This window comes from Pseudophryne corroboree, chromosome 9, assembly GCF_028390025.1.
Source record: "Pseudophryne corroboree isolate aPseCor3 chromosome 9, aPseCor3.hap2, whole genome shotgun sequence".
Lineage (NCBI taxonomy): Eukaryota > Metazoa > Chordata > Amphibia > Anura > Myobatrachidae > Pseudophryne > Pseudophryne corroboree.
In genome coordinates, this window is record NC_086452.1 from 226713869 (window position 1) to 227231368 (window position 517500).

Genomic DNA, 517500 nt, shown 5'->3' on the forward strand with positions numbered 1-517500 from the left:
ATACCACCTTAGGGAGAAACTGGGGACGAGTCCTCAATTCTGCCCTATCCATATGGAAAATCAGATAAGGACTTTTATATGACAAAGCCGCCAATTCTGATACACGCCTGGCCGAAGCCAAGGCCAATAACATGACCACTTTCCGTGTGAGATATTTTAGATCCACGGTTTTTAGTGGCTCACACCAATGTGATTTTAAGAAACTCAACACCACGTTGAGAACCCAAGGTGCCACTGGAGGCACAACCGGGGGCTGAATATGCAGCACTCCTTTTACAATGTCTGAACTTCAGGTACTGAAGCTAGTTCTTTCTGGAAGAAAATCGACAGAGCCGAGATCTGTATCTTAATGGAGCCTAATTTTAGGCCCATAGACACTCCTGCTTGTAGGAAATGCAGAAATCGACCTAGTTGAAATTCCTCTGTTGGGGCCTTCCTGGCCTCACACCACGCAACATATTTTCGCCAAATACGGTGATAATGGTTTGCGGTTACTTCTCTCCTGGCTTTTATCAGCGTAGGAATGACTTCTTCCGGAATGCCCTTTTCCTTTAGGATCCGGAATTCAACCGCCATGCCGTCAAACGCAGCCACGGTAAGTCTTGGAACAGACAGGGCCCCTGCTGTAGCAGACCCTGTCTGAGCGGTAGAGACCATGGGTCCTCGGATATCATTTTTTGAAGTTCTGGGTACCAAGCTCTTCTTAGCCCATCCGGAACCACGAGTATCGTTCTTACTCCTCGTTTTCTTATTATTCTCAGTACCTTTGGTATGAGAGGCAGAGGAGGGAATACATAAACCGACTGGTACACCCACGGTGTCACTAGAGCGTCCACAGCTATTGCCTGAGGGTCCCTTGACCTGGCGCAATATCTAGTTTTTTGTTTAGGCGGGACGCCATCATGTCCACCTGTGGCCTTTCCCAACGGTTTACCAACAGTTGGAAGACTTCTGGATGAAGTCCCCACTCTCCCGGGTGTAGGTCGTGTCTGCTGAGGAAGTCTGCTTCCCAGTTGTCCACTCCCAGAATGAACACTGCTGACAGTGCTAAGACGTGATTTTCCGCCCATCGGAGAATCCTTGTGGCTTCTGCCATCGCCATCCTGCTTCTTGTGCCGCCCTGTCGGTTTACATGGGCGACTGCCGTGATGTTGTCTGATTGGATCAGTACCGGCTGGTTTTGAAGCAGAGGCCTTGCCAGACTTAGGGCATTGTAAATGGCCCTCAGTTCCAGAATATTTATGTGTAGGGACGACTCCTGACTTGACCAAAGTCCTTGGAAATTTCTTCCCTGTGTGACTGCCCCCCAGCCTCGAAGGCTGGCATCCGTGGTTACCAGGACCCAGTCCTGTATGCCGAATCTGCGGCCCTCTTGAAGATGAGCACTCTGCAGCCACCACAGTAGAGATACCCTGGTCCTTGGAGACAGGGTTATCAGCCGATGCATCTGAAGATGCGATCCCGACCACTTGTCCAAGAGGTCCCACTGAAAGGTTCTTGCATGGAACCTGCCGAATGGAATTTTGCTTCGTAAGAAGCTACCATTTTTCCCAGGACTCGTGTGCAGTGATGCACCGATACCTGTTTTGGTTTCAGGAGGTCTCTGACTAGAGATGACAGCTCCTTGGCTTTCTCCTGCGGGAGAAACACTTTTTTCTGTTCTGTGTCCAGAACCATCCCCAGGAACAGTAGGCGTGTGGTAGGAACCAGCTGTGACTTTGGAATGTATAGAATCCATCCGTGCTGTTGTAGCACTTCCCGAGATAGTGCTACTCCGACCAACAACTGCTCCTTGGCCCTCGCCTTTATAAGGAGATCGTCCAAGTACGGGATAATTAAAACTCCCTTTTTTCGAAGGAGTATCATCATTTCTGCCATTACCTTGGTAAAGACCCTCGGTGCCGTGGACAGTCCAAACGGCAGTGTTTGGAATTGGTAATGGCAATCCTGTACCACAAATCTGAGGTACTCCTGGTGAGGATGGTAAATGGGGACATGTAGGTAAGCATCCTTGATGTCCAGGGATACCATGTAATCCCCCTCCTCCAGGCTTGCAATAACCGCCCTGAGCGATTCCATCTTGAACTTGAGTTTTTTTATGTATGTGTTCAAGGATTTCAAATTTAAAATGGGTCTCACCGAACCGTCCAGTTTCGGTACCACAAACAGTGTGGAATAGTAACCCCGTCCTTGTTGAAGTAGGGGCACCTTCACTATCACCTGCTTGGAATACAGCTTGTGAATTGCCTCTAGCACAGCCTCCCTGCCTGAGGGAGTTGTCGGCAAGGCAGATTTGAGGAAACGGCGGGGGGGAGACGCCTCGAATTCCGGCTTGCACCCCTGAGATACTACTTGAAGGATCCAGGGATCCACCTGTGAGCGAGCCCACTGATCGCTGAAATTTTTGAGGCGGCCCCCCACCGTACCTGGCTACGCCTGTGGAGCCCCCGCGTCATGCGGTGGACTCAGAGGAAGCGGGGGAAGAATTTTGATTCTGGGAACTGGCTGACTGGTGCAGCTTTTTCCCTCTTCCCTCGTCTCTGTGCAGAAAGGAAGCGCCTTTGACCCGCTTGCTTTTCTGAAGCCGAAAGGACTGTACCTGATAATACAGTGCCTTCTTAGGCTGTGAGGAAACCTGAGGTAAAAAATTTTCTTCCCAGCTGTTGCTGTGGATACGAGGTCCCAGAGACCATCCCCAAACAATTCCTCACCCTTATAAGGCTCTATGTGCCTTTTAAAGTCAGCATCACCTGTCCAGTGTCGGGTCTCTAATACCCTCCTGACAGAATGGACATTGCATTAATTCTGGATGCCAGCCGGCAAAATATCCCTCTGTGCATCCCTCATATATAAGACGACGTCTTATGTTCGCAAAATAGTATCCCTGTTTGACAGGGTTACAGACCACGCTGCAGCAGCACTATCTGCAGGTCTCAGTCTAGTACCTGAGTGTGTAAATACAGACTTCAGGATAGCCTCCTGCTTTTTATCAGCAGGTACCTTCAAAGTGGCCGTATCCTAAGACGGCAGTGCCACCTTTTTTGACAAACGTGTGAGCGCCTTATCCACCCTAGGGGATATCTCCCAGCGTAACTTATCCTCTGGCGGGAAAGGGTACGCCATCAGTAACTTTTTAGAAATTACCAGTTTCTTATCGGGGGAACCCACGCTTTTTCACACTTCATTCACTCATTTGATGGGGGAACAAAACACTGCCTGCTTTTTCTCCCCAAACATAAAACCCTTTTTTAGTGGTACTTGGGTTAATGTCAGAAATGTGTAACACATTTTTTATTGCCGGGATCATGTAACGGATGTTCCTAGTGGATTGTGTATATGTCTCAACCTCGTCGACACTGGAGTCAGACTCCGTGTCGACATCTGTGTCTGCCATCTGAGGGAGCGGGCGTTTTTGAGCCCCTGATGGCCTTTGAGACGCCTGGGCAGGCGCGGGCTGAGAAGCCGGCTGTCCCATAGCTGTTACGTCATCCAGCCTTTTATGTAAGGAGTTGACACTGTCGGTTTATACCTTTCACCTATCCATCCACTCTGGTGTCGGCCCCACAGGGGGCGACATCACATTTATCGGCATCTGCTCTGCCATCACATAAGCCTCCTCATCAAACGTGTCGACACAGCCGTACCGACACACCGCACACACACACAGGGAATGCTCTGACTGAGGACAGGACCCCACACAGCCCTTTGGGGAGACAGAGAGAGAGTATGCCAGCACACACCAGAGCGCTATATAATTTTGGGATTAACACTACATTGAGTGAATTTTTCCCAATAGCTGCTTGTATATACAATATTGCGCCTAAATTTTGTGCCCCCCCCCCTCTCTTTTTAACCCTTTGAGCCTGAAAACTACAGGGGAGAGCCTGGGGAGCTGTCTTCCAGCTGCACTGTGAAGAGAAAATGGCACCAGTGTGCTGAGGGAGAAGCCCCGCCCCATTTTCAACTGACTTTCTCCCGCTTTTTCTGGAATACTGGCAGGGGTAATTTTACATCTATATAGCCTCTAGGACTATATATGATGTAGATTTGCCAGCCAAGGTGTCATATATTGCCCTCAGGGCGCCCCCCCCCCAGCGCCCTGCACCCTCAGTGACGGAGTGTGAAGTGTGCATGAGGAGCAATGGCGCACAGCTGCAGTGCTGTGCGCTACCTTGGTGAAGACCGAAGTCTTCTGCCGCCGATTTTCCGGACCTTTTCTTGCTTCTGGCTCTGTAAGGGGGACGGCGGCGCGGCTCCGGGAACGAACACCAAGGCTGGGCCTGCGGTCGATCCCTCTGGAGCTAATGGTGTCCAGTAGCCTAAGAAGCCCAAGCTGGCTGCAAGCAGGCAGGTTCGCTTCTTCTCCCCTTAGTCCCTCGCTGCAGTGAGCCTGTTGCCAGCAGGTCTCACTGAAAATAAAAAACCTAATTCTATACTTTCTTTCTAGAAGCTCAGGAGAGCCCCTAGTGTGCATCCAACCTCGGCCGGGCACAAAATATAACTGAGGCTTGGAGGAGGGTCATAGTGGGAGGAGCCAGTGCACACCAGGTGACCTAAAGCTTTCTTTAGTTGTGCCCAGTCTCCTGCGGAGCCGCTATTCCCCATGGTCCTTACGGAGTTCCCAGCATCCACTAGGACGTCAGAGAAATCGGGTTATTGCTGTAGTGAGCCATCTTTTCTAGAGGCTCCTCTGTTATCATGCTGTTAACTGGGTTTAGATCACAAGTTATATGGTGTGATTGGTGTGGCTTGTATGAGTCTTACTCGGGATTCAAAATCCTTCCTTATTGTGTACGCTCGTACGGGCACAGTATCCTAACTGAGGCTTGGAGGAGGGTCATAGGGGGAGGGGCCAGTGCACACCAGGTAGTTCTAAAGCTTTACTTTTGTGCCCAGTCTCCTGCGGAGCCGCTATTCCCCATGGTCCTTACGGAGTCCCCAGCATCCACTACGGACTACGAGAAATAGAATTATCGGTAAGCAAATTCTTATTATTTACTAGCTGCAGTCATGCTGAACAATGGCTGTAGGGGCACTTCCTGAATAACAAGTGGATGGCAGTGATGCAACTTCTGCCATCTACAGTACATTAAAGCAACACAGCCTACAGTACATCTACAAGTTAGGCAATAAAGTTTTCTAAAATTATCTCTATTCACAGATCAAGCTCATCTAGCTTCCCCTGGATCTCTGCATTAACATATCACATATATTAATGATGACTATTATTATTAGTAGTAGTAGTAGTCAGCTAACATTAGATTATCATCAAGTAATATTTTGTTGCAGAGATGCAGGGAAAATATGCGCTTGACTCTATTTCCACCTCACGTGTAAAATATACAGGATACGGTATATTTATTTATATATTAAGATGAGTGAGCTTACTATGGTGAGTGCTGAGCTCTCTGGTTTTTATTTAAGCAATGTGGTTACAGGCTACTTTTCCACCCTCTCCGGTCTGGGAATGGTGAGTGCAGGTGTTTACCATATTCCTGGGAATGGCGAGTGCAGTGGATTTCTGTAAGTGTATATTACGGTTATTTTTTAATTTACTGATTTGTGATCATATCTTTCTCATGCACCCCTAGCCAAGCTCATTTACTTTAAACCTGTGTCAGCTCCTTCCTTAGTGGTAATTCACCTTTAAAAGGCATGAGCTAGTTGGCAGGTGAGCTTTAAACCAGGTAGCACATTTTCAGGTAGACTTTGATGTGATAGCAGTTGGCAGGTTTTCAAAAATCTGTGTGATAGAGTAGGTATTGCAGTGAAATGTGGTCCCTTGATGTTAGGCTGCAAGCTTAAATACATTGTACAATCCATGAACCAAAACCCCATTATTTGTTTGTTTGTTTGTTTGTTTGTTTGTTTATTTGTTTGGTTGTTTATTTATGTATTAAGGGGGTAATTCCAAGTTGATCGCAGCAGGATTTTTGATAGTAATTGGGCAAAACTATGTGCACTGCAGGGGGGGCAGATATAACATTTGCAGAGAGAGTTAGATTTGGGTGGGTTATTTTATTTCTGTGCAGGGTAAATACTGTCTGCTTTATTTTTACACTGCAAATTAGATTGCAGATTGAACACACCACACCCAAATCTAACTCTCTCTGCACATGTTATATCTGCCTCCCCTGCAGTGCACATGGTTTTGCCCAATTGCTATCAAAAATCCTGCTGCGATCAACTTGGAATTACGGTAAGTTGTGTTAGCTTACTATGGTGAGTGCTGAGCTCTCTGTTTTTGTTTAAAAAACTAATCAGGTGGTCGGTGGCAGCCGGCAGAATCTCCCTCAAGGTGCACTCCTTCAGCACCAGCATGTCCAGACCAAGTTGGTCAAGCCCCCTATCCAGGTGTTTGGTATGGAGGGCTGCTATTCTAATGCCCTTTACTCCGCTTCTTAAAAGGAGGAGAAACTGGATCAGGTGGAGAAAGACCTGAACAGAGTGCCGACAGGGCCGTCTTTTCATGTGGGCTCAATGGGCAGTTGCCCATGGGCACCAGGAGTATAAGGGCCCTAAGCTGATAGCTGTGGGTCCCCTTTTTCCAGTGGTACCAGATATTTGAAAATCAACCTTGGGAAACAGGAGATATCTAACTTCAAAGCAGTGGTCCCCATCTGAGACTGTGAATTACTCTTCCTAAGCCAGATGTCTCTGGTTCTGTTTGACTTAGAGTTTATCTGAGGATATAGTCCAAAAGCTGAGACTCTCACCTTTCAGCAGACATTGGCAGCTTTTCTCTGCTATGCTCAGAACCAGACATATAAGACTTCCAGCAGCTGGTCCCTGCTCCAGCTCCACATGCCTGCTATGCAGTTTTACATTTTGATCGGTGGATTGCTCTGGCTCCTGAACTCTGATTCCCAAGTCCCCAGTACCTCCTGAAAGCTTTTTACCCCATGGAAAGATAAGAACACGAGATTTATGGTAAGAACTTACCTTTGTTAAAACTCTTTCTGCGAGGTACACTGGGCTCCACAAGGATAGACATTGGGGTGTAGAGTAGGATCTTGATCCGAGGCACCAACAGGCTGAAAAGCTTTGACTGTTCCCAGAATGCATAGCGCCGCCTACTCTATAACTCTGCCTCCCTGCACAGGAGCTCAGTTATTAGTTAACCAGCCCAATGCAGTAGCAGGAAAAGAGACGACAACGGTTAGTAGCCACATATACCACTCTCACGACAGGAGAAGTGTCAGCGGCTAATGCCATACCAACCCAAAGAAGCTAAGTGCGTCAGGGTGGGCGCCTTGTGGAGCCCAGTGTACCTCGCAGAAAGAGTTTTAACAAAGGTAAGTTCTTACCATAAAACTCGTTTTCTGCTGCGGGGTACACTGGGCTCCACAAGGATAGACATTGGGGATGTCCTAAAGCAGTTCCTTATGGGAGGGGATGCACTGTAGTGGGCACAAGAACCCAGCGCCCAAAGGAAGCATCCTGGAAAGCGTCAGTATCGAAGGCATAGAACCTTATGAACGTGTTCACAGATGACCACGTAGCCACCTTGCACAATTGTTCAAGGGTCGCCCAAGAAGGTCCCACAGACCGACTAGAATGAGCTGTAATGTGAGCAGGAGCCGAGAGGCCAGCCCTCACATAAACATGTGCAATCACCATTCTAATCCATCTGGCCAAAGTTTGCTTGTGAGCAGGCCAGCCCCGTTTGTGAAATCTAAACAGCACAAAGAGAGAATCAGATTTCCTAACAGAAGCAGTTCTCTTCACATAGATACAGAGAGCCCATACCACATCCAAAGACCTCACTCTGGAAGACAGATCAGGAGAAACAAGTGCCGAAACCACAATCTCCTGGTTAAGGTGGAACGAAGAAACCACCTTAGGTAAGTATCCGGGACGAGTCCTAAGAACTGCCCGGTCACGGTGAAATATCGGATATGGGGAACTACAGGACAAGGCACACAAATCCGACACACTTCTAGCTGAGGCAATAGCCCGCAGAAACACCACCTTAAGGGAAAGCCACTTAAGATCAGCTGAACCAAGAGGTTCAAACAGAGACTCTTGTAACACCTCCAAAACCACCGACAAGTCCCAAGGAGCCACAGGCGGGACATAGGGAGGTTGGATACGCAACACACCCTGAGTAAAGGTATGCACATCAGGTAAGGTCGCAATTTTTCTCTGAAACCACACTGACAAGGCAGATATTTGAACCTTGAGGGAGGCCAGACGCAGGCCTAAATCCAGGCCCTGCTGAAGAAAAGCCAACAACTTGGCTACACTAAATTTGGAAGCGTCATAATCGTTAGATGCGCACCAAACAAAGTAAGAATGCCAGACCCTATAGTAAATCTGAGCCGAAGCCGGTTTCCGGGCCTGCAACATAGTTTGAATGACCGCCTCAGAAAACCCTTTAGCCCTTAAGACGGAAGCTTCAAGAGCCACGCCGTCAAAGACAGCCGGGCCAGGTCCTGGTAGACACAGGGGCCCTGAACGAGGAGGTCTGGGCGTTGTGGAAGTAGAATTGGACGCTCTGACGATAGGCCTTGCAGGTCTGAGAACCAGTGCCGTCTGGGACACGCTGGAGCTATGAGAAGCAGAATTCCTTTTTCTTGCTTGAACTTCCAAATTACCCTGGGCAGGAGTGACACCGGAGGGAACACGCACGGCAGCCGAAACCTCCACGGCACCGCCAGCGCATCCACGAATGCTGCTTGAGGATCCCTTGTCTTTGCTCCGAAGACCGGAACCTTGTGATTGTGTCGAGACGCCATCAGATCTACGTCTGGAAAGCCCCACTTTTTCACTAGGAGTTGAAACACTTCTGGATGGAGGCCCCACTCGCCGGCATGTACATCCTGACAACTGAGAAAGTCCTCTTCCCAATTCAGGACTCCCGGAATGAATATTGCCAATATGCCCGGTAGATGGCGTTCCGCCCAATGTAGAATCCGTGAGACTTCCTTCATTGCCAAACGTCTTCGAGTGCCACCTTGATGATTTATGTAAGCCACTGTGGTGGCGTTGCCTGACTGTACTTGAACAGGATGGTTCTGAATTAAATGCTGGGCCAGGTTCAATGCATTGAAGACCGCCCGCAATTCCAGAATGTTGATTGAGAGGAGGGACTCCTCCTTGGTCCACCGACCCTGCAAGGAGTGTTGCTCCAGCACCGCGCCCCAACCTCTTAGACTAGCATCCGTCGCCAGCAGGACCCAGTCGGCCCCTGCACAATTGTTGGTCCTGGAGCCACCAGAGCAGCGACAGATGAACCTCCGGAGTCAATGAGATCATGTGAGACCTGATCCGGTGAGGCAGGCCGTCCCACTTGGCTAGAATTAGCCTCTGGAGGGGGCGAGAATCGAATTGAGCATACTCCACCATGTCGAATGCTGACACCATGAGGCCCAGCACCTGCATCGCCGAATGTATCGACACTTGCGGATGAGAAAGGAAGCAACGAATCCTGTCCTGAAGCTTCAGGACTTTCTCCTGAGACAAGAACAACCTCTGGTTGTGGGTGTCCAATAGCGCTCCCAGGTGCACCATGCTCTGAGCAGGGACTAGGGAGGATTACTTCCAGTTGATGAGCCACCCGTGGGCTTGTAGAAACCGGACCGTCATATCCAGATGACACAGGAGAAGTTCTGGGGAATTTGCCAGGATTAACAAGTCATCCAGATACGGCAGTGTCCTGACCCCTTGACGGCGGAGTACCACCGTCATCACCGCCATGACTTTGGTGAAGACTCGCGGAGCCGTAGTCAAACCAAAAGGTAACGCCCGAAACTGGTAATGGAGGTTGCCAATTGCAAACCTCAGGTATTGCTGTTGTGATTCTGCTATAGGAATATGCAGGTAAGCATCATGTATATCTAGGGAGACCATGTAGTCCCCAGGTTCCAAGGCCAGAACTATGGAGCGAAGGGTTTCCATGCGGAACTTGGAAACCTTCACAAACCTGTTCAATGCCTTGAGGTTGAGAATGGGCCGGGAGGACCCATTCGGTTTCGGGACTAGAAACAGCGGAGAATAGTACCCCCGGCCCCTCTGCGCAAGAGGCACCTGTACTACCACTCCTGTATCCAGGAGGGTCTGTACCACCGAATGTAGAGAGTTTGCCTTTGTCTGGTCCAACGGGACGTCTGTCCGGCAAAATCGATGAGGGGGTCGGTTTTTGAAGGCTATGGCGTAACCTCTCTGACATTTACCACCACTGCTGCCCTTGTAGTCTTCACTTTTTCTTCAAAAAAGCTCTTCTTAGGGCTGCCTGGAGCAGCCCCTCTGTTATGTGCCTGCTATCTGCAGCACCAACTACAAAACTGAGCTCCTGTGCAGGGAGGCGGGGTTATAGAGGAGGCGGCGCTATGCATTCTGGGAACAGTCAAAGCTTTTCAGCCTGTTGGTGCCTCGGATCAAGATCCTACTCTACACCCCAATGCCTATCCTTGTGGAGCCCAGTGTACCCCGCAGCAGAAATCTATTTCCAGGAACTGGAGATATCTGCAGTCAAGCAAGCTACCCTCCCTTCGGACAATGAGGAATATTAAGCCCGCTCCACTACCCACCCCTCCGCTGCATTTTAAATACCCCCTACCACCCTGGAAGTCATGTTCTGGGGCCCTTTCATTCAGCCCAATGCCCCCTTTCACAGTTTAGTGTTTTCCTTCCTGACCAATCTCCCACCAACTGTGTAGTAAAGGAGTAATTTAACAGAAATTACTGCTCCAGGTCCTACATGCAGAGCAGAAGATAGAACACCCCCTACCGCCTGCGGGACATCAAATCTGCCACTGATAGCACCCCCACCCCTACTGCTGGAGGATGGGTAGGGGCCCAAGTGCATTGCTTTTCCCCAGGAGACTACACTGCTGCTAAGATGGCCCTGAGTGTCGACCCTCCTTAAGGACCCCAAACTAAATGTCATTATTATAAACCCCCACATCAGAACATCATTGATCTTCTGGAATGGGAGAAGTTCTCCCCAATCAACAACAACTTTGTTAGCCTACTGGCTGCCAAGGGTTGTTTGCGCATTACCACTGATGTCATTTCCTCATTCACAAAGATCATGAGTGCGCATCGGGGAAAAAGATTGAGAAACTGAACAAGATCATGAGGTATACCGTGTAATTGCGGCTGGCTCCTCTGCAGCAATAAATTGTTTTACTAAGAAAAAAATAAAGAGTAAAAAGAAAAAAAAAAAAAAAATTATATATATATATATATATATATATATATATATATATATATATATATATATATACATACATATATATATATATATATATACATATATATATATATATATATATATATATATATATATACTGTATATAGCTGCATCAGCAGATGACACTGAAATAAGTAATATTGTGGCAGAAAATTGTGGAATTTGTGTCATTGAAGATGGTTTAAGTAAGAAAAGGAAAAGCACATGAGGGAAGAGGGCCCTGCTCATGAGAGCTTACACCCTAAATTGGAGAAAAACACAGGGGTGACACAGATGGGGGAAATATATATATATATTAGTGATGAGCGGGTTCGGTTCCTCGGAATCCGAACCCGCCCGAACTTCAGGTTTTTTTACACGGGGCCGTGCGACTCGGATCTTCCCGCCTTGCTCGGTTAACCCGAGCGCGCCCGAACGTCATCATCCCGCTGTCGGATTCTCGCGAGGCTCGGATTCTATCGCGAGACTCGGATTCTATATAAGGAGCCGCGCGTCGCCGCCATTTTCACACGTGCATTGAGATTGATAGGGAGAGGACGTGGCTGGCGTCCTCTCCGTTTAGACTAGAGTACTAGAGAGAGACACTAATTTTGGGGAGCATATTATTAGGAGGAGTACTACTTGCTGCTGATAGTGTGACCAGTGACCACCACCAGTTTAATTAATCCGTTCTCTGCCTGAAAAAATAAGATTTTACTTACCGATAAATCTATTTCTCGTAGTCCGTAGTGGATGCTGGGACTCCGTAAGGACCATGGGGAATAGCGGCTCCGCAGGAGACAGGGCACAAAATAAAAGCTTGAGATATCAGGTGGTGTGCACTGGCTCCTCCCCCTATGACCCTCCTCCAAGCCAGTTAGGATACTGTGCCCGGACGAGCGTACATAATAAGGAAGGATATTGAATCCCGGGTAAGACTCATACCAGCCACACCAATCACACCGTACAACTCGTGATCTGAACCCAGTTAACAGTATGATAAATTTAAAGGAGCCTCTGAAAAGATGGCTCAACAATAATAACCCAAATTTTTTGTAACAATAACTATATACAAGTATTGCAGACAATCCGCACTAGGGATGGGCGCCCAGCATCCACTACGGACTACGAGAAATAGATTTATCGGTAAGTAAAATCTTATTTTCTCTAACGTCCTAAGTGGATGCTGGGACTCCGTAAGGACCATGGGGATTATACCAAAGCTCCCAAACGGGCGGGAGAGTGCGGATGACTCTGCAGCACCGAATGAGAGAACTCCAGGTCCTCCTCAGCCAGGGTATCAAATTTGTAGAATTTAGCAAACGTGTTTGCCCCTGACCAAGTAGCTGCTCGGCAAAGTTGTAAAGCCGAGACCCCTCGGGCAGCCGCCCAAGATGAGCCCACTTTCCTTGTGGAATGGGCTTTTACTGATTTTGGCTGTGGCAATCCTGCCACGGAATGTGCAAGCTGAATTGTACTACAAATCCAACGAGCAATCGTCTGCTTTGAAGCAGGAGCACCCAGCTTGTTGGGTGCATACAGGATAAACAGCGAGTCAGTTTTCCTGACTCCAGCCGTCCTGGAAACATATATTTTCAAGGCCCTGACAACGTCCAGCAACTTAGAGTCCTCTAAGTCCCTAGTAGCCGCAGGTACCACAATAGGTTGGTTCATGTGAAATGCAGAAACCACCTTAGGTAGAAATTGAGGACGAGTCCTCAATTCCGCCCTGTCAGAATGAAAATTTAGGTAAGGGCTTTTACATGATAAAGCCGCCAATTCTGACACACGCCTAGCTGAAGCCAAGGCCAACAGCATCGACACCTTCCACGTGAGATATTTTAAATCTACCGTAGACAATGGTTCAAACCAGTGTGATTTTAGAAATCTCAACACAACATTGAGATCCCAAGGTGCCACTGGAGGCACAAAAGGAGGCTGTATGTGCAGCACCCCTTTCACAAATGTCTGAACTTCAGGTACTGAAGCCAGTTCTTTCTGGAAGAATATCGACAGGGCCGAAATTTGAACCTTAATGGACCCTAATTTTAGGCCCATAGACAGTCCTGTTTGCAGGAAATGCAAGAAACGACCCAGTTGAAATTCCTGTGTAGGGGCCTTCTTGGCCTCACACCACGCAACATATTTACGCCAAATGCGGTGATAATGTTTTGCGGTTACTTCCTTTCTGGCTTTTACCAGAGTAGGGATGACTTCTTCTGGAATGCCCTTGTCCTTCAGGATCCGGCGTTCAACCGCCATGCCGTCAAACGCAGCCGCGGTAAGTCTTGGAACAGACAAGGCCCCTGCAGTAGCAGGTCCTGTCTTAGAGGTAGAGGCCACGGTTCGTCCGTGAGCATCTCTTGAAGTTCCGGGTACCAAGACCTTCTTGGCCAATCCGGAACCACGAGTATAGTTCTTACTCCTCTCCTTCTTATGATTCTCAATACTTTCGGTATGAGGGGCAGAGGAGGGAATACATACACTGACTGGTACACCCACGGCGTTACCAGAGCGTCCACTGCTATTGCCTGAGGGTCCCTTGACCTGGCGCAATATCTGTCCAGTTTTTTGTTTAGACGTGACGCCATCATGTCCACCTTTGGTCTTTCCCAACGGTTTACAATTTGGTGGAAGACTTCTGGGTGAAGTCCCCACTCTCCCGGGTGAAGGTCGTGTCTGCTGAGGAAGTCTGCTTCCCAGTTGTCCACTCCCGGAATGAACACTGCTGACAGTGCTATCACATGATTTTCCGCCCAGCGAAGAATCCTTGCAGTTTCTGCCATTGCCCTCCTGCTTCTCGTGCCGCCCTGTCTGTTTATGTGGGCGACTGACGTGATGTTGTCCGACTGGATCAACACCGCCTGACCCTGAAGCAGAGGTTTTGCTTGAATTAAGGCATTGTAAATGGCCCTTAGTTCTAGAATGTTTATATGAAGAGATGTTTCCATGCTTGACCACATGCCCTGGAAATTCCTTCCCTGTGTGACTGCTCCCCAGCCTCTCAGGCTGGCATCCGTGGTTACCAGGATCCAATCCTGAATGCCAAATCTGCGGCCCTCTAGTAGATGAGCCCTCTGAAGCCACCACAGGAGAGACACCCTTGTCCTTGGCGACAGGGTTATCCGTTGATGCATCTGAAGATGCGATCCGGACCATTTTCCCAGTAGATCCCACTGAAAAGTTCTTGCATGGAATCTTCCGAATGGAATCGCTTCGTAAGAAGCCACCATTTTTCCCAGGACCCTTGTGCACTGATGCACTGAGACCTGTCCTGGTTTTAGGAGGTTCCTGACAAGCTCGGATAACTCCCTGGCCTTCTCCTCCGGGAGAAACACCTTCTTCTGGACTGTGTCCAGAATCATTCCTAAGAACAGTAGACGTGTCGTTGGAATCAGCTGCGATTTTGGAATATTTAGAATCCATCCGTGCTGACTTAGCACTACCTGAGATAGTGCCACTCCGACTTCTAACTGTTCCTTGGTTCTTGCCCTTATCAGGAGATCGTCCAAGTAAGGGATAATTAAGATGCCTTTTCTTCGTAGAAGAATCATCATTTCGGCCATTACCTTGGTAAAGACCCGAGGCGCCGTGGACAATCCAAACGGCAGCGTCTGAAACGGATAATGACAGTTTTGTACTACAAACCTGAGGTACCCTTGGTGAGAAGGATATATTGGGACGTGGAGATAAGCATCCTTGATGTCCAGCGACACCATATAGTCCCCCTCTTCCAGGTTCGCTATCACCGCTCTGAGTGACTCCATCTTGAATTTGAACCTTTTTATGTAAGTGTTCAAAGATTTTAGATTTAATGTTGGTCTCACCGAGCCGTCCGGCTTCGGTACCACAAATAGTGTGGAATAATACCCCTTCCCCTGTTGTAAGAGGGGTACCTTGATTATCACCTGCTGGGAGTACAGCTTGTGAATGGCTTCCAGAACTGCCTCCCTGTCGGAGGGAGACTTTGGTAAAGCAGACTTCAGGAACCGATGAGGAGGAAACGCCTCGAATTCCAGTTTGTACCCCTGTGATACTACCTGTAGAATCCAGGGATCCACTTGCGAGTGAGCCCACTGCGCGTTGAAATTCTTGAGACGGGCCCCCACCGTGTCCGAGTCTGCTTGTAAAGCCCTAGCGTCATGCTGAAGACTTGGCAGAAGCAGGGGAGGGCTTCTGCTCCTGGGAAGCGGCTGCATGGTGCTGCCTTTTTCCTCTTCCTCTGCCCTTGGGCAGAAAAGAGTGACCTTTTGCTCGCTTGTACTTATGGGAACGAAAGGACTGAGTTTGAAAAGACTGTGTCTTTTTCTGTTGATGTGAAGTAACCTGGGGTAAAAAGGTGGATTTTCCAGCCGTTGCCGTGGCCACCAGGTCTGTTAGACCAGCCCCAAATAACTCCTCCCCCTTATACGGCAATACTTCCATGTGCCGTTTGGAATCTGCGTCCCCTGACCACTGTCTGGTCCATAATGCTCTTCTGGCAGAGATGGACATTGCGCTTACTCTTGATGCCAGGGTACAAATATCCCTCTGCGCATCACGCATATATAGCAATGCATCCTTTAAATGTTCTATAGTTAACAGAATATTGTCCCTATCCAGGGTATCAATATTCTCAGTCAGGGAATCCGCCCATGCGACTCCAGCACTGCACATCCAGGCTGATGCGATTGCTGGTCGCAGTATAACACCAGTATGTGTGTATATACTTTTCAGGATATTTTCCAGCCTCCTATCAGCTGGTTCTTTGAGGGTGGCCGTATCAGGGGACGGTAACGCTACTTGTTTAGATAAACGTGTGAGCGCCTTATCTACCCTAGGGGGTGTTTCCCACCGTGCCCTAACCTCTGGCGGGAAAGGGTATAGTGCTAATAACTTATTAGAAATTAGCTGTTTTTTATCGGGGGAAACCCACGCTTTATCACACACCTCATTTATTTCCTCAGACTCAGGAAAAACTATTGGCAGTTTTTTCACACCCCACATAATACCCGCCTTTGAGGTATTTGTAGTGTCAGAAAGGTTCAATGCCTCTTTCATTGCCGTGATCATGTAACGTGTGGCCCTACTGGACATTACGTTTGTCTCGTCACCGTCGACACTAGATTCAGTATCTGTATCTGGATCCGTGTCGACCCACTGAGGTAGCGGCCGTTTTAGGGCCCCTGAGGGTGTCTGAGACGCCTGAACAGGCACTAATTGATTTGCCGGCTTTCTCATGTCGTCAACAGTTTTTTGTAAATTGCTGACATTATCACTTAATTGCTTAAACACAATCATCCAGTCAGGTGTCGACTCCCTAGGGGGTGACATCACTAACACAGGCAACTGCTCCGCCTCCACCTCATTTTCCTCCTCATACATGTCGACACACGCGTACCGACACACAGCACACACACCGGGAATGCTCTGATAGAGGACAGGACCCTACTTAGCCCTTTGGAGAGACAGAGGGAGAGTCTGCCAGCACACACCCAGCGCTATATATATACAGGGATAACCTTATATAAGTGTTAATCCCTTATAGCTGCTGTTAATCTAGTTATTTGCTGCCAAAATGCCCCCCCTTCTCTTTTTTACCCTGAATCAGATGCAGTACTGCAGGGGAGAATCAGGGAGCCGTCCTTCCAGCGGAGCTGTGAGGGAATAATGGCGCCAGTGTGCTGAGGAGATAGGCCCCGCCCCTTCACGACGTCCTTAACTCCCGCTTTTTTGTGTAAAATGGCAGGGGAAAAAATACATCCATATAGCCCTGGAGCTATATGTGATGTATTCCTTTTGCCAGCTAAGGTATATGTGTGTTATATTGCGTCTCAGGGCGCTCCCCCCCAGCGCCCTGCACCCTCAGTGACCGGAGTGTGAAGTGTGCTGAGAGCAATGGCGCACAGCTGCGGTGCTGTGCGCTACCTTAGTCTTGAAGACAGGATGTCTTCTGCCGCCGCTTTCACCGGACCTTCGTCTCTTCTGGCTCTGTAAGGGGGACGGCGGCGCGGCTCCGGTGACCCATCCAGGCTGAACCTGTGATCGTCCCTCTGGAGCTAACGTCCAGTAGCCTAAGAAGCCCAATCCACTCTGCACTCAGGTGAGTTCGCTTCTTCTCCCCTTAGTCCCACGATGCAGTGAGCCTGTTGCCAGCAGGACTCACTGAAAATAAAAAAACCTAACTAAACTTTTATTCTAAGCAGCTCTGGAGAGCTACCTAGTTTGCACCCTTCTCGGCCGGGCACAAAAATCTAACTGGCTCGGAGGAGGGTCATAGGGGGAGGAGCCAGTGCACACCACCTGATATCTCAAGCTTTTATTTTGTGCCCTGTCTCCTGCGGAGCCGCTATTCCCCATGGTCCTTACGGAGTCCCAGCATCCACTTAGGACGTTAGAGAAAAAACGATACACAGTGTGACACAGTCACATACCATATCTGTGCTCAGCCCAGTGTGCTGCATCATATGTAATACTGTATATCATTATCTGACTGTGCTGAGTGCTCACTGCTCACACAGCTTAATTGTGGGGGAGACTGGGGAGCAGTTATAGCAGGAGTACATATTTTAAGTACAGTGCACACTTTTGCTGCCAGAGTGCCACTGCCAGTGTGACTGACCAGTGACCACTGACCACCAGTATTGTGATTGTCTGCTGACCACCAGTATATTGTGATTGTCTGCCTGAAAAAGTTAAACACTCGTCGTGTGGTGTTTTTATAAACGCATTCTGCAGACAGTGTCCAGCAGGTCCGTCATTACATAATATATACCTGTCCGGCTGCAGTACTAGTGTGATATATATATATTTTAATTTTATCTCATTATCATCCAGTCTATATTAGCAGCAGACACAGTACGGTAGTCCACGGCTGTAGCTACCGCTGTGTCGGCAGTCGCTCGTCCATCCATAATTGTATACCACCTACCCGTGGTTTTTTTTTCTTTTCTATCTTCTTGATACTAGTAGCTTACTTTAGGAGTCTGCAGTGCTGAGTCTGACAGACAGTGTCCAGCAGGTCCGTCATTACATAATATATACCTGTCCGGCTGCAGTACTAGTGTAATATATATATATATATATATATTTTAATTTTATCTCATTATCATCCAGTCTATATTAGCAGCAGACACAGTACGGTAGTCCACAGCTGTAGCTACCTCTGTGTCGGCAGTCGCTCGTCATCCATAAGTATACTAGTATCCATCCATCTCCATTGTTTACCTGAGGTGCCTTTTAGTTGTGCCTATTAAAATATGGAGAACAAAAATGTTGAGGTTCCAAAAATAGGGAAAGATCAAGATCGACTTCCACCTCGTGCTGAAGCTGCTGCCACTAGTCATGGCCGAGACGATGAAATGCCATCAACGTCGTCTGCCAAGGCCGATGCCCAATGTCATAGTACAGAGCATGTAAAATCCAAAACACCAAATATCAGTAAAAAAAGGACTCAAAAATCTAAAATAAAATTGTTGGAGGAGAAGCGTAAACTTGCCAATATGCCATTTACCACACGGAGTGGCAAGGAACGGCTGAGGCCCTGGCCTATGTTCATGGCTAGTGGTTCAGCTTCACATGAGGATGGAAGCACTCAGCCTCTCGCTAGAATAATGAAAAGACTCAAGCTGGCAAAAGCACAGCAAAGAACTGTGCGTTCTTCGAAATCCCAAATCCACAAGGAGAGTCCAATTGTGTCGGTTGCGATGCCTGACCTTCCCAACACTGGACGTGAAGAGCATGCGCCTTCCACCATTTGCACGCCCCCTGCAAGTGCTGGAAGGAGCACCCGCAGTCCAGTTCCTGATAGTCAGATTGAAGATGTCAGTGTTGAAGTACACCAGGATGAGGAGGATATGGGTGTTGCTGGCGCTGGGGAGGAAATTGACAAGGAGGATTCTGATGGTGAGGTGGTTTGTTTAAGTCAGGCACCCGGGGAGACACCTGTTGTCCGTGGGAGGAATATGGCCATTAACATGCCTGGTGAAAATACCAAAAAAAATCAGCTCTTCGGTGTGGAAGTATTTCAACAGAAATGCGGACAACATTTGTCAAGCCGTGTGTTGCCTTTGTCAAGCTGTAATAAGTAGGGGTAAGGACGTTAACCACCTCGGAACATCCTCCCTTATACGTCACCTGCAGCGTATTCATAATAAGTCAGTGACAAGTTCAAAAACTTTGGGCGACAGCGGAAGCAGTCCACTGACCAGTAAATCCCTTCCTCTTGTAACCAAGCTCACGCAAACCACCCCACCAACTCCCTCAGTGTCAATTTCCTCCTTCCCCAGGAATGCCAATAGTCCTGCAGGCCATGTCACTGGCAATTCTGACGAGTCCTCTCCTGCCTGGGATTCCTCCGATGCATCCTTGCGTGTAACGCCTACTGCTGCTGGCGCTGCTGTTGTTGCTGCTGGGAGTCGATGGTCATCCCAGAGGGGAAGTCATAAGACCACTTTTACTACTTCCACCAAGCAATTGACTGTCCAACAGTCCTTTGCGAGGAAGATGAAATATCACAGCAGTCATCCTGCTGCAAAGCGGATAACTGAGGCCTTGGCATCCTGGGTGGTGAGAAACGTGGTTCCGGTATCCATCATTACTGCAGAGCCAACTAGAGACTTGTTAGAGGTACTGTGTCCCCGGTACCAAATACCATCTAGGTTCCATTTCTCTAGGCAGGCGATACCGAAAATGTACACAGACCTCAGAAAAAGAGTCACCAGTGTCCTAAAAAATGCAGCTGTACCCAATGTCCACTTAACCACGGACATGTGGACAAGTGGAGCAGGGCAGGGTCAGGACTATATGACTGTGACAGCCCACTGGGTAGATGTATGGACTCCCGCCGCAAGAACAGCAGCGGCGGCACCAGTAGCAGCATCTCGCAAACGCCAACTCTTTCCTAGGCAGGCTACGCTTTGTATCACCGGTTTCCAGAATACGCACACAGCTGAAAACCTCTTACGGCAACTGAGGAAGATCATCGCGGAATGGCTTACCCCAATTGGACTCTCCTGTGGATTTGTGGCATCGGACAACGCCAGCAATATTGTGTGTGCATTAAATATGGGCAAATTCCAGCACGTCCCATGTTTTGCACAAACCTTGAATTTGGTGGTGCAGAATTATTTAAAAAACGAGAGGGGCGTGCAAGAGATGCTGTCGGTGGCCAGAAGAATTGCGGGACACTTTCGGCGTACAGGCACCACGTACAGAAGACTGGAGCACCACCAAAAACGCCTGAACCTGCCCTGCCATCATCTGAAGCAAGAAGTGGTAACGAGGTGGAATTCAACCCTATATATGCTTCAGAGGTTGGAGGAGCAGCAAAAGGCCATTCAAGCCTATACAATTGAGCACGATATAGGAGGTGGAATGCACCTGTCTCAAGCGCAGTGGAGAATGATTTCAACGTTGTGCAAGGTTCTGCTGCCCTTTGAACTTGCCACACGTGAAGTCAGTTCAGACACTGCCAGCCTGAGTCAGGTCATTCCCCTCATCAGGCTTTTGCAGAAGAAGCTGGAGACATTGAAGGAGGAGCTAACACAGAGCGATTCCGCTAGGCATGTGGGACTTGTGGATGGAGCCCTTAATTCGCTTAACAAGGATTCACGGGTGGTCAATCTGTTGAAATCAGAGCACTACATTTTGGCCACCGTGCTCGATCCTAGATTTAAAACCTACCTTGGATCTCTCTTTCCGGCAGACACAAGTCTGCTGGGGTTCAAAGAACTGCTGGTGACAAAATTGTCAAGTCAAGCGGAACGCGACCTGTCAACATCTCCTCCTTCACATTCTCCCGCAACTGGGGGTGTGTCACAACTGAGGGCTGGTGCTGACCAGGGGGAAGCCTCAGTTGTAGGGGCTGAGGTATGTGTGTACCTGGGAGGCAGTACAGGGTTCTTAGACATGCAGGGAACCTTTAGAACAAATGCCCGAAGGCGTGACCAAGACAACGAAGGAAAGTTCAAAGGTTTATTAAACACAGTTCAGAGGAATACTGATGTCTTGGTACAGGTAACAGGAATCACAGTTCAGAGAAATACTTGGGATCGATGACGGAACACCGATGGTGACTTGGAATCTATGACGGAACACCGATGGTTACTTTGGGATCGATGGCGGAACACCGATGGTTACTGGAGATCGATGATGGAACACTGATGGAGACTTGGGATCGATGGCGGAACACCGATGGTGACTTGGGATCGATGGCGGAACACCGATGGTGACTTGGGATCGATGGCGGAACACCGATGGAGACTTGGGATCGATGGCGGAACACCGATGGTTACTGGGAGGGCAGGGCACCGCTGGAAGCCGGTCTCAGGTAACTGCCAGTCACAGGATGCAATGATGAGACACTGCAGAGTCAGGCTGTACTGCAGAGAAAGTCCATGGGAGGACTGCACACTGGAATCACTGAAGACAATTGAAGCACTGACCTCTTTCCACCCCAGGAACAAGATATTTATACCAGCTGGGAAACAGGGATTGGCTGGCTGATTAAGCAGAGTCTAGAGTGCAGCTGCTGGGTAATTAGGTAGAAACCAGAGTGCGCAGCTGAAAGGTAACATGTGATTAGGAAAACATGGCTGCGCCCATGTTAGCTTTTGGAGGGAAAGATTGTTTGTAACTTGCATGTGAAACTTAACCCTGATGCTGCCAGAATCACAGTAAAGAGATTTGAGACAATGAGATGCAGCGTGCTGCATGCAGACAGTGCAGATGGAATCCAGGCTTGGAACACTGGGACAGTCTCAGGAGGCATTTGGAAGGTAAATACTGATAAGGAATTACCTGGATCGTGACAGGGTGCGAGGAAAAGGCTCAGAATTCCGAGCCCACCCGCTGGCGGTGATGCAGGGCAGTCTGGAGCGACTGCTGATGCTGACATCTGGTCCGGACTGAAGGACCTGCCAACGATTACGGCCATGTCGTCTACTGGCACTGCATATGATTCTCTCCCCATTGAAAGAATGGTGGAGGATTATATGAGTGACCGCATCCAAGTAGGCACGTCAGACAGTCCGTACGTATACTGGCAGGAAAAAGAGGCAATTTGGAGGCCCTTGCACAAACTGGCTTTATTCTACCTAAGTTGCCCTCCCACAAGTGTGTACTCCGAAAGAGTGTTTAGTGCCGCCGCTCACCTTGTCAGCAATCGGCGTACGAGGTTACTTCCAGAAAATGTGGAGAAGATGATGTTCATTAAAATGAATTATAATCAATTCCTCCATGGAGACATTGACCAGCAGCAATTGCCTCCACAAAGTACACAGGGAGCTGAGATGGTGGATTCCAGTGGGGACGAATTGATAATCTGTGAGGAGCGGGATGTACACGGTGATATATCGGAGGATGATGATGAGGTGGACATCTTGCCTCTGTAGAGCCAGTTTGTGCAAGGAGAGATTAATTGCTTCTTTTTCGGTGGGGGTCCAAACCAACCCGTCATTTCAGTCACAGTCGTGTGGCAGACCCTGTCACTGAAATGATGGGTTGGTTAAAGTGTGCATGTCCTGTTTATAAAACATAAGGGTGGGTGGGAGGGCCCAAGGACAATTCCATCTTGCACCTCTTTTTTCTTTCATTTTTCTTTGCGTCATGTGCTGTTTGGGGAGTGTTTTTTGGAAGGGCCATCCTGCGTGACACTGCAGTGCCACTCCTAGATGGGCCAGGTGTTTGTGTCGGCCACTAGGGTCGCTTAGCTTACTCACACAGCTACCTCATTGCGCCTCTTTTTTTCTTTGCGTCATGTGCTGTTTGGGGAGTGTTTTTTGGAAGGGCCATCCTGCGTGACACTGCAGTGCCACTCCTAGATGGGCCAGGTGTTTGTGTCGGCCACTAGGGTCGCTTAGCTTAGTCATCCAGCGACCTCGGTGCAAATTTTAGGACTAAAAATAATATTGTGAGGTGTGAGGTGTTCAGAATAGACTGAAAATGAGTGGAAATTATGGTTTTTGAGGTTAATAATACTTTGGGATCAAAAAGACCCCCAAATTCTATGATTTAAGCTGTTTTTTAGGGTTTTTTGAAAAAAACACCCGAATCCAAAACACACCCGAATCCGACAAAAAAAATTCGGTGAGGTTTTGCCAAAACGCGGTCGAACCCAAAACACGGCCGCGGAACCGAACCCAAAACCAAAACACAAAACCCGAAAAATTTCAAGTGCACATCTCTAATAATAAGATTTTACTTACCGATAAATCTATTTCTCGTAGTCCGTAGTGGATGCTGGGACTCCGTAAGGACCATGGGGATATAGCGGCTCCGCAGGAGACAGGGCACAATAATAAAAGCTTTAGGATCAGGTGGTGTGCACTGGCTCCTCCCCCTATGACCCTCCTCCAAGCCTCAGTTAGGATACTGTGCCCGGACGAGCGTGCATAATAAGGAAGGATATTGAATCCCGGGTAAGACTCATACCAGCCACACCAATCACACCGTACAACCTGTGATCTGAACCCAGTTAACAGTATGATAACAACGAAGGAGCCTCTGAAAAGACGGCTCACAACAAGAATAACCCGATTTTTGTAACAATAACTATGTACAAGTATTGCAGACAATCCGCACTTGGGATGGGCGCCCAGCATCCACTACGGACTACGAGAAATAGATTTATCGGTAAGTAAAATCTTATTTTCTCTGACGTCCTAGTGGATGCTGGGACTCCGTAAGGACCATGGGGATTATACCAAAGCTCCCAAACGGGCGGGAGAGTGCGGATGACCCTGCAGCACCGAATGAGAGAACTCCATGTCCTCCTCAGCCAGGGTATCAATTTTGTAGAATTTAGCAAACGTGTTTGCCCCTGACCAAGTAACTGCTCGGCAAAGTTGTAAAGCCGAGACACCTCGGGCAGTCGCCCAAGATGAGCCCCCTTCCTTTTGGAATGGGCTTTTACAGATTTTGGCTGTGGCAGGCCTGCCACAGAATGTGTAAACTGAATTGTATTACAAATCCAGCGAGCAATCGTCTGCTTAGAAGCAGGAGCACCCATCTTGATGGGTGCATACAGGCTAAACAGCGAGTCAGATTTTCTGACTCCAGCCGTCCTGGAAACATATTTTTCAGGGCCCTGACAACGTCAAGTAACTTGGAGTCCTCCAAGTCCCTAGTACCCGCAGGTACCACAATAGGTTGGTTCATGTGAAAAACAGAAAACACCTTAAGGAGAAATTGAGGACGAGTCCTCAATTCTGCCCTGTCAGAATGAAAAATTAAGTAAGGGCTTTATATATGATAAAGCCGCCAATTCTGACACACGCCTGGCTGAAGCCAGGGCTAATAGCATCGTCACCTTCCATGTGAGATATTTTAAGTCCACAGTGGTGAGTGGTTCAAACCAATGTGACTTTAGGAAACTCAAAACAACATTGAGATCCCAAGGTGCCACTGGGGCACAAAAGGAGGCTGTATATGCAGTACCCCTTTTACCAACATCTGAACGTCAGGTACTAAAGCCAGTTCTTTCTGGAAGAAATTCGACAGGGCCGAAATTTGAACCTTAATGGACCCTAATTTTAGGCCCATAGACAGTCCTGTTTTCAGGAAATGTAGGAAAACGACCCAGTTGGAATTCCTCTGTAGGGGCCTTCTTGGCCTCACACCACGCAACATATCTTCACCAAATGCGGTGAAAATGTTTTGCGGTTACATCCTTCCTGTCTTCGACCAGGGTAGGGATGACTTCATCTGGAATGCCCTTTCAGGATCCGGCGTTCAACCGCCATGCCGTCAAACGCGGCCGCGGTAAGTCTTGGAACAGACAAGGCCCCTGCTGGAGCAGGTCCTTTCTTAAAGGTAGAGGCCACGGGTCTTCCGTGAACATCTCTTGAAGTTTCGGGTACCAAGTCCTTCTTGGCCAATCCGGAACCACGAGTATCGTTCTTACTCATCTCCCTCTTATGATTCTCAGTACTTTTGGTATGAGAGGCATAGGAGGGAACACATACTCTGACTGGTACACCCACAGTGTTACCAGAGCGTCCACCGCTATTGCCTGAGGGACCCTTGACCTGGCGCAATATCTGTCTAGTTTTTTGTTCAGGCGGGACGCCATCATGTCCACCTTTGGTTTTTCCCAACGGTTTACAATCTTGTGGAAGACTTCCTGATGAAGTCCCCACTCTCCCGGGTGGAGGTCATGCCTGCTGAGGAAGTCTGCTTCCCAGTTTTCCACTCCCGGAATGAACACTGCTGAGAGTGTTATCACATGATTTTTCGCCCAGCGAAGAATCCTTGTAGTTTCTGCCATTTCCCTCCTGCTTCTTGTGCCGCCCTGTCTGTTTACGTGGGCGACTGCCGTGATGTTGTCCCACTGGATCAATACCGGCTGACCTTGAAGCAGAGGTCTTGCTAAGCTTAGAGCATTGTAAATTGCCCTTAGCTCCAGTATATTTATGTGGAGAGAAGTCTCCAGACTTGATCACACTCTCTGGAAATTTTTTCCTTGTGTGACTGCTCCCCAGCCACTCAGGCTGGCATCCGTGGTCACCAGGACCCAGTCCTGAATGCCGAATCTGCGTCCCTTTCATAGATGAGCACTCTGCAGCCACCGCAGAAGAAACACCCTTGTCCTTGGAGACAGGGTTATCCGCTGATGCATCTGAAGATGCGATCCGGACCATTTTTCCAGCAGATCCCACGGAAAGGTTCTTGCGTGAAATCTACCGAATGGGATCGCTTTGTAAGAAACCACCATTTTTCACAGGATCCTTGTGCAATGATGCACTGATACTTTTCCTGGTTTTAGGAGGTTCCTGACTAGCTCGGATAACTCCCTGGCTTTCTTCTCCGGGAGAAAACATCCTTTTCTGGACTGTGTCCAGAATCATCCCTAGGAACAGTAGACGTGTCGTCGGAAAAAACTGCGATTTTGGAATATTTAGAATCCACTTGTGCTGTCGTAGAACTACTTAAGATAGTGCTACTCCGACCTCCAACTGTTCTCTGGACCTTGCCCTTATCAGGAAAGCGTCCATATTTCTTTTAAGAAGAATCATCATTTCGGCCATTACCTTGGTAAAGACCCGGGGTGCCGTGGACAATCCAAACGGCAGCGACTGAACTGATAGTGACAGTTCTGTACCACGAACCTGAGGTACCCTTGGTGAGAAGGCAAATTTGGACATGTAGGTAAGCGTCCCTGATATCCAGTGACACCATATCGTCCCCTTCTTCCTGGTTCGCTATCACTACTCTGAGTGACTCCATCTTGATTTGAACGCTTGTATGTAAGTGTTCAAATATTTCAGATCTCACCGAGCCGTCTGGCTTCAGTACCACAATATAGTGTGGAATAATACCCCTTCCCTTGTTGTAGAAGGGGTACTTTGATTATCACCTGCTGGGAATACAGCCTGTGAATTGTTCCCAATACTGCCTCCCTGTCGGAGGGAGACGTTGGTAAAGCAGACTTCAGGAAATTGTGAGGGGGAGACGTCTCGAATTTCCAATGTACACCTGGGATACTACGTGTAGGATCCAGGAGTCCACTTGTGAGTGAGCCCCCTGCGTGCTGAAACTCTTGAGATGACCCCCTACCGCACCTGAGTCCGCTTGTACGGCCCCAGCGTCATGCTGCGGACTTGGCAGAAGCTGTGGAGGGCTTCTGTTCCTGGGAATGGGCTGCCTGCTGCAGTCTTCTTCCCTTTCCTCTACCCCTGGGCAGATATGACTGGCCCTTTTGCCCGCCTGCCCTTATGGGGACGAAAGGACTGAGACTGAAAAGACTGTGTCCTTTTCTGCTGAGATGTGACTTGGGGTAACAAAAGGTGGATTTTTCAGCTGTTGCCATGGCCACCAGGTCCGATGGACCGCCCCTTTATACGGCAATACTTCCATGTGCCGTCTGGAATCTGCATCACCTGACCACTGTCGTGTCTTCGTCTGGCAGATATGGACATCACATTTACTCTTGATGCCAGAATGCAAATATCCCTCTGCGCATCTCGCATATATAGAAATGCATCTATAGTCAATAAAATCTTGTCCCTGTCAAGGGTATCAATATTTTCAGTCAGGAAATCCGACCAAGCTCCCTCAGCGCTGCACATCCAGGCTGAGGCGATTGCTGGTCGTAGTATAACACCAGTATGTGTGTATATACTTTTAGGATATTTTTCAGCTTCCTATCAGCTGGCTCCTTGAGGGCTGCCGTATCTGGAGACGGTAACGCCCCTTGTTTTTATAAGCGTGTGAGCGCCTTATCCACCCTAAGGTGTGTTTCCCAACTCGCCCTAACTTCTGGCGGGAAAGGGTATACCGCCAATAATTTTCTATCGGAGGAAACCCACGTATCATCACACACTTCATTTAATTTATCTGATTCAGGAAAAACTACAAGTAGTTTATTCACACCCTACATAATACCCTTATTTGTGGTACTTGTAGTATCAGAAATATGTAACACCTCCTTCATTGCCCTTAACATGAAACGTGTGGCCCTAAAGGAAAATACGTTTGTTTCTTCACCGTCGACACTGGAGTCAGTGTCCGTGTCTGTGTCTGTGTCGACCGACTGAGGTAAATGGGCGTTTTTACAAGCCCCTGACGGTGTCTGAGACGCCTGGACAGGTACTAATTTGTTTGCCGGCCGTCTCATGTCGTCAACCGACCTTGCAGCGTGTTGACATTATCACGTAATTCCTAAATAAGCCATCCATTCCAGTGTCGACTCCCTAGAGAGTGACATCACCAATACAGGCAATTTGCTCCGCCTCCTCACCAACATCGTCCTCCTACATGTCGACACACACGTACCGACACACATCACACACACAGGGAATGCTCTGATAGAGGACAGGACCCCACTAGCCCTTTGGGGAGACAGAGGGAGAGTTTGCCAGCACACACCAAAAACGCTATAATTATACAGGGACAACCCCTTATACAAGTGTTTTCCCTTATAGCATTTTTATATATGTAATCATATCGCCAAATAAGTGCCCCCCCTCTCTGTTTTAACCCTGTTTCTGTAGTGCAGTGCAGGGGAGAGCCTGGGAGCCTTCCTCACAGCAGAGCTGAGCAGGAAAATGGCGCCGTGTGCTGAGGAGAATAGGCCCCGCCCCCTTTTCGGCGGGCTCTTCTCCCGGAGTTTGTGAGATCTGGCAGGGGTTAAATACATCCATATAGCCTCAAGGGCTATATGTGATGTATTTTAGCCATAAAAAGGTATTATACATTGCTGCCCAGGGCGCCCCCCCCAGCGCCCTGCGCCCTGCACCCTCAGTGACAGTTGGTGACTGTTGGTGAAGTGTGCTGACAACAATGGCGCACAGCTGCAGTGCTGTGCGCTACCTTATGAAGACTGAAAGTCTTCTGCCGCCTGTTTCTGGACCTCTGGACCTCTTCAACTTCGGCATCTGCAAGGGGGGTCGGCGGCACGGCTCCGGGACCGGACTCCATGGCTGGGCCTGTGTTCGATCCCTCTGGAGCTAATGGTGTCCAGTAGCCTAAGAAGCAAATCCATCCTGCACGCAGGTGAGTTTACTTCTCTCCCCTAAGTCCCTCGTAGCAGTGAGCCTGTTGCCAGCAGGACTCACTGAAAATAAAAAACCTAACTTAAACTTTTATTCTAAGCAGCTCAGGAGAGCCACCTAGATTGCACCCTTCTCGTCGGGCACAAAAATCTAACTGAGGCTTGGAGGAGGGTCATAGGGGGAGGAGCCAGTGCACACCACCTGATCCTAAAGCTTTTATTATTGTGCCCTGTCTCCTGCGGAGCCGCTATATCCCCATGGTCCTTACGGAGTCCCAGCATCCACTAGGACGTCAGAGAAATATATGTGTGTGGGTGTTTATATATGCGACAGTAGCGGATCTTGCCACGGGCAAGCAGGACTTTTGCCCGGGGCGCCGCCATCCGGAGGGCGCTGGTGCCTTCCGGAGGGTGCCGCACCGTGGCAAGATCCGCCACTGCTGCCCGCTGTGTCCCCCGTCCGCCTCCGCTGCCCGCTGCCCGGCCCACTGTGTCCCCGCCTCCTGTGAAGGGAATTAGACGCTACGCGTCTAGTTTCCCTTCGTGGAGAGTACCTTTGCTGAGCGGAGCGCAATGACGTCATCGCGCACCGCACAGCAAGGTCCTCTCCACGAAGGGAACTAGACGCTACGCATCTAGTTTCCCTTCGTGGAGAGGACCTTTTGCTGTGCGGTGCGCGATGACGTCATCGCGCACCGCTCAGCATTCAAGCGGCTCTAGTAATGTACAGGGGGCGTAACTGACCACACCCCCTGTATTAGGCCATGCCCCATTTCATGCCCGGGGCGCAGAGCAGCCTTGAACCGGCCATGATATGCGACATACCGCTACCATCGTAGCATTCAGGCTTTTCACCAGTCTGAAATATGTTGCATAAATGAACTTTTCACACTCTTATTACCTAAATAAGCGTACACTACCGATACAGACCAGCTTCAGGAACATACCGTAAATACAACTTTTACAAGTAATATTAGCTTTATTTTTGCAAGAAGTGAGTAGTAGTCACCTCTGTTGGTTTCTTCCTGCCAAGCAAGGCTCAAAACAATGGCCCTCATTCCGAGTTGATCGGTCGCAAGGCGAATTTAGCAGAGTTACACACGCTAAGCCGCCGCCTACTGGGAGTGAATCTTAGCTTCTTAAAATTGCGACCGATGTATTCGCAATAATGCGATTACTAACTACTTAGCAGTTTCAGAGTAGCTCCAGACTTACTCTGCCTGTGCGATCATTTCAGTGCTTGTCGTTCCTGGTTGACGTCACAAACACACCCAGCGTTCGCCCAGGCACTCCCACCGTTTCTCCGGCCACTCCTGCGTTTTTCCCGGAAACGGTAGCGTTTTCAGCCACACGCCCCTGAAACGCCGTGTTTCCGCCCAGTAACACCCATTTCCTGTCAATCACATTACGTTCGCCGGAGCGAAGAAAAAGGCGTGAGTAAAAATACTTTCTTCATAGTAAAGTTACTTGGCGCAGTCGCAGTGCGAACATTGCGCATGCGTACTAAGCGGATTTTCACTGCGATGCGATGAAAAATACCGAGCGAACAACTCGGAATGAGGGCCAATATACAACAACTCTGACAACAGTTTATGAATAAAGTAACAATTAAGTCTACTGCCGGCTTTATACTGCAGTACAAAATTACTACTGTCCCTAGGGTATACCTCCACTAACAGTTCGTTGGTGCACCAGTTCATTGGTTCAGATGTTTACAAGCTGAGGAGGTTTAATGCTGAGGAGAATCCCTGTATTTTAATAACGTGTGTTGTAGACTATGGGGGTCATTCTGACCCGTTCGCACGCAGCGGTTTATCGCTGTGGTGCGAACGGGTACGGAATGCACATGCGCGGCAGCCGCAGTGCGCGTGCGCGACGTTGCCCGGCAACAGGGGTCGCCGGGTTACGTCGCGTCTACCGAAGGAAGCGGTCACAGAGCAGACCGCAAAGAAGATTGACAGGAAGAAGGCGTTCCAGGGCGGATCCAGACCGTTGGCTGCCGTTTTCGGGGAGTGGTAAGGAAAACGCAGGCGTGTCCAGAAGAACGGAGGGCGGATGTCTGACGTCAGAGGCGGCTTCAGCATCGCAGGGATTGTCGCACATGGTAAGTAGGTATAGGGCTGGTCAACTTCTGCTTGAAATTTTTTAGCTTGGCAGGGCTGCACAAGCGATCGCAGCCCTGCTAAGCTAAAATACACTCTCCCATAGGCGTGTACTAGTTGATCGCAGCAGCAGCAAAAAGTTGCTGGCTGCGATCAACTAAGAATGACCACCTATGTTCCTGAATAATGAGTTATCTCCCTTAAGTTAAAATCCCTCCACTTAGGCCAGTGGGAAAGGTATTTTTATATGTATCCCTTTGACAAATGTTTCTTTTCAATGTATCATCAATCACTGAATACAATGTTGCAGAATTTGGGCACAGAGCCAGCAAGCGGAAATGAGCTTTAGATAAACTCCTTTAGAAATAATTTGGTGTAATTCCTCAGTTTAAGTTACTCTCTGTATGTGTCCGCTATGACTATGTATTAGTACAGCAGTAATAACTGATGCCAATGTCTTGAAACCTATTTAAAAAGATTAATAAGCTGTATTTTCTTACTACATTTTTTATGTAATATAAGTTCTTGTATGCTGCAAACTGGCCACTGGTTGTCGTGATCAATTAATCCATTGAGTGCTTACATTAATAAGAAGTGGTAGGTATGGAGATGCGTCTTTTACAGTCACTCCACTTGTCAGAGCCACACTAGGAAGGAGGTATAGAGTGGCTGCTTATCTGTGGCTTATGGTGCTGTGGTGTGATTGTGTCGTTTTACCAACCTTCCTTCATAAGTTGGAGTTTGCACTTAATAGCAGCAGCAGCAGCTTCAGTAGCAGCTAATGATCACAGTCCCAGCCTCCTGCCTGCCTCTCGGCCGCCACTCTGAAGCTAAGGCCGCCTCTGGGAGGAGAGCTGTGTCTGGCTCTTCAACAAGGGAATCCAAGTCCTCGGCTATGCCCCCATCCAGATGGGAGTTGCCTCTGCTCCTTCTCTCAGCTCCACCTTCACTCTCACCAGGGACTCTGTGTCTCCGCCTCGGCCTTCTTGCCTGCCGGGAAGGGTTCTGTAGACATCTCCCGGAACTCCTGATACATGGAGGGGAATGTACACTGTGCTCTGGTTGCTGCTCATGGTAACAGAGGATCTGTCTAGTTAGTATGCACAGAGCCTGATCTCACCACCTTTACCCACAGCTCCTAAGATGGCTGCTCCAACTGCTGCTCACTTTAAACTGTCACACTTTACCACCTGACACCGGTCATGTGATGTGCACCTGTCCTCCTGAGCAGCTGCAGAGGCTGCTGGAAATTGTTGTCTGTGTAATTACATACTGTATATATTTGCTGTAGAGTGATCAGCATAATAACTCACATAGTGGGGTATTACATACATACATACATACATACATACATACATACATACATACATATATATATATATATATATATATATATATATATATATATATATATATATATAGTTTCAAATTTAAATGTTACGCAAAATGCCTGGAATCTGAAACCTACAAAAAAAACGACTTATTTCCACTTATGCCTTCTCCAAGCCTGCATTCTATTCACATGTGTGCTACAACATTTGGGATAGAATAGGTAAAACTAAAATGTATACCCTTATTTCTGGGTATTATGATTGCATCAGACCTATAACAAAGTACATATGTTTCACATCTCTATACTCCGGAAACTAGCTGTTACATTTTGCAGTTGTCTTAAAGAATCATGGAAATGTATTTTATTGGGTAGTCTAAAAACAGAAAATATATTCCTTGTGAAACTGATTCATTTCAAACCACATAACAACTGGAATGGTCATGAAGGGGGAATACCCTGTAGTCATTGTGTGGTTTAGCGAGGCTCCAAATGGAACAATAATGTGCTGTGATTATCTGCCATGGAGTGTTTGCCATGGCAGAAACAGCACGTGGCAGAAAACCCACTTCACTCTCCTAGTACTTAGGCCAATAATATAATTTGTTCTCTGCACAGACATGGACATCATACTTATTTATTAGACTTGGACAATCTGTATAGAGCGTGTCACACAGATGATGCTCTGTACCTGAATTGTAGCTACTTGTAAATTCCTCTAAATGGTTTATAAAATGAGAAGTTGTTTCTTTAGATACTATTATTTTCTTTTTCAAACTGTTGTCTTGCAAATGTGGTAAGACTTTTCCCCCAGAACACTATAGTGTACCTGTTTCTCAGTACAACTAAACTAAACTAAACTATACATACACATGAAAGTTTTGTTATACAGGAGATAGTTTAATAAAAAGTGTCACGATCTCAGGTTTAAAAAATTTGAGCCTTTTTTTGTCTTTTCGCTGTAGATAAAATGACAGAAATGGGTCATAGATTGTTAGGAAACATTTGTTATTTATTACAAATGGATCAATGACAATAGCTGTGGATAACAAGCTTACAAAAACACCAAAATAGTGTACATGAATTCTATATCACCCTCATGGGCAAGCATGTCTCAGATGTGACCTGACTAATTAGCTAAAGCTGGATAAAAATAGCAAGTACCAGATTAATGGTAGCCATGTATTCCATAAAGCTAGCCTTATGTGCTATGGCCTGCATCTCGTTGGCAAGTAATCATGCAATCTGCCCACTGACTTCATCAGTCGTGTCTAGAGACCTTCAATGATACTTACATATACATAGTTTGTGGCTAAGGGCTCATGATGAGTTGAGGGCAACCTTTACATGTGGATTAATTTCTGGAAAATGTGAATGTATTCTTGTTTGCCATGACTGCGAATGGTTAACATAAGCCTAACATCTTCTAACAAAAGATGCAGAGTGACAGTACAAGGTTACAGTAATTTGTCTATTAGATGAAGAGCTCTTATTCGCAGACAGTGAGCAGATGGAATAAACGCTCACACTTGTACCTAGTGATTTGGGTCAGAAACAGACAATAAATTTCCATGTTTTTCAGATCAGTCTGGGGATTAAACTGACAGATGTGTGATTCTGCAGAACAGTGTTCAAACCAAATAATTGTTTTTACAGCAATTAGCTCTATAAAGATTATATTAGCAGATGTGTATATTATTTGCCAAAGATACAGAGGAAATCACTCCAAGTATATGATGATTACATCTTTGCAGACAGAGAGTTTAAAGTGGAAAAACATGACTTGGGATATATTGTTAGTATTCCAGGCAGGGAGATTCTGTGTGAATAGGTGTATTGGTGAGGGGTGAGAGGGGTAAGAAAAAAATGTGACTTTCTTTTTCATCTTAAAGCAAGATGAACCCTATTTGAAATTTCAAAGTAAAACACATATTTCAGTACAGTGTGTCTGAGCAGTTCCTCAGCTCTCCATTACAGACACATTCACAGGCCACATGTTCTGGATATTGTCCTAAAAGGATCAGGTGGCAGACATAACTGCAAAGTGCATCATGTCAGCTTGCTATGACATCACTGGCCATACCATGCATGAATTTATACAAAGCAATGCTGCAGATCAAGGCAGGGAAAGTTTGACATTCATACTTGATCAGAGCAATATAATATAGAGAAACACATCCCTCCTCAAGAGGATATATTTAGTTATGTAAAAACACTTCTTTAACTTTGTGACTGGTTGATTGACGGTTCTAGGCTGTACAGTACAGGCCAAGGATTATGATATTACTGCTCACAGAGCTGTGTGGGGAGGATATCATAAAAGGCAGTTGGAGAACCATGTATACATACAACCCTCTTTACGGAAGTTACTTTGCAGGCAGTGTCGGACTGGGGCATGAAGGGCCCACCGGGGGGATGCAGTGATAGGGGTCCATACTTACTGGTGTGGCCAGCCTACAAAGGGGGTGTGGCCAGCATTCACAGAGGCTTGAAATACACAGTTGTCTTGTGCAGTGTAAAACAACATATCTACCATGTATAATACAAGTGCACAGTCTGGAACCTCCTTAGAGGAGGGGTGGGCCCTCAGGCAGTGGGGCCCACTGGTGGTTTCCCCTGTACCCCTGTGGGCCAGTCTGAACCTGTTTGCAGGATAGGGGTCCCTGGCTGTGAAAGCATGTATATAAGGACAGTGACACTGTATGTGATTGATATTTGCCATCTGTTTTACTATCAATTATATTTTGAAGATTTATCCACTTTTCTATCAACTCCCAGTTGCAGCTACACAAAAATAACTTTTGCTTTTATTTTTAAAGAAACTTGCTTGCATTTAAAACCTGTACAGAACAGTATGTCACTATTATAATTATTACTTTATACATGAATCATTGTGCATATTTTCTCATATCAGGCCTCATTTAATAAAATTCATATTCATTGGGACAGATTTAATTAGCAACAATATAGGATGTGCAACATTTTATCACAAGTAAAAGCCTCCATTACAATTGTTTACTATTCAATTACTAAGGTACCTCGGTTTCCAAAAGGAGTTAACAGTTAGTTCACACCTCTTGACTAGGAGAAAACTATGGAAACATTCTTATTTTAAAGTAAAAATTATAGAAAATAGGGCCTAATTCAAGTTTGATCGCAAAAGCAAAATCTTCCTCTAGTGGGCAAAACCATGTGCACTGCAGGGGAGACAGATATAACATGTGCAGAGAGAGTTAGATTTGGGTGGGGTGTGTTCAAACTGAAAATCTAAATTGCAGTGTAAAAATAAAGCAGCCAGTATTTATCCTGCACAGAAACAAAATAACCTACCCAAATCTAACTCTCTCTGCACATGTTATATCTGCCCTACCTGCAGTGCACATGGTTTTGCCCTTCCGAGGAAGATTTTGCTTTTGCAATCAACCTTGAATTATGCCCACAGAGCAGTACCCCTGGGACACTCCTGCAAATGAACACAATTGTATACAGAGGTTTTCAAATAGAAAACTACGTCCAATAAATAATAATAATTTTTCATGTAATTTTCTGTAAAAAGCAGACAAGTGCATCATACACTCATTACAGATACACCAATGTTCTGCCCCCCCCCCCCCCCCCCCCCACCCCTTCCATCTAAACAGAGGTGGGACATGATCAATGATTCTAATTTTGGTAGACTAATTAATGCAAAATGTCTTGCAACACAATGTGAATATGGCTGCACAGATCGCCAATCAGTACAATGTCATTCTTTCTCTGAACTGTCTTTCTATTAAAAGATACAACACAAATTTAGAGCTGCAAGTCAGCACGCTGAATATCAAAGTCCTTTCCTGAAGAAGGGTGGTAAAGTAAGGCTCATATATCTGCAGGTCAGACAACTAACATGGTTGAAGTAGCCTAAGTTTTGGTGCAAAAAACAAGTAGGTTTTATTCGGAGCCAGCCCTAGACTTAGGCAATCTAGGTAAATGCATAGGGACACAAGCAGATTCTGCTGATTAAAATGATATGTGGCATGCCTATATTGTGTGTGTGACTGCGGCTGTATCTGCATAGAAATGCTATGTTACAGTGTATTCCTGGAAATCACTGTAACGTACAGATGGAGCTGTACTCATCCAATGCGGCTCCATCGCAGGCGGGCACTCCCGGCATAACTAGGCGATCCGTCCGCCTAGCCGCACATGGAGTGCACAGAGACACTCTCCCATTCTAGTGAATGGGGTGCGTCTCCATCACGGGCTCGCCCGCCTGGTCGGACACAACCTGCGCGTTAGGCACGCCCAGGCACAGATGGAGCCATGAGTAGCGTGGCTCCATCTGTAGCATTTTGTATGCAGATACAGCGACAGCGGCACACAGAATATAGGCATGCTAATTATCATTTTAATCAGCAGAAGCTGCTTGTGCATCCTAGTCACATAGCAATGAGGAGAGAATTGAGGTCATTTTGATGAGTGGAAAACAAAGTTTTCATGTCATAGCTGCAGATTTTAACAACCGGCACCCAGAAAGACCTCCAATTTAACTAAAACTGTCAGGTGCTTAATTTCCAAATTTCGAGAAACTGGGACTGTGGCTGTCAAGTCACGGAGTAGTCATCCAAAAAGTGCTACTGAGGAGACAACTTCCACAATGGCTTTGGCATCCTTCATGAAGAGCCCACCACGCAGAACATGTTTGACATCAAAATGACTATAGGAGCACCAAAATGAGGACTGCTATTACTGAGGGGTGATGGTGATGGGAAAGGGGTGCAGGGTCAGAGGTGGAACTAGCAGTGATGCTAGGGGGCACCAGCCAAAATCTTGCCTAGGGCATCATACTGATTACAGCCGGCTCTGGGTTTAGTCTTCCCTAAATCCAATACATCTGTTTTCATTACATTGCACTACTTTTCGGTGGGTCATTTTGTTTTTTTTCACAGTGATACCGAATATGACTTTGGTATTTACCATCACCTACCTGTCTGGCAAGATACAGCAGTGTCTCCCTCCTTGGTGGTGTCTTCTGCTAAGTTGTCAACAGCCTTCCGCTGCTGGTGATTAGTTGCTGGGTAATATGCATGCGTGATAGAGTGTGCACTGTGCTTCAACTAGGTGGACACATAGCAGAGACTGGAAGGCTTCACTGAAGATGGATGGCATACAGGTAAGTTGTGCGGTCACAAACTGTGATGAGTTAAGCTAACTGCTGTTTGCGAAGTACTGATCAAGAGTCATATAACCCCTTTAGTGAGTGTTAAAGGGATTGTGACTTGTTCTTAATCAATGCCCATCATTTTTAATATTCTTGCCTCACGCATATTTTACTGTATAAAAGGTTTAACCTTGTGAATATTTTACAACATTGTTGTGTTAAATTCACCTGGACTGAGTCTATTTGGATGCCCACCCACATGCTCCAAAAAGGAGCTGTAAACATTAGTTTTTTACAGACGCCACTATTTTTAAATAGCGCTCAAATTACATTTTTACTATATCTGTACCCCACTTTAAGCTGCTTCTAGTTAGCGCAGAATACATATTTATTTATATATTGTTTAAACATTTTAATAAAGACCTTCAGGCTCATTTTATATCATGGACTGTCCATGAAGATTTCAGCAGATAAAGACACCCATTTTACAGAAAAGAAAATACAGTAGGATTTTAATAGGAGAAAGGACATATATGAGAGAAGGAAACATGACAACAAAGAGGGGCAAAATTTATAAACCAGCACACCACTAACATACAACGACCAGCAACGGCTGGAAATAACAACAGCAACAGCTGAACAGGTAACCACATAAAAGAGAACCTGCAGAAAAGTCAACGCACTGAGGCACGCGCCCAGTATCCCTAATGGACTACTAGAAAAGGATTTACCGGTAGGTATTAAAATCCTATTTTCTCTAGCATCCATAAGGGATATTGGGGAATCTAGTACAATGGGGGCGTCCCAAAGCTTCCAGAATGGGTGGGAATGTGCGGAGACTGCTGCAGCACTGCCTGCCCAAACTGTGTATCCTCTTTGACCAGGGTATCAAATTTGTAGAACTTCACAAAGGTGTTCTTCCCCGACCAGGTAGCAGCTCGGCATAGATGCAAGGCCGAGACTCCACGGGCAGCTGCCCAGCAAGAGCCCACTGATCTTGTAAAGTGGGCCTTCAGAGACTTAGGAACAGGTAAGGCTGCCGACACATAGGCCTGTTGGATAGTAAGACTAATCCAACGAGCAATGGACTGCTTTGAAGCAGGGCAACCCTTCTTCTGTGCATCATACAGCACGGACAAGGAATCTGTTTTTCTGACCCGAGCTATGCACTTGACATAGATCTTCAATGCACGCATAGCATCCAATGCCTCCAGAGGAGCAGAAGCGTCAGAACTGGACAGAACCACAATACAATTCAGGTGAAACGTGGAGACAACCTTCGTCAGGAACTGCTGTCTAGTCCGGAGCTCCGCTCTGTCCTCGTAAAAGACCAAGTACGGACTTTTACGCAATATGTCCCCCAATTCTGAAACACATCGAGCAGAAGCCAGGGCCATTAACATCACTGTCTTCGACGTGAGGTACTTGTCTTCTACCGTCATCAGAGGTTCAAACCAGGAGGACTGTAGAAATTTCAACACAACATCCAAATCCCAGGGGGCCGTAGGTGGCACAAAAGGAGGTTGGATGAGGAGTACCCCTTGCAAGAAGGTCTGAACTTCTGGCAACACTGGAAATTTCTTCTGAAAGAAAATGGAGAGAGCTGAAATCTGGACCTTAATGGAACCTAGACATAAGTCCTTATCCACACCAGCCTGCAGGAAATGTAAGAAATGCCCCAAGTGAAACTCTGCAGGCAGATACGTGCGTTCCTCGCACCAAGAGACATATCTCCTACAGATATGATGATAGTGTTTTGACGTCACAGGTTTCCTGGCCTGGACCATGATAGTAATAACCTTCTTGGAAAGGCTCACGTGAGCTAGGATGTTCCGCTCAACCTCCATGCCATCAAACAAAGTCGCCGTAAGTCCGAGTAGACGAACGGTCCTTGTTGAAGAAGATCTCTTCTTAGTGGTAGAGGCAAAGGGTCTTCGATGGACATGTCCAGAAGATCCGCATCTGAGGCCAATTCAGGGAAATCAGAATTGCCTGGACACCTTGATTCCTGATTCGCTTTAGCACCCTTGGGAGCAATGGAATCGGAGGAAACAGGTAGACCAGCCGGTACGGCCAAGGCGACGCCAGTGGGTCCACTGCCCTCGCCTGAGGGTTCCTGGTCCATGAGCAATACCAGGGAAGTTTCTTTTTGAGCTGAGAACCCATCAAATCTATTTGTGGGCAATCCCACCGGTCGATGATCTGCTGGAACACCAGATGGTGGAGCCCCCACTCCCACGGGTGAAGAAGGTGACGACTCAGGAAGTACGCCTCCCAGTTGTCTACACCCGGAATGAAGATTGCTGACATTGCTCTTGCATTTCTTTCTACCCAGAGGAGTATCTTTGACACCTCTCGCATGCAGGCTCTGCTTTTTTTACCCTCCTTGACGACTGATATTCGCCACTGCCGTGGCGTTGTCCGTCTGTACCTGGATTGCGTGATCCTTGAGCAGAGGAGAGGCCTGAAGCAGAGCATTTTAGATTGCCCAAAGTTCCAGAATGATGATCGGAAGAAGGGATGACCACCTGCCCTGGAACTGCGCCCCTTGGGTGATAGCTTCCCATCCCCGTAGACTTGCATCCATCGTGAGGAGGGTCCAATCCTGCATCCCAAAACTCTGGCCTTCCAGGAGATTGGAGGACTGTAGCCACAGTCCAGGAGATAAATCCTGGCCTGAGGTAACAGCCAAATCATCCGGTGCATCTGTAGATGCAATCCGGACCACTTGCTCAGGAGATCCAACTGAAACATTCTGGCATGGAACCTCACATACTGGATCACCTCGTGTGAGGCAACCATCTTTCCCAACAATCATATGAAAAGATGGACGGACAGTCGAGTAGGTCTGAGCACCATGCAGACCATCTCCTGAAGTGTATTCGCCTTGTCCTTTGGTAGGAACACCTTCTGGACCACAGTATCCAGTAACATCCTCAGGAACAGGAGCCTCTGACTTGGCTCCAGGTGGGATTTCTGTAAGTTGAGGAACCACCCATGGTTCGACAGAAGATGGATAGTGCGTTCGATATGGAGCAACAAAAGCTCCTTGGATCGTGCTTTTATCAGAAGATCATCCAGATAAGGGACAACATTGACCTCCTGGACCCGGAGTTGGAACATCATCTCCGCCATCACCTTTGTGAATACCCTCAGGGCTGTGGACAGGCCGAAGGGCAGTGCCTGGAATTGGAAGTGATTGGCCAAAAGGGCAAATCGCAGGTACGTCTGATGAGGCAGCCAAATCGGAATATGGTAGGCGTCCTTGATGTCTAAGGAGACCATAAATTCCTGTTCTTCCAGGCCCACAATCACTGCTCACAGGGATTTCATCTTGAACTTGAACACCTTCAAATAATGAATTCAAGGATTTTAGATTTAAAATAGGTCTGACCGAACTGGTTTCGGTACCACAAACAGGTTTGAGTAGAACCCCATGCTGCATTGCAGAATGGGTACTGGAACAATGACGTGGGACTGGACAAACTTTCGGATGGCCTGTTGCAACATAACTTGCATATCCTCCAAAGCTGGTAAGCTTGATTTGAAAAATCATTGGGTGGGAGTACTGTCGAACTTCAGCTTGTAGTCTGAGAAACAAGATCTCTGACCCAGGTATCCTGGCAGGAAGTCTCCTAGACATGGCTGAAGTGAGCTCCTTCGGGGTGGGTGGGCACCGTCATGCTGAGACCTTAGTGGACGCAGAATCGGTGGATTGTTCCTGAGAGCTGGTGCTTTCAGGATTTCTGGACTTACCTCTGGTGTCTCTAGTCGCATTGGAGGCACCTCTGGCCTTAGATCGAAATTTGTGAGACCGAAAGGACTGGACAGACAGTCCCAGACAGGAGCGTCTCGCCGGCGGGGCCCCAGAGGGGAGAAACGTGGATTTCTGAGCCGTAACTTTGGAAATCCAGGTATCCAATTCAACCCCAAAGAGCCATTCCCCTGAAAAGAGGAGGGGTTCCACACTACGTTTGGATTCCGCGTCTGATATCCACTGCCGCAACCACAAGGCCCGGCGCGCCAACACTGCCATAGCAGAAGTCCGAGCATTCTCCAAGAGAATCACAGAGGACACGTGTAGTGTCCTGAATGTGTTTTAGGAGGGTTAACTTACTAATTAAGGGCATATCCCCCGAGGGGCCCCCTTGAATTCGAGTGGCCCAGGAATGAATGGCATGGGTCATTCAGCAACCCGCAATGACCGGCCTTTGTGATATACCGGCTGCCATGTATATAGACTTTAGGGTAGTCTCTATCTTCCTATCCCCAGGATCCTACATGGTAAAGGAGCCCGACACAGGCAGCACCGCCTTTTTAGACATACACTTCACAGCTTGTGTATGCCCATGTTTCACAGTAAGCACACAGCATACACATACACACAGTTATATTGCAAGCCTGCCCTACTGTATGTGAGAGGAGACACACACAGAGAGAGAGAGAGAGAGAGAGAACACCAGCACACCCTGAGCTGACCAGCCCCAGTGAGGCTGTCAGCTTCCTATAATACAGTAAACACTAACAATTTTTGTTCTAAATAGGATCCAGATAGTGTACACAAGCGGCTCTCCCCCTTTGCTACACCCTGTACCAGATATCCAGTGTGGCTGAGGAGTCAGGAAGCGCTGTGTTTGCTGTATATGGCTACAGTAAACAGAGGAAGGCACCAAAATGCCTCAGGTCCTGCTCTGATGTAGCTCTGCCCCCTCCAATGTCTCCGGAGTTACACTAATATATTATACTGGCAAAGTCTCCTTTTTAGCTCAAAACATCACAAGTGCTAGTCAAGTCTTTTGTGCCAGTTCCACACGGGGGCTCTTAGCGGGACCACCCCCGAGAGGGTCCCGTATGCCGCCCCCGTGGTAAACCGCACTTTGAACCAGGGGACCCCCCTAGCGGGGCCCCCGGTTTGTACTCAACACCAAAGTCACCTTCAGGCAGTGTTAGGGGTGTGCGGCATGCTGCGGCTGTGACAGCCAAGGCGCAGTGCCCCGCTGAACAACAACCCCTCAGGACAGTGGTCTTGCAGCGGGGAAATGGCTCTGCACCTCGTAAGGCCAGTGACTGTCTTCCCCCTAACTTCCACGGTGCAGGTATGCTGTTGTCCAGACAGCATACCGAAAATAACAAACAGAATAAAAGAAATTGAAGAAAACTCTCTGGAGCTCAGAGATGTGCATCCTCTCCTGAGGGTTCTTTTTTCTAAACTGCCTGTGGGAGGGGGCATAGAGGGGAGGAGCCAGAACACCCAGTTGAAGAAATTTTAAGTGCACCAGTTCCTTTGGACCCAGTCTATATCCCATCATGCTAGATTCCCCAATATCCCTTATGGATGCTAGAGAAAACGAGATTTATGGTAAGAACTTACCTTTGTTAAATCTCTTTCTGTGAGGTACACTGGGCTCCACAGGGAATGACATTGAGGTGCAGAGTAGGATCTTGATCCGAGGCACCAACAGGCTAAAAGCTTTGACTGTTCCTAGAATGCATAGTGTCGCCTCCTCTATAACCCCACCTCCGTGCACAGGAGCTCAGTTTTTGTTAACCAGTCCAATGCAGTAGCAGGTAAAAGAAATGACAACCATTAGTAGCCACATACACCACATTCTCACGACAGGAGAAAGTGTCAGCGGCTAATGCCATACCAACCCAAAGAAGCAAAGTGCATCAGGGTGGGCGCCCTGTAGAGACCAGTGTACTTTGCAGAAAGAGATTTAACAACGATAAGTTCTTACCATAAATCTCGTTTTCTGCTGCGGTGTACACTGGGCTCCACAGGGAATGACATTGGGGATGTCCTAAAGTAGTTCCTCATGGGAAGGGATGAACTGTAGCGGGCACAAGAACCCGGCATCCAAAGGAAGCATCCTGGGAGGTGGAAGTATCGAAGGTATAGAACCTTATGAACGTGTTCACTGAGGACCATGTAGCCACTTTGCACAATTGTTCAAGGGTCGCACCATGGCGGGTCGCCCAAGAAGGTCCAACAGACTGAGTAGAATGGGCCTTGATGGTAGCAAGAGCCAGCCTGTACATAAGCATGTGCAATCACCATTCAAATCCATTTGGCCAGGATCTGCTTGTGAGCAGGCACTGTTGTAGAAAGGCCAAAAGTTTGGCCATACTAAACTTGTAAGCGTCATAATTGTTAGTGGCGCACCAAGGAAAGTAAGAATTCCAGACCCTATGATAAATCCGAGCAGAAGCCGGTTTCCGGGCCTTCAACATAGTTTGAATGACCGCCTCAGAAAATCCTTTGGCCCTCAAGACGGAGGCTTCAAGAGCCACGCCATCAATGCCAGTCGGGCCAGATCCTGGTAGACACAAGGACCCTGAACGAGGAGGTCTGGTTGTTGTGGAAGCAGAAGAGGACGCTCTAATGATAGTCCCTGAAGGTCTGAGAACCAGTGCCGTCTGGGCCACGCTGGAGCGATCAGTATTAGTAGGATTCCTCCTTCTTGCTTGAATTTCCTTAATACTCTGGGCAGGAGTGACACCGGAGGGAACACATAGGGCAGCCGAAAGTTCCATGGAATTGCCAGTGCGTCCATGAACGCTGCTTGAGGATCCCTTGTCCTTGCTCCGAAGACCGGAACCTTGTGATTGTGTCGAGACGCCATCAGGTCCACATCTGGGAGGCCCCACTTGTCGACTAGGAGTTGAAATGCTTCTGAATGGAGGCTCCACTCTCCGGCGTGTATGTCCTGACGACTGAGGAAGTCCGCTTCCCAGTTTATGACCCCCGGGATGAACACTGCCGATATGGCTGGCAGATGGCGTTCTGCCTGCTGAAGAATTCGTGATACTTCCCTCATTGCCATGCGGCTGCGAGTGCCGCCTTGATGATTTATGTATGCCACCGTGGTGGTGTTGTCCAATTGTACTTGAACAGGTCTGTTCTGTATTAAATGCTGGGCTAAGTTCAGAGCATTGAACACTGCCCGCAGTTCCAAATGTTTATCAGGAGGAGAGACTCCTTGGTACACCGACCCCGAAGGGAGTGTTGCTCCAACACCACACCCCAACCTCTCAGACTGGCATCCGTCGTCAGAAGGACCCAATTGGAGATCCAGAAGGGACGACCCCTGCTCAATCGTTGGTCCTGAAGCCACCAGCTCAGTGACAGATGGACCTCCGGAGACAAGGAGATCATGTGAGACCTGATCCGGTGAGGCAGGCCATCCCACTTGGCAAGAATTAATTTCTGTAGAGGGCGGGAATGGAATTGCGCGTACTCCACCATGTCGAAAGCCGACACCATGAGACCTAGCACATGCATCGCCGAATGTATCGACACTTGCGGTCGAGATAGGAAGAATCGAATCCTGTCCTGAAGTTTCAGGACTTTCTCCTGAGACAAGAACAACCACTGGTTGTTAGTGTCTAACAACGCCCCCAGGTGCACCATGCCCTGAGCAGGGACCAGGGAAGATTTCTTCCAGTTGATGAGCCACCCGTGGGCTTGCAGAAACTGGAGCGTCAGATCCAGATGGCATAGGAGAATTTCTGGGGAATTCGCCAGGATCAACAAGTCGTCCAGATACAGCAGGATCCTGACCTCTTGAGGCCGGAGTACAGCCGTCATTACCGCCATGACCTTGGTGAAGCCTCGCGGAGCCGTGGTCAAACCAAAAGGTAACGCCCAAAGTTTGTAATGGAGGTTGCCAACCGCAAACCTCAGGTACTGCTGATGCGACATTGCAATGGGAATATGCAGGTAAGCATCCTGTATGTCCAGGGAGACCATATAATCCCCAGGTTCCAAGGCCAGAACAATAGAGCGAAGAGTTTCCATACGAAACTTGGAGACCCTCACAAATTTGTTCAAGGACTTGAGGTTGAGAATGGGCCGAGAGGACCCATTCGGTTTCGAGACTAGGAACAGCGGTGAATAGTACCCGTTGCCTCTCTGAGCCAGAGGCACCTTTACTACCACTCATGTGACCAGGAGGGACTGTACCACCGAATAAAGAGTTTTTGCCTTCACCTGATCCGAAGGGACGTCTGCCAGGAAAAATCGATGAGGGGGACGATTCTTGAAGGATACGGCGTAACCTCGAGTGACGACTTCCCGTATCCAGGCATCTGAAGTGGTCTTCAACCATTCCTGGGTAAACCCTAGAAGTCGGCCCCCCACCCTGGGATCCCCCAGAGGGAGGCCCGCCCCATCATGCAGCAGGCTTGTCAGTTTTGGAAGCAGGCTGACAGGCAGCCCATGCCCATTTAGGTTTGAGCTTAGTGGGTTTGGAAGTGCGAGCCTGTTTCGGGTACGCATGACCCTTTGCTTTCCCTGAAGGACGAAAGGAGCGAAAGGAAGTACTCTTAGCCTTCGGTACCGAAGGAGCAGTACTAGGTAGACAAGCTGTTTTAGCAGAGGCTAAATCAGACACTATCTTATTGAGGTTTTCTCTGAAAAGAATGTCTCCCTTAAAAGGAAGCACCTCCAGGATTTTCTTAGAGTCCAGATCTAAAGACCAGGATCGCAACCAGAGATACCGGCGAGCCAAAATGGACATAGTAGAAGCCTTGGCCGCCAGAACACCGGCATCAGAAGCCGCCTCCTTAATGTAATGAGAATCTGTGACAATATTCAATAGACATTGTCTAGCATGATCAGAAACGTTGGAAGGCAGCTCAGCTTCTAACTCCTGAGCCCACGCTTCAATAGCCTCTGCAGCCCAAGTCGCTGCAATGGTGGTCGGATGCGCATCACCTGCTAGGGTGTAAATCACCATTAAACAACCCTCCACATGCTTATCCGTCGTTATTTTCAGAGACGTGACGGTAGTAACAGGCAGAGCTGAGGATACCACCAGCCGCGCCACTTGCAAATCCACTGGCGGGGGTGTTTTTCTTAGCTCCGCCACGAGGGGATAGCGAGCCAGCATCTTCATATGTCAACTAAGGTAAAACTTGTTTAACCACTTTCTGACGTTTAAATCTGTCCGGTTTCTTTGGGGCAGTATCAGGCTCTGGGTCATCAGTTATTTGCAGAATTATCCTGCAACAAGACAGGAACACCCACCTGTGAAATCAGAATTATCAGTGTCTGTGGGGTCAGTATAAACGCCATCCTCATCAGACGAGGTGTCTGGGACATTGGTGGATTGTGAGGAAGTAATAGCCCGCTTAGAGGACCCCTTGGTCTTAGGCGGACGAGGGTGAGATTTCTGTTTAGTCAGTGATTGGTTCAATTGCTGTAACTGAGTGGACAGTTTATCTGCCCATGGCGGATTAACCACAGGGTCCATAAGCGGTTGCACTGGCACAGGAGGTCCCATAGGGGGTATAAGCTTAGTTACCAGCGTATTCAATAACGTGGAGAAAGTAGCCCAAGGTGGGTCATTATGCACCCCTGTTGCTACCGTCCCACTGGGAGATAGGGAACCCCCAAAACCTGAACCCTCTGCTGCTATGTTTTCCTCTAATGTGTCTGCAACATCACCACCATGCAATGTGGGATCAGCCCCAGCTCCGTCGCCTCTTGTAGCTGACATGTCTGAAAGCTCAATTCAAGGCAACCCAGTACAATATCAGCAGCACAACACCTGACAAGAACCCCCTGTGTAGTGTATTAGCACAAACAGAGAGTTCCAGAGGTATATGGTGACTCAAAATCACAGAGAAAAATACACAATAAGTATATCTTGTGAAACACCTATATTAAGTAATAATCCTGACCCCACTTAGCCCCCTAAGGTTACAGAATATAGGGATAGCAATCTGAGTGAGATGCACGAAATGGAGGTCAAACAGCAGCTATATGCACACACACACACATAGTCACATTGTACAATGCAGAAATTATGACATGCAATAAAACTGAACTGAACTAGCAATACAAAGTAATATTAAGTATAGCTACACAATCAATAGATATATCAATGCACAGTAAAGACTGGATGTATATCACAGGGTACTTGTACTAAATAACCCTGACTAAATGCACTTTTTCTTAACTAACACTGTCAACAGACATGTAGAATACTTAAGTGTCCTGTAAAATGCACAGCGCTGGCATGCAGGCGGCTTTACAGAGGAGGATTTGCCCAAACAGTCCCAGGATCAGCTCAGCATGTCCTAATGGCGCTCAAACGCTGACAGGGAGTGAGGGAGAGAGAGATATGCAGCTCCAGAGTGGGAACATTTACTCTAAATAAAACCCTGGGGCTGGGGGAGGGGCTACAGGTCAGTACCTTATTCCCTTGCTGGACTTCACCACCAGGTACTGCGGGCCTTAGCAAATGGATTTTTGAGAAAATCCGACCTGTGCCCTTGCCCTGGTGGTCGAGTGGGGTCCCTGTACTCCCACAGTGTCCATGCCAGCGTGTGCGGCCCGCCTCCCACCGGCCGCACCGGATCGCGGTTTACAGCAGGTCCCGCCTGGGGTATCCACTTACCTCCTCCCTGAATGCGGCCACGCGATCCTGGAGAGCTGCGGTGGTGTGTGTGCCTGACTGAAGAAAACCAGAGCCTCCGCTGTAAGTACCCGGCAACCAGGGCGCAGGAGTGTACAGCGCCGCTGGGGGAGGTGATGGAGCTGCAGCAGGAGATGTCTGACTGACAGCTAACACTCACAGTGTCTCTGCTGCAGCACTTGAAGTCTTAATTTTTTACTTAAAAAAGCTGTTCTGATGGCTGCTGGAGCAGCCCACCTGTTGTATGCCTGCACTGCATGGCACCAACTACAAAACTGAGCTTCTGTGCACAGAGGCGTGGTTATAGAGGAGGCAGCGCTATGCATTCTGGGAACAGTCAAAGCTTTTAGCCTGTTGGTGCCTCGGATCAAGATTCTACTGTACACCCCAATATCATTCCCTGTGGAGCCCAGTGTACCCCGCAGCAGAAAATGGAGTACATGTGTTTTCTAAGCTTCTTACTTATATAGGTTCCTAGTTTACTTGAGTAAACAGATTTCTTGTTTAGGGAACAGGAAAAGTTCATGTATACAGTGTATGTAAAATTGGGTGTTAGAGTAGGATATATACAATATATATCTTGTTAATCAGAGGGTAGTAGGATCAGTTGCTGATAGATGAAACATTTATAAGAGGTTTTTAGACATCTTTGGTCACAAAAAATATACTTATTGTTATATTTCTTAAGTAGAGTTTAATAGTAGAGGAAACATAGAGAAAGGTGAAGGAGAAGATTGGATTTCTTCCCACAAGTTGAATTATCTCATAGTTGGAAGGGATGGGATGACCAATTTACGAAGTTTTGGAAAACTGCAGGGGCATTGCATAAACCAGAGGGCATCACAAGGTACTCATAGTGCCTGTCCTGAGTGCTGAATGCCGTTTTCTATTCCTTCCCTTGAAGAATCCTGATGATGATGTTAGCCCCACGCATATTCAGTTTAGTGAAGATAGTTGCCCCTTTGACTTGATCAAATAATTCAGTAAACAATGGAAGAGTATTTTTAATCTCGAGTTTGTTCAGCCCATGATAATCAATGCATGGGTTGGTGGCCCCCCCGTGCTTTTTCTTAACAAAGAACCCAAAGCCGGCTGCAGAGGTGGAAGGGCGGATGAAACTGGGCACTGCGGATCCCTTGTGGTGCCCTATAAAATAGGATTTTAATTACCTACCAGTAAATCCTTTTCTCGTAGTCCGTAGAGAATATTGGGGTTGCATTTAGAACCATGGGGTATAGACGGGTCCACTAGGAGCCATGGGCACTTTAAAAGTTTAATAGTGTGGGCTGGCTCCTCCCCCTATGCCCCTCCTATCAGACTCAGTCTAGAAACTGTGCCTGAGGAGCCGGACGTACTTCTAGAGAAGGATATACACAGACAGTGGTGAGATTCGAACCAGCACATACATAACAAAGGAAAGCCATGCTAACCAAACAAGAAACATGAACAGTAACAGCTGAACCAATACTTAACCAAGTAACTATGCAGGAAACACGAAGCACTGGGTGGGCGCCCAGTATCCTCTACGGACTACAAGAAAGGGATTTACCGGTAGGTAATTAAAATACTATTTTCTCTTACGTCATAGAGGATACTGGGGTTCCATTTAGTACCATGGGGACGTACCAAAGCTCCCAATACGGGAGGGAGAGTGCTGAGGTTCCTGCAGAACTGATTGGTCAATCGTTAGGTCCTCAGAGGCCAAATTATCGAACTTGTAGAACTTAGCAAACGTGTTCGAACCAGACCAAGTAGCCGCTCGGCAAAGCTGTAGAGCCGAGGCACCCCAGGCAGCTGCCCAGGAAGAACCCACTGAACGAGTAGAGTGGGCCTGTACAGGTCTTGGATTCGGCAATGGAATAACCATGCTGGATAGTTACAAGCAAAGGAAAAAAAGGTTATGATGGCGCTGAGCAGAACTGTGTATGTGTGCACCCTGGGATTAGCTGCCACCTGGTGAGGAGGTAGCCAGCCTCCTCAAACAATAAAGCAAATGTAAAGAATTACCAGGTAGGCGCTCAATGCCAATGATGAACACAAAAATAAATAAATAAAACAATTTATTGAACAAACTAAAAACACATAACACTTTAAAATATATAAGACCACAGCATAACAATCATATGAAGCTGAGGTTTCTGAAACCTCTAGAATAAGCAATGGTATAGGCTAATTATAAGCACTTAGAAGGCAGTCACAATAACCTTGAATATGAGATAATTCTCTATTTGATTTTATCTTTGTTTGAATACTCGCCCACAATAGAAGCACAAAAGATTCTAACACGGCCGTGCATATGAGTGTCCTCAAATTTTATAAATTCAATTCCAGCTGGAAAAAGTTCATCAACTTCCAAATCCACTAGATGTATGAATGGTGCAGAAATAGGAGTTGTATATTAACTGTTACTCACAGTCTACGTCGACTTTTCCTTGCTGCACCGCAGATGTTTGTGTGAGGCCGCTCTATATCACCCTGTGCACGGGTGAGACATCCGTCAGCGGCGGGATTCGTCAATGGCGCAATCCGTCTGCGGCGCAAGCAGGGAACCGCTCTCCACCCTCCAGCACAGTCTGGATACACCAATACACCGTTCTCTACCCCCAGCACAGATGGAATAGTGCTCAACAGGGCAGGATGTCTGGTGTTCCCAGTATGATACAGGAAAATAGATGGTGCAGTCTCGTTAGAGATAAGCAGTTGCTGGCAAATGCTGTAATCAGCTGCTGTGAGGACACAATCTGATTCTTGTGGGCAATTGGGTATTGGTGACCCCTTCTCTCTGTTCCCTCAATGCGTTTCTCCGCACCCCAGGCGGCTTCTTCAAGAGGCAGAGTGTTCTAAATGCTGGATAGTTAGCCTGATCCAGTGAGCAATTGTCTGCTTTGAAGCAGGACACCCAATCTTGTTGGGATCATAAAGCACAAACAGCGTGTCCGATTTTCTGTGGCAAGCTGTCCGCTTCACATATACCTTCAAGGCCCTCACAACATCCAAGGACTTTGAAGTAGCCTAGGTGTCAGTAGCCACTGTCACCCCAATAGGTTGGTTGATATGAAAAGCCGACACAACCTTAGGAAGAAACTGCTGATGCGTTCTGAGCTCTGCCCTATCCTCATGGAAAATTAAGTAGGGGCTGTTGTGAGACAACGCCCCCAACTCTGACACATGTCTTGCTGATGCCAAGGCCAACAGTGTGACAGCCTTCCATGTAAGAAACTTTACATCTACCTCCTGTAAAGGCTCAAACCAATCAGATTGCAGGAACTGCAACACCACGTTAAGATCCCAAGGAGCCGTAGGAGGCACAAAGGGTGGTTGGATGTGCCGAATCCCATTCAAGAAAGTCTGAACCTCAGGGAGGGCAGACAATTGTTTCCGAAAGAAAATGGACAAGACCAAAATCTGGACCTTTATGGAGCCCAGGGGTAGGCCCACATTCACACCTGCTTGCAGAAAGAGGAGGAAACGTCACAGTTGAAACTCCACCACAGGAAACTTCTTGGCCACACACCAAGATACATATTTTTTCCAAATACAATGGTAATGCTTAGACGTTACTCCCTTCCTAGCTTGGATCAGAGTAGGAATCACCCTGTTCGGAATCCCCTTCTGAGCTAAAATCTGGTGCTCAACTTCCATGCCGTCAAACGAAGCTGTGGTAAGTCTTGACAGAAAAACGGCCCCTGCTGTAGAAGGTCCTCGCGAAGAGGAAGAGGCCACGGATCCTTATCAGTAATTCCAGAAGATCCGTGTACCAAGCCCTTCTTGGCCAGTCTGGAGCAATGAGGATCACCTGAACCGTTGTTCTTTTGAGAATCCTTGGGATGAGTGGAAGTGGAGGAAACACGTACACTGACTGGAACTCCCACGGAGTTACCAGCGCGTCCATCGCCACTGCTTGCGGGTCTCTCGACCTGGAACAGTACCGTTGGAGCTTCTTGTTGAGACGAGAGGCCATCACGTCTATCTGAGGTTCTCCCCACCGGCTTGTCACCTCCTCAAACACCTCCGGGTGGAGGCCCCACTCTCCTGGATGGAGATCGTGTCTGCTGAGGAAGTCTGCTTCCCAGTTGTCCACTCCTGGAATGAAGATTGCAGACAGTGCTACTGTGTGTCTTTCTGCCCAGAGAAAAATTCTTGTTACCTCTGACATTGCAGCTCTGCTGTTTGTTCCGCACTGTCGGTTTATGTAGGACACTGCCGTTACATTGTCCGACTGAACCTGAATGGCTTGATCTTGCAGATGTGCCGCTTGTAGAAGGGCATTGAATATGGCCCTTAGTACCAGAATGTTTATTGGAAGGATGGCTTCCTGACTTGACAACTTTCCCTGGAAGTTTTCCCCCCCAGGTGACTGCTCCCAAACCTCTGAGGCTTGCATCTGTGGTTAGAAGAATCCAATTTTTAATCCCGAACCTGCGGCCTTCGATCAGGTGGGAAGTCTGCAGCCACCAAAGAAACTAAATTCTGGCTTTCGGCGAGAGGCGTATCCGCTGGTGTATGTGAACATGTGATCCGGACCACTTGTCCAGGAGATCCAGCTGGAAGAATCTTGCATGGACTCTTCCATACTGCAGTGCCTCGTAGGAGGCTACCATCTTCCCCAGAAGGCAAATGCACTGATGAACCGATACCCGGGCTGGCTTCAGGACATCCCAGACCATTGACTGAATCACCAACACTTTTTCCAATGGAAGAAACACCCTCTGTACTTCCGTGTCGAGTATCATCCCCAAGAAGGCAAGTCTCCTTGTCGGTTCCAAATGTGATTTTGGAAGATTCAGAATCCATCCCTGATCCTGAAGTAGTTGAGTTGAGAGAGCAATACTCTGCAACAACCTCTCCCTGGAAGATGCCTTTATCAGCAGATCATCCAGGTATGGAATTATGTTCACTCCCTGCTTGCGGAGGAGCATCATCTCTGCCATGAACTTGGTGAACACATTTGGTGCTGTGGAGAGGCCAAATGGTAGTGCTTGGAACTGATAGTGACAGTCCTGTAGTGCAAACCTTAGATAGGCCTGGTAAGGTGGCCAGATTGGAATGTGAAGGTACGCATCTTTGATATCCAGAGATACCAGGAATTCCCCCTCTTCCAGACGTGAGATAACCACTCTCAGACTCCATCTTGAACTTGAATACCCACAAGTAGTGGTTCAAGGATTTTAGGTTTAATATCGGTCTTACTGAACTGTCCGGTTTCGATACCATGAACAGGCTGGAGTAATAACCCTTGTTATGTAGTTGAGGTGGAACTGGAACAATAACCTGTGTCAGAACCAATTTTTGAATAGCCTCCTGCAGGACTGTACTGTCTTCCTGAGAAGTTGGTAAGCCTGATTTTAAGAATCTGTGAGGTGGGAGTACTTGAAATTCCAGTCTGTACCCCTGGGCAATAATATCTTTGACCCACGTGTCTAGGCATGATATCGCCCAGATGTGACTGAAATATTTTAATCTTGCTCCCACCTGCCTGACTCTCAGGCAGTGTGGTCCACAGTCATGACGAAAGTTTTGAGGAAGCAGAACCTGAGGACTGTTCCCGGGAACCTGCCGCTGCAGGTTTTCTGGATTTCCCTCAACCTCCTCAAAAGGAAGTGGAGGGACCTTTGGATTTGTTTTTAAACTTTGTGGTCCGAAAGGACTGCAGTGTAGGTGCAGGAAATGATTTCCTAGCCGGTGTAGCTGCGGAAGGAAGATATGTCGACTTACCCGCGGTTGCCTTGGATATCCACGTATCCAATGTGTCCCTAAACAAGGCCTCACCTGTGAAGGGCAGGCTCTCCACGCTTCTCCTGGAGCCTGCATCCGCAGTCCAGTGGCGTAGCCACAGTCCTCTGCGTGCCGAAACTGCCATAGCTGTAACCCGTGCGTTAAGCAGACCAATTTCCTTCATGGCCTCCACCATGAAGCTTGCAGAATCCTGTATGTGATGCAAAAGCAAGTCAATTTCACTGCTATTCATAGAATCTAAATAATCAATTAAGGTACCTGACCACTTTACAAGGGCCCTAGAGATCCACGCAAAAGCAATAGTGGATATCTGGGCCACACCTGCAGTTGTGTACAGTGATTGGAGCGTAGTCTCAATCTTGCGTTCAGCCCTATCCTTTAAGGAGGCTGCGCCAGGGACAGGTAGAACAAAATTTTTTGATAATCTAGACACAGAGGCATCCACAACAGATGGGTTTTCCCACTTCTTCCTATCCTCCTGAGGGAAAGGGAAGGATAGGAGTAACCTTTTAGGGATCTGGAATTTTTTCTCTGGATTTTCCCAGGTTCCTTCAAATAAGGAGTTTAACACTTTTGATGCAGGGAAAGTAACCAAGGATTTATTTTTTACATTAAAATAAGACTCCTCAGCTTCAACAGGTACCTTCTCTGTGATTTGCAACACAGTACGTCCCTAATGGCCTCAATCACAGCTTGCACCGCTTGGGCTAGAGCTGTGTCACCCCCTTCTCTTCCCAGATCCACCTCACCGTCCCCTGTATCTGAGTCATCGTCATCAGTGTCAGCCTGCAATATCTGGGCCAGTGTACACTTTTGTGGATACGTGGGTGGGGTGAGATGCGCAGTTGTGAGGGCTGAATCTTTATTCATCAGATCCTCCACAGATTTTCTTAAAAACTGCGTCTTCTTCTAAGTATGGGATAATTTGGTAGAAATATTTGAAATCATCCCCCTTATGGAGTCCACCCAATGGGGTTCGGACCCAGAAGCCTGAGAATGTGTACTGTTCTGAGTACATTGTATAGACTCTCCAGGTGAAGAGAAACACTCCGCTGTACAAGACACACAGTCCTTTGACATGGTAATGTGAGATTATATGCGCACACACACACACAGGAAAATGTCATACACAATTTCCCAGAGTCCTTCAGAGAGCCACAGAGTATGAGGAAACCAGCCACACAGCACCTAATATAGTAATAAAAGCCAGGCGCAGACTAACTAACCTTAATAGAGTAGTCAGTACTATGTACTTACTACCCCGGAACGCCGGTGCTGTACTCACCACTCTTCATATCTTCTGGCTCTGAGAGGGGTGGCGGCGTGCTACGGGAGAGTACGCTCGCCGTGGTGGGACTTGCGAATGACTCCCTCAGGAGCTCAGTGTCCTGTCAGTGGAGCAACCGGACCATTAACTCTTTAGGAAGTTGGGCCATCATCCCCCCTAAGTTCCACGAAGCAGGCAGGCTGTTGCCAACTGATTCTATGTATCCATACATATTTCTGAAGGTAGGAGACACCTTCATCCTAATTTAGCACCCTGCCCCACTTACCCCTCACTGATTTTAAATAATCTAGCACTCTGGCCTACATATGTGGAATGGGCACACTGAGGTAAGACTCCTACATTTTGTTTACTATGACAGTCAATATTGGGGGGATTCTCTGGGGTGCGGGGCTCATAGCCCTGGCCAGGAATATGCTAAACGCCTCTGGTTATTACAGGTTGAGATAGTGCATCTGCTACTTTTTCCCTCTGTACACTGTATTAAGGCCCTCATTCTGAGTTGTTCGCTGCTATCTGCTTTTAGCAGCATTGCACACGCTAGGCCGCCGACCTCTGGGAGTGTATATTAGCTTAGCAGAATTGCGAACGAAAAAGTAGCAGAATTGCAAATAAATAATTCTTAGCAGTTTCTGAGTAGCTCGAGACTTACTTCTACACTGCGATCAGCTCAGCTCGTTTCGTTCCTGGTTTGACGGCACAAACACGCCCTGAGTTCGGCCAGCCACTCCCCCGTTTCTCCAGACACTCCCGCGTTTTATCCTGGCACGCCTGCGTTTTTCCGCACACTCCCAGAAAACGGTCAGTTTCCGCCCAGAAACACCCACTTCCTGTCAATCACACTCCGATCACTTCAACAATGACAATTCTTCGTTCGGACGTGAGTAAATCTACTAAGTTTTGTGCGAAAATACTTAGCGCATGCGCGCTGCGTACCATGCACATTTTTGCCTTAATCGCTCCGTTGCGAAAATCGGCAACGAGCGAACAACTCGGAATGACCCCCTAAGTCTCAAACAGAGTAGCACCTCATTACCTAATTAAGGTGTGCAAATTAGGGCCCCCTTCCCTTTGTTGCCAAACAGCCTCCTGTAAAATAACAAACAAACAAAACAAAAAAAAAAGAAAAAGAAAACTCCTCAGGAGCTTCCAGTGACGTGACCGGCTCCTCCGGGCACATTTCCTAGTGGACCCGTCTATACCCCATGGTACTAAATGGAACCCCACTATCCTCTAGGATGTAAGAGAAATAAAGGTTGTTCCATAAAGAAACTATAATTGTATCATACATCATCAGTAATAAGTAATGTGGTAGACTTGCTATGCGGGATGCATGTGTATAAACAACAAAATTAAAATCACACTGAAGATAAACCTAACTTAGAAAGCAGAGAAGTAATATTTTTAAAAAGTGTAAATGTTTCCTGGACACAAGAGGGTAAATTTACTAAGATGGGAGTTCTATTTAAGATGGGATGTTGCCCATAGCAACCAATCAGATTCTACTTCTCATTTATCTAGCACCTTCTAGAAGATAATACCTGGAATCTGATTGGTTGCTATGGGCAACATCCCATCTTAAATAGAACTCCTATCTTAGTAAATTTACCCGAAGGTGTAAATAGATATGCAGGTAAATACAAGTAGGCTGATAGAGGGACCAATTGGAAGAGACAATGGGGGTAATTCAGACCTGATCATAGATGTGATAAATTTAGCACATCTACGATCAGTTTCACAGACATGCGGAGGACGCCCAGCACAGGGCTAGTCCACCCCGCATGTCTGGCTCTGCCCCCCCCCCCCCACAGGTACAAAAGCATTGCACGACGGCGTTGCTTTTGTACCTGACAAGTAGCTCCCTGCCAGCGCAGCTCCTGCGTCCTGACATCACGCAGCCCCCCCCTCCCCACGTTCTGGACACACCTCTACTGTCTGGGCCATGCCCCGCAAATGGCGTTCTAACACCGTTGGCACGACCGATCCCGCTCCACGGCTGCCTCTGCCTGTCAATCAAGGCAGAGGCGATCGCAGCCCTGGGATGCTTTCGCATCTCTCTGGGCTCCTGGGGTGCACATGCGCAGTGCACTCCACAAAGTAATTAAAGCTGTGATTGCTGCCGCTGCAGCGATCCAGTCTGAATTTCACCCACTGTAACAAGGCTGTCTGGGGGATCCTGTATATCTTTATGGATTTTGGGTACAGTATAGAGAAGTAATGGGAAAGTCCTTTGATCACATCTTTCAGGATATAAGAAGCAGATAATTCTCTTTTCTATAGAGAATCCATTAAGATTCAAGAGTTTCTGTATGTGATAACATCTATAGATTTGTGGTGGGTTTTACTGATCGGCGCTAAAACACTCCAAGGGTTCTCATAAACCAATAATCTTCCACAAACATGGAATAAATTCATAAAAGGAATTTTTTAAATATATACAATTGTATAACATATTAAAAACATTAAAATAAAATCCACACTTGAAAAAGGTTTTAATACCAAAACGCGTTGTTTGGACAGACTGCTTGGACTGTGGACACAGGAGGAAGAATCCATCTGGAGGGTGATTTAAGTCATCTGAGGTGGTGTCGAGCTCTTTGCCCGGGACCTCACATGCTTCATCAGCTAGCCCACTGCACCACGACCTATGGTGAGAGATTTACCCCAACCAGAGACTTGTTGATATTTCCTCACACTGTGTCATTGGTACTTATTCAATGTTTTTAATATGTTATACAATTGTATATATTAAAAAATTCCTTTTATGAATTGATTCCATGTTTGTGGAAGATTATTGGTTTATGAGAACCCTTGGAGTGTTTTAGCGCCGATCAGTAAAATCCACCACAAATCTATAGTTCTTACCCATGGGGAATTAAGTGCTCATTCCCACGGGTTCTACTGTGGCTGCTAATGAACCTCCTTAATTGTGCAGTGTAAAGTGCATGTTATCCATACTTTCCATATTGTGGTAACATCTGTAAGTGGGTTCATCACTACTTGATGAGTTAGGACTTTTTTGTACTTTTTAATTTGTTGTTGTAACTTCACACCCTAATTAGTTGTTTCATCAGCAATTCAAATAAGTTTTTTCTATTTCCAATGCTTTGAAATTTCGAATTCTGGGCCTGATTCAGAGATGGATGGAAGTTCAATGCCGCATGTAAGCAGCATTCAATTTCCATCCGATCTCTAGGAGGGGCATGCAGGAGACATCTCCGTATAAGAGACACTTCCTTTATGTAGTTGCGATCCCAGCACTGCAAACGATGTTGCAAGCTGGGATCCAACATCGCAGCCATCATACCCGCAAGTATGCTTGCGCAGCTGGTCAGTTGAAGTGAGGGCTGTGAGGCCAGGAAGTCTGTGTGGTGACACGCAGACCCTTGGCTCTTCCCTCATAGAAAATGGAGGTGACATGCCCCCATTTCTAGGAACGCAGCCCTCCCTCCAGGCCCCTCTTCACCACCTCAACATCGCTGCCTATCAATCAGACAGGGGAAGAGGGGAACTACCAGTGACAATGCAAGGCCCATTATGCATGTATAGAACGAACCTTGTGCCGCTGCAAGATTCTCGATAATCGTGAATCTGCGTGCCTCACCTCTCCTGCGCGCAACATTATAAATAAATTGAATTATAAAAATGAATAAGTACTGTATGTGCATCTTTAGCAGTGGTGGGCAATAAGCAGTATGCAACTTAAACTATGGGCGGTAATCAAATGTATTAATGCCAGTAGAAGCTGCTTAATGGAGCTATTTAATTGTTGCTCCGCTCAGGCTCAATTGGCTGCCAGCACTGTTATTTACGTTCACCCCCCCCCCCCCCCCCCCCCACGTCTCCTAGCTGAAATTAGTGAAAGGGAACCCACTTGAGCTCTGAAACTGTACTTTTCACGTCACGGCCATTAGTTTGGTCAGGTTTAACAGATATACATGGCTAAACCCAACACCTATGAGAGTGGTAAGCACAAAAAAAAGAACAAATCAATATTGTCTGTTGCTACAGTAAACTCCATATGACTAGCCACTGAGGACTTAACCTGCTCTTAGATTTCCTATCACTTCATGCTGGTGTTTTTTCACAAAGGTAAAGTGTGACCCCTTTGTGGGACCAATAAGGCCTTATTGCAAATGTCAAAGTCCAAGAGCCCGTCTGGCATGGCAAAACAATCACAGCCAACTAGATCTGTTCCACTAGCCACAAGTTCTGTACCTTATGTAAAACATTGACTGAAACCAGAAAGAGGCTCATGCTCTAGGTAAAATCATGATGGCTGAATCTTTACTATGAACCAAAGAGTACTATTGCAGATTACACCAACAGTAGCGCACAACAAAGAGGTTTTAATGCTTTATTTTTTTTCTTCTTATTTCCCATAGGCGTTATCACAGTATAAATAAAGAGCGCAGTAGGCAACATGTGAAGAGCAGTTACATTATTTACACATGTACAGTATTTTATTCCCTCTCTGTGCTGGCAGAGCACATACATATACACCAAGAAAGGTCATTAGAATTCAGATATCCACATATAGCAGGGATTCTTGTCAATCTTATGTTCTATAAATATGACTTTATGGTTCAAAAATGAAAAAAAAAAAAAAAAAACAAAAACAAACAAACAAACAAACAAACACATATATACACAAGAGCTATACAAAAAGGTTATCTCTATACAGATGAAGCAAGCATGCAGTGCAAATTTCTGTAAAACCGTATTACGTTTATAATGCTTATTATTATACATAGTAAATGAGTGTTACACCCATTGTATGCTGCTTGGGGAGAACACGCAGGAAGTGAGTGCATCTGACGAGCGTACAGAAGGCTGGTCACAGTCTCTCTTGTGAAGGGCACCTGAGAGAGCTTCTGACAAGACTCTAAGCTCTGTCAGGCTGATCACTTGCAATGACAATGCGAGAAAGCTTTTGTTTATTTCACTTGCAGATGAATTAATGTCATTCAGTGAGGAGAGAATGTGTGAGGCGTCTGTGTCTGAGCCTGTAAAAGAGGAAATTGAAGAGAAAAAAAAAAATTAGACTCCAAATATTTTTACTTTAAGAGGTAATTTAGCAAACCGAAAAGCAAGAAAAATATTAGGGTCATTATTACATAAGCATAGTGTAGGAGTACTTCTTATTTCCCTATGTGGCAGGAGGGTGGTATTACTACAGTGCTCAGGCACAAAGCATAGCTGCAGGTACTATGTGTTTCTTCCTTAGGAGTAAAGACAGACTACAGTCCAGTAAATGTTCCTCATTTCCAATATCCTACTTCCTTATTTATAGAACTAAAACATTTGATAAAAGTTTGGCTACATCCCATTCTAGCAGAAAGTACAAGGAATATAAATGTTATATGCTTCAGATTTAGCATAAGAATTCTGTGCTGCTTTGTGTTTCTTCTATTGCAGTGGTTCTCAAACTCTGTCCTCGGGACCCCATACAGTACATGTTTTCCAGGTCACCTGTAGATTTTTGAAATGCGACAGTTGATCAGACACATGTGCCCATCTAGATGACCTGGAAAGTGTGAACTGTGTGGGGTCCTGAGGACAGAGTTTGAGAACCAGTGCTCTATTGTATCATTGCTGTGAATGCAAATTGTATGGTTCTGGTAGTCAGGTTGTTTCATGCGATTACAGCTGCCTGGACATCTTGATCAGCATCTGGATACATGAGACTATAATTGTGACTGGTAGAATAATAGTTTAGGCAATGATTTCACCACTTGTGCAGTCACTGTCCAATTGAGTTCCCCTTGCTTCTCTCTAGCACAGCTGAATCATCAAAAACTCAGTGTAATTACCCAACAAATCAATTTACAGTACTTTGGGCGTTGGTTGTATATGAAGAGAGTTGGGAAATATCTGTTAGGCTACACTTTGAATTGTTGCACAATTATTGCAACTGAGCACAGAATAGAATGTAGAATTATACAAACATACAATAGGTAGAAAGCATTCCTGACCTGACAGGTGTAATATCTATCATCCACCGTCTCTCCATAAATGTTACCTTTCAGCAGTGAAATGACTGTGTTCCGCAGTAAATCCACACCGTTTTTCAGATTCCACAGCCCTGTATATAGGGAGTGCCTAACACTAACATCAGAGTCTCGGATCAGCATGTCCAGGTTTAGCTGAGAAGATTTAGAAAAAGGAATTTCAGAAATGCTGGAGCATCATCAGTACAAAATAGGGACATCCTGTAGAATATTATTACGTTAGATGCAATGAAAGAACCCATTACGAGACATGATGATTTATAAAATTATTTTAGCCACAGTGGATTGGTTTCTAACACTAAAGGTTCTCAAACGCGGTCCTCAAGGCACCCCAACGGTCCAGGTTTTAAGTATATCCAAGGCTCAGCACAGATGGTTAAATTAAATTGACTGAGGTACTAATTAAGTCACCTGTAGCCAAGCATGGATTAACTGTAATGTTGGGGTGCCTTGAGGACCACGTTTGAGAACCTCTGTCTTACACAGAAGTCACTGCTGTGTTCTAAATGCCGTAACTCATCATAAAGCCAGCACCAACTTTACCAGAACAGTAACTTTAATATTAATGCAAATGGATCAAATATACTGCAAACATAAAGGAAATCTAGAATGAAATTATACCTTCTTACAACTTATTAGACTGCTCTGGATGAAGGAAGCTAAAGAGTTAGAACTCTTCTTGAGGTCTAGAAGAACCTAGAAAGACCACAGGAGAGAAAGATCAATTGCAGTCATGGTTAGAGGGCATTACCGCATTATCTACACATGGACGATTCAGTTCACAACACAGTAGAAAGGAAGATACATATGAGAAGAGGCATAGTTTAGCAATAGCAATGCTGATAGGAACAGAGTGAAAGAATTTATTTTCTTGCAGGAACACACTTCCCATAAAAATGATCTCGATCACATCCCTTATAAAGCTTGCCACAATATACAGAGGTGTCCTGAGTCGTCGTTGCCATAGTCACGTTAAACGGCCCTTCTAGTCGCCTAGTCCTGAGCAGGTTTACGAACACAGAGCATCCTTTTCATGCGGCTTTCTGATTCACATTGCTATGCATATCATTTTAATCATGGGAAGAAAAACAGATGCTCAGCGCTGGCTAAGTCGCATGGGAGCTGGCGGCTCTCAGGCGCTGTGCGCGCCACGACTCTTAACAGGAAGGACGCATCTGTACATATTTGACTGCAGAACGTCTTCGTAGTAATAAACAGGACTTCAAGAACACAGATAGCAACACCAAAATATGCAGTAGCAGGCTTAATAGAGGTTCCAAAAGGCAGGAGTAGAAGAATCCACACTGAGACCTAGATAGAGATATTTTAGTGCGATGTAAAGAACCAACAGAAGTGTTAATACCTCACCTGTGATTCTAGATAATATTCTGAGTCAAAAAGCTACTGTACCACAAGTCATAGAGAAAGAAAGTAATCCTTGTTCTTGTTATAGAAGTTCCTCCATTTTTTTTTTTTTGTATTTATCAGGTTAGATTTAAAAACATCCAGTGACTCAGTTCTTTATATTCACCTCTTCATGAACACAGCATCTCTGAATATCTGTCTGCATCCCATCTGAAGCCTTCAATCCACAGTCAATGAGGCTTTCTAATCCAAAAAGCATCCCACTGTACAGTATGTCAGTGATAGACTTCTGGAATAGAGTAAGGTCACACTTCAGAAACAGAGGTTTGAAGCGAAACAGCACGACAATGTATATAACAAAAAGCAAAAACATCAATACATAAGCTAGCCTTTACTGATATCTATCGTTCACAACTAATATGCTAGCCATCATGGTACGGTTGTAATTGACCAAGCTCATAGAATAAAGGACAGAACCACCTAACTCAGTAGTTCCAAAACACAGTCCTAAAGGCACCCCAACTGTCCACGTGTTAAGAATATCCATGGCTGAGCAGAGATGGTTAAATCAAAATGACTGAGGTACTGATTCATTGACCCGTGTTCAATCGTGAATATCCTTAAAACCTGATGCTTTAGGAGAGGTATGGGGAACTTTTGGTCCTCCAGCTGTTGTTGAACTACACATTCCAGCATGCCCAGCGACAGTTTTGCTATTTGGCCATGCTAAAACTGTTGCAGGGCATGCTGGGATGTGCAGTTCAACAACAGCTGAAGGGCCGCAGGATCCCCACCCCTGCTTTAGGGTGACATGAGGACAGAGTTTGAGAACCACCGACCTCAGTAATCAAAGGTGTTTTAAAAGGTGCTGGATGTAGATAATTCTTGTATCCCCAAATGGCAACCAACTGAAAGATCAATGAGAGAGAGAGAGAGAGAGAGAGAGAGAGAGAGAGAGAGAGAGAGAGAGAGAGAGAGAGAGTGTGTGTGTGTGTGTGTGTGTAGGGGGATGGGGGGAGTAGTACAAATGTTCCCTAACACAACTACTAGAGAAGGAAGGTCACCTCTGAGGTGCAACGTGTTTTAGAATCTACCAACAGACAGGGCCGTAATTACGTGTGTGTGCGAAGTGTGCTTTGTACACAGTGCACTTTAGCTGAGAGCTCATCGTGTGTCGTGTATTGTGAACCCGATTGGCCATCCTATTTATGTTGCAGCACTGTCTACTGTAGGCAGCGCTGGTGAGTTCTGTGGCCAGCACTGCGTTGTACGGGACTTCCAGGTTGGAGGTGGGTGGTAGGAAGCAGGAGCTGCGTCTGATCCGCTGGCGGCAGTGAATACATGCAAGGGGTGTAGAGGCTCTACCTGGAATAATGTATAAGGGGCTCTTGCAGTGCTGCAACTGTATAAGGGACACTTACTGTGCCACAACGTGTATAAGGGACACTTACTGTGCCACAACGTGTATAAGGTGCTCTTACTGAGCGGTGTAATTTGAATGACGGACACTACTACTACTGTGCGGTTTAATGTGAATTGGCACTATTATGTAACCACACCCCTTCCCTGTGAAGCCAAGCCCCTATATCTTTGGCGCTTGCAGTCCCTATTTTAAAAAGGTAGTGGGGAGAGGGGGGGGGGGGGCACGCCAATTCTTTCTGGCACAGGGTACCAAAATGTCTAGTTGCGGCTCTGCCAACAGACATCCTGAGATGCAGAAGCATAAACCTGACCATGTGCTGAGATGAAGCGGTAGACGCATTATATAACTGCTCCATGTCTGCTTGCTCATGATGCACCAACAGTCCTTGCAGAATGGGCAGTTATCTGCAAAGCCATGCATGCAATTCACCATACTCCTGTGACCCCATATAGAGGAGGACTCATCTGCAGTAAATCCTATTTTACAGGCATATAGTTTATTACAAAACATCGGGCATTTTACATCAGTGGATTTTATACCTGGAGACCATGTTCCTCTGTTCTTTCCTCCTCTGGAAGATGCAAATCAATGGCAGTCAGTGCAGCCAGGTTTCCAATGCTTTGTAGTATCTGCTCAACTAGGTGATTGGCTTTTCCTTTTGCCTCTGTAACCATGGCCAATATATCAGAGCAGCAGCCCTAATCAGAATTTAAAGCAGACCGTACAAATATTATTCAGTTGTATATATTAAGGAGATTACCCCACAAGCTGGAATAATGTTGCTAATTGTAGTTAGAATAAACATACACAGTGAGATCTGAGACACTTCTTTTTGGGGGATCAGTACGCAATCCCGCTGGACGGGATCCCGGCGGTCGAAATACCGACGCCGGAATCCCGACCACACAATCCCGACAGGGGTGGCTAGCGGAACGCAGCCCCTTGCGGGCTCGCTTCGCTCGCCACGCTGCGGGCACACTATTATATTCTCCCTCTATGGGTGTCGTGGACACCCACGGAGGGAGAATATGTCGGGATTGTGGCGGTCGGGATTCCGGTGTCGGTATTTCGACCGCCGGGATCCCGTCCAGCGGGATGTTGACCGCATCCCCTTTTTGGACATCATTTATTCTTGTACTCTCAGTATTATGTGCTGTGGTTATATTGCTCATCACGATAAATATAATCCTGCTGATGTGTTCTGAAGACAGTCTGACCGTGGCTAATGTGTTAAGTGGAATGCTTTTTATACCATCAGGTGCACCCCCTTACTAAAGGCAGTTCACCAAGTGTTATAGTGACACTGCAATTGGATACACGCTGAGGGTATGAAATGCAGGGATACATTGATATTGAGACAAATTCACTTCGTGGAAACCCTTGCATGTGTCACACTATAATTATTACAACAGTAATGAATGTGACGTGAATATACATCAACATTTTGATATGTAAAGATTCTTAACATCAGCTACACTCTCTATTTGACATGAATGAATGTTAAGTCTATTGTCAAAAATGTTAGATCTAAAAAATCATGTGTATAAGAAGGTGCAGTGCTGAATTATATTGATGTGAGATCCCACGATTAAGTACATATCAGTGCTAATATATTTTAAGAAATATAGCACCCTTGGAAAATCTTTATTCCTATATGGTCTTGGATCTGCTGCTAATTTACCAGAAAGGATGCTATATATAATCACACACATCCTTTTGCTGAAGGCAGCTTGTTTTGTGTCATAAGAGATGTTACATGTGGATACAAGCTAAGGGTATGAATCATCTTTGATACATGTTCTCAGTGCTACAATTCTATTCAGTGGAAAGCTCAGCATGAGTCATATTACAACGGCTATGAGCATATAGTGATGCTATGGTATGCAAGGATTTCCAATACCAGCTGCAGTTATCATCACTTAATGGCTACGATTCGCTAGTATTTGATTTAATTAACAATTTGTTGTTACTACTCTAAATGGTACTTTTATAGACGTCCGAGATAATTGACTCAATTGATTATTTGGTGCTATTATTTAAAAAAAGGACTCACTCGGATGTCTGAAGTACAGAAATAAAGTTTATTAATAAACTCACCACATACAATTAATTGTTTTAATAAAGGGTATTGATACTTATAGTTGATAGAGGGTGCAATACAGTGAATGCACTTATTGAGTGGTGCGTATACATAAATATTGTTACTTAATTACCCCACTTATTATATGGAAGCATATTATAGGTTACGTTTTACATTATGACAAGCATATCAAATTAATCACAAATTATCTTAAAAGAGTGCTCCATAAAAGCAATCAATTTCTTTTGTTGGTTCTTTCCAACAAATACTTTTTCACTATGTTTTGTCTATGATTGCGGGAGCACCTCCAGCTTTTTGAATCTAAACCCAAATTTTTGAATCTAAACCCAAATTTAATCTAAACCCAATATAATGTTTAGCTGGTTTCGAATTTGGTTTGTTACCATTACAATATAACATCATTGTATGTTCAGTGCGGGATATTAACATAATACTGCCCATATGAATATTGCATGGTATAGTATAGTATTTATTTCACTTACAAAGTTAGGACATTGTAAAACTTTTCCAATAGTTTCAGGGGGATATGCAAATAACTAAGCCATACTTGCACGCACAATAGATGAACATTTCTCCAAGACACACACACACACACACCAGCGTTCTTATATGCCAGCGGACAAGAAACAACAATAGCTCTACTTTAGGCCACTGGGAGGAATTGGTTACATTTAAACTATAACCATGTACAGCCTTCTGTTGTTACCAAAGAATTGCACCTAAATGAAATGCTTACAATCCCACAGTAATAACCCAATGTGGATATTTTGTCAGCCAAATACTTAAACTTGAATATATTATAAAGGTAACTGACAAACACATGACAATTTCTTCAAATATACATAAATTGGTTAGCGGATTAATATTTGCACCTCCCTCTAACCAAGGGACGTGCGGTGAGCTAAACTGCTCAGGAGGCACTAACTAGCACCAGAGCCAGAGTTACACACAATGGGCCTAATTCTGAGTTGATCACAGCAGCAAATTTGTTAACAATTGGGCAAAACCATGTGCACTGCAGGAGGGGCAGATATAACATGTGCATAGAGAGTTAAATTTGGGTGGGGTGTATTCAAACTGAAATCTAAATTGCAGTGTAAAAATAAAGCAGCCAGTATTTACCCTGCACAGAAACAATATAATCCACCCAAATCTAACTCTCTGCAAATGTTTTATCTGCCACACCTGCAGTGCACATGGTTTTGCCCAATTGCTAACAAACTTGCTGCTGCGATCAACTCAGAATTACCCCCAATATAAGAGCCAAAGGGTACGTCTGGGCATTATACACAGGTGCAGCAGTATAAACTTCTGGAAATTTGGTGAGGTTTGGAGGTTTGATCAGAGATGAGCGGAAAACATAAGCAAAGGAGGTACTGCCTCACCTGCCAGACTTTATACTCCAGAGCTTTTGATGATTAGAATAATGCAAACAAGATATTGAAACAAATTCTTTGTATTTTTCATATACTTTATACAGTCAAAACTCTGGCAGAAACGTTAGTCTGACAGGAAATGCTCTGCCTCATCACACCACCTGTCACACATTGTGTTTTTCTTGGTTCGTTTTTCCCACTGTTAACATATAATTTATAGGTACTATGCATCCTAACAGGGCACTAATGGTCTGTCTATATAGTTTATTTGTATAAATTATGATTCTGATAAATAATAACAAATATAATAAGGAGCGTTATGGTAAACTTACCATTGTTAACGCTCTTTCTGCGAAGTACATAGGGTTCCACAGGGAAACATCATGGTGTAGGGTGGATTTAGATCCAGAGGCACCAACAGGTAAAGCTTTAGCTGTCCCAGGATGCTTCGGGGACCTCCTCTATAACCCCAACTCCAGGCACTGTGAGCTCAGTTTTGTTAACCACTCCAATGCAGGAAGCAGGCAAGATAGAAGATGTCAGTCACATAAGAACACATTCTCACGACAGGAGAAGGTACCAGTGGCTAAAGCCATACAAACCCAAAGAAGCTAGGTGCGTCAGGGTGGGCGCCCTGTGGAACCCTATGTACTTCGCAGAAAGAGTCAACAATGGTAAGTCTATCATAACTCTCCTTTTCTGTAGCAGGGAAACATCGGGGATGTCATAAAGCAGTTCTCAACGGAGGGGACGCGCCTCAGTGGATATGAAAATCCAGCGTCCAAAGGAAGCATCCTTGGAGGCAAAGGTATTAAAGGCATAGAACCTAAGAAACGTGTTCAGAGGACCACGCAGCCGTTTTGCACAATTGTTCTGCGGAAGCGCCACGGCGGGCCACCCAAGAAGGTCCAACAGACAGTGTAGAATGGCTCTTAATCGCAGCAGGAACTGGAAGTTGTAATCCATCTGGCCAAGGTTTGCTAATTTGCAGGCCAACCACGTTTGTGGAAACCAAACAGGACAAAGAGGGCATCAGACCGTCTAATAGAGGCAGTCCTGTCCACATGGACACGGAGAGCCCTAACCACATCTAAAGAACGATGTTTAGTCAACAAGTCAAAAGAGATAAAGGCAGGGACCACAATCTCTTGGTTAAGGTGAAATGATGACATCACCTTCGGTATGTAACCCTGCCGAGTTCTGACAACCGCCCTGTCACTGTGGAAAATCAGAAAGGGCAGACTACAGGACAGAGTGCCTAAGTCTGAGACTCTTCTTGCAGTGGCAACAGCCAGCAAGAACAGGAACTTGGTAGTGAGGCATTTGAGGTCCACCGATTCAAGAGGTCCGAAGGGAGACTCTTGAAGGGCTTTCACTACAATAGATAGGTGCCATGGAGCCACTGGGGGGCGGGGGGGGACATAGGGAGGCTGAATACAAACAACACCCTGAATGAACGTGCGAACATCAGGTATAGAGGCAATCTTGCGTTGAAACCACACCAACAAGGCAGATATGTGAACCTTTAGGGAGGCAAGACGAATACCGAAGTCCAAGCCTCGTTGCAGAAAAGCCAGGATTCTGGAAGTTCTGAACCTTTAGGCATCATACTTCTTATCAGCACAACAGGTGAAGTAAGAATGCCAAACCATGTAATAAATCCGGGCAGAGGCCGGTTTGCGGGCCTTCAACATAGTCTGAATAACAGCCTCAGAGAACCCTTTGTTCCTTAGAAGTGATGCTTCAAGAACCACGCCGTCACCGTCAAAGCTAGTCTGGCCAAGTCTGGGTAGAGACAGGGGCCCTGCCGTAGGAGATCTTGACACTGAGGAAGTAGAAGGGGACGCTCTGCTGAGAGGTGCTGTAGGTCTGAGAACCAGTGAAGTCTGGGCCACGCTGGAGTGATCAGAATCAGTATCCATCCCTTCATGTTTGAACTTCTGAAGTACCCTGGGCAGGAGTGACACCGGAAGGAATATGTATGGCAGGTGAAAGTTCCACCGAACTGCCAACGCATCCACGCACGCTGCCTGAGAATCCCTGGTTCGTGATCTGAAGACTGGTACCTTGTGATTGTTGTCGCCACCACAGGGACTTAAACAGGCCTGATCCCTACCAGAGGCAGGGAGAGAGACAGTGCACTGAATACTGCTCTCACCTCCAGAATACTGATTGGAAGAAGAGATTTTTCCTTGGTCTAACGACCCTGAAACGAGTGTTGCACCAACACTGCTCCCAACCCCAAAGACTGGCGTTCGTTGTCAGTAGGACCCAGTTGGGGATCCAGAAGGGATGGCCTCTGATCAATTGCTGGTCCTGGGGCCACCAGGGCAGCGACAGACGAACCTCCGGAGTCAACGAGACATTTGAGATCTGATCTGATGAAGCAAGCCATCCCACTTGGAAAGGATAAACCATTGCAGAGGGCGGGAATGAAATTGAGCGCACTCTATTATGTTGAAGGAGGACATCATCAGGCCAAGGACTTGCATCGCTGAGTGTATCGTCACTCTTGGGTGACAAACGAAGTGCCTTATCCTATCCTTAAGTTTGAGGACCTTGTCTGGAGACAGGAACAAACTTTGACTGTGTGTATCCGGGAGTGCCCCTAGGTGCACCATGCTCCGAGCTGGGACCAGCTAAGACTTTTTCCAATTTATCAGCCACCTGTGGGCTTGCAGTAAAATTACCGTCAATTGGAGATAACTGAGGGAGGACTGTGTGTGAACTTGCCAGAATCAGGAGATCATCCAGATATGGGAGGATTCCGATTTCCTGGCGATGGCGGTGAGCAGTCATAATGGCCATGACCTTGGTGAAGATCTGAGGAGCCGTAACCAGTCCAAACGGCAGCACCTGGAATTGATAATGAAGATCGCCAATACCAAACCGCAGGAACTGCTGATGCTAGATGGCAATAGGAATATGCAGATATGAATCCTGTATATCCAGGGATACCATACAGTCTCCGGGTTCCATAGCCAGAACTATTGAGCGCAGTGTTTCCATACGAGACTTGGATACTCTCACAAACATGTTCAAAGACTTGAGGTTGAGAATAGGCCGGTATGACCCATTGGGTTTTGGAACCAGAAACAGAGTCGAGTAGTAAGCTCTGCCCCTCTGGGACAGAGGAACTGGCACTACCACTCCAGTACTCAGGAGGGAGTTTACAAGTTTGCAGGGATTGCGCTTTCAAAAAGTCCGATGGGAGGGCCGTTGCACAGAAGTGGTGAGGGGGACGTCTATTGAATGAGACAGTGTACCCGTGAGAAAGAACGTCCAGCACCCAAGCATCTGAAAGGGTCGTGACCCAGACCTGGGCAAACTGCAGAAGTCGGCCTCCCACCCTGGAGTTCCCCAGGGGGAGGCCCACCACATCATGCAGCAAGCTTGTCATGCATTGCAGCCGGCTGGCGGGCTGCTTCGCCTTGGAGGTTGTGGAAACGCAAGACTGTCTAGGGTATGACTGACCTTTTGCTTTCCCTTGAGGCCGAAAGGAGCGAAAAGTGGTACTTTTTGCCTTCTGAGAAGGATTAGTAGTTGGGAGAAAAGCTGTCTTTGCAGCTGCTAGTTCAGACACAATTTTATTGAGGTCTTCCCCAAACAAAATGTCCCCAGTGAAGGGGAGGATTTCCAAAGTCTTCTTGGAATCCATGTCAACTTTCTACGAACTCAACCACAGAATGCAGCACGCCAGGACAGACGTACCAGACGACTTGACTGCCAACACTGCCGCCTCAGAGGACCCTTCTTGAATGCAATAAGAAGCAATGGTAATATATGAGACAGGTATTGTCTGGCATTTTCAGAGAAATCCTCGGGTAGCTCCTCCTCTAACGCCTGAGCTCATGCCTCGATACCTTTTGCAGCCCAATAGGCAGCTATAGTGGGTCTACGAACATCCCCTGTAACGGAGTATATAGATTTTGGGCATCCCTCAATACGCTTAGCTGTCGGCTCCCTCAGTGAGGTGACAGACAGAGTGGATGACACCACGAGGCAGGTGACATGAGAATTCACCGATGGCAGATTCCCGCATTTGGTACACATCTCTGCAGGGAAAGGATAACAAGCCAAAGCCCTTTTGGAAATAGGGAATTTCTTCCCTGGATTAGACCAGAATTCCAGTCTGATGTCCCCTAAATGATTAGAATGGGGTAATACAGTTTTAACCACCTTCTGCTATTTAAATTTGTCAGTTTTCTTTGCCACAGCAGTGGAATCCTCCTCATCAGTGATTTGGAGGATATGCTTAAGAGCAATCACCAAGGAAGGGACATCTATTGATAAAGGAGCTTCCTCATCTGCAGCACAGGAATCAGTGTCGGACAGGACAGTATGCTCCCCCCTCCTCTTCAGATGAGACATGAGATGAGAGGAGAATCAGTTCCCTTAGAGAGACCAGGGCACACATGTGTGACCTGAGGGAGTTTTCTCCCTAACCAGGGACTGATTAAGCTGTTGCAGTTGCTTAGACAAATTTTCCACCTAAGGCGGGGTAGTGCCACAGGCGGCCTCATAGGCGTTCCACCAGAGTACCCAGCATGGCAGTAAAATGCTGCCCATGGTGGCTCCTGACCAGAGGCAGGAGCTGCGGACTGACTGGGAGGTGTATGACAAACTGTACAAAGAGACCATCATGTAATGCTTCCTCCTCTGTCAAACCTGCGGAGCACACTCTGCATGTTGCAGGGGCTTCTGCTGATTTGCTGCCCTTTTTGTTAGGCATTGCACAATGTAAAAAATTGGACTTACACAGTACGATAATATAGACAGACAAAATACAGAAAGCTGTAGAATAAACAGACAAGGTATGGTGCGACTGTAACATAGATGTAGTCTACTTATATCTACACAAGAGATAAAAATAAGATTTTACTTACCGGTAAATCTATTTCTCGTAGTCCGTAGTGGATGCTGGGGACTCCGTAAGGACCATGGGGAATAGACGGGCTCCGCAAGAGATAGGGCACTTTAAGAAAGCTTTGGATTCTGGGTGTGCACTGGCTCCTCCCTCTATGTCCCTCCTCTAGACCTCAGTTAGAGAAACTGTGCCCAGAGGATATGAACAGTACGAGGAAAGGATTTTTGTAATCTAAGGGCGAGATTCATACCAGCCACACCAATCACACCGTATAACTTGTGATAAACTACCCAGTTAACAGTATGAACAATTAACATAGCCTCGGTTCAAGACCGACCAACTATAATATAACCCTTATTGAAGCAATAACTATATACAAGTCTTGCAGAAGAAGTCCGCACTTGGGACGGGCGCCCAGCATCCACTACGGACTACGAGAAATAGATTTAGCGGTAAGTAAAATCTTATTTTCTCTAACGTCCTAGTGGATGCTGGGGACTCCGTAAGGACCGTGGGGATTATACCAAAGCTCCCAAACGGGCGGTAGAGTGCGGATGACTCTGCAGCACCGATTGAGCAAACACAAGGTCCTCCTCAACCAGGGTATCAAACTTATAGAACTTCACAAAAGTGTTGGAACCTGACCAAGTAGCCGCTCGGCAAAGCTGTAATGCCGAGACCCCTCGGGCAGCCGCCCAAGAAGAACCCACCTTCCTAGTGAAAATAAGAATTTACTTACCGATAATTCTATTTCTCGTAGTCCGTAGTGGATGCTGGGAACTCCGTAAGGACCATGGGGAATAGCGGCTCCGCAGGAGACAGGGCACATCTAAAGAAAGCTTTAGGATCACCTGGTGTGCACTGGCTCCTCCCCCTATGACCCTCCTCCAAGCCTCAGTTAGGATACTGTGCCCGGACGAGCGTACACAATAAGGAAGGATTTTGAATCCCGGGCAAGACTCATACCAGCCACACCAATCACACTGTACAACTTGTGATCTGAACCCAGTTAACAGCATGATAATAGAGAAGCCTCTCGAAAAGATGGCTCACTACAACAATAACCCGAATTTTTTGGTAACAATAATTATGTACCAGTATTGCAGACAATCCGCACTTGGGATGGGCGCCCAGCATCCACTACGGACTATGAGAAATAGAATTATCGGTAAGTAAATTCTTATTTTCTCTGACGTCCTAGTGGATGCTGGGAACTCCGTAAGGACCATGGGGATTATACCAAAGCTCCCAAACGGGCGGGAGAGTGCGGATGACTCTGCAGCCCCCAATGAGAGAACTCCCGGTCCTCCTCAGCCAGGGTATCAAATTTGTAGAATTTTACAAACGTATTTGCTCCTGACCAAGTAACTGCTCGGCAAAGTTGTAAAGCCGAGACCCCTCGGGCAGCTGCCCAAGATGAGCCCACCTTCCTTGTGGAGTGGGCATTTACAGATTTTTGGCTGTGGCAGGCCTGCCACAGAATGTGCAAGCTGAATTGTACTACAAATCCAACGAGCAATAGTCTGCTTAGAAGCAGGAGCACCCAGCTAGTTGGGTGCATAGAGGATAAACAGCGAGTCAGATTTCCTGACTCCAGCCGTCCTGGAAACATATATTTTCCGGGTCCTGACAACGTCTAGCAACTTGGAGTCCTCCAAGTCCCTAGTAGCCGCAGGCACCACAATAGGTTGGTTCAGGTGAACGCTGAAACCACCTTAGGGAGAAACTGAGGACGAGTCCTCAATTCCGCCCTGTCCGAAAGGAAAATCAGATAAGGGCTTTTACAGGATAAAGCCACCAATTCTGACACGCGCCTGGCCCAGGCCAGAGCCAACAGCATGACCACTTTTTCTGTGAGATATTTTAACTCCACAGATTTAAGTGTGTCAAACCAATGTGACTTTTGGAACCCAAAAACCACCTGGAGATCCCAAAAGTGCCACTAAAAGGCACAAAAGGAGGCTGTATATGCAGTACCCCTTTAACAAATGTCTGAATTTCAGGGACTGAAGCTAGTTCTTTTTTGGAAGAAAATTGACAGAGCCGAAATTTGAACCTTAATGGACCCCAATTTCAGGCCCATAGATACTCCTGTTTGCAGGAAATGCAGGAATCGACCCAGTTGAATTTCCTCCGTCGAGCCTTACTGGCCTCGCACCACGCAACATATTTTCGCCAAATGCGGTGATAATGTTTTGCGGTTACATCCTTCCTGGCTTTGATCAGGATAGGGATGACTTCATCCGGAATGCCTTTTTCCTTCAGGATCCGGCGTTCAACCGCCATGCCGTCAACGCAGCCGCGGTAAGTCTTGGAACAGACAAGGTCCTTGCTGGAGCAGGTCCCTTCTTAGAGGTAGAGGCTACGGATCCTCCGTGAGCATCTCTTGAAGTTCCGGTTACCAATTCCTTCTTGGCCAATCCGGAGCCACTAATATAGTGCTTACTCCTCTCCATCTTATCAATCTCAGTACCTTGGGTATGAGAGGCAGAGGAGGGAACCCATACACTGATTGGTACACCCACGGTGTTACCAGAGCATCTACAGCTATTGCCTGAGGGTCCCTTGACGTGGCGCAATACCTGTCGAGTTTTTCCCAACGGTTTTTAATCATGTGGAAGACTTCTGGGTGAAGTCCTTACTCTCCCGGGTGGAGGTCGTGCTGAGGAAAACTGCTTCCCAGTTGTCCACTCCCGGAATGAAAACTGCTGACAGTGCTATCACATGGTTTTTCGCCCCGCGAAGAATCCTTGCAGCTTCTGCCATTGCCCTCCTGCTTCTTGTGGCACCCTGTCTGTTTACGTGGGTGACTGCCGTAATGTTGTCCGACTGGATCAACACCGGCTGACCTTGAAGCAGAGGTCTTGCTAAGCTTAGAGCATTGTAAATGGCCCTTAGCTTCAGGACATTTATGTGATGTCTCCAGGCTTGACCATAAGCCCTGGATATTCCTTCCCTGTGTGACTGCTCCCCAGCCTCGCAGGCTGGCATCCGTGGCCACCAGGACCCAGTCCCGCATGCCGAATCTGCGGCCCTCTAGAAGATGAGCACTCTGCAACCACCACAGGAGGGATACCCTTGTCCCTGGTGACAGGGTTATCCGCTGAAGCATCTGAAGATGCGACCCGGACCATTTGTCCAGTAGGTTCCACTGGAAAGTCTTGCGTGGAATCTGCCGAATGGGATTGCTTCGTAGGAAGCCACCATTTTTACCCAGAACCCTTGTGCATTGATGCACTGAGACTTGGTTCGGTTTTAGGAGGTTCCTGACTAGCTCGGATAACTCCCTGGCTTTCTCCTCCGGGAGAAACACCTTCTTTCTGGACTGTGTCCAGGATCATCCCTAGGAACAGAAGACAAGTCGTCGGAACCAGCTGCGATTTTGGAATATTGAGAATCCAATCGTGCTGCCGCAACACTACCTGAGGTAGTGCTACACCGATCTCCAACTGTTCCCTGGATCTCACCCTTATCAGGGAATCGTCCAAGTAAAGGATAACTAAAATTCCCTTCCTTCGAAGGAATATCATCATTACGGTCATTACTTCAGTAAAGACCCGGGGTGCCGTGGACCATCCCTACGGCAGCGTCTGAACTGATAGTGACAGTTCTGTACCATAACCTGAGATACCCTTGGTGAGAAGGGTAAATTTTGACATGAATGTAAGCATCCTTGATGTCCCGAGACATCATGTAGTCCCCTTCTTCCAGGTTTGCAATCACTGCTCTGAGTGACTCAATTTTGAATTTGAACCTCTGTATGTAAGTGTTCAAAGATTTTAGATTTTAAAATCGGTCTCACCGAGCCGTCTGGCTTCGGTACCACAATAGTGTGGAATAATACCCCGTTCCCTGTTGCAGGAGGGGTACCTTAATTATCACCTGCTGGGAATACAGCTTGTGAATGGCTTCCAAAACTGCCTCCCTGTCAGCGGGAGACGTCGGTAAAACAGACTTTTGGAAACGGCGAGGGGAATACGTCTCGAATTCCAATTTGTACCCCTGAAATATTACCTGAAGGATCCAGGGGTCTACTTGCGAGTGAGCCCACTGCGCACTGAAATTCATTGAGAACGGGCCCCCACCGTGCCTGAACTTGTAAAGCCCTAGCGTCATACTGAGAGCTTGGCAGAGGCGGAAAAGGGTTTCTGTTCCTGGGAACTGGCTGATCTCTGCAGCCATTTTCCTCTCCCTCTGTCACGAGCAGAAAAGAGGAACCCTTTTGTCCGCTTGCCAACCAGGACTGCGCCTGATAATACGGCGTCTTATTTTGAGAGGCGACCTGGGGTACATCCCCTTTTTTTTTTTTTTTTTAAGGCAATACTTCTAAATGCCGTTTGGAATCCGCATCACCTGACCACTTTACTGGTATAATTGGACAACGCACTTATACTTGATGCCAGTCAGCAAATATTCCGCTGTGCATCATGCATATATAGAAATGCATCTTTTAATTGCTCTATAGGCAATAATATACTGTCCTTATCTAGGACCTCAAATTTCCAGTCAGGGAATCCGACCACGCCAACCCAGCACTGCACATCCAGGCTGAGGCGATTGCTGGTCGCAGTATAACACCAGTATGTGTGTAAATACATTTTAGGATACCCTCCTGCTTTCTATCAGCAGGATCCCTAAGGGCGGCCATCTCCAGAGAGGGTAGAGCCCTTGTTCTTACAAGCGTGTGAGCGCCTTATCCCCCCTAGGGGGTGTTTCCCAACGCACCCTAACCTCTGGCGGGAAAAGGTATACTGCCAATAACTTTTTAGAAATTATCAATTGTTATCGGGGGGAAACCCACGCATCATCACACACCTCATTTTATTTCTCAGATTCAGGAAAACTACAGGAAGTTTTTCCTCACCAAACATAATACCCCTTTTTTTTGGTGGTATTTATATTATCAGAAGAGTGTAAACTTTTTCCATTGCCTCAATCATGCAATGTGTGGCCCTATTGGAAATCACGGTCGTCTCTTCACCGTCGACACAGGAGTCAGTATCCGTGTCGGCGTCTGTATCTGAGGTAACGGGCGCTTTAGAGCCCCTGTATGAGACGTCTGGACATGCACAAGCTGAGTAGCCGGCTGTCTCATGTCAACCACTGTCTTTTATACAAAGCTGACACTGTCACGCAATTTCAACAGTACATCCACTCAGGTGTCGACCCCCCAGGGGGTGACAACACTATTACAGACACTCTACTCCGTTTCCTCATCATTTTTCTCCTCATACATGTCGACACAAACGTACCGACACACAGCACACACACAGGGAATGCTCTGATAGAGGACAGGACCCCACTAGCCCTTTGGGGAGACAGAGGGAGAGTTTGCCAGCACACACCAGAGCGCTATATATATATATACAGGGATAACCTTATATAAGTGTTTTTCCCTTTATAGCTGCTGTATTGTTTATACTGCGCCTAATTTGTGCCCCCCTCTCTTTTTTAACCCCTTTCTGTAGTGTAGTGACTGCAGGGGAGAGCCAGGGAGCTTCCCTCCAACTGAGCTTTGAGGGAAAATGGCGCCAGTGTGCTGAGGAGATAAGGACGCCGAGAAAGGGGCGGAGCCTATCATCCGTTTTCTTGTATGTTTTGGCAGGGGTTAAATGCATCCATATAGCCCAGGAGTTATATGTGATGCATTTATTTTAGCCATAAAAGGTTTTCTATCGATTTATTGCGTCTCAGGGCGCTGCCCCCCCAGCGCCCTGCACCCTCAGTGACCGGAGTGTGAAGTGTGCTGAGAGCAATGGCGCACAGCTGCGGTGCTGTGCGCCTACCTTTATCTGAAGACAGGAAAGTCTTCTGCCGCCGATTTTTCCGGACCTCTTCGCTCTTCTGGCTCTGTAAGGGGGCCGGCGGCGCGGCTCCGGTGACCCATCCAGGCTGAACCTGTGATCGTCCCTCTGGAGCTAATGTCCAGTAGCCTAAGAAGCCCAATCCACTCTGCACGCAGGTGAGTTCGCTTCTTCTCCCCTTAGTCCCTCGATGCAGTGAGCCTGTTGCCAGCAGGTCTCACTGAAAATAATAAACCTAAACTAAAACTTTCACAAAGAGCTCAGGAGAGCCCCTAGTGTGCACCCTTCTCGTCGGGCACAGAAAATCTAACTGAGGCTTGGAGGAGGGTCATAGGGGGAGGAGCCAGTGCACACCAGGTGATCCTAAAGCTTTCTTTAGATGTGCCCTGTCTCCTGCGGAGCCGCTATTCCCCATGGTCCTTACGGAGTTCCCAGCATCCACTAGGACGTCAGAGAAATGGGCCTTAACCGATTTAGGTAACGGCAATCCTGCCATAGAATGCGCCTGCTGAATCGTGTTACAGATCCAGCAAGCAATAGTCTGCTTTGAAGCAGGAGCGCCAACCTTGTTGGCCGCATACAGAACAAACAGAGCTTCCGTCTTCCTGATCCTAGCTGTTCTGGTCACATAAATCTTCAAAGCCCTGACCACATCCAGGGATTCAGAGTCCTCCAAGTCCCGAGTAGCCACAGGCACGACAATAGGTTGGTTCATATGAAAAGATGAGACCACCTTGGGCAGAAATTGAGGGCGAGTCCTCAACTCTGCCCTATCCACGTGAAAAATTAGGTATGGGCTTTTATATGATAAAGCCGCTAATTCTGAAACACGCCTTGCAGAAGCTAAGGCCAACAACATGACCACTTTCCAAGTGAGGTATTTCAACTCCACTGTTTCGAGTGGTTCAAACCAAGGTGACTTGAGGAAACTTAATACCACGTTAAGATCCCAAGGCACCACCGGAGGCACAAAGGGAGGCTGAATATGCAGCACGCCCTTCACAAAAGTCTGTTCTTCAGGAAGAGAAGCCAAATCTCTTTGAAAGAAAATGGATAAGGCCGAAATTTGGACCTTTATGGACCCTAATTTTAGGCCCAAATTCACTCCCGTTTGAAGGAAGTGAAGCAAACGGCCCAAATGGAACTCCTCCGTAGGAGCAGTCCTGGCCTCACACCAAGAAACATATTTCCGCCATATACGGTGATAATGTTTCGATGTCACATCCTTCCTAGCCTTGATCAGGGTAGGAATGACCTCCTCCGGAATCCCTTTTTCCGCTAGGATCCGGCGTTCAACCTCCATGCTGTCAAACGCAGCCACGGTAAGTCTTGGAACAGACAGGGCCCCTGCTGCGCAGGTCTTGCCTTAGAGGAAGAGGCCACGGATCTTCTGTGAGCAACTCTTGCAGATCCGGATACCAAGTCCTCCTTGGCCAATCTGGAACAATGAGAATTGCTCTGACCCTTCTTAGTCTTATTAATCTCAACACCTTGGGTATGAGAGGCAGAGGAGGAAACACATAGACCGATCTGAACACCCATGGTGTCACCAGAGCGTCTACCGCTACCGCCTGAGGGTCTCTTGACCTGGCGCAATACCTCTTTAGCTTTTTGTTGAGACGGGACGCCATCATGTCTATTTGAGGCAGTTCCCACAGATCCACGATCTGTGTGAAGACTTCTTGATGAAGTCCCCACTCTCCCAGATGCAGGTCGTGCCTGCTGAGGAAGTCCGCCTCCCAGTTGTCCACCCCTGGGATGAACACTGCTGATAGCGCGCTTACATGGCCTTCCGCCCAGCGCAGAATCCTGGACGCCTCTGCCATGGCCACTCTGCTCCTTGTGCCGCCCTGGCGGTTTACATGAGCCACTGCCGTGACATTGTCCGACTGAATCAGAACCGGTTTGTTCTGAAGCCATTCCTCTGCCTGGCGTAGGGCGTTGTAAATGGCCCTTAACTCCAGGACATTGATGTGGAGACAAGTCTCTAGGCTTGACCAGAGACCTTGGAAATTTCTTCCCAGTGCGACAGCTCCCCAACCTCGGAGGCTCGCGTCCGTGGTCACCAGGATCCAGTCCTGAATGCCGAACCTGCGACCCTCTAGGAGGTGAGCACTGTGCAGCCACCACAGGAGAGATACCCTGGCCCTGGGAGACAGGGTGATCCGTTTCTGCAAATGTAGATGGGACCCGGACCATTTGTCCAATAGGTCCCATTGGAAGGTCCTCGCATGGAACCTGCCGAAGGGGATGGCCTTGTATGAAGCCACCATCTTCCCCAGAACTTTTGTGCAATGATGCACAGAAACCTTTTTTGGCCTTAAAAGGTTCCTGACCAGGGCTATGAGCTCCTGAGCCTTCTCCACCGGAAGAAAAACTCTTTTTTGGTCTGTGTCTAGAATCAGGCCCAAAAAGGTCAGACGCGTTGCAGGTACTAGCTGGGATTTCGGTAAATTGAGAATCCAACCGTGCCTCTGCAACGTCTTCACGGACAGAGACACGCTGTCCAGCAACTTCTCCCGAGATCTCGCCTTTATAAGGAGATCGTCCAAGTACGGGATAATTGTGACTCCCTGCTTGCGCAGGAGCACCATAATTTCCGCCATTACCTTGGTCAAAATTCTCGGGGCCGTGGAAAGACCAAACGGCAACGTCTGAAATTGGTAGTGACAATCCTGTACTGCAAATCTCAGAAACGCCTGGTGAGGGGAGAAAATCGGAACATGAAGGTACGCATCCTTTATGTCCAGGGACACCATCCAATCCCCTCCCTCCAGGCTGGCGATGACCATTCTGAGCGATTCCATCTTGAACTTGAACCTCTTCAAGTACAGGTTCAGGGATTTTAGATTTAGAATGGGTCTGACCGAACCATCCGGTTTCGGTACCACAAACAGGGATGAATAATAACCCTCTCCTTGCTGGAGATGAGGAACCTTGATTATCACCTGTTGAATGTACAATTTGTGAATTGCCGATAACACTAGCTCCCTCTCTGACGGGGAAGCTGGCAGAGCCGATTTGAAAAACCGGCGAGGGGCATGTCTTCGAATTCCAGTCTGTATCCCTGGGAAACAATCTCTATTGCCCAGGGATCCACCTGTGATTGAACCCAGACGTGGCTGAAAAGACGAAGACGTGCCCCCACTTGATCTGACCCCACCCGGAAAGCCCCAGCATCATGCTGTGGACTTTGCGGAAGCAGGGGAGGACTTCTGCTCCTGGGAACTAGCTGAGTGCAGCCGTTTTCCCTTGCCTTTACCTCTGGCAACGAAGGATGATCCACGTACCTTCTTGTTTTTATTGGAACGAAAGGACTGCATTTGATAATGCGGTACCTTCTTAGAATGCTGCGGGGGAACATAAGGTAAAAAATTTGATTTACCAGCCGTAGCAGTAGAGACTAGGTCCGAGAGGCCTTCTCCAAACAACTACTCCCCCTTGTACGGCAATGACTCCATATGCCGCTTCGAGTCGGCGTCTCCCGTCCACTGCCGGGTCCACAAGAGCCAGCCTAGCAGAAATAGACATAGCGTTTATTCTAGAGCTTAGTAAACAAATGTCTCTCTGAGCATCCCTCATATACAAGGCAGCATCTCTGATATGCTCCATGGTCATTTGGATGGTATCCCTATCTAAGGTGTCAATCTCCGTAGATAAGGAGTCTGCCCATGCCACGACAGCACTACAAACCCAGGCCGACGCCATGGCCGGCCTAACTATAGTTCCTGAATGTGTGTAAATGTGCTTCAGGGTGATTTCCTGCTTGCGATCAGCAGGATCCTTGAGGGAAGCTGTATCCGGAGAAGGCAGTGCCACCTTCTTGGATAAGCGTGTCAGCGCCTTGTCTACTTTAGGCGCAGATTCCCATCGTATCCGATCCTTCTGTGGAAAGGGATACGCCATGAGAATCCTTTTGGGAACCTGTAGTCTCCGATCTGGAGATTCCCAAGCCATTTCGCATAATTCGCTTAGCTCAAATGAGGACGGAAACGTGACCTCAGGCCTTTTCCCTTTATACATGTGAACCCTCGTGTCAGGGACAGGGGGTTCCTCCGTGATATGCAAAACCTCCTTTATGGCAATAATCATGTACCGAATACCTTTTGCCACCTTCGGCTGTAATTTTGCATCCTCATAGTCGACACTAGAGTCAGTATCTGTGTCGGTATCTGTGTCAGCGACCTGGGATACGGGGCGCTTTTGAGACCCTGAAGGTTCTGGCTCCCCAGGGACAGGCACGGGCTGGCTACCTGACTGATCCCTAGCTTCAGCCTTGTCTAATCTTTTATGCAGCAGATTTACATTTGCATTCAAGACATTTAGCATATCCACCCAGTCCGGTGTCGGCGTTGCCGACGGCGACCTGACATTCAAGCACTCCCCCTCCACATTTAGCGAGCCTTCCTCATCAAACATGTCAACACACCCGTACCGACACACTGCACACACACAGGGAAACTTTTTCTGAAGACAGTATCCCCTGAAAGGCCCTTTGGAGAGACAGAGAGAGAGTATGCCAGCACACACCCCAGCGCAACAACCTGGAGACCAACACAGAATGTTTTTCCCCCAGTAGCGCTGTATTATATTGTACCCGCCAATTATGTGCCCCCCCTCTCTCTTTTTAAACCCCCTTCACCGTGTGTAATCAGTAGAGAGTCCGGGGAGCTTCCTCTCAGCGTTCTGTGGAGAGAGAAATGGCGCTGGTGAGTGCTGAGGAAGAAGCCCCACCCCCCTCGGCGGCAGGCTTCTATCCCGCTCAAAATCGTGAAAAAATGGCGGGGGCTCAATTATATACATGTACAGTGCCCAGCTGTACATGTATATACCTATTTGCCATCCAAGAGGTGTAACTATTACTGCCCAGGGCACCCCCCCCTGCGCCCTGCACCCATACAGTGACCGGAGTGTGTGAGGTGATGTGGAGCAATGACGCACAGCTGCAGTGCTGTGCGTTACCTCTGTGAAGCTGAAGGCTTCTGCCGCCTGAGATGTCTTCTTGCTTCTGCTCTTCTGGCTCTGTGAGGAGAACGGCAGCGCGGCTTCGGGGGTGGACGCCCAGGACGAACCTGTGTTCACCCCCTCTGAAGCTAATGGTGTTCAGTAGCCGAGGCAGCAGATCCTATCAGTTAAGTAGGTCTGCCCCTCTCTCCTCAGTCCCTCGATGCAGGGAGTCTGTTGCCAGCAGTGCTCCCTGTAAAAAAGTGAAAATCCAAAACAAAAATGCTTTCTATAGCAAAGAACTCAAGAGAGCTCCCTGCAGTGCGCCCTTCATCCTCTGGGCACAGGATCTAACTGAGGTCTAGAGGAGGGACATAGAGGGAGGAGCCAGTGCACACCCAGAATCCAAAGCTTTCTTAAAGTGCCCTATCTCCTGCGGAGCCCATCTATTCCCCATGGTCCTTACGGAGTCCCTAGCATCCACTAGGACGTTAGAGAAATCTGTGTATAACTATAATTCTTGACCCAAACGTACCTAGCCCAGGGTATAGAATACAGTGACATTTATAGCTGGGAAACACTGAAAGTGAAACTACAGTACACAGCAGTATAGGCAAACACAGTCACATGCAATGCAGAAATTATACTACAATAATGCTGAACTGGACTTTTATATCACAGCGCGGTCCGGAGACCAGAGGATATAGCAGAATACTCGTAAAATATAATCTGCAATGTACACAATTCTCTACTAACGCTGTCTGAGAAGACAGGTAGGATACTCAAGTGTATTGTAAAAAGCAGTCCTGTATACAGGCGTTTTTACAGAGAGACCTTATCCCAGCAATCCCGGAGATCTGCTGCCTCTATGCTGTAAGATGGCGCCCAGAGCCTCAGAGAGGGAAGTGAGGCAGCTCTAGGGTAGGAAATATGCAGTAGACGGTGCCCAGAGCAGGGGGAGGGGCTACAGGTCAAGTGCTGCCTCCCCGATGCTAGCCTTCCACCCCAGGTTCTATGAAGCCTTATTAAAGTAGGTGTTAATGCACCTGACCTGTGCTCCTATTGCCCTGGTGGTCTAGTCGGGCCTCTGCTCGGTGATAGTGTTCACGCCAGCACCGCGGTCCACCTCCCTAGACTGCAGACGGTCCCGGTAGCAGCCACGTGATCCTAGAGAGCAGTCCGCGACTGTGCTTATGTCCACGGATGTCCCCTCAGCAAGAACCTGGGAACAGGCCAGCAGGAGTATGCGGCGCCGCTTGGGAGGTGATGGAGCTGCAGCACTGAAGTCACCCAGACTTCCAGTGCTGCTAGGCCAGAAGAAAAATAAAAATAAATCAGATTTCTTGTTAAAAGTACAAGCTTTCAGGGCTGCCAGCACAGCCCTCCTGTTTACTTCAAAACTGAGCTCACAGTGTCTGGAGGCGGGGGTTATAGAGGAGGCCCCTGCTGCATTCTGGGACAGCTCAAGCTTTACCTGTTGGTGCCTCCGGATCCAGATCCACTCTACACCCCGATGTTTCACTGTGGAAACCTATGTACCCTGTTGCAGAAATATATATATTATATAACATACTAGCTGAATACCTGTGCTCCGCTACAAAATTTGTAAGGCCGCACCTCAGGGTGGGTCTTCCCCAGATTGATGCTGTCAAAAAAACTGGCGCTGAGGAGAATAATCCACCTCCTTTTCTGCCCCGTCCCACCTCTGATACTACCCTGCTCAGTGCTGTAAATGCTGGGACGACAGGCCAAGCTCCGCCCGCTGTATGTTAAATATGTAAGGTTTGAAGAGTTATGTTGACTCTATTCCAAAGAGCTCTAGATCTCCTCGCTTAGCTTCTCACTCTCCTTAGGGCTCAAAGGTAAAGATTTTCGCACAACACTTAAAAGGTCACTGGGAGAGCTGTAGGTACCCTCTACACAACAGATAAGCAGCTGCTGACTATCAAGCTTTCTTTTAATGCATTTAAGAGTCAAAATATCTGTCTCCTTTTCTCCTATTGCTCTCTGAGAGGTTCAGCAACGTTTTGTTCAAGTGACAGGTTACCTCTGATAACTGAGACACTATCCTCTCCTGACTGGAAATAGGTTGGTTAAGGACTTATATCTGATATAAAAGGCAAATACCACTGAGTTATCACAAAATCTCCTGAACCATAAGGCTACACTTCCTTACCAGTGGCAGTTTTAAAGCAGTCCAATATTCAAATAGGGAAGCCACACCCAGCCATGTTTGACAGTGTTGAGGGGTGGCAGTTGATGTAGCTTCCCTATTTGAATAATGGAGTGCTCTGCAACTGTCACTGCAAGGAAGTCCAGGAACAGAGCAGTATGTCCTCCCCACTCCGCGACGTGGTATCGCTGGCACCATGCAGTCTTTATAGCACCAGCTGGGTAGGCTGTTTTAACTCTCCTGTGTGAGGGGGGAATTATCTCACCCCTTTGCGGGTGGAATTTGGAAAAATCCCCTTAGTGGGTACCTACGTCACAAAAGCAAGCTACAGTCCAAATTTCAATTTCCTAGTCCTTAAGGTTCAGATTTTGTGTTGAGACAGTGATATATATATATGTACACGCACACACACACACACACACACACACACACACACAGTATATACAAATATATATATATATATATATATATATATATATACACACACACACATATATAGTATATATATACACACAGTGTATATATATTTTATATATATATATATATATATATACACACACACGTGTGTGTGTGTGTGTGTGTGTGTGTGTGTGTGTGTGTGTGTGTGTATATATATCTGTCAATAGAACATATATAGGGGGCGCTCCATAGTGCATAAAAACCTTTTTATTTTTAAAAGTATACACAGAGTGTTAAAACCAACTGTTTTATATTCGTACCAGAAGGCAACCAGTGTGGGCTGGTTACCACGTGATTCCAATCAATGATCAATAGGTATAGCAGGAACAAGTGTCAGACGGTCATACCGGAAACCTCCACCCGCCGGCGGCTGATCTCCCCAGACTCTCGGGCAGGAATCACACACGTCCCCGACTCCTCGCTCAGCAATACCAACGATCCTCTACGTCACCAGACTCCGCCCCAACGCGTTTCGTCATAGACTTCGTCAGAGGGCTGGAGTCTGTGACGTTCAGATCCATTATAAAGCGTTCAGTATCTGATTTACATAAATGTGTAAGCAACTACACCTGAGCTGCAGGCTGTCGTTTCATTCTAGTGTAGGCATAATACGATTTAAATATTCCAAGGTGCTATAAGGATGCCTGATGTTGATTAACTATAATTAACTATCTTAATGGCATTGATTACAACTCACCATTAAGGGTGTATATACTGCAGAAGCAGTATTACCTCCGTTTTTTCATAGTTTAACCAATTTATCCGATTTACAAACCACAGTGTGCAGCTCGGTTTACAATATATCTGATAAGGTGGAGACATTATCCAGAGGCTATAGTAATACAATATAGAGATAATACATACAACCAGAGTTTCATACTTAACATCCAATTATTGAGTATATGCAAAAAAATATATATATATATATATATATATAAAAATGTAAAAATATATGTAAAAATATATATAAGAGTATATGACCCTAAGAACCAACAAGAAGAAAGGAAAAAGATATATTGATATATTGAGAACAGGACTGGGACATTAAGTAAAACAGTACATAGGGGAAATTGGCTAGAGTCTCGTTTCAAAAATTCATTTAAGAAATGGAGTGATCTCAAATCCTTCATTTAACCCCTCTGGCTTAAGCGTTTTGAGAGTGAGTATCCAGAACGTTTCTCTTCGTTCCAATTCTAGGTCCCTATCTCCACCATTCTTATTCACACTTATGTGTTCAATACCTTTAAAACGGAGCTTCATGGGATCACTAGAATGGTGTTCCTTGAAGTGCCGCGGAACACTATGATTGGTGACTTGATTTTTTATGTTTCTAGTGTGTTCAAGTATGCGTATTTTTAACATTCTTTTTGTTTTACCTATATATCTGTATCCGCAAGGACATATAATCATGTATACTACATGAGTAGAGTTACAATGAATGAAGCTGTTAATTTGGTATGTTCTAGTTTTATTTTTATCATAAAAGACAGTTTTCTCCTTATCAAGGAGTTTGCACACCTTACAGCTGCCACATGCATGGCTGCCTTTGAGGTCGTCCAAAAAATGTTTTTCCTTTTTCTCTCTAAGGGGTTCTAGCCTACTTCGTGATACCATTGTTTTGACATTTTTTGCTTTCCTATAGAAAACCCCTGGATGGTTAGGAAGATGTTCCCCTAATACAGGGTCTAGTTGTAAAATGTGCCAGTTCTTTTTAAGTATCATTTTTATATCTCCTGCTTCATTATTAAAGTCTGTGACAAATGGACATATGTTTTTATTTTTCTCCAACTCCATACTTCCTGCTTTATCCTTATATACAAGTAGATCTTGCCTATCCTTATCCCTTGCTCGTTTTTTTGAATGTTCAATTAAACCTAATGGGTAACCTCGATCTAGAAACCTCTCTGTATATATTGAGGCTTGTTCATCAAATTTATCCAAGTTGGCACAATTACGTCTTAGTCTAGTAAACTGAGAAAAAGGAATGTTTCTTTTCCAGCTTGGTAAATGACAGCTGGAAGAGTCCAGGTAACTGTTGCAATCCACTTTTTAAAAAAATGTGCATGTGTTGATTCTTCCAGTGGTTACAGATTCAGTACTATCAAGAATTAGATCCAGAAATTCGATCTTATATTTGTCCACCTTATGTGTGAACTTTAAATTATATTCATTGATATTGATGGTGTTAACAAATGTTTGCAACAGCTCCTCATCCCCCTTCCATATTATCAGAATATCGTCTATAAATCTTTTAAATAAGATGATGTGATCCGCAAATTGCCCTAATGATGAATTTTCCCACTCACCCATATATATATTCGCTAGACTTGGTGCACAAATCGTGCCCATCGCTGTCCCGCACGACTGGATATACCAGTCATCCAGGAACGTGAAATAATTATGCACCAATACATAGTGAAGGCAGTCACAAATAAAATTCACTAAAGGATTATTTAGTTCAGGATCGTGTGATAATACATTCCTCACACTATTGATACCTTTCGTGTGAGGAATGGCCGTATACAGGGCCTGTCCCAGTCCTGTTCTCAATATATCAATATATCTTTTTCCTTTCTTCTTGTTGGTTCTTAGGGTCATATACTCTTATATATATTTTTACATTTTTTTATATATATTTTTTTTTTGCATATACTCAATAATTGGATGTTAAGTATGAAACTCTGGTTGTATGTATTATCTCTATATTGTATTACTATAGCCTCTGGATAATGTCTCCACCTTATCGGATATATTGTAAACCGAGCTGCACACTGTGGTTTGTAAATCGGATAAATTGGTTAAACTATGAAAAAACGGAGGTAATACTGCTTCTGCAGTATATACACCCTTAATGGTGAGTTGTAATCAATGCCATTAAGATAGTTAATTATAGTTAATCAACATCAGGCATCCTTATAGCACCTTGGAATATTTAAATCGTATTATGCCTACACTAGAATGAAACGACAGCCTGCAGCTCAGGTGTAGTTGCTTACACATTTATGATACTGAACGCTTTATAATGGATCTGAACGTCACAGACTCCAGTCCTCTGACGAAGTCTATGACGAAACGCGTTGGGGCGGAGTCTGGTGACGTAGAGGATCGTTGGTATTGCTGAGCGAGGAGTCGGGGACGTGTGTGATTCCTGCCCGAGAGTCTGGGGAGATCAGCCGCCGGTGGGTGGAGGTTTCCGGTACGACCGTCTGACACTTGTTCCTGCTATACCTATTGATCATTGATTGGAATCACGTGGTAACCAGCCCACACTGGTTGCCTTCTGGTACGAATATAAAACAGTTGGTTTTAACACTCTGTGTATACTTTTAAAAATAAAAAGGTTTTTATGCACTATGGAGCGCCCCCTATATATGTTCTATTGACAGATATCTTTTCTCCGGAGGAGTTCGGACTGCTGGAAGGGGAGCTGCGGTCCTAATAATATAACGAGGATCTAGTGCACACTTGTAGCATCAATAAGAAGATGATGTGATTCTACCATATGGACACACGCTAAGTGTATTTATATATACACATTATTTATATATGTCAAATACTCTGATTGATATTAATCAGCGCTATATCATATCTGTTTGTATATATATATATATATATATATATATATACACACACACACACATACATATATATATAGCAATATACAGTATACGCAGCTCTTTAGTAAGTTTGTATATTAGCATTATAAAAGAAAACAAACATATTGAAATATGGTGCTACTAACCATAGCAACCTATTAGATGTTGGTTTTACTAGAAAAGAAAGACTCCTATTGGTTGCTGCAGGTAGCTGTGTATTTCTCTGTGCACCAGTTTTACCTGCCCCAGGTGAATCAAGACAAAATTCACAAACAGGGCATCTCTTTAAGAAAACATTGCCTAATTCCAAGCATTAACAATCATAGGCTATTGTTGGAAATAAAATGTTTATTGCGCTATAGTACATAACTATAGTGCTCATGTTACCTGTAAGAGCAGCTGCAGGTATCCTCCCAGCTTTTTAATGTACAGGGCCAAGCTATCCACAACCTTTGAAGTCTCCCGACTATCTGGGAAAAGCTCCAACCAATGTTTGGTTAATACAACCAGCTGTTGAAAGGCAGAGGTCAGCCGCACGCTATGTGTTTGAGCCGCATGATTAACCAAGAACACTGGAAAGAATCAGAAAGGTAAAATGAAGTGCACACATCCCATGTAGTTGATGTTTGTTAATTAACGCAGTTTTAAGAAAAATATTTTCACTCTATTTTACTGCTGTTTGGATCCCAGTTAACAAGTTCTTTATTGTTTATTATGCTTTAAAATAAATGATGTTTGTATTCTTTCGTTTACAAATACAAACAAAAACAGACAAACAAAAAGACTCCTGCTCCCGATTCAAGTAATTGAAACAACTAGTTTCCTATACATGACAACATAGATCAATTCACAGAGGCATTTCAGCACCTAAAATTTGAGTAATCCAGCGCACTATAGCGCTGAAGGCACAGGGAAGCCTGCTCACTACCTGTGACAGTACTGACAGGAATGACCCAGAGGCAGTCCCCAAGGAGGGAATGGGCAAGTAGGAGGTATCGCAGCTGTGTTGATGCAGGTGAAAAGAAATAAGATTTTACTTACCGGTAAATCTATTTCTCGTAGTCCGTAGAGGATGCTGGGACTCCGTAAGGACCATGGGGAATAGACGGGCTCCGCAGGAGATAGGGCACTTTAAGAAAGCTTTGGATTCTGGGTGTGCACTGGCTCCTCCCTCTATGCCCCTCCTCCAGACCTCAGTTAGGGAAACTGTGCCCAGAGAAGATGGACAGTACGAGGAAGGATTTTTGTAAATCTAAGGGCGAGATCCATACCAGCCACACCAATCACACCGTATAACTTGTGATAAACTACCCAGTTAACAGTATGAACAACAACATAGCCTCGGTTCAACCAATAAACTATAACATAACCCTTATGTAAGCAATAACTATATACAAGTCTTGCAGAAGAAGTCCGCAATTGGGACGGGCTCCCAGCATCCTCTACGGACTACAAGAAATAGATTTAGCGGTAAGTAAAGTCTTATTTTCTCTAACGTCCTTGAGGATGCTGGGACTCCGTAAGGACCATGGGGATTATACCAAAGTTCCCAAACGGGCAGGAGAGTGCGGATGACTCTGCAGCACCGAATTGAGCAAACAGGAGGTCCTCCTCAGCCAGGGTATCAAACTTACAGAACCTTGCAAAGGTATTTGACCCCGACCAAGTAGCAGCTCGGCACAGCTGTAGTGCCGAGACCCCTCGGCAGCCGCCCAAGAAGAGCCCACCTTCCTAGTGGAATGGGCCTAAACCGATTTAGGCAACGGCAATCCTGCCGTAGAATGCGCCAGCTGAATCGTGTTACAGATCAGCGAGCAATAGTCTGCTTTGAAGCAGGGCAGCCAACCTTGTTGCCTGTATACAGGACAAACAGTGCTTCTGTTTTGCAGATCCTAGCCGTTCTGGCCACGTACATTTTCAAAGCCCTGACCACATCAAGGGACAATAGGTTGGTTCATATGAAAGGATGAGACCACCTTTGGCAGGAATTGAGGACGGGTCCGCAATTTCGCTCTATCCATATGGACAATCAGATAGGGCTTTTAGTGATAAAAGCCTCCAATTCCGAAACTCGCCTAGCCGAAGCCAAGGCTAACAACATGACCCCCTTCCAGGTGAAATATTTCAACACCACTGACTTAAGTGGTTCAAACCAATGAGACTTAAGGAACCGTAACACCACGTTAAGGTCCCAAGGCGCCACCGGCGGTACAAAAGGAGGCTAAAAATGCAGTACCTCCCTACACAAACGTTTGTACTTCAGGAAGAGAAGCCAATTCTTTTTGGAAGAAAATGGATAAGGCCGAAATTTTAACCTTTATCGATCCTAATTTCAGGCCCAAGTTCACTCCAGTTTGAAGGAAGTGAAGCAGACGGCCCAAAAGGAATTCTTCCGTAGGAGCATTCCTGGCCTCACATCAGGAAACATATTTTCGCCATATTCGGTGATAATGTTTCAATGTCACTTCCTTCCTAGCCTTAATTAGGGTAGGAATGACCTCCTCCGGAATACCCATTACCGCTAGGATCCTGCGTTGAACCGCCATGCCGTCAAACGCAGCCGCGGTAAGTCTGGGAACAGACAGGGCCCCTGCTGCAGCAGGTCCTGTCTTAGAGGAAGAGGCCACGGATTCTCTGTGAGCATTTCCTGCAGATCTGTATACCAGGTCCTCCGTGTCCAATCTGGAACAATGAGAATTGGTTTCACTCCTCTTTTTCTTATTATCCTCAACACCATGGGTATGAGGGGAAGAGGAGTAAACACAGATACCGACCGGAACACCCACAGTGTCACTAGGGCGTCCACAGCTTACTGCCTGAGGGTCTCCTGACCTGGCGCAATAACTCTGCGGCTTTGTGTTGAGGCGGGACGCCATCATGTCTATCAGTGGCAGTCTCTACCGAATTGCAATCTGTGCCAAGACTTCCTGATGAAGTCCCCACTCTCCAGGACGTAGGTCGTGTCCGCTGAGGAAGTTTGCTTCCCAGTCGTCCACTCCCGGAATGAACACTGCTGACAGTGCGCTTACATGATTCTCCGCCCAGCGAAGAATTCTGGTGGCTTCCGCCATCGCCACTCTGCTCCTTGTGCCGCCTTGGCGGTTTACATGAGCTACTGCGGTGACGTTGTCTGACTGGATCAGAACCGGTTGGTCGCGAAGTAGAGTCTCCGCCTGACGTAGGGTGTTGTATATGGCCCTTAATTCCAAGAAGTGAAGACAAGTCTCTTGACTTGACCAAAGACCTTGGACATTTTATTTTTCCCTGTGTGACTGCTCCCCAACCTCGGAGGCTCGCGTCCGTGGTCACCAGGATCCAGTCCTGAATGCCGAACCTGCGGCCCTATAGAAGGTGAGCATCCTGCAGCCACCACAGGAGAGATACCCTGGCCCTGGGGGAGAGGGTGATCAACTGATGAATCTGTAGATGTGACCCGGACCACTTGTCCAGTAGGTCCCATTTGAAAGACCTCGCATGGAACCTGCCGAAGGGAATGATTTTCCCCGGACTCGGGTGCAGCGATGCCGACACCGGTCTTGGTTTCAAAAAGTTCCTGACCAGAGTCATGAGTTCCTGGGCCTTCTCTATCTGAAAGTAAACCCCTTTCTGGTCCGTATCCAGAATCATACCCAAGAAGGGCAGACTAGTCATAAGAACCAACTGTGACTTCGGGATATTGAGAAACTAGCAGTGTTGCTGTGACACCTTCAGCGAAAGTGACACGCTGTTCAACAACTGCTCTTTTGATCTCGCCTTATAGGAGATCGTCCAAGTATGGGATAACTGTGACTCCTTGCTTGCGTAGGAGCACCATAATTTCCGCCAATTACCCTGAAATTAGTAATGACAATACTGTACCGCAATTCTCAGGTACGCCTGATGGGGTGGATAAATGGGAACATGAAGGTATGCAGCCTTTATGTCTAGATACACCATCAAATCCCCCCTTTCCAGGCTGGCCATGATTGCTTTGAGCGATTCCACTTTAATTTTGAACCTTTCTAGTATAGGTTCAGAGGTTTTAATTTTAAATAGGTCTGACCGAACCGTACGTAATCGGGACCTGTTGGAGATACAATGTGTGAATTGTATTTAATATAACTCCCCTTCTGGTGGAGAAGCCGGTAGGTCCGATAAGGAAAAACCGGCGAGGAGGCACCTTTCGAATTCCTTTGTAACCCTGAGAACAATCTTTATTGCCCCGGGATCCACCTGTGAGTGAACTCAGATGTGGCTGAAGAGTCGAAGACGTGCTCCCCCTGGGACGTGGATGTAGTAGAGGCCGGGGGGGACTTCTGTTCCTGGGAACTAGCTGTGCCCCGTGCCCTACCTCTGGTAAGAAAGGACGCTCCTCATACTTTCTTGTTATTCTGCGACTGAAAGGACTGCATTTGATAATGTCGTGCTTTCTTAGTCTGTGAGGGAATATAAGGCAAAAGATCAGAATTACCAGCTATAGCTGTGGAGACCAGGTCCGAGAGCCCTTCTCCACACAATTCCTCAGCCTTGTGAGGTAAACCCTCCATATGCCTCTTTTAGTCGGCATCACCTGTCCATTGCATGTTCCACAGGACAAGTCTAGCAGAAATCGACATAGCGTTGACTCTAGAACCCAGTAGACTAACGTCTCTTTGGGCATGTCTCATATATATATATATATATATATATATATATATATATATGTAGGAGAATAGCCCGGCACTCCCGTGTACCTCAGTATGTAAATTGCTGCGGTGCCCTCCTGGTGGCAATAACCACTATATGGATTGGTAGAAAGAAGGCGGCACTCAGTCAGACTCTTAATGAAGACTTTGGGTCATTTATTTAGACCATGCTGGCCGACATGTTTCGGGGTGAACCCCCGTCCTCAAGGCCAAATACAGCAATACACTTGCTGTATTTGGCCTTGAGGACGGGGGTTCACCCCGAAACATGTCGGCCAGCATGGTCTAAATAAATGACCCAAAGTCTTCATTAAGAGTCTGACTGAGTGCCGCCTTCTTTCTACCAATCTATATATATATATATATATATACACACACACACAAGACAACATCTTTTACATATAAATATATATATCATGTAGTGATTTTTTCAATACACCCGCTTGCTACAACAAGACCCTGAGTGCCGCTGACTGCTTTATTGTCTGTCGTCTTATATATATATATATATATATATATATATATATATATATACATACATATACTAGGGACAATAACATGGCATCCTTATCTAGGGTTTCAACCTCCGCTGATAAGGTATCTGACTACGCTGCTAAAGCGCTATAACCCCATGCCGACACAATCGCCGGTCTGAGTAGTGTACCAGAATGTGTGTAAATGGACTTCAAAGTACTTTTACTGCATGCTATCTGCAGGATCCCTGAGGATAGCTGTTAAATCAGCGCTACCTTTTTGGGTAAACGTGTCAATGCCTTGTACACCCTAGGGAAAGATTCCCATCTTATCCTGGCCCCATTAGGGAAAGGATACTCCTTGAGAATTCTTTTTGGGAAGCTGCAGCTTCTTGTCTGGAGATTCCCGCTCTTTTACTTCATGAGAGGAGGGAAATTTACCTCAGCTTTCTTCCCCTTAAACATGTGTACCCTTGTGTCAGGGACAGATGAGTCATCAGTGATATGCAAAACATCTTTTCTTACAATAATCATATATTGAATACTTTTCTGCCAGTCTTGGCTGTACTTTGCATTAACGTAGTCGACACTGGAGTCAGACTTCGTGTCGATAACAGTGTCTATTATTTTGGATAGTGAGCGTTGTGAGACTCTGAAGGTCTCTGTGACATAGGGGCAGACATGGGTAGATTCCCTGTCTGTTCTCTAATCTTTTGTAATAAGATCATCTTAGCACTTAATGTCACATATCCAATCAGGTGTCGGCGTTGTCGACGGAGACACCACGCACCCACACAGATTTGCTCCATCTCTTCCTTAGGAGAGCCTTTTACCGCAGACATGTCGACACACACGTACCAACACACTCCACACACACAGAGAATCTCTTATCTGAAGACAGGTTCCCCCCTAGGCCCTTTGGAGAGACAGAGAGAGAGAATGCCAGCACACACCCCAGCGCTATATAACCCAGGAAAAAACACAGAATGTTTACCCATTAGTGCTGCTGTAATGTATAATCGCCAAATATGTGCCCCCCCTCTACTTTAAAACCCTCTTCACCGTGTGTCAAGCAGGGGAGAGTCCGGGGAGCTTCCTCTCAGCGGTGCTGTGGAGAGAAAATGGCGCTGGTGAGTGCTGAGGGAGAAGCCCCGCCCCCTCGGCGGCGAGCTTCTGTCCCGCTCAAACTTACTAAAATATGGCGGGGGCTCTTTTATATACATGTACAGTGCCCACCTGTACATGTATATATACTTTTTGCCATAAGAGAGATGTTATATCGCTGCCCAGGGTGCCCCCCCCCCCTGCACCCTTACAGTGACCGGAGTATGTGAGGTGTATGGGAGCAATGACGCACAGCTGCGGTGCTGTGCGTTACCTCAGTGAAGCTCTGAAGGCTTCTGCCGCCTGAGACGTCTTCTGACTTCGTTTCTTCTGGCTCTGTGAGGAGAACGGCGGCGCGGCTCTGGGGGTGGACGCCCAGTAAGAACCTGTGTTCACCCCCTCTGGAGCTAATGGTGTACAGTAGCCGAGAAAGCAGAGCCTATCTTAGACAAGAAGGTCTGCCCCTCTCTCCTCAGTCCCTCGATGCAGGGAGCCTGTTGCCAGCAGTGCTCCCTGTAAAAATGTAGAAAAAATCCAAACAAAAATGCTTTCTAGGCAGAGAACTCAGGGAGCTCTCTGCAGTGCATCCATCTCGCTCTGGGCACAGTGTAAAACTGAGGTCTGGAGGAGGGGCATAGAGGGAGGAGCCAGTGCACACCCAGCATCCAAAGCTTTCTTAAAGTGCCCTATCTCCTGCGGAGCCTGTCTATTCCCCATGGTCCTTACGGAGTCCCAGCATCCTCAAGGACGTTGGAGAAAATAAGATTTTACTTACCGATAAATCTATTTCTCGTAGTCCGTAGTGGATGCTGGGACTCCGTAAGGACCATGGGGAATAGCGGCTCCGCAGGAGACAGGGCACAAAATAAAAGCTTAAGGATCAGGTGGTGTGCACTGGCTCCTCCCCCTATGACCCTCCTCCAAGCCTCAGTTAGGATACTGTGCCCGGACGAGCGTACATAATAAGGAAGGATATTGAATCCCGGGTAAGACTCATACCAGCCACACCAATCACACCGTACAACTTGTGATCTGAACCCAGTTAACAGTATGATAAACGCAAAGGAGCCTCTGAAAAGATGGCTCACAACAATAATAACCCGAATTTTTGTAACAATAACTATATACAAGTATTGCAGACAATCCGCACTAGGGATGGGCGCCCAGCATCCACTACGGACTACGAGAAATAGATTTATCGGTAAGTAAAATCTTATTTTCTCTGACGTCCTAGTGGATGCTGGGACTCCGTAAGGACCATGGGGATTATACCAAAGCTCCCAAACGGGCGGGAGAGTGCGGATGACTCTGCAGCACCGAATGAGAGAACTCCAGGTCCTCCTCAGCCAGGGTATCAAATTTGTAGAATTTAGCAAACGTGTTTGCCCCTGACCAAGTAGCTGCTCGGCAAAGTTGTAAAGCCGAGACCCCTCGGGCAGCCGCCCAAGATGAGCCCACTTTCCTTGTGGAATGGGCTTTTACTGATTTTGGCTGTGGCAATCCTGCCACAGAATGTGCAAGCTGAATTGTACTACAAATCCAACGAGCAATCGTCTGCTTAGAAGCAGGAGCACCCAGCTTGTTGGGTGCATACAGGATAAACAGCGAGTCAGATTTTCTGACTCCAGCCGTCCTGGAAACATATATTTTCAAGGCCCTGACAACGTCAAGCAACTTAGAGTCCTCTAAGTCCCTGGTAGCCGCAGGTACCACAATAGGTTGGTTCATGTGAAATGCAGAAACCACCTTAGGTAGAAATTGAGGACGAGTCCTCAATTCCGCCCTGTCAGAATGAAAAATTAAGTAAGGGCTTTTATATGATAAAGCCGCCAATTCTGACACACGCCTGGCTGAAGCCAAGGCTAACAGCATCGACACCTTCCATGTGAGATATTTTAAGTCCACAGTGGAAAGTGGTTCAAACCAATGTGACTTTAGAAAACTCAACACCACATTGAGATCCCAAGGTGCCACTGGAGGCACAAAAGGAGGCTGTATGTGCAGCACCCCTTTTACAAATGTCTGAACTTCAGGTACTGAAGCCAGTTCTTTCTGGAAGAAAATCGACAGGGCCGAAATTTGAACCTTAATGGACCCTAATTTTAGGCCCATAGACAGTCCTGTTTGCAGGAAATGAAGGAAACGACCCAGTTGAAATTCCTCTGTAGGGGCCTTCTTGGCCTCACACCACGCAACATATTTACGCCAAATGCGGTGATAATGTTTTGCGGTTACGTCCTTCCTGGCTTTGACCAGAGTAGGGATGACTTCTTCTGGAATGTCTTTTTCCCTCAGGATCCGGCGTTCAACCGCCATGCCGTCAAACGCAGCCGCGGTAAGTCTTGGAACAGACAAGGCCCCTGCAGTAGCAGGTCCTTTCTTAGAGGTAGAGGCCACGGTTCGTCCGTGAGCATCTCTTGAAGTTCCGGGTACCAAGTCCTTCTTGGCCAATCCGGAACCACGAGTATAGTTCTTACTCCTCTCCTTCTTATGATTCTCAGTACTTTTGGTATGAGAGGCAGAGGAGGGAACACATACACTGACTGGTACACCCACGGCGTTACCAGAGCGTCCACTGCTATTGCCTGAGGGTCCCTTGACCTGGCGCAATACCTGTCCAGTTTTTTGTTTAGACGTGACGCCATCATGTCCACCTTTGGTTTTTCCCAACGGTTTACAATCAGGTGGAAGACTTCTGGGTGAAGTCCCCACTCTCCCGGGTGAAGGTCGTGTCTGCTGAGGAAGTCTGCTTCCCAGTTGTCCACTCCCGGAATGAATACTGCTGACAGTGCTATCACATGATTTTCCGCCCAGTGAAGAATCCTTGCAGCTTCTGCCATTGCCCTCCTGCTTCTCGTGCCGCCCTGTCTGTTTACGTGGGCGACTGACGTGATGTTGTCCGATTGGATCAACACCGCCTGACCCTGAAGCAGAGGTTTTGCTTGACTTAGGGCATTGTAAATGGCCCTTAGTTCCAGAATGTTTATATGAAGAGATGTTTCCATGCTTGACCACAGGCCCTGGAAATTCCTTCCCTGTGTGACTGCTCCCCAGCCTCTCAGGCTGGCATCCGTGGTTACCAGGATCCAATCCTGAATGCCAAATCTGCGGCCCTCTAGTAGATGAGCACTCTGCAGCCACCACAGGAGAGACACCCTTGTCCTTGGCGACAGGGTTATCCGCTGATGCATCTGCAGATGCGATCCGGACCATTTGTCCAGTAGATCCCACTGAAATGTTCTTGCATGGAATCTTCCGAATGGAATCGCTTCGTAAGAAGCCACCATTTTCCCCAGGACCCTCGTGCACTGATGCACTGAGACCTGGCCTGGTTTTAGGAGGTTCCTGACTAGCTCGGATAACTCCCTGGCCTTCTCCTCCGGGAGAAACACCTTCTTCTGGACTGTGTCCAGAATCATTCCTAGGAACAGTAGACGTGTCGTTGGAATCAGCTGCGATTTTGGAATATTTAGAATCCACCCGTGCTGACGTAACACTACCTGAGATAGTGCTACTCCGACTTCTAACTGTTCCCTGGATCTTGCCCTTATCAGGAGATCGTCCAAGTAAGGGATAATTAAAATGCCTTTTCTTCGTAGAAGAATCATCATTTCGGCCATTACCTTGGTCAAGACCCGAGGTGCCGTGGACAATCCAAACGGCAGCGTCTGAAACTGATAATGACAGTTTTGTACTACAAACCTGAGGTACCCTTGGTGAGAAGGGTATATTGGGACGTGGAGATAAGCATCTTTGATGTCCAGAGACACCATATAGTCCCCTTCTTCCAGGTTCGCTATCACTGCTCTGAGTGACTCCATCTTGAATTTGAACCTTTTTATGTAAGTGTTCAAGGATTTCAGATTTAAAATTGGTCTCACCGAGCCGTCCGGCTTCGGTACCACAAACAGCGTGGAATAATACCCCTTTCCTTGTTGCAGGAGGGGTACCTTGATTATCACCTGCTGGGAATACAGCTTGTGAATGGCTTCCAAAACTGCCTCCCTGTCGGAGGGAGACTTTGGTAAAGCAGACTCCAGGAACCGACGAGGGGGAAACGCCTCGAATTCCAGTTTGTATCCTGCGATACTACCTGTAGAATCCAGGGATCCACTTGCGAGTGAGCCCACTGCGCGTTGAAATTCTTGAGACGGGCCCCCACCATATCTGAGTCTGCTTGTAAAGCCCCAGCGTCATGCTGAAGACTTGGCAGAAGCAGGGGAGGGCTTCTGCTCCTGGGAAGCGGCTGCATGGTGCAGTCTTTTTCCTCTTCCTCTGCCCCGGGGCAGAAAAGAGTGGCCTTTTGCTCGCTTGTACTTATGGGAACGAAAGGACTGAGTTTGAAAAGACGGTGTCTTTTTCTGCTGATGTGGAGTGACCTGGGGTAAAAAGGTGGATTTTCCAGCCGTTGCCGTGGCCACCAGGTCCGATAGACCAGCCCCAAATAACTCCTCCCCTTTATACGGCAATACTTCCATGTGCCGTTTGGAATCCGCATCCCCTGACCACTGTCGCGTCCATAACGCTCTTCTGGCAGAGATGGACATAGCACTTACTCTTGATGCCAGGGTGCAAATATCCCTCTGTGCATCACGCATATATAGTAATGCATCCTTTAAATGTTCTATAGTTAACAAAATATTGTCCCTATCCAGGGTATCAATATTCTCAGTCAGGGAATCCGACCATGCGACTCCAGCACTGCACATCCAGGCTGAGGCGATTGCTGGTCGCAGTATAACACCAGTATGTGTGTATATACTTTTTAGGATATTTTCCAGCCTTCTATCAGCTGGTTCTTTGAGGGTGGCCGTATCAGGAGACGGTAACGCTACTTGTTTAGATAAACGTGTGAGCGCCTTATCTACCCTAGGGGGTGTTTCCCAACGCGCCCTAACCTCTGGCGGGAAAGGATATAATGCTAATAATTTTTTAGAAATTAGCTGTTTTTTATCGGGGGGAAACCCACGCTTTTTCACACACCTCATTTATTTCCTCTGACTCAGGAAAAAATATTGGTAGTTTTTTCTCACCCCACATAATACCCTTCTTTGTGGTACTTGTAGTGTCAGAAAGGTTCAATGCCTCTTTCATTGCCGTGATCATGTAACGTGTGGCCCTACTGGACATTACGTTTGTCTCGTCACCGTCGACACTAGACTCAGTATCTGTGTCAGGGTCTGTGTCGACCCACTGAGGTAACGGGCGTTTTAGCGCCCCTGACGGTGTCTGAGACGCCTGGACAGGCACTAATTGATTTGCCGGCTGTCTCATGTCGTCAACAGTTTTTTGCAAATTGCTGACATTATCACTTAATTGTTTAAATACAATCATCCAGTCAGGTGTCGACTCCCTAGGGGGTGACATCACCAACACAGGCAACTGCTCCGCCTCCACATAATTTTCCTCCTCATACATGTCGACACACGCGTACCGACACACAGCACACACACCGGGAATGCTCTGATAGAGGACAGGACCCCACTTAGCCCTTTGGAGAGACAGAGGGAGAGTCTGCCAGCACACACCCAGCGCTATATATATATACAGGGATAACCTTATATAAGTGTTATTCCCTTATAGCTGCTGTTATTATCGTTATTTGCTGCCAAAAATGCCCCCCCTTCTCTTTTTTACCCTGATTCTGAAGCAGGACTGCAGGGGAGAGTCAGGGAGCCGTCCTTCCAGCGGAGCTGTGAGGGAAAATGGCGCTTGTGTGCTGAGGAGATAGGCTCCGCCCCTTCACGACGTCCTTATCTCCCGCTTTTTTGTGTAAAAATGGCAGGGGATTAAAATACATCCATATAGCCCAGGAGCTATATGTGATGTATTCTTTTTGCCACCTAAGGTATTACTGTTATATTGCGTCTCAGGGCGCTCCCCCCCAGCGCCCTGCACCCTCAGTGACCGGAGTGTGAAGTGTGCTGAGAGCAATGGCGCACAGCTGCGGTGCTGTGCGCTACCTTAGACTGAAGACAGGATGTCTTCTGCCGCCGATTTCACCGGACCTCTTCGTCTCTTCTGGCTCTGTAAGGGGGACGGCGGCGCGGCTCCGGTGACCCATCCAGGCTGAACCTGTGATCGTCCCTCTGGAGCTAGTGTCCAGTAGCCTAAGAAACCCGATCCACTCTGCACTCAGGTGAGTCCGTTTCTTCTCCCCTTAGTCCCACGATGCAGTGAGCCTGTTGCCAGCAGGACTCACTGAAAAAAAAAAAAACCTAATCTAAACTTTTATTCTAAGCAGCTCAGGAGAGCCACCTAGATTGCACCCTTCTCGGCCGGGCACAAAAATCTAACTGAGGCTTGGAGGAGGGTCATAGGGGGGAGGAGCCAGTGCACACCACCTGATCCTTAAGCTTTTATTTTGTGCCCTGTCTCCTGCGGAGCCGCTATTCCCCATGGTCCTTACGGAGTCCCAGCATCCACTAGGACGTCAGAGAAATAAAGAAAATGCAAACATAGTAGCTGCCAATGGCAATCATTATACAGAGCACCTAGCTTACTTTGGTACTGTAAATACTGAAGTTCCTGGTGGGCGACGGAGGGGAAGTTCCCAAGCACAAAGCACCTTGGAAAAACACAGACCTAGTCCCTTTAGGTCTAGGTCCCTATGGAGTAAACCACATCAGGTCTAAAACTTTGTTCCTAGTAGCAGGGCAGGTAGGATTTCAAAACTCTATGGGTCTGAATAACAGTCAGCAAGGCACTGTTGCTGAAGAATTATGACTTTAAGAACCATACAGGTAAAGCTTGTTCTGATATGAGCATTTAAAAAGAAGGGCCCTAAAACAAAAGGTCCTGCTGAAGAGTGAGATGCAGAGTTAGCAAGATCAGGAGACCACGCAGATCAGTTTACTAGAACCATCTTATTGGGTCACACACAGGAAACCTCTTAACAGTTGCTGGAATAACAGTCAGGCTCTGCACTCTGAATGTATGGGAAAAGGAGCAAATTAAAACTGTAGAATGCTGCCTGGAAAAGCTGTGGGGAGGGAGGTTTACTTTATTGTATTGACATGTGTTCCCGATAATGGCCAGGAGAAAACACAACACACACTAAAATGAATACAAATGAATGTAGGACAATTTGAGACTTACAAGCATCAGTGCTGTCCTCATCCTGCTGCTCATATGCCTGAGACACAGCATGGACTCCAGTACACACTATCTGTACACAGTGGATCAGACTGTCGGCAAGGTTTCGTTCGTCTGCATGACATTGGCCAAGGTAATCCAGTGCAGATCCTATTAGGTCCTTGCAGATTCCAGGGAGATGGGAATCAGTGGGATTTGAACACACGCTGCTGCTGGACTTGCTCAGAAAACTGCTGGATTTATTCATCAAACCTGTTAAGACAAAAAATAAGATTTTACTTACCGATAAATCTATTTCTCATAGTCCGTAGTGGATGCTGGGACTCCGTAAGGACCATGGGGAATAGCGGCTCCGCAGGAGACAGGGCACAAGAATAAAAGCTTTAGGATCAGGTGGTGTGCACTGGCTCCTCCCCCTATGACCCTCCTCCAAGCCTCAGTTAGGATACTGTGCCCGGACGAGCGTACATAATAAGGAAGGATATTGAATCCCGGGTAAGACTCATACCAGCCACACCAATCACACCGTACAACTCGTGATCTGAACCCAGTTAACAGTATGATAACAACGAAGGAGCCTCTGAAAAGATGGCTCACAACAACAATAACCCGATTTTGTTAACAATAACTATGTACAAGTATTGCAGACAATCCGCACTTGGGATGGGCGCCCAGCATCCACTACGGACTATGAGAAATAGATTTATCGGTAAGTAAAATCTTATTTTCTCTGACGTCCTAGTGGATGCTGGGACTCCGTAAGGACCATGGGGATTATACCAAAGCTCCCAAACGGGCGGGAGAGTGCGGATGACTCTGCAGCACCGAATGAGAGAACTCCAGGTCCTCCTCAGCCAGGGTATCAAATTTGTAGAATTTAGCAAACGTGTTTGCCCCTGACCAAGTAGCTGCTCGGCAAAGTTGTAAAGCCGAGACCCCTCGGGCAGCCGCCCAAGATGAGCCCACTTTCCTTGTGGAATGGGCTTTTACCGATTTAGGCTGTGGCAGGCCTGCCATAGAATGTGCAAGTTGAATTGTACTACAAATCCAATGAGCAATAGTCTGCTTAGAAGCAGGAGCACCCAGCTTGTTGGGTGCATACAGGATAAACAGCGAGTCAGACTTTCTGACTCCAGCCGTCCTGGAAACATATAATTTCAGGGCCCTGACAACGTCAAGTAACTTGGAGTCCTCCAAGTCCCTAGTAGCCGCAGGCACCACAATAGGTTGGTTCATGTGAAAAGCAGAAACCACCTTAGGGAGAAATTGAGGACGAGTCCTCAATTCTGCCCTGTCAGAATTAAAAATTAAGTAAGGGCTTTTATATGATAAAGCCGCCAATTCTGACACACGCCTGGCTGAAGCCAGGGCTAACAGCATCGTCACCTTCCATGTGAGATATTTTAAGTCCACAGTGGTGAGTGGTTCAAACCAATGTGACTTAAGGAACCTCAAAACAACATTGAGATCCCAAGGTGCCACTGGAGGCACAAAAGGAGGTTGTATATGCAGTACCCCTTTTACAAATGTCTGAACTTCAGGTACTGAAGCCAGTTCTTTCTGGAAGAAAATCGACAGGGCCGAAATTTGAACCTTAATGGACCCTAATTTTAGGCCCATAGACAGTCCTGTTTGCAGGAAATGGAGGAAACGACCCAGTTGAAATTCCTCTGTAGGGGCCTTCTTGGCCTCACACCACGCAACATATTTTCGCCAATTGCGGTGATAATGTTTTGCGGTTACATCCTTCCTGGCTTTGACCAGGGTAGGGATGACTTCATCTGGAATGCCTTTTTCCTTCAGGATCCGGAGTTCAACCGCCATGCCGTCAAACGCAGCCGCGGTAAGTCTTGGAACAGACAAGGCCCCTGCTGGAGCAGGTCCTTTCTTAGAGGTAGAGGCCACGGGTCTTCCGTGAGCATCTCCTGAAGTTCCGGGTACCAAGTCCTTCTTGGCCAATCCGGAACCACGAGTATCGTTCTTACTCCTCTCCTTCTTATGATTCTCAGTACTTTTGGTATGAGAGGCAGAGGAGGGAACACATACACTGACTGGTACACCCACGGTGTCACCAGAGCGTCCACCGCTATTGCCTGAGGGTCCCTTGACCTGGCGCAATATCTGTCTAATTTTTTGTTTAGACGTGACGCCATCATGTCCACCTTTGGTTTTTCCCAACGGTTTATAATCAGGTGGAAGACTTCTGGGTGAAGTCCCCACTCTCCCGGGTGAAGGTCGTGTCTGCTGAGGAAGTCTGCTTCCCAGTTGTCCACTCCCGGAATGAACACTGCTGACAGAGCTATCACATGATTTTCCGCCCAGCGAAGAATCCTTGCAGCCTCTGCCATAGCCCTCCTGCTTCTCGTGCCGCCCTGTCCGTTTACGTGGGCGACTGACGTGATGTTGTCCGATTGGATCAATACCGCCTGACCCTGAAGCAGGGGTTTCGCTTGACTTAGGGCATTGTAAATGGCCCGTAGTTCCAGAATGTTTATATGAAGAGATGTTTCCATGCTTGACCACAAGCCCTGGAAGTTTTTTCCCTGTGTGACTGCTCCCCAGCCTCTCAGGCTTGCATCCGTGGTCACCAGGATCCAATCCTGAATGCCGAATCTGCGGCCCTCTAGAAGATGAGCACTCTGCAACCACCACAGGAGAGACACCCTTGTCTTTGGTGACAGGGTTATCCGCTGCTGCATCTGAAGATGCGAACCGGACCATTTGTCCAGTAGATCCCACTGAAACGTTCTTGCATGGAATCTTCCGAATGGAATTGCTTCGTAAGAAGCCACCATTTTTCCCAGGACCCTCGTGCACTGATGCACTGACACCTGGGCTGGTTTTAGGAGGTTCCTGACTAGCTCGGATTACTCCTTGGCCTTCTCCTCCGGGAGAAAAACCTTCTTCTGGACTGTGTCCAGAATCATTCCTAGGAACAGAAGACGTGTCGTTGGAATCAGCTGCGATTTTGGAATATTTAGGATCCACCCGTGCTGACGTAACACTATCTGAGATAGTGCTACTCCGACTTCTAACCGTTCCCTGGACCTTGCCCTTATCAGGAGATCGTCCAAGTAAGGGATAATTAATACGCCTTTTCTTCGAAGAAGAATCATCATTTCGGCCATTACCTTGGTAAAGACCCGAGGTGCCGTGGACAACCCCAAACGGCAGCGTCTGAAACTGATAATGACAGTCTTGTACTACAAACCTGAGATACCCTTGGTGAGAAGGGTAGATTGGGACGTGGAGATAAGCATCTTTGATGTCCAGAGACACCATATAGTCCCCTTCTTCCAGGTTCGCTATCACCGCTCTGAGTGATTCCATCTTGAATTTGAACCTTTTTATGTAAGTGTTCAAGGATTTCAGATTAAAAATTGGTCTCACCGAGCCGTCCGGTTTCGGTACCACAAACAGCGTGGAATAATAACCCTTTCCTTGTTGTAGGAGGGGTACCTTGATTATCACCTGCTGGGAATACAGCTTGTGAATGGCTTCCAAAACTGCCTCCCTGTCGGAGGGAGACTTTGGCAGAGCAGACTTCAGGAACCGGCGAGGGGGAAACGCCTCGAATTCCAGTTTGTACCCCTGCGATACTACCTGTAGAATCCAGGGATCCACTTGCGAGTGAGCCCACTGCGCGTTGAAATTCTTGAGACGGGCCCCCACCAAGCCTGAGTCTGCTTGTAAAGCCCCAGCGTCATGCTGAAGACTTGGCAGAAGCAGGGGAAGGCTTCTGATCCTGGGAAGCGGCTGCATGGTGCAGTCTTTTTCCCCTTCCTCTGCCCCGGGGCAGAAAGGAATGGCCTTTTGCTCGCTTGTATTTATGGGAACGAAAGGACTGAGTTTGAAAAGACGGTGTCTTTTTCTGTTGATGTGAAGTGACCTGGGGTAAGAAGGTGGACTTTCCAGCCGTTGCCGTGGCCACCAGGTCCGAAAGACCAGCCCCAAATAACTCCTCCCCTTTATACGGCAATACTTCCATATGTCGTTTGGAATCCGCATCCCCTGACCACTGACGCGTCCATAACGTTCTTCTGGCAGAGATGGACATAGCACTTACTCTTGATGCCAGGGTGCAAATATCCCTCTGTGCATCACGCATATATAGTAATGCATCCTTCAAATGCTCTATAGTTAACAATATATTGTCCCTATCCAGGGTATCAATATTTTCAGTCAGGGAATCCGACCACGCGACTCCAGCACTGCACATCCAGGCTGAAGCGATTGCTGGTCGCAGTATAACACCAGTATGTGTGTATATACTTTTTAGAATATTTTCCAGCCTTCTATCAGCTGGTTCTTTGAGGGTGGCCGTATCAGGAGACGGTAACGCTACTTGTTTTGATAAACGTGTGAGCGCCTTATCTACCCTAGGGGGTGTTTCCCAACGTGTCCTAACCTCTGATGGGAAAGGGTATAGTGCCAATAATTTATTAGAAATTAGCAGTTTTTTGTCGGGAGAAACCCACGCTTTATCACACACCTCATTCAATTCATCTGACTCAGGAAAAACTATTGGTAGTTTTTTCACCCCCCACATAATACCCTTCTTAGTGGTATTTGTAGTGTCAGAAATGTGCAATGCTTCCTTCATTGCCGTGATCATGTAACGTGTGGCCCTACTGGACATTACGTTCGACTCATCACCGTCGACACTAGACTCCGTATCTGTGTCTGGGTCTGTGTCGACCCACTGAGGTAACGGGCGTTTTAGGGCCCTTGACGGTGTCTGAGACGCCTGGATAGGCACTAATTGATTTGCCGGCTGTCTCATGTCGTCAACAGTTTTTTGCAAAGTGTTGACATTATCACTTAATTGTTTGAACACGATCATCCAGTCAGGTGTCGACTCCCTAGGGGGTGACATCACTAACGCAGGCAATTGCTCCGCCTCCACATCATTTTCCTCCTCATACATGTCGACACACACGTACCGACACACAGCACACACACCGGGAATGCTCTGATAGAGGACAGGACCCCACGAGCCCTTTGGAGAGACAGAGGGAGAGTCTGCCAGCACACACCCAGCGCTATATATATATATACAGGGATAACCTTATATAAGTGTTATTCCCTTATAGCTGCTGCTTATATTGTCATTTGCTGCCAATAGTGCCCCCCCTTCTCTTTTTTACCCTGATTCTGAAGCAGGACTGCAGGGGAGAGTCAGGGAGCCGTCCTTCCAGCGGAACTGTGAGGGAAAATGGCGCTTCCTTATCTCCCGCTTTTTTGTGTAAAAATGGCAGGGGTTAAAATACATCCATATAGCCCAGGAGCTATATGTGATGTATTCTTTTGCCACCTAAGGTATATGTCATCTATATTGCGTCTCAGGGCGCTCCCCCCCAAGCGCCCTGCACCCTCAGTGACCGGAGTGTGAAGTGTGCTGAGAGCAATGGCGCACAGCTGCGGTGCTGTGCGCTACCTTAGTCTGAAGACAGGATTGTCTTCTGCCGCCGATTTCACCGGACCTCTTCGTCTCTTCTGGCTCTGTAAGGGGGACGGCGGCGCGGCTCCGGTGACCCATCCAGGCTGAACCTGTGATCGTCCCTCTGGAGCTAATGTCCAGTAGCCTAAGAAACCCGATCCACTCTGCACGCAGGTGAGTCCGTTTCTTCTCCCCTTGGTCCCACGATGCAGTGAGCCTGTTGCCAGCAGGACTCACTGAAAATAAAAAAACCTAAATTAAACTTTTATTCTAAGCAGCTCAGGAGAGCCACCTAGCCTGCACCCTTCTCGTTCGGGCACAAAAATCTAACTGAGGCTTGGAGGAGGGTCATAGGGGGAGGAGCCAGTGCACACCACCTGATCCTAAAGCTTTTATTCTTGTGCCCTGTCTCCTGCGGAGCCGCTATTCCCCATGGTCCTTACGGAGTCCCAGCATCCACTAGGACGTCAGAGAAAATAAAAATAAAATAAGAGAATTAGGAGGCATAACCCTAACTTTCATCAACAGAGGTTAAAGACGCACATCGATTCATTTATAATTGTTCAAATAAATACTACTGATAGGTTGATAGAGTGTAGTTCACCAAAACACAGCCGCAAGCTGCCCACTTCGCTTAACATACACCCCCTCTATTAATCTAAAGATGCGTTGTATTCAATGGGTTCTATGTACTTTCACTGCTTATTGAGGCAGTCATTCACTGTAAGTTTAAAATGCGCCTTAATGAATTATACAGATGTGTCCTCATACATCTTACCTCAATACATCACGTAGTGGGAGATGGCCGACAAGTACTGTGCCACTCCCTTTAGTGTTAGGCGTCTATTTTTTGCTGAAAATGTGCCTTATTCGCATCGATATGTGAATAGGACGCACAAGCTGCTTATGCCGATTAAAATATGTGGCATGCCTATGCTGTGTGCGACCACGGCTGTATCTGCATATGAAATGCTATGTTACAGTATTTTCTAGAAGCATAAGCTGCTTGTGCGGGGTGGTATTCCATTTGCCAGCTGTTGAGATCCCGGGGCTCAGTATACCGGCGCCAGAATCCTGACACCCGGCATACCGACACCTATTCTCCCTATTGGGGGTCCACGACCCCCCTGGGGGGAGAATAAATAGAGTCGCGTGCCACCGTGCCTGCAGCGTGGCAAGCGCAGCGAGCCCGCAAGGGGCTCATTTGCCCTCGCCCCGCTGTCGGAAACCCATCTGCCGGCAAACTATACTACATCCACTTGTGCGTACTATTCATATAATTTTATGAATAAGATGCATTTTAATGGAGAAAATTGCACATAAAGATAGTCGGCGCTACAGAGTCACGCCATGGCACGGTGTGACTAGGTCTGTTTAACATGCAGGGAGGCTAGATGTAAGTGGACACCTCTGGGTACCTATATATACACATATACATACATACCATCGGTATAAAATGTCCAAAATGCAGGTGCCCTCCTCTGCAGACTCCCTTCCAGCAGGAAGACAAAGAGCCTAATTCAGACCTGATCCCTCTTCTGCATTTTTACAGAAGTCTGCGATCAGATAGCAGCCACCCATAGAGAGTGAAAACCCGCCCCGTGCAAGTGTGCGAATACATGCGTACGCCGTGCGAAAACTTCAATAGACAGCGTACATCTGCAAATCCGTTCACAACTCACTCACCATCATGTGATTTTTCCAGTCAGTGCAGTCCGTGCGTAGTCCAGGACTTACTCCTACAGTGCAAAAGAAAAAGGCTGATCGGGGCCAGAGCTGACGTCACACACCCTCCTTAAAAACTAGAGATGAGCGCCTGAAATTTTTCGGGTTTTGTGTTTTGGTTTTGGGTTCGGTTCCGCGGCCGTGTTTTGGGTTCGACCGCGTTTTGGCAAAACCTCACCGAATTTTTTTTGTCGGATTCGGGTGTGTTTTGGATTCGGGTGTTTTTTTCAAAAAACCCTAAAAAACAGCTTAAATCATAGAATTTGGGGGTCATTTTGATCCCATATTATTATTAACCTCAAAAACCATAATTTCCACTCATTTTCAGTCTATTCTGAATACCTCACACCTCACAATATTATTTTTAGTCCTAAAATTTGCACCGAGGTCGCTGGATGACTAAGCTAAGCGACCCTAGTGGCCGACACAAACACCTGGCCCATCTAGGAGTGGCACTGCAGTGTCACGCAGGATGGCCCTTCCAAAAAACACTCCCCAAACAGCACATGACGCAAAGAAAAAAAGAGGTGCAATGAGGTAGCTGTGTGACTAAGCTCAGCGACCCAAGTGCCCGACACAAACACCTGGCCCATCTAGGAGTGGCACTGCAGTGTCACGCAGGATGTCCCTTCCAAAAAACCCTCCCCAAACAGCACATGACGCAAAGAAAAAAAGAGGCGCAATGAGGTAGCTGTGTGAGTAAGATTAGCGACCCTAGTGGCCGACACAAACACCGGGCCCATCTAGGAGTGGCACTGCAGTGTCACGCAGGATGTCCCTTCCAAAAAACCCTCCCCAAACAGCACATGACGCAAAGAAAAATAAAAGAAAAAAGAGGTGCAAGATGGAATTGTCCTTGGGCCCTCCCACCCACCCTTATGTTGTATAAACAGGACATGCACACTTTAACCAACCCATCATTTCAGTGACAGGGTCTGCCACACGACTGTGACTGATATGACGGGTTGGTTTGGACCCCCACCAAAAAAGAAGCAATTAATCTCTCCTTGCACAAACTGGCTCTACAGAGGCAAGATGTCCACCTCATCATCATCCTCCGATATATCACCGTGTACATCCCCCTCCTCACAGATTATCAATTCGTCCCCACTGGAATCCACCATCTCAGCTCCCTGTGTACTTTGTGGAGGCAATTGCTGCTGGTCAATGTCTCCGCGGAGGAATTGATTATAATTCATTTTAATGAACATCATCTTCTCCACATTTTCTGGATGTAACCTCGTACGCCGATTGCTGACAAGGTGAGCGGCGGCACTAAACACTCTTTCGGAGTACACACTTGTGGGAGGGCAACTTAGGTAGAATAAAGCCAGTTTGTGCAAGGGCCTCCAAATTGCCTCTTTTTCCTGCCAGTATAAGTACGGACTGTGTGACGTGCCTACTTGGATGCGGTCACTCATATAATCCTCCACCATTCTTTCAATGTTGAGAGAATCATATGCAGTGACAGTAGACGACATGTCCGTAATCGTTGTCAGGTCCTTCAGTCCGGACCAGATGTCAGCATCAGCAGTCGCTCCAGACTGCCCTGCATCACCGCCAGCGGGTGGGCTCGGAATTCTGAGCCTTTTCCTCGCACCCCCAGTTGCGGGAGAATGTGAAGGAGGAGATGTTGACAGGTCGCGTTCCGCTTGACTTGACAATTTTGTCACCAGCAGGTCTTTGCACCCCAGCAGACTTGTGTCTGCCGGAAAGAGAGATCCAAGGTAGGTTTTAAATCTAGGATCGAGCACGGTGGCCAAAATGTAGTGCTCTGATTTCAACAGATTGACCACCCGTGAATCCTTGTTAAGCGAATTAAGGGCTGCATCCACAAGTCCCACATGCCTAGCGGAATCGCTCCCTTTTAGCTCCTTCTTCAATGCCTCCAGCTTCTTCTGCAAAAGCCTGATGAGGGGAATGACCTGACTCAGGCTGGCAGTGTCTGAACTGACTTCACGTGTGGCAAGTTCAAAGGGCATCAGAACCTTGCACAACGTTGAAATCATTCTCCACTGCACTTGAGACAGGTGCATTCCACCTCCTATATCGTGCTCAATTGTATAGGCTTGAATGGCCTTTTGCTGCTCCTCCAACCTCTGAAGCATATAGAGGGTTGAATTCCACCTCGTTACCACTTCTTGCTTCAGATGATGGCAGGGCAGGTTCAGTAGTTTTTGGTGGTGCTCCAGTCTTCTGTACGTGGTGCCTGTACGCCGAAAGTGTCCCGCAATTCTTCTGGCCACCGACAGCATCTCTTGCACGCCCCTGTCGTTTTTTAAAAAATTCTGCACCACCAAATTCAAGGTATGTGCAAAACATGGGACGTGCTGGAATTTGCCCATATTTAATGCACACACAATATTGCTGGCGTTGTCCGATGCCACAAATCCACAGGAGAGTCCAATTGGGGTAAGCCATTCTGCGATGATCTTCCTCAGTTGCCGTAAGAGGTTTTCAGCTGTGTGCGTATTCTGGAAAGCGGTGATACAAAGCGTAGCCTGCCTAGGAAAGAGTTGGCGTTTGCGAGATGCTGCTACTGGTGCCGCCGCTGCTGTTCTTGCGGCGGGAGTCCATACATCTACCCAGTGGGCTGTCACAGTCATATAGTCCTGACCCTGCCCTGCTCCACTTGTCCACATGTCCGTGGTTAAGTGGACATTGGGTACAACTGCATTTTTTAGGACACTGGTGAGTCTTTTTCTGACATCCGTGTACATTCTCGGTATCGCCTGCCTACAGAAGTGGAACCTAGATGGTATTTGGTAACGGGGGCACACTGCCTCAATAAATTGTCTAGTTCCCTGTGAACTAACGGCGGATACCGGACGCACGTCTAACACCAACATAGTTGTCAAGGACTCAGTTATCCGCTTTGCAACAGGAGGACTGCTGTGATATTTCATCTTCCTCGCAAAGGACTGTTGGACAGTCAATTGCTTACTGGAAGTAGTACAAGTGTGGGCTTACGACTTCCCCTCTGGGATGACCATCGACTCCCAGCAGCAACAACAGCAGCGCCAGCAGCAGTAGGCGTTACACGCAAGGATGCATCGGAGGAATCCCAGGCAGGAGAGGACTCGTCAGAATTGCCAGTGACATGGCCTGCAGGACTATTGGCATTCCTGGGGAAGGAGGAAATTGACACTGAGGGAGTTGGTGGGGTGGTTTGCGTGAGCTTGGTTACAAGAGGAAGGGATTTACTGGTCAGTGGACTGCTTCCGCTGTCGGCCCAAGTTTTTGAACTTGTCACTGACTTATTATGAATGCGCTGCAGGTGACGTATAAGGGAGGATGTTCCGAGGTGGTTAACGTCCTTACCCCTACTTATTACAGCTTGACAAAGGGAACACACGGCTTGACACCTGTTGTCCGCATTTCTGGTGAAATACTTCCACACCGAAGAGCTGATTTTTTTGGTATTTTCACCAGGCATGTCAACGGCCCTATACCTCCCACGGACAACAGGTGTCTCCCCGGGTGCCTGACTTAAACAAACCACCTCACCATCAGAATCCTCCTGGTCAATTTCCTCCCCAGCGCCAGCAACACCCATATCCTCCTCATCCTGGTGTACTTCAACACTGACATCTTCAATCTGACTATCAGGAACTGGACTGCGGGTGCTCCTTCCAGCACTTGCAGGGGGCGTGCAAATGGTGGAAGGCGCATGCTCTTCACGTCCAGTGTTGGGAAGGTCAGGCATCGCAACCGACACAATTGGACTCTCCTTGTGGATTTGGGATTTCGAAGAATGCACAGTTCTTTGCTGTGCTACTGCTTTTGCCAGCTTGAGTCTTTTCATTTTTCTAGCGAGAGGCTGAGTGCCTCCATCCTCATGTGAAGCTGAACCACTAGCCATGAACATAGGCCAGGGCCTCAGCCGTTCCTTGCCACTCCGTGTGGTAAATGGCATATTGGCAAGTTTACGCTTCTCCTCCGACAATTTTATTTTAGGTTTTGGAGTCCTTTTTTTACTGATATTTGGTGTTTTGGATTTGACATGCTCTGTACTATGACATTGGGCATCGGCCTTGGCAGACGACGTTGCTGGCATTTCATCGTCTCGGCCATGACTAGTGGCAGCAGCTTCAGCACGAGGTGGAAGTGGATCTTGATCTTTCCCTAATTTTGGAACCTCAACATTTTTGTTCTCCATATTTTAATAGGCACAACTAAAAGGCACCTCAGGTAAACAATGGAGATGGATGGATACTAGTATACAATTATGGATGGACTGCCGAGTGCCGACACAGAGGTAGCTACAGCCGTGGACTACCGTACTGTACTGTGTCTGCTGCTAATATAGACTGGTTGATCAAGAGATGTAGTAGTAGTATGTATGTATAAAGAAGAAAGAAAAAAAAACCACGGGTAGGTGGTATACAATTATGGACGGACTGCCCAGTGCCGACACAGAGGTAGCTACAGCCGTGGACTACCGTACTGTACTGTGTCTGCTGCTAATATAGACTGGTTGATAAAGAGATGTAGTAGTAGTATGTATGTATAAAGAAGAAAGAAAAAAAAACCACGGGTAGGTGGTATACAATTATGGACGGACTGCCCAGTGCCGACACAGAGGTAGCTACAGCCGTGGACTACCGTACTGTACTGTGTCTGCTGCTAATATAGACTGGTTGATAAAGAGATGTAGTAGTAGTATGTATGTATAAAGAAGAAAGAAAAAAAAACCACGGGTAGGTGGTATACAATTATGGACGGACTGCCCAGTGCCGACACAGAGGTAGCTACAGCCGTGGACTACCGTACTGTACTGTGTCTGCTGCTAATATAGACTGGTTGATAAAGAGATGTAGTAGTAGTAGTATGTATGTATAAAGAAGAAAGAAAAAAAAACCACGGGTAGGTGGTATACAATTATGGACGGACTGCCGAGTGCCGACACAGAGGTAGCTACAGCCGTGGACTACCGTACTGTACTGTGTCTGCTGCTAATATAGACTGGTTGATAAAGAGATGTAGTAGTAGTATGTATGTATAAAGAAGAAAGAAAAAAAAACCACGGGTAGGTGGTATACAATTATGGACGGACTGCCCAGTGCCGACACAGAGGTAGCTACAGCCGTGGACTACCGTACTGTACTGTGTCTGCTGCTAATATAGACTGGTTGATAAAGAGATGTAGTAGTAGTATGTATGTATAAAGAAGAAAGAAAAAAAAACCACGGGTAGGTGGTATACAATTATGGACGGACTGCCCAGTGCCGACACAGAGGTAGCTACAGCCGTGGACTACCGTACTGTACTGTGTCTGCTGCTAATATAGACTGGTTGATAAAGAGATGTAGTAGTAGTAGTATGTATGTATAAAGAAGAAAGAAAAAAAAACCACGGGTAGGTGGTATACAATTATGGACGGACTGCCGAGTGCCGACACAGAGGTAGCTACAGCCGTGGACTACCGTACTGTACTGTGTCTGCTGCTAATATAGACTGGTTGATAAAGAGATGTAGTAGTAGTATGTATGTATAAAGAAGAAAGAAAAAAAAACCACGGGTAGGTGGTATACAATTATGGACGGACTGCCCAGTGCCGACACAGAGGTAGCTACAGCCGTGGACTACCGTACTGTACTGTGTCTGCTGCTAATATAGACTGGTTGATAAAGAGATGTAGTAGTAGTATGTATGTATAAAGAAGAAAGAAAAAAAAACCACGGGTAGGTGGTATACAATTATGGACGGACTGCCCAGTGCCGACACAGAGGTAGCTACAGCCGTGGACTACCGTACTGTACTGTGTCTGCTGCTAATATAGACTGGTTGATAAAGAGATGTAGTAGTAGTATGTATGTATAAAGAAGAAAGAAAAAAAAACCACGGGTAGGTGGTATACAATTATGGACGGACTGCCCAGTGCCGACACAGAGGTAGCTACAGCCGTGGACTACCGTACTGTACTGTGTCTGCTGCTAATATAGACTGGTTGATAAAGAGATGTAGTAGTAGTAGTATGTATGTATAAAGAAGAAAAAAAAACCACGGGTAGGTGGTATACAATTATGGACGGACTGCCGAGTGCCGACACAGAGGTAGCTACAGCCGTGGACTACCGTACTGTACTGTGTCTGCTGCTAATATAGACTGGTTGATAAAGAGATGTAGTAGTAGTATGTATGTATAAAGAAGAAAGAAAGAAAAAACACGGGTAGGTGGTATACAATTATGGACGGACTGCCGAGTGCCGACACAGAGGTAGCTACAGCCGTGAACTACCGTACTGTGTCTGCTGCGACTGGATGATCAATAATGATATAAAAAATATATATATATCACTACTGCAGCCGGACAGGTATATATTATATAATGACGGACCTGCTGGACACTGTCTGTCAGCAGAATGAGTTTTTTATAGAATAAAAAAAAAACCACCACACAAGTGAAGTCACACGACGAGTGTTTAACTTTTTCAGGCAATCACAATATAGTATACTATACTACTAACTATACTGGTGGTCAGTGTGGTCAGGTCACTGGTCAGTCACACTGGCAGTGGCACTCCTGCAGCAAAAGTGTGCACTGTTTAATTTTAATAATAATATGTACTCCTGGCTCCTGCTATAACCTATAACTGGCACTGCAGTGCTCCCCAGTCTCCCCCACAATTATAAGATGTGTGAGCTGAGCACAGTCAGATATATACATAGATGATGCAGCACACTGGGCTGAGCAGTGCACACAGATATGGTATGTGACTGAGTCACTGTGTATCGTTTTTTTCAGGCAGAGAACGGATATATTAAATAAAACTGCAGTGTCTGGTGGTCACTGTGGTCAGTCACTAGTAAACTCTGCACTCTCTACAGTTCTACAGTACTCCTAAGCTCCAGTAAATCAGGTCAATCTCTCTCTCTCTCTCTTCTAATCTAAATGGAGAGGACGCCAGCCACGTCCTCTCCCTATCAATCTCAATGCACGTGTGAAAATGGCGGCGACGCGCGGCTCCTTATATAGAATCCGAGTCTCGCGAGAATCCGACAGCGTCATGATGACGTTCGGGCGCGCTCGGGTTAACCGAGCAAGGCGGGAAGATCCGAGTCGCTCGGACCCGTGAAAAAAAACATGAAGTTCGTGCGGGTTCGGATTCAGAGAAACCGAACCCGCTCGTCTCTATTAAAAACTTTGGGAATGCCTGCGTTTTTCCTGACACTCCAAGAAAATGGGCAATTACCACCCACAAAGGTCCGCTTCCTGTCAATCACCTTGCGTACGCCTAGCGATCACTTTTTCCAACATTCTGCCACTCTTCGGGCTCGCTCGCCTGCTGTGCATAAGGGATCCATAAGGGATATTGGGGGAATCTATTATGATGGGGAAGCCCCAAGGCTTGCAGAACGGGCGGGAATGTGCGGAGACGTCTGCAGCACCACTTGCCCAAACTGGGAATCCTCTTTGGCCAGGGCATCAAACCTGTAAAACTTTGCAAAAGTGCTCTTTCCCGACCAGGTAGCAGCTCGGCATAGTTGCAAGGCCGAGACTCCACGGGCAGCCACCCAGGAAGAGCCCACCGATCTCGTAAAGTGGGCCTTCAGAGACTTAGGAACAGGATACATAGGCCTGTTGGATAGTAAGTCTAAGCCAACGAGCAATGGACTGCTTTGAAGCAGGGCAACCCTTTTTCTGCGCATCATATAGCACGAACAAGGAATCCATCTTTCTGATTGAAGCCATTCTCATGACATAGATCTCCAATGCTCGCACAGCATCCAATGCCTCCGGAGGAGCAGAAGTGTCAGAAGTTGACGGAACCACAATAGGTTGATTTAAGTGGACTGCAGAGACAACCTTCAGCATGAACTGCTGCCTAGTCCTGAGCTCCGCTCTGTCCTCGTAAAAGACCAAGTACGGATTTTTACACGATAAGGCCCCCAATTCTGAGACACGCCTAGCAGAAGCCAGGGCTAAACACACACAACACTGTCTTCCACATGAGGTACTTGTCTTCTACTGTCATCAGAGGTTCAAACCAGGAGGACTGTAGAAATTTCAACACTACATTCAAATCCCAGGGTGCCGTGGGCGGCACAAAAAGGGGGTTGAATGTGAAGCACCCCCTGCAAGAAGGTCTGAACTTCTGGCAATATCACCAATTTATTCTGGAAGAAAATTGAGAGGGCTGAAATCCTGGACCTTAATGGAACCCAGACGTAAGCCATTATCCACACCAGCTTGCAGGAAACGGAGGAAATGTACCAAGTGAAATGCCGCAGGTGGATACGTGTGTTCCTCGCCCCGAGAGACATATCTCCTCCAGATATGATAGTGTTTTGACGTCACAGATTTCCTGGCCTGAGCCATGGTAGCAATAACCTTCTTGGAAAGGCCCTTGTGAGCTAGGATGCTCCGCTCAACCTCCAAGCCGTCAAACGAAGCCGCCGTAAGTCCGGGTAGATGAACGGTCCTTGTTGAAGAAGATCTCTTCTCAGTGGCAGAGGCCAAGGGTCTTCGACGGACATGTCCGGAAGATCCGCGTACCATGCCCTCCGGGCCAGTCCGGGGCAATCAGAATTGCGTGGACGGAATCCGGATTTGCTTGAGCACCCTTGGGAGCAATGGAATCAGAGGAAACAGGTAGGCCAGCCGGTAAGGCCAAGGCGACGTCAGTGCATCTACTGACCTCGCCTGAGGGTCCCTGGTTCGAGAGCAATACCAGCGAAGCTTCTTGTTGAGATGAGAAGCCATCATATCTATTTGTGGGCAACCCCACTGGTCGATGATTTGCTGAAACACCTGATGGTAAAGCCCCCACTCACCCAGGTGGAGATCGTGACGACTGAGGAAGTCCGCTTCCCAGTTGTCTACTCCCAGAATGAAGACTGTGGATATTGCTCTTGCAGTTCTTTCTGCCCAGAGGAGTATCCTTGACACCTCTCGCATGCAGGCCCTGGTTTTTGTCCCCCTTGTCGATTGATGTACGGCACTGCGGTGGCGTTGTCCGACTGAACCTGGATCGAGTGATCCTAAGCAGAGGAGAGGCCTGAAGCAGAGGAGTGCAGATTGCCTGAAGTTCCAGAATGTTGATCGGAAGTAGGGCTTCGAGGGCTGACCACCTGCCCTGGAAATGAAGCCCCCGGGTGACAGCTCCCCATCCTCTCAGACTCGCATCCGTCGTGAGTAGTATCCAATCCTGAATCCCAAAACTTCGGCCTTCCAGTAGATTGGAGGACTGCAGCCACCACAGGAGAAATCCTGGCCTGAGGTGACAGCTGAATTATCTGGTGCATCGGAAGATGTGATCAGGACCACTTGCTTAGGAGGTCCAACTGAAAAGTTCTGGCATGGAACCTCACATACTGTATGCCTCGTACGAGACAACCATTTTCCCCAACAATCTTATGCTAAGATGGATGGATACCCGAGAAGGCCAGAGAACCATGCTGACTATCTCCTGAAGTGTTCTCGCCTTGTCCTCAGGGAGAAACAGCTTTTGGGCCACAGTATCCAGCAACTTTCCCAGGAACAGGAGCCTCTGAGTTGGTTCCAGGTGGGACTTCTGTAAATTGAGGATCCACCAATGTTGGGACAGAAGCTGGTTAGTGCTGTCTATATGGAGCAATAAAAGCTCCCTGGATCTTGCTTTTATCAGAAGATCATCCAGGTAAGGGACAACATTGAGCTCCTGGACCCGGAGTAGGAACATCATCTCCACCATCACCTCCGTGAACACCTTCGGAGTTGTGAACAGGCCAAAGGGTAGTGCCTGGAACTGGCAGTGATTGTTCAGCAGGGCAAACCTCAGGTAGGCCTGATAAGGTGGCCAAATTGGGACATGGAGATAGGCGTCTGATATCCAGGGAGACCATGAATTCCCATTCTTCCAGGCCCGCAATCACCGTTCACAAGGATTCCATCTTGAACTTGAAAACCTTTAGGTAAGGGTTCAAGGATTTTAGATTCAAAATGGGTCTTACTGAACCATCCGGTTTCGGTACCACGAACAGGTTGGAGTAGTAACCTTTTCCCTGTTGTTGCAGTGGCACTGGAACAATGACTTGGGATTGGACCAACTTTAGGATGGCCTGTTGCAGCGTAACACGCATATCCTCCAAAGCTGGCAAGCGCGATTTAAAAAATTGTTGGGGAGGAGCACTGTTGAACTCCAGCTTGTAGCCCTGAGAAATTAGTCCTTGACCGAGGTATCCTGGCAGGAATTTTCCCAGATGTGGGTGAAGTGACGCAGTCGAGATCCCTTCGGGGTGGGTGGGCACCGTGATGCTGAGGCCTTAGTGGAAGCTATACCGGTGCGCTTCTGAGAACTGGCGATCTCTGGTTTTTTTGTCTTACCTCTGGTGCCTCTAGCCGTGTTGGAGGCACCTCTAACCCTAGATCTAAACCTGTTAGACAGAAAGGACTGGGTAGACAGCCCCGGGGGAGAGACGTGGATTTCCCCACAGTAACTTTAGAAATCCACGTATCCAATTCTACCCCAAAGAGCCATTCCCCGGAAAAGGGGAGAGACTCGTCACTGCGCTTAGAGTCTGCGTCCGCTATCCACTGAGGCAACCACAAAGCCCTGCGCGCCGACACTGCCATAGCAGTGGTCCTAGCATTAATATTGCCTATCTCCTTGAGAGAGTCACACAGGATACGTGCAGTGTGACCAGGGGCATAACCCCCAAGAGGCCCTCCTGAATCTGAGTAGGCCAGGTACGAATGGCATGAGTCATCCAGCAACCTGCTCTGACCGATCTTTGAGACATAACCGCTGTTGTGTAGATAGACTTAGTGTAGTCTATTTTCCTATCCCCAGGGTCCTTCATGGTGAAGGAGCCCGGGCCGGCAGTACCGCCTTCTTGGATAGGTGCAAGATTGAAATGTCAACAGCCGGGGGTTCTTCCCCGAATTTTCTGCCTTCAGAAGCAAATGGGAAAGTGTGCAAAAACTGTTTTGACACTTGGTATTTTTTATCTGGCTTTTTCCAGGCTAACTTAAATAGGTCATCTAACTCTGCAGAATAAGGGACTGTGACCGCAAAGGCGCAATGCCCCGCTGTACAACAACCTCGGTGGTCCTGCAGCGGGGCAGCGCTCTGACACATCTCAAGGCCGAAGACCCCACCCCCCCTAACTCCCACGGTGCAGGTATGCTGTTGCCCAAACAGCATACCAAAAAAAATAAGATTTTACTTACCGGTAAATCTATTTCTCGTAGTCCGTAGTGGATGCTGGGGACTCCGTAAGGACCATGGGGAATAGACGGGCTCCGCAGGAGACAGGGCACTCTAAGAAAGAATTAGGACTACTGGTATGCACTGGCTCCTCCCTCTATGTCCCTCCTCCAGACCTCAGTTAAGGAAACTGTGTCCGGAAGAGCTGACAGTACAAGGAAAGGATTTTGGAATCCAGGCTAAGACTCATACCAGCCACACCAATCACACCGTATAACTCGTTATAAACTTACCCAGTTAACAGTATGAACAACAACAGAGCATCAGACCAACCTGATGCAACCATAACATAACCCTTATGTAAGCAATAACTATATACAAGCATTGCAGAAGAAGTCCGCACTTGGGACGGGCGCCCAGCATCCACTACGGACTACGAGAAATAGATTTACCGGTAAGTAAAATCTTATTTTCTCTAACGTCCTAGTGGATGCTGGGGACTCCGTAAGGACCATGGGGATTATACCAAAGCTCCCAAATGGGCGAGAGAGTGCGGATGACTCTGCAGCACCGATTGGGCAAACAAGAGGTCCTCCTCAGCCAGGGTATCAAACTTGTAGAACTTTGCAAAAGTGTTTGAACCTGACCAAGTAGCCGCTCAGCAAAGTTGCAATGCCGAGACCCCTCGGGCAGCCGCCCAAGAAGAGCCCACCTTCCTAGTGGAATGGGCCTTAACTGATTTTGGCAGCGGCAATCCAGCCGCAGAATGAGCCTGCTGAATCGTGTTACAGATCCAGCGAACAATAGTTTGCTTTGAAGCAGAAGCACCACGCTTGTTGGATGCATACAGGATAAACAACGACTCTATTTTCCTGACCCTAGCCGTTCTGGCTACATAAACCTTCAAAGCCCTGACAACATCCAGCAACTCGGAATCCTCCAAGTCAGTAGTAGCCACAGGCACCACAATAGGTTGGTTTATATGAAAAGATGAAACCACTTTCGGCAGAAATTTTGGACGGGTCCGCAATTCTGCTCTATCCACATGGAAAACCAGATAGGGGCTTTTATGTGACAAAGCCGCCAACTCTGACACACGCCTAGCCGAAGCCAAGGCTAATAGCATGACCACCTTCCACGTGAGATATTTCAACTCCACCGTTTTAAGTGGTTCAAACCAGTGGGATTTCAGGAAACTTAACACCACGTTAAGATCTCAAGGTGTCACTGGAGGCACAAAAGGAGGCTGAATATGCAGCACTCCCTTTACAAACGACTGAACTTCAGGTAGAGAAGCCAACTCCTTTTGAAAGAAAATGGATAGGGCCGAAATCTGGACCTTAATGGAACCCAATTTTAGGCCCAAATTCACTCCGGACTGTAGGAAGTGAAGGAAACAGCCCAGCTGGAATTCCTCCGTAGGAGCATTCCTGGCTTCACACCAAGCAACATATTTTCGCCATATACGGTGATAATGTTGAGCTGTCACGTCCTTCCTAGCCTTTATCAGCGTAGGAATGACCTTATCCGGAATGCCTTTCTCTGCTAGGATCCGGCGTTTAACCGCCATGCCGTCAAACGCAGCCGTGGTAAGTCTTGGAACAGACAGGGCCCCTGTTGCACAAGTCCTGTCGTAGAGGAAGATGCCACGGGTCCTCTGTGAGCATTTCTTGCAGACCTGGATACAAAGTCCTTCGTGGCCAATCTGGAACAATGAGGATTGTTCTCACTCCTCTTTTTCTTATTATCCTCAGCACCTTGGGTATGAGAGGAAGAGGAGGAAATACATAGACCGACTGGAACACCCACGGTGTGACCAGGGCGTCCACAGCTATCGCCTGAGGGTCTCTTGACCTGGCGCAATACCTCTGTAGCTTTTTGTTGAGGCGGGATGCCATCATGTCCACCTGTGGCAGTTCCCACCGACTTGTAATCTGTGCGAAGACTTCCTGATGAAGTCCCCACTCTCCCGGGTGGAGGTCGTTTCTGCTGAGGAAGTCTGCTTCCCAGTTGTCCACTCCCGGGATGAACACTGCTGACAGTGCGCTTACGTGATTCTCCGCCCAGCGAAGAATTCTGGTGGCTTCCGCCATCGCCACCCTGCTCCTTGTGCCGCCTTGTCGGTTTACATGAGCCACTGCGGTGGTGATGTCTGACTGAATCAGAACCGGTTGGTCGCGAAGCAGGGTCTCCGCTTGACGTAGGGCGTTGTATATGGCCCTTAGTTCCAGGATGTTGATGTGAATGCAAGTCTCTTGACTTGACCACAGACCTTGGAAATTTCTTTCCTGTGTGACTGCTCCCCAACCTCGGAGGCTTGCATCCGTGGTCACCAGGACCCAGTCCTGAATGTCGAATCTGCGGCCCTCGAGAAGGTGAGCGCTCTGCAGCCACCACAGGAGTGACACCCTGGCCCTGGGGGATAGGGTGATTAACTGATGCACCTGAAGATGTGATCCGGACCACTTGTCCAGTAAGTCCCATTGAAAGGTCCTCGCATAGAACCTGCCGAAGAGAATGGCCTCGTATGATGCCACCATCTTTCCCAGGACTCGAGTGCAGTGATGTACTGACACCTGTTTTGGTTTTAATAGGTTCCTGGCCAGTGTCATGAGTTCCTGAGCTTTCTCTAACGGGAGATAAACCCTTTTCTGGTCTGTGTCTAGAATCATGCCCAGGAAAGGCAGACGAGTCGTAGGAACCAACTGCGACTTTGGAATATTCAGAATCCAGCCGTGTTGCCGTAACACTTCCAGAGAAAGTGCGACGCTGTTCAGCAACTGCTCTCTTGATCTCGCTTTTATGAGGACATCGTCCAAGTACGGGATAATGGTGACCCATTGCTTCCGCAGGAGTACCATCATTTCCGCCATTACCTTGGTAAATATTCTCGGTGCCGTGGAGAGACCAAACGGCAATGTCTGAAATTGGTAATGACAATCCTGTACCACAAATCTGAGGTACGCCTGATGAGGTGGATAAATGGGGACATGAAGGTATGCATCCTTTATGTCCAGAGACACCATAAAATCCCCCCCTTCCAGGCTTGCGATGACCGCTCTCAGCGATTCCATCTTGAACTTGAACCTTTTCAGGTATATGTTCAGGGATTTTAAAGTCAATATGGGTCTGACCGAACCGTCCGGTTTCGGGACTACAAACATGGTCGAATAATAACCCCTTCCCTGTTGAAGGAGGGGAACCTTGACCACCACCTGTAGAAGATAACATTTGGGAATTGCAGTTAACACTATTTCCCTCTCGTGGGGGGAAGCTGGTAGGGCCGATTTGAGGTATCGGTGAGGTGGCATCTCTTCGAATTCCAGCTTGTATCCCTGAGACACAATTTCTATCGCCCAGGGATCCACCTGGGAGTGAACCCACTTGTGGCTGAAATTCCGAAGACGTGCCCCCACCGGGCCTAGCTCCGCCTGTGGAGCCCCAGGTCATGCGGTGGATTTTGTAGAGGCCGGGGAGGACTTCTGTTCCTGGGAACTAGCTGTGTTGTGCAGCTTCTTACCTCTGCCCCTGCCTCTGGCAAGAAAGGACGCACCTCAGACTTTCTTGTTTCTTTGTGATCGAAAGGACTGCATTTGATAATACGGTGCTCTCTTAGGCTGTGAGGGAATAAAAGGCAAAAAAATTGACTTTCCAGCTGTAGCTGTGGAGACCAGGTCCGAGAGACCCTCCCCAAACAATTGCTCACCCTTGTTAGGTAAAACCTCCATATGCCTTTTTGAGTCGGCATCACCTGTCCATTGCAGAGTCCACAGGACCTTTCTGGCAGAAATCGACATAGCATTTATTCTAGAACCCAGTAGACTAATGTCTCTTTGAGCATCTCTCATATATAGGACAGCGTCTTTAATATGCCCCAGGGTCAACAATACAGTATCCTTGTCTAAGGTATCAATTTCCTCAGATAAGGTATCCGTCCATGCTGCTACAGTACTACACACCCAGGCCGACGCGATTGCCGGCCTCAGTAAGGTACCTGAATGTGTATAAATGGACTTCAGGGTAACCTCCTGTTTGCGATCCGCCGCATCTTTGAGGGTAGCCGTATCCTGTGACGGCAGGGCTACCTTCTTGGATAAGCGTGTTAAAGCTTTGTCCACCCTAGGGGAGGATTCCCAGCGTAACCTGTCCGTTGGCAGGAAAGGATACGCCATAAGAATCCTTTTGGAAATCTGCAGTTTTTTATCTGGAGATTCCCAAGCCTATTCACATAACTAATTTAGCTCGTGTTAGGAGGGAAAGGTTACCTCCGGCTTCTTTTCCCCATACATATGCACCCTCTTGTCAGGGACTGGGGTTTCCTTTGTGATGTGCAACACATCCTTAATTTCTATAATCATATAACAAATGGATTTAGCCAATTTTGGCTGTAACTTTGCATCATCGTAATAGACACTGGAGTCAGAATCCATGTCAGTATCTGTGTCAACAGTTTGGGATAGTGGGCGCTTCTGAGACCCTGACGGCCTCTGCGACATAGGATCAGGCACGGGTTGGGACCCTGACTGTCCCGAGGCTTCAGCTTTTTCTTTTTATGCAAGGAATTAACATTATCATTTAAAACCTTCCACATATCCATCCAATCAGGTGTCGGCGCCGTCGGCGGAGACACCACATTCATTTGCTCCCGCTCTGCTTCCACATAGCCTTCCTCATCAGACATGTCGAAACAAGCGTACCGACACACCACACACACAGGGAATTCCCTCTCTGAAGACAGTTTCCCCACAAGGCCCTTTGGAGAGACAGAGAGAGAGTATGCCAGCACACACCCCAGCGCTATAAACCCAGGAATAACACAGTAACTTAATGTTAACCCAGTAGCTGCTGTTTATATTGCTTTTTGCGCCTAATTATGTGCCCCCCCCTCTCTTTTTACCCTCTTCTACCGTGTATCTGCAGGGGAGAGCCTGGGGAGCTTCCTCTCAGCGGAGCTGTGGAGAAAAAATGGCGCTGGTGAGTGCTGAGGAAGTAGCCCCGCCCCCTCGGCAGCGGGCTTCTGTCCCGCTTAAATATGCAATTTTTTGGCGGTGGCTCATACATATATACAGTGCCCAGCTGTATATATGCTTAACTTTGCCAAAAGAGGTCCCAAATGCTGCCCAGGGCGCCCCCCCCCCCCCCCCCGCGCCCTGCACCCTTACAGTGACCGGAGTATGTGTAGGTGTGTGGAGCAATGGCGCACGGCTGCAGTGCTGTGCGTTACCTCAGTGAAGAATATGGAGTCTTCTGCCGCCTGTGAAGTCTTCTTTGCTTCTCATACTCACCCGGCTTCTGTCTTCCGGCTCTGCGAGGGGGACGGCGGCGCGGCTCCGGGACCGGACGGCGAGGGTGAGATCCTGCGTACCGATCCCTCTGGAGCTAATGGTGTCCAGTAGCCTAAGAAGCAGGACCTAGCTTCAGAGAGTAGGGCTGCTTCTCTCCCCTCAGTCCCACGATGCAGGGAGTCTGTTGCCAGCAGAGCTCCCTGAAAATAAAAAACCTAACAAAATACTTTCTCTCAGCAAACTCAGGAGAGCTCACTGAACAGCACCCAGCTCGTCTGGGCACAGTATCAAACTGAGGTCTGGAGGAGGGGCATAGAGGGAGGAGCCAGTGTGCACACCAGAACCTAAATTCTTTCTTAAAGTGCCCATGTCTCCTGCGGAGCCCGTCTATCCCCATGGTCCTTACAGAGTCCCCAGCATCCACTAGGACGTTAGAGAAATAATAAAGACTTAAAATAAACTGAAGAAAAATCTCTGGAGCTCCAAAGTGTGCATCCTCTCCTGAGGGCACTTTTTTTCTAAATGCCTGTGTGAGGGGGCATAGAGGGGAGGAACCAGCACACCCAATTGAAGAAATTTAAAGTGCACTGGCTCCTTTGGACCCCGTCTATACCCCCATCGTACTAATTCCACAATATCCCTTATGGATGCTAGAGAAATATAAAACATATTATACTATATTACTATATACAATATGAGTCGTGGCTAAGTTGGTGCAACATGTGCCAATACCAAAGTTGACTACTAAAGACACCCATGAAAACAGAGGTGGAGGGGTTGGGGGCGCTGGTGTCTAATCTCACCCAGGGCAATAAATGGTATACTTACCACTCTGATCTTATGAGATGTAATCAAAGAAACTAATCATTGTCATTATAGTTTAACTATCTGGAATCAGTACCTCTGGTCTTTTGTATTCATCACCAGTAAGCATTTCTGGATTAAATAGTTTGCATATTATACAAGTAGTTTATAATTAGGCTTGTAGTCACTGCTACACAAACACATCCTTTATAATAATACGAGGACATTTCTGCTTAATTTAGTGCTAATCTTTGAAATACAAATTATAAAAATACATTGCAATCAATTGCTTAAAAAGTAGTAATAAAAAATAAATTTGAAAACACAGAATTCGGAATGAAGTTATTGCAGAAAGTTAGGCAGGCAATACTGGCTTAATGTCACCCAGCATCTAGTGCTATGTGACAGCAGCTGTTACCTGATGAATGTCCAGACTGTAAGCTTTGAATGGGATGAACTCTTATTTCATACAGACATCCAGAAATCCTCTTATTCCTCATCAGACTTTTACTTCTGGGAGAGACAATGGAAATATATAAAATATATATACCACCAAATTGTCTAGATTAGCAGCAGTCAGGCAGAGCATCAGCAATAACCATACACTTCAGAATTTACACTATAGAATTTACCTCAGCCTTGTTAAAGCTGCTCCCGTACAGCGAAACGTGCACGTCAGCGTTTCAGAGGCACACTCCATATATGTTAATGCAATGTTGTAAAAATGTGTAAAAATTATCAATGTTAGTTTAATGGGCACTGATACTGGCACTATCAGAATTATCAAGATAGCAACCTGCTCCTAAGAGTCACAGAATCCAGCATGGGTGACTAAAGTTGTCTGCATGGGAAATACCTAGGTTTAAACCCACATAAGAAGTGAATATCCTATTGCTATCAAGCTACCACTGATCCAATGTGTTGCTGTTTGCTGTGCAAATACACCAATATTTTACCATTGAGCGTTTAGACTGCTATTATTAGAGACACAGCAATCAGGATAGGAACAGCATATCACTTATCCTATTGCTATCAAGCTACCGCTGATCCTATGTGTTGCTGTATGCTGTGCAAATACACCAATATTTTACCATTGAGCATTTAGACTGCTATTATTAGAGACACAGCAATCAGGATAGGAACAGCATATTGCTTATAAGAACGGCATAACTAGCACAGGATATGACAGCAGATTGCAAGGGGAATACCCAGGGTTAAACCCACATTATAATTATATGACGGTGACAACATTTATCCGTAGCTGACTGAGATAATTCCTTATTATATGTATATAAACATGAGATGCAAAGGCTCATTTCTTCAATCTCTTTTCATATAGTTTTGGTGTGAACAAGAGATACCTGCATGAGTTATGATTCAAAGGATACATTGTAGATCCTTTATTCCTATCTAAAAGTCACTTGCAACAATTGTTGCCCTTTCTCTCTTCACAAGCATAAGGTCTAAGAGAAACATTCTCCTGTCATAATTCAACAGACAGTGCAGACTGTATCGGAATATCACTGAATATCAATAATATATGAAGTACAGCTCCAATATACTCATTTTAGAATCAATATAGAAGTGATATACAGTATCTATATATAGGAATAATTCTCACATCCCTTTGGGATTACCCTTGCTTGAAGTGAGCACAACCTATGGTATCCATATAAGTACAAATACCATTACAATGAACTGTGTCAACTAACTGTCATAAACAGACATCTAGGGGATTGACACAATATAGGAGTAACAAGTGACTTCATGAAGCACATTAATTAATTTGTGCATCTCTCTGGTTTAGTAATTATTCCTACAAGTGCTAATGATAACTCCAATATAAACACGACACACCTTCTATGTGGAATAAAAGACAATTTAAAGCACTATTGGGACCAATTATACTTACTGCAGTTTGTGCACAGCATGTCAATTGCTGAACATGAGTGACATATAGATATTCATATCCCTATAAGGACTGAGATACGATAGAGGTTAAAGATTATATTGGCCGGCTACTGTCTCTATGAGGATTGAGATAGAAATCGAAAACTGAAGTAGCCATACAAGGATTACATTACTTATGCCGATATTCTATAGGTTTATTTAGGTATGAATTTAGAATAACCTCCCTAGGAAATATCCGGCTCGGATATTACACATTAAAAATTTACAACTGCAGGAGTTATTGTGGTGTTGCCTCTTTTTAAGAATATTTTTCACATTACTTCAATCCTTTTCACCTATTTGTCTGTATGTCTTACATTTTAACCTCTATATTTTGCTGTATGTGCCCTAGGTAAAAGGACCATCTTCATATTAAAATGAGCAATAAAAGCTACGTTTTATCATACCAATCAATTTAACAAATTTACTTTGTGCACCCAACTTAACAACCGTCTTCTAGTTCTCCTATTGTATTGTTACATAGCTTGGTTATATTAGGGTCACACCCCCAGAGAGGTATAAGGTCTAATTTAGACACAAGAATATAGGGGATATCATAGTTTTTTCTATATATAAGAATTTGTCATATTTCCACAAGTGTGCAGATGTATTTCTCTCTTTTGTTAGAAATTACACTATGCCAGAAGTAGTGTTTATTTCTTTCCCCATTTACACATTAAGGACACTATATTGTATAAGGACTGTATGAATCAAACAACACTAAACGGATTCATCTTTGAGCAATAGATCTTGTTGCATGGTCACTGGCATACTTTACACTGATCTACGCTATAGTTCAACACACAACAGTTGTGATTATCGTGTTGTTAACTGAGTGCATCTAAAGTTACTAATATTGTGTCTCTTGGCTTAAACGGTTCTATTGCACTAAAATTCCTCTGTGCACTGTATTACCTGCGCCTTGAGAAATTGGATATTGATGATTTTGATAGATCTGGCTCCCATTCATCTCCAGGATCATAAAACACATCATCATCATCCTTTGTACTCCCATTATTCTGTGAACACAAGAGAAACACTCAGGATAGATAAACTGGTCATTGACAAGCAACGTATCTAGCTACATTAACAGCCAGAGCACTCTGTCACACTAGAAATCTCTAAATGTAACGCTTGTTTAATATATTACTTTCATACACCAGGTATAAATTGGTGCGTATTTTGCAAAGGTTACTGATGAACATGTCCAAAATGGAGCTAATCATCTTCCCCCTCCTAGGGGGATATTTCTAAAGCAGGGTCCACAGGTTATCCACAGGATAACATTGGGATATGACGCAACAGCGGATATGCACCAAACAGTCAAAGCTTTCGGCCACCCAGCATGCAACGAGCCCGTCCATATAGCCCCGCTTCCCGGCTCAGGCAAATCAGTTTTTGTTTGGTGCGAGAGGAGCCAGATCATGGTCAATCAGCTACTGGATTTTAGCAGCCATAAGCTTTTTAATTTTTATAGCCTTACCATTTTATTTTTTATTTTTTTTGCAGCGACCTTGTGGTATATTCAATACCTGTTGGGTCCTTTCCGACGGAAAGGACCCGACAGGTGAGTATTCAATGGGGCGGCCAAATCTGACTGTCGTGTTCGACAAACGTGTTCGACCCCGACCAAATAACCACTCGGCAAAGCTGTAAAGCCGAGAGACCCCGGGCAGCCGTCTAGGAAGAACCCACCTTATGAGTAGAGTGGGCCTTAACAGATTTTGGACACGGCAAGCCTGCCGTAGAATAAGCATGCTGGCTAGTGAACCTGATCCAGTGAGAAATCGTTTGCTTAGAAGCAGGACATCAAATCTTGTTGGGATCAGAAAGGACAAACAGAGAGTCTGACTTTCTGTGACGTGAAGTCTTCTTCACATAAATCCTCAAAGCCCTCACAACATCCAAGGACTTTGAGGTAATTGAGGAGTGAGTAGCCACTGGCACCACAACAGGTTGGTTGATATGAAAAGCAGATACAACCTTTAGAAGAAACTGCGGACGTGTCCGGAGCTCAGCTCTATCCTCATGGAAAATCAAATAAGGGCTCTTGCAGGACAATGCCCCCAATTCAGACACATGCCTAGCAGAAGCAAATGCCAACAGTGTGACCGCCTTCCAAGTGAGAAACTTGACATCAACCTTCTGTAAAGGCTCAAACCAATCTGATTGCAGGTACTGCAACACCACGTTAAGATACCAAGGTGCCGTAGGAGGCACAAAGGGAGGCTGGATCTGCAGCACCCCTTTCAAGAAAGTCTGAACCTCAGGGAGGGAAGCCAACTGTTTCTAGAAGAAAATGGACAAGCCCGAAATCTGGAATTTTATGGAGCCCAAACGCAGGTCCACATCCACACCTGCTTGCAGGAAGAGGAGAAACCGCCCAAGTTGAAACGCCACCGTAGGAAACCTCTAGGATTCACACCAAGACACATACTTTTTCCAAATGCGATGGTAATGTTTAGATGTTACGCCTTTCCTAGCCTGGATCAGGGTAGGAATAACCTTTTTTGGAATGCCTTTCCGAGCTAAGATCTGGCGTACAACCTTCATGCAGTCAAACGTAGCCGTGGTAGGCCTCGGATCTTCCAGCAGTAACTCCAGAAGATCCGCGTACCAAGCCCTTCTTGGCCAGCACGGAGCAATGAGGATCGCCTGTACTCTTGTGCTTTTGATTATTTTGAGAATCCTTGGGATGAGTGGAAGTGGAGAGAACACATACACTGACTTGAACACCAACGGAGTTAGCAGGGCGTCCACCGCCACTGCCTGTGGGTCCCTCGACCTGGAACAATACCTCCAAAGCTTCTTGTTGAGGCGTGAGGCCATGTCTATTTGAGGAACGCCCCAAAGACTTGTCACCTCTGCAAACACCTCTGGGTGGAGGCCCCACTCTTCTGGATAAGAGTGTGTCTGCTGAGGAAGTCCACTCCCAGAATAAAGATCGCTGACAGCGCCACAGCGTGTTTTTCCGCCCAGAGGACGTTACCTCTGACATTGAAGCTCTGCTCTTTGTTCCGCCCTGTCGGATTATGTAGGCCACTGTCATTACATTGTCCGACTGAACTTGAACGGCCCGATCTTTTAGATGTGCCGACTGTAGAAGACTGTTGTGTACAGCTCTTAGTTCCAGAATGTTTATCGGAAGGAAGGATTCCAGACTTGACCACCTTCCTTGGAAGTTTTCCCCCTGGGTGACTGCTCTCCAACCTCTGAGACTTGCATCCGTGGTTAGAAGAATCCAATTCTGAATCCCGAACCTGCGGCCCTCCAGTAGGTGAGAAGTTTGCAGCCACCAGAGGAGCGAGATTCTGGCTTTCGGCGACAGATGTATCCTCTGGTGCACGTGAAGATGATTCCGACCATTTGTCCAGGAGATAAAGCTGGAAAGACCGTGCATGAAATCTTCCGTACTGTAGAGCCTCGTAACCATCTTCCCCAGTAGGCAAATGCACTGATGAACAGATACTCGGGCTGGCTTCAGGACATCCTGGACCAATGCTTTCTCCACTTCCGTGTCGAGAATCATCCCTAGAAAGGACAGTCTTCTCGTCGGCTCCAAATGTGACTTTGGAAGATTCAGGATCCAACCATGATCTCGGAGCAGTTGAGTTGTGAGAGCAATGGAATGTAACAACTTCTCCCTGGACGATGCTTTTATCAGCAGATCGTCCAGATATTGAATTATGTTCACACCCTGCTTGCGGAGTAGAAGCATCATCTCTGCCATTACCTTGGTGAACACCCTCGGTGGTGTGGATAGGCTGAATGACAGCGCCTGGAACTGATAGTGACAGTCCAACAGCGCAAACCTGAGATAAACCTGGTGTGGTGGCCAAATAGGAATGTGAAGGTATGCATCCTTGATATCTAAGGATACTAGGAATTCCCCCTCACTGTTCTCAGAGATTCCATGTTGAACTTGAAATCCCTCAAATATGGATTTAACGATTTGAGGTTCAATATTGGTCTGACCGAACCATCCGGCTTCAGCACCACAAAAAGGTTTGAGTATTAATCCTTGTTTTCCAGGTGAGATGGAACTGGAACAATGACATTTGCCCTTTTCAATTTTTTTAATGGCTTCTTGTAAGATAGTCCTTTCTGTCAGCAAAGCTGGTAAGCCTGATTTGAAAAACCTGTGAGGTGGGAGCTCTTGAAACTCCAGTCTGTACCCCTGAGATACAATATCTTGTACCCAGGGGTCCAGGCCTGTGGACGCACAGACCTGACTGAAATTTCGTAGACAAGCTCCCACCTGCCCGACCTCCAGGCTGGGAGGTCCACCGTCATGCTGAGGTTTTTTAGGAAACAGAACCCGGCTTCTGTTCCTGGGAACCTGCCGGTGCAAGTTTTCTGGATTCTTCCCGACCACCTCTGAAGAAGGTGGAAGGGGACTTGGACTTCTTAACCTTTGCGGTCCGAAAGGACTGCATAGTAGACGCAGAGAAGGATTCCTTTGGCGTCGGAGTGGCTGAGGGAAGAAAGGTCGACTTACCCGCAGTTGACGTGGAGATCCACGCATACAAAGCTTCCCCAAATAGAGCTTGACCTGTGAAGAAGAGTAGGTTCTACACACTCTTCTTGGATTCCGCATCCGCAGACAGCCATGGAAGACGACCGTGCAGTCAGATTACCAAGGTCCTTCATGGCCTCCACCATGAAACCCACAGAATCCTGTATGTGACGTAAAAACATTTCAATGTCACTTCTATCCATAGTGTCTAAATCCTCTAGTAACATGCCCGACTACATTACTATGGCTTTAGAAATCCATGCACAAGCAATAGTGGGCCTAAGCGCCACGCCTGAAGCAGTGTATATGGATTTCAGCGTAGTCTCAATCTTGCGGTCTGCCGGCTCTTTCAAAGCGGTAGACCCAGGGACAGGTAAAACCACCATTTTAGACAATCTAGAAACAGAAGGGGTACAAGCTCATGATTGAGGCCATTAGGGATGTTTTACACATTACTAGCAAGTCCCCTGAACAGGTTGAGGAGGCTTATTTCACTGACAACAAGAAGCCCCCCTTAACTGTCCCTGCGTCTAAAGAATTGAACGCATTTGAAAAATCCTGGGAAAACCCAGCAAAGAAATTCCAGATCCCAAAGAGGGTTCTTGTTGTTTTTCCCTTCCCTGAGGAGGATAGGAAAAAGTGGGAAAGCCCACCTATAGTGGACGCCTCTGTCTCTAGGCTGTCAAAAAAGGGTGTTTTACCTGTACCTGGGTCTACTGCGTTGAAAGAACCGGCAGACCGCAAGATTGAGACTACGCTCAAATCCATATACACTGCTTCAGGCGTGGCGTTAAGGCCTCTATTGCTTGTGCATGGATTTCTAAAGCCATAGTAAAGTGGTCAGGTGCATTGCTTGAGGAATTAGACACTATGGATAGAAGTGACATTGACATGTTTTTACATCACATACAGGATTATGCGAGTTTCATGGTGGTTGCCATGAAGGACCTTGGTAATCTGACTGCAAGGACATCGTCCATGGCTGTCTCAGCACGCCAATGGTCTCCCGACGTGGAATTCAGGAGAAGTGTGGAGAACATACCCTTCACAGGTCAGGCTCTATTTGAGGAAGCATTGAATGCGTGGATCTCAACCTTTCTTCCCCTCAGCCACTCAGACGACGAAGAAACCCTTTTCTACGTCCACAATACAGTCCTTTCAGACCGCAAAGGCTAGAAAGTCCAAACCTCCTACCACTTTATTCAGAGGTGGTCCAGCAAAATCCCAAAAACCTGCACCTGCAGGTTCCCAAGAACAGAAGCCTCACTGCCTGGAGAACGGGCAGGTGGGAGTGACACTCCGACGTTTCAGTCACGTCTGGGTGTCATCCGGCCTAGATCCCTGGGTACAGGATATTGTGTCCCAGGGGTACAGACTGGAGTTTCAAGAGCTCCCACCTCACAGATTCTTCAAATCAGGATTGCCAGCTTTGCTGGCAGACAGGGCTATCCTTCAGGAAGCCATTCAAAAATTAGAAAGATCAGATGTCATTGTCCCAGTTCCACCTCATCTGATAAACACGGGTTATTATTCAAACCTATTCGTGGTACCGAAACCGGATGGTTCGGTCAGGCCAATTTTGAACCTGAAGTCGTTAAACCCTTATCTAAGGGAATTCAAGTTCAAAATGGAGTCTCTGAGAGCAGTGATCTCAGGGCTGGAGGAGGGAGAGTTTCTGGTATCTCAAGATATTTCCACATTCCGATTTGGCCTGCACACCAGGCTTATCTCAGATATGCGCTGTTGGACTGTCACTATCAGTTCCAGGCGCTGCCATTCGGCCTATCCACGGCACCGAGGGTGTTCACCAAGGTGATGGCAGAGATAATGCTTCTACTCCGCAAGCAGGGTGTGAACATAATTCCATATCTGGACGATCTGCTGATAAAAGCATCGTCCAGGGAGTAGTTGTTGCAGTCTATTGCTCTCACAACTAAACTGCTCCGGGATCATGGTTGGATCCTGAATCTTCCAAAGTCACATTTGGAGCAGACGAGAAGACTGTTCCAGGCACTGCCACTCGGCCTCTACACAGCACCGCGGGTGTTCACCAAGGTAATGGCAGAGATGATGATTCTCCTCCGCAAGCAGGGGGTGAATATAATTCCGTATCTACAGTAGATGATCTGCTGATAAAGGCATCTTCCAGGGAGAGATTGTTTCAGTCCACTCCTCTCACGACTCGACTGCTCAGGGAACACGGATGGATCCTGAATCTTCCAAAGTCACATTTGGAGCCGACAAGGAGATTGTCTTTCCTAGGGATGATCCTCGACACGGAAGTGCAGAGGGAATTTCTACCGGTGGAAAAAGCGTTGGTGATACAAACGATGGTTCGGGATGTCTTGAGACCTGCCCGGGTATCGGTTCATCAGTGCATTTGCCTTCTGGGGAAGATGGTTGCTTTCTACGAGGCTCTACAGTACGGAAGATTTCATGCACGGTCCTTCCAAATGGATCTACTGGACAAGTGGTCGGGATCTCCCCAAAGGATACGTCTGTCGCCGAAAGCCAGGATTTCACTCCTGTGGTGGCTACAGCTGCCTCACCTTCTCGAGGGATGCAGATTCGGGATTCAGAACTGGATCCTTCTAACCACGGATGAAAGTCTCAGAGGTTGGAGCGCAGTCACCCAAGAGGAAAACTTCCAAGGAAGGTGGTCAAATCTGGAATCCATTCTTCCAACAAACAACCTGGAACTAAGAGCTGTGTACATCGGTCTTCTACAAGCGGCACACCTTTTACAAGATCAGGCCATTCAAGTACAGTCGGACAATGTAACGACTGTGGCCTACATAAACCGACAGGGCGGAATGAAGGGCAGAGCTGCAAATGTCAGAGGTAACAAGAATTATCCTCTGGGCAGAAAAGCACGCGGTGGCGCAGTCAGCAATCTTCATTCCGGGAGTGGACAACTGGGAAGCGGACTTCCTCAACAGACACTATCTCCATCCAGGAGAGTAGGGTCTCCATCCGGAGGTATTCACGGAAGTATCAAGTCTTTGGGGTGTACTTCAAATAGACATGATGGCTTCCCATCTCAACAAGAAGCTTCAGAGGTACTGTTCCAGGTCGAGAGATCCGCAAGCAGTGGCGGTGGACGCCCTGGTAACTCCGTGGGTATTCAAGTCAGTGTACATGTTCCCTCCACTTACACTTATTCCAAGGATTCTAAAGCTTATAAAGAGAACAAGAGTTCAGGAAATCCTCATTGCTCTGGACTGGCCGAGAAGGGCTTGGTACGCGGATCTTCTGGAAATACTGCTGGAAGAGCAGAGGCCTCTTCCTCTTAGGGAGGACCTTCTGCTACAGGGTCCGTTCGCTTATCAAGACTTACCACGGCTACGTTTGATGGCATGGAGGTTGAGCGCCAGATCTTAGCTATTGAAGGGCATTCCAAGCAAGGTCATTCCTACCCTGATACAGGCTAGAAAATGAGTAACGTCAAAGCATTACCATCACATTTGGAAAAAGGATGCGTCTTGGTGTGAATCCAAGAAGTTTCCTACGGTGGAGTTTCAACTTGGGCGGTTTATCCTCTTCCTGCAAGCAGGTGTGGATGTGGGCCTGCGTTTGGGATCCATAAAGGTCCAGATTTCAGCCTTGTCCATTTTCTTCCAGAAACAACTGGCTTCCCTCCCTGAGGTTCAGACTTTCTTGAAAGGGGTTCTGCACATCCAGCCTCCCTTTGTGCCTCCTACGGCACCCTGGGATCTTAACGTGGTGTTGCAGTTCCTGCAATCGAATTGGTTTGAGCCTTTACAGGAGGTTGATGTCAAGTTCCTTACGTGGAAGGCTGTCACCTTGTTGGCCTTAGCTTCTGCCAGACGTGTGTCGGAATTGGGGGCTTTGTCTTCTAAAAGCCCCTACTTACTCTTTCATGAAGATAGAGCTGAGCTCAGGACGCGTCAGCAGTTCCTTCCAAAGGTTGTGTCAGCTTTTCATATCAAGCAGCCTATTGTGGTGCCAGTGGCTACTGACTCCTCAATTCAATCAAAGACCTTGGATGTTTTAAGGGCTCTGAAGATCTATGTGAAGAGGACTGCTCGTCACAGGAAATCGGACTCTGTTTGTCCTGTATGATCCAAAAAAAAATTGGGTGTCCGGCTTCTAAACCAGGTATGCCCAAACTGTGGCCCTCCAGCTGTTGAGAAACTACACATCCCAGCATGCCCTGACACAGCTATAGCATTCTCTGACAGCAAAACTGTGTCAGGGCATCCTGGGATATGTAGTTTCACAACAGCTGGAGGGCCGCAGTTTGGACATGCCTGTACTAAACAGACGATTTCTTGCTGGATCAGGTTCACTATCGAGCATGCTTATTCTACGGCAGGATTGCAGTGTCCAAAATCTGTTAAGGCCCACTCTACTCGTAAGGTGGGTTCTTCCTGGGTGGCTGCCCGGGGTGTCTCGGCTTTACAGCTTTGCCTAGCGGCTACTTGGTCAGGGTCGAACACGTTTGCTCCAGTTCGATACTTTGGCCTCTGAGGACCTAAAGTTTGGCCAATCAGTTCTGCAGGAGCCTCCGCCCTCTCCCTCCCGTTCTGGGAGCTTTGGTACATCCCCATGGTACTAATATGGACCCCAGCGCTTTGTTCTCCTGCAGTTGTTATTTGGTTCAGTACTGCTTTGTTCTTAGTTGAGTACTGTGTTGTTACTTGGTTAAGTATGGTTCTACAGCTGTTGCCGAGATTTTAAGCTGATTAGCTTGGTTTGCCTTGTTTGTGTGAGCTGGTGTGAATCTCACTACTATCTGTGTAAATTCCTTCTCTCGAAGTTGTCCTTCTCCTCGGGCACAGTTTCTATACTGAGTCTTGTAGGAGGGGCATAGAGGGAGGAGCCAGCCCACACTATCAAACCCTTAAAGTGCCCATGGCTTCTGGTGGACCAGTCTATACCCCATGGCAGGCCCGGCGACAGGGGGGGTCAAAGGGGACAACCCTCCCGGGCCCCGAGCTTCAGGGGGGCCCCATCACTCCATCACTTGCTTGGTCTGGTTGGTCTTCGCTTTGTTGCCTTCATTATGCTTGCGGCATGCCTCTCTGCCGCCCCGTCCCTGTCCGACGATCTTCTGCCGCTGCCGCTGAAGAGCCGGGCAGCAGAGCAGCAAACACAGGCTACACTGACTGTGTGAGTCAGGGCTCCTTATAGCAGCTGCCCGCAGCACTACCTCTGTCCAACCCTGCTCCCTACGTGCCTGGATGGCACCCTCACAGCCTGTCATACTGTATACTATGTCAAGGTACTGCCATATTATTCTATATAAATGTGTGTATGGGGTGTGTGTGTGTGTGTGTGTGTGTGTGTGTGTGTGTGTGTGTGTGTGTGTGTGTGTGTATATATATATATATATGCAAAAAATGTCCCTGGCACTCCGGACTTCCGTTCACCTTGCTCCGGTGCCCTCCCCTCAGATCTGCATCTGTGTATATGGTCCTTGTATGCCGCCAATACAAGGACCATATATATGTGTGTGTGTGTGTATATATATATATATATATATATATATATATATATATATATGTATAAATTATAATATATATATATATATATATATATATATATATATACTGTATATTTTATATATATATATATATATATATACACATACACAGTATGTGTGTGTGTGTGTGTGTGTGTGTGTGTGTGTGTGTATATATATATATATATATATATATCATTTTTTTTACAGCGCCTTTGTACTTTATAAGGGGGGGGGGGGGGAGTCAAGGCAGGGTGGGGGGCCCCGGAGAAATTGGTGTACCGGGCCCCAAGATTTCTCTTGCCGGCCCTGCCCCATGGTACTAATATGGACCCTCTACGGACTACGAGAAAAGGATTTACCTATACGTAATTAAAATCCTAGCATTGCATTCCTGAGTACATGGAATAGGCTCTTCTAGGGATGATACATACTCTGCAGCACAAGATACAGAGTCCCTAGACATGGTAATGGGAGATATATAGCATACACACACACACAGAAAAATGTCAGACACCGTTTCCCCCCCAAGTACCTTCAGACAGAGACAGAGAGTTATGGAGCCAGCCCACACAGCGTCCCAGTAGACAGTTATATAATACATTTCTGGCGCTGAGTAACCTAAACAGACTACACCAGCCATGTCAAACTCATGGTCATCCAGCTGTTGTGAAACTACAAGTCCCAGCATGCTTTACCAGCTGATCAGTGGAAGGTATGATGGCAAAGCATGCTGGGACTTGTAGTTTCACAACAGCTGGAGGGCCACGAGTTTGACATGCCTGGACTACACAGTAATGTGAATAAATACTCTCCCCCCACCTTCTATAACCCCCTGAAACCGCACGGGATAGCTGGAGTTATGTGGAGGGTCCCTCTCAGTGTCTCTGTAGTGTGATCGGCAGGGAGAAAATGGTGCTGGATCCACTCTGAGGGGAAGTTCCGACCTCTAAAATGGCACGTCATCCCGCACTTACACAGATTATACTGGCCTGAGGTAATGGCGCTAGCAGCAGTACATATGTTCCTGATAGCAAAAGTGACCAGTGTAAGGGTGTTTGCGCTGGCCCAGGGCGCCCCTCACAGCAGTGCACACTGTACCTCTGAGCCCTACGGAGCGCAGCCTCAGCGCTGCGCTCCCACCCTGATGCCGCCATTCTCACCGGATCCACGCTTGTCGGGGCGCCGGTGTCCAACTCACCACCAACGTCTTCTGGCTCTGTTAGGGGGTGGCGGCAGTGTCGCGTGAACGAGCGGTCGCCTCGGGGGCTTGCGATCGACACCCTCAGGAGCTGTGTCCTGTCAGCGGAGATAGTGGCCATTAACCTCTCCGGGTTGGACACTACTCTCCCCCCCTAGGTACCATGAAGCAGGCAGGCTGTTGCCAGCAGCCTCCCTGTGCCTAACTCTAATAAAAAATAATAAAACTAGAAAAACTCCTATGGAGCTCTCCTGGCTGTGACCGGCTCCACCAGGCACATTTTCTAAACTGGGTCTGGTAGGAGGGGCATAGAGGGAGGAGCCAGCCCACACTATTAAACTCTTAAAGTGCCAATCGTTCCTAGTGGACCCATCTATAGCCTATGGAACTAATGTGGACCCCAGCATCCTCTAGGACGTAAGAGAAAACTATTGCTTCTGTTTTCTTTAGCTGTGCGACTAAATACGTTTAAAACTCCTATAAAAGGTAATGCAGTAATATGTTCTCCTACATGTGTTTATAGTTGATTATGTGCTCATATTGCTTATTATACTAATGTATAACCTGTGACTTATTGCCTAGTGTGATTGCCAACTATAATTCTGTCAGTTTTTCTGTGTATTCCGATACTCAATGCTGGTGCAAAGCAGGGTAGGGTTGGATTAAATGTCACTTTAACAAATTTTAATGTGATTAAAGTCACAGATTGTGTAGTAACACTGTACAGGTGTGCGATTTATTTATCATGTGTAAGAGCGGTAAGGGTGAGGAAGATACTTTCAACAGCAGCACCAACACTCATTTCATGTTTGTCTTGCAAAGCTGGGTTAACCTCTCAGGATCTGCTACAGAATGGATTATGAGCAAATTGTTTTAGCTTTCACCGAAGCCGCTTAAATAATCAAAGGCAAGCACAGGTTCAAGTTGAACCCCCATGGGCTACTTTTGCACAGACATTAACCAGTATAGCCGAGCAGATAATGCCAGATCCTATACCAGGGATAGGTTACCCTTTAAACCCTAACCTGCAGCATTCCACCTGGGGTTTATCACATCCAGCACAGGAATTGGCAGCCTCTCAACAAAAGGAGGCTGAAAGGCTGGTGGTAAGTACATCACAGACATGAAACAACATCTTCACAGTCTACACATGTTTCAGATGAGGACTTATCGGAGGATGAGGACTCATCACACTCCGGGTCTGCATACATAGACGAGGAGGAAGACCTCAGCTCAGTGGACATACCTGAGTTGATTAGTGCTATGAAAGTAATTCTATCCTTAGAAGAGGCTGCAGAGCCTTTGTTAAAAGCTAAGGCACACATGTTTAAACGTCCCAAAACAGTTAGGACTGAGTTTCCTGGGTCAGATCAGCTGACGGAAATTATGCAAGAGGCCTGGGTTGCGCCCAGTAAAAAGTTTAGGATTCCAAAAAATTAAATTAACATTATCCTCTTCCAGCTGGGTTCTGTTTAAAAAGGGAGGTGTTTCCCAAAGTAGATATGCATGTCATTCGATTGGTGCAAAAATCTATATTACCTCTGCCGACAACATCATTAAATGATGTCACGGATAGGAAGATAGATGGTTTTCTAAAAACCATTTTCTCTTTGTCTAGGGCAATCATAAGACCAGCCATGGCTTCAGCCTGGATGGCAAAAGCAATGGCAGCCTGGGCTGATGCATTGGAGGATGATTTTTCAATTGCATCTAGAGAAAAAAATCCCATATTGCACATATCAAACAGGCGGCTATTTTTATGGAAGAAGCAACTTTGCATATGGGTACAACTGCTTCTCAGGCATCAGCCTCAGCAGCTCGCAGAGCGGTCTGACTACATACATGGAAAGCGGACTCAGAATCCAAAAGGTTCTGGAGTCTTTGCCTTTTACTGGAGATATTCTCTTTGTTAAAGAATTAGATAGTATATTGGAGTCAGAAGCAGATTCCAAGAAAATAAAGTTTCCTTCCACACACAAATCCAAGCATAGATTTCCAGCTTTTCGGCCCTTTCTGTCTCCAGAAAAAGCAAAAAATAAAATAAAAAAAGGATTTTAATTACCTACCGGTAAATCCTTTTCTCGTAGTCCACAGAGGATACTGGGGTTCCATTTAGTACCATGGGGTATAGACGGGTCCACTAGGAGCCATGGGCACTTTAAGAATTTGATAGTGTGGGCTGGCTCCTCCCTCTATGCGCCTCCTACCAGACTCAGTCTAGGAAACTGTGCCAGAGGAGACGGACATACTTTGAGAGAAGGATATAAAAGGATAGTGGCGAGATTCCGAACCAGCACACACAAACAGAGGAAAGCCAAGCTAACCAAACTTTAAACCCAGAAAAGCAACCGCTGAACCAACAATACTTAACCAATTAACAGTGCAGGAAGAAACGAAGCACTGGGCGGGCGCCCAGTATCCTCTACGGACTACGAGAAAAGGATTTACCGGTAGGTAAATAAAATCCTATTTTCTCTTACGTCCTAGAGGATACTGGAGTCCACATTAGTACCATGGGGATGTACCAAAGCTCCCAAACCGGGTGGGAGAGAGCTGAGGTTCCTGCAGAACTGATTGACCAAACTGAAGGTCCTCAGGGGCCAACTTAGCAAACGTGTTCGAACCAGACCAAGTAGCCGCTCGGCAGAGCTGTAAAGCAGAGACACCCCGGGCAGCCACCCAGGAAGAACCCTAGTAGAGTGGGCCTATACAGATTTTGGAACTGGCAAACCTGCCGTGGAATAAGCATGCTGGATAGTGAGCCTGATCCAGCGTGCAATTGTCTGCTTTGAAGCAGGACACCCAATGTTATTGGGATCATAGAGAACGAACAGTGAGTCGGATTTCCTGTGACGAGCTGTCCTCTTTACGTATACCTTTAAAGCCCTCACAACATCCAAAGACTTTGAAGTAGCAGAGGTGTCGGTGACAACCGGAACCATAATAGGTTGTTTGATGTGAAACGCAGACACCACTTTAAGAAGAAATTTCTTATGAGTTCTGAGTTCAGCTCTGTCCTCATGGAAAATTAAATAGGGGCTTTTGTGAGACAAAGCCCTCAGCTCCGACACACATCTTGCTGAAGCCAAGGCCAACAGTGTGACGGTCTTCCACGTAAGATATTTTACGTCCACCTCCCGTAATGGTTCAAACCAGTCCGATTGGAGGAACTGCAGCACCAAATTGAGATCCCATGGTGCCGTGGGAGGCACAAAGGGAGGTTAGATGTGCAAAACACCTGTCAAGAACATCTGGACTTCAGGGAGAGAAACCAGTTGTTTTTGAAAGAAAATGGAAAAAGACGAAATCTGGACTTTTATGGAGCCCAGACGTAAGTCCACATCCACACCTGCCTGCAGAAAAAGAAGGAAACGTCCCAGATGATATTCCACCGCAGAATAATCTCTGCTCTCACACCAAGAGACGTATTTCTTCCAAAAACGGTGGTAATGTTTAGACGTTACGCCCTTCCTGGCTTGGATCACAGTCGGGAAAACTTTGTTAGGGATCCCTCTACTGGCTAGAATCAGCCGTTCAACTTCTACGCCGTCAAACGTATCCACGGTAAGTCCTGATAGACGATCGGGCCATGTTGCAGAAAATCTTTGCAAACAGGTAGAGGCCACAGATCTTCGAGGTGCATCTCCAGAAAGTCCGCGTACCAGGCCCTTTTTGGCCAGTTCGGAGCAATGAGTATTGCTTGAACCTTTTTCCTTTTTATTCTATTTAGAATTCTTGGGATAAGAGGAAGTGGAGGAAACACGTACACCATCTGATAGACCCATGGAGTCGTCAGAGCGTTTACTGCCACGGCCTGTGGGTCTCTCAATCTAGAACAATACCGCTTGAGCTTCCTGTTGAGATGAGAGGCCATCATGTCGATTTGTTGATATTCCCATCAACGTGTCAAGCACCTGCACACTTCCGGGTGAAGGCCCCACTCCCCTGGGTGTAGGTCGTGTCTGCTGAGGAAGGCTGCTTCACAGTTGTCTACTCCCAGAATGAAGACCGCTGACAACGCCACCACATTTTTTTTTGCCCAGAGGAGAATTCTTGACACCTCTGACATTGCTGCTCTGCTTTTCGTTCAGCCCTGTCGGTTTATGTACGTCACCGCCGTCACATTGCCCGACTGAACCTTAATGGCCTGATCTTGAAGATGTGAGGCCTGCAGAAGGGCGTTGTATATGGGGCCCCGAGTTCCAGAATGTTGATTGGAAGGATGACTTCGTGACTTGACCATCTTCCTTGAAACTGTACCCCCTGGATGACTGCTCCCCAACATCTGAGGCTTGCGTCTGTGGTTAACAGAATCCAGTTCTGAATTCCGAACCAGCGACCCTCGACGAGGAGAGAAGTCTGTAGCCACCACAGAAGGGAGATCCTGGATTTTGGCGACAGACGGATCCTCTTGTGCATGTGAAGATGCGATCCGGACCACTTGTCCAACAGATCGAAGGGTCTTGCGTGAAACCTTCCATATTGAAGCACCTCGTAAGCGGCCACTATTTTCCCCAGAAGGCGAATGCATAAATGCACCGATATCCGGGTTGGCTTCAGGACATCCCGAATTATCGACTGGATTACCAATGCCTTTTCCAACGGAAGGAACACTTTCTGCGACTCTGTGTCCAGTATCATTCCCAGGAATGGAAGCCTCCGTGTTGGCTCCAGGTGAGATTTCAGAAGGTTCAGAATCCACCCGTGATCCTAGAGGAGTTTGGTTGATAGACCAATGCTGTCCAGCAACCTTTCCCTGGGCGGTGCTTTTATCAGGAGATCGTCCAGGTACGGAATTACATCTCTGATAGCCTCTATAAGAGCCTCTATTCCCTGTGACAGAGTAGCATCCCCCTCTCCAAATCCACCTTGCCCTCCTCCATGTCTGACCTGTCAGCGTTAGAGTCAGACTGCAGGATCGATTTTGCAGACAAACTGGATGGGATTGAGGCGCTGGTTTGGGGACTGAGTCTCTATTCATAAGCTCATGCACAGTCTGTTTTAAGTATTGCGTCTCTTTCTCATTGCGGAACAATTTATTAGAGATAGTGGAAATCAGTCCTTTGAGGGAATCCAGCCATGCTGGTTCAGCCCCGCTAGCCTGAGAAGGTGCACTACACTGAGTACATAGTAGTGAGCTCCCTGGTGAAGATGAACACTCTGCTGTACAAGAAACACACTCTTTGCCTGATATAATGTAAATGTGACAGCACACACACACAGGAAAAGGTTAAGCACAATTAACCCACAAAGAGACCTTCAGGGAGACACAGTTATTTGGAGCCAGGCCCCACCGCGCCCTTATCACTAATGCCAAGCTTATCCAAGTCGCAGACTAAGTACCCTGATAGGGGACTTGGTACACTAATAATCGCTCCCCCCTGCTATGACCCCATGGTACTGCTGAGGTAGTCTGGAGTCTATCCGAAGGCGCTGCGCGTCCCTGTCAGCGTCTGTGTCCACTGCAGAGGGAAAATGGTGCTGGTGACCTGCTGGATTCTCTCATAGTGAAGGCCCAGGTTAGAAGCCGTGCGTCCAGGACCGGTGCTAGGGTGTTCGGCGCCCTCCTGCAAACTATAAATTTGCGCCCTCCCATACTTTACAAAGCAGTGACACGTATACACATAATGCTCTCTGTAGTAGTGCCGCTTACACACGTAACGCCCCCTGTACCAGTGATGCTTACACACGTAACGCCCCCTGTACCAGTGCCGCTTACACACGTAACGCCCCCCTGTACCAGTGATGCTTACACACGTAACGTCCACTTTACCAATGACGTAACGCCTACACACATAACGCCACCCTGTACCAGTGACGCATACACACGTAACGCCCCCTGTACCAGTGACGCTTACACGCGTAACGCCTCCTGTACCAGTGACGCTTACACACATAGTGCCCCCTATAGTAGTGTGGCTTACAACACGTAACATCCCAGTACCAGTAACGCTTACACACGTAACGTCCCCTGTATTAGTTACGCTTACACACGTAACACAGCAAACACATGTAACGCCCCCTGTACCAGTGACGCTTACACACGGAACGCCCCCCCTGTACCAGTGACGCTTACACGTGTAACGCCCCCCTGTACCAGTGACGCTTACACACGTAATGCTCCCTATAGTAGTGATGCTTACATACGCAAAGCCCCCCGTATTAGTGACGCTTACACATGTAACGCAGTGTACACACGTAATGCCCCCTGTAGCGGTGACGCTTACATACGCATTGCCCCCTTTACCAGTGACACTACACATAATACCCCCCTGTACCAATGATGCTTACACACGTAACGCCCCCTGTAGCAGTGACGCTTACACACGTAACGCCTCCTGTACCAGTGACGCTTACACACATAGTGCCCCCTATAGTAGTGTGGCTTACACACGTAACATCCCAGTACCAGTAATGCTTACACACGTAACGTCCCCCATATTAGTGACCTTACACATGTAACGCAGTGTACACACGTAATGCCCCCTGTAGCGGTGACGCTTACATACGCATTGCCCCCTTTACCAGTGACACTACACGTAATATTTATTATTACCAGGTATTTATATAGCGCACACATATTCCGCAGCGCTTAACAGAGAATTGGCCATTCACATCAGTCCCTGCCCCAGTGGAGCTTACAATCTATATTCCCTATCACCCCCCTGTACCAATGATGCTTACACACGTAACTCCCCCTGTAGCAGTGACGCTTACACACGTAATGCCCCCTGTAGCAGTGACGCTTACACACGCAACACCCTCTGTAGCAGTGACGCTTACAAACACACAACGCCCCCTGCACCAGTGACGCTTAAACATGCAACACCCCCTGTAGCAGTGGCTCTTACAAACACGCAACGCCCCCTGCACCAGTGACGCTTACACACATAAGGCTCCCTGTAGCAGTGACGCTTACACACAATATGCAGCACAGTGACACACACACACAGACACACACACATACACAGTCACACATATATTACACATACATACATACACACACACACACACACACACTTTCACTCACTCACTCTTTCAATCCTCTTACCTAAGGAAGTCTGGCAGGCCAAAGCAGATCATCCTCCTGTTCAGCCTGGTCCCGTGTAGCCCGCCCCGCCCCCAGTTCTGTGTAGCTCCGCCCCCTTTTAGGTCAGCACATTGCACTGACACAGGGGAAGGGGAGAGGAGTCTTCATGCTGCTGGCGCTGCCCCTGCTGCCTTTCAGAGTGTGATAGGCGCAGCAGCTGCCGGGGGACATCAGCTCAGTACAGGAATGCAGAGCAGGGAGAGCGCCTCTCCATTCCTGGCGCCTCCCTGCACTGCATCCCTTTGCTGAGTGGTTTGCTCCGGCTCTGCATGCGTCTCCTACCCTCATGCCGCCATAATGGCCGGTGTCCCGCTAACCGGGACGACGGCTTAGTACTCACTACTCTTCATTCTTATGGCTTTGTTAAGGGTGGCGGCGTGCTGCGGGAATGTACGCTCGCCGTGGTGGGGCTTGCGAATAGTTCCCTCAAGAGCTCAGTGTCCTGTCAGAGGGTAACAGGACCATTAACCCTTCAAGTGGTTGGGCCGTTCACCCTCCTAAGTCCCTCGAATCAGGCAGGCTGGTGCCATCCAGCCCTGCCTGAAAATAACAAACATTGAAAATAAATGCAGAAAACTCTTCAGGAGCTTCCATAAGCATGAACGGCTCCTCCTGGCACATTTTCTAAACAGAGTCTGGTAGCAGGGGCATAGAGGGAGGAGCCAGCCCACACTATCAAATTCTTAAAGTGCCCATGGCTTTTAGTGGACCTGTCTATACCCCCATAGAACTAAATGGAACCCCAGTATCCTCTAGGACATAAGAGAAAAAGGGTTATAGCAAACAGTCTCAATCTGACAAGTCTAGTAAGACTAAAAAGCATTGGGCTACCAGAAGACTGGCTTCCAAATTAGAAGATAAGCCATTACCCTGATGGTGTGGGTATCCACCTGCGGGACCCCAGGGTGGGAGGCCGACTTCATCAGTTTGCACAGGTCTGGCAGCAATCTACTACAGATGCCTGGGTGCAAGAAGCGGTATCTCACGGTTATGCGGTAATGGCCATGGAGCCGGAGTATTTTATGGTATCCCTGGATATCCAGGATGCTTAACTACATGTTCTTATAGCACTGCCCCTTCAGCGCGATCTCAAATTTGCTATCCTCCAGCATCATTTTCAGTTTCAGGCCCTACCATTTGGACTGGCCACAGCTCCCAGAGTATTTACCAAAAATATGGTGGTGATGTCATCTTATCTCCATCAGCAGGGGATAAGGATTATTCCATACCTCGAAAGCTTATTAATCCTGGCAGAGTCTCAGGAATTGCTTCAGTGTCATCTGCAACAGACAATAGCTTGTTTACAGAGACACGGTTGGCTCATAAATTGAACAAGGTCGTCCCTGGTTCCGTCACAATGGATGATTCATTTGGGGGCTGTGCTTCAGAGAGTATTTTTACCTCTGAACAAAATATTCAAGGTTCAGTCAAGGGTTCAGGAGCTGCTACAAAGTCAAAGGGTATCCATTCACGTCACAATGCGTGTGATGGGGTTGATGGTGTCAACATTCGACGTGGTAGAGTATGCTCAGTTCCATTCGAGGCCTCTGCAACATCTGATCCTTTCCAAATGGAATGGTTTTCATCAGACAATAAAAACACAGACTATGGTCCTTCCTCTGGAAGTAAGGAGGTCATTAGCCTGGTGGCTACAGACATCCCATGTGGACAAAGGGTGACCCTTTTGGATATCAGATTGGGAAATTCTGACAACGGATACCAATCTCCAGGGCTGGGGAGTGGTGTCAGGAAGGTGGTGCTTCCAGGGGCAGTGGACCGAGGAAAGAAGTTGCCTGCCAATAAATATATTGGAACTTCGGGCCATATATATGGTACTTATTCAGGAAAAGGACATCCTTCAGGGGAAACCAGTCCAAATCCGCTCGGACAATGCAATGGCAGTAGCGTACCTCAACCATCAGGAAGGAACTCACAGCCAGAATGCAATAAAGGAGGTTAGTCACACAATTAAGTGGGCAGAACTTCATCTTTCAGCCTTGTCCAGTGTTCGTTCCGGGAGTCCTAAACTGGGAAACGGATCTCAGTCGACACGCCATTCATGCAAACAAATGGGCTTTACACCCCGAGGTCTTCCAGACTCTGGTAGCCAAGTGGGGGTTGTCGGAGATAGATCTCATGGCGTCCCGTCAGAACAACAAAGTTCCTGCATACGGGTCAAGAACAAAGGATCCCAAAGCGATCTTTGTGGATGCCCTGTCAGTGAGATGGGAATTTCGTCTGGCTTATGTATTTCCACCAATCGCCCTATTACCCAGGGTGATGCGAAAGGCAAAACATGGAAGGTGCGCTGTGATACGAATAGCTCCGGATTGGTCCAGAAGACATTGGTACACAGATCTGCAGAGGATGTCGATGGATGCTCCATTCCTATTCCCTCAACGTCCAGATCTACTGTCTCAGGGTCCATGCTATCACAAGCACTTGTATCGACTGTCTTTGATGGCGTGGCTCTTGAGACTTCCATCCTGAAAGCAAGAGGATTCTCACAACAGGTAATACAAACTATGCTCAGAGCAAGGAAACCTTCCTCAGCTCGTATTTATCACCGAATATGGCAAGCCTATATTCAATGGTGTAGTGACTGGAAATTTGACCCTAGGGCTTCCAGTTTCCAGAGTCTTAGCATTCCTTCAGGCAGGAATGGACAAAGCTTTACGGATGGCTTCCTTGAGAGTACAAGTGTCAGCATTGACTGTTAGGTTCCAAAAGAAAATTGCTAACCTACAAGATGTGCACACTGTTTTCCAGGGAATGCTGCACATTCAACCTCCTTTTGTTCCTCCTAGAGTGCCTTGGGACTTAAATTTAGTCCTAAAGGCCCTTCAAGTTGCCCCATTTGAACCACTTAAACAAGTGGATCTTAAATGGTTGACAGGTAAAGTTCTCTTTCTACTGGCTATTGTTTCAGCTAGAAGAGTTTCAGATTTAGGGTCATTGTTATATTACCCTCCTTTCTGATTTTTATCCAGATAGAGCGGTTCTCAGAACCAAATCTGGGTATCTTCCTAAGGTGGTGTCTACATACGGATTTCACAAGAGAGGATGGCCTGCTGATAAGCAGACACTGGCGAGGTGGCCTCGGATGACAATTTCAGAAGCATACTCTCGAGCTGATCTCCCTGTTCCAGCTAATGACTCTACTCATAATGTAGGTCCATCATGGGCAGCACAACGTGGTTCTTCTGCAGAACAGATATGTAAGGCAGTCACATGATCTTCCATTAACACATTCATTAGACATTATGCCGTGAATACCTCTGCCTCTCAGGACGCTGAATTCGGGTGAAGGATTCTCCTGTCCAATCAGGAGCATCCCCACCGCTAAATTGCTTTGGGACATTCCAATGTTATCCTGTGGATAACCTGTGGACCCTGCCGGAAAAATAATCATTATGGTAAGAATTTACCATTGATAATGCTATTTCTCCTAAGTCCACAGGATCCACAGGGATCCCACCCTGATGCACCTGATTTGAGGATCCTTTTTACTCACTAACCTCTTCCTTCTTGTACGGAAGGGTGTGCATGTGTGTTCTTCTCGACTGATTAGGGATTTCTATGATGCTCCTGCCTTAAGCTTTGGGAAAACAACTGATTTGCCTGAGCCAGGGATATATGGACGGGCCCGTTGCATGCTGGGAGGCCGAAAGCTTTGACCATTTGGTGCAAATCCACTGTCACGTCATCATATCCCAATGTTATCCTGTGGACTTAGGAGAAATAGCGTTATCAATGGTCAGTTTTACCAGAACGATTATTTATCAGCCTTCTAATTAGAAAAACTGGACGTATATTGTCACAGCAACTAATCAGATTTTAGCTGTCATTTTAGAGAATGCATAAGATCAGTGTTTCCCAAACCCAGTACTCATAGCCCACTTACAGTTCAGTCATTAGGAATATATCAGCTTTAGCACAGGAATGTGAATCAAACTGACTTAAGTAATAATTAAAGCTAATTGATACATATCATTAGTACCTGGTCTGTGGGTGGGCCATGAGAACAGGGTGTGGGAAACACTGTACTAGATAAAAGGATAGCTGGAATCTGGTTGGCTGCTATGGGCAACACCATCATGTGTCCTCTTTAGAAGGTCTGATAAATCACTTCCTTGGTGTCATTACCCATCCCCACCTCCTGATCTACCTCACGGTTGAGCCTGCTCACCAAACCTGCTGCATTGGTGTCATCAGTAACTCCACCCTCAGCTTTACTCCCCATACCCAGCCCCATGCTCCTCTGTCAAAACATTTCCAGAATATGCCCCTCTCACTCATGACATTAACAAAACCCTTATCCATTCTCTCATTATCGCCAGTCTGAACTGCACTCCAAGGTTTTGAGTGTGAGGAGATGCAGGTCTTTGGAATAATTTAGGTATATTTTGAATTCCTTGCTCAGCAATCCAGTTCCCTTTCTTCATTGCATCATTTATAAAGACATTGCCCAAGATCACACATTGTATGAGCTGGCAATGCCATTATGGAATCTTCATCTGTGTATGTGTAGAAGATCATCAAGTGAGATCCTAAGCACCTGAAATCTATGGTTTCCGTATTGCCAGTTACCTCATACAAATCCTTCATGGCAGCCAGTTTATACTCAAATTTCTCCACGCTCCAGAACATTACGATGCCCAGCTTGATATTTTTGACCTGGATTTCTAAAGCATTTCCAGGCAGGTTTTCTTTATTCGTCACATCACGTCTGAAAAAAAATAAAAAATAAAAATCAGATGTTTAGTGTGTATATTTAAAAAATGTATATACACCTGATTAATGTTACCTAGATTTTGTACTACAAGACTAGGGGGGTCATTCAGATCCGATTGCTGGGCTGCATTTTTGTGCTGCCCTGCGATCAGATAGTCGCCGCCTAGAGGGGGAGTGGGTTTTCGCTGTGCAAGTCTGCGATCGCATCTGTAGCAGAGCTGCACAAACTGATTTTGTGCAGTCTCTGCGCAGCCCAGGAATTCCAGTGCGATAAGAACAAGCTGATCGGTACCGGAGCGGACATCAGACACCCTCCCTGAAAACGCTTGATCCCGCCTGCGTTTTTCCGGACACTCCTTGAAAACGGTCAGTTGACACCCACAAACGGCCTCTTCCCGTCAATCTCCTTGCGAACGCCCGTGCGAATAGATCCTTTGTACCATCCCGTCGCAGGGCACCAATGGCCGTTGCAGCGGTGCATACGCATGCGCAGTTCGGATCTGATCGCCCGCTGTCCGAAAACACACCGCAGCGAACAGATCTGAATGACTCCCTAGAGCCACAATTTGGACTCAAAGCATCTTCTGAGACTCCACCATTTTGTGGATGCAGAGTCAACTACATTAAAGTGCACAGCAGGGGCACCAGGCCCAGCTGAGTATCTTATGAATATATCTGGCATTGATTGAATCCTAATTTGGTTTAAAACCATGGCTCGAAATCAGCACGTATACCTGTATATAGGAATTACTTCTTAGTATTTCACAAATAGAATACTACAAATCTCAAAGATCTGAAAACTTTACCCAGAATTCTTGGGATATCATATCACCAGCTCATATGAAATGTAATATTTACTATGTTACATTATCATAGCTGCAGCATGCAAATAACATGTGGTTCATTTTGTCCACCATCTAGTTAGCGTCTCACAGGCTTTCACTGATTGCAAGCTTCAATTTATGCTTATAATAAAGCTGAATACGGCCTGACATTCATTTTTTCAGTTTATTGGACAGTTAATGTAATATATTTGGAAAAGCCTCAAGAACATAAAGGTACTTTATAAAAGGTGTTTAATGTCCTGAAAATCTGTAGCAATGAGAGCTTGACTGCCATCGCTAGAGATAACATAGTACACTTACCTACTGAACACAGTGTGTTTCCGAAGCTTGGCGCTGATGGTATTTGCTTCCTGAATCATCACCGAGAGCTTCAAGGAGTTCCATGTTGGATTAACTAGAAGAGTAAATAGATAGTATTAGTTAGTACTGTGTATACACTAAACAATAATACCAATTCCTTTGTGCCAATGAACAAATTTCCTGTTTAGGTCTTTAGACAATAGAACAGGTGATTACACTTTATTTGTAAATATACTAATTCAGAAGATAACATCTATATAAGCTCCACTAGTTTTGCTCATTGGATACACTATCTATGTTGATGTATTCAACAACTAATTATCTCCGTTCATGGTTAGCCCAAGTTGTCAATCAATTTAAGCTATGAGAAAACTGGTATAGGGACATTCCTCTTCACCAGTTGTATCAGTTAACTACACTCAGTGGCAGTAGCTACTGGTATGGCGTGCTTAAGCTGAAAGACATTAGGTAACTAAAGGCCCGTACACACTGGTCGATATATCGGTCGTTCCCTTGAACGGCCGATATATCGCGGGTCCGTCGGCCAGTGTGTGTACGGCCGATACGTCTGTGAACTCCGTCGTTCACAGACGTATAGCGTCGGCCGCGCAGCACAGCCGACGGCCAATATATCTACCGATATATTGGCGTGTCGCTGTGTGTGTACGGGGCGGTCGGCCGACCGCCCGTACACATGCTGCGGCGGCCGGCGGTGATTGACAGCTGAACTGGGCGGGCGTGTGTACACGCCCGCCCAGTTCATGACGTCAGTCCCCGATGGATCGGGCAGTGTGTATGTACAGCACACTGCCCGATCCGTCCATAGATATATCTGCAGATCAATTGATCTGCAGATATATCTATTAGTGTGTACCCACCTTAACACAGCTGGTTGGCATAGCCCTATTTGAACAGCTAGAGAACATAATTATCTATGACAATCTAGGTAAATAATAAAGAAAAGCACACCCTATAGTTATACTATGAAATGTTCCATCTCAAAGTGTTCTGTGCCACAATAAATGTCTGAAGATAGTATATGCCATGTGTCAAAAATGTCTTGTTTCTTTAAACAGGCAGTTACCAACTCTCAAGTTAATCTCTCCACAGTCTAGGAGAATGCTAATGATAGACTCCCAACAACCTACGTTGTTCCAAAAACACAGCCTTAGCTATTTACTAGTCAACAAGGTGTCTATGCTTTATGGTACTCTTAATAGCAAGAAACTTATGGACTTTAAGACCCCCTCAGATGACAGTGACAGACACAGTATTTGTAATGTTTTTATTTAGGAGGTATTTCAGATGAAAGCATTGTGTCCTAAATAGTATCTTAGGTCAAACAAATATCTTAGTTCTGGCTTTACACTACTCAAGTGATGCAAGATACAGAATCAACATCCCCCCATTAGCAGCGTCTGCTTCCACGTATTGTTAAAAGACGGATAGACTTAGCCTTAAACAGATTAGATATTTCATGGATATTTTGCTCAATAATGCACAGTGGTTGTGTGATGTAACTTAAATGTGTGAGATCATAGGTTTACTGTACCACCCTCTACACTATGCTTTTCAGAGTTGTGCAGGTTTGCAGCATCTAGTCTTCACAGACTACTCCCAATGCAATTGTACCAAATGCATATACTTATACAGTACAACGATGTAGCAGTTTTCAGGTCCACTTGAGTTGCCATATTAAACTTCATTAGACCACCACGTCAGTGTGCACAAGAGACTGATTCAGAGTTGCATGCAAGTTGGCCGCAAACGCAATCAAACTGTACCAATTAAAATGCAGATATATGTCCGTATATGAAGTTGCAGGTATCAGTGCAACAGCATTATTCCTAAACCATCCACTTGTGGAAACACTGGTCATCATTAGCAGCACACATTTACACAGGCCCTATACTTGTGCAAGAGACCCATCTGAAAATCAGACAGACCTCTGTATAAGAACAACTCAGCAGAGCCCACAACTCTGACTACATGCCCATGACACGCCCACACTCAGCTTAGCTCATGTGCAAAAACCCTGTTACCAACCAGTTACGCCCAATCAGCCACAAGTGGATCTGCGTCTCAATTCCTCATAGTTATATGCACTCTGCTACAAATGGAAAGACCATTCCGTAAAACGGACATGCATGCAATTCTGCATCAGTACCACAGTGTTATATACAGGCATATCAGCAAACTGCAGAGGGTACATTACTAAATAGCTTTCCACATTGGAGAGGAGAGTACAGCACGGTTCTGCCAAAGATCACAGGTATGTTTCAAGTACTCACCAGATGCATTCCTGCCACTGATATTCTTCTCTTGCTGAAGCATCTGCACTTCTTTAGCAATTTTTTGTTTCTCGTCTTCTAGAGCTTGCAGAATCTTGGCATGTCTAATCTTGTGGTCTTCTAATGCCTGTACGAAGAGACAGAAAACAGCTGGGCCTTTATAAAACAATTTTATGCTTGTAATATTGAATACACGCATCATTGGTGAAGGTGTGGACAACTCGCATTTACCAGCATGAAGGCATGACCAAATAAATGGAAATTACACACTTTTGCGGTTGTATTTTTAGAGGGCAAACCACATTTGCATCAATTTCTTTACTAAGCATTTCAGCTCATGCCAATGATCAGGATCTAATAAATAGGATTTAATCTGTGCTTAGGAGGTGTAAGGAGACATACAAATAAAGATTGTTGGAGCTCTCACCCAAATTGACCTAACATTAGGCCTCCTTAACCGATATCCTGAATTATCATTGAACATAATAGAAAATTAAGTCAGCCAACTATTGCCATAAATACTTGAAGCATTTCATTTTACCTCCATCCCCAGCCATTTACTGAGAGAGCTGACCATCATACACTTTTCCTTCATTGGGAGTGAAAGGTAGCTGTACTCAAAACAGTCTGTCAAGAACCTTAGCCTACTCTGAATCAGTTATATTCCTTACCTGTTTGGTTGCAATAGCCTCCATTTCCAGTCGCTTTTTGTTGATATGGACCTCCTGCTGAAGGTGCATCTTCACCTCCTCCAGCTCCTGGATCTTACTAGCTGCTCTTTGACTACTCATCTCCTGCTGCTGCTTCCTCAGACTCTCCTCTTTCTATTTAGATAATAACAGTAATCAGTACAGAATGTTACATTACAATGCATAAACCAGTTGCCACTTCCTGCTGCACCAAGCTGCACCCCTGGGAAATGCATCAAAGCAGCATGTTGGAATGTGAAACTGATCTGCATGTGGTGAAATTGGGATTCTGCTGTATGTCTGCGAGGGTCGCTACATACATTATCTTTATAGAATTTATTGAACCATAAGTTTTTTTTATATTTATTTGTAGACAAGGATTTTATTCATCAAAATATCTACAATTTAGACCAAAAAGGAGGAGATTTATGGTAGACTTACCATTGTTAAATCTCTTTCTGCGAGGTACATTGGTTCCACAGGGAAACATAAGGGTGTAGAGATGGACCTTGATCCAGGCACCAACAGGCAAAAGCTTTAGACTATCCCAGGACACATTGTGGGGCATCCTCTATAACCCCGCCTCCAGGCACTGTGAGCTCAGTTTCGTAAACCAGTCCAACGCAGGAGCAGGTAAAAGAGAAGGTAGATGTTAGTCACATAGAACCATGTTCTCACGACAGGAGAAGGGACTAGCGGCTAATGCCATACAAACCTATAGAAGCTAGGTGCGTCAGGGCGGGCGCCCTGTGGAACCAATGTACCTCGCAGAAAGAGATTTAACAATGGTAAGTTTACCATAAATCTCCTTTTCTGCAGCGGGGTACATTGGTTTACACAGGGAAACATTGGGGATGTCCTAAAGCAGTTCCTCATGGGAGGGGACACACCGTAACGGGTATGAGAACCCGGCATCCAAAGGAAGCATCCTGTGAGGCGGAAGTATCAAAGGCATAGATTTTAATGAACGTGTTCAATGAAGACCATGTAGCCGCCTCGCACAATTGTTCAGCGGATGTGCTTCGGCGGGCTGCCCAAGTAGGTCCAACAGACAGAGTAGAATGGGCTTTAATAGCAGCAGGAGCTGGAAGATCAGCCTGTGCATATGCTTGTGCAATCATCATTCTAATCCATCTGGCCAATGTTTGCTTGTTCACCGGCCAGCCACGTTTGTGAAAAGCAAAAAGTACAAAAAGGGTATCTGACCTCCTAATAGAGGCAGTCCTCTCTACGTAAACATGGAGAGCCCGTACCAAATCCAAAGACCGCTCTTTGGATGACAAACCAGAAGAGATGAAGGGCGGAACTACAATCGCTTGGTTAATGTGAAAAGATTACACCACCTTAGGCAAATAACCAGGGCGAGTTCTAAGAACTGCCTAGTCACGGTGAAATATCAGAAAGGGTGGATGACAGGACAAAGCGCCTAGGTCTGACACCCTTCTAGCAGAGACAATAGCCAGTAGGAACAGGACCTTGACCGTGAGCCATTTAAAGTCCTCCAACTCAAGAGGTTCAAATGGAGACTTTTGCAGGGCATTCAGAACAGACAGACAGATCCCATGGAGCCACAGGAGGGACATAGGGAGGCTGAATCCGTAAAACACCCTGAGAGAAAGTATGAACGTCAATTTTTCTCTGAAACCAAACCGACAAGGCAGAGATATGAACCTTGAGGGAAGCCAGAGGAAGGCCTAAGTTGAGGCCTTGTTGCAAAAAAGCAAGAAGTCTGGAAGTACTGAATTTGTAAGCATCGTAATTCTTAGCAGAACACCAGGTGAAGTAAGAATTCCAGACCCTATAATAAATCCGCGCAGAAGCCGGTTTGCGGGCCTTCAGCATAGCTTGGATAACCGCCTCTGAGAATCCTTTGGCCCTCAGGAGTGAAGCTTCAAGAGCCACACCGTCAAAGCCAGTCTGGCCAGATCTGGGTAGACACAAGGGCCCTGAACAAGGAGGTCTGGGCGATGAGGAAGTAGAAGAGGACGCGCTATCCTATAGGTCTGAGAACCAATGCCGTCTGGGCCACGCTGGAGCGACTAGAAGTAGTTTTCCTCCTCCTTGTTTGAACTTCTGCAGTACCCTGGGCAGGAGTGACATTGGACGGAACACATAGGGCAGCCGAAAGGTCCATGAATTGCCAGTGCATCCACGAATTTTGCTTGAGGATGCCTGGTTCTTGATCCAAAGACCGGAACTTTGTGATTGTGTCAAGACGCCATCAGGTCTACATTTGGTAGACCACACTTGTCCACCAGGAGTTGAAAGACTTCTTGATGAAGACTCCACTCTCCGGGATGCACGTCCTGATGACAGAGGAAATCCGCTTCCCAGTTGAGGACTCCATGAATGAACACTGCCGATATTGCTGGCAGATGGCGTTCCGCCCAACAAAGGATTTTTGACACTTCCATCATTGCCATGCGGCTTCGAGTGCCGTCTTGATTATTGTTCATTCTAGGATTTTTTTTAGGGCAGGGTGCTGATCATTGTGCACATTTTCATTTTGAAGGGCACATTTTTGAGATGACGCTTTGCGCACAAAGCATAGCGCATATGTTTATAGTTTTTATACATATATTTTCCCCTTAATGTATCATTTACCCCTACATACATATAGGACACCCATGTAACACCCAACATCTGTACTGAGAAAATACTATATTTGTCCAGTCTTCTTGAAAGAACGGCTACAGTATATACATAATAATAAATGTCTCCTCCACTGCTGAAGTAGTTATAATCCTTATGTGTTATAAAACAGAAAAGTTAAGCAGAGGGTTAAAATATACAGTATAGGTACAAAATAAAAGTCTGTTCTTCTACTAAGGAAATAGTGTAAGCAGTACATGCTCACTGCTTACCCTGTTATCTCTCTCTATATCAAAGTGCTGTGTTATGATGGCAGCCACAGCAGTGATGCCACTTACAGTGCCTCCTCTGCCATCCATTTCAATAAGGATAGAAATTGTTTCCAATTTCAGAGGTGAACAAGGAGTAGACAACCACATTGTAACATACACTCTGACTGTTGCATTCTGTATACAAGGGTGCGATTTATGGTCCTGCAGGGTGCACTGAAAAAGGGCAGGCTGTTTTTTCACATTTCAGAAATGGGCAGGGTGCAGCACCCTGCTGAAACAGCCTAGAAGGAACACTACTTGATTGTTTATGTACACCACCGTGGTGGCGGTGTCTGACGGTACTTGAACAGGCCTATTCTGTATCAGAGGTAGGGCGAGAGACAAAGCGTTAAACACTGTCCGCAGTTCCAGAATGTTTATCGGGAGGAGTGATTCCTCCTTGGTCCACCTACCCTGGAAAGAGTGTTGCTCCAACACTGCGCCCCAACCCCTCAGACTGGCGTCCGTAGTCAGTAGGACCCAGAAGGGACAGCCGCTGCTCAACTGCTGGTCATGTAGCCACCAGGTCAGCGACAGACGAACCTCCAGAGTAAAGGAGATCATGTGAGACCTAATCTGATGAGGCAGGCCGTCCCACTTGGAAAGGATTAACCTCTGCAGAGGGCGGGAATAAAACTGAGCGTACTCTACCATGTTAAAAGCAGACATCATGAGGCCTAGTACTTGTATCGCCGAGTGTATCTACACTCTTGGGCGAGAGAGGAAGTCTCTGATCCTGTCCTGAAGTTTCAGGACCTTCTCTGGAGACAGAAACAGCCATTGACTGTGTGTGTCCAGCAGTGCCACAGGTGCATCATGCTCTGAGCAGGGACGTGCAAGGACTTCTTCCAGTTGCTGAGCCACCCGTGGGCTTGTAGGGAGTTTACCTTCAGTTGCAGATGACTGAGGAGGACATCGTGGGAGAATCAGTAGGTCGTCCAGATACGGCAAGATCCTTACTCCCTGGCGACAGAGATGAGCAGTCATCACGGCCATAACCTTGGTGAAGATCCGAGGGCCGTGGCCAGTCCAAACGGCACAGCCTGGAATTGATAGTGAAGGATGCCAATAGCAAATCGCAGATATTGCTGATCCGATATGGCAATAGGTATATGCAGGTAAGCATCTTGTATATCCAAGGATACCATATAGTCTCTGGGTTCCATGGCCAGTACAATTGAGCGCAGTGTTTCCATACGGAACTTGGACACTCTCACAAACTTGTTCAATGATTTGAGGTTGAGTATAGGCCGGAAGGACACATTGGGTATCGGGACTAGAAACAGGGTCGAGTAGTATCCTCTGCCTCTCTGGGACAGAGGTACCGGCACTATTACTCCTGTATCCAGGAGGGAACGCACAACCAGTTGTAGAGCTTGCGCCTTCAACGGATCCGAAGGAATAACCATTGTGCAGAACTGGCGAGGAAAACGTCTCTTGAAAGAGACTGCGTACCTGTGAGAGACAACTTCTCCCACCCATACTTCTGAAGTGGTCTTTAACCAGACCTGGGTGAATCGCAGAAGTCAGCCTCCAACCCTGGGGTCCCCCAAGGGCAGGCCCGCCCCGTCATGCAGCAAGCTTGCCGTGTTAAGATGCAGGCTGACGGGCAGCCCAGGATTGTTTTGCCATGGGCTTAGTGGTTTTGGGAGCACGAGATTGTCTCGGGTATGCCTGACCCTTTGCTTTCCCTTGAGGCTGAAAGGAGCGAAAAGTGGTACCTTTTGCCTCCTATGCAGGAGGATTAGTATTCGGAAAAAATGCAGTCTTAGCAGCCGCTAAGTCAGTCACAACATTATTGAGATCTTCCCCAAATAGGATGCCTCCATTAAAAAGGAGTACCTCCAAAAGTCTTTTTGGAGTCCAGGTCCACCTTTCACGACCTCAACCACAGAATACGGCGAGCCAGGATGGACGTAGTCGATGCCTTGGCCGCCAACACACCCACCTCAGAGGACGCCTCCTGAAAGTAATAGGCAGCGGCAGTAATGCGAGACAGGTATTGTCTGGCAGTGTCAGATATATCCTGAGGCAGCTCTTCCTCTAATGCCAGAACCCATACTTCAATTCCTTTTGCAGCCCATGAGGCTGATATTGTGTGTCTATGTACAGCACCTGTAAGGGAGTAAAAAGTCTTCAAGCAACCCTCCACGTGCTTATCTGTCGGTTCCTTCAGTGAGGTGACAGTGGTGACAGGTAGGGTAGATGACACCCAAGAGACTGGTGACATGTGAAACCCTCAGCAGTGAATTTTCCCATTTGTTACACAACTCAGAAAGGAGAGGATAACGAGCTACCATCTTTTTAGATAGGGAGAACTTTTTTCCTGGCGAAGACCAGTAGGTCTACTAAATGGTCAGAATGCAGTAAAATAGGATTTTGGTTACCTACCGGTAAATCCTTTTTTTCGTAGTCCGTAGAGGATGCTGGGGTTCATATTAGTACCATGGGGTATAGGCGGGTCCACCAGGAGCCATTGGAACTTTAAGAGTTTATAAGTGTGGGCTGGCTCCTCCCTCTATGCCCCTCCTACCAGACTCAGTCTAGAAACTGTGCCCGAGGAGACAACATACTTCGAGAGAAGGAATTACACAGATAGCGGCGAGATTCATACCAGCTCACAAAACATACAAATCCGGCTAACATGCCGGAACAATTCAGCAATGGCTGAAAGAGGAAATAACACAGAACTTACCTAGGAACCAGGCAGTACTGAACCATAAAACCAAAGCAGGAAAACGCAGCGCTGGGCGGGCGCCCAGCATCCTCTACGGACTACGAGAAAAGGATTTACCGGTAGGGAACCAAAATCCTCTTTTCTCTTACGTCCTAGAGGATGCTGGGGTCCATATTAGTACCATGGGGATGTACCAAAGCTCCCAGTATGGGAGGGAGAGCGCGGAGGCTCCTGCGACACTGCTTGACCAAACTTGAGGTCATCAGAGACCAAAGTATCGAACTTGTAAAACTTGGCAAACGTGTTCGACACAGACCAAGTAGCTGCTCGGCAGAGTTGTACAGCCGAGACACCCCGGGCAGCCGCCCAGGAAGAGCCCACTTTACGAGTAGAGTAGGCCTTTACAGATTTAGGACACTGCAATCCTGCCGTGGAATAAGCATGTTGGATAGTGAATCTGATACAGCGTGACATCGACTGCTTAGAAGCAGTGCCATATGGAGATCCCAGGGGTGGCTCCAGGTAAGTTAGCTCTCAATTTGGGTATATCTGTTAGGTGCCATTATCATGTGGCACTATATTTAGTATGACCCAGAAGGGCTATTATTATTATTATTATTATTATTAGTACTGGAGATGGGTCTGGGGTGCAGTTCCCCCTGATTGGAGTGGCTGGGCTGCTGTGGGGTAGCACACTATTATATTTATTTAGCACCCCACTTAACACTGTTATTATTCCTTTAGGTCTTTTAATTACACCGTCACTAGTGTATCACTTTTTGTATACAGATTTTGTGTTCCCTTTAACACATACTAACACTTTACCTTCTCACATGTGTGCTGCCCTGGGGTGGCTGGCCTGTGCCGGTTTGTGGGGTTCTGCACCCCAGGCCCAGATATAGTATTAGGTTTAGGACCACCAGCATCAGAGGAGCCTTGTCGAGGCCTGGTGGCTTTGCCATATTTCTGCAGATATATGTAACGAAGACCTCTGGATTTCTATTATATGTAGGTTTTCAAGTCATGTTACCCATATAGTTTGGTGTGCTGGGGGACACCAGGGGTTAATCCCCATCCTGTTTCTTGCTTAGAATTACCTCTCCCTTTCAAGCACCTGAAGCATATTGTCAAATTGATATGAGCAACTTGCATTCTGTTTTGCTAGAAGCAGGACAACCAATTTTCTTGGGATCATAGAGGACAAACAGAGAGTCACTATTCCTATGACGAGCTATCATCTTCACATAAATCTGCAAGGTCCTCACCACATCCAAGGCCTTTGAAGTAATTGAGGAGTCAGTAGCCACTGGCACCACAATAGGTTGGTTGATATGGAAAGCCGACACAACCTTAGGCAGGAACTGTGGACGAGTCCTAAGTTCCGCCCTGTCGTCATGGAAAATCAGATAGTGCAGTGGTTCCCAAACTGTGTGCCGTGGCACCCTGGGGTGCCTCGGGACACTTGGAGGGGTGCCTTGGGTTGGTGGTCCAGAACCAATTCAAATTCTGCATGGTCAATGTAAAAAGCAAAACCAGTGTTAATGGCTGCCAATCATAAAATATATTGACAATCAGAAGCAAATCTTGTCCCTCACCACATAAGGTACCCTAAGGATGACATATAAAGACAATTTACTTAATTTAATATTTATTTCTAAATTTTTCAATAAGAAACTATTGGCTTAGGGGTGCCGTGAAAAAAATTCTGATACTCTAGGGTGCCGTGATTCAAAAAAGTTTGGGAACCACTGAGATAGGGGCTTTTACAAGATAAAGCCCCCAATTCCGACACGTGTCGTGCAGAAGCCAAGGCCAAACAAAGTGACCGCCTTCCACGTAAGAAACTTGAGATTGGCTTCCTGTAGAGGCTCAAACCAAGCAGATTGCAGGAACTGCAACACCACATCAAGATCCCAGGGTGCCGTTGGTGCCACAAAGGGAGGCTGGATGTGCAGAACCCCTTTCAAAAAGGTCTGAACCTCAGAGAGGACAGCCAATTGTTTTTGGAAGAAGATGGACAAAGCAGAGATCTGGACGTTGATGGAGCCCAATCTCAGTCCCATATCCACCCCTGCTTGCAGGAAAAGGAGAAAACGTCCAAGTTGAAACTTCACCACCGGAAACTTCTTGGCTTCACACCAAGAAACATATTTCTTCCAAATGCGATGGTAATGTTTAGACGTTACCCCCTTCCTGGCCTGTATCAGGGAATGACCTCACTCAGGATACCTTTCCGAGCTAAGATCTGGCGTTCAACCACCATGCCGTCAAACGTAGCCGCGGTAAGTCTTGATAAGCGAATGAAGATTGCCAACATCGCCACCGTGTGCCTTTCTGCCCAGAGGAGGATTTTTGACACCTCTGACATGGCAGCCCTGCTCTTCGTTCCGCCTTATCGGTTTATGTAGGCCACTGTGGTCACATTGTCAGACTGCACCTGAACAGCCCGATCCTGTAGGTGTGCTGCTTGCAGAAGGGCGTTGTACACGGCCCCGAGTTCCAGGATGCTTATTGGGAGAAGGGATTCTTGATCCGACCATCTTCCCTGAAAGGTTTCCCCCAGAGCGACTGCACCCCAACCTCTTAGACTTGCATCTGTGGTTAAAAGGATCCAGTCTTGAATTCCAAACCTTCGGCCTTCCAGAAGGTGCGGAAGTTGTAGCCACCAGAGGAGTGAAATCCTGGCTTTCGGAGACAGGCGTATCCTCTTGTGCATGTGAAGGTGAGAGCCCGACCACTGGTCCAAGAGGTCCAGCTGAAAAGGTCGAGCATGAAACCTGCCGTACTGCAGAGCCTCGTAGGCGGCAACCATCTTCCCCAGAAGGCGTATGCATTGATGAACCAATATCCGGGTAGGCTAAGACATCCCGGACCATTGTTTGAACCACCGGGAGAAATACCCACTGCACTTCCGTGTCGAGGATCATTCCCAGGAAAGACAGCCTCCTTGTCGGCTCTAGATGAGACTTCGGAAGGTTCAGGATCCAGCCGTGCTTCCTGAGCAGCTGTGTCGTGAGCGCGATGGATCGCAACAACCTCTCCCTGGACGACGCCTTGATCAGGAGATCGTCCAGATATGTCTGCGTAGGAGAACCATCATCTCCGCCATCACCTTGGTGAAGATCCTTGGTGCTGTGGAGAGGCCAAACGGCAGCACCTGGAACTGATAGTGATCGTCCAACAGTGCAAACCTGAGATATCCCTGATGCGGCGACCAAATGGGAATGTGGAGGTAAGCATCCTTGATGTCTAGAGACACCAGGAACTCCCCCTCCGTCAGTCCTGAGATGACAGCTCTCAGAGATTCCATCTTGAATTTGAACTCCCTGAGATAAGGGTTCAAAGACTTTAAGTTTCGAATAGGCCGTACCGAACCATCTGGTTTTGGTACCACAAAAAGGTTCGAGTAATAACCCTTGTTCCACTGCTGAGTGGAACTGGAACAATGACCTCTGACACCACCAGTTTTCTGATGGCCTCCAGAAGAACTGTTCTGTCTGCCAGCAGAGCTGGCAAGCCTGACTTGAATAAACGGTGAGGTGAAGGATTTTGAAACTCCAGTCTGTACCCCCTGCACACTATATCCAGTACCCAGGGGTCCAGGCCAGATGACACCCAGACGTGGCTGAACTGCCGGAGTCTTGCCTCCACCTGACCCTCCTCCAGGCATAGCTGTCCACCGTCATGCGGAGGATTTAGGGGTATCAAAAGCGGGCTTCTGGGTTTGGGACCCTTCGGGAGCAGGTTTATTTCCTTTGGAACGACCACCTCTGAAGAAGGTGTTCGAAGGCTTGTTCTTTCTAGGTCTCGCGGGCCGAAAGGACTGATGTGGCTGGTGTAAAAGGCTTCTTCGTAGCCGGTGCAGCTGAGGGGAGAAAAGGAGACTTACCCGTGGTAGCCGTGGCAATCCACGCATCCAGAGCCTCCCCAAAGAGAGCCTGATCAGTATAGGGTAGGCCCTCCACGCTCTTCCTGGATTCCGCATCCGCAGACCACTGGCGCAGCCAGAGACCCCTGCGAGCCGAGACGGACATGGAGTAGATCCCCACATCCATGGAACTCGGGTCCTTCATGGAATCCTGAATATGGCGTAAAAATACATCAACGTCACCTTTATCCAGAGAAGTCGACTCCTCCTGCAGAGCGATCGACCACCTGGCAATAGCTTTTGCAATCCAAGCACAGACTATAGTAGTCCCGGAAGCCGTGTAAATGGATTTTAGCGTAGCATCCACCTTGCGGAGACTCCCACTTCTTTCTATCTTCCTCTGGGAAGGGAAAAGCAACCAAGACCCTCTTAGGGATCTGAAAATTCTTTTCCGGAGTTTCCCAGGCTTTTTCAAAGATAGCGTTTAATTTTTTGGATGCCGGGAAGGTGAGGGGGGACTTTTTATTATCTGTAAAAAAGGCCTCCTCCACCTGTTCAGGAGCTGTGTCAGAATTATGTAAAATATCCCTCACAGCTTCAATCATCAACTGCACCCCCCTAGCAAGTGATGCTGTCCCCCTCGACACATCCCTGTCACTGTCTGCAGTGTCAGAGTCTGCGTCCGTGTCATCCTGCGTAAGCATTGCAAGTGCACGTTTTTGAGAACGTACTGCAGGGGACCCAGAGGAAGCAGTATCAGACCATACAACCATAGAAGACTGTAGGATCTGAGTAGCATGCTCAGTCCTAGCAACCCTGTCAGAAATCTGAGAAATAGTCCCCCTCAGAGAGACTAACCATTCTGGCTCTCTAGCTGGGATCTGCGTTAAAACAGTGCAATCCTGATTACATGGTATGGAGTCTTCCTGGAAAGACAAATCCTCTGCAGCATATGAAACAGTGTCCCTAGACATGTTGTCACACACACCAAACACCCCACAAACACACAGGGTATTCACTAGCCAGAGTTTCCCCCCAAGAATGGCAGAGACACAACAGATTTGAGCCAATCCACATATAGCGCTATCACAGGTATAGGGAGACCCCAACCTGCGCTGACTGTGTACCTTAATAGGTGACACAGCCTCTAATACAGCCTCTACCCCCTTCTACAACCCCCTGGTACCGTACAGATAGCTGGAGTTCACTGGGGGGACCTGGACATCCACTAGTAGTGATTGCAGGCAGGAAAAATTGCACTGAACACTGCTGGGTCCGCTCTGAGGAGAAGCTCTGCCCCTTCAATGGCGCTGTCTTCCCGCTCTTGAAGATTATACTGACCTGAGGAAATTTGTGCTGGCTGAGATCCGCAGACCCCAACAGGCAGGAAATGGTCAGTGTAGGGTACCTTGCTGGCTCAGGGCGCCCCTCACAACGCCACACCATAGTACCGCTGAGCCGTCCGGGAGCGTGGTTAATACCGCGCTCCCACCCTTAAGCCACCCTCTTCACACTGACCCCACGCTTGTAAGGGGGGACAGTGACTAACTCGCCACACTTCAGCTCTGTGAGGGGCTGGCGGCCGGGGTGAGCATTCCCCTGTGGCGGGGCGCGATCTGTCCCCTCTGGAGCTCAACATCCAGTCAGCGGAGGCAGTGGCTCAAGACCCCGCAGGGCGGACACTGCTCGGGGGGAGTTTAGAGTTTGTTTTTTTACAGGGAGGCTGCTGGCAAAAGCCTCCCTTCATCGAGGGACTGAGGGGGGCTCAGTCCCTCGATGTAGGGAGGCTTTTGCCAGCAGCCTCCCTGTAAAAAAACAAACTCTAAAATAAACTTTTCTAAAGAAGCTCTGTAGAGCTCCCCTAGCTGTGACCGGCTCCTCCGGGCACATTTTCTAAACTGAGTCTGGTAGGAGGGGCATAGAGGGAGGAGCCAGCGCACACTATTAAACTCTTAAAGTGCCAATGGCTCCTGGTGGGCCCGTCTATACCCCATGGTATTAATATGGAGAGGATGCTGGGGTCCACATTAGTACCATGGGGTATAGATGGGTCCACCGGGAGCCATTGGCACTTTAAGAGTTTAGTAGTGTGCGCTGGCTCCTCCCTCTATGCCCATCCTACCAGACTCAGTCTAGAAACTGTGCCCGAGGAGACGGACAACTTCGAGAGAAGGATTTAACACAGATAGTAGCGAGATTCATACCAGCTCACACACATAAGGCAAAACAAGCTAACAAGCTCGGAAACTCAGCAACCGCTGAAACAGTACTTACCAAGTAACAATGCAGTACTTAACTAAAAACAAATTTGTACTGAACCAGAAAACCACTGCAGGAAACGAAGCGCTGGGCACTCGCCCAGCATCCTCTACGGACTATGAGCAAAGGATTTACCGGTAGGAAATTTAAATCCTATTTTCTCTTACATCCTAGAGGATGCTGGGGTCCACATTAGTATCATGGGGATGTACCAAAGCTCCCAGAACGGGAGGGAGAGCGCGGAGGCTCCTGCAGAACTGATTGACCAAACATAAAGTCCTCAGAGGCCAAAGTATTGAACGAGTAGCCGCTCGGCAGAGTTGTAAAGCCAAGACACCCCGGGTAGCCGCCCAGGAAGAATCCACCTTACGAGTAGAGTGGGCCTTAACAGACAAAGGACACGGCAAGCCTGCCGTAGAATACGCATGCTGTGTAGTGAACCTGATCCAGCGAGAGATCGTCTGCTTAGAAGCAGGACAGACAATTTTCTTGGGATCATACAACACAAACAGAGAGTCCGATTTTCTGTGACGAGCAGTCCTCCTCACGTAGCTTTTTAGAGCCCTTACAACATCTAAGGACTTTGATGAAATTGAGGAGTCAGTCGCAACTGGCACCACAACAGATTGGTTGATATGAAATGACGACACAACCTTCGGAAGAAACTGCTCACGTGTCCGAAGCTCAGCTCTATCTTCATGGAAGATCAAGTATGGGCTTTTACATGACAAAGCCCCCAACTCCGGCACACGTCTAGTAGAAGCCAAGGCCAACAAAGTGACAGCCTTCCACGTGAGAAGCATGACCTCAACCTCCTGCAGAGGCTCAAACCAGTCCGACTGGAGGAACTGCAACACCACGTTAAGATCCCAGGGTGCCGTAGGTGGTACAAAGGGAGGTTGGATGTGCAGAACTCCCTTCAAAAAAAAAAGTCTGAACCTCAGGTAGGGCAGCCAACTGTTTCTGGTAGAAAATGGATAAGACCGAAATCTTGACCGTTACAGATCCTAACCTCCGGCCCATATCCACACCTGATTGCAGGAAGAGTAGAAAACATCCCAGTTGAAACTCCACCGTAGGAAACTTCTTAGACTCACACCAAGATACATATTATTTCCAAATACGATGGTAATGTTTAGACGTTACGCCTTTCCTAGCCTGGATCAGGGTAGGAATAATCTTGTTCAGAATGCCCTTACGAGCTAGTATCTGGTGTTCAACCTCCATGTCGTCAAATGTAGCCGTGGTAAGTCTTGATAGGCGAACGGCCCCTGCTAGGTCCTCACGAAGAGGAAGAGGCCTGGGCTCTTCTAGCAGTAGATCCGCGTACCAAGACCTTCTTGGCCAGTCTGGAGCAATGAGGTTCACTTGAACCCTTGTTCTCCTTATGAGCTTTAGTACTCTTGGAAAGACTGGGAGTGGTGGAAACACGTACAGCGACTGGAATACCCACGGAGTCACTAGGGCATCCACCGCCACTGCTTGCGGGTCCCTCGACCTGGAACAATATCGCCGAAGCTTCTTGTTGAGATGGGAGGCCATCATGTCTATTTGGGGTACACCCCAAAGTTCTGTTACCTCCTTGAACATCTCCAGATTGAGACCCCACTCCCCTGGATGGAGATCGTGTCTGCTGAGGAAGTCCGCTTCCCAGTTGTCTACTCCCGGAATGAAGATTGCTGACAGCGCCAACGCGTGTTTTTCTGCCCAGAGGATGATTCTTGTTACCTGACATTGCAGCTCTGCGCTTCGTTCCGCCCTGTCGGTTTATGTAAGCCACTGTCGTTACATTGTCCGACTGCACTTGAAAGGCACAATTTCTCAGAAGATGGGCCGCTTGGAGAAGACCGTTGTAGACGACTCTTAGTTCCAGAATGTTTATCGGTAGGCCGGCTTCCAGACTTGACCACCTTTCTTGGAAAGTTTCCCCTTGAGTGACTGCGCCCCAGCCCCGGAGACTTGCATCCGTGGTTAGAAGGATCCAGTCCTGAATCCCGAACCTGCGGCCCTCCAGAAGGTGAGGTAATTGTAGACACTTAAGGAGTGAAATCCTGGCCTTTGGCGACAGACATATTCTCTGGTGCATATATAGATGAGATCCTGACTACTTGTCCAGGAGATCCAGTTGGAAGGATGGAGCTTGAAACCTCCCGTACTGAAGAGCCTTGTAAGAGGCCACTATCTTCCTCAGAAGGCGAATGCACTGATGAACAGATACATGGGCTGGCTTCAGGACATCCCGGACCATTGTTTGCATCACCAACGCTTTTTCCTGTGGAAGAAACACCCTCTACACTTCCGTGTCGAGGATCATTCCCAGAAAGGACAATCTCCTGGTTGGTTCCAAATGTGATTTTGGAAGATTCAGGATCCAACCTTGTTCCCCGAGTGGATGGGTCGTGAGAACAATGGACTGTAACAGCTTCTCCTCGGACAATGCTTTTAATAGCAGATCGTCCAGACATGGAATTATGTTCACCCCCTGTCTGCTGCGGAGAACCAGAAATTTCCGCCATCACCTTGGTGAATACCCTTGGTGCTGTGGAGAGGCCGAAAAGGCAGAGCCTGGAATTGAAAATGACAGTCCAACTGTGCGAATCAAGCTTGATGCAGCGGCCAAATCGGAATGTGGAGGTACGCATCCTTGATTCCAAGGAATACCAGGAATTCCCCCTCCTCCAGACCTGATATCATCGCCCTTAGAGACTCCATTTTGAACTTGAACTCCCTCAGGAAGGGGTTTAGCGATTTTAAGTTCAGAATAGTACTGACCGAACTATTCGGTTTCGGTACCACAAAAGGGTTCGAATAGTAACCTTTGTTTTGCATAAGGGGTGGAACTGGTACAATAACTTGTGCCTCCACCAACTTCTGGATGGCTTCCTGTGGGATAGCCTTGTCTGCTAGCAAAGCTGGCAAGCCTGATTTGAAGAACCGTTGAGGAGGGAGATCTTGAAATTCCAGCCTATACCCCTGGGACACAATATCTTGCACCCAGGGATCCAGGCCGGACAACATCCAGACATGACTGAAATGCCCGAGTCTCGCCCCCACCAGCCCCACCTCCAGGCCGCACGGTCCACCATCATGCTGAGGACTTTGGCGTACCTGAAGTAGGTTTCTGTTCCTGGGAACCCGCCGCAGCAGGTCTCTTGGATTTAGGCCGACCTCCTCTAAAGAAGGTGTTGGACGGCTTGGCCTTTCTTGCTTTGGCAGTCCGAAAGGACTGAGATGCAGCTGAAGAAAAGGGTTTCGTCGTAGCAGGTGCAGCTGAGGGAAGAAAACGACACTTACCCGCTGTAACCGTGGAAATCCACATATCCAACGCTTCCTCAATGAGAGCCTGACCTGTGTAGGGTAGGGTCTCCACACCTCTCCTGGATTCCGCGTCGGCAGACCACTGGCGCAGCCAAAGTCCCCTACGAGCTGAGACAGACATGAAAGATATCCCTGCAGCCATGGAACCCGATACAGCCAGACAGACTACAATACCTGCGAATAAATCCCCTAGTACGTGACAGCGTACCCAGTACACAAGGCCAGCGAATAAATCCGGTATGAAGTGACCGAGTACACAGTAGAATACACTTAACGGTAAATACTGTGCAGCACTACATATGAGACCCTGACACACCTAGTCCTAGGGTACAGATTACAGTGATAGATATAGCTGGGATAGACTGAAAGTGAAATCCATACAGTAGATACATGCACAGAGTTACAATGCAGATAATTATCTTAGTAAGACAATAAAACTGCACTGGACTAGTGTGTGTGTGTGTGTGTGTGTGTGTGTGTGTGTGTGTGTGTGTGTGTGTGTGTGTGTGTGTGTGTGTGTGTGTATATATATATATATATAAATAAAACAAACAATGCGCAGTCCGAGACCGGATGTATATATCAGAATACTCGTACAATATATTCTGGCACAGGTACACTTGTTCTTAACGAACGCTGTCTTATTAGTGACATGTAGAATACTTAAGTGTCTGTAAAATCATGGCGCTGATGTACAGGTGAATTTACAGAGGAGACCTTGCCCTGCTGTCCCGGAGACCAGTAGCAGCTAATCATACAGCGTCTCAGTCAGGGAGTAAGGGAGAGAGTGTGAGCCAGCTCCAGGGCGGGAACACCAGCAGCAGATGGCACCCGGAGCTGGGGGAAGGGATACAGGTCAAGCGCCTTCTCCCCTATGCTGGTCCTTACCACCTGGTACTATGGAGTCTTAATAAAGTGGATATTTATATATCCGACCTATACTTCTATGCCCTAGTGGATATAATGGGGTACCTGCTCTGTTACAGTGTCCACGCCAGCGTCGCAGTCCGTCTCCTTAGACTACGACTGGAACGCGATTTAATGGCGGGTCCCGACTGGGGGACCCTCTTACCCCCTCTCTTTAGTAGTAGCCACACAAACCAGGAGAGCATCTGCGACCGTGTGCCTAGAGCCGGAGCATCTCTGCCGCAAGTACCTGGGAAGAGAGCCAGCAGGAGTATGCAACGCCGCTGGGGAGGCGACGGAGCCGCAGCACAGAAAGTCACCCTGACGTAAGTGCTGCGGCCCTTGAAGTCTTCTAAAAAGCTTTTTTCAAGGCTGCCTAGTGCAACCCCCTGTTAAATGACCTGCTTCTGCAGGCACCAACTTGAAACTGAGCTCACAGTGCCTGGAGGCGAGGTTATAGAGGAGGCCCCACAATGCATCATGGGACAGTCTAAAGCTTTAGCCTGTTGGTGCCTGGATCAAGATCCATCTCTACACCCCGATGTTTCCCTGTGGAAACCAATGTACCCCGCTGCAGAAATTGGATTTTATTACCTACCGGTAAATCCTTTTCTCAGTCCATAAGGGATATTGGGGGAAACTAGTACGATGGGGTATAGATGGGGTCCAAAGGAGCCAGTGCACTTTAAATTTTCTTCACTGGGTGTGCTGGCTCCTCCCATCTATGCCCCCTCCCACAGGCAGTCTAGTGTGTCGAGGATGCAGTCAACCTGGGCCTGCACTACATTTCTACAGCACCTAGACATTCCCGGTAGCTACGCGAGGGTCCTGTTTGTCGATTTCAGCTCGGCCTTCAATACAATCGTCCCCAGCATCCTCCACCCCAAATTACTCGCCTAGGGGTCCCAGAAGCTACCTGTTCCTGGATAACAGACTTCCTGACAGATAGGACACAGGTGGTGAAAGCGGGGAAATTCACCTCTCAAGCGCGGTTCATTAGTACAGGGGCCCCTCAGGGCTGTGTCCTCTCACCCCTGCTCTTCTCCCTGTACAAAAATGACTGTACCTCAGAGGCGCAATCAGTAAGGATCATCAAATTCGCCGATGACACCACCGTCATCAGCCTCATCAAGGATGGGGACGAATCGGCCTATAGACGGGAAGTAGACCGGCTGGCCCAGTGGTGCATCCACAACAACCTTGAGCTCAATCCCCTCAAAACTGTCGAGATGATAGTGGACTTCAGGAAGAAGTCATCTAGTGCACCTCCGCTAACGATTGCTGACAGTGTATCGCTAGTGGACTCCTTCAAGTTTCTAAGGACCACAATCTCCCGGGACCTTAAATGGGGGTCCAGCGCTGACGCCACTGTTGGGAAAGCGCAGCAGAGGTTGTTCTTCCTCAGGCAACTAAGGAAGTTCAACATCCCATAGAAGCTTCTGCTCCTCTTCTACTCCGCGATTGTGGAGTCGGTACTGTGCTCCTCGATACTCGTATGGTACAGCTCCGCCAGCGCGAGGGACAGATGCAAGCTCCAAAAGGTGGTCAGAACCGCAGAGAAGATCATCGGGGCCGACCTTCCCTCAGTCCAGGACCTGTACTTGTCCAGAGCTAAAAAGCGGGCAATGAAGATGGTAAAAGACCAGCTACACCCCGGCCACAGCATGTTTAACTTGCTTCCTTCAGGCAGGCGTTACAGGGCTGTCCCCGCCAGATCAACCAGAAGCCTCAAAAGTTTCTTTCCCCAAGCGGTGCGCCTGCTGAACTCCTGAACATTGCCTGACTAGACGTACATATAACTCACTTGTGTCCCTACGGTATACCTATCTGTGTAACTTTACTTGCCCCCCCCCCCCCCCACACACACACACACACACACACCTGCTTACCTGTTACCTACTTGGCTGTTGTATAGCAAACCGAAGACAAATTCCTAGTATACGCAAGTATACCTGGCCAATAAAGCCGATTCTGATTCTAAAATAACATGCCCGAAGGAGAACGGACATATATGAGAGAAGGAACATGATAACAGAAAGGGTGGTGAGATTTATACACCAGCACATGACTAACATACAACAACCAGCAATGGCTGGTAACAACAACAACAACAGCAACAGCTGAACAGGTAACTATAGAACAAGAACCTGCAGAAAAGTCCACGCACTGAGGTGGGCGCCCAATATCCCTTACGGACTTCGAGAAAAGGATTTACCAGTAGGTATTACAATCCTATTTTCTCTAGCATCCATAAGGGATATTGGGGAAAACTAGTACGACGGGAACGTCCCAAAGCTTCCAGAACGGGCAAGAACATGCAGAGACTGCTGTAGTACCGCCTGCCCAAACTGGGTATCCTCTTTGGCCAGGGTATCAAACTTGTAGAACTTCACAAAAGTGTTCTTCCCCAAGTAGGTAGCAGCTCGGCCTAGTTGCAAGGCCGAGACTCCACAGGCAGCCGCCCAGGAAGAGCACACTGATCAAGTAGAGTGGGCCTTTAGACTCTTAGGAACAGGTAATGGGATAAGAAAAAGAGAGTGGCTGCGCAATGTGTAAGAGCATATATATGCTAATTAGGAGCTGACATGTAAGAATGTAGAAATGTTTTATTATATGGATAGCATTGATTAAGCACGTAAAAAATAAGATTTTACTCACCGGTAAATCTATTTCTCGTAGTCCGTAGTGGATGCTGGGAACTCCGTAAGGACCATGGGGAATAGCGGGCTCCGAAGGAGGCTAGGCACTCTAGAAAGATTTATGACTACCTGGTGTGCACTGGCTCCTCCCACTATGACCCTCCTCCAAGCCTCAGTTAGGACACTGTGCCCGGACGAGCTGACATAATAAGGAAGGATTTTGAATCCTGGGTAAGACTCATACCAGCCACACCAATCACACCGTATAACTCGTGATACTATACCCAGTTAACAGTATGAAATATAACTGAGCCTCTCAACAGATGGCTCAACAATAACCCTTTAGTTAGGCAATAACTATATACAAGTATTGCAGACAATCCGCACTTGGGATGGGCACCCAGCATCCACTACGGACTACGAGAAATAGATTTACCGGTGAGTAAAATCTTATTTTCTCTGACGTCCTAGTGGATGCTGGGAACTCCGTAAGGACCATGGGGATTATACCAAAGCTCCCAAACGGGCGGGAGAGTGCGGGTGACTCTGCAGCACCGAATGAGAGAACTCCAGGTCCTCCTCAGCCAGGGTATGAATTTTGTAGAATTTTGCAAACGTGTTTGCCCCTGACCAAGTAACAGCTCGGCAAAGTTGTAAAGCCGAGACCCCTCGGGCAGCCGCCCAAGATGAGCCCACCTTCCCTGTGGAATGGGCTTTCACTGATTTAAGATGCGGCAGTCCAGCCGCAGAATGCGCCTGCTGAATCGTGTCACAGATCCAGCGAGCGATAGTCTGCTTAGAAGCAGGAGCACCCAGCCTGTTGGGTGCATACAGGATAAATAGCGAGTCAATTTTTCTGACTCTAGCCGTCCTGGAAACATAATTTTTCAAGGCCCTGACTACGTCCAGTAACTTGGAATCCTCCAAGTCCCTAGTAGCCGCAGGCACCACAATAGGTTGGTTCAAGTGAAAAGCTGATACCACCTTAGGGAGAAACTGGGGACGAGTCCTCAATTCTGCCCTATCCAAATGGAAAATCAGATAAGGACTTTTATATGACAAAGCCGCCAATTCTGATACACGCCTGGCCGAAACCAAGGCCAATCACATGACCACTTTCAACGTGAGATATTTTAGATCCACGGTTTTTAGTGGTTCAAACCAATGTGATTTTAAGAAACTCAACACCACGTTGAGATCCCAAGGTGCCACTGGAGGCACAACCGGGGGCTGAATATGCAGCACTCCTTTTACAATGTCTGAACTTCAGGTACTGAAGCTAATGCTTTCTGGAAGAAAATCGACAGAGCCGAGATCTGTATCTTAATGGAGCCTAATTTTAGGCCCATAGACACTCCTGCTTGTAGGAAATGCAGAAATCGACCTAGTTGAAATTCCTCTGTTGGGGCCTTTTTTGGCCTCACACCAAGCAACATATTTCCGCCATATGCGGTGATAATGTTTTGCAGTTACATCTTTCCTGGCTTGAATCAGCGTAGGAATGACTTCCTCCGGAATGCCCTTTTCCTTTAGGATCCGGCGTTCAACCGCCATGCCATCAAAACGTAGCCGCGGTAAGTCTTGGAACAGACAGGGCCCCTGCTGCAGCAGGTCCTGTCTGAGCGGCAGAGGCCATGGGTCCTCTGATACATTTTCTTGAAGTTCTGGGTACCAGGCTCTTCTTGGCCAATCCGGAACCACGAGTATCGTTCTTACTCCTCGCCTTCTTATTATTCTCAGTACCTTTGGTATGAGAGGCAGAAAGGGGGAACACATAAAACGACTGGTACACCCACGGTGTTACCAGAGCGTCCACAGCTATCGCCTGAAGGTCCCTTGACCTGGCGCAATATCTTTTATAGCTTTTTGTTGAGGCGGGACGCCTTCATGTCCACCTGTGGCCTTTCCCAATGGTGTACAATTCTTTGGAAGACTTCTGGATGAAGTCCCCACACTCTCGGGTGGAAGTCGTGTCTGCTGAGAAGATCCGCTTCCCAGTTGTCCACTCCGGGAATGAACACTGCTGACAGTGCCAACACATGATTTTCCGCCCATCGGAGAATCCTTGTGGCTTCTGCCATCGCCATCCTGCTTCCTGTGCCGCCCTGTTGGTTTACATGGGCGATTGCCGTGATGTTGCCTGATTGGATCAGGACCGGCTGGTTTTGAAGCAGAGGCCTTGCCTGACTCAGGGCATTGTAAATGGCCCTCTGTTCCAGAATATTTATGTAGGGAAGTCACCTGACTTGACCAAAGTCCCTGGAAGTTTCTTCCCTGTGTGACTGCCCCCCAGCCTCAAAGGCTGGCATCCATGGTCACTAGGACCTAGTCCTGTATGTCGAACCTGCGGCCCTCTTGAAGATGGGCACTCTGCAGCCACTACAGTAGAGATACCCTGGTCCTTGGAGACAGGGTTATCAGCCTAATGCATCTGAAGATGCGACCCGGACCACTTGTCCAACAGGTCCCCCTGAAAAGTTCTTGCATGGAACCTGCCGAATGGGATTGCTTCGTTGGAAGCTAACATTTTTCCCAGGACTCGCGTGCAATGATGCACCGATAACTGTTTTGGCTTCAGGAGGTCTCTGACTAGAGATGACAGCTCCTTGGCTTTCTCCACCGGGAGAAACACTTATTTCTGGTCTGTGTCCAGAACCATCCCCAGGAACAGTAGATGTGTCGTAGGAACCAGCTGTGACTCTGGACTGTTTAGAATCCAACCGTGCTGTTGTAGCACTTTCCAAAATAGTGCTACCCCGACTAGCAACTGCTCCTTGGACCTCGCCCTTATAAGGAGATTGTCCAAGTACGGGATAATTAAAACTCCCCTTTTTCGAAGGAGTATCATCATTCCGGCCATTACCTTGGTAACACCCTCGGTGCCATGTACAGTCCAAACGGCAGAGTCTGGACTTGGTAATGGTAATCCTGTACCACAAATCTGAGGTACTCCTGACGAGGATAGCAAATAGGGACATGCAGGTAAGCATCCTTGATGTCCCGGGATACCATGTAATCCCCCTCGTCCAGGCTTGCAATAACCGCCCTGAGCGATTCCATCTTGAACTTGAATTTTTTATGCATGTGTTCAAGGATTTTAAATATAAAGAAGGGTCACACCGAACCATGCGGTTTCGGTACCCCAACCGTGTGGAATAGTAACCCCGTCCTTGTTGAAGTAGGGGCACCTTAAGTATTACCTGCTGGGAATACAGCTTATTAATTGCCTCTAGCACAGCCTCCCTGCCTGAGGGAGTTGTCGGCAAGGCATATTTGAGGAAACGGCGGGGGGAAGACATCTCGAATTCCAGCTTGTACCCCTGAAATACTACTTGAATGAAACAGGGATCCACCTGTGAGCGAGCCCACTGATCGCTGAAACTTTTGAGACGGCCCCCCACCGTACCTGGCTACACCTGTGGAGCCCCCGCGTCATGCTGTGGACTCAGAGGAAGCGAGAGAAGAATTATGATTCTGGGAACAGGCTGACTGGTGCAGCTTTTTCCCTCTTCCCTTGTCTTTGTACAGAAAGGAAGCGCCTTTGACCCGCTTGCTTTTCTGAAGCCGAAAGGACTGTACCTGATAATACAGTGCTTTCTTAGTCTGTGAGGAAAACTGAGGTAAAAATATTTCTTCCCAGCTGTTGCTGCGGATACGAGGTCCCAGAGACCATCCCCAAATAATTCCTCACCCTTATAAGGCAGAATCTCTATGCGCCTTTTAAGGTCAGCATCACCTGTCCAGTGACAGGTCTCTAATACCCTCCTGACAGAATGGACATTACATTCATTTTGGATGCCAGCCGGCAAAATATCCCTCTGTGCATCCCTCATATATAAGACGACGTCTTTAATATGTTCTCATGTTAGCAAACTAGTATGTTTGACAGGGTCACCGACCACGCTGCAGCAGCACGCTCTGCAGGTTTCAGTCTAGTACCTGAGTGTGTAAATACAGACTTCAGGATAGCCTCCTGCTTTTTATCAACAGGTACCTTCAAAGTGGCCGTTCCTAAAACGGCAGTGCCACCTATTTTGACAACCGTGTGAGCGCCTTATCCACCCTAGGGGATATCTCCCAGCGTAACTTATCCTCTGGCGGGAAAAGGTACGCCATCAGTAACTTTTTAGAAATTACCAGTTTCTTATCAGGGGGAACCCACGCTTTTCACACACTTCATTCATTCATTCATTCATCTGATGGGGGAACAAAACACTGCCTGCTTTTTCTCCCCAAACATAAAAACCCCCATTTTTAGAGGTTAATGTCAGAAATGTGTAACACATTCTTTTTATTGCGGGATCAAGTCACGGATGTTCCTAGTGGATTGTGTATATGTCTCAACCTTGTCGACACTGGAGTCAGACTCCGTGTCGACATCTGTGTCTGCCATCTGAATGAGCGAGCGTTTTTGAGCCCCTGATGGCCTTTGAGATGCCTGGGCAGGCACGGGCTGAGAAGCCGGCTGTCCCACAGCTGTTACGTCATCCACCCTTTTATGTAAGGAGTTGACACTGTCGGTTAATACCTTTTACCTAACCATCCACTCTGGTGTCGGCCCCACAGGGGGCGACATCACATTTATCGGCATCTGCTCCGTCACTATATAAGCCTCCTCCTCAAACATGTCGACACAGCTGTACCGACACACCGCACACACACAGGGAATGCTCTGACTGAGGACAGGACCCACAAAGCCCTTTGGGGAGACAGAGAGAGAGTATGCCAGCACACACCAGAGCGCTATATAATGAGGGGATTAACACTATAACTGAGTGAATTTTCCCCCATAGCTGCTTGTATATACAATATTGCGCCTAAATTTAGTGCCCCCCCTCTCTTTTTTACCCTTTGAGCCTGAAAACTACAGGGGAGAGCCTGGGGAGCTTTCTTCCAGTTGCACTGTGAAGAGAAAATGGCGCCAGTGTGTCTGAGGGAGATAGCTCCGCCCCTTTTCCGCGGCCTATTCTCCCGCTTTTTTCTGGATTCTGGCAGGGGTATTTACCACATATATAGCCTCTGGGGCTATATATTGTGGTATTTTTGCCAGCCAAGGTGTTTTTATTGCTGCTCAGGGCGCCCCCCCCAAGCGCCCTGCACCCTCAGTGACCGGAGTGTGAAGTGTGTATGAGGAGCAATGGCGCACAGCTGCAGTGCTGTGCGCTACCTTGGTGAAGACTGATGTCTTCTGCCGCCGTTTATCCGGACCTCTTCTTGCTTCTGGCTCTGTAAGGGGGACGGCGGCGCGGCTCCGGGACCGAACACCAAGGACTGGGCCTGCGGTCGATCCCTCTGGAGCTAATGGTGTCCAGTAGCCTAAGAAGCCCAATCCGGCTGCAAGCAGGCGAGTTCGCTTCTTCTCCCCTTAGTCCCTCGCTGCAGTGAGCCTGTTGCCAGCAGGTCTCACTGAAAATAAAAAACCTAAATCTATACTTTCTTTCTAAGGGCTCAGCAGAGCCCCTAGTGTGCATCCAACCTCGGCCGGGCACAAGATCTAACTGAGGCTTGGAGGAGGGTCATAGTGGGAGGAGCCAGTGCACACCAGGTAGTCATACATCTTTCTAGAGTGCCCAGCCTCCTTCGGAGCCCGCTATTCCCCATGGTCCTTACGGAGTTCCCAGCATCCACTAGGACGTCAGAGAAACAATACAGGTTGAGTATCCCATATCCAAATATTCCAAAATACGGAATATTCGGAAATACGGACTTTTTTTGCGTGAGAGTGAGATAGTGAAACCTTTGTTTTTTGATGGCTCAATGTACACAAACTTTGTTTATTACACACAGTTATTAAAAATATTGTATTAAATGACCTTCAGGCTATGTGTATAAGGTGTATATGAAACATAAATGAATTGTGACTATAGATACACTTTGTTCAATGCACAAAGTTACAAAAAATATTGGCTAAAATGACCTTTAGGCTGTGTGTATAAGGTGTATATGTAACATAAATGCATTCTGTGCTTGGACTTAGGTCCCATCACCATGATATCTCATTATGGTATGCAATTATTCCAAAATACGGAAAAATCTGATATCCAAAATACCTCTGGTCCCAAGCATTTTGGATAAGGGATACTCAACCTGTATTATAGTGCAATATAGTAAAATATAAAACAGAAACACCTTGAACTTAAAATTGTATAATGTCCTCCGGTTTTAATAAAGAAGCAGATCAAATTGAAGGTCCATATGCGGATCCACAATCTGGTAAGCAGCTGAACAACAGATGTTAATAAACGGAGGCCGTAATAGGAAGTCTGAGTGTGGCAACAAACAAAACTGCTGTATGAATAAATACCTCTCCGTGGGCTAGTCCCGACCGAGCGTCCTCGGTCGTATGTTCCTGCAGTGCCCAACGCTGAATAATGCAGCAGAAGGAGAGAGTGTGTTTATCCCTGAATGGATGGAAGCAGTTGATCAGCAGCGTGCTGAAGGAGGTCACCGGGACGGGACGGCTTATCCACCTGCTGCCGGTGATTTCCATCTTCTGGGTGAATTACAGAGAGACCTCGGCTCCGGTCACGGCTTTGCTAACTGCCGCCTGTGACCTCCGGCGGTAGTTTTGTTTGTTGCCACACTCAGACTTCCTATTACGGCCTCCGTTTATTAACATCTGTTGTTCAGCTGCTTACCCGATTGTGGATCCGCATATGGACATTCAATTTGGTCAGCTTCCTCATTAAAACCGGAGGACATTATACAATTTTAAGTTCAAGGTGTTTCTGTTTTATATTTTACTATATTGCACTATAATATTGTTTTTACGTGCTTAATCAATGCTATCCATATAATAAAACATTTCTACATTCTTACATGTCAGCTCCTAATGAGCATATATATGCTCTTACACATTGCGCAGCCACTCTCTTTTTCTTATCCCATTTCTCGTCCTTGAACACACACACAGTGTTCTGTGGCAGCGCATGTGGCAGAGCAACTATTAAATTATACAACCATTGGGTACTGTTTTCCTAGGCGTCTTTGTGGCAACATTTTGTTTGTGTTTCTTGTTTAGGAACAGGTAAGGCTGCCGACACATAGGCCTGTTGGATAGTAATCCTAATCCAATGAGCAATTGACTGCTTTGAAGCAGGGCAACCCTTCTTCTGCACATTATAGAGCACGAACAAAGAATCGTCTTTCTGACCAGAGCTGTACGTTTGACATATCTTCAAGGCCCGCATAGCATCCAATGCCTCCGGAGGAGCAGAAGCGTCAGAACTGGATGGAACCTCAATAGGTTGATTCAGATGAAACGCGGAGACAACCTTCGGCAGGAACTGCTGTCTAGTCCGGAGTTCCGCTCTGTCCTCTTAAAAGACCAAGTAGGGACTTTTACACGATAAAGCCTCCAATTCTGAAACACGTTGAGCAGAAGCCAGGGCCAGAAACATCACGGTCTTCCACATAAGGTACTTGTCTTCTACCATCATCAGAAGTTCAAACCAGGAGGACTGTAGATGTTCAAACACTACATTCAAATCCCAGGGTGCGTAGGCGGCACAAAAGAAGGTTGTATGTGGAGTGGGTTTGTGGTTCGTTTTATCGACAGTATCTAGGTCGACAATGTTTAGGTCGACCACTATAGGTCGACAGTCACTAGGTCGACATGGAAGGTCGACAGGGTTTCTAGGTCGACATGTGCTAGGTCGACAGGTCTAAAGGTCGACATGAGGATTTTTTTTTTGTGTGTGTCGTTTTCATCGTAAAGTGACCGGGATCCCAAATTAGTGCACCGCGTCCCCTCGCATGGCTCGCCATGCTTCGGGCATGGTGCCTTCGCTCGGCACACTTTACCGTTCCAATCGTAGTCCACGTGGATCGTTAAGTATGAAAAAAAAAAAATGTGAAAAACTCATGTCAACCTTTAGACCTGTCGACCTAGCACATGTCGACCTAGAAACCCTGTCGACCTTCCATCCATGTCGACCTAGTGACTGTCGACCTATAGTGGTCGACCTAAACATTGTCGACCTAGACACTGTCGATCTTCAGACCGGATCCCTGTGGAGTGCCCCTTGCAAGAAGGTCTGAACTTCTGACAACACTGCCGATTTCTTCTCGAAGAAAATGGAAAGAGCTGAATTCTGGACCTTAATGGAACCCAGACGTAAGCCCTTATCCACACCAGCCTGCAGGAAATGTAAGAAATGTTACAAGTGGAACTCCGCAGGTAGATACGTGTGTTCCTTGCATGAAGAGACATATCTTCTCCAGATATGATGATAGTGTTTTGACGTCACAGGTTTCCTGGCCTGAACCATGGTAGCAATAACCTTTTTGGAATGGCGCTTTTGAGCTAGGATGCTCCGCTCAACCTCCATGCCGTCAAATGAAATTGCTGTAAGTCCGGGTAGATGGTCCTTGTGAAGAAGATCTCTTCTGAGAGGTAGAGGCCAAGGGTCTTCGACGGACATGTCCAGAAGATCCGCGTACTACACCCTCCGAGGCCAATCCGGGGCAATCGGAACTGCCTGGACTTTTCCAACAAACTTATGCAAAGATGGATGGACACTCGAGTAGGTCGGAGCACCATGCGGACCATCTCCGGAAGTGTTCTCACCTTGTCCTCTGGTAGGAACACCTTCTGGGCCACAGTATCCAGCAACATCCCCAGGAACAGGAGCCGCTGAGTCGGCTCCCGGTGGGACTTCTGTAAGTTGAGGATCCACCCATGGTGTCACAGAAGCATCATCAGAGGTTCAAACCGTAGGCGGTACAAAAGGAGGTTGGATGAGGAGTACCCCTTGCAAGAAGGTCTGAACTTCTGGCAACACAGCCAATTTCTTCTGAAAGAAAATCGAGAGAGATGAAATCTGGACCTTAATGGAACCCAGACGTAAGCCCTTATCCACACCTGCCTGCAGAAAACGTCCCAAGTGAAACTCAGCAGGCGGAAACGTGCGTTCCTCGCACCAAGAGACATATCTCCTCCAGATATGATAGTGTTCGGACGTCACAGGTTTCCTGGCCTGGACCATGGTTGCAAAAAGCTTATACCAAAAAGAATATATACAGAAAAAGGTAAAGACTCCAAAACCTTTTTAGATTCTGAATCGGCTTTCCATGTACGTAGCCAAACTGCTCTGCAAGCGGCTACTGTTGAAGCTGAGGCCTGGAGGCAATTGTACACATATCCAAAGCCACTTCTTCCAAGAGCATCGCAGCCTGTTTTATATGTGACATATGGGATTTTTGCTCATTAGATGCCATTGAAAGATCTACTTCCAATGCATCAGCTCAGGCAGCCACTGCTTTTGCCATCCAAGCTGAAGCCATGGCTGGTCTTATGACTGCCCCAGACAAGGAAAAATGTTTTTTAAAAAACCATCCACTCTCCTATCCGTGACATCATTTAATGACGTTGAAGGCAGAGGTAATGTAGATTTTCACGCTAATCGAATAACAAGCATATCTACTTTGGGGGCCACTTCCCTCTTTAAACAATCCCCAGCTCGTAAAGGATAATTGGAATTCCATTTCCTAGGAATTCTAACCTTCTTACTGGGCGTAGCCCAAGCCTCTTCCATGATTTCCATCAGCTGATCTGACCCAGGAAACTCAGTCTTAACTATTTTGGGATGTTTAAACACAGGTGCCTTGCATTTTTAACACCGGCTTTGCTGATTCTTCTAAGGATAGAATGGCTTTCATTGCCTTAATTAACTCAGCTACGTCCACTGAGTTAATTAAGTCCTACCTCCTCCTCTTTGTATGCAGAACCAGAGCTTAATGAGCCATCATCCTACGATGAATCCTCATCTGAAACATGTGTAGACTGTGAAGATGCAGATTTACTTACCACTAGCTTTTCAGTCTGTTTCTTTTGAGAGGCTGCTGCTGGAAGTGATAAACCGCAGGTGGGAAGCTGCATGTAAGGGTTAATCGTGTAAACTATTCCTGGTACAGAAGTTGGAATTTTCCACTCAGTTATACTGGATAATGTTTGTGCAAACATAGCCCAAGGGGGATCAACTTGCACCTGTATCTGCCTTGTACTATTCAAGAGACCTTGGTGAAAGCTAAAACAATTTGCACCCAAACCATCCTGAAACAGATCCAGAGAGTTTAACCCAGCTTTGCAAGACAAACATGAGTGTATCTTCCTCACCTTTGCCGCTCTTAGACATGATAAATAATCAACACTTACACAGTGTACTACACAATTTCTGACTGTAATCACATTAAGACTCGTTAAAGTGACATACAATCCGACCCTACCCAGCTATACACCAGCATTGAGGATCAGAAGATAGAAAACAACTGACAGAATTATAGTTAAGTCAGCAATCACACTAGCAGTCAGTCACATGTTATACATAAGTATAATAAGCAATATGAGCACATAATCAACTACAGATGCATTTCAAGTATGAAGGAGAAACATATTACTGCATTCATTTATAAAAGTTTTAACCGTATTCAGACGCATAGCGAAAGAAACCACAGTAATATTATCAGACTCATATGCATTATGCACTTCAACTATTCATACTCAAAAGGCAGATAGAGACTAAGGGGTCTATTTACTAAGCCTTGGATAGAGATAAAGTTGCTGGAGATAAAGGTGGTCATTCAGAGTTGTTCGCTCGTTGCAGATTTTCGCTATGCTGCGATTTGTTGCTAAATGCGCATGCGCATGGTACGCAGCGCGCATGCGCTTAGTTATTTAAGTAAAAACTTAGCAGTTTTGCTGTTGTTCGAGCGGCGCTTTTCAGTCGCACTGCTGATCGGTGAGTGATTGACAGGAAAGGGGCGTTTCTGGTTTCTGGGTGGTAACTGAGCGTTTTCCGGGAGTGTGCTAAAAAACGCAGGCATGCCAGGGAAAAATGCAGGAGTGTCTGGAGAAATGGGGGAGTGGCTGGCCAAACGCAGGGCGTGTTTGTGACATCAAACCAGGAACTAAACTGACTGAGGTGATCGCAATCTAGGAGTAGGTCTGGAGCTACACAGAAACTGCAGGGAATTGTTTAGTAGCAATTCTGCTAACCATTCGTTCGCTATTCTGCTATGCTAAAATACACTCCCAGAGGGCAGCGGCCTAGTGTTTGCAATGCTGCTAAAAGCAGCTAGCGAGCGAGCAACTCGGAATGACCACCAAAGTACCAGCCAATCAGTGTCTAACTGTTATGCCACAGGCTGTGTTTGAAAAATGACATTTAGGAGCAGATTGGCTGGTACTTTATCTCCATTCAAGGCTTAGTAAATAGACCCCTTAGTGCTGTATAACCCATACTCAGTAGAGTGGGATACAAGGAGACCTACCCCGCTTCCAGAATCGATCAATACGTCTGCGAACGCTGAGTGGATCCAGACGTATTAGTGTACACCGCCGCTCCGTTAACCTATATGTAACACTGACGCACCAGTCACCTATGCTGCGACTGGGTCCCTTAGTACACAGCATCTCAGACGGAAGCGGGAAAACAGTTCATGGCGGGAGACTCGGAGGAAACTGGCCATGAACCGGGGGAGGGGCAACCGGGAGAGCGTCTGACACCCCACTGCTGACATCAACCCTAGGGATCATGGCCTCATACTGTTCCTGGAGCCTTTGATCCCTAAGAACTAGCGCTGGTGCACCCGAGGTGGCAGACGCGTCAGCGACTGTTTAGTAGTGTCTTCCCAAAGCAGTGCAGCTGTGTCCGTATTCCCCCTCTTAGCGGAACCGATGCCTTACCTTCTCCCCGTGGTCCGGCCACAGCCTGGTAACATCTGCTGGACCTGCTAGTATATCCGACACAGACGCCCACCGAAACAGCACTGTATTCGTGGGTAAGCATTGTCGCGGCCAGGCACAGAGTTATTGGAGTGACTCTTTCTAAGGTTCGTATAAGACGCTTTTTAGAAAGATCACTCAAAAAAATATTAAGACTATAAAAATAAAATAAGAAAGCTTATGGCTGCTAAAACCCAGCAGCCCATTGACCATGGTCCGTCTCCTGCTGCACCATACAAAAAACTTGTCTGAGCCAGGAGGCGGGGATATATGGACGGCCCGTTGCATGCTGGGAGGCCAAAAAGCTTTGACAGATTGGTGCAAACCCGCTGTCTCTTCATAATATCCCAATGTTAACCTGTGGATAACCTGTGGACCCTGCCGGAGAAATGGCGACTTCCCGTCTCTGGGAAGCCCCGCCCCTGTAATGGTGCACGGTCTCACTAATGCTTATACTGGCTGATTTAGCATATACAGTACACACAAAGCCTAATGACCGTAAGCACTGTGGAGCATAAGCCCACTGAGCCAGTGTAGTCCATGGCAGGCACCGCAGCTTGAGGCCCGTAACATGCCGCCAAACCGCACCGGGGACCCAATAACCGGGACCCCGGATCTAACACTCACCGAACCTGATGATCTTCGACATCTGTTAGAGGGTGGCGGCTAGCTGCAGGCATGGGCACACACAGTATGGTGTGTGAAACAGAACCTCAGGAGCTCAGTGTCCTGTCAGCTGGGATTACGAACCATTAACCCTCAGGAGGTTGGTTCGGTCCCCCCTCTAAGCCCCACGAAGCAGCTAGACTGGTTGCCAACCAGTACTACCTGAAAACTAACTCGCCACACTTCAGCTCTGTGAGGGGGTGGCGGCTGGCTGCCGGGGTGAGCATTCCCCTGTGGCGGGGCGCGATCTGTCCTCTCTGGAGCTCAACATCCAGTCAGCGGAGGCAGTGGCTCAAGACCCCGCAGGGCGGACACTGCTCCCCCCCTCAGTCCCTTGATGTAGGGAGGCTGTTGCCAGCAGCCTCCCTGTAAAAAAACAAACTCTAAAATAAACTTTTCTAAAGAAGCTCTGTAGAGCTCACCTAGCTGTGACCGGCTCCTCCGGGCACATTTTCTAAACTGAGTCTGGTAGGAGGGGCATAGAGGGGAGGAGCCAGCACACACATACACACACTAAAAGGTTTTTAAAGTGCCAGGCTTCAGTGGACCCGATCTATACGCCATGGTACTAAAGTATCCACTAGGACGTAAGAGAAAACTTAATTTGGAGCCCAACAGTATATTTTAGACTGCATTAGGAAAATGTTGCACCCAAAAGAAAACTACACGGACATACAAACTCCACACTGTTAGCAACCTTGTTGTATATCAACCCAAGGCTCTAGTACTAAGCAGCAGTACTGCAAGCACCATGCTAACTATTAATGACCACAATATATATTAAGATATGTAACCAAACAGCATATAACCATGCTTAACATGAAACCAAACAAACATTTAAAAACTCACCAGCTCCACTTCTAAAGCTCTAATCTTATCTTCATAGGCAGACCTCTGGGAGGTGAGCTCGTGTTGTGCCATCTCCTTTGCAATTTGGATTTCTTGCATCAATTCCTCCTTTGCTCTTAAACGCGCTTCTTCAATCTCTTCTTCCAACCTATTGCACAAAGAAGGCTGTTCAGGGCTTGGATGTGTAAAGTCAACACAACTAAACAGCAAGTCATTGGCAGCGTTTTGGCCAGTATGACCCCATGCCTTGCCAAAATGGACAAGGTTTACTTACTGTGACCTCTGGGCTTTGAGAAGTTCATTCTTTGCAAAGTCAAAATCCTTGGGCCCTTCTGCAGATAGCTTGGAAACTGTAGCTGGTGCCTTTAATCGTCGCACCTCTACAGGGTGATTAAACCTGAAGTAATGATCTCCTCCCAGAATCACACGATCACCCTATATATTGCAGCAATAACTCACATTAGTAGCTATACACACTATGTTATGGTATAAATGCTAATAGATGTATCTAACTAAACATTAAAAGACAGGCGGGAAAAGAAAAGCATGTTAATACTGCAATATTAAGATCTAATGAGAACCTACATGATGCAGTACAGTTGAAGATGAAATCTGGTTTCCATTAACGTATGTCCTAGCATCTCCAGAAGGACTTATACATACTGTGTTGTCAATGTTTGTGATGATACTGCCAAGTAGGGAGAGATTAAGATTAGTTAACATAACAACCTACAAGTGCCCATCTGATTTGTTTTAAATATGCTCTTGATTTGTCATGGTTATGAAAGCCGGTATTCAATTAGCCCCAATCATTTTTCTCTCCCCCCCAGAAAAAAAATAAATTGGCTAATAGCGCTATTTTTGCATGTCTTTTTCTGGAGAAAAATGTCCCGTTTTCCTGCGATAACACATGGGATCCGGACTTACGTGTGATCGCCTGCTCTGAGGGCTGTTTATCGGGGATTATGCTTCGAGTGCTAATTGTATAGCCCCCAGAGAATCATTTAGCTGTAGTAAATTACCACAGCTAATTGTATATCCCACAAAGACATTCACATTGAGTTTACAATCTCCAACTTATTTACCAGTGATCTTCGGCTATAAGAGCTCCAGACAGCTGGATGTCATGGGATGAGCCAGCTCGATATTTTCCGACAGTTGTCTTCCCTTCCTTTATCATATACAGTAACATCTCAGAGAGCTGGGGATCTTCATTGAGGTTTACCAGATTAGGCAAACGATTGTCCATCTTGAATGTGATCCCGGCTTTCTGAGTAGAAGAAAACCATAATAGACAGAGCTAAGTCACAGTGATAGTGATGATGATTATTATTATTATCATCCTTTGTTTATATGGCGCCACAAGGGTTCCGCAGCGCCTAATGACAGAGTACATATGCACATAATCAAAACAGGAAAACAGTGACTAACCGTTGAAAACAATATAGGACAAGTACAGGGTAACTAAGCATAACTACACCAGTAAACGACATAGAGATAAGTTCCAAGGTGGCCAAAAAACTGCAGGAATTGGGCAGTTGAGGATTATTAAAAGTAAGAAAAAGATAAGCACATGAGGGAAGAGGGCCCTACTCGTGAGAGCATATATTCTAAAGGGGAGGGGCAGACAGACAGGGGTGACACAGATGGGGTCTGTGAAACTTACACGTGCAAACAGAAACTGCATGAATGAAATAAATATTGTTTATATATATATATATATATATATACACACACACACACATACATACACACACACACACACACACACACACACACATTATATATATATATATATATATATATATATATATATACATACATACACATATATACAGGTTGAGTATCCCTTATCCAAAATGCTTGGGACCAGAAGTATTTTGGATATGGGATTTTTTCGTATTTTGGAATAAATTGCATACCATAATGAGATATCATGGCGATGGGACCTAAGTCTAAGCACAAAATGTATTTATGTTTTATATACACCTTATACAAACAGCCTGAAGGTCTTATAATACAAGATTTGTAATAACTTTGTGTATTAAACAAAGTTTGTGTACACTGAGCCATCAGAAAACAAAGGTTTCACTATCTCACTCAAAAAATTCCGTATTTCGGAATATTTGGATATGGGATACTCAACCTGTATATTGAATTTTAAGGTTGAGCGCTTTTTTCATTATTTTGCACGTACATTTCTCAAAAAAACTGCCATGTACAGACACAAATAAATTATATAATTATATATATATATATATAAATAAAAGAATCGCACGGTCCGGCACTCCCATATGCTGAACAATAGACTCCGGTGCACCCTGACTAAAATAAATACCACAAGAACTGAAAAACTCGGATATTTCCACTAACAAAATCAGTGTATTAAAAATCACACCATATTATTCCAACGTTTCGGGGGTAGTGTGCCACTTTGTCAAGGTGAGTTACAATAGCCCCAAAACGTTGGAATAGTATGGTGTGATTTTTAATACACGGATTTTGTTAGTGGAAATCTCCAAGCGCTGCTGCATTTTTGCAGTACTTGTTATATATAGCCACCAGTCAGGATCCTGGCGGTACGGTCAAGATACCGACGCCGGAATCCCATCCATTGACAATGCCTACAGCCGGAATACTGGCGAACAGGGGCTATTCCCACTCGTGGGTGTCAACCACACCCATAGAATGGGAATAGAGCCTGTAGCGAGCATGCAAGGGACTTTATTGTGCTCATAAATAATAATTATTATATAAAGTTTTAGGCAGGTGTGGAAAAAAAATAGGATTTTAATTAAATCCTTTACTCGTAGTCTGTAGAGGATACTGGGAATCCATTTAGTACCATGGTGTATAGACGGGTCCACTAGGAGCCTAGGGGACTTTAAGAATTTGAAAGTGTGTGCTGGCTCCTTCCTCTATCCCCACCTATCAGACCCAGTCTAGGAAACTGTGCCCGGGGAGACAGACATACTATGAGAAAAGGCTAGATAATAAAAAGTGGTGAGATTACGAACCAGCACACACAGAACAATAGGGAAGCCATGCTAACCAAACTTGAAACATGAACAGCAATGGCTGAACAAACCAGAATAATTAACCAAGTAACAGTGCAGGAAAAATGTAGCACCGGGTAGGCGCCCAGTATCCTCTACCGACTATAAGAAAAGGATTTACCGGTAGCTAATTAAAATCCTATTTTCTCTTACGTCCTAGAGGATACTGGGAATCCATTTAGTACCATGGGGAAGTACCAAAGCTCTCAAATCGGGTGGGAGAGTGCTGAGGTTCCTGCAGAACTGATTGACCAAACTGAAGGTCCTCAGCGGCCAAAGTATCGAACTTGTAGAACTTTGCAAACGTGTTCGAACCTGACCAAGTAGCTGCTCGGTAAAGCTGTAAAGCAGAGACACCCCGGGCAGCAGCCCAAGAAGAACCCACCGACCTAGTAGAGTGGGTCTGTACAGATTTTGGAACTGGTAATCCTGCCGTGGAATAAGCATGATGGATTGTGAGCTTGATCCAGCATGCAATAGACTGCTTTGTAGCAGGACACCCAATTTTATTGGGATCATACAGAACGAACAGCGAGTCGGATTTTCTGTGATAAGCTGTTCTCTTACATACACCTTCAAAGCCCTAAGAACAGCCAAAGACTTTGAAGTAGCAAAGGTGTCCGTCACAGCCAGAACCACTACAGGTTGGTTGATCAGGAAAAGCGGACACCACCTTAGGAAGAAATTGCTGACAAGTTCTGAGTTCAGCTCTGTCCTCATGGAAAAATAGGATTTTAATACCTACCGGTAAATCCTTTTCTCAAGTCCATAAGGGATATTGGGGGAACTAGTACGATGGGGTATAGACAGGGTCCAAAGGAGCCAGTGCACTTTAAATTTCTTCAACTGGGTGTGCTGGCTCCTCCCCTCTATGCCCCCTCCCACAGGCAGTTATAGGTAAAAACGTGCCCGAAGGAGAAAGGACATATGAGAGAAGAAATATGATAACAAAAGGTGGTGAGATTCAAACACCAGCACACCACAAACATAACCACCAGCAATGGCTGGCATCAACAGCTGAACAGGTAACTATAGAACAAGAACCTGCAGAAAAGTCAACGCACTGAGGCGGGCGCCCAATATCCCTTATGGACTACGAGAAAAGGATTTACCGGTAGGTATTAAAATCCTATCCATAAGGGATAAGGGATATTGGGGGAAACTAATATGATGGGGACTTCCCAAAGCCTCCAGAACGGGCGGGAACGTGCGGAGACTGCTGCAGCACTGCCTGCCCAAACTGGGTATCCTCTTTGGCTAGGGTATCAAACTTGTAGATCAACACAAAGGTGTTCTTCCCTGACCAGGTAGCACCTCGGCATAGTTGCAAGGCAGAGACTCCACGGGCAGCCGCCCAGGAAGAGCCCACTGATTTTCTAGAGTGGGCCTTCAGAGACTTAGGAACAGGTAAGGCTGCCAACACTTAGGCCTTTTGGATAGTAAGCCTAATCCAACTAGCAATGGACTGCTTTGAAGCAGGGCAACCCTTCTTCTGCGCATCATAGAGGACGAACAAGTAATCCGTCTTTCTGACCTGAGCTGTGCGCTTGACATAGATCTTCAAGGCACGCACAGCACCCAATGCCTCCGGAAGAGCAGAAGCGTCAGAACTGGACGGAATCACAATAGGTTGATTCGGGTGAAATGCGGAAACAACCTTCAGCAGAAATTGCTGTCTAGTCCGGAGCTCCGCTCTATCCTCGCAAAAGACCATGTACGGACTTTTACACGATAGCGCTCCCAATTCCAAGACACGTCGAGCAGAAGCCAGGGCCAGTGACATCACCGTCTTCCACGTGAGGTACTTGTCTACTACCATCATCAGTGGTTCAAAATAGGAGGACTGTAGAAATTTCAACACGACATTCAAGTCCCAGGGAGCCGTAGGCGGCACAAAGGGAGGTTTTATGTGGAGTACCCCTTGCAAGAAGGTCTGTACTTCTGGCAACACAGGCAATTTTTTCTGAAAGAAAATTTGAGAGAGCTGAAATGTGGACCTCAATGGAACCCAGACGTAAGCCCTTATCCACACCAGCCTGCAGGAAACATGGGAAATGTCCAAAGGGAAACTCTGCAGGCGGATACGTGCGTTTCTCGCACCAAGAGACATATCTCCTCCAGATATGATAGTGTTTTGACATCACAGATTTCCTGGCCTGAACAATGGTAGCAATAACCTTCTTGGGAAGGCCTTTGTGAGCTAGGATGTTCCGCTCAACCTCCATGCTGTAAAACGAAGACGCCGTAAGTACGGGTAGACAAACGGTCCTTGTTGAAGAAGATCTCTTCTGAGTGGCAGAGGGCAAGGGTCTTCGACGGACATGTCCAGAAGATCTGCGTACCACGCCCTCCGATTGATTCCTGATCCCCTTTAGCACACTCAGGAGCAATGGGATCGGAGGAAACAAGTAGACCAGCCGGTAGGGCCAAGGCCACGCCAGTGCGTCCACTGCCCTCACCTGAGGGTCCCTGGTCTGTGAGCAATACCAGGGAAGTTTCTTGTTGAGACGAGAAGCCATCATGTCTATTTGTGGGCAATCCCACTGGTCGATGATCTGCTGGAACACCAGATGGTGGAGTCCCCAACTCCCCTGGGTGGAGATCATGACGACTCAGGAAGTTCGCCTCCCAGTTGTCCACACCCAGAATGAAGATTGCTGACATGGCTCTTGCATTTCTTTCCGCCCAGAGGAGTATCTTTGACACCTCTTGCATGCAGGCACTGCTTTTAGTCCCTCCTTGTCGATTGATATACGCCACCGACGTGGCGTTGTCCGACTGTACCTGTATCGTTTGCTCCTTGAGCAGAGGAGATGCCTGAAGCAGAGCATTGTAGATCGCCCGAAGTTCCAGAATGTTGATTGGAAGAAGGCTTTTATGGGATGACCACCTGCCCTGGAACTGCGCCCCTTGAGTGACAGCTCCCCAACCTCGCATCCATTGTCAGGAAGGTCCAATCCTGAATCCCAAAACTCCGGCCCTCCAGGAGATTGGAAGACTGAAGCCACCACAGAGGGGAAATCCTGGCCTGAGGAAACAGCCGAATCATCCGGTGCATCTAGAGATGTGATCCGGACCACTTGCTCAGGAGATCCAACTGAAAAGTTCTGGCATGGAACCTCCCATACTGGATTGCCTCATAGGAGGCAACCACCTTCCCCAACAATCTTATGCAGAGATGTACAGACACCCGAGTAGGGCAAAGCACCATGCGGACCATCTCCTGAAGTTTTGTCGCCTTGTGCTCTGGTAGAAACACCTTCTGTGCCACAGTATCCAGCAGCATCCCCAGGAACAGGAGCCTCTGAGTTGGCTCCAGGTGGGACTTCTGTAAGTTGAGAATCCACCTAAGGTCGGACAGAAGACGGATGGTCTGGTCGATATGGAGCAACAAAAGTTCCCTGGCTCTTGCCTCTATCAGAAGATCGTCTAGATAAGGCACCACATTGATCTCTTAGTTCCAGAGTTGAAGCATCATCTCCGCCATCACCTTCATGAATACCCTCGGGGCTGTTGACAGGCCGAAGGGTAGTGCCTGGAATTGGAAGTGATCGTCCAGCAGGGCAAACCGCAGGTACGCCTGATGAGGACAAATCGAAATATGGAGATAGGCATTCTTGGTATCCAAGGAGACCATAAATTCCTGTTCCTCCAGGCCTGCAGGAATTCCATCTTGAACTTGAACACCTTTAAATAAGGATTTAAGGCTGTCGGATTCAGAATGGGTCTGACTGAAGAGTCTGGCTTCGGCACCACAAACAGGTTTGAGTAAAACCCCTTGCCGCGTTGCAGTAGAAGTACTGGAACAATAACGTGTGACTGGACCAATTTTCGGATAACCTGTTGTAACATAACTTGCATATCCTCCAAAGCTGGTAAGCTTGACTTGAAAAATCGTTTGGGGGGGAGGTGGGAATAGTGCTGTTTAACTCCAGCTTGTAGCCTTGAGAAACGAACTCCCTGACCCAGGCATCCTGGCAGGTCTGCCAGACGCGGCTGAAGTGACGCAGTCGAGCTCCCACCTTGGGGCACCGTCTTGCTGAGGTTTTAGTGGAAACAGAACTGGAGGACTGTTCCTGAGGACTGGTACTTGCAGGTTTTCTGGACTTGCCTCTGGTACTTCTAGCCGCATTGGAGGCACCTCCGGCCTTTAATCGAAATGTGCGAGACCGAAAGGACTGGATAGATGGTCCCGGATAGGAACGTCTCGCGGGCGGTGCCCCAGGGGGCAGAAACGTGGATTTCCCAGCAGTAACTTTGGAAATCCATGCATCCAACTCAACCCCAAAAAGCCATTCCCCAGGAAAGGGAAGGGTACCCCACATTACGTTTGGATTCTGCGTCCGCAATCCATTGACACAACCACAAGGCCCTGCACGCCGACACCGCCATGGTCGACGTCCGCGCATTTATGTTCCCCATCTCCTTGAGGGAATCACAAAGGACACGGGTAGTGTCCTGAATGTGCTTCAGGAGGGTTACCATGGTAACTAAGGGCATATCCCCGAGAGGCCCCCTTGTATTTTTGTGGCGCAAGAATGAATGGCATGGGTCATCCAGCAAACCGCAGAGACCGGTCTTTGTGAAAGGTCGGCTGCAGTGTATATATATATATTTTAGGGTAGTCTCTATCTTCTATCTCCAGAATCCTTCATAGTGAAGGAGCCCGGGGCAGGCAGCACCGCCTTCTTAGACAGGTGAGAGACTGAGACATCCACCCCAGGGGGGTTACTCACAAAATTTTCTACCTTTAGGAGCAAAGGGGAAAGTGCGCAAAAATTTTTTGGACACTTGGAATTTTTTGTTTGGATTTTTCCAGGCCTGTTTGAATAAGTCATCTAACTCTGGAGATTCAGGGAAAGGGACATTGGGCTTGATTTGTACAAAGAAAAACGACTGCTGTGAAGCAGCGTCCTCTAGAGGGAGCTGTAACACATCCCTTATAGCCAAAATGAGGGGTTCAATACCCTGAGTAGAATCGGGAAACCCACTAATGGGAATCTTATACACTGTACTGTATACCATCATCTGTATCAGAGAGCAGAGCAGGTAAACCACACTTCTGGAGACCTGCATGAGAGAGGGGGGCTGTGCATCAGCCCTAGCAGCTAAATCTGCAACAGCTTGTTGCAGTAGCTGAGTTTTCTGCACATTAGCAGTGAGCTGGGATTACATATCTGACATCACAGTTTTAAACGACCCTAATCAATGGGGCTCTGTACCCTCTCCCCCAACCTCTTCACTAATTTGTGAAGATTGACTACATTGCTCACAGGAAACAGTCATTTGACATTGGAGAGAATCTGGTGTGACAGATACTGCACAGCTTATGCTTACCCATATTTTACAGTAAGTACATACACTTACACACAGACAATTATAATGCAAGCCTGCTTTTCCTACTGTATGCGAGACACACAGAGAGGGAGAAATACCAGCACACCCGGAGCTGCACAGCCACAGGGAGACTGTCAGCTCTGTAATCACAGTAACACTAATAAATGCAGTCCTAAATAGGCTCAGAATAGTGTACAATAGCGTCTCTCCCCCTTACCTACACCCTATACCAGTTTCCAGCGTGTCTGTCTGGCAGGAAATGCTGAGTGTGTGCTGTTGATGGCGGCCTTAAACAAAGGAGAGCGCCAAACCACAGCTGGTCCCACACTGAGAAAGCTCCTCCCCCTCCAGAGCTATACATATTATTTGCACTGGCAAAGTTTCCAATAAACTTAAAACCTCACACAAGTGCTTAGTTAAGCATGTTTGTGCCAGTGTAGTCACGGGGGATCCTAGCGGGCCCCCCAGGAAGGGTCCCGTAAATTGAACCCATGATCAGTCGCAGTTTGAATCAGGGACCCCCCTAGCGGGGCCCCTGATGTGTACTCACCACCGATGTCACCTTCAGGCAGCGTTAGGGGTGTGCGGTGTGCTGTGGCAATGACAGCCAAGGCGCAGTCCCCGCTGAACAAACAGCGCCTCAGGACAGTGGTCCTGCAGCGAGGATGCGGCTATGCAGCACCGACCACTCCTTTAAATCCCACGGCGCAAGTATGCTGTTGCCCAGACAGCATACCGAAAACTCTCTGGAGCTGCAGAGATATGCATCCTCTCCTGAGGGCACCTTTTTTCTAAACTGCCTGTGGGAGGGGGCATACAAGGGAGGAGCCAGCACACCCAGTTGAAGAAATTTTAAGTGCAATGGCTCCTTTGGACCCCGTCTATACCCCATCATACTTGTTTCCCCCAATTTCCCTTATGTACGCTAAAGAAATTAAGTAGGGACTCTTGTGAGACAACGCCCCTAGTTCCGACACACGTCTTGCTGAGGCCAAGGCCAACAGTGTGACAGTTTTCCACGTAAGGTTCTTTATGTCAACCTCCTGCAACTGTTCAAACCAGTCCGATTGGAGGAACTGCAGCACCAAATTGAGATCCCAAGGTGCCGTGGGATGCACAATCGGAGGCTGGATGTGCACAACACCTTTCAAGAATGTCTGGACTTCAGGGAGAGAAGCCAATTGTTTCTGAAAGAAAATAGACAAAGCCGAAATCTGGACTTTAATGGAACCAAGGCGTAGGCCCACATCCACTCCCGAGTGCAGAAAAAGCAGGAGACGTCCCAGATGAAAATCCACCGCGGAATATTATCTGATCTCACACCAAGAGACATACTTCTTCCATATACGGTGGTAATGTTTAGACGTTACCCCTTTTCTGGCTTGAATCATAGTAGGGATGACCTTGTCAAGAATCTCTCTCCTGGCTAGGATCAGCCGTTCAACCTCCATGCCGTTAAACGTAGCTGCGGTAAGTATTGATAGAAGAACAGGCCCCTGTTGCAGAGATCCTCGCGAATAGGCAGAGGCCACGGATCTTTGTGGAGCATATCCAGAAGGTCCGCGTACCAGGCCGTTCTTGGCCAGTCCGGAGCAATGAGTATTGCTTGAACCTTTTCCCTTCTTATTCTTTTTAGAATTCTTGGGATCAAAGTAAGTGGTGGAAACACGTACACAATCTGGTAGACCCACGGAGTTGTCAGAGCGTCTACCGCCACTGCTTGTGGGTCTCTCGACCTGGAACAATACCGCTTGAGCTTCTTGTGGTACATGTGTAGGTGGGATCCGGACCACTTGTCCAAAAGGTCCCACTGGAATACTCTGCATGGAATCGGCCAAACTGTATGGCCTCGTAGGCCGCTACCATCTTTCCCCAACAACCGAATGCATTGATGGATCGACACTCTTGTTGGTTTCAAAATTTGTTTGACCATTCTCTGGATTTCCAGGGCCTTTTCTTCTGGAAGAGATACCCTCTGTACTTCTGTGTCCAGTATCATCCCCAGAAAGGACAATCTTGTCGTCTGTTCCAACTGCGACTTTGGAAAATTCATGATCCAACCGTGTTGTTGGAGTATGGACAGGGAGAGTGCAATGGTCTGCATCAACCGTTCCCTGGATCTCGCTTTTATCAGGAGATCGCCCAGGTAAGGGATTATATTGACTCCTTGCTGTCGAAGGAGGACCATTATCTCTGCCATCACCTTGGAGAATACCCTCGGTGCCGTGGAGAGTCCGAACGGCAACATCTGGAACTGGTAATGGCAATCCTATACTGCGAATCTCAGATAAGCTTGATGAGGATAAATGGGAACATGTAAGTAGGCATCTTTTATGTCCACTGACACCATGAAGTCCCCTTTCTCCAGACTGGAAATCACTGCCCTCAGAGATTCCATCTTGAACTTGAACCTTTGCAGGTAGAGATTCAGAGATATCAGGTTTAAAATTGGTCTGACCGAGCCGTCTGGCTTCGGAACTATGAAGAGGCTTGAATAAAACCCTTCTCCCTGTTGTGACAAGGGCACCAGGACAATGACTTGATCCTGACATAATTTTAGAATTGCAGCTGTTACTACTTCTCCATCCGGGAGAGAAGCTGGCAAGCTCGATTTGAAAAATCGGCATGGGGGGATGTCTTGAAACTCCAGTTTGTATCCATGGGACACTATTTGCAAAATCCATGGGTCCAGGCCAGATTGAACCCAGAGCTGACTGAAAAGTTTCAGATGTGCTCCCACCCGAGCAGACTCCCGCAAGGGAGCCCCAGCGTCATGCTGCAGATTTGGCAGAAGCAAGGGTTGATTTCTGCTCCTGTGATCCTGGGGACGCTGTGGACTTTTTTCCTCTTCCCCTCCCTCTACCTGCAAAGAAAGGGGAACCTTTACCCTTTTTGTATCTGTTGGGCCAAAAGGACTGCATCTGAGAGTGATGTTCTTTTTCGCCGGCGCAGGAGCATAAGGCAAGAATGTCGACTTACCAGCAGTAGCCGCGGAGACTAAAGCATCCAGCCCATCTCCAAACAAGGCCTCATCTTTATACGGGAGAGCCTCCAAATTTCTTTTGGAATCTGCGCCAGCATTCCATTGGCGAATCCACAACGCCCTCCGAGCTGAGACTGCCATGGTAGCGGCTTTTGAACCCAAGAGCCCAATATCTTTCATGGCTTCCAGCATGTATTCAGCAGCGTCTTTGATATGACCTAACGTTAGGAGTATCTCGTCTCTATCTATCGTGTCAATTTCAGATGACAAGTTGTCTGACCATTTTTCGATAGCACTACTCACCCACGCACAAACAATGGTGGGCCTGAGTAGCGTACCATTGGCCACATAAATAGATTTTAACGTAGTCTCCAACTTGCGGTCTGCCGGCTCCTTTAGTGAAGCTGTCCCAGGCGCAGGGAGAATCACCTTTTTAGTTAATTGTGACAGGGCACTGTCTAAAACGGGGGGTGGGGGGGTGACTCCCACCTTTTCCTGTCCTCTGCCGGGAAAGAATAAGCAACCTGAATTCTTTTGGGAATCTGAGGAAGTTTGGGCAAACCCTGAAAATAAATTTCAAAGAGAGTATTTAGCTCGTGAGAAGGAGGGAAAGTTACATTAATTTTCTTTTCCTTATAAAAAGAAGCCTTCTCCTGAGGTATAGGAGGGGCTTCCGTAACTTCTAAGACCTCCTTTATAGCAACAATCATGTATTGAATGCTTTTTGCCAATTTAGGATCTATTCCCCTGGAATCACTAGTGTCGACACAGGAATCAGAGTCCGTGTCGGTATCAGTTTGTACTATTTGTGCAAATGGCCTCTTATGTGACCCAGAGGGGTCCCCTGTGGATGAAAAGGCAGAACTATGAAAAATCACATCTTCCACGGATTTTCTCCAGCTTTCTGCATGAGACTCAGACTTATCCAATCTCTTACTGATATGATTCACACGTAATTCTTTCACCCATTCAGGCTCGTGGTGTGCCGGCAGCGCCACCACATTACAACTCTGTGTCCCTAAAATGGCTCCCTCAGGGTACACGCTCCCTGCCTCAGACATGTCACACACGTGCACAACCACACCACATACACTCCGGGACTTATATGGGACAGACCCACAGTAAAATCTGTCAGAAGGACACAGAAAGGATTTGCCAGTTCACAACTCAGCGCTAGTGATATAATCAGTGTGTAACACAAAATGCCCACAGACCTGTAGCGCACCATACAGCACCAATTTATGCTGTGCTCCCCCTGTTTTGCACCCTGATACTTGGTTTAGAAGTGGAGGAAGACCAGCGATCATCTCTGCAGCTTGCTAGGAGAAAAAATGGCGCTGAGCAGTGTGCTGGCTGACTGAGGAGGAAGCCCCGCCCCTGTAATGGCGCGTTTACTGTCAGACTTTTCAATACTATTTTTTAAACTGGCGGGGGTAGGACTGTGCCTCAGCATCTTATGTCCCCTTGTTAGCCAGTTTTGAGTAGGTTCATGCTGCCCAGGCCGCCCCCCCCCCCGGCCCCACCCGCGCCCTGCACCCTGCTGTGCCTGTGTTGATGGGTAGCATGGTGCGCAGCGTTCCCACCTGCTGCGCGGTACCTTTTAGCCGTCACGATGACTGAAGATCCACTTCTGTACACTCACCTGTCTTCTGACTTCTGGCTCTGTAAGGGGGGTGACGGCGGGCTGTGGGCGTGAGCGCATAACCACAGCTAGTGTTCAGTACCCTTCAGGAGCTAATGGTGTCCTGTCAGCCAGAAGCAGAGCCATAAAACTATTCAGGAAGTTGGTTCCTACTTCTGTCCCCTAAGTCCCACGAAGCAGGGAGACTGTTGCTAGCAGTCCTCCCTGAAAATAAAAAAACCTAACAAAGTCTTTCAGAGAAACTCAGTAGAGCTCCCCTGGAGTGGATCCAGTCTGCCTGGACACATTTTCTAAACTGAGGTCTGGAGGAGGGGCATAGAGGGAGGAGCCAGCTCACACTCTGAAAAAGTCTTGAAGTGCCCATGGCTCCTGCGGAACAGTCTATACCCCATGGTGCTGAAGTGGACCACAGCATTCTCTAGGACGTATGAGAAAATAGGATTTTAGTACCTACCGGTAAATCCTTTTCTCCTAGTCCGTAGAGGATGCTGGGGACTCCAAAAGGACCATGGGGTATAGACAGGATCCGCAGGAGCTTGGGAACACTGAAAAGACTTAAACTGGGTGTGAACTGGCTCCTCCCTCTATGCCCCTCCTCCAGACCTCAGTTATAGGAACTGTGCCCAGGAGAGACGGACATTTCGAGGAAAGGATTTTTGTGTAAACTAAAGGCTACAAATATACCAGCCCACACCACAAACATACCGTACAAACGGAGTAGCAGTAAACCAGATAACAGTATGAATTAACAGCAACAAGCTGAAAACCAGAAATACACAATCCGTGTATAAACTAAGTTAACCAACAAGAATACACTGCAAATAACAGTCCGCACTGGGATGGGCGCCCAGCATCCTCTACGGACTAAGAGAAAAGGATTTACCGGTAGGTACTAAAATCCTATTTTATCTTACGTCCTAGAGGATGCTGGGGACTGCAAAAGGACCATGGAGTTTATACCAAAGCTCCAGACCGGGCGGGAGAGTGCGGACGATTCTGCAGCACTGACTGAGCAAACGCAAGGTCCTCATCAGCCAGGGTATCAAACTTATAGAACTTAGCAAAAGTGTTTGAACCCGACCAGGTGGCCGCTCGGCAAAGCTGTAAAGCCGAGACGCCTCGGGCAGCCGCCAAAGACGAGCCCACTTTTCTGGTAGAATGGGCTTTTACTGACTTCGGCACTGGTAGCCCGGCCGAAGAATGAGCCTGCTGGATCGTACTACAAATCCAGCGTGCGATAGTCTGTTTTGACGCAGGATGACCAATCTTGTTAGAAGCATACAGGACAAATAGAGCCTCAGTTTTCCTGGCAACAGCCGTTCTGGCGACGTAGATCTTCAAAGCTCTCACCACATCCAGAGACTTTGGAACTGCCACAGCATCCGTAGCCACCGCCACCACAATAGGTTGGTTAATGTGAAACGAAGAAACCACCTTCGGCAGAAATTGTTGACGAGTCCTCAATTCCGCCCTATCCGAATGAAAAATCAAGTACGGGCTCTTATGATATAAGGCCGCCAACTCTGACACTCGCCTGGCAGACGCCAGCGCCAACAGCATGACTACCTTCCAAGTGAGAAACTTCAACTCAACCTTACGCAAAGGTTCAAACCAGGAAGACATAAGAAACCGTAAGACCACGTCAAGATCCCATGGAGCCACAGGAGGCACAAACGGAGGATTGATATGCAACACTCCTTTCACAAACATCTGAACCTCTGGGAGGACAGCTAATTCCTTTTGAAAGAAAATAGACAAAGCCGAAAATAAGATTTTACTTACCGGTAAATCTATTTCTCGTAGTCCGTAGTGGATGCTGGGGACTCCGTAAGGACCATGGGGAATAGACGGGCTCCGCAGGAGACAGGGCACTTTAAGAAAGAATTTGGATTCTGGTGTGTTCTGGCTCCTCCCTCTATGTCCCTCCTCCAGACCTCAGTTAGAGAAACTGTGCCCGGAAGAGCTGACAGTACAAGGAAAGGATTTTGGAATCCAGGGCAAGACTCATACTAGTCACACCAATCATACCGTATCACTCGTGATAAATTTACCCAGTTAACAGTATGAACAACAACGGAGCATCAGATCAACCCTGATGCAACCAAACATAACCCTTATTTAAGCAATAACTATATACAAGCATTGCAGAAGAAGTCCGCACTTGGGACGGGCGCCCAGCATCCACTACAGACTACGAGAAATAGATTTACCGGTAAGTAAAATCTTATTTTCTCTAACGTCCTAGTGGATACTGGGGACTCCGTAAGGACCATGGGGATTATACCAAAGCTCCCAAACGGGCGGGAGAGTGCGGATGACTCTGCAGCACCGAATGAGCAAACACAAGGTCCTCCTCAGCCAGGGTATCAAACTTGTAGAACTTTGCAAAAGTGTTTGAACCTGACCAAGTAGCAGCTCGGCAAAGCTGTAATGCCGAGACCCCTCAGGCAGCCGCCCAAGAAGAGCCCACCTTCCTTGTGGAGTGGGCTTTTACTGATTTTGGAAGCGGCAATCCAGCCGCAGAATGAGCCTGCTGAATCGTGTTACAGATCCAGCGAGCAATAGTTAGCTTTGAAGCGGGAGCACCCAGCTTGTTGGGTGCATACAGGATAAACAGCGACTCAGTTTTCCTGACTCTAGCCGTTCTGGCTACATAAACCTTCAAAGCCCTGACCACATCTAGTAACTCGGAATCCTCCAAGTTACGAGTAGCCACAGGCACCACAATAGGTTGGTTCATATGAAAAGAGGACACCACTTTTGGCAGAAATTGTGGACGGGTCCGAAATTCTGCCCTGTCCATATGGAAAAACCAGATAGGGGCTTTTATGTGACAAAGCCGCTAATTCTGACACACGCCTAGCTGAAGCCAAGGCTAATAGCATGACCACCTTCCACGTGAGAAATTTTAACTCCACGATTTTGAGTGGCTCAAACCAGTGTGACTTCAGGAAACTCAACACCCCGTTAAGATCCCAAGGTGCCACTGGAGGCACAAAAGGGGGCTGAACATGCAGCACTCCCTTTACGTCGTCTGAACTTCAGGAAGAGAAGCCAGTTCTTTTTGAAAGAAAATGGATAGGGCCGAAATCTGGACCCTAATGGAATCCAATTTCAGGCCCAAAGTCACTCCCGACTGTAGGAAGTGAAGGAAAACGGCCCAGCTGGAATTCCTCTGTAAGGGCATTCCTGGCCTCACACCAAGCAACATATTTTCGCCATATACGGTGATAATGTTGAGCCGTCACATCATTCCTAGCCTCTATCAGCGTAGGAATGACCTCATCCGGAATGCCTTTTTCTGCTAGGATCCGGCGTTCAACCGCCATGCCGTCAAACGCAGCCACGGTAAGTCTAGGAACAGACAGGGCCCCTGATGCACAAGTCCTGTCTTAGAGGCAGAGGCCACGGGTCCTCTGTGAGCATTTCTTGCAGATATGGATACCAAGTCCTTCTTGGCCAATCCGGAACAAAGAGTATTGTTCTCACTCCTCTTTTCCTTATGATTCTCAGCACCTTGGGTATGAGAGGAAGAGGAGGAAATATATAGACCGTCGGGAACACCCACGGTGTCACCAGTGCGTCCAGAGCTATCGCCTGAGGGTCTCTTGACCTGGCGCAATATCTCTGCAGCTTTTTGTTGAGGCGGGATGCCATCATGTCCACCTGTGGCAGTTCCCACAGACTTGCAATCTGCATGAAGACTTCTTGATGAAGTCCCCACTCTCCCGGGTGGAGGTCGTGCCTACTGAGGAAGCCTGCTTCCCAGTTGTCCACTCCCGGAATGAACACTGCTGACAGTGCGCTTAAGTGATTCTCCGCCCAGCGAAGAATTCTGGTGGCTTTTACCATCGCCACCCTGCTCCTTGTGCCGCCTTGGCGGTTTACATGAGCCACTGCGGTGATATTGTCTGACTGAATCAGAACAGGTTGGTCGCGAAGCAGGGTCTCCGCTTGACTTAGGGCGTTGTATATGGCCCTTAGTTCCAGGATATTGATGTGAAGGCAAGTCTCCTGCCTTGACCACAGCCCTTGGAAATTTCTTCCCTGTGTGACTGCCCCCCCCCACCCTCGGAGGCTTGCATCCGTGGTCACCAGGACCCAGTCCTGAATGCCGAATTTGCGACCTTCAAGAAGGTGAGCACTCTGCAGCCACCACAGGAGAGACACCCTGGCCCTGGGGGATAGGGTGATTAATCTGAAGATGTGATCCGGACCACTTGTCCAGTAAGTCCCATTGGAAGGTCCTCGCATGGAACCTGCCAAAGGGAATGGCCTCGTATGATGCCACCCTCCTTCCCAGGACTCGAGTGCAGTGATGCACTAACACCTGTTTTGGTTTTAATAGATTCCTGACCAGTGTCACGAGCTCCTGAGCTCTCTCTATCGGGAGATAAACCCTTTTCTGGTCTGTGTCTAGGATCATGCCTAGGAGAGGCAGATGAGCTTTAGGAACCAACTGCGACTTTGGAATATATAGAATTCAGCCGTGTTTCCGTTACACTTCCAGAGAAAGTGATACGCTGTTCAGCAACTGCTCTCTTGATCTCGCTTTTATGAGGAGATCGTCCAAGTACGTGATAATAGTGACACCTTGCTTCCGCAGGAGCACCATCATTCCCGCCATTACCTTGGCGAATATTCTCAAGGCCGTGGAGAGACCAAACGGCAACGTCTGAAATTGGTAATGACAATCCCGTACCGCAATTCTGAGGTACGCCTGATGAGGTGGATAATTGGGGACATGAAGGTATGCATCCTCTATGTCCCGAGTCACCATAAAATCTCCCCCTTTCAGGCTTGCAATGACCGCTCTTAGCGATTCCATCTTGAACTTGAACCTTTTCAGGTATATGTTCAGGGATTTTAAATTCAATATGGGTCTGACCGAACCGTCTGGTTTCGGGACTACGACATGGTCGAATAATAACCCCCTCCTTGTTGAAGGAGGGGAACCTTGACCACCACCTGTTGAAGATACAATTTGTGAATTGCAGTTAACACTGTTTCCCTCTCGTGGGGAGAAGCCGGCAGGGCCGTCGGTGAGAGGGCATCTTCTCAAAGTCCAGCTCGTATCCCTGAGACACAATATCTATTGCCCAGGGATCTAACAGGGAGTGAACCCACTTGTGGCTGAACTTACGAAGGCGTGCCCCCACCGGGCCTAGATCCGCCTGTGGAGCCCCAGCGACATGCGGTGGATTTTTGTAGAGGCCGGGGAGGACTTCTGTTCCTGGGAACTAGCTGTGTTGTGCAGCTTCTTTCCTCTGCCCCCGCCTCTGGCAAGAAAGGACGCACCTCGGACTTTCTTGTTTCTTTATTCGAAAGGCTCCATTTGATAATGTCATGCTTTCCTAGGCTGTGCAGGAATATAAGGCAAAATATCAGAATTATCAGCTATAGCTGTGGAGACCAGGTCCGAGAACCCTTCTCTACACAATCCTCAGCCTTCCATATGCCTCTTAAGTCGGCATCATCTGTCCATTGCATATTCTACAGGACACGTCAAGCAGAAATCGACATAGCTTTGACTCTAGGCCCCAGTATACTCATGTCTCTTTGGGCATGTTTTATATATACATATCTCTTAAGACAGCATCTTTAATATATATATATATATATATATATATATATATATATATATATATATATATATATATATAAAGGTTTGTAGAGAAGGGCACTCAATCCAGATTTGAAAAAAATTGTCTTTTAATATCACCCAACCAGGGCACTTAAAAAGGTGAACTACAGATTGCGGTGGCTCAGCATGAGATAATTTGAGATATTTATCCACAAAACATTGGCGTATCCACGCCTAAGTAATCATATCCATAGCAAGCGTATCATAATCATAGGGATACAAGTGGTAACTTAGCTGTCCGTCGACCTCATGTCACTGTCACCCCGCCAAAGTGTAGAGCCATGACAGATGGCTCTACACTTTGGCGGGGTGACAGTGACATGATGTTATGGTCTTGAACGGTCATTTAGTGACCGAGGTCGACGGACAGCTAAGTTACCACTTGTATCCCTATGATTATGATACGCTTGCTATGGATATGATTACTTAGGCGTGGATACGCCAATGTTTTGTGGATAAATATCTCAAATTATCTCATGCTGAGCCACCGCAATCTGTAGTTCACCTTTTTAAGTGCCCTGGTTGGGTGATATTAAAAGACAATTTTTTTCAAATCTGGATTGAGTGCCCTTCTCTACAAACCTTTATATTTATCTGGACTGTAATGGTACAGAACTTAAGGAGCACCTTATATACAAAGAAAAGGGTGTGCAAGTATTTATGTACAGGATTTTATATATATATATATATATATATATATATATATATATACACACACACACACACACACACACATATATGTATATCTATATACATACTAGGGTCTCAATCTCTGCTGATAAGGTACCTGTCCACGCTGCCACAGCGCTATAAACCCATACCGACACAATCGCCGGTCTGAGTAGTGTACCAGAATGTGCACGCTATCTGCAGGATCCCTGAGAATAGCTGTTACGTCAGGGCTACCTTTTGGGCAAACGTGACACCCTAGGGGAAGATTCCCATCATATCCTGGCCCTAGTGGGGAAAGGATACTGCCTGAGAATTCTTTGTGGGAAACTGCAGTCTCTTGTCTGGAGATTCCCGCTCTTTTTCCTCATGAGAGGAGGGAAATTTACCTCCGCTTTCTTCACCTTAAACATGTGTACCCTTGTGTCAGGGACAGATGAGTCATCAGTGATATGCAAATCATCTTTTATTACAATAATCATATATTGAATACTTTTCTGCCATTTTGGCTGTAACTTTGCATTATCGTAGTCGACACTGGAGTCAAACTCCGTGTTGATATCAGTGTCTATTATTTTGGATAGTGAGCATTGAGAGACTCTAAAGGTCTCTTCGACATAGGGACAGACATGGGTAGATTTCCTGTCTGTTCTCTAATCTTTTGTGCAATAAATCCACCTTAGCACTTAATTACACATATCCAAACAGGTGTCGGCGTTGTCGACGGAGACAACCTCTCACACACATATTTGCTCCATCTCCTCCTTAGGGAGCCTTTTACCTCAGACATGTCGACACACACGTACCGACACACCACACACTCAGGGAATGCTCATCTGAAGACAATTCCCCCATAAGGCCCTTTGGAGAGACAGAGAGAGAGTATGCCAGCACACACCCAAGCGCTATTAACCCAGGAATAACACAGTAACTTAATGTTAACCCAGTAGCTGCTGTTTATATTGATTTTTGCGCCTAATTATGTGCCCCCCCCCCCTCTCTTTTTACCCTCTTCTACCGTGTAACTGCAGGGGAGAGACTGGGGAGCTTCCTCTCAGCGGTGCTGTGGAGAAAAAACATGGCGCTGGTGAGTGCTGAGGAAGAAGCCCCGCCCCCTCGACGGCGGGCTTCTGTCCCGCTTTCATGTACAATTTTGGCGGGGGCTCATACATATATACAGTGCCCAACTGTATATTATGCAAACTTTTGCCAAAGAGGTCTCTAATTGCTGCCCAGGGTGCCGCCGCCCCCACGCCCCCCCCCCCCTGCACCCTACAGTGACCGGATTATGTGGGTTTATTGTGGGAGCAATGGCGCACAGCTGCAGTGCTGTGCGCTACCTCATATGAAGACTGGAGTCTTCTGCCGCCGATTTCGAAGTCTTCTTGCTTCTGTCACCGGCTTCTGTCTTCTGGCTCTGCGAGGGGGACGGCGGCACGGCTCCGGGATCGGACGACCAAGGGTACGATCCTGTGTACGATCCCTCTGGAGCTAATGGTGTCCAGTAGCCTAAGCAGCAGGACCTATCTTCAGTGAGTAGGGCTGCTTCTCTCCCCTCAGTCCCACGTAGCAGAGAGCCTGTTGCCAGCAGATCTCTCTGAAAATAAAAAACCTAACAAAATACTTTCTATTTAGCAAGCTCAGGAGAGCTCACTAAGTAGCACCCAGCTCGTCCGGGCACAGATTCCAACTGGGGTCAGGAGGAGGGACATAGAGGGAGGAGCCAGAACACACCAGAATCCAAATTCTTTCTTAAAGTGCCCTGTCTCCTGCAGAGCCCGTCTATTCCCCATGGTCCTTACGGAGTCCCCAGCATCCACTAGGACGTTAGAGAAATCTGCACTTTGATGGAACCCAATTTCAGGCCTGCATCTACACCTGCCTGCAAAAAGTGGAGAAAACGACCCAAATGAAAATCTTCCGCAGGAGCCATTTTAGTCTCACACCAGGAAACATACTTCCTCCAAATACAGTGATAATGTTTCGCCGTAACCTCCTTCCTAGCCTTAATGAGAGTAGGAATGACCTCCCTGGGAATACCCTTACGAGCTAAGATCTGGCGCTCAACTTCCATGCCGTCAAACGCAGCCGCGGTAAGTCTGGAAACACGCATGGACCCTGCAAAAACAGGTCCTCTCTTAGAGGAAGCGGCCAAGGATCTTCCAACAGTAATTCCTGAAGATCCGGGTACCAGGCCCTTCTTGGCCAATCTGGAATGACGAGAATTGCCTGAACCCTTGCTCGGCGAATGATCCCCAGAACCTTTGGAACGAGAGGAAGTGGAGGGAACACATACACCAAATTGAACACCCACGGAGACAGCAGGGCGTCCACCACACTGGCTTGGGGGTCCCTTGACCTGGAACAATACCTCGGGAGCTTCTTGTTGAGACGAGACGCCATCATGTCGATCAACGGAATTCCCCAACGCTTCGTCACCTCTGCAAATACCTCTTGGTGAAGAGCCCACTCTCCCGGATGGAGATCGTGCCTGCTGAGGAAATCTGCTTCCCAGTTGTCCACTCCCGGAAGGAAGAATGCTGACAGGGCGCTCACGTGTTGTTCCGCCCAGCGAAGGATTCTTGTGGCCTCCGCCATTGCCGCTCTGCTCCTTGTTCCACCTTGACGGTTTATATGCGCCACCGCTGTGATGTTGTCTGACTGTACCAGAACAGGTCGACCCTGAAGAAGGCTTCTTGCTTGTAGCAGGCCGTTGTAAATGGCTCTTAACTCGAGAACATTTATGTGGAGACACGCCTCCTGGAGCGACCATCTCCCCTGGAAGTTTCTTCCTTAGGTGACTGCACCCTAGCCCCGGAGACTTGCATCTGTTGTGAGAAGTACCCAGTCCAGGATACCGAACTGGCGACCTTCTAGGAGGTGAGAACTTCGTAGCCACCACAGGAGAGAAATTCTGGCTCTGGGAGATATACTTATCTTCCGGTGCATGTGCAGGTGAGACGCGGACCACTTGCTCAGTAAGTCCCACTGAAACACCCGGGCATGAAACCTGCCAAACGGAATGGCTTCGTACGCCGCAACCATTTTCCCCAGAACCCGAGTACATTGATGGATTGACACACTCGTCGGCCTCAGAAGTTCCCTGACCATCGACTGCAGTTCCAGAGCTTTTTCTTCTGGAAGAAATACTCTCCGTAACTCCGTGTCCAGAACCATGCCCAGAAAGGACAGTCGAGTGGTCGGAGTCAACTGAGATTTCGGCAAATTGAGCACCCAACCGTGCTGTCGCAGCACCGACAGCACCACATTTACACTCCTCAGCAACCGTTCCTTGGACCTCGCCTTTATCAGGAGATCGTCCAGGTACGGGATAATTGTAACCCCTCGCTTGCGAAGGAGAACCATCATTTCTGCCATGACCTTGGTGAAAATCCTCGGGGCCGTGGAAAGCCCAAACGGCAACGTCTGAAATTGGTAATGAGAATCCTGTATCGCAAACCTGAGGAAGGCCTGATGCGAATGATATATCGGGACGTGTAAGTAGGCATCCTTTATGTCGACTGACGCCATAAAATCCCCCCCTTCTAGGCTGGAAATCACCGCTCGAAGAGATTCCATCTTGAACTTGAAAACTTTCAAGTATGGATTGAGGGATTTTAGATTCAGAATCGGTCTGACCTAACCGTCCGGTTTCGGCACAACAAATAAGCTCTAATAGAACCCCTCCCCCCGTTGTGACGGGGGAACGGAAACAATGACCCTCTGTTGACACAATTTTTGCATTGCTGCCAGCACCACCTTCCTGTCCGAAATGAAAAATCGGTGAGGGGGCACCTCCCGAAACTCCAGCTTGTATCCCTGAGACACAATCTCTAGGACCCAAGGATCCAGGTCTGATTGAATCCAGACCTGACTGAAGACTCGCAGACGGCCCCCCACCGGTCCGGACTCCCCCAGGGAAGCCCCAGCGTCATGCGGTGGACTTGGTAGAGGCAGGGGAGGACTTTTGGTCCTGGGCGCCAGACACGGCAGGCGACTTCCTTCCCCTTCCTCTACCCTTAGAAGCGAGGAAGGACGAACCTTTCCCACGCCTGTATTTATTGGGACGAAAGGACTGCATCTGCTGATGTGGTGCCTTTTTTGTGTTGTGTGGGAACATAGGGAAGAAAAGAGGACTTACCCGCCGTCGCGGTAGGGACAAGGTCCGTCAAGCCGTCCCCAAACAAGACATTACCTTTGAAGGGTAAAGCTTCCATAGCTCTCTTGGAGTCGGCATCAGCATTCCATTGATGGATCCACAACGCCCTCCTGGCCGATATCGACATGGCATTGGCTCTTGATCCCAAGAGACAAACATCCCTCGCCGCATCCATCAGGTAATCTGCAGCGTCCTTGATATAACCAAGAGTCAAAAGAACATTATCTTTATCAAGGGTATCCATATCATTAGCTAAATTCTCAGCCCATTTAGCAATAGCACTACTCACCCATACCGACGCCACAGCAGGTCTGAGCAATGCACCCGTATTAGCGAAAATGGACTTCAGAGACGTCTCCAGCTTGCGATCCGCCGGATCCTTGAGAGCTGCCGTGTCAGGAGACGGAAGCGCCACTTTCTTAGACAAACGAGATAGAGCTTTGTCAACATTTGGAGACGACTCCCATTTTTCCCTGTCATCAGAGGGGAAAGGATACGCCATGTAAATCCTCTTGGGAATCTGCCACCTCTTGTCCGGCGACTCCCAAGCCTTTTCACAAAGAGTATTCATTTCATAAGAGGGAGGAAACTTCACCTCAGGTTTTTTTCCCTTAAACAAGCAAATCCTTGTTTCCTGTACAGCAGGGTCATCAGAAATGCGTAAAACATCTTTTATAGCCACAATCATGTATTGAATACTCTTCAATAAACGTGGATGCAAAGCAGCCTCCGTGAAATCAACCTCGGAATCAGAGTCCGTGTCGGTATCAGTATCTACCACTTGAGTAAATGGCCGCTTTTGCGACCCCGAAGGGGTCTGCACCTGAGACAGAAGCCTCCTCTATGGACTTTTTCCACACCTGCGTCTGTGACTCGGACTTATCCAATCTCTTTGATAAAGAAGCTACATTCATATTGATTGTACTTAGCAATGTGAGTAAATCAGGTGTCGGCTGTGCCGACAGGCCCAAATCTAGACCCGCATCCGCTCCCCCAACAACCTCCTCCGGTGAATAACATTCAGCCTCAGACATGACGACACGTATTATCGACACACGGACACACACAGAATGTCTCAGCTAGGGGACAGGCCCACAATGAAGCCCAGATAGAGGACATAGAGGGAGTATGCCAGCTCACACCCCAGCGCCCATATAGCCCGTCAAGGAATATATGTGACCAGCGCTGCTTAAATTATCATAAAAATGCACCACAACTGCGCTCCCCCTTCGATTAGCTCCCCGTTACTAGAGAGGAGCTGTGGAGGTCCCGGGCCAGCGTCTCCTTTAGCCGCGTGTTGGAGGAGAAAATGGCGCTGTGAGCCGCACGGCTAAGCTCTGCCCCTTCCCGGCGCGCTTCAGCCCGCCAGATTTGAAAGTTTAAAAATGCCGGCGGGAGTCTGCGAAACGGTGCCGAGGCACCGAAAAGGCTTCTGACGGCTCCCGGACCCCAGTAACATGATGCCCAGGGCGCGCCCCCCCCCCTTCAGCAGCCTGCGAGTGCCGTTAGTGATAGTGTGTGGGAGCATGGAGCGCAGCGTTACCACTGCGCAGTACCTGGTTACTGAAGTCTTGTGCCGTCCTGAAGTCTTCTGTTCTTCTCATACTCACCCGACTTCTTTCCTCTGGCTTCAGTGAGGGGGGTGACGGCGCGGCTCCGGGAACAAGCAGCTAGGCGCACCAAGTGATCGAACCCTCTGGAGCTAATGGCGTCCAGTAGCCGAGAAGCAGAGCCCTTAAACTAAGAAGAAGTAGGTCTGACGTCTCTCCCCTCACTCCCACGCTGCAGGGAGCCTGTAGCCAGCAGGTCTCCCTGAAAATAAAAAACCTAACAAAAGTCTTTTCAAGAGAAACTCAGGAGAGCTCCCCTAGTGAGTGTCCAGTCAGTCCTGGGCACAAAGTCTAACTGAAGTCTGGAGGAGGGGCATAGAGGGAGGAGCCAGTTCACACCCAGTTTAAGTCTTTTCAGTGTGCCCAAGCTCCTGCGGATCCAGTCTATACCACCCCATGGTCCTTTTGGAGTCCCCAGCATCCTCTAGGACGTAAGAGAAATTTGTGTGTAGTTTCAGAGTAGCTCAAAACCTACTCAGCGCTTGCGATCACTTCAGACTATTCAGTTCCGGATTTGACGTCACAAACCCGCCCAGCGTTCGCCCGGCCACGCCTGCGTTTTTCCACACACTCCCTGAAAATGGTCAGTTGCCACCCAGAAACGCCCACTTCATATCAATCACTCTGCGGCAAGCAGTGCGACTGAATTGCATCGCTAGACCCTGTGCAAAACTACATAGTTCGTTGTGACCGTACATCTCGCGTGTGCATTGCGCCGCATACGGAGAACTGCCGTTTTTTAGCCTGATCGCTACGCTGCAAACAAATGCAGCTAGCGATCAACTCGGAATGACCCCCAATATCCCCCGTTTTGCAGATGAGGTGGAACTGGAACAATGACCTGAGTCTGTACCAGTTTTTGAATGGCGTCCTGTAAGATTATACTTGCTTCCTGTGAAACTGCTAAGCCTGATTTAAAGAATCTGTGAGGTGGGAGCTCCTGAAACTCCACTCTGTAGCCCTGGGAAATAAGATCTATAACCCAGGGATCCTGGCATGATGCTGTACAGATGTGACTGAAAAATTTTAGTCGGGCTCCCACCTGACGATCTTCCAGGCATCGCGGTCCACCGTCATGCTGAAGGCTTTGAGGAAGCAGAACTTGAGCTCTGTACCTGTGAACCTGCAGTTTCTGGTTTTCGTGGTTTATCTCTAGCGCCTCTGGTAGCTGTAGAAGAACCACTGGTTTTGCCCTTGAATTTGGCAGTCTGAAAGGACTGTAGATTAGGTTGTGAGTAAGCCTTCCTGGCTGGGAGAGCTGCAGAAGGAAAATACGTGGACTTACCCACAGTAGCTTTGGAGATCCATTTGTCTAGTTCATCTCCAAATAAGGCCTCTCCTGTGAAGGGTAGACCTTCCACGCCTTTCCTGGAGTCAGCTCCTATTTCTTTTATGGCTTCCACCATAAAATTTGCAGAGTTCTGTATATGTTGCAGAAGTAAAGTAATCTCCCCCTTAGGCGAGGTACCTAGCCCCTCAATTAGGTTACCCGACAATTTTGCGATGGCCTTAGTAATCTACCTACATGCTATAGTGGGTCTCTGTGCCACCCCAGCAGCTGTATACAAAGATTTGAGTGTATTCTCAATTCTACGATCAGCCAAGTCTTTTAGGGAGGCTGCACCAGGGATAGGCAATGCAATTTTCCATGACAGCCTGGATACTGATGCATCCATTATCGGTGGATTTTCCCATTTTTTTCTATCCTCAGAAGGAAAGGGAAAAGATGATATCAACCTTCTAGGGATTTGAAATATCCTATCAGGATTAACCCACGGTTCTTCAAAATAGGGTATTTAGTTCCTTTGACACAGGAAAAGTGGCTGAGGATTTCTTTTTTACATTAAAATAAGATTCTTCAGTCTCCTCTGTTACCTTATCAGGGATATGCAGAACCTCTCTAATAGCTTCTATGAGAGCCTCTGTTCCCTGTGACAGTGTAGCCTCCCCCACCTCTGCATCCACCTCCCCATCCTCCATGTCTGACCCCTCATCATCCGAGTCAGACTGCAGGATATGGGCCAAAGGACGTTTTTGCGGACAAATGGCAGGGGACTGAGACACTGGTTTGGGTACTGAGTCTCTGTTCATAAACTCATTCATCGATTGTCTTAAGTATTGCATCTCTTTCTCATTGCGGGACAATTTAGTGGAAATATTGGAGTTCATTCCCCTACTGGAATCCAGCCAAGCTGGTTCTGACCCGCTAACCTGGGAGGGGAGGGTGCAATGCACTGAGTACACTGTAGTGAACCACCTGGAGAAGAGGAACACTGTACCTTACATGAAACACACTCTTTGTCTGACATACTGTGACAGCACATACATAGGAACAGGTTAAAAGCATAATTAACCCACAAAGAGCCCTTCAAGAGAGACACAGAGATAGCCTGGAGCCAGCACACAGCGCCTTTAATGCTAATGCCAAGCTTAGCTGGGTCGCACACTAAGTACCCAGATTGGGGACTTGGTACTAGAGATGAGCGCCTGAAATTTTTTGGGTTTTGTGTTTTGGTTTTGGGTTCGGTTCCGCGGCCGTGTTTTGGGTTCGAACGCGTTTTGGCAAAACCTCACCGAATTTTTTTTTGTCGGATTCGGGTGTGTTTTGGATTCGGGTGTTTTTTTCAAAAAACACTAAAAAACAGCTTAAATCATAGAATTTGGGGGTCATTTTGATCCCAAAGTATTATTAACCTCAAAAACCATAATTTACACTCATTTTCAGTCTATTCTGAATACCTCACACCTCACAATATTATTTTTAGTCCTAAAATTTGCACCGAGGTCGCTGTGTGAGTAAGATTAGCGACCCTAGTGGCCGACACAAACACCGGGCCCATCTAGGAGTGGCACTGCAGTGTCACGCAGGATGTCCCTTCCAAAAAACCCTCCCCAAACAGCACATGACGCAAAGAAAAAAAGAGGCGCAATGAGGTAGCTGTGTGAGTAAGATTAGCGACCCTAGTGGCCGACACAAACACCGGGCCCATCTAGGAGTGGCACTGCAGTGTCACGCAGGATGGCCCTTCCAAAAAACCCTCCCCAAACAGCACATGACGCAAAGAAAAAAAGAGGCGCAATGAGGTAGCTGTGTGAGTAAGATTAGCGACCCTAGTGGCCGACACAAACACCGGGCCCATCTAGGAGTGGCACTGCAGTGTCACGCAGGATGTCCCTTCCAAAAAACCCTCCCCAATCAGCACATGATGCAAAGAAAAAGAAAAGAAAAAAGAGGTGCAAGATGGAATTGTCCTTGGGCCCTCCCACCCACCCTTAATGTTGTATAAACAAAACAGGACATGCACACTTTAACCAACCCATCATTTCAGTGACAGGGTCTGCCACACGACTGTGACTGATATGACGGGTTGGTTTGGACCCCCCCCAAAAAAGAAGCAATTAATCTCTCCTTGCACAAACTGGCTCTACAGAGGCAAGATGTCCACCTCATCTTCACCCTCCGATATATCACCGTGTACATCCCCCTCCTCACAGATTATCAATTCGTCCCCACTGGAATCCACCATCTCAGCTCCCTGTGTACTTTGTGGAGGCAATTGCTGCTGGTCAATGTCTCCGCGGAGGAATTGATTATAATTCATTTTAATGAACATCATCGTCTCCACATTTTCTGGATGTAACCTCGTACGCCGATTGCTGACAAGGTGAGCGGCGGCACTAAACACTCTTTCGGAGTACACACTTGTGGGAGGGCAACTTAGGTAGAATAAAGCCAGTTTGTGCAAGGGCCTCCAAATTGCCTCTTTTTCCTGCCAGTATAAGTACGGACTGTGTGACGTGCCTACTTGGATGCGGTCACTCATATAATCCTCCACCATTCTATCAATGTTGAGAGAATCATATGCAGTGACAGTAGACGACATGTCCGTAATCGTTGTCAGGTCCTTCAGTCCGGACCAGATGTCAGCATCAGCAGTCGCTCCAGACTGCCCTGCATCACCGCCAGCGGGTGGGCTCGGAATTCTGAGCCTTTTCCTCGCACCCCCAGTTGCGGGAGAATGTGAAGGAGGAGATGTTGACAGGTCGCGTTCCGCTTGACTTGACAATTTTGTCACCAGCAGGTCTTTGCACCCCAGCAGACTTGTGTCTGCCGGAAAGAGAGATCCAAGGTAGGCTTTAAATCTAGGATCGAGCACGGTGGCCAAAATGTAGTGCTCTGATTTCAACAGATTGACCACCCGTGAATCCTTGTTAAGCGAATTAAGGGCTGCATCCACAAGTCCCACATGCCTAGCGGAATCGCTCCCTTTTAGCTCCTTCTTCAATGCCTCCAGCTTCTTCTGCAAAAGCCTGATGAGGGGAATGACCTGACTCAGGCTGGCAGTGTCTGAACTGACTTCACGTGTGGCAAGTTCAAAGGGCATCAGAACCTTGCACAACGTTGAAATCATTCTCCACTGCACTTGAGACAGGTGCATTCCACCTCCTATATCGTGCTCAATTGTATAGGCTTGAATGGCCTTTTGCTGCTCCTCCAACCTCTGAAGCATATAGAGGGTTGAATTCCACCTCGTTACCACTTCTTGCTTCAGATGATGGCAGGGCAGGTTCAGTAGTTTTTGGTGGTGCTCCAGTCTTCTGTACGTGGTGCCTGTACGCCGAAAGTGTCCCGCAATTTTTCTGGCCACCGACAGCATCTCTTGCACGCCCCTGTCGTTTTTTAAAAAATTCTGCACCACCAAATTCAAGGTATGTGCAAAACATGGGACGTGCTGGAATTTGCCCATATTTAATGCACACACAATATTGCTGGCGTTGTCCGATGCCACAAATCCACAGGAGAGTCCAATTGGGGTAAGCCATTCCGCGATGATCTTCCTCAGTTGCCGTAAGAGGTTTTCAGCTGTGTGCGTATTCTGGAAACCGGTGATACAAAGCGTAGCCTGCCTAGGAAAGAGTTGGCGTTTGCGAGATGCTGCTACTGGTGCCGCCGCTGCTGTTCTTGCGGCGGGAGTCCATACATCTACCCAGTGGGCTGTCACAGTCATATAGTCCTGACCCTGCCCTGCTCCACTTGTCCACATGTCCGTGGTTAAGTGGACATTGGGTACAGCTGCATTTTTTAGGACACTGGTGACTCTTTTTCTGAGGTCTGTGTACATTTTCGGTATCGCCTGCCTAGAGAAATGGAACCTAGATGGTATTTGGTACCGGGGACACAGTACCTCCAACAAGTCTCTAGTTGGCTCTGCAGTAATGATGGATACCGGAACCACGTTTCTCACCACCCAGGATGCCAAGGCCTCAGTTATCCGCTTTGCAGTAGGATGACTGCTGTGATATTTCATCTTCCTCGCAAAGGACTGTTGAACAGTCAATTGCTTACTGGAAGTAGTACAAGTGGGCTTACGACTTCCCCTCTGGGATGACCATCGACTCCCAGCGGCAACAACAGCAGCGCCAGCAGCAGTAGGCGTTACACGCAAGGATGCATCGGAGGAATCCCAGGCAGGAGAGGACTCGTCAGAATTGCCAGTGACATGGCCTGCAGGACTATTGGCATTCCTGGGGAAGGAGGAAATTGACACTGAGGGAGTTGGTGGGGTGGTTTGCGTGAGCTTGGTTACAAGAGGAAGGGATTTACTGGTCAGTGGACTGCTTCCGCTGTCACCCAAAGTTTTTGAACTTGTCACTGACTTATTATGAATGCGCTGCAGGTGACGTATAAGGGAGGATGTTCCGAGGTGGTTAACGTCCTTACCCCTACTTATTACAGCTTGACAAAGGGAACACACGGCTTGACACCTGTTGTCCGCATTTCTGGTGAAATACCTCCACACCGAAGAGCTGATTTTTTTGGTATTTTCACCTGGCATGTCAACAGCCATATTCCTCCCACGGACAACAGGTGTCTCCCCGGGTGCCTGACTTAAACAAACCACCTCACCATCAGAATCCTCCTGGTCAATTTCCTCCCCAGCGCCAGCAACACCCATATCCTCCTCATCCTGGTGTACTTCAACACTGACATCTTCAATCTGACTATCAGGAACTGGACTGCGGGTGCTCCTTCCAGCACTTGCAGGGGGCGTGCAAATGGTGGAAGGCGCATGCTCTTCACGTCCAGTGTTGGGAAGGTCAGGCATCGCAACCGACACAATTGGACTCTCCTTGTGGATTTGGGATTTCGAAGAATGCACAGTTCTTTGCTGTGCTGCTTTTGCCAGCTTGAGTCTTTTCATTTTTCTAGCGAGAGGCTGAGTGCTTCCATCCTCATGTGAAGCTGAACCACTAGCCATGAACATAGGCCAGGGCCTCAGCCGTTCCTTGCCACTCCGTGTGGTAAATGGCATATTGGCAAGTTTACGCTTCTCCTCCGACAATTTTATTTTAGGTTTTGGAGTCCTTTTTTTACTGATATTTGGTGTTTTGGATTTGACATGCTCTGTACTATGACATTGGGCATCGGCCTTGGCAGACGACGTTGCTGGCATTTCATCGTCTCGGCCATGACTAGTGGCAGCAGCTTCAGCACGAGGTGGAAGTGGATCTTGATCTTTCCCTAATTTTGGAACCTCAACATTTTTGTTCTCCATATTTTAATAGGCACAACTAAAAGGCACCTCAGGTAAACAATGGAGATGGATGGATTGGATACTAGTATACAATTATGGACGGGCTGCCGAGTGCCGACACAGAGGTAGCCACAGCCGTGAACTACCGCACTGTACTGTGTCTGCTGCTAATATATAGACTGGTTGATAAAGAGATAGTATACTCGTAACTAGTATGTATGTATAAAGAAAGAAAAAAAAACCACGGTTAGGTGGTATATACAATTATGGACGGGCTGCCGAGTGCCGACACAGAGGTAGCCACAGCCGTGAACTACCGCACTGTACTGTGTCTGCTGCTAATATATAGACTGGTTGATAAAGAGATAGTATACTCGTAACTAGTATGTATGTATAAAGAAAGAAAAAAAAACCACGGTTAGGTGGTATATACAATTATGGACGGGCTGCCGAGTGCCGACACAGAGGTAGCCACAGCCGTGAACTACCGCACTGTACTGTGTCTGCTGCTAATATAGACTGGTTGATAAAGAGATAGTATACTCGTAACTAGTATGTATGTATAAAGAAAGAAAAAAAAAACCACGGTTAGGTGGTATATACAATTATGGACGGGCTGCCGAGTGCCGACACAGAGGTAGCCACAGCCGTGAACTACCGCACTGTACTGTGTCTGCTGCTAATATAGACTGGTTGATAAAGAGATAGTATACTCGTAACTAGTATGACTATAAAGAAAGAAACAAAAACCACGGTTAGGTGGTATATACAATTATGGACGGGCTGCCGAGTGCCGACACAGAGGTAGCCACAGCCGTGAACTACCGCACTGTACTGTGTCTGCTGCTAATATATAGACTGGTTGATAAAGAGATAGTATACTCGTAACTAGTATGTATGTATAAAGAAAGAAAAAAAAACCACGGTTAGGTGGTATATACAATTATGGACGGGCTGCCGAGTGCCGACACAGAGGTAGCCACAGCCGTGAACTACCGCACTGTACTGTGTCTGCTGCTAATATAGACTGGTTGATAAAGAGATAGTATACTACTAATATTATATATACTGGTGGTCAGGTCACTGGTCACTAGTCACACTGGCAGTGGCACTCCTGCAGCAAAAGTGTGCACTGTTTAATTTTAATATAATATTATGTACTCCTGGCTCCTGCTATAACCTATAACTGGCACTGCAGTAGTGCTCCCCAGTCTCCCCCACAATTATAAGCTGTGTGAGCTGAGCAGTCAGACAGATATATAATATATATAGATGATGCAGCACACTGGCCTGAGCCTGAGCAGTGCACACAGATATGGTATGTGACTGACTGAGTCACTGTGTGTATCGCTTTTTTCAGGCAGAGAACGGATATATTAAATAAACTGCACTGTGTGTCTGGTGGTCACTCACTATATAATATATTATGTACTCCTGGCTCCTGCTATAACCTATAACTGGCACTGCAGTAGTGCTCCCCAGTCTCCCCCACAATTATAAGCTGTGTGAGCTGAGCAGTCAGACAGATATATATAATATTATATATAGATAGATAATAGATGATGCAGCACACTGGCCTGAGCCTGAGCAGTGCACACAGATATGGTATGTGACTGAGTCACTGTGTGCTGTCACTGTGTATCGCTTTTTTCAGGCAGAGAACGGATTATAAAGTAAACTGCACTGTCCTCACTAGTAAACTCTCTCCACTCAGTCTCTACACTTCTACAGTAACAGTACTCCTCCTAGTCAGCTCCAGTAAATCTCTCTCAGTCTCTTATAATCTAAATGGAGAGGACGCCAGCCACGTCCTCTCCCTATCAATCTCAATGCACGTGTGAAAATGGCGGCGACGCGCGGCTCCTTATATAGAATCCGAGTCTCGCGATAGAATCCGAGCCTCGCGAGAATCCGACAGCGTCATGATGACGTTCGGGCGCGCTCGGGTTAACCGAGCAAGGCGGGAAGATCCGAGTCGCTCGGACCCGTGAAAAAAAACATGAAGTTCTGGCGGGTTCGGATTCAGAGAAACCGAACCCGCTCATCTCTACTTGGTACACTAGTAAGTGCTCCCCCCCTGTTATGACCCCCTGGTACCACTGAGGTAATCCGGAGTCTCTCCGGAGGAGCTGCGCGTCCCTGTCAGTCAGCGTCTGTATCCACTGCAGAGGGAAAATGGCACTGGTGAGCTGATGGATCTGCTCATAGTGAAGCCCTGCCTCTTCAATGGTGCGCGGTCTATCCGCTTTTTTATACTGGCTAAGGTAATTTTTAGTGCTTAAAATGGAGTCAGTCACCTTTTAAGTCTGTAATGCCAGTCTGGGTACTGTGTACACCCGTAGAAGCCGTGCGTCTCTGTGCCCTCATGCCGCCATAATGGCTGGCGACCCTCTAACCGGGACGCAGGCTCAGTACTCACCACTCTTCTTTCTTCTGGCTCTGTTAGGGGTGGCGGCGTGCTGTGGGAATGTACGCTTGCCGTGGTGGAGCGTGCGAATAGTTCCCCCAGGAACTAGTGTCCTGTCAGCGGGGAACAGGACCATTAACCCTTCAAGAGGATGGGCCGTTTCCCCCCCCCCCTCCCCCCAGTCCCATGAAGTAGGCAGGCTGGTGCCATCCAGTCCTGCCTGAAAATAACAAACAGAGAAAATAAATGCAGAACTCTCTTCAGGAGCTTCCAGCGACGTGACCGGCTCCTCCGGGCACATTTTCTAAACTGACTCTGGTAGGAGGGGCATAGAGGGAGGAGTCCGCGCACACTATCAAATTCTTAAAATGCCTAAGGCTCCTAGTGGACCAGTCTATACCCCATGGTACTAAATGGATTACCAGTATCCTCTAGGACGTAAGAGAAATGCTGCAAAGTAAGAAAGCTTTCAAAAATAGAAGTGTTAATAGTTTCTTTTTATCAATTAACATAATGCAAAGTAAAAGAACAGAAAAGAAATCTAAATCAAATCAATATTTGGTGTGACCACCCTTTGCCTTCAAAACAACCTCAATTCTTCTAGGTACACTAGCACAGTTTTTGAAGGAACTTGGCATCTCAACGGACTGTGTTGACACTTTAGAACGAATTGATCGATTAAATATTGGCTAAATTTTAGTGGTAGATCATTCAATTTGCTTGATTTTTATATATTATTCTCAAGGTCCACAAAACCTTGGTTGATCCACCAAAAAAAAAAAAAAAAAATCACTAGTATCTTTGATGTAGCTAACAATCCGTTTAACACATGACTGCAAATGAAAGTTAACTAGTTATGCTAGCAGTTGTAGAACAGACCCCCGGACTGAGATAATTGGTCACCTGGGGGTCTGTTCTACAACTGCTAGCATAATTAGTTGACTTTCATTTCCAGTTATGTGTTAAACGGGGTTGAGTATGCGTGACCAGCCCTTGCAGGCTCGCCACGAGTGGGGATAGTCCCTGCTAGTCTGCATGCAGACTGTCAGGATTCTCAGGGGGGACGGGATGTAGGGGAAGGTTTTGTGACCGGCGGTCTCCCAACCGCTGGTCACACAACTACATCCCGTTAAACGGATTGGTAGCTATGTAAAAGATACTGGTGATTTTTTTTTAATGGTATAAAAACCTTGAACAGACCTGAGGATTGTTTATTTTATTAGCAATTATCCTCCTTTATTTAAATGGCGCCACACGGGATCCGCAGCGCACACTTACAGAGTACATAAACAAATAAGCAAAACAAGAAAAGTGACTTACAGTTCAAGACAATATAGGACAAGTACAGGGAATGACAACATAGCTGCGACAGCAGATAACACTGAAATAAGTATCAGGGCGGCAGAAAACTGGGTGATTTGGTGCCGTCGAAGGCAGTATTGAAAAGATAGGTTAAATCAGAGATGGAAATGCATGAGAGAAAAAGGGCCCTGCTCGTGAAAGCTTACATTCTAAAAGGGGAGGGGCACACAGACAGGGGTGACACAGATGGGGTAGAAAGTGAGCATGGGACAGAAGGCTTAGGATGGGAGACAGCTGGGTTTGATGAAGAAGTGGGTCTTGAGAGCCAGTTTGAATTTTTGTAGAGAGGTAGAGTGTCTGAAGGGGAGAGGTAGAGAATTCCAGAGAAAGGGAGAAGCACGTGGAAAATCTTGGAGGTAGGAGTGGGAGAAGGTAATCAGTAAGCAGGAAAGGCGATGTGCATTTTGGACATCTGCTCACAATACCACACAATACCACATGTGATGGTACAGAGGCGGTACATCAATCATTAATTGAGGGGCCCAATATGGGTCCACCAATAGAATTTTGGGTGTATTTACTCTAAAAGGTTCTTGAGTTTAACCATTTTCTTTATCATGATCATTTTTAAGTACAGCTGTTAGGCACGGCCATGGGGTCAAATTTGGCACCTGCATATGCCAATATTTATATGGACCATTATGACAGCAGTTACACCATGATGCTTATGGGCACAACTTTGCATACTATTAGGCACTTTATTGATGATGTTTTTATTATTTGGCACAATGATGAGTGTTCCTTATATGGGATGTTGAATGTCCTCAACGGTATGGATAGTCCAATATAGATTTACAGCTTCTGTTGACCCGTTGCAGCAGATGCACTTTCTGGACATTATGGTTTTTAAGAAGAATGGGAGATTGGCATACAGACTTTTTCATAAACCAACAGATAGCAAAACTCTTCATCTAGCTACTAGCCATCACGCAGATGCATTGAAAAATAGTTTATCAGTCTCTCAATTTTTAAGAGTACAGAGGAACAATTCTGAAGTGGACATGGCCGACACCTAGACTGAGGAAACCAAAGTCTCCAAACACAGGGTTACAAGAGTGGAACCATTGAACAATGCCTCACCAGGGCATAAGTGTAATTCCAGGTACAAGTCATATTCCAACCAATTCAGCATCATGTGGCAGAATGATGCTTGATGTCAATGGAACTGAATCTGCATAAGACACATAGATCGGTAAAGAAATATTGGACGCTTCTGAAAAAATGATCCCAGCTTGGGGAAAGGAGCTAAGACACCATTGCTCAGTGTCCATCATGGTCCAAACCTACAAGATCTACTATACAGAACAAACATGCAACCAGATGATCAACATACAGCCAATTGGCTGACAGCTACTGGACATTCCTTTCCACATCCACACAGTGGGAAGCATATAACACTGAATCACCATTTGACATGTCCGATGCACATGGGAAAGACATCCAAGGACTTTTTCTGTCAATACACACAGTACATGTGCATTTATTGAACTTTATTTGGATCCCGTTGAGGTTTCACTGATTTACTGCACTAGGAGGCACTCCTAATAATTATTGTTTTCAGATAGATATATAAACTGTCAGATTGATAGTCTGATGCCATTTGGGGGTGGCATAGCCTCCATGTCGCCACTGTTGTGGGGAAGGAATGAGACCAGGATATTCATCAGAGATTTCCTGGCCACTTGATAGGTCTTGCGATGGCCACCTTCCGTGATCCCATGGGTCGACAGTGTCGGAGATGATTCGATAATGCATCATAGGACGTAGCTCAAATCAGTAATGCATGCAGGAGGCGTGATGCCTACTGCTGCATTACCATCTTATAGCTATCACTGCTTCTATGTAAGTAGCAACGAAAGCTACTCCAACCACATCTCAATAAGGCCCCTTGTTAGAATATAAGAGGTTTCTTTACTTGTCACACTGATGGATGACTTAGCAATTCTATGGCAGATCTTCAACTATACCTCACTGTCCAGCGATGTCTCTACATCACTCTCCCCTAACAATTCAAAGGTTTCTTTGTGGTCTTGATGATATGAAAGAACAGTGTGATACAAGATAGATATAGACCCGTCGGTTAGCAGAGTCGCTAAAATGGTGTGAGCCCACAGGACAGACCACTTAATCAAAAATTTTATATATCCCTTAATCTGGATGTAATAAAAATGAAGATATTGAGGGAAGTTACATTTATCTTGAAAGTCGCAAAATTAAGTCTGGGTAAATGTCCTCATGATATGAAAAAATTGAGTCACTCCAATCTGGTTTACCTACACACTACCTGATTTTCACAACTGGACATGTGATCAGATTACTGAAAATGCATACACACTATTCGATATCGGGAGATTGAGGCAGAGATTTTCGGTCTTGACTAACCAGATAATCATAGGTATGTGTTTGGGGACAAGATTTCTCTGATATATTGGCGAAACGCTGAAACAATCATTCATTCGTACTATACACTATATCAGACAAAAACCAGACTATTGATAAATTGGCCCAATAACTCTATAGTATGTACAAATGGGGCCACACTAGTCATGGCTCCGTCTCTGACTAGGATGGCTCGCCTATCGCTGAGAGCGTCTCCGTCCTGCCGGACAGAGACACTCAGCTAGTGACATCGCAGTTAGGAGCCAATTGGTTGGCAATTTAGGGTCTATTTACTAAGCCATGGATGAAGATATAAAGTGCCAGCCAATCAGCTCCTAACTGCCATGTTACAGGTTGAGTTTGAAAATGACAGTTAGGAGCTGGTTGGTTGGAACTTTATCTCCGTCCACGGCTTAGTAAATAGAACCCTTTATCTCTCTCCACTTTATCTACTAAGCCTTGAAATGAGATAGACCCCTGGGGAGGAAGCTAACCCTTCGGCCAGGCATGCACTCAAATATTTTAAAACTTGGTGGAGGGGATTCACATCCCAGTGGTGTCCACGAACCGGTGGGAATGGTTGAAATGCCGGTACCTAACAGACAGAGGTGCACAGGAAGATGAGCCATGTTTGACTACTGTAATTTTCGGGGGTGTGCACAGAAGAATCTCTCCAAGAATTGAACTCTCATATATATATATATATACACACACACACACACACACACACACACACACACACTATATATCTATATATATATATAAAGTTCCTGTATAGAGTGCACTCACCAGACGGATACTGTAGCCAACAGGGTTTTATTGGGACATCATACACATTGTCATGCCGACGTTTCGGTCCTTATTAGGACCTTTGTCAAGGTGAGTGCACTCTATACAGGAACTTTATATATTCATGGAACAAGGAATGCTTCTTTTGATCCAATGAAATATTGAGTGACACCCCAGCAATTATTACTCTGAATTGTGAGTGCAGACAACTTCAATTATTCTATATATATATATATATATATATATATATATACATATATACATATATACACACACACACTTTATGAGTATTCCAACTATTAACTGTAACCACTACATATTTTTGTAATGCGTTGTGATCTATTTACCAGTTTGTACTAAGGAAACGAAGCTCAGCACGCTAGGTTTTTCTTGTACATTAAGCAGATAGACACAAAACACAAGTCCCACCCCTAATAAATGCTTTGTATTCTGCAAGCAATCTGTTAGTCAGCTGAAAACCTCACCTGTAATTCCTTCGTCTCCTCTCTCTTCCTCTGTTCAGCTTGATCGAGCTTCTCCTTCCAGACCCTTCATATAAACCAAAGTACATATAATACAGCTGAAGATATTGGTGCAATATATAGCTGAAAGATTTAGATATGGGGTGTTGGGAAAGCTCTGTGTTTAAAGTTGGATTCATTAACTTTTTTTGAAAGTGAAGAGTGTTTCACACAGATCTGCTTTACAGACAATTCAATACATCAGTGAAAATCTCCATTTGCCTCTGTAGCTTTTTGAGGTTTGATTCTAATATTGTGCAATATAATACAGGTACTTTAAGGATTTGCCTTTTATTCCTATAGATTAATTTAATACAGATTGAGGACAGTAAATGAATAACATATTAATGTGTACATTTTCTACATACATCAGACCTAATACAGAGTTGTTGCAATTCAGTTGGCATTGGCTTCAAGTTCCGCTCACCTGTGTAATTCAGACATCTCCTTCTCTTGCTGGCTCAGTTTTAACTTTAGCGATGTAATTTCCTGATGACAATGACGATACTTGGAAGAATCTCTATTCTTCGCAGATAGCTGAGCTGCTTTTAGTTTCTCTATCTCAGATTTTAGGTCTAAACACAAAATACACAAATAAAGTCTATGCCTGTTACAGCATTTAAAACCTGAACCAATTGGACCCGAAACATTGCCTTATACCGGAAGTGTTCCGTTACCCTGTCAGCATATAAAATGGTTTCATGTAAGAATTTCTGTAATTATTGTATGGCAAATTATTTTATGGATGGATTGTTATAAAAAATAAAAATAAAAACTTTATTTGGCTAAAAGCTTTTTTTTGTGATTGTCCATGGCACTTAACATTATATAAAAAACAGACAAATAGATATCTTATCAGTGATATCATCACTGCTATGAAAGGTCGATGACTTCCGAACATCTCTAGGTTTTATTGTTAATTTATCTTAAAAAGTGTTCATTATGTATTCTAACTGGCGACCCTACTAAGAGAGGGCTAAGCGTGGGGAACAGCAAGTAGTTGTCTTTAGATACTACATTGTTTAGGAATTATATGTAGTATTGTGCAAATTACTATCATTGGCACAGGAGAAGGGAACAGTGTGTGAGTGTGTGCAATATATATTATGATGGGTGTGTAAATATATATAGTACTCTGTATCTATTTCTATATCCATCTCTCACACATCTGCTTTACTGCCTGGGATATTTAATAGAAAACAGAATTTACAACCAAATATAATTTCCATGGACCGCGTTGAAGTTTCAAGGAAACACATCTAATAATTCCATAAAGTCATCTCTATGTTGCTAGTTTAACAAGGGAAGGATAAAAATTGATTGGTCAAATTGGGGGAAACAAAAGGAGTCAGAAGACTTGGCTAAACTGAACTGTAAGGCACATAAGCACCGATGTAGACGTTTCAATCCACATCCTTTAAAAACAATAGGAATATTTCAGAATAGCTAGTGGTGCGTTCGCTGCAACTAGTGTTATGCTCATGAATGCTAATGAAGGGGCTACTAAATTTCAGTTGTAAAAGGCCAAAAGCAACGGGATGTTTAATTACTTTTGGGCAGTTGGCTCTTTTGGTAAACTGACAGTGCATTTCATTCCTGCTGCTGTGTCAAATCCTCATCTATCACCCATACTAAAGCACACACGTGTCAAGGCTTTAATTTATGTGAAAGAACGATTTCAAATACAAGATGATGATGTAAGTTTATCTCACAGTAAACTTTGGAGATTTATAACACCTGGCACTCACCTCTGATCAGTTTTGCATTCATGTCTTCGTTCACCTTGGCGATGTTTATGATGAGACGAGCCTGTTTGGCATATCTCAATGTGCTGAGAGTCTCCTCAATGTTACCAACAGCAGGACTGATTGTAGCAATCATTGCAGTCTTAGAATTGCCTCCCAGACTTTCTTTTAACAACCTACAATATGTAGAAGCAGAATGAAAAAGAATAATATAGCAAAGAAAACCCTAAAATAGGACATATTACTGCAGAAAATCATACATGCAAATGTGCTATTTTGGGGGAAGGGAGGGGAAGGGGGGGCGTGCGAATGTGTGTTTGTGTGTGGGGGGGGAGGAATCACAAACATCTTGTTTTCAGGTATTGTTATATTACAAAAGAAATTTAATTGCATTGAGCTACATTAACGATACTAAGGTCATGCCACTAGGAGAACAAAGAAAAGCATTGAGCTGTTATTGCTGTGTATTTAAGAGGGGAATTCACATAACTGGCCCCCACAAGCGAGGGGAGCGAGTTGCTGTAATGCCGGCATGTAAATGTCGGCAATGGCATCAGAACTCGCCTCCCTCACAGCTTGAACTCGCACATGTTTTGCTTGCAGACATACAGCCACACTTACTCGTGGGGGCAAGAACATCATCCCTAACTGGACTATCCCAATGTCCTAAAAACAATGCACCAGCCTTTACAGACCACCCATGAGTGCATACAATGTTTTCGATCCTGACCCATGTTGTAATAAGAGGTGTATGAGTTTTCATAGTTTCACTCACTAAGCCACATAAGAAAGAGTCACTATTACCCACAGATGTGAGCATGTGTTTTAGGGTCCAAGCCAGACCATGTTCTCCTCTTATTATTGAAGAGCAAGATGTTGTTCCGGCTGACATGACCTTGACCTCTATGTTCTTTATTGTTCATGACCAATTCGTTTTGTTTAGAAGTGACTTCATGGAAAGGGATAGGGTGTAGGACAACTATCAGTTGTACTACTGTTTTCCTAGTATCCAGTCTTTAGCTTACCAAGTAAGGACAGATTCTCGGTATGGAATAAAAACCTTCTTCCGTGCTTGGGAGCTATCAGACAGAGCAGAAATCACTTTCCCTAGAGTCAGCAGTGACTTGTTGATACTGACTCCTTCCTGTGGGCAATGAAAGGAGCAGTTTTTAGGTTTTGCATGTAAATATAAATTAAAAAACATAAATATTAGATTTTTATATTGAACATCATTGTTCTTTCTACATGGCTGCAAGGAGACACTTTGTCCCCTTATTGACTAAGACAGTGATTAAAAGACAAGTACATAAATGGTATAAAAAAAAAAAAACATGCATAACAATGAAAATCCATCTGGAGAATACTTATAATAATGGCAACACAGAAAAGACTTACTGGCAATCCAATTAACCGTGACGGGTGCAATGTGCCATTGCCGCAATATAAGGTTGAGTTCACGTTTGTCAGAAGACAAAAAAATAGTTCCTGGTACCTTGTTCTGTGAGTGGGAACACTTCTGTAATATTGAGTTTGGAACGCAATGGCAGTCACAGTGTCACCAATTACTTGGGCCTGTTTATAAACTAATCATGTCACTTCAGGTACTGGATAGTAACGCAGAGCAAATAGCCAGCTTCCTGGATCAGCAATACACCATGGTGCCATCTACATAGCAGTTTATCATGACCTTCTCCGTTATCCAAAAAAGTGTTGTCATGGGTCTCATGCGTTTGGTGAATTCCAGCAGAGCTGACTATGGTATGGATCATCAGGGATGACCTAGAAAAGGTTCGACACACAACAGGTCGCCATGTTAAAATGGTCGACACAGAAAAGGTAGATTTTTTTTTCTGGCGTTGTTTACTCCGTAAAGTCACCTGTAACCCCAATTAGTGCACCATGTCCCCTTGCATGAATCGCAGCTGTGGGCAAGGTGAATCGCACAGGTTACCATTCCCTATCGTAGTCCACGTGGATGGTAAAATATGAAAAAGTTGAAAAAATTTTTTAAAGTCATGTCCACCTTTTTACAGTGTCGACATTTTGTCCTTGTCGACCTATTGACTGTCGACTTCAGTAATGTCAACCTAGCATCCAGATACCAGCTGACGATATGTCAAAGTGGAGTGCCCAAGTACCATATTGAGGATATAATTCATGGTCACAAATATCCACAAATAACAATGACCTCATGACCATTTTGAATTACCCCCAAAGGAGGGATATGTTGATGGTCTGCAAATTCAATATAGAGTTGAATGAACCAACCCAATAGGGCATAAAGAAAAGTTTGGTCTAAAAACCGATCAGAGCAGAAGTGTGCAGAATCTAGGAGAACATTAATGATTAAATGGTTGCTGTTCCCTTTGCTCTAAGTCTATGGCAGGGGTGGGGAACCTCCTGCCCGCGGGCCGTATAAGGCCTGCAAAGCCGTTTGCTCCGGCCCACCCGCTTCTCTGTGAGACACGCCGCCGCTCAGTCCGGCGGCAGCGTGTCTCAGCTGTCAGGACAGGGACTCAGGAGGAGAGCGCGGCGGATGGCGGCGTGTAGGACTAGAAACCAGCCGCCGGTTCGTGAACCAATCAGAGCTCGCGGACCGGCAGCCAATCAGGAGCCGCGGCTGCCGGTCCGCGAGCTCTGATTGGCTCTCGAACCGGCGGCTGGTTTCAAGTCCTACACGCCCCCGCCCAACATAGCCGCGCTCTCCTCCGTGTCCCACTGAAAGAAGCAGCGGTAAGCAGCACGGGGGGGGGGGGGATCTGTATACCTGGCACTGTGAGGGGCAATTGTATACCTGGCACTGTGGAGGGCATCTGTATACCTGGCACTGTGGGGGGCATCTGTATACCTGGCACTGTGGGGGGCATCTGTATACCTGGCACTGTGGGGGGCATCTGTATACCTGGCACTGTGGGGGGCATCTGTATACCTGGCACTGTGGGGGGCATCTGTATACCTGGCACTGTGGGAGGCATCTGTATACCTGGCGCTGTGAGGGGCATTTGTATACCTGGTGCTGTGGGGGCATCTGTATACCTGGCACTGTGAGGGGCATTTGTATACCTGGCACTGTGGGGGCATTTGTATCACTGGCACTGTGGGGGCATCTGTATACCTGGCACTGTGGGGGCATCTGTATACCTGGCGCTGTGAGGGGCATTTGTATACCTGGCACTGTGAGGGGCATTTGTATACCTGGCACTGTGGGGGCATATGTATACCTGGCACTGTGGAGGCATTTGTATAGCTGGCACTGTGGGGGGCATCTGTATACCTGGCACTGTGGGGGCATCTGTATACCTGGCACTGTGGGGGCATTTGTATACCTGGCACTGTGGGGGGCATCTGTATACCTGGAACTGTGGGGGGCATCTGTATACCTGGCACTGTGAGGGGCATCTGTATACCTGGCACTGTGGGGGCATTTGTATACCTGGCACTGTGGGGGGCATTTGTATACCTGGCACTGTGGGGGGCATTTGTATACCTGGCACTGTGAGGGGCATCTGTCTACCTGGCACTGTGGGGGCATCTGTATACCTGGCACTGTGAGGGGCATTTGTATACCTGGCACTGTGGGGGCATTTGTATCACTGGCACTGTGGGGGCACCTGTATACCTACCACTGTGGGGGCATCTGTATACCTGGCGCTGTGAGGGGCATTTGTATACCTGGCACTGTGGGGGCATTTGTATACCTGGCACTGTGGGGGCATTTGTATACCTGGCACTGTGGGGGCAATTGTGGATCTGGCACTGCACTATTGGGGGCATATGTGTATCACACACAGTGCCTCTAAGGGGCAGACCTACTGGGGGGCAGGGTAATTTTTTACGTTGAGAATTTTTGTATGGCCCCCGAAGGATTTTATAAATATCCAAATGGCCCTCGGTAGAAAAAAGGTTCCCCACCCCTGGTCTATGGAAACTCATGAGAGGAAGAAACAGCTTGGGTAAAACTCCAAAAAGGCTATCTGGCAACCACAAGTGTTGAAATTAATATCCATGGGTCAGCCACAAAATCGCTAAGAGAAGGATGCATATGGAACAGGATAGGAAAACGTAAAACCCAGTCAGCTTGGAAAAAGAATGATAAAATTCTCCAAAATACTGCAATGCATATTCACTCATTTTAGAAACCATATTATAAATCCCACTAGCCGAACTATGGTGTAAGATGAGACTCCTTTCTAAAAGAAAGAGAAAAATGCATGTGTAAGCTGTGGTGTTTAAAGTCCTGAATGTTCGGGGCTGAAAGTTACAACTTAGTTAGGCTAAATCAGTCACAGGGATGTGCTTTGAGATTATGGATAAGGAGACTTTCTTTCTTGGTTTTACATGTCTATGCTGTAGAGTTTCAAGGAGGCTACTACCCCCTCAAGCCTCTTCAAAAAGTCAAATGCTGACTGAATTAAGCCCAAACAGATGCCCATCTGAGGTACGCCGGTCTGGTTTTTTTTTTCTTTTTTTCAAAAACCGTTTTATTATAGTTTATTCAATAAAGGTTAATGAACAGACAGTACAGTAATTCTGACAGCCAATAAAGGTCAAACAGATATGATTGAATACTCAATGGTAAAGAACATAAACAAACCTAGGACAATAATTTGCAACAATAACTGTCACCAATAAGAAAGAAACAAAATTCAACAAGAACGGGCAAAAGGGAGGAATGGGATGGGGGGGGGGGGGGCACTTCCATAGTAAGAGCGTACACTATTGGACGTCATGATGATAGTAACAGCATGTTCACAAACATAACATATTGAAGGCATTACTTGAACAATAACACGGTCGAGAAAAAGCTGGTCATAGAGCTACCAAGTTAGAGAAAAGAGGGAGGAGAAAGGAACATAAATGAAAGCAAAACATTGGACACAATGTAGTAAGGTATTACAGATCTTCAAGACAGGCGCACAGGTGGGAAAGTCAAAGTAGGGCGGAAGAGAAAAAGGAAGAGAGAGATATGACAGGGGTGAGAATGATGAAGGACCATGCTCCGAGAAGGTTATCTGACCATTCTCCAGGAGGTGTTTTCGAAGGTCTGAACAAACTTAGAGTGAGTCGCAGGGTCTAGTGTGGATATATAAGGGTCCCATTTCTTGAAATAGCTCGAGAGGCCAGGGTGTCCAGGAAGTGACATGGTCCTGCGGTCTAGGTAGAGATTTTGTAACATAACTTTTGAGACTTCCGATAGTGACGGGGCAGACCTAACAGTCCAGTGTTTCAAAATCGCCTTTTTTGCGACCGTAAAGAGCATAGTAAGCATGGGAATCAGTGATTTAAGACCCTTAATATCAATCCACACTGAAAAGTTTATACAAAGGCACACTAGGGGGTCAGGTCTCAAGGAGAGCGAGAAATGACTGTTGATAAACCCAAATAGTTTGTTCCAAAAGTGCCTGATCTTGGTACAATTCCAGAGACAGTGATAAAAGTCAGCTCTCGCTCCACTACATTTTGGACATCTGTCAGAAATAGACGGGTCAATGTACGTTTGGATACTGGGAGGCAGGTAGGCTCTGTGAAGGGACTTGAGGTGGACCTCCTGTAGATACGCCGAACCTAAGGTAGTCAAGGTAGAGTGAAAATGTTGGAGGAGAGAGTCATATGGGGGTATATCAGGAATATCTGCTTTCCAAGAAGCAATCAGTTTTTGTAGGTGAGGCGTGGCGGGTATATTGACTATGAGTGTGTAAATCTGTTTTAAGTTTGTAGGGGTGAGATTCCCAATATTTGAGAGCCTTTGCCAAAGGAGAAGTGGGGATAGGAACATAGGACTCGAGTTTCAAAGAAGACACATAGTGTCTAGTTTGGAGAAACATGAAAAAATGTGAGGAGGGGAGGGAGTACCTGTCTCTCAGAGTGATAAACGGAGTGATAAGGCCCCCAGGGTCAAATACCTGAGTGGCAGAGCATAGCCCCCTCTCCCACCATTGGAGGAAGAGAGCATTGTGAAGGGATGGAGTGAAAGAGGGGTTCCCCCACAAAGTTACATATGGGGAAGATGTGTGGTCGCAGTGTAGTTTTTTATGCAACTTCACCCAGCTAAGGTAGGTATCTCTGAAGAGAGGGTGCGCCAGAATGAGGGGGGGGATAGAGGATTGTTTGGAATGTAGCAGTGTGCAAGGGGAGTAGGGGTGGAAAATGGAAGAATCCAGGGCCAGGTCGGTGTATGTGCTTTTACCGAACAGCCAGTCTGCAGCGTATCGGAGAAACACCACTAATGAGTAAGAAAGAAGATCGGGAAAGCCAGCTCCGCCAACTGATCGATCCATCACAAGCTTAGGGAAAGCAATTTTTGGTTTCTTCCCCTGCCATAAAAAAAAAATGAGTCATCGCCTTTCGCAATCTATGCCCGTCCGAATCACGCAGGCATATCGGGAGGGATTGGATAATGTAGAATATTTTCGGGAAGATTACAGACTTAAGGACAACAACTCTGCCCAGTATTGATAGGGGTAAATTGGTACATCCCTCCAATCTGGTAATCGTGTCTTTAATCACTGGAGAGAAATTAAGATCATAGATCTTAGATAAATCGCAGGGAATGTTGACACCTAAATATTTAAAATGTGACTGGGTAATCTTGAAAGGAGAAGCAAGTGTGAGAGAGGAAAGAACAGGGGGGAATGTTGATTGGTAGCATTTCAGATTTAGTGACATTGATCCTGTAGCCCGCCGTCACCCCAGAATCCGAGACCAGATGCATAATCTCAGGTATAGAGGAGAGCTGATTAGAAACAAACAGCTACATGTCATCCGCGAAGAGAGCAACCTTAAGCTCAATGTCACCAATATGAATGCCATTATAACGCCTGTCTGAGGGCCAGGGCTAGAGGCTCAAGGGCTATGGCAAAGAGGGGAGGAGAGAGAGGGCAGCCCTGCCTTGTGCCCCTCCCTATGGGGAAGGCATCAGAGAGAAAGCCATTGCAGGAAACATAGGAATCAGGAGACGAGTAAAGGGCCTGAATGGCATGAATGAAGGAGTCTGGGAAAAGAAAACGACGCAGGGTGGCATAAAGGTGTGGCCACTCGACGAGGTCAAAGGCCTTTTCTGCATCTAGTGAGATTATAGCATTCCCAGTAGGGGAAGTAGGGGTTTTGCAAGCGTAAAAAGCCGCTATCACCTTCCTCACATTGACCACTGAGTGTCTGCCTGTTATGAATCCAGTTTGATCCGAGTGGACAATGTGGGGAAGTAGGATCTTAAGACGCTCCACTAGAATATTGGCCAGTAGTTTGTAGTTGAGATTTAGCAGTGATATCGGGCCATAAGAGCTCGGGAGGGATAGATCCCTGCCTGGTTTGGGGAGGACTTTAATAACGGCTGAGTTAAAATGCGGAGGAGGGGAATTTGATGACAGCATTGAGTTAAATACATCAACAAGGATAGGTCCGATGCGGGGAAGCAGCAATTTGTAGAAGTTGCCACTATAACCATCAGGGCCTGGTGCCTTGTTGGATTTCAAGTGTCTAATCGCTTTTTGAACCTCTAATAAGGTGATAGGGGTTTGGAGTGACAAGATCATATTGGTCTCGAGAGTGGGGAAGGGGAGGTCGTTCCAAAAGGGAGGGAAAGTATGAGGATCAGGGGTAGGAGAAGGAGTAGAGTGAGGAGAGGAAGGGGAAGACAGGTGAGTGGGAGTCCGGACAGAAGAGGAAATGGAGGCGTCAGGAGAGGCTGGAGAGTAAAGCAGCTTGTAGAAATTTTGCATGATGTGTGCAATCTGCTTATTGGTGGTAGTCAATGGACCATGAGGAGTGCGGAGGGGATGAACAGTAGCCGGGGAGTAAGTACCTCGCAGTAGATTAAAGAGCAGGCGCCCCGTTTTATTTCCAAATCTGTGAAACTTGCGATGATCGAAAAGAGCTATTTGTCACCCATTTCAGTCAAATATTCCTCAAATTGGGTTTTTGACAGAAGGTAGGCTTGTTTTGTGGAAGTAGACAGAGCTAGTTTGTAAGTTTGGAAAGCCTCGGATAAAGCATCCTGTAGTGAGAGGTATTAGGCCGAATACTGCTTGTTAGAGGCTACGGTGAACGAGATGATCACCCCCCGGAGCACAGCCTTTGCCGACATACAGAATAGAGAAGGGTCAGCCTGAATGTGCTCAGAGTTGGTCGCGCTAAAATCATCCCACGCAGCCTCCAACATGGATTTAAACGTGGAGGAGCGTCAGAGTCTGGAGGGAAATTTCCATAGTTTTGAGGAGCCCTGCTCGTCAGGGAAGTGAATAGTGGTGGAGACCAGCGCATGGTCAGAGAGAGAAATGGGGGCTATAGTACAATCGGTGATGAGGGGGAACAGAGCATGAGAGGCAAAGAGATAGGGATTATTCCTGTCTCTCAGCGGCTCATGGCACCCTCTCCCGCATAGACTATCGGTGGGGTGTATAGCTCACCACAAATCCACAACCTGCGGTGTTTTAGAGAAGAATGGTATGCCTACCTTAGGAAGTGTGGGTGGGGTTCCGCGTGCCATTGATTTATCTAGCAATGCGGAGGAGATCAAATTAAAGTCTCCGCCAATAATTAAATTATCACCCATCAAGGGCGTCAGGAGAGTCAACAGTCGCTGAAAGAAGGACCTAGAATAGGGAGTGGGGGCGTATATATTAGCTAACGTGAGTTGTTTACCCAGTATAGTGGCGGATGTTATAACATATCTCCCATTGGGATCGGAAGTAGTGTGTGTAACTTCGAAGGAGAGGGAGCATTGTATTAAGATAGCTACCCCACAGCCTCTGGAATTGTAAGAAGATGAAGCCAAAACAGACCACCCAAACATACCCAGCTTAGCAGTTTCCGGAGCAGTCAGGTGCGTCTCTTGAAGAAATGCCACATCTACACCGCTTTTCTGTAAATACAATAAGAGTTTTCTCCTCTTAGCCGGAGAGTTGATGCCTCCCGCATTCCAAGTGGCGCAGCATAGATCAGACATTATTCAAGGAACGAGTGGAAAGTGCAAGTAGGCCGCTATAACATAGAGCCAGCACGTTGTACCAACATCAGTTACATCAGGAGAGCATGGGACAGTGCGCAGAGGGGTAGGGGGAGAGGAGGTAAGAATACCAGGAAAGGGAAAGGAAGGGGGTATAGAGACCAATGGGAGAGTTAGCGGGCACCCACGGCTGAGTGCTGCTGGACTTCCTAGACCTATAAGAAACATCAAGAAAATACAAGTAATAAACATCTGGGGGGAGAGCAATAGCACTGTTCCCATTTCCCGGGCACTTATCTAGAGAAACTGAGGCCCGGAGATCTCCACATTGTTAACATGAAGTAAACATAAAAAAAAGAAAAATATGAATACGAACTTGGCTATAGGACATCTCAAAACAGTATAAATGCGGCAATGACCTTCCCAGGATAGAGACTTCGCCTTGCGGGAAGCTGACCAAATTTCCATTTTATGTAAATAGTTCAGGAAGCGGAACAGGGTAACACGTGGTCTCGGCCTGTTAGGGGACGGTGTTGGGCCCACCCTATGGACCCTCTCGATAACCATGTCTTGGCAAACTGCCTCTATGCCTAAGAGCGAGGGAAGAGTGTTGCAGACAAATTGGGACAGGACTGGCCCCCTGATATATTCAGGCAGACCAACCAGTCTAATGTTAATATGACGCGAACGATTCTCCAAATAATCGATCTTGTTCCAAAGCTGGTAGTTTTCATTGGTAAGGCGTTTAACTGAATGCTGCAGGTCATCAACATCATGGGAGACTACAGCAATATGCTGCTCATTATCAGAGACCCTGTGATTTAGCTGTTGCAACTGGCCAGTGATATCAGCCACTGCTTTAGATAATAATGGGGACATAGTGGCTGTAATGGAGTCTACCACATCTTTGTATGTAACTGGGGCATCGGAGCCTAGACTCGCATGACCTCCTGCAGAATACCCCTCTGCTGCGGGCTTCTTGAGTAGGGGGAAAGCGCTCTCTGCAGCGGTGTCCAGCGTCATGGTCTCCACAGCGCGCCTTTTATCCTGGCGTGGAGGCTGCAGTGGCTGCTGGAGAGACAGTGCGGGCGGCGTTTACGGGGCCGGGGAGCGATCCATCAGAGGAACAGTTGGAGCCAGAGGCAATGCAGAGGGCACCGGAGCCGGTGGGAGGCGTATGAGCCTTGTAATCGGTGAGTGCAGGGGAACGGGAGATGGAGCTCAGACACGGAGCTCCTCACTCCATGAAACCAGAACAGGAAGTCTGCCGGTCTGGTCTTGCATCCCACAAAAAATGTGGACCACGATAAAGCGAGGAATAAGGCCCTCCACTGGACTGTCATCTGGGACTTTGTAGCAAGTAATTTAGTGTTCATCTGGTGACTGTATAACTGTAGACCATGCAGATTAACCATGATTTCCTGAGGGAAAACCATGCCCATTGCCTATAAAAATAATACTTAAAAAAAAAAAAGCATAAGATTTACCCCCATACGAGCTTCTACAGAAAAGTGAGGCACCTATAGCAAGCTATTTCAAACAAAACCAGAAAATGGTTTAACTTACGTTACAAATCCTAGAACAAGGATCTCCAACTAAAGACCCCAAACAATGGCAACAATGAATAAAAAAATAAGAATTTACTTACCGATAATTCTATTTCTCGTAGTCCGTAGTGGATGCTGGGGACTCTGTCAGGACCATGGGGAATAGCGGCTCCGCAGGAGACAGGGCACAAAAATAAAGCTTTAGGATTAGGTGGTGTGTACTGGCTCCTCCCCCTATGACCCTCCTCCAAGCCTCAGTTAGGATACTGTGCCCGGACGAGCGTACACAATAAGGAAGGATATTGAACCCCGGGTAAGACTCATACCAGCCACACCAATCACACCGTATAACTTGTGATCTGAACCCAGTTAACAGTATGACAAACGTAGGAGCCTCTGAACAGACGGCTCACAACAAATAACAACCCGATTTTTTTGTAACAATAACTATGTACAAGTATTGCAGACAATCCGCACTTGGGATGGGCGCCCAGCATCCACTACGGACTACGAGAAATAGAATTATCGGTAAGTAAATTCTTATTTTCTCCAAACGTCCTAAGTGGATGCTGGGGACTCCGTCAGGACCATGGGGATTATACCAAAGCTCCCAAACGGGCGGGAGAGTGCGGATGACTCTGCAGCACCGAATGAGAGAACTCAAGGTCCTCCTCAGCCAGGGTATCAAATTTGTAGAATTTTGCAAACGTATTTGCCCCTGACCAAGTAGCAGCTCGGCAGAGTTGTAATGCCGAGACTCCCCGGGCAGCCGCCCAGGATGAGCCCACTTTCCTTGTGGAATGGGCCTTGACAGATTTAGGTTGTGGCAAGCCTGCCACAGAATGTGCAAGTTGAATTGTACTACAAATCCAACGAGCAATCGTCTGCTTAGAAGCAGGAGCACCCATCTTGTTGGGTGCATACAATATAAGCAGTGAGTCAGACTTTCTGACTCCCGCCGTTCTTGAAATATATATTTTCAATGCCCGGACCACGTCCAACAACTTGGAATCCTCCAACTCGTTAGTAGCCGCAGGCACCACAATAGGCTGGTTCAGGTGAAACGCTGACACCACCTTAGGCAGAAAATGAGGACGCGTCCGCAGTTCTGCCCTGTCCGTATGGAAAATCAGATATGGGCTCTTATATGATAAAGCCGCCAATTCTGATACTCTCCTGGCTGAAGCCAGGGCCAGTAGCATGGTTACTTTCCATGTAAGATACTTCAGCTCCACCGATTTGAGCGGCTCAAACCAATGGGATTTGAGAAAATCCAAGACTACATTAAGATCCCACGGTGCCACTGGGGGCACAACCGGGGGCTGTATATGTAGTACTCCTTTTACAAAAGTCTGGACTTCAGGAACTGAAGCCAATTCTTTCTGGAAGAAAATCGACAGGGCCGAAATTTGAACCTTAATGGACCCCAATTTGAGGCCCATAGACAATCCTGTTTGCAGGAAATGTAGGAATCGACCCAGTTGAAATTCCTCCGTGGGGGCCTTCCTGGCCTCACACCACGCAACATATTTTCTCCAAATGCGGTGATAATGTTGTGCAGTCACCTCCTTCCTGGCTTTTACCAGTGTAGGAATGACCTCTTCCGGAATGCCTTTTTCCTTTAGAATTCGGCGTTCAACCGCCATGCCGTCAAACGCGGCAAGTCTTGGAATAGACACGGTCCCTGCTGAAGCAGGTCCCGTCTTAGAGGTAGAGGCCACGGATCCTCCGTGAGCATCTCTTGAAGTTCCGGGTACCAAGTTCTTCTTGGCCAACCCGGAGCCACTAGTATCGTTCTTACTCCCTTTTGCCGTATAATTCTCAGTACTTTTGGTATGAGAGGCAGAGGAGGGAACACATACACTGACTGGAACACCCACGGTGTTACCAGAGCGTCCACAGCTATTGCCTGAGGATCTCTTGACCTGGCGCAATACCTGTCCAGTTTTTTGTTGAGGCGGGACGCCATCATATCCACCATTGGTTTTTCCCAACGGTTCACAATCATGTGGAAGACTTCTGGATGAAGTCCCCACTCTCCCGGGTGTAGATCGTGTCTGCTGAGGAAGTCTGCTTCCCAGTTGTCCACTCCCGGAATGAATACTGCTGACAGTGCTATCACATGATCTTCCGCCCAGCGAAGAATCCTTGCAGCTTCTGCCATTGCTGTCCTGCTTCTTGTGCCACCCTGTCTGTTTACGTGGGCGACTGCCGTGATGTTGTCCGACTGGATCAACACCGGCTGACCCTGAAGCAGGGGTTTTGCCAGACTTAGAGCATTGTAAATCGCTCTTAGCTCCAGTATATTTATGTGAAGAGACATCTCCAGGCTTGACCATACACCCTGGAAGTTTCTTCCTTGTGTGACCGCTCCCCAGCCTCTCAGACTGGCATCCGTGGTCACCAGGACCCAGTCCTGTATGCCGAATCTGCGGCCCTCTAACAGATGAGCACTCTGCAACCACCACAGAAGAGACACCCTTGTCCGTGGCGATAAGGTTATCCGCTGATGCATCTGCAGATGCGATCCGGACCATTTGTCCAGCAGATCCCACAGAAAAGTTCGTGCGTGGAATCTGCCGAATGGAATCGCTTCGTAAGAAGCCACCATCTTTCCCAGGACTCTTGTGCATTGATGCACAGACACTGTCCCTGGTTTTAGGAGGTTCCTGACAAGTTCGGATAACTCCCTGGCTTTCTCCTCCGGAAGAAACACCTTTTTCTGAACCGTGTCCAGAATCATTCCCAGGAACAGCAGACGTGTCGTCGGGGTCTACTGAGATTTTGGAAAATTCAGAATCCACCCGTGTTGTTGCAGCACTAGTTGGGTTAGTGCTACTCCGTCTTCCAGCTGTTCTCTGGACCTTGCCCTTATCAGGAGATCGTCCAAGTAAGGGATAATTAATACGCCTCTTCTTCGTAGAAGGATCATCATTTCGGCCATTACCTTGGTAAAGACCCGAGGTGCCGTGGACAATCCAAACGGCAGCGTCTGAAACTGATAATGACAGTTTTGCACCACGAACCTGAGGTACCCTTGATGTGAAGGGCAAATTGGGACATGCAGGTAAGCATCCTTTATGTCCAGGGACACCATAAAGTCCCCTTCTTCCAGATTCGCTATCACTGCTCTGAGTGACTCCATCTTGAACTTGAATTTTTGTATGTACAGGTTCAAAGATTTCAGATTTAGAATAGGTCTTACCGAGCCGTCCGGCTTCGGTACCACAAATAGCGTGGAGTAATACCCCTTTCCCTGTTGTAGGAGGGGTACCTTGACTATCACCTGCTGAGAAAACAGCTTGTGAATGGCTTCCAATACCGTCGCCCTGTCTGAGGGAGACGTTGGCAAAGCAGACTTTAGGAACCGGCGAGGGGGAGACTTCTCGAATTCCAACCTGTAACCCTGAGATACTACCTGCAGAATCCAGGGGTCCACCTGTGAGCAAGCCCACTGTGCGCTGAAATTCTTGAGTCGACCCCCCACCGCTCCTGAGTCCGCTTGTAAGGCCCCAGCGTCATGCTGAGGGCTTTGCAGAACCCTGGGAGGGCTTCTGTTCCTGGGCAGGGGCTGCTTGCTGCCCTCTCTTACCCCTTCCTCTGCCCCGAGGCAGATATGACTGTCCTTTTGTCCGCTTGTTCTTATAGGACCGAAAGGACTGCGGCTGAAAAGACGGTGTCTTTTTCTGTTGGGAGGGGGTCTGAGGTAAAAAAGTGGATTTTCCGGCAGTTGCCGTGGCCACCAGATCCGATAGACCGACGCCAAATAATTCCTCCCCTTTATACGGCAATACTTCCATATGTCGTTTGGAATCCGCATCACCTGACCACTGTCGCGTCCATAAACTCCTTCTGGCAGATATGGACATCGCATTTACTCTCGATGCCAGAGTGCAAATATCTCTCTGCGCATCTCGCATATAAAGGAAAGCATCCTTTAATTGTTCTATAGTCAATAAAATACTGTCCCTATCCAGGGTATCAATATTTTCAGTCAGGGAATCCAACCAGACGACCCCAGCACTGCACATCCAGGCTGAGGCGATGGCTGGTCGCAGTATAACACCAGTATGTGTGTATATACTTTTTAGGGTAGTTTCCAGTCTCCTATCCGCTGGATCCTTGAGGGCGGCCGTATCAGGAGACGGTAACGCCACTTGTTTTGATAAGCGTGTGAGCGCCTTATCCACCCTAGGGGGTGTTTCCCAGCGCGCCCTAACCTCTGGCGGGAAAGGGTATAATGCTAATAACTTTTTTGAAATTAGCATTTTTCTATCTGGGTTAACCCACGCTTCATCACATACATCATTTAATTCCTCTGATTCAGGAAAAACTACAGGTAGTTTTTTCACACCCCACATAATACCCCTTTTTGTGGTACTTGCAGTATCAGAGATATGCAAAGCCTCCTTCATTGCCGTGATCATATAACGTGTGGCCCTACTTGAAAATACGTTTGTTTCATCACCGTCGACACTAGATTCAGTGTCTGTGTCTGGGTCGACCGACTGAGGTAAAGGGCGTTTTACAGCCCCTGACGGTGTCTGAGACGCCTGGGCAGGTACTAACTGGTTTGCCGGCCGTCTCATGTCGTCAACTGATTTTTGTAATGTGCTGACATTATCACGTAATTCCATAAACAAAGCCATCCATTCCGGTGTCGACTCCCTGGGGGGTGACATCACCATTATCGGCAATTGCTCTGCCTCCACGCCAACATCGTCCTCATACATGTCGACACACACGTACCGACACACAGCAGACACACAGGGAATGCTCTTATCGAAGACAGGACCCCACTAGCCCTTTGGGGAGACAGAGGGAGAGTTTGCCAGCACACACCCAAGCGCTATAATATATATGGGAACAACCTTTATAAGTGTTGTTCCTTATAGCAGCTTAAATATATCCAATATATCGCCAAAAAATGCCCCCCCTCTCTGTTTTACCCTGTTTCTGTAGTGCAGTGCAGGGGAGAGTCCTGGGAGCCTTCCTCACAGCGGAGCTGAGCAGGAAAATGGCGCTGTGTGCTGAGGAGAATAAGCCCCGCCCCCTATTTCGGCGGGCTTTCCTCCCGTAGATTTAGATGACTGGCATGGGTTAAATACATACATATAGCCTTAATGGCTATATGTGATGTATTCTTTTGCCATAAGGTATTAAAATATTGCTGCCCAGGGCGCCCCCAGCAGCGCCCTGCACCCTCCGTGACCGCTTGGTGTGAAGTGTGTGACAACAATGGCGCACAGCTGCAGTGCTGAGCGCTACCTTCATGAAGACTGAAGAGCCTTCTGCCGCCTGTTTCCGGACCTTCAATCTTCAGCATCTGTAAGGGGGGTCGGCGGCGCGGCTCCGGGACGAACCCCAGGGTGAGACCTGTGTTCCGACTCCCTCTGGAGCTAATGGTGTCCAGTAGCCTAAGAATCCAATCCATCCTGCACGCAGGTGAGTTGAAATTCTCTCCCCTAAGTCCCTCGATGCAGTGAGCCTGTTGCCAGCAGGACTCACTGAAAATAAAAAACCTAAAAAACTTTTCTAAGCAGCTCTTTAAGAGAGCCACCTAGATTGCACCCTGCTCGGACGGGCACAAAAACCTAACTGAGGCTTGGAGGAGGGTCATAGGGGGAGGAGCCAGTACACACCACCTAATCCTAAAGCTTTATTTTTGTGCCCCGTCTCCTGCGGAGCCGCTATTCCCCATGGTCCTGACGGAGTCCCCAGCATCCACTTAGGACGTTAGAGAAAATAAGAGAACAGCAACAAAACTGCATAGCGTCGACTTCAAAAGAACCCCTTTAAAAAAAAAAAAACTTTTTCTTCAGCCACTGACACAGAAACAAGACTAATGGGGTCCAAACATTAGGGGAGAATCACCTGGGTCAGGGGATCAGAGAAATTAAACATGTTAGAATTCCTCGATTTGCCAATTCCAACCAAAAAATTATCAGGAACAGGAAATCAGTATTTTTAACATGCTGGTTTTTTGTCTCTTACTCTTGTAATACTTGTGAAAAACAATGTGCCTGCCAATCATCCCACCTAACCAGAACACTGCAATGCTATGCTCCAGATGAGTCCAATAATGAACTCATAAAAAATAAGACTTTACTTACCGATAATTCTATTTCTCGGAGTCCGTAGTGGATGCTGGGGTTCCTGAAAGGACCATGGGGAATAGCGGCTCCGCAGGAGACAGGGCACAAAAAGTAAAGCTTTACGATCAGGTGGTGTGTACTGGCTCCTCCCCCTATGACCCTCCTCCAAGCCTCAGTTAGGTACTGTGCCCGGACGAGCGTACACAATAAGGAAGGATTTATGAATCCCGGGTAAGACTCATACCAGCCACACCAATCACACCGTACAACCTGTGATCTAAACCCAGTTAACAGTATGATAACAGCGGAGCCTCTGAAAAGATGGCTCACAACAATAATAACCCGATTTTTGTAACTATGTACAAGTAATGCAGATAATCCGCACTTGGGATGGGCGCCCAGCATCCACTACGGACTACGAGAAATAGAATTATCGGTAAGTAAATTCTTATTTTCTCTATCGTCCTAGTGGATGCTGGGGTTCCTGAAAGGACCATGGGGATTATACCAAAGCTCCCAAACGGGCGGGAGAGTGCGGATGACTCTGCAGCACCGAATGAGAGAACTCCAGGTCCTCCTTAGCCAGGGTATCAAATTTGTAGAATTTTACAAACGTGTTCTCCCCCGACCACGTAGCCGCTCGGCAGAGTTGTAATGCCGAGACCCCTCGGGCAGCCGCCCAAGAAGAACCCACCTTCCTTGTGGAGTGGGCTTTTACCGATTTTGGCTGTGGCAGGCCTGCCACAGAATGTGCAAGCTGAATCGTACTACAAATCCAGCGAGCAATAGTCTGCTTAGACGCAGGAGCGCCCAACTTGTTGGGAGCATATAGTATAAACAGCGAGTCAGATTTCCTGACTCCAGCTGTCCTTGAAATGTATATTTTTAAAGCTCTGACAACGTCCAACAACTTGGAGTCCTCCAAGTCGCTTGTAGCCGCAGGCACTACAATAGGTTGGTTCAGATGAAATGCTGACACCACCTTAGGGAGAAAATGCGGACGAGTCCGCAGTTCTGCCCTGTCCGAATGGAAAATCAGATATGGGCTTTTGTAAGATAAAGCTGCCAGTTCTGACACTCTCCTGGCCGAAGCCAGGGCTAGTAGCATGGTCACTTTCCATGTGAGATATTTCAAATCCACAGTTTTTAGTGGTTCAAACCAATGAGATTTGAGAAAGTCCAAAACAACATTGAGATCCCACGGTGCCACTGGAGGCACCACAGGGGGCTGTATATGCAGCACTCCCTTAACAAAAGTCTGGACTTCAGGAACTGAAGCCAATTCTTTTTGGAAGAAAATCGACAGGGCCGAAATTTGAACCTTAATAGATCCCAATTTGAGACCCATAGACAATCCTGATTGCAGGAAATGTAGGAATCGACCCAGTTGAAATTCCTCCGTCGGAGCACTCCGATCCTCGCACCACGCAACATATTTTCGCCAAATGCGGTGATAATGTTGCGCGGTTACTTCCTTCCTTGCTTTAATCAAAGTAGGAATGACTTCTTCCGGCATGCCTTTTTCCTTTAGGATCCGGCGTTCAACCGCCATGCCGTCAAACGCAGCCGCGGTAAGTCTTGAAACAGACAGGGACCCTGCTGAAGCAAGTCCCTTCTCAGAGGTAGAGGCCACGGATCTTCCGTGATCATCTCTTGAAGTTCCGGGTACCAAGTCCTTCTTGGCCAATCCGGAACCACTATTATCGTTCTTACGCCTCTTTGCCGTATAATTCTCAATACTTTTGGTATGAGAGGCAGAGGAGGAAACACATACACCGACTGGTACACCCAAGGCGTTACCAGCGCGTCCACAGCTATTGCCTGCGGATCTCTTGACCTGGCGCAATACCTGTCCAGTTTTTTGTTGAGGCGAGACGCCATCATGTCCACCATTGGTCTTTCCCAACGGGTTACCAGCATGTGGAAAACTTCTGGATGAAGTCCCCACTCTCCCGGGTGAAGGTCGTGTCTGCTGAGGAAGTCTGCTTCCCAGTTGTCCACTCCCGGGATGAACACTGCTGACAGTGCTATCACATGATTCTCTGCCCAGCAAAGAATCCTTGCAGCTTCTGCCATTGCACTCCTGCTTCTTGTGCCGCCCTGTCTGTTCACATGGGCGACTGCCGTGATGTTGTCCGACTGGATCAACATCGGTTTTCCTTGAAGCAGAGGTTCTGCCTGGCTTAGAGCATTGTAGATTGCTCTTAGTTCCAGAATGTTTATGTGAAGAGACGTTTCCAGGCTCGACCACACGCCCTGGAAGTTTCTTCCTTGTGTGACTGCTCCCCAGCCTCTCAGGCTGGCGTCCGTGGTCACCAGGATCCAATCCTGTATGCCGAATCTGCGGCCCTCCAATAGATGAGCACTCTGCAACCACCACAGAAGAGATACCCTTGTCCTTGGAGACAGGGTTATCCGCTGGTGCATCTGAAGATGCGACCCTGACCATTTGTCCAACAGATCCCTCTGGAAAATTCTTGCGTGGAATCTGCCGAATGGAATTGCTTCGTAAGAAGCCACCATTTTTCCCAGGACTCTTGTGCATTGATGTACAGACACCTTTCCTGGTTTTAGGAGGTTCCTGACAAGCTCGGATAACTCCTTGGCTTTTTCCTCCGGGAGAAAAACCTTTTTCTGAACCGTGTCCAGAATCATCCCTAGGAACAGCAGACGTGTTGTCGGAATTAACTGGGATTTTGGAATATTCAGAATCCACCCGTGCTGTTTTAGCACTTCTTGAGACAGTGCTAATCCCATCTCTAGCTGTTCTCTGGACCTTGCCCTTATTAGGAGATCGTCCAAGTATGGGATAATTAATACGCCTTTTCTTCGAAGAAGAATCATCATCTCGGCCATTACTTTGGTAAAGACCCGAGGTGCCGTGGACAATCCGAACGGCAGCGTCTGAAACCGATAGTGACAGTTCTGTACGACGAACCTGAGGTACCCCTGGTGTGAGGGGTAAATTGGAACGTGGAGATACGCATCCTTGATGTCCAAGGATACCATAAAGTCCCCTTCTTCCAGGTTCGCTATCACTGCTCTGAGTGACTCCATCTTGAACTTGAACTTCTTTATGTACAGGTTCAAGGATTTCAGATTTAGAATAGGTCTTACCGAGCCATCCGGCTTCGGTACCACAAATAGAGTGGAATAATACCCCTTTCCTTGTTGTAAAAGGGGTACCTTGACTATCACCTGCTGAGAGTACAGCTTGTGAATGGCTTCCAAGACCGTCACCCTGTCGGAGGGGGACGTTGGTAAAGCAGACTTCAGGAAACGGCGAGGTGGATCCGTCTCTAGTTCTTTGCTCTCTTGTTTTTAAAGGAACGAAAGGGCTGCGGTTGAAAAGTCGGTGTCTTTTTCTGTTGGGGAGTGACTTGAGGTAAAAAATAAGATTTTACTTACCGATAAATCTATTTCTCGGAGTCCGTAGTGGATGCTGGGGTTCCTGAAAGGACCATGGGGAATAGCGGCTCCGCAGGAGACAGGGCACAAAAAGTAAAGCTTTTCCAGATCAGGTGGTGTGCACTGGCTCCTCCCCCTATGACCCTCCTCCAGACTCCAGTTAGGTACTGTGCCCGGACGAGCGTACACAATAAGGGAGGATTTTGAATCCCGGGTAAGACTCATACCAGCCACACCAATCACACCGTACAACTTGTGATCTAAACCCAGTTAACAGTATGATAACAGCGGAGCCTCTGAAAGATGGCTTCCTTCAACAATAACCCGAATTAGTTAACAATAACTATGTACAATTATTGCAGATAATCCGCACTTGGGATGGGCGCCCAGCATCCACTACGGACTCCGAGAAATAGATTTATCGGTAAGTAAAATCTTATTTTCTCTATCGTCCTAGTGGATGCTGGGGTTCCTGAAAGGACCATGGGGATTATACCAAAGCTCCCAAACGGGCGGGAGAGTGCGGATGACTCTGCAGCACCGAATGAGAGAACTCCAGGTCCTCCTTAGCCAGAGTATCAAATTTGTAAAATTTTACAAACGTGTTCTCCCCTGACCACGTAGCTGCTCGGCAAAGTTGTAATGCCGAGACCCCTCGGGCAGCCGCCCAAGATGAGCCCACCTTCCTTGTGGAGTGGGCCTTTACAGATTTAGGCTGTGGCAGGCCTGCCACAGAATGTGCAAGTTGGATTGTGCTACAGATCCAACGAGCAATCGTCTGCTTAGACGCAGGAGCACCCATCTTGTTGGGTGCATACAATATAAACAACGAGTCAGATTTTCTGACTCCAGCTGTCCTTGCAATATATATTTTTAATGCTCTGACAACGTCCAGTAACTTGGAGTCCTCCAAGTCACTTGTAGCCGCAGGCACTACAATAGGCTGGTTCAGATGAAATGCTGACACCACCTTAGGGAGAAAATGCGGACGAGTCCGCAGTTCTGCCCTGTCCGAATGGAAAATCAGATATGGGCTTTTGTAAGATAAAGCTGCCAGTTCTGACACTCTCCTGGCCGAAGCCAGGGCTAGAAGCATGGTCACTTTCCATGTGAGATATTTCAAATCCACCTTCTTTAGTGGTTCAAACCAATGAGATTTTAGAAAGTCCAAAACCACATTGAGATCCCACGGTGCCACTGGAGGCACCACAGGAGGCTGTATATGTAGCACTCCCTTAACAAAGGTCTGGACTTCAGGGACTGAAGCCAATTCTTTTTGAAAGAAAATCGACAGGGCTGAAATTTGAACCTTAATAGATCCCAATTTGAGACCCATAGACAATCCTGATTGCAGGAAATGTAGGAATCGACCCAGTTGAAATTCCTCCGTCGGAGCACTCCGATCTTCGCACCACGCAACATATTTTCGCCAAATTCGGTGATAATGTTGCACGGTTACTTCCTTCCTTGCTTTAATCAAAGTAGGAATGACTTCTTCCGGCATGCCTTTTTCCTTTAGGATCCGGCGTTCAACCGCCATGCCGTCAAACGCAGCCGCGGTAAGTCTTGAAACAGACAGGAACCCTGCTGAAGCAAGTCCCTCCTTAGAGGTAGAGGCCACGGATCTTCCGTGATCATCTCTTGAAGTTCCGGGTACCAAGTCCTTCTTGGCCAATCCGGAACCACTAGTATCGTCCTTACGCCTCTTTGCCGTATAATTCTCAATACTTTTGGTATGAGAGGCAGAGGAGGAAACACATACACCGACTGGTACACCCAAGGCGTTACCAGCGCGTCCACAGCTATTGCCTGCGGATCTCTTGACCTGGCGCAATACCTGTCCAGTTTTTTGTTGAGGCGAGACGCCATCATGTCCACCATTGGTCTTTCCCAACGGGTTACCAGCAAGTGGAAGACTTCTGGATGAAGTCCCCACTCTCCCGGGTGAAGATCGTGTCTGCTGAGGAAGTCTGCTTCCCAGTTGTCCACTCCCGGGATGAACACTGCTGACAGTGCTATCACATGATTCTCTGCCCAGCGAAGAATCCTTGCAGCTTCTGCCATTGCACTCCTGCTTCTTGTGCCGCCCTGTCTGTTCACATGGGCGACTGCCGTGATGTTGTCCGACTGGATCAACACCGGTTTTCCCTGAAGCAGAGGTTCTGCCTGGCTTAGAGCATTGTATATTGCTCTTAGTTCCAGAATGTTTATGTGAAGAGACGTTTCCAGGCTCGTCCATACTCCCTGGAAGTTTCTTCCTTGTGTGACTGCTCCCCAGCCTCTCAGGCTGGCGTCCGTGGTCACCAGGATCCAATCCTGTATGCCGAATCTGCGGCCCTCCAATAGATGAGCACTCTGCAACCACCACAGAAGAGACACCCTTGTCCTTGGAGACAGGGTTATCCGCAGGTGCATCTGAAGATGCGACCCTGACCATTTGTCCAACAGATCCCTTTGGAAAATTCTTGCGTGGAATCTGCCGAATGGAATTGCTTCGTAAGAAGCCACCATTTTTCCCAGGACTCTTGTGCATTGATGTACAGACACCTTTCCTGGTTTTAGGAGGTTCCTGACAAGCTCGGATAACTCCTTGGCTTTTTCCTCCGGGAGAAAAACCTTTTTCTGAACCGTGTCCAGAATCATCCCTAGGAACAGCAGACGAGTTGTCGGCATTAACTGGGATTTTGGAATATTCAGAATCCACCCGTGCTGTTTTAGCACTTCTTGAGACAGTGCTAATCCCATCTCTAGCTGTTCTCTGGACCTTGCCCTTATTAGGAGATCGTCCAAGTATGGGATAATTAATATGCCTTTTCTTCGAAGAAGAATCATCATCTCGGCCATTACCTTTGTAAAGACCCGAGGTGCCGTGGACAATCCGAACGGCAGCGTCTGAAACTGATAGTGACAGTTTTGTACAACGAACCTGAGGTACCCCTGGTGTGAGGGGTAAATTGGAACGTGGAGATACGCATCCTTGATGTCCAAGGATACCATAAAGTCCCCCTCTTCCAGGTTCGCTATCACTGCTCTGAGTGACTCCATCTTGAACTTGAACTTCTTTATGTACAGGTTCAAGGACTTCAGATTTAGAATAGGCCTTACCGAGCCATCCGGCTTCGGTACCACAAAAAGAGTGGAATAATACCCCTTCCCTTGTTGTAGAAGAGGTACCTTGACTATCACCTGCTGAGAGTACAGCTTGTGAATGGCTTCCAAAACCGTCTCCCTTTCGGAGGGGGACGTTGGTAAAGCAGACTTCAGGAAACGGCGAGGTGGATCTGTCTCTAATTCCAACCTGTACCCCTGAGATATTATCTGCAGGATCCAGGGATCTACCTGCGAGTGAGCCCACTGCGCGCTGTAATTTTTGAGACGACCACCCACCGTCCCCGAGTCCGCTTGAGAAGCCCCAGCGTCATGCTGAGGCTTTTGTAGAAGCCGGGGAAGGCTTCTGTTCCTGGGAATGAGCTGCCTGTTGCTGTCTCTTCCCTCGACCTCTGCCTCGTGGCAGATATGAATAGCCCTTTGCTCTCTTATTTTTAAAGGAACGAAAGGGCTGCGGTTGAAAAGTCGGTGCCTTTTTCTGTTGGGGAGTGACTTGAGGTAGAAAGGTGGATTTCCCGGCTGTAGCCGTGGCCACCAAATCTGATAGACCGACTCCAAATAACTCCTCCCCTTTATACGGCAAAACTTCCATATGTCGTTTTGAATCCGCATCGCCTGTCCACTGTCGCGTCCATAAAGCTCTTCTGGCCGAAATGGACATAGCACTTACCCGTGATGCCAGTGTGCAGATATCCCTCTGTGCATCACGCATATAAAGAAATGCATCCTTTATTTGTTCTAACGACAGTAAAATATTGTCCCTGTCCAGGGTATCAATATTTTCAATCAGGGACTCTGACCAAACTACCCCAGCACTGCACATCCAGGCAGTCGCTATAGCTGGTCGTAGTATAACACCTGCATGTGTGTATATACTTTTTTGGATATTTTCCATCCTCCTATCTGATGGATCTTTAAGTGCGGCCGTCTCAGGAGAGGGTAACGCCACTTGTTTAGATAAGCGTGTTAGCGCCTTGTCCACCCTAGGAGGTGTTTCCCAGCGCTCCCTAACCTCTGGCGGGAAAGGGTATAATGCCAATAATTTCTTTGAAATTATCAGCTTTTTATCAGGGGCAACCCACGCTTCATTACACACGTCATTTAATTCTTCTGATTCAGGAAAAACTATAGGTAGTTTTTTCACACCCCACATAATACCCTGTTTAGTGGTACCTGTAGTATCAGCTAAATGTAACGCCTCCTTCATTGCCAAAATCATATAACGTGTGGCCCTACTGGAAAATACGGTTGATTCGTCACCGTCACCACTGGAGTCAGTGCCTGTGTCTGGGTCTGTGTCGACCGACTGAGGCAAAGGGCGTTTCACAGCCCCTGACGGTGTTTGAGTCGCCTGGACAGGCACTAATTGATTGTCCGGCCGTCTCATGTCGTCAAACGACTGCTTTAGCGTGTTGACACTATCCCGTAGTTCCATAAATAAAGGCATCCATTCTGGTGTCGACTCCCTAGGGGGTGACATCCTCATATTTGGCAATTGCTCCGCCTCCACACCAATATCGTCCTCATACATGTCGACACACACGTACCGACACACAGCAGACACACAGGGAATGCTCCTAACGAAGACAGGACCCACTAGCCCTTTGGGGAGACAGAGGGAGAGTTTGCCAGCACACACCAAAAGCGCTATATATATCAGGGATAGCCTTATAATAAGTGCTCCCTTATAGCTGCTTTATATATATCAAAATATCGCCATAAATTTGCCCCCCCTCTCTGTTTTACCCTGTTTCTGTAGTGCAGTGCAGGGGAGAGACCTGGGAGCCGTCCTGACCAGCGGAGCTGTGAGAGGAAATGGCGCCGTGTGCTGAGGAGATAGGCCCCGCCCCTTTTCCGGCGGGCTCGTCTCCCGCTATTTAGTGAATCCAGGCAGGGGTTAAATATCTCCATATAGCCTCTGGGGGCTATATGTGAGGTATTTTTAGCCTTTATATAGGTTACATTTGCCTCCCAGGGCGCCCCCCCCCCAGCGCCCTGCACCCTCAGTGACTGCGTGTGAAGTGTGCTGAGAGGAAAATGGCGCACAGCTGCAGTGCTGTGCGCTACCTTTAGAAGACTGCAGGAGTCTTCAGCCGCCGATTCTGGACCTCTTCTGACTTCAGCATCTGCAAGGGGGCCGGCGGCGCGGCTCCGGTGACCATCCAGGCTGTACCTGTGATCGTCCCTCTAGAGCTGATGTCCAGTAGCCAAGAAGCCAATCCATCCTGCACGCAGGTGAGTTCACTTCTTCTCCCCTCAGTCCCTCGTTGCAGTGATCCTGTTGCCAGCAGGACTCACTGTAAAATAAAAAACCTAAGCTAAACTTTTTCTAAGCAGCTCTTTAGGAGAGCCACCTAGATTGCACCCTTCTCGGCCGGGCACAAAAATCTAACTGGAGTCTGGAGGAGGGTCATAGGGGGAGGAGCCAGTGCACACCACCTGATCTGGAAAAGCTTTACTTTTTGTGCCCTGTCTCCTGCGGAGCCGCTATTCCCCATGGTCCTTTCAGGAACCCCAGCATCCACTAGGACGATAGAGAAAGGTGGATTTCCCGGCTGTAGCCGTGGCCACCAAATCCGATAGACCGACACCAAATAACTCCTCCCCTTTATACGGCAAAACTTCCATATGCCGTTTTGAGTCCGCATCGCCTGACCACTGTCGCGTCCATAAACTTCTTCTGGCCGAAATGGACATAGCACTTACCCGTGATGCCAGTGTGCAGATATCCCTCTGTGCATCACGCATATAAAGAAATGCATCCTTTATTTGCTCTAAAGACAGTAAAACATTGTCCCTATCCAGGGTATCAATATTTTCAATCAGGGACTCTGACCAAGCTACCCCAGCACTGCACATCCAGGCTGTCGCTATAGCTGGTCGTAGTATAACACCTGTATGTGTGTATATACTTTTTTGGATATTTTCCATCCTCCTATCTGCTGGATCTTTAAGTGCGGCCGTCTCAGGAGAGGGTAACGCCACTTGTTTTGATAAGCGTGTGAGCGCCTTGTCCACCCTAGGAGGTGTTTCCCAGCGCGCCCTAACCTCTGGCGGGAAAGGGTATAAAGCCAATAACTTCTTTGAAATTAGCATTTTTTTATCGGGGGCAACCCACGCTTCATCACACACCTCATTTAATTCATCTGATTCAGGAAAAACTATAGGTAGTTTTTTCACACCCCACATGATACCCTGTTTTGTGGTACCTGTAGTATCAGCAATATGTAACGCCTCCTTCATTGCCAAAATCATATAACGTGTGGCCCTACTAGAAAATACGGTTGATTCGTCACCGTCGCCACTGGAATCAGTGCCTGTGTCTGGGTCTGTGTCGACCGACTGAGGCAAAGGGCGTTTTACAGCCCCTGACGGTGTTTGAGGCGCCTGAACAGGCACTAATTGATTGTTCGGCCGTCTCATGTCGTCAAACGACTGCTTTAGCGTGTTGACACTATCCCGTAATTCCATAAATAAAGGCATCCATTCTGGTGTCGACCCCCTAGGAGGTGACATCCCCATATTTGGCAATTGCTCCGCCTCCACACCAATATCGTCCTCATACATGTCGACACACACGTACCGACACACAGCAGACACACAGGGAATGCTCTTAACGAAGACAGGACCCCACTAGCCCTTTGGGGAGACAGAGGGAGAGTTTGCCAGCACACACCAAAAGCGCTATATATGACAGGGATAGCCTTATAATAAGTGCTCCCTGTATAGCTGCTTTAATATAGTTTTGCCACAATTTTGCCCCCCCTCTCTTGTTTTACCCTGTTTCTGTAGTGCAGTGCAGGGGAGAGCCTGGGAGCCTTCCTGACCAGCGGAGCTGTGTGAGGAAAATGGCGCTGTGTGCTGAGGAGATAGGCCCCGCCCCTTTTTCGGCGGGCTCGTCTCCCGCTCTTTTGTGGATTCTGGCAGGGGTTAAATATCTCCATATAGCCCCCGGAGGCTATATGTGAGGTATTTTTAGCCAAAAAAGGTTTTCATTTGCCTCCCAGGGCGCCCCCCTCCCAGCGCCCTGCACCCTCAGTGACTGCCGTGTGAAGTGTGCTGAGAGGAAAATGGCGCACAGCTGCAGTGCTGTGCGCTACCTTAAGAAGACTGAGGAGTCTTCTGCCGCCGATTCTGGACCTCTTCTCGTTTCAGCATCTGCAAGGGGGCCGGCGGCGAGGCTCCGGTGACCATCCAGGCTGTACCTGTGATCGTCCCTCTGGAGCTAATGTCCAGTAGCCAAGAAGCCAATCCATCCTGCACGCAGGTGAGTTCACTTCTTCTCCCCTAAGTCCCTCGTTGCAGTGATCCTGTTGCCAGCAGGACTCACTGTAAAATAAAAAAACCTAAGCTAAACTTTTCTAAGCAGCTCTTTAGGAGAGCCACCTAGATTGCACCCTTCTCGGCCGGGCACAAAAATCTAACTGAGGCTTGGAGGAGGGTCATAGGGGGAGGAGCCAGTACACACCACCTGATCGTAAAGCTTTACTTTTTGTGCCCTGTCTCCTGCGGAGCCGCTATTCCCCATGGTCCTTTCAGGAACCCCAGCATCCACTAGGACGATAGAGAAAATATAAAAATACAATCCTAAGCAAGGCCAGAATACACTATGCTCTTTTCATAGGCAGAGCATTAGTTATAAAGATAACTCAGTTCTTTAACTAGTGCTTAGGGGTTAAACGCAACACAGCTAGAAAAAAAACGCCTAATACACTACATGAATGCTTAAAGAAAGAAAAGAAAAGAAGCTACAGAAAATTATCAACGGAATACTGAGTGCTTATAACCTTGAGACGTTCTCCACTGGTCTTTGCTGATGTACATCTCTCACTTCCTGCCAGGTCAACAAGATTGATCCGGCTAGTAATCCTGTGGTCATGCTCTTCCCCATCCACAATCTCCGTCTGTTAACAAAGTACAATATTCAATTTTCCCCCATTTCTTCAATATAATAAGAATACTGGTTGTGTTTTAAAATTAATAATTCATATAACAAAATAATTACATAGTAACATAGGTAATTAGGTTGAAAAGAGGCAAAATGCCCATCGGGTTCAACCTGTACTCTGTATTAAGCTGTACATATTATAAAGCACCAGCTGAAGTAATGGTTTCGTACCAATTGACAGCTATATTTCGTACCACTCCCAGACACTTATTGTCAATATATTAAATTCTATAGCCTTGGATACTTTTTTCAGCTAGAAAACTGTCCAATTCGTTTTTAAATACATTTACAGAGTCTGCCATTATTACCTTCTCAGGCAGGGAGTTACAAATCCTTATTGCCCTTACCGTGAAGAACCCTTTCCTACATTTTGTATGGAATTTTCTCTCCTCTAGCCTCAGCGAGTGCCCACGTGTCCTATACAGAGTTCTATTAATAAACAAATCCCCTGCTAACTCTTTGGAATGACCCTTTACATAATTGAAGATATTAATAATAATGTCTCCTGTTAGTCGCCTCTTTTCTAATTTAAACATATTTAACCTAGTTAGCCTTTCCTCGTACTCCTGCGACTCTAACCCTTTAATTAGTTTAGTAACTCGCCTTTGAACTTGTTCCCCGATATCTTTTTTATAATATGGTACCCAAAATTGAACACAATATTCCACATACATATACATACATATTCCACATACATACATATATACACACACATATATATATATATATATATATATATATATATATATATATATATATATATATATACACACACACACACACACACACACACACACACACACACACACACACACATATACATACACACACACATACATACATACATACATACATATATACATACACTGCTCAAAAAAATAAGAATTTACTTACCGATAATTCTATTTCTCATAGTCCGTAGTGGATGCTGGGGACTCCGGAAGGACCATGGGGAAAAGCGGCTCCGCAGGAGACTGGGCACAAAAGTAAAAGCTTTAGGAATACCTGGTGTGCACTGGCTCCTCCCCCCATGACCCTCCTCCAAGCCTCAGTTAGGATACTGTGCCCGGACGAGCGTACACAATAAGGAAGGATTTTGAATCCCAGGTAAGACTCATACCAGCCACACCAATCACACCGTACAACTTGTGATTTGAACCCAGTTAACAGCATGATAACAGAGGAGCCTCTGAAAAGATGGCTCACAACAATAATAACCCGATTTTTGTAACAATAACTATGTACAAGCATTGCAGACAATCCGCACTTGGGATGGGCGCCCAGCATCCACTACGGACTATGAGAAATAGAATTATCGGTAAGTAAATTCTTATTTTCTCTAACGTCCTAGTGGATGCTGGGGACTCCGAAAGGACCATGGGGATTATACCAAAGCTCCCAAACGGGCGGGAGAGTGCGGATGACTCTGCAGCACCGAATGAGAGAACTCCAGGTCCTCCTCAGCCAGGGTATCAAATTTGTAGAATTTTGCAAACGTATTTGCCCCTGACCAAGTAGCTGCTCGGCAAAGTTGTAAAGCCGAGACCCCTCGAGCAGCCGCCCAAGATGAGCCCACTTTCCGTGTGGAATGGGCTTTTACAGATTTTGGCTGTGGCAGGCCTGCCACAGAATGTGCAAGCTGAATTGTACTACAAATCCAACGAGCAATCGTCTGCTTAGAAGCAGGGGCACCCAGCTTGTTGGGTGCATACAGGATAAACAGCGAGTCAGATTTTCTGACTCCAGCCGTCCTGGAAACATATATTTTCAGGGCCCTGACTACGTCCAGCAACTTGGAATCCTCCAAGTCCCTAGTAGCCGCAGGCACCACAATAGGCTGGTTTAAGTGAAATGCTGAAACCACCTTAGGGAGAAATTGAGGACGAGTCCTCAATTCTGCCCTGTCCGTATGAAAAATTAGGTAAGGGCTTTTATAGGATAAAGCCGCCAATTCTGATACACGCCTGGCTGAAGCCAGGGCTAACAGCATTACCACTTTCCATGTGAGATATTTTAAGTCCACAGTGGTGAGTGGTTCAAACCAATGTGATTTTAGGAATCCCAAAACTACATTGAGATCCCAAGGTGCCACTGGAGGCACAAAAGGAGGCTGTATATGCAGTACCCCCTTGACAAACGTCTGAACTTCAGGAACTGAAGCTAGTTCTTTTTGGAAGAATATTGACAGGGCCGAAATTTGAACCTTAATGGACCCTAATTTGAGGCCCATAGACAGTCCTGTTTGCAGGAAATGCAGGAATCGACCCAGTTGAAATTCCTCTGTAGGGGCCTTCCTGGCCTCACACCACGCAACATATTTACGCCAAATACGGTGATAATGTTGCACAGTTACATCCTTCCTGGCTTTGATCAGGGTAGGGATAACTTCATCCGGAATGCCTTTTTCCTTCAGGATCCGGCGTTCAACCGCCATGCCGTCAAACGCAGCCGCGGTAAGTCTTGGAACAGACATGGTCCCTGCTGGAGCAGGTCCTTTCTTAGAGGTAGAGGCCACGGGTCTTCCGTGAGCATCTCTTGAATTTCCGGGTACCAAGTCCTTCTTGGCAAATCCGGAGCCACGAGTATAGTCTTTACACCTCTCCTTCTTATGATTCTCAGTACCTTGGGTATGAGAGGCAGAGGAGGGAACACATATACTGACTGGTACACCAACGGTGTTACCAGAGCGTCCACAGTTATTGCCTGAGGGTCCCTTGACCTGGCGCAATATCTGTCCAGTTTTTTGTTGAGGCGGGACGCCATCATGTCCACCTTTGGTTTTTCCCAACGGTTCACAATCATGTGGAAGACTTCTGGGTGAAGTCCCCACTCCCCCGGGTGAAGATCGTGTCTGCTGAGGAAGTCTGCTTCCCAGTTGTCCACTCCCGGGATGAACACTGCTGACAGTGCTATCACATGATTTTCCGCCCAGCGAAGAATCCTTGCAACTTCCGTCATTGCCCTCCTGCTTCTTGTGCCGCCCTGTCTGTTTACGTGGGCGACTGCCGTGATGTTGTCCGACTGGATCAACACCGGCTGACCCTGAAGCAGAGGCCTTGCCTGACTTAGGGCATTGTAAATGGCCCTTAGTTCCAGGATATTTATGTGAAGTGACGTTTCCATGCTTGACCACAAGCCCTGGAAATTTCTTCCCTGTGTGACTGCTCCCCAGCCTCTCAGGCTGGCATCCGTGGTCACCAGGACCCAATCCTGAATGCCGAATCTGCGGCCCTCTAGGAGATGAGCACTCTGTAACCACCACAGGAGAGACACCCTTGTCCTTGGAGACAGGGTTATCCGCTGATGCATTTGAAGATGCGATCCGGACCATTTGTCCAGCAGATCCCACTGAAAAGTTCTTGCGTGGAATCTGCCGAATGGAATTGCTTCGTAAGAAGCCACCATCTTTCCCAGGACCCTTGTGCATTGATGCACTGACACTTGGCCTGGTCTTAGGAGGTTCCTGACTAGGTCGGATAACTCCCTGGCTTTCTCCTCCGGGAGAAACACCTTTTTCTGTACTGTGTCCAGAATCATCCCTAGGAACAGCAGACGTGTCGTCGGAATCAGCTGCGATTTTGGAATATTTAGAATCCATCCGTGCTGTCGTAGTACTACTTGAGATAGTGCTACTCCGACCTCTAACTGTTCTCTGGACCTTGCCCTTATCAGGAGATCGTCCAAGTAAGGGATAATTAAGACGCCTTTTCTTCGAAGAAGAATCATCATTTCGGCCATTACCTTGGTAAAGACCGGGGTGCCGTGGACAATCCAAACGGCAGCGTCTGAAACTGATAGTGACAGTTCTGTACCACAAACCTGAGGTACCCTTGGTGAGAAGGGCAAATTGGGACATGGAGGTAAGCATCCTTGATGTCCAGAGACACCATATAGTCCCCTTCTTCCAGGTTCGCTATCACTGCTCTGAGTGACTCCATCTTGAACTTGAACCTTTTTATGTAAGTGTTCAAGGATTTCAGATTTAAAATGGGTCTCACCGGGCCGTCCGGCTTCGGTACCACAAACAGCGTGGAATAATACCCCTTTCCCTGTTGTAAGAGGGGTACCTTGATCATCACCTGCTGGGAATACAGCTTGTGAATGGCTTCCAATACCGCCTCCCTGTCGGGGGGAGACGTTGGTAAAGCAGACTTCAGGAACCGGCGAGGGGGAGACGTCTCGAATTCCAATTTGTACCCCTGAGATACTACCTGCAGGATCCAGGGGTCCACTTGCGAGTGAGCCCACTGCGCGCTGAAATTCTTGAGACGGGCCCCCACCGTGCCTGAGTCCGCTTGTAAGGCCCCAGCGTCATGCTGAGGACTTGGCAGAAGCGGGGGAGGGCTTCTGTTCGTGGGAAGAGGCTGTCTGCTGCAGTCTTTTTCCCCTTCCTCTGCCCCGGGGCAGATATGAGTGGCCTTTTGCCCGCTTGCCCTTATGGGGACGAAAGGACTGAGCCTGAAAAGACGGTATCTTTTTCTGCTGAGAGGTGACCTGGGGTAAAAAGGTGGATTTCCCAGCTGTTGCCGTGGCCACCAGGTCCGATAGACCGACCCCAAATAACTCCTCCCCTTTATACGGCAATACTTCCATATGCCGTTTGGAATCCGCATCACCTGACCACTGTCGCGTCCATAACCCTCTTCTGGCAGAAATGGACATCGCACTTACTCTTGATGCCAGAGTGCAAATATCCCTCTGTGCATCTCGCATATATAGAAATGCATCCTTTAAATGCTCTATAGTCAATAATATATTGTCCCTGTCCAGGGTATCAATATTTTCAGTCAGGGAATCCGACCAAGCCACCCCAGCACTGCACATCCAGGCTGAGGCGATTGCTGGTCGCAGTATAATACCAGTATGTGTGTATATACTTTTTAGGATATTTTCCAGCTTCCTATCAGCTGGTTCCTTGAGGGCGGCCGTATCAGGAGACGGTAACGCCACTTGTTTTGATAAGCGTGTGAGCGCCTTATCTACCCTAGGGGGTGTTTCCCAACGTGCCCTAACCTCTGGCGGGAAAGGGTATAATGCCAATAATTTTTTAGAAATTAGCAGTTTTTTATCGGGGGAAACCCACGCTTCATCACACACCTCATTTAATTCATCTGATTCAGGAAAAACTACGGGTAGTTTTTTCACACCCCACATAATACCCTTTTTTGTGGTACTTGTAGTATCAGAAATGTTCAAAACCTCCTTCATTGCCGTGATCATGTAACGTGTGGCCCTACTGGAAAATACGTTTGTTTCCTCACCGTCGACACTTGAGTCAGTGTCCGTGTCAGTGTCTGTATCGACCTGAGGTAACGGGCGTTTTAGAGCCCCTGACGGTGTTTGAGACGCCTGTACAGGTATTAACTGATTTGCCGGCTGTCTCATGTCGTCAACAGTCTTTTGTAAAGTGCTGACACTATCACATAATTCTTTCCATAAGACCATCCAGTCAGGTGTCGACTCCCTAGGGGGTGACATCACTAACACAGGCAATTGCTCCGCCTCCACACCATTTTCCTCCTCATACATGTCGACACAACGTACCGACACACAGCACACACACAGGGAATGCTCTGACAGAGGACAGGACCCCACTAGCCCTTTGGGGAGACAGAGGGAGAGTTTGCCAGCACACACCAGAGCGCTATATATATATAGGGATAACCTTATATAAGTGTTTTTCCCTGATATAGCTGCTGTATATATTTATCTGCCAAATTAGTGCCCCCCCTCTCTTGTTTTACCCGGTTTCTGTAGTGCAGGACTGCAGGGGAGAGTCAGGGAGCCTTCCTCCAACGGAGCTGTGAGGAAAAAATGGCGCCAGTGTGCTGAGGAGATAGGCTCCGCCCCCTTCTCGGCTGCCTTTTTCCCGCTTTTTTATGGAAAAATTGGCAGGGGTTAAATGCATCCATATAGCCCAGGAGCTATATGTGATGTATTTTTTGCCAAAAAAGGTGTTTTTATTGCGTCTCAGGGCACCCCCCCCCCCCAGCGGCCTGCTCCCTCAGTGACCGGAGTGTGAAGTGTGCTGAGAGCAATGGCGCACAGCTGCGGTGCTGTGCGCTACCTTATTGAAGACAGGACGTCTTCTGCCGCCGATTTTCCGGACCTCTTCAGTCTTCTGGCTCTGTAAGGGGGCCGGCGGCGCGGCTCTGGGACCCATCCATGGCTGGGCCTGTGATCGTCCCTCTGGAGCTAATGTCCAGTAGCCTAAGAAGCCCAATCCACTCTGCACGCAGGTGAGTTCGCTTCTTCTCCCCTTAGTCCCTCGGTGCAGTGAGCCTGTTGCCAGCAGGTCTCACTGAAAATAAAAAACCTACTTTAAACTTTTACTCTAAGCAGCTCAGGAGAGCCACCTAGATTGCACCCTTCTCGTTCGGGCACAAAAATCTAACTGAGGCTTGGAGGAGGGTCATGGGGGGAGGAGCCAGTGCACACCAGGTAGTCCTAAAGCTTTTACTTTTGTGCCCAGTCTCCTGCGGAGCCGCTATTCCCCATGGTCCTTTCGGAGTCCCCAGCATCCACTAGGACGTTAGAGAAAATAAAGGGAACACTAAAATAACACATCCTAGATCTGAATGAATGAAATATTCTTATTAAATACTTTGTTCTTTACATAGTTGAATGTGCTGACAACAAAATCACACAAAAATTATCATTGGAAATAAAATTTAATAACCCATGGAGGTCTGGATTTGGAGTCACACTCAAAATTAAAGTGGAAAAACACACTACAGGCTGATCGAACTTTGATGTAATGTCCTTAAAACAAGTCAAAATGAGGCTCAGTAGTGTGTGTGTGTGACCTCCCTACAACGCCTGGGCATGCTCCTGATAAGGTGGCGGATGGTCTCCTGAGGGATCTCCTCCAAGACTTGGACTAAAGCATCCGCCAACTCCTGGACAGTCTGTGGTGCAACGTGGCGTTGGTGGATGGAGCGAGACATGATGTCCCAGATGTGCTCAATTGGATTCAGGTCTGGGGAACGGGCGGGCCAGTCCATAGCATCAATGCCTTCGTCTTGCAGGAACTGCTGACACACTCCAGCCACATGAGGTCTAGCATTGTCTTGCATTAGAAGGAACCCAGGGCCAACCGCACCAGCATATGGTCTCACAAGGGGTCTGAGGATCTCATCTCGGTACCTAATGGCAGTCAGGCTACCTCTGGTGAGCACATGGAGGGCTGTGCGCGCCCACCCCCCAAAGAAATGCACCCCACACCATTACTGACCCACTGCCAAACCGGTCATGTTGGAGGATGTTGCAGGCAGCAGAACGCTCTCCTTGGCGTCTCCAGACTCTGTGACGTCTGTCACATGTGCTCAGGTGAGAACCTGCTTTTATCTGTGAAGAGCACAGGGCGCCAGTGGCGAATTTGCCAATCTTGGTTTTCTCTGGCAAATGCCAAATGTCCTGCACGGTGATGGGCTGTAAGCACAACCCCCACCTGTGGACGGCGGGCCCTCATACCACCCTCATGGAGTCTGTTTCTGATTGTTTGAGTAGACACATGCACATTTGTGGCTTGCTGGAGGTCATTTTGCAGGGCTCTGGCAGTGCTCCTCCTGTTCCTCCTTGCACAAAGGCAGAGGTAGCGGCCCTGCTGCTGGATTGTTGCCCTCCTACGGCCTCCTCCATGTCTCATGAGGTACTGGCCTGTCTCCTGGTAGCGCCTCCATGCTCTGGACACTACGCTGACAGACACAGCAAACCTTCTTGCCACAGCTCGCATTGATGTGCCATCCTGGATGAGCTGCACTACCTGAGCCACTTGTATGGGTTGTAGACTCCGTCTCATGCTACCACTAGAGTGAAAGCACCGGCCGCTTTCAAAAGTGACCAAAACATCAGCCAGAAAGCATAGGAGCTGAGAAGTGGTCTCTGGTCACCACCTGCAGAACAACTCCTTTATTGGGGGTGTCTTGCTAATTGCCTATAATTTCCACCTGTTGTCTATTCCATTTGCACAACAGCATGTGAAATTGATTATCAATCAATGTTGCTTCCTAAGTGGACAGTTTGATTTCACAGAAGTGTGATTGACTTGGAGTTACAATGCGTTGTTTAAGTGTTCCCTTTATTTTTTTGAGCAGTATAGGGGTGCTTATGAGATATTTGAAGTACCTGGCTCTGATGGCCTAGATGCATGGATGCAGCAGCTTACGTAGTGAGGCTAACGAACAAAGCCATCCAACTACAAAGGACCATCTGTGTAAACAACAATAGCTTATGTATCTAGTGCCACATTGTATACTCATAATAGCCTCACTAAAGAAAAAACATGTACAAGTACTTACATCTGACAGGAGCCGCTAGCACGCACTGCTGCATGCTGCCTCACTGTCAGTGAGCTCTATTTAAACTCCCCGGACCGAAAGTGCCTTCCGTTTCCGGAAGTCCCTATTTTCGAGGAAACAACTCCAAATGACTACTCAGCCATACCCCAAGCCAAAAAACTGGGTCATGGCTCCCCTAAAGGTAAAGTGCAGACAGCCAGTTCATCAGAGGGGCGCTACGTTACACGCGCCCTTCGCCTATTGACACTTCCGGGCGTGTCAAATCCCGGAAATGCGTCATTCTGCGTTCCACCGCTAGTCAGCGGGGACGCGCTCACCATGTGTCGTCATGCATTCCGTCGCTGAACAGCGGGGACACGCTGGGCGGCACACTATCAAAGACTGTCTCTGTTGTTCATCAGCCAACTAGTGCTTCCATGCGTGTCAACACACGGAAGTACATGGCTAGGCGTTCCTCCTCACATAGTGGGGAAACGCTCGGGAAAACACCACTCCGTTTCTAATCCCTATTATTATGTGTACTAACAGTTGTGAAACAGGTAAAAGATGCAACCCACCTAGTAATTCGGCCTGCCGATAAGGATGGGGCAATTGTTGTCCAAGACTGGTGTGATTACGACCAATTAGTTATGAGACAACTCTCTGACATTACCACCTACGCACGGCTCAAAACCAATCCTGTGTCAACTGTAAAAAATAAGATCGATTTGACCATCAAAAGGGGCTTAGCACAAAGATGGATTACAGAGGATTTAGCACAATATTTTACGGTTGAGCATCCACGATGCCCGATCATATATTTGTTGCCAAAAATCCATAAAACACTTACGAACCCTCCAGGACGGCCTATCATAGCCGCAGAAGGTTCTTTACTTCAACCACTGGCTATTTTTCTGGATAGCGTATTACAACCTATGGTCCAGTTGATTCCCAGTTATCTGAAGGATACTGGTGACTTTTTGCAATGTGTGTCGGACATCCAGGTGACCAGCGGAACTTTACTGGCGACCCTTGATGTCTGCTCACTTTACACAGCGATACCTCATTCTGAAGGAGTGGAAGTTTTAAGACGAGCATTTGAGAGAACTCCTTGTGTTGGCTATCCCACTGAATTTTTGTTGGAATTAGTTGAGCTAATGCTAACCAATAATCACTTTTTGTATAAAAAGGACTTCTATATGCAAATCTCTGGCACTGCAATGGGGTCTAATTTGGCCCCTGCATATGCAAACCTATTTATGGCATGGTACGAAGCTGCTCATATTTTTCCTCGATATGGACAGAATATTGTCTTTTTTCGTAGATTAATTGACGACATTCTCCTGCTATGGAGAGGTACGCAGGTTGAATTTGAACAAATGGTCAACGAATTAAATTTATTGGTAAGCCCCATTAGATTCACATCCTCTTGTTCATACTCAGAAATTAACTTTTTGGATGTCACACTCATCAACACGGGGACACGGCTTACCACCACGCTTTTCCGTAAACCCACTGATCGTAATCAGTTGTTACAGGCTACTAGCCATCACCCGCTTGCTTTAAAGGATAGTCTCCCCATTTCACAATACCTTAGGATAATGAGATTGAATTCAGAAGTGACACGTAGAAATGAACAATGTCATGAGATCACTATACGATTTCAAGAGAGGTTATTCTGATAAACAGTTTCGCATTTGTTTACAAAAAGCTGAACAGATCTTTATGGGTACTAGACCAAAGAAACAAACTCAGGAGCGTCTAGTTTTTCCCACACAGTTTGATGGGAACTCAGCCCAGATGAGAAAGGCATCACACAGTCATTGGCCCATCGTCAAAACAGACGACAGTCTGCCCTTTGGACAGATGGGAGTACCGATGATGGCGTATAGGAGAGGGACCAACTTAAAACAAATGCTTATGAGACCTAGAATGTTCCCCGATGAGGAGAAGAGTAAGACCCCCTGGACCTCCTTGATGCGGGCATAACCGTGGGGTGCTTCTCCTGTGGGGGTTGCACTACGTGTAGGTCCATGATTATTGGACCCACGTTTAACCATCCGCATACAGGAAAGGTGATTAGACTCAAATACCACTTGCATTGCCGCTTTGATTTTGTTATATATATACTAAAATGCCCATGTGGTTTGTGCTATGTTGGACTCACCACACGATTATTTCGTGATCGGATGGCCAATCACAGGTCGTCCATCCATATGGCAATACTTACTGGCCAGACGGATAAGCCGGTAGCCCGTCATTTTTTAGAAGCCAGGCATCAAGTGGAAAGCCTTAAGTGCAAACTCATCGATTGGATTCCCCCGAATCCAACTGGAGGGGATCGCACCTTAGCTCTTCGACAACGAGAGTGTTATTGGATCCACACTCTGGACACAGTAGCACCTAGGGATCTCAATGAGGCCAACCCATTAAATATTTTTTTGTGAAGGGTTGACCTGATTGGAACAACAGTGTATGAAGTTAGATTGTTTATCCTATATCATGTATTTAATTAGGGTGGGAGCCATGTGTTCCCTACACCCAAGGGATTGATGGTTTACCCTGTACCCGTGGACCTTACTTGCACAGGCAAGTTTCTTTTTATGTTGTTATGTACTGTGTTATTATGTTTGGACCTCTAATGTGATTGCCTCACCGGCCCCTTGGGGACCTACCTCATAGTACAGATTCTGTTGAAAAATCGAAATGCATAGCGCATCTATCCTGAATCCAGACGAATGTGTCTGATGTCCATATCTAGAATTGGGACGCCTGATTATAGGTTGACCCAGTACTAATGAATATCCTAAGTTTTTAAAGTCTTTACTACTGTATCTTTTTTTGTATTTCACAGATTTAAAGTATACATTATAGATCAAGGTGGTCCTGAACTTTGGGATTGATGAGTACACATAATAATAGGGATTAGAAACGGAGTGGTGTTGTTTTCCCGAGCGTTTCCCCACTATGTGAGGAGTAACGCCTAGCCATGTAATTCCGTGTGTTGACACGCACGGAAGCACTAGTTGGCTGATGAACAACAGAGACGGTCTTTGATAGTGTGCCGTCCAGCGTGTCCCCGCTGTTCATCGACGGAACGCATGACGACACATGGTGAGAGCGTCCCCGCTGACTAGCGGTGGAACGCAGAATGACGCATTTCCGGGATTTGACACGCCTGGAAGTGTCAATAGGCGAAGGGCGCGTGTAACGTAGCACCCCTCTGATGAACTGGCTGTCTGCACTTTACCCAAAGTAATAATAGAGCCTTTAGGGGAGCCATGACCCAGTTTTGTGGCTTGGGGTATGGCTAATGAGTAGTCATTTGGAGTCGTTTCCTCGAAAATAGGGACTTCCGGAAACGGAAGGCACTTCCGGTCCGGGGAGCTTAAATAGAGCTCACTGACAGTGAGGCAGCATGCAGCAGTGCGTGCTAGCGGCTCCTGTCAGATGTAAGTACTTGTACATGTTTTTTCTTGAGTGAGGCTATTATGAGTATACAATGTGGCACAAGATACATAAGCTATTGTTGTTTACACAGATGGTCCTTTGTAGTTGGATGGCTTTGTTCGTTAGCCTCACTACCTAAGCTGCTGCATCCATGCATCTAGGCCATCAGAGCCAGGTACTTCAAATATCTCATAAGCACCCCTAATTGTGTTGAATGTTAGCAGACATGCATTGGCTTGTATATCATTTATTGATCTATGGCAATTTTCTATTGGTTCTTTTTTTAGCAGTATGGACTTGTTCGATGTACTATTTTAATATCACAAGACTTTTTGATCTTTGCATGAACGTGTGAACTACAGTAGGTTCTTGAGGTAATTGTGGATACACTGATCTTTATTCACTTGAAGTTCTCATCATTTTAATGGTGGAAATTAATGGCGGGTCTATTTCTGTGATTAGTTGGCCCCTATAGGGGCCGGTGAGGCTTATTGTTTGTAATTGTTATTACTGTCTATTTGCAGATTAAGTTCATTTGTCAAAACATTGAATATGTGACACATTACATCACCTGTCTTGATAAAGGCCTGTGACCAGACCGAAACGTCGACAATAAAATATTGGTGATTTAAATGAGAAGCCGACATGAAAGTTTATTTTGTGAGAGTGCACCTCCAAATCTTTGGAACTTTTGCGGTATAATTGTGGACCCATCCGGCCCACTGGGAGCACCCACCATCCGATGGACTACTTACATTGTGGATGAGAGTGCTATATATAAAAGAGTATAACACAATAGTCCTTGGAGGAGTTGGCCGCAAATCTCCAAAACAAGTCCTCTTGCCAGATGAGAACCGATGGTTAAACAATATAGTGGTAGTATGGAGAGCGCTCAAATGAAATTCTCTTTATAGTGTCTCTATGATCTTCAATCAGTTAGAGCAAAGACAGCACTGAGGACACTAGCATATGCACACAGACTAAAAAGGTGTGCTTTTAAGGACATAGTTCCAATTTTACAAATCCAAGGTTAGGACATCGCTCTTACATGTCAAAAGGGTTTCTTTCAGACAATACATCTCTCTATGACTGATCCAAAAATTGAAGGAAGATCATAGAGACACTATAAAGAGAATTTCATTTGAGCGCTCTCCATACTACCACTATAATATATATATATATATATATATATATATATATATATATATACACACACACACACACACACATACATATATATTTTCATTTTTTTTTTTTTAACCAATTATAATTCATTTTATATTAAGTTGGTGGCACAGTGGGTTTATTGGTCGGGCAGTGGACGGAGACGTTGAGGGGTCAGCGGCTCAGCTAGGTGCAGCACCCCTAGCGGCTTGAATAAAGGACAACAGCAGGGCATACGTGTAGACGTTTCAATGCCTTTATTGCGGCATTGTCATCAGGTCTTTTATGCCGCAATAAAGGCATTGAAATGTTGTCTACACGCATTCCCTGCTGTTGTCCTTTATTCAAGCTGCTAGGAGTGCCGCACCTTTGGACTTTATGTGATTATTATTTGTGGAGGCACAAGGCGCAGTAACGCGGTCTTAATGGGAGAGCTGGGTTGGTGGCACAGTGGAAATTGGTGGGTCAGTGGGTGAAAAATTCATTGGTTCCCCCTTCTACAGCCCTGCCCACACACCCAGAAATGCCTCCCCAACATTAAAATATGTAAAAAAGGTGCCAATTCCAAAGATATCTTTCATCTTTCAAATTGTTTGCAATATTGCTTAGTGTGTACACTCAATTTCGTTTGTCAGAGCTCTGGGAAGTTTAAGGGAAATTGCTCATCTTCCACATTGGTCATGTCTTCTAGTGTGTAGGGCCCTTTACACATAAAAGCAGAGCAGCTGATCATTGTCCACTCCTGGTGTGCTCCGGATCCTCCGGCTATACATAAGTGTTGGACTCTGGGTAATGACACAATTGATTACAATCACTTTGTATATACTAGTCGCAAGGCCCTTCCCAAATTTTAGAAGTCAAGGGATAGATGGGCCCTCTCTCTGCTGGGGATTCTTCTGTGTGATAAAACCAACTCTTTCCATTGTGAATTTTTCTCTCTTGCTCCCCCCGCCCGCCCCCCCCCCCCCCCCCCTTCCCTTATTTATTTTTCTTTTGGTGCCTCCCCTTGCCGGTTTGCTACTTGATACTTGTGCCTTGTTCGGCCTGATTAATTATTGACTATACTTTGATCGTAAAATTGAATACTTATAACCTGCTACTTGTCGTCAATGCTCATATAATACCTTATAGTGATATGTTCTGTTTCATTGTTATTTTCTATATACTTTTTGTGGGTTTTGTTTTTTACTTTTGTATAAATACAAAACTTTACACAGAGACACACAGGATATAAAAAAAAAAACAGCTGTTACCTTAGTCTGGGTCATGATGAGCGTAAACACAGAATGAGACCTAGAACTTTTATCATTCATTCCTGTAGCGGCAGTTGCTCTCTGCTTGTTCCCCAACTCCAACCAACTCTGAAAACACAAGACATTAAACTGTGAATGAATGCGCAATGTGCCTAATTCTGATATTAAAGTAAAAGCAAAAAAGTAAGTAACATTTTATTTGGAACAAACCATGTTGCTACAGAAGGGGAGAAACTGCATTTGTATTTTTTCTGTGCAGGGCAAATACTTGCTGCTTTTGCATGTAACACACAAATGTTAGACAGCTTTATATTTACACTGCAATTTAGATTTCAGTTTGGACACCCCACCCAAATCTAACTCTCTCTCTGAACACATTACATCTGCCCCACCTGCAGTGCCACAAGGTTTTACCCAGGTGCACAGTTACTTGCTTCTTCTTTTTTTTTTTTTTGGTTTACTTACAAATTATAATCAGGCTTAATATACACAGATCAAGCATGAAATAAAAAGTTGGTTTATAAGAGGTGCATAATACACAAAAAGAGATCGGAAGACACTGCAACATTGGGATGGGCTGTACAATTTCACTTATGGCATATTCCTGCGTAATCAGTGTTACAAAGTCAAAATGCTGAACTGATATTTTCCAACCTATTTATGGGTGTGTAGTGTTTGCATGTGTCCACTGTCATGTTGGTGTTTAGGAGGACCAATTCATCAATAGGTTGCTTCCGTGGCAAGTTATCAAATGAATATTTCTTGGGGAAATATTCTCTGTCTCTGCAATTATGTGAATGAGTGAGTCAGCCAGTGCAGGTTTAGTAGAACTGAAAGCTGAAAAAAATAAAACCAAACACAAGACCATTGAGAATAGGACTTAGCCATTTAAAAAATGTGTGCCTTATGGAAAAATGATGGCTACGTTTGAGGAGGTCACCCCTCCGCTACCAAAGAAACAACTAATGGCAGCACAGACTGTGTAGTGGTTAGCATTACTACCTAACAGTACTGAGGTAATGGCCTTGTCACGGGGACTGGGTTTTGTGAATCCGGAATTGTGGCTTGCGGCTTGGTATCGGTGACTTTAGGCAGGATTAGCCGAGCAGGTTGAATGAAAGTCTTTTCATAGAGCTTTAACGGAGGTTCCACAGGTGCCCTAGCTGTTTACTTGTTAGATCAGTTGCGTCGGCAGGACCTGTACGTCTGTGGACGAACGTCTGGCGGAAACCCGGATAGGAAGACTGTAGACTGGGGTAACTGAGACTCGCTGAGAGGGATGGTGACTCGAAGAGGTCAGCATGCGAGGAGAAATAACCGGGTGTAGATCCAGCAATCCACGTGAGAACTCAGGAAACAGGATGCTTTAGAAGCAATGCTGTGGAGCACAGGGAACTAGCACACACAAGGCTGTGTGAGAGACGTTGCACTGGCAATTTGCTTACCCAGAAATCCCTAGATTTATACCTGCAGATTGTTTCCCATTGGTTTTGCAAACCTTGCAGGTGACTGAGTGTTTTATATTAGCTGACCCTTCCAAGGCGGCGACGCCCATCCCGGACCTCTGCAGCTGGAAGCTGCACAAATGTTTGCTGCTGCCTCTGAGACCTCTCCTCCCAGACATGCCTGCAAGTTGTGCCCCTCGCCAGCAGCCCGCACCCCCACCGGAGGGACCGCGCCAGAGCATCCGGACAGGTAAGTACTGCTGGTCCCGGAACCCGATCCGCCAGACCGTGACATTACCCCCCCTTTTAGGGATGGCCACTGGACAGCCACCAGGTTTGCTGGGATTTTCTTCATGGAACTTGTGAAGTAAAGCGGGAGCATGAACATCCAAAGAATCCTCCCAGGAACGCTCCTCAGGACCGTAGCCCTTCCAATCCAGAAGATATTGTAGACGTCCATGTCTTACTCGGGAGTCAAGGATCTTCTTGATCTCGAATTCAATACCACGATCCGTGACAACCTTTGGAGAGCGAGGAAGGATCTTACAAAACTTGTTTAACACTAAAGGCTTCAAAAGAGAAACATGAAAGGCTGGGAAGACTTTCAGGTACAGGGGTAACTTAAGCCTATAAGTTACGGAATTGATGATTTGTTCAACTGGGAAGGGCCCAATGTAGCGAGGAGCGAACTTCATAGACCAAACACGTAACCTTAAATTGCGCGTAGAGAGCCAGACCTGATCTCCAACTGCCAATTTAGGTACCACCCTTCTCTTCTTATCAGCCCAGAACTTATAGCGAACGGAGGCTTTTTGTAGATTTTGGTGAACTTTTCGCCAAACTCCGGAAAGTCTCTTGAGAGATTCCTGAACCGCAGGAAGATCTTGAGCTGGTAAAGCCAGGAACTGAGGAACTCGAGGATGGAAGCCATATACGGTATAGAAAGGGGTATGACCTGTAGAAGAGTGGTAGGAGTTGTTGTGAGCAAACTCTGCCCATGGTAGTAGTTCTAGCCAGTCGTCTTGAGAAGAAGAGACATTAATTCTGAGGAACATCTCCAAGTCTTGATTGACTCTCTCTGTACTTCCATTGGTTTGAGGATGATATGCCGTTGAGAATTTTAACTGTACCCGTAGGGCGGCACAGAGAGCCCTCCAGAATCTAGCCACGAACTGGACTCCCCGGTCAGAAATAATTTCGGTCGGAAGACCGTGGGATTTGAAGAACTCTGCAATGAAAAGCTGAGCTAACTCGGGTGCGGTGGGAAGACCCTTAAGAGGTACGAAACGAGCCATCTTAGAGAAGGGGTCTACGATTACCCAAATAGTAGTAAATCCTTTACAAGAGGGTAAATCAGTGATGAAGTCCATAGAAAGGTGGGTCCATGGCATCTTAGGAATAGTTAGGGGTATTAGCTCTCCCGCTGGCCGAAGACGAGAAATCTTATGCTGTGCACACTTGGTGCAGGAGGCGATGTAAGAGGAAACATCAGACTTCAGTACAGGCCACCAATACGAGCGTTGGATAAGGTCGTTGTCTTATGGACTCCAGCATGACCAGAAAACCGAGAGGTATGGGCCCAGGTCAGTAATTTCTTCCGAAGGTGAGGAGGTATGAACACTTTTCCCAATGGAGGCTGTAGTTTAGTGAAGTCGAAGTTCCGAGACTCCAATACAGGCTGAGGAGAAGGAGAGTCGTTGGAATCCTCAGAGGAGTAGGATCGGGAGAGAGCATCTGCCTTCTGGTTTTGAGAACCAGGTCGAAAGGTTAGGGAGAAATTAAATCTTGAGAAGAACATTGCCCATCAGGCTAGACGAGGATTCAAACACTGAATATTCCTGAGAAAGATTAAATTCTTGTGATCAGTGAAAATAGTGATAGGAAACTTAGCCCCCTCCAAGAGATACCGCCACTCTTCCAATGCTAACTTAACAGCCAGTAGTTCTTGCTCTCCTATCGTATAGTTCCTTTCTGCTGGCAAGAACTTCTTGGAAAAGAACCCGCAAGGATGAAGTTTGTTGTCTTTCAGATGTTGGGAGAGAACTGCTCCCACAGCATCGGCCGAAGCATCTACCTCTAAAACAAAGGCTTCATTGACATCGGGTTGCCTCAACACTGGAGCTGTAGTAAAAGCCTGTTTTAATCGTTGGAAAGCTTTGTCTGCAGAGGTTGACCATTCTCTGGGATTAGCCTCCTTTCGAGTGAGAGCGGTGATAGGTGCCACTATAGAGGAGAATCCTTTGATAAATCTCCGGTAGAAATTTGCAAAACCCAAAAAGCGTTGGATTGCTTTAAGGGTGGTGGCTTTGGACCAATTTAGAACCGCTTGTACCTTGGCTGGATCCATCTCTAATCCTGAACAAGATATTATGTAGCCCAGGAAGGGCATGGAGGATTGTTCGAAAAGACATTTTTCCAATTTGCAGTACAAATAATGTTGGCGAAGCCTCCGCAGCACCTCTTGGACTTCAGAACGGTGATCTTTCAGGTTGGTCGAGAAAATTAGTATGTCATCTAAATAGACTACTACAGAACTATAGAGTAAATCACTGAAAATTTCATCAACAAAATTTTGGAAAACTGCTGGTGCGTTGCTTAGCCCGAAGGGCATGACTAAATACTCGAAGTGTCCATCACGAGTGTTGAACGCCGTTTTCCATTCGTCACCCGCTCCGATTCGGATCAGGTTGTATGCTCCCCTGAGGTCCAACTTGGTGAAGACAGAGGCACCCTTAACCCGGTCAAATAGCTCTGAGATCAAGGGCAACGGGTAATGATTTTTTATTGTTATGTCGTTCAGACCCCGGTAGTCGATGCAGGGACGAAGACCACCATCCTTTTTTTGGACGAAAAAGAACCCCGCACCGGCTGGAGAGGTAGAAGGCCGAATAAATCCTCTAGCTAGATTTTCCTTGATGTATTGCGACATGGAGTCTGTCTCAGGGGCCGAGAAAGGATAGATTCGCCCTCTAGGAGGAATCTTTCCCGGAATCAGGTCAATAGGGCTGTCCCAGGGTCTGTGGGGTGGTAAGACTTCTGCTGCCTGTTTGCTGAAGACATCAGAAAAGGAGGAATACTGAGACGGAATTTGCGGTAGGATCTCCAGTTGGCTTTTATTCACATGTTTAACACCGGTAAGACAAGTTTGAGCACACGACTCTCCCCAGGCCAAAATTTGCATATTCACCCAATCGATTCTTGGGTTGTGCTTCTGGAGCCAAGGAAGTCCCAAAACAATTTCATGAGTAGCTATTGGAATGACTAAGAAATTAAGTAACTCCTTATGGAGAGCTCCTATACATAGCTGAAGGGGAAGAGTCTGGTGGGTAACTACTCCACTGCAGATTCGACTTCCATCTACAGCGGAAAGGGCAATTGGTTGGGAAAGCTCAACTGTAGGAATCCGTAGTCGCTGTACCACATCTGCCGTGAAAAAGTTTTCAGCAGCTCCCGAATCTAGGAGAGCGAAAAACCCTTTAGAACCCTTTGGCAGGCCCAAAGAAACCTCTAGGACAGGCTCAAAACGAGATGGAGACGATGTCACCACTCCTAACCTAATGTCTCCTCTTCTGGTTAGGAGCGCTAGTTTTCCGGATGCTGGGTGCAAGAGGCTACCAAATGTCCTGAACCTCCGCAGTATAGGCACAAGTTCTCCCTGCGCCTTCTCTGACGCTCCTCTGGCGAGAGACGAGTCCTATTGATCTGCATAGACTCATCCTGGGATGCTTCAGCTGACACACTCGAGGAAGAAGGCGGAGGAGGACGGAACCTTGGGCACTCCCCATGATTCTTCTCTAACTGACGCTCTCTAAAACGAAGGTCAACCTTGGTACAAAGGGAAATCAAGTCGTCTAATTTGGGCGGAAGGTCCCGGGTAGCCAACTCGTCCTTGATTTGGTCAGACAGACCTTTCCAGAAGGCCGATACTAGTGCCTCCTCATTCCACCGTAATTCTGAAGCATAGGTCTGGAATTGTACTACTTACTGTCCCACAGACCGGTTTCCCTGCCGGAGGCGCATTATCTCGATTGATGCCGACGTGGTTCTTCCGGGCTCATCGAAAATTTTTCGGAAGGTAGCGATGAAATCATCATATTTGTCAAGTAGAGAATCAGCTCTCTCCCACAGGGGTGACACCCAATCCAGGGCTGGACCGGCCAGGAGGGAGACGATATATGCTACCTTTGCCTTCTGTGATGGGAAGTTAAAGAGCTGTTAAGAGAAATTAATCTCACACTGGTTTAAGAACCCGCTGCACTTCTTCGGGTTCTCGTCGAATTTGGTGGGCGTCGGTAGTCGCAAGGATAAAGGGGAAGCTACCATAGGAACTGGGGCGGTCGGCACTTGCTGAGTCTCTGGGCGTCAACCAGTGGCGACATGAGACATGTCAGCTTGCATGGAATCCTGGCGGGTAGCCATCCCTTGAATAAATTGAGCTAATTGGCGCTGGGATTCCTCTAGACTCTCCAGACGAGCTGCTATGCCCTGCAGAAGATCAGTACCGGAACCATGAGCAACCTCCAGATCCATATGGCCAGTGCAAACCGTCACGGGGACGGTTTTGTTAATCCGTAATTGTGGCTTGAGGTTTGGTATCGGTGACTTTAGGCAGGATTAGCTGAGCAGGCTGAATGAAAGTCTTTCATAGAGCTTTAACGGAGGTTCCACAGGTGCCCTAGCTGTTTACTTGTTAGAGCGGTTGCGTCGGCAGGACCTGTACATCTGTGGACGAACGTCTGGCGGAAACCCGGATAGGAAGACTGTAGACTGGGGTAACTGAGACTCGCTGAGAGGGATGGTGACTCAGAGAGGTCAGCATGCGAGGAGAAATAACCGGGTGTAGATCCAGCAATCCACGTGAGAACTCAGGAAACAGGATGCTTTAGAAGCAATGCTGCGGAGCACAGGGAACTAGCACACACAAGGCTGTGTGAGAGACGTTGCACTGGCAATTTGCTTACCCAGAAATCCCTAGATTTATACCTGCAGATTGTTTCCCATTGGTTTTGCAAACCTTGCAGGTGACTGAGTGTTTTATATTAGCTGACCCTTCGAAGGCGGCGACGCCCATCCTGGACCTCTGCAGCTGGAAGCTGCACAAATGTTTGCTGCTGCCTCTGAGACCTCTCCTCCCAGACATGCCTGCAAGTTGTGCCCCTCGCCAGCAGCCCACACCCCCACCGGAGGGACCGCGCCAGAGCATCCGGACAGGTAAGTACTGCTGGTCCCGGAACCCGATCCGCCGGACCGTGACAGGCCTCTTCACTCTACTAAAGATTACCTCCTCCCATATCATATCATCACATCCCAATCAGGATTTTTCCTGGGAAACTACTATACTCTGGAATGCCCTCCCTCACTCCATCCCAGCCTTCATTTTTTTAATTCTACTTTGCCAACCCTCCTCCTAACTGTTCCATCTCTGCCCTCTTCTCCCCATTCACTCATACCCCCTACAGCTTGTGAGCTTGCATGAGCAGAGCCCTCTAACATCTACATAAATAGCTAACTACACACTCATTATGTATCTATGTGAATTTATATACTGCCTTTATTAGTGTGTACTTTCACAAACTGTATCCCCTTGTACATAGTTACATATCCCTTGTGGTGCCTTATAAATAAAAGAAAACAATAATCAATTTGACTTGGAGTTAGAAGATGGACAAAATTAGACTGGTTACTTTATTTAGATTAAAATGCTCAGGGAGATTGCCCTTCCCTAGCTATAAAGTATATTACCTTGCAATTCAACTGATACACCTTGTTGATTAGTTTAAGAAGATACTTGTGAAAGACCTCTTTTGGGTCTTCTACGTTAGCAAGCCGGGACTTCCTCTTACTCCTCTGCAGTCACCCACAAATAAAAGGTCCAAGGTATATTGGCCAATTCTGAACCAGGTACTTCATGGGGTAGATTTGCTAAGGCGTAGATTGTCAAAGACGCTGATCATTAAGATTGGACCAATTGTTTTATTATTTATTTATTTATTTATTAACAGTTTCTTATATAGAGCAGCAAATTCCGTTGCGCTTTACAATTTGAAATAAACTGGGTGATAACAGTCATAGAGGTAGGAAGGCCCTGCTCGCAAGCTTACAATAGGAATAAATACTAAACCAGGCCTGTTCAGCATTTATTTCTATTGCCGCTTTAAATGATCAGTCAAAGCCTCGGTAGCATTGACAAACCTCCTTTTAGTAAATCTGACCCAAAGTCTGTAATAGGGACATGATTTTATGGGTGGTGTGGGTAATGATCCAGATGCTCCACTCTGGGATAAATCTATACTCGCTAAACTGGGAAAATGTAATGGGAGCAACTTAGGAACTGATTTTGGAACGCGTACAGATGTGACAGATTTTTTTGGGAGTGATTAACACTCCAACTCCTGGAGCAAATATAGTTACATTTATACTTATCAGTACACCAGCTGCACACACTAAAGGACTGGCAATATCCTCAAAGATACAAAAAACTGAAAAAAGCTAGTATATTGCGCTTGATGTACGGATTTGATAAATAAATTAACAATTGTGTGTCTGCTTTTACTCAAATGAGCACACGTGGAACTTACTTTCATAAAATTCTAACAAGACTTTAATAACAACACACATATATAGCATAAAATACCAGAAATAATTTAGTATGCTCAAACACACTGAAGGAAACACTCTGTCTTTAGACACTATTAGTTAAGTAGTAGCAGTGTCCTTAGGCAATATCAGATAAATGGCAACAAAGTGTCTTATGAAGTGCTAAACAGACATGACTGGTCTGTTACATACGGTACAACAAAAACTTCAACAGTTGCAAGTATCTCCAATCCTCCTGCTACTGGCGTCCCAGTGCAGAGGCGTGCTGCTGTAATTATATTTACCCGAACCAGCGGGATTGTCCAGATACAGCGCAGATGTGCAGGGAGATATCCTTGTGGAATGCAGCCACGGCGTCCGCCGCCGTGTACAGATGTGACAGATCTATATTGATGAGTGTGTCAAATCATTTGACCAGAGACATTTGAATTACGACCTACCAAAACTCTGCCTTTAATAGATCTCTTCAGCTGAAACTTAGGGGGGATATCCAATTAGCCCCAGAAATTTACCAGGGCTATTGTCCCGCCGGTGGCTATCTAATTAGCCTCGATAAGCCGGCGCGTGCCACTGATCATCGGGGATTTTGTTTCACCTGCCTCCGGCAGGCGAAGCAGAATCCCTGGAAACAGACCAATTTTCGTCCGAAAACAGGTCTGTTTCACACGAAAACACACAGGTTTCACTGAACCTGTGTGTTTTCGGGAGAAAGGGTTTTGTTTTGTTTTTTTACAGGCGATCCACCTGGATCGCCTGTAAGAAAAAAATAAAAAAATAAATCGGTGAAACATCTGAAAAAAGTCCGGAAAACGGCAGTTTTTCGGACCCAATGTTTTAACGGGGATAATTGGATAACCCCCTTAATGTGAGTGTCTCCTGGTCAGTGACTCTTTTCCCATTGTAGGTCCCAAGGTTTGTCTATACAGTACCTCTTTAGAAGATACAGTACATACGTATAGCTATATATTTAACTGACCACCTTAGCGAAAACAACTATACAGTGGTGCTTAAAAGTTTGTGAACCTTTCAGAATTTTTTATATTTCTGATGAAATTTGGCCTAAAACTACCTCAGTTTTTCACACAAATCCTAGAAGTAGATAAAGAAACCAAATCGAACAAAAAAAATGTTAAAAACATTAGACGCTCATTTTTGTCATTGGATTATAGTGAACCAATATCATGTATCTGCGAGTGGAAAAAGCATGTGAACCTTTAATCTTAGCAGATATTTTGAAGGTGAAATTAGAGTCAGGTATTTTCAATCTATCGGAAGGCAATCAGGTGTGAGTGGACAATGTGTCTTTTTAAAAGAACAAAGGCCCTCATTCCGAGTTGTTCGTTCGCAAGGCGATTTCAGCAGAGTTACACACGCTAAGCCGCCGCCTACTGGGAGTGAATCTAAACTTCTTAAATGTGCGACCGATGTATGCGCAATATTGCGATCAAAAACGAGTTAGCAGTTTTAGAGTAGCTCCAGACTTACTCTGCCTGTGCGATCAGTTCAGTGCTTTTCGGTCCCGGCTGACGTCATAAACACACCCAGCGTTCGCCCAAGCACTCCCACCGTTTCTCCGGACACGCCTGCGTTTTTTCCGGAAACGGTAGCGTTTCCAGCCACACGCCCCTAAAACGCCGTACATCCGCCCAGTAACACCCATTTCCTGTCAATCACAATGCGATCGCCGGAGCGATGAAAAAGCCGTGAGTAAAAATACTTTCTTCTTAGTAAAGTTACTTGACGCATGCGCAGTGCGAACATTACGCATGCGCACTAAGAGAATTCTCACTGCGATGCGATGAAAAATACCGAGCGAACAACTCGGAATGAGGGCCAATGATCTATCAAAGTCTGACATTCACTACACATGCCACAAACAAAAGGAAATTTCCATGGACCTCAGAAGTAGAGTTGGTGATGCTCATCAGGCTGGAAAAGGTTTCATAACCATCTATAGAAAGTTTGGACTCCACCAAAGAACGGTTAAAGAAGAATACAGTACATTTAAAGTTTTGGAATGGCCAAGTCACAGCCCTGATCTTTATCCAATCTAAAATAAGAATTTACTTACCGATAATTCTATTTCTCGGAGTCCGTAGTGGATGCTGGGGTTCCTGAAAGGACCATGGGGAATAGCGGCTCCGCAGGAGACAGGGCACAAAAGTTAAGCTTTAGGATCAGGTGGTGTGCACTGGCTCCTCCCCCTATGACCCTCCTCCAAGCCTCAGTTAGGATACTGTGCCCGGACGAGCGTACATAATAAGGAAGGATTTTGAATCCCGGGTAAGACTCATACCAGCCACACCAATCACACTGTACAACCTGTGATCTGAACCCAGTTAACAGTATGAAAACAGAGGAGCCTCTGAAAGATGGCTCACTACAACAATAACCCGATTTAGTTAACAATAACTATGTACAAGTATTGCAGATAATCCGCACTTGGGATGGGCGCCCAGCATCCACTACGGACTCCGAGAAATAGAATTATCGGTAAGTAAATTCTTATTTTCTCTATCGTCCTAGTGGATGCTGGGGTTCCTGAAAGGACCATGGGGATTATACCAAAGCTCCCAAACGGGCGGGAGAGTGCGGATGACTCTGCAGCACCGAGTGAGAAAACTCCAGGTCCTCCTCAGCCAGGGTGTGCCCCTGACCAAGTAGCAGCTCGGCAAAGTTGTAAAGACGAGACCCCTCGGGCAGCCGCCCAAGATGAGCCCACCTTCCTTGTGGAATGGGCATTTACATATTTTTGGCTGTGGCAAGCCTGCCACAGAATGTGCAAGCTGAATTGTACTACAAATCCAACGAGCAATAGTCTGCTTAAAAGCAGGGGCACCCAGCTTGTTGGGTGCATACAGGATAAAACAGCAAGTCAGATTTCCTGACTCCAGCCGACCTGGAAAACTATATTTTCAGGGCCCTGACAACATCCAGCAACTTGGAGTCCTCCAAGTCCCTAGTAGCCGCAGGTACCACAATAAGCTGGTTCAGGTGCAACGCTGACACCACCTTAGGGATAAACTGGGGACGAGTCCGCAGCTTTGCTCTGTCCGAATGGACAATCAGATATGGCTTTGTGAGACAAAGCCGCCAATTTTGACACTCGCCTGGCCGAGGCCAGGGCCAACATCATGGTCACTTTCCATGTGAGATATATCAAATCCACAGATTTGAGTGGTTTAAACCAATGTGATTTTTGGAATCCCCAAAACTACGTTGAGATCCCCCAGTGCCACTGGAGACATCAAAAGGGGTTGTATATGCAGTACTCCCTTAACAAACTTCTGGACTTCAGGAACTGAAGCCAATTCTTTCTGGAAGAAAATCGACAGGCCGAAATTTGAACCTTAATGGACCCCAATTTGAGGCCCATAGACACTCCTGTTTGCAGGAAATATAGGAATTAACCTAGTTGAAATTCTTCCGTGGAGCCTTCCTGGCCTCACACCATGGAACATATTTTCACCTAAACTGTGATAATGTTGTGCGGTCACCTCCTTCCTGGCTCTGACCAGGGTAGGGATGACCTCTTCCGGAATGCCTTTTTCCCTTAGGATCCGGCGTTCACCCGCCCCTGCGTCAACGCAGCTGCGGTAAGTCTTGGAACAGACATGATTCTTGCTGAATCAAGACCCTTCTTATCTCTTGAAGTTCCGGTTACCAAGTCCTTCTTGGCCAAACCGGAGCCACGAGTATAATTCTTACTCCTCTCCTTCCTATAATTCTCAATACCCTGGGTATGAGAGGCAGAGGAGGGAACACATACCCGACTGGTACACCCACGGTGTTACCAGAGCGACCCAGCTATTGCCTGAGGGTCTCTTGACCTGGCGCTTCAGGTGAGACGCCATCTTATGACCACCTTTGGTCTTTCCCAACGGTTTACAATCATGTGGAAACTTCCAGATGAAGTTCCCACTTTTCCGAGTGGAATTCATTCCTGCTGAGGAAATTCAGTTTTCCACTCCCGGAATGAACACTGCTGACAGTGTTATCACATGATTTTTCGCTCAGCGAAAAGTTCTTGCTGTCATTGCCCTCCTGCTTCTTGTGCCGCCCCGTCTGTTTACGTGGGCGACTGCCATGATGATGTCCGACCAGATCAGCACCGACTGACTTTGAAGCAGAGGTCTTCCTAGGCTCAGAGCATTGTAAATTGCTCTTAGCTCCAGTATATTCATGTGGAGAAAAAGTCTCCAGACTTGACCACACTCCTTGGAAATTTCTTCCCTGTGTGACTGCTTCCCAGCCTCTCAGGCTGGCATCCGTGGTCACCAGAACACAGTCCTGAATGCTGAATGTGCTGTCCTCTAGAAGATGAGCACTCTGCAGCCCCCACAGAAGAGACACCCTTGTCCTTGGAGACAGGATTATCTGCTGATGCATCTGAAGATGCGATCCGGACCATTCGTCCAGCAAATCCCCCTGAAAATTTTTTGCGTGAGATCTGCCGAATGGAATTGCTTCGTAAGAAGCCACCATTTTTCCCAGGACTCCTGTGCATTGATGCACTGATACTTGGCCTGGTTTTAGGAGGTTTCTGACTAGTTCGGATAGCTCCCTGGCTTTCTCCTCCAGGAGAAACACCTTTTTCTGGACTATGCCCAGAATCATTCCTAGGAACAGCAGACATATCGTCGGAAAAACGCTGCGATTTTTGGAATATTTAGAATCCACTCGTGCTGTCGTAGAACTACTTTAGATAGTGCTATTCCGACCTCCAACTGTTCTCTGGACCTTTCCCTTTTCAGGATATCGTCCAAGTAAGGGATAATTAAGATGCCCTTTTCTTTTGAAGAGAGTCATCTTTTCGGCCATTACCTTGGTAAAGGCCCGGGGTGCCGTGGATAATTCAACGGCAGCGTCAGAAACTGATATTGACAGTTCTGTACCACGAACCATAGGTACCCTTGTTGAGAAGGGCAAATTTGGACATGTAGGTAATCCTTGATGTCCAGGGACACCATATAGTCCCCTTTTTTCCGGTTCGCTATCACTGTTCTGAGCGACTCCATCTTGATTTGAACCTTTGTATGTAAGTGTTCAAAGATTTCAGATTTAGAATATGTCTCACCAAGCCGTCTGGCTTCAGTACCACAATATAGTGTGGAAGACTAATACCCTTTTCCTTGATTGTAGGAGGGGTACTTTGATTATCACCTGCTGGAAATACAGCTTGTGAATTTTTTCCCAATACTGCCTCCCTGTCGGAGGGAGCCTTTGGTAAAGCAGACTTCAGGAACCTGCGAGGAAAAAATGTCTCGAATCTCCAAACTGTACCCCTGGGATAATACTTTGTACGATCTAGGGGTCAACTTGCGAGTGATCCCACTGCACGCTGAGACTCTTGAGACGACCCCCCACCTCACCTGAGTCAGCTTGCACGGCCCCAGCGTCCTGCTGAGGACTTGGCAGACTCGGTGGAGGGCTTCTGTTCCTGGAAAGGGGCTGCCTTCTGCAGTCTACTTCCCTTTCCTCTATGTCTGGGCAGATATGACTGGCCTTTTGCCCGCATGCCCTTATGGGAACGGAAGGATTGAGGCTGAAAAGACAGTGTCTTTTTCTGCTGAGATGTGACTTGGGGTAAAAAGGTTGGATTTCCCAGCTGTTGCCGTGGCCCCCAGGTCCGATGGACCGACCCCAAGTACCTCCTCTCCTTTATACGACCATACTTTCATGTGCCGTATGGGATCTGCATCACCTGACCACTGTCGTGTCCATAACATCTTCTGACAGATATGGACAACGCACTTATCTTGATGCCAGAGTGCAAATATCCCTCTGTGCATCTCGTATATATATATATATATATATATATATATATATATATATATATATATATATATATATATATATATATATATATATATATATATATATATATATAGACTGCATCCTATTAAATGCTCTATATCACTAAAATATTTTCAGTCAGGGAATCCGACCAAGCCAACCCAGCACTGCATTTCCAGGCTGAGACGATCGCTGGTCGCAGTATAACCACCGTATGTGTGTATATACTTTTTAGGATATTACTCCAGCTTCATATCAGCTGGCTCCTTGAGGGCGGCCGTATCTGGAGACGGTAACGCCACATGATAAGCGTGTGAGCACCTTATCCACCCTAAGGGGTGTTTCCCAACGCGCCCTACCTTCTGGCGGGAAAAGGTATAACGCCAATATTTGCTATCGGGGTAAACCCACGCCTCATCACACACTTCATTTTATTTTATCTGATTCAGGAAAAACTACGGTAGTTTTTTCACTCCCACATAATACCCATCTTTGTGGTACTTGTAGTATCAGAAATATGTAACAACTCCTTCATTGCCCTTAACGTGTGGCCCTAATGAGGAATACGTTTGTTTATTCACCGTCGACACTGGATTCAGTGTCCGTGTCTGTGTCGACCGACTAAGGTAAACGGGCGTTTTAAACCCCTGACGGTGTTTTTGAGACGTCTGGACCGGTACTAATTGTTTGTCGGCCGTCTCATGTCGTCAACCGACCTTGCAGCGTGTTGACATTATCACGTAATTCCCTAAATAAGCCATCCATTCCGGTGTCGACTCCCTAGAGAGTGACATCACCATTACAGGCAATTGCTCCGCCTCCTCACCAACATCGTCCTCATACATGTCGACACACACGTACCGACACACAGCACACACACAGGGAATGCTCTGATAGAGGACAGGACCCACTAGCCCTTTGGAGAGACAGAGGGAGAGTTTGCCAGCACACACCAAAAACGCTATAATTATATAGGGACAACCTTATATAAGTGTTTTCCCTTATAGCATCTTTATATATATTTCTAACGCCAAATTAATGCCCCCCCCTCTCTGTTTTAACCCTGTTTCTGTAGTGCAGTGCAGGGGAGAGCCTGGGAGCCTTCCCTCCAGCCTTTCTGTGAGGGAAAATGGCGCTGTGTGCTGAGGAGATAGGCCCCGCCCCTTTTTCGGCGGGCTCGTCTCCCGCTCTTCAACGGATTCTGGCAGGGGTTAAATATCTCCATATAGCCCCCGGAGGCTATATGCGAGGTATTTTTTGCCAAATAACAGGTTTCCATTGCTTCCCAGGGCGCACCCCCCCAGCGCCCTGCACCCTCAGTGACTGCCGTGTGAAGTGTGCTGAGAGCAATGGCGCACAGCTGCAGTGCTGTGCGCTACCTTAAGAAGACTGAGGAGTCTTCTGCCGCCGATTCTGGACCTTCTTCTCTTTTCAGCATCTGCAAGGGGGCCGGCGGCGCGGCTCCGGTGACCCATCCAGGCTGTACCTGTGATCGTCCCTCTGGAGCTAATGTCCAGTAGCCTAAGAAGCCAATCCATCCTGCACGCAGGTGAGTTCACTTCTTCTCCCCTAAGTCCCTCGATGCAGTGATCCTGTTGCCAGCAGGACTCACTGTAAAATAAAAAACCTAAACTAAACTTTTCTAAGCAGCTCTTTAGGAGAGCCACCTAGATTGCACCCTTCTCGGCCGGGCACAAAAACCTAACTGAGGCTTGGAGGAGGGTCATAGGGGGAGGAGCCAGTGCACACCACCTGATCCTAAAGCTTAACTTTTGTGCCCTGTCTCCTGCGGAGCCGCTATTCCCCATGGTCCTTTCAGGAACCCCAGCATCCACTAGGACGATAGAGAAATGTTGTGTGTTACAGAGTAACTCCATTATATACATTTTAGGGACATATATTATCATACAAGGAAGGAATGAATTGATAATATTGGCTTCTGTAACCTGAAGCCTAATTAACATCCCTACACTGTAGCCTTGGCTGAATAGACAATCCCAGCACACGGCCAGCTCAGCCCACTGATACAGCTAGCCCACATGCTGTGAAAGACACAACCACAGGTTGTATACCTGCACACTTGAAATCAGAGCTCACTCACTCAGAATCAATCTAGCTCTCAGAAGCATGGCTTGCTCATCACCAGGACCGATCTCCTTACTAAGGCTAAGTATCACACTCAATATCTCATAGATAAATAGCATAGAATAGTTAAATATGTGTTTGTGGTAAAGTAGTTGTGAAATGATTGGCATATAATAGTTAAATATGTAAATACATTTGACTTTAAGGTTAATGATACTTGTGCAATTATGTGATTGTTATGTGTTGGTGATAATACTCTATGAAATCTGTAATGAATTGGAACAGTAGACAATCTGTAGCATAGCATTCCTGGTATACATTTGTGGATGGTGATTTATAACAGATTGTAGTGGTTTTATATAGTGCATCTTGCTGAAATATAGCATGTGCTTGTAGCAATGGCAGGCTGATACTTGTGGTTACCTGGTGATCTGGTCTTGTGATGGTTCATATAATATGGACAGCATACAATATGCTCTGGTTATTGAGATACTGTGTTGGCTTGGAATTGTGAAAGGTGATTAGATGGCTTGGAATTGTGAAAGGTGATTAGATGGCTTGGAATTGTGAAAGGTGATTAGATGGCTTGGAATTGTAATATAAGTTGGAATATAGTGGAGTCTTATGGCTTCTGCTATGTGATTATGGTGTAGCAAAGAATGCCATGTGTTTGGACTTGCAAATCTAAAATGGCTGCTGGCATTCCCTTTTGAACCATATGTTACAGACTTTGGAATCATGGGAGTTTTCCCAAAATGGAGTCTAGCTTCTGTCCCATGCGGTCTGTGGACAATGCAGCCACATGCTGCCCCTCCCCCACCCACACACAAACACACACACATACATATACCAAACCAATCCTCTAAGGTATTTCTCTAAGATATATATATATTGTCCAATATATATCAATAAATCTAGGATTTAGCCGAGTGCTTTGAGTAATATCTCCCCAGTAATAAATACACACATACAGTACAGTACAGTACATACATCTCTCACACTTCTTTCATCCTATTTGTTTCTTATATAGTTTGAATCTGTGAAACTATTATATGGTGACTTGCATTGTATTTGACCAATACTGTTTAATGATAAAAGTGAATTCTATGAGTAGCAATTGTTTGTTGAAATACATTCTTATGATTTACATTTTATATGACTGGCGTGCATTCTTATATGAACAGAATATTCCTAATGATTTAAAGATATATATGTCTAGATGCAACCTCTGCGGGTTTGTTAATAAAAGGTACACAATTAGTGATGAATTATTATAAATCACTAAAGGGTTAAAATTATACATTTGCTTCAAAGATATGAAATATAGTTATATAATACAAGCAATAGAATCAGACAGAGAAAAGCAGGGTAATAGAGAAGGAAAAGTATACCCCTTATCATGACCCCTTATCATTGTGGAAGGATCTGAAGCGAGCAGTTCATGGAAGGAAACGCACCAACTATAGATTGTAAGCTTGCGAGCAAGGCCTTCCTACCTCTATGTCTGTCTGTTATTAACCAGTTTGTCTTATCACTGTTGATTCCATCTGTAAAGCGCAGAGGAAAATGCTGCACTATATAAGAAACTGTAAATAATAATAACATAATAGAGTTGAAGCTGTTTTGTATGGAGTAAATTGGGTAAAATTCATCCAAGCCGACGTTCAGGACTAATCAACAATTACCGGAAACATTTACATGCAGTTATTGCTGCACACGGGGGTAATACCAGATACTGAAAGTTCACATACTTTTGCCACAATAATTTTTCTCGATAACAAAACAAAAAAAAGGTCTAATTTTTTGGACTAATATGTTTGATTTTGTTCTCTTTATCTACTTTTAGGACTTATGTGAAAATCCGAGGTAGTTGTAGGCCAAATTTAGGCAGAAATAAGGGGAGTTATGGTAGACTTACCATGGTTATCTCTTTCTGCGAGGTACACTGGGTTCCACAGGGAAAACATTGTGGGTGTAGAGCGGGATCTTGATCCAGAGGCACCATCAGGCAAAGCTTTGACTGTCACAGGATGCATTTGGGGACTCCTATAACCCCGCCTCCAGGCACAGAGAGCTCAGTTTTATTAACCAGTCCAATGCAGGAGCAGGTAAAAGTGAAGGCAGATGTTAGTCACATAGAACCACAATCTCACGACAGGAGAGGGTACCAGTGGCTAATGCCATACAACCCAAAGAAGCTATGTGCCTCAGGGTGGGCGCCCTGTGGAACCCAGTTTTCCTCACAGAAAAAGAGTTAACCATGGTAAGTCTATCATAACTCTCTTTTTCTGCAGCAGGGTACACTGTGTTCAACAGGAAAAACATTGGGGATGTCCTAAAGCAGTTCCTCAAGGGATGGGATGCGCCCTAGCGGGTATGAGAACCCGGCGTCCAAAGGAAGCATCCTGGGAGGAAGTATCAAAGGCATAGGAACCTAATGAACGTGTTCACTGAGGACCACGTAGCCGCCTTGCACAATTGTTCTGGGGATACGCCACAGCAGGCCGCCCAAGAAGGTCTAACAGACTGAGTAGAAAAGGCTTTAACTGCAGCAGGAGCTGGGAGTCCAGCCTGCGCATAGGTTTGTGCAATCTCCATTCTAATCCATCTGGCCAAGGGTTGCTTATTCGCATGTCTGCCACGATTGTGAAAACCAAACAGTACAAAAAGGGAAACCGACTTCCTGATGGAGGAAGTCCTCTCCAAATAGACACGGAGAGCCCTAACCACCTCCAAAAAACATTATTTGTGAAACAAATCCGAAGAGACAAAGGCCAGAACCAGACACCACCTTAGGCAAATAACCGGTCCCGGTGGAATATGAGAAAGGTTGGACGACAGGACAAAGCGCCTAAGTCCGACACCCGTCTTGCAGAGGCAATGGCAAGCAAGAAAAGGACCTTGGCTGTGAGCCATTTAAGGTCCACCGATTTAAAAGGTTCAAATGGAGACTCTTACAGGGCATTCAGCGCAACAGACAAAACCCATGGAGCCACAGGAGGGACATAGGGAGGCTGAATCAGAATAACGCCCTGAATGAACGTCTGAACATCAGGTTTAGAGGCAATTTTTCTCTGAAACCAAACCGACAAGGCAGATATATGAATCTTGAGGGAGGCCAGACGAAGATTTAAGTCCAGGCCTCTTTGCAGAAAAGCCAGTATTCTGGAAGTTCTGAATCAATGGACATCATACTTCTTCTCAGCACACCAGGTGAAGTAAGAATTCCAAACCCTGTAATAAATACAGGCAGAGGCCGGTTTGCAGGCTTTCAACATCGTTTGAATAACCGCCTCTGAAAACCCTTTGGCTCTCAGGAGTGATGCTTCAAGAGCCACGTCGTCAAAGCCAGTCTGGCCAGGTCTGGGTAGAGACAAGGGCCCTGTACGAGGAGGTCTGGTCGTTGAGGAAGAAAAAGAGGACGCTCTGTCGATTGACCCTGCAGGTCTGAGAACCAATGCCTTCTGGGCCACGCTGGAGCGACTAGAAGCAGTATTCCTCCTTCCTGTTTGAACTTCAGTAGAACCCTGGGCAGGAGTGACACTGGAGGGAACATGTAAGGCAGCCAAAAGTTCCATGGTACCGCCAGTGCTTGAGGATCCCTGGTCCGAGATCCAAAGACTGGAACCTTGTGATTGTGTAGAGACGCCATGAGATCCACATCCGGTAGATCCCACCTGTCCACTAGGAGTTGAAAGACTTCTGGATTAAGACTCCACTCTTCGGCGTATACGTCTCGACGACTGAGGAAGTCCGCTTCCCAGTTCAGGACACCTGGAATGAACACTGCTGATATACTTAGTAGATGGCTTTCTGCCCAACAAAGGATCTTTGACACTTCCTTCATAGCCATGCGGCTTCAAGTGCCACCTTGATGGTTTATGTATGCCACTGTCATGGCGTTGTCTGACCGTACTTGAACCAGTCTGTTCCGTACCAGAGGCAGGGCAAGTGATCATGCATTCAATACCGCCCTCCGCTCTAGGATGTTTATTGGAAGGAGTGATTCTTCCTTGGTCCACCGACTGGCATCCGTCATCAGGAGGACCCAGTCGGGGATCCAGAAGATACGTCCCATGCTCAATTGCTGGTCCTGAAGCCACCAGACGAACCTCCGGAGTCAACAAGATCATTTGGGATCTGATCCGATGAGGCAAGACATCCCACTTGGCAAGAATTAATCATTGCAGAGGGAGGGAATGAAATGGAGCGTACTCCACCATGTCGAATGTCGACACCATCAGGCCAAGTACTTGCATCGCCGAGTGAATCGACACTCTAGGGTGATGATGAAGTGTCTTATCCTGTCCTGGATTTTCAGCACCTTGTCTGGAGACAGGAACAGTCTCTGACTGTGTATGTCCAGAAGCGCCCCTAGGTGCACCATTCTCTGAGCTTGGGCCAGCGAGGACTTCTTTCAATTGATCAGCCATCCGTGGGCTAGTAAGCAACTCACCGTCAAGTGTAGATGACTGAGGAGGACATCGTGGGAACTCGCCAAAATCAGCAGGTCGTCCAAGTACGGCAGGATTCTGACTCCCTGGCGACGGAGGTACGCCGTCATCATGGCCATAACCTTGGTGAAGATCAGAGGAGCCGTGGCCAGTCCAAACGGCGGAGCCTGTAATTGGTAGTGACTGTCGCCAATAGCAAACTGCAGGAACTGCTGATGCAATATGGCACTAGAAATATGCAAATAAGCATCCTGTATATCCAGGGATACCATGTAATCTCCCGGTTCCATTGCCAGCACAATAGAGCGTAATGTTTCCATGCAAAACTTGGCGACCCTCACAAATTTGTTCAGTTACTTGAGGTTGAGTATAGGCCGAAAAGACCCATTGGTTTACTGCACTAGAAACAGGATCGAATAATAGCCTCTGCCACGCTGGGACTGAGGTACCGGCACAACCACTCCTGGACTCAGGAGGGAACCTACCACCGTTTGTAGAGCCTGCGCCTTCAACGGATCCGAAGGGAGTACCGTGGTGCAGAACTGGTGTGGGGGGCATCTCTTGAAGGAGACTCCATGGGGGTAATTCCAAGTTGATCGCAGCAGGATTTTTGATAGCAATTGGGCTAAACCATGTGCACTGCAGGGGAGGCAGATATAACATGTGCAGAGAGAGATAGATTTGGGTGGGGTGAGTTCAATCTGCAATCTAATTTGCAGTGTAAAAATAAAGCAGCCAGTATTTACCCTGCACAGAAATAAAATAACCCACCCAAATCTAACTCTTTCTGCACATGTTATATCTGCCTCCCCTGCAGTGCACATGGTTTTGCCCAATTGCTAACAAAAATCCTGCTGCGATCAACTTGGAATTACCCCCCATACCCATGAGAGACAACTTCCAGTATCCAAGCGTCCGAAGTGGTCTTTAACCAGACTTGGGCGAGCTGTAGAAGTCTGCCTCCCACTCTGGGGACCCCCACCGTCATGCAACAGGCTTGTCTTGTTTCGAAGCAGGCCGACGGGCTGCCCAGGACTGTTCCGTCTTGGGCTTGGTGGTCTTGGGGTAAGTCTGACCCTTGGCTTTTCCTTGAGGTTGAAAGGAACGGAAAGTGGTAGTCTTCACCTTCTGTGTAGAAGGATTAGTATGAAGAAGAAAAGCAGTCTTAGCAGCTGCTAATTCAGACACTATTTTATTCAGGTCCTCTCCAAATAAAATGTCCCCGGTGAAGGGTAGTACCTCCAAGGTCTTCGGTATCCGTTCAGATGGTCGACCATGTTATGGTCGACAGTCATTAGGTCGACCACTATTGGTCGACATTGACATGGTCGACATGGACACATGGTCAACACATGAAAAGGTCGACACATGAAAAGGTCGACACATGAGTTTAACTTTTTTTTCTTTTGGGGAACTTTTCCATACTTTACGATTCACGTGGACTACGATTGGAACGGTTATCTGTGCCGAGCGAAGCGAAGGCACCATGCCCGAAGCATGGCGAGCGAAGCGAGCCATGCGAGGGGACGCGGTGCACTAATTGGGGTTCCCAGTCACTTTACGCAAAAAACGACACCAAAAAAAGTAAAAAAACTCATGTCGACCTTTTCACGTGTCGACCTTTCATGTGTCCATGTCGACTATGTCAATGTCGACCAATAGTGGTCGACCATAACATGGTCGACCATTCATACCGGAACCAGGTCTTCTTGGAGTCCAAATCCACTCTCCACGACCTTAACCACAGTATGCGGCGAGCCAGGACAGACGTGGATGACGCTTTGGCTGCCAGTACCCCCGTCTCAGAGGACGACTCCTGAATGTAATAGGCGGCAGTGCATATTGAGACAGGTATTGTCTGGCATTGTTAGAAATATCCTCGGGCAGCTCATCATCTAACGCCTGAACCCACACCTCAACCTTTTGCGGCCCAAGAGGAAGCTATCGTGGGTCTATGAATGGCCCCTGTGAGGGAATATATAGATTTCAGGCATCCCTCCACTTACTTATCTGCCAGTTCCTTCAGGGAGGTGACAGCGGTGACAGGCAGAGTAGACGACTCCACAAGACGGGTGACGTGAGAATCCACCAGCGGCGGATTATCCCATTTATTACATAACTCTGCATAGAGGATATCGAGCCAAAGCCCGTTTAGGGAGCAGGAATTTCTTACCTGGGGTAGACCAGGGTTCCCGCCTGATGTCCACAAGATGATCAGCTTGGCGAGCGGTTTGCAGGCTTCCGTGCATTGGCCAATTCACTAACTAAACCCCCATCATTTATTTATTGATGTAGTGAAAATAAGTGAGCTTGCTTTGGTGAGTGCTGAACTTACTGTTTGTATAATGTTAAGTAGGTGGCCATGGGCTACATGCACCCCACCCTATGAGTGGTGAGTGCAGACACTGCACCCCGCTTCTGGGGTGGTGAGTGCTGTGGTTTTATATTTGTTGATATATATATATATATATATAATCTCAAAAAAATAAAGGGAACACTAAAATAACACATCCTAGAACCGAATGAAACAGTAACAGCTTCAAGCAAAATAGAACAGAGATCCAGACATCCAGCAGTGCTTGAAGCTGTTACTGATGTGCAGTGCCTCCTGAGGAAGGCCCGTGCTGGGCCGAAAGCGCTTGAGGACAATCTTGTCATTATGCGGACCATGTAAAGTATATTACAAATGAATGAACATTTGTGTATGTTGAAAAGTCTGGAGAGTGCCCCCTCTGAATCTTTATCTATATATCTATATCTCTATATCTATATATCTATATCTATATCTATATATGACTTGTGACGTGGATCCAGTGTCCGGAGTGCCGGCGTGTGAGGTCCGTTTTGGAGTCCGTGCGGCTGAAAGATCACAGCGGCTGTTGGTATCCAGGGAGCAACGGTGTTCATCGGTGTGGGCTATCCGGAGGCTCCACTGATTGTCGACATTGCGCTGGTTACCCTGTACTTTGAATGTATGTGAGTGAATATTTTGTCAGTAAATTACTTGTGATTTTACACTCACCACTGCGCCCTCCATTGTTTTCTTTTCTACATGTGCTGAGGAGTACGGGTTTACTCTTAAAGGAGGATTGCTGAAACAATACATTCGGACTGATCTATATTTCAAGACTTTATTGTTGTTTGTCTATAATATATATAAATATATCTCTCTCTCTATATATATATATATATATATATATATATATATATATATATATATATATATATATATCTATATATCTATCCATCTATATCTATATATATTATGCTTACATAAATGCTTTTTCACCAAGTCCTGGAGTGCCGTGCTTGTTCTGAAGGGGGACTGTTCTGAACTTTAGCGCATATATATATATATATATATATATATCTATCTTCGGTCTAGGACTATATATATATATATATATATATATATATATATATATATATATATATATATATATATATATATATATATATATATATATATAAATCCAATTGAAAAAGCAGGAGCACTCACCAGTCTTCAAGAAGGTATAGTAATTTTATTTAAATCATTAGTGTAGAAATCACATCGACGTTTCGGTCTGCATGTAGACCTTTGTCAAGATAATTACAGACTGAACGGATCACCCTTATATACCCATATAGACCCACCCACCAATTAATCAAAAGCAACACCCCCACACCCCATATAAAAACAGCAATAATAATCAGCATAAATCAAGTATACACATTATTTATACACAGCAGTGAATAAAATGTCAGTCATCATCCTACCTAAATCCAGTCAGGTTGTGTAAGAATCATAGCAATGTTTGTATCTAAAGAGATACAACGATGAAGCAAAAGCTCCGGCGTGCGTTCCACAGGTCTCCCCTCTTCCTGCCGGTGGAACGCATCAGCTGACCGGATGTCGGGCGTTGCCATAGAGACCGGGCGACGAAGCCGGATAGTAAAATTCATACTGTAAGTTCTGAATAGCAGAAATCAGACCTCCCGCAGGCGGTCATATGATATTAAGTTACAATAAAGATCATATGAAAGTCATGATATAGTGTATATAGTTTTGTTTAAATATATCTATCAGTATTAGTCTGTTGCCATGCCAACTGAATACATTTCAATGAATTGTCAAAAAACCGGACTGGATAGGCAGAACGGAACTGTAGGAGAATCCCATTCTGAGTATATTGCATGTACACAAAAATACATAAATACAGGTATGTATCCATGTGTACACACTGACAAGCAGCATGACTGGATATAGCATTCTAATATCCATCAGAAGATAATAATCACTTCTCTAAATAGAGTGTTTATATATTTAAACTGTTCAAATGTTTAAACCGTAGAAAGAGGACCAGATTCAGGAATAGAAAAAATAAAAAATAAAAAGAAAAAATATATAAGTAAATGAATAAGCTGGTTTCCTGAAAACTGATTTTCCTATCTGCCCAATACTGTATTTATTACCAAAAATTCACAAAACATTGGACAAACCACCAGGACGTCCGATAATTTCTGCACGTAACTCAATATTTTCTAATGTGGCACAGTATGTTGACAGTTTTCTACAGATTTGTGTTCGGGAAACCAGTAGCTATCTTAAGGATACGGGTGACTTCTTGAGACTCTTGAACCTGCTCCCCTTTGTCGATCAAGGTATTTTTGTCACACTTGATGTTACATCGCTTTATACAGTGATCCCACATGGGGCTGGTCTGACAGCTACCAGGCGGGCTCTGATGCATTCACACACTGGGACACCACCTATTGAGTTCCTGATGGAACTACTTGAACTCATTCTAACATGTAACTACTTTCGCTTTGGGGGGGCGGTACTATCTCCAGACGGCGGGAACAGCGATGGGGAGTAATATCGCCCCGTCGTATGCAAACCTTTATATGGATGACTATGAACAACAGAACATCTTCCCGCGGTTTGGAGATAGTATCGCCTTCTACCGGCGGTTTATTGATGACATTTTTTTAATTTGGAGGGACACCGAGGGGTCCCTCCTTGAGATGCTGGATCACCTCAATTCACTTGATTCTCCAGTTAAATTTACTATGCATTTTGATACTAAGGCTATTGACTTCTTAGATGTCACTACTGAATCAGGCTATGGTTATAAACTGTTTAGGAAGATGACCGACAGGAATACCCTATTATCTTTTGATAGCCATCATCCAGGATCATTAAAACGTAACTTACCTATCTCTCAATTTATGAGAGTTCTCCGAAACAACTCAGACCCAGAAACTACTATAATACAATTGGAGGATATGAAGAATAGATTCATGGCGAGGGGATATGATGTCCACACTATTATGAATTGCCTTGATAAGGCCAAAAAAATCCATGCAGGACACTCACTGAAGAAGGTATCTGAGAAAAATCCATTTGTTGTCTCAACCACCTTTGATACGGCAGGATCTGCTATACGGAAGGCGGTTAATAAACATTGGCCAATGGTCAAAACAGACCCGATGCTTACAAAGAGATTACCGAACAAACCTCTGGTAAGCTTCAGACGGGCGCGTAATCTGAAGGACATCCTAATGCAGCCAGATAGACCTATTGAAGTAGCCTCGGATATGTGGTTGGCACCTAAAAAAATGGGATGCTATAGATGTATTAACTGTACAACTTGTCGGAGCATGACAAGTGGAGAGTACTTTCATCACCCACATACTGGTGCCAAAATATTTATCCGGCATAGGCTGACCTGCACATCGGACTTTGTTGTCTACATCTTGACATGTCCTTGCTCCCTTGTCTATGTGGGTAAAACAATTCGCCCCTTTCGTGAAAGGATGGCAAACCATCGTCTGTCTGTGAGAGAAGCCTTGACGAATGGTAATTCTGATAAACCAGTGGCAAGACACTTTTATGAGGCCCACCATCCCCTGGCGACTCTGAAAAGTATGGTGATTGACAGAGTGGCACCATTAAAAAGAGGAGGAGATCGGGCAAAACTCCTGTTGAAACGTGAGGCGGCCTGGATACACCGTTTGGACACCATAAAACCTCGTGGGCTAAATGATAGCATCCATTATGGCATTTTCCTGGATTAGATCTGGACTGTTCTCTATTATTATATCTTTTATTTTAATTTTTTTATTTTTTCTATTTTATTTTTTCCTGTGATGGTGGCTTATTCATTTACTTATATATATATTTTTTCTTTTTTATTTTTTCTTTTTATTTTTTATTTTTTCTATTCCTGAATCTGGTCCTCTTTCTACGGTTTAAACATTTGAACAGTTTAAATATATAAACACTCTATTTAGAGAAGTGATTATTATCTTCTGATGGATATTAGAATGCTATATCCAGTCATGCTGCTTGTCAGTGTGTACACATGGATACATACCTGTATTTATGTATTTTTGTGTACATGCAATATACTCAGAATGGGATTCTCCTACAGTTCCGTTCTGCCTATCCAGTCCGGTTTTTTGACAATTCATTGAAATGTATTCAGTTGGCATGGCAACAGACTAATACTGATAGATATATTTAAACAAAACTATATACACTATATCATGACTTTCATATGATCTTTATTGTAACTTAATATCATATGACCGCCTGCGGGAGGTCTGATTTCTGCTATTCAGAACTTACAGTATGAATTTTACTATCCGGCTTCGTCGCCCGGTCTCTATGGCAACGCCCGACATCCGGTCAGCTGATGCGTTCCACCGGCAGGAAGAGGGGAGACCTGTGGAACGCACGCCGGAGCTTTTGCTTCATCGTTGTATCTCTTTAGATACAAACATTGCTATGATTCTTACACAACCTGACTGGATTTAGGTAGGATGATGACTGACATTTTATTCACTGCTGTGTATAAATAATGTGTATACTTGATTTATGCTGATTATTTTTGCTGTTTTTATATGGGGTGTGGGGGTGTTGCTTTTGATTAATTGGTGGGTGGGTCTATATGGGTATATAAGGGTGATCCGTTCAGTCTGTAATTATCTTGACAAAGGTCTACATGCAGACCGAAACGTCGATGTGATTTCTACACTAATGATTTAAATAAAATTACTATACCTTCTTGAAGACTGGTGAGTGCTCCTGCTTTTTCAATTGGATTTGTGTTGGAGTGGGACCTTGTTCCCAGCTATTTGGATGTCACCCCAGCAAGTTTCCCTTTAATACGTGAGTGTGGACAACATTCTCTTTTTATATATATATATATATATATATATATATATATATATATATATATATATATATATATATATATATATATATATATATATATATATATATATAAAAAATAAGATTTTACTTACCGATAAATCTATTTCTCGTAGTCCGTAGTGGATGCTGGGGACTCCGTCAGGACCATGGGGATTAGCGGCTCCGCAGGAGACAGGGCACAAAACTAAAGCTTTAGGATCAGGTGGTGTGTACTGGCTCCTCCCCCTATGACCCTCCTCCAAGCCTCAGTTAGGATACTGTGCCCAGACGAGCGTACACAATAAGGAAGGATATTGAATCCCGGGTAAGACTCATACCAGCCACACCAATCACACCGTATAACTTGTGATCTAAACCCAGTTAACAGTATGACAAACGTAGGAGCCTCTGAACAGACGGCTCACAACAATAACAACCCGATTTTTTTTTTTTTGTAACAATAACTATGTACAAGTATTGCAGACAATCCGCACTTGGGATGGGCGCCCAGCATCCACTACGGACTACGAGAAATAGATTTATCGGTAAGTAAAATCTTATTTTCTCTGACGTCCTAAGTGGATGCTGGGGACTCCGTCAGGACCATGGGGATTATACCAAAGCTCCCAAACGGGCGGGAGAGTGCGGATGACTCTGCAGCACCGAGTGAGAGAACTCCAGGTCCTCCTCAGCCAGGGTGTGCCCCTGATCAAGTAGCAGCTCGGCAAAGTTGTAAAGCCGAGACCCCTCGGGCAGTCGCCCAAGATGAGCCCATATTCCTTGTGGAATGGGCATTTATATATTTTGGCTGTGGCAGTCCTGCCACAGAATGTGCAAGCTGAAATTGTACTACACATTCAACTAGCAATCGTCTGCTTAGAAGCAAGAGCACCCAGTTTTTTGGGTGCATACAGGATAACAGCAAGTCAGTTTTCCTGACTCCAGCCGTCCTGGAAATCTATATTTTCAGGGCCCTGACAACATCTAGCAACTTGGAGTCCTCCAAGTCCCTAGTAGCCGCAGGTACCACAATAAGCTGGTTCAGATGAAACGCTGACCCCACCTTAGGGAGAAACTGGGGACGAGTCCGCAGCTCTGCCCTGTCCGAATGGACAATCAGATATGGGCTTTTGTGAGACAAAGCCGCCAATTCTGACACTCGCCTGGCCGAGGCCAGGGCCAACATCATGGTCACTTTCCATGTGAGATATTTCAAATCCACAGATTTGAGCGGTTTAAACCAACGTGATTTGAGGAATCCCAGGACTACGTTGAGATCCCACAGTGCCACAGTTGTATATGCAGTACTCCCTTGTCAAATTTCTGGACTTCAGGAACTGAAGCCAATTCTTTCTGGAAGAAAATCGACAGGGCCGAAATTTGAACCTTAATGGACCCCAATTTGAGGCCCATAGACACTCCTGTTTGCAGGAAATGCAGGAAACGACCGAGTTGAAATTTCTTCGTGGGGCCTTCCTGGCCTCACACCACGCAACATATTTTCGCCACATGTGGTGATAATGTTGTGCGGTGACCTCCTTCCTGGCTTTGACCAGGGTAGGAATGACCTCTTCCGGAATGCCTTTTTTCCCTTAGGATCCGGCGTTCAACCGCCATGCCGTCAAACGCACCCGCGGTAAGTCTTGGAACAGACATGGTACTTGCTGAAGCAAGTCCCTTCTTATCGGCAGAGGCCCTGAGTCCTCTGTGAGCATCTCATGAAGTTCCGGGTACCAAGTCCTTCTTGGCCCATCCGGAGCCACGAGTATAGTTCTTACTCCTCTACGTCTTATAATTCTCAGTACCTTTGGTATGAGAAGCAGAGGAGGGAACACATACACCGACTGGTACACCCATGGTGTTACCAGAACGTCCACAGCTATTTCCTGAGGGTCTCTTGACCTGGCGCAATACCTGTCCAGTTTTTTGTTCAGGCGGGACGCCATCATGTCCACCTTTGGTCTTTCCCAACGGTGCACAATCATGTGGAAACAACTTCTCGATGAAGTCCCCACTCTCCCGGGTGAAGGTCGTGCTGAGGAAGTCTGCTTCCCAGTTGTCCACTCCCGGAATGAAAACTGCTGACAGTGCTATCACATGATTTTCCGCCCAGCGAAGAATCCTTGCAGTTTCTGCCATTGTCCTCCTGCTTCTTGTGCCGCCCTGTCTGTTTACGTGGGCGACTGCCGTGATGTTGTCCCACTGGATCAATACCGGCTGACCTTGAAGCAGAGGTCTTGCTAAGCTTAGAGCATTGTAAATTGCTCTTAGCTCCAGTATATTTATGCGGAGAGAAGTCCCCAGACTTGATCACACTCCCTGGAAATTTTTTCCCTGTGTGACTGCTCCCCAGCCTTTCAAGCTGGAATCCGTGGTCACCAGGACCCAGTCCTGAATGCATAACTGTGGCACTTTAGTAGATGAGCAATCTGCAGCCACCACAGAAGAGACACCCTTGTCCTTGGAGACAGGGTTATCCGCTGATGCATCTGAAGATGCGATCCGGACCATTTGTCCAGCAGATCCCACTGAAAAGTTCTTGCGTGAAATCTGCCGAATGGAATCGCTTCGTAAGAAGCCACCATTTTTCCCAGGACCCTTGTGCAATAATGCACTGACACTTTTCCTGGTTTTTGGAGGTTCCTGACTAGCTCGGATAACTCCCTGGCTTTCTCCTCCGGGAGAAACGCCTTTTTCTGGACTGTGTCCAGAATCATCCCTAGGGACAGCAGACGTGTTGTCGGAGACAGCTGCGATTTTGGAATATTTAGAATCCACCCGTGCTGTCGTAGAACTACTTGAGATAGTGCTACTCAGACCTCCAACTGTTCTCTGGACCTTGCCCTTATCAGGAGATCGTCCAAGTAAGGGATAATTAAGACGCCTTTTCTTTGAAGAAGAATCATCATTTCGGCCATTACCTTGGTAAAGACCCGGGGTGTCGTGGACAATCCAAACGGCAGCGTCTGAAACTGATAGTGACAGTTTTGTACCACGAACCTGAGGTACCCTTTGTGAGAAGGGCAAATTTGGACATGGAGGTAAGCATCCTTGATGTCCAGGGACACCATATAGTCCCCTTCTTCCTGGTTCGCTATCACTGCTCTGAGTGACTCCATTTAGAATAGGTCTCACCGAGCCGTCTGGCTTCAGTACCACAATATAGTGTGGAATAATACCCCTTTACTTGTTGTAGGAGGGGTACTTTGATTATCACCTGCTGGGAATACAGCTTGTGAATTGTTTCCAATACTGCCTCCCTGTCGGAGGTAGACGTTGGTAAAGCAAACTTCAGGAACCTGCGAGGGGGAGACGTCTCGAATTTCCAATCTGTACCCCTGGGATACTACTTGTAGGATCCAGGGGTCCACTTGCGAGTGAGCCCACTGCGTGCTGAAACTCTTGAGACGACCCCCCACCGCACCTGTTTGTACGGCCCCAGCGTCATGCTGAGGACTTGGCAGAAGCGGTGGAAGGCTTCTGTTCCTGGGAATGGGCTGCCTGCTGCAGTCTTCTTCCCTTACCTCTATCCCTGGGCAGATATTATGGGGACGAAAGGACTGAGGCTGAAAAGACTATGTCTTTTTCTGCTGAGATGTGACTTGGGGTAAAAAGGTGGATTTTCTAGCTGTTGCCGTGGCCACCAGGTCCGATGGACCGACCCCAAATAACTCCTCCCCTTTATACGGCAATACTTCCATGTGCCGTTTGGAATCTGCATCACCTGACCACTGTCGTGTCCATAAACATCGTCTGGCAGATATGGACATCGCACTTACTCTTGATGCCAGAGTTTCGCATATATAGAAATGCATCTTTTAAATGCTCTATAGTCAATAAAATACTGTCCCTGTCAAGGGTATCAATATTTCCAGTCAGGGAATCCGACCAAGCCACCCCAGCGCTGCCCATCCAGGCTGAGGCGATCGCTGGTCGCAGTATAACACCAGTATGTGTGTATATACTTTTTAGGATATTTTCCAACTTCCTATCAGTTGGCTCCTTGAGGGCGTCCGTATCTGGAGACGGTAACGCCACTTGTTTTTATAAGCGTGTGAGCGCCTTATCCACCCTAAGGTGTGTTTCCCAACGCGCCATAACTTCTGGCGGGAAAGGGTATACCGCCAATAATTTTCTATCGGGGGAAACCCACGCATCATCACACACTTCATTTAATTTATCTGATTCAGGAAAAACCACATGTAGTTTTTTCACACTCCACATAATACCCTTTTTTGTGGTACTTGTAGTATCAGAAATATGTAACATCTCCTTCATTGCCCTTAACAAGTAACGTGTGGCCCTAAAGGAAAATACGTTTGTTTCTTCACCGTCGACACTGGAGTCAGTGTCCGTGTCTGTGTCGACCGACTGAGGTAAAAGGACGTTTTTAACGCCCCTGACGGTGTTTTAGACGCCTGGACAGGTACTAATTGGTTTGCCGGCCGTCTCATGTCGTCAACCGACCTTGCAGCGTGTTGACATTATCACGTAATTCCTTAAATAAGCCATCCATTCCGGTGTCGACTCCCTAGAGAGTGACATCACCATTACCGGCAATTGCTCCGCCTCCTCACCAACATCGTCCTCATACATGTCGACACACAAGTACCGACACACAGCACACACACAGGGAATGCTCTGATAGAGGACAGGACCCCACTAGCCCTTTGGGGAGACAGAGGGAGAGTTTGCCAGCACACACCAAAAACGCTATATTATACAGGGACAACCTTTATATAAGTGTTTTTCCCTTATAGCATTTTAAATAAGATTTTACTTACCGATAAATCTATTTCTCGGAGTCCGTAGTGGATGCTGGGGTTCCTGAAAGGACCATGGGGAATAGCGGCTCCGCAGGAGACAGGGCACAAAAAGTAAAGCTTTTCCGATCAGGTGGTGTGCACTGGCTCCTCCCCCTATGACCCTCCTCCAGACTCCAGTTAGGTACTGTGCCCGGACGAGCGTACACAATAAGGGAGGATTTTGAATCCCGGGTAAGACTCATACCAGCCACACCAATCACACCGTACAACTTGTGATCTAAACCCAGTTAACAGTATGATAACAGCGGAGCCTCTGAAAGATGGCTTCCTTCAACAATAACCCGAATTAGTTAACAATAACTATGTACAACTTATGCAGATAATCCGCACTTGGGATGGGCGCCCAGCATCCACTACGGACTCCGAGAAATAGATTTATCGGTAAGTAAAATCTTATTTTCTCTATCGTCCTAGTGGATGCTGGGGTTCCTGAAAGGACCATGGGGATTATACCAAAGCTCCCAAACGGGCGGGAGAGTGCGGATGACTCTGCAGCACCGAATGAGAGAACTCCAGGTCCTCCTTAGCCAGAGTATCAAATTTGTAAAATTTTACAAACGTGTTCTCCCCTGACCACGTAGCTGCTCGGCAAAGTTGTAATGCCGAGACCCCTCGGGCAGCCGCCCAAGATGAGCCCACCTTCCTTGTGGAGTGGGCCTTTACAGATTTAGGCTGTGGCAAGCCTGCCACAGAATGTGCAAGTTGGATTGTGCTACAGATCCAACGAGCAATCGTCTGCTTAGACGCAGGAGCACCCATCTTGTTGGGTGCATACAATATAAACAACGAGTCAGATTTTCTGACTCCAGCTGTCCTTGCAATATATATTTTTAATGCTCTGACAACGTCCAGTAACTTGGAGTCCTCCAAGTCACTTGTAGCCGCAGGCACTACAATAGGCTGGTTCAGATGAAATGCTGACACCACCTTAGGGAGAAAATGCGGACGAGTCCGCAGTTCTGCCCTGTCCGAATGGAAAATCAGATATGGGCTTTTGTAAGATAAAGCTGCCAATTCTGACACTCTCCTGGCAGAAGCCAGGGCTAGAAGCATGGTCACTTTCCATGTGAGATATTTCAAATCCACCTTTTTTAGTGGTTCAAACCAATGAGATTTTAGGAAGTCCAAAACCACATTTAGATCCCACGGTGCCACTGGAGGCACCACAGGAGGCTGTATATGCAGCACTCCCTTAACAAAGGTCTGGACTTCAGGGACTGAAGCCAATTCTTTTTGAAAGAAAATCGACAGGGCCGAAATTTGAACCTTAATAGATCCCAATTTGAGACCCATTGACAATCCTGATTGCAGGAAATGTAGGAATCGACCCAGTTGAAATTCCTCCGTCGGAGCACTCCGATCTTCGCACCACGCAACATATTTTCGCCAAATTCGGTGATAATGTTGCACGGTTACTTCCTTCCTTGCTTTAATCAAAGTAGGAATGACTTCTTCCGGCATGCCTCTTTCCTTTAGGATCCGGCGTTCAACCGCCATGCCGTCAAACGCAGCCGCGGTAAGTCTTGAAACAGACAGGGACCCTGCTGAAGCAAGTCCCTCCTTAGAGGTAGAGGCCACGGATCTTCCGTGATCATCTCTTGAAGTTCCGGGTACCAAGTCCTCCTTGGCCAATCCGGAACCACTAGTATCGTTCTTACGCCTCTTTGCCGTATAATTCTCAATACTTTTGGTATGAGAGGCAGAGGAGGAAACACATACACCGACTGGTACACCCAAGGCGTTACCAGCGCGTCCACAGCTATTGCCTGCGGATCTCTTGACCTGGCGCAATACCTGTCCAGTTTTTTGTTGAGGCGAGACGCCATCATGTCCACCATTGGTCTTTCCCAACGGGTTACCAGCATGTGGAAGACTTCTGGATGAAGTCCCCACTCTCCCGGGTGAAGATCGTGTCTGCTGAGGAAGTCTGCTTCCCAGTTGTCCACTCCCGGGATGAACACTGCTGACAGTGCTATCACATGATTCTCTGCCCAGCGAAGAATCCTTGCAGCTTCTGCCATTGCCCTCCTGCTTCTTGTGCCGCCCTGTCTGTTCACATGGGCGACTGCCGTGATGTTGTCCGACTGGATCAATACCGGTTTTCCCTGAAGCAGAGGTTCTGCCTGGTTTAGAGCATTGTATATTGCTCTTAGTTCCAGAATGTTTATGTGAAGAGACGTTTCCAGGCTCGTCCATACTCCCTGGAAGTTTCTTCCTTGTGTGACTGCTCCCCAGCCTCTCAGGCTGGCGTCCGTGGTCACCAGGATCCAATCCTGTATGCCGAATCTGCGGCCCTCCAATAGATGAGCACTCTGCAACCACCACAGAAGAGACACCCTTGTCCTTGGAGACAGGGTTATCCGTAGGTGCATCTGAAGATGCGACCCTGACCATTTGTCCAACAGATCCCTTTGGAAAATTCTTGCGTGGAATCTGCCGAATGGAATCGCTTCGTAAGAAGCCACCATTTTTCCCAGGACTCTTGTGCATTGATGTACAGACACCTTTCCTGGTTTTAGGAGGTTCCTGACAAGCTCGGATAACTCCTTGGCTTTTTCCTCCGGGAGAAAAACCTTTTTCTGAACCGTGTCCAGAATCATCCCTAGGAACAGCAGACGAGTTGTCGGCATTAACTGGGATTTTGGAATATTCAGAATCCACCCGTGCTGTTTTAGCACTTCTTGAGACAGTGCTAATCCCATCTCTAGCTGTTCTCTGGACCTCGCCCTTATTAGGAGATCGTCCAAGTATGGGATAATTAATACGCCTTTTCTTCGAAGAAGAATCATCATCTCGGCCATTACCTTTGTAAAGATCCGAGGTGCCGTGGACAATCCGAACGGCAGCGTCTGAAACTGATAGTGACAGTTTTGTACAACGAACCTGAGGTACCCCTGGTGTGAGGGGTAAATTGGAACGTGGAGATACGCATCCTTGATGTCCAAGGATACCATAAAGTCCCCCTCTTCCAGGTTCGCTATCACTGCTCTGAGTGACTCCATTTTGAACTTGAACTTCTTTATGTACAGGTTCAAGGACTTCAGATTTAGAATAGGCCTTACCGAGCCATCCGGCTTCGGTACCACAAAAAGAGTGGAATAATACCCCTTCCCTTGTTGCAGAAGAGGTACCTTGACTATCACCTGCTGAGAGTACAGCTTGTGAATGGCTTCCAACACCGTCTCCCTTTCGGAGGGGGACGTTGGTAAAGCAGACCTCAGGAAACGGCGAGGTGGATCTGTCTCTAATTCCAACCTGTATCCCTGAGATATTATCTGCAGGATCCAGGGATCTACTTGCGAGTGAGCCCACTGCGCGCTGTAATTTTTGAGACGACCGCCCACCGTCCCCGAGTCCGCTTGAGAAGCCCCAGCGTCATGCTGAGGCTTTTGTAGAAGCCGGGGAGGGCTTCTGATCCTGGGAAGGAGCTGCGTGTTGCTGTCTCTTCCCTCGACCTTTGCCTCGTGGCAAATATGAATAGCCCTTTGCTCTCTTATTTTTAAAGGAACGAAAGGGCTGCGGTTGAAAAGTCGGTGCCTTTTTCTGTTGGGGAGTGACTTGAGGTAGAAAGGTGGATTTCCCGGCTGTAGCCGTGGCCACCAAATCTGATAGACCGACTCCAAATAACTCCTCCCCCTTATACGGCAAAACTTCCATATGCCGTTTTGAATCCGCATCGCCTGTCCACTGTCGCGTCCATAAAGCTCTTCTGGCCGAAATGGACATAGCACTTACCCGTGATGCCAGTGTGCATATATCCCTCTGTGCATCACGCATATAAAGAAATGCATCCTTTATTTGTTCTAACGACAGTAAAATATTGTCCCTGTCCAGGGTATCAATATTTTCAATCAGGGATTCTGACCAAACTACCCCCGCACTGCCCATCCAGGCAGTTGCTACAGCTGGTCGTAGTATAACACCTGCATGTGTGTATATACTTTTTTGGATATTTTCCATCCTCCTATCTGATGGATCTTTAAGTGCGGCCGTCTCAGGAGAGGGTAACGCCACTTGTTTAGATAAGCGTGTTAGCGCCTTGTCCACCCTAGGAGGTGTTTCCCAGCGCTCCCTAACCTCTGGCGGGAAAGGGTATAATGCCAATAATTTCTTTGAAATTATCAGCTTTTTATCAGGGGCAACCCACGCTTCATTACACACGTCATTTAGTTCTTCTGATTCAGGAAAAACTATAGGTAGTTTTTTCATACCCCACATAATACCCTGTTTAGTGGTACCTGTAGTATCAGCTAAATGTAACGCCTCCTTCATTGCCAAAATCATATAACGTGTGGCCCTACTGGAAAATACGGTTGATTCGTCACCGTCACCACTGGAGTCATCGCCTGTGTCTGGGTCTGTGTCGACCGACTGAGGCAAAGGGCGTTTCACAGCCCCTGACGGTGTTTGAGTCGCCTGGACAGGCACTAATTGATTGTCCGGCCGTCTCATGTCGTCAAACGACTGCTTTAGCGTGTTGACACTATCCCGTAGTTCCATAAATAAAGGCATCCATTCTGGTGTCGACCCCCTAGGAGGTGACATCCCCATATTTGGCAATTGCTCTGCCTCCACACCAATATCGTCCTCATACATGTCGACACACACGTACCGACACACAGCAGACACACAGGGAATGCTCCTAATGAAGACAGGACCCACTAGCCCTTTGGGGAGACAGAGGGAGAGTTTGCCAGCACACACCAAAAGCGCTATATATATATCAGGGATAGCCTTATAATAAGTGCTCCCCTATAGCTGCTTTGTTATATAAAAATATCGCCATAAATTTGCCCCCCCTCTCTGTTTTACCCTGTTTCTGTAGTGCAGTGCAGGGGAGAGACCTGGGAGCCGTCCTGACCAGCGGAGCTGTGAGAGGAAATGGCGCCGTGTGCTGAGGAGATAGGCCCCGCCCCTTTTCCGGCGGGCTCGTCTCCCGCTATTTTGAGAAATCAGGCAGGGGTTAAATATCTCCATATAGCCTCTAGGGCTATATGTGAGGTATTTTTAGCCTTTATAGGTACTCATTTTGCCTCCCAGGGCGCCCCCCTCCCAGCGCCCTGCACCCTCAGTGACTGCCGTGTGAAGTGTGCTGAGAGGAAAATGGCGCACAGCTGCAGTGCTGTGCGCTACCTTTAGAAGACTGCAGGAGTCTTCAGCCGCCGATTCTGGACCTCTTCTGTCTTCAGCATCTGCAAGGGGGCCGGCGGCGCGGCTCCGGTGACCATCCAGGCTGTACCTGTGATCGTCCCTCTGGAGCTTGATGTCCAGTAGCCAAGAAGCCAATCCATCCTGCACGCAGGTGAGTTGACTCCTTCTCCCCTCAGTCCCTCGCTGCAGTGATCCTGTTGCCAGCAGGAATCACTGTAACATAAAAAACCTAGCTAAACTTTCTCTAAGCAGCTCTTTAGGAGAGCCACCTAGATTGCACCCTTCTCGGCCGGGCACAAAAATCTAACTGGAGTCTGGAGGAGGGTCATAGGGGGAGGAGCCAGTGCACACCACCTGATCGGAAAAGCTTTACTTTTTGTGCCCTGTCTCCTGCGGAGCCGCTATTCCCCATGGTCCTTTCAGGAACCCCAGCATCCACTAGGACGATAGAGAAATATATATATACATATCGCCAAATAAGTGCCCCCCCTCTCTGTTTTAACCCTGTTTCTGTAGTGAAGTGCAGGGGAGAGCCTGGGAGCCTTCCCACCAGCCTTTCTGTGAGGGAAAATGGCGCTGTGTGCTGAGGAGAATAGGCCCCGCCCCCTTTTCGGCGGGCTTCTTCTCCCGTTTTTCTGAGACCTGGCAGGGGTTAAATACATCCATATAGCCTCCAGGGGCTATATGTGATGTATTTTTAGCCAGAATAAGGTATTATACATTGCTGCCCAGGGCGCCCCCAGCAACGCCCTGCACCCTCCGTGACCGTTGGTGTGAAGTGTGTGACAACAATGGCGCACAGCTGCAGTGCTGTGCGCTACCTTCATGAAGACTGAAAAGCCTTCTGCCGCCGGTTTCTGGACCTTCAATCTTCAGCATCTGCAAGGGGGGTCGGCGGCGCGGCTCCGGGACGAACCCCAGGGTGAGACCTGTGTTCCGACTCCCTCTGGAGCTAATGGTGTCCAGTAGCCTAAGAAGCCAATCCATCCTGCACGCAGGTGAGTTGAACTTCTCTCCCCTAAGTCCCTCGATGCAGTGAGCCTGTTGCCAGCAGGACTCACTGAAAATAATAAACCTAAAAACTTTTTCTAAGCAGCTCCTTAAGAGAGCCACCTAGATTGCACCCTGCTCGGACGGGCACAAAAACCTAACTGAGGCTTGGAGGAGGGTCATAGGGGGAGGAGCCAGTACACACCACCTGATCCTAAAGCTTTAGTTTTGTGCCCTGTCTCCTGCGGAGCCGCTAATCCCCATGGTCCTGACGGAGTCCCCAGCATCCACTTAGGACGTCAGAGAAATATATATATATCAGAATATTCATACAGAATATTCTGTAAAAGGTACACTCTCTTAACGAACGCTGTATGTAATAAGACATGCAGAATACTCAAGTGTCTGTAAAGTCACAGCGCTGTGTACGGGCGGCTTTACAGGGGAGACCTTGCCCAGCAATCCCAGAGACCAGCAGCAGCTTTGCTCAGAAGATGGCACCCAGCGTCTCTGTCAGGAACTGAGGGAAAAGCTCCAGGACGGGAAATCTGCGAGGAGGTGGCACCCTGGGCCTGGGGAGGGGGGCTACAGGTCAAGCGCCCCGCTCCCCTATGCTGAACCTCACCGCAGGTACTATGGAGCCTTACTAATAGGGACGCTAGTACACCTGACCTGTACTCCTATGCCCTGGCAGATATAGTGGGGTCTCTGCTCGGTGACAGTGTCCACGCCAGCGTCGCAGTCCATCTCCCTAGACTGCGACAGGAACGCGATTTAGTGGCGGGTCCCACCTGGGGGACCCTCTTACCTCCTCCCTTCATAGCAGCCACGGAAACCAGGAGTGCGTCTGCGACCGTGGGCCTAAGCCGGAGCGTCTCCGCCACAAGTACTCAGGATAAAAGCCGCGGGAGTATGCAACGCCGCTTGGGAGGTGACGGAGAGGCAGCACTGCTTGTCACCCTGACATAACAGTGCTGCGGCCCTTGAAGTCTTCTTAGCTTTTTTAGGGCTGTTCAGTGCAGCCCGTCTGTTAGGTGCCTTCAGGCACCACTCGAAACCGAGCTCTCAGTGCCTGGAAGTAGGGTTATAGAGGAGGCCCCAATGCATCCTGGGATAGTCAAAGCTTTGCCTGATGGTATCTCTTGATCAAGATCCCGCTCTTCACCCCAGATGTTTACCCTGTGGAACACAGTGTACCCCGCTGCAGAAATAGAAAATTCTGAAGGGTTCACAAACTTTTAAGCACCACTGTAGCTAGGACTTGACTGGCAAAGGTGATACCATACTTTTTGAAATAAAAAAAATTCTAGTGGAGACCACAATGAATCACAACAGATGTTTGTGCACCAGTAGATTGGCACCCTATTAGTTTAATACAAATGTGCTTTCCTTTTAGTATACTTCGATATTTGGAAAAGGGTCGGCTGAGGCGTCTGGTGACGACCTACAGCAGGCCTGGCCAACCGATGGCTCTCCAGCTGTTGAGAAACTACAAATCCCAGCATGCCTTGCCACAGTATTACTTTTAGGCCATGCTAAATCTGCAGCAGGGCATGCTGGGATGTGTAGTTTCAGGACATCTGGAGAGCCACAGGTTGGCCAGGCCTGACCTACAGGGTCTGTCCGGAAAGTAATGAGACTGATTTTTTTCACGCCACACCAAACAGGCACATTATGATGCTGTAGGGCGGGATGGGTGTCGCAGCTACACATCCCAGCGGCGGCAGTTGCCCGTGAGCCTTTATAGGTGTATAGATCGAGCTGTAAACAAAGTTTCCTTTTTTACCTAGGTCGAGGCTCGAGAAGGAGCGTACCATCGAGCAACGATATGCAATTAAGTTTTGTGTTAAACTCTGGAAATCGGGTACCGAAGCGCTTACCATGCTTCAAAAGGCCTTCGGGAAGGAATCCTTGTCCAAGGCGCAAGTTTACCGCTGGTTTAAATTCTTCGAGGAGGGCAAAGAAAACGTTAAGGATGAACCACGCTCTGGACGACCTTCAACAAGCCGAAATGAGCAAAACGTGGACATGCGCAATGTTTTGAACACTGACCGTCATTTGAGTGTTAGAATGGTAGCAGAAAGGTTGGGACTTCCAAAAACTGCTGTGCAAGAGATATTGACAAACGAATTAGCGATGCGAAAGGTGTGAGACAAGTATGTGGCGATTTCCCGCAAACTTTTGGAACATGTGCCAGGTGAGCCTAATTTTTTTTGACAGAGTGATAACAGGTGACGTAACTTGGATCTTTGAGTACGATCCTGAGACCAAAAGGCAAAGCGCAGAGTGGCACACAACATCGTCCCCTCGCCCCAGAAAGGGCCCAATGAGCAAATCAAAGACCAAATCCATGCTCATTGTCTTTTTTGACTCGAAGGGTGTGGTCCACAAGGAATTCCTACCTACCGGCCGAACTGTCAACAGTGCATTTTACACGGGAGTGTTCAATCGGTTGAGAAAAAGGGTCCTCCGCAAGGAGATTGCCACTACCTGGGTCCTCCATCACAACAACAATATGCCAAGGCACACATCGCAGCAAGTGAGGGAGTGTGGCCAAGCACAACGTGGCAACGCTGCCTCAACCACCCTACAGTCCAGATCTGGCCCTGGCTGACTTCTTTTTGTTCCCCAGGATCAAACATGGCATGAAGGACACTGTTTTCAGACCGTAGACAAAGTGGATGCGGCCACGGTAAAGGCACTCAAGGACATTCCAGTTAATGCCTTCCAGGAGGCGTACCAAGCTTGGCAGACATGCTGGCAATGGTGTATCAATGCTCAAGGGTCATACTTTGAAGATTAACCCTATGTATCTGAGAGTTCAAAAAATAAATAAAAAATTCCTGGATTTACACCCTGTATAACGGGACTTGCGAGTTCTGCTGTATGTACGGCTACTAATTTAGTACATGCATACTAGTTTACACTAGTTGCCAAGTGTTACTCGGTGTAGTTGACTGGCAACAACTTCTAGAATCAATAACAAAAATACTTGATTTAAAAAAGAAAACAAAAAAAACACTTAAAAACGTATTAGCAGCTGTACAGTCCAATTACCTTCAACAGTATCGTAGCATTTGGTTAATTAGAAACTGGCAAGTGCTACTGTTTTTTGGTTTCTGTTTTTATGGTAGAGACGGGGGAGTGTGGGGGAGGGGGGGTCGTTCTTTTTTATTTTTATTTAGAATAACGTGGAAATAATTCTTACCTGAATATCTTGATAAGAAGATACTACATTTCTAAAATGAAAAGAAGAAGCTGTATGTTAATACTAGAAGTGATAAAAAATAAAAAGACAGCTGTAATAATAAAAAATTATCAGAACATTATAAAATCTATATTGCTGGGTTTTATAAGAAATAATATTAATGCTGGGCTAACTCATAGCTTGATAAAAAGGAAAACCAACTATTGAGGGTCTAGGTAAGTTTCCACATACGTCGAAAGTTCTTCCACATACGGTCCCAACAATGGATGCTCCCGGACTCTGAGCTGTAAATAAATTAAACATAATTGATTAATTTAAAGTACCTGTATTTGAGCAAACTGGAGGAATAGTCAATTAAACATAAATATTAATAAAAGACTTACTAACTTATTCACTTACATCCAGGGAAACCCAAATATATGTAAAAGGTGTTTGGAATGTGTATGCATCGTGGCTAAAGAGAAAAATATCCATTGTCTTCTATGATACCCCTTTCAGGCCACAACCACTGAATACTGGTTATTGGCACATGAACGCGCATAACCCGTGTTCATGTGCGGTCTGAAAGGTGCAAGGGTTGAAATACCGGGTCGAGTAACCCGGTATTTCAACTCTGGTCGTGAGCAGGGTTGGACACGCCTACAACCCAGCTCACTGTGCGGTGTGAACGGGTGGCACTTAGAGATCATTTGATCTCCAAACGCTGCCCCCGCCACGTCACCGATAACGTCACCAACCCGGCAATATGCCGGGTTGCAGTCAGCGGCAGCGGAGAGCCTGAGGCGGATCGCATGCTGGGAGCTCCCGTGTCTGGCTCCCTCAGGCTGTCTGAAAGGGATATTAGTTGAGAAACAACATCATATTATAGAACAAAAACTATGGTCCTTCGAATATCTTCAAAATTCTGTTTTATATTCTAACCATCTACTATAGTAAACATATACAAGGTTATTACATGCTCCTTTTTTTGTTACTGCATATTTTATGGGAAAAGAAGGCAGGGAGCAATGTGTGTAGGAGATAGCTGCAGAGATAAAAGACTGGGGTCTATTTACTAAGCCTTGGATGGAGATAAAATGGATGGAGATAAAGTCCCAGCCAATCAGCTCCTAACTGTCATTTTCAAACCCAGCCTGTGACATGGCAGTTTGGCTGATACTTTATCAGCCAATCAGCTCCTAACTGCCATGTCACAGGCTGGGTTTGAAAATGACAGTTAGGAGCTGATTGGCTGGGACTTTATCTCCATCCATTTTATCTCCACACAAGGCTTAGTAAATAGACCCCTACTGCCTGAAATAGTAGAGCGGAATGGGGTCATTTTCAGACAGGGAACTTGTAGGAATTAATAGACAATCCTTCAAATTGCCCATGAAACAGCTGTATGAAAATTACAGAAGTTTTATTTTGGCCTGAAATTTTCCCTAGTTAAACTTACTTGTAAGAAAATTCATATTTTATGCCCAAATACTTTTCAGCTCTTATGCCCCCTACACACTTGGCAATGTTACGCCAAGGTGCTGACGGCTGATACGGCGGGCGGTCGACCCGGCGACGTGGAAGGGGGGGGGGGGGGGCCACGTCACCTGGCTCCATAGCAGTGCGTGCATGATTGTCCATATTGGCCTGCATGCATAAGCGACACGGCACCAACGATGAACGAGCGCGGGGCCGCGCATCGTTCATCGTTGGTGCCTACAGGCTGAACAATATTAATGAGTTCTCGTTCATTAATGAACAAGAACATTCATATCATTAGTGTTATCTGCCAGTGTGTAGGGACCATTAGACTACTTCAATTGCTGTTGTAGGTCTTTAATAATAATAATAATAATAATAATAATAATAAGTACTAAATATTTATTTTCTGCATAGGTAATATCACTATGACCAAACATGCAGAATTATATTTAATTCTTAAACCAGATAATAGCGGGTTCTTACTGGCTGTTTCTTCTGTCCATTTTCTGCCTTGAAAACCAGCAAGTCATGTATTTTCTCATTGTACACTTCAAAGTAGCTTATCTCCATATGGAAGGACACCTATAGATGAGATGCTGGTTACAGATGTATTATAACTTCGCACAAGCGGTAGCTCAGTGCTTCCCAGACTCTTTCCTCAATGCACCCCCTAGCAGTGCAGGTTTTAATAGATATTCTTGCTTCAGCACCTCAGAAAAGTTGATCATGCCATCTCCTTAATACCTAAACTGGTAGGGAGCATTGATAATCAAGTTTGGGAAACGCTGTTGTAACCAATAAGTATTCACAACTGTGTTCATCTCACTGATGACTAGCACACTAAGCCAGTGGTTCTCAAACTGTGTGCCGTGGCACCCTGGGGTGCCTTGGGACACTTGCAGGGGTGTCTTGGAGAGGTGGTCCAGGACCAATTCAAATAATGTATGGTTAATGTAGTAGCCAAAAAACCAGTGCTTGTGGCTGCCAATCATAAAATATGTGGATAAACCGAAGCAAATCTTCTCTTGGCCTGGGGGTGCCGTGAAAATAATTCTGATACTCTAGGGCTTCGTGATCCATAAAAGTGTGGGAACCACTGGACTAAGCAATAGTCACACTATTACAAAATATAGATTCAGATGGCACAGGACGGGAAGACTGAAACAGAATTGGGATAAAACAGTAGAAAGAGGATTATAAATAATACTGTATATTATGTAGGGGTCTAGATAACAAAAAGCAGCAATAAAAGAGATTATTGCCACATATTGCAGGATAGAAAATTTTCTCTCAGCTACTAATTGTTAAAAAGTCATCAAGGCAGCTGAGCAAAGCTTACCCCCCCCCCCAATGATGCTGGCCCACCTCTTCACGGCCAGTTGGGGTCTATTCAGCACATATGTGACCCAATATTGCAAGGTCATGTAATTCAATTAGAAATCTGTGTTAAATTAAAGTTTCAATGGAAGAAATTTTGGCTTTTAATTTATGCCCCAAAAGTAGGTGAGAAGTAGGAAAAACAATTTTAATGTAAATAGGTCAGGACTTGGTATAATACCCCTGGAATACTCTTAACATTAAATAATAATGTAATTAGAGGTTAAGTATACAATAGTATGTAATTTTCTCTAAAAAGCAGAAAAATAGTACGACATGTAGTTTGAGGTATCCGTTTTCCAACTTTTAACAAACATGGCTAAGACTGTAGGGCAATTTAAACATGCTTGGGACAGGCATATGAATATCCTTACAAAGAATTAAGGTTAAAAAAGGGTTTAGATTGCCTAAAGGATAAAATAAAAAAGGGGCAGACTAGATGGGCCAAGTGGTTCTTATCTGCCGTCAAATTCTATGTTTCTATGTTTAAACACTTTAAAGTCACTATAGAGACATTTTAATGCACCACAAAATACTCTAGGACCAGGGGTTCTCTACTCCAGTCCTCTAATAGCAACAGGTAATTTTTTTGTGGATGCCTCGACTCATGCATAGGCAGGACCGCAGACAGTGGTCATTGGCCCGGGGGCTAGAGATGTGGCCAAATCATTGTGGGGGCGCATGCTGCACAGGGGGACAATGTCCTACTTAGCAGCTGACCTGTGCCCGTGTAAGGGATGCGGTCAACATCCCGCTGGACGGGATCCCGGCGGTCGAAATACCGACGCTGGAATCCCGACCGCCACAATCCCGACATATTCTCCCTCCGTGGGTGTCCACGACACCCATAGAGGGAGAATAAAATAAGAATTTACTTACCGATAATTCTATTTCTCATAGTCCGTAGTGGATGCTGGGGACTCCGTAAGGACCATGGGGAATAGCGGCTCCGCAGGAGACTGGGCACATCTAAAGAAAGCTTTAGGACTATCTGGTGTGCACTGGCTCCTCCCCCTATGACCCTCCTCCAAGCCTCAGTTAGGATACTGTGCCCGGACGAGCGTACACAATAAGGAAGGATTTTGAATCCCGGGTAAGACTCATACCAGCCACACCAATCACACCGTATAACCTGTGATCTGAACCCAGTTAACAGCATGATAACAGAGGAGCCTCTGAAAGATGGCTCACAACAATAATAACCCGATTTTTGTAACAATAACTATGTACAAGTATTGCAGACAATCCGCACTTGGGATGGGCGCCCAGCATCCACTACGGACTATGAGAAATAGAATTATCGGTAAGTAAATTCTTATTTTCTCTAACGTCCTAAGTGGATGCTGGGGATTCCGTAAGGACCATGGGGATTATACCAAAGCTCCCAAACGGGCGGGAGAGTGCGGATGACTCTGCAGCACCAAATGAGAGAACTCCAGGTCCTCCTCAGCCAGGATATCAATTTTGTAGAATTTTACAAACGTATTTGCTCCTGACCAAGTAGCTGCTCGGCAAAGTTGTAAAGCCGAGACCCCTCGGGCAGCCGCCCAAGATGAGCCCACCTTCCTTGTGGAGTGGGCATTTACAGATTTTTGGCTGTGGCAGGCCTGCCACAGAATGTGCAAGCTGAATTGTACTACAAATCCAACGAGCAATAGTCTGCTTAGAAGCAGGAGCACCCAGTTTGTTGGGTGCACACAGGATAAACAGCGAGTCAGATTTCCTGACACCAGCCGTCCTGGAAACTGATAAAGCTAAAAATGTATCTTATATAATACCCTTTATGAGGTCTAAGAACACTGTATGCTATCTACGTATGAAGTACCGTAAGGGTACGCTCGTTGCTTAACAATCGCTTAGCCGTAGTCGAGTCGCTCAAGCGTCACGTTCGCTCACGGCCAAGAGATCACAGGCAGGCACGCTATCGGCTGCTGACTAACGTAATGATTCGCTATAGCGTAGCGGACGCTCGGGACCACGAGGAGATCACCAGCGGCGCTGACGCTCACAATGTTAAACCTTTGTATCTAAACCATAAACAATGCAGTATGCTGTAAAACCTTAGTGTAGAGATAGGGTGTAAATGCAACACAGTGTAACCTTATTAACTCAAAAGCTGTATGAGCGTCACCGACGCTCAGAGAATACTTAACACTATAAGAAATACACAGATACCTGGGCTTAGGGTCCAACGCCTAATATATATATTATGAATGATATACTTGCAAAAGAATTAATACAAATCATACACTACAATATAACATAGACTACCTAACCAGATAACTACACAGGAAATACAATACAATTACTATTTAAGGGAAAATAAGAGAGAAAGAGGAGAAGAGAGAGAGAGAGAGAGAGAGAGAGAGAAATTGGCCCACAATAACAAGAAGATCAATATAGTTGCGGAGAAACACTTACGCACAAGGGGAAACGATCGCATGCGCCTCGATATCCAGCTCCCGATTATCAGCAATGAGAACCGTTGAAGAGAGTGAACTGGATATGGTCGGCCTGCCTATTTATGCCCCACACACAATACAATTCAATGGTCCCTACAATCTCATTGTTCATTGGACACAGGAATTCGGCTTCGCATTATAACAAAAGGTCATAGGTTGATTCATACAGGTGGGCTGTGACTGCTTCCAACTGTTCAGGTGGGTGGGATACTGAGTTTCCCGCCGCATGAATAAATAAGAACAAATAATAGTAAATGGACATAAACTTCTTATGTCCATAACTATTCGCACGAGCGATTAATCCGCTCCAAACCAACACCGGAATATTGCTATTTAAATACTCTTCCGATGGGTACCAAACACCACTGTATGACCCCTGTTAGACCCTTCGTACAATACAAAGAGGGATCTCTCTGTTCAGGAACATGCTATGTTAACTAAACTTTCAGAATCTATCAAAGGGACCATGATCTACAAAATACATTATATAGTGAAAATATGTAATGATTGAGTCGCACGCTACGATCACATAAACTCTACCGTAAATACGCATACCGTGCGCCTGCGGGTGCCCGCGACTGTGAGTATGCGCACGTACGGGAGAGCGCACGCATGCGCAGCACGGACCTGTGTGAGGTGCAAATATGGTAGTGTGCATAGAGATATTTTTCTGACTTTGACAGTCCACCCTTTGGCAGTCAACAATAACTGCCACCTTCTAAAACATTTCAAAAAGAGAAAAATATATGTCAGGGGTTAATACATTTACATGGTTGGGTAGGGGAGGAGAGGAGAAGGTAGGAAAAGGGTATGACCTAGTGAGATAGCAGAAGCATGTGTGTATGAATCCGTGCTTGGGGGTCATGTATCATCGTGCCGTACGTGTTTTAAATCAAGCTTCGAGGTATTGCGAAGTATACATTTGAATTCCTTCTTATCCCGTGGTACGGGTCTGTGGATGGGCTGTCAAACTTTACCGAGCTCTTTTCGGCTTTGGTTGTAACAAAATGGGGGAGCACATTTTAGTTGATGATACATGAATGGGGGAGATATGTGATTGCTGATATCTGTGCCTGTATTCCCTATCGACTATGTGTGTCATTACCTGAGGGTTGTAGAAATGAAGAAAAGACATAATTACGGTAAATGCGGTGGTATTCTATGTCAGGTAAATGTACATTCGTCGATTGAGGTCTTGTTTGGTGTCTGTTGAATGCAGTCTTCTATGTGCTTTTGCCCATAAGGTGCGAGCAAAAGCTGTCAATGTCCATAGATTTACAAAAAGTGTTGGGCTAGCGTAATTTTAAAATTTCTAGGGAAACTGGGGATCCATGGCATAGTTCATCAAAAATCTGTGTATCAGGTTGTCAAAACTTCTTCTTTAATCCCTCTGTTGTCTGTATATCGGCTCATCAAATTCCTCGTCCAAGTGGGTCTTTTTACCTTGGAGGAAACGGAAAAACAGGTGAAAGAAACGGACCGTAGAAATCGCATTTTCATCACATCATTGTTTCTACATTTGGGTCATAAATCAAGTCCATTGGAATTACAGTTTCCTCACTCCTTAAACTCATTACCCTAGTACGACGATTGCACCTCATTAAAGCCTGACCGCATCTAAATATCAAACCGATCGTTATGATAACACCTAAGATACATAGGAGAAACTTCCCAACATCCATTATGACTCCTTGAGCCCAGTCTCCTAAACCAGAGAACCAATTTCGCGGGTTCAACCATGACACCCAACCAGTCAGCTCATTACCTACAGTAGCAAGAGTGAGATTGTGTCTCCTGCGAAATTCCCACTTCAGTTGGAGAATATCGTCCATCTTTTGGTCTATGACCTCGACCGGATCCTCGGTGCTATTCGTAATATATGTGCAACATTTCACGCCGTATTGTGTTGCCAGTGTGACACAATATCCGCCTGTCACTGCTGTGAGGTAATTAAGAACCATTCTATGCTGTACCAGTTCTGTTTTATAAGCCTGAAGTTCTCTTCCAGTATACCTAAACGTGTCATCATACATTTCAGTGATATTATCTAACAAATTTGCAAGCGCAGATATGTATTTATAATTCAACACTCCTCTGGCGGTGCGAGTGATGTCTAACGCGATTAGAAACTGAATCCCGGTGGATTCATGGATCATGTCAGAGGCCGGATGCTCTGTTCTTTCTATCAGGTGCCGTTTAACTACGTGCTCGTAATGGGTGTGAGTATAAGGATTTTGGGCAACACGGTGTATGTCTTTCATTTTGTCATGTGATACAGTCATTACTTCAGGCAGTACTTTTCCAATATAACACAATCCTTCAGAGTTTGGGGCAAGCCACTTATACGCCTTTCTCCCGCATATGAAATATGCATCATCGGGGAGAACATATGGGACGGAGTAGGACATAACCATATTACACACCTTCCATGTGAAATCTCCTAACCCTAATTCTTCCATCTGCTTAGTACACGTATCAGGTTGTACGATATGTGCACAGTATCCTGGTGATACCTCTCCAACTCTCGTAATCCTATTTCCTAAGGTATACCTATACCGGAAAGATTTTCCTCTACTGGCTATGTGGCGTATAAGCTCTGTATCTGTAGGCATTCTATCTGCTCTATGCGAAAAGGTCATGGTTTGATTACTCCATGACACTTCCCAATTTCCCGGCTTTCGGGGATTGGAGATGTTAAAACATAATAGGGACCTATCCACATGGTATTGGTGGAGCTTCAAACTAGGAGGGCTGGAGATATTAAACCTCCTGTCCACCGGTCTCCCACCACTTAACTCAAGTACCTCCCCTAACGTTAGAGGAAATGGTACTAGCCCTGATTTGCTATGACCTTGAGGTACTTGAGAGCATACCCAACAATCTGTTTTATTTAACACACTACCCACTAAGGAGTGATAGTCACTCAATGGATGCCGGTCCATATGGATATTAAAACTGGATTGGCATTTCTTTATGCACCCATCCTCAATGACGTTGTTACAGAGCCGACAGATACAGTTTTCTTCAGCTAACAATCCTTCACAATTCCTTCTATGGTCAATGCTATCGGATCGCTTTCGGATACTCGCCTTTACTTGTTGGTTAAGTTGTTCTTGGAAAACTACGCCTCCATCTTTATCATCAGAACCCATTCCAGAACCTCTCTCGACCTCCATGGTACTCTCGCCGGAACAGACTGCTCTGGTCAACATCATGGTCAACAGGAAAATCCGGATCACAGTCTCTTGGGGCAAGTCCATCTTGTAGGAGGAAACGGAGAAGAATGAGAAGGGGAAAAAAAATAATTTGAGGGAGAGGGGATGGGAAGTTGGAGAAAAAACAATAAAAAAGGGAACAGGGGATCGACAACTGCTTTTGGTCTTGTGATTTTCAATGATCAGGTGCCGCCTCAATCTTCCTGGAACAGACACTCCAGTGATACAACCTCTACCGTCTGTTCCTTATCACGGGGCCTCTCTGGATCAGCAACCTTTTTACAGTGGGACGAATGAACCCAAGTCTCTCTCTCAGCAACCTTCAATGCTGTAGTGCTAGTCAATAAGACCTGGTATGGTCCTTCCCATCTGTCAATAAGGCAACCTGAGCGTAGAAAATTCCGTATCATTACATAATCCCCAGGTTCAATGTCATGACAATTACTATCTGGTAAATCAGGAATCACTAACTTCAGATTATCATTTTGATTCCTCAACTGTTTACTCATGTTAATCAAGTATTTTACAGTCACTTCATTGTTACACTTCAAATCATCCTGAGGGTTAATCATAACATGCGGTTGTCGACCAAACAAGATTTCAAAGGGAGACAGATTAAGAGGGGACCTGGGAGTGGTTCTGATGCTGTACAGTACAATGGGTAAAGCTTCTGGCCATGTCAATCCTGTCTCTGCCATCACTTTACTCAGTTTATTTTTAATAGTGCTGTTCACTCTTTCCACTTTCGCACTCGCCTGTGGACGGTATGGAGTGTGCAGCTTGCTATCAATTCCCATCAATTTACACATTCCTTGAAAGACATCACCTGTAAAATGGGTACCCCTATCACTTTCGATAATTCTAGGGATACCATATCTACATACAAATTCCTGCACAATTTTCTTAGCAGTAAACATAGCGGTATTTGTGGCCGCTGGAAATGCTTCGACCCAATTTGAGAAAACATCTATACAAACAAGTACATATTTCAAATTTCGACAAGGGGGTAATTGAATAAAGTCAATCTGTATTACCTGGAAAGGGCCGCCGGCAGGTGGGATATGAGATGGTTCTGTAGGTATTGCCTTTCCGATGTTCTTTCTCAGACAGGTAAGGCATGACATTGCCCTTTTACTCGCATGAGATGAAAATCCTGGGGCACACCAATATGCTCTTACCAACTTGCACATCCCTTCCCTGCCCAGATGAGTCAGCCCGTGAGCTGCCTCAGCTAAACATGGAAGGTATGCTCTGGGGGCCACTGGTTTACCGTGTCCATCCGTCCAGAGTCCTGAGGACTCCTGACCATATCCTTTTGCCTTCCAGACTGCCTTTTCCTGTGTGGAACACAAATTTTGCATCTCACACAACTTCTGTGTGTTGATGGTATTAAATACCATCAGTTGTGTGGTGTCTGTCTGTCTGGGGGTAGCAGCTGCTAATTTAGCAGCTTCGTCTGCTCGGCTGTTACCAAGTGATACTGGGTCTTGGCTATATTTGTGTGCTTTACATTTGATAACAGCCACTCTGTCGGGTTCCTGTATCGCTGTTAGAAGCCTTTTTATATGAGCTGCATGCGCTATCGGTGTACCAGCTGCCGTCATGAAATTTCTGAGGCGCCATAGGGCTCCGAAATCATGGACTACCCCGAATGCGTATCTAGAATCGGTGTAGATATTGGCTGATTTGCCCTTAGCCAATTCACATGCTCTGGTTAGGGCGACCAGTTCAGCAACCTGGGCTGAGTGAGGTGGGCCTAGCGGTTCTGCTTCTATGGTGCCTTGGTCATCTACGACTGCGTATCCAGTACACAAGTCTCCAGAGTCTGACTGTCTATGACAACTACCGTCCGTGTAGAACGTAAGTTCTACATCTTCCAGTGGGTTGTCACTGATGTCAGGCCTTGCGGTAAAATTTTGGGTCAAATATTCCATACAACCATGTGTGTCTTCCTTTGTATTAAATTCTCCTTCCCCACCACTCTCATCCTCCACCCTTTGTGCCTGTCCAGGCACACCTGGGAGATATGTTGCAGGATTTAATGCACTGCATCTCCTTATGGTGATGTTTACGGGGGCCATTAGTGCCAATTCCCATCTTGTAAACCGCGCTGATGAGACGTGTCTGGTTTGGGCAGAATTTAACAAGGCTGACACTGCATGTGGTGTATGAATTGTGAGGTTGTGACCTAGCACGACGTCTTCGCTTTTCGTTACTAGCAATGCTATCGCGGCAACGATTCGCAAGCATGTGGGGAGGGAAAGCGCTACCGTATCTAGCTGAGCGCTGTAATATGCTACCGGCCTGCTGGCATCACCGTGCTTTTGGGTTAGTACGCCTGCCGCGCAACCAGCACTTTCTGTTCCGTATAGTTCAAAGGGTTTCCCATAGTCTGGCATACCTAATGCTGGTGCCTGCGTTAGGAACTGTTTAAGTCTCTCGAATGCTGTCTCAGACTCGTCTGTATGCGAAATCCGATCAGGTTTGTTTGAGGAGACCATCTCCTGCAAGGGTAACGCTAGAATGGAAAACCCTGGGATCCAGTTACGTCAATACCCACACATTCCTAAAAATGTTCTGATCTGTTGCTGGGTTTGTGGCAGAGTCATGTCTCTAATTGCTTGAATTCTATCAGCGGTCAGGTGTCTCAGTCCTTGTGTTAGACAGTGTCCCAAATATTTTACCTTAGTTTGGCATAATTGCAACTTGTCTTTGGAAACCTTGTGTCCTGTGTCTGAAAGATGAAACAGGAGCTGTTTCGTATCCTTCAGGGATGCTTCCAATGAATCAGAACACAGTAGTAGATCATCCACGTACTGTATTAATACTGATCCACTCACTGGTTGGAAAGACTGTAAACAATCATGCAAAGCCTGAGAAAATATACTTGGACTATCTATGAATCCTTGTGGTAATCGAGTCCATGTGTATTGGACTCCTCTGTATGTAAATGCAAACAAATATTGACTGTCAGGGTGCAGAGGTACCGAAAAGAAAGCGGAGCATAGGTCAATAACAGTGAAAAATTTCGCAGTGGGAGGGATTTGCATTAGGATGACAGCTGGATTTGGCACTACGGGGAACTGACTCAACTATTTTGTTAATCCCCCTTAGATCCTGCACTAGCCGGTAACCCCTCCCCCCACTCTTTTTAACAGGGAAGATGGGACTATTGGCAGTGCTGGAAGTTCTTACCAGAATGCCCTGTTGTAGCAAGCGCTCTATTACGGGATACACTCCTAACTCCACCTCTGGCTTCAGAGGGTACTGTGGGATTTTTGGAGCTATCCTACCATCTTTTACTTGTACAACTACCGGAGCTACGTTTGCCATTAATCCAGTGTCCTGTCCATCTTTAGTCCAAAGTGACTCTGGTATCTGAGATGTCATTTCTTCTACTTGGGAGGGAGTCCTATTTGTCATAATGGTATGTGACATTAATTTTGACGGGGAGTCTAACATGTCTCGCACTTCCTGAGCGTGATTCTCAGGTATGTCCAAGAATACACCTTCAGGAGTACAATAAATGACGCACCCCATTTTACACAGTAAGTCTCTTCCCAGGAGATTAGTCGGTGCCGATGCAGCCAGCAAAAAGGAATGCTTGGTATGTAAAGGCCCTATTGTAATCTCGGCTGGTTTGCTAACAGGGTAGTGCTGGACTACTCCCGTTACCCCTATGGCTGGAATTGTGTTACCAGTGGTTCTCATGCCCACTGTCGAATTTATCACTGATTTGGCCGCCCCTGTGTCTACAAGAAAGTTTAATGATTTACCAGCTACATTGATTGCAATTTCTGGTTCACTTCCAAGGCTTGCAATCAATTTTACTGGCTGCAGATTACAGGTATGGCCACACCCCTATTGGGTATGGTGACCTCCCTGAATCCCGCTGGCAGCAACTACTTGTGATGGAGTTAATTGGGAGCTACCAGAGGCTTGCCAGTCTCTGTTCGGGGGATATCTTTTTGTTTCCCCTGCATGTGGCTCATAACTCCGTTTCTGCGGACCCTGATCCCAATGTCGTGTGTCGTGTCGTTGTCTAGGGGGTTGGTATGAGTTTCGTGAATTCTTCACTCTACAATCTCGTGCCATGTGTCCCTGTTTATGACAAGAATAACAAGTAACCACATTTGACTTACCCACAGGGTTTGGTGATATAAACAAAGGCTGCCTTGTGGTCAGGGCCTGTATACTTACTGCCATTAACTTATCACCTTGTTGTTCCCTGTGTCTGGTGATGTTCCTATCGTGATCAATAGCAGCCTCTCTCAAAGTAGCCACAGACAGACCTCGCCAACATGATTGTGTGGTCTGTACCCTAGTCTTCAATGACTCTTTTAAACCATCCATCAGTACCGATACTGCTACTTCTCGATGGTTTATGTTTGTTTTAATGTCCTCTATGCCTGTGTATTTTGCCATTTCTGATAATGCTCTGTGAAAATACTCTGCAGCTGTTTCTGACTCCTTCTGTTTAATGGAGAATATTTTGTTCCATTTAACTACGGCTGGGAAATACTCCTTTAACTGTAAACTTATTCTTTTTACATTGTCTTTGTTGTACACTTCTGTAAGAGGTACATCCTGATCTAATCCACAGTCAGCTAAAAATTGAGCTGCATCGACATTGGAGGGTAAACATGCTCTCAGCAATATCTGCCAGTCTTTATTGTTGGGCTCTACAGTGTTACCTAGGTCTCTGATGTATTTTTGGCTGGCAACTAAGTCTTTTCTAGGGTCAGGGAATTCAGACACTATGGTCCTTAATTCCATTCGGGAACATGGGCTGTACATGGCAATGTTCCTAACAGGAGTGACTCCTGAAGTGTCTGTTTTCCCATTTGGAACTACTATTACCTTAACAGGATTAACTCTAACAACCTCATTCTGTGTAGATTCTACAGGCTGTGGTGAAATAGTTTCAGCATAGTGTATGGTGCCGTACTTACCTGTTGATACGACCTCACCTATCCCTCCGCTAGGGGCCTTTGTTACTAATCTCGGGGGTGGAGCTGTGCCTACTGTGGTCTCTGCTATGGTGGCTGCTAGAGAGAGCGCTGAAATTGTTGCCGATTCGTCCTCTTGATCACACTCCTGAGGAAAGTTCAAAACAGGGTACAACTTGCACGGGTTAATACTTGCATTGGTTAACATTATCTTTAACATTTACACAGTTGCTAAGTGTTTGTTTGTTACACCTTAATGCGTCATTCTCCGCAACCAATTTCTCTCCTGATATGTATGGTGGCGGTGGGGCCGTGGCTATCAGTTTTCTGATCGAGCCAGATCCCGCCGCCTGAGCCAATCCTCTCTGTATGTCACCCTCCTGTTGCCACAACTGTAAATAATCATAATGCTTGATTCGTCTCTTGGCTGATTTAATGAGACATATCCTTCTCCTTAAATTCGTTAACACTTCTGTGCTGAAGCTACCTACTCTTGGGAATTTCTCCCCGTCATGTACCGTCATTCTCTCCCATTCATCACATAAAGCTTCTGTGTGACTTCCGTATTTCTCACACATTACGTACCTTGCCGACCCGACTGGTCGGTTCACTGAATCAACCCGAACCGAGGTTGATCGCCCCCTACCTGAACAAGTGGCCCCCATAGTTCGAAGGTGTTGCTTTATTCAGCCAACCCTTACGCAAACCAAAATGTTCAAAATAGGCTGACGGTGGCGGTTTACCGAGTACCCCACTCACTCGCCCACGCCGACCAATACGACCTGATCACACTGATATAGTGCTGGCGTACTCGACCCAGGGCCCCTGCGACCTGAACCTCTATTTACTGGAACCTGCGAGGGTGATTCGAAGAACACTTACTCTTTCCAGTAACTATTGGTTGTTGGATAGTTCCTGAGTGAGCAGCGAACCTCCCTTAAAATAAAAAAAATTACACAAATCACGTTAGAATGTACAAATAGCGTTTATGACCTTCGTACACAAATAGTACCGGTCAGGTTTACTAATGCACACAATTACGTGCGGTACAATCATTCAGCACATAAGCAACTAATCTTATGTACGGAGCGACCAGTGGAATCGAAAATTACGGCTGCGAATTCCTTCAGCCAGAGCTTGTATGGCCTATATGGGTGTTGCACCAACCCTTTCTTGGTGTTGTGCCTGTGGACTGTATAGCGGACTTCCTTGTCTGCTGTACCTAAACCTGCTGGTCTGTTACAGTATGACCTCCTGGTCTGCTACACTCTAATGCTCAAATTGTATGTTTTAACCAGGGATGCCTCCCTAGCCACCATGTACGTCACTTACACGCATGTACCTCACGAGAACTCGACTTTTCTTGTGGTTCAACCTCAAAAATTGTAAAAACACTCACTCACCACATATACACTTTTGTTTCTATTTCTATTTCTGCGCAGAAATTTTCTCTTTAGACCAGATGTGTTACAAATTAGGAGAAGGATCTGTTAATTTAAATTTCGAATGTTAAAATAGATTTGCGCGATTTATCGCCTTGCGTTATTTACCGCGTTGCGCTATTTATCGCGTTGGAAAAAAATTAACACTTGTGATTTGAGTTACGTGGGCGTACCCGTACGCTCCGTTGTGTAATATACGCTGCGTGCGTCGGCCCTTGGGTTGCGTACGCAAGTCTCAGTCCTTTGTTAGAGACACGTGTACGCAAAGCAAAGATCCACCGTAACACAATTTATACTTTTATCAATGTAGATGATCCTTTATCATCTACCACGCACCACACTGACTTCGCCTTGTCTCCCAGGCAAAACTGTGTGTTTGTCTATACTTTAACTATGTTACCTTTACTCTTAAACTATGAAATAAACGTGCTAAGAGAGATTTGCCGCTATCAACTATAAAACTGGCAAACAGGAGAGTGATATACGAAAATACACAAATGAAAAAAAAGAAATGCAGATATATATGTGTGCGTGCGTGTGTACGCATGACAGAAAAATAAACAGTTTTAAGAGAGACTAGCGTGTTGTTCTTACCTCCGGTTCCCGGATTCCTTCAGCACCCTTTACTAAGAGAAGCAGACGCTTATCCAAACAGCACTACGAGGAATATGATCTCCCGCCCTTTGCTGCTGGATAATGTCTGCTGAAATTACCTAGTGCAGATATGTGAAGGACAGGACGAGCCCGCAATTGATAAAGCTAAAAATTTATCTTATATAATACCCTTTATGAGGTCTAAGAACACTGTACGCTATCTACGTATGAAGTACCGTAAGGGTACGCTCGTTGCGTAACAATCGCTTAGCCGTAGTCGAGTCGCTCAAGCGTCACGTTCGCTCACGGCCAAGAGATCACAGGCAGGCACGCTATCGGCTGCTGACTAACGTAATGATTCGCTATAGCGTAGCGGACGCTCGGGACCACGAGGAGATCACCAGCGGCGCTGACGCTCACAATGTTAAACCTTTGTATCTAAACCATAAACAATGCAGTATGCTGTAAAACCTTAGTGTAGAGATAGGGTGTAAATGCAACACAGTGTAACCTTATTAACTCAAAAGCTGTATGAGCGTCACCGACGCTCAGAGAATACTTAACACTATAAGAAATACACAGATACCTGGGCTTAGGGTCCAACGCCTAATATATATATTATGAATGATATACTTGCAAAAGAATTAATACAAATACAAATCATACACTACAATATAACAGACTACCTAACCAGATAACTACACAGGAAATACAATACAATTACTAATTAAGGGAAAATAAGAGAGAAAGAGGAGAAGAGAGAGAGAGAGAGAGAGAGAGAGAGAGAGAGAGAGAGAGAGAGAGAGAGAGAGAGAGAGAGAGAGAGAGAGAGAGAGAGAGAGAGAGAGAGAGAAATTGGCCCACAATAACAAGAAGATCAATATAGTTGCGGAGAAACACTTACGCACAAGGGGAAACGATCGCATGCGCCTCGATATCCAGCTCCCGATTATCAGCAATGAGAACCGTTGAAGAGAGTGAACTGGATATGGTCGGCCTGCCTATTTATGCCCCACACAAAATACAATTCAATGGTCCCTACAATCTCATTGTTCATTGGACACAGGAATTCGGCTTCGCATTATAACAAAAGGTCATAGGTTGATTCATACAGGTGGGCTGTGACTGCTTCCAACTGTTCAGGTGGGTGAGATACTGAGTTTCCCGCCGCATGACTAAATAAGAACAAATAATAGTAAATGGACATAAACTTCTTATGTCCATAACTATTCGCACGAGCGATTAATCCGCTCCAAACCAACACCGGAATATTGCTATTTAAATACTCTTCCGATGGGTACCAAACACCACTGTATGACCCCTGTTAGACCCTTCGTACAATACAAAGAGGGATCTCTCTGTTCAGGAACATGCTATGTTAACTAAACTTTCAGAATCTATCAAAGGGACCATGATCTACAAAATACATTATATAGTGAAAATATGTAATGATTGAGTCGCACGCTACGATCACATAAACTCTACCGTAAATACGCATACCGTGCGCCTGCGGGTGCCCGCGACTGTGAGTATGCGCACGTACGGGAGAGCGCACGCATGCGCAGCACGGACCTGTGTGAGGTGCAAATATGGTAGTGTGCATAGAGATATTTTTCTGACTTTGACAAAACATATATTTTCAGGGCACTGACAACGTCTAGCAACTTGGAGGCCTCCAAGTCCCTAGTAGCCGCAGGCACCACCAATAGGTTGGTTCAGGTGAGACGCTGAAACCACCTTGGGGAGAAACTGAGGACGAGTCCTCAATTCCGCCCTGTCCGAATGGAAAATCAGATAAGGGCTTTTTCAGGATAAAGCCGCCAATTCTGACACGCGCCTGGCCCAGGCCAGGGCCAACAGCATGACCACTTTCCATGTGAGATATTTTAACTCCACAGATTTAAGTGGTTCAAACCAATGTGACTTTTGGAACCCAAAACTACATTGAGATCCCAAAGTGCCACTGGAGGCACAAAAGGAGGCTGTATATGCAGTACCCCTTTTACAAACGTCTGAACTTCAGGGACTGAAGCTAGTTCTTTTTGGAAGAAAATTGACAGGGCCGAAATTTGAACCTTAATGGACCCCAATTTCAGGCCCATAGACACTCCTGTTTGCAGGAAATGTAGGAATCGACCCAGTTGAATTTCCTCCGTCGGGCCTTACTGGCCTCGCACCACGCAACATATTTTCGCCAATTGCGGTGATAATGTTTTTGCGGTTACATCCTTCCTGGCTTTGATCAGGATAGGGATGACTTCATCCGGAATGCCTTTTTTCCTTCAGGATCCGGCGTTCAACCGCCATGCCGTCAAACGCAGCCGCGGTAAGTCTTGGAACAGACAGGGTCCTTGCTGGAGCAGGTCCCTTCTTAGAGGTAGAGGCCACGGATCCTCCGTGAGCATCTCTTGAAGTTCCGGTTACCAAGTCCTTCTTGGCCAATCCGGAACCACGAATATAGTGCTTACTCCTCTCCATCTTATCAATCTCAGTACCTTGGGTATGAGAGGCAGAGGAGGGAACACATACCCTGACTGGTACACCCACGGTGTTACCACAGCGTCTACAGCTTATTGCCTGAGGGTCCCTGGACCTGGCGCAATACCGGTCGAGTTTTTAATCATGTGGAAGACTTCTGGGTGAAGTCCCCACTCTCCCGGGTGGAGGTCGTGCTGAGGAAGTCTGCTTCCCAGTTGTCCACTCCCGGAATGAATACTGCTGACAGTGCTATCACATGATTTTCCGCCCAGCGAAGAATCCTTGCAGCTTCTGCCATTGCCCTCCTGCTTCTTGTGTCACCCTGTCTGTTTACGTGGGTGACTGCCGTGATGTTGTCCGACTGGATCAACACCGGCTGACCTTGAAGCAGAGGTCTTGCTAAGCTTAGAGCATTGTAAATGTCCCTTAGCTTCAGGATATTTATGTGAAGTGATGTCTCCAGGCTTGACCATAAGCCCTGGATATTCCTTCCCTGTGTGACTGCTCCCCAGCCTCGCAGGCTGGCATCAGTGGTCACCAGGACCCAGTCCTGAATGCCTAATCTGCGGCCCTCTAGAAGATGAGCACTCTGCAACCACCACAGGAGGGACACCCTTGTCCTTGGTGACAGGGTTATCCGCTGATGCATCTGAAGATGCGATCCGGACCATTTGTCCAGCAGGTCCCACTGGAAAGTTCTTGCGTGGAATCTGCCGAATGGGATTGCTTCGTAGGAAGCCACCATTTTACCCAGAACCCTTGTGCATTGATGCACTGAGACTTGGCTCGGTTTTAGGAGGTTCCTGACTAGCTCGGATAACTCCCTGGCTTTCTCCTCCGGGAGAAACACCTTTTTCTGGACTGTGTCCAGGATCATCCCTAGGAACAGAAGACACGTCGTCGGAACCAGCTGCGATTTTGGAATATTGAGAATCCAATCGTGCTGCCGCAACACTACCTGAGATAGTGCTACACCGACCTCCAACTGTTCCCTGGATCTTACCCTTATCAGGGAATTGTCCAAGGAAGGGATAACTAAAATTCACTTCCTTCGAAGGAATATCATCATTTCGGCCATTACCTTGGTAAAGACCCGGGGTGCCGTGTACCATCCATACGGCAGCGTCTGAACTGATAGTGACAGTTCTGTACCATAAACCTGAGGTACCCTTGGTGAGAAGGGTAAATTTTGACATGAAGGTAAGCATCCTTGATGTCCCGAGACATCATGTAGTTCCCTTCTTCCAGGTTCGCAATCACTGCTCTGAGTGACTCAATCTTGAATTTGAACCTCTGTATGTAAGTGTTCAAAGATTTTAGATTTAGAATCGGTCTCACCGAGCCGTCCGGCTTCGGTACCACAACAGTGTGGAATAATACCCCGTTCCCTGTTGCAGGAGGGGTATCTTGATTATCACCTGCTGGGAATACAGCTTGTGAATGGCTTCCAAAACTGTCTCCCTGTCAGAAGGAGACATCGGTAAAGCCGACTTTAGGAAACGGCGAGGGGGAGACGTCTCGAATTCTAATTTGTACCCCTGAGATATCACCTGAAGGATCCAGGGGTCTACTTGCGAGTGAGCCCACTGCGCGCTGAAATTCATTGAGACGGGCCCCCCACCGTGCCTGATTCCGCTTTAAAGCCCCAGCGTATACTGAGGGCTTGGCAGAGGCGGGAGAGGGTTTCTGTTCCTGGGAACTGGCTGATTTCTGCAGCCTTTTTCCTCTCCCTCTGTCACGGGGCAGAAATGAGGAACCTTTTGCCCGCTTGTCCACGAAAAGACTGCACCTGATAATACGGCGTCTTCTCATGTTGAGAGGCGACCTGGGGTACAAACGTGGAATTCCCAGCTGTTGCCGTGGCCACCAGGTCTGAAAGACCGACCCCAAATAACTCCTCCCTTTAATAAGGCAATACTTCCAAATGCCGTTTGGAATACGCATCACCTGACCACTGACGTGTCCATAACCCTCTACTGGTAGAAATGGACAACGCGCTTAGACTTGATGCCAGTCGGCAAATATTCCGCTGTGCATCACGCATATATAAAAATGCATCTTTTAAATGCTCTATAGGCAAAAATATACTGTCCCTATCTAGGGTATCAATATTTTCAGTCAGGGAATCCGACCACGCCAACCCAGCACTGCACATCCAGGCTGAGGCGATTGCTGGTCGCAGTATAACACCAGTATGTGTGTAAATACCTTTTAGGATACCCTCCTGCTTTCTATCAGCAGGATCCTTAAGGGCGGCCATCTCAGGCGAAGGTAGAGCCCTTACAAGCGTGTGAGCGCTTTATCCCCCCTAGGGGGTATTTCCCAACGCACCCTAACCTCTGGCGGGAAAGGATATAATGCCAATAACATTTTAGAAATTATCCGTTGTTATCGGGGGAAACCCACGCATCATCACACACCTCATTTAATTTCTCAGATTCAGGAAAACTACAGGTAGTTTTTCCTCACCTAACATAATACCCCTTTTTTGGTGGTACTCGTATTATCAGAAATGTGTAAAACATTTTTCATTGCCTCAATCATGTAACGTGTGGCCCTACTGGAAGTCACATTCGTCTCTTCACCGTCGACACTGGAGTCAGTATCCGTGTCGGCGTCTATATCTGCCATCTGAGGTAACGGGCGCTTTAGAGCCCCTGACGGCCTATGAGACGTCTGGACAGGCACAAGCTGAGTAGCCGGCTGTCTCATGTCAACCACTGTCTTTTATACAGAGCTGACACTGTCACGTAATTCCTTCCAACAGTTCATCCACTCAGGTGTCGACCCCCTAGGGGGTGACATCACTATTACAGGCAATCTGCTCCGTCTCCACATCATTTTTCTCCTCATACATGTCGACACCAACGTACCGACATACAGCACACACACAGGGAATGCTCTGATAGAGGACAGGACCCCACTAGCCCTTTGGGGAGACAGAGGGAGAGTTTGCCAGCACACACCAGAGCGCTATATATATACACAGGGATAACCTTATATAAGTGTTTTTCCCCTTATAGCTGCTGTATAGTTAATACTGCGCCTAATTAGTGCCCCCCTCTCTTTTTTTAACCCTTTCTGTAGTGTAGTGACTGCAGGGGAGAGACAGGGAGCTTCCCTCCAACGGAGCTGTGAGGGAAAATGGCGCCAGTGTGCTGAGGAGATAGGCTCCGCCCCTTTTTCGCGGACTTTTCTCCTGCTTTTTTATGGATTCTGGCAGGGGTTAAATGCATCCATATAGCCCAGGAGCTATATGTGATGCATTTTTTTTTCCATCCAAGGAGTTTTTATTGCGTCTCAGGGCGCCCCCCCCCCAGCGCCCTGCACCCTCAGTGACCGAAGTGTGAAGTGTGCTGAGAGCAATGGCGCACAGCTGCAGTGCTGTGCGCTACCTTGTTGAAGACAGGACGTCTTCTGCCGCCGATTTTCCGGACCTCTTCTGCCTTCTGGCTCTGTAAGGGGGCCTGCGGCGCGGCTCTGGGACCCATCCAAGCTGGGCCTGTGATCGTCCCTCTGGAGCTAATGTCCAGTAGCCTAAGAAGCCCAATCCACTCTGCACGCAGGTGAGTTCGCTTCTTCTCCCCTTAGTCCCTCGATGCAGTGAGCCTGTTGCCAGCAGGTCTCACTGAAAATAAAAAACCTAATCTAAAACTTTCACTAAGAAGCTCAGGAGAGCCCCTAGTGTGCACCCTTCTCGTTCGGGCACAGAGATCTAACTGAGGCTTGGAGGAGGGTCATAGGGGGAGGAGCCAGTGCACACCAGATAGTCCTAAAGCTTTCTTTAGATGTGCCCAGTCTCCTGCGGAGCCGCTATTCCCCATGGTCCTTACGGAGTCCCCAGCATCCACTTAGCACGTTAGAGAAAATAGTGTGCCGAGCGTAGCGAGGCACCGTGCCCACAGCGTGGTGAGTGAAGCGAGCCTGCAAGGGGCTGCGTTCCGCTCGCCAACCCTGTCGGGATTGTGTGGTCGGGATTCCGACCGCCGGGATCCCGTCCACCCTTTTTGGCACCTCTGTACACTGGTGAGTTAATCCATTTTGTGGGTCAGTAACTATCCTACCACATAAATCCCCAAAACATGACCTGTTGGGGGTACTGGAAGTATAAGAACCACCGCTCTAGACATTTTTGGGCTAAAATACATCTGCTGGCTATGACATTTGCATTGTTTACAAAAGTTTAAAAAATAAAAAAATAAAAAAAAACACAATTTGACACCATTTAACTGCCCCCAGCACTTAACTTATGGCTACTAATAGCCTCCACAGTGTCCTGCTATATTATTTGCCCCTTAACGCATGATACTGCCATGATGCCTGTGACTTGCCATTAGTAACTGAATTACACAGCTATCTGGAGCACACTTGCTGCAAATATTCACCAAAGTGTATATTCCTTTAACCCATGACTTTACACTACAGAACTGGTGGCTAATTTAATAGAAAAATATAAAGAAGGAGATCAGGGAGTAACACATTTAGGAAATAAGTACAGATGTATCTCTCGTAATTATTTAGGATATTTTCGTGTTGTCTAATGGTTTCCAAAATGCAGAGAGATTCAGTACCTGCTGCTTTGTGCTCTGGATCCGGGAAAACAGATGCTCACAAAACCTTGGTATAATTCCTAATTCTTCTTCAAAACCCATCATACTGCAATAAGATAAAAAAAGCCATTAATAATAATTATGGGGACATTTTATATTTAAAAAAGAAAAAGGATTTATTCATTTTAAATAGTGTTGGATCTGGTAAGAGACTCGGATATGCAGGACACAGCTCTTTATGTCCATTTGACTGTATCAAGCAGCTTCAATTTGGGACTCCTCTACAGAGACAGACAGTGGAACTGCAATATCCTTATTATTATATACTGGACAACTCTCATGGACATTAATGTGTAATATGTATTGCTCAGTTATACATATACACAAGTGCAATTTATGTCTGCAGTATAAGCTTGTAAAGACTGTCAGGTATTAGAATTTACATCTCCTCTTGATTTTACTGAACATTACAAAAATAACGAAGGGCAAAATATTTAAGTGGTTGAGCGCTGCAAAATCAGACACTGGTATATTAGATCAAGGAGGTAGGGCAACCTCTAGTATTAGCTGCACACCCGATACTGTACTAGTGCAAAGGGGACCATACTATTACGTGTTTTTTTTCTATGGTTTTGTTCTGTTATCAACATTCTAATAACATAACACGTAACAAGACAACTAAACTTATAAATAAAGTTGGAAGGACAAAACCCTAGGAGCTGATCAACTATTAGTGTATAAACATATAAAATATATACAATACGTCTCTTTCACAGACAGATCCTGTTTTATTTGTTCTTCTGTTTCTTCAGATGTCACCTGGTGCTTGGATTCAAGTTTGGTGATATATATATATATATATATATATATATATATATATATATATATATATATATATATATATATATATATATATATATATATTCAACCAAATACACTCCTTCTGCGCTGTTCTAAGGCTAATTAGATACAATAAGATACAGTACTCCTTGGGAGGGGCTGCCTATTTCACTAAGTCCCTTGTTAGGAGGGACTAGATACAGAAAATATAAAAAGAAAGGAAATTGGCGCCCAAAGGTTATTTTAACCTATAAATTTATAGGTTAAAATAACCTTTGGGCATATATATATATATACCCAAAGGTTATTTTAACCTATAAATTTATAGGTTAAAATAACCTTTGGGCGCCAATTTCCTTTCTTTTTATATTTTCTGTATCTAGTCCCTCCTAACAAGGGACTTAGTGAAATAGGAGAGATATATATATATATATATATATATATATATATATATATATATATATATATATATATATATATATATATATATATATATATATACCATCTTGGGGTACCTTGGCGAGCGGTTTGCAGGCTTCCGTGCATTGGCCCATTCACTAACTAAACCCCCATCATTTATTTATTGATGTAGTGAAAATAAGTGAGCACGCTTTGGTGAGTGCTGAACTTACTGTTTGTATATTGTTAAGTAGGTAGCCATGGGCTACATGCACCCCACCCTATGAGTGGTGCGTGCAGACACTGCACCCCGCTTCTGGGGTGGCGAGTGCTGTGGTTTTATATTTGTTGAGATATAGATATATATATATATATATATATATATATATATATATATATATATATATATATATATATATATATATATATATATAGATAGATAGATAGATAGATAGCTCAAAAAAATAAAGGGAACACTAAAATAATACATCCTAGATCCGAATGAAACATATTCTTATTAAATACTTTGTTCTCTGCATAGTTGAATGTGCGCACAACAAAATCACACAAAAATTATCAATGGAAATCAAATTTATTAACCCATGGAGGTCTGGATTTGGAGTCACACTCAAAATTAAAGTGGAAAAACACACTACAGGCTGATCCAACTTTGATGTAATGCCCTTAAAACAAGGCAAAATGAGGCTCAGTAGTGTGTGTGGCCTCCACGAGCCTGTATGACCTCCCTACAATGCCTGGCCATGCTCCTGATGAGGTGGCGGATGGTCTCCTGAGGGATCTCCTCCCAGACCTGGACTAAATCATCCGCCAACTCCTGGACAGTCTGTGGTGCAACGTGGCATTGGTGGATGGAGCGCGACATGATGTCCCAGATGTGCTCAATTGGATTCAGCTCTGGGGAACGGGCGGGCCAGTCCATAGCATCAATGCCTTGGTATTGCAGGAACTGCTGACACACTCCAGCCACATGAGGTCTAGCATTGTCTTGCATTAGGAGGAACCCAGGGCCAACCGCACCAGCATATGGTCTCACAAGGGGTCTGAGGATCTCATCTCGGTACCTAATGGCAGTCAGGCTACCTCTGGCGAGCACATGGAGGGCTGTGCGGCCCCCCAATGAAATGCCACCCCACACCATTACTGACCCACTGCCAAACGGGTCATGCCGGAGGATGTTGCAGGCAGCAGATCGTTCTCCTTGGCGTCTCCAGACTCTGTCACGTCTGTCACATGTGCTCAGTGAGAACCTACTTTCATCTGTGAAGAGCACAGGGCACCAGTGGCAAATTTGCCAATCTTGGTGTTCTCTGGCAAATGCCAAACGTCCTGCACAGTGTTGGGCTGTAAGCACAACCCCCACCTGTGGACGTCGGGCCCTCATACCACCCTCATGGAGTCGGTTTCTGATCGTTTGAGTAGACACATGCACATTTGTGGCTTGCTGGAGGTCATTTTGCAGGGCTCTGGCAGTGCTCCTCCTGTTCCTCCTTGCACAAAGGCAGAGGTAGCGGTCCTGCTGCTGGGTTGTTGCCCTCCTACGGCCTCCTCCAAGTCTCCTGATGTACTGGCCTGTCTCCTGGTAGTGCCTCCATGCTCTGGACACTACGCTGACAGACACAGCAAACCTTCTTGCCACAGCTCGCATTGATGTGCCGTCCTGGATAAGCTGCACTACCTGAGCCACTTGTGTGGGTTGTAGACTCCGTCTCATGCTACCACTAGAGTGAAAGCACTGCCAGATTTCAAAAGTGACCAAAACATCAGCCAGAAAGCATAGGAGCTGAGAAGTGGTCTGTGGTCACCACCTGCAGAACAACTCCTTTATTGGGGGTCTCTTGCTAATTGCCTATAATTTCCACCTGTTTTCTATTCCATTTGTACAACAGCATGTGAAATTGATTGTCAATCAGTGTTGCTTCCTAAGTGGACAGTTTGATTTCACAGACTTGGAGTTACATTGTGTTGTTTAAGTGTTCCCTTTATTTTTTTGAGGGGTGTGGGTGGGTGGGTGGGGGTGTGTGTGTGTGTGTGTGTGTGTGTGTGTGTGTGTGTGTGTGTGTGTATATATATATATATATATATATATATATATATAAAATAGAAATACAAGACAAATGTGTCGAATAGTCAAACTCAAAACATAACTGTTCATCAATTTTTTCGTGCTTCCATTATTTAAGAAAGTGCTGACGAAGTGCAATGGGATGTACTAACACTCCCACTTTAAAAAGTTGCAATGTGCAAAAATAAGATTTTACTCACCGGTAAATCTATTTCTCGTAGTCTGTAGTGGATGCTGGGGACTCCGTAAGGACTATGGGGAATAGACGGGCTCCGCAGGAGACTGGGCACTCTAAGAAAGAATTAGGACTACTGGTGTGCACTGGCTCCTCCCTCTATGCCCCTCCTCTAGACCTCAGTTAAGGAAACTGTGCCCGGAAGAGCCAACATTACAAGGAAAGGATTTTGGAATCCAGGGTAAGACTCATACCAGCCACACCAATCACACCGTATAACTTGTGATAACATACCCAGTTAACAGTATGAAAAACAACAGAGCATCAGACAACCTGATGCAACATAACATAACCCTTATTTAAGCAATAACTATATACAAGTATTGCAGAAGAAGTCCGCACTTGGGACGGGCGCCCAGCATCCACTACGGACTACGAGAAATAGATTTACCGGTGAGTAAAATCTTATTTTCTCTAACGTCCTAGTGGATGCTGGGGACTCCGTAAGGACCATGGGGATTATACCAAAGCTCCCAAACGGGCGGGAGAGTGCGGATGACTCTGCAGCACCGAATGGGCAAACACAAGGTCCTACTCAGCCAGGGTATCAAACTTGTAGAATTTTGCAAAAGTGTTTGAACCCGACCAAGTAGCTGCTCGGCAAAGCTGTAATGCCGAGACCCCTCGGGCAGCCGCCCAAGAAGAGCCCACTTTCCTTGTGGAATGGGCTTTTACTGATTTTGGATGCGGCAATCCAGCCGCAGAATGAGCCTGCTGAATCGTGTTACAGATCCAGCGAGCAATAGTTTGCTTTGAAGCAGGAGCACCCAGCTTGTTGGATGCATACAGGATAAACAGCGAGTCAGTTTTCCTGACTCCAGCCGTTCTGGCTACATAAATCTTCAAAGCCCTGACTACATCAAGTAATTTGGAATCCTCCAAGTCACGAGTAGCCGCAGGCACCACAATAGGTTGGTTCAAATGAAAAGATGACACCACCTTCGGCAGAAATTGCGGACGAGTCCGTAATTCTGCCCTGTCCATATGGAAAACCAGATAGGGGCTTTTACATGACAAAGCCGCCAATTCTGAAACACGCCTAGCCGCAGCTAAGGCCAATACCATGACCACTTTCCACGTGAGATATTTTAACTCCACGGTCTTAAGTGGCTCAAACCAGTGAGATTTCAGGAAACTCAACACCACGTTACGATTCCAAGGTGCCACTGGTGGCACAAAAGGGGGCTGAATATGCAGCACTCCCTATACAACGTCTGGACTTCAGGAAGAGAAGTGAGTTCTTTTTGAAAGAAAATGGATAGGGCCGAAATCTGGACCCTAATGGAACCCAATTTTAGGCCCAATGTCACTCCCGACTGTAGGAAGTGAAGGAAATGGCCCAGCTGGAATTCCTCCGTAGGGGCATTCCTGGCCTCACACCAAGCAACATTTTTTTCGCCATATACGGTGATAATGTTTAGCCGTCACCTCCTTCCTAGCCTTTATCAGCGTAGGAATAACCTCGTCCGGAATGCCTTTTTTCTGCCCGGATCCGGCGTTCAACCGCCATGCCAACAAACGCAGCTGCGGTAAGTCTTGGAACAAACAGGGCCCCTGCTGCAACAAGTCCTGTCAGCGAGGTAGAGGCCATGGGTCCTCTGTGAGCATTTCTTGCAGATTTGGATACCAAGTCCTTCTTGGCCAATCCGGAACAATGAGTATTGTTCTCACTCCTCCTTTTCCTATGATTCTCAGCACCTTTGTTATGAGAGGAAGAGGAGGAAACACATAAACCGTCTGGAACACCCACGGTGTCACTAATGCGTCTACAGCAATCGCCTGAGGGTCTCTTGACCTGGCGCAATATCTCTGTAGCTTTTTGTTGAGGCGGGATGCCATCATGTCCACCTGTGGCAGTTCCCACCGCCTTGCAATCTGCGTGAAGACTTCTTGATGAAGTCCCCACTCTCCCGTGTGGAGGTCGTGCCAGCTGAGGAAGTCTGCTTCCCAGTTGTCCACTCCCGGAATGAACACTGCCGACAGTGCTCTTACGTGATTCTCCGCCCAGCGAAGAATTCTGGTGGCTTCCGCCATCGCCACTCTGCTCCTTGTGCCACCTTGGCGGTTCACATGAGCCACTACTATGATGTTGTCTGACTGAATCAGCACCGATTTGTCGCGAAGCAGGTTCTGCGCTTGACTTAGGGCGTTGCATATGGCCCTTAATTCCGGGATATTGATGTGAAGGCAAGTCTCCTGACTTGACCACCGCCCTTGGAAATTTCTTCCCTGTGTGACTGCCCCCCACCCTCGGAGGCTTGCATCCGTGGTCACCAGGACCCAGTCCTGAATGCCAAATCTGCGACCTTCGAGAAGGTGAGCACTCTGCAGCTACCACAGGAGAGACACCCTGGCCCTGGGGGATAGGGTGATTAACCGATGCATCTGAAGATGTGATCCGGACCACTTGTCCAGTACGTCCCATTGGAAGGTCCTCGCATGGAACCTGCCGAAGGGAATGGCCACGTATGATGCCACCATACTTCCCAGGACTCGAGTGCAGTGATGCACTGACACCTGTTTTGGTTTTAATAGATTTCTGACCAGTGTCACGAGCTCCTGAGTTCTCTCTATCGGGAGATAAACCCTTTTCTGGTCTGTGTCTAGGAATATGCCTAGAAGAGGCAGATGAGCTGTAGGAACGAACTGCGACTTTGGAATACATAGAATCCAGCCGTGTTGCCGTTACACTTCAGAGAAAGTGATATGCTGTTCAGCAACTGCTCTCTTGATCTCGGTTTTATGAGAAGATCGACCAAGTACGTGATAATAGTGACACCTTGCTTCCACAGGAGCACCATCATTTCCGCCATTACCCTGGTGAATATTCTCGAGGCCGTGGAGAGACCAACCGGCAACGTCTTAAATTGGTAATGACCATCCCGTACCACAATTCTGAGGTACGCCTGATGAGGTGGATTAATGGGGACATGAAGGTATACCTCCTTTTTGCCCCGAGACACCATAAAATCTCCCCCTTTTCAGGCTTGCAATGACCGCTTTTAGCGATTCCATCTCGAACTTGAACCTTTTCAGGTATATGTTCAGGGATTTTAAATTCAATATGGGTCTGACCGAACCGTCTGGTTTCGGGACTACAACATGGTCGAATAATAACCCCCTCCTTTTGAAGGAGGGGAACCTTGACCACCACCTGTTGAAGATACAATTTGTGAATTGCAGTTAACCCTGTTTCCCTCTCGTGGGGGGAAGCCGGCAGGGCTTAAAATCTCCCCCTTTTCAGGCTTGCAATGACCGCTCTTAGCGATTCCATCTCGAACTTGAACCTTTTCAAGTATATGTTCAGGGATTTTAAATTCAATATGGATCTGACCGAACCGTCTGGTTTCGGGACTACAACATGGTTGAATAATAACCCCCTCCTTTTGAAGGAGCGGAACCTTGACCACCACCTGTTGAAGATACAATTTGTGAATTGCAGTTAACCCTGTTTCCCTCTCGTGGGGGGAAGCCGGCAGGGCCGTCAGTGAGGAGGCACCTTCTCAAAGTCCAGCTTGTATCCCTGAGACACAATATCTATTGCCCAGGGATCTAACAAGGAGTGAACCCACTTGTGGCTGAACTTACGAAAGCGTGCCCCCACCTGGCCTAGCTCCGCCTGTGGAGCCCCAGCGACATGCGGTGGATTTTCATAGATGCCGGGGAGGACTTCTGTTCCCGGGAACTAGCTGTGTTGTGCAGCTTCTTTCCTCTGCCCCCGCCTCTGGCAAGAAAGGACGCACCTCGGACTTTCTTGTTTCTTTGTTCGAAAGGCTGCATTTGATAATGTCGTGCTTTCCTAGGCTGTGCAGGAATATAAGGCAAAATATCAGAATTACCAGCTATAGCTGTGGAGACCAGGTCCAAGAACCCTTCTCCACACAATCCTCAGCCTTCCATATGCCACTTAAGTTGGCATCATCTGTCCATTGCATATTCTACAGGACACGTCAAGCAGAAATCGACATAGCTTGACTCTAGGACCCAGCATACCCATGTCTCTTTGGGCATGTTTGATTATATATATCTCTTAAGACAGCATCTTTAATAAATATATATTATATATATATATATATATATATATATATATATATATACATACACACACACACACACACACACACACTAGGGTCTCAATTTCTGCTGAAAAGGTACCTGTCCACGCCGCCACAGCGCTATAAACCCATGCCGACACAATCGCCGGTCTGAGTAGTGTACCAGAATGTGCAGGCTATCTGCAGGATCCCTGAGAATAGCTAGGGCTACCTTCTGGGCAAACGTGACACCCTAGGGGAAGATTCCCATCACATCCTGGCCCTAGTGGGGGAAAGGATACTGCCTGAGAATTCTTTGTGGGAAGCTGCAGTCTCTTGTCTGGAGATTCCCGCTATTTTTCCTCATGAGAGGAGGGAAATTTACCTCAGCTTTCTTCCCCTTAAACATGTGTACCTTTGTGTCAGGGACAGATGAGTCATCAGTGATATGCCAATCATCTTTATTACAATAATCATATATTGAATACTTTCCTGCCATTTTGGCTGTAACTTTGCATTATCGTAGTCGACACTGGAGTCAAACTCCATGTCGATATCAGTGTCTATTATTTTGGATAGTGAGCATTGTGAGACTCTGAAGGTCTCTGCGCCATAGGGAAAGACATGGGTAGATTTCCTGTCTGTTCTCTAATCTTTTGTGCAATAAATTCACCTTAGCACTTACACATATCCAAACAGGTGTCGGCGTTGTCGACGGAGACACCCTCTCACACACATATTTGCTCCATCTCCTCCTTAGGGGAGCCTTTTACCTCAGACATGTCGACACACACGTACCGACACACCACACACACAGGGGATGCTCTATTTGAAGACAGTTCCCCCACAAGGCCCTTTGGAGAGACAGAGAGAGAGTATGCCAGCACACACCCAAGCGCTATATGACACAGGAATCACACAGGAACTTAGTGTTAACCCAGTAGCTGCTGTATATATTGTTTTTACGCCAAATTTATGTGCCCCCCCTCTCTTTTTCACCCTCTTCTATCGTGCTTCTGCAGGGGGGAGCCTGGGGAGCTTCCTCTCAGCGGAGCTGTGGAGAGAAAATGGCGCTGGTGAGTGCTGAGGAAGAAGCCCCGCCCCCTCAGCGGCGGGCTTCTGTCCCGCGATTTTGTGTAAAAAATAATGGCGGGGGCTCATGCATATATACAGTGCCCAGCTGTATATATGCTGCTTTTTGCCAGGAGGTACTCAATTGCTGCCCAGGGCACCCCCCCCTTCCCTGCGCCCTGCACCCTACAGTGACCGGAGTGTGTGGGCGTAATGTGGGAGCAATGGCGCACAGCTGCAGTGCTGTGCGCTACCTCATATGAAGACAGGAGTCTTCTGCCGCCGATTTTGACGTCTTCTTGCTTCACCCGCCGGCTTCTGTCTTCTGGCTCTGCGAGGGGGACGGCGGCGCGGCTCCGGGAACGGACGACCAAGGTTAAGTTCCTGTGTTCGATCCCTCTGGAGCTAATGGTGTTCAGTAGCCTAAGAAGCGCAACCTAGCCGCAGTTAGTAGGTTTGCTTCTCTCCCCTCAGTCCCACATAGCAGAGAGTCTGTTGCCAGCAGAAGCTCTCTGAAAATAAAAAACCTAACTAAAATACTTTATTAATAGCAAGCTCAGGAGAGCTCACTAAAATGCACCCAGCTCCGTCCGGGCAAAGATTCTAACTGAGGTCTGGAGCAGGGGCATAGAGGGGGGAGCCAGTGCACACCAGTAGTCCTAATTCTTTCTTAGAGTGCCCAGTCTCCTGCGGAGCCCGTCTATTCCCCATGGTCCTTACGGAGTCCCCAGCATCCACTAGGACGTTAGAGAAACAGAGTTTTTTTTAAATCTGTGCCCATAGAATTTTTGTAAAGATGAACTTCTGTATAAAAGGGACTCTGCGTTATCAAGACAGGCGTACCTCACTATAACTGCACAAAGCATTTAAAAGGTATCTTTAACATCTGAGGTGGTGAAGTGGCGTACCCCACTCACGGTAGTATAGATGATAGAAACCTTGATGCGCTTTATTTTATTCCACATGTCCCAACTCGTTGTTAATGAGATATATGCTGTGGGCTCTGTCTATAGATCACATTATATTCAACTCCAAGATCATAGATACGATATTGCAGGTTTGTAAAGCGCATAAAGGTTGATTTTGATGGTCACATATTGCTGCAGAATTTTTATGTACGCTGACATTGGGGGTAATTCCAAGCTGATCGCAGCAGGACATTTTTTAGCAGTTGGGAAAAACCATGTGCACTGCAGGGGAGGTAGATATAACATGTGCAGAAAGAGATAGATTTGGGTGGGGTGTGTTCAATCTGTAATCTAAATTGCAGTGTAAAAATAAAGCAGTCAGTATTTACCCTGCACAGAAACAAAATAACCCACCCAAATCTAACTCTCTCTGCACATGTTATATCTGCCCCCCCTGCAGTGCACATGGTTTTGCCCAACTGCTAAAAAATTTCCTGCTGCAATCAACTTGGAATTACCCCCATTGTTGGATTTTAATGGATGTTTTTATCTGCCCTCTTGGGTTGGGGTTTTTTGGAATGAACTTTATTTTGAGGACTTTAAGAGTGTTGTGAACACCATATATTTTCTTTGCCCATCTATACGTGTATCTGGTTGAGAATCTCTCATGGACCGTGTGCATGGACAGCCAGAGTAAAAAGATACCTTTATACGTCTTGGAATATCGTGCATCACTGTGAGTGGGGTACGCTTGCTAACATTTTGAAAGATACCTATACACTAAAGGCTGATCAGCACCGATGGTCAGAGTAAATGATCGCAGATGTACTAAATTTAGTACATCTACAATCAGATCTGAATTAGGCCCGTTATCTTTGGCAGCTTATATTGCACCAGTGTAGCAGGGATCCTCAACCATTTCTTTTAAGACAGTTAAACTTGCTTTATGCATGGGGAAACCTTCCCCGCAGTAACGTCATATGCTGTGCAATGCAATAATGAGCCATGTCACTGATTTACAGTGCTCTTCACTCCCCAGACATACTCTGTATATGCCAGATATGCAGACATGAAGATTCATCAGTAAGAGGGGGAAAGATAAATCCCTTCTCCTACAACAAAGCTAGCGAGCTGCGTGAGGGCAGTAAGAGACAGCACTAGGGATTTAACCCAGCCTGATTCTACCAATCACTGCATGTAACTGTTCACCTCACAGCTCCTCATAAGATGTTCACAGCAAACTGTCCATTTGGAAACTTAGCATGACATTTACACACAGTTAAATATTGTTGATGTGATCCCATCAGTTCTACTCCAGTTATCCATCTGTTTTGGAAAATACAGGGATAAGAAGAGATACAAAGGAGAAATAAGGGACCCAATTACATACAGACACAGAACACATCAGAAATACCATCAAGGAGCCCAATCCCACCACATCTAGAGATTGCTACCTGCAGCTGGGAACACAAAGAACAACAGGAACTGCTGGCACAGCACATGTATAGGCTGAATTTCATAGGATTAGCTGAAATCAGTTAACCAGAGGGAGGTGCCATGATGACATGGTACGCATTAACACCATCAACTCTACAGCTATGCAGAGCAGCCTCCTTATAGTGTGGATCAGACAAGGCTGTCTGCTCCGACCCACCTCCCAAGCCGTCCCACGGCTTTGCAGGCCAAGCATCTTAGTGGGAGCCGACTGTCACGTGAGCACTTATGGATGGATGGAGATATGGAAGAATGAGAAGCTCATCACTCACAATATGTAAAGTGCTAACAATCCGTAGGAAACTTCATATGTCAAAGATTCTTTGTGCCCCATAAGATTATTGACAAATAAAATCCTTTTCATTATAAACGTTAAATAAGCATTAACAATTTGATTCTTTCTGTAAACAAAGCACAAACATCAGCTCTACCTCTGCACTAAACATTTACCTGAGAAAATGTGACAACCATTAAAGAGTAGGGAATTATACTCCGTGCGATAGATGGATTTGAAGACTATACATAATACAGTATGAACAGAAGATTGATACAGAAGATATCACATTAGGGTATGTTATGTGAAGTTATGACAAAGAGGATGACAAGGTGGCAGTGTATGAAAAACTGGACCCCTAGACTGCACACTGCCAAGTCCCGTGGCTCTTCCAGAAAGAGCATGTCGAAAATAAAGATTGTTTTGTACAAACATTGATAACTAAACATGCATAAAACTTATTGTTTGTATTATTAAACATACGTATACGACTTTCCAGATCCAGTCTGACCATAGGCAAACAAGCAGGTGTTGTATCCCAGGAGAGACCACTCGAGCAGAGGTACAGCCAGCTTCTCATACACCTTTTCTTGATCTACATAGTTGGGACTGGACTTTTCAAAGGACCAAAAAGAGAAGTCATATTGAAATCTGTGGGTTTGCTTGGATTCAGGGTGTTGTACAACGGTCTCCTGTCCAGTCATAGAGACCACTTGTATATCATTTTCTTTTATTTCCCTATAATAATAAAAGTCATGTTAAAGGAATGTACAGAAGATCAAAACACAATTACATATACAGGTTGAGTATCCCTTATCCAAAATGCTTGGGACCGGAATTATTTTGGATATCGTATTTTTCTGTATTTTGGAATAATTGCATCCCATAATGAGATATCTTGGCGATGGGACCTAAATCTAAGCACAGAATGCATTTATGTTACATATACACCTTATACACACAGCCTGAAGGTCATTTTAGCCAATATTTTTTATAACTTTGTGCATTAAACAATGTGTGTGTACATTCATACAATTCATTTATGTTTCATATACACCTTATACACACAGCCTGAAGGTCATTTAATACAAGATTTTTAATAACTTTGTGTATTAAACAAAGTTTGTGTACATTGAGCCATCAAAAAACAAAGGTTTCACTATCTCACTCTCGATCAAAAAAGTCCGTATTTCGGAATATTTGGAGATGGGATACTCAACATATATATATAAAAAAAAAAAAAAAAAAATTATTTAATTATCCATTACATTCAGTACCAAGTAATGCATTATGTATACAGTATGTGGCCCTTTATTCCCTGCAGTTGTGCAGTAACAATGAGCATGTGCTATGTTTTGGTGATGTAAGGAATCCATACCCATTTATATTTTGTTTAGAACTACCGTTTGGATGTGAAATGAAATGGTTTGGGGAATTATCATCTGGAAACATGCTTCAGAAGCTGAGGAACACTTCTTCAGGAACTTTCACTTGTATCCTAAACTATTTAACGCATGAGGAGATACTGTAGTTCTACTAACCTGGTACTGAATGGTCTCACTCTCACTGCTACAGTCACTGCACAGTTTTGTGCCTTGTGGGGATCATCCTCAGCATTAGGATTTATGCTGCTAGTCTCATCTTTCACATGTGGAAAACTGGCTTCCAGGGTCTTCTCTACATGGTCAACTGTACTAAGGTTCTTCCTATTGGTAGCAGGTAGAGTTCCTACTGGGCGCTTTGGGGTTAACACAGGGCTCCTCATATCACGGATCGATGCAGACCTCAGCAAGCCAGTGGCCCCATTCTTTGGTGTTTTTTGTTTATCTACACACCCATTTTTTGGTACAGATGCCTTTACAAAGTCATGCCCCAAACTATTTGGACTGTTCATAAAATCCTTTCCCTTTGTGGCCTTGACAGTCTGAAGCCTTACATCAGCTGATGTGCCATTCACGTGCAAATTTTCAACTTTTAAGCTGTTTAAAATAGATTTTGGTTGGTACAGTTTTCCATTTACGCTACATAAACCCTTGCTTCTGAATTCAGGCTGACTGGAGCACTCCGTGCTGGCTGCTTTGGCTGGTGGTAAACCATATTTCACATTTTGCTTTTCTACAACAGTCTTGACATTAACACCTAACTTAGGATTCTTGTTGGAGTCTTCTTTTTCAATTGAACCAGTTCTCATCCTCCTCTGTAAAGTCAGGCGTTTGTCAGGTTCGTCTGACTGAATGCCATTGCAGTCTAGTCCCTGTTCCACTTGAGGAGACCCCTTGGCAATAGTTTCCCTTCTTTGAAGCTTTAAATTAGTCTCTGGTTTTAGTGTTGTTGGAGATGCAACACTTTTACAGTCAGAAATGATAAATGTTCTATTCTTCTCTCGATCAGTTGGATGATGGCCTGGGTGCAACATTTCTTCTCCCAAATTGTTGAAACTCCTTCCTTTATTAGTATTGATTTGAATATCAATAATATAATCTCCCTTCACAGAAGACTCTCTAGTACTGCCAGAAGAAAGCAAAGTCATGTTTTCACAATCATTATTATTCTAAAAAAGAAAAAAAAAAGAAAAGGGAAAGAAAAAAAAGACAATTACTGTTGCTATAGTGTCATACAAAAACATCCAGGAATACTGTGTCAGGGCAGGGTGATATAGGAGAATACAGTATGTAAGCAGCATAGGAGAGCATACAATATGTAAGCAGTACAGGAGAGCATACAGTATGTAAGCAGTACAGGAGAGCATATGTATAGTGTTCACTCTAGGCTGTTTTAGCAGGGCGCCGCGCCCTGCCCGTTTTTTAGCAGGCAAAACCCGCCCTGCCCCTTTTGCGGCGCCCTGCTAGAACAGCTGCCCGCTTCCTGCCCTCCCGGCGTGTATAGATGCCGTGCGCATGCGCGCGGCATCCATTCACGCATTGGGAGAGGGCTGGGGGAAGCCCAGCACCGACGGAGGTGCTGGGCACGCCCCCAACAGTGACGTCGCCGGCCACAGACGCTCTCTATAGTAGCGTCTGTGGGCCGCACCGCCCCCTAAAATGACGTAGGCGTGGCCACCTCCCCTAATTTGCGTGGTCACGCGCACACATGTGCCCCCGGAGTCCGGCGCCCTGGCCCTTTTCACTCCTAGAGTGAACACTATATGTAAGCAGTACAGGAGAGCACACAGTATGTAAGCAGTACAGGAGAGCACACAGTATGTAAGCAGCACAGGAAAGCATATAATATGTAGAGCAGTACAGGAGAGCACACAGTATGTAAGCAGCACAGGAGAGCATATAGTATGTTGAGCAGTACAGGAGAGCATATGTAAGCAGTACAGGAGAGCATAGGTAAGCAGTACAGGAGAGCACACAGTATGTAAGCAGCACAGGAAAGCATATAATATGAAAAGCAGTACAGGAGAGCACACAGTATGTAAGCAGCACAGGAGAGCATATAGTATGTAGAGCAGTACAGGAGAGCATAGGTAAGCAGTACAGGAGAGCACAGTATGTAAGCAGCACAGGAAAGCATATAATATGTAGAGCAGTACAGGAGAGCACACAGTATGTAAGCAGCACAGGAGAGCATATAGTATGTTGAGCAGTACAGGAAAGCATAGGTAAGCAGTACAGGAGAGCACACAATATGTAAATAGCACAGGAGAGTGGGCAATATGTAAGCAGTACAGGAGAACACAGTATGTAAACAGCACAAGAGAGCACACGGTATGTAAGCAGCACAGGAGAGTGTGCAGTATGTAAGCAGCACAGGAGAGTGTGCAGTATGTAAGCAGCACAGGAGAGCACACAGTATGTAAGCAGCACAGGAGAGCGTACAGTATGTAAGCAGCACAGGAGAGCGTACAGTATGTAAGCAGCACAGGAGAGCGTACAGTATGTAAGCAGTACAGGAGAGCGTACAGTATGTAAGCAGTACAGGAGAGCGTACAGTATGTAAGCAGTACAGGAGAGCATAGGTAGTGTGTGGATCATAGGGTCGACCACACTTAGATCGACAGTGTCTAGGTCAGCCACTATTGGTCGACAGTAAGTTGGTTGACAAGGTCTCTAGGTCGACATGACAGAAGGTTGACATTCGTTTTTTTATTTTTTGGTGTGTCGTTTTCTCCGTAGAGTGACCGGAACCCCAAATAATGCAGTGTACTCTTGCATGGCTCGCGGCTTCGGGCAAGATGACTTGCTGCGCTCGGCACGTTACCGTTCCTAATTGTAGTCCACGTGGACCGTAAAGCATGAAAAAAAAAATTGGAAAAAAAAATGAAAAACTCATGTCGACCTTCTGTCATGTCAACCTAGATATTGTCAACCTAGAGACCGGATACCCATAGGTAAGCAGTACAGGAGAGCATATGTAAGCAAGCCAATACACTAAAATAAAACAAGGCTGAAGTTAGCTTTTTATTCGGCCAGCTTCTTATTCGAACTACAGCTTCTTATTCAGAAAGTTGAGTTTTGCAAGGGTTAACTGACTTGTGCCACAAATTTGACACCTGAAATCAACAGAGGGTGGTCACTTACATATGACTTGCATATATTTAGCCTGGCCCAACGCTGTTTTGGGCATGAAATAACCTGGCAAACTGGGCACACACAGTTTTATAAATTGCCATTTTGAACAAGTAGCTGTAGTTTTGCAAGGGTTAACTAGTCTTGGACCACAAATTTGAAATACACTGGCAAACTGGGCACACACACCATATTTTACCATTTTTAATAATATTAAAATGAAAACCCCTATGAAGTTTTCAGAAAACACTGTGAAACAAAGTCGGAAACAAACAAGTCAGATGTTGATACAAATGTATTAGTCACACGAGCCATTTATGCAATAGGTTTTGTACAACTAATGAGTTGATCAGCGGCTCCGGGAATTACACAGCAAAATCAAATGTAAGTGTATTGCAGTAGCAGTAAGAATATCGCACAGAAATGTTAATCACTATTAATTAACATATTGCTAGAATGAAGTTATATTGAGCTGCATAACGATACCTCCTACTGACCACAGCCAGCAATGTAGCAGACGCATTGTAATGTACAGTATTGCATGTCATTGCGCTGGTCTGTAAGCAATGTAACACAGCTACAGTACATGCGGCGAGCGCTGTGATAAAGCACTATAGTAAATCGCACTATCGTTCCTTACCATTACACACACTGCTCTCCGGGGGCAAAATCCATTCCTCTCCCACTCACCCTCTTCCGTTTGCAGCTGGCGACGCATTTCGAATTCCCCTCTCTTTTCTGATTGGTTAAACCGCTGTCATCATCTCCTTAGGATAAGATCACATGACAAGTACAGGAAGTACGCGGCAGCGCCGGCCATTTTTCTTGTGGGCAATCAGTCGCTTAAGGTGAACATTCAATATACAGTATGTGGTCACTCTGTATCGTACAGGCATTTTGTACCTTTTGTGTATTGGTTCTCAAATGAGCTATAATTATTTGCAAAATAATATTGTACGTTATCATAAAGTTAGGATTTATGAGACCATTATGATTTGAACACTGTGCACAATTAGCGGTCTATGTGTAAAGGTTGTGGCTAAATTCAAGTGATTTAAAGGACCTCTGACTTTCCAATCATGTGACCCCACGATGGCAGTGGGAGGAGTAAGGCAGGCTTAACTTGTACGCTTGCCACACGAGCATAGTGGCTCCGAGACAGGTTACCTAATACATACCTGAGTACCTCCCAACATGGGGGGTAATTCCAAGTTGATCGCAGCAGGATTTTTGTTAGGAGTTGGGCAAAACCATGTGCACTGCAGGGGAGGCAGATACAACGTGTGCAGAGAGAGTTAGATTTGGGTGGGTTATTTTATTTCTGTGCAGGGTAAATACTGGCTGCTTTATTTTTACACTGCAAATTAGATTGCAGATTGAACACACCACACCCAAATCTAACTCTCTCTGCACATGTTAAATCTGCCTCCCCTGCAGTGCACATGGTTTTGCCCAACTGCTAACAAAAATCCTGCTGCGATCAATTTGGAATTACCCCCTTGACCCTCTCCAGGAGGAACAAAATACTCTGCTTCTGGATATTTTTTCTCTTAATTCAAGATTGCTGGCATTTGTTTCGAACAGGTAATGCATAAGAAAGATGTTTCAGCACAGGTGATGGCAATCCTAAAGTTAGAGGGAAGTCCAGGAGCAGGGCATTCTATCCCTCCTGGAGAGGGTCATGTTGGGAGGTATGCCTAATAGATTTCCATGTGGATGGTAGAAAGGTTATGGCTAAAAACAAGTTGGAAAAAGGACCTCTGACGTCACCAGGGGGAGGAGCAAGGCCCGAACAGGGTACCCGAAACGTACCCTTCGGGCTTCAGATTACTATAGATAGTAGTTGGTGGCATGGATAATGAAAGAACTATCCCGCCGGCCTAGCTCCTCCCCCTGACATCAGAAATCCTTTAGCCCACTTAGTTCTAGCATCTACCATAGTAGAAGTGCTAGTCCACAGACCCTGCCCCACCCCCTGCCGGCGCGGGTCACATGGTTGCATACCCTTCAACATTTCCCAGATAAAAACCAGTACAGGGGGCGTGGCCACATGTAGAGGGGGTGTGGCCATGGGTAAAGGGGGTGTGAGACGTGTCAGCGCTGCTCTTTCTTTCTATAATACTGAAGGCTGCTCCTGGGGGCTGAGGGCAGCCGGCGCTGTCAGGAATAGACAGAGGGAACCACCTATCACTGAGCAGCACTGCGGCAGTCCATGTCCACACAGCACTGCTATACAATACAATATGTATATGATACAGCACCCGGCACAAATGGTAGAGCTTCTGTTTTGCCGATACAGACCATAAAAGAACAGTACTGTACCCATAGGCATGCGCAGCACATTTTATTAGGGGTGCACGATCGGAGGGGCGTGTCTAGAACCGCCTATTGGGCGTGGCTAAAACCGCCTATTCGGTGTGTCTAGCAGTGTATATTGGCACTCAATGCAAACTAACTAATACAGGTCATACTTGCCTACTTTTGAAAACTAGTTTCAGGGAGATTATAGTTGGCAATAAAATGTGGAGCGTGAATCCAGCTCCACCTATGGGCACATTTATTGTCACTCAGGGGTGTGTCCTGCAGTGGCAGGTGAAAACTCAAATACTAAGTGTAGCATGTTGCCACATATAGGCAAATTTAATAAACGTGTTTGGTAAATAAGATTTGCGCCATTCCGCTACTAGGAGTTCTCGGTAAGGTCACAGCCACATAGAAATTTAGTGGAGTCCAGGGCCCCTTCAAATGAAATATAGGTTTAGGAGTTCTCTAGAGCACAGAAAGACAGGAATGGAAGACACAAATCCCACAAATTGCAAATCCCACATGGTCAATACCAAATACTTTTTCTGGCAATACAAATTTTATGTACTGTACAATCAGTTATATAAATATCATTATATTATCAAATCCCCATAGTGAGGGGACAAGAGGAAGAAACCCGTTCTGACTAGGGTGCACACAACCCAACTGACATTTAAATGTACAACCGATTAAGATTTAATTTTAAGCTCCCCTGTGTTGATGTTGACCAATAGGGGCTTTGATGTCCACCTATGCCTAATAATGTAGATAAAGAAAAAATAATTTATGTCATACTGGGACTAAAATTGTCCTTTATTATTTGACGAGAGAAGTATTAAAATCTGAGAGATGTGAAAGAAAATAAAGAAAACACATAAAGTGAATAAAGATTAAAAACAAATAGTGAATGTGTCCATTCCTTTGTATATAGTGTATATCAAGTTATTCATATACACATGAAATTCAAAATTGTGACTGCGTAAGATGCTGTAACAGCATTGATTCAGTAACTCTGATCTGTGATTGTCCCATCAATCAGGCAAGTTGTAAAATAATAACACTAATTTCTACAATGAGGCAATGTTGCAATACACTGTTGGTTGGTAATGATACAGAATAGTAATATATGTATCAAGATGTTGCATTGCTGATTCCACTGCAACTGTTACTGAGCTTAGAGTGAGTTACCAACCAACAGTGTATTGCAACATTGCCTCATTGTAGAAATTAGTGTTACAAAGAATGAACAATAATACTGAGTGACTAACTTATGTAATAGAGATATATATATATATATATATATATATATTTTACACACACACACACACACACACACACACACACACACACCGGTCACTACATGGGAAAGAGTTATTGAGTGAACAGGTTTAACCCGATGGCTGCCACAGGACTCTGCATTTTCCATTTGCAGATTTTCACTCATGCAGGGAGCAAGGGGCAGTCTGCAAACTACTTGAAATTATACAGATATATTCAACAGTGTTTAAGCACACTTGTGGAAAGTAGTTTGTAGACTGGCCCTTGATAACAGCGTGACATCTGCAAACGGGAGAAATCAGATTACTAACTTGAAATGAGGAGTCAGAGGTCAGCGATCATCCACCCCAGCCCCAGCAGCTGGCTAGCGGAGGTTGCTGATAAGTTTACAGTACTGTCAGTGTCATGACCTATTGCAACAGCCAAACCAGTTTACTTCATCCTGTGTGTAATAGGCTGCTATATTAGCGCATCCTGACGGCAGCACAAGCTGCCCCAGTCCCAGTGCTGCTGCTGTGTACTCAGTGAGCTCCCCTTCCAAGATCCGGCAGGCTCTCGTGTTATAGGAAGGCAGGGCGAGCTGTAAGTAGCCGGAGAGTAAGGAGGCGGAGCTGCTGTTCTGCACTGACCCGTAGGAAAGCCGCTGGGGATTTACTGTAAGGTAAATAAAAAAACTTTAAAAAAGACACCGAGTCCTCCTATATTTTCAGACTGAATAATGAAAAACCGGGAGGACCCAGAAGGTATGCGGGGCAGCGGGAGGCTTAATTAAAAATCGGGAGCCTCCCGCTGAATGCGGGAGGGTAGGCAAGTATGATACAGGTTGAGTATCCCTTATCCAAAATGCTTGGGTATTTTGGAATAATTGCATACCATAATGAGATATCATGGTCATGGGACCCAAGTCTAAGCACAGAATGCATTTGTTTCATATACGCCTTATACACACAGCCTGAAGGTCATTTTAGCCAATATTTTTAATAACTTTGTGTATTAAACAAAGTGTGTGTACATACACACAATTCATTTATGTTCCATATAGACCTTATACAAACAGCCTGAAAGTCATTTAATACAATATTTTAATAACTTTGTGTATTAAACAAAATTTGTGTACATTAATCTATCAGAAAACAAAGGTTTCACTATCTCAGACTCACTCCAAAAATTCTGTATTTCTGAATATTCCGTATTTTGGAATATTTGGATATGGGATACTCAACCTGTACAGGGAATTTGATTAAAGTGTATAGTGAGGGCTGGCAATTGATTATTAAACCCAAAATCTGTAAACCTGGGACCTCACTGACCAATTCAAATAATTTAGGGACAATGTAATAGGCAAAACCAGTGCTTGAAGCTTCCCATTGTAAAATATGTGGAGAAACAGAAGCCAGTCATGTCCCTCTCCCTCACCACATAATTGAACCTAAGCATGACATATAAACACAATGGGGGTAATTCCAAGTTGATCGCAGCAGGAAATTTTTTAGCAGTTGGGCAAAACCATGTGCACTGCAGCGGGGGCAGATATAACATTTGCAGAGAGAGTTAGATTTGGGTGGGTTATTTTATTTCTGTGCAGGGTAAATACTGGCTTATTTTTACACTGCAAATTAGATTGCAGATTGAACTCACCACACCCAAATCTAACTCTCTGCACATGTTATATCTGCCTCCCCTGCAGTGCACATGGGCCCTCATTCCGAGTTGTTCGCTAAGTTTTTCGTTCGCACAACTTATTAGTAAAGTTGCGTTAATGTAGTAAATTTGCGAACATCCGCCCCCAACGTATTTTTGCTCATTCGCACACATTATTACACAAAGTGGGCGTACGCCAAATGACATCGCAGCAATGCGAAATCGTCGCAGCAATGCGAACCCATCGCATTAACACATACTTCTTCGTAAAAAAACTAAGTTGTAGTAGATTTACACATTTTTCAGTTAAAGTGCTCACTTTTGCAGAGAAACGCAGCTGAATTTGTTTTTTTACTATTTCGTGGACTAACACCTTCCAATTAAAAGTCCACAAGCCCTCATCAATAACAAATCCAATTAGTGAATGAATTGAAATGTTCATGATCAATTAAGTATTTGTTTAAATACCTGAAGAACACTTTGTAGCCATAAAAGAGCCTCCTTTTATTAACATGTTTAATATAAATATAGATGTTTGCAATGTGCTTGTTCTAATGTGTTTTCTGAATTTATTAAAGTTGAGTTTTTGTATGTGAATGAAGGTGTTTGCATGTTTATTTAGCCAATAACATGTTTTAGTTGGTCTTTTAAAATAACTTACGTTAGTTGTTTGAAATGTTTAAGGTAAGAAATGTTTGTTATGCAATCTGGTGTTCCTTTATTGCATTAATAAATAATGAGTCGCAAAAGTATTTAAATGTAATAGTTTATTTTTTTTCTAAAGTTGAATAATGTTAATTTTTTTTTTTTTTTTTTTTAAAACAAACAATTAACATATTTTTTCCATGTCGTCAACAAGTGCCAACAAGGCCTGGAGATGGTGCCTCATATTTGTAAAAATATACTGTAACGATGTGGGATCTCCAACGGCAACATCTGAAATTAAGAGATAACATAAACATTACTAACTTACTCACATTGCTTATTATCCAAGCAAGGCACAAAGCACACTTTAATGCATGCAGGTCCAAACTGCATTCCTCCTGCTTGTGTGAAACTACATATACCAGCATGCGTTGACTCAGTTTTGGGGCCAGGGAATGCCAAACCTGTGTAAGGGCATGCTGGGATGTGTAGTTTTTCCACAGTTGCAGTTGCGCAGTTTGGACAGGCCTGCTTAATGGCAAAGTTGATACATCATGACTGTTTTATGGTACAATCATTAGCATAAAAAAACGCAAGCCTGCTCAGTCTTTTTTTGTTACTTATTCCAATTTTAAAGACCATGGGCTACATTTACTACTATGTGAGTTCATTTTAAGATGTAGCGTTGCCCATAGCAAACAAGCCAAAATAAAATTATTATCTTGTAGAAGTGGTTCCCCAATTGTAAAGATTAATTGTATTGGTTGTTATGGGCGACATCCCATGTTAAAGTTATGTTCCATCTTCGTCACTGTTACACCATGTTGGCATTCATTACCATCTTTTTGTTTTTTGTTTATTTTAAAGGGGTTTGGTCCTGCCTCCTCACACTGCATATCAACATCTTCCGAAGGCCAACATATCATAGCATTCCCACACTCCCTGAAAGCTGCCCTTACTAAATAAGTGCAAACAGGTTTGACTAGAACAATTAGTCATTTTGTGAATGTAACTTTCACACAACAAATCAGTGTGTCATTAGGCTGCATAACAAAGTGAAGCATGTGATTTGTAAGTGCAAATATTCAGACTACACAGGCCCAAGTGTAAAAGGCCAACAACATACTAAACTCCACTCAGGTCTAACTGTTTACCATAAAAACTAACACATATAAACCCTGTTGTCCTGGCAACCCTGGCTACCTAATGAGTGTCAACCTAGAGTGGACACACAAAACATTGCACACATACACACTGTACATATAATGACACTCACAAATATGTAAAGGCAACATGTACACCATGATGAAAATAACAAATATTTGTCCAGGGTCCAAGAATTCAAACAGTACAACACTGCATGTTTTGGCATTGTAAGTGTAAGTGGGTAATCATTTTTAAAAATCAAAAAATAAACTTACTTTCCACGGCAACATCAAGACTCCCTGAACGGTCTTCAGGGGCTTCCTCTGCCCATTCACTGGGTGGGGATGTTGGCTGGATGGGGGAAGGCGGCTGGATGGGGGAAGGAGGAGGGATTGGGGAAGGAGGAGGGATTGGGGAAGGAGGAGGGATTGGGGCAGGAGGCTGGATGGGGGAAGGAGGCTGGATTTGGGCGCAAATTTCAGAGGGGGGGTCTGATTGAGAGGGCGAGGGGGGCGGAGAGAAAGTTAAGGCAATAGAGGGTGAGGGGGGTTCAGATGGGGATGTAGAAGTTGAAGGAGAAGGGGTATGGGAAGGAGGAGAAGGGGTCCCAGAAAGAGATGGAGAGGTGTGGTGAGAAGGGGAATGGAAAGTGGAGTGGGCCAGGGAAGCTGAGGGGGACTGGGAAGCTGATGGGGACTGGGAAGCTGATGGGGACTGGGAAGATGAGGGGGACTGGGAAGATGAGGTGGACTGGGAAGCTGAGGGGGACTGGGAAGCTGAGGGGGAGTGAGAAGGGGAGGGGGAGTGAGAAGGGGAGGGGGAGTGAGAAGGGGAGTGGGAGTGGGAAGGGGAAGGGGGCGGAGAGTTGTGCCGTTGTTGTCCTAGAATGATATTATTGACAACATTTTTTTTACATGAGAAATTACATAGTATTCAATTTGTTTTTTCAATGTTCTGTTCCATGTTAAATTCATTGTTTTTTTTTAAAGAAAAGCAAACATGTTAAGATCCTCTTCATGTTGGCCACAGCAAACAAAATGAGTCCAAACTTTTACTTTGAAGCTCATTCCTTAATCTAGTCCATTGAGTCATCGTGATTGGTCTAGGCAACATCACCAGATTACTATTCAAGGCACCTTATTATATAGCCAGCACTGATCAAGTATTTTGGTCCAGTTTCCTGGCTGCTTCTTATTTCTTGAAAACATGCACTTGTTTGGTGTCACTTTGCTACAGTCAGTACTGTTTTCCCTAACCACACACACTGTCCTAATTTCCAAAAAAGGACACTGAAGGTTGCAATTAGCCTACCACTTACTGTAAAATGTGGGTAATTCCAAGGGGATTACAGCAGGAATTTAGTTTGCAATTGGCCAAAAGCATGTGCACTGCAGGGGTGGCAGATATAACATGTGCAGAGAGAGTTAGATTTTGGTGGGTTTTGAAATTATGGGCAGGGTAAATACAGGCTGCTTTATTTTAACACTGCAAATTATTTTGCAGATTTAACACACCCCACCCAAATCTTACTCTCTCTGCACATGTTACATATGCTTCCCCTGCAGTGCACATGGTTTTGCCCAATTGTTCAATAAATTCCGGCAGCACAAAACTTGGAAATTCAGCCATTAGCACAATTTATGCAAATAATCTTATGTAATGTAACTTACTTCGTGTATGCAGAGCACGGATTTGCTGGCGGATCTCCGCCAACAAATCGGGAGTCCTCCTGCGGAGATCACTCCACCTCCTCTCAAGCTGGATGATTGTCCGCCTGCTGCGGACGCGAGTCTGCAGCAGGCGGCGGACCTCCGCGTAGGCCTCGCGCTTCACCCGATTGGGGATGAAGCGCCCAACGCGGCCTACGCGGCGGTCCATCACCGCAACCAGCACGCGGAGCTCCCGCCTGGTGAACGGTGCTGCACGCATCATGGCAATGGCGTTTTCCTTATTTGGGCATATATTTATAGTGTCTGTTAGCATGTGATTGGTCCAAAATCTATGTTGTCATTTCTAATAACTTTATTGATCTTTGCAATGCTGTGAAGAGCAGAGTGTTATTTCGCACGAGCGGAAATTCGCATTAGCAGAAGCGAAAATTTTTATAAAACCACATTTTAAAAAAAAAACACACACAGAGACACAGAGTTTATTTAAAATTACTATACATATCTGTGTACTCACCACAGTTCGTGTGATCATTCAGCTGGACAGTCACAAAGTGTGAAACATTGAGTATCATTTGTTTGTGTGTTTGGTTACATAATCAGGATTTGAGGATATAAAACAAATAAGGACACTATTTAGCAACATTACAGTATTTTAATTTCTAACTAAACATTGTAAGCTTAACGTGTTTTTGGATTTTGAAGAAAAAAACAATTACCCATTCCAACACAACAAAAGCCTTACCCAATCACTTTACAATATCATACAAAATGACATCATTGTTTAAAAAACATAAGCATACTGTGTTGTATTATTTGTTCAAATAGAAAATATAAAAACACTATGGGGTATATGCAATAGCGGGCGAATTTCAAAAAAAGGCGAATTCCGGAACGTTTTCGCCTCAAAAAATCAATTCGCCTATGCAGTGCAGTACTTTTTCGCAAAAAAACGGACCGTCAAAATTCGCCTTTTCTCAATTCGCCTTTTTCCGCATTCGCCTTTTCTGCAATGGTACAGATGCTGCAATTCGCCTCCAGCATATTCAATTCAAGTTTGGAAATTCGCCTGCAGTGCTTTTAGACAGCAAATTCGCGATTTTCAATCCGCCACACTTTGGAGGGTGAAAACAAATAAAAAAATTTTAAACATGTTTTTTTTTGTGTTTTTTTTTTTTGGAATAGCAGATCTATTTATATTAGAAGGGATTAGGTACTTTTTTTTTTTTGGGGGGGAGGCACAAATATTATTTATATATTTTTTAAAATAATTTTTTTTTTTTTTTTTTTATTGCTGGAACGGTAAAATCAGGGAAAAAAATGGCGTGGGGTCCCCCCTCCAAAGCATAACCAGCCTCGGGCTCATTGAGCTGGTCCTGGTTCTAAAAATGCGGGGGGAAAATTGACAGGGGATCCCCCGTATTTTTAAAACCAGCACCGGGCTCTGCGCCTGATGCTGGTGCCAAAAATACGGAGGACAAAACGAGTAGGGGTCCCCCGTATTTTTAACACCAGCATCGGGCTCCACTAGCTGGACAGATAATGCCACAGCCGGGGGTCACTTTTATGCCGTGCCCTGCGGCCGTGGCATTAAATATCCAACTAGTCACCCCTGGCCGGGGTACCCTGGGGGAGTGGGGACCCCTTCAATCAAGGGGTCGTCCCCCCCCCAGCCACCCAAGGGCCAGGGGTGAAGCCCGAGGCTGTCCCCCCCCATCCAATGGGCTGCGGATGGGGGGGCTGATAGCCTTTGTGATAAAAAAAAGATATTGTTTTTTCCATTAGTACTACAAGTCCCAGCAAGCCTCCCCCGCAAGCTGGTACTTGGAGAACCACAAGTACCAGCATGCGGGAGAAGAACGGGCCCGCTGGTACCTGTAGTACTACTGGGAAAAAAATACCCAAATAAAAACAGGACACACACACCGTCGACAGTAAAACTTTATTTCATACACCGACACACACATACTTACCTGTGTTGACACGCCGACTGCAACGATCACCGACGATCCGAGGGTACCTGTCAAAAAATTATACTCACCTTCCAGCGTCCAGAGGTCCAGGTCCAGAGGTAAATCCACGTACTTTGTAAAAAAAAAAAACGATCACCGAGCCATACCGGACTAGAAAGGGGTCCAATGTTTTCACATTACACTCCTTTCTCCCGAATGCCGGGACATCACGTGACTCCTGTCACTGATGTCCCTTCAGCCAATCAGGAAGCGCTACTGCCGTGGCGCTCACCTGATTGGTTGGACGCCGTCTGTACTCTGACAGCGCCTCGCAAAGCCGCTCCATTACTTTCAATGGTGGGAACTTAGCGGCTAGCGGTGAGGTCACCCGCCGGTCAGCGGCTGACCGGCGGGTGACCTCACCGCTAGCCGCCAAGTTCCCACCATTGAATATAATGGAGGGAGCTGTGCGATGCGCTGTCACAGCGATCAGCCAATCAGGTGAGCGCAACGAAGTTGCGCTTCCTGATTGGCTTAGAGACCTGTCAGTGACAGCTGTCACTGACAGGTCTTATTCGTGGAAAGGTGTCCCATGTGTCAGCATGGGACCCCTTTCAGTCCGTTTTTGGTGCGGGTAAATGCGTTTTATTTTTTTGCCAAGTACGTGGATTTATCTCTGGACCCTGGTTAAGGTGAGTATATTGAACTTTGCTTTTCAGGTATCCGTGGATTCTACAGGGAGAAGAGGACCGATGTCGGCGTGTGAACATAGGTAAGTATGTGTGTGTCGGTAGTGTGAAATAAAGTTTTACTGTCGACGGTGTGTGTGTCCTGTTTTTATTTGGGTATTTTTTTTCCAGTAGTACTACAGGTACCAGCGGGCCCGTTCTTCTCCCGCATGCTGGTACTTGTGGTTCTCCAAGTACCAACTTGCGGGGGAGGCTTGCTGGGACTTGTAGTACTAATGGAAAAAACAATATCTTTTTTTTATCACAAAGGCTATCAGCCCCCCCATCCGCAGCCCATTGGATGGGGGGGACAGCCTCGGGCTTCACCCCTGGCCCTTGGGTGGCTGGGGGGGGGGGGACCCCTTGATTGAAGGGGTCCCCACTCCCCCAGGGTACCCCGGCCAGGGGTGACTAGTTGGATATTTAATGCCACGGCCGCAGGGCACGGCATAAAAGTGACCCCCGGCTGTGGCATTATCTGTCCAGCTAGTGGAGCCCGATGCTGGTGTTAAAAATACGGGGGACCCCTACTCGTTTTGTCCCCCGTATTTTTGGCACCAGCATCAGGCGCAGAGCCCGGTGCTGGTTTTAAAAATACGGGGGATCCCCTGTCAATTTTTCCCCCGCATTTTTAGAACCAGGACCAGCTCAATGAGCCCGAGGCTGGTTATGCTTTGGAGGGGGGACCCCACGTCATTTTTTTTCCTGATTTTACCGTTCCAGCAATAAAAAATAAAAAAAAAAAAATTATTTTAAAAAATATATAAATAATATTTGTGCCTCCCCCCAAAAAAAAAAAAGTTCCTAATCCCTTCTAATATAAATAGATCTGCTATTCCAAAAAAAAAAAAAACACCAATAAAAACATGTTTAAAATTTGTCCCGGCATTTGGGAGAAAGGGGTCTGATGTGAAAACATTGGACCCCTTTCATTAGTCCGCTGGATCGGTGTGCGTTTTTTTGTTTTGCCAAGTACGTGGATTATCTCTCTGGACCTGGATGTACCTCTGGACGCTGGAAGGTGAGTATGATTTTTTGACAGGTACCCTCGGTTCGTCGGAGATCGTTGCAGTCGGCGTGTCAACACAGGTGAGATGGATTGCCCAGAACTCCCTTTGTCCAAAATCACCCTGGCATGTCCAAAGTGCAGCCCTCCGGCACTTGCGTCACTACACATCCAAACATTCCATGAAACAGCAATGCTGGTCAGGGAATGTTTGGATGTGTAGTGACGCAAGTGCTGGAGGTTTGCATTTGGACCCACTGTTCCCCGCTTGTGTTGTGTGGACTGTATGTACCTCTTCTTTCCAGTCCCAGGGTGACACTATTACCCACATCTGGTAGCTCATACTGTTCTCTTCCACAGGTCCTGCGTTGTATCTTCCCAAGTGGCGTGGATGTGAGGAGACACGACATTTCACCTGATGTTCCATGGGAGACCCTACTGGTGATGTGGACCTGACCCTCCGCCATGTAGCAGACAACCCCCTCAGGTGAGATGTATTGCCCAAAACTCCCTTATCCAAAATCACCCTGGCATGCCCAAAGTGCAGCCCCCTGGCACTTGCGTCACTACACATCCAAACATTCCATGAAACAGCAATGCTGGTCAGGGAATGTTTGGATGTGTAGTGACGCAAGTGCTGGAGGTTTGCATTTGGACCCACTGTTCCCCGCTTGTGTTGTGTGGACTGTATGTACCTCTTCTTTCCAGTCCCAGGGTGACACTATTACCCACATCTGGTAGCTCATACTGTTCTCTTCCACAGGTCCTGCGGTGTATCTTCCCAAGTGGCGTGGATGTGAAGAGACAGATCCCCTGATGTTCCCTGGGCAATCTACTTACATACAATTCAACTGCATTACAAATTTTAATAAAAACCACAGGAAACTTCTATTTTTAAAAGTTTATTGAAGAAAAAAATTTTTTAATAAAGTTTGAAAGTTAATTAAAACAAAAAAGTAGTTTGTTCTTCTTTACATTCTTTTCTTGTGTATATAGATATCTGTGGGGAAAAGAAAAAAAAGTATATTAAAGTAAAAACACACTAAATTCATGTTCATTTTTTTCCAATTAAAATTTGTGGAACAACACATCCCAGCATGAGTCATTGCTGGGCGGTGTTGTTCTACAAAGGCATGCGGTTCAAAGTGAAAGAATGTCGTCAGTGGTCTAGCACTTTGACATGCTAACATTTGTGGAACAACACAGCCCAGCATGAGCCATTGCTGGGCGGTGTTGTTCTACAAAGGCATGCGGTTCAAAGTGAAAGAATGTCGTCAGTGGTCTAGCACTTTGACATGCTAACATTTGTGGAACAACACAGCCCAGCATGAGCCATTGCTGGGCGGTGTTGTTCTACAAAGGCATGCGGTTCAAAGTGAAAGAATGTCGTCAGTGGTCTAGCACTTTGACATGCTAACATTTGTGGAACAACACAGCCCAGCATGAGCCATTGCTGGGCGGTGTTGTTCTACAAAGGCATGCGGTTCAAAGTGAAAGAGTGTCGTCAGTGGTCAGCACTTTGACATGCTAACATTTGTGGAACAACACAGCCCAGCATGAGCCATTGCTGGGCGGTGTTGTTCTACAAAGGCATGTGGTTCAAAGTTTCTTGAATTAAACATGGTTCTACTCACCTTGGTACGCTCAACACAATCTTATGCCGTCCACTTAATTTTTCCTCACAAATCCTATGAATAAGTCAAAAACACAGACTAGTGAATAGTAAATTCACACAATGAAAGTCTACTGTACATCATTACAAAAAGGATTTTTTGAAGAAAAAGGGGGTATCAGAATAGCTCTTTGGCCCATCATACATGTAGCCGCAAGGAGCTTTCATCCGTTACCACACGCGCCCGCATACATGCCCGCGCATGTATGCCTACACAAAGCTCCTTGGTAGTACCCGGTCACGGGTGGGGAAGCCCAACAAAGAAAAAACAATAGTAAGAAAAACAACAAACTAATGGGAGGGGAAGACAGGGATACATGAAAAACATTTAAAATAAAATAAAATAATACGACCGGGTTTATGGTGGAAGTCTGTCCGGATCCTCTTCTTCCCCCTGATAGGGCGTGGATGTCCTGGGAGGCTGGGGAGTATGTCGACTGGCCCTCGGTGCCCATGCTGCTGAAGAATGTGCGGCTGGTGGTGGAGGCATCTGGGGGGTGGGGTACATCCCTGTATATCCCTGGTACATCTGTGACTGACTGTACTGGGATGGGACTTGAGGAAGGGTACGATGCGTCCTTGTGGCTTGAGACGGCGGATATGGTGGATCACCAGCGTGTTGATGAGCTGGTACTGGGAGCTTATCATAGATCATCTGCAGTGTGGTTGCGATGAGCTGTTGGCTGGAAGAGGAGTGTCGATGACTATCCGACATGTTCTTATTGCTTTCTGCCAAACATGTGGTTTTTTCCACAAGCTTGACCAAGGAATCGGACATGATGTTAAGTATGTTCCTATTCTCCCTACGATCTTCAATTATGATCTGTAGTATTGTGGCCGTGCTGTCGGAAATAGTCTTCTGCAGTTCATGCAGATTGTTGGACATTTTCTCCATTGTCCTCTCAATGTTGTCCAGTCTGCTTCCCACAACATTTGTGTATGTATCCTGGCGTGTCCCAATCTCTGATGCCAGGGTGTGAACCCTCTGAACAGTTGAGGGATTCTGCCCTTCCTGGATGTCTGCCACCACATTCATTTGGGCAGCTGAAAAGAAAATTAGACAATATTATCCACATTCATCATACATTTTTTGGAAGGTTCACAATTCAATTTACTCACGCAGGGATGTAGCAACTGGATCATCCTGCACTTCCACCTCGTCATCCTCTGACGACCCCTGTAGGAGATCCGGCCTGAAGTACGAACCAATCCCCGAAGCTAGTCCGCTGCTGGTTCGTGGCACCACTGTTTGCAAAATAAATTTTGGAAAAGTTGATAAACTTTACACAACTACTGCCCCCCCCCCCCCCCCCACAAAAAAAACAAACAAACCTTCTCCATCCTGTGATGCCGCTGCTCCAGGAGCTCCACTTGTCCTCGTTTCGGAAGACTTTTCAAGGGTCTGGCTGGATACATCTGCACGGCTGTCCTCAAACCCAAGAAAAGTTTCGTCAGTTAACCCTGTAGACTCAAACAGATCGAGTGATGGGTCCACAAGGGTTGTGTCTTGAGGCTCTTCAGTCACAGTCCCAGAGCTCCTGGAGAGACGACGATCTGGTGATGGCCTGCGCGCAGGAGCTGTAGTTTGGCGCCCATCTTGTGGTGTGGTCGCCGACGGTGTCTGGTGCACAGGTGATAGTCTGTGCACTGATGTCGTCTGGTGCACAGGTGACCAACTGCGCGATGACGAACTGTGGCGCACAGGTGACGATCTGTGTGCTCGCGATGCTTGCGGCGCAGTTGATGGTCCGCGCGCTGCTGCCGATGCCTGCTGCACAGGTAACGGTCCGTGCGCTGGCGATGTCCTGTGCGCAGGTGATGTCCTCTGGGCAGGTCTGTCTGAAAAAAAAAAAACACATTAGCACATACAAAAATTTTAAAGGGAACTACAGCTCATGTGAATGTATTCTTACCATCAGACCTCCTTTTGGACGGCTGGTCTCCCGCCTTCCTCCGTCTTCTGGGCGGTTCTTCCTCCTCGAGAAAGCCAGCAGGACGGCTGGAGTCCACACCTCCGCGAACTCCTTCGACCATGGCAGGGTTCAAGCGCCTTCTAATAACGTTCTCCCAGGGTAGCCACTTCAAATTGAGAGCCGGGCCACCTCCCGTAGCTGTCTCATGTCGGCGCTGAATCCCCATCTTCTTCTTGGTCTGTCTGCGGCAATCACTGTACCGCTTCAAGCAATTTTGGGTGCTCCGACGGTTTCCAGAAATTGCAGTTACTTGACTGGCGATGGATTCCCAGATGTTCCGCTTTACCTTAAATGCTGTTTTCTGTGCCCTTGATCCATACAAAACGTCGTAGGACCTGTCGACGCAATCCACTAGGACACAGTTTTCCGCCTCAGTGTATCTGGGTCCACGCGGCTTTTTCTGTCCTGCTTCTTCACCAGAGGCTTCCTCCTCCGACTGCTCCTCTGGCTGGCTTCTTGCCTTTAGGGATTAAAAAAAATAAAAATAAATTTTATTAAGATCGGTATGTACCTGTGAGTGTCAGTATCCCTGGCATTGCGCACCTATTACAGTAGGTGTGCATGGCATTGCACAAACTACAGTGGGTAAAGTTTGATGCTATTTGTGTCTGCAGGTGTGGTTAAGTACCTTTTTACTAGGCTTTTTCTTGGACTTCTCATGGGCCCTTGACGACCGCGGCTGGTCACTAGATGCCTGGTCGGTCGCATCCGCCTCCTGGGTTGGCTCCCACTCCTCATTGCTTTGCAGGGATAGATCCGAGGGGGTGGGGGAAGGGGCGGATCGGGTTTGTTTGTCCCTTGACATCTCTGTTATAAAAAAAAAATACATACATGTATAAATGGCTGACCCTCACAAAATGGCTGCCCCTTACAAAATGGCTGCCCCTCACAAAATGTCGACCAGGCTGTCGACTAAACTTGCTCCAAATCACCCCAAAATGGCCAGAAAGCATCCCTGCACACTCAGGAGGCAACCCACAGCAAAATTAGGCGGGAAAACACATGTTTGCAAAACAGTCAGCAGCACATGTCGACCAGGCTGTCGACTAAACTTGCTCCAAATCACCCCAAAATGGCCAGAAAGCATCCCTGCACACTCAGGAGGCAACCCACAGCAAAATTAGGCGGGAAAACACATGTTTGCAAAACAGTCAGCAGCACATGTCGACCAGGCTGTCGACTAAACTTGCTCCAAATCACCCCAAAATGGCCAGAAAGCATCCCTGCACACTCAGGAGGCAACCCACAGCAAAATTAGGCGGGAAAACACATGTTTGCAAAACAGTCAGCAGCACATGTCGACCAGGCTGTCGACTAAACTTGCTCCAAATCACCCCAAAATGGCCAGAAAGCATCCCTGCACACTCAGGAGTCACCCCACAGCAAAATTAGGCGGGAAAACACATGTTTGCAAAACAGTCAGCAGCACATGTCGACCTGGCTGTCGACTAAACTTGCTCCAAATCACCCCAAAATGGCCAGAAAGCATCCCTGCACACTCAGGAGGCACCCCACAGCAAAATTAGGCGGGAAAACACATGTTTGCAAAACAGTCAGCAGCACATGTCGACCAGGCTGTCGACTAAACTTGCTCCAAATCACCCCAAAATGGCCAGAAAGCATCCCTGCACACTCAGGAGTCACCCCACAGCAAAATTAGGCGGGAAAACACATGTTTGCAAAACAGTCAGCAGCACATGTCGACCTGGCTGTCGAGTAAACTTGCTCCAAATCACCCCAAAATGGCCAGAAAGCATCCCTGCACACTCAGGAGGCACCCCACAGCAAAATTAGGCGGGAAAACACATGTTTGCAAAACAGTCAGCAGCACATGTCGACCTGGCTGTCGACTAAACTTGCTCCAAATCACCCCAAAATGGCCAGAAAGCATCCCTGCACACTCAGGAGGCACCCCACAGCAAAATTAGGCGGGAAAACACATGTTTGCAAAACAGTCAGCAGCACATGTCGACCAGGCTGTCGACTAAACTTGCTCCAAATCACCCCAAAATGGCCAGAAAGCATCCCAACACACTCAGGGGGTACACCAATGCTAATAGAAGACCCAAAAAAGTCAATTAAAGAAAAAGAAAAAAAACGTGAAAAACTACCCCAAAACACAAGTCTCCCCCTAAAAATGCAGCAACACAAGCAAGGGGCTATACACATACCTGCACACATACACAAACACCCCATGTACACCTCATGGCAACCCCCACTACACAAACACATACATACATGCAACACCAGACACACATGTGGTACTTACCTACAACTGTAGTAAAAGCTCCTAAAATGGCTCTGCTCCGGGGTAACAGGAATCCTCCTGACTGTCCTGGAATAAAGCCTGCTGGGGTGTCCAAAGATATCCACAGCAAACAACCAAATTGCTAGCTCTGCACCTCCTCACACCTCTCTGCAGGTTCACAAAATGGCTGCAGAGCACATGCAACAAACAAGCCCTAATATAGTGCTGCTTTGGAAGGGAAGGCGAATTCAGTACGCCCACTGCTCGCCGATTGGCCGGAATCCGCCTGCGGGAGGGGCGAATCAGTTTTTCATTGAATATTGCGAATTCAGGGTCCCGGCGACAGGGCTGCGGCTGGCGATAGCGGGCGAATCATACAGAGGCGGATCTAATGACGCGATTCGCCCGCTATTGCATATACCTGTATACCTGAAATATTCGGCAACAATTCTTGCCCTCACTTGGCTCCCCCTCCGTGTCACACTCCCCCCACCGAAGCGTCGACCAACCCCTGGCTCCTCATCAGGCAATTCCTCTGCCTGAGGAAGCTCTACACTACTCCTTACCGCGATATTATGTAGTATTGCGCACAGGACCACTATTTTACTTGCCATCTCCGGCGAATACATGATGTCGCCACCAGTGCGGTGGAGCACACGAAACCGCCCTTTACGGACACCAATTGTGCGCTCCACCAGCTGCCTAGTGGCAGTAAGCGCGGAGTTAAATGCCATCTGTGGTCCTGGCCTGGGATTACGGTAAGGAGTCATGAGCCAGGGGGTGCAAGGATATCCACGGTCTCCTGTTGGAAGAAAAGACAAAATTTTGAAATATTAAATTTGTCAAGTTACTTTTTTTGGAAAAAAATATTTGAGCAACAACTCACCCAATAACCACATGTCTGCTCGTTGACTTGATCTTAATCTCTGCCATATCCCTGATTGTCTAATGACATATGCATCATGTGAACTTCCAGTAAATTTTGCATTCAGGGAAAGGATCTGGAGGGATGGCCCACAAACAACCATTACATTCAGAGAATGAAACAGTTTCCTGTTTCTATAAATTTCTTCATTATGTCTTGGTGGCTGAATAGCAACATGTGTGCCATCCACAACCCCAATAACATGTGGGAAGCGACTACCACCTTCCTCAAATTGCCGCTTCACCACATCTAGGGCACCAACATCCAAAGGCATATCAATGAATTGCTTCACCCGCTTTAGGAAAGCCTGGCAGACACGCCGCAGGACCTTACTGAACTGGCCCTGCGACATGCCAACCAGGTCTCCCACAACATGCTGATATGAGGCTGTAGCCAAAAAATGTAACACTGCAAGGAATTGTGTCAATGGTGGTATTGCTGTAGGATACCGAATTTCAGACTCCAGATCACTCTCTATTATGGAGAGAGTGTCTAGGATTAGATGTGGTGGCAGCCTGTATCTACGCACCACCACATCATCTGGCATACCAAAAAGTAGGACACGGGTTCGGAAAATTGGTGGCCTAGCACGCCTCCGTTGCCTTGGTTGATGAGGAGCCGGCTGTGGTTGTGGGGCTGGCGGTTGGGGTGGGAGTGCTGGCGTGGGTTGGGGAGGTAGGGCTTCTGCAGCAATAAATATTGACATAACACACTTTTTTGAAAAAGAAAAAAAACGAGGTGAAAAATACAAAAACAACTTATAAAAAATATTCAAACAATAAATGTTGTAAAAAATGTTGGGGAAACTTACTGCAGGAGCGTACATTTTTTCTGTGTTGAATTCATGGCCAAAATGTGAAATTAATAAAAAAAAAAAAAAAAAAAAAAAATGTTATTTTTACAATTCAAAAAAAAAAAATTATACATTTCTGAGCATCAAATACATCACAAACACCAATTAAAAAAACAAAAAACAAAAACAAAAGCATTTAGTAGCTAGTCCAGGAAAGACAAACACTACTTTGCAGATCAATCCTGGTAAACAAAAATTCTATTTTAGACAAAATGGAAAACAAACAGAATCACCACACTTTTAAGAAACACAAACAGCAACCCAAAACACAGGCCAAGGGCACTTACCTGCTCCAAAAAAAATAAAGACTTGGTGTTCAGTAGCACACCCAGAAAATAAATTAAACCAGGGATATTTCTCCCAAAAGCAAACACCTACAAGAGAACACAAATGACAGTCAAAAAACAGCATACAGACCATTAAAACAAACAGGCACCAACACAGGCCAAGGGCACTTACCTGCTCCAAAAAAAAAGAAAGAATTGGTGTTCAGTAGCACACCCAGAAAATAAATTAAACCAGGGATATTTCTCCCAAAAGCAAACACCTACAAGAGAACACAAATGACAGTCAAAAAACAGCATACAGACCATTAAAACAAACAGGCACCAACAAAGGCCAAGGGCACTTACCTGCTCCAAAAAAAAAGAAAGAATTGGTGTTCAGTAGCACACCCAGAAAATAAATTAAACCAGGGATATTTCTCCCAAAAGCAAACACCTACAAGAGAACACAAATGACAGTCAAAAAACAGCATACAGACCATTAAAACAAACAGGCACCAACACAGGCCAAGGGCACTTACCTGCTCCAAAAAAAAAGAAAGACTTGGTGTTCAGTAGCACACCCAGAAAATAAATTAAACCAGGGATATTTCTCCCAAAAGCAAACACCTACAAGAGAACACAAATGACAGTCAAAACAAAGAAGCACAGGTTTATTTTCACAAATGGACTTGCAAAATAGTTATGTTTTTAAAATCTTTAAAACAATAAATTTTTAATAAAAATTTTTAACAAAACAAAAAAAAAAAAAAAGAATCAAGAATACTCACAAACGAAAAAACGCATAACAAATGCAACACTGTCTAGATTCAAAACGCAAACAAAATGACAAAGGTATGCTTGACAATTACTCACTCTGCAAATTCCACAAGCACCTTCACGCACAAGCCAACAAACAACTGAAACTCCAAACTACCTACACTCACAGCGTGCAAAGTAGGCCCTTAAATAAGCAGTGCAATCATTAACCAGAATAACAGTGTACAGCTGTGTGAATTAACGATTCGCACGTAGGTATATAAGCACACACCTCGGCGTACACACGTCATCACAAACATGGCTTCTCGTGAGCAAATCGCAGCAGAGATGGACCGCATTGCAGAGCAGGAGATGGCATTGCGGAAAAGACGCATAGATTGCCAACGGCGCATGCTGGAATACGCCTCTGCGGATGTTGAAGAGGCAGGACCTAGTACTCTGCAAATGTCTGCTTCTGAACCACAACAATTGACTGGGGATACTCTGCCACACACACAAAGTGACCAAACTGAGGGAGAATTGGCTTTAGCCACACAAACACAACAGACAGAAGCTGCTAGTGAGGAGGAAGATGGTGATGAACAACAAGAAACCTCACAGGCTACCTCCAGACGGAAGAAAAGACAGCCTGCATTCACTAAGAGGGAGTTGCGTGTCTTGGTCACGCAGGCCATGTCCAAAATCCATAGAGGGCCAAAAAACATGGGGGCTGCTTCAAAAGAACGAATCTGGAGAGACATCACAAAATCTGTGAATGAAGTTGGCTCTGTCGTCAGAACATCACAGGAAGTGAGACGACGGTAAGTGCATATTGACAGTCCTTTTTCTGTGCTAAGTTGACTAAAAAATGTAGTTACATGTGATGTTATGTCTAGCAAACACAAGCAGAACACGTGTCCTATATATTAGCTTAGACAAATAATAAGACTCTACTTTGTCCCTCTTTCACAATACATATGTAGGTGGGCCGACTTCAAATCCCGCCTGAAGGCAAAGAGGGCTGCGGAGTGGAATGCCTCAAGGGCTACAGGTGGAGGAGCACCTGTCGCTGTGGAGTATACTGACTTGGAGGAGATGGCGATGCCCTGTGTCAGTTATGAGGAGGGCCAAGGGGTGTCTCATATGGACACGGACCTGCCTGAGATCCTGACGGGACATGACTTGGAAGGTAAGTTTACACATTTAGTTGTCTGTAATTTTGACAGTATTTATAATAATAAACTAATTTTGTATCCTACTTTTTTCCCACACATTCTTCTATTTGCTTGCCACAAAACACAGCACAGGGGGGTGATCCGTTTGAGTCACAGGACGGTTATGTGGTTGTGGTTGAGGCTGAGGTGGAGGGACCTAGTGAGTCTGGCAGTGTGGGCCAACAAATCCCACCTCTGCAGGTTCCTACTGGCCCCCCCACCCAACCCTCTGCTATCCCGGAGATCCTGCTTGAAATCGCTAGGTATGGTGAGAGCCTAAATCGGTTTCAAGACGGGGTCATCCGGGAGGTAAGCCAGATAGCTGTCCGGCTCACTGAGCACCGAACCTGTGTTGAGCAAGGTGTTGCTCAACTCTGCCAAGGTCTGGCAGAGATCAGGCAGGGCCAAGAACAACTTGCCTCCTCATTCCAAACCCTTGCAAATAACATCTTGCAAGGGCTCCAGGCCATCGCTGTCTCCCTTGCCCACAGTGGCAGAGAGCCACCCACATCGGCTCCCTCCCCTGCCCCTGCCCAGGAAGAACAGCCCACTGGGCAGGCCCAACGAAGGTCGCTCCGCAGACCTTCCAAAGAAGAACAGCCTCAGGCGGGGAGAAAAAGAAGAAAATGATGTCTCTCCAGATGGGCAGCACCCATGTTTTTGATGTTGCCTCTCTGTATTTTTGGAGTTGGCTTGTGTGACCAGAATGGATAACTCCCTCTTAGTGAAATGTATTCTTTCTGTTTGGATGTATTGTAGCCTGTGAGTTTATGTGTATAAACACCAGAGCCATCTTCCTCTTACTAGTGTGCTATGTATTGTTGTGTTTGTGTGGTGGATCCTAATTCTTTCTCATTTGGTTTAAAATGTGTGTGTGGCAGGGTGTGTCATGTTTTATTTATGCTTTAAATATATACTTTTGTCAGAAGCAGACTTTTGCAGAGTACTGAGTTCTGCTATCTAATGATTGTCAGTGCCATCTGCTTGCTGCTTGGTCCATCTCTGCCTGTGCGACTCATGTGGAGCCATGTTTAAATGTTGTCAAAAAATTATATAGTAATAAAAAATATATTTCAAAAATTTGAGCAGTTTCTTCCAGGTAATGCAGTTCCAGAAAGATTAGGTCAGCATATAGACACTTGTAGACCAATCTGCTAATTCTCCTTAAAAATTGAAAAAAAAAAAAAAAAAAGGTATGCTTTGCACCACACTTTAATGTCCATATTAAGTAAACAGACACGACGCTTTTTATAAATATCTAGGGTCAACAGGACATCATTTCAAACATTGTCAGATATTATAATCAAATATTATTGTGACTTTTAAGCCTAAATTAAAGTGTATGCTGCATTATGTTGGTGTTGGTTTATTTTTAAACAATTATGCAGATTTCAAACACTTTCACAAAAATTTTCATTTGCTTGTATTTGGGAGTCTTACACACATTAAAACAAGTTTTAAAAAGGCTTACACAACAATTTCCCAAAAAAAAAAACCCCTTATTTGGCAGTGTGTGAGATTTCTATGTGAGTAGACTAAACATGTAATGTGTGTTCAGACAATTGCTGGTTGGTTACTTTCATCTGCTCATTAATTAACAAGTAATTGGACATCAGATGAATGTGATATCCAATTAACTGCTAATTACTGCATACACACTTGTACCAGTACTTCGCAAATGTAGAGTAACTGCAGACCTACTCTGCTGCTGCGTGAATGTTGCTACGGTTTCCTATGTTAGTTTTAACAGCGACAATGTTTATTTGCTAAAAACACGCCCATTGCGAGTTGCATACTCCCACACTGTACGCCCACTTTCACGCCCATGTCGGAGCATTGCGAAGTCGCGCCTCCGCAACGCCCACGCCACTCCTCGTTTTCGGTTGCCAGTTACGGCTTTTTTTTTTCTAAGTAATTTTGCACAGTTGTCGTACGTATGTACTCGCGCATGCGTAATCACGCATTTGCGCATGCGCAGATACTTACATTTCGTACATTTGCGATGCGATGACTCTTAGCGAACAACTCGGAATGAGGGCCAAGGTTTTGCCCAATTGCTAACAGAATACCTGCTGCGATCAACTTGGAATTACCCCCAATCTACAGTACTTTATTTATTTGTTTATTTTTCAAAACTTCTTAATAACAAATTTTTGTTCTTGGAGTGCTGTGAGAAACATTCTGACACTCTAGGGTGCTGTGATTTAAAAACATTTGGGAACTACTGGTATAGAGCATCCATAAATGGGATCTTGATTTAAAAAAAAAAACAAAAAAAGGGAGGACTAAGAGGCACACAGATATAAATACAGATGGAGCCGAACTTATCTAGTGCGGCTCCATCACAGGCATGCACTCCCAGTGGGACTAGGCGATACAGCACCTAGCCCCGCTACGGGAGCGCACAGAGATGCTCCCATTAAAATGAATAGGGAGCGTGCGCGTCTCAGACGCGGCAATAAGCGAGCCACGATTAGCGTGGCTCCATCTGTACATGCACAGATATATTAAACAGATTTTAATATCCAATGATGACCGGCACTTGTAAATGGTAGACAGAATGCCCTGTTGCCCCAATTATCAAACCCATGGTGGACAGAAGTATGTCTGGCATTCGGGGACTAATAAGACAATGAAGCTGGTAGCAAATTCAACGTTTCAGGGCACAAACCCCCGTACCAGCTACATTGTCTTATTAGTCCCCGAGTGCCAAACATACGTCTGTCCAAAATAAGTATATATATATATATATATACATATATATATATATAATCCAAATGAGGGAGTGCACTTACCAGTCTATTCTCAGGGTCAGCAGATTTTATTGCAGCAAGGGTACAGAAATATTGGCAACGTTTCGGTCCCCCCTGGGACCTAGACAAAGGTCCCAGGGGGGACCGAAACGTCGGTATTTCTGTACCCTTGCTGCAATAAAATCTGATGACGCTGAGAATGGACTGGTGCGTGCACTCCCTCATTTGGATTAAATACTCGTGAGTGAGGATTGCTGTCTTCTGCTCATAATGATTATGGGGGTCATTCCGAGTTGATTTTCGCAATGCAGCGATCAGGTGAAAAAAACTGCATTTCTGCGCATGCGTGTGCCCCGCAATGCGCTTGTGTGATGTACGGGTACAAAGCTCTTTGTGGTTGTGCTCAGGTTCTAGCGAAGTTTTCCTTCGCACTGGCGGCCGCAAGAAGATTGAAAGGAAGGGGGCGTTCCTGGGTGTCAACTGACCATTTTCAGGGAGTGTTTGCAAAAATGCAGGCGTGTCTGAAAAAACGCAGGCGTGGCTGGGCGGTCACTGGGCGGGTGTATGACGTCAAATCCGAATAGGCTGAAGTGATCGCAAGCGCTGAGTAGGTTCAGAGATATTCTGAAACTGCACAAACTGTTTTTGTAGAGCTCGGCTGCACATGCGTTCGCACATTTGCTAAGCTAAAATACACTCCCCAGTGGGTGGCGGCATAGCATTTGCACTGCTGCTAAAACTAGCTAGCGAGCGATCAACTCGGAATGACCCCCTGAGTGTCACCCCAGCAGGCTGATTTTTTTATGTGTGTGCTGGCATCATCTGGAACTTTTATATATATATATATATATATATGTTACATTTACATATTTTATTACCATAGATTATATCCCTTGAAATATATATGATTAATGAATGCATTATTACATTACACAGTTTACACAGTTTAATATTATATAAGTAATATCACATTACTATTCATATATATTTCGAGGGCTATAATATATAGTAATAAAACATGAAAATTTAACAAATCTTATACAGATTATATATAAATGTACATATATATATATATGCTATAAGAAATCAGGAGAGCGCACGTATGAATCAAAGGGTAGTATCTTTACAATAAACGAATGCAATATCCACATACATTTAAGTTAAAAATCACAAGCACGGTAATGTTAAAAAAACCGTCCCGGCTATGCTCTGTCTAGCCGATTCTGCTACACTGGCTCCGGATCCAGTAGCTGACGTCACAACACCCACGGTGTGTAGACACGCCCAACGCGTTTCAACCAATAATGGCCTTCGTCAGGGGATATATATATATATACTGTGACAAGGATCACACACACGGGGACTCAGCTGAACACTTTTGGTGTTTATTTTGCACAGCAAGTTAAGTCCATATGCAGTCGGTATTACAGGCAGTAGCATACAGGCACTCTCAGCATAGTGGTCCCTAGTCTAACCCACACACCCCGGCCTATCACTTGGGTAGCTAGTCCACCATCAAGAGCAAGGTGACTCTGCCCTGGAAATCCTTATTTCAGGAGATCCCAGGTGCTGCTGATCACACACCTGGGATTCTGCTACCGCTTCCAAAACCTGATCTGGATCCTCCACATTACTTTCACATGGAAAAATGCTGTCTCTGCCACACTCCTCCTCCCTTAGCTTCAACCACCCTGGTGAAGCTACACTATTTTCAGGCGAGCTATCTGCCTCGCCCACCCATACCTGTGTCATCCGCCCAGGTACACAGCCTTCCACTATCTTCCAGAGGTCACCCACCTCGCCTTCTTCCTCCTCCCCTAGCTTCACCATAGGGTTGCTTGGAGGAACAGGACTTACAAACCTCCTGGAAAGGGCATCGGCATTGAGGTGCTGTCTCCCGGACGATGCCTCACCTGAAACGTAAATGGCTGCAAAGCCAAAAACCAATGGGTCACCCGAGCATTCACCTTTTTGTTTGTATGCATCCACTGTAAGGGTGCATGGTCTGTGACCAACAAAAACTCTTGTCCCAATAAATAATACCTTAATGGCTCAACTGCCCATTTAATGGTCAAGCATTCCTGCTCTACAGTTGAGTACCTGCGCTCCCTGGGCAATAATTTACAGCTAAGGTAGAGAATGGGCTTCTCCTCTCCATCTAACTCTTGGGATAGGGCTGCTCCTAATTCTGTCCCAGAGGCATCCGTTTGTAACACAAATTGCCTATTAAAGTCAGGAGCTTGCAAGACAGGCTCAGTACACAAAGCTCGTCTTAAATCCTGCCAAGCAGTTTCCATTGGTCTAGACCACGTTATCTTGTCTGGGAATTGTTTTTTAAGACATTCAGTTAGTGGAGCCGCTCTAGTGGCAAAATCTGCGATAATATCCGACCAAACCGAGAAATGTCCTAAATTGTGATTTACATTCAGGTCTAGACCAGGTGAGGACTGCTTCTACCTTACTAGGCTAAGGTTTAACCTGTTCTCTGCCCACAATGTACCCCAAATACTTGACCTCAATCATACCAATGGCACATTTCTCAGGGTTGGCGGTAAACCCGTGTGCCCGTAGAGACTGTAAAACGGCTTCTACCTTTGGTAGGTGCGACTCCCAGTTAGAGCTAAAAATAACAATGTCATCTAAATATGCAGTCGCATATTCCCTGTGGGGCCGCAGCAACTTATTCATAGCTCTCTGGAAGGTTGCTGTGGCACCATAAATGGGAGCATTTTATGTTGGAATAAGCCTTCTGGGGTAGAGAAGGCTGTTTTTGCCTTAGCAGCTTCTGTTAACGGGATCTGCCAATAACCTTTTGTCAAATCAAGTGTAGTGAAATATTGACTATTGGCTACATTTTCTACCAACTCATCCACTCGGGGCATAGGGTAAGAATCAAACCGGGACACTTGATTTAATTTTCGGAAGTCATTGCGGAACTGTAAGACACCTGAAGGCTTCGGTACTAGGACAATTGGATTATTCCACTCACTGGTGGATTCCTCTATAACCCCTAGGCGTAACATCTCTTCCACCTCCTGCTTTACTGCTGCCCGCTTCACTTCGGGTATGCGATATGGCCTCTGTTTAATGAACACCCTGGGTGGAGTCACAACATCATGTTGGATGATCTGTGTTTTTCCCGGAATGGCAGAAAACACATCTTGGTAGCGTTTGACCACGCTCACCACTTCCCGTTTCTGTTCAGGAGTAAGCGTGACTTCAATGAGTACCTAGCATTTTGAAATCTTTTTAGCTACCATAGTGGGCCGGTTGGCAATTTCCTTCCAGGGTTTTAACAGGTTTACATGGTAGACTTGTACCGCCCTCCTTCTACCCTCCTGTCGGACCCTGTAATTGACCGGTCCCACTGCCTCGATGATCACATAAGGACCCCGCCATTGTACATACATCTTGCTTTCTGTGGTGGGCACCAGCACTAACACTTTGTCTCCCGGATTAAAGGACCGGTTGACTGAGGTGACGTCATACCTTTGTTTCTGACGTTGTTGGGCCCTTTCCATGTGTTCGTTCAGTAGTGGTGCAATCTATCTTAGATGGCTGTGTAACTGGGCCACAAACTGAACAACGTTAGGGTCCTGGCATGGTTGTTCTTCCCACCCTTCTTTTAAGAGATCAAGAATTCCTCTGGGCTGTCTCCCATAGAGGAGCTCAAGGGGACTAAACCCTGTAGAGGATTGGGGTACCTCTCTGACTGCAAACATCAAGTAAGGTAGGAGCAGATCCCAATCTTGTTTTTTCTTGTGACACTGCCCTCTTTATCATTTGCTTAAGGGTTTTATGAAATCTTTCTACCAGGCCATCTGTCTGCTGGTGGTACACCGAGGTGGTAATCCTGTTGACGTTTAGCAACCGACATAAATCTTTCATGAGTTTAGACACGAAAGGTGTACCTTGGTCCGTTAAGACCTCTTTTGGAATTCCTAAGCAGGTATACATGGTTAGTAGTTCCTCAGCAATAGTGCCAGATTTCATATTGCGCAGGGGTATAGCCTCTGGGTACCGAGCAGATTTTTCCACTGGCCCTATCAGATCCATACCAATCCGCTCAAAAGGTATGGAAATGATAGGGAGGGGTACCAGTGGAGCTCTAAACTCTGGCCGAGGGGCTGTCCTCTGGCAGACTTGGCATTCCTGACAATACCTCTTAACAGAAGCATAGATGCCAGGCCAAATGAACCTTAACTGGATGCGTTGGAGTGTTTTCTCCTCCCCTAGATGGCCACCCCATAAATGCGTATGGTCAGCTTTTAACACCAACCGCTCCAGTTTTTGGGGAACCAAAAGCTGACCTACCCTATTCTCTTGTAAAGAAGCTACACGATATAGCAAATAATTTTTCATCACAAAATATGGTACACCCTCTGATGGTAAAGCATCAACTACCCTGCCGTTAACTACTTTAACAGTTTCAAAGGCATGTGCCAAATTGCTGTCATTGTGTTGATCTCTCCCAAAGTCCTGCAGTGATATCTTCTCACCAACCGGGTTCCAATGGACCTCGGACTCAGTCTCTTGGGGTGGTCTGGGACCGGCAGCCTCTCTCCCAGATACTAAACTATGATAGTCTCTGGTCTCTGGCTTCTGAGTTGTTTCGGTGGTTGACGGTTTGTTGATAGCATGCCAGGTAACCAACTCCTGCAGCAATGGAAAGTCCCGGCCCAGGATCAGCGGATACAGGGGCCTAGAGATCACCGCCGCTACAACCTTTAACAACCGACCTTGAATTGTCAGGGGTAAGTAGACACGTGGGCACTCCTCCACATCGCCATGGACGCACAACACCCTGACAGGAGGCTGGACCTAGTCAGCTCCCGGAGGAACCACGTTGGCCGCGACAATGGTGAGCTCACTGCCGGTATCCACCAGGGCCCAAATCTCCCGGCTTTCCACCTGTACCTGCACATGGAACAGGGAGGACTCTGCTTGGGATACCCCCCGCCGCCGCCATGCTGACCAATGGCCGAGCCGTTTTCCCCGCACTGCAATCTATCAGCTCGCCTTGTTTTGATCAGTCCCTCCGCACATGACCAGGCTTGCCGCACTCATAGCACACCAAGGGAGGCGGAGCCTTTGGTTTAACTACTGGGACCTGAGTTCTGGGTTTAGGTGGGGGCCCGTATCCTGACCTGGCTTTATTCAGCTTTCCCAGCATCAGGTGCCGCTCAATCACCACTGCCAACTCCTCAAATGTCTGGGGGTCAGCCTGAAGGTCCCACTGCTGCACAGAGTGAACTAACACCTGCATAGTCTGGTCCAGTGCGACTACTTCCACAATCTGTACTGCAGAGTTTTTATCCGGCTGCAACCAGGCCCTTGCCAGTCGGGCTAATTTGGCCAGCTGAATCCTGGGAGGCTCAGAGCCCTCCAGCCGCCAGTCATGGAATTCTTGGGCTTTGCTGGGCCCCGTCACTGCAATCCTATCCAGTATAGCCTTTTTCAGGCCAGGATAGGAGCATGCCTCAGCCACAGTCATGTCCACATACGCCCGCTGTGCCTCCCCTGTTAAACAGGGAGCCAGCCTGTCAGACCATTCCTCGGCAGGCCATCCCAACCGCGTGTCCGTGAGCTCAAACATGCAAAGGAATGCCTCTATACAGAGCTGGCCCTAACCAATATGATGCCCTAGGCAACATTTTGGCTGGTGCCCCCTAGCACCACCGCTAGTTCCGCCTCTGACCTTGCACCCCTTTCCCAGCACCATCACCCCCCACCCATAGCAGTCCTTTTTTTGTGTTTTCCCACCCCCTGTAATTTAAATAAGAACAGTGCGCACATTCGGCGCACAGCCCAAAAAGGTATGTGTTTTTGCTGTCAAGGGGCATGGCCACACAATAATACCCCCAATTCAAATTGTGCCTCACAGTAGTGCAACTTTATTCACAATTTATCATACGATAATGTCCCTTATTCACATTACATCACACAGTAGTACCACTTTACCTTATATACGTTACTCCTCACAGTAGTGCCCCTTAGTCACATAACACTATACTGAATGGCTCCTTATTCACATTACACCACACCGTATTGCTCTTTATTCACATTACACCACACCATATTGCTCTTTATTCACAATAGACCACACAGTAGTGCCCTTTCTATACGTTATGCCACACAGTAGAGCACCTTATACAGATAATGCCACACATTGATAATGCATTTATACACATAATATCACACAGTAATGCCCCTTACACATATGACACACATTATTAATGTCCTTATAAACATAATGCACCTTACACATTATGCCAACCCTTATTAATGCCCTTATACACATAATTTCCCTTGCACATATGCCGCACATTGTTAATGCCCTTATACACATAATGACACACATAATTACACATATGCCACACATTATTAGTGCCCTTATACACATAATGACACACATAGTGCCCCTTACACATATGTTACACATTAATTCCCTTATACACATAATGACACATATAGTTCCTGGCGTGAGTCAGCTGGCAGCTCTGCTAATGTCGGGTGCCTGTTTTTTATGAAAATGCATCATATTTGCATTGCTATGTGGCTAGGATGCACAAGCAGCTCCTGTTGATTAAAATGATATGCAGCATGCCTATATACTGTGTGCGACTGTGACTGTATCTACATACGAAATGCTACACACAGAATATAGGCATGCTGTATATCATTTTAATCAACAGAAGCTGCTTGTACCACTAGGCATACCAGATGCCGTAGGCAATTGCCTAGTTTGCCTATGCCTAGGGCCGGCTTGCCTCTATATCATCCGCTGGGGTGAGCTTTAGTAGCCTTTCCCGCTATGGCTCAGATTTTTTAAGTGCTTTTAACTCATCGCACAACATTTGAATTTGAGTTTGCGGTCTTTCAGCCTGGGTTTGTTGCCCCTCATGTAACATCTGAATCTGGGTTTGTTGCCCAGCTGCAAATTGTTTTAGTAACTCCTCCATATTGCCCTGTGTTGCCCCTTTAAGGACATATCTCGGAGGTTTAATATAATGTGCCAGGCTTATCAAACAGTCCAAGCTGACACCCACCTGTTTTGCTGGCTATTTAACACATAACAGCAGACAGTCTGCCTCCAGGGCCGAAACTAGGGGGGGGCTAAGGGGTCACGCGCCCCGGGCGCCGGATTTCCGGAGGCGCAGGGACCTCTACCCGTCTGTCAGCTGCTTTTCCAACTCCCGCCCGCCGCGATCATCTCCGTCAGCTGAGTGACCGGCGCGGTGCCGCCGCTGCTGCACGTCTCCCTGCTTGTCCAACACTCGGCCACCGCGATCATGTCCTGCAGCTGAGTACGGAGGCGACGCGGTCCCGACGCTGTTGCAGGTGACCTCTGTATTCCGGACTGGCAGCGCCTTCTGCAAACCTGGCTCCAGCCCAGCTGCCTGCCTGCCTGCCTGTGCCTCCGGAGGGACGCTGAGAGAAGACAAGCCAGCGACACGTTCAACGAACTCCCCACTCTGGGCTAAGGCAAGCGGGCATTGGGTGAGGGGGGAGTCCAGGCTGTGTGTGTGTGTGTGTGTGTGTGTGTGTGTGTGTCGGTATATATATATATATATATATATATATATATACATACTGTGTGTTTAAAAATAAATAAATAAATATATATATTCCCTTGGAATTAATTTTCTCTGACGTCCTAAGTGGATGCTGGGGACTCCGTCAGGACCATGGGGAATAGCGGCTCCGCAGGAGACAGGGCACAAAAGTAAAAGCTTTAGGATCAGGTGGTGTGCACTGGCTCCTCCCCCTATGACCCTCCTCCAAGCCTCAGTTAGGTTTTTGTGCCCGGCCGAGAAGGGTGCAATCTAGGTGGCTCTCCTAAAGAGCTGCTTAGAGTAAAAGTTTTGTTAGGTTTTTTATTTTCAGTGAGTCCTGCTGGCAACAGGCTCACTGCAACGAGGGACTTAGGGGAGAAGAAGTGAACTCACCTGCGTGCAGGATGGATTGGCTTCTTAGGCTACTGGACACTAGCTCCAGAGGGACGATCACAGGTACAGCCTGGATGGGTCACCGGAGCCGCGCCGCCGACCCCCTTGCAGATGCTGAAGAGAGAAGAGGTCCAGAAATCGGCGGCTGAAGACTTCTCAGTCTTCATGAGGTAGCGCACAGCACTGCAGCTGTGCGCCATTGCTCTCAGCACACTTCACACCAACGGTCACTGAGGGTGCAGGGCGCTTGGGGGGGCGCCCTGGGCAGCAATGAAAGTACCTATGCTGGCTAAAAATACATCACATATAGCCCCTGTCGGTTGACGACATGAGACGGCCGGCAAACCAATTAGTACCTGTCCAGGCGTCTCAAACACCGTCAGGGGCTTTAAAACGCCCATTTACCTCAGTCGGTCGACACAGACACAGACACGGACACTGACTCCAGTGTCGACGGTGAAGAAACAAACGTATTTTCCATTTGGGCCACACGTTACATGTTAAGGGCAATGAAGGAGGTGTTACATATTTCTGATACTACAAGTACCACAAAAGAGGGTATTATGTGGGGTGTGAAAAAACTACCTGTAGTTTTTCCTGAATCAGATAAATTAAATGAAGTGTGTGATGATGCGTGGGTTTCCCCCGATAGAAAATTATTGGCGTTATACCCTTTCCCGCCAGAAGTTAGGGCGCGTTGGGAAACACCCCTTAGGGTGGATAAGGCGCTCACACGCTTATCAAAACAAGTGGCGTTACCGTCTCCAGATACGGCCGCCCTCAAGGAGCCAGCTGATAGGAGGCTGGAAAATATCCTAAAAAGTATATACACACATACTGGTGTTATACTGCGACCAGCAATCGCCTCAGCCTGGATGTGCAGTGCTGGGGTGGCTTGGTCGGATTCCCTGACTGAAAATATTGATACCCTGGACAGGGACAATATATTATTGACTATAGAGCATTTAAAGGATGCATTTCTATATATGCGAGATGCACAGAGGGATATTTGCACTCTGGCATCAAGAGTAAGTGCGATGTCCATATCTGCCAGAAGATGTTTATGGACACGACAGTGGTCAGGTGATGCAGATTCCAAACGGCACATGGAAGTATTGCCGTATAAAGGGGAGGAGTTATTTGGGGTCGGTCCATCGGACCTGGTGGCCACGGCAACGGCTGGAAAATCCACCTTTTTTACCCCAAGTCACATCTCAGCAGAAAAAGACACCGTCTTTTCAGCCTCAGTCCTTTCGTCCCCATAAGGGCAAGCAGGCAAAAGGCCAGTCATATCTGCCCAGGGATAGAGGAAAGGGAAGAAGACTGCAGCAGGCAGCCCATTCCCAGGAACAGAAGCCCTCCACCGCTTTTGCCAAGTCCTCAGCATGACGCTGGGGCCGTACAAGCGGACTCAGGTGCGGTGGGGGGTCGTCTCAAGAGTTTCAGCGCGCAGTGGGCTCACTCGCAAGTGGACCCCTGGATCCTACAAGTAGTATCCCAGGGGTACAGATTGGAAATTCGAGACGTCTCCCCCTCGCAGGTTCCTGAAGTCTGCTTTACCAACGTCTCCCTCCGACAGGGAGGCAGTATTGGAAACAATTCACAAGCTGTATTCCCAGCAGGTGATAATCAAAGTACCCCTCCTACAACAAGGAAAGGGGTATTATTCCACACTATATTGTGGTACTGAAGCCAGACGGCTCGGTGAGACCTATTCTAAATCTGAAATATTTGAACACTTACATACAAAGGTTCAAATCAAGATGGAGTCACTCAGAGCAGTGATAGCGAACCAGGAAGAAGGGGACTATATGGTGTCCCTGGACATCAAGGATGCTTACCTCCATGTCCCAATTTGCCCTTCTCACCAAGGGTACCTCAGGTTCGTGGTACAAAACTGTCACTATCAGTTTCAGACGCTGCCGTTTGGATTGTCCACGGCACCCCGGGTCTTTACCAAGGTAATGGCCGAAATGATGATTCTTCTTCAAAGAAAAGGTGTCACAACTGAGGGCCTGAGCTGACGGGAGGCAGCCTCAGTTGTAGGGGCTGAGATGTACCGGAACCTGGGAGGTTGTATCAGACCCCTGGACATGTAAGTAACATGAATAATAACTGCCCGAAGGCGTGACCACGACAACTTGGATAAAAGTCAATTATGTTTATTATGACAACTCCGCAACACAGCAGCAGTAAAAGAAAACGTAAAAGTCAGCAAATAATAAATACAGTTCCTGGGTACTACAGGATGGCAGGAGCCACAGGGCACTGGTAGTGTGAGATAGTTCTTATGATCTTCTAGATGGAAAGTCCTTACCAGGCCCGACTGTAGCAATGGAGATAACCCAGGATTGTGCCAGCTGGTGTTCCAGGAAAAGCTGGGTTGCTGAAGGTAAAACAGCTGCTGTGGATACTGGCTGGAACCAGACTGTTGTTAGCACGGAGTGGATACTGGCTGGAACCAGTTAAATAATAAATTAACTTGGGAGCGATGAAATATGAACTGAAATGTAGAACTTGAGAGCGGAGAAATAATAATACCGGTGGAGAGTGGTAAAGTGTAGAAAGGACACCGGCCCTTTAAGGGAAGCTGTACTCTGCTGAAAGCTGAGCTGGAAGCAGGTAATGGTGTAGCTGGAAACAGATGAATCCACAATGGATTGGAGAGTCAGGCTGCACCGCAGGTGGAATGCTGGTGCGGGTCTCTATGGTGGAAGTCTTGAGACAGGAGCTGGAACCTGGAAGACAATCACAAGAGAGAGACAAACAGGAACTAGGTTTGACAACCAAAGCACTGACGCCTTCCTTGCTCAGGCACAGTGTATTTATACCTGCAGCAAGGAAGGGATTGGCTAGGCAATTATGCAGATTAACAATACTGACAACAGATTGGAGGAAATGATCAGCTGACAGAATCCAAGATGGCTGCGCCCATGCAGACACTTGGAGGGAAGTTTGGTTTGTAATCCATGTGGTAATGAAAACAGTAATGGCGGCGCCGGCCACTGGAGACAGGAGACGCCAGGCTGACAAGTGCACATCCAACCACGCGGACACAGCGGAGGCCGCGGCTGACGTAATCGCCACTCTGACACTCTGCATGCAGAAGCTCAGGGATGGCGGCGGAGGCCGCGGGAGACGCCACGCCAGATGTAATATGGCGTTACTGTGACAGCGTCTCAGAGAGACAGGAGAGGATACAGGAATGTACACATCAGGATAACAGATGGGATCCGGTCCTGGAGCGCTGAGCCAGCCTTAGGAGGCATCTGATGGGTAAGAAATGGCGTCCAGATACCCGGATCGTGACAGCACCCCCCCCTTTAGGAGTGGCCCCAGGACACTTCTTTGGCTTTTGAGGAAACTTGGAATGGAATCTCCGGACCAAGGCAGGAGCATGGACATCAGAAGCATTGGTCCACGACCGTTCCTCAGGACCATAACCCTTCCAGTCAATAAGATATTGTAGTTGACCGTAACGGTGACGTGAGTCCAGGATCTTGGCCACTTCATACTCAACGCCTCGTTGAGTTTGGACTTTCGGAGTTGGAGGAAGTGAGGAATGAAACCGATTCAAGATCAGCGGTTTCAACAGGGAAACATGGAATGTCCTGGGTATTTTTAAGAAGGGAGGCAACTGGAGTCTGTAAGCAACAGGATTGATGACTTGTTCAATCTTGAAAGGACCGATATAGCGAGGTGCAAACTTCATACTGGGAACTCTTAACCTCAAATTCTTCGTGGATAACCATACCCGATCACCCACCTTGAGAGCAGGAACTGCTCGACGCTTCTTATCCGCAAACTTCTTGTACCTGAACGATGCCTTGAGCAGAGCTGATCGTACGCTCTTCCAGATATTGGCAAACTGATGCAAGGTGATATCCACTGCGGGAACCGAAGTTGCTGGAAGCGGTTGGAACTCAGGGACTTTAGGGTGGAATCCAAAGTTAGTGAAGAATGGTGTTGAAGCAGATGAAGAATGATACTGGTTGTTATGACAGAACTCGGCCCAGGGAAGTAATTGAACCCAGTCATCTTGAGAGGAGGACACATAGATGCGGAGGAAGGCCTCCAAGTCCTGATTCACCCTCTCGGTTTGACCATTGGTCTGAGGATGGTAAGCCGTGGAAAACTTTAGCTTGACTTGGAGGACTTGACATAAACTTCGCCAGAATTTGGCTGTGAATTGAACTCCTCGATCTGAGATAATTTCTTCAGGAAGACCGTGGAGTCGGAAGATCTCTTGTATGAATACTTGAGCCAACTTGGAAGCTGACGGAAGACCGGTGAGAGGAATGAAGTGTGCCATCTTGGTGAACCGGTCAACTACCACCCAGATGGTATTGAACTTGTTGCACATGGGTAAGTCTGTAATGAAATCCATCGACAAGTGGGTCCATGGTCGACGGGGAACGGATAGTGGAACCAGTTGCCCCGCAGGCGACTGGCGGGATACTTTATGTTGGGCACACTTTGGGCAAGATGCAATAAACTCCAGGACGTCTTTTTTCAGAGTTGGCCACCAATAGGACCTAGAGATAAACTCCAGGGTTTTTTGGATACCTGTATGTCCGGCAAAACGGGAAGCATGGGCCCAATGCATGAGCTTCTTCCTTAGCATCGGCTTCACAAAACTTTTCCCTGATGGGGGCGTAGAGTCCATCCCTACCGTGGAGAATGCCAACGGATTTATAATAGGATGCTTGTCTGAAGACTCTGACTCATTTTCTTGCTCCCATGAGCGGGAAAGGGCATCGGCCTTGCGATTCTGAGAGCCCGGACAGAACTGGAGTTTAAAGTCGAACCTGGAAAAGAAAAGTGCCCATCTGGCCTGACGAGGGTTGAGACATTGTGCGCCCTTCAGGTATAAAAGGTTCTTGTGGTCTGTAAGTATGGTGATTAAATGAGAAGCTCCCTCCAACAGATACCTCCACTCTTCTAGAGCGAGCTTGATGGCTAGCAACTCCTGGTCGCCAATGGCATAGTTGCGCTCAGCTGGGGAGAACTTCCGGGAGAAGAAACTGCAAGGATGTAAATGGCCATCTTTAGCCCTCTGAGATAACACCGCTCCTACTCCAACGGAGGAGGCATCCACCTCTAGGATGAAAGGAGAGTCGATGTCAGGCTGTTTCAGGACAGGCGCAGAGATGAACCTCTGTTTTAAAAGATGAAAAGCTTGCATGGCTTCTTCAGACCACTTGGACGGGTTAGCACCCTTCTTGGTGAAAGCAGTAATAGGCGCCACAATGGTGGAAAAGTCTCGTATAAACTTTCGGTAATAATTGGCGAACCCTAAGAACCTCTGGACCCCTTTGAGGGTTAAGGGTACCGGCCAATTCTGAATTGCTTGTAGTTTCTCAGGATCCATCTCTAGTTCGGAACCGGACACAATGTACCCTAGAAACGGAATGGACTTGACTTCAAAGACGCATTTTTCTAATTTGCAATAGAGATGATTGACACGGAGACGGGACAGAACCTCTTTAACCCAAAAACGATGTTCCTCTAAATCGTTGGCAAAAATGAGGATATCGTCTAGATAGACCACGACATGACGGTATAGAATGTCTCTGAAGATCTCATTGACAAAATGCTGGAAGACAGCTGGAGCATTGCTCAATCCGAAGGGCATGACGAGGTACTCATAATGTCCGTCACGGGTGTTAAAGGCGGTATTCCACTCGTCACCCTCACGGATCCGGATGAGATTGTATGCACCTCGCAAGTCCAGCTTTGTAAAGATGGTAGCTCCGCTAACTCTGTCAAAGAGCTCAGTAATCAGGGGTAAAGGATACCGGTTCTTGATGGTAATGTCGTTCAAACCTCTGTAGTCGATGCACGGCCGCAGACCACCATCTTTCTTTTTTACAAAAAAGAAGCCTGCGCCGGCTGGGGAAGAAGAAGGTCGAATGAACCCCTTTGCTAGGTTCTCTTTAATGTATTCCTCCATAGAATGCGTCTCAGGCAGAGACAACGGATAAGTTCGGCCTCGAGGTGGAACCTTCCCTGGAACGAGATCAATCGGGCAGTCCCATTCTCTATGAGGAGGAAGGATATCAGCAGAAGCTTTACTGAACACATCCGTGAAATCTTGATATGGAGGAGGTGGAACATCAGACGACCTGGGGGAGGAAGAACAGACAGGCAATACTTTAAACAAACATGTCTCTGCACAGGAGGAACCCCATGCCAGGATTTGCGTAGTCGTCCAATCAATTGTAGGATTGTGAAGACGGAGCCATGGAAGGCCCAGGACCACAGGATGTGTGGCTCTTGGAATCACTAAAAGTGAAATAAGTTCGGAATGAAGAAATCCCACTCTCAGACGAACTGGTAGAGTCCTTAGAGCAATAACAGTATCAAAAATTTTACTGCCATCCACGGCAGTTAAGGAAAAGGAGGAAGGAAGTCTCTCGGTGGGTAGGGACCACCGTTTAACATAGGCTTCAGTAATAAAGTTCCCAGCTGCTCCGGAATCAAGGAGAGCAATGACGTTCCGATAACGTTGAGCAACTTGAAGCGAGACTGGGAGATTACAATCATGAGGAGATGGAGAGGAGATCATTACTCCTAGCCGGCCCTCTCCTGGGCGAGCTAGGGTTTGGAGTTTTCCCGGACGTTCGGGACAGGCATTGATGGTGTGAGACGGAGCTGCACAGTAAAGACAAAGAGACTCAGAGAGACGTCTTCGGCGCTCAGCAGGAGTTAAACGGGAACGGCCAATTTGCATGGGCTCATCTTTAGATGGTGACAGTTGACGAGGAGGAGGAGCAGAAGATTTTGGAGCAGATGATCTTCCACGCTCAGTTGCTCTCTCTCCGAAACGTAAATCAACTTTCGTGCAGAGTGAGATGAGCTCATCTAACTTAGAAGGTAAGTCTCTGGTAGCTAACTCATCTTTAATAAGCTCAGATAAGCCATGCCAGAATGCAGCATACAGGGCCTCGTCGTTCCATGCCAGTTCGGATGCCAGGATCTGGAACTGTATCAGATATTGTCCTACAGTACGTGACCCCTGGCGTAAACGGAGAATCTCGGATGAAGCTGAGGTTACCCGGCCTGGCTCGTCGAAGATGCGCCTGAATGTTGACACGAATGCAGTGTAAGAAGATAGCAGGGTGTCGGACCTCTCCCATAACGGTGATGCCCAGTCAAGGGCGGAGCCACTGAGAAGAGAGATGATGTAGGCAATTTTTGTACGGTCACTGGGAAAATTGCCAGGTTGTAGCTCAAACTGAATCTCACACTGGTTGAGAAATCCCCTGCAGAATCTTGGAGATCCGTCAAATTTTGCTGGCGTTGGAAGATGAAGACGTGGAGCAGAAATGGGTAAGGTGGGTGGGGTTATAGCTGGAGTCACTGTGGTTGACGCACCAGATGCGCCTGATCCACGGAGAGTTGTCTGAATCCCATCCAGCCGAGTAGAGAGATCCTGGAGACAGCGGATGATGTGGCCCTGTGCAGCCTCCTGATGTTCTAGTCGGGCTGCCAGTTCTTGCATCGGCCTGGCCACTTGATCCTGGTCTCCGGCTGGATTCATTAGGTCAGTGCTTACTGTCACAACTGAGGGCCTGAGCTGACGGGAGGCAGCCTCAGTTGTAGGGACTGAGATGTACCGGAACCTGGGAGGTTGTATCAGACCCCTGGACATGTAAGTAACATGAATAATAACTGCCCGAAGGCGTGACCACGACAACTTGGATAAAAGTCAATGATGTTTATTATGACAACTCCGCAACACAGCAGCAGTAAAAGAAAACGTAAAAGTCAGCAAATAATAAATACAGTTCCTGGGTACTACAGGATGGCAGGAGCCACAGGGCACTGGTAGTGTGAGATAGTTCTTATGATCATCTAGATGGAAAGTCCTTACCAGGCCCGACTGTAGCAATGGAGATAACCCAGGATTGTGCCAGCTGGTGTTCCAGGAAAAGCTGGGTTGCTGAAGGTAAAACAGCTGCTGTGGATACTGGCTGGAACCAGACTGTTGTTAGCACGGAGTGGATACTGGCTGGAACCAGTTAAATAATAAATGAACTTGGGAGCGATGAAATATGAACTGAAATGTAGAACTTGAGAGCGGAGAAATAATAATACCGGTGGAGAGTGGTAAAGTGTAGAAAGGACACCGGCCCTTTAAGGGAAGCTGTACTCTGCTGAAAGCTGAGCTGGAAGCAGGTAATGGTGTAGCTGGAAACAGATGAATCCACAATGGATTGGAGAGTCAGGCTGCACCGCAGGTGGAATGCTGGTGCGGGTCTCTATGGTGGAAGTCTTGAGACAGGAGCTGGAACCTGGAAGACAATCACAGGAGAGAGACAAACAGGAACTAGGTTTGACAACCAAAGCACTGACGCCTTCCTTGCTCAGGCACAGTGTATTTATACCTGCAGCAAGGAAGGGATTGGCTAGGCAATTATGCAGATTAACAATACTGACAACAGATTGGAGGAAATGATCAGCTGACAGAATCCAAGATGGCTGCGCCCATGCAGACACTTGGAGGGAAGTTTGGTTTGTAATCCATGTGGTAATGAAAACAGTAATGGCGGCGCCGGCCACTGGAGACAGGAGACGCCAGGCTGACAAGTGCACATCCAACCACGCGGACACAGCGGAGGCCGCGGCTGACGTAATCGCCACTCTGACACTCTGCATGCAGAAGCTCAGGGACGGCGGCGGAGGCCGCGGGAGACGCCACACCAGATGTAATATGGCGTTACTGTGACAGCGTCTCAGAGAGACAGGAGAGGATACAGGAATGTACACATCAGGATAACAGATGGGATCCGGTCCTGGAGCGCTGAGCCAGCCTTAGGAGGCATCTGATGGGTAAGAAATGGCGTCCAGATACCCGGATCGTGACAAAAGGCGTCTTAATTATCCCTTACTTGGACGATCTCCTGATAAGGGCAAGGTCCAGAGAACAGTTGGAGGTCGGAGTAGCACTATCTCAAGTAGTTCTACGACAGCACGGGTGGATTCTAAATATTCCAAAATCGCAGCTGTCTCCGACGACACGTCTGCTGTTCCTAGGGATGATTCTGGACACAGTCCAGAAAAAGGTGTTTCTCCCGGAGGAGAAAGCCAGGGAGTTATCCGAGCTAGTCAGGAACCTCCTAAAACCAGGAAAAGTGTCAGTGCATCATTGCACAATGGTCCTGGGAAAAATGGTGGCTTCTTACGAAGCGATTCCATTCGGCAGATTTCACGCAAGAACTTTTCAGTGGGATCTGCTGGAAAAATGGTCCGGATCGCATCTTCAGATGCATCAGCGGATAACCCTGTCTCCAAGGACAAGGGTGTCTCTTCTGTGGGGGCTGCAGAGTGCTCATCTACTAAAGGGCCACAGATTCGGCATTCAGGACTGGGTCCTGGTGACCACGGATGCCAGCCTGAAAGGCTGGGGAGCAGTCACACAAGGAAAAAATTTCCAGGGAGTGTGATCAAGTCTGGAGACTTCTCTCCACATAAATATACTGGAGCTAAGAGCAATTTACAATGCTCTAAGCTTAGCAAGACCTCTGCTTCAAGGTCAGCCGGTATTGATCCAGTGGGACAACATCACGGCAGTCGCCCACGTAAACAGACAGGGCGGCACAAGAAGCAGGAGGGCAATGGCAGAAACTGCAAGGATTCTTCGCTGGGCGGAAAATCATGTGATAGCACTGTCAGCAGTGTTCATTCCGGGAGTGGACAACTGGGAAGCAGACTTCCTCAGCACGACCTCCACCCGGGAGAGTGGGGACTTCATCGGGAAGTCTTCCACATGATTGTGAACCGTTGGGAAAGACCAAAGGTGGACATGATGGCATCCAGCCTGAACAAAAAACTGGACAGGTATTGCGCCAGGTCAAGAGACCCTCAGGCAATAGCTGTGGACGTTCTGGTAACACCGTGGGTGTACCAGTCGGTGTATGTGTTCCCTCCTCTGCTTCTCATACCTAAGGTACTGAGAATTATAAGACGTAGAGGAGTAAGAACTATACTCGTGGCTCCGGATTGGCCAAGAAGGACTTGGTACCCGGAACTTCAAGAGATGCTCACAGAGGACTCATGGCCTCTGCCGCTAAGAAGGGACTTGCTTCAGCAAGTACCATGTCTGTTCCAAGACTTACCGCGGCTGCGTTTGACGGCATGGCGGTTGAACGCCGGATCCTAAGGGAAAAAGGCATTCCGGAAGAGGTCATTCCTACCCTGGTCAAAGCCAGGAAGGAGGTGACCGCACAACATTATCACCACATGTGGCGAAAATATGTTGCGTGGTGTGAGGCCAGGAAGGCCCCACGAAGAAATTTCAACTCGGTCGATTCCTGCATTTCCTGCAAACAGGAGTGTCTATGGGCCTCAAATTGGGGTCCATTAAGGTTCAAATTTCGGCCCTGTCGATTTTCTTCCAGAAAGAATTGGCTTCAGTTCCTGAAGTCCAGAAGTTTGTCAAGGGAGTACTGCATATACAACCCCCTTTTGTGCCTCCAGTGGCACTGTGGGATCTCAACGTAGTTCTGGGATTCCTCAAATCACATTGGTTTAAACCGCTCAAATCTGTGGATTTGAAATATCTCACATGGAAAGTGACCATGATGTTGGCCCTGGCCTCGGCCAGGCGAGTGTCAGAATTGGCGGCTTTGTCTCACAAAAGCCCATATCTGCTTGTCCATTCGGACAGGGCAGAGCTGCGGACTCGTCCCCAGTTTCTCCCTAAGGTGGTGTCAGCGTTTCACCTGAACCAGCTTATTGTGGTACCTGCGGCTACTAGGGACTTGGAGGACTCCAAGTTGCTAGATGTTGTCAGGGCCCTGAAAATATAGGTTTCCAGGACGGCTGGAGTCAGGAAAACTGACTTGCTGTTATCCTGTATGCACCCAACAAACTGGGTGCTCTTGCTTCTAAGCAGACGATTGCTAGTTGGATGTGTAGTACAATTCAGCTTGCACATTCTGTGGCAGGCCTGCCACAGCCAAAATATGTAAATGCCCATTCCACAAGGAAGGTGGGCTCATCTTAGGCGGCTGCCCGAGGGGTCTCGGCTTTACAACTTTGCCGAGCTGCTACTTGGTCAGGGGCACACCCTGGCTGAGGAGGACCTGGAGTTCTCTCACTCGGTGCTGCAGAGTCATCCGCACTCTCCCGCCCGTTTGGGAGCTTTGGTATAATCCCCATGGTCCTGACGGAGTCCCCAGCATCCACTTAGGACGTCAGAGAAAATAAGAATTTACTTACCGATAATTCTATTTCTCGTAGTCCGTAGTGGATGCTGGGCGCCCATCCCAAGTGCGGATTGCCTGCAATACTTGTACATAGTTATTGTTACAAAAATCGGGTTATTATTGTTGTGAGCCATCTTTTCAGAGGCTCCGCTGTTATCATGCTGTTAACTGGGTTCAGATCACAGGTTGTACAGTGTGATTGGTGTGGCTGGTATGAGTCTTACCCGGGATTCAAAATCCTTCCTTATTGTGTACGCTCGTCCGGGCACAGTATCCTAACTGAGGCTTGGAGGAAGGTCATAGGAGCCAGTGCACACCACCTGATCCTAAAGCTTTTACTTTTGTGCCCTGTCTCCTGCGGAGCCGCTATTCCCCATGGTCCTGACGGAGTCCCCAGCATCCACTACGGACTACGAGAAATAGAATTATCGGTAAGTAAATTCTTATTTTTATATATTGTATTTTTGCTTTATTTTTATTTTTTAATTTATTTAAAAACATTATTTATCTATCTATCTATCTATCTATCTATCTATCTATCTATCTATCTATCTATCTATCTATCTATCTATCAGTAGTTGATCACCTTGACAAGGGGGCGTGCCAGCCCAGAAACGTTGGTATGGCGTGATATTTAATACACGTTGTCGCTGTGATTTTCATTTCTTTATTTTATATATATATATATATATATATAAACTTTCGGCGGCACTCAGAGCATCAAAGAAGGAGACAAGACTGTGTCTAATAGTCAATGTTTCAATGTTACATTATAACATTTTCGTCAGGACAATACACTGTGAGCAACAACATACCTTTATACCCGCCAGACCGTCCGTGGCACCCAGCGTCCGCCGATATTAGTGTGTATTTATTCTTATATACACTTTTATTCTTTCCCTTTATTTTTATATGGTTTGTTATCTTTGTAATAAGTTGTTTGTTCTGTATCACTACCAGGCGAGATTCTCCGTGACGCCACGTCCAGCGTCCCATGATGACGTCATCTTCACTGAACGGGTGCGGCGGACACTGGGTGCCACGAACGGTCTGGCGGGTATGTTTTTGCTCACATTGCATTGTCCTGATGAAAATGTTATAATATAACATTGAAACGTGGACTATTAGACACAGTCTTGTCTCCTTCTTTGATGCTGTGAGTGCCGCTGACAGTTCATTTATACATGGGGACCCTGTGTGTTTCTCATGAAAGGCACCGGCTATCATGCTGTTTTGTATTTAGGAGAAGAGTGCCGCTGACTGCACTTGTGTGTGTGTATGTATGTATATATATGTATATATATATATATATATATATAATTATTTTTTTATTTTATTATTATTATTATTTTTGTATGTGTGTGTGCGGTGGTGGTTGTGGTGGGGGAAGGGGGGGGGGGGGAGGGGGAGGGCGCTAAATTTCTGCCTTGCCCCGGGTGCCGAAAATCCTAGTTTCGGCCCTGCTATGGCCCTTTAAGGCCACTTGCACTGCATAGCCAGAGAGGAAGAACAGAAAAGGGAAAACTTGCAATTTAAACACCAGTATGCAACAGTTTCTGCTGTACACCGTGTCCTTGCTCGCATTCTCCACCACTTGTGACAAGGATCACACACACACAGGGACTCAGATGAACACTTTCTGTGTTTATTTTGCACAGCAGGTCACCACATAGCAAGTTAAGTCCAAGGCCCTCATTCCGAGTTGTTCGCTCGTTAGCTGCTTTTAGCAGCATTGCACACGCTAGGCCGCCGCCCTCTGGGAGTGTATCTTAGCTTAGCAGAATAGCGAACGAAAGATTAGCAGAATTGCGATTAAATAATTCTTATCAGTTTCTGAGTAGCTCGAGACTTACTCCTACACTGCGATCAGCTCAGCCCGTTTCATTCCTGGTTTGACGTCACAAACACGCCCTGCGTTCGGCCAGCCACTCCCCCGTTTCTCCAGACACTCCCGCGTTTTATCCTGGCACGCCTGCGTTTTTCCGCACACTCCCAGAAAACAGTCAGTTTCCGCCCAGAAACACCCACTTCCTGTCAATCACACTCCGATCACTTCAACGATGAAAATTCTTCGTTCGGACATGAGTAAATCTACTAAGTTTTGAGCTAAAATACTTAGCGCATGCGCGCTGCGTACCATGCGCATGCAAATTTTTGCCTTAATCGCTCCGTTGCGAAAATCGGCATTGAGCGAACAACTCGGAATGACCCCCCATATGCAGTCGGTATTACAGGCAGTAGCATACAGGCACTCTCAGCATAGCAGACTCTTGATAGGCTCCAGTGGTCCCTAGTCTAACCCACACACGCTGGCCTATCACTTGGGTAGCTAGTCCACCATCAAGAGCAAGGTGACTCTGCCCTGGAAACCCTTATATCAGAAGATCCCAGGTGCTGCTGATCACACACCTGAGATTCTGCTACTGCTTCCAAAACCTGGTCTGGATCCTCCACATTACTTTCACATGGAAAAATGCTGTTTTATTTATATATATATATATATATATATATATATACTCTGTATATAGAAATTAACTGCGGCACTCGGAGTCGAAATGTTGGGATATGTTGTGATGCTTTTAATACACTTTACTTGATTTGAAAGACTCCGAGTGCCGCAGTTAATTTCTATATACACAGTACTTTTTGGAGCCTGTTATTGAAGTGGAGTGCCGGTCCATGCATACATTGCTATATCTATATCTATATCTATATATATATATATCTATATATATATATAAAACAATGAACCGCTGATAACTATACAAGCAATATATATCTATGTATATATATACATATATTACATTTTCCTTATGCACTAATCTTAGTAGTGTGGTGGATCCCAATCAAATTTTTTATGACAGAGTGGTTGTCATTAATTGATATACTATTAGTGAGCAGCTTCCCCCAAATTAGGCCTCTTGCCAAAAAGGCCTAAAGAGATTAATGCAGATAGTTGTTTTTTTGGGGTGCGCTCTGCTGTTCAACGGATCTTACCTAATGGATGGTCTATATACCTCATATACTGACACCCAAAATGTATTAATACAATTTTATTGTTAAAATGTAAATAAAAACTTCAAGAATACATTATCTTATACATAAAACAACTTTCAACTGTTCATTGATTTGTCTGCCTATAAAGTTTTATTGTCAATATAGTGATTAAATATTAATAAAAATTGTTGTTATTTCATCCAATGTGTTTCGTCTCTAGTGACTTCCTAAGGGGTGTTGTTCTATTATTGGACTCCCATTTTGTGGGAGCGGGAAAAATCCTCACTCTAATATAGATCTTCGTATATGAGAGCAAACAGTTTAACTGATAAAACAATTTCTTGTGTATTTCATTAATGGGTAACAATTGACTTGAATTCCTATAATTGAATTCTTTGAATTCTTTGGAATTAGACTGCCCTCAATAGTCTTCAATTGAATTTTTTCTAAATTATTTTTAGCAGTATTTTTAACCAATTATCCAGATTCTAGTGCGACCAGCAACAGTCAATCACCTCTGTGCAGTCTGAAGTCCAAAAGCATCACGACATATCCCAACGTTTCGGGGCCAACCTGCCCCTTTGTCAACTTTGAACAACTTTGTCAAAGTGAACAAGGTGACAAAGGGGCGGGATGGCCCCGAAACGTTGGGATATGTTATGATGCTTTTAATACACTTTACTTGATTTGAAAGACTCCGAGTGCCGCAGTTAAATTCTATATACACAGTACTTTTTGGAGCCTGAGGGTACCGGAGCGTTTGAAAGTTATATTGAAGTGGAGTACCGGTCCATGCACACATTGCTATATATATATGTCTATTCCACATCTTGAGAAAGGGGTTGAATTCCCCGAAACGTCGATGGATGTTCTATTGTATTTAATACAGTGATTTTTCAGCAGTCCCCGAGTGCCGCAGTTTCTTTCGTCACATATATATATATATATATATATATATATGGCACTCACACAACCAAAGGGCAACTTGATTAGGTGCCAGCATAAGCAGAGCAGCTGTGTAGATTCCAAAGGATGCGGTACTCGTAATGAAGATAACAAAGCGATAATGGCAAACCTTTCTAAACGTTTCAGTTTATGAACTGTTTTCAAGATCTAAAACAGAAATGCTAAAAACTCACCTAAATACCCTCCACCATCACCATGTGCATCAAACAGCTGGTGCTGTTCGCCGGTCCGTCCTTTGGGAGTGATGACATGACGCCTCCGGCGCGTCTCTCGACGTCACACGCCGCACACCACGTCACCACCACCGCATCTGTTACCAAGCAATTAACATAAGCAAAAGTACTCATATTGACAGCGGCACTACTACTTTACTAATCAAGCATAATCTCCTGTACTACTGATCATCAACAATATGTTTATATATTAACATTCATATCTCATATAACGAATGCTATTTTCAATAGAAATATATAACAGTATCCATAAACACTGACACACATTATATAAGCAATATATACACACTGTAATGAGATGACCATTCCTATTTCCATCAATTAGCAAAATGAGTTGTAGCATAGTGACCTCAGCTATATGATAGATCAACATCAAAAGGGAACTTTAGTCTGTGAACTATCAGCCAATAACTAATACTAGAGAAAGCAAGTAAATTAAATCGATTCATTTAACCCTTTGGGGGTTATCACATCAAGCTTTGAAATCCAATATGTTTCCCTTTGAAGCAACCTTTTATTACGATCCTGACGAAGGGGAGGTGGTCCCCGAAACGTAGATAGCACCAATACATGTTTGATTGCAGTTTACAGCCTCTGATTGCCGCCTCGTTTGTTTCCATTCATACATTAGGGTCACCCCCGGGAGGAAGGCACCTGAGCAAGTTGGTCCCTGCAGGGACTTTTGGAGTGCCGGAGACACATGCTTCCTGTATGCACCCGAAGTCCCACACTCTCACCCGACACAGGTAATGGCTGGGGTGCCAAATCAAAGTCTGATCCAATCACGGAGTGAGACTCATAGTACAATACAGTATTTCTCCACATACCAGTGGAAAAAGATAGCACTCTCCAGACTTGCGTGATATGAGCCACTTCCCTTCTAGACCCCACCCCCCAGTAAGCTATTTTTATTTATTAAAAATCATGGCAGGCTGCATGTATCTATCTATCTATCTATCTATCTATCTATCTATATATATATATGCGTGTGTACATATGAATAAGTATATATATATATATATATATATATATAATACAGTATTTCTCCACATACCAGTGGAAAAAGATAGCACTCTCCAGACTTGCGTGATATGATGTAAGCAATAAAGTCATTTATTCAAAAGCTTGGTTCCATGTAACTTCATGTCACAAAAAGAGTATATATACACAGAAAGGGCTCACCAACGTTTCGGTCCTATGCTCGGACCTTTCTCAAGGTATACGCCAGTCGATACATAATCAAGACATCAGTAGCATCGCAGCAGCATCAAGAAGGAACCAGGACCTGCATAGAGCCTCCCAGGCCCCCTATATATACCTATGTGTTAATGAATGAGTGAATCATGTGTAGCAGCGGCCGCCGCGTCACTTCCGGTGCAACCGGAAGTCGCGTTCCGTCGGGCGCCGCGCTGTATAGAACATACCAATCGGACATCAGTACATAGCACCCCTGTGTGCAGCCGTGTTGTTAAAACATGCCCCTGGACCCCGCCGCGGTCAGCCGCACAATATCCACGGCTGGACCGCTGGTAGCTATGGCAACCCGTGATGCCGCTATGTCACTTCCGGTCGAGACCGGAAGTCATGCATTCCACGCTCGTAGCGCTTTGCGTTCCAGGTAGTCACTGTGTGTAATGACAGGAGGCGGGGCCTTTGCAGCCATGTATGGGACACAAAAGCAAATAAGTGAATAAAGTATAAAGTATATAAAGGGGTGTTATGATCGGTATATCGGGGACCTGGGAAACCACACATAGCCAAATACACATTAGTCAAATTAACATACATTATGGTGTGCGCTACGCGCGTCACACCGGTTAGGACAGTAACACTGCTGTATACCAAACATATTTGAAATAAATACATATGGATAGATAGTACCCTGTGCGATCCAACGCTCTAGGGGTATGTATACATGAATGTGCTACAAAGCCTCAGAGAAGAGGGAATGCCCACTTGGATCAGGTCAGGTGTGTGCATATAACAAGGATAAAATCAGCCTAAACCTCCCTCAGGAGAGATATTGATGGACCAGCTCAGACATATAACATGGTGGATACTGACAGTATGCCATGGGCAGACGAACCCGCAAAACGATAGTATACTAATGCGAACTCTAGTGTAACCACACAGTCTAGTGTACGCAATTAGAACAGTGCTATGAGAAGTCCAAAAGATATGTACATTCATTATAAGTAATTATATATTAACAAATCGGCACGATCCATGAGAGGGAGTGCCGACACGGACCAAGTCCCAAATCGGACCAACTAGGGTATCAGTCAAGTGGGCCTGCGTCAGGTTGCCAATGGGAAGAATGCGGGTTAGGACGAAACGTCCACTCGACTACCTGAGAAATATCGAGAGAGGATTATTTTCGTTCATCCCTCTGGGGGAAATAGTGTCTAGTCGGTGGATCCAGTAGCTTTCCCTCCTTTTCAATGCCAGGGTGCGATCTCCTCCTCGGACGGGTGGTGGTACCCAGTCGATCAGCTTACACCTGAGATTGGATACCTGGCGTTGATGTGCCAAAAAATGTCTTGGTACCAGTTGTTCTGCCTTCTTGGATTCAATGGCCTGGTGGATGGTGGTCCTGTGATTGGCCATCCTATCACGGAACCGCTTTGATGTCATCCCGACATAATATAATCCACATGGACATGTAAGGATGTAAATGACGTGGTCCATCAGACAGTGTAATTTATATTTGATTTTGATTGGACGTCCAGAGTGTGGATGGGGAAAGGTAGGGCCGGTGAGCATGCTCCGGCACGTGGTGCAGCCAGTGCATTTGAAACATCCCGGTTTCTGCTCTTGCAGCCATGTTGTCCTGCTAGGGACGGTCGGGGTAGCTGTCGGTCTCAATAGAAGTTGTTTAAGGTTTGGTGCTTTTCGGTATGCCATCATTGGAGGTCGTGTATTTTTTGCCTTCAGTGAGGTATCTGTTGTGATGATGGGCCACCTCTTGTGGAGGGCTTTACTAATGTTACCGGACTGGCTGTCAAACGTCGTGGTGAAGACCATCCTGTCGGTGTTGGTGTTTGGACTCGAGGACACGATGCTGGGACTCGTATTGGTGGTGTCCAGTGCTGTAAATTTTACACGGGCTTTATGTAGACATCGTTGTATACAGCCATCCGAGTATCCACGTTCACGGAATCTCAGCGACATAACCTGCAACTGTTGTTCCATGTTCACTGGGTTGGAGTTGTTCCGCATAACTCTCAAAAATTGTGAGATGGGCAGATTCTCTTTGAGTGCTGGTGGATGTTGGCTGGTGGAAAGAAGGAGGGTGTTCCTGTCGGTGGGCTTCCTGTAGAGCATCGTGCTGATCACATGGTCTTCTATGGAGACCGTGATGTCAAGGAAATTAATGTGATGGTCATCAATCTGGTGTGTGAATCTCACCGGGCTTTCAAGTTCATTTAGCACCTTGACCATCTGGTTGAACATCTCAGTCGTCCCAGTCCAGAGAATAAAAATATCATCGATGAAACGTTTGTACATCAAAATTTGGGCCCCATACGTTGGTAGGATGTGCATCTTCTCGTAGGCCGCCATATAAATATTCGCATAGGCCGGCGCCAAATTAGAACCCATGGCGGTCCCGGATTGTTGTACGTAATATTTGTCCAAGTAGGAAAAGTGATTAAGCTTCAGAACTGCTTCAGCTAGTTGAATAATAAAGTCAATCGGCGGATTAGTCGGAGGGTGGGCAATAAGGGCCTCCTTCAGTGTTTGCAGTCCATCTTCGTGCGGAATGATGGTGTACAGTGAGCATACTTCCATGGTCGCCAATCTGACATCTCCACTTAATTGTGGTAGATCGGAGAGTTTGGTGAGAAAGTCCATGGTATCCCTGATGTAGCTATCTGACTGTTGTACTATTGGATGCAAAAATGAATCCACGTATGTTGCCAGTGGTTGCAACAATGAACTTCTTGCCGAAATGATTGGCCTACCTGGTGGGTGAGAGAGTGTCTTGTGGACTTTGGGTAGAGTGTATATAATGGGACACACTGGGTGGGGGACTATGAGAAATTCAAAAGTGTGTTTATCAATCCACTTGGATTGGAGACTGTGTTGTAGTAGCCGGTCTACTTGGTTTTTGAAATTGGGGATGGGGTTAGTAGCACAACATAAGTAGGTGGAGGTATCGGCTAATTGTCTGCAGATCTCTCGGTTATAGTCACCCCACTCCTGCACAACGATCGCTCCCCCCTTATCTGCTGGTCTGATGACGATAGAGGTATCGTCTCTGAGTGTTCTTAGTGCCTGCCTTTCCTGTTTGGATAGGTTGTCATAGGACTTCCTGGGAGTGCCTGAGCTGATATCTTGTTCAACCAATCGGATGTATGTCTTAATACTGGGGTTGGAGGAGGGTGGATCGTATGTCGATGGTGGACGAAAAGGGGGCCTATTGTCAAGGCTGGTATCCCCGTAGTATTCACGGAGTCGAAGTTTGCGCCCAAATTTGTACATGTCAATGGCCGTCTCAAAGGGTTTATGTGGACACATGGGCACAAAAGAAAGGCCACGAGAGAGGAGGCTCAGTGTGGCCTCATCAAGTGGTCTATCTGTCAAATTGAAGACTAGACCTTGTTTTTGTCCCTGCACCTTCGCCACACGTCGCCCCTTCCTTGGGTGTAGTCTGCGCGTCCCCCGCTGGGGCGTAGACCTGCGTCTAGGCTCTGTCCTAAAAAAGCTGTGTTACGAGGTCGACGGGTGTCAATCTGCTCTGTGTCCGAAGTGGATGCAGATGATCCAGTGTCAGAGGTGGCGTATTGTCGCCGACCTTGGCGACGTTGTCGGAAACCTCTTTGGGGTCTAGTGGGCCTCGAGTCACCTAGTAGCCACCTATACACGGTGTGGTTCTGGTAGTCAGACACCACCGTAGCTAATTTGCTCCGCTTGAATGCGGTGAGCTCCTTCTTATAATTGTCAATTTGGGCTTTTAGTTTTTCTAAATGATTACAGGTTTTGTCATTCCTGATAGTGGATAAGTGGGTGCTGTTGAAAGTGTCAATCTGGGTCTTGACTTTGGTTAGTTCAGTGCCCACCTCCTCAATTACTAGCAACATTAAATCTAAAGAACATTTGTTGAGTACACCACATCAGCGGCTACAGAACGTGGGGTTGTTTCTCCCGATAGTCGGGATATTGCTGACCCGAAACCCTCTAGGGATTTGTTTTTTACAATGGTACTCAGATAAGAATTGACCATGTAAGTTAAGGTCAATTTCCCTCTTGCTGAGTCTTAAGGTCCATACACACTTAACGATATAATGAGCGACGTCGCTCATTTTCCCCCTCCTTGAGCGACGTCTCTCATTATATCGTTAAGTGTGTATGCCGCCAGCGACGACCGATGCGCGGCCCCGCGGGTCGGCAACGATCGTCGCTGTCGGTAGGGCATGCATGAAGGATGTGGACTGTCGTCCACGACCTTCATGCAGGGCTGGCGGGGGCGTGACGTCACTGAGCGATATGAGCGGTCATATCGCTCAGTGCGTACAGGCGGCCGCCGACCGGCCGGCCCGGGAGGGGGAGACGTTAGACGATGTCGCTCACAGAGCGACATTGTCTCATGTGTATGGGCCTTTAGTAGTTGGTGGTATAAATCAGTAGTTGTTTCTGCCGGAAGTGTATCAAATTCTATCTGATCAAAAAGTTCATTTTTGCAACCATTAGTACAACAGTCAGATAGCTACATCAGGGATACCATGGACTTTCTCACCAAACTCTCTGATCTACCACAATTAAGTGGAGATGTCAGATTGGCGACCATGGACGTATGCTCACTGTACACCATCATTCCGCATGAAGATGGACTGCAAACACTGAAGGAGGCCCTTATTGCCCACCCTCCGGCTAATCCGCTGATTAACTTTATTATTCAACTAGCTGAAGCAGTTCTGAAGCTTAATCACTTTTCCTACTTGGACAAGTATTACGTACAACAATCCGGGACCGCCATGGGTTCTAATTTGGCGCCGGCCTATACGAATATTTATATGGCGGCCTACGAAAAGATGCACATCCTACCAACGTATGGGGCCCACATTTTGATGTACAAACGTTTCATCGATGATATTTTTATTCTCTGTACTGGGACGACTGAGATGTTCAACCTTATGGTCAAGGTGCTAAATGAACTTGAAAGCCCGGTGAGATTCACACACCAGATTGATGACCATCACATTAATTTCCTTGACATCACGGTCTCAATAGAAGACCATGTGATCAGCACGATGCTCTACAGCAGGGATGGGGAACCTTCGGCCCTCCAGCTGTTGTTGAACTACACATACCAGCATGCCTTGCTACAGTTTTGCTATTTGGCCATGCTAAAACTGTTGCAGGGCATGCTGGGATGTGTAGTTCAACAACAGCTGGAGGGCCGAAGGTTCCCCATCCCTGCTCTACAGGAAGCCCACCGACAGGAACACCCTCCTTCTTTCCACCAGCCAACATCCACCAGCACTCAAAGAGAATCTGCCCATCTCACAATTTTTGAGAGTTATGCGGAACAACTCCAATCCAGTGAACATGGAACAACAGTTGCAGGATATGTCGCTGAGATTCCGCGAACGTGGATACTCGGATGGCTGTATACAACGATGTCTACATAAAGCCCGTGTAAAATTTACAGCACTGGACACCACCAATACGAGTCCCAGCATCGTGTCCTCGGGTCCAAACACCAACACCGACAGGATGGTCTTCACCACGACGTTTGACAGCCAGTCCGGTAACATTAGTAAAGCCCTCCGCAAGAGGTGGCCCATCATCACAACAGATACCTCACTGAAGGCAAAAAATACACGACCTCCAATGATGGCATAGCGAAAAGCACCAAACCTTAAACAACTTCTATTGAGACCGACAGCTACCCCGACCATCCCTAGCTGGACAACATGGCTGCAAGAGCAGAAACCGGGATGTTTCAAATGCACTGGTTGCACCACGTGCCGGAGCATGCTCACCAGCCCTACCTTTCCCCATCCACACTCTGGACGTCCAATCAAGATCAAATATAAATTACACTGTCTGATGGACCACGTCATTTACATCCTTACATGTCCATGTGGATTATATTATGTCGGGATGACATCAAGGCGGTTCCGTGATAGGATGGCCAATCACAGGACCACCATCCACCAGGCCATTGAATCCAAGAAGGCAGAACAATCGGTACCAAGACATTTTTTGGCACATCAACACCAGGTATCCAATCTCAGGTGTAAGCTGATCGACTGGGTACCACCACCCGTCCGAGGAGGAGATCGCACCCTGGCATTGAAAAGGAGGGAAAGCTACTGGATCCACCGACTAGACACTATTTCCTCCAGAGGGATGAACGAAAATAATCCTCTCTCGATATTTCTCAGGTAGTCGAGTGGACGTTTCGTCCTAACCTGCATTCTTCCCATTGGCACCCTGACGCAGGCCCACTTGACTGATACCCTAGTTGGTCCGATTTGGGACTTGGTCCGTGTCGGCACTCCCTCTCGTGGATCGTGCTAATTCGTTAATATATAATTACTTATAATGAATGTACATATTTTTTGGACTTCTCATAGCACTGTTCTAATTGCGTACACTAGACCGTGTGGTTACACTAGAGTTCGCATTAGTATACTATCGTTCTGCGGGTTCGTCTGCCCATGGCATACTGTCAGTATCCACCATGTTATATGTCTGAGCTGGTCCATCAATATCTGTCCTGAGTGTCAGGGCCGGGTGTTTTTGTGAATCCGTTAACCCAGGACCAACCAAAGGTGTAGGTGCTGGGTATGATGAAAGCAGGGAGGACGAAGAAAGTTCCGTTTCATATATTTATTGTAAGCAACAATTCCAGTAAAGAGTTAAATGACAAATTATTAAACACCATATATAAACTGACGTATTGCATAAAGTGGTAGAAATGATAAGCAGGAACAATCTTAAAGATACTTTGAGGAAATGTTCATAGAACTGAGTTTTAAGCAGGCTTGTGAGAGAATGATGAATTGTCCAAAAGAAACCAGACTTGATGCTGAACTGTAAAGTGTGTTAACTGGATAATGCAGACATAAATAAGTAACTGTAGAGATTTGTAATGAAGTTTAGAGATTTAACTGAAAGGCTGTGAAGGACTGTCCTTGATTGTAGCAACACAGAAAATACAGTACTGAAATGGGTTACTTGCGAGTTCTGAAGATCACTGTGAAACTGCAGCAGACGACAATGGTGATGAGTGGGTTAAGTTTAGAGCAGAGCAAACGAACAGCTGATGTTAGTAGAATCCTCCAAAGTCTGTGTGGTTGAAGCAGGCAGACAGGGTAACCTCTTGCAAGACTCTGGGAATCCACTTGTTTGCCACTGGGAGAGTGATTGACTGACAGCACAGCAGGGAGCTGGAGGATCTTTAGCAGTGAAGGCTGCAGACAGACCTCTGGGAGCGGAGGCGATATCTGGACCACGGGAATCACACAGGAATGCACGGAGAGAGCACAGAGCTAGGGCATAGAGTAAATACAACAAAGCACTGGCCCAGAGTATCATAATCCCAGCCTACTTAAAGGCAGCACAAGCACGGGATTGGCTTACACTTACCCACTGCTAGGTTCCTGGTGCTAAGAACAAGGGAGATGTTGCGTAGTGAGTCCTGAGCACCAGAACGTGACGCTGAAACGAGGTGTGGTGTGGAAATAGCCCCTAGCACCCTACCTCCGTTGTTTCACCCGTGTGGTCCGTTCACGCCTGAGTGACTATGGTTTCTTGGGCCCACGGCAGCCGCGTTTGAAGGGCGGATTAGGTCTGCCCAACTCCGATGCCCCCAGGTCTTAGATTGAGACAAGGCGTGAACCGAGACAGGATAATAACAAGGGGACCTCTAGCTAAAACAAACAGAAGGCTAGGGGCTACTAACAACCCTAAACCTAAATATATGTGCGGCACGCCGCCAAAGGAAAAGAACAACAAAGGAAATGCTGTCCACTCGCCGACACAATACCATTGTGTACCGGCGGTGACAGCACAAGCAGAACCCTCTGCAAAACACCAGAAACAAATTATAACCAAAGAATACTGCGGCCTGAGCCGACGGACGCGGCAAAGCCGCTACTTACGGAACTGGTACAAATACTGGCAAACGGACAGGAACCCCTAATGTAGCCGACACAGACTCTCAGAACTGGAGGACAGGCAGAATCCCAAACGACAGACCGGTGGACACCAAGAAGCCAGATATTCGACCAGGCACAGACAAAGCCACAGGACTCCTGGACAGGAACGCTTCACGGCAGGACACAGGATCAGACACTGGAATCGACACTGGAATCGACACAGGAACCGACACTCAAAGCAGCTAGACAGACACTGCTAGACAGGAGCTCAGGAACTGGCAGGGACTAGCTCAGAACTCAAGAACTCTGGAACCCAGGAAACCTGGAAATCTGGAAATATCACCAGCGTCTGTGAATTGCACTCAGCCAGCATATAACAGAGAGTCTTAATTAATTGTGTCGTGCAGCTGCCCTGTTGCACAACTGAGAGGTGCAATCAACTGACAGGTGAGGCTGAACACATGGGAACAAGCTGCAATCACAGACTCACCACTGGCAGCAAACAAGAATCTTCTTAAACCAGAGCAACGGGAAATCCTGGCCTGCAAGACTACTTATAAACATAAAATAGGAATGAACCACTACCTGTGGTTCATAACACCCACAGGTGTTTTCACAAGTGCTCTGTATTGTTTATTTGGTCTCCAACATGGCCGCCTCCTATACTGCAGACACACAGCGGTGTCTTTGGCCATTTGGTCCCCGCACTCCCAGCTCCCAGATCCTGCATCACCTGTGCCACTGATCACGCCGCGTCCCCACACGGCCGCACAGCACCGCGAGCAACCGCACCGGCAACGGATGAACCCCAGAACCCGCAGAGGTGAGAGATCGGTTCGTGACAGTACCCCCTCCTTTAAGGGTGGTCTCCGGACACCTTTGAGCTTTATCAGGATTCTTGGAATAGAATTTCTGTACCAGTCTTGGAGTATGAACATCTTCGGCAAAAACCCAGGACCTCTCCTCTGGACCATAACCCTTCCAGTCGACCAAAAACTGCAGACGTCCATATCGGCGATGTAAGTCCACAATCTCCTTAACCTCAAATTCCCCATCCTGCAAAGAGTGAACTTTAGGAGGTTTGGACAGGGTAGTACGAAACTTATTGAGAATCAAAGGTTTCAATAACGATGTATGAAAGGCGTTAGGAATTTTCAAAGACGGTGGCAACTTGACTTTGTATGACACAGGATTGAGTACCTTTACAATGGGAAATGGGCCAATAAACTTGGGAGCAAATTTCTTAGAAGGAACTTTGAACTTAAGATTGCGAGTAGAAATCCAAACTTGGTTTCCTACCTTGTAGTTTGGCACAGCCTTACGTTTTCTATCTGCAAAAGATTTATAACGAGCAGAAGATTTGACCAACGACTTGCGCACACAACTCCAGATTCTAGATAAACGTTGAAGTTCTTGATCTGCTGCTGGAACCTCTAGGGCTGGCAACGGATGGAACTCTGGCACACGAGGATGAAAACCAAAGTTAGTATAAAATGGCGTAGATTCTGAAGATGAATGAAAGAGATTATTATGAGCGAATTCTGCCAATGGAAGGTAGTCAACCCAATCATCCTGTGAGGACGATATGTATAGCCGGAGAAAGGTTTAAAGATCTTGATTTACTCTCTCAGTTTGTCCATCTGTCTGAGGATGATATGCCGAAGAAAAATTCAACTTAATGTTTAAAGATGAACAAAGTGACCTCCAAAACTTGGCTACAAACTGTGTTCCCCGATCAGAGATGATCTCTCGAGGAAGGCCATGCAACTTGAAGATCTCAGAAATGAACAATCTGGCTAGTGAAGGGGCTGATGGTAATCCAGTTAATGGAATGAAATGCGCCATTTTCGAAAATCGATCCACTATCACCCAATTGGTATTCCGCCCTTTTGATCGGTCACGAAATCCATTGAGATATGAGTCCACGGTTGTTTGGGTATAGATAATGGATGTAACAAACCTGGCGGAGAACCCCTTGGAGTCTTATGTTGGGCACATTTAGGACATGCTGCTATAAACTCTTGAACATTGGCTTTAAGACGTGGCCACCAGTAAGACTGTTGAATAAATTTGAGAGTCTTTAGAACCCCAGGATGACCCATGAAGGATGAAGAGTGAGCCCAAGTAAGCAGTCGTTTTCGAAGATTTGTGGCGACAAAGGTTTTGCCAGGCGGAGGAACCGGAGAAGTTTGAGTCATTAAAAAGGACGTAGGACTCACAATGGCTTGATTCATGGTAGCATCATTTAATTCAGAAGAATTGAAGGACCGAGAAAGGGCATCTGCCTTTTTGTTCTGAGACCCTGGATGATAGGTGAGCTTGAAATTAAATCGTGTGAAGAAAAGCGCCCATCGAGCTTGTCGTGGATTCAAACACTGAGCTGACTGCAGATATAGAAGATTCTTATGATCGGTATATACTGTAATGGGATGTTGTGCTCCCTCTAGAAGGTATCTCCACTCCTCAAATGCCAACTTGATGGCAAGTAATTCCTGCTCCCCAACTGCATAATTACGTTCAGCCGGTAGGAACTTACGGGAGAAATATGCGCAGGGATGGACTTTTTTATCTTCAAAGACTTGTGACAACACAGCTCCTACTGCTTCCGTAGATGCGTCCACCTCCAGTAGAAAGGGACGGTTCAAATCTGGCTGTTGAAGAATGGGGGCTGACACAAAGGCCTGTTTTAAATCAGAGAAGGCTTTGATTGCTTCAGAAGACCAGTTCATAGGATTTGCTCCCTTGCGAGTCAAGGCTGTGATGGGAGCGGCCAACGTAGAGTAATTCTTAATGAATCTCCTATAGAAATTAGCAAAGCCAAGGAATCGCTGAATCCCCTTGAGAGTCGTAGGAGTGGACCAGTCTCGGATGGCTTGTACCTTTACAGGATCCATACATAGCTCTGATCCGGAAATGATGTAACCAAGGAACGGTATGGAGGATACTTCAAAAGTACACTTCTCCAACTTACAATATAGTCGATTTTTCCTCAGACGTGACAGTACCTCTTTAACTTGGTGACGGTGAGACTTCAGATCCTTGGAGAATATTAAGATATCATCCAAGTACACTACTAGACACTTGTAGAGAAGATCACGAAAAAGTTCATTCACATAGCTTTGGAAATCTGCAGGCGCATTACAAAGACCAAAAGGCATTACAAGGTATTCGTAATGCCCATCCCGGGTATTAAAGGCAGTCTTCCATTCGTCCCCTGCACGGATGCGGATTAAATTGTAGGCCCCTCGAAGATCTAATTTTGTAAACACAGTAGCTCCCTTTACCCGGTCAAATAATTCTGGAATTAATGGTAATGGGTACTTGTTTTTCACAGTGATCTCATTAAGTCCACGGTAATCTATGCATGGTCGTAGCCCACCATCTTTCTTCTTAACGAAGAAGAATCCGGCTCCTGCAGGTGAAGAAGATGGTCTGATAAATCCTTTGGTTAAATTCTCCTGTATATAATCAGACATAGCTTGAGTCTCTGGGATGGATAGCAGATAAATTCGCCCCCTAGGAGGTGTTTTGCCTGGTACCAAAACGATTGGGCAGTCCCATTCGCGATGAGGGGGTAAGGAGTCTGCCGCTTGTTTACTGAAAACATCCACAAAGGATTGATAGACTGGGGGTAAGTCGGGAAGACTAACTGACCGGAGAGGTATAATTGAAGCTAAACAGTCCTTGGTACAGGATTTCCCCCACGAAAGAACTTCCATGGTTTGCCAATTAAATTGTGGATTATGTTTCTGTAGCCAAGGTAATCCAAGTATCACATCATGAGAGGCTTTGGGAATCACGAAGAAGGAAATATATTCGGAATGGAGCACACCTACTTTCATCTTGAGACATACGGTTCGATGAGTAATTATACCATCTGGAATTCGACTTCCATCCACTGCTGTAACAGCAACTGCCGCTCCCAGAGGCATAGTTTGAACTTTAGATCGCATGACAAAAGCTGAGGGGATGAAGTTCTCGGCTGCACCGGAATCTAGGAGAGCTGAAACTTTAACTGTAGAACTTGGAACTTCTAAATGAATAGGCAAAGTCGGCTCTTTCCCAGAACGTGATTCCAAAGTAACTCCTAGCTTAACCTCTCTTGAATAAGCTAGGAGCGAGAGTTTCCCGTCCGGAGTTTGCAAGACTTAACTAAATGTTCGGAGGACCCGCAGTACATGCAGAGGTTACCCTGTCGACGACGAATTCGTTCCTCCTCTGTGAGGCGAGAGCGCCCGATCTGCATAGGTTCTTCTGTCGTTACAGGAGACTGAGATGAAGAATCTTGTCGAGGTCTAGGATGATAGCGCGTACTAGATCGCTCTACCTTGGATTTCTCTAAACATCGCTCTCTGTAGCGTAGGTCAAGTTTATTACAGATAGAAATCAATTCATCCAGCTAGGTTGGCACATCCCCGAATGGTTAAATCATCCTTGATTTTCTCTGAAAGTCCATTCCAAAATGCCGCGATCAGGGCCTCCTCATTCCAGATTAACTCTGAAGACAACGTGCGAAACTGAATAATATATTGACTGACAGGACGTAAACCTTGACGTAGATGGAGAATCTCCAAAGATGCTGAGGTGGTTCTGCCTGGTTCATCGAAGATTTTCCGGAAGGAAGATACGAACTCTTTGTAATTAGAGAGAATAGGATCTCCCCTCTCCCATAGCTGCGACGCCCACTCCAAAGCCTGACCGGACAGGAGGGCAATAATATATGCGACCTTAGAACGGGCTGATGGGAAACTAGTGGACAACAGTTCGAACTGGATCTCGCATTGGTTCAGAAATCCTCTGCAAAGCTTTGGAGTCCCGTCAAACTTACTCGGAGAGGGTAACTGCAAACGGGACATAGGCAGCATCACAGGAGAAACCGTTGTGGCAGCCGAAACAACCGGAGTTGGAACCTGGACTTGAGACGTCTCCATAGCCGTATGAAGAACCTCCAAATGATCTGCCATAGTTTGCATAAACTGAACTATTTGTGTCTGTATAGACTCCTGATTTTCCAGACGGGAAAGGATGTCTGTCGTAGCACCACCTCCTGCGAATTGGTCACCTGACGGATCCATGTGGCCAGTGCTTACTGTCAGGGCCGGGTGTTTTTGTGAATCCGTTAACCCTGGACCAACCAAAGGTGTAGGTGCTGGGGTATGATGAAAGCAGGGAGGACGAAGAAAGTTCCGTTTCATATATTTATTGTAAGCAACAATTCCAGTAAAGAGTTAAATGACAAATTATTAAACACCATATATAAACTGACGTATTGCATAAAGTGGTAGAAATGATAAGCAGGAACAATCTTAAAGATACATTGAGGAAATGTTCATAGAACTGAGTTTTAAGCAGGCTTGTGAGAGAATGATGAATTGTCCAAAAAAAACCAGACTTGATGCTGAACTGTAAAGTGTGTTAACTGGATAATGCAGACATAAATAAGTAACTGTAGAGATTTGTAATGAAGTTTAGAGATTTAACTGAAAGGCTGTGAAGGATTGTCCTTGATTGTAGCAACACAGAAAATACAGTACTGAAATGGGTTACTTGCGAGTTCTGAAGATCACTGTGAAACTGCAGCAGACGACAATGGTGATGAGTGGGTTAAGTTTAGAGCAGAGCAAACGAACAGCTGATGTTAGTAGAATCCTCCAAAGTCTGTGTGGTTGAAGCAGGCAAACAGGGTAACCTCTTGCAAGACTCTGGGAATCCACTTGTTTGCCACTGGGAGAGTGATTGACTGACAGCACAGCAGGGAGCTGGAGGATCTTTAGCAGTGAAGGCTGCAGACGGACCTCTGGGAGCGGAGGCGATATCTGGACCATGGGAATCACACAGGAATGCACGGAGAGAGCACAGAGCTAGGGCATAGAGTAGATACAACAAAGCACTGGCCCAGAGTAGCATAATCCCAGCCTACTTAAAGGCAGCACAAGCATGGGATTGGCTTACACTTACCCACAGGTGTTTTCACTAGTGCTCTGTATTGCTTATTTGGTCTCCAACATGGCTGCCTCCTATACTGCAGACACACAGCGGTGCCTTTGGCCATTTGGTCCCCGCACTCCCAGCTCCCAGATCCTGCATCACCTGTGCCACTGATCACGCCACGTCCCCACACGGCCGCACAGCACCGCGAGCAACCGCACCGGCAATGGATGAACCCCAGAACCCGCAGAGGTGAGAGATCGGTTCGTGACACTGAGGGAGGTTTAGGCTGATTTTATCCTTGTTATATGCACACACCTGACCTGATCCTAGTGTGCATTCCCTCTTCTCTGAGGCTTTGTAGCACATTCATGTATACATACCCCTAGAGCGTTGGATCGCACAGGGTACTATCTATCCATATGTATTTATTTTAAATATGTTTGGTATACAGCAGTGTTACTGTCCTAACCGGTGTGACGCGCGTAGCGCACACCATAATGTATGTTAATTTGACTAATGTGTATTTGGCTATGTGTGGTTTCCCAGGTACCCGATATACCGATCATAACACCCCTTTATATACTTTATACTTTATTCACTTATTTGCTTGTGTGTCCCATACATGGCTGCAAAGGCCCCACCTCCTGTCATTACACACAGTGACTACCTGGAACGCAAAGCGCTACGAGCGTGGAACGCATGACTTCCGGTCTCGACCGGAAGTGACATAGCGGCATCACGGGTTGCCATAGCTACCAGCGGTCCAGCCGTGGATATTGTGCGGCTGACCGCGGCGGGGTCCAGGGGCATGTTTTAACAACACGGCTGCACCCAGGGGTGCTATGTACTGATGTCCGAATGGTATGTTCTACACAGCGCGGCGCCCGACGGAACGCGACTTCCGGTTGCACCGGAAGTGACGCGGCGGCCGCTGCTACACATGATTCACTCATTCATTAACACATAGGTATATATAGGGGGCCTGGGAGGCTCTATGCAGGTCCTGGTTCCTTCTTGATGCTGCTGCAATGCTACTGATGTCTTGATTATGTATTCAGAGCCGGCCCTAGGCATAGGCAAACTAGGCAATTGCCTAGGGCATCTGGTATGCCTAGGGGCACAAGCAACTTCTGCTGATTAAAATGATATGCGGCATGCCTATATTATGTGTGTATCATTTCGTATGCAGATACAGTCACAGTCACACACAGTATATAGGCATTCCGCATATCATTTTAATCAGCAGAAGCTGCTTGTGCGTCCTAGCCACATAGCAATGCAAATAATATGCATTTTCATAAAAAAATAGGCACCCAACATTAGCAGAGCTGCCAGATAACTCACGCCAGGAACTATATGTGTCATTATGTGTATAAGGGCATTAATAATATGTAACATATGTGTAAGGGGCACTATGTGTGTCATTATGTGTATAATGGCACTGATAATGTGCGGCATATGTGTAAGGGACATTATGTGTGTCATTATGTCTATAAGAGCATTAACAATGTGTGGCATATGTGTAAGGGAAATTATGTGTATAAGGGCATTAATAAGGGTTGGCATAATGTGTAAGGCGCATTATATTTGTGTGACATTAATAATGTGTGTCATATGTGTAAGGGGCATTAATGTGTGATATTATGTGTATAAATGCATTGCCAATGTGTGGCATTATGTGTATAAGGTGCTCTACTGTGTGGCGTAATGTATAGAAAGGGCACTACTGTGGAGCAATATGGTGTGGTGTAATGTGAATAAGGAGCAATATGGTGTGGTGTAATGTGAATAAGGAGCAATTCAGTATGATGTTATATGAATGAGGGGCACTACTGTGAGGAGTAACGTATATAAGGTAAAGTGGTACTACTGTGTGATGTAATGTGAATAAGGGACACTACCGCATTATAAATTGTGAATAAAGTTGCACTACTGTGAGGCATAAGTTGAATTGGGGGTACTGTTGTGTGGCCATGCCCCTTGCCAGCAAAAACACATACCTTTTTGGGCTGTGCGCCAAATGTGCACACTGTTCTTATTTAAATTACTGGGGGTAGGAAAAAAGAAAAGAAAAAAAAGGACTGCTATGGGTGGGGGGTGATGGTGCTGGGAAAGCGGTGCAGGGTCAGAGGCAGAACTAGTGGTGGTACTAGGGGGCACCAGACAAAATCTTGCCCAGGGCATCATATTGGTTAGGGACGGCTCTGTATGTATTGACTGGCGTATACCTTGAGAAAGGTCCGAGCATAGGACCGAAACGTTGGTGAACCCTTTCTGTATTGACAATGCTAAATTCCTTTGTCGTATAAACAACCCTTTATGAAGCTAAGAACACTGTACGCTGTTTACTTAAGAAGTACCGTAATGGTACGCTAGTTGCGTAACGATCGCTCAGCCGTAGGCGAGACGCTCAAGCGTCACGTTCGCTCACGGCCCAGGGATCACAGGACACGTTATTGGTTATGTCTAGGGTAATGATTCGCTATGGCGTAGCTTACGCTCGAGACCACGAGGAGGTCACCAGCGATGCAGACGCTCACAACACTATACCTTTATGATAAAACCTTATACCAATGAAATACACTGAATACCTTAATGTGAGTACAGGGTGTAAGTGCAACCTTGTGTAACCTGACTAACTACAAAGCTGCTTGAGCGTCACCGACGCTCAAGTGAACACTTAACACTATAGAAAATACACAGATACTGGTTTAGGTTCCAAGGCCTATTAACTGTATTATATCTAATATACTTGTAAAAGGGGATAACAGTACAAATGATACACTACAATATAACAGAGACTTCCTAACCACAGAACTAAACAATAAATACAAAAAGACAATACTACACTGACCTAAATGCAATACAATACAATACTATCTAATACAATACAATACTAGCCTAGTCTAGGGGAGATATGAGAGAACAGACCAGAGAGAGAGAGAGAGAGAGAGAGAGAGAGAGAGAGAGAGAGAGATGAGATGAGATGAGAGAAATTGGCTCACAGAAAGACAATGATAACGGAGAGAAACTTACGCACAAAGGGTATGATCGCCTGCGCCTCGATATCCAGCTCCCGGCTATCAGCAGATAACCGTTGATGAGAGAGTGAGAGCTGGATGTGGTCGGCCTGCCTATTTATGCCCCACACACAATGCAATCTCCTGGTCCTACAATCCCATTGTCCATTGGCCGAAGGAATTCGGCCCTGTATCATAACAAAAGGTCATAGGGTGATTCATACAGGTGGGCTGTGACGATTTCCAACAGCTCAGGTGGGTGGGAAACTGGGTTTCCCGCCGCATACCTGAGTATGTGTAATTAATAGAAATGGACATAAACTTCTTATGTCCATAACTATTCGCACGAGCGATTAATACGCTCCAAACCAACACCGGAATATTGCTAATTAAATACTCTTCCGATGGGTACCAAACACTGCTGTATGATTCCTGTTAGACCCTTCGTACGATATAAAGAGGGATTCCTCAGCTCTGGGACATTGTATTTTAACCAAACTTTCAGAATCTATCAAAGGGACCATGATCTATAAACTACATTAATTGTGAACATTTGTAACGAATGAGTCGCACGCTACGACTACATAAACTCTACCGTAAATACGCATACCGCGCCTGCGAGTGCACGTTATTGCGGGTATGCGCATCCACGGGAGAGCGCACGCACGCGCAGCGCGGACCAGTGTGCGGTGCAAATATGGCAACGTGCATTGAGACATTTTTCTGACTTTGACAGTCCACCCTTTGGCAGTCAATAATAACTGCCATAAAACATTTAAGGAGAAAAATGTAAGTCAGGGGTTAATTGATTTCCATGGTTGGGTAGGGGAGGAGAGAGGAGAAGGTGTGAAGAGGGTATGACCTAGTGAGATAGCAGAAGCATGTGTGTATGAATCCATGTTTGGGGGGGTCATGTATCATCGTGCCGTACGTGTTGTAAATCAAGCTTCGAGGTATTGCGAAGTATACATTTGAATTCCTTCTTATCCTGTGGCACAGGTCTGTGGATGGGCTGTCAAACTTTACCGAGCTCATTTCGGATTTTGAACAAAATGGGGAGCACATTTTAGTTGATGATACATGAATGGGGGAGGTATGTGGTTGCTGATATCTGTGCCTGTATTCCCTATCGTCTATGTGTGTCGTTACCTGAGGGTTGTAGAGATGAAGATAAAGAACACTTACGAAAAATGCAATGATATTCTATGTCAGGGAAATGTACATCTGTCGTCGAAGTTGTTTTCGGTATCTGTTGAGAGTCGTCTTCTTTGCGCTGTATTGCTCCTTAGGCATGAGCAAATAGCTTTGTCTGAGCCATCAGATTTACAAAAATGTTGGGCTAGCGTGAGTTTAAAGATACTAGGGAAACTGGGGATCTATGGCAAAGTTCATCAAGTGTCCATATTTAAAGTTGTCAAATCTTCTTCTTTGGTCAATCCGTTGTCTGTATACATCTCGTCTCGTCAGCTTCCTCGTCCAAGGGGGTCTTTGTATCTGGGAGAAAAGCAGAAAAACAGGTGAAAGAAACGGACCGTATAATCGCATTTTCATCACATTCTGGTTTCTATCATTGGGTCATAAATCAAATCCAGGTTAATTACAGTTTCCTCACTCCTCAAGCTCATCACTTTTGTACTTTGTTTGCACCTCATTAAAGCCTGCCCGCATCTAAATATCAATCCAATCGATATAACGACACCCAAGATACATAGTAGAAACTTTCCAACATCCATTATGACTCCTTGAGCCCAGTCTCCTAAACCGGAGAACCAATTTCGCGGGTTCAACCATGACACCCAACCAGTCAGCTCATTACCTACAGCAGCAAGGGTGAGATTGTGTTTTCGACGAAATTCCCACTTCAATTGGAGAATATCGTCCATCTTTTGGTCTATGACCTCTACCGGATCCTCGGTGCTATTTGTGATATACGTGCAACACTTTATGCCGTACTGTGTTGCCAATGTAACACAATATCCGCCTGTTACTGCTGTAAGATAATTAAGAACCATCCTATGCTGAACTAGTTCTGTTTTATAAGCTTGAAGTTCTCTTCCAGTGTATCTAAACGTGTCATCATACATTTCAGTGATATTATCTAACAAATTGGCGAGTGCGGAAATGTATCTATAATTCATCACTCCCCGAGCGGTACGAGTGAAATCTAACGCTACCAGAACCTGAATCCCGGTGGATTCATGGATAAGATCAGAGGCCGGATGCTCTAACCTTTCTGACAGTTGTCTTTTAACTCGGTGCTCGTAATGAGTGTGAGTATAAGGAGCTTGGGCACCACGGTGTATGTCCTTCATTTTGTCATGTGTAACAGTCATCACTTCAGGCAATACTTTTCCAATATAACACAATCCTTCAGAGTTTGGGGCAAGCCATTTGTACGCCTTTCTCCCGCATATGAAATATGCATCATCGGGGAGAACATAAGGGACGGAGAAGGACATGACCATGTTACAAACCTTCCAGGTGAAATCTCCTGACCCTAATTCTTCCAACTGCTTAATGCACGTATCGGTTTGTACGATATGTGCACAGTATCCTGGTGATACCTCTCCAACTCTAGTAATCCTATTTCCTAAGGTATATCGATACCGGAAAGATTTTCCTCTACTGGCTATGTGGCGTACGAGCTCTGTATCTGTAGGCATTCTATCTGCTCTGTGTGAAAAGGTCATGGTAAGGTTGCTCCATGACACTTCCCAATTTCCCGGTTTTCTGGGATTGGAGATGTTAAAACATAAGAGGGACCTATCCACATGGTATTGGTGGAGCTTCAAACTAGGAGGGCTGGAGATATTAAACCTCCGGTCCACCGGTCTCCCACCACTTAGCTCAAGTACCTCCCCTAACGTTAAAGGAAATGGTACTAGCCCTGATTTGCTGTGACCCTGAGGTACTTGAGAGCATACCCAACAATCTGTTTGGTTTAACACGTTACCCACTAAGGAGTGATAGTCACTCAATGGATGCCGGTCTATATGGATATTAAAACTAGATTGGCATTTCTTTATGCATCCATCTTCAACCAGATTATCACAGAGCCTACAGATACAATTTTCTTCAGCTAACAATCCATCACAATTTCTTCTATCGGATCGTTTTCTGATACTCGCCTTTGCTTGTTGGTTTGGTTGATCTTGGAAAACTACGCCTCCATCATCATAATCGGAACCCATTCCAGAACCTCTTTCGACCTCTATGGTACTCTCGCCGGAACAGACTGCTCTGGTCAACATCATGGTTAACATCAAAATCCGGATCACAGTCTCTTGGGGCAAGTCCATCTTTGAGGAGGAAATAGAGAAGAATGAGGAGGGGGAAAAAGAAATTTTAAGGGAGAGGGGCTGGGAAGTGGAGAAAAACAATAAAAGGGAGAAGGGAGTCGACAACTGCTTTCGGTCTTCAAGGCTCAGGTGCCGCCTCAATCCTCCTGGAACAGACACTCCAGTGATACAACCTCTACCATCTGTTCCTTATCGCGGGACTTCTCTGGATCAGCAACCTTTTTGCAGTGGGATGAATGGACCCAAGTCTCTCTCTCAGCAACCTTCAATGCTGTGGTGCTAGTCAATAAGACCTGGTATGGTCCTTCCCATCTATCAATAAGACAACCTGAGCGTAGAAAATTTCGTATCATTACATAATCCCCAGGTTCAATGTCATGACAATTACTATCTGGTAAATCAGGAATCACCAACTTCAGATTATCATTTTGATTCCTCAACTGTTTACTCATGTTAATCAAGTACTTTACAGTTACTTCATTGTTACATTTCAAATCATCCTGAGGGTTAATCATGACATGCGGTTGTCGACCAAACAAGATTTCAAAAGGAGACAGATTAAGAGGGGACCTGGGAGTGGTTCTGATGCTATACAAAACAATGGGTAAAGCTTCTGGCCACGTCAATCCTGTCTCTGCCATTACTTTACTCAATTTATTTTTAATAGTGCTGTTCACTCTTTCGACCTTCGCACTCGCCTGTGGACGGTACGGAGTGTGCAGCTTACTATCAATTCCCATCAACTTACACATTCCTTGAAAGACATCACCTGTAAAATGGGTACCCCTATCACTTTCAATGATTCTAGGGATACCATATCTACATACAAATTCCTGCACAATTTTCTTAGCTGTAAACATAGCGGTATTTGTAGCTGCTGGAAAAGCCTCGACCCAATTCGAGAAAACATCTATACAGACAAGTACATATTTCAAATTTCGACATGGGGGTAATTGAATGAAGTCAATTTGTATTACCTGGAAAGGGCCGCCGGCAGGTGGGATATGGGATGGTTCTGTAGGTATTGCTTTTCCAATATTCTTTCTCAGACAGGTAAGGCATGACATTGCTCTTTTACTCGCATGAGAGGAGAATCCTGGGGCGCACCAGTATGCTCTTACCAATTTGCACATCCCCTCCTTGCCTAGATGAGTCAGCCCGTGAGCTGCTTCAGCCAGACATGGAAGGTATGCCCTGGGGGCCACTGGTTTACCATGTCCATCCGTCCAGAGCCCTGAGGACTCCTGGCCATATCCCTTTGCCTTCCAGACTGCTCTTTCCTGTGTGGAACACAAATTCTGCATCTCACACAACTTCTGTGTGTTGATGGTATTAAATACCATCAACTGTGTGGTGTCTGTCCGTGTGGGGGTAGCAGCTGCAAGCTTTGCGGCTTCGTCTGCTCGGCTGTTACCAAGGGATACTGGGTCTTGGCTATATGTATGTGCTTTACATTTGATAACAGCCACTCTGTCGGGTTCCTGTATCGCTGTTAGAAGCCTTTTTATGTGAGCTGCATGCGCTATCGGTGTACCAGCTGCCGTCATGAAATTTCTGAGCCGCCATAGGGCTCCGAAATCATGGACTACCCCGAACGCGTATCTGGAATCGGTGTAGATATTGGCTGACTTACCCTTAGCCAATTCACATGCTCTGGTTAGGGCGACCAGTTCAGCAACCTGGGCTGAGTGAGGTGGGCCTAGCGGTTCCGCTTCTATGGTGTCTTGGTCATCTACGACTGCGTATCCAGTACACAAGTCTCCCGAGTCTGACTGTCTGTGACAACTACCGTCCGTGTAGAACGTGAGTTCTGCATCTTTCAGTGGATTGTCACTGATGTCAGGCCTTGCGGTAAAATTTTGGGTCAAATATTCCATACAATCATGTGTATCTTCCTTTGCATTAAATCCTCCTTCCCCATCACTCTCACCTTCCACCCTTTGTGTCTGACCAGGCACACCTGGGAGAAATGTTGCAGGATTTAATGCGCTGCATCTCCTTATGGTGATGTTTACTGGGGCCATTAATGCCAATTCCCATCTTGTAAACCTTGCTGATGAGACGTGTCTGGTTTGGGCAGAATTCAATAAGGCAGATACCGCATGCGGTGTATGGATTGTGAGGTTGTGGCCTAGCACAACATCTTCGCTTTTCGTTACTAGCAATGCTATCGCCGCAACGCTACGCAAGCATGTGGGGAGGGATCGCGCTACCGTGTCTAGCTGAGCGCTGTAGTATGCAATTGGCCTGCTGGCATCACCGTGTTTTTGTGTTAGTACACCTGCTGCGCACCCAGCACTTTCTGTTCCGTATAGTTCAAAGGGTTTCCCATAGTCTGGCATACCTAGTGCTGGTGCCTGCGTTAGGCACTGTTTGAGTCTCTCAAATGCTGTTTCAGATTCGTCTGTATGCGAAATCCGATCAGGTTTGTTTGAAGAGACCATTTCCTGCAAAGGTAGCGCCAATATGGAAAACCCTGGGATCCAATTACGGCAATACCCACACATTCCTAAAAACGTCCTGATCTGTTGCTGGGTTTGTGGCAGTGTCATGTCTCTAATGGCTTGGATTCTATCAGCGGTCAGGTGTCTCAGTCCTTGTGTTAGACAGTGTCCCAAATATTTTACCTTAGCTTGGCATAATTGCAACTTGTCTTTGGAAACCTTGTGACCTGTGTCTGAAAGATGAAACAGGAGCTGTTTCGTATCCTTCAGAGATGCTTCCAGTGAATCTGAACACAGTAATAAATCGTCCACATACTGTATCAATACTGATCCACTGTCTGGTTGGAAAGACTGTAAACAATCATGCAAAGCCTGAGAAAATATACTTGGACTATCTATGAAACCTTGGGGTAACCGAGTCCACGTGTATTGGACTCCTCTGTATGTAAATGCAAACAAATATTGGCTGTCAGGGTGCAGAGGTACCGAAAAGAAAGCGGAGCAGAGGTCAATAACAGTGAAAAATTTGGCAGTGGGAGGAATTTGCATTAGGATGACAGCTGGATTAGGCACTACGGGGAACTGACTCTCAACTATTTTGTTAATCCCCCTTAGATCCTGCACTAGCCTGTAACCCCTCCCCCCACTCTTTTTAACAGGGAAGATGGGACTATTTGCGGTGCTGGACGTTCTTACTAGAATGCCCTGTTGTAGCAAGCGCTCTATTACGGGATACACTCCTAGCTCCACCTCTGGCTTCAGAGGATACTGTGGGATTTTTGGAGCTATCCTACCATCTTTTACTTGCACAACTACTGGAGCTACGTTTGCCATTAATCCAGTGTCCTGTCCATCTTTTGTCCAAAGTGACTCTGGTATCTGAGATATCATCTCTTCTACTTGGGATGGATTCCTATTTGTCATAATGGAATGTGACATTAATTTTGATGGGGAGTCTAACATGTCTCGTACTTCCTGAGCGTGATTCTCAGGAATGTCCAAGAATACACCTTCAGGAGTACAATAAATGACGCAACCCATTTTACATAGTAAGTCTCTTCCCAGGAGATTAGTTGGTGCAGATGCAGCCAGCAAAAAGGAATGCTTGGTATGCAAAGGCCCTATTGTAATCTCGGCTGGTTTGCTAACAGGGTAGTGCTGGACTACTCCTGTTACTCCCATGGCTGGAATTGTCCTACCAGTGGTTCTCATGCCCACTGTCGAATTTATCACTGACTTGGCCGCCCCTGTGTCTACAAGAAAGTTTAAAGTTTTACCAGCTACATTGATTGCAATTTCTGGTTCGTTTCCAAGACTAGCAATCAACTTAACTGGCTGCAGATTACAGGTATGGCCACACCCCTATTGGGTATGCTGACCTCCCAGAATCCCGCTGGCAGCAACTACTTGTGAGGGAGTTAGCTGGGAACTACCAGAGGCATGCCAATCTCTGTTCGGGGGATATCTTTTTGTTTCCCCTGTATGTGGCTCAAAACTCCGCCTCTGTGGACCCTGCTCCCAATGTCGTGTGTTGTGTTGTTGTCTAGGGGGTTGAAAAGACCTTTGTACATTCTTTGTTCTACATTCTCGTGCAAAGTGTCCCGGTCTGTTACAAGAAAAACATGTTATTACACTTGCCTTACCCACAGGATTCGGTGGTACATACGCAGGCTGCCTTGTGGTCAGCGCCTGTATACTTACGGACATCAACTTATCACTTTGCGATTCCCTGTGCCTAGTGATGTTTCTGTCGTGATCAATAGCAGCTTCTCTCAAGCCGGACACTGACAGACCTCGCCAGCACGGTTGCGTGGTCTGAACCCTAGTCTTTAATGTTTCTTTTAAACCATCCATCAGTACAGATACTGCTACTTCCCGATGGTTTGGGTTGGTCTTAATGTCTTCTATACCAGTGTACTTTGCCATTTCTAATAGTGCCCGGTGAAAATATTCTGTTGCCGTTTCGGACTCCTTTTGCTTAATGGAAAATATTTTATTCCATTTAACAACGGCTGGGAAATACTCCTTTAGCTGTAAATTTATCCTTTTTACATTATCCTTGTTGTACACGTCTGTAAGCGGTACATCTTTATCCAATGCACAATCAGCTAAAAACTGAGTTGCATCAACATTGGAAGGTAAACAAGCTCTTAGCAGTATCTGCCAATCCTTGTTGTTGGGTTCTACAGTGTTACCTAGATCCCTGATGTATTTTTGGCTAGCAACTAAATCCTTCCTGGGGTCAGGAAATTCGGACACTATTGTTCTTAATTCCATTCTGGAAAATGGAGTGTACATGGCAATGTTCCTTATGGGAGTGGCTCCAGACACATCTGTTTTTCCATTGGGAACTGCTATTACCCTTACAGGAGCAATTCTAACAGCCTCTTCCTGTGTAGATTCTACAGCTTGTTGTGGTACAATTGTTTCAGTGTAGTGCATGGTGCCGTACTTACCCGTTGACACGACCTCACCTATCCCTCCGCTAGGGGCTTTCACTAATCTCGTGGGTGTCGCTGTGCCTACTGTGGTCTCTGCTATGGTGGCTGCAAGAGAGAGAGCTGAAATTGTTGCTGAATCGTCTTCTTGATCACACTCCTGAGGAAGGTTCAAAACAGGGTACATCTTGCACGGGTTAATACTTGCATGAGTTATTTGGTTAACATCATTAACATTTACAGGGTTACTAAGAGTTTGTGTTTTACAACCCAGTGCGTTTCTCTCCGCAATCAACTTCTCTCCTGCAATGTATGGTGGAGGAGGAGCTGTGGCAATCAACTTCCTGACTGCCCCAGATCCTGCCGCCAGAGCCAAACCTCTCTGTATCTCACCTTCCTGGTGCCATAACTGTAAACAATCATGATGTTGAATTCGTCTCTTTGTTGATTTTACGAGACATATCCTCCTCCTTAAATTTTGTAACACTTCTGGACTAAAGCTACCTATTCTTGGGAATTTGTCCCTGTCTTGTACAGTCATTCTCTCCCATTCATCACATAAAGATTCGGTGTGAATTCCATATTTTTCACACATTACATATCGTGCCGACCCAACTGGTCGGTTCACAGAATCAACCTGAACCAGGGTTGATCGCCCCCTACCTGAACAAATGGCCCCCATAATCTGCAGGCGTTGCTTATTCCTCCTTGAATATCAAGGCTTTCAGCGAACCCTTACAAACAAACCAAGATGTCCTTGGGCAGGCCGGCGGTGGTGGTTTATCAAGTACCCCACTTACTTCTCGCCCACGTTGGCCTGTGCTGCAATCACTGTAGCCAGAGCTGCTGTACCCAACCTAGGGCCCCTGTGAACCTTTATTTACTGGAACATATGAGGGTTACCCGCAGGACACTTACTCTTTCCAGTAAAGTTGGGGTTGTTAGATAGTTCCTGAGTGACCAGCGAACTTCCCTTCCAAAAATAAAAAATTACACAAATCACGTCAGAATGTACAGATAGCGTTTGTGACCACTTTACTCTAATGGTATTAGGTCAGATTACTAACTACTGCACACAATAACGTGCGGTCCAATCGTTCAGTATACGAGCACTACTTGTCATGTACTGAAAGATCAATGGAATCTATGTTTCCGGCTGCGATTCCTTCAGCCAGAGCTTGTATGGCCTATATGGGTTCTGCACCAACACCCCAGGCGTTGTGCCACTGGACTTTTATAGCGGACCTTTTACCTTACGACCTCCTGGTCTTGTTACCTTATGGTCCGCTATACTCTAATGCTCAAATATTATTTAACCAGGGATGCCTCCCTGGCCACCGTATATGTCACTTACACGTATGTCCCTTGACGAGTACCCGGCTTTCCTTTTGGTTCCACCTTAAAGTTATATAAACTTTTGTATACAAAACACACTCACTCAACACATGTACACTTTTGTTTCTATATCTATTTCTGCGCAGAAATTGTCTTTAGGCCAAAAGTGTTACCAATTAGGAGCAGGATCTGTTAAACTAAATTTCAGATTTTCCAAAAATAGATTTGCGTTATTTACCGCTTCGCGTTATCTACCGCTGTGCGTTACTTATCGCCTTTGCGTTACTTCACTTTATCACAACTTGAGCTACGTGGGCGTAACCGGACGCTACGTTGCGTAATGAACGCTGCGTGCGTCTGCCTTTTGGATTGCGTACGCTAGTCTTTGTTAGCGACACGTGTATGCAATGCAAAGGATCCACCGTAACACAATATATTTTTATCAATGTAAATGATCCCTGATCATCTACCGCAATCCACACTGACTGCCTTGTATCTCAGACAAACCGTGTGTTTGTTCTATACTTTAACTATCACCTATACTATTAAATAACAGCAAATCTCTTTTTAGCACTTTCTATCAACTATAAAATTGGCAAACAGGAATAGTGATATACGAAAAATGAAACAGAAATGCAGATATATGTATGCGTGCGTGTATACGCAAGACAGAAGAGAAATAAAAGTTTTAAAAGACACAAGCGTTTTGTTCTTACTTCCGGTTCCCGGATTCCTTCAGCATTCTTTATCTAAGCGAAGCAGACGCTTATCCCGTCAGCACTGTGAGACAACCTCCCACCCTTTGCTGGAGGGATAATGTCTGCTGATCTACCTAGTGCAGATATGAGAAGGATAGGACGAGTCCCCAATTGACAATGCTAAATTCCTTTGTCGTATAAACAACCCTTTATGAAGCTAAGAACACTGTACGCTGTTTACTTAAGAAGTACCGTAATGGTACGCTAGTTGCGTAACGATCGCTCAGCCGTAGGCGAGACGCTCAAGCGTCACGTTCGCTCACGGCCCAGGGATCACAGGACACGTTATTGGTTATGTCTAGGGTAATGATTCGCTATGGCGTAGCTTACGCTCGAGACCACGAGGAGGTCACCAGCGATGCAGACGCTCACAACACTATACCTTTATGATAAAACCTTATACCAATGAAATACACTGAATACCTTAATGTGAGTACAGGGTGTAAGTGCAACCTTGTGTAACCTGACTAACTACAAAGCTGCTTGAGCGTCACCGACGCTCAAGTGAACACTTAACACTATAGAAAATACACAGATACTGGTTTAGGTTCCAAGGCCTATTAACTGTATTATATCTAATATACTTGTAAAAGGGGATAACAGTACAAATGATACACTACAATATAACAGAGACTTCCTAACCACAGAACTAAACAATAAATACAAAAAGACAATACTACACTGACCTAAATGCAATACAATACAATACTATCTAATACAATACAATACTAGCCTAGTCTAGGGGAGATATGAGAGAACAGACCAGAGAGAGAGAGAGAGAGAGAGAGAGAGAGAGATGAGATGAGATGAGAGAAATTGGCTCACAGAAAGACAATGATAACGGAGAGAAACTTACGCACAAAGGGTATGATCGCCTGCGCCTCGATATCCAGCTCCCGGCTATCAGCAGATAACCGTTGATGAGAGAGTGAGAGCTGGATGTGGTCGGCCTGCCTATTTATGCCCCACACACAATGCAATCTCCTGGTCCTACAATCCCATTGTCCATTGGCCGAAGGAATTCGGCCCTGTATCATAACAAAAGGTCATAGGGTGATTCATACAGGTGGGCTGTGACGATTTCCAACAGCTCAGGTGGGTGGGAAACTGGGTTTCCCGCCGCATACCTGAGTATGTGTAATTAATAGAAATGGACATAAACTTCTTATGTCCATAACTATTCGCACGAGCGATTAATACGCTCCAAACCAACACCGGAATATTGCTAATTAAATACTCTTCCGATGGGTACCAAACACTGCTGTATGATTCCTGTTAGACCCTTCGTACGATATAAAGAGGGATTCCTCAGCTCTGGGACATTGTATTTTAACCAAACTTTCAGAATCTATCAAAGGGACCATGATCTATAAACTACATTAATTGTGAACATTTGTAACGAATGAGTCGCACGCTACGACTACATAAACTCTACCGTAAATACGCATACCGCGCCTGCGAGTGCACGTTATTGCGGGTATGCGCATCCACGGGAGAGCGCACGCACGCGCAGCGCGGACCAGTGTGCGGTGCAAATATGGCAACGTGCATTGAGACATTTTTCTGACTTTGACAGTATATATATACTCTTTTCGTGACATGAAGTTACATAGAACCTAGCTTTTGAATAAATGACTTTATTGCTTACATCATATCACGCAAGTCTGGAGAGTGCTATCTTTTTCCACTGGTATGTGGAGAAATACTGTATTATATATATATATATATATATATATATATATACTTATTCATATGTACACACGCATATAGATAGATAGATAGATAGATAGATAGATAGATAGATAGATACATGCAGCCTGCCATGATTTTTAATAAATAAAAATAGCTTACTGGGGGGTGGGGTCTAGAAGGGAAGTGGCTCTGCCTCAGTCAGTGGTGGTCCAGTGCCCGAAGTCTGCCTGACTCTGAAAAGGACCATGGGAGGAGGAGCTGCTGTGGCCGGACATACACAGCAGCCCTCCTCCCGGATCAGCGGCCATATTTGTTCAGGGCAGCCCATGCTGGAATGCACAGACTGCCTCTCAGTCACATAATCATTTACTTTAATACATCCCTGACCTGATGACGGTGACCACGGTGGGCACAACAGGGGAAGGTCAGGTAGACTGTGACACAGAAATGAGCATAAATCAGGATGGTGCATGCGTGGATGTGGGGGTGCTTGTGCGCACCAGGCACCCCCCGTGCGCACGTCTATGACTGTACCAGCTACAACAGTACAGTTGGAGGGTGTGTGGTTGTGACATCAGAGGTCCTGGAGCTAGCATCTACCTATGTTACTAAAGCTAGCCATACATCAAAACGATATTGTTCCAACCAGCCAACTAGTTGGCTGGTTTGAACGATAGTTGGGCAGTGTGTGGAAGCAAACGATAATCAGCCGTTTGCTCCCACACGCTGAAAAACGCCCAAAAACGGTCAGTCCAACTTGTTGGGAAAATCAAACCTGTTTGATTTTTCCCAACTGATCCTTCAGGTGTAGGGGGAACTTTCCCCCCAACTGAACGATAAGTAGGCGGACACTGGCCAGCAGTGTCCACCTACTTCTGTCACCATCATTGCCGGCTGGGGCTGCTCCTGTCATCCCCGACAGGTAAACGGGAGGAGGACAGGAGCTGCTGCTGTATGTCAGTCTCCCTGTCACCTCTCTCACAAACCCCTCTCCCCTCCAGCCAGCACCCGCGGTTAGCCTTCCCACCGCACTGCAGCCTGAAACCCATTAGAGGTCACCAAGCACCTACCTTCCTTTCCCCCCCTTAAGGCGCGATCACCACCCACAGCAAATGGGGCAGCGGCCAGATTAACAATGTGGTGGGCACTAGTTTGGATGAGGGTTGCCGTGCCCTCACTTTCCCTGGCATCTCTATTCTCAGCGCTCTACTCAACAGGGCAGGCTGTATTATGTATGTTAATAAATCGGGGTGTTACAGCAGAGGGAAGAACTGCCGCAGCGCAGCACCTCTGTTTGTCCAAAATGCAAAGGAGGACACCAAAGTCACCAAGACAGGACCCGAGTATAGGTAGCTGCGGCAATGAAGTACAGCGCTGTGGAATGCTGTATATATCAGCAAAGCGGACCAGGATCATCGCCTTGAGAAACATAACGGAAGAGAGGATGGAGCGGAGCACATCCCCATCGCCAGGCCGAGACAAGGCCATAGCGTGGTATTCCATGTGGCCTGAAGGTGTAGCGCTATGTGCTTGTGTGCTGCACAGTGTTGTACTCCATTGCCGCATAATATATTACATCTGACTACCACACCAGCACATAGCGCTACACCTTCAGGCCATGTGGAATACTACGCTACGGCCCTGATAACCCATCCTTTGAACCATGGGGTATAAAAGATGGGGTATAACGTCGGAGGAGACGTATACCACTGCAGATAGCCACGGATATCTATATACTGGTAGGAATTTTCTAGCGGGAGGATGCCGCTATAGTTTTTATCAATCATTCCACCATTAATATTTGATTAGTGCCCTTTTGCTGCACGTGCAGATCTGGACCACCAAAATGAGACTGGCTCTACTTAATTTAGCATGACATTATATAGAGAAAAAAGGTACTTGCATGAACACTTGATACACGTCACATTTCAAAAACAATAATGCATCTCTTCTCATTACTCCTCTCAGGCTGACACCCTCCTACGTGTCCTTCAGAAGGGACTGTCCAATAACATGTTTTCAAGACTTATAGCTACGACCTTGCTTCGCACAGAACGTACTAACTGTGAAATGTCAGCAATATTATGATTTAACCAGCAAAGCATACTGCTACTTCACTACATCATGGCTTCTACTTAACAAAATGGCTGACACTGCTTAAGCTAAATATATTTATCTCCTTCAGTCCCTCCTTTTCATAATAAAATGACATTACAGTTGATAACAATATGACATTACAGTTGAGCTACAAGGCATCACATAAACTCTACCTACAAGAGACTAAGCAAACAGTCTAGCTATAATGGTGTTAAAGGCTATGTTTCCGTAGGGCCGTGCTTGTCACTCTATCCCACGGAAGGTAAATAACCGTTTGCTTCATATCCATTAAGGTAGACTGTTCACAGCTCCTTCTTGCCAAGCTCTTCTGTAGTTTCTTAAACTTGGAGGATTCACATTTTTGAGTTTACAGATTTATTTTAAGCTGAAAGGAAAGGTAACAAAATAGCATCTTAAAAGACAGATATATGCAAATTGCTAAGCCAACAATTTTTAATAAAAACATCACTATTTTAATAATCTACTCTGTGATACCGCTAAACCAATTAGCTGGGTTTAAGCAGAACATTTCTCTAAACCACTTCTTGCGCACTATTTGCTTCATTAGTAATAAATATACAACACATTCTTGGAGTTCTCTTCATACATATTCTAAAAAATATTACACTCTATTTAGTAGTATGTATTTGCTTTAAAAAAAATTAAAACCCTTATACGCTTATATGTAGTGGGGACAGATGCCTATTCCCCTCCTTTTCCAGATGTGGGCCCATGTGAGCCCAGAATTTCTTAATTAAATGGTATCTTTGAACTTCTAGAGATTTCATGATCTTTACTTTAATTTGCTTAACACAAGATCTAGTGTGATACCACACTTCTTATATACTATATATATACCACATATATAAGAAGTACATACTTATATACTAAACACTGGTACGTAACTTTGGATTGGCGGACATGCCAGTTTCCCTGCCCTCTCCTATGAGAGAGATAGAGTATATTATGACAACAATGAGTACTGAAGTTCCCAATATAATAACCCATAGTGGTCTGTCTAGTTTAGGCCCAATTAGCCTTTGCATGTTTGTGTATTTCATTGTTCAAACTTAACTTGAGCAAATTTGCAGTGGAACCCAAGTCTCTCTTTCCTTAATTGACACAGAAGTGGGCGTGGTCAGCAACACTCGATATGGACCATCAAATCTGGGCTCAAGTGACTTTTTAACGTGTCTTTCCAGATACACCCGATCTTCTGGTTACAGCTTGTGGGGATTCAGATTTGCTCCTGAATCTGGGAAAAAGGCAAACTAGAAAATACAGAAGTGTCAGTTTCCTCAGTAAGACATATGCAGTCAAATTACCATATTTATGCTGTAACTCTTATTGATAATAACATCCTATCTAAGGTATGCTATCAAACAATGGGGGTCATTCCGAGTTGTTCGCTCGCTGCTAATTTTAGCAGAATTGCTAATAGGCTAAAATCCGGCAGTTCTGCGCATGCGTTTGCACCGCAGGGTGCAAGCGCTAAGCAATTTTACACGAAACTATGCTATTTTACTCACGGGCGGACAAAGCTTTTCAGTCGCTCTGTTGATCGGAGAATGATTGACAGGAAGTGGGTGTTTCTGGGTGGTAACTGAGCGTTTTCTGGGAGTGTGCTAAAAAACGCAGGCGTGCCAGCAGAAAACGCAGGAGTGGCTGGAGAAACGGGGGAGTGGCTGGCCAGACGCTGGGCATGTTTGTGACGTCAAACCAGGAACTAAACGGACTGAGGTGATCGCAATCTAGGAGTAAGCCTGGAGCTACTCAGAAACTGCAAGGAAATACTTAATAGCAGAATTGCTAATCTTTCGTTAGCAATTCTGCTATGCTAAGATACACTCCCAGAGGGTGGCGGCTTTGCGTTTGCATTGCTGCTAAAAGTAGCTAGCGAGCGAACAACTCGGAATGACCACCAATATTTCATAACAGAGACCAGCCAGCTGCCAGAGGAACTTTCCTGCCAACCTGTACCATTGACCAGCCTGTGGAAAAGGGACCATCTTACCAGCCTGTTGCAGGGGAACCAGCCAGGAATGAAGAGGAACTCTATTCTGATTTAAAAGGGAAGGATTGGAATATTTGAATATTGAACGTTGCATACACAAAACTTATACTCGAACAATTATCCCGTAATACCCCGGGGTGCGCATATCTGCATTTTGTGAATTGTCTAAAACGTTTCTTTGGAAGTGGGGGTGACCACTTCAGCGGACGGTGCAGCACTGCTGATTTGGAGCGCTGGTTTGAAAACGTTTCTTCAATATGGTTCTACTATTAACCAGTACTAAAAATAAACACCTTAGCATCCCTTTCTGGTTTCTGTGACACACCCACTAACCTGTGGGGGATACATGGAATGAATGCCTGTTGTATTCCCAAATCATACCTTATGCACTACATTATTTCTTTAATGAAATAAATACCACTATCTGCTACTATAACTTCTGGTACTCCATATCTGCAAATAACTCCTGCAACTAATTTTCTAGTTATTGATTTTGCTGGTGCTTTTGCCATTGGCAAATAACTGAAAATGTCTGTGGCTACCAATACATCTTTGGCAGTTAGATATAGTCAATTTGCAGTCTTTTGAAATGGAAAATAACTTTTGGGGGATTGCTCCAAGGGTTGACTTGACCTTCTGTCCTGGATTGGACATTTCCAGTAGGCCTACATATCTAGTAGGCTTGTACAAACTTGGTTGCGGCAGGATAACATCCTGGAACTATCCAGCTTTTATTAACTGAATTTTCCATTTGATCCTCTCCCAGGTGTTGAGTCCATGGCTGACTTAACACATAAGTGGATATAAGCTTCTGGGTAAGTATAATTTCTCTTCTAATTTTCATAAGCCAGTGTCTTCCTCTTGTCTGGCTCTTCTTCTTTGCCATGCTGCTTTTTCTTCAGGACCTGTTTGTTCCTGAAATTTCTTCAAATCCTGTAGACCAGGCATTTGAGGCTTTGCTTCTTTCTGTTTCTTCTGTCTGTGTGGTGTAGACTGCTACCTTCACTGGTTGTTTGGTTGCTTTCTCTTTCCACAGGCTACTTTCTCAGTCTCTCCTGTTTGGTTCTGAAGTTCAATCAGCGTAGCATAATCAGACATCTGGTCTGGCACTGGAATGGTTACAGGCTTGCTGGGGGCATCTTGCTGCCCTCCTGGCTTCAGCATCTTGCCAGATTGTTGCCTCTTGTTTCAGGAGTGTCATTTCTTGCATGTGCCTGGATCTTCATTACTGCAACCTTTTCTGTGGCCCTTGCAGAGCTCTGAACTGGTGTCTGATCAGTGAAGCACTGATCAGTGAACTGGTGTCTGATCGGCCTGGGGGCTTAACCCTATATCTGCAGATATACGCAACTAAGATCTCCGTATTATCTGACTATTATTATATAGTAATATTATTCACTCGGTGTGCATTAGGGAACACAGTTTTTTTTTTCCTACACAGAATTACCCCTCCCCTTTTAGCACCTGAGTGACATTACAGTCTGATTGAGCAGCTTTCCACCTTGTGTATTGTATATAGAGAGGCACAAATGGGTCAGCATTAGGAGGGATTGCTGACTCTAGTAGTGCCATAGGGGAAGCCAGGGGTATCCCTAGGTAAGCTGGCTCTCAGATGCTGTAGGTGCCATTACCATGTGGCCTTACACTGGGAATTTAACCCAGATATATATATGTAATTATTTATGGGGTGGGTGTGGGGTGCAGTGGCCCCTGTGTCGGTATGGGTGGGCTGCTGCAGGTCGGCACACCCTAACACTTTATTAACACTTATTATTTTTCCTATCACTTTGTATATATTATTTTAATCACACCACTTACATAGCACTTCTGTGCTTCTTATTAACCCCTATTAATTTTCACCTGTGTGCTGACCTGGGGTGGCCGACCTGTGCCGACATTGTGGGGTCCTGCACCCCAGGCCCATACCTAGTATTGGGGACCCCCAGTGACGGAGAAGCCTTGCCGATCGGCCTGGGGGCTTAACCCTATATCTGCAGATATACGCAACTAAGATCTCCGTATTATCTGACTATTATTATATAGTAATATTATTCACTCGGTGTGCATTAGGGAACACAGTTTTTTTTTTTTCCTACACAGAATTACCCCTCCCCTTTTAGCACCTGAGTGACATTACAATCTGATTGAGCAGCTTTCCACCTTGTGTATTGTATATAGAGAGGCACAAATGGGTCAGCATTAGGAGGGATTGCTGACTCTAGTAGTGCCATAGGGGAAGCCAGGGGTATCCCCAGGTAAGCTGGCTCTCAGATGCTGTAGGTGCCATTACCATGTGGCCTTACACTGGGAATTTAACCCAGATATATATATATGTAATTATTTATGGGGTGGGTGTGGGGTGCAGTGGCCCCTGTGTCGGTATGGGTGGGCTGCTGCAGGTCGGCACACCCTAACACTTTATTAACACTTATTATTTTTCCTATCACTTTGTATATATTATTTTAATCACACCACTTACATAGCACTTCTGTGCTTCTTATTAACCCCTATTAATTTTCACCTGTGTGCTGACCTGGGGTGGCCGACCTGTGCCGACATTGTGGGGTCCTGCACCCCAGGCCCATACCTAGTATTGGGGACCTCCAGTGACGGAGAAGCCTTGTCGATCGGCCTGGGGGCTTAACCCTATATCTGCAGATATACGCAACTAAGATCTCCGTATTATCTGACTATTATTATATAGTAATATTATTCACTCGGTGTGCATTAGGGAACACAGTTTTTTTTTTTTTCCTACACAGAATTACCCCTCCCCTTTTAGCACCTGAGTGACATTACAATCTGATTGAGCAGCTTTCCACCTTGTGTATTGTATATAGAGAGGCACAAATGGGTCAGCATTAGGAGGGATTGCTGACTCTAGTAGTGCCATAGGGGAAGCCAGGGGTATCCCCAGGTAAGCTGGCTCTCAGATGCTGTAGGTGCCATTACCATGTGGCCTTATACTGGGAATTTAACCCAGATATATATATGTAATTATTTATGGGGTGGGTGTGGGGTGCAGTGGCCCCTGTGTCGGTATGGGTGGGCTGCTGCAGGTCGGCACACCCTAACACTTTATTAACACTTATTATTTTTCCTATCACTTTGTATATATTATTTTAATCACACCACTTACATAGCACTTCTGTGCTTCTTATTAACCCCTATTAATTTTCACCTGTGTGCTGACCTGGGGTGGCCGACCTGTGCCGACATTGTGGGGTCCTGCACCCCAGGCCCATACCTAGTATTGGGGACCCCCAGTGACGGAGAAGCCTTGTCGATCGGCCTGGGGGCTTAACCCTATATCTGCAGATATACGCAACTAAGATCTCCGTATTATCTGACTATTATTATATAGTAATATTATTCACTCGGTGTGCATTAGGGAACACAGTTTTTTTTTTTTTTTTCCTACACAGAATTACCCCTCCCCTTTTAGCACCTGAGTAACATTACAATCTGATTGAGCAGCTTTCCACCTTGTGTATTGTATATAGAGAGGCACAAATGGGTCAGCATTAGGAGGGATTGCTGACTCTAGTAGTGCCATAGGGGAAGCCAGGGGTATCCCCAGGTAAGCTGGCTCTCAGATGCTGTAGGTGCCATTACCATGTGGCCTTACACTGGGAATTTAACCCAGATATATATATGTAATTATTTATGGGGTGGGTGTGGGGTGCAGTGGCCCCTGTGTCAGTATGGGTGGGCTGCTGCAGGTCGGCACACCCTAACACTTTATTAACACTTATTATTTTTCCTATCACTTTGTATATATTATTTTAATCACACCACTTACATAGCACTTCTGTGCTTCTTATTAACCCCTATTAATTTTCACCTGTGTGCTGACCTGGGGTGGCCGACCTGTGCCGACATTGTGGGGTCCTGCACCCCAGGCCCATACCTAGTATTGGGGACCCCCAGTGACGGAGAAGCCTTGTCGATCGGCCTGGGGGCTTAACCCTATATCTGCAGATATACGCAACTAAGATCTCCGTATTATCTGACTATTATTATATAGTAATATTATTCACTCGGTGTGCATTAGGGAACACAGTTTTTTTTTTTTTCCTACACAGAATTACCCCTCCCCTTTTAGCACCTGAGTGACATTACAATCTGATTGAGCAGCTTTCCACCTTGTGTACAGTGAAGCATGTTGTATGTCTTCACCACTTGCCTTCTTGAAGCCTCTGCTTTTCCATATCTGGCCCAAACTCTTGTACTGGGATGGTAAGGATCCTGAATCCACAATTTCATGTGCAGTGGTTACTACATATCCTGTATGAGGAATTCCATCCTCATGGTACCTTGATCCATCCACATATAGCTCATGCTGAGCATAAGGTAGTTCATGTCACACAAGGAGAAGGGAAAAATTTGGATTACTAGAATTATTCGCTTCCTCCTCTGGACCATACCACTGGTCCTGCATCCATGATGATCTGTATCTTGCTCTTCTGGACCACCTTCCTGGTCTTTATCATCAACTTCTTGCTTTCGGATTCATCAGTAGATAATCTGTTTTTACCTCCAGATAATCTGTTTTTCCCTCTAGATAATCTGTTTTATACTCCTTTTGAATCTTGAAATTCAACACCTTTATTGATTAATGCTGGACAAGGGTTGCTGGGTTGAGGGTAGTACATCTTCTGAGGATTACATCTGGTGCACTCAGCAGTGCTACTTCATACTTGGTAAGTCTGGCAGATAACAGTGTTTAGTTGTTGCTTGTTGAAGCTTCTCTGTACCTGCATGTGGTACCTGGATGATAAATTCATGATTCAGCACTATGCCTGTGCTCTTGTCCTCTTCTTGGACTGCTGATTCAGGACTGTGTCTGTGCTCTTGTCCTCTTCTAGGATGGTTGCTGCTGCCACTGCTCTGATGCCTGTAGGTGCTCTTTGAGTATTGCTGTCAAGCTTGCTTGAGTGATCACTGGTCTTCACCTCAGTCCATAATTTTGCATAAGGACTTCTATGTATGGCCTCCTTCTGCAATAGTCAGGTATTTCTAGGGCTTGAGATGAGGCAACTGCTGTTTCCATGCGGACTCTCCTCCCTTTCAGTGTTGTCATACAATGCTTGCATGTAGACTGATGCTAGAGGTATCCATTCTCTGCAGTATCCTACTAGGCACAGGAATGATCATCTGACTTGCTTGACAATAGTTGGCATCTTAGCTTGAGGTATGATTTTTTTCCTTCTCACTTTTGTTAGATGTCGGGTACCTTGAGTGTCCTAGGAAGATTACCTCTTGCTTGGCTAGCTGCAATTTCTCCTTCTGAGGCTCTGCAGTCTTTTCCTTCCAGAAAACTTTAATAAGGACACTGTCTCTTCTTGGTACTTCTTATAGTGGTGGTGGCAATCAGCAGTTCATTCACATCCTTTATTTAGATGTGTGTCTTGTGGATAAATCACTTGGTGATGTAGCCCCTTCCAGGGGTACTCTGGTCCTAGTAGTATTGCTTACTTTCTTCCATAACTGGTACTGTGGAAATGAGCCAATACTGAACTTCTGTTCTAACTTGCTTCTTAATGGTTCTGTTCTTTCCTTTGATAAGTTGCTGGAAAGTTCAACTTCTGCTGGTGTGTACTGTATTCTCGCTTGGATAAGTTTCAGTACATTCTGCTCCAGCATAGTCACTGGACATGTACTCCGAGGTCAAGAACTGGACTGGTATTAATGACTGTAGTTCTTGCATCTCCTGTCCCTTTAGGAGTTTCTGATGTCATCATTTCTTGTGATACCTCCCTCTGCTGTCTTCTGCGTCTGCTGGCTCCAGTATGCATTAGACACAATTATGCACGTCCTGCTCCAGTGGGCAAGGTGACTGCAATTATACCTTCCATTGTTTCTTCTGGAGACATTATGTTCACTGGGAGGCACCTGAAGAAGCTTGTACTTCATATTGGCAGAGGAAGCATCATTCATTTGCCCTCTGGGACTTCTTCTGTCTTGTTCCTTATTATTTGCTTCAACACTGGAGCTGCTGGTACTTTAAATCTTCTCATGGATTACCGCTGTAATCTTGCCATATAATACTGACCACTGTCTGATGTCTTTCTTTGTTTTTCTTAAAACAGTCTTCATGTAGTCTTTAAATTTTCATGCAACCTTCAAATTGCTTCTCAACTTTTAATTTTTCCAATCACCTCTTCTTATGATCCATCCATTATTCTTCATACTTTGTCCTTTTTTCACTTGTATATTTCCTTCTGCTGCTGGCATGTCATCTTTTTAGTCCAAATCCACTCATGCTGGTGTTCAACATAATGATTCCCATGCTGGGAGTTGTTGATCCTCTTTGTCTTACTTTTCCTGAGAGAGGTAGACTTGTATAGCAGCTTGTATTTCAGGTTACATCCTTGCTGGAATGTTGTAAGTACATCTTACTTTCTTGCAGGGGGTAGGGCTTGACCTACCAATCCAGTTGCTTTGATGGCCTGATCTGTAAGTAAACGTGGAGGAATCTGGTTGTGCATAAAAAAAACAGTTCTTGAAGCCCTTGTGTCTCCTGTGGGTAAAGTCACTTTTGCCGAACTGCCAGTGGCAACTGAGTACACTGTTGCCGATACAGGGGTTGCACACCCTCATATTCTATCATCTTGTGTGTGCTGCCTAACATATTGCTGATAAGAAACCTATTGCCGTGCTTTTAAAACCTGTTCTAAATTTACTTAACAGGGTCTATATATATATATATATATATATATATATATATATATATATATATATAAAACGGAAGTTCCACACAAGTGGAAGGGGCACTCACAGTTAAATAACACATACAAAGAGTTAAATTGCATAAAATATTCATAGTTTAATAGTTGGATAATCAGTTGCACCAACTCGCCATTAATCGACGTTTCGACCCCATAACTGGGTCTTTTTCAAGATAGGCAAATTCGGTGAGAGTTCAAATAACTTTTACAGATGTACACATAATAACATCGGTAGAGATCTAGAAAAGAGAAAGAACATAAGACCGCACTTAATGCCTCCCAGGCCCCATTGTTGCGCATTAACATAATACTAAATTACACACGGCGCACTCACAGTGCACTCATCAGGTATACCTTAAGCCCAGTGGATAACATCATGCTATAGTGACCACCAGCGTGAATCCAATTAACAAAAAGGAGGCTTACATAGACAAATCACTTTAGGGAGATGTCCTGACAACACCTATCCACTCAGCTGGTGTGCAGCTCAGGTGCCTAGAAAACCAATATGTACAATATATCAATAAATAAACAAATAGATAAATAGACGAACCCAGTGCTGATTAACTCAAAAGACACACAAAAATGCACATTTGTGAGTGCGCCGTGTGTAATTTAGTATTATGTTAATGCGCAACAATGGGGCCTGGGAGGCATTAAGTGTGGTCTTATGTTCTTTCTCTTTTCTAGATCTCTACCGATGTTATTATGTGTACATCTGTAAAAGTTATTTGAACTCTCACCGAATTTGCCTATCTTGAAAAAGACCCAGTTATGGGGTCGAAACGTCGATTAATGGCGAGTTGGTGCAACTGATTATCCAACTATTAAACTATGAATATTTTATGCAATTTAACTCTTTGTATGTGTTATTTAACTGTGAGTGCCCCTTCCACTTGTGTGGAACTTCCGTTTTGTATTTGTGGCTGACTTTGTCAGTTTCACTGGGTGCACCCAAAACATGTGTCTATGCATTTTTCGATGTGAGTGCGGATCTCCAATGATATATATATATATATATATATATCATACATCATACACATATTTACTCAAAGAATGCAGCAGGATTCTATTCCCTCATACCTGTTAACTTATTTACAATTCCCAACACATTTGACTGACACCATGGTATGTAATGTTCTCAATCAATATGTTTGGAGATGCAATGTCAAACTCATTTTCCCCTGCATCAAAACTGCATCACAAAACTTTTAGTATTTTAAATAATAATAATAATAAGAATAAGAATAATAATAAGAATAAGAATAATACACTGTAATAAGGAGCACTATGCTTACTATCCTTCAGCTACCTGACAGCTGAGAATTATTCTCTAACCCAAAACTAAAATACACATTGCATATGTGAAAAAACATGACTTTATGGAAATATATATAAAACTGCATAATTATGCGTAGTCACCCATTAATATACTTTGCAGTAGAATGTTCTATAAAACTTACTTCTAATTATCTTTAAAACATTCTAAGGCATTCAGGAATAAAATGACAATTATTTTCTAATGCAATTTTCTTTCTGTTATATTATCCATATTACGTAGTCATAAACATTTGTACATTCGCACGTCATTAGTCACATAGAACTAACAGGTGAATGGTTACCTCACATCCCATCCCCAGCCTTTATATTTACAGAGTACATAGAACAACAAATTATACTTGATAATGTTACTATTACGATAAACCTTGATATATCAGTTATCTATTGTTCAGATTTTTTAATATTTTGGATTTACACACTAGTATTTTGGCCATATGGAATCAGCTTCTGTGGTTTCCCTGAGGGATTTACAACATAGATGGGCTGTAGCTGTATGAGTACTTTGCCTGTCGGTTCCTTTCTCTTTGCTTATCACATTCACATTTCCAGGAACCTTGCTTATAGGGAGTAACGTTTAACTCTCCCCCATTACCGCTTCTAGCAGTACGTGTTGTGGGCAGTACCTCAGACTTATCAGTTCTGCTTTTTTCAGAACTAGGAACATTACAATTTTGGCAATCTCTATTTGTACATTTCCATCCCGATACTTTTGTATAAACCAGGGAACAATTTGGATCCACTGTTCTTGTGGATGACACAATGAAACTATTCTGGAGGTTGGGTACAACCAAACCATTACGTTTTTTAACACTCAAGTATATTAAACTTAGGTAACAGTTAACACTTAGGTACTTTTCCAAGTATCAATATCCAGGATCCAAAGGATCATAGGATATGAAGCTATGTGCTCGATTTCCTGACACAAGGAAACTCAGCCACTCTCTACCGATATCACTTGGTTTTGGAATAAAGTGACATCCCATCAATATATAAATACTTTCTACTGAGTCCGTAGTGTTTCTCCACACTCCTGGTTCAGTACAAAACGAAATGGCTCTCAATATAAAAGGGCCCTGCACTTTCTTTTCTATAAATGCCACACACACACATTCTGAGCATACGTCTTCTGTCGACATGTGTATACGCTTTTAACTACTTATTCATACAGGTGATGTATTAAACCTTATGCCCCTGAAACAGTTTGTCAAATTCTTAACAGTGTCAGTAAAACCTTGTTTATCAATTCAGTGTTTGTTGTTTGCTTCAAATCTCCCTCATTAGTAAACATTTCCCTTCCTCTAGGAAGTTTTGCCCCTTACACAAATTGCACCAATAAGTGCCTATTTTTCCTTCCCTAGTACTGACAATTTACTGTGCGGTCCCTTCGCGTGATTGATCAATTCACTTTGCGAAATCCTTCGGGGCTGCACCTTTACTTGTACTGCGCAGTATCAAAAACAAAAGTCAGTATATACCTCAGCTTGAAAGATTTACTCCTTCAAGCATCACACTTACAGTAATAAGTGTCTCCTAGGGAACTAGGAAGCTTCTCTTAGACATCACACATATTATTTAAGTGTTTTCTGTATTCATCAGCAATGCGGAACCAAACGAAGCAAACCACAAATCTGTTATTACTGACTTAAAACCATCTAGTTCACAAAGACCTCCCAAATTACTGAGTCATATGTCTTCTCATATGCAAATTAATTACCTTTGGCAACAATAGATTAAAAATTTTTCTTCTAATAATGTTAAACTCTTTGAACAGACAGGAATAAATTCTGGTGACAAGTGATTAAGAGATGGACAAGCGTAGACAATATACTGCAATATATCAGCTAGTGCACTTTTCTATGAAGAACTGATACCACTAGTACCAAATCTTATATGTCAAACTGACTGCAGTTTTCTTGTATTAACCGACACACACACACACACACACACACACACACACACACACACACACACACACACACACACACACACACACTGAGTGTTTTTTAATGCCTTAACCTAAGTTTATGCCATCTGGTTAAATGTTGTTTATAGTCAGTAGGATTTCCTTCACCAACTATAGCTCTGGGACCAGGGGATAAGGATGACAGAAACTTAGAACATACCACCTGAGAGGTTCCTGGTATATAATTAACCAGTAATCTATCAAGACAATATGGAAATTTATCACCAAGAAATTTTCTATCACCATCTTATCAACATGCCATCCCACAACTGTTGCAAAACCTATCTTAGGTTCCCTACAAAACTGAAATCACTATATTGCAATATACCTTTAAATTCACAATATTCAGACTCAATAGCAGGATTATACCACAAAAAGTCTGACATGTCATTTAAAAATAAAACCACATTTTTTCCTTGCAAAAGTGAAACTGAAACTTAGAACTTTAAAATAAAACCACATTTTCCCCTTGCAATAGTGAAGCTAAAACTTATCAGCGCACACAGACAAATAATGAATGTTTATCAAACAGAGAATCGGGTCCAAATGATCGAGTATTGCTTATCTAATCAGATGAACAGACCAGAGGACCTGTATACAAGTACTGACAAAGTAATCCGGTTGATATATAATGATCAAGCTTCAGATTACTTACCCGGGTAGGTCAGCAGTTGCACACTGCACACATATTACTTACCCGGGTAGGTCAGCAGTTGCACACACATCCAGTAGTCGTGTTGTCATCTGATATTGATAAGCTCATCGATCCCAGACAATAGCCCCCATGTAACTGTCAAAGAAAAGCTCCTACTATCAATCTCCTTCAATTGTCTGTTCATTACCCTTTGTTTACCAATCGATTGGGAATCCCAGGAAGCAGACAACACATGCAGTTATGTCCACCAAAATGAGACTGGCTCTACTTTATTTAGCATGACATTATATAGAGAAAAAATCTACTTGCATGAACACTTGATACATGTCACATTTCAAAAACAATAATGCATCTCTTCTCATAACTCCTCTCAGGCTGACACCCTCCTACGTGTCCTTCAGGAAGAAGTCTAAACACAAGAGACTGTCTAATATCGTGTTTTCAAGACTTATAGCTATGACCTTGCTTCGCACAGAACGTGCTAACTGTGAAATGTCAGCATTATTATGATTTAACCAGCAAAGCATACTTCTGCTTCACTACATCATGGCTTCTACTTAACAAATGGCTGACACTGCTTAAGATAAATACATTTATCTCCTTCATAGGCTTTCCAGCTTTGCCGGCAGACAGGGCTACCCTACAGGGAGCTATTTAGAAGCTGGTGGAGGCACAGGTTGTTGTACCAGTTCCTCCCCAGATGCAAAACAAAGGTTCATATTTGAACCTTTTCGTGGTACCGAAACCGGATGGTTCGGTCAGGCCCATTCTGAACTTAAAATCACTAAACCCCTTTCTGAGTTCAAGTTCAAAATGGAGTTTATAAGGGCAGTGATATAATTTCAGTTCCAGGCCCTGACATTCGACCTCTACACAGCACCGAGGGTATTCACCAAGGTGATGGCAGAAATTATGGTTCTCCTCCACAGACAGGGGGTGAACATAATTCCATATCTGGACGATCTGCTAATAAAGGCATCATCCAAGAAGAAGCTGTTACGGTCCATAGCTCTCACGATCCAGCTTCTCAGTGAACATGGTTGGATCCTGAATCTTCCAAAATCACATTTGGAACCAACCAGGAGGTTGTCCTTTCTGGGAATGATCCTCGACACGGAAGTGCAGAGGGTGTTTCTTCCAGAGGAAAAAGCATTGGTAATACAAACATTGGTCTGGGATGTCGCCAAAGGCCAGGATTTCACTCCTCTTGTGGCTGCAATTACCTCACCTTCAGGAGGGCCGCAGGTTCAGGATTCAGGACTGGATCCTTCTAACCACGGATGCAAGTCTCCGGGGCTAGGGCGCAGTCACTCAAGGGGAAACCTTCCAAGGAAGGTGGTCAAGTCCGGAAGCCGGCCTGCCGATAAACATTCTGGAACTAAGAGCCGTCTACAACGGTCTTCTCCAAGTGGCCCATCTTCTGAAAAATCGGGGTAACAAGAATCATCCTCTGGGCAGAAAAACACGCGTTGGCTCTGTCAGCAATCTTCATTCCGGGAATAGACAACTGGGAAGCGGACTTCCTCAGCAGACTCGATCTCCATCTAGGGGATTGGGGTCCCCATCCAGAGGTGTTCAAGGAGGTAACAGATCATTGGGGTATACCCCAGATCGACATGATGGCCTCTCGTCTCAACAAGCTTCGGCGGTATTGTTCCAGGTCGAGGGACCCGCAAGCAGTGGCTGTGGATGCCCTAGTGACTCCGTGGGTGTTCCAGTCGGTGTACGTGTTTCCTCCACTTCAACTCATTCCAAGAGTTCTCAAACTCATAAGGAGAACAAGAGTTCAGGCAATCCTCATTGCTCCGGACTGGCCAAGAATGGCTTGGTACGCGGATCTTCTGGATCTACTGCTAGAAGAGCCGAGGCCTCTTCCTCTTCAGGAGGACCTGCTGCAGCAGGGGCCATTTGCCTATCAAGACTTACCATGCCTACATTTGATGGCATGGAGGTTGAACGCCAGATACTTACTCGGAAGGGTATTCCGAACAAGGTTATTCCTACCCTGAAACAGGCTAGGAAAGGAGTAACGTCAAAACATTACCATCGTATTTGGAAAAAATATGTGTCTTGGTGTGAGTCCAAGAAGTTTCCTTTGGTGGAGTTTTAACTGGGACGTTTTCTCCTCTTCCTGCAAGCAGGTGTGGATATGGGCCTGAGGTTGGGATCCATAAAGGTCCAAATTTCGGCCCTATCCATTTTCTTCCAGAAACAGTTGGCTGCCCTCCCTGAGGTTCAGACTTTTTTGAAGGGAGTTCTACACATCCAACCTCCCTTTGTACTGCCTACGGCGCCCTGGGATCTTAACGTGGTGTTGCAGTTCCTCCAGTCGGACTGGTTTGAACCCCTACAGGAGGTTGAGGTCAAGTTTCTCACGTGGAAGGCTGTCACTTTGTTGGCCTTAGCTTCTGCTAGATGTGTGTCGGAGTTGGGGCCTTTGTCATGCAAAAACCCATACTTGATCTTCCATGAAGATAGAGCTGAGGTTCGGACACCTCAGCAGTTTCTCCCGAAGGTTGTTTCGGCATTTCATATCAGCAACCTATTGTGGTGCCAGTTGCGACTGACTCCTAAATTTCATCAAAGTCCTTAGATGTTGTAAGGGCTCTAAAGATCTATGTGAGGAGGACTGCTCATCACAGAAAATCAGACTCTCTGTCCTGTATGATCCCAAGAAAATTGGGTGTCCTGCTTCTAAGCAGACGATCTCTCGCTGGATCAGGTTCCCTATCCAGCATACGTATTCTACGGCAAACTTGCCGTGTCCTACGTCTGTAAGGTGGGTTCTTCCTGGGCGGCTGTCCGGGGAGTCTCGGCTTTACAACTTTGCCGAGCGGCTACTTGATCAGGGTCGAACACGTTCGCAAAGTTCTACAAGTTCGATACTTTGGCCTCTGAGGACCTAAAGTTTGGTCAATTGGTTTTGCAGGAGCCTCCGCGCTATCCCTCCCGTTCTGGGAACTTTGGTACATCCCCATGGTACTAATGTGGACCCCAGCATCCTCTAGGACATAAGAGAAAATAGGATTTTAATTACCTACTGGTAAATCCTTTTCTCGTAGTCCGTAGAGGATGCTGGGTGCCCGCCCAGTGCTTCGTGATCCTGCAGTGGTTATTTAGTTCAGTACTGCTTAGTTTTAGGTTAAGTACTGTTTTATTACTTGGTAAGTAGTCTTGTTCAGCCATTGCTGATGTTTCAAGCTAGTTAGCTTGGTTTGCCTTGTGTGTGAGCTGGTGTGAATCTCGCCACTATCTTTGTAAAATCCTTCTGTCGAAGACGTCCGTCTCCTCGGGCACAGTTTCTAGACTAAGTCTGTTAGGAGGGGCATAGAGGGAGTAGCCAGCACACACTCTCAAACTCTTAAAGTGCCAATGGCTCATAGTGGACCCGCCTATACCCCATGGTACTAATGTGGACCCCAGCATCCTCTACGGACTACGAGAAAAGTATTTACCGGTAGGTAATTAAAATCCTATTTTTATTTATTTATTATTCTTGATTTTAGTGTGATTACATATAGAACTAGCAAGATATTTGTTAGTCTAATTTTATTCAATAAGTAACTTTGTAATTGTTTGAACTTCCTAGATGTTGACAAAAAAGAAAGTGTTACATTTTACTAGCAACACTGTGTTCAATCTACTTACAATATCATTTAATCATCTGTTACTTTTTAATGTTTTAATTGAGCTCCTGCAGGTCTTATCCTTAGACCTATTGTTTTGAATTTTAAATGTTTTCCAGAAATAATATAATTTATTTACTACTCATTAATGTATCATTGCAATTTGGATATTCTTAACCCAGAGTTTCTCAAACGCGTTCCTCAAGGCACCCCAATGGTCAAGGTTTTAAGTATATCCATACTTAGCCACAGGTGAGTTCATTAGCACCTCAGTCAGTTTGGTTTAACCATCTGTGCTGAGCCATGGATATACCTAAAACCTGGATTGTTGGGGTGCCTTGAGGACCGCGTTTCAGAACCTCAGGCTTAGCCTATTCGGTTTATTATTATTTCAAACTGCATTGATCCGCGCCATCGATCCTTTATGTGCTTATTTTTGGATAGAGGGGGCACCTGAGGCAGCACAGCTTCCTTGCTCTTTTAGGACAGCGCAGTCAGAACCACCCCATCCTTTATTCTCTCTCCCTGACAGTCTTTCTCCTTCTCTCATCCTGACATCCTCCCTCTCTCTCTCTCTTCTTGATGCCCTTTGTCTTTCTCTCTCCCTTTCTCCCTGATCCGCTATCTCTCCTGACACCCTATTTCTGCTCTCGTCTCTCTTTTGCTCATTCCTTCACTTTCCATAAAATCCCTCTCTCTCTATCTCCCTGAACCCCCTCTCTTTCCCCGTCATCAGTGCCGGCTGTGGGTCCCCCCTGTCATCAGTGGCGGCTGTGGGTCCCCCCTCTCATCAGTGCCGGCTGTGGGTCCCCACTGTCATCATCGCCTGCTGTGGGTCTTCCCTGGAGGGCACTTTGCGGGCAACTTCCTTTTTTAACATAATAAAATATTTTTCTCTATACCAATTAATGTTTGGTGTGGAAGAAAAGAAAGAAAAAAAAAAAGCTTTTACTGGAATAAATAGACATGCAAGTTTTTTTGTTTGTTTTTTAAACACGCAGAAGTAGGCAGACACTGTCCAACTACTTCTGTGACATCACAAGTTGGAGAGAAATTGTCTGGCCTGATGAAAAAGTTTGCAGGTTGGCTGGTCAGATGAAATAGTTGGTTTGGTGTGTGGGGCAGAGTTTTAGTTGGACAGAAAAGTTGGATGGTTGGAGGAAAGTTGGTCTGATGTATGGCTAGGATAGACCTTGGAAAGAGATAAAGTTCACAGAGGTAAAGTACTAGGCAGTCAGCTCCTAACTGCCATGTTACAGGCTGTGGTGTCTATTTACTAATGTGGGCTATGCACCAGACCAACCGTCCAACTTGTCTGTCCAACTAACACACTGTCCCACACTCCTAAGCAACTTTTTCATCAGGCCAACCAACCAGCCAACTTTATCAGCACATCAGCCAATTTCTCTCCAACTTATGATGTCACAAAGGTATGTGACAGGTCCTGCCTACTTCTGCATGTTCGGAATAAATAAATATATGGGAGTTTAAAGAAAAAAAACCTTTTACATATCTATTTAGTATTGGAAGATGTACCCTTTGGACTACTTCAGGACAGCCGGACTAGGTAAGTATGAAATAAATGAAGGATTAATGTAATGCAGGTCAGGAGAGGTGCAGTGCCACTTGGGGAAGGGGGGGGGGGGGGGGGGGGGAGTTCTGAGATGCAGTATAGTTACAGGATAGTTAGGGCAGCATAATACAGTACAGGGTGATATAATGGAGTGATTAGGAAAGCACAGTACACTATAACAGAGTAGTTAGGACAGCACAGTAGAGTATAATACTGCTATTCTGGGGAAATGTGGGCAGTGTGGAGACTGTGCTGCAATTCTAGGGGGTGGGAAGATGCCGGCAGGGGAGACTGTGCTGCTGCTGTATGTGAATAAGTGCCAGCAAGGGAGATTGTGCTGCTGCAGCCGGAGCTTGCAGTGGTTTCTGTCTGTGTCCCAAACTGGCTTTGATTTTCCTAAGTAGTTGAAAAGACCATTTTTAACGCTTTTCAGCATGTGGGAGCAAACGTCTGATTATCGTTTGCTCCCACACACTGCCAGATTATCAAACTGGTTACATCTGTTATTTAACCAATTTGCCTGAATAACAAGTTTTGACCGTTTTCCAGTGTTTGGGAGCAAATGATCGATTGTCATTTGCTCTCATCCATTACCTGGTTTTCATTCCAACCAGCCATAATTGTATAGTGTATGCCCAGCTCTGGACGGCAACTGGGTGTATTGAGAGAATTTTCCAATTGCAGACAGATCTCTTGCACAAAGGATGGGCTAGTGAATTATGTATAGATAATGATGGTGGCTCCTTTCATAGTACCATAGGGTGTAAGCATCATTGTGGAGATGTCCGCATTTATATTCAAGAATGTAAAAGTGAGATTTGGACTTGAATTCGATATAGCAATGAAGACTTTACGTGTAACTCCAATAAAATAAAAAAAATGCTTTGCCTAATTAAAATCATTTATAGGTGCTCTTTTTACTAAGTTAATACTGTGTAACTGAAATAGTACAAACTCTTTCTGGCATTTGGTAGATTTGTTGTTAATAAATAATGTTCATCTCCATAACATGTTTAGTGGCCTGGTGGGTGAACCAAAGGTATAGTTTTGCACCACAAGTGCTCGTGTAACCTGTGGCCACCATAGGCTTTGTTTGCATATGCTGACAAGATTGAGCTGGTGGGTTGTTTCAATCTAGATTGGTAAGAATAATTAATCGATCATCTGGGAGATGTACTACAGTATATAATTAAAAACAGAAAAAAAAAAACACAGAGCTCCCGTCTGGAGATACTGTATACAGTCTTGGAGAATTCCTTTTAAATAACCTATACCCGGGACTTCCGGTTCTGGGTGCCACATGGAAGGCAGCTGAGGAGAGGTGCTCTGCTAACCCCCTGCCTATTTATGCCTTTCTGACGGCTGTTAGCCTCCCGCGTATGGCCGACTGGGTCCTTACGGTGCCGCTGCAGCACCCGGTTTATGGAGCGCTTCCTGACTCCCCTCATGCCCCGCACCAAGAGCAACAAAGACAAGGAGATGCGCCTCTCTCTCTCATGCCTTGTCAGGCGGCAGTGGCTCCCCACAGCCCAACGCTGTGCCTCCACTGATAGGTGAACCTAATTGCATATGCTGCACTAGTCAGTGCCATTAGAGAAACTGAGACCGCTTTTGAAGGAGCAGACAGCTGACATAAACAAGCAGCTTTCCCAGTTTTCCCAGAGGCTTACCATTACAGAGCACAGACTGGGGGAATGCTTTGCTGATATTGCCAATCTTAAAAAGGCAGTGAGTCTGAATACTAAAGCCTGCTACCACCTTTACAACAAGACTGATGAACTGGAAAATAGAGCCAGAAGACATAACCTGCGTGTTATAGGCTTACCTGAATCAGTGAAAGGTTTGGAGTTGTTGATTTTTGTTCGTGACACTCTCCCGGCCTTATTAAATGTGCAACATGAGTGTGCTGATATTGTCATTGAAAGGGCTCATCGCCTTGGCCCGTATCGGTCACAAGAGGGCAGCAGACCATGTGCTGTTATTTTCAAAGTCCTGAACTACCTTCACAAGGAGATACTCTGGCATGCTTCTCGCAAACACCGTAATCTTACTTTGGACGGTCATACCCTTCTGATTTTCCAAGATTATTCTGCCAAACTGAGAAAGCCAGGAAGGAGTTCTCCCCGCTTTGTTCCAGGCTCATCCAGGAGTGTCAAAAATTTGCGTTGTTATACCCTCAAAACAAAATGCAAGTCGCTCATATCAATTTGACAATATACTTCAGGTGCTTGAAAGGGAGGGGTAATTCTAAGCAAGAGACAGGATGGGGATTAACCCCTGGTGTCCCCCAGCACACCAAACTATATGGGTAACATGACTTGAAAACCTACATATAATAGAAATCCAGAGGTCTTCGTTACATATATCTGCAGAAATATGGCAAAGCCACCAGGCCTCGACAAGGCTCCTCTGATGCTGGTGGTCCTAAACCTAATACTATATCTGGGCCTGGGGTGCAGAACCCCACAAACCGGCACAGGCCAGCCACCCCAGGGCAGCACACGTGAGAAGGTAAAGTGTTAGTATGTGTTAAAGGGAACGCAAAATCTGTATACAAAAAGTGATACACTAGTGACGGTGTAATTAAAAGACCTAAAGGATTAATAACAGTGTTAAGGGGGGTGCTAAATAAATATAATAGTGTTGTTATACCCTGCAAGATTGCAAATATATAGGGATAATTCTTTCTAGGATTTTACCTAAGTGCAGGACACCGAAGCCTTTCTTCAAATGCAATCGGATGACTCCGAGCTTCAGGAATGATCACAAGTTATTTTTCAGTTATGTTATTATACTGATTATATAGGTGGCTTATCCCACTAATAGTTTATATGTCTGATATTGGGGGTAATTCCAAGTTGATCGCAGCAGGAAATTTTTTAGCAGTTGGGCAAAACCATGTGCACTGCAGGGGGGGCAGATATAACATTTGCAGAGAGAGTTAGATTTGGGTGGGTTATTTTGTTTCTGTGCAAGGTAAATACTGGTTGCTTTATTTTTACACTGCAATTTAGATTGCAGATTTAACTCACCACACCCAAATCTATCTCTCTCTGCACGTTATATCTGCCTCCCCTGCAGTGCACATGGTTTTGCCCAACTGCTAAAAAATTTCCTGCTGCGATCAACTCAGAATTACCCCCATTGTTTTCAAGTCTTGATGTCGCAGGTACTGCTCCATTTGGTTTTATACTGCTTTATTGTTTCTGGATTTTTTGCTCTATATCATGTTACCATTGTTCCTGCTTGCGCACTATAATAGCATGCCTTATCACTTTTCTGTCATTTTGCAATATGGCTTATGGGTCGTTTTATATCTAGTCTTTTTCACGTCTATTTTCTGGAAATTCCTGGGAATTGTGTCAGAAATAGTGGTCGGTTACTTTTTGTTTGTCGGGGTGGTTAACGGGATTTGGTGGGTATGTTGATGTTTAGATATATTGATTGGTTTACTCTCCTGGAATGTTACTTTGTGACAGCTGTTTTTTCCAAGTTTTTCTCACTTATTTCTGTATGTCCCCTTCTCTTTGTTTTGTTCCCTCCTTCCCCCCTTTTCCTTGAGGATGGTGAGACTTTTGACCCTTACTGTACCCCTCACCCTGGGGGTAACTTTTATACGCACACTGCTATTGTTTTTCTTCTCTTTTGGCTAGATGTCCTCCCTTAAAATAGGTAGTTGGAATGTGGGAGGCATGAATTCCCCGCAGCAGCGGAAGAAATCTCTCATATATTTACAGAAACTGCACTTCGATTTTAGTATTTTACAGGAGTCCCATCTCTTGCCCCCTGATGTTCAGAGGGTAAACGCTTTGGGTTGGAAGGTACTAGCGTCTGCTTCATTCTCCAAGAAGGCTAGGGGTGTGGTAATCTTAGCCAAGCAGCAACTGCCTATTGACATTAAAATGGTTTCTGCTGACAGTAGATGGGTCCTATGCCAAATAACATATGCTAATCAGGATTACACGCTCTGCAATGTCTACGCTCCAAATGTTTACAGCAAATGTTTTCTACAATCCATTCTCACTATGCTCACGCCTTATGCAGGCTCCTCGCTTATTTTATGTGGAGATTGGAATATTATATCCTCCAAATATCTTGATACACAATTCCCGAAGGAGCATGGGGTTAATCCGCCTAAATTGGGGATACCATCTCTGGCAAGATAATTGCAGCTGCTAGACATTTGGAGAGTAATGCATCCAACTGAACGTGATTTTACCTGCTTGTCTGCAGCTAGGAGTACATTATCACGTATAGATTACATTCTTCTTTCTGACTTTCTGCTAGCTAAAATCATACGCTCTGAGATTGAATCTATTGCTTTGTCAGACCATGCTGTGATTTGGGTAGAACTCCAATTGACTCCTTCGCAGAAATTTTTTATTTCTTGGCGGTGCCCCCCCACGCTTGTTACATCTCCTACTCTGAGGCAGAAAGTTCAGGAGAGCTGGGATGATTTTGTTTTTCATAACTCTGCAATACAAGACACGGACCCCCTCCTATACTGGCAGGCCTCTAAAGCTATGGTTAGGGGTCATATTATTGGCCACTCTAGAGTGCGAAGAAATCATTATTGCAGGATTATGTCAAAGCACAACAAGCCCTTACAAACGCTTTTAACAATTTTAAACGCTCTCTCTCCCAAAGCACTAAGTCGGCATATACTGCTGCGACACTTATGTTTGATGCTTTATTTGCTAAGCTGGAGGCTGCCTATTCCTTTAGAAAGGAACATAGGTTCTATAAATTTGGTAATAGAGCCAGTAAGATTCTATCAAATCCTTTAAAGGGGCAACGCCCCTCATCCATTATCCATCCACTAAAAATGGCGGATGGATCTCTATCTTCCAATAATTCACAAACGTCCTCCGTCTTACGAGACTTCTATACCTCCTGGTACTCTTCCCCCCCCCCCCCCCACCTTCTCGAGTAGATGGCACTTCTTTTTGGGAGGCTCTCCCAATTCCACAACTTACTCCGGTTCAAGGTACTTCCTTAATATCCCCCTTCTCTGACATGGAAGTAGCTAAAGCTATCTCATGATTGAAGTCAGGAAAAGTCCCAGGTCCGGATGGTTTTGCCCCAGCCTATTACAAACTGCTTGCTCCCAAAATAACTCCATTTCTCACATCGGTCTGTAATAATTTCTTAACTTCTGGCTCTCTACCCCCCTATTTAACCCTATTCTGAGGCTACTCCCTAAACCTGGTCGCAACCCCTCTGATCCAGGATCATACAGGCCAATATCCCTCCTCAATGACGACTACAAATTATTGACAAAACTGGTAGCCGAACAGCTCAAACTCATACTCCCTGATGGTATACATCCGGATCAGACGGGCTTTGTGAAAGGCAGAAATTCAGTGGTAAACATCAGACGGGTTTTCGTTGTGATCTGTGAATCCCAATGCGCCACGTCTGGTGTGTCGAAATCTATTTTATCTCTAGATGCTGAGAAAGCATTTGACATGGTGCATTGGGATCACCTGTATGACACATTAGACCGCTTCGGTTTTCCACGCCAGTTCATAGTTTTCCTTCAAACTTTATATAATTCTTCATTGTCACAAATTATTTGCAATGGCACCTTATCAGATAGTTTCCCAATATTTAGAGGGACTCGACAGGGATGTCCCCTCTCCCCCCTCTTATTTGTTTTGGCCTTACAACCCCTAGAAATAGCATTAAGACAGTCTCCTTTGTTCTCAGGTATTGTGATGGGCACTGTAGACCTCCGCTTATCCCTTTTCGCAGATGACATGCTGCTTTTCCTTGAACCCCTTGAAGGGCTTTGAGGACCAGACTTAAATCCCAAGGTACTGCAGGAGGAACAAAAGGTAGTTGAATGCGCAGCATTCCCTGGAAAAAAGTACACACATCTTGTAAAGTGGCAATTTTCTTTTGAAACCATACAGTCAATGCTGAAACTTGAACTCTCAAGAAAGCCACCTTCAAACCCTTATCCATTCCTGCCTGAAGGAAATCTAAGATTCTGGATACTCTGAAAGATTTTGGATCCATATTTCTTTCACTGCACCAATGAATATAGGCTTGCCATATTCGGTGATAAATGCAAGCAGAGGAGGGTTTCCTTGCTCTGAGCATTGTTTGAATTACCTGTTGTGAAAAACCTCTTGACTTCAGGATAGAGGTTTCAACAGCCACGCCGTTAAAGACAGCCGATCCAGAGGCCTGTGATAACAAGGGCCCTGCATCAGTAGATCTGGACGTTGAGGGAGCAGAATTGGAGCATCCATCGACATCCTCTGCAGATCTATGTACCAATGCCTTCTGGGCCAAGCCGGAGCTATTAGAATCACGGCACCTTTTGCTTGCTTTATTTTCCTCACCACCCTGGGTATCAGGGATATTGGAGGAAACAGATATGCCAGATGAAATTCCCATTTCACTGACAGTGCGTCCACAAGGATCGCTCCGGGGTCTTTTGTTCTTGACCTGTATGACGGAACTTTGTTGTTCAGATGGGATGCCATGAGATCTATCTCTCTGGCAACCCCCACTTGTCTACTAGAGTTTGAAATACTTGCGGGTGTAAAGCCCATTCGGTTGCTCGAATGGTGTGTCGACTGAGAAAGCCTGCTTCCCAGTTTAGGACTCCTGGAACGAACACTGCGGACAATGCTGGAAGATGGAGTTCTGCCCACATTAGTATGTGACTTACTTCCTTCATTGCTTTTTTGCTGTGAGTTCCTCCCTGATGGCTGAGGTACGCTACTGCCGTTGCATTGTCCGATCGGATCTGGACTGGTTTTCCTTGCAGAATGACCTTTGCCTGAATCAGTGCCATGTATATGGCCCGAATATCTAACAGGTTTATTGGCAGGCAACTTTCTTTTATGGTCCATTGTCCCTGTAACCATCATTTTCTGGACACTGCTCCCCAGCCCTGAAGACTGGCTTCCGTTGTCAGGATCTCCCAATCTGATATCCAAAAGGGTCTCCCCTTGTCTAGATGTGATGTCTGTAACCACCAGGCTAATTACCTTTTTACCTTCACTGGAAGTACCATCATTTGTTTCTTTATTGTCAGATGTAATACATTTCATCTGGTCAGAATCAGATGTTGCAATGGTCTTGAGTGGAATTGTGCATATTCCACCATGTCGAAAGTTGCCACCATCAACCCCATCACTCGCATTGCCGTGTGAACTGATATTGTTTGACTGTGCAACAATTCCTGAGTCATTAACTGCACCTTGGATATCTTTTCAACAGGTAAAATTATTTTCTGCAGACTTGAATCCAGTAAGTGAATCATCCGTTGTGACGGAATCAGGGACGACTTTGCCCAATTTATGAGCCATCCGTGTTTCTGTAGACACGTTATTGTCTGTTGGAGATGGCTCAAGAGCAATTCCTGGGATTGTGCCAGGATTAAAAGATTGTCAAGGTATGGGAAAATCCTTATCCCCTGCTTGCGGAGATAAGCTGCCATAACCACCATGATCTTGGTAAATACTCTGGGGGCTGTGGCTAACCCAAAGGGTAATGCCAGGAATAGCGAACCTGAGGTAACACTGATGGGATAATGCTATAGACACAGGCAGGTAAGCATCCTGTATATCCAGAGATGCCATGTAATCCCCCGGTTCCATGGCCAAAACTATGGAGCGTAACGTCTCCATGTGGAACCTTGGGACCCAAATGTATTTGTTTAACATTTTGAGATTGAGGATGGGCCGAAATGACCTATTTGGCTTCTGGACCAAAAATAGGTTGGAGTAAAAACCCTGCCCCCGTTGTGCCGGGGGTACTGGAATAATTACCCCGGACTGAAGCAATTTCTGAACTGCTTCTTGCAGTGCTCTGGCCTTCGGCTCTATATGAGGTGGGCTGGTGCAAAAAAACCTTCGAGGAGGCTGCTTCTTGAAAGGATAAACATAACCCAGAGATACCACTTCTTGCACCCAAGCGTCTGTTGTCGACTGCTGCCATATGTGTGCAAACTGAAGAAGACGGGCCCCTACCTTGGAGTCCCTCAGGTGGAGGCCCGCACCATCAGGCTGATGGTTTCTGTTCTGGTTTGGAAGCTGGCCCTCTAGAGGCCCATTGCTTCTTTTCTTTACCAGACTAATTGTACTGGGTTTGCTTTGATTCATTTTTATGGCCGAAATCTCGAGCCCTTAGTTTTAGGATTATAACTGGCAGGAAACCTGACCTTCTTGGATTCAGCTCTGACTCCAGAATATCTGTCAGTTCCTTACCAAAAAGAATGTTCACAACAAAAGGCAAAGCTTCCAGAACCTTTTTGGATTCTGAATCAGCTTACCATGTACATAGCCAAATTGCTCTGCGAGCAGCTACTATTAATGCTGATGCTTTAGAAGCAATCGTACCCATATCCTTTGCTGCTTCTTCTAGGAATAGCGCAACCTGTTTCATATGGGCTATATGGGAATCCTGCTCCCTAGTAGGTGCTGAGAGCCCATTTCCAGTTCTTCAGCCCATTCAACTACCGCTTTTGCCATCCAGGCTGAGGCCATAGCTGGCCTTATGACTGCCCCTGACAGAGATAATATGTTTTTCAAAACACCATCCACTCTTCTGTCTGTGACATCATTTAATGACGTAGATGGCAAAGGTAAAATAGATTTTCGTACTAGTCAAATGACGTGCGTATCTACCTTAGGAGGCACATCTCTTTTTAAACAGTCCCCAGTTGAAAAAGGGTAGTAAGAATCAATTTTTTTTGGAATTCTATATTTCTTATTGTGCGTAGCCCAAGGTTCCTCCATAATTTCCGTCAGTTCCTCTGACCCTGGAAACTCAACTCTAACTGTTTTGGGACATTTAAACACAGGTGCTTTAGTTTTAATTATTGGCTCAGCTGAATGCTCTAGAGACAGAATAGCCTTCATTGCTCCAATTAACTCAGCTATATCTTCTGAGCTGAAACCTTCCATTTGTTCTTCATATGGTGAAGTAGAGTATATGGAGTCATCATCTGTTGTATCATCCTGTGGAGTCTGTGAATTTGATGATATAGTTACCCTTGGTTTATCAGCTTGTTGATTTGTAGAAGCTGTAGGGGCTATACCATAAGATGGGAGCTGCATGTATGGGTTAATAGTGTACCCTATTCCTGAGGTTGAAGCTGCAGGGACCAACCTGTCAGCTATACTGGATAAGGTTTGTGCAAACATGGCCCAAGGTGGATCTACTTGTCTTCGAACAGGGATCTGCCTTGCAATCTGCTGAAACGCAAAACAATTTGCACATAACCCATTGTGTGCCAGAGTTTCAATTGATTATCCTGCAAGGTGGGGTTAACATGTTTTGAGTGTTGGTGTTACTGTTAATGTAACCTTGTCACCTTTGCCGCTCTTAGACATGATAAACAATCAGCTTTACCACAGTATACTACACAATCTGTGACTGAAAACCCTTTATATGCATAAAAGTGATATCAATCTGACCCCAACCCAAGCACCAGCATTGAGGTTCAGAAAAAAACACTGACAAACATATACAAAGTCAGCAATCACACTCACAGTCAGTCACATGTTATATATTTGTCATATGAGCATATAATCAACTCCGAATACGTTTCAAGTATGTAGGAGTACATTTATTGGGGTGTAGTACGGTATACTGGCGCTCGGGCTCCCGGCGACCAGCATACCGGCGCCGGGAGCCCAACCGCCGGCATACCGACAGCGTGGCGAGCGCAAAGGAGCCCCATGCGGGCTCGCTGCGCTCGCCACGCTGCAGACACAGTGGCGCGCTATGCGTGCCACACTATTTTGTTCTCCCTCCAGGGGGGTCGTGGACCCCCACGAGGGAGAATAGCTGTCGGTATGCCGGGATTCCGGCGCCGGTATACTGTGCGCTGGGATCCCAACATTCGGCATACTGAAGACCACCCCATTTATTGTATTCTGTTCTATACAGCTATTTTAATGTATTCAGACGCAATTGCGGAGAAACCCACAGTATTGTACATAAACTCATATGCAATAGGCACTAAACTTAACTATTCATACTGACAAAAAGTAGATAGAAATTTAGTGCTGTATAACCCTTACTCCGTAGAGTGGGATACAGGGAGACTCACCCCACTTCCAGGATCGATCAATACGTTAGTAACTGCTGAGTGGATCCAGATGCTACTAGTGTACACTGCCGCTCCGGTAACTTTTAGTCGACACAGACGCTCAGTGAACACTAGTGTATGCAGACGCTCATGTCTGCGACCTGGTCTCCTAGCGGTAAACTTTAGTGTATGAAGACGCAGCGGCCTATGCTGCGACCGAGTCCCCTCGTGGTTGCGTCTGAGACGGAAGTGAGGCAATCAGTTCATTGCGGTAGACGCACGGTATCTGGTCATGAATTGGGGGGAGGGGCGACCAGGAGAGCGTCTGACTCCCCACTGCTGACATCAACCCTAGGGATCGCAGCCTCAAACTAATCCTGGCGCCTATGATCCCTAAAGCCTAGCGCCGGAGCACCAGTGGTGGTGGCGCACCAGCTACTGTTTGGTAGTCTCCTCCCAAAACAGTGCGGCTGTGTCCGTATTACCCTTCTAAGCGGAACAGATGCCTTACCTTCTCCCCATGCTCCGACCACAGCCTGGTAACGTCTGCTGGACCTTCTAGTTACATCAGACACAGACGCCCGTCGAGACAGCACTTGTACCGTGGGTAAGCGTTGTTGCGACCCGGCAGAGAGTTGTTGGAGCGACTCTTTTCAATATGCGTGTAAGACACTATTAGGAAAGTTCACTCAGAAAACATAGTAAGACTATAAAAATAAATCAAATAAAGCTAAAAACAGCCCTGTGACCATGGTCCGGCTCCTGCTGCACCAAACAAACTGATTTGACTGAGTCGGTGTCCTGGATTATATGGACGAGCCCGTTGCATCCTGGGAGGCCAGAAAGCTTGTGATCGTTTGGTGCCAATCCGCTGTCGCTCCATCATATCCCAATGTTATCCTGTGGACCCTGCCAGAGAAAGAGGAGGGATTCCACACTGCATTTGGATTCAGTGTCCGCTATCCACTGACGCAACCACAAGGCCTGGCACGCCGACACTGCCATCGCAGAGGTCCTAGCATTAATGTTCCCGATTTCCTTGAGGGAATCACTGAGGACGTGTGTAGTGTCCTGAATGTGCTTTAGGAGGGTCACCATAGTGACCAGGGGCATAGCCCCGGAGCGGCCCTCCTGAATTTGAGTGGCCCATGAATGAATGGCATGGGTCATCCAGCAACCCGCAATGACCGGCCATTGCGAGACACCTGCTGCCATGTAAATAGATATGAGTGTAGCTTCTATTTTCCTATCCCCACGATCCTTTATAGTAAAGGAGCCCAGGGCAGGCATCACCACTTTTTTGGACAGTCGAGAGATTGATACATCAACCCCCAGGGGATCCTACCAAAATTTCCTACCTTCAGGAGCAAATGGGGAAGTGTGCAAAAACTTTTTGGACACTTGAAATTTTTTGGCTGGATTTTTCCAGGCTAATTTGAATAGGTCATCTAACTCTGCAGAATCAGGAAAAGTGACATTAGGCTTGTTTTGTGTAAAGAAAAACAACTGCTATGATGCAGCGTCCTCTAGAGGGAGCTTTAACAGGTCCCGCATAGCCAGAATTCGAGGTTCAATACCCTGAGCAGATTCAGTATCCCCACTAACGGGGTCCAAGTCCTCCCCATCCACCTTTATATCCTCATGTACGTCAGATAGTAGAGCCGGCAAACCACAATTTTGTGGTCCTGTATGGAAAGGGGGGGGGGGGGGGGGCTGTGTAATAACTGCCCTAGCAGCTAATTCTGCAACAGCCTGTTGGAGTAGCTGAGTTTTTTGAACATTAGCAGTGAGCTGGGATGACATAACAGACATCATATTTTTCAGAGACACTAGCCATGCGGGCTCTGGACCCTCTCCTCCAGCCCCTTCACCGATTTGTGAAGATTGGCTGCATTGTTCACAAGAAACAGAATCAGACGATTCTGGAGAGAATATAGTGCGACACTGCAAAGCTTGTGTTTACCAATGTTTCACAGTAAGAACAATAACATACACATAGGCCCTCATTCAGAGTTGATCGCTAGCTGCTTTCATTCGCAGCGCGGCGATTAGGTGAAAAAGCAGCATTTTTGCGCACGCGTACGTGCCGCAGTACTTTCACACAAAACTATGCAGTTTTACACATGGTTGAGCGATGCTTTTCGGTCGCTCTGTTAATCGGTGAGTGATTGACAGGAAGTGGGTGTTTCTGGGTGGTAACTGACCGTTTTCCGGGAGTGTGCTAAAAAACGCAGGCGTGTCAGGTGAAAACGCAGGCGTGCCTGGCCAAATGGAGGGTGTTTGTGACGTCAAAGCAGGAACTAAACTGACTGTGCTGATCGCAAGGTAGGAGTAGGTTTTGAGCTGCTCAGAAACTGCATGAAAATTTTTACGAGCAGTTCTGCTAACCTTTCGTTCTCACTTCTGCTAAGCTAAGATACACTCCAAGAGGGCGGCGGCCTAGCATGTGCACTGCTGCTAAAAGCAGCTAGAGAGCGATCAACTCGGAATAAGGGCCATAGACTGTAATATATCTCAAGCCTGCTCCTACCGTATGTGAGAGGAGACACACAGAGAGGACACCAGCACACCTCTAGCTGTACAGCCCCAGTGAGGCTGACAGCTAACTATATCACAGTAAACACTAACTATATCTGTCCTGTAGAGGACCTAGATCAGTGATGGCTAACCTTGATACTCCAGCTGTTGTTGAACTACACATCCCAGCATGCCCTGCATCAGTTTTAGCAAGGCCAAACAGCAAAACTGTAGCAGGGCATGCTGGGATGTGTAGTTCAACAGCTGGAGTGTCAAGGTTAGCCATCACTGACCTAGATAGTGTATAATAGTGGCTCTCCCCCTTTTCTAGACCCTGTGCCAGTGTTCCAGCGTGGCTTGTAAGGCAGGAAACGCTGTGTGTGCTGTCTGTGGCTTCATTAAGCAGAGGAAGGCGCCAAAATGCCGCTGGTCCTGCTCTGAGGTAGCTCCGCCCCCTCCAATGGTGCTGGAGCTATAGTGATTATTTATACTAGCAATGTCTCTCGTTTGCTCAAAAATGTAAGACAAGTGCTAGTTCAAGCGATTGTTAGCCAGTCTACACGAAGGGTCCCATACGCCACACCCGCACTTTGAAACGGGGGACCCCCCTGGTGGGGCCCCAGGTTTGTACTCATCACAGAAGTCACCTTCAGGCAGTGTTATGGGTGTGGGGCGAGCTGCGGTTGTGACAGCCAATGCGCAGTGCACCGCTGAAAAACCAACCCCTCAGGACAGTGGTCCTGCAGCGGGGAAGCGGCTCTGCACCTCGCAAGGCCGGTGACCGTCCCCCGCCTAACTCCCATGGTGCAGGTATGCTGTTGCCCAAACAGCATACCGAAAATAAACTTTGAAAAGAAATTGAAGAAAACTCTCTGGAGCTCAGAGATGTGAATCCTCACCTAAGGGCACTTTTTTCTAAAACTACCTGTGGGAGGGGCATAGACGGGAGGCGCCAGCACACCCAGTGAAGAAATTCAAACTGCACCGGCTCCTTTGGACCCCGTCTATACCCTATCGTACCAGACTCCCCAATATCCCTTATGGATGCTAGAGAAAACAAAAGGAAAAAAAAACCCACAGGGCTCCCCTCTGGAGATTCTGTATACAGTCTTGGAGCACTTAACTGGCATGGTCAGATCTCATACGACTACGCAGTCCCACCCTGTCCCCCCATTTTTGATGAGGAGATCCATTCTGCAGATGTGCATAATATGATATTTAGAAAAATACTTTTTAAACTTTATTAAATAAAATAAATTTAAAAAAACAAGGTTATTAACAGTTTTGAAGGGAAAAATCATCAGTTAAGTGGTTAAATAACCTACACCCTTTTTGGATGAAAGTTCTGGCTACTAACTTTAGGAGTTCGTTCCTAAAATGTAGTAAAATCGTTGAACCATAAGTTGAGGCTTTAAAGGGACTGACGACTTGTAACCTTGGGACAGATGTATGAAGCCTGGGGGTATTGGTCATAGGGTTGACAACTATTGGTCGACAGTGACTACGTCGACACCAGAAATATGTGGACACAGTCATTAGGTCAACATGGAAAAAGGTCGACATTTTTTTTAAAAACTTTGGTGTCGTTTTCATCGTAAAGTGACGGGGGACCCCAATTAGTGCACCGTGTCCCCTCGCCATGCTTCGGGCACAGGTTACTATTCTCAATTGTAGTCCACGTGGATCGTAAAGTATGAAAACGTAAAAAAAATATGAAGAAAGAAAATGTGAAAAACGCATGTCGACGTAGTGACCATGTTGATCTAATGCATGTCGCTCAATAGTGGTCGACCTAAGTGTGGTCGACCTAATGACCGTATCCTAAGCCTGGAGAAGGCATATAGAAGTGATAAAGCACTAGCCAATCCACTCCAATACGTAAATTTACAGTTAGGAGACGATTGGCTGGGGCGTTATCACCTTGCACTTATCATTGCTTTAACACTTCTCAGGCTTAATACATCTTCCTCCATGTTACTTATCTCCTGCGCACTGAAGGAGCATAGACCCATTGCATGTGGCCTTATTTTACTAACAATATGTCCACAAATCATCATCAAGTTTCCCTTTTAGGTGGATTGTGGAGCACTAGTGTTACATGAGGGTGGTTTGGGAGAGCTTTGCCATGATACCAAATGTCACCAATCCAAACTCACTGCCACAATAACCCCATGGGTCAGTTAAGAGGCTCTGGGAACAGACCTTGCTCTGGATGGTGTGTAGGGTCAGGTTGGTAATGTTTCTTCCTGTCTGTGATGTACCACAGTATTTAGAAGAGTGGGGGAGTCAGCCCAGCAGTGGCTGCTATAAGACCCTGCTTCATACAACCAGCTCCCATTAAAGAACTTGCACAGATCAGAGTTGCTATACCGAAATAGATGTTTGAATTTTGATTTGCAAAATGCATTGTGCAAGTGGAACTGGGAGGTCAGCTGGATGGAGACACATCAATATGCAAGGCATAACTACAGAATTGTTCTGTGCAGGGTAAATACTGTCAGCTTTTGCATGTACAGTAGTGCACAAATATTAAAAAGCTTTATTTTTATACTGCATTTTAGGATTTCAGTTTGGACACACCCCACCCAAACCAAAAATCTCTCTGCAAGTTACATTTCCACCACCAGCAGTGCAACATGGTTTTACATAGGAACGTGATTTATTTATTTGCATTACTTCCAAATCAGATTCAGGCCTTTAATCTGCAAATCATTAACACAAGACATGTACAAAATTAATGAACTTTAATCAGTTTGAATGAGGCAACTCAACAATGCGAGTAACATTTCCCTTGGTGAGAAATCTCCCAAGACACACTTTCAGAGCAAGTGATATTTTTCCTTAAGTCACACATTTTTTCCAGAAATAAAATAATAAAAGGAATGTAAAGAGATCCTGCTCATCAAATATGTTATTAGCACTCTCTGAGGGACGAGCACAATGATCACTTGTGGGACTTCCGCTTGTCGTGTTTTCGGATGAGTGCCAGGATCTGGTCTCCTGTCACCACCTTGTCTCGGTCCTGATGCTTTCTCTGTTCTACCCTCTTCTGCTCAAAGAGGTAAGGGGAGTTCAGGAGCTGAGGAGGCAGCAAGGAGCCAGTGGGCTGCACTCTCTTCACCAGGTCCCAAAAAAGGTTTTTGTTATTTTTGTTAATGAAGGTAATAGCAGTTCCTCGATGGCCTAGTCTTCCGGCTCGTCCCACCTTGTTAAGATAAAAATATACAAGAACAATGAGAAATCGTATTTGAATTTGAACAAAATTTTCAAACAGTTTTTTTGTACATTTTCCATGTTACTAATTTATTTACATTACAGAATGCAGGACAGATAAGGAGTTTGCTGTTGATACAAACCTGGTCAACAGTCAACATTTGGAGAACCAGTAACGGCTAACTGTAAATGCTAACAGCAGCCAACTATAGTCATCTTCCAGCAGCTTAAAACCTAATCTTTTATGGCAGTTTCCCACATACATACCCTACTAAGGACAAAAAATTGTCATCAGTGCCGTGATAATAAAAGAGGCACTGAAACATTACTGTATATGCCTGACTGAACAGTGAATCCTTGAGTCCGTGAGTGCCGCACATGGCTGAATTGCTTCTACATGTGCTGTGAGAGCACCCAGACCAGCAACCACATTACAGGTAGAGCCGGACCACATGTGGCTGTGTATGTGCATGTATGGTATGTATGGTATGCATGCATGTATGTATGATTGATAGAAAATAAATATATCTAGCTATACAATAAAAAATAAAAAAATGCCTAGAATAAAAGAAAAGAAAAAAAAAGCATCCTTGACTTAATTGAAATTAGGTATTTTGGAAGTTGATAAACTGGTAAAGAATTCTATCCTTATTGGCAATGGCATCCTTTGTAACCTATATATTAATTTAATATCATTTAGCAAATGTTTAACATCTAAAACTCTTCAATAAATGTGTATGCTTTGTTGATTTAGGACTGAAAGGACTACATGATTATTTATGTCACCTACAACTAAACTTCTGCTCTGTAGCTGTACAATATCTGATGCAGAACACCCCAATATTAGCTTTTATGTGGTTTCGGTTACTGCCTTCTATGCAAAGAAAAAAAAAAAAAAGACCTGGTAAAAAAAATAAATCTCACCTGATGGACATATTCATCCATACTTGATGGCATGTCAAAATTCACCACCAACTTCACATTCACCAAATCCAAACCCCTGCCTAGAACACCGGTGCTGACAACAACATCATAATCTCCCTGTAGCAATCCCTGTATAAAACAGATGAATAAGAATTTGTCCAGTCAGTCTTTAAAATCATTTAAGCTAGGTACACACTGGCAGATTTTATTTGGTCTGCCGGACAATAGGACGATTTTTCAGGAAATTGTAGGCACCAATATCTGAGCTACACACCAATTTTTAGTTACCAATTTTCTTCCACGTCACACTGCATTTGCATATGTCCGCCCACAAGGAGGATGATGTAGTGAGAGGAAAAATAAGATTTTACTCACCGGTAAATCTATTTCTCGTAGTCCGTAGTGGATGCTGGGAACTCCGTAAGGACCATGGGGAATAGACGGACTCCGCAGGAGACTGGGCACTCTAAAAGAAAGATTAGGTACTATCTGGTGTGCACTGGCTCCTCCCACTATGACCCTCCTCCAGACCTCCGTTAGGATACTGTGCCCGGAAGAGCTGACACAATAAGGAAGGATTTTGAATCCCGGGTAAGACTCATACCAGCCACACCAATCACACCGTATAACTCGTGATACTATACCCAGTTAACAGTATGAAATATAACGGAGCCTCTCAACAGATGGCTCAACAATAACCCTTAGTTAGGCAATAACTACATACAAGTATTGCAGACAATCCGCACTTGGGATGGGCGCCCAGCATCCACTACGGACTACGAGAAATAGATTTACCGGTGAGTAAAATCTTATTTTCTCTGACGTCCTAGTGGATGCTGGGAACTCCGTAAGGACCATGGGGATTATACCAAAGCTCCCAAACGGGCGGGAGAGTGCGGATGACTCTGCAGCACCGAATGAGAGAACTCAAGGTCCTCCTCAGCCAAGGTATCAAATTTGTAGAATTTAGCAAACGTGTTTGCCCCTGACCAAGTTGCAGCTCGGCAAAGTTGTAAAGCCGAGACCCCTCGGGCATCCGCCCAAGATGAGCCCACTTTCCTTGTGGAATGGGCTTTTACTGATTTAGGATGCAGCAATCCAGCCGCAGAATGCTCCAGCTGAATTGTGCTACAAATTCAGCGAGCAATAGTCTGCTTAGAAGCAGGAGCACCTATTTTGTTGGGTGCCTACAGGATAAAAAGCGAGTCAGTTTTCCTGACTCCAGGCGTCCTGGAAATATAAATTTTTAAGGCCCTGACTACGTCCAGTAACTTGGAATCTTCCAAGTCCCTAGTAGCCGCAGGCACTACAATAGGTTGGTTCAAGTGAAAAGCTGATACCACCTTAGGGAGAAACTGGGGACGAGTCCTCAATTCTGCCCTATCCATATGGAAAATCAGATAAGGGCTTTTACACGACAAAGCCGCCAATTCTGACACACGCCTGGCCGAAGCCAAGGCCAATAATACCCCTTTTACACTCGCAGAAAAATCCCGGGATATTGCACGTGAACGCGCATCATCCCGGGATTCTTCTCAGTGTAAATGGGTACAGGGACAATTTCCCGGGACGAGCATCCCGGGATTTCATCCCAGGTCAAAAGCAGGGTTGAACCCGGGACCGTCCCGGGAAGCTGGGTAGTGTGAAAGGGCCCGTCCCGGGATTCACTACCCGGGACTGTTAAAAGGCCTCCGATTGGAGCTTTCATGGGCTCAGAAAAGATGATGTCATCATTCAGAGCCCTGGGGAGCGTCCTTGATGTGTGTGAGGAAGGCAGCATGGCGACCTGGACAGACCAGGAGGTGAGAGAGTTGCTGAGCATTAGGGGAGAGGAGGAAATTATGAGGCAGATCACAGGCACAGTCAAAGATGCAGTCATTTATAAAAACATCTCCAAGATGCTGCAAGCCAGGGGAATCATCCGCACACAGCAGCAAGTGTTAAACAAAATGAAAACTCTTAAAAAGCATTTCCTTAAGGTGCATGACAACAACAGGAAAAAGAGCGGTGTTGGCCGTATCGACTGGCAGTACTATGACATGTGCGCCAATATCTTTGGAAACACAGCTATATGCAGTCCGGTGAGTCTGTCTTCCAGTTCACAGTACACTGCTACAGAAGGCACTCCAGAAGAGACACAGACAAGCAGTGACGTCTGTCCATCATCACCGTTGTTAATTGACGACACACCTGAGGACAGCGACACATCATCCCAGCCGTCCATAAACACATCCAGAAACGACGACAGCATAACTGCAACCATTGAAGACGTCGTGGATGCTCAGACCAGTGACAGTGGGACTGTACAAAGTGCCGTCAAACCAACTTTACAGAAAAACAGTAAGTACATGTTTAGAAATTAACACTCATAGCACAAATCCACAATTGTTAATCATCCGGTTATGTGCGTAGTATGAGTGGCCAGTGTGGCGGCAGCGTGGCGAGCGCTAATGAGCCCCTTGCAGGATCACTGCGCTCAACACGCTGCTGGCACGGTGGCACACTTTGCATTTTCTGCCCCCACGCAGGGGGGCTTTGCATTTTTAAAAAAAGTTCAATGTTGCAGAGTAGCTAGTGTGTAGGTGGATTAATGCCACAAACACATGTTTGCTAACGCTGCTATTTTTATATACGCTCATTTTGTATTTCTTCTCTTCACAGTTTACACCGTACCGCCTAGAAGGAAGAAATTGAACAGAGCGGAGCAAGTGGCTAAAGCCATGTCAAATGTCCTTGTCGACCAACTCCGAGAGATGGACGCTACAATGTCCGCACAGGAGGATGCAAGGTTCGACAGGTTTCTAGAGGCAGAACGCCAAATGCATGATGCATTCCTTTCCCAAGTCATGACAATGCAGGAACGCATGAGTAGAGAGCAGTATGACCGCCACAGGGAATTGCACCAAATGAACATGGCGTTCTATGAGCGTATGACCAATACCTCAAGAGCACCAAACCAACACCACAACTCACAATACCCCCCTGAGCAGGGTTTTTCATCATTTAATCCTGGTCCATACTATGCCCCAAATACTGCACCATCTAGTGCGCCAAGCCCAGAGTTTACTGTATTGCGCAATTTGCCGTGAAACACAGTGAATTGCTTTTTTTGGTTGTTATTTGTTGTTAAATAACCACAGTGTGGTCATTGTTTATGCACAACTGTTTGTGCCTTCCTTCATTTTTTTCTATGTTCTGTTTTGTATAGTGTCTACATTAAAGCACTTTTTATTTATTTTTTACACAGTGATAATATACTGCAGGGACACTGTGGTTTATGGTGTTGTATCTACAAACCTACCAGTGTTTTTTTTTTTTTTATGCCAATAAAAACTTGTTTGCAAATCTAGGCATAACATTCCCATTTGTGCGTAAAGTAGACCATGTTTACAGTGTTTTCTACATTGTTTATGCATATATACACAGTTGCTGGCAATGTGTTTTTTTTGGAAAAACATAAATAATGAACCCAAAGATCAAAGGTGGAATACAAAATAAAAACATTTTCATTCACCAAACATGTTGTGCTGATTCTTAAACACTATTGTACCAGTGCTGCAAGGTTGGACATAATAGTGTGGCGTATTTGTTCTGCAGCGGAGTTTGAGGCAGTCCCAAACAAAGCACCTTCCACATGTGGGTTTATAACCTCAGGGTCCTGCACAGTCCACTCAGGAAGGAATAGCTCATTTTGCAGTTCACAGATGTTGTGCAGTATACAGCACGCAGCTACTACATTAGGCATATTCATAAGGTCCACATCATTGCGCTTCATCAAACAACGCCATCTTCCTTTTAACCTGCCAAAGGCGTTCTCAACCACCATCCTTGCTGAACTCAGGGTGTGAGTATAGGTTTGTTGCTCTGGGGTTAACTGGACCTGTTGGGTGTAGCCTTTCATAATCCAGGGGCGTAAAGGGTATGCAGCATCCCCGATGATGTGGACAGGGATCTCCACCCCATTCACAATCTTTGCACACTCTTTGGGGTACAGCCAGCCTCCCTGCTTCTCCTCTACGATGTTGTACAGGTCAGAATTGGCAAGAACTCGGGAGTCATGAGATCGGCCTGACCAGCCAATAAACACATCTAGGAAACTAAAGAACAGTAAAATTGAAAACAATTAGAATGTAAAACTCACACATGCAACTCATCCCACCACCCCAAAAATAAACACTTACCAATATTTGTGGTCCACAACAGCCTGTAATGTGATGGAGTGCCAGCCCTTCCTATTAAAATAATCAGCATGGTTGTCACGTGGGGCAATAATGGGGATGTGTCCCATCAATCGCTCCTCCACACTGCGGATAGCCTCGCTTCACAAATCCAATGATGGTATCCTGTAAGCGCTGTCCTTGTGGTAGAGATATGAAGCGCTTGTATAAGGTAGATACAATTGCTTTAGTCACCTGGTGGACTATGACACAGCAGGTGGAGATTGCAACACCGAACAAGCATGAGACTGAGCGGTACTCTCCTGGGGTAGCATACCACCACAATGCAATAGCTAATCTCCTGCGTGCCTCGATGGGTCTCCTAAGCCTGGTGGTCTGCATGTCAAGTGCTGGGGTAAGTAATTCCAGGATGTAGTTAAAGGTTGCACGAGACACACGGAAGTTAGCCATCCACTCCTCATCCTGGTAAGCTTCCACGGTCCTCATAAAGGCTTCTCCGTGCCGGCGATCTCTGGACCAAAATGAGCGGTTAGGGCCCATACTCACACTCAGTATGATACTCATCCTGGATGATATGAAGGCTCTCCTCCTGCGCAAATATTGGCGGCGACTAGCAGCCCTATCCAGCATAAATTGCGCCCTCCTCCTCCTCATAAAATATATGTGCAGTATACTGCACAGTGTGATAAGCTGCATCATGCTGTCAGTGGCTGTATGAAACATCAGCAAAGCAGAAAGAATCATGAGCTCAGGCATACACACTGGTACTCCGTCGGCCATGACTGCAGCAATGGTGTGAGCAGGCACCACCCCTCCCTTTGTTGACTAGTGTGACCTCATCAATGTGAGCCAGAAAAGGCCATTTCTAATGACACACATGTGCATTTGCAGGGATATCCCGGGATCAGTGTAAATGGGGCTGTCCCGGGTCGATCCCAGGTCTTAGTGCAGTGTGAAAGGGGTCAGTCCCGGGAAGGCATCCCGGGACGCATCCCGGGAAGCATCCCGGGAGTGACCCGGGAGTGCGAGTGTAAAAGTGGTATAACATGACCACTTTCCACGTGAGATATTTCAAATCCACAGTTTTAAGTGGCTCAAACCAATGTTATTTTAGGAAACACAACACCACGTTGAGATCCCAAGGTGCCACAGGAGGCACAAAAGGGGGCTGAATATGTAGCACTACCTTTACAAATGTCTGAACTCCAGGCAGTGAAGCCAGTTTTTTCTGGAAGAAAATCGACAGAGCCAAAATCTGGACCTTAATGGAACCCAAGTTTAGGCCCATAGTCACTCCTGACTGTAGGAAGTGCAGAAAACGACCCAGCTGAAATTCCTCTGTTGGGGCCTTCCTGGCCTCACACCACGCAACATATTTTCACCAAATACGGTGATAATGGTTTGCGGTTACTTCTTTCCTGGCTTTTATCAGCGTAGGAATGACTTCCTCCGGAATGCCCTTTTCCTTTAGGATCCGGAATTCAACCGCCATGCCGTCAAACGCAGCCGCGGTAAGTCTTGGAACAGACAGGGCCCCTGCTGTAGCAGATCCTGTCTGAGCGGTAGAGGCCATGGGTCCTCTGATATCATTTCTTGAAGTTCTGGGTACCAAGCTCTTCTTGGCCCATCCGGAACCACGAGTATCGTTCTTACTCCTCGTTTTCTTATTATTCTCAGTACCTTTGGTATGAGAGGCAGAGGAGGGAATACATAAACCGACTGGTACACCCACGGTGTCACTAGAGCGTCCACAGCTATTGCCTGAGGGTCCCTTGACCTGGCGCAATATCTAGTTTTTTGTTTAGGCGGGACGCCATCATGTCCACCTGTGGCCTTTCCCAACGGTTTACAAACAGTTGGAAGACTTCTGGATGAAGTCCCCACTCTCCCGGGTGTAGGTCGTGTCTGCTGAGGAAGTATGCTTCCCAGTTGTCCACTCCCGGAATGAACACTGCTGACAGTGCTAAGACGTGATTTTCCGCCCATCGGAGAATCCTTGTGGCTTCTGCCATCGCCATCCTGCTTCTTGTGCCGCCCTGTCGGTTTACATGGGCGACTGCCGTGATGTTGTCTGATTGGATCAGTACCGGCTGGTTTTGAAGCAGAGGCCTTGCCAGACTTAGGGCATTGTAAATGGCCCTCAGTTCCAGAATATTTATGTGTAGGGACGACTCCTGACTTGACCAAAGTCCTTGGAAATTTCTTCCCTGTGTGACTACCCCCCAGCCTCGAAGGCTGGCATCCGTGGTTACCAGGACCCAGTCCTGTATGCCGAATCTGCGGCCCTCTTGAAGATGAGCACTCTGCAGCCACCACAGTAGAGATACCCTGGTCCTTGGAGACAGGGTTATCAGCCGATGCATCTGAAGATGCGATCCCGACCACTTGTCCAAGAGGTCCCACTGAAAGGTTCTTGCATGGAACCTGCCGAATGGAATTTTGCTTCGTAAGAAGCTACCATTTTCCCCAGGACTCGTGTGCAGTGATGCACCGATACCTGTTTTGGTTTCAGGAGGTCTCTGACTAGAGATGACAGCTCCTTGGCTTTCTCCTGCGGGAGAAACACTTTTTTCTGTTCTGTGTCCAGAACCATCCCCAGGAACAGTAGGCGTGTGGTAGGAACCAGCTGTGACTTTGGAATGTATAGAATCCATCCGTGCTGTTGTAGCACTTCCCGAGATAGTGCTACTCCGACCAACAACTGCTCCTTGGACCTCGCCTTTATAAGGAGATCGTCCAAGTACGGGATAATTAAAACTCCCTTTTTTCGAAGGAGTATCATCATTTTTGCCATTACCTTGGTAAAGACCCTCGGTGCTGTGGACAGTCCAAACGGCAGTGTTTGGAATTGGTAATGGCAATCCTGTACCACAAATCTGAGGTACTCCTGGTGAGGATGGTAAATGGGGACATGTAGGTAAGCCTCCTTGATGTCCAGGGATACCATGTAATCCCCCTCCTCCAGGCTTGCAATAACCGCCCTGAGCGATTCCATCTTGAACTTGAATTTTTTTATGTATGTGTTCAAGGATTTCAAATTTAAAATGGGTCTCACCGAACCGTCCGGTTTCGGTACCACAAACAGTGTGGAATAGTAACCCCGTCCTTGTTGAAGTAGGGGCACCTTGACTATCACCTGCTGGGAATACAGCTTGTGAATTGCCTCTAGCACAGCCTCCCTGACTGAGGGAGTTGTCGGCAAGGCAGATTTGAGGAAACGGCGGGGGGGAGACGCCTCGAATTCCAGCTTGTACCCCTGAGATACTACTTGAAGGATCCAGGGATCCACCTGTGAGCGAGCCCACTGATTGCTGAAATTTTTGAGGCGGCCCCCCACCGTACCTGGCTACGCCTGTGGAGCCCCCGCGTCATGCGGTGGACTCAGGAGGAAGCGGGGGAAGAATTTTGATTCTGGGAACTGGCTGACTGGTGCAGCTTTTTCCCTCTTCCCTCGTCTCTGTGCAGAAAGGAAGCGCCTTTGACCCGCTTGCTTTTCTGAAGCCGAAAGGACTGTACCTGATAATACAGTGCTTTCTTAGGCTGTGAGGAAACCGGAGGTAAAAAAAATTTTTCCCAGCTGTTGCTGTGGATACGAGGTCCCAGAGACCATCCCCAAACAATTCCTCACCCTTATAAGGCTCTATGTGCCTTTTAAAGTCAGCATCACCTGTCCAGTGTCGGGTCTCTAATACCCTCCTGACAGAATGGACATTGCATTAATTCTGGATGCCAGCCGGCAAAATATCCCTCTGTGCATCCCTCATATATAAAACGACGTCTTTAATATGCTCTTATGTTCGCAAAATAGTATCCCTGTTTGACAGGGTCACAGACCACGCTGCAGCAGCACTATCTGCAGGTCTCAGTCTAGTACCTGAGTGTGTAAATACAGACTTCAGGATAGCCTCCTGCTTTTTATCAGCAGGTACTTTCAAAGTGGCCGTATCCTAAGATGGCAGTGCCACCTTTTTTGACAAACGTGTGAGCGCCTTATCCCCCCTAGGGGATATCTCCCAGCGTAACTTATCCTCTGGCGGGAAAGGGTACGCCATCAGTAACTTTTTAGAAATTACCAGTTTCTTATCGGGGGAACCCACGCTTTTTCACACTTCATTCACTCATTTGATGGGGGAACAAAACACTGCCTGCTTTTTCTCCCCAAACATAAAACCCTTTTTTAGTGGTACCTGGGTTAATGTCAGAAATGTGTAACACATTTTTTATTGCCGGGATCATGTAACGGATGTTCCTAGTGGATTGTGTATATGTCTCAACCTCGTCGACACTGGAGTCAGACTCCGTGTCGACATCTGTGTCTGCCATCTGAGGGAGCGGGCGTTTTTTGAGCCCCTGATGGCCTTTGAGACGCCTGGGCAGGCGCGGGCTGAGAAGCCGGCTGTCCCACAGCTGTTACGTCATCCAGCCTTTTATGTAAGGAGTTGACACTGTCGGTTTATACCTTCCACCTATCCATCCACTCTGGTGTCGGCCCCACAGGGGGGCGACATCACATTTATCGGCATCTGCTCTGCCACCACATAAGCCTCCTCATCAAACGTGTCGACACCGCCGTACCGACACACCGCACACACACAGGGAATGCTCTGAGGACAGGACCCCACACAGCCCTTTGGGGAGACAGAGAGAGAGTATGCCAGCACACACCAGAGCGCTATATAATTTAGGGATTAACACTATATTGAGTGAATTTTTCCCAATAGCTGCTTGTATATACAATATTGCGCCTAAATTTAGTGCCCCCCCTCTCTTTTTAACCCTTTGAGCCTGCAAACTACAGGGGAGAGCCTGGGGAGCTGTCTTCCAGCTGCACTGTGAAGAGAAAATGGCGCCAGTGTGCTGAGGGAGATAGCTCCGCCCCTTTTTCGCTGACTTTTCTCCCGCTTTTTTATGGATTCTGGCAGGGGTATTTATCACATATATAGCCTCTGGGGCTATATATTGTGATATATTTGCCAGCCAAGGTGTTTTTATTGCTGCTCAGGGCACCCCCCCCAGCGCCCTGCACCCTCAGTGACCGGAGTGTGAAGTGTGTATGAGGAGCAATGGCGCACAGCTGCAGTGCTGTGCGCTACCTTGGTGAAGACTGATGTCTTCTGCCGCCGATTTTCCGGACCTCTTCTTGCTTCTGGCTCTGTAAGGGGGACGGCGGCGCGGCTCCGGGAACGAACACCAAGGCCAGTTCCATGCGGTCGATCCCTCTGGAGCTAATGGTGTCCAGTAGCCTAAGAAGCCCAAGCTAGCTGCAAGCAGGTAGGTTCGCTTCTTCTCCCCTTAGTCCCTCGATGCAGTGAGCCTGTTGCCAGCAGGTCTCACTGTAAAATAAAAAACCTAAATAAACTTTCTTTCTAGGAGCTCAGGAGAGCCCCTAGTGTGCATCCAGCTCGGCCGGGCACAGAAATCTAACTGAGGTCTGGAGGAGGGTCATAGTGGGAGGAGCCAGTGCACACCAGATAGTACCTAATCTTACTTTTAGAGTGCCCAGTCTCCTGCGGAGCCCGTCTATTCCCCATGGTCCTTACGGAGTTCCCAGCATCCACTAGGACGTCAGAGAAACAGGAAATATGGTCAGATTATTGAGAACGCACAGACACTACTCAATATCTGGAGAATGTGGCAGATATTTTTGGTCTGGGACGACTGATCGTAAAGTCGATCGTGTATGTGTGTGTGTGTGTGTGTGTGTGTGTGTGTGTGTGTGTGTGTGTGTGTGTGTGTGTGTGTAAGATTTTCCCTAATTATCGGCGAAACGCAAACACGATTATTAAAATACAGAATTTAAATATAATTTATCAATCTCCTCTTGGATTCTCAATAAATCGCTTTATATAGTAGGGCCCCAATCCTTACATCAGGCATGTCCAAACTGCGGCCCTCCAGCTGTTAAGAAACAACATATCCCAGCATGCCCTGACACAGTTTTGCTGTCAGAGAATGCTAAAGCTGTGTCAGGGCATGCTGGGATGTGCAGTTTCTCAACAGCTGGAGGGCCGCAGTTTGGACATGCCTGCTACACAGATTGGAAGCTATGCAGATCACCTATGCTGCTTTTTCATACCAAGAGATCTGACACAGTGATTGCAATTTAAGACTTTAGAATCGCTGTGTTCCATCTTCCCGGTTACAGAGAGAGGAACAGTCACTAAGGTGATCAGCACAGAAGTTCCAGCTATTTGCAAGTGATGGGAACCTGCTAAATACAGTGAATGATGAGCATCTCAGGAGTGCACCCTACCAAAGTGCTCTTATTGATTACACTACCTAATTAGGAAAATTTACTTTTAAATGATATTACGTAATGTAATTAAATAAATCATGAATTACAGTAAGTTATTGCTTTATTCGTAACACAACTTGTTGTGATGGTAAGTTTTGCACAATTTAAAGTAGATATAGGAAGCAAACTAATTCCATGTCTGTGCCGTGGTCGGGACAATGTTTGTGATCTGAAACAGTCAAATGAACTCACCGTCGATGGATCTGTACTGCATCATACAGATTAAAGCCCAGTCACACAATCCCCACTGTATGTTTTTTTATCATAATGACTATCTTGCTTTTTAGATCATTTTGATTCTAAGTAAACCAAAGAAGAATGTAATGTGACAACAATGTAGTCAGAACTCCATTACCTAGATCTTTGTATCACTCATACTATATAACTTCATTATAATGACATCTTGACTTTGGCTCATTAAACGTTGGAGAACATCAAAACAGTTATTATGATAATAGGTTCCTTATAATACTGGGGCTGTACGGATGGTGTAATGGTTAGCATTACTGCCTCACAGCACTGAGGTCATGGGTTCAATTCCAGCCATGGCCCTAACTGTGTTATTCCAACTCATGGCCCTGAGTTTGCATATTCTCCCTGTACTTTGGAGAAATATATTGGCAGGTTAATAGTGTGTGTGTGTGTGTGTGTGTGTGTGTGTGTGTGTGTGTGTGTGTGTGTGTGTGTGTGTGTGTGTGTGTGTGTGTTAGGGAATATAGACTGCAAGCTCCACTGGGGCAGGGACTGATGTGAATGGCCAAATATTCTCTGTAAAGCGCTGCGGAATGTGTGTGCGCTATATAAATAACTGGTAATATCATAAAATACTGGCCTCTCTCTTCTTGCTAGCATTACTTCAGTAAGAAAACTAAAGAAATCGTCTATTTTCAATACATTTGTGCAGTAACCATAAATGTAGGGAACTAGGGAATGCGGCGAGTGCTTACCCTATCCATGGTTGCATCCTCTTTAGAAGTATTGGCACTGGAGTCCTAGAATTCTGAGTCATTTAACAATGTATGATAAGGAAATACCTCTTCACAATTACTTTGTGGTGTATTTATAATCATGTCATTGAGATTCATGGTTTGTAATCATTTAACTGTGAACATGCAGGGTTATGAAGGTTGGATATGCTGCAGAGATGGATGGATCTGGCCATATGTGCTCCTACACTGCATGTATGGAAATAATACATGTAGCTATTCCCCCATTTGCAGAGTTGTATGTACTTTGCAGTATGCAGCCCCTTATCCATGGACATGATTTGCTACTACAGGTTGTCTTCCATATCTGAAATACAGAATATTCCAAAAAAGGAGATTTATGGTAGCCTTACCATAGTTAAATCTCTTTCTGCGAGGTAAACTGGGTTCCACAGGCAATACATCAAGGTGTAGAGTTGGATCTTGATCCAAGGCACCAACAGGCTAAAGCTTCGACTGTTCCCAGGATGCATTGCATGGCCTCCTCTATAACCCCGCCACCGGACACTGGAGCTCAGTTTCGTTAACCAGTCCAATGCAGTAGCAGGTAAAAGAGAAGGCAGATGTTGTGCGTCAGGGTGGGCGCCCTGTGGAACCAAGTGTACCTTGCAGAAAGATTTAACTATGGTAAGTCTACAATAAATCTCCTTTTCTGCAGCAGGGTACACCGTCTTCCTCAGGGAACACATTTGGGATGTCCTAAAGCAGTTCCTCATGGGAGGGGACACACCGTAGCGGGCACAAGAACCCGGCGTCCAAAGGAAGCATCCTGGGAGGCGGCGGAAGTATCAAAAGGTACCTAATGAACGTGTTCACCGAGGACCCCGTAGCTGCCTTGCACAATTGTTCAGCGGACGCGCCTCGGCGGGCCGCCCAAGAAGGTCGAAAAGACCGAGTAGAATGGGCTTTGATAGCAGCAGGAGCTGAAAGGCTAGCCTGTGCATATGCTTGTGCAATCACCATTCTAATCCATCTGACCAAGGTTTGCTTATTCGCTGGCCAGCCACATTTGTGAAAACCAAAAAGTACAAAGAGTATCGGACCTCCTGAGAGAGGCAGTCCTCTCCACGTAAATACAGAGAGCCCGTACCTTATCCAAAGACCGCTCTTTGGAGGACAAACCAGAAGAGATAAAAGCCAGAACCACAATCTCTTGGTTAAGATGGAAAGATGACACCAACTTTGGTAGATAACCGGGACAAGTTCTAAGAACTGCCCAGTCACGGTGAAAAATCAGAAAGGGTGGACAGGACAAAGCGCCCAAGTCTGACACCCTATTAGCAGAGGCAATAGCCAGCAGAAACACAAACTTAAGCGTAAGATTTTTAAGCTCCACAGACTGAAGAAGTTCAAATGGAGACACAGGAGGGACATAGGGAGGCTGAATCCGTAAAACGCCTTGAGTGAAGGTATGAATGTCTGGAATAGACGCAATCTTCCTCTGACACCACACCGACAAGACAGAAATATGAACCTTGAGGGAGGCCAGACGAAGGCCTAAGTCTAGGCCCTATTGCAGAAAAGCCAAAAGTCTGGAAGTTCTGAAATTGTATTCATCGTAATTCCTAGCAGCACACCACGTGAAGTAAGAATTCCAGACCCTGTAAAAAATCCGTGCAGAAGCCGGTTTGCGGGCCTTCAGCATAGTTTGGATAACCACCTCAGAGAATCCTTTAGCCCTCAGTAGTGATGCTTCAAGAGACACACCGTCAAAGCCAGTCTGGCCACAAGGACCCTGAACGAGGTGGTCTAGGCGTTGAAGAAGTAGAAGAGGACGCTCGATCGATAGAACCTGCAGGTCTGAGAACCAATGCCATCTGGGCCACGCTGGAGCGACTAGAAGTAGTATTCCTCCTTCTTGCTTGAACTTCCATAGTACCCTGGGCAGAAGCGACACTGGAGGGAATACGTATGGCAGCTGAAAGTTCCATGGAATTGCCAGTGCGTGCACGAACGCTGCTTGAGGATCCCTTGTCCTTGATCCGAAGACCGGAACCTTGTGATTGTGTCGAGACACCATCACGTCTACATCTGGTAGGTCCCACTTGTCCACTAGGAGTTGAAAGACTTCCTGTTGAAGACTCCACTCGCCTGCGTGTACGCCCTGACGACTGAGGAAATCCGCTTTGCAGTTGAGGACTCCGGGAATGAACACTGCCGATATTACTGGCAGATAGCGTTCCGCCCAACGAAGGATTTTTGACACTTCCGTCATTGCCATGCGGCTTCGAGTGCTGCCTTGATGATTTATGTATGCCACCGTGGTGGCGTTGTCTGATTATACTTGAACAGGCCTGCTCTGTATCAGAGGCAGGGCAAGAGTCAAAGCATTGAACCCTGCCCGCAATTCCAGAATGTTTCTCGTTAGGAGAGATTCCTCCTTGGTCCATCGACCCTTGAGAGAGTGTGTGTTGCTCTAGCACCGCACCTCAACCCTGCAGACTGGCGTCCGTAGTCAGTAGAACCCAGTTGGGGATCCAGAAGGGATGGCCCCTGCTCAACTGTTGGTCCTGTAGCCACCAGCTCAGTGACAGACGAACCTCCAGAGTCAAGGACATCATTTGAGGCAGGCCGTCCCACTTGGAAAGAATTAACCTCTGCAGAGGGCGGGAACAAAATTGAGCATACTCTATCATGTCAAAAGCCAACACCATAAGGCCTAGTACTTGCATCGCCGAGTGTTGGGCGAGAAAGGAAGTATCTGATCCTGTCGTGAAGTTTCAGGACATTCTCTGGAGACAGAAACAGTCTTTGTCTATGTGCATCCAGTAGTGTCCCCAGGTGCACCATGCTCCGAGCAGGTACCAGCGAGGACTTTTTCCAGTTGATGAGCCACCCGTGAGCTTGTAGGAATTGGACCGTCAGTTCCAAATGACTGAGGAGAACATCTTGGGAGTTCGCCAGGATCAGCAAGTCATCCAGATACGGTAGAATCCTGATTCCCTGACAGCAGAAAAGGACCGTCATCACGGCCATGACCTTGGTGAAGATCCGAGGGGCCGTGGCCAGTCCAAAGGCAGAGCCTGGAACTAATAATGTAGGTTGCCAATAGCAAACCGCAGATATTGCTGATGCGATATGGCAATAGGTATATGCAGGTAAGCATCTTGTATGTCCAGGGATACCATATAGTCCTCGGGTTCCATGGCCAGTACAATAGAGCGCAGAGTTTCCATACGGAATTTGGACACTCTCACAAATGTGTTCAATGATTTGAGTTTGAGTATAGGCCGGAAGGACACATTGGGTTTCGGGACTAGTAACAGGGTCGAATAGTATCCCCTGCCTCTCTGGGATAGAGGTACCGGGACTACCACTCCTGTGTCCAGGAGGGATCGCACAACCGGGAGAAGAGCTTGCGCTTTCAACGGATCCGAAGTAATAACCATTGTGCAGTACTGGTGAGGGGGACATCTCTTGAAAGAGACAGTGTACCCATGAGAGACAACCTCCGGCACCCAGGCGTCTGAAGTGATCCTTAACCAGACCTGGGCGAATTGCAGAAGGCGGCCTCCCACCCTGGGAACCTCCAGGGGGAGGCCAGGCCCGTCATGCAGCAGGCTTATCTTGTTTGGAAGCAGGCTGACAGGCAGCCCAGGATTTAGGTTTGGGCTTAGTGGTTTTGAAAGCACGAGCCTGTCCCGGGGACATCTGACCCTTTGCTTTCCCTGGAGGTCGAAATGAACGAAATGTGGTACTCTTTGCCTTCGGTTCAGAAGGATTAGTACTTGGGAGAAACGCAGTATTAGCAGTCGCCAAGTCAGTCACAATCTTATTCAGATCTTCCCCAAATAGGATGTCTCCCTTAAAGGGGAGCACCTCCAAGGTCTTTCTGGAGTCCAGGTCCACCTTCCAGGATCTCATCGACATAATTCAGTGAGCCAGTATAGACGTAGTGGCCGCCTTGCCGCCATTACACCTGCCTCAGAGGACGCCTCCTGAATATAGTGGGAGGCGGTGGTAATAGGAGACAGATATTGTCGGGCAGTGTCAGAAATATCCTGCGGCAGCTCTTCCTCTAATGCCTGAACCCATGCTTCAATTAATTTTGCGGCCCAGGAGGCTGCTATAGAGGGTCTATGTACAGCACCTGTAAGGGAGTAAATAGACTTCAGGCATCCCTCCACACGCTTATCTGTCGGTTCCTTAAGTGATGTGACATTGGTGACAGGCAGAGTAGATGACACCACAAGAGGGGTGACATGAGAGTCCACCGGCGGTGGAGTTTCCCACTTGTTACTCAACTCCACAAGGATAGGATAACGAGCTAGCATCTTCTCCAGGAAAGCAATTCTCCCTGTCTATGAAGACCAGGGTTCCTGACATATTTCTATTAAATTGTCAGAATGTGGTAAGACTACTTTAGCAGCCTTCTGACGTCTGAACTTATCAGGTTTCTTAGACGCAGTAGTGGGATCTACCTCATCATCAATTTGTAGAATCAGCTTAATAGCCTCCACTAGGTCAGGAACATCAACCTGAGTTGTAGGTTCCTCGTCAGAAGCAACTGTATCAGTGCCTGACTGATCAGTATGTTCCCCATCCTCATCAGAAGAATTATCTGTAATATTAGTGGATTGTGAGGAGGAAGCGGCCCGCTTAGATGACCCCTTGACCCCAGAGGGACGTGGGGTAGACTTTTGTCTAACCAAAGATTGATTTAATTGTTATATCTGGGTAGAATGTCGTTAGGTTGACACAGCTTAGGTCAACAGTCATTAGGTCAACCACTGAAGGTTGACATGTACTAGGTCGACAGGTCAAAAGGTTAACATGAGTTTTTCACATTAAAATTTTTGGGATTTTTTCATACGTAACGATCCACGTGGACTACAACAGGAACTGTAACGTGTGCAGAGTACAGCGGTAGCACTAATTGGGGTCCCCCGTCACTTTACGAAGAAAACGACGCCCAAAAAAGTAAAAAAACAACGAGTTTTATGGTAAGAACTTACCTTTGTTAAAACTCTTTCTGCGAGGTACACTGGGCTCCACAAGGATTGGACAATGGGGTGTAGAGTAGGATCTTGATCCGAGTCACCAACAGGCTCAAAGCTTTGACTGTTCCCAGAATGCACAGCGCCGCCTCCTGTATCACCCCGCCTCCCAGCACAGGAGCTCAGTTTTTAGTTAACCAGCCCAATGCAGTAGCAGGAAAAGAGACGACAACAGTTAGTAGCCACATACACCACACTCTCACGACAAGAGAAGTGTCAGCGGCTAATGCCATACCAACCCAAAGAAGCTAAGCGCGTCAGGGTGGGCGCCTTGTGGAGCCCAGTGTACCTCGCAGAAAGAGTTTTAACAAAGGTAAGTTCTTACCATAAAACTCGTTTTCTGCTGCGGAGTACACTGGGCTCCACAAGGATTGGACAATGGGGATGTCCTAAAGCAGTTCCTTATGGGGGGGGGGACGCACTGTAGCGGGTACAAGAACCCGGCGTCCAAAGGAAGCATCCTGGGAAGCGGCAGTATCGAAGGCATAGAGCCTTATTAACGTGTACCAGAAGACCACGTAGCCGCCTTGCACAATTGTTCAAGGGTCGCACCACGTTGGGCCGCCCAAGAAGGTCCAACAGACCGAGTAGAATGGGCCTTAATGTGAACAGGAGCAGAGACAACAGCCTTCACATAAGCATGTGCAATCACCATTCTAATCCATCTGGCCAGGGTCTGCTTGTGAGCAGGCCAGCTACGTTTGTGAAATCCAAACAAAACAAATAGAGAATCAGATTTTCGGATAGAAGAAGTTCTCTTCACATATATACGGAGAGCCCGTACCACATCCAAAGACCGCTCTTTGGGAGACCAATCAGGAGAGACAAAGGCAGGAACCATAATCTCCTGATTAAGATGAAACGAAGAAACCACCTTAGGTAAATATCCGGGACGAGTCCTAAGAACCGCCCGATCACGGTGAAAAATCAGATATGGGGAACTACAAGACAAGGCACCCAGATCAGACACTCTTCTAGCAGAGGCAATAGCCAGCAAGAACACCACCTTAAGGGAAAGCCACTTAAAGGTCAGCTGAACCGAGGGATTAAAACGGAGGCTCCTGCAACACCTCCAAAACCACCGACAAGTCCCAAGGAGCCACAGGCGGGACATAGGGAGGTTGGATATGCAACACACTCTGAGTGAAAGTATGAACATCAGGCAAAGTCGCAAGTTTTCTCTGAAACCACACCGACAAGGCAGAAATATGAACCTTTAGGGAGGCCAGACGCAGGCCCAACTCTAGGCCTTGCTGCAGAAAAGCCAAAAGTTTGGCTGTACTAAACTTGGAAGCGTCATAATTGTTAGATGCGCACCAAACAAAGTAGGAATGCCAGACCCTATGGTAAATCCGAGCAGAAGCCGGTTTCCGGGCCCACAACATAGTTTTAATGACCTCTTCAGAAAAACCCTTAGCCCTCAAGACGGAAGCTTCAAGAACCACGCCGTCAAAGACAGCCGGGCTAGGTCCTGGTAGACACAGGGGCCCTGAACGAGGAGGTCTGGGCGTTGTGGAAGTAGAATTGGACGCTCTGACGATAGGCCTTGCAGGTCTGAGAACCAGTGCCGTCTGGGCCACACTGGAGCTATGAGAAGCAGATTTCCTTTTTCTTGCTTGAACTTCCGAATTACCCTGGGCAGGAGTGACACCGGAGGGAACACGTACGGCAGCCGAAACCTCCACTGCACCGCCAGCGCATCCACGAATGCTGCTTGAGGATCCCTTGTCCTTGCTCCGAAGACCGGAACCTTGTGATTGTGTCGAGACGCCATCAGATTCACGTCTGGAAGACCCCACTTTTCCACGAGGAGTTGAAACACTTCTGAATGGAGGCCCCACTCGCCGGCATGCACGTCCCGACAACTGAGGAAGTCCGCTTCACAATTCAGGACTCCCGGAATGAATACTGCAGATATGGCCGGTAGATGGCGTTCCGCCCAACGTAGAATCCATGAGACTTCCTTCATTGCCAAACGGCTTCGAGTGCCGCCTTGATGATTTATGTAAGCCACTGTGGTGGCATTGTCCAACTGTACTTGAACAGGACGGTTCTGAATTAAATGCTGGGCCAGGTTCAACGCATTGAAGACCGCCCGCAATTCCAGAATGTTAATCGAGAGGAGAGATTCCTCCTTGGTCCACCGACCCTGAAGGGAGTGTTGCTCCAGCACCGCGCCCCAACCTCTTAGACTGGCATCTGTCGTCAACAGGACCCAGTTGGATATCCAGAAGGGACGACCCCTGCACAATTGTTGGTCCCGGAGCCACCAGTGTAGCGAGAGACGGACCTCCGGAGTCAAGAAGATCATTTGAGATCTGATCCGGTGAGGCAGGCTGTCCCACTTGGCTAGAATCAGCCTCTGGAGGGGGCGAGAATGGAATTGATCATACTCCACCATGTCGAATGCTGATACCATTAAGCCCAGCACCTGCATTGCCGAATGTATCGACACTTGCGGACGAGAAAGGAAGCAACGAAACCTGTCCTGAATCTTCAGGACTTCCTCCTGAGACAAGAACAACCTCTGGTTGTGAGTGTCCAACAATGCTTCCAGGTGCACCATGCTCTGAGCAGGGACCAGGGAGGATTTCTTCCAGTTGATGAGCCACCCGTGGGCTTGTAGAAACCGGACCGTCATATCCAGATGACGCAGGAGAAGATCTGGGGAATTTGCCAGGATTAACAAGTCGTCCAGATACGGCAGTATCCTGACCCCTTGACGGCGGAGTACCACCGTCATTACCGCCATAAGTTTGGTGAAAACTCGCGGAGCCGTTGTTAAACCAAAGGTAACGCCCGAAACTGATAATGTAGGTTGCCAATAGCGAACCTCAGGTATTGTTGATGTGACACTGCTATAGGAATATGCAGGTAAGCATCCTGTATGTCCAGGGAGACCATGTAGTCCCCAGGTTCCAAGGCCAGAACTATAGAGCGAAGGGTCTCCATACGGAACTTGGAAACCTTCACAAACCTGTTCAATGCCTTGAGGCTGAGAATGGGCCAGAAGGACCCATTCGGTTTCGGGACTAGAAACAGCGGAGAATAGTACCCCCGGCCCCTCTGAGCAAGAGGCACCTGTACGACGACTCCTGTATCCAGGAGGGTCTGTACCACCGAGTGTAGAGTTTTTGCCTTTGCCTGGTCCAAAGGGACCTCTGTCTGGCAAAATCAATGAGGGGGGCGGTATTTGAAGGCTATGGCGTAACCTCGAGTGACGACTTCCCGTACCCAGGCATCTGAAGTGGTCTTCAACCATTCCTGGGTATACCCTAGAAGCCGGCCCCCCACCCTGGGATCCCCCAGGGGGAGGCCCGCCCCGTCATGCGGCAGGCTTATCGGTCTTGGCAGCTGGCTGACTGGCAGCTCAGGCTCTTTTGGGCTTCGGCTTTCCAGGTTTGGAAGTGCGGGCCTGCTTATGGTACGCCTGACCTTTTGCTTTACCTGAAGGACGAAAGGGGCGAAAGGACGTACTTTTAGCCTTCGACACAGAAGGAGCGGTATTAGGCAGACAGGCAGTTTTGGCAGTAGCCAAGTTAGCCACAATCTTATTTAAGTCCTCCCCAAACAGAATATCTCCCTTGAAAGGGAGTACCTCCAGGGTTTTTCTAGAGTCCAAATCCACAGACCAGGATCTCAGCCACAATATCCGGCGAGCCAGGACTGACGTAGTAGAGGCCTTGGCTGCTAGGATACCGGCATCAGAAGCCACCTCTTTAATATATCGAGAAGCTGTGACAATATATGACAAGCATGGTCAGAAGAGATTTCAGCTTCTAACTCCAAGGCCCATGCTTCAATAGCGTCTGCAGCCCATGTAGCTGCAATAGTGGGCCTTTGTGCAGCACCCGTGAGGGTGTAAATCGCTTTCAGACAACCCTCCACACGTTTATCCGAAGGCTCTTTTAGAGACGTGACGGTAGTGACAGGTAGAACTGAGGAAACCACCATCCTAGCCACATGTGAGTCCACTGGAGGAGGCGTTTCCCAATTTTTAGACAGCTCTGGCGCGAGGGGATAGCAAGCCAGCATCTTCTTTTGAGGCACAAACTTCGTACCCGGGTTTTCCCAGGGTACCTGACGTATATCCACGTGGTGGTCAGAGTGAGTTAAAACTTGTTTAACCACCTTCTAACGCTTGAACCTATCTGGTTTCTTAGGAGGGACGGATGGCTCGGGATCATCCGTAATCTGCAGAATTAACTTAACAGCCTCCAAAAGATCAGGAACATCCACATGTGAACTACCCTCCCCATCAGCCGTATCTGAGTCAGAACCTGAGGGGTCAGTATATGTGCCGTCTTCATCAGACGAGGTGTCAGTGACAGCAGTGGATTGTGAGGAGAGAAGCGCTCGCTTAGAGGACCTCTTGGACTTAGGCGAGCGTTGTTCAGACTTTTTAGTAGTCAAGGACTGGTTCAACTTCTTTAATTGAGCAGATAAATCGTCCGCCCACGGCGGGTTAGCTGCAGGGACCACATACGGTTGTACCGGCATTGGGGGTCCCATAGGGGGAGTTAGTTTATGAACTAGCGTATGCAGAAGCGTGGAAAAAGTGGCCTACGGTGGGTCAGTATATGCCTCCGTTGCCACAGTCCCACTAGGGGGCAAGGAGCCCCCAGAACCAGAGCCCACAGCTGCTATATTCTCCTCATATGGCCCCGAGGCGTCAGCAACACCGGCAGTGTGTTCAGCCCCAGAACCGTTACCCTCAGAAGCAGACATGATATAACTTGCAGTATGAGGTTAACACAGTACAATTATCAGCAGCACTATACCTCTAAACCCAAACCCCTGCGCAGTGTAGTCAGCACTAGCAGAGATAAAGGAGAGATATGGTGACTAAATCACAGAGAAAAATACATAATACAGTATATCTTTGTGAAATCCTATATTACATAACACCTGACACACCAAGCCCCCTCAGGTTATGGAATATAGGGATAGCAGGTTGAGTGAAAGACACGAAATGGACACCACTCAGCTATCAAATGCACACACAGAAAGTCACAGTTTGTACAATGCAGAGGTTATTACTGACAATAATACTGCACTGGACTAGCTTACACAGCTATATAACAATAGATATAACAGTACACAGTAAGAACTGGATGTATATCACAGGGTAATTGTACTATAAAACCCTGACTAAGTGCACTCTTTCTTAACTAACACTGACTAAAAAGGCAGGTAGAATACTTAAGTGTCATGTAAAGGCACAGCGCTGACAACCAGGCGGCTTTACATAGGAGGATTTGCCCAAGCATTCCCAGGAACAGTGAGCTGAGGGATAATGGCGCCGCAGACACTGACAGGGAGTGAGGGAGAGACAGGTATGCAGCTCCAGGGCGGGAACATTTGCAGAAAATGGCGCCCTGGGGCTGGGGCTTCAGGTCCAAGCTCTATCCCCCTTCTGGCAAAACCACCGGGTACTGCGGGCTCTAATAAAATGGTTTAGAGAGAAAACCTGACCTGTCCCATGCCCTGGATATCTAGTGGGATCGCCTGTACTGCCACAGTGTCCACTGCCAGTGCGCGCGGCCCGCCTCCCACTTACCGCGCCGGATCGCGATAAAGACAGAGTCCCACAAGCGGGACCCACTTACCACCTCCCGAAGCGCTGCTCCTGGAGAGCCCCAGCCGAGTGTGTCTAACGTGAAGAAAACCGGAGCCTCCGCTGTAGGTACCCGGCAACCAGGGCTCGGGAGTGTACAGCGCCGCTGGGGAGAGCTGGAGCTGCAGCAGTAAATGTCACAAGACATTTACCACCGCTGCTGCCCTTGAAGTCTTCACTTTTTACCTCATAAAAAGCTTTTCTTAGGGCTGCCTGGAGCAGCCCCTCTGTTCAGTGCCTGCTTACTGCAGCACCGACTTACAAAACTGAGCTCCTGTGCTGGGAGGCGGGGTGATACAGGAGGCGGCGCTGTGCATTCTGGGAACAGTCAAAGCTTTGAGCCTGTTGGTGCCTCGGATCAAGATCCTACTCTACACCCCATTGTCCAATCCTTGTGGAGCCCATTGTACCCCGCAGCAGAAAAACATGTCGACCTTTTGACCTGTCGGCCTAGTGCATGTCGACCTAATGACCATGTCGACCTAAGTTGTGTCTACCCAACGACCCATACCCAGACAGAGTGTCCGCCCAGGGCGGATTAACTACAGGGACAATATGTGGCTACAATGGTACAGGAGGTCCAAAAGGGGGCATAAGACGTGTCACAAGTGTATTCCGCATACTGGAGAACGCTGCCCAAGGTGGCTCCTGATTGGCTACAGGGGCTGCGGGCTGACTAGGAGATGTATAGCACCCAGTACACAAACCATCAGTTAAAACTTACCCCTCAGGTGAATCCTTGGTGCAAGCACTGCATGATGTTGGAGCGCCCGCGGGTTTCCCGCCCTTTGTGGCAGACATAGTGAATGTAGCCATAGAGCGTACCAGTACAATATAACCAGACAAATACAATACCTGCAAAACACTCCCTTATTTATGTGACAGTAAATACAGAACATAAACAGAAAATAAATGCAGTATGATGTGACTGAAGAGCGCAGTAAAATACACTTAACAGAATATACTGCGCAGCACTATATATTTGACCCTAACACACCTAGCCCCCCAGGGTTCAGAATACAGTGACAGCTATAGCTGTGATACACTGAAAGTGAATTTCAAACAGCAGAAGCAGGCACACACAGTCACAATGCAGAAATTATTTTAGACACACAATAAAACTGCACTGGAACTGGACTAATATATATATATATATATATATATATATATATATATATATAAAAACAATGCACAGCCAGAGACTGGATGTATATATCAGAACACTTGTACTAAATATTCTGGTAGACATACACTTGTTCTTAATCTACATGTCATTCTAAAGACAGTGTTAGTTAATTAAGTGACTGTCAAATCACAGCACTGATGAGGCAGGCGGCAGTCCCGGAGACCAGAAGCAGCTACTTGAGAAGATGGTGCCGAAATCTCAGTCAGGGAGTGAGGGAGAGTTATCAGCAGCTCCAGGGCGGGAACACCAGCAGATGGAGCTTGGGGCTAGAGGAGGGGCTATAGGTCAGCGCCTTATCCCCTATGCTGGTCCTCACCACCGGGTACTGTGGAGCCTTATGAAAACGGATTTTACACAATCCGACCTGTGCTCCCTGCCCTGGTGGATATAGTGGGGTCCCTGTACTGACAGTGTCCATGCCAGCGGCGCGGTCCGTCTCCTGGGACCGCGTCCGGATCGCGATTTAGCGGCGGGACCCGCCTGGGGGACCCTCTTACCTCCTCCCTAAGAAGCAGCCACACGATCCAAGAGAGCGTCTGCGGTGGTGTGCCTCCGCCGCAAGTACCCGAGAACAAGGCCAGCGGGAGTATGCAACGCTGCTGGGGAGGTGATGGAGCCACAGCAGAGTATGTCACAATGACATATAAAGTGCTGCAGCCCTCGAAGTCTTCTAAAAGCTCTTCTCAGGGCTGCCTAGCCCAGCCACCCTGTTAAGTGACCTGCTCTGCAGGTACCAACTTACAAACTGGGGTTATAGAGGAGGCTATGCAATGCATCCTGGGAACTGTCAAAGATTTAGCCTGTTGGTGCCTCTGGATCAAGATCCAACTCTACACCCCGATGTATTGCCTGTGTACCCCGCTGCAGAAATAAGGAATTTTTGGAGCATGACAGACAGTGACACCTTTACTTTCTGATGGTTCAGTGTACACAAACTTTGTTTAATGTACAAAATTATTATGAATATTGCATAAAAATAGGATTTTGGTACTTACCAGGTAAATCCTTTTCTTTGAATCCATAGGGGGCACTGGAGTACTCTTGGGATATGGACGGTTTCCGCAGGAACAAGGCACTGAATATTCAAATTTAGAACTCTCCTCCCCTCCATATCCCAGAGTACCTCAGTGTTTTTTACTGAGCCGAACAGGAGCGATAGAGAGGTTGACAATGGAGAATTACATATAACAGAACGGACAACAATAAAGTTGACACATAACGTGACTGACAACTAAACAGTTGGCACTATAACCGATAGAACTTGAAACTTGAACCAGTCGGTGAGAATGTGTTACCATAAGATCCCCTGAACTTACCACAAACCAGGTAAAACTGCACTGGGTGGGCGTCCAGTGCCCCCTATGGATTCAAAGAAAAGGATTTACCTGGTAAGTACCAAAATCCTATTTTCTTTTTCATCCACTAGGGGTCACTGGAGTACTCTTGGGACGTACCAAAGCTTCCCCCGTGGGCGGGAGAGCAGTTTGGCACTTGTAACACTAGGCGGCCAAAGCTAGATGCTGATGCCGCAAACGTATCAAACTTGTAAAAGCGCACAAACATGTGCACTGATGACCATGTAGCCGCACGGCAAAGCTGCGTCGTAGAAGCCCCACGACCAGCTGCCCACAAAGTTCCCACCGAACGTGTGGAATGAGCTGTTACTGATGTAGGCGGCTGTAACCTAGCATGAAGGTAAAGCCTGACGTATGGTCAGTTTAATCCATCTGGATAAGGTCTGCTTAGAAGCTGGCCAACCCATCTTGGCAGCATCATAGAGAACAAACAACGTATCCGTCTTACGAACTGTAGATGTTCGGGATACATAAACGCGGAAAGCGCGTACCATATCCAAGGTTCCAGAATTTCCTGTCAACACAGGTTCTGCCGTATCGCAAACCGCAAGAACCGCTGATGAGGTGGCCAAATCGGAATGTGTAAATACGCATCTTTGAGATCCAGCGCAATCATGAATTCCTGTATCTCTAAACCTGCAATTACCGACCGCAGAGATTCCATCTTGAATCTGTAGTAAGTGACGTACTGATTGAGGCCCTTCAAGTTCAATGTTGGCTTGACCGAGCCATCCGGCTTTGGTACCACAAACAGACTGGAATAATAACCCTGCCCTTGTTGGTGTACAGGGACCGGAATCAATACTGCTGACTCCAGCAGAGACTGAATGGCAATTTGCAGAACCGCCCTTTTGTCGTCCGACACAGGCAGTCCTGTCTTGAAAAACCGCAGTGGCGGGAGACAGTCGAACTCTATTTTGTAACCTTTTAACACTAAATTGCGGATCCACCCATCTGTGGACGTCTGGAACCACGCCAAATGGAACGTTTGAAGGCGTGCTCCCACAATTGGAGATCCAAGATGGGCTGGGAGTCCGTCATGCCACTGGCTTGTCGGTGACCTTAGCGTCTTGACGACTGGCGTTGGTTTGTTGGAAACCACGCCCCCGACCTCATCTACCGGGCGTGGCTGGTCCTCTACCACGGCCTCGAAAGGGCTGAGGCCGAAAGGATTTGAACGCCAGGCCCGAGTATTTCCGTCTAGGTACCGTTGGAGGCAATGGTAAGAAAACAGACTTACCTCCCGTGGCCTCAGCAATCCATTTGTCCAATTCAGGACCAAACAATTTCTCGCCACCGTAAGGTAACGCCTCTATACCTCGTTTGACCTCCGCCTCCGCTCGCCAAGAGCGCAGCCAGAGTGCTCGTCGTGCTGTAACTAGCGACGATGAAAGGCGAGAAGTGAGCTGACAGACGTCAGTAGAAGCTGTACATAGATAATCAGCAGCTTCCCAGATTTGATCAGCGAGAAGTATAAGGTGATCGTCATGTAGGGCAGACTTGAGTTCTGTTATCCATACCATGAGCGCCTTAGTTACCCAAATGCCAACCAACCCAGGTCTAAGCAACACTCCTGCTGCTATATACATGGATTTTAGCATAGCTTCTATTTTACGGTCTGAAGGGTCTTTAAGCGTAGTAGCCGTTGGGACTGGTATGGTTAATTTCTTTGTAAGTTTAGACACAGACGAATCCACCAATGGCGGATTCTCCCATGTAGCTGTCACAGACTCTGGAAAGGGGTAACTAGACTTAAATCTGCGAGGTATAGAAAACCGTTTATCCGGATTCTTTTGTGTTTCCAGTAACCTCTTATTAAGAGATTCCGAAACAGGAAAACACATCGGAGTCCTCTGTCGTTTGTCAGAGGCTCCTCAGTTTCTGTAAACTTCAGAGACTGACGCACCGCTCTGATGAGATTATCAATGCCTGGGCTGTCAAAATCTTCACTATCTGACTGCTGGTCTACTTCGCCTTCCTCACCGTCATCTTGCGCATCTTGAGGTCAGGCATAGAATCGTCAGAATGCAACATAGCAGAAACTGGTAAATCATAAGACAAATTAAATTTATCCCTACTACCCAAAATGGACTTGGACTTTTGGCAAGGCTGAGACCCCACCGGTAGTCCTAGCGGTCTCACCCTAGACTCAGATCTTGCTGCTTCCCGCTCCTGTCGAGCGGCGGCCAATTCTGATTGCAATCCAGCCACGACATCTGCTAGCATAGCCCATGGAGGGTCCGGGGATGAAACCGGCTTTGAAACCGGAGCAGAAATCGTATTCGTAGCTGAATCCACAAAACATACTGTACATGTGGTAGATCCATCCGGTAACACACTCTTACAGACATGGCAGGGGAACTGCTTTTTTGGTTTTGCTGGTGCCTTACTCATTATGCAGACAGACAACACAATATACAAAGACAGACAACTTGCACGACTCAGTAAAATAGTACTAAGGTGTCATATATATATATATATATATATATATATATATATATATATATATATATATATATATATATATATATATATATATCTGGCCAAGTGCAGTACACGTGGCCAGTACTATATGAAATCTGATCCCAAATTCCCACTAACACCCCTGCGCCTCCGGTGGAGTAGAGATGTAGTACAGGAACGTTCTGGAATCACAACAGGAAGACAGGAAGCATGGTTAAAATGGCCCCCATGCCTCACAGTGCAGGGTATATTTAACAAGTGCAGCCAACCCCATAATATAGGCTTAACAGCCTAGTTCATTAATGTCACCCTTTTGCAGCCCTCCGCTAATGTGTATCCTTCCCCCCCTTCTGCTCCCTCCCCCGTGGCCCGTGTACCGCTGTCTGAGCGGGAGTTACCGGGGAGCGGGTACCCGCGATCGGGTGCAGGGAGCGCTGTAATGGAGAGCGGTCCTGCAGCGGCGGCCGGCGGGTGAGAGCAGTGGAGGAGCGTGGCGCTGATCGGAGCGGTTGCCGGGGCGGCCAGTTAGGAGAGGCGGGTGCGGGCGCAGCTTCTGTGAACATTGTCCCCACACAGCGGGGCGGCAGCGTGCGCTGACCGCCCCGTCCCCCCAGCATACCTGACTCCAGATGCGATGGCTGTGACGGGGTTTCTATCTGTAAGCTCCGTCCAGCTGTAGCAGCAGTCAGTGAGTGAGCTGCGTGTGGCTGTGAGGGTGCTCTTTATGAGGACCGACACGCCATGCGCTGCTCCGTGCAGCAGCACTATCCCGGACCCACGTTTTTACAGAAACTGGGAAGGGATGTGCTGTTTGTACAAAAAGTAAAAGTGAGAAGAAAAAAAAAATTAAAAATAAAAATATTCAAAAGTAGTGTGGAGAACTCCACACCAGCCTTGTTGCTACGAGGAGCACAGAAAAAACACTGAGGTACTCTGGGATATGGAGGGGAGGAGAGTTCTAAATTTGAATATTCAGTGCCTTGTTCCTGCGGAAACCGTCCATATCCCAAGAGTACTCCAGTGACCCCTAGTGGATGAAAAAGAAATTACCTTCAGGCTGTGTGTATATGGTGTACATGATACAGATGCTCCTCACTTACTGATCTACCTCTTTGTCGACCACTCGGAATTCCAACCAGCTCTCCGACCAGCTTGAAACAGCAGTGCGGAGTCTCAGCTTCAAGCGTGGCATCCCAGCATCATGTACAGCAGCATGGTATCTCAGCATCATGCGCGGCATCTCAGTGTCAAGTACAGCAGCTTGGCATTAGTACAGTATGCGGCATGCCATCTCAGCAGTGCTGTGTGAGTACAGGTATGCAGCTCCTCACTTATCAACTGATTCGTTTAAGACCTAGGTCGTAGAAACGGAACTTGGTCATTAAGTGAGGAGTATCTGTACATAAATGCATACTTTGTTTAGACTCCCGTCCCTTCCCCAAGATATCTCATTATGGTATGAAAATATTCCACAATACGGTAAGCTCAGATATCCAAAATCCTTCTGGTACCAAACATTTCGACTATAGGAGACTCAACCTGTAATAATCATCAGTGTGCTCTTGCAGTAGCCTCTATAGGGTGCAATAGACACGCCTGAAAGTATACACCCAACTCTGCATACCCCACAGATGCATTGACTCGCCCTCACTGAACTTTGCGAACATGGCAACGCCCAGTTACACCACTTTAGTTACTATTGCAGATGCTATCATCATGCACATAACTCGGCATCACCAGTACTTGTGTACGTGCAGTTCTGGTGTATGTGCTGGGCAAAAACATGCAAGATACAAAACAGACATAAGCTCAACTCAGCATCACAGCCTTTATTTTTAATGTCTTATCTTTTGCTGTAACCATCATGTCCCTCTACAGTGCGGTTACATTTTATATGTATTCATCATACATAATCTTACCTTCAGTATCTTAGTCCTTTCAGATTGGGGTTTCTCAGAATGGATCGCAACGCATTCCAATTCAGTAATCTTATGGACTGCTTCACTGAGCAGATCTGCACCGAGACGGCAACCAACAAACACCAGGACCGGGGGCTGGAAAAGCTTTGAATCCTAGTGAGATAGAGGCCATCTGTGAGGATAGGAGGCTTGATATGGTAACTATATAGGGTTTGGCGTTACACATTCAATGATTACTCTCTATGTAATGCAATTATGAAACTCCTGCCAATGGTTTAAAGAGAACCTGTCACATTTCGGTTTGTTAGTGGCTTACATAGTGCTAAGTGCCTTACAACAGAAAATCGGGGATTTTGCTATGCAGTATGTAAATGCAGGGACATAGGTGATCATATCAAGAGTTAGGAGCAAAGAAAAATCCAGAGCAAATGGGCACCATGGCAAAACTATGTTGCACTGCAAAGGATCAAATTTAAAATCAGCAGATGAATTTAGAGTTGGGAAGAAGGCCCTAAGCTCAATTGTAAATATTACTGTAAAATCAAAGCTGCCAAATATTTGTGCACTAAATGCCCTGCATGAAATAACAGGATTTTGGTACTTACCGATAAATACCTTTCACAGATTCCATAAGGGACACTGGAGTTACACTGGGGTATAGACGGGTTATGAGTGGAGCCCAAAACTTTAAATATTCTTAAAAAAAAGAAGTTAGCTCCTCCCCTTCTGTACCCCACTGGCCTCAGTTAACCTATTAAGACCCATTGTCCTAGTAATATGACAAACATTTGTGCACAACTTAGTGTCATATCTATTTTATATAACCCCAATATTATATATATATATATATATATATATTTTATTGGTGTGTGTGTGTGTGTGTGTGTGTGTGTGTGTGTGTGTGTGTGTGTGTGTATATATATATATATATATATATATATATATATATATATATATATACACATATACATACATACATATACATACATACACATATATTTTGGAACCAGGGTCAGATTTGTAAAAATTTGGCATACTCATGTTTAATATGTTTATCTGACTAAGTTTATCAATAAATATTTTGAAAATATAAATTTTCGTATTATGGGTTTTAGGTTAAAATTAACCAAGCCCGAACGGAGATAGAATAGAGAAAACTCATGAAGAAAAGGAGGTGGAAACAACCAAGAAAAAAAAATAAAAAATAAAAAAATAAGAATTTACTTACCGATAATTCTATTTCTCATAGTCCGTAGTGGATGCTGGGGACTCCGAAAGGACCATGGGGAATAGCGGCTCCGCAGGAGACTGGGCACAAAAGTAAAAAGCTTTAGGACTACCTGGTGTGCACTGGCTCCTCCCCCTATGACCCTCCTCCAAGCCTCAGTTAGGATACTGTGCCCGGACGAGCGTACACAATAAGGAAGGATTTTGAATCCCGGGTAAGACTCATACCAGCCACACCAATCACACCGTACAACTTGTGATCTGAACCCAGTTAACAGCATGATAACAGAAGGAGCCTCTGAAAAGATGGCTCACAACAACAATAACCCGATTTTTGTAACAATAACTATGTACAAGTAATGCAGACAATCCGCACTTGGGAGGGGCGCCCAGCATCCACTACGGACTATGAGAAATAGAATTATCGGTAAGTAAATTCTTATTTTCTCTAATGGATGCTGGGGACTCCGAAAGGACCATGGGGATTATACCAAAGCTCCCAAACGGGCGGGAGAGTGCGGATGACTCTGCAGCACCGAATGAGAGAACTCCAGGTCCTCCTCAGCCAGGGTATCAAATTTGTAGAATTTAGCAAACGTGTTTGCCCCTGACCAAGTAGCTGCTCGGCAAAGTTGTAAAGCCGAGACCCCTCGGGCAGCCGCCCAAGATGAGCCCACTTTCCGTGTGGAATGGGCTTTTACAGATTTTGGCTGTGGCAGGCCTGCCACAGAATGTGCAAGCTGAATTGTACTACAAATCCAACGAGCAATCGTCTGCTTAGAAGCAGGAGCACCCAGCTTGTTGGGTGCATACAGGATAAACAGCGAGTCAGATTTTCTGACTCCAGCCGTCCTGGAAACATATATTTTCAGGGCCCTGACTACGTCCAGCAACTTGGAATCCTCCAAGTCCCTAGTAGCCGCAGGCACCACAATAGACTGGTTTAAGTGAAAAGCTGAAACCACCTTAGGGAGAAATTGAGGACGAGTCCTCAATTCTGCCCTGTCCGTATGAAAAATTAGGTAAGGGCTTTTATAGGATAAAGCCGTCAATTCTGAAACACGCCTGGCTGAAGCAAGGGCTAACAGCATTACCACTTTCCATGTGAGATATTTTAAGTCCACAGTGGTGAGTGGTTCAAACCAATGTGATTTTAGGAATCCCAAAACTACATTGAGATCCCAAGGTGCCACTGGAGGCACAAAAGGAGGCTGTATATGCAGTACTCCCTTGACAAACGTCTGAACTTCAGGAACAGAAGCTAGTTCTTTTTGGAAGAATATTGACAGGGCCGAAATTTGAACCTTAATGGACCCTAATTTGAGGCCCATAGACAGTCCTGTTTGCAGGAAATGCAGGAATCGACCCAGTTGAAATTCCTCTGTAGGGGCCTTCCTGGCCTCGCACCACGCAACATATTTACGCCAAATACGGTGATAATGTTGTACGGTTACATCCTTCCTGGCTTTGATCAGGGTAGGGATGACTTCATCCGGAATGCCTTTTTCCTTCAGGATCCGGCGTTCAACCACCATGCCGTCAAACGCAGCCGCGGTAAGTCTTGGAACAGACATGGTCCCTGCTGGAGCAGGTCCTTTCTTAGAGGTAGAGGCCACGGGTCTTCCGTGAGCATCTCTTGAATTTCCGGGTACCAAGTCCTTCTTGGCCAATCCGGAGCCACGAGTATAGTCTTTACTCCTCTCCTTCTTATGATTCTCAGTACTTTTGGTATGAGAGGAAGAGGAGGGAACACATACACTGACTGGTACACCCACGGTGTTACCAGAGCGTCCACAGCTATTGCCTGAGGGTCCCTTGACCTGGCGCAATACCTGTCCAGTTTTTTGTTGAGGCGGGACGCCATCATGTCCACCTTTGGTTTTTCCCAACGGTTCACAATCATGTGGAAGACTTCTGGGTGAAGTCCCCACTCCCCCGGGTGAAGATCGTGTCTGCTGAGGAAGTCTGCTTCCCAGTTGTCCACTCCCGGAATGAACACTGCTGACAGTGCTATCACATGATTTTCCGCCCAGCGAAGAATCCTTGCCACTTCCGTCATTGCCCTCCTGCTTCTTGTGCCGCCCTGTCTGTTTACGTGGGCGACTGCCGTGATGTTGTCCGACTGGATCAACACCGGCTGACCCTGAAGCAGAGGTCTTGCCTGACTTAGGGCATTGTAAATGGCCCTTAGTTCCAGGATATTTATGTGAAGTGACGTTTCCATGCTTGACCACAAGCCCTGGAAATTTCTTCCCTGTGTGACTGCTCCCCAGCCTCTCAGGCTGGCATCCGTGGTCACCAGGACCCAATCCTGAATGCCGAATCTGCGGCCCTCTAGGAGATGAGCACTCTGTAACCACCACAGGAGAGACACCCTTGTCCTTGGAGACAGGGTTATCCGCTGATGCACTTGAAGATGCGATCCGGACCATTTGTCCAGCAGATCCCACTGAAAAGTTCTTGCGTGGAATCTGCCGAATGGAATCGCTTCGTAAGAAGCCACCATCTTTCCCAGGACCCTTGTGCATTGATGTACTGACACTTGGCCTGGTCTTAGGAGGTTCCTGACTAGGTCGGATAACTCCCTGGCTTTCTCTTCCGGGAGAAACACCTTTTTCTGTACTGTGTCCAGAATCATTCCTAGGAACAGCAGACGTGTCGTCGGAATCAGCTGCGATTTTGGAATATTTAGAATCCATCCGTGCTGTCGTAGTACTACTTGAGATAGTGCTACTCCGACCTCTAACTGTTCCCTGGACCTTGCCCTTATCAGGAGATCGTCCAAGTAAGGGATAATTAAGACGCCTTTTCTTCGAAGAAGAATCATCATTTCGGCCATTACCTTGGTAAAGACCCGGGGTGCCGTGGACAATCCAAACGGCAGCGTCTGAAACTGATAGTGACAGTTCTGTACCACAAACCTGAGGTACCCTTGGTGAGAAGGGCAAATTGGGACATGGAGGTAAGCATCCTTGATGTCCAGAGACACCATATAGTCCCCTTCTTCCAGGTTCGCTATCACTGCTCTGAGTGACTCCATTTTGAACTTGAACCTTTTTATGTAAGTGTTCAAGGATTTCAGATTTAAAATGGGTCTCACCGAGCCGTCCGGCTTCGGTACCACAAACAGCGTGGAATAATACCCCTTTCCCTGGTGAAGGAGGGGTACTTTGATTATCACTTGCTGGGAATACAGCTTGTGAATGGCTTCCAATACCGCCTCCCTGTCGGGGAGAGATGTTGGTAAAGCAGACTTCAGGAACCGGCGAGGGGGAGACGTCTCGAATTCCAATTTGTACCCCTGAGATACTACCTGCAGGATCCAGGGGTCCACTTGCGAGTGAGCCCACTGCGCGCTGAAATTCTTGAGACGGGCCCCCACCGTGCCTGAGTCCGCTTGTAAGGCCCCAGCGTCATGCTGAGGACTTGGCAGAAGCGGGGGAGGGCTTCTGTTCGTGGGAAGAGGCTGTCTGCTGCAGTCTTTTTCCCCTTCCTCTGCCCCGGGGCAGATATGAGTGGCCTTTTGCCCGCTTGCCCTTATGGGGACGAAAGGACTGAGCCTGAAAAGACGGTATCTTTTTCTGCTGCGAGGTGACTTGGGGTAAAAAGGTGGATTTCCCAGCCGTTGCCGTGGCCACCAGGTCCGATAGACCGACCCCAAATAACTCCTCCCCTTTATACGGCAATACTTCCATATGCCGTTTGGAATCCGCATCACCTAACCACTGTCGCGTCCATAACCCTCTTCTGGCAGAAATGGACATCGCACTTACTCTTGATGCCAGAGTGCAAATATCCCTCTGTGCATCACGCATATATAGAAATGCATCCTTTAAATGCTCTATAGTCAATAATATATTGTCCCTGTCCAGGGTATCAATATTTTCAGTCAGGGAATCCGACCAAGCCACCCCAGCACTGCACATCCAGGCTGAGGCGATTGCTGGTCGCAGTATAACACCAGTATGTGTGTATATACTTTTTAGGATATTTTCCAGCTTTCTATCAGCTGGTTCGCTGTAACGGTAACGCCACTTGTTTTGATAAGCGTGTGAGCGCCTTATCCACTCTAGGGGGTGTTTCCCAACGCGCCCTAACCTCTGGCGGGAAAGGGTATAATGCCAATAATTTTTTAGAAATTAGCAGTTTTTTTTTTTTTTCGGGGGAAACCCACGCTTCATCACACACCTCATTTAATTCATCTGATTCAGGAAAAACTACGGGTAGTTTTTTCACACCCCACATAATACCCTTTTTTGTGGTACTTGTAGTATCAGAAATGTTCAAAACCTCCTTCATTGCCGTGATCATGTAACGTGTGGCCCTACTGGAAAATACGTTTGTTTCCTCACCGTCGACACTGGAGTCAGTGTCCGTGTCTGGGTCTGTATCGACCTGAGGTAACGGGCGTTTTATAGCCCCTGACGGTGTTTGAGACGCCTGTACAGGTATTAACTGATTTGCCGGCTGTCTCATGTCGTCAACAGTCTTTTGTAAAGTGCCGACACTATCACGTAATTCTTTCCATAAGACCATCCAGTCAGGTGTCGACTCCCTAGGGGGTGACATCACTAACACAGGCAATTGCTCCGCCTCCACATCATTTTCCTCCTCATACATGTCGACACAGCGTACCGACACACAGCACACACACAGGGAATGCTCTGATAGAGGACAGGACCCCACTAGCCCTTTGGGGAGACAGAGGGAGAGTTTGACAGCACACACCAGAGCGCTATATATATACAGGGATAACCTTAGATAAGTGTTTTTCCCTAATATAGCTGCTGTATATATTAATATGCCAATTTAGTGCCCCCCCTCTCTTGTTTCACCCTGTTTCTGTAGTGCAGGACTGCAGGGGAGAGTCAGGGAGCCTTCCTCCAACGGAGCTGTGAGGAAAAAATGGCGCCAGTGTGCTGAGGAGATAGGCTCCGCCCCCTTATCGGCGGCCTTTCTCCCGCTTTTTAATGGAAAAATTGGCAGGGGTTAAATGCATCCATATAGCCCAGGAGCTATATGTGATGTATTTTTTGCCAAACAAAGGTTTTTTATTGCGTCTCAGGGCGCCCCCCCCAGCGCCCTGCACCCTCAGTGACCGGAGTGTGAAGTGTGCTGAGAGCAATGGCGCACAGCTGCGGTGCTGTGCGCTACCTTATTGAAGACAGGACGTCTTCTGCCGCCGATTTTCCGGACCTCTTCACTCTTCTGGCTCTGTAAGGGGGCCGGCGGCGCGGCTCCGGGACCCATCCATGGCTGGGCCTGTGATCGTCCCTCTGGAGCTAATGTCCAGTAGCCTAAGAAGCCCAATCCACCCTGCACGCAGGTGAGTTCGCTTCTTCTCCCCTTAGTCCCTCGGTGCAGTGAGCCTGTTGCCAGCAGGTCTCACTGAAAATAAAAAACCTACTTTAAACTTTTACACTAAGCAGCTCAGGAGAGCCCCTTAGCCTGCACCCGTCTCGTTCGGGCACAAAAATCTAACTGAGGCTTGGAGGAGGGTCATAGGGGGAGGAGCCAGTGCACACCAGGTAGTCCTAAAGCTTTTTACTTTTGTGCCCAGTCTCCTGCGGAGCCGCTATTCCCCATGGTCCTTTCGGAGTCCCCAGCATCTCCACTAGGACGTTAGAGAAAAGAAGGATTGATCTAGAGAACAAAACACCAAACAGACAGACACGCTGTAGACATCCAACATGCAGCTGCAAATACAACAGGGAACAAATAAGAATTTACTTACCGATAATTCTATTTCTCGGAGTCCGTAGTGGATGCTGGGGTTCCTGAAAGGACCATGGGGAATAGCGGCTCCGCAGGAGACAGGGCACAAAAAGTAAAGCTTTCCGATCAGGTGGTGTGCACTGGCTCCTCCCCCTATGACCCTCCTCCAAGCCTCAGTTAGGTACTGTGCCCGGACGAGCGTACACAATAAGGGAGGAATTTTGAATCCCGGGTAAGACTCATACCAGCCACACCAATCACACCGTACAACTTGTGATCAAACCCAGTTAACAGTATGATAACAGAGGAGCCTCTGAAAGATGGCTTCCTAAACAATAACCCGAATTAGTTAACAATAACTATGTACAATTATTGCAGATAATCCGCACTTGGGATGGGCGCCCAGCATCCACTACGGACTCCGAGAAATAGAATTATCGGTAAGTAAATTCTTATTTTCTCTATCGTCCTAGTGGATGCTGGGGTTCCTGAAAGGACCATGGGGATTATACCAAAGCTCCCAAACGGGCGGGAGAGTGCGGATGACTCTGCAGCACCGAATGAGAGAACTCCAGGTCCTCCTTAGCCAGAGTATCAAATTTGTAAAATTTTACAAACGTGTTCTCCCCTGACCACGTAGCTGCTCGGCAAAGTTGTAATGCCGAGACCCCTCGGGCAGCCGCCCAAGATGAGCCCACCTTCCTTGTGGAGTGGGCCTTTACAGATTTAGGCTGTGGCAGGCCTGCCACAGAATGTGCAAGTTGGATTGTGCTACAGATCCAACGAGCAATCGTCTGCTTAGACGCAGGAGCACCCATCTTGTTGGGTGCATACAATATAAACAACGAGTCAGATTTTCTGACTCCAGCTGTCCTTGCAATATATATTTTTAATGCTCTGACAACGTCCAGTAACTTGGAGTCCTCCAAGTCACTTGTAGCCGCAGGCACTACAATAGGCTGGTTCAGATGAAATGCTGACACCACCTTAGGGAGAAAATGCGGACGAGTCCGCAGTTCTGCCCTGTCCGAATGGAAAATCAGATATGGGCTTTTGTAAGATAAAGCTGCCAGTTCTGACACTCTCCTGGCCGAAGCCAGGGCTAGTAACATGGTCACTTTCCATGTGAGATATTTTAAATCCACCTTTTTTAGTGGTTCAAACCAATGAGATTTTAGAAATTCCAAAACCACATTGAGATCCCACGGTGCCACTGGAGGCACCACAGGAGGCTGTATATGCAGCACTCCCTTAACAAAAGTCTGGACTTCAGGAACTGAAGCCAATTCTTTTTGAAAGAAAATCGACAGGGCCGAAATTTGAACCTTAATAGATCCCAATTTGAGACCCATAGACAATCCTGATTGCAGGAAATGTAGGAATCGACCCAGTTGAAATTCCTCCGTTGGAGCACTCCGATCCTCGCACCACGCAACATATCTTCGCCAAATGCGGTGATAGTGTTGCACGGTTACTTCCTTCCTTGCTTTAATCAAAGTAGGAATGACTTCTTCCGGCATGCCTTTTTCCTTTAGGATCCGGCGTTCAACCGCCATGCCGTCAAACGCAGCCGCGGTAAGTCTTGAAACAGACAGGGACCCTGCTGAAGCAAGTCCCTCCTTAGAGGTAGAGGCCACGGATCTTCCGTGATCATCTCTTGAAGTTCCGGGTACCAAGTCCTTCTTGGCCAATCCGGAACCACTAGTATCGTTCTTACGCCTCTTTGCCGTATAATTCTCAATACTTTTGGTATGAGAGGCAGAGGAGGAAACACATACACCGACTGGTACACCCAAGGCGTTACCAGCGCGTCCACAGCTATTGCCTGCGGATCTCTTGACCTGGCGCAATACCTGTCCAGTTTTTTGTTGAGGCGAGACGCCATCATGTCCACCATTGGTCTTTCCCAACGGGTTACTAGCATGTGGAAGATTTCCGGATGAAGTCCCCACTCTCCCGGGTGAAGGTCGTGTCTGCTGAGGAAGTCTGCTTCCCAGTTGTCCACTCCCGGGATGAACACTGCTGACAGTGCTATCACATGATTCTCTGCCCAGCGAAGAATCCTTGCAGCTTCTGCCATTGCACTCCTGCTTCTTGTGCCGCCCTGTCTGTTTACATGGGCGACTGCCGTGATGTTGTCCGACTGGATCAACACCGGTTTTCCTTGAAGCAGAGGTTCTGCCTGGCTTAGAGCATTGTAGATTGCTCTTAGTTCCAGAATGTTTATGTGAAGAGACGTTTCCAGGCTCGTCCACAATCCCTGGAAGTTTCTTCCTTGTGCGACTGCTCCCCAGCCTCTCAGGCTGGCGTCCGTGGTCACCAGGATCCAATCCTGTATGCCGAATCTGCGGCCCTCCAATAGATGAGCACTCTGCAACCACCACAGAAGAGATACCCTTGTCCTTGGAGACAGGGTTATCCGCTGGTGCATCTGAAGATGCGACCCTGACCATTTGTCCAACAGATCCCTCTGGAAAATTCGTGCATGGAATCTGCCGAATGGAATTGCTTCGTAAGAAGCCACCATTTTTCCCAGGACTCTTGTGCATTGATGTACAGACACCTTTCCTGGTTTTAGGAGGTTCCTGACAAGCTCGGATAACTCCTTGGCTTTTTCCTCCGGGAGAAAAACCTTTTTCTGAACCGTGTCCAGAATCATCCCTAGGAACAGCAGACGAGTTGTCGGCATTAACTGGGATTTTGGAATATTCAGAATCCAGCCGTGCTGTTTTAGCACTTCTTGAGACAGTGCTAATCCCCTCTCTAGCTGTTCTCTGGACCTTGCCCTTATTAGGAGATCGTCCAAGTATGGGATAATTAATACGCCTTTTCTTCGAAGAAGAATCATCATCTCGGCCATTACCTTTGTAAAGACCCGAGGTGCCGTGGACAATCCGAACGGCAGCGTCTGAAACTGATAGTGACAGTTTTGTACAACGAACCTGAGGTACCCCTGGTGTGAGGGGTAAATTGGAACGTGGAGGTACGCATCCTTGATGTCCAAGGACACCATAAAGTCCCCTTCTTCCAGGTTCGCTGTCACTGCTCTGAGTGACTCCATTTTGAACTTGAACTTCTTTATGTACAGGTTCAAGGACTTCAGATTTAGAATAGGTCTTACCGAGCCGTCCGGCTTCGGTACCACAATATAGAGTGGAATAATACCCCTTTCCCTGTTGTAGAAGAGGTACCTTGACTATCACCTGCTGAGAGTACAGCTTGTGAATGGCTTCCAAAACCGTCTCCCTTTCGGAGGGGGACGTTGGTAAAGCAGACTTCAGGAAACGGCGAGGCGGATCTGTCTCTAGTTCCAACCTGTACCCCTGAGATATTATCTGCAGGATCCAGGGATCTACCTGCGAGTGAGCCCACTGCGCGCTGAAATTCTTGAGACGACCGCCCACCGCCCCCGAGTCCGCTTGAGAAGCCCCAGCGTCATGCTGAGGCTTTTGTAGAAGCGGGGGAGGGCTTCTGTTCCTGGGAAGGAGCTGCCTGTTGGTGTCTCTTCCCCCTTCCTCTGCCTCGTGGCAGATATGAATATCCCTTTGCTCTCTTGTTTTTAAAGGAACGAAAGGGCTGCGGTTGAAAAGTCGGTGTCTTTTTCTGTTGGGGAGTAGCTTGAGGTAAAAAGGTGGATTTCCCGGCTGTAGCCGTGGCCACCAAATCTGATAGACCGACTCCAAATAACTCCTCCCCTTTATACGGCAAAACTTCCATATGCCGTTTTGAGTCCGCATCGCCTGACCACTGTCGCGTCCATAAACTTCTTCTGGCCGAAATGGACATAGCACTTACCCGTGATGCCAGTGTGCAGATATCCCTCTGTGCATCACGCATATAAAGAAATGCATCCTTTATTTGCTCTAAAGACAGTAAAACATTGTCCCTATCCAGGGTATCAATATTTTCAATCAGGGACTCTGACCAAGCTACTCCAGCACTGCACATCCAGGCTGTCGCTATAGCTGGTCGTAGTATAACACCTGTATGTGTGTATATACTTTTTTGGATATTTTCCATCCTCCTATCTGCTGGATCTTTAAGTGCGGCCGTCTCAGGAGAGGGTAACGCCACTTGTTTAGATAAGCGTGTGAGCGCCTTGTCCACCCTAGGAGGTGTTTCCCAGCGCGCCCTAACCTCTGACGGGAAAGGGTATAAAGCTAATAACTTCTTTGAAATTAGCATCTTTTTATCGGGGGCAACCCACGCTTCATCACATACATCATTTAGTTCTTCTGATTCAGGAAAAACTATAGGTAGTTTTTTCACACCCCACATAATACCCTGTTTAGTGGTACCTGTAGTATCAGCTAAATGTAACGCCTCCTTCATTGCCAAAATCATATAACGTGTGGCCCTACTGGAAAATACGGTTGATTCGTCACCGTCGCCACTGGAATCAGTGCCTGTGTCTGGGTCTGTGTCGACCGACTGAGGCAAAGGGCGTTTTACAGCCCCTGACGGTGTTTGAGGCGCCTGGACAGGCACTAACTGATTGTCCGGCCGTCTCATGTCGTCAAACGACTGCTTTAGCGTGTTGACACTATCCCGTAATTCCATAAATAAAGGCATCCATTCTGGTGTCGACCCCCTAGGAGGTGACATCCCCATATTTGGCAATTGCTCCGCCTCCACACCAATATCGTCCTCATACATGTCGACACACACGTACCGACACACAGCAGACACACAGGGAATGCTCTTAACGAAGACAGGACCCCACTAGCCCTTTGGGGAGACAGAGGGAGAGTTTGCCAGCACACACCAAAAGCGCTATATATGACAGGGATAGCCTTATAATAAGTGCTCCCTGTATAGCTGCTTTTATAATATAATTTTTGCCACTATTTTGCCCCCCCTCTCTTGTTTTACCCTGTTTCTGTAGTGCAGTGCAGGGGAGAGACCTGGGAGCCGTCCTGACCAGCGGAGCTGTGTAAGGAAAATGGCGCTGTGTGCTGAGGAGATAGGCCCCGCCCCTTTTTCGGCGGGCTCGTCTCCCGCTCTTTAGTGTATTCTGGCAGGGGTTAAATATCTCCATATAGCCCCCGGAGGCTATATGTGAGGTATTTTTTAGCCAAATAGGTTTTCATTTGCCTCCCAGGGCGCTCCCCTCCCAGCGCCCTGCACCCTCAGTGACTGCCGTGTGAAGTGTGCTGAGAGGAAAATGGCGCACAGCTGCAGTGCAGTGCGCTACCTTTAGAAGACTGAGGAGTCTTCTGCCGCCGATTCTGGACCTCTTCATGTTTCAGCATCTGCAAGGGGGCCGGCGGCGAGGCTCCGGTGACCATCCAGGCTGTACCTGTGATCGTCCCTCTGGAGCTGATGTCCAGTAGCCAAGAAGCCAATCCATCCTGCACGCAGGTGAGTTCACTTCTTCTCCCCTAAGTCCCTCGTTGCAGTGATCCTGTTGCCAGCAGGACTCACTGTAAAATAAAAAAACCTAAGCTAAACTTTCTCTAAGCAGCTCTTTAGGAGAGCCACCTAGATTGCACCCTTCTCGGCCGGGCACAAAAATCTAACTGAGGCTTGGAGGAGGGTCATAGGGGGAGGAGCCAGTGCACACCACCTGATCGGAAAGCTTTACTTTTTGTGCCCTGTCTCCTGCGGAGCCGCTATTCCCCATGGTCCTTTCAGGAACCCCAGCATCCACTAGGACGATAGAGAAATGAAGAAACTGCGCTGTACCAAAATATTGTTTTTTCCTTCATCCACTAGAGGACACTGTCGTTGTACTGGGAATATCCCAAAGCGGACCTTCCCAGGTGGGAAGGTGCTGAAAAACCAGCAGAACTGCAACCAAACCCTGATAAAAGGGCTGCAAAGTTAATCCATACAGTAAAATCTAACTAAAGCAAGAACGGTGGACTAAAAAGCAACACAGCAAAGTTGAGAAGCAGAACCTTCTCGCCTGGCAGCCTATGAGGTCACAGCCGAACGCGTAAAACGAGCAGAGATGGAGCCTGCCGGAGGTCGATCATCAGTGATCTAAGCTTGATGCATAACCAGACAGAACCACCTGGAAGTGGCCTGTGTCTAAGCAGGGCAGACCAATCTGGGGGCATCACAGAGTACAAAGAATCTGTTGTGAGCATGGAAGCCCGTAAAGCACTCTACACACTAGGCGACGGCAGCAATTTGGACGATGAACGATCTGAATGATGATCGTCCAAATTGTTTTGCATTGCAAAACGACAGGAAACCAACAATGAACGACCGTGGGGACGCACATCATTCATCGTTGGTGACTACACACTAAACGATATGAACGATATATCCCTCATTTCTGAGTGATATAGTTCATATCGCCCATCACCCAGTATGTAGGGCGCTTTAGAGAAACAGACTTGAAGCGCCGCAACCCCATCCCGACTTGAGGAAGATGAATTGTCACCAGACAAAAAAAGAAACACTGTGTTGATAATTATGTGTATGGGGTGATATTTTTAATTACTTTTTTGACGCCATTTTGTCCATGTGTAACTCCATTTTGTATATGTATAACCTCATTACTTTATATATGTACTTTTTATTAGGATTAGTGCTTTGCAGACATATAGGCACCATTTTGAAATATAGTCTCTCGTTAAGTTACAAGTTGTCTATCACCTTTGACCTAGAGTGATAGACATAGTGAGTGGGTAGTGTACACAGCTTTTACGCTGGCTGATTATTATGAATATATGTTCCTATTATCAGTACAGCTATATATACACATAATATATAATATATATGTCGTTATCTCAGTAGGAGACCCAAAAATGTGGGATTTTGAATTTTGGATAAGGGATACTCAATCTGTATCTCAGATGGAACCTGTCTATTGTGTTTTTAAGTGGGTGAAAGGGGGACACCTGTCAAGTTTAACATTAATTATATTATACTGAACGACTACTGCAAACAGCTTCACAGACGCTGGATGTTTATGTTAAGACAATGTTAGTGCAGTACGGATGGTGTAATGGTTAGCATTACTGCCTCACAGCACTGAGGTCATGGGTTCGATTCCCACCATGGCCCTAACTGTGCGGAGTTTGTATATTCTCCCCGTACTTGCGTGGGTTTCCTCCGGGTACTCTGGTTTCCTCCCACAATCCAAAAATATATACTGGTAGGTTAATTGGCTCCCAACAAAATTAACACTAGTATGAATGTGTCTGTGTACATGTGGTAGGGAATATAGAATGTAAGCTCCACCGGGGCAGGGACTGATGTGAATGGGCAAATATTCTCTGTACAGCACTGCAGAATATGTGTGCGCTATATAAATAACTGGTAATAAATAAATAATAAATAGTGTATCCTTTCAGGGCTATAAAGCCTAGAAACTTACACAAAGCAAGTTAGTTCCACTTGAAGCTAGGTTTGTCTGCAGCGAACCTAGACTTCTATAAACTAGGGTGACCATACTATCCCTTTAACATGGGACACACTCAGTTACACAGGTTCTGCGGCTGCTTAAAACAAGGTGAAATACAGGCTTGTAGTCAGCCAGCTACAGAACCTGTGTAATTCATGAGTGGTTAAAGGGATAGTATGGTCAGCTTATATAAACCCACCTCTGAGTTATTAAAGAGGGAACCCGAGGGCGACTGGACAATATTATTTAAACTAAACTACAGTACTTAATCGATGACCATCATATGGGACAGATCTTAAAACATCTGAGAGAAACAGCTGAGTATTTAACTTGTTTTCTTTTATTATTGTATCTTAAGTAGTATAACTTGTTACTTATTTCCATGTTTTCATTGTTGTAACTGAGATAGATAAATAAATGCTTAACTTTTTGATATGTCCTGTGTCAGTCTCCATATTTAACATATTGTATCCCAGAACCTGGGTCGCTTGAGTTTTCAACCAACAACAATGTGGAACACATAGATCCCTATTGGAAAAAATAATCCGGCACTGAGCAAAACTCAGCACAATCACTACAAAAAATTAGGTAGGGAGAACGACCAGACAAAGCCTAAAGCTCTGGGTAGTAACAACTTATTATGCCTTATGTGCAATTGCTACAATGAATACATATAAAGTGTTTGTATAATACAATATAAATTTCCTCACGAAACCTGCTTATACAGAGGAAACGCGTAGATGATCGAGAGGAGAAGGGGACAGTGATTGCCATATCACTCACAGCACCCTTCAAGTTTGCCGGCAAACCACTCCTGCCTCATTTTAATTGGCACTGACTGAACAGCATCAATGACAGCAAAGGTTTTTAAAAAATCTGAACAACCTGCACTTGCATCGACTTTTAATTTTTACTCAGCTGGACAAACCAACACTACAATTTTAATCCAGTGGGGGTGAGCAAGATCGCTTCAGAGTGCGTTACTCCCACACTCTTGGATTCCTTTTAGGGTATGCACATTTGTTACATGTTTCTTTTGCGATTATATTTTATGTCTTTGTCTTTTATGTGTGTACAGGTTTTCAGTCTATTGACAAACAATTCCCAACTCCATTTATTGTGTGAAAACTTTCAGTAAATGTACATTGTATTATACAGATACTTCATATGTATTCGCTGTAGCAATTGCTCATAACGCATTTTATATATATATATATATATATATATATATATATATGTATACACACACACACACATACATACATACATACATACATACACACACAGGTTGAGTATCCCATATCCAAATATTCCAAAATACAGATTTTTTGAGTGAGACTGAGACAGTGAAACCTTTGTTTTCTGATGGCTCGGTGTACACAAACTTTGTTTAATACACAAAGTTATTACACATATTGTATTAAATGACCTACAGGCTGTGTGTATAAGGTATAAATGATGCATTAATACATTCTGTGCTTAGACTTGGGTCCCATCACAATGATATCTCATTATGGTATGCAATTATTCCAAAATACGGAAAAATCCAGTATCCAAAATACTTCTGGTCCCAAGCATTTTGGATAAGGGATACTCAACCTGTATATGTTTTTATATATATATATATATATATATATATATATATATATATATATATATATATATATAGCGCTAGAGGAATCTTTCTTTTGCACAAATATCTATTTGGGGGACAGCGGATCCCCTCAATCCTCATAGGAAGCACCCCCTACTGTTTTATACAGGAACAATAGAGCGGTTAGCGCAGCCTTCAACCAAAACATCCCAACAGTAACAAATTATTAGTTCATCTGAGCGCCAATTACATTTGGGCGCCCACAAAACAATTGAATTCCTCCAGTTTGGCCCAAGTGAAATTTTGAGTACAATTAAAATTTGATAATGTGACTTAAATTCTGCAACAATACCAGCAAGTAAACATATATAAAAATTAAACCCACAACCTGTCCTACACTTTAATAAACCCAATACCATAAACAGTTAAAGTAATGCATTTTAAAAGAATGAATAATTAGGGTCCTACATACTTCTTTTGGACAGAATCATCACAATGACAGAAGCATAGGGCAAACATTAATCATGCACCTAGTGTTCTTATTTTTACAAACTCTAATATGCTCATTATTGTTACTGTATAACCCACTACTTTTAAACAGCAAATTGGAAGAGAAGACAGCCCCAAGCTGACTCCCTTGCTCTAAACAGGTGGAAATGCAAAGCTGGACCATTGGCTTAATACAATTTAGGGTGTAACTGCACGTAATACATTTCTAAAACAATGTTACAGAACAGAAAACCTGACATGCAAACCAACATAGCAACAAGCTTGATGAGCACATGCAGGAACCATGGTTTAAGCTAGTGGTTCTCAAACTCGGTTCTTAGGACCCCAAACAGTTCATGTTTTTCAGGTCACCTTTAAAATAAGACAGAGTAATACACCTGTGCACCTGCTAGGTGACCCGGAAAATGTGAACTATTTGGAGTCCTGAGGGACAAATTTGAGAACCACTGGTTTAAGCAATTGCTGCAAAAAGATACGTCAATAATTACTACTTGTGGCCGGAGACCCTGGCGGCCACGGCACTTAAGCGGTTAGCCCTTAAGTGCCCAGCGCTATTTTAAGTACAAAGGTGCCATATCTGAAATGTACTTACGGCGCAGGGCGCAGACTGTTTAAAAATATGTTTATTTGTTTTAACAGGTCATATGTAGTGCTCTGTGCACAATTGTAGGATTGCATGTTTAAATGTATTTATATTTAAGATGTGGTCACCTGTATTTTAAAGGGAAAAATGCACTTTCCCCTGTATTCTGGGAATAGGAAATTACATGCTAATTGCCCTCTGCTAGCAGATGGGGGGTAATGACAAAACCTTTTGATGTTGGACAATGCACAGAAGGTAAAGGCTGGGTGTGAGTTCCTTAGAGAAAGATGTTAATCACAGGGAATTTCCTTGGTTTAATTGATATACGAATCCTGAATGGTAAATGCAGGAAGGATGAGAAACATTTGTATTTTGAAGCTATGTGTTAAATGTTTCAAAGTGGAAGTGTAAACTGCCAGGTGGTAAGGACTGAAGTTTAAAGGACACCAAACTTTGTGTGTGACCGGAAGGAGGAAATTGCTTCATGCACTTATATGCTTTTAAAATGTAATTTATTTATATTTTGTAAGTTATCCGGATTGGATGGAAAGGACTCAGGGGAAAACTACCCACTGAGATGCATTGTGGTATAACTGTATAAAAAGAGGAGGCCTGTGAGCTTGAGTGTATTATACCATTTTCATTCTGCTGTGAACATCTTGCTGTATGCCGTTTCCCCTACTAATAGGGAAGAGTTCTCTTTAGAACTATTGCAAATAAACATCATCTGCCTCAAGTAGACCGCTTCATCTTGTGACCTGCAGGGCTAGGCGATACCTAGCTCCGTTTTCCGGCTGTCCAGGGTGTAACCAGCGTCTCCAAGCTCCGCCTCCAGCCAGCTACCGGCAGAGGCCTAGTCAAGCGACTAGTGGGGATTTGTCAGCACCACGGCAGGTTAGGAGTTTGGTGGTGGCAGCATAGAACCCGCCCACTGTGCAGTGGGTGGAGTAACAGGCGGTTACTGACGGTAAGCGGGAATCCCCTATGTGGCCAGGTCTCGTGTGACCTAAACATCCATTCTGTGTACTGGGGACGGACACTAAAGCGGTGAGGGCTTTCGTACGGGACCGTCCGGTCACACTACTGTAGGTCTAAAAGGTTCCCAAACTTTGTCCAACAAGTATAGTGAATGATGTATAAAATATCTGCTCAATGAAAACATACAATAATGTGTTTTCCATATTATAAAGAGGAGACATAATTTTACATGTAAACTACAAATAATTTTACACAAACACTTGGCACCGGTAAATGCTTACATTCAGTATTTCAAAAAGCTTCTTTTTCTTGGAAGGCTCTTCCACCCACAAAACAATCTGACGGACATTAGCACATGGCTGGTTCTTCTCACCCACAGTGATGCGCACAGGATGCTTCAAGAGCTGCTGGGCAAAACTTTCAATGCTGGCAGGAATGGTGGCTGAAACCAGGATTATCTGACGCTCCTGTGATGTATGTTCAAAAACATCAAGGACTTGCTGCTGGAACCCCATCTTTAGCATGGTATCTGCCTGAGAAATGGAAAAAACATATTTAGATCAACAGACTAGGGATGGACATCGATGGTTTTCTTTTAATGGTAGTGTTTTTACCATTCGATGGTGACCTTCCAAATGTTTGCCACCATCGAATGGTGATCATTCAATGGTGTTCCGTTAGTGGCTTTTTTTTTTTTTTTTAATTCCTAATAGTATGCCTCCCCTGGCTGCTGTGTCATCAGGGAGTCTTCCTTGGTTCATTGGAGGCTGACTCTCTGCTTCACACATGAGCCAGCTCAGTCCTCTTACTCCCTCCACTCTCTAGGCTGCTGCTAGGCAACAGTGCACATTGTTAGCTCTGATTGGCTCTCACTGACTTAGAGAGCCAATCGGAGCACATCCCTCACCCTGCTGCAGCAGCCACTCACTCACTCACTCACTCACTCACTCACACACACAGCATTTGCCAGCCACAGTCTGATGCATGGAGGGAGCTCAGTACATGCAGTGTGACTGATAACACACAATGGGGCAGATGTATTAAGCCTGGAGAAGTGATAAAGCAGTGATAAGTGGAAGGTGATAATGCACCAGCCAATCAGCTCCAATATGTAAATTTACAATTAGGAGCCGATTGGCTGGTGCGTTATCACCTTGCACTTATGTGGCATACTGGAATGTTAACAGATATTGGAAAGTTCCAAAAGCCATTTAATTCTTATCAGTGAGTGGGGGAGTTTTATGGCCCCAAAACCAGTTCTGGCAGACCCTGCCACATGTAGGGGTTTAGGACAGGAAGTGCAGGGGGATTTTAGCAAAAGGAACAAAGCACAGGACAATTGAGTGTGAGCTGAGGACTGAGATGGAAGGCACAGGCTAAGTGTCCAGGAGAAATTCAGTCTAGGGACTGTGGAACAAGCATGGTACTCCACAGTCCCTGGCATTATGGAACAGCATGTAGGTGCTGCTAGGAAGAGCAAGAGATATCCAGATTTGCAGTGTGAGAGCAGCAACAGCATGAGCAATCAGTGGAAGAAACAGAGGGGATCCTCACCTTCAGGGGTACCCAAGAAGCAGGACGGGAGGTGTGAGTCTGCGGGAGAGGACGAGCTGGGTGAGTGGTAGGAATCCACGTTTGGCGGAAGGCCCCCAGCAACGTGTCCATGAGAGATCCCGTTTAGATAGAGCCCCTAGCGAATGGGGGAGAGCACACTGAAATGAATCTCAGTTTGCGGAAGCCGCACTACTGATTCCCAGAGACTGCGCTGGTATGTACTGTACTGTAATGCTGTCACATCATTGTTTATGCTGTTATTGCCAGTGAAGCAAATAAAAGGAGATGTAACCTGATGTAACCCATATGAATATTACGCTGGAGAGAAGAACAAGGTGTTAAATGTTATTGTCGTGATAACTCTGACTGAACTGTGAATAAACTGCTTGCTTATGTGATGAAACGGCCTGGCGTGCAATACTTTTAAAAATGACTGATGGACCTGCCGCTGCCCGGCTACCACACTTATCACTGCTTTACCACGTCTCCAGGCTTAATACATCTGCCTCAATGTGTGCACTCCCAGTGTTGCTGCAACTGCATATATACACACTGCTCCATCAGCAATGGGAGTACCCTCTGTATATACTACCTCATCACTGGGCACTGTGTGCGTGTTATTATATATATATATATATATATATATATATATATAAATAAAAAAAGATTACACACACAGTGGCCAGTGATAAAATAGTGTATACAGAGAGTACTCCCAGTGCTGGAACAGTGTGTGTGTGTGTGTGTGTGTGTGTGTGTGTGTGTGTGTGTATATATATATATATATATATATATATATATATATACACACACACACACACACACACACACACATTTTATATATATATATATATATATATAAAATAAGAATTTACTTACCGATAATTCTATTTCTCATAGTCCGCAGTGGATGCTGGGACTCCGTCAGGACCATGGGGAATAGCGGGCTCCGCAGGAGACAGGGCACATCTAAAAAAGCTTTTAGGTCACATGGTGCGTACTGGCTCCTCCCCCTATGACCCTCCTCCAAGCCTCAGTTAGGTACTGTGCCCGGACGAGCGTACACAATAAGGAAGGATCTTGAATCCCGGGTAAGACTCATACCAGCCACACCAATCACACCGTACAACTTGTGATCTGAACCCAGTTAACAGTATGATAACACAAACGAAGTAGCCTCTGAACAGATGGCTCACAACAACAGTAATAACCCGATTTTTGTAACAATAACTATGTACAAGCATTGCAGACAATCCGCACTTGGGATGGGCGCCCAGCATCCACTACGGACTATGAGAAATAGATTTATCGGTAAGTAAATTCTTATTTTCTCTAACGTCCTAGTGGATGCTGGGACTCCGTCAGGACCATGGGAATTATACCAAAGCTCCCAAACGGGCGGGAGAGTGCGGATGACTCTGCAGCACCGAATGAGAGAACTCCAGGTCCTCTTTAGCCAGAGTATCAAATTTGTAAAATTTTACAAACGTGTTCTCCCCTGACCACGTAGCTGCTCGGCAAAGTTGTAATGCCGAGACTCCTCGGGCAGCCGCCCAGGATGAGCCCACTTTCCTTGTGGAATGGGCCTTTACAGATTTAGGCTGTGGCAGGCCTGCCACAGAATGTGCAAGTTGGATTGTACTACATATCCAACGTGCAATCGTCTGTTTAGACGCAGGAGCACCCAACTTGTTGGGTGCATACAATGTAAACAACGAGTCAGATTTTCTGACTCCAGCTGTCCTTGAAATATATATTTTTAATGCTCTGACAACGTCCAGTAACTTGGAGTCCTCCAAGTCGCTAGTAGCCGCAGGCACCACAATAGGCTGGTTCAAGTGAAATGCCGAAACCACCTTAGGGAGAAATTGAGGACGTGTCCTCAATTCTGCCCTGTCCGAATGGAATATCAGATATGGGCTTTTGTATGACAAAGCTGCCAACTCCGAAACTCTCCTGGCTGAAGCCAGGGCCAACAGCATGGTTACCTTCCATGTAAGGTATTTTAAATCTACCGATTTTAAAGGCTCAAACCAATGAGATTTGAGAAAATTTAGAACCACGTTCAAATCCCACGGTGCCACTGGAGGCACTATTGGGGGTTGTATATGTAGTACACCTTTGACAAAAGTTTGTACTTCAGGCACTGACGCCAATTCCTTCTGGAAGAAAATTGATAAGGCCGAAATTTGAACTTTAATGGACCCCAATTTGAGGCCCATAGACAATCCTGCTTGCAGGAAATGTAAGAATCGACCCAATTGAAATTCTTCCGTTGGAGCCTTCTTGGCCTCACACCACGCAACATATTTTCTCCAAATGCGGTGATAATGTTGTGCGGTCACTTCTTTCCTGGCTTTAATTAAAGTAGGAATAACTTCCTCAGGAATGCCCTTCTCTTTTAGAATCCGGCGTTCAACCGCCATGCCGTCAAACGCAGCCGCGGTAAGTCTTGGAACATACAAGGTCCCTGCTGAAGCAGATCCCTTCTTAGAGGTAGAGGCCACGGATCCTCCGTGAGCATCTCTTGAAGTTCCGGATACCAAGTTCTTCTTGGCCAGTCCGGAGCTACCAGTATTGTTCTTACTCCTCTTTTCCGTATAATTCTCAGTACCTTTGGTATGAGAGGCAGAGGAGGGAACCCATACACTGACTGGTACACCCACGGTGTTACCAGAGCGTCCACAGCTATTGCCTGAGGGTCTCTTGACCTGGCGCAATACCTGTCCAATTTTTTGTTGAGGCGAGACGCCATCATGTCCACCTTTGGTTTTTCCCAACGGTTCACAATCATGTGGAAAACTTCTGGATGAAGTCCCCACTCTCCCGGGTGAAGGTCGTGTCTGCTGAGGAAATCTGCTTCCCAGTTGTCCACTCCCGGGATGAACACTGCTGACAGTGCTACGACATGATTCTCCGCCCAGCGCAGAATCCTTGCAGCTTCTGCTATTGCACTCCTGCTTCTCGTGCCGCCTTGTCGGTTTACGTGGGCGACTGCCGTGATGTTGTCGGACTGGATCAACACCGGCTGACCCTGAAGCAGCGATTTTGCCAGGCTTAGAGCATTGTAGATCGCTCTTAGCTCCAGTATATTTATGTGAAGAGACGTCTCCAGGTTTGACCACACGCCCTGGAAGTTTCTTCCCTTTGTGACTGCTCCCCAACCTCGTAGGCTGGCATCCGTAGTCACCAGGACCCAGTCCTGTATGCCGAATCTGCGGCCCACTAACAGATGGGCAGTCTGCAACCACCACAGGAGAGACAACCTTGTTCTCGGTGACAGTGTTATCCGCTGATGCATGTGCAGA

General features: G+C 46.4%; 4 protein-coding genes across 7 annotated transcripts in view; all 4 read right to left on the reverse strand.

Annotated features, from left to right (window-relative positions):
- Nucleotides 1–59003: 59003 nt before the first annotated feature.
- Nucleotides 59004–351382, reverse strand: KIF14 (kinesin family member 14). Its single transcript, XM_063940137.1, has 30 exons — nt 351199–351382; nt 347586–348595; nt 346528–346782; nt 334728–334812; nt 314123–314221; nt 312410–312462; nt 312179–312209; nt 270447–270554; nt 256140–256256; nt 229276–229394; nt 228254–228426; nt 226933–227080; nt 226470–226533; nt 188497–188681; nt 187997–188099; nt 187686–187846; nt 187412–187559; nt 155584–155736; nt 154913–155039; nt 152622–152715; nt 151333–151471; nt 129366–129469; nt 126919–127013; nt 102119–102367; nt 89167–89351; nt 63999–64157; nt 62203–62325; nt 61293–61367; nt 60683–60806; nt 59004–59666 (listed from the first exon to the last, which is right to left on the reverse strand). The coding sequence occupies exons 1-30, from the start codon at nt 351274–351276 to the stop codon at nt 59425–59427; spliced, it is 4806 nt and encodes a 1601-aa protein (XP_063796207.1). The 5' UTR covers nt 351277–351382; the 3' UTR covers nt 59004–59424.
- Nucleotides 351383–356610: 5228 nt separating this feature from the next.
- LOC134958788 (putative nuclease HARBI1) lies at nt 356611–371143 on the reverse strand. The gene is made up of 6 exons (XM_063941515.1): nt 370884–371143; nt 370555–370574; nt 369705–370455; nt 369529–369620; nt 357848–357941; nt 356611–356717 (listed from the first exon to the last, which is right to left on the reverse strand). Exons 1-6 carry the CDS (start codon nt 371014–371016, stop codon nt 356611–356613), a joined length of 1197 nt encoding a protein of 398 aa, XP_063797585.1. The 5' UTR covers nt 371017–371143.
- Nucleotides 364621–367401, reverse strand: LOC134957906 (serine/arginine repetitive matrix protein 1-like). Its single transcript, XM_063940138.1, has 5 exons — nt 367199–367401; nt 366511–367030; nt 365930–366436; nt 365717–365842; nt 364621–365641 (listed from the first exon to the last, which is right to left on the reverse strand). The coding sequence occupies exons 1-5, from the start codon at nt 367397–367399 to the stop codon at nt 364956–364958; spliced, it is 2040 nt and encodes a 679-aa protein (XP_063796208.1). The 5' UTR covers nt 367400–367401; the 3' UTR covers nt 364621–364955.
- A 93127-nt stretch (nt 371144–464270) lies between the features above and the next one.
- Nucleotides 464271–517500, reverse strand: part of DDX59 (DEAD-box helicase 59) — a 70155-nt gene continuing 16925 nt past the window's right edge. The window contains exons 4-7 of one of the 4 annotated variants that reach the window (XM_063940139.1): nt 512920–513171; nt 494675–494827; nt 465679–465807; nt 464271–464746 (exon numbers count right to left, since the gene is read on the reverse strand). In XM_063940139.1, the coding sequence (XP_063796209.1) occupies nt 464486–464746; nt 465679–465807; nt 494675–494827; nt 512920–513171 (795 nt within the window). In that variant the 3' untranslated portion in view covers nt 464271–464485. Of the gene's footprint in view, nt 464747–465678; nt 465808–493855; nt 494110–494674; nt 494847–512919; nt 513172–517500 lie in introns of those variants that run through there. The other 3 variants (XR_010186790.1, XM_063940140.1, XM_063940141.1) reach the window with 3 other exon arrangements.

What these genes read in the sequence shown, in the direction of transcription:
- KIF14 (XM_063940137.1), bottom strand. Translation starts at nt 351,276, where the DNA reads ATGCGTCGCCAGCTGCAAACGGAAGAGGGTGAGTGGGAGAGGAATGGA. An exon ending in CCATGAAGGATTTGTATGAG is followed by an intron (nt 129,470 to 151,332) that starts GTAACTGGCAAT and finishes TTGTGTTCACAG; the next exon opens with AATAATGGGAGTACAAAGGA. An exon ending in TGAGGACAGCACTGATGCTT is followed by an intron (nt 89,352 to 102,118) that starts GTAAGTCTCAAA and finishes GATTCTTTCCAG; the next exon opens with TGTTCTTGGTTAATCATGCG.
- LOC134957906 (XM_063940138.1), bottom strand. Translation starts at nt 367,399, where the DNA reads ATGTATTTTTTTTTTATAACAGAGATGTCAAGGGACAAACAAACCCGA. An exon ending in AGAAAAAGCCTAGTAAAAAG is followed by an intron (nt 367,031 to 367,198) that starts GTACTTAACCAC and finishes TAATCCCTAAAG; the next exon opens with GCAAGAAGCCAGCCAGAGGA. An exon ending in TCCAGTTGCTACATCCCTGC is followed by an intron (nt 365,642 to 365,716) that starts GTGAGTAAATTG and finishes TTTTCTTTTCAG; the next exon opens with CTGCCCAAATGAATGTGGTG.
- LOC134958788 (XM_063941515.1), bottom strand. Translation starts at nt 371,016, where the DNA reads ATGGTCTGTATGCTGTTTTTTGACTGTCATTTGTGTTCTCTTGTAGGT. An exon ending in CTTTATTTTTTTTGGAGCAG is followed by an intron (nt 370,575 to 370,883) that starts GTAAGTGCCCTT and finishes AATTCAACACAG; the next exon opens with AAAAAATGTACGCTCCTGCA. An exon ending in AGCAGACATGTGGTTATTGG is followed by an intron (nt 369,621 to 369,704) that starts GTGAGTTGTTGC and finishes TTCTTCCAACAG; the next exon opens with GAGACCGTGGATATCCTTGC.